Source organism: Gopherus flavomarginatus, chromosome 3 (assembly GCF_025201925.1).
Source record: "Gopherus flavomarginatus isolate rGopFla2 chromosome 3, rGopFla2.mat.asm, whole genome shotgun sequence".
NCBI lineage: Eukaryota > Metazoa > Chordata > Testudines > Testudinidae > Gopherus > Gopherus flavomarginatus.
The window spans coordinates 141,940,273-142,516,988 of NC_066619.1; the positions used below are offsets into that span (position 1 = coordinate 141,940,273).

At 46.1% G+C, this 576,716-nt stretch overlaps 2 protein-coding genes across 2 annotated transcripts; one reads left to right on the plus strand and one right to left on the minus strand.

The window, feature by feature from the left end:
* The first annotated feature begins 85,587 nt into the window (after nt 1–85,587).
* DUSP4 (dual specificity phosphatase 4) lies at nt 85,588–96,111 on the plus strand. The gene is made up of 4 exons (XM_050948307.1): nt 85,588–85,999; nt 93,892–94,028; nt 94,740–94,959; nt 95,517–96,111. The coding sequence occupies exons 1-4, from the start codon at nt 85,588–85,590 to the stop codon at nt 95,900–95,902; spliced, it is 1,155 nt and encodes a 384-aa protein (XP_050804264.1). The 3' UTR covers nt 95,903–96,111.
* A 35,738-nt stretch (nt 96,112–131,849) lies between these two features.
* TNKS (tankyrase) lies at nt 131,850–434,628 on the minus strand. The gene is made up of 27 exons (XM_050948206.1): nt 434,148–434,628; nt 418,657–418,881; nt 371,492–371,587; nt 327,592–327,628; nt 326,655–326,730; nt 275,201–275,295; nt 266,714–266,780; nt 266,066–266,252; nt 254,040–254,161; nt 248,941–249,032; nt 248,764–248,842; nt 224,212–224,383; nt 218,809–218,888; nt 202,178–202,323; nt 200,903–201,068; nt 195,256–195,475; nt 194,875–194,984; nt 182,894–183,082; nt 178,355–178,592; nt 177,623–177,705; nt 166,368–166,488; nt 164,479–164,576; nt 153,274–153,348; nt 152,001–152,106; nt 138,405–138,591; nt 137,364–137,520; nt 131,850–134,350 (listed from the first exon to the last, which is right to left on the minus strand). The coding sequence occupies exons 1-27, from the start codon at nt 434,626–434,628 to the stop codon at nt 134,264–134,266; spliced, it is 3,792 nt and encodes a 1,263-aa protein (XP_050804163.1). The 3' UTR covers nt 131,850–134,263.
* Between the last annotated feature and the right edge of the window lie 142,088 nt (nt 434,629–576,716).

Sequence of the window (576,716 nt, forward strand, 5' to 3'; positions counted from 1 at the left end):
ACATCATGTGCACACCCAACATCCCATTCGTGCATAGAGAAAACAGCCTTCCTCTTGACTAACTTCCACTCAGCAGGAATGGAAGAATCCCCAAACTGGAAACCATCCCTCTCAAAAGGGGTTGTAGCTAGTTAAGTGGGAAGGTGGTTGCTCTGCAGGGCTTTGCAGAGAGCAGCAGAAGAGGCCACCAGAGGGGTTTGCTGGGGAGAGTTTACTGGTGCCAAAGATGACCAGGAGCACCCAAGAGTCACCACTGGCCTGTCCTTCTCAGGCCTCAAGCAGGTTCTCCCTGCTTCACTTTTCCAGGGCCTGCCAGCTGCCTCTCTCTCTCCCTGGAGCTCCAGCGCTGCCCCCGGGAGTTTCCCTCCTTTTTCTTACTCTCTCCCTCCCCCCTGGGAAAAAGATTTAAAGGGGCCATGCTCTCTAAACCCCAAAGGGGTTACCCTATAAGAACAGTTACGTTCTGGAAGAGGCTTCCAAGGGATTTTGTGAAATTCTTGTCCCTGGAGATTTTTAAGAACTGGCTGAACAAACCCTTGTCAGGGATGGTCTATATTTTTCTCAGCGCAGGGGGCTGGACTAGATGGCTGCTCGAGGTCTCTTCCAGCCTGACATGTGTATGATTTATTGTTTGCATCCTCCATTTCCACAAGGCACAGCCACATGTTAAAATACACTTTCACGCTGCTGCTAGGTTTGACCAAGGAGTGGCCTGTGGGGAGCATGACCAGAAAATGTTGCAGGTTGTAATGAGCAGGGGCAGCCTGAACCTCACTGAAAGTCCTTTTCATTGTTTTCTAGGCTGGTGGAGCTGGAGAAAAGACCAGTTATTATTTTGTAACACATTTCTGAAGAACTTATGAGCCATGTTTTTTATCGATTGTTTTCTGTGTAAAATGGAAACTAAATCCTCAAGAAACTGGCATGTCAGAAAAAAGATTAGCCACTTAATCCCCTTAGATTGTAAACTCATTGGGCAAGGACCCCTTTTTATTCTCTGTATGTATGGCTAATCGCATAGTGAGGGTCCTGGTCAGCTACAGAAATACTCCAAAATAACAACAGTCCACTTAAACAAGACACTCTTGGGGCTCATGGGCTCTGGCCTGCCCTAATTATGAGCTCTGATATCTGGTTTCTCTCTCCAATGCACTATAAATTCCTCATCAGCTTGGAATCTAGGCAGAAGTGATACTTGGCGCTTACTGCACGTTCTATCTGAGAATCTGACAGTGCTCTACAAATGGTAGAGCCCACTCCAAGTCCCATGAACATCAATGGGAAGGCTCCTTCTATCAGCTTCGTTGGGAATTCGATCAGTGAATTAGAGGCTGTTCCTTCTCCTCGTGAAGCCAATGGGAGGGTTCACGCTAACGTCAATAGGGGCTGATGAGCATATCAAGCTCAATTCTTCTCCTCTCATCAATGGTGAAACGGACAGTGAGGGGCTCTGTGATGTTCCAGTCGCACCAGAAGGCTGTGATAATGCAGGGAATGGTGTCTAGAGGCCCATTTTGATTCTGCATTACACTAGTGTTGTTATAAACAGATAGTAGAAGTTAATAGAACAGAAGTACTTTATATCTCTTTTGCCTCTAAAGGGTTAACAAAATCAGTGAGCCTGGCTGTCACCTGACCAGAGGACCAATCAGGGGACAGGATATTTTCAATCTTGAGAGAGGGAAGTTTTTGTGTGTGCTGTTAGTTTTTGGTGTTTGTTCACTCTGGGGGCTCAGAGGGACCAGACGTGCAACCAGGTTTCTCTCCAATCTCTTTGATACAGTCTCTTATAAGTTCAGAATAGTGAGTACTAGGTAGATAAAGCGAGTTAGGCTTATGTTTGTTTTCTTTATTTGCAAATGTGTATTTGGCTGGGAGGATTTCAAATGTGTATTTGGCTGAAAGGAGTTCAAATTGGTATTTTGCTGAAAAGATTTTAATTTGTACTTGTATACTTAGGCTGGGAGGGTATTCCCAGTGTCTATAGCTGAAAGACCCTGTACCTATTCCATTTTAAATTTACAAGATAATTTTTACTGTTTTTCTTTCTTTAATTAAAAGCTTTTCTTGTTTAAGAACCTGATTGTTTTTTTATTCTGGTGAGACCCCAGGGGACTGGGTCTGGATCCACCAGGGAATTGGTGGGGAGAAAGGAGGGAAGGGGGAGAGAGAGGTTAATTTCTCTCTGTGTTAGGATTACTGTCTCTCTCAGGGTGAGTCTGGGAGGGGGAGAGAGAAGGAGTGGGGAAGGTGCATTTTCCTCTCTGTTTAGGATTCAAGGAGTTTAAATCACAGTGATCTTCCAGGGTAACCCAGGAAGGGGAAGCCTGGGAGAGGTAACGGTGGGGGAAAGGGTTTACTTTCCTTGTGTTAAGATCCAGAGGGTCTGGGTCTTGGGGGTCTCCGGCCAAGGTTTTGTGGGGACCAGAGTGTACCAGGCACTGGAATTCCTGGTTGGTGGCAGCGCTACAGGTTCTAAGCTGATAATTGAGCTTAGAGGAATTCATGCTGGTACCCCATCTTTTGGACGCTAAGATTCAGAGTGGGGAATTACACCATGACAAGTGTAAATCCAGAGGAATTCCACTGAGGCAGTTATTCCAAATTTACACTAATGTATCAGAGCAGAATTTGGCCCTGAATCTCCTGCCTCCCACTCGTAAACTTTTAGCTGCGATACTATCCATCCCCTCCCACGTCCCCCTTTACCAGCTGTTGCTGGGGAACCATGCTGGCCCTGACTGTGTCTTATTTAGATTGGCCACTGATGTCGCTAACTCTTCTCTAAAGCTGCTGGCTCCATGCACTGCAGGAATGGACTATTGCTAACATGGATTGTTTTCCCATGTGAAGTGTTTTGCACCTGATTTTTTGCTGTGGTTGCAGCTGTTAAGAATTAATGATGGCATAGGTGGGAGGTTGACACTAATAACAGTTCAGCAATGCTATAGCCCCACTCTCAGATAAGACAGGTGCTTGATTATCTTCTGGGCAACACAGTCATGGATTAACATCAGTAAGGATTCAAAGCTGCTGAATGAATCTGAGGGAGAGGCCCCTGCTATAGGCCCCTAAAAAGGGGATGTGATCCAAAGCCCATTGAAGCCAGGGGAAAGGATTCTATGGGCTTCACTGGGGTTTGAATCAGGCCTTAGGAGAGAGATTCATCTGGCAAACCACAGCCCAAGGAAAATACTAATTACAAGCAATCCAACACCAGGGCTGAGTTCAAATGAAGTCTCTGCCTACATCGCAGCCAGATCTACATGCACACAACAGCTCTGGCAAACCAGGCAGCATTTGCTGGCTTTGGCATCTGGCCCCTTCTGCCAAAGGAAAATGGAGGGGGGAAATGGAGAAGAGCCAGCAGAACAAAACTTTCCGAGCTCTGTGTTTTCATAATTAGGGCAGCTATTGACACGATATGAGGGGAACATGATACTAGAATGATTAGTTTTTTACAGCAATAAATCGTTAGGGTGGATTCCCTTAAAGTTTGGTCCTGCCTGTGCTACAGAGATCATAATAACCCTCTTTGGCCCACCTGGCTCAGTTCTCTCTGTTGCTTCCCTCTGGCCTCAGGACAGCTCCAGTGCTATAGGCCCCAATTTAACTAGGTACTTGAGTACATGTCTACGTTTTAGCACTGAAGCCTTTGAGCTTACTCCCCTGCTCAAAATTAGGCACATGCTTTAAGTACCTTGCTGAAACAGGGTCTAAATTTACAGCCAGGACTGAATACAAAAAAGTTTCTCCTGGTCTGAATCTCTGCATCAGACCCATGTCTGGATGGAAGAAGAGTGGAGATCGAAGACCACTAATGGCAATGATGTTGCTTGTCTGGCTGAGCATACAGGGGAAGGAGGCATGTGACTGGTTTTAGCTACTTCGCACTTCTATACGGAATTAGACTGCGAGCACTCAGGCCAGGGACCGTGTCTGCCAGTGTGTGTTGTACAACACCACGCACAATGGGGCTTCAATCACTGTTTAGACCTTATGGGTGCAATAATAATAAATAGTACAGAGCTGGTACCCAATAAATAAACATCTTTGATTAGCTGAAGGGGGTGCTTTTGTGTCAAGAGAATGTGAAGAATAAGATGATTGTGTCTGAAATGAATTAGCTGGCCTGGCTTGGACTACCAACACTGCTTAGAATGGCAGGGAAGCGGGTGGCTTAGACCATTCTGTATTAATGAATGAATGTGTAGTTTGAATGTGAGGTTTGTGTTGTAAAATCAACAGTGAAAAATGGAGTTTAAAAAGACTCCCTGGCAAATTTCAGTAGATGGAGAATAGCTATTGCATTAGAAATAGATCAGACACCAAACAAATGGACTGATAGTCCTGTCTAACATCAAGCATAAAAATGTGTGAATCATTTCCCCTTCATGAAAGTCAGAATTTCTGCTCCCATCACAAAGGAAAAGAGGCTGAATTATTTCCTATAGGGTAGTGGTCCCCAATGCGGTGCCCGTGGGTGCCATGGCACCCACTGGGGCATTTATGTGCTCCTGCCTAGTGCCCAGCAGGGGAGAGAATCCACGTCCCCATGCCTAATGGGGACAGAGAACTCTGGGGCTGCAGGCTGCAGGCTGCGAGTGCCGGTGTTTTCTGTCCCCGGCAGGTGTGGGACCCACTTAATGCCCAGCAGGAGAGAGAAGCCACGTCTCCATGCCTGACGGGGACAGAGAACTCAGGCTGCGGGCCCGCCTAGTGCCCAGCAGGGGAAAGAAGCTGTTCCCCATGCCTGCTGGGGACAGAGAACTCCAGGGCTGCAGGTACTGGTGTTCTCTGTTCTTGCACCTTCTCTCTAGCTTCTCTCCGCGCTGCCCAGAACTGCCGCCAAAAAAAAAAAAAAAAAGTTCGGACTCTGCCATCCCAAGAATGTCCGGAATGCCACCCCGTAGCATGTGCAATCCCAGGCACATGCTTGCTCCACTGGTGCCTGGAGCTGGCCCTGTATGTGAGTATTCCTCTGCTGCACTGATACTGCTGTTTTCTTCTGCTTTGCAATTTATTATTTTTTTAACATTTTGCCCCAAAATGAGTGGTTCAAATAAAAGACAACGTACGTATTATTTCAATGCAGAGTGGGAAGAATCCTATTGTTTTATTGAAAATTAAAGGAAATGTGTTTGCTTATTGTGCAGGTGTGCTGTTGCAGTGCCAAAAAACCATAATGTCGAATGCCATTTCCAAGTTCTTTTGACATTAGCCATCCACTTAAATCTGAGCTGAGAAAGAAGAAAATTAATCAACTCAAATCAAGCCTATCTGCCCAGCAATCTGTTTTCACTAGACAAATGGTAAAGTCTAAAGGTGCTACTACTGCTTCCTTTAAAATTGCTTATCTGCTCACAAAGAAGAAAAAACCCTTTCAAGATGGTGAATTGTTGAAGGAAGCATTTCTGACTGGTGCTGATTGCCTGTTTCAAGGATTTCCTAACAAGGGTGAGATTTTGTTGGCAATGCAAGATTTGCAGTTATCAGACAACGCAGTTACGAGGAGGATACATGCAATTTCAAGCGACAAGCAAACTCAGCTAAAGGATGACTTGGAAATACGTGACTGGTTTTCACTGCAATTCGACGAGTTAACAGATATATTGGATACAGCGCAGTTGGCAGTTATGGTGAGGATGGTATTTAGTGACTTCACCGTAAAAGAAGAGTTACTAAAAGTATGGCCTATGAAAGGGTGAACAAAGGGTGAGGACATCTATAATTTATTCAAATCATACGCAACCTCAGCTAGTATGCCACTACACAAGCTGTCTGCGGTCACCACTGATGGGGCACCAGCAATGATGGGCAGCACCAATGGATTCATTGCACTCTGTAAGAAGAATGAATCCTTTCCAAACTTTATGTCTTATCATTGCATTATCCACCAAGAAGCTTTGTGCCTCAAAGCTCTCTTTTCAACACATCATGAATGTTGTTATTAAAATAATTAACACTATTCAAGCAAAATCTTTGCAACACCAACTTTTTAAGGCCTTGTTGGAAGATGTTGGTGATAAACAATCTGATCTTATCTTGCATACAGAAGTACGATGGCTGAGCAAAGGTAAAGTTCTTGCAAATTTTTTAAGACTAATTGAAGAGATCAAAGAATTTCTGAAATCCACAAATCCGAACTTCAAGCAACTAGAAGATTCCAGCTGGTTAATGGACTTGCCGACATCACTGACAAATTGAACATTTTAAATCTTGAGCTCCAGGGAAAAGACAAACATATGGCTCAAATGATAGGTTCTGTAAAATCATTCCAAGCAAAACCAATTTTGTGGATGTCACATATGGCTTGAGCATTGGCCTGCTAAACCCAGGGTTGTGAGTTCAATCCTTGAGGGGGCCATTTAGGGATCTGGGGCAAAAATTGGTGCTGCTAGTGAAGGCAGGGGGCTGGATTCACGGTCCCTTCCAGTTCTAGGAGATTGGTATATCTCCAATTATTTATTTATATGAAGACGAACTCTCTCGAACATTTCCCAAGTATGAAGAAAATCGTATGTGACAGTGATTTTAACCCATCATCATTTATTATCCACAGTCAAACACTTTTGGAACAATTTGAAAAGAGATTTCAACAGTTCACCATCATTGAGCCTGTAGTTGCCTTTCTTGCGAATCCTTTTACTTGCCAAATAGAGGTAACAGAAATGGCTACATCAATTGCAAGTCTTATTCAAGTAAGAACAGAAGACGTGGAACTGGAGATTTTGGACCTTCAAAATGATATTGTTCTAAAATCCTGTGCAACAGATGAAAACTTTTGGAAACTGGTTGACCAAAAAAAGTTTCCTGCCTTAAAAAACATAGCATACAAAATAAAATCTTATTTCCGTTCCACTTATCTATGCAAAGTTCTGTTTTCAACAATGAACATCATAAAATCAAAATACAGATCTCGGCTTACAGATGCTCATCTTGACAATTGCTTACGAACGGGAATATCATCCTACTCTCCCAACTATGAAAAATTGGCTGAAGAAATGCAGTGCCAAAAATCACATTGACTGTATTAGAAAAACCACGTGAATTAATGATACCTATTTTCCATTAAGTGCTGATGAGCGCGTATGATTAACTAGAGTTTAACTTGTGTTTAACTTTGTTTCATATTTGTTTGGTTTTTTATTGAAATCCAGATACAAGTAACAATACAAAGAATAGTTTTAAATTAACCATAACTGGCTATCTATGTTAAACTAAGAATAATAAATATATTTGGACCAGCAGTTCAACAATGTTTTACTTTTTTAAAATAAATAAGATGAAAACTGTTCATATTTATTTTGTAAAAACTCCTTAATTTTTCTTACAGGTAGACAAAAAAGAGCAAATTTACATGGTAAAGTGAAAAAGTAATTGCCAAATAATTTAATTAATACCTTTTACATGTAAAATTACCTTTTCTATCTTATGGATTCATATATTATGTAATATCAAATTATTTTTTGTATTATTTAATGTAATAATACAAAAGAAGCCTTGAAAAATTGTTGGTGCCAGCCACATTCTTCTGAAAACATGAATGTGCTATTGGTCACAAAAAGGTTGGAGACCACTGCTATAGGGTCTGCTGCTGCTCCTCTTGAAATCAGACCCACAGGCTCTACATGCAGCCAGGAGTTATTGCTGCATTATAGATGCAAGAGCTGATTTGAGAAGCTGTTCTACAGGTATAATAACTCTTTGCTCCAGGGGCATGGAATTGTGACAATCATCCATATGCTACTGCTATGGAGGGTGTAGCGGGGTGGTTACCTGCTCTGGCCCTGTGGGGCTTGAAACAGCCCAGGAGCCGGCTTGGGAAGGGAGCAAAGCCCCAACTGATTGGGGGAAGTGGCTGCAGCTGGAGCCACGCCCCAAACAGACTAACCAGGCCTTATAAGGCGGCCAGGACAGGCAGAAGTTCAGGAGTCTCTCTCTGCTTCTAGAGAGAAAAGGGCCTAGCTGCTAGGGAGCTAAGCAGGGCTGGGGGAAGGCCAGAGGAGCTGGGGAGCTCCAGCCTGGAAAGCCCCAAGGCTGTGGGCCTAGCTGAAGGCCTAAGACCAATACCAGGGCTGCAGAGGGGCAGCCCAGGTATTGAGAGAGGCAGCAGGTCCAATCCACCCTTGCTTGTGATGAGTGGCATATACTGCAGTCTGCACCAGGGAGTGGGGCTAGATGGGGACTGGCAGTAGCCTTACACTGAGGCGAGGTGGGGTTAGTGGGTGGGGGTTCCCCAGGGTGGGGAGACCCAGAGTGTGAGGGTACTGCCAGGGGGCCTGCAACCTAGAGAAAGGGGCACCTGCAGAAAGAGACAGTGCAAACAACCAGAGCTAGCCCTTGGAGGGTGCAATACGAATTTCAGTATCACGATGGGAGCTCGGTGAATATTGCAAAGATACTTCAGTGAGTATTGCATTGCTAAGACTGTGTCCTTGACCTTTTGTGTGACTTTCCACTGAGGAAGTGACTAAGCAGAGCCAACATGACATACACCAAAGGAACAATTTCAAGAGCCAGGTGTTTTTCATCTTACAATCTCTCTGTTCCCTGTTCCTTGTCTTTATATGCTCTTGCAGATACATTGCAGAGAGAACATGCAGCAACCATCCACTTTGCTTTCAGGTCAACCAAATGTGATAGGAAATACTGCTAATGCAATATGATTTTCTACATGTTGGTGAAAATGGAGGAAGCGACGAATACAAAACGCATTAATGCAGTATTTGACGTCTCTACATGCCACTCAATAGTCTTCGGCATTACTAACTCAATGTATACCCCAGAAGAGATCTTTATTTTTGATGAGTGATACTGAGGCAAAAATCAATCTTGAAAAACCACCACTGGTTCATCTGAGTCCACTTAATCATGCCTGCCTGACCACCATGGATATAGGCAGCATGTGGCACAAACACCAGTGTGTAATACTTTTAATATCCCAGGGGCCATATTTCCCATGGTGACAACATGAAGTTTTCTTCATCAGTCCTTTCAATAGCACATTGCTAGGGACTGATCTCTGTGGTACACACAAAAATCTTTGTTAAAAGAACATTAACTTTGCAAATAAAAGTTAGGGCATGCCAGAATTAAGGTAGAAGTGTGCACAAGCATTAGGATACAGTCTGTCATTACATGAACACACACTATTTTCCCCACGAGACCCTGCCTCATTCGTGACAATAGAGGAAAGTTGAGATCCAGGGCAGATTCTGGAGGGGAGTGTGCCCCAGTGGTTCCAAATCATGCTGCCCTTGTTCTCTCTGAACTGGAGCACTTCCGCTTCTCCCCAGTCTGTTCCTGTGCCAGTCCAGTTTCTTTCCTTCCCCACAGCTTCTCATCCCCGTTTCTCCCTGCTGGGCTGCATGCACAGTTCCAGTCTCTTCACCTACCCAGTCCTGCTGTCCACCTCACCCAGGCTCCTTATGCCAGTTCTGGTTTCCTTGCCCAGACAGTTGCAGTCTTCCCCTCCCAGCTCCTTGTTCCAGTCTCCTCCCCACTCTGACTCCCAGTCTCAGTCTCCCACCCTGGGTTCATCCCAGTCCCCACCTCCTCCAGGCTCCTTCTCCCAGGCTTCTTGCCCACCCAGTCCCACTCTTCCCTCCCCTGCCACATGCTTCTTGTCCTAATCTACTCCCTCCACCCGCCTTCCCACCCAACATCTGCTCTCCGTATTAGTCAGCCTGTTCCTTCTCCTTGCTGCCTGGTTCCTGTGCCAAGAGCCACAGGATGCCCTGGCATACAGGAGGGGCAATTGCAGAAAAAGTCCTGTTCAGCCCTTGCAGCCCTGGGCTGGTGCATGCCCAGTGCAGACAGAATCTTCAGGCAGGTTAGCTGCCAAAATCTGACAAACCTCCAGGATCATGTGTGAACTGAGATATTTCAGAAGCTGATAACTTGGCCAAATTGATCTGTTTTTTTAAAAATGAGAATAGCAAAAGGCAACAAGATTATTGGCTCCCTGCCAAATGTCTCTGCTCCAAAGAACAGGTGTGCTATAGTTATTCAATGAAATGGTTGTTATAAGAACATAAGAACAGCAGTACCAGGTCAGACCAAAGGTCCATCTAGCCCAGTATTTTTTTCCCGACAGTGGCCAGTGCCAGATGCCCCAGAGGGAATGAACCTAACAGGCAATGATCAAGTGATCTCTCTCCTGCCATCCATCTCCATCCTCTGACGAACAGAGGCTAGGAACACCATTCCTTACCCATCCTGGCTAATAGCCATTTATGGACTTAACCACCATGAATTTATCCACCATGAATTTTAAACGCTGTTATAGTCTTAGCCTTCACAACCTCCTCAGGCAAGGAGTTCCACAGGTTGACTGTGTGCTGTGTGAAGAAGAGCTTCCTTTTATTTGTTTTAAACCTTCTGCCTATTCATTTCTTTTGGTGACCCCTAGTTCTTGTATTATAGGAATAAGTAAATAACTTTTCCTTATCCACTTTCTGCACATCACTCATGATTTTATATACCTCTATCATATCCCCCCTTTGTCTCCTCTTTTCCAAGCTGAAAAGTCCTAGCCTCTTTAATCTTTCCTCACATGGGACCCTCTCCAAAACCCTAATCATTTTAGTTGCCCTTTTCTGAACCTTTTCTAGTGCCAGAATTTTTTTTTTGAGGTGAGGAGACCACATCTGTACACAGTATTCGAGATGTGGGCGTACCATGGATTTATAAAAGGGCAATAATATATTCTCAGTCTTATTCTCTATCCTCTTTTTAATGACTCCTAACATCCTGTTTGCTTTTTTGACCGCCTCTGCACACTGCGTGGACATCTTCAGAGAACTATCCATGATGACTCCAAGATCTTTTTCCTGACTCATTGTAGCTAAATTAGCCCCCATCATATTGTATGTATAGTTGGGGTTATTTTTTCCAATGTGCATTACTTTACATTTATCCACATTAAATTTCATTTGCCATTTTGTTGCCCAAACACTTAGTTTTGTGAGTTCTATTTGAAGTTCTTCACAATCTGCTTTGGTCTTAACTATCTTGAGCAGTTTAGTATCATCTGCGAACTTTTCCACCTCACTGTTTACTCCTTTCTCCAGATCATTTATGAATAAATTGAATAGGATTGGTCAGAGGACTGACCCTTGGGGAACACCACTAGTTACCCCTCTCCATTCTGAAAATTTACCATTAATTCCTACCCTTTGTTCTCTGTCTTTTAACCAGTTCTCAATCCATGACCTTCCCTTTTATCCCATGACAGCTTAATTTAGGTAAGAGCCTTTGATGAGGGACCTTATTAAAGGCTTTCTGGAAATCTAAGTACACTATGTCCACTGGATCCCCCTTGTCCACATGTTTGCTGACCCCTTCAAAGAACTCTAATAGATTAGTAAGACATGATTTCCCTTTACAGAAATCCTGTTGACTATTGCTCAACAGTTTATGTTTTTCTATGTGTCTGACAATTCTTAACTATTATTTCAAATAATTTTCCCGGTATTGACGTTAGACTTACCGGTCTGTAATTGCCGGGATCACCTCTAAAGCCCTTTTTAAATACTGGCGTTACATTAGCTAATTTCCAGTCATTGGGTACTGAAGCCGATTTAAAGGACACGTTACAAACCTTAGTTAATAGTTCCGCAACTTCATATTTGAGTTCTTTCAGAACTCTTGGGTGAATGCCATCTGGTCCCGGTGACTTGTTAATGTTGAGTTTATCAATTAATTCCCAAACCTCCTCTAGTGACACTTCAATTTGTGACAGTTCCTCAGATTTGTCACCTACAAAAGCCGGCTCAGGTTTGGGAATCTCCCTAACATCCTCAGCCGTGAAGACTGAAGCAAAGAATCCATTTAGTTTCTCCGCAATGACTTTATCATCTTTAAGCGCTTCTTTTGTATTTTGATCGTCAAGGGGCCCCACTGGTTGTTTAGCAGGCTTCCTGCTTCTGATGTACTTAAAAAACGTTTTATTACCACCTTTGGAGTTTTTGGCTAGCCGTTCTTCAAACTCCTTTTTGGCTTTTCTTATTACACTCTTACACTTAAGCTGGCAGTGTTTGTGCTCCTTTCTATTTACCTCACTAGGATTTGACTTCCACTTTTTCAAGGAAGTCTTTTTATCTCTCACTGCTTCTTTTACGTGGTTGTTAAGCCATGGTGGCTCTTTTTTAGTTCTTTTACTGTGTTTCTTCATTTGGGGTATACATTGAAGTTGGGCCGCTATTATGGTGTCTTTAAAAAGTGCCCATGCAACTTGCAGGGATTTCACTTTAGTTACTGTACCTTTTAATTTCTGTTTAACTAATCCCCTCATTTTTGTATAGTTCCCCCTTTTGAAATTAAATGCCACAGTGTTGGGCTGTTGAGGTGTTGTTCCCACCACAGAGATGTTGAATGCTATTGTATTATGGTCACTATTTCCAAGCGGTCCTGCTATAGTTACCTCTTGGACCAGCTCCTGCGCTCCACTCAGGATTAAATCTAGAGTTGCCTCTCCCCTTGGAGGTTCCCATACCAGCTGCTCCATGAAGCAGTCATTTAAAGTATTGAGAAATTTTATCTCTGCATTTCATCCTGAAGTGAAATGTTCCCAGTCAATATGGGGATAATTGAAATCCCCTACTAATATTGGGTTCTTAATTTTGATAGCCTCTCTAATTTCCCTTAGCATTTCATCATCACCATTACTGTTCTGGTCAGGTGGTCGATAATAGATCCATAACGTTATATTTTTATTAGAGCATGAAATTTCTATCCATAGAGATTCTATGGAACATGTGGATTTTCTTAAGATTTTTACTTCATTTGAATCTACATTTTCTTTCACATATCGTGCCACTCCCACCCCTGCACGACCTGTTCTATCCTTCTGATATATTTTGTACCCCGGAATGATCGTGTCCCATTGATTGTCCTCGGTCCACCAGGTTTCTGTGATGCCTTTTATATCAATATCCTCCTTTATCACAAGGCACTCTAGTTCACCCAGCTTATTATTTAGACTTCTAGCATTTGTGTACAAGCACTTTAAAAAATTGTCCCTGTTTATTTGTCTGCCCTTTTCTGATGTGTCATATTCTTTTTTATGTGACTGTTTATCACCTGATCTGGCCCTTACATTATCCTCTTCCATCCTCTGCTCCTGAGTATAACTTAGAGATTCTCTATCACCAGACTCTCCCCTAAGAGAAGTCTGTGTCTGATCCACATGCTCCTCTGCAGCAGTCGGCTTTCCCCCATCTCCTAGTTTAAAAAACTGCTCTACAACCTTTTTAATGTCTAGTGCCAGCAGTCTGGTTCCACTTTGGTTTAGGTGGAGCTCATTTCTCCTGTATAGGCTCCCCCCATCCCAAAAGTTTCCCCAGTTCCTGATGAATGTAAACCTCTCCTCTCTACACCATCATCTCATCCACGCATTGAGACTCTGAAGCTCTACCTGCCTACCTGGCCCCATGCGTGGAACTGGGAGCATTTCTGAGAATGCCACCATAGAGGTCCTGGATTTCAGTCTCTTCTCTAGCAGCCTAAATTTGGCTTCCAGGAGATCTCTCCTACCCTTCCCTATGTCATTGGTACCTACATGTACCACGACCACCGGCTCCTCCCCAGCACTACACATAAGTCTGTCCAGATGCCTCGAGAGATCCGCAACCTTCGCAGCAGGCAGGCAAGTCACCATACGGTTCTCCCAGTCATCACAAACCCAGATATCTACTTTTCTAATGATCGAATCTCCCGTTACTAAAGCCCGCCTTTTCCTAGAAACTGAAGTTCCCTCCCTAGGAGAGGTAACCTCAGTGCGAGAGCACCATCTGGAAGGAGGGTCCCAACTATGGGAAGGTTTCCCTCTGCTCTCGTTGACTGCTCTGCTTCCCTAGGCCTTTCATCGTCCTCAACAGCACAGGGGTGGGACAATTCTACAGTGACCAGAGGTGGGACAATTCTACAGTGTCCCGGAAAGCCTCATCGACATACCTGTCTGCCTCTCTTAGCTCCTTCAGTTCCGCCACCCTGGCCTCCAAAGTCCATACGTGGTCTCTGAGGGCCAGGAGCTCCTTGCACTGACTGCACACATACGCCACCCGCCCACAGGGCAGGTAATCATACATGCTGCACTCAGTGCAATAAACTGGATAGCCCCCACTCTGCTGCTGGGCTTCTGCCTGCATTGTCTCCTAGTTAATGAAAGGGTTGTTTAAAGCAAGAAGTTTTGAATGTAGTTTGGTTTATAGGTTTTATGGGGAATAAAGGGGCACAGATAGAACCTTCAAGGGACCCCCGCTCCCTTCCTACTCCCTTTCCAAACTCCCTTGCGAAACTCCCTGTTAGCAGCCCGTATTCGCAAAGCCATAATTTTTAATGTGGGCAAAACAATGTATTTTCCCTTCATCTCAATCTCTGAAATGCTGAACCATCTCAGCTGAAACTTTAAAAACAAAATTCATCCTGAGCCAGACACTTGGCATGAAAAGTTTCATCCTAAATGTTTAAAGTCAGTTTATTCAGGTCAAATCTAGACATGGAGGAACTGGATAAAAACCACTTTTCTGTTATTTCACACTCAGGATATTTTGCACAAATGTTTCTGTTTGCCAGTCACTCTTCCACATTCCCTTCAACCTTTAGTGCAATCTCATATTTTTTTTAATAAGGTTGACTCAGGGAGTTACTCAAATTCATATAGATATAGTATAGCGTGAAGGTAATGAAAATGTGAGTCATGTTGAGCTTCTGTTGGTGGTTAAGGCACAAGAATAGGACTTAGAAGGTGGGTGTTCAGTCCCTAGCTCTGTCACAAACTTCTTATGTGACCTTGGACAAGTCACTTAAGCTTCAATTTTCCATCTGCAAAATGGAGCTCATAGTATTTCCGCTGTCTATTACTAAAAACCCCTTGTTCATTTAGTTCTCCCAATGAAAACATTTCTTAAAAACAGGTTTGATACTGAAAATAAAATGTCAATTCTGGTGTGACGCACACTCAAGCACACTTTTGCTCATCTGTCACGCCTTTCAATGTTGTGTGTAGCACACCCAAAGATTTGAAAGCTCAGGTGTGTGCACCTTATCCCTTAAATGATCTCTGGTGAGGTGGTGCTACTCTTCGTGCCCAAAGTGCCCTGTAAACATCCTTTTAAAAATATAGTTCATGAAAATTTCATCAGAGTGACCTATAAAAATCAAATGCTTTTGAACCAAATGCCATGAAAAAATTCAATGCATATATTTGTTTAAATATCGCCAAAAGCATAACTTCATAAAAAGAAATGGTCTTGTAAACCATGCAATCCTAACAAATCCGTCTTGAGGGTGGGATGCAACGTCATTAGCTAGATGTGCTTCTGTGGCGCATCTGCTATTGACCATAAAACATTCCCAGTCTGATGCATAACTGTTGGGGGGGGGGGTGCACAATTTAAAGGTTCTGGTGGTATGCAGTGGGGTTCAGGGCAGGGCATATAAACTCTGGCAGAAATCTGGGGGAGCACATGACCCTGTGTGATACTCCCCCTCTCCCATGCATCACCTCTGGGTTTTCTGATCCTTCTTTCCTCCCCATTTATGATGGTGGTTCATTAAAAAGGGATGTGGATTTTGGAGGAATATAAGATACTTTTTTGTTGTGTCTTTGGTTGTCACGGTTTTTGTTCCTATGGCAACTGAGTTAGATTATTAGGGGATAGCCCAGCCAGCTTCGGCTGGTTAGGCGAGCTCTGTGTCTATAAATAAATGGTAGTTTTGTTAGCTGTCTGCTCTCAAGTGATTTCTTCCTAAACCGGCTGCCCACAAGGATATAACAAGTGGTGACGATGGATGGGATTCCGGTGCTGCTTCAGTAACAGAAGGAAGTAGAAGTCAAGGTAGAGAACAAACAAACAAAAAAACTGCTTGTTTGCACTTGCTGTGAAAGTGAAACTAAAAATCATGGCTACTCTGACTGGGCCACTGGAACCTTTTGATGAGAATATAGTGCAATGGCCTGTGTATACTGAGCATTTTGAGCTTTTTGTTATTGCAAATGACATTACAGAAGAGAAGAAGGTGCCAATATTCTTAAGTGTTGTAGGGGCTAAAAGCTACTCCCTGCTACGCAGCTTACTACACCCTGTTAAGCCTGAGACTAAATCCTACAGTGACATTGTGGAAATCCTGGGATCCCATTTTTCCCCAAAACCACTGGTAATTGCTGAAAGATACAGGTTCCACAAAAGAGACCAAAAAGAAGATGAAACAGTTGTACAATTTGTAGCAATTTTTAAAAAGCTAGCAGAACACTTTGAATTTAAGGAGATGTTAAATGATGCCCTGCGTGACAGGTTAGTGTGTGGCCTCTACAGTGAAGCTATACAGAAGCGCCTACTGACAGAGGCTCAGCTTACATTACAGAAGGCTGTTGATATTGCTTTCTCCATGGAACTGGCTACAAGGGAGGCGCAATACATCGGTGCATCCCCTAGGGTGCAAAAAGTGTCACAAGAACCAACCCACAAAACTGTGCAGAGTCAGGAATGTTACCTCTGTGGTAAGCCAGGTCACCAGGCATCAGAATGCTGGTGTGAGGACCTGGTGTGTCGACACTGTGGCAAAAAGGGACACATTGAGTGTGCCTGTAAACAAAAGAAAAAGAGGCCTGTGGTCTGGCCGATAAAAAGAGGAACCCTGCATACCGTAGAGCAGACCCAGGATGATCAAGGTGACACCTCATCAGAAGAGGAAGTGCCACTACATGTTTTGTCTTTGGCAGTGGGCTCACATGAATACTGGGTAACCCCGTTGTTGGATGGCAAACCTATACACATGGAACTGGACACCGGTGCAGCCGTCTCGCTGGTCTCCAAGACTGTGTATAAAGAAAAGCTACAGCATCTTCCGCTTAAGGCAACAAAAACTGTTCTGAAGACGTATACGGGAGAAGCTGTGCCCATGTTGGGCACTATTGATGTTAAGGTGAAGCTCAATGGACAGGCTGCTAAATTGCCGCTGTTTGTGGTGAGAGGTAATTACCCAGCCTTAATGGGTAGGTCTTGGCTTGGGAAGATTCAGCTGAACTTGGCAGAAGTGCACCAAGTGACTAAAGAAGAAACCAGTCTAACCCCTATACTAAGGAAACATGCTGCTATTTTTGGAAAGGATTTGGGAAGTATGAAGGGAATCACTGTGACATTGAACATTAAACCTGACAGTCCACCAAAATATCTGAAAGCCAGAACTGTGCCATATGCCATCAGGCCAAAAGTTGAAGCAGACCTGGAGCGCCTGGTAACCAATGGAGTCCTAATACCAGTTACCCATAGCCCATGGGCCACTCCTATCGTTCCAATAGTGAAGAAAAAGGGCTCTCTCCAGATTTGCGGTGATTTTAAAGTCACTGTCAACCCAGTGTTATGTGCAGAGCAATACCTGCTTCCCCACATCGATGACCTCTTCACGGGCCTGGCTGGGGGACAAAAGTTCAGTAAGATTGATCTGAGTCAAGCATATTTACAGATGCACGTCGATGAAAAGTCCCAAGAGCTGTTGACTATTGTGACTCATAAGAGGTTTTATCAATACTGTTGCCTACCCTTCGGAATAACGTCTGCTCCCGCCCTGTTCCAGAGGGCTATGGACCAGATCTTGTGTGGCTTGTCAGGAGTTCAGTGCTATCTGGATGATATCCTGGTCACTGGAAGGAATGAAGAGGATCACTTAAAGAATTTAGGGACTACCCTACAAAGACTGGAAGATTATGGCCTACGAGTTCGCAAAGACAAGTGTGAATTCTTCCAGCCCTCTGTTGAATATTTGGGACACATAATTGATTCGGCGGGTCTTCATAAGGCCCCTGCAAAAGTTAAAGCTATTGTGGAGGCTCCCCCACCTCGAAATGTAAGCCAGCTGCGCTCATTTCTAGGACTACTGAATTATTATGGAAAGTTCATCTCACAGTTAGCCACACTGCTAAAACCACTGCATGAGCTCCTGGGGCAGAACAACGCCTGGAAGTGGACTGAAGCCTGTGATGTTGCATTTAACAAAGCTAAGGATGCATTGCTAAATTCTGACGTTCTAACACACTTTGATCCATCCTTACCCCTACAATTGGCCTGCGATGCCTCCCCTTATGGAGTGGGAGCAGTCATGTCACACATTATGCCTTCGGGACAAGAGAGACCTATTGCTTTTGCTTCACGCACTCTAAGCAAAGCAGAAACTAACTACGCCCAAATCGAACGTGAGGCATTAGGAATTGTTTTTGGAATTCAGAAGTTTCATCAGTACCTGTTTGGGCGGAAGTTTACTCTTCTCACAGACCATTGACCTCTGACATCAATTTTTGGACCCTACACAGGCATTCCCCCATTAGCTGCTAGTCGTATGCAACGTTGGGCATTGTTACTTTCAGCACACACATAAGAAATCAAATATCAGAAATCCACTCTGCACGGCAATGTAGATGGCCTCTCAAGGTTGCCTTTGCAGGTCAAACATCAAGATAGTGCCCAAAAGGAAATCTTCTACTTTGAACAGGTAGAGAATACACCCATCACTGCTACTCAGATAAAGAAGGCAACTCACGTTGACCCAGTATTGTCCCAAGTTATGGATCTGGTGATGCATGGAAAATCTCGACAAACCTCTCCGGTCTCATCAGACCTTGTTACCTACATGTCCAAGAGGACAGAGTTATCGGTCCAATCTGGTTGTTTGTTGTGGGGGAGACGTGTCATTATTCCACCATCACTGAGATCACAGATGTTAGAACAGCTACATTCCGGTCACAGTGGAATAGTGTGCCAGAAGGAAATTGCACAAAGCTATTTTTGGTGGCCTGGGTTGGACAGTGCTATTGAAGAGAATGCAAAAGCTTGTATGTCATGTCAGAGTGTGAGGAATGCACCCCAGTGGGCACCCCTACACCCATGGGACAGGCCTGAAAACCCGTGGCGACATATTCACATTGACTTCGCTGGCCCCCTTGACGGAAGCATGTTCTTGGTGGCAGTAGATGCCCATTCTAAATGGCCAGAAGTCTCTATAATGCAGTCCACTACTGCAGAGAGTACTATCCAAAAACTACAGGGACTCTTTAGTCATTTCGGTCTGCCAGAACAGCTTGTGAGCGACAACGGACCGCAGTTTGTCTCTCAGGAGTTTCAAAATTTTATGAAGGCAAATGGGATACACCACATCACTTCAGCACCATATCATCCATCCACCAATGGATTATCTGAAAGATTTCTGCAGATAATGAAACACGCTTTGAAATCAGCAAGGGGACAACACTCCATTCAAAAGCGTCAGGATACCTTCTTACTTTCCTACAGAAACACACCTCATGCTATAACCCAGGCATCCCCAGCCTTTCTAATGATGAGATGACAGGTGCGCACTTGCTTTGATCTGCTGAAACCTTCTGAACCCTGACAAATTGTGCAACATCAGCAGCAATATCAAGTCATCAGACGGGCACCTGGAGCAAAAGACCAAACCTTTAGCCCAGGACAGCCAGTTTTGGCTCAGAATTATACTTCCGGAGCTAAATGGGTCCCTGCCACGATCATCACTCAAACAGGACCTGTTTCCTACACAGTCCAGACTGCAGAGAATCTTACCTGGCGGCGACATGTAGATCAGCTGTTGCCAGGTCATGCCAGTCCTCAGGACACATCCGCAGTTGAGTGGTCTGACTTCATCTCTTCTGGTGAGACACCGAATCACGAATCACCTGTTCCTGATTGTTCTCCTCCATTACTGCTGGCGGCTGAGATACCCCTTTGCCCAACACGAGCTGATAACACCTCCTCACCTGTTCATGCTGCAGACCCTGAGCCCATGGTACTTTCGGGTGCAACAACACCAGAAGTTCATCGTAATCCACCTAGAGACAGAAGGCCTCCTCATCGGCTGGATCTTTAGCTAGGGCGAACCCATGGTTATGGGGCAAAATAATCCCCAGGGTTAGCTGGGAATGGAGGCAGTCTACCCCCCTTCTCCAGTCTAGTGTGTGTTTTATTTAGGGGAGGTGTTCTTATTGGGGAGGAGGAATATGTTGTGTCTTTGGTTGTCACGGTTTTTGTTCCTATGGCAACTGAATTAGATTATTAGGGGATAGCCCAGCCAGCTTCGGCTGGTTAGGCTAGCTTTGTGTCTGTAAATAAATGGTAGTTTTGTTAGCTGTCTGCTGTCCGGCCTCAAGTGATTTCTTCCTAAACCGGCTGCCCCCAAGGATATAACAGTTTTTATCAAAGTAAACATTGTGTTTGCAAGGAAGGTCTGGAGGCAAATTTAGTGAGCAGAGGTTACAATCAACTTGAGTTGGAAGTGGAGCCAATAGGAACATGTCTGGCTACATCGTTCTGCCACAACAGAGGTGCAAATACATAATGCAGCACGTGGATTTGTGACATTCTCCAGAGGACTTTGGGTCCAGAAATCAATAGATGGCTGTCACGTGGCAGCTAGAATATGGATAACATTCCTCCTTTTTTTAGCTGTTTCAGAACACTGGCTGTGAGAGAACACAACACATTGGAAATTGCTTCAAAATGTATTGAAAATGTGAAGGAGAGAGCTGCAGGACTAAGGCGGAGAAATGCTTCTTGACTGCAGCATTCACCTTCCATTTCCTCTTACACCCAAGTAAGTGAAGAGCAAGAAATTCACTCTTTTCATGGCAAGGCCGTGAAAACACAGCACTACTGTAATGTCATGGTTGCAAGATCTCTCAATTACAGCTGTGTGGAGCACCGATAATGAAACCTGGCAGTGTGCAAAACTTACCTGCTTCTGGGAGTGACTGTCAATCCCCAGTCTGGCCAGGTTTCCTGGGCAGTTTTCTGAGGCTTGCACAGCTTTTAGTGAGCCAGAGCTGGGTTAGACTGCGGGCCGAGTTTCAGGCAAACCTGGATCCAAGTCTGAAACCAGGCAAAGCTCAGCAGCTTTGGATGAGCTTTCCTTTGAACATTTGGGTTCCCAAAAACCTGAAGCTTCTTGGGATGCAACCTCGCACCAGTGGAACCCTGGAAGTAGCTTTGTGTGGAAGCCTGCGGACTGAAACCAGCGTAGACTGTAAGATCTTCGGGGCAGAGAGTGTCTCTTAGTGCGTGTCAGTGCAGTGGAGCTGGTGGAGCTGAGCTGACATTAGCAGCTATGGAAAATGTCTGCAAACCTTCCCTACTGCAGCCAAGGCCTTAGGGAAGTGCCGCTGACCCATGCAGATCTGTCCTTAGCTTATGCCTGGGCTATAGTCAAATTTATTTGCATATTTGTTCTTGCCTACACTAAAATTAGCAGCCTTTCCCTCCTCATTGGGCTCCTCTGTCTTTCCTTTGGGATGCTAATTAGGCTTCTGTTAATTTGGCTGGGGGTGTCACCTGACGAAATTTCTCTCCATCTGCAAAGGGATCTGGAATCTTTGTATCTTGTCTCTAATTTCTCATCTATCGATAGTTTCAAGATCTGTAGAATATGGTTCCAGGATAGATCTAAGAATATCTAGCTCATCACACCTGACAGCACTGACACCAGCATTTATAGAGGCCTGTATAGAGAAAACTGTCATTAAAAACCATACCAGGAGAGAGAATATTACTGGCTAGGATCAAGTTGTTTCTAGAAGCAATGTCTGAACATGTGGGTTTCCAACCAGGCCACAGCTGCACCAAGCATTTGCCTTAACAACACACACTGAGGCAGAATTCCAGCAAACACTCAGACTGGGCTGCATTCTGAGACTTATCTGCCACCTACAACCCTGTATGGAGGAACAGCCTCCTCCTGAAAGCCAGCACAATTATCCCATGCAATGCAACAATAAAAGTCTGCCAAGAAATTCTGACTAACCATAGGTTCCATGTTATGTTTGGTGAGCAAGTGAGCAGGCCATACACTCTCAATGACAGCCTAGCACTGGAATCAGAGCTAACACTTCCACAAACATCATCACAGAAATTTGTCTATGTTGATGACATTGCACTGATGACACAGGCACGAGATTTGCCTATCATAGAACAAACCGTAGCAAAGGACCTCAAAACCATGAAAGAATATTTTGTATATGAGTAGTTAAAACCAACCCCCACCAAGACTGTCATGTCAGCATTTCCTCTAAACAATCACAAGGCTAGGATTGAACTGTGTGTAGATTTCTGGGGCTAGCAGATAAGACACAATCCCACCCTGAATTATCTCGATGTGACATTAGACCACAGCCTCACACACCACCCACCACCTCCATGAGGAGCTGAAAAGTATCATGACAAAAACAGAGATGCATGTAAACCTTATTCAGAAACTGGCAGCCAATCCAAAAATGTGACCCCTTCCTGGCCCTTGCCTACTGTACCACAGCCTGCTGCTCACCCATCTGGGGATGCAGCTCCCATATATCACTTGCTAATCCGCAGCTTAATACTGTGGTGCAGATTATTACAGTTACAGTAAAATCAACACTACAAACGTGGCTTCCGAAACTGGCACATCTCCACATACCCTAAATTCATTGCAACATGAGACGTCGTGGGGAGTTCCATTGTATCTGATGGGAAAAGGATCTTCCAATATATGAACACCAAGTAATATGGTGAGATTCCAACTCAAATTCAGAAAACCTTTTTGGCTTACAGCACAAGAGCTCGAAGACTCAGGGATTCCTCTGAAGATCAATGGTGAGCAAAGTGGAAGGGTGCCACCATTCTGAACAAACATGTCACCAAACACCCAGCTGAAGAACCTAGTGGCTTTTCACCCCCACAGAAAATATAGACCACTTTGAACCACATTCACACATCACGTGGCAGATACACCTACCTTCTTCATAAATGAAGACTGAGACACAATCCTATTGCAGCTACAGACTTCAAAGTATGAAACACCTCATCAGCGAGCATCCCAAGTGATCATATGCTGGAAGTAGATCCCCACCCCCTCCACTCCTGAAGCAATCAGTTGGCTGACCAACCTAGACTTGGACATCTGTGTGCATCTAACATAGCTGTTTTTAAGCCATACAAAAGAAGAAGATAAAAAACACATTAACAAAAATCATGTTAACACAGTTCATACGCGGGTCCTGGCCAGCACAAACCAGCCATAACCATTTTAAAAACAGTGTCAAATATATTTTATGCCCTGTCTACTCTGCAGGTGCAAACATGAGGGATTCAGGAACAACACAATTCTCCCCCTCACCCAATGAAAGTATGATCTTTTCAGCACAATTCTTAAAACATGTTGATGTCCCATCCACACTGCAAAATCAAGCTATGCCTTACTCATATCAGGGAATGAATGTAGCTTGATTCCCTAACACAACTGCATCAGTAATGTAGATGAGATCCTAGATTAGGCTAACATTGTTTTAAAACTGTATAAACTGGTTATACCTGGCCTGCACAAGCCAGGCAGAGTGTGTTTCCATTGTGTTAGCGTAAATGATTATGATGGTTTATTATTTTTTAGCAATAATAATGTGCTCTGAAATTCACTCCTGCACAGAGGATACACTATTAAAAACTTGTCTACATGGGGAAGTTATTCTAGAATAAGGTAGGGTGTGCATTTAAAGAGCAATAACTATTCTGAAGTAATTCCCTGTATTTTAGGCCTGGTCTACACTAGTCTGTTATTTCGGAATTAGCCAAGTTAATTCGAAAAAAAATGATTCCGTCCACATGACCAAACCATTTTTTTTTTCAATTTAAAGGGCTCTTTAATCCAATTTCTGTACTCCACCTCGGCAAATGGAGTAGCGCTTAAATCAAGATCACAATCCTGGGTTAAAGGTATTGTGGACACAATTTGACATTATTGGCCTCCGGGAGCTATCCCAGAATGCTCCCATGTGACAGTTCTGGACAACACTCTCAACTCTGATGCACTAGCCAGGTGGGCAGGAAAAGCCCTGGGAACTTTTGAATTTCATTTCCTGTTTGGTCACCAGCAGCACAGGTGACCATCAGCAGAGTCCACCATGCAGAGTCCACCATCACAGGAGTTCATATAGTCCCAGATTTGCAGATGAGCTCCAGCATGGTCCGAACGGGAGGTACTGGATCTCATTGCATGCTGGGGAAATGTGTCTGTTATGGGAGAACTACGTTCCAAAACAGGGAACGGAAATACATATGCTAAAGTCTCCAGGGCCATGACGGAAAGAGGCTACTCCAGGAACACATAGCAGTGTCGTACAAAAATCAAGGACTCAGGGAAGCATATCAAAAAGCCAGGGAGGCGAACGGGTGCTCTGGGTCACAGCCCCATACATTCCGCTTCTACCATGAGCTCCATGCAATTATGGGGGGTGATGCCACCACTACCCCACCACTGTCCCTGGACACCTGCAAGGGGGGAGTGCCACAGAGCGAGGGGGAAGAGTCATTGGAGAACGAAGAGGAGGAGGAGGAGGAGCAGGACAGTGCACAGGCAGCAAGTGGGGAATCCGTTTTCCCCCCTAGCCAGGAACTGTTCTTAATGCTGGAGCCAATAGCCTCCGCCCGTTCCCAGGGCAGACTGGCTCCCGGACCATAACGCTGGAGAAGGTACGTCTGGTGAGTGAGAGCCTGATCCGAGCCATGCGGTGGGGGGCACGGGGGAACCCAGCCACACTGGATTGTTCGCGTTTACAGTAAATGGCCCATCCCTGCTCTGAGCCTGATTGGAGCCATGCAGTGGGGGGGCAGGGGTGGTGGCTGTTGTGTGCAGTGATCATCCCAGAGAGCCCGCAGGCCCTTCTTTTATATGGCAAACCTACCAGGCACTGCTTGCTGTGGGAAAGGGGGCCCAGCAGTTTGAAAGCATCGAAATGAATGTAGAAGAAGCAGAACCCCGTGTGCCCTTAGGCTGCCTGCAAGCTGAATTCTGTTGCCCAGCTGTGTGTGATGGCTTACTCTCACCAAGTGTCCCCTTTGTTCTCTGAAATGTATCTTTTAAAATACCGACCTCCCTTTTTCTCCTGCTGCAGGTGCAAATGTTTCAACGCGGCCCCTATCTACTCTGACCCAGAGGCTGGTCCAGATTAGAAGGCAGAAAAAATGAACTCGGGGCAACATGTTTCCCGAGCTCATGCAAGTCCTACTACGCTGACAGGCAGCAGCAGCTCCAGGCACCAGCACTCCAAGTGCATGCCTGGGGCGGCAGGCCGCGGGAGGTGGGCCTGCCAGTCACTGTGAAGCCAGCAGGCAGGCTGCCTTCGGCAGCTTGCCTGCATGAGGTCCACCAGTCCCGCGGATTCCCGGCGGACCTCCCGCAGGCATGCCGCTGAATCTGCGGAACCGGGGACCTCCCGCAGGCATGCCGCTGAATCCGTGGGGCCAGGGACCTCCCGCAGGCATGCCGCTGAAGGCAGCCTGCCTGCCGTGCCCAGGGTGGCAAAAAAGCTAGAGCCGCCCCTGACGATAGGGCCTAACTGAATGCGTGGAGGCAAACAATTGCGGAGTCTCCTAAAGCATTACAGGAACACGAAGAGAGGAGGGAGGCGTGCGATGAGAGCAGGCAGGACGCTATGGTCAAGCTCATGGGGGAGCAAACTGACATGCTCCGCTGTATGGTGGATCTAATGCGGGAAAAGCAGCAAGATCACAGACTTCCTCTGCAGCCCCTGTATAATCAAACTCTCTCCTCCCCAAGTTCCACAGCCTTCTCACCCAGATGCCCAAGAACACAAGGGAGCCCACACACTCAATCCCAGAGGATTGCCCAAGCACCTGAAAGCTGGGATATGCGAACTTTTGATTTGGTTTCTGGACTTGTCCTTCCCTCCTCCTCCCCCCCGCAACACAATACCCTCCCCTCCCCCAGTCTACCTTTGGATTTCTCTCAATGTGTTGTGCATCAAATAATAAATAACAGTTTTTAAACAAATATGACTTTATTTCCTTTCATATATATAGGATGCGGGTAACTTCAAGAGAAACAAACACAGCTGTCACACTGTACCCTGGCCAGTCATGACACTGGCTTTCAAAGCTTCTCTGATGTGCACCGCGCCCTGCTGAGCTCTTCTAATCGCCCTGTTGTCTGGCTGTGTGAAATTGGCAGCCAGGTGAGTTGTCTTAACCTTCCACCCCACCATAAACGTCTCTCCCTTACTCTCACAGATATTGTGGAGCACGCAACAAGCAGCAATTACAATTGGAATATTGGTTGTGCTGAGATCTAACCGAGTCAGTAAACTGCACCAGCAAGCTTTCAAACATCCAAAAGCACATTCTACCACCATTCTGCACTGGCTCAGCCTGTAGTTGAACTGCTCCTCACTACTGTCCAGGGTGCTTGTGTACAGCTTCATGAGCCATGGCATCAAGGGGTAGGCTGGGTCCCCCAGGATAACTATAGGCATTTCAACATCCCCAACAGTAATTTTCTGGTCTGGGAAGTAAGTCCCTTCCTGCATCTGTTCAAACAGACCAGAGTTCCTGAAGATGCAAGTGTCATGCACCTTTTCTGGCCATCCCATGCTGATGTCACCAACGTCCCTTGTGATCCACCAATGCTTGCAGCACCATGGAAAAGTACCCCTTGCAGTTTATGTACTGGCCACCATGGTGTGCCAGGGACAAGATAGGGATATGCCCCATCACAGTTAGGGAACCCCAGCACATTAAAGCCATCCACAGTGGTCTGCACATTTCCCAAAGTCGCTACCCTTGTTAGCAGCTGGTCAATGATTGCATTGGCTACTTGCAGCACAGCAGCCCCTCCAGTAGATTTTCCCACTCCAAACTGCTTCCCGACTGACCAGTAGCTGTCGGGCATTGCAAGCTTCCACAGGGCTATGGCCACTTGCTTCTCAGCTGTGAGGGCTGCTCTCATTTTGGTGTCTTTGCACTTCAGGGCAGGGGACAGCAAGTCACAAAGTTCCATGAAAGTGGCCCTATGCATACGAAAGTTTCACTGTCACTGGGAATCATCCCAGACCTGCAACGATATGTGATCCCACCAGTCTGTGCTTGTTTCCTGGGCCCAGAATCGGCATTTCATGGCAAGAACCTGGCCCAATGCCACCATGATCTTCCAATCGCCATATGCTGTGCTTCTAGGAACGTCTGTGTTCATGTCCTCATCAGTATAGTAATCGCACTGTCATTGCTTCCTCACCTAGTTTTGCAGGTACTGCACATACTTCTGGATAATGCGTGAAGTATTTACAATGGACAAAACTGCAGCAGAGATCTGAGTGGGTGCCATGCTTGCCGCAGTATGGCACCTGCACGGGTAATCCTGGAAAAAGGGCACGAAACGTAGGAGAGCTGTTCAGTTCAAGATGGCCGATAAAAGGCTGTAAATGGTTGTCTTCTGTAGCTTTCACTGAGTCAGGAAGCTCGCTAGAGCTGCAAGAGCAGGAGAACAGAGTTTGCGGCGGAAGTGTGAGCAGCATTTGTGGCGGAAGCTGTGCGGTTCAGTTCGCAATGGTCGAAAAACGGCAGGGAATTGTTGCCTTCTGTAGCTTTCATATGAGCCCATGACAGAGAACATGGAAAAATTAGCTAGCAATGCAAGAGCGGGAGAGCAGAGTTTGCAGCGGAAGCTGTGCTGCTCGGTTCACGGTAGCCGAAAAAAGGCGGGAAATGGTTAGATTAGATAAAAGAGTAGATAGAAAGACGAGAGGACATGCGAGGTGGATTCTTAGTACCAGGAGACAGGCGGTGCACCATGCAGCACCGTCTGCTGGCAGTATGGCGTCTGCCGTAGCTTTCACGGAGGGAGGAATGAGTGACAGCACACACCCAGAAACACCCATGAGAATGTTTTTGCCCCATCATGGACTGGAAGCTTAACCCACAATTCCAATGGGCGTCGGGGACTGCAGGAACTGTGAAATAGCTTCCCACAGTGCACTGCTCTGACATTCAATGCTAGCCTCGGTACTGTGGACGCACTCCGCCGAATTCACACGCTTTAGTGGGGACACACAATGTATAAAATCGCGTCCGAAAATTTGAATAGAAAAAGTTCAAATTAATTTCGCACTGTAGTTGTACCATTAGACCTGGTCTACAGTTACAACTTAAGTTGATACAGGTAAAGAACTCAGGGGTGTGAAAACTCCACACCCCAGAGCACCACAAGTAATGCTGACCTAACCCCCAGTGTAGACACAGTAGGGCTGCTGGAAGAATGCTTCTGTCAATCTCACTACTGTCCTTCACCCTTGGAAAATCCCTTCAGTTGGTGTAGGCTGTGCCCACACTAAGGGGTTATGCCAGCATGGCTATGGCACCCTGGCTATGTTATCATAGCCCGCATAGTGTAGACATGGCCCTACTCCACTTTCAAAGTGGATTAAGCTGACTAAGGAGAAAGCACTCCTCTTCCTGAATGAGAGTGTCCACCCATGGAACTATTCTGGAATAGCTATTCCTGTCCATTTCCCTTTGTAAACAAGTCCCACTTAAATATTCAGACTCTGTCCACAGGTGAATTTCATCCTTGTATCACACATATGCTAAAACAAGTAAGCCTAGGGCTTAAAGTGAGATTTAAATGGACTTGAGTAGGCACCTCTGAATTTCACCTTAGGTGAATTCTGTTCAAACATCATTTAAAACCAGTTCAGCTAACTTGGTCTATTGCCATTGTGGGCACTGCCTTGGGAGATTGCACTTACCTCACCTTTCTCCTTTGACCCCATCATCTGGGCTCCTCAGCTAAGGATTTCTCTGTGCATCAGTCATTCAGCACCGTTATCTGTCTCTCACTCGCTGTTCCAGCATTGCCTTGTCCCATGGCATGATTCATCTGGAAGTGAACGCAGCAGTAAATCTATTTATTTCCTCTCTAGCCTGGGGCCAGAGCAGGAAGGGGAGAGAACTGAGAGGAAAAGAGGTTACAACATAAGAAAGGCACTTGTCTTTTGAACCAAATAACAATCTTTTAGTTCCTGGTTCCTGATCTGTTTGTCTGTTCGTGGCACCGCATCTGCCCAGGGGTTAGTATGTTTGGAAATAGCACCTCAAGAGTCCAGTCTGTAAATTCATCATGGCCCATAAGGCAAAGTGTTGCACACTCTTTTCAGCCTGGGCTTTCCCCAGTCAGAGGCACCGATCTGATGCTGTTTGCGATCCCTGGGCAGCTTAGCGCCAGGAGTGCCTCTGGGAGTGTCATACCTCCTGCTGCCCAAAAGCTGGCAGGACAGGATAATTTTAGGGGGATTCAAGAGTATGCCCAGCCATTCCCCAGCACTGTTCCTCAGCTGCTCCTGCCCTGCTCACGTACGGCCACCTCCAGGGCAGGCACACACCTCCATCTTCTTACTCTCACCACTGCTGTGTTCTGCCCACTACAGGGCCAGGGTCATCTGCCCCCCTCACACATTTCTGGGGAACCAAGCAGGTGGCGGAGGGCAGAGCTACCTGGGAGAGATGGGGAGAGAAGCAGATAGATTGTGGGGAACGGCAGTGACTGGGTGAGAGGGAGGTTCAGGACATGACCCAATGACAGTGCCACCTGTGAGAATGGAGGGACGTACTAGGGTGAATGTTGTCCCTCATGGGAAGTGGAAAGGGTCAGCCCTGGGAGGTTGAGTGATACTGTGAGGTATCCCAAGGGAATGGTGCTCTCTGAACTAGCCCTTCTCCCAGCTGCTCTCTGGTAATTGGTACCCACCCCAGTTTGCAGAGAGCTGTGGGCACAGACCTGACCACAAGAACAAGGTGGAGACAAGCAAATGGATGCTTGTACAATGAAGACTCCTCTCTAGAGTAAGAGCTTGTCTGTCACTCAGCTCAGGCCCTGTCCCTCCAGGGAAACACAGAGCCAAGTCTTCTGAAGGACTGGGTAAATCTCAGATCAGGGCTATCCCGGGAGGACACTTGGCTAAGCTGAGTCTCCCTGGGTTTTCAAACATGTCCCTTAATGTCGGGGATGCCAGTGTGAAGCCCTCTGAGCCTGGGTGGCCTGCTTCAGCTCGGGGAAAGGGGGAGACTGCATTCGGATGAGATGATCACAGTGGTCCCTTCTGGCCTCGGAATCTGTGAATCGCCACAGAACCCACATACACTGAACTCTAGGTGAGACCACAGGCCAAATGTGCAACAATGCCTAGGTGACTTAGGAACACGTCCCATTTTCCAAAGGGACTTAGGCATGTAGGAGCCTAGCTCTCATTGCCAGTCAATGGGACTTAGCAGCCTAAGTCACTTACGTGCCTGTGAAATGGTTATCCCACATCCCCCTAAGGTGAGCTGGAGCCCAGCCACACAGGTTGGCTCTGGATTTCCAGAACTAGGATGTTCAGGCCCCTCTTTTTTGGCTTGGGGCCATCTCTCCTCCTGACCTGAAGCCTGAACTAGTTAATCCTCCCCTCTGAGGGAGGTCACAGCCAGAGCAGAGTGCTCATCCTGTTCTGTCAGCCAGCCTCCCCCCTCCCTGACCACAGGAGTCGAGGCAACCATGCCAATCTGTCCAGCTGGCTGGGGAACCTGCTGAGCGAGCATGCACCATGCCTTTGCCAGCGTGCAGTCCCTCCATTGCTGCACTGACAGGGTGTGCAGAGCACTTTGGGACATTTGATTGAGGCAGGGCAATAGCCAGTCAACTTGTTCCTGGGGTGGTGTGCACCCCTGCAGGGAGGCCCAGGTGTGACCAGCACGCAGGCCGGGAATAGACACTCCCTCTCCTAAGCCTCTTCTACTCCTGGCCTTTCCAGACTCATAATTCCCACCAGCCACAGCTCTGCCAGCTGCATTTTACAGGGTGCCTAGATCCTGACCCTATTGTGGGTGAAGGGAAGAGGCAATGAAACTGGCCTTTTTCCTATTCAGTTCACCTGTGATTTATTACCTAACACCTAGGAGCCCAGTAGTGAACTGGGCGCTGCACAAACAGAGAACAAAAAGCCCCAAGGAGCTGACAGTCTAGGACTCTGGCCCTCAGCTTCCCATAAGAGAAGCACCCCCAAAGCACCTGGCTTCTCCCAGGCTAGCCCTGGTCCTGCTGTCTCCCACACATGGCTCCAGCACTACCGTGGGCAGAGCATTGAGCCCACTTGTTATGACACCTCCTCCTCTTGGCAGGCTCCACTCTACGCATAGATACTGTTCAGTGCTGCTTTCTTCTCCCAGCCCCCTCCTCACTGCAGTGATTAGCCGAATGAAGAGTGAAATTTGGGGGCAGGGGTAGCAAGAGGGTCCAAGTGTGGAGGGCTAGTTGGAGGAGTTGCCCTCTTCCATTTGCTTTTGGGTTCTGTATATCACCCCCTGCCCTTGCTATACAGCTGTTGAGTATGTGATTCATTACCATGATTTTAACTCAGAGGGCCTTGAGTGCAGCGCAACGGGATGCACCAGGGGCCATCATGACCCCCTGCTGGCAGCCCCATGGTCCCACTACACCCCACCCCAGGAAAGAAGCAGCAGAGGTAGGTCCTCCAGGCCTGCCTAGAGTGGCCTCATGGAAGCAGCCAATCAGAGACCAGCAGGCTCAGATAAAAAGATCTGCAGGAGTTGAGTGGGTCAGTTCCCGGCTGGGGCTGGACCCTGTCCAGCATCCAGAGGCACTCCAGAGGCGAGCCGTGCACATACCCCCGTTACAGGCAATAAAATCAGAGAGCCATCCCTGTCACTGGGGAAAAGATGTCGTGGGACATCTAAGGAGGCGGTGGAATCTCCTTCCTTAGAGGTTTTTAAGGTCAGGCTTGACAAAGCCCTGGCTGGGGTGATTTAGTTGGTGTTGGCCCTGCTTTGAGCAGGGGGTTGGACCTCCTCAGGTCTCTTCCAGCCCTAATCTTCTGTGATTCTATGAAACCAACCAGGTGTCTGCCATCGCACACTCAGGGCTTGTCTATACTTACAGCAGTAGCTGTGTCAGTGGGAGAAGCCCTCCTGTCACCATAGCTCTGTCTACACCGGGGCTTGGGTTGATATAAGTACTTCTCTCTGCCAAACCCCTGAGCAATAGCCATGGGTGGCGGGCAGGGCCGGCTTTAGGAACTGCAGGGCCCGATTCGAATACCTGATAGCAGTCCGGGTGAGGGGTTCTTCACTTGCTCCAGACCCTCCGCCGCCGAAATGCCACTGAAGATCCAGAGCAAGTGAAGGACCCCCAGCTGCCTAAGTGCTGCCGAAGACCTGGACCGCTGCTAGGTATGTAAAACATTTTTTTAAAGTGCCTAAGGCACGGCGCCTTCTTAGGTCCGGGCACGGGGCCCGATTCTGTGGAATCAGCCTAAAGCTGACCCTGGTGGTGGGTTGCACAGGTTGAGGAACGTTCTGCCTCCCCAAACAGCCAGGTGTGAGCCTGGTCCCTCTGTGTGGCTCCAGTCCTCCGGCTCCAGCACCCCGGTGCTCTGCTGGGGCCATGTGCTGCCCACTTTCCCTGCCCTCCTGGTATGGGGCCGCGTGCTGCCCGGCCTCCCAGCACTCTTTTGGGGCTAGGGGGCTAGCGTGGGACTGGGCCAGTGGCCATGGTGGGGGGTGAAAGGGGTGGGGCCTCAGGCATAAGGAGTGGGCAATATAGTTAGACTAACACAAGTTCCTAGTATAGACTGAGCTAGGAGAGAAATGGCTTCACTAACGCCCCAGTTCTACAACCTGGAGCCCGGAAAGTGGCCTTTACTCACTCCAGCTGAGACTACTGGCATGACTAAGGATTGCTGCCCTGACTTAAGGGCTGCAGGATCGGGACCTCAGTCTTGCTACTTGCCAAGATCTCTAGCAAGCATTCTGACAACTACAATACCCATCTACTGAAGTGAAGAAACAGATTGACAGAGCCAGAAGAGCACCCAGAAGTCACCTACTACAGAACAGACCCAACAAAGAAATTAACAGAATGCCATTAGCCATCACCTTCAGCCCCCAACTAAAACCTCTCCAGCACATCATCAGGGATCTACAACCTACTCTGAAGGACGACCCATCACTCTCACAGATATTGGGAGACAGGCCAGTCCTCGCTTACAGACAGCCCCCAAACCTGAAGCAAACACTCACCAGCAACCACACACCACACAACAAAAACACTAACCCAGGAACTTATCCTTGCAAGAAAGCCCATAGCCAACTCTGTCCACATATCTATTCAGGGGATACCATCGTAGGACCTAATCACATCAGCCACGCCATCAGGGGCTTGTTTACCTGCACATCTACCAATGTGATATATGCCATCATGTGCCAGCAATGCCCCTCTGCCATGTACATTGGCCAAACCGGACAGTCTCTACATAAAATAAATGGACACAAATCAGACATCAAGAATTATAACATTCAAAAACCCGTTGGAGAACACTTCAATCTCCCTGGCCACTCGATTACAGACCTCAAAGTCTCAATATTACAACAAAAACACCTCAAAAACAGACTCCAACAAGAGACTGCTGAATTGGAATTAATTTGCAAATTGGACACCATCAAACTAGGCTTGAATAAAGACTGGGAGTGGATGGGCCATTACACAAAGTAAAACTATTTCCCCATGTTCCCCCCCCCCCCCGGTTCCTTACATCTCCTTGTCAATTGCTGGAAATGGGCCATTTTCATTACCACGACAAAGAGTTCTTTTTCTCTCCTGCTGATAATAGCTCACCTTGACTGATCACTCTCTTTATAGTGCGTATGGTAACACCCATTGTTTCATGTTCTCTGTGTATATATCTATCTTCCTACTGTATTTTCCACTACATGCATCTGATGAAGTGGGCTGTAACCCACGAAAGCTTATGCTCAAATAAATTTGTTGGTCTCTAAGGTGCCACAAGTACTCCTAGTCTTGCTGCTGCTAATCACTTTATTGGTAATGGAACAGGAGTGAGCAGTCATGCCATTTTTACTGCTCTTTCACCAACTTTCCTTTTACACAGGAGACTCCCCATTTGAGAATTTGGGGTGTTTTATATTTTCTCCTCCTCCCCCCCTTAACTGACTCATTCATTTTCCATATTTAATTTTATGACCCCTCTCTTCCCCTGCCCCCCTTCTCCGTCCACCCCCAGAACCTTTGCCTACGTTTTCTCTTGCTGTTTCTCACCTCCTGAAGCACTCACACTAACAATACCAAAAAAAGGTGAGGAGAAACGTTCCAAAGGAAAAGTCTATCTGACAAAATGGTGACCAGTGGGAAGGTGAATAGCTGTCATTTGAGTATTTCTTTGACATCTTCTCTCACCACTGAAAGGCCCAGGGGAAAGTGATCTAGTTTGGCTCTCCTCTAGCCCCCATTACCGTAGTATCTGAGCACGTCACAGTGTTAAGTGTCTTTCTCCTCACACACTGCTGGGAAGCAGGCCAGGGCTGCGATCCCCATTGTACCGATGGGGAGCTGCGGCACAGAGGGACAGTGATTTGCCCACAGGGAGTCTGTGGCAGAGCAGGGAATTAAATCCAAGGCTCCTAAATCCTAATCACAGGACCATCGCTCCTCTCACTCAAGTTTGTCTTACATTGGCCCACAGTAGGTGAACATGAGGACACATGATGGAATTACTGGTGGGCTAAATTAGACTAAATCAGAACCTGCTACGTGGTCTGGTGTACGGTCAGTCTCTGCAAATTAGAGACCTGCCCTGTGGTGTTTGCTCCTAATTATCCTCACTGGATGGAGAGAGAGCCCTGGGGTAGGGGCATTAGCCAGCCAACCCGAGACTCTTGGAGATCCTAGTGGAAAGGATCATGTGATGTGCCTGCCTGTCTGGCATGCTACCCAGCCATCCTGCCTTCTCTGGTGGTAGAGCTGCCCCGTAGCTGTGCAAGCATAGCCCCCCATCCCAAGGGGATGCAGATGCAGAGAGGATGTTGATTCATCCCAGAGCAGCACTAACTTCCTCAAAGGACAGCATGGCACACAGTGCATCTGCTCCTTCGCTCTGTCCCTTTCCTCCACCACCCAGGCACCCAGAGAGCTCCATCCATGGAGCTCATACAGGCTCATGGGGAAGAGAGGACCTACTGTGGTAGTGCCATTCCCCTACCCCTTTCTATAGGTGCAGGGACCTTTCTGCTGCAGCACTCCTGGCTCTCCTGCCAGGGGCACAGGACCCTGCCACTTCAGGGCAATGGGAGCTGGTGCCAGCTGACTGCAAGCCATCCCCGGACGAGGCCTAAGAATAGTGGCTGTTTTCGACATGTAGCTTAGATAAGGTTTGGGTTTGGCACCTGGATTTCATGCCCACTCTCCTTACACACCCACTCTAACAGCACAGCCCTTCATTCCTACACATGTTGAATTGCCAGGGTGTGCACTGGGATCTTGCATTACTTCTTTCCCCTAGCCAGCGTCCTGCCAATGAGGCATTGTAGGTACCACAGCAGCACTCAGGCGCCATTCCACGTTACACAGCAGGCAGGTCAGGGACTACTTCGTGTGCATGGCGAGACTATCCATGAACATGCTCACAGGACAGTTACCTCCCCATGCCACTCCCCTCATCCAGTTGTTGGTTCCATCCACGTGTTGTATCTGGCTGTGAATGCAGTTTGTAAGATTTCTGGCACAGGGGCAGTCTTTTCACTGCAGGTTTGTACAGCACCTGGCACAATGGGATCCCAAGCCCTGATTTGGGTCCCTAGGCGCTACTGTGTGTGTGGCGGGTATGGTTGAACATGGAGAGTAATGCAATGGGCAGTGACTTTGCCCTGAATGGTGGTGATTATTCAGCCTGATCTGAGCTGTCTGACCATTGTCATCAGAAAACAGGTGGCCTTGTCAGGATTATTAGAAGAAATATCAGACAGATGCTGAAAATCTTTAAAGAAAAATCTAAGCTCTCCGTTTAGTGTGTGAGTGACCTAGACAGATATATCGTGTATCTATTTCACATGCAGCCTGAGACCTGTCTGAGCAAGGCGGGCCCAGATCCTCCAAAGTATTTAGGCATCTAACTCCCCATTGATGTCAATGAGAGTTAGGCACCTAAACATTAAGGATCTGGGTCTAGGCTTATATTTGTGACATTCCCCAGAGTATAACATGGACTGTTAAATATCTGTGTCCCCTCAATTCTCCAACTTGGGGTGCCTTTTGCGCTGCTTTGCTGTGAGAACAACACTCCTGGTCATCTCTCACACAGCCTATGGTACGCAAACTCACTCCCAGCTGAGTCACATATATACTCTGTCTAGTCACTCATGAATTACATACAAGGCAAATTCCCAGTCCCAGACCTTCCCCAGAAATGTACATCTTATACTGCTCAAATCTCTCCTTCTGGACAATACAAGCTCACAGAAAGTCTGTCATTTCATTAATGGAAAATGATATGCACAAACCCTGTTATCTCAAATGAGGGGTTTGTTATAGAAGCGGACGGGTAGGGTTCTGTGGCCTGCTTTGTGCAGGGGGTCGGACTAGATGATCACATTGGTCCCTTCTGACCCTAGAATCTATGAATCTATCTATGAATCTATGAAGATTCCCAACACTTCAATCCAAACACACTGGTTTAGATAAAACAATAAAACAAGTTTATTATTCACAGAAAGATAGATTTTAAGTGATTACAAATAATGAGGCATAAAAGTCAGAACTGGTTACAAAGAAAATAAAAGATAATACAAAAACTAATACCTAACTAAACAAACTAAGTGAACTTAAAAGCAAAAAGGGTTTTCCTCACCATAAGCTTACAGTAGTCTGGCTGGATGGCTTCAGCCAGGACCTCCCTCCAGTTTGATGATACTGCCTTTGTCTTTCAAACATTGTTGATGTCTTGAATAGAGATGAGGGGGTAGAGAGATGATTTGGAGGCCTCTGTTTCTTATTCTCATTTCCTTCTCATCTCTTTGAGGAGTATCTCCTGCTGGGTTTCAGATGACAGCCAGTCTGTTTGCATAGAAACCAACAGCTGTGTCTTTGCCCAGGTGTAAAGTTCTCATCCACACCCTTCTTCCTGCTAAAGAATGGCTGCTTAGCCATTGATAGTCCATTATAGACCATTTGATTATGCTGATACCTGTCTGGGGCATCAGTGTGTCTTTTGACTCTGAAGAACTGGTTTGGGCCTGCCTTTTTAACTCTGGAGCACATTACAGCAATGTTATACAGCAGAAACGTATAACTTTACATATGTTCTTGCCACATATTTTACAAAGAGAATAATGTTTTTCAAATGATACCTCATAAGACACACCTTGTACAAAATTTATCATAATCTTTTAAAAATGGTGGCAATGGAGTACAGTCTGTCACAACATCTACCTTAACTTGGGAGCAAAAGCACTTTGTAAAATACATCATTAACAAAGGCTGCAAGTTCCAGACCTAGCTGCCTGGAGCTCAGTCCTCAATCCATAGTCAGGCCCTCAGTGAAAGGTGCTCAGGGTTGGAAGACTTGGCCATCAAGAAGCAGCACTTGTACAGCATTCTTCACCTAGAGCCGTCAAAGTGCTCTCCAAAGTAGAGAAAGTGAAGGCTCAGAGTTGCACAAGACATTAATGCAGAACTGGAAATGTAACCTGGGCTTCCTATCGCTCAGGCTTGCGCAGGCTGCCTTCTTAAAGAGAGAGGAATTAATGAGACCACCACTGATATCTGGCTATTTTCGGAGAGAGAACACAGCAGCTTTTAACAACTCCTAGCAGAGCTGCACAACACGACATTGTAGCCCACATCAGAAGCATGTCAGGAGTGGGACCAGAAGCAATCACCAACTTTGAAGCTAATACGAATACTGCTTTTGTTCCAAGGATTCTCCTGGCTCCGCACTGGCCCTAGGCCAACCCTGCAAACATGGCTAAGAACTCACATTGTAGGCATAGCCCAAGAGTTATTGCCTGGACAGGGCATCCAGTACAAATTCTCTACTTTGGATCTACTTTTACAGTTTCTTTGGCCTTCTCTGGGCCAGCTCATCTATCAGTCACTCTTCTCATTAGAGTTTTGGTTTTGCAAAATCTCATCACTCAGCGATGTTTCCTTTGTACTGGAACAACTGAACTCTGGGAGTGGGAGCTAGGAGATCAGATAAATGATTTGGGTTTTTTTATAGGAACTAAAATGTCCTTTTTAAAATTGTTTTGTTTCCTTTTTAATGAATTCGTGCCACAAAACAAAATTAAAAAAATTATAGGATCAGATTTTCAAGTGCTCAGCATTCACAATTTGGACACAGACAAGTCCAGCAAATATAATCCAAAGAGCTGCTTTCATCATACTAAAAAGATACACACCGAGGTTCAAATGCATGCACTGAGAGTACTTTTATTGCCTTCAGTGGAACTCTTTGTGCATAAAGTCAAGTTCATGGGTCAGTGTTTGCAAGATCAGGGCCTGAGTTACCCAACAGCGCTTCAGAGAACATGAGAGCAGGGGAGGTGTGCGTATGTGTGCACAAGAGAAAGAGAACTCTGGGAGAAAATAAAGAAATGTGAGGAACAACTGCACGTTCCTAGTTGTAAAGCCTGCCATGGTTGTGGGTATTTGATGTTCTGTAATTTCATTAATTTTGGCCATTTTTGCCATGCCCATAAGTACAAAGATATTGAAAACTGGAGTAAGAAATAGTAAAAGAGACAGATAGGCAATGGTACTGATCCCAGAATGGAGATGCTCACTGAGTCATTCTGGCATTCCCATGCTCACGGCCATAAGGCGGCTGGGACAGCTACAACAAAGATCAGCTTGGGTAGTGGACCATGTCCACCACCAGAGAGAGGAGCTTATTATGCAGAAAAGGCCTGTGTAATCTCTGTGTTACAGAGAATGGAGAGACATGGTGGGGGAAATATCTTTTAATGAACCAACTTCTGCTGCTGGGAGAGACAAGCTTTTGAGCCATACAGAGCTCGTCTTCAGCTTGTCTCTCTCTCTCCAACAGAAGTTGGTGCAATAAAAGGTATTACCTCACCCACCTTGTCTCTCTAGTGTCCTGGGACTGACATCGCTACAATTACAGTGATAGAGAAAATCCCAGACTAGAAGAGGCCAAAGAAGTCAGAGGTCCCTAGGTGACACTGGGTCTATTGTTTGACACCATGGATACTACTGAACAGAGAGATTTGTTGATCCAGCTGCAAACCTTGGCAGATGTGGGAAGAGCTGGACTTGAGTGGCTGCATTCAGGGGTACTGGAACTAGGGGTGCTGGGGATGCAGCCGCACCCCCTGGCTTGAAGTGGTTTCCATCACATACAGGGTTTGCAGTCTTGTTCAATGGGTCTCAGCATCCCCACTATACAAATTGTTTCAACGCCCCTGGCTCCATCCCTCCCTCACAGAGGTTGGTATTGGAAACTCTTTTCTGCTCCCTGATCTCTCCCTTAAAGGGTGTGGTAAAGTTAAATTCTGTCACTTTCCTTGCTCAAGCTGCATGCGTGGCTGCTAAGGAAGCTAGCTTGGGCTGCAAGTGATCCCAAGCTCCACGCCTGAATGGTTCAAGGAAAGCCAGAGGTAAAAGTAAGCCAGTACAGTATAGTACGGCATACCAGCAAGAGCCAGTATGCTGTGCCGGACCGCACTGGCTTCCATGGCCGGGATTAAAAGAGTTCTGGCCTCCTCGCAATGGCAGGGAGCTCCAAACCCTTTAAATCCCACATGCAGCTCCGGCGGCTGGGCTGGGCTGAGATTTAAAGGGCTTGGAGCTCCCCGCCACTGCGGAGAGCCCAGAGCCCTTAAAATCCCGGCCCCAGCCCAGCAAGGCACAGGGCTCCCCGCAGCTGCGAGATCCCTGAGCCCTTTAAATCCCAGCTGGAGCTGTGGTGGGGATTTAAAGGGCCCGGAGCCCCGGGCCGTTTAATTTGCCAATGAGCTCCGGAGGCTCCCAGCCACCTCTGCAGCTGGGAGCCCTGGGGTGATTTAAAGGCCCTGGGTCTCCCAGCCACAGCCGGCGCCACAGGGCCTTTAAATCTTGAGAGGCCTCGCCTCTTCCTGTTGAGGCCGTGCCCCCCTCAGGACTCTGGCAGTACCGGTAAGTCCTGTAAAGTACTTTCACCCCTGAGGAAAGCTATGCAAATTCAACCCTGACGGGTAGGCCATTAAACCATCTGCCTAAAGCACCTCAAGTCTTCACGTGACCCATGGCATTGCTTCCATCTATTAAACCAGAACTCTTCAAATATCCATCTTACCCTATAACTTTACCACTTACTGCTCTCATTTCTTTTCTCTCCAGCCCTGTAAGAGGGGTGTGGGGGCAGGAGTTAGAGATGGGAGCTTTTTCCCTCCACCCTGCCTGCACCGTCGGAAACAAGGGGAGTTTTGACACTGAGGTTGCACCCACACTTGGAGCTAGGGGAGTGAGTCCCAGCTCACATAGACATATGCCCACTAGCTCTCATTGAGCTAGCATGCAAAGTCGCCAGGCCACAGGACCTGGGCTAGCCACCTTGAGGATGCACCCAGCGGGCACTAGCCTCTGCTCCTGCTCATTGCTGCCCATGCTGCTGCATGTCATACCCCAGCTCCCAGTGCTGCCATAGCCTGAGCTGAAGAGGAGCAGGCACATGTCCCACTTAACCATGGGCGAAACTGGCTTTGCCGTACAACCCAGGGAGAGCAGGGGACTCTCCTGGCTGCTGTGGAAATGCAGTTTAAGTCTAGCTTTTCTTGTAAGATGTACTAAAAGCACTGCCAATGGCAGTGGAGAGCAGCTTAGAACTGGATCCACCAGGACTGTGAAACAACCTGTAACAAGGCCAGACCGTACCTTGGAGCCCTGGTGCTTTTTTTATAAGCAGCTGAGTGTGTGAAAGAGTGAATTGCAGTGGGCCAGCATGGCGAGGGGAGGGGGGGTAGCGAGAGGTGATGAGTAGCATTCTTTTGACAGGTTGAGATGGTGTTGAGACACTTTGTCACACACGTCTGGTGCTCAGTGTTTAACATCTCCCCCAGTGTGTGTCTTAATGGGTGTGTAAGAGCAGGTGCCCTATGCTAGGCTGACAGCAAGCAGTGAACCCACTAAAACAAATGGATTTCCCACTCCAGCGCTTAGCTGAGGAAGTTCACAGAGGGCAGGGGCTGGCTCCCAGATGTGTTCCCTGAACTCCTCCTGCTGGATGTTAAGTGCCCTCCTCATCCGTGTGTGTGTACTGGACAGTGCTCTGCTGTGGCTAGGGACCTTTTCACTAGATCAGCCAACGTGCTTTGCAGAACAGGAAGGTGGCAGGAAAGGAAGCGGCGAAATACAAGACACTGTCTACCTTTTTTAAAGCCCCGTCTATGTATTTCATTAACTTGCGTCTTAAAAAGGCAACCAATGGCCGCATGCAAGGTGCTTCTTCAGTGCAGTGAGGATAGTCCCTTTGTCTGGACACTAGGCTGGGACTTGGGAGACCTGGGATCAATTCACTGCTCCGCCACACACTCTATGTGACCTTGGTCAACTCACTTAGTCTCTCTACCACAGATCTGCCCTGTGGGGATAAATGCACTGCCCTGCCTGCTGGGGGTGTGAGGAGAAAGACACTAAGGCTTGCCAGGGGATCTCAGATACTACACTGATGGGGTTCAGATCAGTATGCCAGAGAGAAAATGCTGGATTGTTTCTCGCCCTCTTTCAGTAGGATTCACACACTATTGAGGGGAAGCCTGGAGCCTGTTCCAATGCAATGGCGGTTGCTGTGACTACCGGCCCTTATGGAGCCATTCTTACTTTGGTACCTGGGCATCCCAAAGATGATTTTGATTGGGTACAGCTAATGTAATCCCACATAGGAAGCCAATGACTGATGAGCCCCACCACAGCATGGCTGTTGTCACGGTCAGAGGCAGACCTGAACTAGCCAGGTGAAATTTCTCAGCTTACAGGAACATGGACAGAGCAATGTATCTCTAGGCTTGTCCTGGGAAATCTTCCGCTGGTGCAGCTGCCAGGGTGCTAGCAATTCTTCCAACAGCCTGGCTCCCACCTCCCAGAGACATGGACTAAGTAAATCAATGGAAAAATCCCTTCAATCCCTGTAGGGAGCTGCACTATGGCTCCACAGCAGCACAGCTGCCTGGCTATCGTTGTGTTGCAGTAGCAGCTGCAGTGTGGACATGGCCAGAGCCTGGCTTCTGGGCATTGTGTCTGAGAGGTGAGGCTCTGCCACGGGAATGTTGGGCCCAATGCTTCACCTCTGGCCATGCAGAGGAGCTGGGAGGATCCTTCTCCAAACCTGCACCTCCCAAGTTTAGGATGTGTGCTGTCAGTCCTGTGAGAATGGTGTCTGGCGCATGTCCCTCTTCCCACGGGGGCCCAGCCTTCCCTTCCTCACGGCTCTTTCCCACTGGCCATCTGGGAGGAAGCACAGAGGGTTCAGCCCAGGTTGTGGGGGAAGCTGCACGTGGGGGTGGGAGGGGCTGTCACCTTATATGACCTGTTCGCGCATCCCTCTGTGGCACTGGATAGCCTCCAACAGTGCCTGTACGGCACCTTCCTGAGCGTAACAGCCAGGTAGGAAACATGCAGCAACCACTGCTCTGTGGTGGAACCAGCGAGACCCCACCAATAAGGCAGAAACAAGCTCTCCTGAACTAAAGAAGAAAGTAGCAAGTGACAACATGCATCTCCTATTCTTGATCAAACCTGCTCTTTCACTCCTTCTATGTAGGCCCAATCCTGTCCCACTGAAGTGCATAGCAAACATCCCAGTGAGTCAAGAATTGGGCTCTGTGATGGAAAAGGTACCTTTGAAGTTTCCCAAGGCACCCCATCCAAACCCTCTCCACTGAACAGTGACTCCATCAACATGACCTCTGGGGCATGCATGCTGCTCGGGCTGATCCCTTTGTTAAAGTGAGGAAGGGATGCAACTAACTTTGTTTCCTTTGACAGCACAGAAGGTTTGTTTGCATTTATCTCAGGGTTGGGTGAACTTTTTGGCCTGAGGGCCACATCTGGGTATGGAAATTGTATGGCAGGCCATGAATGCTCACAAAATTGGGGGTTGGGGAGCAGGAGGGGGTGAGAGCTCCAGCTGGGAGTGTGGGCTCTGGGGTGGGACTGAGGATGAGAGATTGGGGGTGAAGGAGGGTGCTCTGGGCTGGGATCAAGGGGTTCAGAGGGTGAGAGGGCGATCAGGAACAGTCAGCATGGATTCACCAAAGGCAAGTCATGCCTGACTAACCTAATTGCCTTCTATGAGGAGATGACTGGGTCTGTGGATGAGGGGAAAGCAGTGGATTTGTTATTCCTTGACTTTAGCAAAGCTTTTGATACGGTCTCCCACAGTATTCTTGCCAGCAAGTTAAAGTAGTAAGGACTGGATGATTGGACTATAAGGTGGATAAAAAGCTGGCTAGATCGTCAGGCTCAACGGGTAGAGATAAATGGCTCCATGTCTAGTTGGCAGCCGGTATCAAGTGGAGTGCCCCAAGGGTTGGTCCTGAGGCCGGTTTTCTTCAATATCTTCGTTAATGAGCTGGAGGATGGCATGGACTTCACTCTCAGCAAATTTGTAGATGACACTAAACTGGGAGGAGTGGTAGATATGCTGGAGGGTAGGGATAGGATACAAAGGGACCTAGACAAATTAGAGGATTGGGCCAAAAGAAACCTGATGAAGTTCAACAAGGACAAGTGCTGAGTCCTGCACTTAGGAAGGAAGAATCCCATGCAATGCTACAGGCTAGGGACCGAATGGCTAGGAAGCAGTTCTGCAGAAAAGGACCTAGGGGTTTCAGTGGACGAGAAGCTGGATATGAGTTGATAGTGTGCCCTTGTTGCCAAGAAGGCTAACAGCATTCTGGGCTGTATAAGTAGGGGCATTGTCAGCAGATCGAGGGATGTGATCATTCCCCTCTGTTCAGCATTGGTGAGGCCTCGTCTGGAGTACTGTGTCCAGTTTTGGGCCCCACACTACAAGAAGGATGTGGAAAAATTGGAAAGAGTCCAGTGGAGGGCAACAAAAATGATTAGGGGGCTGGAGCACATGACTTATGAGGAGAGGCTGAGGGAACTGGGATTGTGTAGTCTGCAGAAGAGAAGAATGAGGGGGGATTTGATAGCTGCTTTCAACTACCTGAAAGGGGGTTCCAAAGAGAATGGATCTAGACTGTTCTCAGTGGTACCCAATGACAGAACAAGTTACAGTGGGGTAGGTTTAGGTTGGATATTAGGAAAAAAAAAATTCACTAAGAGGGTGATGAAGCACTGGAATGGGTTACCTAGGGAGGTGGTGGAATCTCCTTCCTTCGAGGTTTTTAAGGTCAGGCTTGACAAAGCCCTGGCTGGGATGATTTAGTTGGTGTTGGTCCTGCTTTGAGCAGGGGGTTGGACTAGATGACCTCCTGAGGTCCCTTTCAACTCAGATATTCTATGATTCTATGGCTGACAAAGCACCGGCCTGAAGAGTGAGGGCCTGTATTGTTGCTCAGAACACATACCACCTTGGCAGCCGCAGGTTGAAAGCCCCACACATTGTCCTAGCAGTCTGACTTCTCCTTCAGCTAGACAGCCCACCTGGAGAGCAAAAGGAACATTCGCTCTCAGTGCCAGGCAGTGTCTGGCCTGTTTGCCCAGGCTGCCAGCAGGGCTCAGAGCTTGGTTTTGGCAATGTTCACACATGCTCGTTGGAAGCTGATTGATGCCACAATTTCATTTCCCATGGCCACTAAACAGCTTATCCTGGGTAGGGATTGCCAGCCCTTCCCAACTCGAGCTGGAGTGCAGTTAACAAGCTGGTGGTGAAACTCGCTCTGTAGCCCTTTGCCTACTTTACCTGAGTCTCTGTGCATTATGTGTCCTGCTTTTGTTCAGGTGGATGTATCATACACTTGTATCAGTTCACATGCTTCCCAGCATATGACATGACTTATGATATGTTTGTTTGTTTAATAAAAAGGGTTTTTTTAAAAAAAAGCCTTAGGATAGATAGAACTTCCTAGGGTAGAGGCTGCTTCTGGGTTGTGTAATATAATTTTTTTTTCAGTTTATGAAGATATCCTATCTCCTAGAGCTGGAAGGGACCTTGAAAGGTCATTCAGTGTAGCCCCCTGCCTTCACTAGCAGGACCAAGTACTAATTTTTTGCCCTAGATCCCAAAATGGCCCCTTCAAGGATTGAACTCATAACCCTGGAGTTAGTAGGCTAATGCACAAACCACTGAGCTATCCCTCCCTGCTCAGAACCAGAGAGCTCATTTCATTAAACATAAACTGCTAGTAAGACGGGTGTAGCTGCACATAAGAGCTGCTTGAAACTTCATCCATGGCAGCTGATTTACACAGGTTTGAGGTTTTATGCCTTTTCTTGCACCTCAGGGAAATGAGAACCATAGAAGAGCAGGAAGCTCCACCAGCATGGAGCTGCTAAGAGAAAACACCCAGTGACTTTCCTTCCTCTCACCCCTGAGGGTCACCTTCTGGCTGCTTCCCCACAGCCACCGAGCCAGAAGCGGAGCAGAGATTCCTGACACGATATCACCCTGGCATTCCTGTACAACGGCGTGTGCTGCTGGGCCAGCAAAACCATGGCAAAAGCCGCCATACAAGGAGGAGGAGGGAATTGCACACCAATTGATTACCACCCTTCCTCCCCTCTAATAATGAGCCCAGAGTTTGAATATCCCCACATGGGTCCATCCTGTTGTGGCAAAGAAGGGGGAAAACCAGAGAAAGTGAAAGGGTAAGTGCTGTTAAAGAGCTGGCTTAGGCTGGTGAGGGGCTGCTAATATGGCATATTTATCATCCAGGCTCTGGAGGAAAATCACTAATTATTTCATGCCTGCCTGCCAGCGGGTATATTTGCTTTGGTTATAGACTTTTCTCAACGTCAAAAAATGACCACCCCGCCCCCGCAATCAATATAGAGACAGACTAGCCCCTGCTGTCAAGTCGGTCACTGCCAGCTGGGTTTGCACCCTGTTACTGGCTTCTTCCACTCCCTGGGGTCCTGCTGATGCTCCTCTGCAAACAAGCTGAGTGCTGGGGCTTCACGCCACTGGGGCACTAGCAGTCTGAAGGCAACCACAGCCCATGGCATGTTCTCTCCGGGCCTGGGCAGAAGCATAACTCAGAAACAGAGCATGGGTCAGAGCTGCTCTGAGCAGTTATGTCCCACACCCAGCACCTGCACCCCTGCATGGAGGGGAGTGAAGGCACAGGCATGAGGGGCACCCCATGGAAGCAGTCATAATGCTCCAGAAGTGAAGGGAACTGGTTAGTTATGATCTCACTCGCTGCCTGTGTTCTGTAAAGGGAATTGCTAAACCACTCGCTGGGAAGGCAATGATGTTCACTCTAAACAGGTCAGTTTACCAAAATCAGAGCTCACAGAAAGGTGGGAAATGTTACCCAAAATTGGGCCAGCTAGTAAGCTTAGGGAGGACTAATGACCCACCAGAGTTTGGCAGAAAGCAGCACATTTATTATACTGATAGCTAAGCTCAAAAGAAGTGTGTGGTGGGGGGGTCGTCACACTCACACTCACAGGACTGGCACAGCACTGGAGATGTCCGGATCCTTCAAGGTAAGTGTCCCACAGTGCAGTGATGGACGGTGCGATGAAGGTAAGTCTTCCTGAGGCACGATGAAATGCAACGTGGCAAACCACTGGCCAGGCGGTCTGGACGAAGGCTCTTCACAGGAGGTACAGTCTTGTGAGTGCACAGCTGAGCACATGGCTCCTTCCCCTTTTAAGGACCTGCTCCTCATGGCCTGCAACTAGGGATGACTTGGCCACGTCTGGTTGGTCACACTCCACCTTGGGCAGTGTCAATGCAGTGTCCATGCATTGGGTGGGTGAGTGCTGCCTAATTAGAGTTCCAGACACCTTGTCTATCTAGGAGCTCTTCTGATCTTCCAGCTGTTCAAGCAACCCATTCTTTCCACAAGCCTTCCAGGAGGCAAGGGGAAGGGGAAAGCCACTTCACAGGTATTCAGAAAGGGAGAGGAGGGGAGGTGTAACAGACCTTTTGAACATACAGGTTATGCTGCTCCTACCACAGGAAATACAAGTTCTGCATTATCTCTTTCAGAAGGTTCATTGGTTTCTTTGTTAACTCCATGGGTGGGCCATGATTCACCATTAACAGGACAGCCAGGCAGCTTTCAAGCTCTCAGACATAATTGTACGACTTCCTTAAGGCCCAGGGCAGCTAGGCCTGTCAAGAGGATGACCTGATGGTCTTTTTCAGTACCAAGGCTTGGTAAAGAGCAAAACCAGGACAGCAGGTTGAAGAGGGCTCTCTCTCAGCTTTCCATTTGCACAGACATGTTCATGTATGTATATAGGCTGTCAAGTGATTAAAAAATATAATTGTGATTAATCATGCGATTACTTGTGCTGTTAATAGAATACCATTTAGTTAAATATTTTTGGGTGTGTAGATGAGCGGACTCACCCCTGCAGTGCCTCCTGCTGGTGACTTCTGGGAATTAGCTCAATTTCCAGCCTGGAGCACCCTCTGCAGGCCAGTGATCCGCCTTCCAGCTACTGGCCCCTGTGTCCTTCCCAGGACTCCGGTTCCTCTTTCAACTGGGTCTCTTCCTCCCAGGGGACCCCCCACCCCACTATCCCCACTTTGCCTCAGTACTGGCTACTGCCCAGTCTCCATCTAGCCCCCATACCCTGGGGCAGACTGCAGTATCAGCCGCTCATCACAGGCAAAGGGGTTTGGACCTGCTGCCTTTCCCTACCCCTGGGCTGCCCCCTGCAACCCCCAGTACCTCTTGGTCTAATGCTAGGCAGCAGCCTGGGGCTTTCCAGGCAGGAACTCCCCAGCTCCTCAGCCTTTCCCCAGCCCTGCTCCACTCTAGGTACCTTGTCTAGCTCCCTGCAGCCAGGCCCTTCTCCCTCTACAGGCAGAGGGAGAGTGTCTGCACCTGTCTTCCTTGGCCTTTTTATTCAGGCCTCCTGTGAAGGCCCTTCGCCCAGACCGCCTGGCCAGTGCTTCGCCACGTTGCATTCCATCCTGCCTCAGGAAGACTTACCTTCATCACACTGTCCATGGCTGCACTGTGGGCCAGCTAGTCTCAGGGATAGTCCCCGGGCCCTGGCGGATGTGCCTGGACCCATTCGGAGCCCCTGCACCCGGCTCCTGGCCTGCAGGACAGCCCCTAGTTCCCCCCCCCCCCGAGGCACTGATCCCAGCCTCTAGGCCACAGCAGAGCAGGAAGGGAACTGGAAGCAAGCAGGAGGGGGTCTGGGGGCGGAGCGTGGGCAGGGCCACACCAGGGTGTTTCGGAAGGCACAGCCTTCCCCTGCCTATGCTACCCGCTGCCCATGGTCAGGAGACAGACTGCAATCACAGCTAGGGACACATTCGCCCTGGTATAATCAGGGATGAATGAGGGCTTTGCCTTTTAATCCAACCTACCAACAAGCCAAGAGGTTTAGAAGCAGGTAACACTCAAGCAACAGTGCGTTTCATAGGCTGTGCCATCCCACACTAACCCATGCGCTGCTGCAATGGTGTAAATCTGGAGTAACTCCACTGACTTCAGTGCAGTTGTTCTGGATCTGCAGTGGTGTAAATGAGCACAGCATCTGAGCCCAAAGGCTCATCACGCTTCGGATCTGTTGTAATAATTGGGCCTGTGCATTTACTCAATTGTTAGATCACCTGTAAAATGTATATGAAAGTTCATAAGATGTTAAAATAACCCAGAATAACAAATGTTAATGACAGTCGGTCATGTGGTTTTCACTGATGAATGTTACAAACAGGTGCAAGAGAACCAGACAGAGACACTAGATTAGTCCAAACAAAAAGCCACGTTGATATAATTCAAGGACTATTTTGGAACCATGCTTGGTAGAAACAGAAGATGGGGAACTGGAAATTAGTGAACCAAAATTGGTGTGTCCGATATTAGGCCTAACTGGCGGACAATATAATGAGAGGATGGGCTGTTCCACCCCTCACTTTCCTTTTAAGCCCTTAAAGAAAGAGACTTTGGGGGCAAGAACAAAAAAACAGATGGAGGCTACTGGAGAGAGCTTCTGCCATCCCCTCCATTGCCTGGGACCATGGACCTTCTTCGTCCTGATCCTGGGGGGTGTCCTGACCAGCCTGGGCCAGAGAGAGAGGCCCAGCTGACATTGCCATCCTACTGGCTCCAGCTGAATCCAAACACCATTTGGGATGAAACAGGATCAGACTGTACCAACAGCAGCTCCAGCCCCTCTCAACTGACTTCTCTTTCCCCCCAAAGGACAGTCATTACCACCTCTGATACCACCCAAGAGCCTGTCAGACAAGCGGGGGTTCTGTCTAAAACTCTCCCCAGCTAAAGGGGAAGGAACGAGGACATTGTTAAAATGACAGCCTTATTTAGTACTCCACATTCCAAAGGCTATAACTTTTTCCTTCTTTTCTGTATCTTTAGTAAAAGGTTAACAGGATGGGCAGGTCTACACTACAGCCGGGATCGAGGCTCTGAGATTGATCCAGCTATGTTATTCACGTAGCTGGAGTTGCGTAGCGTAGGTCGACTTATTGTGGTAGTGTAGACCTAGCCGATGGTTACTGGTGTGTTTGCATGGAGCTAAGCAGGCTGAGGTCTCTGTACACCAAACGCTGAGCCTTGTTTGACACTGTTTGATGGTGGACAGTGACTTGGTTACGTTAACACCTTTGGCCTACTTATTCCAACTGAAATAATACAACAGATCCTGCCTCCGCTGGTGTTCTACAGCAGGCTGGCTGGCCGAGGACTGGCCGAATGGGAGTATTTCTGTGGGTGGCATGGCTGAAAACGGGAACGGTTGGGGTGAAGAGAGATGGTGGTAAGACCTTATCGGTCTAGCAATCAGACCTGCAGAGCTACCAGACAGCTGGCCACTCCAGGCTGACACCAAGCAGCAGCTGTAACCCTCTTGCTCTCCACCTCTCATGACCTCCTGTGGACACAGACCACAGGAAGTTCCAACTCAAGGATTTGACAGACAGCAGTCTCATGGCTCCTGATTGGCTCCCTAGCCTATATAAACTCAAGGGGCATGGCAGGAAACATCCAGGCAACAGTGTGGCTCTCTTCTAGCTGCCATCACCATTCCTGCTCCTGAATCCCTGGCTTGATTTGGACTTTGCCTCCTGACTTGGACTCTGACTCTTGGTGTCAAGCCTGGCCTGGAACCTGACTGCGGACTCCCCTGCCACTCTCAGTCTCAGGTATGACCCTGCCCTGACCCTTGGCCCTGACTGTCCTTGGTAGGATCCTGAGAATGGCTCTCTCAGCTGGACAAATGAGGAGTGGTGCCAGCTGAGGGAGCTTTCATCTTTGTGGTCAAAGATCTCAGCCCCCCACCTGGACTGGTGTAGGGCAGCTGTAGTGTGGACTCAAGGAAAAGCCGTCATCCACCGCAGACTGGCTGCTATGATGCATGTGACCAGTGCAGAACAGCCAGGGTAGAACAATTGCTTGTTGTGGTACTTGCTGGTCTTGGTCTCTCAGGGTAGGGGAAGCCTTTGTGAAGAGCCACGAAGTCAGATTGTCCCTGGCACTGAGTGGGGCACAAGAAGCTCCCCCCCCTTTCCATACTCCACACGAAGGGCAGCAGTGATCACAGGAGCTGAGGCACTGCCTCCAGGGGTGCATATTGGCCCAGAGAGGGGTATGCAGGGCTCTGCTCCTCTTGCAGCCAGCCAGGGGCAGGAAGGAGGGCATGTTGCACAACCTACTCTGCAGTAGTCCCAAAGCAGGGCAAAGACTAACTGCCTAACTGCCAGAGTCATCCTGTTCTCAGCACTAGGGCTTTGCATTCTCCCTGCAGGTGTCCTGACCCACTCAGATGAACATTGTGATGACACGGAAAGGCTGAGGCTCCCAAGGACCTGCTAACATCTGAGCAGATGCCGCCTGAGCATGGGTAGCCATGATTTTTCATGGCGGCAGCAAGTTATACCAGTGCAGTGTGTGCACATTGGCGTAACGACATTGTCCTGTCTATGCTGGGAAACGTGCACAATAGCATCTTCCCTCTCCTTTAGGCCCGAAAGGAGAATTTTTCAGAACGTTCTGGACAAACCAAAAGAAGGGTGACAAGTCTCACCTAGTTGTAACTGTAGCTTTCACCACTAATACTAATTAATAACCTCAGCAAATAATAAAGTATAAATTATACAATCTTTAAATCATGGGCCCCAGAGTGATCTTCCACGATCATGCCTGTCATCCATCAGATATAGACAGACTCATTGACCTTTATGGGTGACAAGAGAATGTATGAGATCTGTGACAGGAAAGGAAACTGAATGTGAGCAGAAATTGCTCTGAGCACATTGCTAACATCTAATTTGAGTGCATCCTGTCATGCTCAAACTCATACCATCACAAACACACACTAACCTGCTAGAGCTATTCCAGTGTAGCCCCCTCCCTCCCCCTTCCATGTATGGTGTTCAGTAACCTGACTGGGCCCAAGGTCTTCAAACTAAATCCTTGTTGTTCAGTGATGCAGCTCCCAGGAGTCTCTGCAGAATAGAACACGGGCTGCTGCAGCCCATCCCTGAGACCGGGAGCTGGAATAAAGTCTCTGTTACTCCGGAATAGAGTGTCCACATGGGGGAGATATACTAGAAAAGCTGGAGCATACCATTTTTCCAATAAAGCTATGCCAATTTCCTAGTCTAGATAACCTCTTATAGAGCACTAGCTAACACAATCCCCGGTACTAGGGCGATTCATGTCAGCAAGGGTCACAAGATGAGGCCTAGACAAAGGGGAAAGCAGGTCTGTTAAACTTCCTAGGAGAATTCTCTTTCTCTCCCTAATTAAAGAGCTGACCTGGCTCTACATAGGGCAATACAAAAATCCATAAAAAGGTGTGATTCTGAGCACTCTGTCCCCAACCCAGCATGTGACTAGTCCGCTTGGCAGGTAGAATTATTGAGGCTCAGAATACCTATGCTCTCTTGATGTCTCTGCCACTGGCCTGCTGGGTTACCTTGGGCTAGTTACTTCCCCTCTCTGGGCCTCCATTTCCCCAGCTGTAAAATGGGGCTAAAGATACTGGCCTCCTTTGTAAAGCTTGTTGAAATCACCTGAGGCAAAGCTTTAGGTGAGAATTAATGTTGTTACTTGTGTATTGAGAGCCGCACCTTGGGCCAGAGGTGCTGGAACGATGTGTGTAGTGGGGGTGCTGAAAGCCATTGAACCAAACTATAAACCCTGTCTATGATGGAAACCCACTTCAAACCAGGGGGTGTGGCAGAACCCCTTGCACCCGTAGTTCCAGTACCTATGCCTTAGGCTGGTGGATTCAATGGGCAGGGCTTCCTTGCATGGAGCTTGGCAAAGACCACTAGTCCCCCACTCCTTTCCCAAATCTGATCTCTGCTTGAAGCTCTAGCTTTGACTCTGGGTTTAAAAACAAACAAAGTCTGTGGCAATTCAACATGTAAAATCTTGGGCTGAACCAAACCTTCCTGGCCCACTAGGAGAGCTAACTGCTTTTGCCTTCTGGCTTTTCAGCCTGTCTACACCACAGACCCAATTTTCAAATGAGCTCAGGGCCAGGTTTTCAAGTGCTGCCCCATTTTGCTCTGATAATCCAGTTATTGCTTCAGCTGGTTTCTCTAGCCATGTCCACATCAAACACAGGCTGCTGTTCTCATGCAGATGGCTTCCTGCACCCATTTAATTAGCTGGCTCCCCTCGCTGGTTCCTCTCTCAGGTAATTTCCATGTCTGTGATTACTTCCCTCTCACACTTCTGAAACTGACACTGACAAAATTATGAAAACACACAGGGGTGACTGCATTGTCCTGCCTCCCACTCTTCAGTTAGATCCTTGCATAATTTTCTTTTACTCTCCTCAGACTAAGTTCATTAGCATTCCCTGTTCTTAACATGCAAACATGCCCTGAAGAGAGTCTCTTAACTTTTTGCTTTCTTTGGGACTAGGCTTTATAACATTAGTTGAATGAACTATTCTCTCTTCACGTAAATTACAAGAGAAACTGATTTCTGAGACTGCATGAACATCAGCCATCAAGCTCACAAGTGCAGAACTAAGTGCTGAATGATGCACAGAGCTGCAGAGCTGTGATATCTGCTGAGGTCAAGAAGGATGGGCTTGTGGTTAAGGCACTGGCTGGAGAGTGACGCAATTCAGAGTCTAGTGGTAACTCTGCCACAGACTTCCTGTGTGACTTTGGGCAAGTCACTTAAACCTTCTCAATGGTTAACATCCTCTACCCAACACCCCTGATTAACCAGGCCTAGAACTGGGCAAATACACAGAGACAAGGGGAAAATAAATCTTTACAAGGTGTGGGGTGGCTGCAGAGCCTACAGCATTGTAATGGCTGGGGAGAGGGCCATGGCCCCTGCCTTGTGTGCAGATAAAGGGATGGTCCAGGCAGTAATGGATTCTCCAAACCAGTCCCCTGTGGGCTGCCATGCATGGAGTGTGCATCCAGCCCCTCCCTCTACCCATAGAGTGGGGCTATCCCATTATCTGGGGACTGGATTTCAGGCTTAGAGGGAGAAAAAAAAATCAAGGCAACTTCCACTGAAAGGAAAACTTACCCTTTGGGTTTGTATGGTGGAAGTGCAGGAGCAGTTCTCAATGCTTTGCTGAAGCAGTTAGTCTTAGGTGAAGTCTGTATTCTCTTCTGTATAGGTTCTTAATAATTAAATTGAGGGTTTTAAAAGAGATAAAGGGATGCTGACAGCGCCTGCTTGTTTGCAATTGACTAGCTTTTTTTTTCAAAATTCCAATTTCTGACAGCACCTCCTTTACTTCACATGCATCAGGGCCTAAGTCCAAGATTTTCAAAAATAAGTCTGTATTTATACATCTAAATCAGTGGCCTGACTATTCAAAAGTGCTGAGCACCCAACAACTACCTTCAACAGGTGTTGGATCAGGCCTTATCAATCGTCCAGTAGAGTTTATCCCCTGTGTGGATATTACGTTCCCAACCATGGGATGAATATTCCAGGGGCAGAATACAAATCAACAACTACTGTGAGCAGTACCGAATGGAGAACGATTGAGACTGACAGCTAATGGAGCTTGGAGTGACCAAGAAGTAGCTGCCTCCTGTATAACAGTAGAAAAATCTCAAGAAGAACTAGCCTAGAAGCTAGGGTTTGCCATGAGAAAGCCAAAGAAATGCCAAAACCAAATGAAACACAAGGCATAGAATCATAGAAGATTACGGTTGGAAGAGACCTCAGGAGGTTCTAGTCCAATCCCCTGCTCATGGCAGGACCAACACCAACTAAATCATCCCAACCAGGGCTATGTCGAGCCAAACTTTACATAAGAATGGTGAGACCAAAGGTCCATCCAGCCCAATATCCTATCTGCTGACAGTGGTCAATGTCAGACGCCCCAGAGGGAATGAACCTAACAAATAGTGATCAAAATTTCCTGGACAAACGTCAGGATATGCTTCTATGGGCACAACATTTTGAAGAATCAGAGCAGGCTGCGCAGTGGGGACAGAAGGACGGCGAAGAAAATTGGCAGCATTTGACCTCTAGAAGAAGAAATAGGAGCATCCATGTACCATCAATGCAGACACAGGTGAGCAACCGTTTTCATGTTATCTCCACAGGTACTAATGTGGAGAGTGAACAAGATGATACATCTGAGGGAAGGGAGCAGAAGGAGACTCCACTGATTGGAAGGCATGAGATGCCCTGTCCTAGGGATGGGGGTTCCATGACCACCGCTCCCAAGAGAAGGAGGCGAGTGGTGGTGGTCAGGGACTCCCTCCTCAGGGGGACTGAGTCATCTATCTGCCGCCCCGACTGGGAAAACTGAGTGGTCTGCTGCTTGCCAGGAGCCAGGATTCATGAAGTGACGGAGAGACTGCTGACTCTTATCAAGCCCTCAGATCGCTACCCCTTCCTGCTTCTCCACGTGGGCACCAACGATACTGCCAAGAATGACTTTGAGCGGATCACTGAAGACTACATGGCTCTGGGAAGAAGAATAAAGGAGTTTGAGGTGCAAGTGGTGTTCTTGTCCATCCTCCCTATGGAAGGAAAAGGCCTGGGTAGAGACCGATGAATCATGGAAGTTAATGAATGGCTATGCAGGTGGTGTCGGAGAGAAGGCTTTGGATTCTTCGACCATAGGATGGTGTTCCAAGAAGGAGGAGTGCTAGGCAGAGACGGGCTCCACCTAACGAAGAGAGGGAAGAGCATCTTCGCAAGCAGGCTGGTTAACCTAATGAGGAGAGCTTTAAACTAGGTTCACCAGGGGAAGGAGACCAAAGCCCTGAGGTAAGTGGGGAAATGGGATACCGGGAGGAAGCACGAGCAGAAGAGTGCAAGAGGGGAGGACTCCTGTCTCACACTGAGAAAGCAGGACAGGGGGAGGGATGGCTCAGTGGTTTGAGCATTGGCCTGCTAAACCCAGAGTTGTGAGTTCAATCCTTGAGGGGGCCATTTGGGGATTGGTCCTGCTAGGAGCAGGGGACTGGACTAGATGATCTCCTGAGGTCCCTTCCAACCCTATGAATCTATGATAATCGGTGAGTTATCTTAAGTGCCTATACACAAATGCAAGAAGCCTAGAAAACAAGCAGGGAGAACTGGAAGTCCTGGCACAGTCAAGGCAGCAAGATGTGCTTGGAATAACAGAGACTTGGTGGGGTAACTCATGTGACTGGAGTACTGCCATGGATGGATATAAACTGTTCAGGCAGGGCAGAAAAGGTGGGGGAGTTGCATTGTATGTAAGAGAGCAGTGTGACTGCTCAGAGCTCTAGTATGAAACTGCAGAAAAACCTGAGAGTCTCTGGATTAAATTTAGAAGTGTGAGCAACAAGGGTGATGCTGTGGTGGGAGTCTGCTATAGACCACCAGACCAGGGGGATGAGGCTTTCTTCAGGCAGCTAACAGAAGTTACTAGATTACAGGCCCTGGTTCTCATGGGAGACTTCAATTACCCTGGTATTTGCTGGGAGAGCAATACAGCAGTGTACAGACAATCCAGAAAGTTTTTGGAAAGCATAGGGGACAATTTCCTGGTGCAAGTACTGGAGGAACCAACTAGGGGCAGAGCTCTTCTAGACCTGCTGCTCACAGAGAAGAGTTAGCAGGGGAAGCAAAAGTGGATGGGAACCTGGGAGGCAGTGACTGTGAGATGGTCGAGTTCAGGATCCTGACACAAAGAAGAAAGGAAAGCATCAGAATACAGACCCTGGACTTCAGAAAAGCAAATTTTGACTCCCTCAAGGAACTGATGGGCAGGATCCCCTGGGAGAATAAACTGAGGGGGAAAGGAGTGCAGGAGAGCGGGCTATATTTAAAGAATCCTTATTGAGGTTGCTGGAAAAAAACATCCCGACATGAAGAAAGAATAGTAAATATGGCAGGTGACCAGCTTGGCTTAATGGTGAAATCCTTGCTGATCTTAAACACAAAAAAGAAGCTTACAAGAAGTGGAAGATTGGACAAATGACCAGGGAGGAGTATCAAAATATTGCTCAGGCATGCAGGAGTGAAATCAGGAAGGCCAAATCCTACTTGAAGTTGCAGCTAGCAAGAGATGTTAAGAGTAACAAGAAGGGTTTCTTCAGGTATGTTAGCAACAAGAAGAAAGTCAAGGAAAGTGTGGGCCCCTTACTGAATGAGGGAGGCAACCTAGTGACAGAGGATGTGGAAAAAGCTAATGGACTCAATGCTTTCTTTGCCTCTGTCTTCACGAACAAGGTCAGCTCCCAGACTGCTGCACTGGGCAGCACAGCATGGGGAGGAGGTGACCAGCCCTCTGTGGAGAAAGAAGTGGTTTGGGACTATTTAGAAAAGCTGGACGAGCACAAGTCCATGGGGCCGGATGTGCTGCATCCGAGGGTGCTAAAGGAGTTGGTGGATGTGATTGCAGAGCCATTGGCTATTATCTTTGAAAACTCATGGTGATCGGGGGAGGTCCCGGATGACTGGAAAAAAGCTAATGTAGTGCCTATCTTTAAAAAAGGGAAGAAGGAGGATCCGGGGAGCTACAGGCCAGTCAGTCTCACCTCAGTCCGTGGAAAAATCATGGAGCAGGTCCTCAAGGAATCAATTCTGAAGCACTTGGAGGAGAGGAAAGTGATCAGGAACAGTCAGCATGGATTCACCAAGGGCAAGTCATGCCTGACTAACCCAATTGCCTTCCATGAGGAGATAACTGGCTCTGTGGATGAGGGGAAAGCAGTGGACGTGTTATTCCTGACTTTAGCAAAGTTTTTGATAGGGTCTCCCACAGTATTCTTGCCAGCAAGTTAAAGAAGTATGGACTGGATGAATGGACAGTAAGGTGGATAGAAAGCTGGCTCAACTGGTAGTGATCAATGGCTCCATGTCTTGCTGGCAGCCAGTATCAAGCAGAGTGCCCCAAGGGTCGGTCCTGGGGCCAGTTTTGTTCAATATCTTCATTAATGATCTGGAAGATGGCGTGGACTGCACCCTCAGCAAGTGATCTCTCTCTCTCCTGTCATCCATCTCCATCCTCTGACAAACAGAGGCTACGGACACCATTCCTTACCCATCCTGGCTAATAGCCATGAATGAACTTAACCTCCATGAATTTATCTAGTCAGGGCCGGCTTTAGGAGGTGTGGGGACCAATTCAAACATTTTCGGCGGGGCCCTGGCAGGGATGACTAAAAAAAAAAAAAAAGTCTTTTGTTTCTTCCATGTATTATTTACTTTCCATAACTATATAAATAATACAATTGTATATTATGTACATTGCATCATATATGCTGTTGATTGCTTATTAATGACCGCAATTTCACATGTGTGGGTCCCTGCCACTTCCTGCAGGTGTGCACATATGTGGGTCCCAGCTGCTCCCTGCCCCCCTCATTGAAGCAGGTGTGCAGGGTTACTGCCCTGGGAACTGCAGGGCAGCAGTGGACATGAGGCTGGTTGGAGGCAGGGCAGGGGGTGACTGGAGGTAGGGTCTAGCTGCAGGCAGGGCAAGGGGTGCAGGTCTGGCTGGAGACAGGGGGTGTGGGGTGGGCTGGCTTCAGGCAGGGCCGCAGGGGGATGCAGCAGGGATTGAGAGGGCTGGAGACAGAGGAGTGTGGTACTGGCTAGCTTCAGGCAGAGGGGTGCAGCATGGATTGGCTGGAGACAAGGCAGGGGGTGCGGAGCTGGGTGTGGGCAGGGCAGGCAGGATGTGCAGGGCTGGTGCGGGCAGGGCTGTGTGTGGGGCTGGCTGGCTTTGGGCAGGACCACAGAGGTGTGTGGCAGGGGTTGGCTGGAGACAGGGCAGGGGGTTTGGCAGGGGCTGCCTGTGGGCATGGGGTGCAGAACTGGCTGAAGGCAAGGGGGGCAGGGCTGGTGTGAGCAGGGCAGGGGGTGCAGCAGAGGCAACTGGAGCCCTCGCCCTTTAAATAGCCCCCAAGGCTCCCGCTATCCCAGGGCTCTGGGGGTTATTTAAAGGGCCTGGGGCTCCCCTGCTTCTACCCCCCCGGACCTTCTAAATAGCCGTGGGAGCCCTGGAGAATACATGGGGGCGAGGGGGCTCTGGTGGCTATTTAAAGGACGGGGTGGCAGAGGCAGCTGGAGCCCCGGCCCTTTAAATAGCCCCCGGAGCTGCCTGCTATCCCAGGGCTTTGGGGGCTATTGAAAGGGCCCAGAGCTCCAACCGGGAGAGCAGGGCTGCAGGGTAGGGCTTGCGCTCCGGCTGGGGCTCCGGCCGGGAGAGCGGGGTTGCAGGGCGTCTTGCCCCGCTCTGGCCGGGAGAGCGGGGTTGCAGGGCGTCTCGCCCCGCTCCGGCCGGGAGAGCGGAATTGCAGGGTGGCTCGCCCCACTCCGGCCGGGAGAGCGGGGCTGAGGGGCTTGCCACACTCTGGCCAGGGCTCTGGCTGGGAGAGCCGGGCTGTGGGGCAGCCGCACTCCCACTGGCGCTTTGATCAGGGGAGCGGGGCCCTGGAAGACCCCGGAGCAGACCGCAGCAGGGGTAAGCAAAAAAAATTTAAAAGGCGCTTAACGCGCGGGGCCCTCTTAGGCGCGGGGCCCGGTTCCGGGGAATCGGCTGAATCGGCCTAAAGCCGGCCCTGTATCTAGTTCTCTTTTAAACCCTGTTATAGCCCTAGCCTTCACAACCTCCTCAGGCACGGAGTTCCACAGGTGAACACTGCGCTGTGTGAAGAAGAAAAGACAATTACCTTTTCCATAACTGGTGTTCTTCAAAATGTGTTGCTCATGTCTATTCCACAGTAGGTGTGTGTGCTCGCCAAGTGCATCAGTGCTGGAAGTTTTTCCCCTTGCAGTACCTGTAGGGGGAGCCCCCCGCGCAACCCCCGGAGTGGCACCTGCCTGGCGCGGTATAAGGGAAGCTGTGCGCTCCCCCCACCCTCAGTTCCTTCCTCCCAGACAACTCTGACAGCAGGGAAGGAGGGTGGGATGTGGAATAGACATGAGCAACACATCTCGAAAACACCAGTTATGAAAAAGGTAACTGTCTTTTCTTCTTCGAGTGATTGCTCATGTGTATTTCACAGTAGGTGATTCCAAGCTGTATCTGCTGGAGATAGGTAGGAGTTCACGGGATGGAGTACCACCCTGCTGAACCCGGTGTCATCCCAGTGCAAGGTGAACGTGTGAACCGAAGCCCATGTGGCAGTCCTACAAATGTCCTGAATAGTGATGTGGGCCACAAAGGCAACAAATGAGGCCTGCGCCCACAACGTCTGTGCCCTAACAATAGACAGTGGGGGAACACCTGTCAGCTTATAACAGGAGCGGATGCACGAAGTGATTCAGTTGGACAGTCACTGAGTGGAAATCGGTTGGCCTCTCGCACACTCAGCTGAGGTGACAAACAGCTGCGAGACCTTTCTGAATGGCTTGGTTTGCTCGAGGTAGAAAGCCAGAGCCCGCCTCACATCGAGCAGTGTTCCTCATTAGTTGTGTGAGGTTTGGGGCAAAGGACTGGTAGAAAAATGTCCTGACCCATGTGGTAGGTGGAGACCACCTTCAGGAGGAACGTGGGGTCTGGCTGGAGCTGGACCTTGTCCTTATGAAACACAGTATACTGCGGCTAAGAGGTGAGGACCCTGATCTCCAAGACCCATCTGGCTGATGTAATAGCAACTAGGAAAGCCACCTTGCATGAGAGGTGAGACCAGGAGCACATGGCCGGTGGCTCAAATGGAGGTCCCATAAGTCGAGCCAGCACCAGACTGAGGTCCCACTGTGGGACCAGGGGCTTAGAATACTGGTAAAGCCGGTCCAAACCTTTAAGGAACTGGCTTGTCATAGATGGGAGAACACCATGTGTCCTTGCACCGGGGGATGGAAAGTCGATATGGCTGCCAGATGCACCCTGACTGACAAGGTCACCAGGCCCTGGGCCCTCAGGCAGAGGAGGTAATCGAGAGTAAGCTGGATCTGGAAGGCCATTGGGTATACACCTTGGTCCGTTGCCCACCTAGCAAAATGAAACCACTTTGCCATGTAGGAGCTGAGAGTGGAGGGCTGTCTATTCTCAAGGAGGACGTGCTGAACCGGAGCTGAGCATGTTCTCTCCTCACCACCTAGCCACTGAGCAGCCACGCTGTGAGGTGAAAAGCTGCCAGGCTAGGGTGGAGGATACGGCTCCGGTCCTGCGAGAGCAGGTCCAGGTAGAGCAGCAACGGCCACAGCAGAGCCACCTCCAGGCCCAAGAGGGTCCCGTACCAGTGCTGCCTGGGCCACGCCAGGGTAATGAGGAGGACCCTGCCCTTGTCCTTCTTTATTTTCTCTAGGACCCGGCTGATCAGCGAGAATGGGGGGAAGGCGTATAGGAGGTGGCCTGGTCAGGCAGGATAAAGGCATTGGAGACCTAGAAGCTGTACGCAGGACCTGGCTATCGTCACCGGGAATCTTACGATCAAGTTGATGAGCACTTTCAGGGTCTCAGACCTGTCTGAGGGAAGAGAGGCCCTGGCCGACCTTGCATCCAGGAGCATTGGACCAGGACTAGCGTGGACTTGGTGTTGTTTGCCAACAGGCTCAGGGCAGTGCATGTGGACAGGAGGAGTGCCACATAATCCCTCACCTGCGACTGGGAGGTGCTCTTGACCAGCCAGTCGTCCAGATAGGGGAATATCTGGACCCCCCGGCACCTGAGGTAGGCACCTACTACCAACATGCACTTTGTAAAGACCCTGGGGGCAGTGGACAGACCAAATGGGAGGACTGTGAATTGGTAGGGATCATGTCCCACCACAAAATGGAGGAAGCGCCTGTGCCCCTCGAATATGTGAATGTGGAAGTACATGTCCTGCAGACTGAGGGCAGCATACCAGTCCCCGGGATCCAGGGAGGAGATGATGGAGGCCAGGGAAACCATGCCAAACCTGAGTTTTACCAAGTACTGGTTCAGACCTCAGAGGTCCGGTATGGGTCTGAGCCCTGCTTTGGCCTTCGGGATAAGGACATACCAGGAGTAATACCCCTGGCCCGGGAACTCTTTGGGCACCGCCTTTATTGCTCCTAGTTCCAGAAGCCTCCCGACCTCCTACTCGAACAGAGCCTCGTGCGATGGGTCCCCCAAGAGGGACGAGGATGCGGGGTGGTTGGGTGGGTAGGAGGTAAACTGGAGGGTATAACCTTGGGAGATGGTGTTGAGGACCCAGCAGTTTGAGGTCAGCTGTGACCATTCCAGGACGAATGCCCACAACCGATTGGAAACAGGGAGCTTTACTGGAGGTGGATCCCTGCTGAGAACTGGCGGGGTACCCCCCGAGCATCCCATCAAAACCGCCTTTTACCCACCTGCTTGCCCTTAGAGGACCCAGGCTGGGGGGCAGGCCGGTATTGTCTTTGTAGGCGTTTCTTATAGTCTCTTTGCTTCTTATGGGTGGCCTCGTATTTTGGGAGGGCAGCCTGGGCGGGGGCCTGCTGTGGCTTAAACTTGGGTTTTGCCGGAGCAGGGACATAAAGGCCCAGGGTCTGGAGGGTCGCGTGGGAGTCTTCCATGCCGTGAAGCCTTGTGTCCATTTCTTCCGCAAACAGCGCCTTCCCATCAAAAGGGAGATCCTGCATCGACGACTGCACTTCACTGGATAGCCCAGAGAGCAGAAGCCAGGATGCCCATCTCATGGACACCGCTGAGGCCATGGACCGTGAGGCCGTGTCCGCTGCATCTGAAGCAGCCTGCAGACACGCCCTCATGGCCACTGCCCCTTTCTTCACTAGTGCCTTAAATTCCTTTCTCTCATGGTCCCAAAGGGAGTCCTCGAACCTGGGGAGGGATTCCCGGAGATTAAACTCATAGTGACCCAGGAGAGCCTGATGGTTTGCTACTCTCAGCTGGAAGCTTAACGACAAATAAATTTTTCTCTCGAAAGCATCCAGCCTCTGAGAGTCTTTGTTCTTTGGGGTCGGAGCTGGCTGCCCCTGTCGCTCCCTGGGTTGATCAACTCAACTACCAAGGAGTTGGGTGCTGGGTGGGTATACAGATACTCGTGCTCCTTAATGGGTGCAAAGTACTTGCACTTTACCTTCTTAGAGATGGGAGCCAACGAGGCTGGTGTTTGCCACAGAGCCTTTGAAGTTTTCGCCACCCCTTCATGGAGTGGTAAGGCCACCCTGCCCAGTGCCGAGGGGGACAGCACATCCAACAGGGAATCTGAGGGCTCTTTCATTTCCTCAGCCTGGAGATGGAGGCTCGCTGCCACCCTTTTTAATAAGTCTTGATGGGCTTGGTAGTCCTCCTGCGGGACGGAGGAGGGCGGGGCTGCAATCAGCTCCTCAGGACTGGGCAAGGAGGCCGGAGTGGTGCTTTGTGTGTCAGCCGGCACCGGAGGATCCACCATCTGGTTGGACTCCAGGCATGGCACCAAGGAAGTGGGGCCCGTCGACCCTTTTCTTGGCGGCCTAGGGATGGAGGCTGATGGTGCTTCTGATGCCCCGGCCACTGAGTGCCGACAGTGCCCACTGTTACCACTGGGCTCGCCACAACGCACGGTGCCATTGCACTTGCTCAGGCACCAGTGGGACTGGCCGATCAGGCTGGCTAGCCTGGCCTGTAGACGGGCGACTGTGAGTGGAGGTCGGGGCGGCATATGACATGCCAGAGTGGTGGCGGTGCAGGGATCTATGTCGACCATGGGACTGCAAACTTGAGGCAGGAGAATGGCACTGACAGTAGTGGTTGCTCCATGAACAATCTCGATGGGCAGACCCTCAACGGCGAGGAGACGGTGATCGCCGCCTGAGGCTACGGTGCCTTGGCGGAGACTTTGAGCAGGATTCCGAGCGGGAACAGCCTCTATGGTCATCCCATGACCAACAGCCTTTGAGACGAGGCCCTTTGGTGACGTCTGCCATGGTCCTGTCTGTGCTCACTCCATGAAGATGAGTGGTACCAGGAGTCCCAATCGGATGGCACCCATCCAGACAGTCTGGCCGGCATCAAGGGCGATCCACATGGACTGAGCCCTGAACGGTCACTGGGTGGTGAGTGGTGTCAGAAACATTCCCTTGACCGAGACAGGTACCGGGCCAATGGTGACTGTGGCGATCCGAGCAGCAGCTTGCCTCTGGAGCGTGGGGCCGACATCGGTGGCGCTCCCAGCACAGGCATGGATATGACGTCCTTAGCTGCCTGGAGGGCTTCGGGCATAGGTGGCAACTGGACATCCGGAGAGGCCTGCTCTGAAGAGGCCAGGCTTCTCCACTCCATGTGAGTCAAAGGCCTAGGGCCTGATGGGGACCAAGGACTAATCAACATGGGTCTAGTCTCTGTCCCAGACTTCCCTCGGTGCCGTTGCGAAGAGGGAGTCTTTCCGGTCCTCTTGGTGTGCCCCATAGAAGGGGAGCAGTGCTGACTAGTCGAGGGTACCAGAGGGTCTCTGCGCACTGACTCCGCGGTGCCGGGTACCGGATCAAAGTGGTGTGTTGGGGCCAGCGCTGACTCCATCAGGATGGCCCGGAATCTAATGTCCCTTTCTTTTTTAGTCCGAGGCTTGAACGACTTGCAGATTTTACATCTGTCGCTGATATGGGTTTCTCCCAAGCAGCACAGACAGTCTGCGTGCGGGTCACTTTTTGGCACAGAACGCCTACAGGAGCCACATGACTTAAATCCCAGGGCACGGGGCATGCCCCGGCCCGGGCTCACTGACTAACTAAACTTCCCTGAAAACTAACTGATCACAGGTACTGCTGAACAAACAGTTCTGGGGACAAGCTGCAGCAAAAGCTGGAGCAGGGCAGTTCCGAAGCACCTTCACTGGCAGCAAGAAGGAACTGAGAGTGGGGGGAGCGCGCAGCACCCCTTATACCATGCCAGGCAGGCGCCACTCCAGGGGTCAAGGGGGGCACTCCCCCACCATGGGTACTGCTAGGGGAAAAACTTCCAGCACTGGTGCATGTGGCAAGCACACGCACCAACTGTGGAATACACATGAGCAATCACTCGACGAAGAACTTCTTTTTATGTGTTTTAAATCTGCTGCCCATTAATTTCATTTGGTGACCCCTAGTTCTTATATTAGGGGAATAAGTACATAATTTTTCCTTATTCACTTTCTCCACATCACTCATGATTTTACAGACCTCTATCATATCCCCCCTTAGTCTCCTCTTTTCCAAGCTGAAATATCCTAGCCTCTTTAATCTCTCCTCATATGGGACCCTTTCCAACCCCCTCATCATTTTAGTTGCCCTTCTCTGAACAGTTTCTAGTGCCAGTATATCTTTTTGGAGATGAGGAGACCACATCTGTACGCAATATTCAAGATGTGTGTGTACCGTGGATTTATATAAGTGAAATAAGATATTCTCCATCTTATTCTCTATCCCTTTTTTAATGATTAAAAGCCTCTAAGGAAGGAGATTCCACCACCTCTCTAGGTAACCCATTCCAGTGCTTCATCACCCTCCTAGTGAAAAAGTTTTTCCTAATATCCAACCTAAACCTCCCCCATTGCAACTTGAGACCATTACTCCTTGTTCTGTCATGTGCTGTCACTGAGAACAGCCGAGCTCCATCCTCTTTGGAAAGCTAGTTATCTAGGCTGCTGTATAGGCAGTTCCTCCCACCTCCCCGCTTTCTCTCTCATGTTATCCTAATAGTGTTATGTGGGCCCCACCAATATTCTGGAAATGGCCCCCACCCCACCAATATTTGAGCCAGGGGTGCAACCAGAATTTTGCTAAGAGGGGGCCCAGGCTACCTGCAAGCCATCCCAAATTTGAGTGGCATTGGGACCTGGTGCATGGATTCACAATGCCACTTAAATTTGACCCAGCTGCCCCCATCCAAAGTGGCCCTTTGACTCCCACTGAAGCTGGTGCCCTCCATTGAAATCTGAAAGGTGCCCCTGCAGTTACCCCATCTGTTACAGATAAATATTCATGCTCACTCAGACTTTAGAAATGCATTATTTAAACTTCAGTGACTAGCCACCTCGCCAAGTTCCTGAGGCTCTTTCTCCTCCCTGCTGAAATGGCTAATTAATTACAGTCAGATAGTTACCATTTGGGAACCTTTTGTTCAAAGGTAACTTTTTTCTTCAAACAAACTGGTCGTTTATTAGCCACACAGATACCCGTGTCAGCTGTCACATCACTATGAAGGTTTCAGAGGAGTAGCTGTGTTAGTCTGTATCAGCAAAATGAACAGGAGTACGTGTGGCACCTTAGAGACTGACAAATTTATTTGAGCATAAGCTTTCATGGGCTACAGCCCACTTCATCGGATGCATAGAATGGAACAAATAGTAAGAAGATATATATATATACAGAGAGCATGAAAAGGTGGAAGTTGCCATACCAAAACTAAGAGGCTAATTAATTAAGATAGCTATTGTCAGAAGGAGAACAAAACTTTTGCAGTGATAATCAAGATGGCCCATTCCAGACAATTGACAAGAAGGTGTGAGGATATTAAACATGGGGAAATTAATTCAATGAATGAATAATCTTCTGTTGTATCAGGGAATTAAAGCTTTCAGTCGGGACCTATCTATGCTAGTGATGGGACCAGCTGAGCATGACTATGCCCGGACCTGGTGACAAAACAGTTCTACTTAGTTGTGTAGCCAAGATTGCAATTGTGTTCAAGGCTTTAGTCTGGTTACAGCCCATGGTAAAGTCTCAGCTATGCTGATAAGTGGAAGCATGCAGTACCTGTCCCAGGGATAAATGCAGCAACACTGGATCTCCTGACAGACTTGTATCTGTAGTGTAAATGGGCCACAAATCTCTGTCTACACTACAGACACTCCCCGACTTATGCAAGCGTTATGTTCCGGAATGCCTTGCGTAACTCAAATTTTGTGTAAGTCGGAAACGTATCTCTGACCATTACCCAAAAAAACAAAAACAAAAAAACCCACTCCTATTTCTAGCTTACTGAACTTTTCCGTAAGCTTGGATTTGCGTACATCAGGTTTACATAACTCGGGGAGCATCTGTACACACTTATCCATGCTTCAGAATTAGGCCAGGATCCCACAATGTTTTACATACAAATGGATTGCTGTGCCCACAAAGAGCACTGTGACAGCCCAAAACGTAGGCCTGGGCGCCTTGTTGTGTAACATGATTATGGCCAAATCATGCTAGACTGTCTTATCTTGTCATTGTGGATGGAGACCCCAATGTGGAGCCATCTTGTAACTCTGTCATTATGTGTGCAGTGTAGAACAGACCTGTGTTCGCTAGGAGGGGGTTGATGGCTGAGCTGCACTCTCCTACAGGGGTATGGATTTAGAAATGGTCCTGGAGCTCTCATTCATTCTAGCAGTTTGGGTTCAAAGGACTGCAGCTTCCAGTGCCCCCTAGACAGGCCCAGCCCTGAAACCCATGCTCACAGCCACCCCCACCCATAGCCACTGGGGCATGTACTGATCTTGACTCTGGACAGTGGTGAGGGCTGGAGGGAAATGGAATGGTGGGAAAAGTAAAAACCTCCCACTTCACTTTTTTCTCTCTCTCTGCTGCCGTTTGGCTTCATAACAGCAGGAGAAGCAGGTAAGATGGAAGGAGAAACCACACTCATGACTGGAAGGAGAATCTATGATCACGTCTGGGTCTTTCCCCTGCAAAACATGAGAGAGAGAATATGCAAAGGAAAGAAACAAGACCGAGGAGCTGTAAAATAGGGGGAAACCCAAATCTCCTCCTGCCATGGTTAGGACATGACGGTATTGTCACCTGCTCCCTTGGCGTGGTATGTTTTGCTGTTACACTACACACATAATCAATGTAAAACACAGCTGTGGTCAAACAATTTCATAATGACTGTTTGTGTGAACAGAAGAAACACATTTTCTACTCCTCTTAGACACACAGGCTTCTGAAAGTTGATCATACTGAATGTTTTCTCTGGCCACGTAGGCAAGGGAAAGAAAGTATTTCAATATGGGTGGGTTTGTTGTGGACAGGAGATTGTCCCTTTAGGTCTGGATAGAGTCATCTCTGCTCAGCCCTCTCCTCTCTTCTCCCACCACCATGGTATGTGTTCTTCGGGGAACATACCTTGCATTGGTGTGCCTCTTGAATGTATAGCCCCTCCTCACTGGATTTTAGCTGGTCCAATGACAAGAGGTGCACAGTCTTTATCCTTAATTCAAAGTACATATTGACATTTCATCATACAAATATGCATTTTCTTTGACAATTCATTTCCCCCAAACTCCTTTCTTGATTGCTTTCCTGGCCGTGACTCTTTGAGTCTGTTGTGAAGGAAATGAATCACTTGTCAGGATACAGTTCATTAAGCACCATCTGGTCACCCTTTGCAGTGAATATTATCTTTCACACTTTCCGAGTTTTAAAAGTCAGGAAATTAGGTGACACACTCACTGGTAATTAAATCACTTCTCTTGCTCTGCAACACATAGGACCTTTGCATAATTTCCAATTGACTTGCTTTTGTTGTATCTTAACTCCTTCTCAGACAAAGTTAAACAGAATTCCCTTCGAGTTAATTACTATATAGATACTCCCTAGAAGGAGACAATTAACCCTTTACTTTCTTTAGGATTTTATAGCAACACAAGCAGAGGATGACCTTTTAACCTCTCAGCTAGAGTGCAAGGCTGGATGTACGCAAGGGAATCTTACTGAAAATCCCTACGGTGCAGGTCAGCCTGTCATCGATCTTGAGCAAGATAATGGAATGATTGATACAGGACTCAATTAATATTGATATGGGACTTGATTAAGAATTAAAGGGGGGTAATATAATTCATGCAAATCAACATGGGCTTATGGAAAAGAGATCCTGTCAAACTAACTTGACTTCTTTTTCTGATAAGATTACAAGTTTGGTTGATAAAGGTAATAGTATTGATGTGATGGACTTAGACTTCTATAAGGCATTCGACTTGGTACCACATGACATTTTGATTAAAAAGCTAGAATGATATAAAATTAACATGGCACACATTAAATGGATTAAAAATTGGCAATAGATAGGTCTCAAAATGTAATTGTAAATGGGAAATCATCACTGAGTGGTTGTGTTTCTACTGGGTCCTGCAAAGATCGATTCTTGGTTTTACACTGTTCAACACTTTTACCAATGATTTGGAAGAAAACATAAAATCATCACTGATAACATCTGCAGATAACACAAATTGGGAGAGTGGTAAATAATGAAGAGGACAGGTCACCGATTCAGAGTAATCTGGCTAATTTAGTAAACTTGATGCAAGCAAAGAATATGCTTTTTAATATAGCTAAATGTAAATGTATATATCTAGGAGCAAAGAACATAGGCCATACTTACCCCAGGAGGGACTCTGTCCTGGGAAGCACGGACTCTGATTTGGAGGTTGTGCTGGATAATCAGCTGAACATGAGCTGTCAGTGCAATGCTGTGACCGAAAGAGCTAAATGTGATCCTGGGATCAGGGCTGAATTAACTTTTTGTGGGCCCAGCACCAAACATATTTGTGGGCCCCCTGGGACAAGGTGCAGGGGGCGGGGTGGTCAGTCTCCAGAGTGAAGGGTGGGCTGGGAGCAATGAGGCACAGCGTTACAGGAGCAGCCCCATCCCACGCAGCCCAGCAGGAGAGCACTGTTTACAAACCTGCAGCTGCCAGACACACACTGGCCTGCCCAGCCCAGTGCTGCAGCCTGCCCCTTCCCCTCAGGGGCGGGCCTATGCCACACCGCCCCCCTGCCCAATGCCCCACCCTTATGCCCAGCACCCCCTTGCCCAGAGACCTCCACCATAGATCTCTATGCCCAGCCCCCACCCCTCCCAGAGACCTCTCTCACTTCCCCCATCCCTTCTCTTCCCCATCCCATGCCCCTTCTCCACTGCTCCATCTTCTCCCCAGGCTTGGGGGGCAGGGGGAAACCATCCCCTAGCATGAGCCAGTGGAGTGGGTTGGGGCCGGGTCACTCCACTTCCTGCCACCCAGTGAGTGCAGGGCAGGCTTGGCCCCTGCTGTGGTCCCCCAGGACGCATAGTTCAGGGGAAGGGGCTTCAGGGGGGAAGGAGAGGAGCAGGGGTGGGAAGAGGCGAGACGGAGCAGAGCAGGGACGGGTGCAGCTTTCCTGGCCGGCTCAGATGGCAGGGGAATCGGGCTGACCGGAGCCCCTTCTGACTCTGGGCCTGGTACCATTGCGCCACTGGCGCCATGGTAAACCCAGTACTGTCTGGGATGCACAAACAGGGGAATCTGGAGTGGGAGCAGAGAAGTTATTTTACCTCTGTATTTGGCACTGGTGCAACATTGCTGGAATACTCTATTCAGTTCTGGTGCCCACTATCCAAAAAGGATGTTAATAAATTGGAGAGTGGTCAGAGAAGAGTCACAAGACTGATTAAAGGATTAGAAAACCTGCCTTCTAGTGAGAGACAGAAGGAGCTCAGTCTATTTAGCTCAGCAAAAGAAGGGAAAAGGGTGGCTCAGTTACAGCGTATAAGGACTTGTCTACACTTAAAACTCTACAGCAGCACAATTGCAGCACTGTAGCTGCGACGCTGTAGTTCTTTGGTGTAGACACTACCTATGCCTACCGGAGGGGTTCTCCACTTGGTGTAGGTAGTCCTCCTCCCCGGGAGATGGTAGCTAGGTCAACAGAAGAATTCTTCATCAATCTAGTGCCGTCTACATAGGGACTTAGGTCTGCTTAACTATTCTGCTCTGGGGTGTGAATTTTTCACACCCCCGACTGACATAGCTGGTCAACTTACTGTTCTAGTGTAGACCAGCTGTTCGTATCTACATAGGGAACAAATATTTGATAATGGGCTCGTCAGTCTAGCAGATAAAAGTATAATATAATCATAAGAACATAAAAATGGCCATACTGGATCAGACCAATGGTCCAGCTAGTCCAGTATCCTGCCTTCTGACAGTGGCCAATGCCAAGTGCCCCAGTGCGCATTCCTAGCTTCTGGCAAACAGAGGCTCGGGACACCGTTCCTGCCCATCCTGGCTAATAGCCATTGATGAACCTATCATCTATGAATTTATCTAGTTCTTTTTTTAACCCTGTTATGGGCTTGGCCTTCACGCTATCTCCTGGGGAAGAGTTCCACAAGTTGACTGTGCATTGTATGAAGAAATACTTCCTTTTATTTGTTTTAAACCTGCTGCCTATTAATTTTATTTGGTGACTCCTAGTTCTTGTGTTAAGAGAAGTAGTAAACAACACATCCTTATCTACTTTATCTACACCAATCATGATTTTATAGACCTCAATCATATCTCCCCTTAGCTGTCTCTTTTCCAAGCTGAAAAGTCCCAGTTTTATTAATCTCTCCTCATAGGAAGCCATTCTATACCCCTAATCATTTTTGTTGCCCTTTTCTGAACCTTTTCCAATTCCACTATATCTTTTATGAGATGGGGTGACCACCTCTGCATGTAGTATTCAAGATGTGGGCCTACCATGGATTTATATAGAGGCAACATGATATTTTCTGTTTTATAATCTATCCCTTTCTTAATGATTCCCAACATTCCATTTTCTTTTTTGACTGCCGTTGTACATTGAGTGGATGTTTTCAGGGAACTATCCACAATGACTCCAAGATCGTTCTTGAGTGGTAACAGCTAATTTAGACCCCATCATTTTATATGTATAGTTGGGATTATGTTTTCCAATGTGCATTGCCATTTTGTTGCCCAGTCACTCAGTTTTTTGAGATCTCTTTGTAACTCTTCGCAGTCTGCTTTGGATTTAACTATCTTGAGTAGTTTTTTATCATCAGCAAATTTTGCCACCTCACTGTTTACTCCTTTTTCCAGATCATTCATGAATATGTTGAATAGGGCTGGTCCCAGTGCAGACCCCTGGGGGTCACCACTATTTACCTCTTTCCAGTCTGAAAACTGACCATTTATTCCTACCCTTTGTTTCCTATTTTTTATCCTGTTACCAGTCCATGAGAGAACCTTCCCGCTTATCCCATGACAGCTTACTTTGCTTAAGAGCTTTTGGTGAGGGATCTTGTCAAAGGCTTTCTGAAAATCTAAGTACACTATGTCCACTGGATTCCCCTTGTCCACCTTCTTGTTGACCCCCTCAAAGAATTCCATTAGATTGGTGAGTTGTGATTTCCCTGGTAAAAATCATGTTGACTCTTCCCCAATAAATCATGTTCATCTGTGTGCCTGACAATTCTGTTCTTTACTATCGTTTCAACCAGTTTGCCCAGTACTGAAGTCAGGCTTACCGGCCTGTTATTGCCAGGATCACCTCTGGAGCCCTTTTTTAAAATGGGCATCACATTAGCTATCTTCCAGTCATCTGGTACAGAAGCTAATTTAAATTATAGGTTACAGACAACACTTAGTAGTTCTGCAATTTCACATTTGAGTTTCTTCAGAACTCTTGGGTGAATACCATCTGGTCCTGGTAATTTATTACTGTTTAGTTTATCAGTTTGTTCCAAAACCTCCTCTGGGACAGTTCCTCAGATTTGTCACCTAAAAAGAATGGCTCAGGTTTGGGAATCTCCCTCACATCCTCAACTATGAAGATCAATGCAAAGAATTCATTTAGTTTCTCTGCAATGGCCTTATCATCCTTGAGTGCTCCTTTAGCACCTCAATCGTCCAGTGGCCCCACTGGTTGTTTAGGAGGCTTCTTGATGTATTTTAAAAAATGCTATTACTTTTGCTGTTCTTCAAATTCTTTTTTTGGCATTCCTAATCATATTTTTACTCTTTATTTGCCGGAGTGTATGCTCCTTTTAGTTTTCCTCACTAGGATTTAACTTCCACTTTTTCAAAGATGCCTTTTTGCCTCTCGCTGCTTCTTTTACTTTGTTGTTTAACCACGGTGGTTCTTTTTTGGTTCTTTTACTATGTTTTTTAATTTGGGGGATACATTGAAGTTCGGTTTCTGTTATGATGTCTTTAAAAAGTTTCCATGCAGCTTGTAATCACTGGAAGTTGAAGCTAGTCAAATTCAGACTGGAAATAAGGTGTAAATTTGTAACTGTGAGAGCAATTAACCATTGGAACAACTTCCCAAGGGTCGTGGTGGATTCTTCACCAATGACAATTTTTCAGTCAAGACTGGATGTTTTTTCTAAAAGCTCTGCTCTAGGAATGATTGTGAGGCAGGTCTCTGGCCTGTGTTGTTCAGGTCAGACTAGATGATCACAGTGGTCCCTTCTGGCCTTGGAATCTATGAAACTTGTAATATTGCTGACGAGAGGCTTGAGTCACAAAACTAAGATCAAGCCTTTCCCCAAAGGTGCTGGAGAGCATTTGCAGCCAGAGGCTTGGGTCTGGCCCATTAGAGCCAGACATGAAGTTCTAATCTGTATCTAAACCAGCTCTGTTTTGGCAAGTGTTCAGATGTGGGGATTTGGATTAGGCCCATCTCTAAATGTTACAGACAAACTTAAAGCATCTATAAAGATTTTAAATGATGATGCACTTGTATGAGCAGGGGCATTTCAGCACAGTGGCAGCTCCCCTAATTCACTGCTCCTGAAAGGGCCATATTCTTCATGATGTTCTCTTGTGATTTCATGGGAACAGCCAAGCTCCAGAATCATAGAAGTGTAGGACTGGAAAGGACCTCAGTAGGTCATCTAGTCCAGTCCCCTGCACTCAAGGCAGGATTATGTAATAACTAGGCCATCCCTGACAGGTGTTTGTCTAACCCGCTCTTAAAAACCTCTAGTGAAGGAGATTTCACAACCTCCCTAAGCAATTTATTCCACTGCTTAACCACCCTGACAGGAAGTTTTTCCTAATGTCCAACCTAAACCACCCTTGCTGCAATTTAAGCCCATTGCTTCTTGTCCTATCCTCAGAGGCTAAGGAGAATAAATTTTCACCCTCCTCCTTTTATGTACTTGAAAACTGTTATCCCGGCCCTCTCAGTCTTCTCTTCTCCAGACTAAACAAACCCATTTTTTTTTCAATCTTCCCTCATAGGTCATGTTTTCTAGACCTTTAATCAATTTTGTTGCTCTTCTCTGGACTTTTTCCAATTTGTCCGCATCTTTCCTGTAAAGTGGCGCACAGAACTGGACACAATACTCTAGCTGAGGCCTAATCAGCATAGAATAAAGCGGAAGAATTACTTCTCGTGCCTTGCTTACAACATTCCTGTTAATAAATCCCAGAATGATGTTCGCTTTTTTAGCAACAGTGTTACATTGTTGACTCTTATTTAGCTTGTGATCCACGATGACCTCCAGATCTGTTTCCACAGTACTCCTTCCTAGCCAGTCTTTTCCCATTTTGTATGTGTATAGCTGATTGTTCCTTTCTAAGTGGAGTACTTTGCATTTGTCCTTATTGAATTTCATCCTATTTACTTCAGTTTGTCCAGCTTGGTATTGTCCACAAACTTTGTAAGTGTTCTCTCTATGCCATTATCTAAATCATTGATGAAGATATTGAACAGAACCAGACCCAGAACTGATCTCTCCTTGATATGCTCTTCCAGCTTGACTGTGAACCACTGATAACTATTTTCTGGGAACAGTTTTCCAACCAGTTATGCACCCACCTTATAGTAGCTCCATCTAGGTTGTATTCCCCTAGTTTGTTTTGAGAAGGTCATGCAAGACTATATCAAAAGCTTTACTAAAGTCAAGATATACCATGTCTACCACTTCCCCACATCCACAAGGCTTGTTACCCTGTCAAAGAAAGTTATTAGGTTGTTTTGACACAATTTGTTCTTGACAAATCCATGCTGAGTGTTACGTATCATTTTATTATCTTTTAGATGTTTGCAAACTTATTGTTTAATTATTTGCTACATTATCTTTCTGGGTACAGAAGTTAAGATCACTGGTCTGTAATTCCCCAGGTTGTCCTTATTCCCCTTTTCCATAGACTGGCGCTGTATTTGCCCTTTTCCAATCCTCTGGAATCTCTCCTATCTTCCATGAGTTTGCAAAGATAATTGCTAATGGCTTAGATGCCTCCATGAATTTCCCTATACCCCCCCTGGATTTCCCCATCACCGCCCCAGAGGTCAACTGGTTACATGCAGTGTTGCCAATTTAGTCATTGGTTGAACATTTGAATTGAAATTGAACCATTAATACACCCTTTAAAAGCATATACAGTATATGACAAAATACTTGTACCTGAAAAAGTATAATGGGTTTGAAAAGTATCATAGAATCATAGAATATCAGGGTTGGAAGGGTCCTCCAGAGGTCATCTAGTCCAACGAAGTATGAACAAAGACTAGCTTCCTCAAACAGCTGTTGTATATGATTATGTTGGAGCATTTGTTTTGGCGATATTGGCCAAACATATAATTTCAAATTATTATTTGTAAGCAAGGTCTGAATGCGCTGACATCTAATGATGAACAGTGGGGGGAAAGGGGAAGCTTCAGGACCAGACTGTATTTACATGAACACACCTACTCTACCTAGGTATCCAGCAGACAAAGCTGTGCTGCCCAAGTGGTCAATTTTGGCTGGTGTTGGATTACAAATCACTGAAGTATTGATTGTGGGGGTTATTATCCTTGTTGTCTGAGTAAAGGGCAGCAGAACAGTGCTTAGCCTGCCTGAATGAGTGGGTCACCCCAGTGTTTAATTTGATCCAGGGTTTTCCAGGGCTGAACCCTGGCACCTCTAGGCTTGCCAAGTAATAGCTCCGGGACCTCTAGGCTGATGCATCAGTGATGAATGTAAAAAATGTGCCTGAGCCTCGGCACCAAATTGCTGGAACCCTGGCACCTCCTTCATTACAAATTAAGCACTGGCCATCATCACCTGGACTGCCCTCGCTAAGCCAGGGGTTGGCATGCCAGAGCCCAGTGGAGGGGGGGAGGGCAGGGGTTTTGCTTGGTAGTGTGGGTGCCGCCTAAGAGTTACAGGCACTATTTGACCTGTCCCTCTCCCCATTGGGTCAACTGGGTCAAGAGCTCTGGCCTGGTGGTCGGGGACAGGTGGCAGGCGAGCTCCCTCCCACCCGTGCTTCAGGCCATCCGATGGAGCACGGGTCCGCTGCTCTGCCTCAGCGTTTACCTTTCTGCCACGCATCCGTATCTGCCGGAGAACTGGCACAGCTTAGACGGCAGGGTGTCAGAGCGGCTGTGGAGGTGGATGGGACTACTCTGGTGACTCTCCCTCCGAGGGAGGACACTGGTGCTCAATCAGTTAGTCCTGTCCCTGCTCAACACCCTGGTCCCAGCCCCGAGTTCCCTGGCCAACCTCCGGAAGTCAGTTCTGGTGTTCTTTTGGCCAGGAGTGCACTGGGTCTCTGCAGGGGTCCTCCACCTGCCCCTGGAGGAGGGAGGGCTGGGCCTGAAGTGCCTATTCACTCAGGTCCATGTCTTCCACCTCCAGGCCCTGCAGAGGCTCCTGTATGGTGCAGGTAGTCCGGCATGGAGAGTACTGGCACATGCCTTTCTGCACTGCTTCCGAGGGCTCCGATACGACCGGCAGCTCCTTTATCTCCATCCGAGAGGTCTTCCATGAGACCTCTCTGGGCTGCCGGTCTTCTAACATGACCTCCTCTGGACCTGGAAACCGGCTTCAGTGACCAGATCTATGGCAGTCACTGAGGGGGCGGATCTCCTCCCAGAACCCCTGTTACACAACCCCCAGTTCCATGTGCAGGTGGCAGAGTCCCCCTGAGTGCGCTAGAGGTTGGTCCTGGCAGAAGTTACCAGACTCAAAGACCTCCTGGTCTATGACTGGGGAGACTGGCTGGATCCCCTGACACTCACTCAAGCGCATGGAGCTCGCCAGACCTCGTACTCCCCAGCGCGTACTTCAGGAAGTGAGGGCCGCTTTGCCGCCCACTGCTCAGGCCTACCCACCCACCTCCACCCTAGGCCCTCTGTAGCTTCTTATCAGGCCCCTGCCCCATGGCCCCACCCGGCCATCCCATCCTTTCACCGTGAGCCGGCCACATGAATTGCAGCAGGCTCATTTCCAGACCGTGACAAGGAAACATCTGTACATGCTCGTGCTCCACTCCCTTCATGCCCTCACCCTCGTATCCCACCCCAACACAAAGTGGTGGGACCTCCTACCACCTCCGAAGGGTGAGGAACCCCGGTGGGCCAGCCCATTTTCCACCCTCATCCCAAAGCCTGCTGGGGATGTCAGTTGGTGGATCTTTCACAGAGCCGTGAGCACGGGCATGTTCTTGGCACAGTTCACCCCCATCCTGGACAACTGCCTCTTATGCAGTGTGAGGGAAACCCTGGTGCATGCATATCTGGAGTGCACCAGGTTGCAGCCCCTATTCCAGCTCCTCTGTGGAGAAAGAAGTGGTTCAGGACTATTTAGAAAAGCTGGATGAGCACAAATCCATGGGGCCGGACGCGCTGCATCCGAGGGTGCTAAAGGAGTTGGCGGATGTGATTGCAGAGCCATTGGCCATTATCTTCGAAAACTCATGGCGATCGGGGGAGGTGTCCCAGATGACTGGAAAAAGGCTAATGTAGTGTCCATCTTTAAAAAAGTGAAGGAGGATCAGGCCAGTCAGCCTCACCTCAGTCCCTGGAAAATTCATGGAGCAGGTTGTCAAGGAATCAATTCTGAAGCACTTAGAGGAGAGGAAAGTGATCAGGAACAGTCCACATGGATTCACCAAGGGAAGTCATGCCTGACTAACCTAATTGCCTTCTATTATGAGACAACTGGCTCTGTGGATGAGGGGAAAGCAGTAGATGTGTTATTCCTTGACTTTAGCAAAGTTTTTGATACAGTCTCCCACGGTATTCTTGCCAGCAAGTTAAAGAAGTATAGGCTGGATGAATGGACTATAAGGTGGATAGAAATCTGGCTAGATCATCAGGCTCAATGGGTAGTGATCAATGGCTCCATGTCTAGTTGGCAGCTGGTTTCAAGTGGAGTGCCCCAAGGATCGGTCCTTGGGCCGGTTTTGTTCAATATCTTCATTAATGATCTGAAGGATGGCGTGGACTGCACTCTCAGCAAGTCTGCAGATGATACTAAACTGGGAGGAGTGGCAGATACACTGGAGGATAGGAATTGCATACAGAGGGACCTAGACAAATTAGAGGATTGGGCCAAAAGAAACCTGATGAGTTTCAACAGGGACAAGTGCAGAGTCCTGCACTTAGGATGGAAGAATCCCATGCACTGCTGCAGACTAGGGACCGAATGGCTAGGAAGCAGTTCTGCAGAAAAGGACCTAGGGGTTACAGTGAATGAGAAGCTGGATATGAGTCGACAGTGTGCCTTTGTTGCCAAGAAGGCTAACAGCATTTTGGGCTGTATAAGTAGGAGCATTGCCAGCAGATGGAGGGACGTGAACATTCCCCTCTATTCGGCATTGGTGAGGCATCCTCTGGAGTACTGTGTCCAGTTTTGGGCCCCACACTACAAGAAGGATGTGGAAAAATTGGAAAGAGTCCAGTGGAGGGCAACAAAAATGATTAGGGGGCTGGAACACATGACTTATGAGGAGAGGCTGATGGAACTGGGATTGTTTAGTCTGCAGAAGAGAAGAATGAGGTGGGATTTGATAGGGTATTTCTAGCAGGTATTTCAGACAAGGTGCTGGATAGCTGCTGGCATTATGAACAGGAGTACTTGTGGCACTGTAGAGACTAACAAATTTATTTCAGCATGAGCTTTCGTGAGCTACAGCTCACTTCTTCGGATGCATAGAATGGAACACACAGACAGGAGATATTTATACATACAGAGAACATGGAAAGGTGGAAGTATGCATACCAACAGGAAGAGTCTAATCAATTGAGATGAGCTATCAGCAGCAGGAGAAAAAAAACTTTTGAAGTGATAATTAAGATGACCCATAGAATGTGTGAGGAGAACTTAACATAGGGAAATAGATTAAATTAGTGTAATGACCCAACCATTCCCAGTCTCTGTTTAGGCCTGAGTTAATTGTTTCTAATTTGCATATTAATTTGAGTTCAGCAGTCTCTCTTTGGAGTCTGTTTTTGAAGTTTTTTTGTTGCAAAACTGCCACCTTCAAGTCTGTCACTGAGTGGTTAGAGAGGCTGAAGTGTTCTCCCACTGGTTTTTGAATGTTATGATTCCTGATGTCAGATTTGTGTCCATTTATTCTTTTGAGTAGAGACTGTCCGGTTTGGCCAATGTACATGGCAGAGGGGCATTGCTGGCACATGATGGCATATATCACATTGGTAGATGTGCAGGTGAATGAGCCCCTGATGGCGTGGCTGATGTGATTAGGTCCTATGATGGTGTCACTTGAATCGATATGTGGACAGAGCTGGCCTCGGGCTTTGTTGCACGGAGAGGTTCCTAGGTTAGTGTTTATGTTGTATAGTGTGGGGTTGCTGGTGAGTATTTGCTTCAGATTGCGAGGCTGTCTATAAGCGAGAACTGGCCTGTCTCCCAAGATCTATGAGAGTGAGGGATCATCTTTAAGGATATGTTGTAGATCTTTGATGATGTGCTGGAGAGGTTTTAGTTTGGGGCTGAAGGTGATGGCTAGTGGCGTTCTGTTATTTTCTATGTTGGGCCTGTCCTGTAGTAGGTGACTTCTGGGTACTCTTCTGGCTCTGTCAGTCTGTTTTTTCACTTCAGCAGGTGGGTATTGTAGTTTTAAGAATGTTTGATAGAGATCTTGTAGGTGTTTATCTCTGTCTGAGGGATTGGAGCAAATACAGTTGTATCTTAGAGCTTGGCTGTAGACAATGGATTGTGTGGTGTGTCCTGGCATTATAGTACCTATGTCCTCTAATCATGCTCAGATGAGGTCCAGGGCAACTTGAGGCGGAAAGCAGGAGGCACCAGGGCCTTGTCAACACCCATGCTCTCCACTGTTGCTAGCATTGCCAGGGTGAGCCACTGAGTAGCAGTGGGAAACTGTTGGAAATAAAGCCCAGGGTAGAGCAGGCTGGAGGAGCTAGCCCGTCTAAGGCCAGGATAACCCAAGGAACGTTTCACAGAGGTGCTAGTTCCAAATGACCCTGTTTTGGTTAATGATCTTGGGTCAGACTGTGCCCTTATCTGCCCTGGCTCAGCAGAGGAGGGAAGTCCTACAGCCCTTTGGATGCAGGTCTGGTGAGGAGCACAGCTCCTATCTCTGCGCACTTCCCCCACTCCACTTCAGCTAGTGCCACCGTCTGCTGCCCAGTGCAGCTGTCGAGGCATGAGGTGGCAGTGAGCTGCACCCTTAAAAGGGCTCCTCCCATCTCTGGCATCCACAAGGACTCTGAGTGGCTGTTCCATCCCCTGCTGCTCCTCGGGCAGAGCAGTGACGCGCTGCCCCTTAGGCAAGGATAAAAAAAATCAACTTTTTGTACATCTTACGAAGTGAGGCTTATCCAGCAGGTTAAATCATTTCTCCCTTCTCTGCAAATAAGCCACCCTCTGCCTAGCTTGCTGGTGGGCGTCGCTGTGCCTTCCCGGTGCAGGTAACTGTATTCCAGTAGCGTCAGCAGAGAAGACGTGACTTTAGTGATCAGCCAAGACTGCTAGAGCACCTTTGAGGCAGAGTGGGGCGTTTAATGCTCATCTCTTTGAAGGAAGATGATAAATGGGAGCTGCCTGAGGCGAAAGAAACTTGTTCATTGTCTCAAGTCTATAAAGAAAGAGAATAATGACTGTCTCCAGGGCTGACTGATCTCTGAACTGAGTCACAAGCTGTGCAGGACTGGAGAGCACTGCCCATCTCTTCTGGGGGCCAGCTTCTCATTTGCAGCTGAGCAGGGAGCACGGTGCATCTCTGGCTCCACACACCTCATGGGGCCTGCCAAGGCAGTGCTAGTGGGGATGGGGTTTTTTGTCCCAGTGATAGAGCTGAGCTGCCACACATCTCCCTAATGTGGCTCTGTAACCTGTTATCCCATCTACACGATTAAACTAAACTCATGTCAGGACATGGCCACAACCTTCCAAGCACATGCTGGCAAGACGAGACTCAAGGCCTTCTTAAAATCACCCACTGTCACTGTGCAGCACCACAGGTGGGAGTATCAGTATGGACAGGGCAAAAGTATCTATCAGTGTTGTTACCTCCATGCCAAGTGTCAGCAGGACTTGCTCGGAGAAAGGTCTCTGGACACTTCTGTAGGAACTCCAGCACCCTGTTCACCTGAGCGGTTGCCTTATATGTTTCTGAGACTTGAAGACAAGTTCTGGGTAAGCTCCAAAACGTGTCTCTCTCCCCACAGAAGTTGGTCTGATACAAGATATTGCCTCCCCCATCTAGTCTCTCGACAATGCCATAGTGTAGATGGTCTCTACCTTCTTGATCTCAGTGTCAGGCTCGTAGGTTTTCTTGACTCACCCAAGCCTGGGGATGGGCACCCAGGTCACCTGCTTTTCATGGAAGATGTGGACGTTTCTAAAAACTTTTCCCTTCTAGCAAGCCCTGGTGAAGATGGGCCTCTGTCTGCCACCATTCATTGCAGCACCTCTCCTGTGCTCAGAGCAGGACTGCTCGAGGGGGTGCTTCTGCAGGAGTCCTGTCTACAGCCAGCGTCCCAAGGCTGTCACCATTGGCGGAGTTGAACCAGGTTAGTGTGGAGTTGGGGGAAATTTTTGAAAAATGCCCTATTGTAATCAAGGCTAGATCTGGAAGTCACGTTACTAACCAGTTCTGATTTTGGCAGTATCCACTCGTATGCTCCAATGCAACAAGTGTCTGTGGTGCTGGCATGGCCCTCAGCTGGCTGATTCCAGGCATGTGGGAGCAGAGAAAGAGATGTCCTGCTCCCCTCTCCCACTCCAGAAGCAGAAGGGTTATGAGGTGCTACTGACCCCCTACTCCCTTCATGTGATCCATCTTTCCCTCCTCTCCCCTCAGGAGTTTGGACCCTCGGTCTTCCAAACCACACAGGGATGAGATATAGCAACACGTTCAAGTTAAACACTCCCGTCAGAGGCAGGCTGAGCAGGCTGGGGGTCAGGCTCTGCCCCCACAGCAAGGATGGTTTGGCCGGAGGACAGAGGAGATCCGAGGCTCGGGGTCAGATCAACACACCAGCTTGGGATCATACAAACACAAGAAGTCTTTCAAACAAATTGTTCCTTTTCCCTCTGGCCGCAGAGCTGCAGTCCACGTGGAGCAGGAGTGGACACTCCTGTGTTCTCCTAATGCTCAGCGCTGGGACAGATTTCCTCCCCTGACTCCTGGCACAGCAGCCAGGGCCCCGCAGCAGCAGTGACACCCAACCTCTGGTGCAGATAAGCCGCTCCATTCCCCACTGGGCAGGCAACTCCTGCTCATTAACCCGGTCACCTTTGAGGAATCCATTGAGCTTGTCAGCTGCACCCAAGCGACCAGCTGTGGCTAGCGCAGGTTCTTCAAACCTGGTTAGAACACTTTTGGACACAGCATAGCAGCCCCTCCTTTCCATTGCCCACCCGCTGCCAAACACACTGGTGGCTTTGCTTTGTAACGTAGTTACTGAGAAAGCCCAGCTCAGATGGACAGCAGGAGCTGGAGGCTCAAAACTAGATTAGAAAATCCATGACTCACTCACCTCTATCTCTAGCTCTCGGCTCTAAGACCTAGACCTCACCACTTCCTAAATGGAAACTAAGTGCCGTGCCAGTGTCACATGAGAGCCCGACAGTGACTAATAATTGGGGTAACAGAAATGTCTGTTGAGATCGGCATGATTTACCAGAGTGAGTAGAATCATGGTAACTTGAATTCATAGACTGTTCTTTACACTGGAATTTACCACTGACCATATTTGACTCACTCAAACCTCCCCAGTAGCTACTGTGTTATTCTTCACATTCTGTCCTGAACTGCTGTGTACTGTTACTGTCTGCTGTTAAAGAGCTGCTGCATTTCACCCCAGAAATGGCTGCATTCCAAAACCTGCATTGCCCCCATTTTCTTCTGTTTAATCCATTCTGTGTGTGAGCTGTTTTGGCCAAAAGTGTGGGTTTGGAAGTATTTAAGCTGGGGCTAGTCAACTCCAGTAAACCTGCCCAACTGGAGTCAAGTTTTATCTCTTCCTCTATTACTAGTATAGGAAAATTGAAATTCTTGTATGAATTTGAGCAATATTGATCAAGTCAGCCACCAAAGAACATAACAGACAGTTTATACTAACTATATAGACAAATGAAATATATTGATCTATTTTGCTGATATTTATACTGCTGAATATCATTTTCTGTACTAATTTTGGCACAACACAATACCTTTCACTTTCTAGAGTGTGTATTTTAAAACAGGAACTGACACTTGAAACAGACTCATCCTACCTGTAAATTTGGGAGGTGAGCATGCACGTACACACACCCACACACCTTTCTGTGAATTGCTCTGAGGCAATTATGGGAGGCAGTCATACACAACAATTGCCAGGTACAGAGCGAGAACTCCTTGTATCATGAAATGTTAATATAAAACCAGATGTAATTAGTATTTAAGGTGTCTAAGAGAGTAACATGCCCCTGGATGTGCTCCACATGATGCCACAGTATGCACTTCCTACAAAAAGAAGCAGGTTTCCTTATTGTAGGCAAGTGTCAAACATTTCCCTGCACAAAGGCCTGCATCTGAGCATCAGTTCTTTAAATGAACCTTCCATTTCTTTCAGTGAGAGTTTCCTGAGCAGAAAGGTGCAGTTTATGGTCCAAACTAAGATTTCAGTTCTGCTCCTATTTGAATATAATTTTTAAATTATGTTGAAATCTGACACAAAATTTTACTTTTTTTTCTTTTCAAAGCTCAAGATTTAAGGATGGGCTTTATGTTGGACATCAAGGGAAATGTGACGACCCTCTGTCACTTCTCTCTGTAGGACAGGGCCTCATGGTATCTTGTATGTCAGTACCTGTAGTCATAGGCTTACCCTTTCCTGGCTGCCTCTCACAAAGTTGCACTTTGTGTATGTGACAAAATAACTTTCTCTTACAATGAAATATTTCTATGTGGAATGGAACACATTCTTTGGGGGTCTTAAACACAGTGCACCCAAGGCATGTAAATAAATGACTATATTTTATCAACGGAATCACTATTATGGCAGCAAATGGTAACTTACTGAAGGGTAGGACAAACTCACCTGGCTAGCACAGAAGTCAATAGTGTAGCAGGCAGGAGCTGTCAAAGAGGGGAGTGGGGAGTGGGCAGCAGCAGGGAAATGGGGGAAGGGAGCCTATCCACACCACATGTCTGGGACTTGGGAACCATCTGTATCCACTATGGGCCTGACTCCTCACTGCCGCTTGCGCCATGTGCTGCTATTGACTCGAGTGTAAATGCTACCAAAGTAGAATTCTCCATTCACAGACCTCAATGATAGCGCTTTACAGCCACTTTTCACAGATAATCACTGCAGTGCACGTAGAGAATCAAATCCCCTGTTAGTCTGTCCTCAGCGGGAAGGAATGTCTTTATAGCAGCCTGCACACACCACTTTGTTGCCTTCCGGTTGCAGCCTACAGATGATATAAGGAGCAATAGCCAGATAATTTGGCTAGAGAACTGAACTCTATTCTGAATTCGCCAGCACTGTTTACCCAAGAACAATCAGCCCAGGTATGTGAATGCTTACGAAACTGCTCTGCATTCGGTGTGCCTTCTTCTACCATTTCCCTCAGTCCCTAGGACATGCCCCAACTTAAATCTTACTTGTAGGGTGGCCTTTTCCCAGGCCATCAGAGGTTGGCAGTTTGGTCTTGTTTAGAACCTGGACTTCCAAGCAAACTAACGATTTATCATGCCCTGCCGTAGAGCTGTGTGGGAACCAGAATTTCCATTTCACAGGAAATTCAGCATTTTTGACATTTGTTTTCATTCCTCATAGGCGCAAAAATTTACCACGAAATGAAATTTTTTTGGAGGGGGAGGGAATAATTTTGTTTCTATCACTGACATTGACATTGACATGTTCCCCAGGAAAGTTTCAATTTCAATGAAATGGCAATTTTCTAACAAAAAACTGCCCCTGAGGAAAATTTTCAAGCAGATCCACCCTGCTGGGTTCTGTTCAGGAGCCCCTTGTAAATTGAGCCCTTCCAATGTTTGTCCAGCCCTAGATAAAACCCTGTGGGAGGCAGGTGAAAGGAAGAGACAGAATGATGAAAAGGAGGGAAGAGGCACTATAGGGGAGCAGTGCCTTAATCTTAGTGGTAAGAAAACAGGAGGCATTTGAACTATGGTGCCATAATTCCATCCAGTGATTCTAATGAATTGAGCTTTTCTCCAGCCTCAACCCCATAATTCATGTATCCATTTGTTAGTCTATAACATGATTTCTCATGTTGTGATTAAGTGGTTTTCTAATATTCCAGTGTATCATATCATCACCATTCCAAATGGGTTCAGGAAATCTCTCAAAATATACAGAAGGAATGTGGCTAGCCAGGGAAGATCGGTTACAATAACTTGTTAGCTCTGCATGTACATTGTAAGAGGTTTTGTTTCATTCTCAAACAAAAGCTTAAGTGTTTCTCTTTTTTCTCCTGAAAAGCTATTCAACTCCTAAGAACATATTGGCAGTCACTGATATTTTATTGATCTGATTTTATTAATAGCAAGAAAAAATGCAGACCTGCCAGATGCATTTCAGTACCTATTGGGTTCTGGGAAGTGGGCGTGCATTTCAGTATGTGTGTGAAATGCTCACAGAATCAGGTGCACTGGTTTGTTTGTTTGAAATAATCATTTCTCCACAGAAGGAACATGGAAATGGAAGCCTAGTGGTTGCCAGGAACCTAATCACATGGGTATGAAGGGGGATGTCAGCTTCAGCTTTTTTCCTTAAAAAAAAAAATCACTAAATCCCACAGTTTAGGCTTCCTTCTACGTTAAGCTGACATCACTCATCCATGGCATTACAAGCATGTCAGTGGGAGAGGTCCTATGACAGTCTTGTTCCAAATGAAATCCCCTATCTACTCACATTAAAAATAAAAGCCCAGCCATGCAAAGGATCTCTTAGCATCCACTGCTTTTCAAATATGATACCCAAATCACTCCCGCCAGGGTCACTATGGTGCAATTCATGCCATCTCCTGGGGCAATGTGGGGGCTGAATGACCAGGGAAGAAAACATTTCCCCCAACATCAGAAAGCTATAAATAGGGCCCTCTGTGGCAAAAGACAAGGACGATGCTGGCCAACCCAGCTGCAAAGTATTCATAGACTCATCAAAAATGAGGGTTAGAAGGGACCTCAGGAGGTCATCTAGTCCAACCCCCTGCTCAAAGCAAGACCATCAAAGGGCCCCCTCAAGGATTGAACCCTCTACCCCTGGGTTTAGCAGGCCAATACTCAAACCACTGAGCTATCTCCCCTTTCCCACCCTGCAGGTCTCTCTGCGGCCCCTCAGGACAGACCTCAGTGGAGCAAATGCCCCGAGCAGCAGAACCCCGCCTGGCGCCCTCATTCAGCAGCCGGAGCAGCGCTCCCCCCCGCTTTTGTGAATGGAGGCGGGCGGTGACGTGGCGCGGGCGGGGCCGGACGCTGTAAAGGGCCGGGCCCGGCCGAGCGCTCGGGGTGGGTTGCGCGCTGCCCTCCCGCCCGCCATGGGGGAGCTGCGCGAGGTGGAGGGCAGCGCGCTGCGGCGGCTGCTGCGCCGCGAGCCGGAGGGGCCGGGGCCGGGGCCGGGGCCGGGCTCGAACCCCAAGCCCGGGCGCTGCCTGCTGCTGGACTGCCGGCCCTTCCTGGCCCACAGCGCCGGCCACATCCGCGGCGCGCTCAGCGTGCGCTGCAACAGCATCGTGCGGCGCCGCGCCAAGGGCGCAGTGAGCCTGGAGCAGATCCTGCCGGCCGAGGCCGAGGTGCGCGCCCGCCTGCGCGCCGGCCTCTACTCCGCCGTGGTGCTGTACGACGAGCGCAGCGCCCGCGCCGAGAGCCTGCGGGAGGACAGCACCGTCTGGCTGGTGGTCCGGGCGCTGCGCCGCGACACGGCGCGCCCCGACATCCGCCTGCTCAAAGGTGCGCGCGGGCTGGGGGGGCCGTACCGCGGGAGGGGGCATGGGGGGCGTGCCGCGGGAGGGGAAGGGAGGGGGGCTCTCTGCGTGCGGGGGGCGTGCCGCGGGAGAGGGGGCTCTGCATGCTGGGGCGTGCCGGGGGAGCTCTGTGCATGGGGGGGCGGGGAGGGGGAGCGTGCGTGCCGGGGGAGCTCTGTGCATGGGGGGGGCGGGGAGGGGGAGCGTGCGTGCCGGGGGAGCTCTGTGCATGGGGGGGGGCGGGGAGGGTGCGTGCCGGGGGAGCTCTGTGCATGGGGGGGCGGGGAGGGTGCGTGCCGGGGGAGCTCTGTGCATATGGGGGGGAGGGTGCGTGCCGGGGGAGCTCTGTGCATGCATGGGGGGGGAGCTCTGTGCATAAATCCCGAGGCTACAAGAGGGTTAAGTGTGACCCATGGATATTGCAGGTGGCAGGCGGGTAGGCGGGGTCCCCTGTGGTCCCTGGCTCTCTGCGCAGTGTTATGGGGCAGACTAGCCGCCGTTGCTCTGTGACTTTATGTGCGGGGGTCTGACCTGCCTTGCAGTGGGGCGGCCTGTGCGGCTGGACTCGCCCTGTGCCCGGGCCCGCCCGTGCAGAGCGCCCTGCCGCATTTCTTAGCGCAGCGGGCAGTGGCGTGTGCGGGTCGCTCTGCCCCCCCGCCAGAGCAGGTGTTGCCGGGTGGCAGCGGGGCTGCTCCGGGTGTAGCGCGGGGCGGGGCGCGGCTCCTGCGTTTCCTTCCATTCAGTGGCACATTCCATTCATGCTCTCACACTCCCAGCCAGCCTCGGACTCGGGGGCACTCCCACCCCCTCGCCTGCTTCCTTCCCCTTTGTTAGCTGGAGGCTGCCTAGGCAGCACGCCTGTGGCTGGTGGGTCCCCCAGAACAGGGGGGTTTATTGTGTGCTGCAGTTTCCTGCCCATTTGGCTGGTCAGCTGCTGGGAAATACTACTGGTGACCTTTGGCTGAACCGCGAAGGCGAGTTGCAGGATTTTTTTTCGGTTTAGTTTGTCCGGTTTTCTCTTCCTTTCCCACCCCCACCCCCCATTAACACTTTACCTGGGGAGGCGGAACCACCTGACCTGGGTGTTTGTTACAAAAATGAAATCCAGAAGGGTGCCAGCCAGATTGGCTTCTGTTTACAATCCTGTCTCATTCTCAATCCCCTTTTTCATTATTCCTAACATCCTGTTTGCTTTTTTCACTGCCGCTGCACAGTGCATGGACGACTTCAGAGAACTATTCACGATAACACCAAGATCTCTTTCCTGATTTGTTGTAGCTAAATTAGCCCCCATCATATTGTATGTATAGTTGGGGTTTTTTTCCAGTGTGCATTACTTTACACTTATCCACTTTAAATTTCATTTGCCATTTTGTTGCCCAAGCACTTAGTTTTGTGAGATCTTTTTGAAGTTTTTCACAGTCTGCTTTGGTCTTAACTATATTGAGCAGTTTAGTATCATCAGCAAACTTTGCCACCCTACTTTTTACCCCTTTCTCCAGATCATTTATGAATAAGTTGAATAGAACTGATTCTAGGACTAACCCTTGGAAAACCACTAGTTACCCCTGTCCATTCTGAGAATTTAGCATTTCTTCCTACCCTTTGTTAACTGTGTTTTAACCAGTGCTCAGTCCACAAAAGGATCTTCCCTCTTCTCCCATGACAACTTAATTTACGGAAGAGCCTTTGGTGAGGGACCTTGTCAAAGGCTTTCTGGAAATCCAAGTACACTATGTCCACTGGATCCCCTTGTCCACATGTTTGTTGATCCCTTGAAAGATCTCTAACAGATTAATAAGACATGATTTCCATTTACAGAAACTTGTTGACTTTTGCCCAACAATTTGTGGTGTTCTCTGTGTCTGACAATTTTGTTTACTTGTTTCAACTAATTTGCCTGGCACTGACATTAGACTTACTGGTATGTAATTGCTGGGATCACCTCTGGAGCCCTTTTTTTTAAGTATTGGTGTTACGTTGGCTATCTTCCAGTCATTGGGTACAGAAGCTGATTTTAAGGACAGGTTACAAACCAGAGTTAATAGTGGTGCAATTTCACATTTGAGTTCTTTCAGAACTCTTGGGTGAATGCCATCTGGTCCTGGTGACTTGTTACTGTTAAGTTTATCAATTAATTCCAAAACCACCTCTGACACTTCAGTCTATGACAGTTTCTCAGATTTGTCACCTACAAAGGACAGCGTAGGTCTGGGAATCCCCCTAACATCCTCAGCCATGAGAAGAAAAAAAAATAAAGTCCTCAGCCATGAAGACTGAAGCAAAGAATCCATTTAGTTTCTCCGCAATGACTTTATCGTCTTTAAGCGCTCCTTTTGTATTTCGATCATCCAGGGGCCCCACAAGTTGTTTAGCAGGCTTCCTGCTTCTGATGTTCTCTTGAGTTTTTGGCTAGCTGTTCTTAAGACTCCTTTTTGGCTTTTCTTATTATATTTTTACACTTAATTTGGCAGTATTTATGCTCCTTTCTCAACCTTTCCCAAGAAAGACCTATTACACTCAAGGGTGTTTGTATAGCATTTAAGATACGGGAGTGGGGGTAAACCTGCTTCTAATGGGAGCAATATCAGACCTCAATTCTGTTGTTAAGTTCACTTTAATCTGTCGTTTTAAAAATTGTGTGTGGATTACTGTTATATAATTGGAGTCATTTGAGTTGACATGTAATACCTGCTTTATAATAAAACCATTCTTTAAAGCAGTTGTACTCCAGTTAACCCAGCTGCACAAGGAGATCAAATGTCTTTCCAAACACCTAGTGAAGCAGTGGCTAAATCCCAGTTAAGAACCAAGAACCTGCAGCTCCACAGACCTTTCTTCTATAGACCATCCTGCCTGCTCACATCCTGCAGCTGCTGTAATCACAGCTATGACATTCTGGTAGAACAATCTGACTCTGTATTACTTGTAATCCCCACCTTGGGCTTCTGGCTGTCACAGAGTGCAGTGTCTAATATAGAGGCTGCCTATCAAGGAAAAGGGTTAGGGAAACAACATTCAATAATGCAAGCAGCAGAGCCTCAGGATGGAGTGAAATGTTAGCATCAGATTTTTAAATCGGGCAGCAAATTGTGAAGGTGTATCCCTTCTTTGGCCTTGATCCTGCAAAACAGTCCCATTGGCTTCAATAGGAGGTGAACAGGGATGAATACAGTAGAACCTGTGTGAGTGCTTTGCTGAAACTGAGCCTGTTCCCCACTAGTTGCACAGTCAATGCAAATTTCCAGTTCAGTTTTTTTTACCAGTGCAGTCAAACTAGATCTAAATCCCAGCCTTTATTCAGGATTGAATCCATGAAGAATTGCACACCCAAGAAGCATTGCTCACCACTAACCTGTCCTTAGGGCCAGATTGTGAGTACTTCATTGCTGTTAGTCACTCCAGCCTAGATGAAGCTTGAATCTGAGACTAAATCCTGGCCCCATTGCAGTCAATGGCAAAACACCCTTTGATTTCAGTGGGGCCAGGATTTCACCCCTCGCCATCAGTTCCTATGTATGGAAGACAGAGGTGCCATCTGGAAGCTGACTGTGGAGGACAACCTGTGGCCTGATGCTGCAGTTCAGTTCTGTCCTCTGAGACACACACTGCACCAGTGTCTGGTGGAGTTTCCCCTGAGTGTGATGTGGAGATCCAAGCCCTAAAGACTTAAAACGTGAAAACTGTTTATAGGTATCAAACAAGAGAAACCAGAATTCTGTCAAAATGGTAATCTCATGTGGGAGTCTAGCAGTTGTAAAGAGAAGGTGTCATGTAACACCCCCACCAGCTCAGTGAATTGTCCTACTACCCATTTCTATTCTTCCTTCCAAAGCGTGAGTGTTTCTATGAATGCAGAGGCTGTCAGCTCACCTGTTTGTGTGGTGAGTGTTGGACTGTGGGTACTCTTCCATCTGACTGCAATTCTTTTTTGCTGCTGATTATGCTACAGAGTCACACCTCAAAGGCAGGGAGGAAAAATGCAGAGCCTGAGATCTACAAAATAAGGGTGCATGAGAATTTGATGTGCTCTCTTTACAGGCCTAAAAGAGCTGATAACTAAGCATACCTGAAATCTACCTTTTGCTGTATTTCAGTGAATGTGCTTCCAACATACTGCCCCATATTAGGAGAAATGTAGCCCAGTAATCAGTCTGCTGGGTTTTATAGAAGTTGCCACCAAGGAACAGTAATTGAAGACCTGCAAACCCAGAACTGCAGTAGTCTGGCTGGGATGAAACACATCTGTAGATTAAGATTTCAGCAACTAGCCTAGAAAGCATAGGCCTTGGGCTTTGTCTACACTGGACTCTTGTTGTGCAGGGATGTGAGAGGGGGGGGAAAAAAACACACCCTAAGCGACACAACTTTTACCAATGAAAAATGCTGGTGTGAACAGTGCTTTGTGGGCAGGAGATGGCTCCTAATGCCACTCATTAGGGGAGGAGGGAGAGCTCTCCTGCCGACAGAGGAGCTACACAGCACACCTTTTAGTGGCACCGCTATGTCGCTAGAAGGTGCGTAGTGTAGACCTAGCCCTAGTATGGCTAGATTCCTGCACTGATGATAAAACAGCTTAATTACATGCACAATATGGATTTTTAAACAGAGGTCAACGTTTACCAGGACTCAAAGATCACTAGTGTTTAAAAGAGAAATATCCCTGGAAGTAAACAGATGACCTTTGAGATTCTGGGCACTAGAACCAATCAATAACAGCTCTGTTTTGTCTGTTGGTAGGAAAATATGAAGCCATCTGTGATTGAATATCACATGAACAATTGTGAAAACCAACAAGCTGTTTCTACAGCATCATCAGATGTGTTTGTGTGGGTTTTTTTAATGTGTGATACAGCAAACCCTTACTCACAGGGATAAGCATTGTCTGATTCCATAAACTGCAAAGCATGGGGGAACTGGGCCAAGAATTAACTTAAAAAAGCTCTTTTGAGCAGAGAGGACTGTAGTGTGGGGAAAGAATAAGAACAAGACTTGGGCTGAGGTAGAGCAGCATAGATCCGGAGCTTATTGACAATAAGCATCTGATTCCCCACCCCATGTAAAACCATCCTGATCTGGTAACAAACCTAACCTGCATAGGTGTAAGTGACTACACCAGGGGCATTTCACAGCTGCTTCACACAAGTGTAAATTATTGCATGAGATGCAAAGTAAACAGTCTGATTTGTCCCCAGCCCTCCCCTGAGTCATTCATATAACTCTGTTAGAGCTGGTGCTAAGCACAGGCTTGTGAGTTCATTTGGTTTTGTACTTTCCACCTCAAGTCCAGGATAAAAACCTTAACTCCAATGTGGTCCCATTTCCAAGAGGATGGAACTAGAGTGAAAAGTGTAAATGGGAGGATAGAGCCGCAGGCCAATGTAGCTTGAAAGAGAAGTCTCCGACACTGCAAATGTCACCTCCTTTAGACAGTGACACAGAAGCGACCCAGCCATGGCCCCACCAGTTTAATTTTGAAAGTTGGTACTAACCTGTTTTCTGCTCTCCATTATCACTTGAGCTAGCACTCAACTGTTTACTCCAGCACTGTGTCCAGGTGGCTTTCAGTCTCTGGAGTATGGTGCCTTTGAAGATGTTTTTTGCCCTTCAAAATTGTCATTTTTTTTTTCCCCTTGGTATAAACAGCTCAGAACAGTTGCCTTTACAAGGTCATTCTTTCTTTTGGGAGCTCGAGCAGATAAAGATGGCAGGACATTCTCCTATTATCTACTCTGGCAAAACCTTGCTTCCTCGTCCCCTTCCAAGCTAAAAGATACTTAGCTGATCAACAGGATTTTTCAGCCTGAAGACACAGCAACCTGGGGAAAGATTGTAGCAGCCCTGAGAGTGAAGGTGCTAGTTTGCTCCTAACCACTTCCAGAGCTATATGTGCATTTGGGCAAATTTCTTTAAGCAAAATGAAACTGTAAATGAGATGTGAAATCTGTATTTGTCAGCTTGATGGGGCAGGGGCTGGATTTATGTGTATGTACAGTACCTAGCACTACTGGCGTCTCTGGGCACTGCACCAGTATGAGTAATTAAGAGACAACTGATAAATGAGCACTGAGTCTGCCAACTGGTGGGAAGGGTTAGACAGGCTACTGCCGTGGCCACAGTCAGCTACTAATGCCCTATACCAGAGATTCTCAGCCCCACACAGACCTCACAGCCCCCACGTTGTGACTCTCTTCCAAACGCAGTTAGTCTGCTGGTGATACACCTTGGAAGGGTAGGGGTCATGCTCCACTGGTGCAGAACTTCTGCAGTGTAAATTGCAGTCCCACAGAAACCATCTCTTCAGAACAGAGGTGATGACACAAGGTTGGTTGACATCTGGTTCTGGTCCCTCCCTGGTGTCATGCTGCTGTAACCATGTGGAGTGCAGTGGAGCCATGGGGATCAGATTAGAATTGTGCCCTGTGCGGGATTTTTGTGTTGGGCAGGAGGCAGATACTGGAGGCCAGGCTTGTGCAGGGGAGGGTGAATGATGGCTTTGGCAGGGTCTGCAAATCCGACCCTGGACTAAGGCTGGATCATAAATGAGTTTGTGCCCAGCTTTGCCTTGGACACAGCTCAGCTGCAGGGAACGCTCTGGTGTGTAAGAGCAGACTGGGGCCCTTCCTGCAGCATGGCTACTGGACATGCCATGCATGCAGCATGAGAAGAAAAGGGCAGTCTGGTGAGTCCCTGGAAAGGTTGCCCTTTGAGTCCATGTACCCACACTCGGAGCCTCAGCCTATGCCACTGACTTCAATGGAAGCTACCCCCAGTGAGGTCAGTGAGAGCAGGTAAGCGTTGGCTTGCTGTGGTGCTACCACCCACAAAATGGAATAATCCAAGACTGATTCTGTACTGGGGATTGCCCTGATCACCACCTGGTGCAAGGAGACCAAGAGAGGACCAAGGATCTCTGCAGGGCAGGGATGGGACAGCGCTCAACCAGTGTAAATGGCAACTTCCCTCTGTGCACTGGTGGCTTGCAATGGTGGCGGAAAGGGGGCTTATTCCCCCCTGCTCCCATGAGACATGGTCTGAGCCCAGTGTGGGTACAGGATGGTGCTTCTGTTATTTACTTGAGTTACAGAAATGCTGACTGGAGGGGGTTTGCCAGCCTGGTGGTTATTTTGTAGCTTCAGTGTGGGGAGGAGGTATGTTGTGTGACAGACAGGAAGGAACTAGAGGGCCTCTCCTCGCTGGGATGAGGGACTCCTGGGTGATGGGAACACACATGCACGTCACTGAGAAGAGAAGTATTGATGACAGTGCTCACCTCCCCACCCCCGGTTGCAGGATTTCAAGTGAGATGCTGTGTCTGCTGGTCAGAAGGGCCACCCAGGGGCTGGGGAAAAGCTAGCCCTGGGCAGAGACTTTGGGAGCCCAGGGCCCAATCCTGGGAAGTGCTGAGCTGCCTCAATGCTCTTGTCTGTCACTGGTTTTCCTGGAGCTGCTGATGCCTCCTTGGGAGCCCAGAGGAGGGGCAGAGCATAGCCCCTTGTGGGGTCAAGTAGCTCAGAATGGCTCCTTAAGATGACATGCCATGTGCTCCAGAAGGCACTGTTCCTCAGGTAGTCTAGCAGTCCTAGGTGACCCCTCCCCTTCCCTGTGCACTGGTAGCATTGCCCCGGTACTATGAGATGGAGACTAGAAATGACTGATGTCATCTCCTGCAGCAGTTTCCTTGCAGTAGTGACACCTAGTGGCAAATGTAGCACTGCTGTGCAGCTTTGCAGTGGCTCTGCCAGGCCTCTGCATTCTGTCCGCCCTTAGGATCTGTAGGTTGGTAGGGAATGCAGGCTGCCTCCTGCAGACAGATTTGTTTAATGAAATCACTTTTTTGCAGGGTGACCCTTCATGCCTGTCTCTCTCTCATTGCAGGAGGCTACGAGAGGTTTTATTCAGAGTACCCAGAATTCTGTGCAAAAACAAAATCCCTGAGCAGCATTTCTCCACCAACCAGCATGGAGCCAATCGAACTGGGGTGCAGCTCCTGTGGAACCCCCCTGCATGATCAGGTAGCTTCCCTGTCCTTCAGCCCTGCTTTGAGCACCATGCACACTGACCTTGATACAGTGTTTTACAGGGTTTTCCCACATGCCATGAAACTTATACCACCCTGAGCATCAGGGGCGGGAGTCTCTACAAAAGAGCCCAAACCACCATCTCCTGGCTCTGCACTTGTGAGCCCATGGCATGACCTGACCTGTACAGTGCATGTGAGGTCATGCTGTGTGCAGGACACAATTTTGCTCTTCCAGAGGGTGTCCCCGTGGTGTCTGGGCTCCTGGGAGGAAATAATCCATTCCAGCAGGGTTGAGCAGGTAACCCATTTGACAAGGTGCTGCTCTGGAGACTAGTCTGTCATGGCTGTGTGCAGTCTGCTCTGTTACATGGGCCTGAACCAAGAGTGACTCTCTGGCTTCAGTGGAGCTGCTTGGGATTCACACCAGAGCTGGAGGGTTTTATTTGCCCACTGGGTGCCAGAGCCTACATTTCCAGAAGCAGAGTGATTTTGCATGTCTCTGTTCTTAGTGGCCTGGCATGAGACCCTGGGAATCAGACCCCTTCAAAGGGCCCCAAGTAGGCCGCTCAGACAGATGATCCCCGAATCCTGCGTCACTCTTGAAGATGCAGGTTTTGCTGGTAGCTGCTCCCACCCTCCTTCCCCTTCTGCCCACGATGTTCCCCTCTGACAGTGATCTCTGTGTTGCTCTCTCCGGAAACAGGGAGGCCCAGTCGAAATCCTTCCCTTCCTCTACCTTGGCAGCGCGTATCATGCGGCCCGGAGGGACATGCTGGACACACTGGGCATCACAGCCCTCTTGAACGTCTCGTCGGACTGTCCCAATCACTTTGAAGGACACTTTCAGTACAAGTGCATCCCAGTGGAGGATAACCACAAGGCTGACATCAGCTCCTGGTTCATGGAAGCGATAGAGTATATCGGTATGTGTGCTCTGCTGGCTAAGCCTGGGAGCTGTGTGGTGGCTGTGGAGGAGGACAGATACTGGGGTTGGGGGAGGGCTGACTTACTCTTGCCCCAGGGGCTTCCCCTCTGGGCCAGGAGAAGTATACACTTGCCCAGGGCCCCATGCCCTATGCAAACCTTCCTGTGGCCCAACAGTGGGGCAGGCCCCACTGTTAGTGAAACATTGTTTGGAAAGGTTCTCTAAAGCATTCACTCACTTTGGGTGCCTGCTGTGGGCCAGCTCTGGGGCCTGCTTTCCAGAGGGGCAAGTGCCCGCTGCCCCAGTGGAAGGCAGGGGTGCTGTGGGTGCTCAGACCTCTGACAGCAGTGCCTACTGGCAAGCTGTTGTCTGGAGCTTATCACCCAGACTTCAGGGCTGTGGCTGCTGTTCCCTGCAGATGTCAACACAACAGGCCACAGGAAGTGGGGCAACTCCTGTCTATGGTGCCAGTGGCCCCTTGTCAGCAGGGGGTGCTCTCGAGCTGTCCGTGTGAGCGGGATGAGCTATTCACACCCCCTCCCTTCTGCCCCCCAGAGTTGGTGAAGGACTGCCATGGCCGGGTGCTGGTGCACTGCCAGGCTGGCATCTCCCGCTCTGCCACCATCTGCTTGGCCTACCTGATGATGAAGAAGCGCGTGAAGCTCGAGGAGGCCTTTGAGTTTGTCAAACAGCGCAGGAGCATCATCTCCCCCAACTTCAGTTTCATGGGTCAGCTGCTGCAGTTTGAGTCCCAAGTACTGGCGACCTCCTGTGCTGCCGAGGCTGCCAGCCCCTCAGGGACGCTGAGAGAGCGGGGCAAGGCCTCCTCCACACCGACCTCCCAGTTTGTGTTCAGCTTCCCGGTCTCCGTGGGCATGCACGCAACCCCCAGCAGCCTGCCCTATCTGCACAGCCCCATCACCACCTCACCCAGCTGTTAGCGCCTGGCACTAGCTAAGGCACTAGGCAGCGCCTCCAGCAGGAGGGATGCTGCCCTCCCAGCTGCCGCCAGCCATGAGACTGCAAGAACTGACTGGCATCACTGGCCAGCCTTGACACTGAGCAATAAGGGCTGGTCTGTCGCTGGCTTCAAACTGACCATAGGGGCCTTTGTTTTCAGAAAGAAACTTCTTACCTCATAGATAACTTTTTTTTTAAAGCAGTAAGGCTTGAAGTTGTGAATTCCCCAAACCTGACAACATGTCTGACCAGTTTTGTTCTGGGGAAGAAAATTTATAATTTCCTAAAATGCCTGGTTTTTATTTTTTTTTCCCCCTAATTCTTTAATTCCACCCCCAAAAACACCCAGCAGAAATATTTTTAACCTGGGCAGGAGACTTCTGGTTTTAAAACATGGACTTGCTAAACTCAAAGTTTGAGACCATGAGATTGATTGCAGTGCTTTCCTCTGAGTATTGAAATGCAACATTTGTGCTGTCAGTGATTGCATAATCTTTGTTTTAACTACGAGCACAACAGCATGCAGGTCTCAAAGCAGCTAGAGAACAAATGATCTTATCACACACCTGCAAGGACAAACATGGGGATACTGTACCATTCTCCTCTCAGGGGACAGGGATTAACATGTGTTCAGCCTGAAAATGCACAAGTGAGTTCAGATCACTCAGTCACTGCGCCATGGACTCTTCCATCCAAGGAACACTCTGTGCAGCGTGGGTAGCTCATAGGGGTATTATCCTGTCCCCTTCCTAGCCCAGCTTGTATCTTGCATCAGGAAAGGGGTAGTACCTTTACTTGGGTATGGCCAATGCTTGTACATATGCATTGCACTCATCACACTCACCTGGAACACTTTGTGCATCTTGGCCTGAGCTCATGTTGACTCTGTGCCAAGGCTTCTGGATGCTTTCTTGGGCTCCATCCTCTGAGGATATAAGGTAACAGTGCCATGCTGGGAAGCTTGTGACCATGGCATGCAATGATCAGTAATTCATAAGCATCAGTGACAGTAGGGTGCTGCTCTGGCTGCTTCAGAAATGTTATTCCCCAACTCAGCATAGCCTTTTTATCCACTTGAGCAGCGTTCTTTCTCCAAGAGGGAAGAATCTTGACACCTGCGGCAGGACAGTGTCACTGTCCTATCTGTAGAGTCAGGAGGCCTTTCCCCCTCTGAATGTACAGTGCAGTTGGGTGTGGATGGTGTCCGTCAGTGGGCACCCATCCTTTAAAGCCATGAGTCTGCAAGGCCCTGCTCCAGCCAGTAATGAATCCAGCTCTACTAAGACTCTATCCTGCCTGAGCCTGCATTTGCTGGTTAGGTGGTGACTAGCTTTTTGTCCCCTTGTCAGGGTCCCTAGTGTCACTCTAGCTGCATGCAGATCCTGGTCCCCTTGGCCCAACTCTCATTTACTTCACTGAGATCTGGGGCTAACAAGGTACGTCTGCACTGCTCAAAAAAAATCCAGGAACCCTGCAGCACTGAATCTCAGAACTCGGGTCAGCTGAGTTGGGCTTGGGCTGGGGGGTATGAACAGCTGTGTAGACATTCTGGCTTGGGCTGGAGCCTGGGCTCTGAACCCTGGGAGCTCTAAACCTCCCTGCCACAAGTCTGGGTTTTAGTTGTGTTGGGTGATGTAGAGACAACTCTGGGATCCAGGGCAGCAAGCCCAATTTTCCAGCCCAGCAGATTGAAATAGCTCCATTAGCTGCTGCTTTGTTTATTTCAATCTGCTGTGACTGGGATGCTGGACAATTCTGGCCACTTGGGCACAGACCTTCCCTTACCTTGCTGGCAGTGTTTATTTCTCCATGGGAGTTGTGCCTTAGTTCTGTTTGAAACTGTCTTCCCTAGAACAGTTGCACAGCTGAGAACCATCAGTTCCCCAGACCTAAATACTGCTGGACAAGCTGACCGTTCTGCCGTGTGGGGGGCTGTTTGTGGCAGAAGGAAGCATTAGTGTTTGCCAAAATGATATCTCAGTCATGACCCACCAACCCTTTCTGAGCAGGGGTTTCTCTTCTCATTCAGCGCCCCTTAAACACCATCTTGGCCCCTGACAGCCGGGGTTGGAATGTGCTAAAATTACCCATTAAAGGAACAAACTCAGTACCTACCAGGGGAAGGAGAACATTCATCCTTGCATTACAAACCAGTCTGTTAAATGAAGATAGTGTGGCTCAAATGTTCAACGTAGGCAGCTAAGCTGTACCTCTGAGCTCCAGTCAACATTGGGAACTTGCACAGGCCAGCTGCTTTCACTTTTGCATGTGCCAGTGTCTTGCCGTCATGGTTTGGGGTTTTGGAAAATGTGTCCCGTTGTATGTGCCACAGTAAATTGGTAACTCCTCATCAAGCCAAGGCCTCAGGGATCTGATCAAGTAAAAGATGGAGCACTCACCAGCCTGCAGTTAGCACTGAGCAAAATTGCATTTTGTATAATTCTGCTGTTAATGCAAATGCACCATGTAGTCTGTGACCTCTTCCCTGGGAGCAGGGTTCAAAACTGCTATCACCTGCCCTTTTTTACTACTGTATTAACTGGTCAAAGAAGTTCAGTGTTTGTGGTGGGGAATCACTGTTTACCAAGAGCAAGAAACCATTCAAACCTAGCTGAACGTGTTGGGTCACTGGGTCTCTGTTGTCATTGCAGTTTCTTCCATGTCGAGTGGGGTGGAGGTGAGCACCTTGCCCTCAGCACCTGTGGGGTAGCCAGCTAAGGCTGGAGCTCGGGTGAGTGGCTGACTGGGCAGTGAGCACTTCATGCTGATTCCCTAGTCCTGGCCACTGTAGCAGGGTGGGGAGTGTAGAAAGAAGTGGAGCTTGGTGCCAGTGCCAGTGCCATTGGGGGGGGGGGGGGACAGGTGTTAATCCCCTGGCATCACAGCAGGTATTGTGATTTTCAGGGACAGTTCCACCTGGCAGGGGAGGCACCAGCACCAGGCCCTTCCTGCTCCCTGAGTGTGGGCCCAAAGCAAGCAGGACCTCAGGTTAACACTTTATCCACAAGATGACAGCTCCAGCTGGCAATGCTGGATAGTGCCCTACCCTCTGCCCATTTGGGTAGGGTTGGCCTGGCCTCCCCTGGTCGCACAGTCTCACTGCTGTCTAGGCACACACGGGCATGCGTTATTTGCTTTAGTGCTGGCTCCTTAAATGGCCACTGATCTCTTGTCCTGCACTTTAAGTAACAAAATATCATGGCCCACTAGAGGAGAGCATCCTTGCTTTTGATGTTTGCCCACTATCTGTCCACCAGGCTGCCCTCTGACCAAGGTGCCACAGATGCTTCTCCCAGGGTACAGCAAGGAGGCAGCTTTGGATAAAATCCAGAGAGCAATGCAATAATTTCTGGGCCCAGCCCCATCATTCACAGTGGTCCTGTTGCTGCAGATGTCTGTAGGTGTGTCAGCTGTACATATGTGTGTGTTTTTTTTTTTTTTTTTAGAAAGTTGACATGTTTGTTTTTATTTATTGCCTGAGATCACTTGGAGAAAAAATAAATACATTTTCAACAGCACTGTCTGTTTCCTACTCCTCTTACACAGTGCTTTCCAGCAGCAGATTTCAAAGCACTTTGCAACAGATGTCATATCGTCCCTGTTTTACAGGGGAAACTGAGGCAGAACCAGGGCTCCTGAATCCAGTGCTCTATCCACGAGGAGCAGGATTCCCCTGCAGCAGGGGTAGGCAAATGTTTTGGCCTGAGAGCCACACCTAGGGACGGAAATTGTATGGCAGGCCATGAATGCTCACAAAATTGACGGTTGGAGTATGGGACTGAGGGGTTTGAAGGGCAGGAGGGGGATCAGGGCTGGGTCGGGGCCCTGGAGGGGGTTAGGAGTGCATGATCAGGGGTGCAGGTGGTGGTTACTCCAAGCAGCTCGTGGCAGCAGTGATGTCCTCTCTCTGGCTCCTATACAGAGGTGTGGCCAGGTGCCTCTGCATGCTGCCCTGTCCACAGGTGTCATCCCAGCAGCTCCCATTGGCTGCAATTGCCAGCAAGTGGGCGCTGTGGGGGTGGCACTTGGGGCAGGGGCAGTGTGCAGAGCCCCCTGGCTGACCCTACACCTAGGAGATGGAGGGGGGACATACTGCTGCTTCCGGGAGCCACGGCATACCTGGAGTGGGACAAGCCCTGGCCGCCACTTCCCGGCAGGAGCTCAAGGGCTGGATTAAAACATCTGAAGGGCCAGATACGGCCCCCGGGCTGTAGTTTCCCTACCCTTGATCTACAGGACTTAGTGGCTTTCTTACTACAAGCTAGTGAACAGGAGCAGCAAACAGATGTTTTGCAAGTAAAAGTAACACGGGCAGAAGTCCAGCAGCAGAGAGCAGGCTGTCCAGGTAATCTTACTGAATGCAGCAGTTACAATTACCTGCCTTGTGGGCAGCTGGCAGGTGTGCATGATGCAAACAGCCCCTGGCCCTCACAGTGCTGGCTCTTGTCTGAGGCCCCCGGGGATGAACTGTAGAAGCTAAGGCAGCCCAAAGTACATAGTAGAGCAGGTCCCACCCCCAGTCTGGCCGCCCCTGTGCTGTTGAGGGTGAAAGTCTCAGGGAAGGAGAGCATCAAGTTGGAGTGGAGGAATGAGCCCAGAGCTGGGCCCATTCTAGGAACCCATGATGTCAGTGAGGACACTCCCCCTGGGGAAGGGGACCCCAATTAGTAAGAAGACAGGTAATAGTAATGGGGGATTTAATTATTAGAAATGTAGAGTTGGGTTTGCGATGACCAGAACCACAGGGTGAATTGCCTGCTGGTTGCAGATCTCTTTGACATCTAGACAGATGTGCAGTGCTGGGTGTAGCTACTGGTTGTAGTACATGCAGGTACCAGTGATGTATGAGAGAGGTCCCAGAGGCTAAATTCAGGCTTCCACATAAGAGTAAAGTCCATAACCTCTATGGTAGCATTTTCTAAAATGCTTCCAGTTCCACATGCAAAGCCAGTTAGGCAAAACTACAGTCTCAGTACATGGATGAGCCAATGGTGTACAAAAGAGGGGTGTTGTCATGTACAATTACGAAGGTCATAGAGGAGTTTTTAAAGAAAGGGCTAAGGGAAAGCCGACAGGTGCAGAGGAGTGCATGGTTTAGGGGAGGATTTATTATTAGGGAACGCTACCAACTTCTTCCTCTCCTCTTTAAAGACCGGTACATGCTAGTGAGGGACAGTTAGCCATTGAAATATAACGTGAAGATAAGCAATTCACTACTGACATGCTGCACAAATGCTAGCAGGCTAGATATTAGGCTATAGCTTGGCATTAAACGAGGCTATTGATATAATAGGGATTGCTGAAACCTGGTGCAATGAGGGAAATCCATGAGACACGGTAATAGCAGTACAAAATATATCGGACTGAAAGTAGGTAGTGCTGCTGGAGGAGTGCTGCTGTATGGGAAAGACAGCCTACAGTCACATAGAGTTAAATGACAAACAAATGTCTGTGGATAGACAGTCCATGCTTGAACAATAAGAGCAGAGCAGAGCAATAGGAATATACTGCCAACCACCTGCCCTGACTGGTGAGTGTGAAATACTCAAAAAAATTAGAGCGGTTACAAAAACAGAAAAACAATAATACTTGGGGATTTCCCTATTGAGGGGGAACATGTCACCTCAAGACTGATACAGAGAAAACAGGTCTAGACCCCATTAATGACTGCTTCTTGGAGCAGCTTTTCCTGGAACCCACAGTGGGAGAGGCAATTCTTGATTTAGTCCTAAGTGGAGCACAGGATCTGGTCTGAGAGATGAATATAGCTGGACTGCTTGGTAATAGTGACCATAATGTACTTAAATGTGACATCATTGTATAGGGTAACATATAAAACAACCCTACTGCAGGAGCATTTAACTTCAAAAAGAGGAACTGCACAAGTCAGTAAAATGCAAATTAAAAGGAATAGGTACAAGGGTGAAATGCCGGCAAACTGAATGGAGCCTATTTTAAAACACCACACTAGAAGCTCAAACTAAATGTATACCACAAATAAGAGAACTGAAAAAAATGCCGCACTGGCTAAACAGCACAACAGGCAGTTTGGGGCAAAAAGACTCATTTAAAAAACTGGAAGACAAATCCCACTGAGGAAAATAGAAAGGAGCATAAACTCTGGCAAGTCAAGTTTTAAAGTATAATTAGGCAGGTCAGGAAAGAATGTGAACAGCAGTTTGCTAAGGACAACAAATACTTATTAGCAGCAGGTTTCCCTGTAGAAGCTATGGGGCAGGGAGAGGGAATCACTATCTGACTCATTGTTTTTAGTACCAGTTCTGAGGAACTCGCTCAACTAGAGGTGCCAGCAGAAGTAGTTTTGGAACAAATGGCCAAACTAACCAGTAGTATATCACTAGGCACAGAGGAGAGTCACTCAAGAGTTTTGAAGGAACTCATCTATGAAATTGCAGAATTACTAACTGTGGCATGTAACCTATCACTTAACCCACAGGTACCAGACGACTGGCAGCTAGCTAATCAAATGCTGTGCTTTAAAATAAGGCTCCAGAGGCAATCCTAGCAGTTAGAAACTGGTAAGTCTAACTTTAGTATCACGCGAATTGGGAGACAGTATATTAAAGAACAAAACCATTACCTATATACATGAACACACTATGTTGAAGCAGCATCAACAGTGTTTTTGTAAAGGGAAAAATCATACCTCACCAACCTACTAGAATTCTTTGAGGGAGTCAATAAGCATGTGGGCAAAGATGAGCTGGGTGATCTAGTGTACTTGGATGGTCGGAAAGCCTTTGACGAGGTCTCTCACCAAAAGCACTTAAGCTGTCATGGGACAAAAGGGAAGGTCTATCATGGATCAGTAACTTGTTAGATGCTAGGAAACAACGGGTATAAACAGATGGGCAGTGTTCACAGTGGAGAGAGATAAATAGTGGTGTTACCCCCGCCCCCCACGGAGCTGTACTGGGACCTATGCTGTTCAACATATTTGTAAATCGACTGGGAAAAGGTGTAAAGTGGAAAAATTTATAGCCAAAAGATAATTACTCAAGATAGTTAAGTCCAAAACTGAGCTCTCACGCAAATGGGTGACTGGGCAACAAAAAAAATGGCAGCTGAACTTCAGCATTGCTAAATGCAAAATAATGCATGCTGGACAAACTAATCCCAACTACCCAGCGTGCTTGGAGTCAGCAGGGAGCATTTCCTGAAAACATCCACTGGTGAGCAGCAGGCAAACCTGCTAACAGAAAGTTAGGCCCCATTAGGAAAGAGCGAGTGAATAAAACCAGACATGAGTTTGCTACCCTGATTTAAAACCATGGTATGCCCACACCTTGACTACTACCTGCCAGCCTGCTCACCACAACACTGTGTTAGATCTGGAAAAGGCACAAAGCTATGTGTTACCAGTGCTTAGGGCATGGCACAGCTGCCGTAGACAGCGCAATAAAAAGACTGGGAGTAGTCAGCTTAGCAAAGTGATGACAAATTTCTGTGGTAAGTGACGAGGTAACTAACCCCTCCCTAGTCACTTTTGCCACACCAGCTACAGAGCTCAGTTATACCCACCCCGTCCCTCTCGGTGCTAGATGCGTGCTGTAAGCACATTACCAGACTGCGCTGCTCCCCCTCCCCAAGCCTGGCCCTGACGCTCTTAGCAGCATGTTTGCATTGCCGCTCTCGTTCAGGCAGGCTGGCTGGGCCTGAGGCACCGTTCTCATGGGTTTTACACCAGGCTAACACATGGCTGGTGCTGGAGCTACTCCAGAGCCAGTGCAATCCAGGGTCAGCTCTGCAGAGGCCTCTTGGTCCAGTGTGGGCACTGAGGAGAACAGTGCAGAAGGAGGAACATGCAAAAATCACAAGTCCAAATGAGACTGGGAGAAGTAAGAAACCCTATTGCAAGGCCTCCAAATTAACCTCTTTCGTGCAGGGAGCCTGGGCCATTGCTGGGGGGAAGGGGGCGCTGGCTGCGGGGAGCTGGCAGGAGCCGTAATGCTGGGAGCAGGAGGGGCGAGCTGGAGAAGCCTCCAGTTCTGCCTGAGGCCAAAGCGGTTTGCTTGCCTTCAGGGGCCTGGGATCTCGCTCCCTTCATATCAGGAGGGACAGGCCTGGCCTCTGATACAGGTTTGCCGCACAGACACCCAGTGCTTTAAGCCAGTCCTAGACATCTCAGCTCTCCCGGGAACAGCCCCGGTCTGCGAGAGGCCAGGACTGGCTGGGGCGGGGTGCCCGCAGGTGGAGGAGCCCTGGGGCAGCACTGTGCAGCAAGGGACTGTTTCTAATGGGGGCGCCAGCAACCTGGGAAATGCTGCAGTGCATTTCCAGCACACTGCAGCCTCTGATCAGTACAGCCTGCCACGCCGGGAAGGTGGGCATTAGCCCTTGGACATGGGTGGGGAAGCTGAGGCATAAAGCAGCTGTCCAAGCCCCCCGGGATGGGGGCGCACTCCCCAATGCCACCTCACAGACACTGAAGTGTAATGCGGCAGAGGGGTGGTGGCACAGAGCCTGTGTCCCTGCCGGGAGAAGGCCACAGCCCTGGCAGCACGTGCTCAGGTTCCAAAGGGCAGGTGGGGAGGCAGGGAGCCGGGTGATGTGTTTGCTGGGCCATGAAGGGGGAGCTGGTTAATGGGCAGAACAAACAGGTCCGTGTCGTTTGCCCCTCCCAAGAAGCAGCTCTGGGCCTGGCAGGAGCAGTGGAAGGCCCCTGCCTGCCCTGTGTGCCTAGGCCTGACCAGCCCCGAGCAGTTCAGGGCCACACATCAGGCCACAAAAAATCATGAGATTGGACTAAAACTCGTGAGTTAAACGCCAATAAGCAATGCTGGGCTGGTTCATTTGCCTCCTGGTTTCTAAGGCCAGGGTCAATCCTCACTCTGCACTCACGCAGCACAGCTGCTGTTTCAAACTGCGAGCAGCGAGATTCCCAGAATCACCTGGTCCTGGAGCTGGCACTTGGAGAAAAATACCAGCTCTGCTACCCACTTCCATGTAGCTCTTCTCCTATCCCCACCACCGTCACACGGCCCCCTGTGTCCCAATCAACTCCATGCGCCTGCTGCCAGCCCTGACCCCCCCCCCAGTTGCTAGGCAGCCCCCTCCAATCCAGCCCAGTCCTTAGCTGCTGTGATAAATAAAGAGAGGGGAGGGGTAGTTCCCTTTGATGGACACCTAGACAGCCAGTTAGCTATAAAGTCCCTCTTGGTGGCTGTTCTCTGCTTGCTTTACCTGTTAAGCGTTAACAAAGTTCCCCAGGTAAAGGAAAAGGAGTGGGCATCTGACCAAGAAAGCCAATGGGCGGGGGGGGGCTAGAACTTTTTAAAATGGAGGGGGGGAACTTCCCTTTGTCTGTGTGTTGTGGTTCTCTGGGAACGAGCAGAGACCCAGAGCAGTAATGCTGTCAGCAGCTTTAAAACCAGGTATGAGAAAACATCAAATCATACCTCAGCGCAACCCTACTTATCTGAAACGCCAAAGGTGTAAGTAGATCAGAATGTTTAGAAAGCTGCGATTGGGTTTATTTCTCTTTATTTCTTGTGGCTAATGGAACTTCTCTGGGCTAAACCCAGATGCTTTTGTTTTGCTTGTAACCGTTAAGCTAAACCTCAAGAGAGCTATCTTGATGCTTAATTTTTATAATTGTTTCTTTTAAGATCTAGCAAAAAGCCTAACGGTATGTCTACACTACGGGATTATTCCGATTTTACAGAAATCGATTTTGGGCAACTGATTGTATAAAGTCGATGCACGCAGCCACACTAAGCACATTAATTCTGCGGTGTGCATCGACTTCCGGAGCGTTGCACTGTGGGTAACTATCCCATAGCTATCCCATAGTTCCCGCAGTCTTCCCCGCCCATTGGAATTCTGGGTTGAGATCCCAATGCCTGATGGGGCAAAAACATTGTTGCTGGTGGTTCTGGGTACAGCCTAACCCTCCCTCCGTGAAAGCAACAGCAGACAACCGTTTCGCGCCTTTTTTCCTGGGTGAACTGTGCAGACACCATACCACGGCAAACATGGAGCCTGCTCAGCTCAAGACAGCAGTCAGGAACCTTGTAAACACCTCGCGCATTCTCATGCAGTCTATGCTGAACCAGGACCTGAAAAACCAGGCGAAGAGGAGGCGGCTACGGCAGCGCGGCGACAAGAGTGATGAGGACATGGACACAGAATTCTCTCTAACCGTGGGCCCCGGCGCTTTGGAGATCATGATATTAATGGGGCAGGTTCTAGCCATGGAATGCTGATTCTGGGCCTGGGAAACAAACACAGACTGGTGGGACCGCATAGTGTTGCAGGTGAGGGACGATTCCCAGTGGCTGCGAAACTTTCACATGTGTAAGGGCACTTTCATGGAACTTTGTGACTTGCTTTCTCCTGCACTGAAGCGCCAGAATACCAAGATGAGAGCAGCCCTCACAGTTGAGAAGCGAGTGGCAATAGCCTTCTGGAAGCTTGCAATGCCACATAGCTACCAGTCAGTCAGGAATCAGTTTGGAGTGGACAAATCTAGTGTGGGGGCTGCTGTGATGCAAGTAGCCAAAGCAATCACTGAGCTGCTGTTACCAAAGGTAGTGACTCTGGGACATGTGCAGGTCATAGTGGATGACTTTGCTGCAATGCAATTCCCAACTGTGGTGGGGCGACAGATGGAACCCATATCCGTATCTTGGCACCGGAGCACCAGGGCACCCAGTACGTAAACCGCAAGGGGTACTTTTCCATGGTGCTGCAAGCACTGGTGCATCACAAGGGACATTTCACCAACATCAATGTGGGATGGCCAGGAAGGATTCATGACACTTGCATCTTCAGGAACACTACTCTGTTCAAACGGCTGCAGCAAGGGATTTACTTCCCAGATCAGAAAATAACAGTTGGGGATGTTGAAATGCCTATAGTTATCCTTGGGGACCCAACCTACCCCTTGATGCCATGGCTCATGAAGCCATACACAGGCATCCTGGACAGTAGTCAGGAGCTGTTCAACTACAGGCTGAGCAAGTGCAGAATAATGGTAGAATGTGCATTTGGACGTTTAAAGGGACGCTGGGGCACGTTACTGACTCGCTCAGACCTCAGCCAAACCAATATACCCATTGTTATTGCTGCTTGCTGTGTGCTCCACAATCACTGTGAGAGTAAGGGGGAGATGTTTATGGTGGGGAGGGAGGCTGGGGCAATTCACTTGGCCACTTATTACGGGCAGCCAGACACCAGGGCGATTAGAAAAGCACACCAGGAAGCGCTGCGCATCAGAGAAGCTTTGGAAACCAGTTTCATGACTGGCCAGGCTAAGGTGTGAAAGTTCTCATAGACTTTAGGGTCAGAAGGGACCAATATGATCATCTAGTCTGACCTCCTGCACAAAGCAGGCCACAAAACTCTACCCATCCACTTCTATAACAAACTCCTAACCTATGTCTGAGTTATTGAAGTCTTCAAATTGTGGTTTGAAGACCTCAAGCTGCAGAGAATCCACCAGCAATGACCCATGCCCCACGCTCCAGAGGAAGGCGAAAAACCTCCAGGGCCTCTGCTAATCTGCCCTGGAGGAAAATTCCTTCCCGACCCCAAATATGGCGATCAGCTAAACCCTGAGCATGTGGGCAAGACTCACCAGCCAGCACCCAGGAAAGAATTCTCTGCAGTAACTCAGATCCCATCCCATCCAACATCCCATCACCGACCACTGGGCATACTTATCTGCTGATAATCAAAGATCAATTGCCAAAATTAAGCTATCCCATCGTACCATCCCTTCCATAAACTTATCAAGCTTAGTCTTAAAGCCAGATATGTCTTTTGCCCCCACTACTCCCCTTGGAAGGCTGTTCCAGAACTTCACTCCTCTAATGGTTAGAAACCTTCATCTAATTTCAAGTCTAAACTTCCTAGTGTCCAGTTTATACCCATTTGTTCTTGTGTCTACGTTGGTACTAAGCTTAAATAATTCCTTTCCCTTCCTAATATTAATCCCTCTGATAGATTTATAAAGAGCAAGCATATCCCCCCTCAGCCTTCTTCTGGCTAGACTAAACAAGCCAAGCTCTTTGAGTCTCCTTTCATAAGACAGGTTTTCCATTCCTCGGATCATCCTAGTAGCCCGTCTCTGAACCTGTTCCAGTTTGAATTCATCCTTCTTAAACATGGGAGACCAGAACTGCACGGGTGAGGTCTCACCAGCGCCTTATATAACGGTACTAACACCTCCTTATCTTTGCTGGAAATACCTCGCCTGGTGCATTCTAAAACCGCATTAGGTTTTTTAACGGCCATATCACATTGGCGGCTCATAGTCATCCTGTGATCAATGAATACTCCAAGGTCCTTCTCCTCCTCTGTTGCTTCCAACTGATGTGTCCCCAATTTATAACTAAAATTCTTATTATTAATCCCTAAATGCATGACCTTGCACTTTTCACTAATAAATTTCATCCTATTACTATTACTCCAGTTTACAAGGTCATCCAGATCTTCCTGTATGATATTCCGGTCCTTCTATGCGTTAGCAATACCTCCCAGCTTTGTGTCATCCACAAACTTTATTAGCACATTCCCGCTTTTTGTGCCAAGGTCAGTAATAAAAAGGTTAAATAAGATTGGTCCCAAAACTGATCCTTGAGGAACTCCACTAGTAACCTCCTTCCAGCCTGACAGTTCACCCTTCAGTATGACCCGTTGTACCCCTTTAACCAGTTCCTTATCCACCTTTCAATTTTCATATATTCATCCCCATCTTTTCCAATTTAACTAATAATTCCCCATGTAGAACTGTATCAAATGCCTTACTGAAATCGAGGTAAATTAGATCTACTGCATTTCCTTTGTCTAAATAATCTGTCACCTTCTCAAAGAAGGAGATCAGGTTGGTTTGCCACGATATACCTTTTGTAAAACTATGTTGTAATTTGTCCCAATTACCATTAACCTCAATGTCCTTAACTACTTTCTCCTTCAAAATTTTTTCCAAGACCTTACATACTACAGATGTCAAACTAACAGGCCTATAGTTACTCAGATCACTTTTTTTCGCTTTCTTAAAAATAGGAACTATGTTAGCAATTCTCCAGTCGTACGGTACAACCCCTGAGTTTACCGATTCATTAAAAATTCTTGCTAATGGACTTGCAATTTCATGTGCCAGTTCCTTTAATATTCTTGGATGAAGATTGTCTGGGCCCTCCGATTTTGTCCCATTAAGCTGTTCAAGTTTGGCTTCTACCTCAGATGTGGTAATAACCACCTCCATATCCTCATTCCCATTAGTCATCCTTCCATTATCCCTAAGCTCCTCATTAGCCTTATTAAAAACTGAGGCAAAATATTTATTTAGATATTGGGCCATGCCTAGGTTATCCTTAACCTCCACTCCATCCTCAGTGTTTAGCGGTCCCACTTCTTCTTTCTTTGTTTTCTTCTTATTTATATGGCTATAGAACCTTTTACTATTGGTTTTAATTCCTTTTGCAAGGTCCAACTCTACATGGTTTTTAGCCTCTCTCAGTTTATCCCTACATGTTCTGACCTCACCAAGGTAGCTTTCCTTGCTAATCCCACCCATCTTCTACTCCTTGTATGCTTTCTGCTTTTTCTTAATCACCTCTTTGAGATGCTTGCTCATCCAGCTTGGTCTACAACTCCTGCCTATGGTTTTTTTCCCTTTTCTTGGGATGCAGGCTTCTGATAGTTTCTGCAGCTTCGACTTAAAGTAATTCCAGGCCTCCTCTGCATTTAGATCCACAAGTTCTTCAGTCCAATCCACTTCCCTAACTAATTTCCTTAATTCTTTAAAGTTAGCCATCGAGACATCAAAAACCCTAGTCCCAGATCTATTTTTGTTTATCCATCCATCTAGTTTGAACTCAATTAGCTCATGATCACTCGAACCAAGGTTGTCCCCTACAACCGTTTCTTCTATGAGGCCCTCACTACTCACCAAAACCAAATCTAAAATGGCATCCCCTCTTGTTGGTTCTTCAACTACTTGGTGAAGGAATCCATCAGCTATCACATCCAGAAAATCTGAGCCCTATTATTCTTACTAGCACTTGTCCTCCAGTCTATCTCTGGGAAGTTAAAGTCTCCCATGATCACACAATTCCCATTAGTGTTTACTTCATTAAAAACATGAAAGAGGTCTCTATCCACATCCAAATCAGATCCCAGCGGTCCCCAAGGACTATCTCAGTGGAGGCTCTAGTAGCTTTCTTTCCCAGTGTGATTTTTGCCCAGAGAGACTCTGTCTTATCCATTCCATCACTTCTTATTTCTTTACAGTTAACCTCATCATTGATATATAATGCTACTCCACCACCTTTGCCTTTATTTCTGTCTTTCCTAAACAGCACATAGCCTTCAATACCTGTACTCCAGTCATGACTACTATTCCACCATGTTTCTGTTATCCCTATAATATCCAGATTCACTTCCTGCACCAGTAGCTCTAGTTTCTCCATTTTGTTCCCTAGGCTCCTCACATTAGTGTACAGACATCTTAATTTTTGCCGTTTGGCTTCACTGACATTCTTTACCCGGTTAGGCACAGACATTCTACCACCAGTATCACCTATTAGACTGGTATCTACACTACCTGCCTCTTTATGTCCATTCTCCTGCCCACGGCTGTATCTTCTATTACTTTGTTTTCTTCCCTCTCAATCTTAAATTTTGGCGTAGAGATTACCTGGACATCTCCCAACCATCTCCCCCAAATTCCTAGTTTAAAGCTCTCTTAATCAGTTGTGCCAGCCTCCATCCTAGAAGTCTATTTCCCTCCTTACTCAGGTGAAGTCCATCCCGAGAGAACAGTCTTCTGTCCATAAATGCTTCCCAGTGGCCGTACATCCCAAAGCCCTCCTTATAGCACCACCATCTGAGCCATCTGTTGATTGCCATAATCTTGTCACACCTTTGTCGCCCTTCTCTAGGAACCGGCAGAATCCCACTGCAGATCACCTGAGCCTCGATTTCCTTAAGCGTCTTCCCCAGTCTGGCATAGTCTCCCTTGATACGTTCCAGTGAGAATCTAGCTGTATCATTCGTTCCCACATGAAGGACAATCAGCAGATTCTTTCCCGCTCCCGTTAGGATCCTTTTCAGCCTCAGGTCCACATCCCATATCTTAGCACCCGGCAGACAGCGCACCCTTCTGTTCTCCGGATCAGCTCTAGGTACAGGCCTATCTATTCTTCTCAGTAAGGAGTCTCCAATCATGTACATCTGCCTTTTCCTGGTGACAGTGTGATTCTCCGGTCTCTCCCCTGCACCCACTGGCTGCAAGTCGTCTCGATTCCTATTCACCCTTGCAATCCTCCTGGGGCTCATATTTGGTGTTGCCTCCATTGACTCCTCCCCTCTTCCTGTAGGACTAGCAACTCTTCTCTTTTTCCTTGCCCTCTCTCCTTCAGCGACCACCGGCTGTGCCCCTTCTTCATTTTCCAACTCTGCAAACTTGTTCCTGAGTTCTATTTCTCCTTCACTGGCCCGTCTTTTCCTCTGCCTGGTTCTCTTAGTCACATGCTTCCACCGTCCACTTTTCTCTCCCAGCAGTCTCTCCTCTGAATTCTTTGGTCCTGCTTCCATCTGCACATCTGAGCTTATCCCTTCAGCCCCCTCGTGTCTGTGCTCCATCGTCTGCTCAAACCCCCTTCTAAACTCGACCAGACTTTCTACCTGCATCTCCAGTCCTCGGATCTTTTCTTCCATCAGCTCTATCAGGCGGCACTTCATGCAGACAAAACTCTTTTCAGGTGCCCCCTCCAGGATCATGTACATGCCGCAGCTTCCACATCCAGTCATCCTCATTGTGTCTTTCACTGCTGCCTCTGTATCAGTCATAGCCTTCCCACCTACAGCCTGGTAGTGCAGGAAACACAAACCAAAACAAACCCCCAACAGGCACCAGACCACTGGCAGAACACCACCCACTCCCTTCACTAGCCTGTCAGTTCCTCTGCCTAGGTCTCTAAGTCTCCCCCACAAACTCCCCCTGAAACTCCCGTTTACAGCTCTGTTTGCTGGCTCCTGTGCCTCTGCAGCCGTCTGTGCCGCTGCCTGACTGGTTGGCTCCCTTTATAGGACCCCTAAGCAGAGAAGCCCCGTCCCCTAAGCAGGGCTCAGCTTCTTTCCCAGCACACTGCCCCTCCAGCCTCCACACATGCAAACTACAAAATACAATACACACAATACAGAACTCCAACAGAACTCCCACAGAAACTCCCCTGTTTACAGCTCTGTTTGCTGGCTGCTGTTTGTTTCTCCTTGATGAAAACCTGCCCCCTTTATTGACTCATTCCCTGTAAGCAACCCACCCTCCCCTTCAATTACAGCTTGCTTTCTAAGGAAATAAAGTCACTATCTTTTAAAAATCATGTTTTCTTTATTAACTGATTATAAAAAGAGGGAGGGAACTGAAAGGTAGCCAGGGTGGGGTTTGGGAGGAGGATAGGAGGGAAGGAAAAGGCCACTTCAAAAGTTCAAAATAATGACAGCCTTTTGCTTGGGCTGTGAACTGGGGTGGAGTGGGCGGGTGCATGGATCCTCTCCTCCACCCCCGTGTTCTTACACATCTGGGTGAGGAGGCTATGGAACATGGTGAGGGGGGAGGGTGGTTATACAGGGGCTGCAGTGGCACTCTGTGATCCTGCTGCCATTCCTGAAGCTCCACCAGACACCGGAGCACGTCAGTTTGATCATGCAGCAGCCCCAGCGTTGCATCCCCCCACCACTGATCTTCCTGCCACCTCCTCTGATCTTCCTGACGCCACCTCTCATCTCGAGCATCCCTCCTGTCCTCACGTTGGTCCCTCCTGTCCTCACGTGGGTCCTTCCTGTCCTCACATTCACTGGTATCTTTCCTGTACTTTGATACCGCATCCTTCCACTCATTCAGATGAGCTCTTTCATTGCAGGTCGATTCCATGATCTCAGAGAACATTTCAGCTCGCATCCTTTTTTCACCGCCTTATCTGAGTTAGCTTTCAGGACGGAGGAGGGAGGCTTGAAAAATTTGCAGCTGCAGGAGGGAGGGAGGGAAAAAAAAAGGAGAGAAGTATTTAAAAAAGTTACATTTCACAGAACAATGCTTATACTCTTTCACGGTGAACAACACTATTCACCTTACATAGCACATGTGATTTCAGTACAAAGTCGCATTTTGCATCTTAATATTGAGCGCCTGCGGCTTTAGTGTTAGAGATCACAGATGCAGGGCTGGGCAACAGAATTCGGCTTGCATGCGTCCATGGTAAGCCATTGTCTTTCGGCTTCTGCAGCCTTCATAAAAGCAGTGCCCTCCTTTCCCATACCAAGCAAAGCCCGTAGAGTGCTGCAGTTTTCCTGTTAACATGCAGCAGCAGAAACCAAACTAACTCCCTGCCCCCATCCAATTCTCTGAGATGCTCGCTTTAACCCTTTCCCCACTGTGTGGCTGGTATCAGGGAAGATCCCTGCTAGCCAAATGCGAAAAGCTCAGCTCCAATCACCCACCCCTCCTCTTGCTTGGCTAAGTGCAGGGAAGGATTTCTTTTCAGCCACAGGCAAACAGCCCAGTAGGAATGGCCATCTCTGTCCCCTTAATGAAATTCACGTATTTCAACCAGGTTACCGTGAACGATATCACTCTCCTGAGGATAACACAGCGAGATAAAGAACGGATGTTGCTTGAATGCCAGCAAACACCAGGACCATATGCTGCCAGGCTTTGTCATGCAATGATACCAGATTACTTGCTACTAGCATAGCGTGGTCAAGTGTCCTACCATGGAGGACGGAACAAGGCTGGCCTGCCCAGAAAACTTCTGCTAAGGCTTTTGGAGTACCTCCAGGAGAGCTTCATGGAGATGTCCCTGGAGGATTTCCGCTCCATCCCCAGTCCTGTTAACAGACTTCTCCAATAACTGTACTGGCCGCGAATGCATCCCAAGTCCTCAGGGCAAATTAATCATTAAAAAAAGCTTGCTTTTAAACCATGTTTTATATTTACAAAGGTACACTCACCTGAGGTTCCTTCCATGGCTTCATGGTCTGGGATACTGCCTTGGGAGGGTTGGGAGGGTGCTTCAGGTCAGGCTGAGAAAAAGATTCTGGCTGTTGGGGAGAACGGAGTGCTGTGTGCTCTCTGCAAGCTCATTGTCCTCCTCCTCATCATCATCTTCCCCATCCACAGAATCCTCAGCAATGGTTGAGATTACCCCCTCCTTGGAATCCACGGCCAGGAGTGGGGTAGTGGTGGCAGACTCCCCTAGAATTGCCTGCAGCTCAGCGTAGAAGCAGCATGTCGGCGGCTCTGCCCCAGACCTTCCGTTTGCTTCTTTGGTTTTCTAGTAGGCTTGTCTGAGCTCCTTAACTTTCATGCCGCACTGCAGTGTGTCCCTATTGTGGCCTCTCTCCATCATGCCCTTGGAGATTTATTCAAATGTTTTGGCATTTCATCTTTTGGAACGTAGTTCTGCTAGCACGGAATCCTCTCCCCATTTAGTGATCAGATCCAGTACCTCCCATACGGTCCATGCTAGAGCTCTTTTTCGATTCTCAGACTGCATGGTAACCTGTGCTGATGAGCTCTGCATGGTCACCTTTGCTCTCCACGCTGGGCAAACAAGAAATGAAATTGAAAAGTTCGAGGGGCTTTTCCTGTCTACCTGGCCAGTGCATCTGAGTTCAGATTGCTGTCCAGAGTGGTCACAATGGTGCACTGTGGGATAGCTCCCAGAGGACAATACCATCGAATTGTGGCCACACTAACCCTAATTCGAAATGGCAATGTTTAGTTCGGCGCTACTCCCCTTGTCGGAGAGGTGTACAGAAATAGATTTTAAGAGCCCTTTACATCAAAGTAAATGGCTTTGTTGTGTGGACGGGTGCAGGGTTAATTTAATTTAACGCTGCTAAATTCGAACTAAACTCATAGTGTAGACCAGGCCTAAGTTCCAAAAGTATTTCCTTTCTTTTTGTTTTTAATACATTTTACCTTTTTAAAGAACAGAATTGGATCTGTGTGTCCTAAGAGGTTTGTGCATGTTGTTTAATTAGCTGGTGGCAACAGCTAATTTCCTTTGTTTTCTTTCTCAGTTTTTTCCGGGGGAGAGATGGGGGTGGTGAAAGGGCTTGAGGGAACCCCACAGGGAAGAATTCCCAAATGCGCCTTTCCTGGGCTCAAGGGGGTTTTTGTATTTGGCTGGTGGCAGCGTTTACCAAGCCAAGGTCAGAGAAAAGTTTTAACTATGGGAATTTAATACAAGTCTGGAGTGTCCAGTATTAATTTTTAAAATCCTTGTGGGCCCCCACTTCCTGCACTGGGAGTGACAGAGTGGGGATTCAGCCTTGACAGCTGCACCAAGACCATGCCTCCTGGCTAACCTCAGAACAGCTCAGAGCTACCCCACAAGTGGAGCACACTTCCCCCACCCCAACTCAGGAAGGAAGCTGGGTGTAGAATTGCAGGAGCATGAGCAGATGGGCACATGTGCAGGCAGATCAGTGCTCAGGGCTGGTTTTAAGAACTCCGAGGCCCGATTCGAAAGCCCAGCAGTGGTCTGGGTCTTCGGTGGCATTTGGCAGCGGGGGGTCCTTCACTTCCTCCGGATCTTCTGCGGCACTGAAGGACCTCATGCCGCCGAAGACCCGGGCCGCTGCCAGGTGAGTAAAATAAATTAAAAAGGCGCCTAAGGTGCAGGGCCCTCTTAGGAATGGGGCCTGATTCCGGGGAATCGGCCTAAAGCCAGCCCTGTCTGTGCTCTGCCTCTGGCGCTGAACCCAAAGCCACAGTCTATGGCACTGCTCGGTGCCCCCCCCCCCACTGCCTGCAGTCCATGTGCAGCAGGTGGTAGTGCACCCCCCTGCAGTGCACCAGCCACACTGAGGTGGGATCACCATTGACCAGTCCCTTCTGGTCGAGAGCTACTGTGTTGTGTCTGAATTAACATTGTTGCTGCTCGCACTCCTAGGCCTTCTCTCTGAGTGTGTTACAGCCACATGCAGCTTAAAGGAGTGTGCCGAGGGGAGATGGGCATCCTGGGGCAGATGTACCCAGCAGCAACTCTGAACCCTAATGCTTAGAGCGCTAGCTCTTGCAAACCAGCCAACTCCTGCAGGAAGCGCAGGACTAGCTGCCCTCTGCACAAGAACATGGTGCTGGCACCCAGCTAACGGTGCAGCTCAAAGCCGCAGTCTAGAGAAAGCCCTAAAATCTCTGTACCCAGTGCAGGGCTTTGAGCCTGCCTTTGCTTGCTAGCCATGGGCTTTGCAAGGCGTGGTAGTTCAGGTCTGGTAACACACCCCTGACTTTCCCCCCTCCCCCACCCCAAATCATTCCGGAATTGCAGCTAATGGCCCCATTTTTCCAGCTGGATAAGGCGAGAGCTTGTCTGAGAAGCACCACGGCCACAATATTTCATTTCCTCTCTTCCACTTCCGGGGTTCAAGTGTGATTTACTAGCCCCACCCGCACTCCAGCCAGATTTGAAGAGTAATATGAAGGCTGGCATGACAGCACTCGTTTCTTTCAGGGCATTTCTTTGAGACAGTGGTCCCCAACCTTTTTCATCTGGCTGGCACCAGACGACAAGCCACAGAGGACTGTGGCGGCGAAAGAGCATCCACCAAAATGCCGCCAACAAGCAGCAATGTCAATAGGCGTCACCGCCGAAATACTGCTGACAAGCAGCATCATCCAGATGCGTCACTGCTGAAATGCCGCCAATTTTCGAAGGTGAAGCCTCTGGATGACGCTGCTTGTCAGCAGCATTTCGGCGGCTGCTCGTCCGCCGGCCAGTACACGGAGGCACTTAGACACCCCGGCGGGCACCATGGCACCTGTGGGCACCATGTTGGGAACTCCTGCTTCGAGAGATTCATTTTAACAGGAGTCTGTGGCAGTCAACAACTGGCTGAACAGCCTGGATAACCCTGTCTCTTTGAACAGTGGCAGAGGGTCAGGCTGTAACTAGAACTCTGGCCCACAAGTCAGACGTCCAGTCTGACAATCCAGAAACAGCTGCTGACGCTGAGCAAGAGTCCCGCCCTTCACAATCAGAAGAGGCGGGTCTGGCCTTCCCCCAGAGCAGGGGGTGGGAGAGTCTATTTCCCTGCTAGTGACCCAGGCAAGCAGCACAGGTGATGAGCAAACAGCTATGCTTTCCCCTCCTGCTCCTTGCACCAGGGGAGTAAGAACTGGCCCTACTGGTGGCAGAGGAAACCAGGGACAACTTGCCCAAGGGCTACGGCTGCCTAGGGCTGGGGATTGGCCTGCTTCCCTCCCTAGGAAGGAACGGAAACCGCTCATGGAGCTTTAGTCCCCTGGAGGCTGCTGCAGGACCTGTCCTCCAGCTAGGGCTGTCAAAGTGTAACCAGTTAACTCAGGGGTCAGCAACCTTGCAGCAGTGCTGTGCCTAGTCTTCAGTTAGTCACTCTCATTTAAGGCTTCGTGTGCCAGTAATACATGTTAAAGTTCTTAGAAGGTCTCTTTCTATCAGGCTATAAACTATTGTTGTATATAAAGTAAACACATTTTTTGAAATGTTTAAGAGGCTTCATTTAAAATTAAATGATAATGCAGATCTTATCAGTTTAGTGCAGTGGTTCTTAACCTGCGGTGCACGCACTCACTGGGGCAGGGCCGGTGCAAGGATATTTTGTGCCCTAGGCGAAACTTCCACATTGCACCACCGCACACACATATCAGTTCATTGAGGGGCAAATCCCAACAAGCCTTTATAGACCCCAGGGGCCAGCCTGCCCAATGGAAATTTGGGCAGATGACTAGGGAGGAGTATAAAAATATTGCTAGAGCATGCAGGGGTGTAATCAGGAAGGCCAAGGCTTGATTGGAGTTGCAGCTAGCAAGGGATGTGAAGAGTAAGAAGAAGGGTTTCTACGGGTATGTTAGCAACAAGAAGGTGGTCAGGGAAAGTGTGGGACCCTTAATGAATGGGGGAGGCAACCTAGTGACACGATGTGGAAAAAAACTGAAGTATTTAATGCTTTACTTGCCTCGGTCTTCACAGACACTGGGCAACACAGTCTGGGGAGGAGGTGAGCAGCCTCAGTGGTGAAAGAACAGGTTAAGGACTATTTAGAAAAGCTGGACATGCACAAGTCCGTGGGTCCAGATCGAATGCATCCAAGGGTGCTGAGGGAGTTGGCTGATGTGACTGCAGAGCCATTGGCCATTATCTTGGAAAATTTGTGGCGATCAGGGGAGGTCCCTGACTACTGGAAAAAGGCAACTATAGTGCCCATCTTTTAAAAAGGGAAGAAAGAGAACCCTGGGAACTACAGACTGGTCAGCCTCACTTCAGTCCCAGGCAAAACAGTCAACATGGATTCACCAAGGGCAAGTCATGCCTGACCAACCGAATTGCCTTCTGTGATGAGACAACTGGCTCTGTGGATATGGAGAAAGCAGCAGATGTGATATATCTTGACTTTAGCAAAGCTTTTGATATGGACTCCCACAGTATTCTTGCTAGCAAGTTAAAAGTAGTATGGGCTGGATGAATGGACTATAAGGTGGATAGAAAGCTGGCTAGATTGTCGGGTTCAAAGGGTAGTGATCAACGGCTCCATGTCTAGTTGGCTGCTGGTATCAAGTGGAGTGCCCCAAGGGTCGGTCCTGGGGTCAGTTTTGTTCAATATCTTCTTTAATGATCTGGAGGATGGCATGGACTGCACCCTCAGCAAGTTTGCAGATGACACTAAACTGGGAAGAGTGGTAGGTACACTGGAGGGTAGGGATAGGATAGAGAGGGACCTAGACAAATTAGAGGATTGTGCCAAAAGAAACCTGATGAGTTTCAACAAGGACAAGTGCAGAGTACTGCACTTAGAAAGAATCCCATGCACTGCTACAAGCTGGGGACCAACTGGTTAAGCGGCAGTTCTGCAGAAAAGGACCTGGGGATTACAGTGGACGAGAAGCTGGGTATGAGTCAACAGTGTGCCCTTGTTGCCAAGGCCAATGGCATATTGGGCTGTATTAGTAGGAGCATTGCCAGCAGATCAAGGGAAGTGATTATTCCCCTCTATTCGACACTGGTGAGGCCACATCCGGAGTACTGCATCCAGTTTTGGGCCCCCCACTACAGTAGGGATGTGGACAAATTGGAAAGAGAGTCCAGTGGAGGGCAACAAAAATGATTAGGCTGAGGCACATGACTTTAGCACTGGAATGGGTTACCTAGGGAGGTGGTGGAATCTTCAGCCTTAGAGGTTTTTAAGGTCAAGCTTGACAAAGCCCTGGCTGGGATGATTTAGTTGGGGATTGGTCCTGCTTTGAGCAGGGGGTTGGACTAGATGACCTCCTGAGGTCCCATCCGACCCTGATAGTCTATGACTTACGAGGAGAGGCTGAGGGAACTGGGATTATTTAATCTGCAGAAGAGAAGAGGGAGGGGGGATTTGACAGCAGTCTTCAACTACCTGAAAGGGGGTTCCAAAGAAGATGGAAATTGGCTGTCCTCAGTGGTGGCAGATGACAGAACAAGGAGCAATGGTCTCAAGTTGCAGTGGGGGAGGTCTAGGTTGGATATTAGGAAAAACTTTTTCACTAGGAGAGTGGTGAAGCACTGGAATAGGTTACATAGGAAGGTGGTGGAATCTCCATCCTTAGAGGTTTTTAAGGTCAGGCTTGACAAAGCCCTGGCTGGGATGATTTAGTTGGGGATTGGTCCTGCTTTGAGCAGGGGGTTGGACTAGATACCTCCTGAGGTCCCTTCCAACCCTGATATTCTAGGATTCTATGAATGAGTGCAGCTGGGCCAGAGCAGACAAGGGCAGCACTGTCACAGAAGCCGGCCCTGAGTTGTTGGGATGGCCCACAGAAAGCTGCTTACAACACAGCTGTGATCAGTTCTGCCACTCCCCTCATGGTCCTTTGGCTGTGGGAAGTACACCACAGCCTCCAAGCCGCTTGACGTACACCATAGCTCATTAACTGCACCCTGTCCTTGGTTTATACTAGTGGTAGAGGAGAAGTGAAATTGATTGCGGTAATGCAGTGCAAAAGGCTACACTGATGCTCATTTCAGTTTACACCAGGCTTACTTTGGTTTATCTTAAGTGGACTATGAGTTGGTTTGCACTAAACTAAAATCACCCATTTGAAACAAACTACACAGTTTGTATCAGTTTAACTAAACCAGGGCACGGGTGTGTAGACAGCCCTATAGGCACCGAAGTGGAGTAGCCAGCTTAGTCACTAGCTCAGCATTGCAAGCGATGGCATGAGGGAGAGGAAACGAGGGTCGGCAGCCTGGAGGTGTGCTGAGACCAGTCCTCTGCCTTGTTCACAGGCTACTTTAGAAGCATTTGGGAGAAAAGAGGTGTTAATGGCACATGGAAAACAGCAACATGCTAAGCAGTGGGAAAAGCAGGGTGTGTGGTGTCACCTTTACTAAGGCTCCTACACTGAGCAGCGGGGCCAGAATGGCACTGCTACTGAAACAGCATGGAACTTAGAGCCTGTCCGACGGGCTGGTCACCGCACGCTGCCTTTCCACGAGCAGCCTGGGTTGTGTTCCTGAGGTTTATTCCCCAGGGATGGTTGTAGGTGTGCTCCCCCCAGCTGCATGGTGCATGGGCAGACCTGCGGTATTTATGTGCTAGGACCAGTAGCATCCCTGGTTTGGCCCTGCTGTGGTGGATCGGCATTTGCCCCATTACCATCTGCTAATTCCTGTGCATGTGCCTGAAATTCACTTTCCACAAAGCTGCGAGGGGAACTGGTGACTGTGTGAACCTGGGGCTCTTTCGCAGCCAGAACCAGCTAGCTCTGAAGAGGAAAGGCACAGACACCACTGTCAACATGGCCACGTTCTGCTCCAGGAGCGACACTGGCCCCTGGCCATCTGCTCCGAGCAAGGGGCACTGCTGCCCCAACACAGCAGGGCCTGACTGTGACTGGGTGCCTTGCTGGCCCCTTGTTCCATGGGGGCAGCAATGTGTGCCAACTCTTTTCCTGGGGCACCTAACAGGCTTCCAGGAGGGTGGGGAGAAGAGCCTGGGCCCACTCCACCCCTCAGCAGATGAGGGGAAGGAATAGAGCTGCTCTCCCACCGTGTAGTGGCACCTTCCCCGCCTCCTCCATGGCCAGCTTAGGCCCACCTGTAAGCAACCACAACATCCTTGTCCCCATTCACCCTCCCTGCCCCATCGGCTTCCCACGTGTCCATTTGCAAGTCACAACCCCACTTGAGCGTCTTCTCCATATGCTGCACTGTGCTTGCTGGGGGCATCAGCAGGTGTCAGCTGGCAGCCAGAAGACAGAAGACTGTAGGGCTGGATGCAGAGAGGGGCAATAACCTTCCTGGCCTTGCCCCAATCCCAGACATCAGTCGCTCCACCTTGGCTCCTCCCCAAAATCACTTTCACGCTCTCGCACTCCCATTCAGTGTGGCCAGCTGGGCCTGCCAAGCACTAGCAGTGCTGCCGGCGTGGCACTTGTGGGTACTTGTCAGAGATCGCTACCAACCTCCCGGGGGCTGGGTTCATCTCCTTTGTCACTGGTGCCCATTTCCGAGCAGTGTCAGCAGGAAGCACAGCACCCGTTATCCAACCCAGAGTAATGCAGCTCAAAAAGTGAGGCGGGGCCTTGTCAGAGCCAGGCACATATGGTTGCATTTCCCCTTGCTGACCAGTTTCTTACAGTTCCTTGGTATCACTTATAAACACACCATAGTCCCTTTCTTTTTCACCCAATAATCGGATGGTTTTGATAGTTTTTCCGTGGTACAATTTTTCCAGATAGCATTCTACAGAATGATCCTTTATTAATGCTTCAACCCGTCCTACTATTCTTCACACCAGTCTTCACAGCATCTCCTTAGTCAACACTTTAGCTGTGCACAACCAACAGCCACCTTCCACTCTTCTAATCATTGAAAGAGGCTTCAGTGGAACACCAGCCTCTGCAGAGCAATCCTGAAACTCATCTGCCACTAGACTGAGATGGGGCAGCCTAAAACCTCAGCTTCTTGCCACTCACTCCTAGCTCTTCACTGTTCCAGATGGTGACTGAGCTGTGCTGCCAGGGTTTGTCTCAGTGCATACGATGATTGTAACAATCTCAGCCAACAAGAGTAGAACATGCACAGGGCAAGTAAGAACAGAGAACAAAACCCAGCTGGAAGGGTAGGTGAACACAACCATGAGTTTACATCTGGAGTAGCAAGAGGTTTCTTATCCGCAGCCAAAAAATCCACCCACTCCTCCCAAAACAGCCGTTCTTCATTTAAAAATGTCCAGTGATGGGGAATCCACCAAAACCTTTAATAAGTTATTCTAATCGTTAATTACATTTAAAATTTGTGTCTTCTTCTGAGTCTGAACTTGTCTAGCTTCAACTTCCAGTCACCGGATTGTGTTAGACTTTTCTCTGCTAGACTGAGGAGCCCAGTATTGAATATTTGTTCCCCATGTAGGTACTTATACCCTGGAATTAGGTCACCCCCTTAACCTTCTCCTTGCTAAATTAACAAAAGTGAGCTCCTGGAGTCTCTCACTAGGAGGCAGGTTTTCTAACCCTTTAAACCTTCCTGTGGCTCTTCTGTGACCCCTCTCCAATTTATCAACATCCTTCTTGAATTGTGGACACCAGAACTGGACACAAAATTCCAGCAATGGCTGCATCAGGGCCTTTGGAGCCAAAATAACCTCTCTTCTCCTATTTGAGATTTCCCTGTGGATCACATGAGCTTCCAGAGTGTGCTGTGGCCAAATGAGCTGATTATCCACCATGACCCCCTCATCTTTTTTTAGGGTCATTGCTTCCCAGGATAGAATCCCTCTGCCTTCCAAGTATGGCCGACATTCGTTATCCCTAGATGTACAAGCTAATAAATAAATAAAAAACAACCCCTCCCCCCAAAACCACCACCACCCATAATGGGCTCTTCAGTCTAGCAGAGAAAGGTCTATCACACTCCAATGGCTGAAGCAAGACAAATTTAGACTAGAAATAAGGCATAATTTTAAGATGAAGGTAATCAACCACTGGAATAATTTACCAAGGGTCATAGTGGATTGTCCATCACTAGCCATTTTTAAATCAAGACTGGATGTTTTTCTCAAGGATCTGCTCTAGTTCAAACAGGAATTAATCCAGGGCAGGTGTCTGGCCTGTATTATACAGGAGATCAGACTAGCTGATCACAGTAGTCCCTTCTGGCCTTGGACTCCATGAACCCAAATGGTCTCTTCACGTGGCTTCCACTAGGCCAGCAGGTTGGCCATGGCTTATCCCCACTCTCACAGTGTTTGTGCTCAATTAGGTGGTGACCTGATCGTGGTGAGCATAAACTGAGACTAGAATAACACCAAACTCCTGTTCACACGTGAATGGAGCTGGGTGAATGCATGAAGGCAACTAGCCTTCAACTGGAGTTCTTCAAGATGAGACTCTGCATAGTCACACTTGAGGGATCCAGGCACCTGCACCATGAGTTTTCAGAACCTTCTGGAAACCTGCATCCATTGGGGCCACTTGCCCCTCCCTCTCCCTGCTCTCCTGGAGGGTATACAAGGGGGAGCGATGCCAACCACCACTCAGTTCCTTCCACTAATTCAGGAATTCCTAACCTGAGACTCTGAAACAGGGGAAGTGGGCATAATCTCAAAGAACTCTAGTTACAGAGAAGTAACCTTCATTTCTTCTCTCAGTGGTCTCTGTATAGTCCTGCTGGGGGGAGTTTAGCAAGCAGTATAGCCCCCAAGTTAGGGGGGCTCAAGAGTGCTGGTAATCAAGGACAGAACTGCCCAACAAGTATCAGCACTGGAGGCCAGGTTAAATGTGGATATAAGCAATTGAACTTGCCCTCCCAAAACAAGTCAACGAAGGAACATTTTTGCTAAAAACACATTGCGACACTCTGTATCTCGGGGGAACACCCAGCACCCCCATGTTCATCCTTGTAAAATGACTATGAGGTATCCAGTGCAAAGTTTGTCATGTTGGGTGTCTTCGGAAGGCTCACGATGCACTGAGCATTGTTGTTACAGTAACGTTATAATTTCATGTGTATAGTGATGAGTCTGAAAATGTATCCTCATGGCTTAAAGCAAGCCCATTCAAAAACTCTCCAAGAACAGAGAGGCAGTTCACACCTCATCATCTAGGACCGGTTCTCTTCAACATATTCATAAATGACCTGGAAAAAGGAGTAAGCTGAGGTGGCAAAATTGTATAGGACAAACCCAGCCCAGCCTCACAGGAACAAAGGACACTGGCCTAGGCAACAACAAAAGGATCTGTTAGACTCTTGAAGGAGTCACCCCCCTTCCTTTGGTCAGTTTGGAACTGTGATGGGGTAATGCTCATCTGACTCTGAAGCGGGGCGGGGCAAAGCCAAGAGGAAAGAAAGAACATGATAAAAGGGAGAGACGTTTGCCATGCTCTTCCTCTCTCTTCCACCCACATCTACAGACACCACACTAAGTGACAGAAGCGCTGAGCAAAGGGGAGAGCCTGGCTGAAGAGCAATCAGCCAGCCAGCATCTAAATTTGTAAGGGCACTGAAAGTGTTAAGATCAGCTTAGAATGTATTTTCCTTTTATTTCAATGAGTAAATCTGATTTATGCTTTGACTTATAATCACTTAAAATCTATCTTTATAGTTAATAAGTCTGTTTATTCTACCTGAAGCAGTATGTTTGGTTTGAAGCGTGTTACAGACTTAGGCATAAGTGGCACTGCAAGACAGAGGTTCCTAGGGTTGTGTCTGGGACCAGAGATATTGGCTAGTATCGTTCAGTTGCAAGTAGCTGGGAGCAGCTTACATGCCAGAGGCTGTGCGTGAACAGCCCAGGAGTGGGGGTTCTCACAGCAGAGCAGAGCAAGGCTGGCTTCCAGAGTCAAGGACTGGAGTGACCTAGGAGATCACCGGTCCAAATAACAAAAGAGGGGAACATCACACACAAATTGCTGCAGTATGAGTCATGCAACATGATGCAATGACGAGAGTGTGAGTCCAAGCCACGGATGCTGCCTTTCTGCTTGATGAGGACTGACAATTCCAGGAAGCAGAAGCCCTGCCAGGTAATAATTGTGAAACATAGTGCAATAGACAGCCAGCCTCTGGACCATGATGGACTGGCTCCTCATGTCTGCTCCACCTCTCCAAGGAATAGGGGAAATCCATAGATAAGCTTTGGCCTGATACAAATAATGACAAAGTTCTCTGAATAATCAAAAATAAGATACCTGCCCTCTCTGAATGTAAAGGAGATCCAGGGACATACAGACATTCTAGTGGTCTGCAAGAGACGGAAATCTCAGACATCTTAGATGGAGATGTGGGATGGACTACCTGTTCTCTAAAGATACAAATTAATGGAGATTGTTACTGAGATACAAGCCGAACAACTATCTGGGCGATCAATAATGGCATCTTAATTTAAATATTCTAAAATAATAGTGAAGGAGGACACTATCAGGTCTATTCACTGAGGAGCTGCTCAGATGGGAGATCTATTTCAAGCCATAGAGTAGGTCTTGATTGAGCAAAAACACTCATGCTTTTCATTAGGGCCTTTTAGACCTCAGCATAACACTTATAATCAAGAGGCCAAGCAATGTGGAGTCAAGATGCTGACCAGAGAAATTCTCAAATCTGAGTGGAGACTCCCCCCTCATCTCACAAGCAGGAGACCCAATAGTTTGGAAAGGAGGACTTTATGGATATTAATATCATACCCATCTCTAACCTTGTCTGACCCAACATTTATGTTTCTGAATTAAACAAAATCAGGGGCAACATACAGAGAAGTTCCTGGTGGTGCAGGAAAGAAATGCAATATTAATGTTAGGACCTGCTCATGTATAGTTCTGATTCCTGTTGGGAAATGAGTTAACTGATACTTTACTCCACCTGTAGAACAAGATATGATAAGGTGGCCTCCCTTGCAAAAGCACTTTTACTGATGAGTCAACATTATTCTCAAAGACTCTATCAATACTTCTTCTTTCCCTGGTAATGAGATATTGGATCCATCCAGTGAGGATACAGAACTCTTTGAATAGGAAATTTCCCTAACAAAACTGACGAGAGCAAAGTATTCTTGAGTGGTCTGCATAATGCGCTTGTATTAAGAACATAAGAATGGCCCTACTGGGTCAGACCAAAGTTCCATCTAGCCCAGTATCCTGTCTTCCAACAGCAGCCAGTGACAGGTGCCCCAGAGGGAATGAACAGAACAGGTGATCAAGTGATCTATCCCCTGTCACTCATTCCCAGCTTCTGGCAAACAGTGGCTAGGGACACCATCCTTACCCATCCTGGCTAATAGCCATTGATGGACCTATCCTCCATGAAATTATCTAGTTCTTTTTTGAACCCTGTTATGTTCTTGGCCTTCACACTATCTTCTGGGGAAGTGTTCCACAAGTTGACTGTGCATTGTGTGAAGAAATACTTCCCTTTGTTATAAAACTGCTGCCTATTAATTTCATTTGGTGACCCCTACTTCTTGTGTTATGAGAAGTAGTAAACAACACTTATCTACTTTTTCTACACCAGTCATGATTTTATAGACCTCAATCATATTTGCCCTTAGCTATCTCTTTTCCAAGATGAAAAGTCCCAGTCTTATTAATCTCTCCTCCTATGGAAGCCATTCCATACCCTTAATCATTTTTGTTGCCCTTTTCTGAACCTTTTCCAATTCCATTCTATCTTTTTTGAGATGGGGCGACCACATCTGCATACAGTATTCAAGATGTGGACATACTATGGATTTATATATAGGCAACATGATATTTTCTGTCCTATTATCGATCCCTTTCTTAATTATTCTCATCATTGTTAGCCTGACTGCCGCTGCACATTGAGCGGACGTTTTCAGAGAACTATCCACAATGACTCAAAGATCTCTTTCTTGAGTGGTAACAGCTAATTTAGACCCCATCATTTTATATGTATAGTTGGGATTATGTTTTCCAATGTGCATTACTTTACATTTATCAACACTGAATTTTAATCTGCCATTTTGTTGCCCAGTCACCCAGTTTAGAGATCCTTTTGTGCTCTTTGCAGTCTGCCTGGGTTTTACCTACCGTTAGTAATTTTGTATCATCTGCAAATTTTGCCACCTCAGTTTACTCCTTTTTCCGATCATTAATGAATATGTTGAATAGGACTGGTCTCAGAACAGACCCCTGGGGGACACCACTATTTCTCTCTCTCCATTCTGAAAACTGGCCATCTATTCCTACCCTTTGTTTCCGGTCTTTTAGCCAGTTGCCAATCCATGAGAGCACCTTCCCTCTTATCCCGTGGCAGCTTACTTTGTGTAAGAGACTTTGGTGAGAGACCTTGTCAAAGGCCTTCTGAAAATCTAAGTACACTACATCCACTGGTTCCCCTTGGTCCATATGCTTGTTGACCCCCTCAAAGAATTCTAGTAGATTGGTGAAGCATGATTTCCCTTTACTAAAACCACATTGACTCTTCCTCAACAAATTATGTTCATCTATATGTCTGACAATATTGCTCTTTATTATAGTTTCAACCAGTTTGCCTGGTACGAAAGTCAGGCTTACAGGCCCGTAATTGCTGGGATCACCTCTGGAGCCCTTTTTAGAAACTGGCGTCACATTAGCTATCCTCCAGTCATCTGGTACAGAAGTTGATTTAAATGATACATCATTATGCTGTTCATCAGAAGTTAGACAGATCAGATTCTAGGAAGGTGAGAATAATCTTGCAAGTCAGAGAAATGCTCTTAGTTCCAGTACCTTTGTGTGGAACCACATCTCCCAGTGAGATCACAAACCAGGGCATGGCTGGAAATCAAGATGAAGAATCCCTTATACACTTTAAGACGATTACTGTAGATGCAGGAAGGTGATAAGGGAACTCCGTAAAGGCATGGTCCTCCTGTTTTACAAAATAAGGCACTTGGAAAGTACGGAGACATTGTGGCTCAGGTGTTCCTAGTGTCAAGAAACCGTGCTAGACCCACGAGGAGCCCTGCTGAGGCTCAGATATAGCATGGTATTAAAGCTATCATGTAACTGCCTGAGTAAGAAACCTATTCACTGCAAGGAAGTTTGCAGGTCTGGATACATCAAGGCTTTAGTAACCACACAATCTACACGGGCATGAAAATAAATAAATAAATAATTGGAGATATCTCAATCTCCTAGAACTGGAAGGGACCTTGAAAGGTCATCGAGTCCAGCCCCTTGCCGTCACTAGCAGGACCACCCTTGTCAGCGCATACTATTAGGGAAGAACCATCTACCGAGGGTCCAGTCTATACACAGACACTGAACCGTTCAGGAAGAATAGTCATGGCGGCCAGACATGGAACGGAACACTTGCTGCTTAGCAGTAAGGTTGAGTTTTACTGCGTATGTGACCATGACACAGAAAGGGGCTCACCCATGGAATACTTCTGGAAATTGGGAAGAGTTCTGGACCCCAGAGGCGAATACGATGAATTCCAGGGAGCTAGTACAGCCAGAGCATTTCAGCCAATCCCACACAATCCTACTGTCTACAGAGTCTAATAGGTGACAAATCGCAGTCACAGTGTGGCCAGAAAACAAACCTCTCACACCACTAAGCGTAGGTGATGGATGGCTTAACCTTTAGTTGAAGCTGTTCCTTCCAAGATGGGAGGAATCAAAGCTGTATTTACTGAGACCTTGTGAAATGCTGGGCCAAGTGCTCCACTGGCTCCAAGTGCTCTACTGGTTCCAAGGAAGGCTTGGTAAAGCTAACGATGGGTGCCCCAATGTACTTTTAGTCCCCATACAGGGGTCTACCAAAGACACTGCCCAGTCTTAGATGCTGTGGTACATGGTGGAGCCAGAAGCAGACCTGAACAATCTCCTTCCTGGCTTAGAACCAGGAACTGGTTATAACCAAAGCACAATAATGTTGTAATATTTCCTTCTATGAGAGATCAGAGATCAATACACAAAGCCCAATGACCTGCTGCAAAACAGTGTCACCTTTATTAGGTCCCAAAGCTGAAGATAGTTCTGCACGTGTAAAAAACTGAAATTACCATATCACATACTCTAATCACATGACATCAGTAATTAATGGAACCAACACTAAAAATTGCCATCAAAAGATTCAGCGAGACAGATAGATGTATCAAAACAATCAGATAATAAGCACTCTCAGATATACTTGTTCATGTCATGTAAAATGCATCATTTGCCTCCTCTCATCACCTGTTGAGTCATGAGGCTCATTCATCTTTCTCCAGAAGTTTTTCAGATATGTTGTCCCAGAGCTGGTAAGTTTTACTTATATGCCATATGTTCAGATTTGTAGGGAAAAGTATCTCTCCCTCACTGTTCTGTAGCCTTTCAATTTTAAAATATCATCAGAGTGCCTTCTGCTGACCTCCTTAAACATCCGTAGATCTAGGTTAGCAGACTCGAGTCCAGAAACAAAGAATAGCAGAATTCTTGAATTTTAAGTCTGTTTAGATGTTGACAGATGGAGGGGAAGAAAGGAGATGGGAAGGAGCCATACTCAAGAGCAACAAGAACACTGGTCACATCTGTTCTTATGTCACTGCAAAAGTCACTTGCTCTACAAGCCATGGTTAGGATATGGTGTATGAATCTCTATTAACCAACTTCTTACCCAGTAAAATTGAAGCGTTGTTTTAAAAATGGCTTGAGACATTGGTCAGATACTTTATGTGCTGGATTTTTGAGCTGTGGGCGCACTTGTACGTGGGTACACTGATGCTCAACAGCAAGGAAGCAGACAAATCTCCTGCAAAAAGTGATCAGATCCCAATAACCGCTCTCGCCTAAACTCCAATTGCAGGTAATTCTCATTGAGCATACAAATAATTGGACTGTCTTGTTCAGTGCCCTTTATTTTTTCCATAATGTGTACAAATTTGGTTACAGGCAAACTTGGGTGACATTTTGTTAGCAATCGTACGTGAATTCTAGATTAAAATAAGGAATTATGTACACACTGCTCTCCATGATTTTTATAGCAAGCTACAATGGCCTGCAGTTGGCACAACTGGAATTACAGCATCAGGAACAATGCCCTATATGGGCAGCTTCCTTGCAGCATCTGTCAGATCACATGGTTGTATGAAGCTTTGGCATCCAGCAAGGCATCACACTCCCATTGGAAGCAGACACTCTCCCTGCCTGCGATCTCCAGCGGAGAGACTCTTAGGATCCTTGCACTGGGAGTGGGAATTCTTTTCTCCAACAGCAGTTCATCTTCAGACATCAAGTGCTTCTTCTGCATTTGCTTCCATTCTCACCAGTGTTGACAGAAAAGAGTTTCACGATTCTTTTTAAACACAGAATTTTAATTTTAGGATTATCCCAACTAGTACTGAACAACAAAAGTACAAGTCCGTAAGTAAAACAATGAATGAGCTTCTGCCACATACAGTGATGGAGTTGCTCTGTAGGAAGGGGATTTGATCCCAGGAGGGTGACCAGTCCGGAGGAGTTTAGAAAGACACCATTCTTGTTTCAGGGATTCAAAAACAATGGTGTTCCAAAATGGAGAAAATTATATGCAGAGTTTGTAATAGTTTTCAATAGAGCTGGGATGTAGAGATAAGCAGACACAAAAAATCAAAATGAAAGATACCTTATTAAGGGATTGTACTCTTATTATGTTTTATCCTAATAGAATTTTTGTTTACAGCACTCAAGACAGCAGTATTATATTGTAGTATTGTACATTAGTTACCTAATTTATCTGTCTCATTGAAACAAACACAGTAATGGAGAGTAAAATCGGCACTTTCATCGTAAGTGGTTGTTTTATTTTTGAGGGTCATGTCACAAAGGATCCAGAAGTTTCACAATGCATTGCCTCAAAAGGGTTAATGCTAAAGGTTGACAGCCCTGAAGTCTGACCTCTTCCATTTTCCCCACGCAGTGGGAGTACAGGCTCTGTAAGTGTTGAGCGCATTCCAGAAAGAGGTCTGCTAGTCTGAACATCTTGGGCCAGGTTGTTCTGCCAGCTGAGCATGCACAATTCCCACTATCACCAATGGAAGCTGCACATGCACAGCTGATGGGGTGGCCAGGCTCAGGCTGTTCTTCATCTGGGTAACCCAGTTACATGCCCTGAACTCTGAATTTCTAACATGCCTCCGCTGGGTGTCAGAAGTTCAGACACGCAGTGTTCTGGCTGAGCTGAGAATGGGTTTGCTCAGTGACAAACACACTGACATTGAGACATTTGCAGCCCTCTTTTTGGAGCAACGAGGCTTCTCGTTAGGGCCATGTGAGTAGGTAAATGGGTCACATTTGAGGCTCAAGCATCTGGGTGCTATTTTAAAGAATTAAGAGACATGAAATTAAGTTGCTTGGCTAATGCCTTTTGTAAAGGGCTTTCCTTCCAATCACAGTGTGTGGCTCCTCCACCAGAAACATGGCAAGCTGTTTTAGTGCTTACTCTCAGGAAAGCAACTCTGAGGGCTGGTCTTCACTATGGGGAGATCAACGTTGCTGCAACTGATCAGCAAGGGTCAATTTAGGGGGTCTAGTGAAGACCTGCTAAATCAATGGCAGAGCACTCTCTGGTCAACCCTGGTACTCCAGCTCCCCGAGAAGAGTAAGGGAAGTCAACCGGAGAGCGTCTCCCGTTGACACAACATAGTGAAGACACTGGGGTAAGTTGACCGGAGCTACGTTGACTCCAGCTATGTTCACGTAGTTGGAGTAACGTAACTTAGCTTGACTTACCCTAGTAGCGAAGAAAAGCCCAGAGGGTTAGACATTTGGGGATGGATCCTCAGCTGGTGTCAAGTGCTGTCAGTGGAGCTCTGACAATGTACAACAGCTGAGGATCTACTTATTCTTTTGGCGAGAACCATATTAGGCTTCTGTGATATGTGAATGACTTTTAGCAGGTGCACTAGGCACACGCATTCTTCAACTTTTGGCCATGAAGAGTTACGAAATCAAGTGATTTACAAGACAAAAACCACTGCAAATGATTTCCTCACACAGCACCTTTACTCTGCACAGAACATCAGATACATAACACTGGCAGTTAAAAGATATTGGACCACATTTTTGTCTTCTATAAGTTTAGAGCTCCAGATGAATCCTAGAGCAGCCATTAGTTCAATTAGTACATTGGAAACAACAAACAACAACAGAATCAGGCATAGGGTTGTTTTTAAAGCTGTAAAGCTTTGAACTTCTACACCCATGTTAACTGTTTTGCTTAACTAAGATGCACAACTGTGTTACCATTTAAAACTATGTCTAATGGGAGATGGCAGGTAATATGCATTTTAACAGCTGCAGATGGCACATCCCCAACCCGATTAACTAAATAACATAAAAATAAAAAGCCCTCTAAATGAATACAAAACTTCAAAGCCTAGTTGTTATCATTTGAATTCTAACACTATTAAACAAGTAGCCAAAACACAAACACCCAACTTGAGTCAATGAAATTTAATTAAAAGGGACAGCTGGATCTTACTTCTGGTTTGGACTGAGGAAGCATATTAGAGTCACAAAACCAAACTCAGAACTGTATGTCCAGTGCTGGCACAGGAGACTTAAGCAAAACAAAGAGAAGTTTGATGTTTATTGGAACTGCTGCTTCTAACCTTTTCTCTAGGTATACTGCAAAAGATGGTGTGCAGTTCAGCAAGTCTGCCTCAAATTACCAATTTTACAAGTGGTAACATTTGTTCTCCACAAGAATCTCTCTGCAGAATTTCTTCTGTTTTTATACTGAAAATCTCTGTTTGGATTTTTTTTTTATTGTTTTATTCGCAGATTTCTGCAAGTAGATAAATTCTTTTATTTTGTAAACTAAAGGCAATACACTAACCTGTCATTTCAATACTTTCTGGAGGTAAAAGGCATCAATGCAAGAATTGTAACATGAACAATTTAACATCGCTGGCTTTTATGCACTTGTAAAAAGCGTAGCTCTCTCAGACATATATTTTCCAAAGTCATTGCACAATAAATGCTGCTGTGCCTCTTGCTAATACAGCCTATTCAAAAAGAATCTTAAAATGGTTTTATTTTCAACTTCCTCTGTCTTTCTAAAATTAAAGTTGCAATAGGAAGTCAAGATTTTTTTTTGGTTAAATTTACACCGTTGGTATTGGACATTTGAAACCATTTTATATTATGCTGAGCAGTGTTTGAAAGTAACCTTCCTCTACCCAGACAAAATAAAAATAAAACATTGTAGGAGGATGATTAGAAAGGACAAAGCCTGGCTTTGTTCCCATATAAACCCAGTCCCCACTTGTTTAAAACAATTATACACCAGTGGAAATAAATGTTTGTATCTTTTTTGTACATCACGCATGCACTTCAATTGTGATGTTGGGCATGAAGATATGACACGAACTCAACATAATATAATCCATTTTTGTTGCTTTAAATTAGCCAGTTGTTGGGTGTGTCTTTAAGGAACTGCACTTTATACTGCTGCACACAATATTCTGGCTTTTTACCCACTAATTTTCATCCCCTTGCAGAGTTGCTTCTTTTGAATTATATGCCACTGTCACTTGAGAACGTTTCACAGTCTGCATTGTACTTTAGCAGCCTTTTAAACCTTCCATTCATAAAGTGATATTTATATTTTAGTCAGCACAGGGCACTGACCTGCTTCATGAAGTTTTACCAAGGACAAGAGGCAGCTTTCTGAAGTTCACGAAGCTCACTAATACTTCCCCCAGAAAACTGACAGAGTAAGCAGCAAATTGAAACTTGATTTGTCTCCACCCTAAAGTTATGCCTGTAGCAATGTTTGCTCATAAAAGTGCAAAACCCCCCCTAAGCTGAAGAACTGGACTTAGCTCCTTCTTGGATAGGAAACTCATATTGCATTGTTAATGATTTTAGCCAACTTGACTTTGTGCAAAATATCTTTAAGAAGGTTCCGGCTCAATTTCAGAATACAAAAGAAGTAAAATAAATAGTTGACTAAGATCTCTCTAAACAATAAGTTGAATTTTGTGTGCTGAAAAGAAATTATGGGTTTAATGCAATTTACCTGTAAATAGAGAACAGCAGTCTGTGAAATTTTAACATACGGAGTTGTACTGGTAATGTTTTCTGCTTGTAGCATAATGTTCCCAAAGTCTAGATCAATGTAATGTTGTTTAACACGTGGTAACTGCGGTGAGAATGAGCCTGAGATATGTTGTAAAAAGGCAGCAGTCCCTTGTAAACATTTCCTCCAAAGGAACAGTAGCAGTTGAGTATGTAGCAGTTACTCGTACGATGCTTGTCAATATAGTAATGCTTTATAAAAGACATACAGCTTATTTCCAGGGTGTCAAGAATTTTATATGATATTGATTTTCTGAAACAAAATGTCATCCAGTCCAAGATTTAAATCATATTTTGCGTCACCACTCTACATTTACTAGGTCTTCTGCTCTGCTGCTGTTGCAGTTTGTGAGGGAGCTTCTGGTTTCATGATCTGGTATGTGATGAGATATTCTGGGTAAGCCTGAAAATAAGCAGAGAAACAAACCAATGCTTTTCTGAAGGATATGGACAGTACATTACAATTTCACCCTTCATTTATTTTGCATTGCTGAAGTACTACAAAGGTGTAAGGGTCCATGGAGTAGAACTTGGGTCTGCAGAGCCTGGGATGGCTGACGTTCCCCACAGAGCCACCAGGAGGCTAGGGAGAGCTATGGCCAGGAAACTCTGTGGAGGGTAGCTGCAGCAGGAAGCACCACCCAAGGCAGCCAGAGTGATAGTACCCTGTGGCCCTCTGATTGGCCAAGTCCCCTATTAAACCCCAGGCTTGTTACAGGAAGTTGTCTGGGCAACCACACAGACTTTGGCCTGCTGCAACTCCAGACTTTGCCTTTTCACCAGACCTCCGGTCTCCAATCACAGCCTGAATCTGCTCCTGACTCTTGCCCCCTGACTCCAGCCTGGTACTACCTCTGACCTCTGGTCTCCAACTCCAACTCTTATCCTGACTCTAGGTTACTGAATCTGGCTCTTGTGATTCCTTCGACTCCTGCTCAGCAACCATCATTTCTGGTGTACAGACCCCAGTGCAGCTGTGACCTCCTGTGCCCCAGTCCCTTACAAAAGGATGTCAGACCATGGAGGCTATTACATGTCTATCACTGTAACACTAATGTTTCAATATAAACATCTTCCTCCTCCCATCGGCTCTCCCTCTATGCTTTTTAGCTTTCCCTTGATATCTGTAGAGATCAATGAGATTTCTCAGTAGGGAGGACTATATAAGTGCTCTCCTTACCTCCCTCGTTATTCACAGCAGCAGAACTCTTGAGCATAGCTACCAGAGAAGGAGAGCAGAGAGGAAAGCAGTAGGAGAACTAGATGTTTATGCCAGTGGGGGCACAGCAGAAAGAGCTCGTAAGAGCCAGATTTTCCAGCGTTTAGCACTGAGAACAATGGGAGCTGCTGGGTGCAGAGCACTAATACACATATGGTTCCAAACTTTCAAACATCCATGGCCCTCCTGAAATGAGGCAACAAGTCTTAATAAAAAGGAGTTTGCTCCATGTGGGCATTACCACTGCATGCCGAACAGCCAAACTTCCCTTGTTAATACCATGGGTAAGTTCCCGTCTGCACCTCGCCCAAGAGCGTAACAGAATACAGATTGTAATGCTGGCCAGGTCAGCAGCCCTCACTAAGTGCTGGCTGGTGATCTGTTTTGTGACCTGCAAACATTTTAAGAGGAAAGGAACTACTGAATGGGCACTGAGCACATAATATAACTGCCCTGCCAGTCCCTCATTGCAGGTCCTTGTGGCACAGCACTGCACTGGCTGTGTTGCTCCAGGATACAGCATTCTGGAACTTCACGGCTTCCTCTGAGCCGTGGACTTGGGGGACAACCTTCCTGCAGGTGCTCACAGTAAATGGAAAGTTTTATTCCCAGGGCACATGTCTTATCTGAACTGTTTTTATTCAGAACAAGTCTTGAACACTACTTATGCTGGCACAAAGGTCAGACTAAGTTTAGCCACATGAGGAATCTCCTCTACTCCCTTTTTGGATGGCAACTGTATACTTTGCAGCAACAGTCAATGGAACTACTAACTACAACCTATGGAATAAGACACAGCTGTCCCCACTAACGACCAGAAAAAGTTTTGAAATTAGTCTGCCTTCCCTGCAACAGAGCCAAGGCCATGGAGAATCAGTGCCCCCGGCTGTGGCTACCAAGGCCAATCACATATTTTAAGAGGCTCTTGTTTAGTAGCACCAGACAGAAGGTGATTATACACAAAGGCCAGATCCTCATCTGTGTAGAACTGTGTAGCACCACTGAAGTCAATGGGGGCTATGCTGATTTATACCAGCTGGGGCCTGGCCACCACTATGTATTCAAATAACTTGTAGTGCCCTGACTGGTACATAATTTGAGAACTGTATCTGGATTATCATCAGACAAGCACACAGTACCTGTTGGGGGGAGGGATAGCTCAGTGGTTTGAGCATGGGCCTACTAAACCCAGGGTTGTGAGTTCAGCCCTTAAGGGGGCCATTTGGGGATTGGTCCTGCTTTGAGCAGGGGGTTGGACTAGATGATCTCAAGATCCCTTCCAACCCTAATAATCTATGATATGACATGGCCATACTGACTACAAATTTTGCACATCCCATTATTCTGATGCTTTATAATTAGGCCCCTTTGTTTTCAGTTTAAACTGATTTTTACCAAAAAATTCCTGGGTTTCACAAAAAGAATTATTCCGCTTTTTTCCAATTTTCACCGTACTTTTGTATCATTCAAATATATAAACAATAACTTGTTTTATTAGGATGATAATACATTAGTCTGGGTGTATATGCAAAGCTGCCTGTTGACGGATGGCTATGTATTACACACAACAAATAAACAGGCACGCACGCAAGCTCTGAAGTGCGTGCGCGTCTGAACGTACTATGAATCTCATGCCCACCACGTACACATTTCAAGCTACTAGCAGATAACAGTTTTAAGATTTAACACACTAAAATGGGATGAAAACAAAAATCTGTCTCAGAACACGTTTCAGAACATGAGTAGAAGAAAATTAAAAAAAAAACAAAAACAGGAGAAAAGGATGAAGTTGACTGTATGTGCTGCAAGTGGTGGGGCTCAATTATTAAATGTAAATATTTATAGGCTAGTAGTTCTAAGTCTACAACAGTAAAATGTTTACTCAAATGAAAAGTTTTATGTGGAGATTAGAAAGATATTGTTTTCTTAAACTCAGAGGTGGCCCTGTGTTCTGAGTTCTGTTTTAGTTCTGCAGCAAACCACACTGATGAGCGGAATTCAAAGCATTAATCTACTGAATACTTTTTCCCCGTCTTTCTGTTCACCAAAATAAACACTGATATCTGCCCAGAAAAATTAATAGTTTTTTGCATTGATTTTCACATGTTTTTGTGGCAGTAATAAACACTGAAATTTCTGGGCAAAATTAAATAAAATAAAAACTGAAAATGAAAGGCCCTATTTATAATCGACATACTTGCTCTCCTCTGTAGATAACATATTCAGCATATGCAAGTCCATTCACGCTTGGCCTGCCAATTACAGAATGATGTCCAGGAGGGGCATGAGCCATTTTCATTGTACTGAACTGCAGAAAGGATTTTCCAAGAGTGACTCTGCAGAAAAGCATTTGTCTAAGAGAAAAACAAACAACACACAAATCAGATCTTACTGGGAGCAGGAGGTCAGACTAGAAGATCATAATGGTCCCTTCTGACCTTAAAGTCTATGAGTCTACTGTAAACCTTAAGAATGACTTTAAAATTTAGGAACTTGTTTAAGTTATCAAAATCCATTTCCCTGAGCCTTCAAATAAGGAAATTAAGAATACAATTTTAAAAATGGAAAACACAAATGAAAGGAAAACCTTCATAAAAATGGTGCATGTGGACATACAGTACAGCTAGTAAAATGCAGGCTGTGATGATTTATGTTATAATTTATTTTAAACTGTATTGTCGTCACCCAATGACTGGTTCAGAGAGAGAGAAAGGCTAAGCCACTAGCCTATGAACTGCTGCAGAGCTTTTTGATGTACTTCATTGACAAGCAAGGCCTTGACATCCACAAAATCTATGAATATTTGCTCTCTACAAAAACTCTGCTCTTAGGTCAAGCTGCAATAAATCCAGTTCTTGGCATCCCAGTTTTGTTCTGCCAGCAGAAGTCACTATAGGGAGGCATAAGCAACTTTAAAGATTGCTTGGAATCCAATCACTATTATTTGCTATAATCTACTCAGTTTCAATCCTGATATTTCAACCCTTATTCATAAGCCATCATTCTGTTTTATTTATACTCCCTGTAAACTCAATGTCTAGATGTAATGTTCAAATCCTTTCTAGGGCTTGCTGGGACCCTTTCTGTTCAGCCTTGATAAAATGTATAAACTGATTTTTCAGGCTATGTCCAAGCCCAAGTGGCTAGTCTTTGAAGCATATCCTGTGCCAGAGCTATAAAGTATAAAGGAGAGTGAAGTGGTGTGTTTTCCCTGTGGGCAAATCCATTGGAAACTTACCTGTGACAAATGTAACAGGACCTGTCTTTGTGCGTTGGGCAGCCGGTCCCTCCCCCAATTCCATACACATACTGGTTACTTTTTGAGGAGTTCTCTGCAAAGTAAATTCCAGCTCCAAACATCCCTCCAATGTATGCATGTCTTTCATCAAATCCTTTGTGAATAATTGCATTAATAAAAGGAGACCCTAGAACAGAAAGACATATGGGGGTTGGGGGAAGCGTGGTTAGCTTTTGTGCAGGTTAGAGCTCAGACTTACTGTAGACTTTTACTGATAAGAGGTACTTGTGTAATATGTAAATTAAATGTTTGAGAATGAATTCAGCAGGTAATTCTGCCTAAGACAGGAAGCTTTTGTCTGATTATCCTGACAACATGTTTTGCTAAATTAAACCGACTTTTACTGGGGCTTGAGCAATTTGCTTAAGCTGTTCAGGAGGACGTAATTTGCAAGCATTTCTGAGCAGTTCTCCAGAGTCTTTTAAGGTCCTCCTTGTTCCTTCCGTCCTCTCTGGCCCACTGCCCTACCCTGCAATGGTACAGCTCCCCTCCTTTCTCTGACATCCTGCATCTCTCATGGCAATGCAATGTCATAGAATATCAGGGTTGGAAGGGACCTCAGGAGGCATCTGGTCCCATCCCTGCTCAAAGCAGGGCCAACACCAACTAAATGTCCTCCCCTAAGGGCTGCCAATAGGTCCAGCAAAGTGGCTTGCACTGAATATGGTTTAACAAAGAAATAGCAAGTCTGAAATATAAAGACGAGGTTACTCACCTTGTGCAACAACTGGAGTTCTTCAAGATGTGTGTCCCTATCGGGACTTCGCTTCAGGTGTGCCTTGATTGGAGATTTCTGATAGCAGTGCCTGTTCGACCTATACATGCACCTACCCATTCTTGCGCCCTCAGTTCCTTCTCTACCACAAAGTCCCACAAGAGAACATAAGAATGGCCATACTGGGTCAGACCAAAGGTCCATCTAGCCCAGTATCCTGTCTTCCAACAGTGGCCAATGCCAGTGCCCCAGAGGGAATGAACAGAACTGGTAATCATCAAGTGATCCATCCCCTGTTGCTCATTCCCAGCATCTGGCAAACAGAGGCTAGGGACACCATCCCTGGCCAAAACTCCAAAGCAGAGAGGAAGGAGGATGGGTAGGAGAGCACATCTCAATGAGCTCCAGTTACTGCACAAGATGAGTAACTGCTCCTTCTTCAAGTAATGTCCATATGGCTGCTCCACTTCAGATGACTGCCAAGCACTAATCCCACAGAGAGGAGGGAGTTCTGAACAGAATCTAGTACTCAAGACAGAAATGCATTGCCAACCGCAGCATCCGATCTAGTGGCATGAACCACAGCATAATTGTTGGAGAAAGTATGTACTGAAGTCCAGGTTGTAGGTCTGCGAATCTCAACAACTGGAACATTCTTAAATAATGCCATAGAAGTAGTTTGTGATCTTGTAGAGTGGGCTAACCCTCTCAAACGGGGCTGAACAGAGTCGTAACAAGAAATAACACACCCAAAGATCCATCTTGAGAGCCTCTGGTTGGAAATTATGGGTCCCTTGGAGCTGTCTGTAACTGAAACAAACAGTCTAGGGGTATTCTGGAAAGGTTTGGTTCTATTCAGATGAAAGGCTGATGTCCTTAGGCTTCTGACATCTAATATATGGAAGGCAGATTCCTATCGAGTCTGATGTGATTTTGGGGGAAAAAATGGGGATGAATGGTCTGGTTTATATGAAATTAGGAAGACACCAGAGGCATCATCTTTGTTTGGATGTGGCTATAATGATTCTTTGAAAAACACTATAAAGGGGGATCTGCCATTAAAGTCCTGAGCTCTTGGACTGTGCGGATGGAAGTGATGGCCACCAAGAAGACTGTCTTTGTGGAAAGGCGAAGAAGTGAACATGTAGCTAACGGTTTGAAGGGGTGTTCAGGAGTCCTGTTTGTTCAAGATCCTCCCACTATCAGTGTTACATCAGACACACCACTCTTGAGATGGGGGGCATATTTGGGGGGTCACACAATCCAGGGCAAGTAGTCATCCTGAGAGCAGTTTTTTCACATTAGTTTTCTAGAGCTGAGAGCTGTGAGTGTCCTTTTACCAGCTGAATGACTGCAGAACCTATTGGGGAACAGGGGCTTGTCCAGGCTCTGCTTGTATGGCATACAAACTGTCCTGACCCATTCCTGGATGCACTGAAGATATAATTTGGCATGTTGGTATACAAAGATGCAAACTGCCATGTGCCCTAACAGTTGAAGACAATTTTTTACTGAGATTTGAAGGCTAAAATGAGATGAGATTCTGCAGGGTGAAAAACCTGTCCATAGAGAGGTAAGCCGTGGCTGTTAACACATCTAGAGAAGCTCCTCTGACATCTATCTGCTGTACTGGTGTCAAAATTGACTTCTTGAGAATGAGTCGAGGGCCTAAAGTGTGGAATAGTGTCCTCACGGCTTATACTGCTGATAATACCCCTTGATATTATCAGCCCCGATCAACAAATTGTCAAGATAAGAGAAGACCATTATCGCCAGGCGATGAAGGTGGGGATCTATGACTGCGAGGATCTATGAGAATACCCTTGGGGCAGAGGAAAAGCTGAAGGGGAGCACGTGGTGCCAATAGTGGTCGCATTTGATTATGACGTGAAGAAATATCTTGTAAGAGGGATGAAATGCCACATGAAAATACATGTCTTGAAAGTTGAGAGTCACAAACCAATTCCTAGAATTGAGGGAGGGAACTACAGTTGCAAGGGTTACCATCCTGAATTTCTGCTGTTTCACACAGTTGTTCATGCATCTGAGATGTAATACTGACTTCCATCCCCACTCTTTCTGGGGACCAGAAAGTACTTGAAGTAGCATCTCTTTCCCTTGAGCTGAACTGGAACTGGTTCCATGGCCCCTAAACATAGCAGCGAGGCAACTTCCTGTCTCAACAATTGACCATGAGATGGGTTTTGAAGATGGACAGGGGATGGAGGTGGGACAGATAGTATAACCAGATGTAATGGCCTCCAACACCCATCTGTTGGATGTTATGGTCTCCCACGCAGGCTGAAAAGGGGAGGAGGAGGATAGGATAGTGCAACAGTGAGTCCTTTTCAAGTGGGTGAGAGTTAGACTTTTGACAAAGCCATCAAAACTGGTGCTTGGACTACATGGAAGGTTGGGATGAAGAAGCTGTGGCAGCCGCTGGCTTCCTTTCTGAATAGTTAGGCCTCCTGGCCCCTGGCTTGGGTGGCCTACGGAAGGTGGAAAAATGGGCTGAGCAAGATCTCTGTGCTGACTGTGACTTGCTAAATTTTATTTTATATGTTAGTGTATAGACCCGAAAGGATCTGTGTTTGGTCTTCGGTCATTCAAGGTGTGAAGGGAGTCATGTGTAGACTTGGAAAACAATTAATGGCTCTCACAATGGAGATCTTCAACAGTATTCTGCATTTCCCTAGGAAAGCCAAGATGCTCATTGCATTACGATCGCAGTGGAGATGGACCTGGCTGCAGCACCAGCCGCATCCAAGGAGCGCTGCATCAAAGGAGCCCTGTTACGAAAGAACTGGACTTAACATAACCTGCACTTGCCATAACCCGCAGCCTTCTTGTAAAGTTAACCACCATAAACTGGAAGCGAGGACAACACGTAGAGAGGAAGAATTTGGTCTTGCTTAAGCAAACAAAAATAGCTGCACAAGCTGCAGTGTTACTAACAAGGACAGATAAAGTAAAATGGCATGCATGAGAATGGAAGGGAGCTGACCTTGGTCCAGGAGCCTGTGTCTGTAAAATTTCTTGCTGAAGTTGCTTTGCTGATAAGTAGAGTAATGAACTATTATTTGCTGTTCCTAGCAAAATAGCTAGCATATTAGGGGCCATTATAAGTTATGTGCTTTGTTTGAAAAAACCTATAAAAAGTTTAGTTAGAGAGAATACTCTGGAGAAGTTTGGATTTTCTGAGCAAGGAGACATTGAAATGAATCTCCGCAGTGCCTAGAAGGAAAGCCAGCCACTGGAACCCTGCTGTTGCCACTCGATACCATCTCAGACTTTGTGTAACTATATCTATCTGGGGTGCTCTAGACTATTGCTATTTTTGATAGGTGCTTTGTACTCAATAAAAAAAAGACGGTTACTCACCTTTGTAACTGTTGCTCTTTGAGATGTGTTGTGGAAGATTTTTACCCTAGCAACACTCGGTGGGTTGGCTGAGGCACCCCTGTAGCGTCGAATATATATCCCTGCCAACCCATCGCCCCCTCAGTTCCTTCTTGCCAGAGGGGAAGGAGGGTGGGTTTGGAATGGATATGAGCAACACATCTCGAAGAACAACAGTTACAAAGCTGAGTAACCGTCTTTTATTCTTCCAGTGCTTGCTCATATCGATTCCAATTAGGTGACTCCCAAGTCTTATCTAGGCGGTGGGGTCGGAGTGAGATGTCACGGAATGAAGTACCGCTGAACCAAATGCTGCATCATCTCTGGACTGCTGCACTAATGCATAGTGGGAATCAAAGGTGTGCACGGACGACCAAGTCGCTGCCTTGCAGATCTCCTGGATGGGTATATGGGCCAGAAAGGTGGTAGATGAAGCTTGAGCCCGGGTGGAATGGGCGGTGAGGTGGCTAGTCGAAACATGAGCCCAAGTCATAGCACGCACGGATGCATGACGTCACCCAAGATGAAATTCGCTGCAAGGAGACCGGTAGGCCCTTCATCCGGTCAGCAACCACTACGAACAGCTGAGGTGTCTTTCTAAAAGGCTTTGTTCACTCGATGTAAAAAGCAAGAGCCCTACGAACATCCAGAGAATGCAGCTGTTGCTGTCGACGTGATGCGTGCAGTTTCGGAAAGAAGACCAGGAGGAAAATGTCTTGGTTAATGTGGAAGGCAGACACCACCTTAGGGAGGAACATTGTATACAGGGGATCCGCCGTGAGGGCCCGAAGTTCCGACACACGCCTCACCGATGTGATAGCGATGAGGAACGCTGTCTTCCAGGAAAGGTACAGCAGCGAGCAGGTGGCCATTGGCTCAAAGGGAGCACCCAAGAGCCTGGATAGAACTAGGCTGAGGTCCCATGTAGGGGCTGGATGACAGACCTGATGGTACAAACATTCCAAGCCCTTGAGGAACCTGGTGACCATCGGATTAGAAAAGACTGAGCATCTGCTCTTGCCTGGATGGAAGGCTGAAACAGCTGCCAGGTGTACCTTGATGGATGAGACTGCTAGGCCGTGCTGCTTCAGGGACCAGAGATACTCCAGGATGGTAGGAACTGGTGCCTGCAGGGGGACAGCATCATTCTGGGCACACCAGCAGGAAAAGCGCTTCCACCTGGCCAGGTATGTGGATCTAGTGGAGGGCTTCCTGCTACCCAAGAGCACTTGTTGCACTGAGCTGGAGCAACACAGCTCGACTGAGTTAACCATGCAGCATCCATGCCATGAGATGGAGGGACTGCAGGTCTGGATGGCGTAGCCTGCTGTGCTCCTGAGTTATCTGGTCTGGCCATAGCGGTAGGGGAATTGGTTTGGTCACCGACAGGTCGAGGCACGGGGTGTACCAATGCTGTCTCGGCCACGCTGGAGCGATCAGGATTAAGCGGGCCTTGTCTCTGTGTAGCTTGAGAAGGACCTTGTGGACCAGTGGGAACAGAGGAAAGGCATAGAGCAGATGGTCCTTCCAAGTTATCAGGAATGCGTCCGACAGGGAGCCCAGGCAGCGTCCCTGAAGAGAGCAGAATACATGGCACTTCTGATTCTCGCGAGAGGCGAAGAGGTCTATGTGGGGAAACCCCCACTTCCTGAAAAGAGAATGGATAACGTCCGGGCGAATCGACCACTTGTGAGCCAGGAAGGATCTGCTGAGGTTATCTGCCAAGGTGTTCTGGGCTCCTGGGAGAAAGGACGCCATCAGATCGATAGAGTGGGCTATACGAAACTCCCAGAGGCGTATGGCTTCCTGACAAAGGAGGGAGGACCACGCTCCACCTTGCTTGTTGATGTAAGACATGGCTGTTGTGTTGTCTGTGAAGCCTGTAACAAAATGGCCTTGGAGATGTTCGCAGAATATTTGACATGCGAAGCGTACTGCTCTCAATTCCCTCACGTTTATGTGCAGGGTTACTTCCTGCGCGCAGAGTCCCGCGAGGTGGGCACCCCAGCCAAGAGATGACACGTCCGTGGTCAGGGCTAGTGAAGGCTGTGGGGCATGGAATGGCATCCCCTTGCAGACAAGGCTGGGGTTCAGCCACCAACTCAGTGAGGCTAAGATGTCCTTCGGCACAGTGAGAATTGTGTCCAAGCTGTCTCGGCCAGGCCGGTACACTGAGGAGAGCCAGGTCTGAAGTGGACAGAGGCGTAGTCTGGCATGTCTGGTCACGAAAGTGCACGAGGCCATATGGCCTAGGAGAGCGAGGCACGTGCAAACTGTCGAGGTCGGGAAGCTGTGGAGGCCTTGAATTATGGCCATCATTGCCTGAAAGCAGGGCTGTGGTAATCACACCCTGGTGAGATTTGAGTCTAGGATCACCCCAATGAAGTCTATTCTCTGTGTGGGCTCCAGAGTGGACTTATCGGTGTTGAGCAGAAGGCCGAGTTGCTCGAACAGTCCCCTGATGAGACGCACATGATGTCGCACTTGCGTCTCGAAGGGACCTCGAATGAGCCAATTGTCGAGGTATGAGAAGATTTATACACAATGTTGGCGGACTGAGGCCACTATGACAGACATTCATTTTGTGAAGACTCTTGGCACAGTGGAGAGGCCAAAGGGAAGGGCAGCAAATTGGAAATGCTGCTGGTTGACCACAAAGCGAAGGTATTGCCTGTGTGGCGGGTAAACTGCTATGTGGAAGTATGCGCCCTTCATATCGAGGGCGACGTACCAGTCTCCAGGATCCAGGGAAGGGATAATGGTTCCCAGGGATACCATGCGGAACTTCAACTTTACCATGAATTTGTTGAGTCTGTGCAGGTCCAGGATGGGCCATAGACCCCCCTTTGCCTTGGGTATTAGGAAGTAGCAGGAGTAAAATCCCTTGCCCCTCAAGTCCTTTGGGACCTCTTCTACTGCTCTGATGGTCAGGAGAGCCTGTACCTCCCGTAAGAGGATTTGCTCGTGAGAGGGGTTCCTGAAGATGGACGGGGTGGGGGGGGGGAGGAGAAGCGAAACAAACTGAAGATGATATCCAAATTCCACCGTGCGTAGGACCCAACAATCTGAGGTCATGTGGGACCACGCAGGGAGGAAACAGGAGAGATGGTTGCGGAAGGGTGGGAAAGGCTCTGGGAAGGAGACTGGTGTTCCGTCCTCAAGCACACCTTCAAAAATTTTATTTGGGCCCCGACGGTGGCTTTGAGGGGCCCTGATTCTGGCCTCTTTGGGGACCAGATTGTCTCCTGATGCTGCCCTGGACATGCCTTCTAATGAAGTCTTGCCATGGCTGAGGGTTAGGGTAGGTGCGTTGAGGCTGAGGGCAGAAAGGTCTGCGCTGAGTCACTGGGGTATGCAACCCCAGTACGTGCATTATGGCTCGGTTGTCCTTGAGGCTCTGAAGCCTGGGATCTGTTTTGTCCGAAAACAACCCTTGGCCCTCGAAGGGTAAGTCCTGAATGGTTTGTTGTAGTTCTGGTGGAAAGCCGGACACCTGTAGCCAGGAGATGCGTCGCATGGCCACTCCTAAGGCTAGAGTTCTGGCTGCCGAGTCCGCTGCATCTAAGGATGCCTGTAAGGATGTCCTTGCCACTTTCTTGCCTTCTTCAAGTAAGGCCGCAAACTCTTGCCTGGACTCCTGAGGGATCAACTCTTTACATTTCCCCATGGAGGTCCAGGTGTTATAGTTATAATGGCTCAGGAGAGCTTGCTGATTAGCGACCCTAAGCTGTAGGCCCCCAGCTGAGTAGATCTTGCACTCAAATAAGTGGAGGTGCCTGGCCTCCTTGAACTTAGGAGCGGGCGCTTGCTGACCATGCCGCTCCCTCTCGTTCACTGACTGTACCACCAGAGAACAAGGGTGAGGGTGAACATAGAGATACTCGTATCCCTTGGATGGTGCCATACATTTCCTCTCCACCCCTCTGGCAGTGGGAGGAATAGATGCTAGGTACTCCAAGATCGTATCGACATTGGACTGGATGGTCCTAATGAAAGGCAGGGCGACGTGTGGGTGCATCTGCTGATAAAATGTCAACCATAGGATCCTCTACTTCCACCATCTCCTCCACCCGCAGGTTCATATTCTGTGCCACCCTGCGCAGGAGATCTTGGTGAGCCCGAAGATCTATCGGCAGGGATTCAGAAGAGGATGTGCCTGCTACTGCTTCGTCAGGTGAGGAGGAGGAAAGCCCAGGTACCAGTGGATCCTGGAGAAGTTCTGGTTGTGGAGGATCCTGGTGATCGAGGTCCGCTACAGCAGGGGCCTGGGTCTGGACTGGCGAAATAGAAGCCGCATCTGAGTCCAGCGGGGGAGGGCAGCTCACAGTGGCCTCAGGCATCCGATGGTCGGAATGGGCTGACTGAGAGAGGCACCCTGGGCTTGATGGTATGTCCAAGATGTCCAGAAGGACCATTGTGGTGGTCCCTGATCAGGGATTTGACTCTCATTTTGGCCTTGACTAGCGCCCTCTACGTCATGGCCCTGCGTGTGGTAGCCACTCCCTGCCTCAGACGACAATGAATTGTGTCTCGAAGGCCAAGGAGGGGCCAAACGCCCACGAGACTCTGCGTCTTCCCGTGCTGTCAGGTCACGGGTTGGGGCTGGAGACCAGTGCCAGGATCTTTGGCCGTACAGCGATCGAGATCGGGACCAATGGTCATAACAGTACTGGGAGGCCGACCTAGATCTCGATGAGGATCTGCGGTGTCAGGATCGGTTGTGAGGCAACCAGTGCCGGGATCGGTGCTGGGACCTGGATTGGAACTGACTCTACCGGGAGGGCGTGCATGAAGTGGAATGGCGCCGCAACTACGACCGGCGCCGCGATGGAGAGCGGTGCCAGGACTGCGAGCAGTGCCGGGACCGGGACTGTCGGCGGGATCGGGACCGCAACCTGGAGCAGGACCGAGGTCGGTGCCTAGCTGTCACGCTCAGCGAGGGAGGCCTCGTAAAGGCAGGCTTGCCTATTGATTGAACAGCCTGCACTGGCGGTGCCGGGGGCTGAGGTGGCCCAGGTTCTGTCAGTGCAATCAGGTAGCTGGCAGTAGAGAAGGTATCCGGAGTGGACGGGAGGCCGAGCTCAACCACAGTGCGCACGGGGGAGCTTGTGAGCACCGGACTCAACAGCCCTTGTGGAGCTGGAATCGATGGTGCTGAAGTCTGCGGCACCGGAGCTGACGTCCTAGCAGGACGGTCCGATCTGGGCTGTTGCTCCAAAGGCGGAAGGGGAGGTACCAAAGCAGCAGGTAGTTTATGCTGCTTCTTAGGTCGCAGAGACAGCGAATGATGCTGTGACTATACCGGTGCCGGCGTTCTTTGCTGCTGCAGGATCACTCTGGTGCCAGAGGGGTGCTTTGGACCGAAGGCGTCTGTTCTGTGCGTGGTACCGAAGGCGCCAGGCTAAGTGCCACTTCCATTAGGAGCTGTTTTAAATGAAAGTCCCGCTCCTTTTTTGTTGTAGGCTTAAAAGCCTTGCAAATGTGGCACTTATCAGGCTGATGGGATTCGCCCAGGCCCAGGTACCAGTGGATCCTGGAGAAGTTCTGGTTGTGGAGGATCCTGGTGATCGAGGTCCGCTTCAGATAGAAGTTGTGAGGATCTCCCATTGGCATTGGCTTGAGACACGCCGAGCAAGGTTTGAAGCCCAATGACCTGGGCATGGGCCTGGTGCCGGGATGGAGGGAAGGGGATGAACCCTGATCCCTTCAAGTACTATCTACACTATATATACACAATTCACTACTAAGTATAACTACAAAACTACTGAACTAGTCATAAGAACATAAGAACGGCCATACCAGGTCAGACCAAAGGTCCATCTAGCCCAGTATCTGTCTACCGACAGCGGCCAATGCCAGGTGCCCCCAGAGGGAGTGAAGCTAACAGGCAATGATCAAGTGATCTCTCTCCTGCCATCCATCTCCATCCTCTGACAAACAGAGGCTAGGGACACCATTCCTTACCCATCCTGGCTAATAGCCATTTATGGACTTAACCACCATGAATTTATCCAGTTCTTTTTTAAACACTGTTATAGTCCTAGCCTTCACAACCTCCTCAGGTAAGGAGTTCCACAAGTTGACTGTGCGCTGTGTGAAGAAGAACTTCCTTTTATTTGTTTTAAACCTGCTGCCTATTAATTTCTTTTGGTGACCCCTAGTTCTTGTATTATGGGAATAAGTAAATAACTTTTCCTTATCCACTTTCTCCACATCACTCATGATTTTATATACTTCTATCATATCCCCCCTTAGTCTCCTCTTTTCCAAGCTGAAGAAGCCTAGCCTCCTTAATCTTTCCTCATATGGGACCCTCTCCAAACCCCTAATCATTTTAGTTGCCTTTTTCTGAACCTTTTCTAGTGCCAGAATATCTTTTTGGAAGTGAGGAGACCACATCTGTACATAGTATTTGAGATGTGGGTGTACCATGGATTTATATAAGGGCAATAATATAATCTCAGTCATATTCTCTATCTCCTTTTTAATGATTCCTAACATCCTGTTTGCTTTTTTGATGGCCTCTGCACACTGCGTGGACATCTTCAGAGAACTATCCACGATGACTCCAAGATCTTTTTCCTGACTCATTGTAGCTAAATTAGCCACCATCATATTGTATGTATAGTTGGGGTTATTTTTTCCAATGTGCATTACTTTACATTTATCCACGTTACATTTCATTTGCCATTTAGTTGCTCAATCACTTAGTTTTGTGAGATCTTTTCGAAGTTCTTCACAGTCTGCTTTGGTCTTAACTACCTTGAGCAGTTTAGTATCAATTATCTACAGAAGAACAAGGAAAGCTAGGGAGGTGGAGATCAGCTATGCGGGGCTGTCATAAACAGATAGCTAAGGGTTAATGTCTCTTTCACCTATAAAGGGTTAACAAACAGTGACCTGCAACACCTGACCAGAGGACCAATCAGGAGACAAGATACTTTCAAACCTCGGTGGAGGGAAACCTTTGTTTGTGTTTTTGGGTTTGTGTGTTGTTCTCTCTGGGTCCTGGACGGGACTAGAGGTGCAACCAGGTTTCTGCCAATCTCCCTGCTACAGTCTCTTATCTATTCAGAATAGTGAGTAAGTAAAGGCGGTTATAGTATTTTAACTTGTTTTTTCTTTATTTGCAGAGATGTACTTGCTGGAAGTAGCTTAAATTGTGTTTCTGCTGGAGAAAGCTTCTTTCTACTGTCTAATAGCTAGAAAGACCCTGTAATATTTCATCTTGATTACAGAGACAATTTTTATGTTTTCCTTCTTTATTAAAGTTTTCCTCTTTTTTAGAATCTAATTGATTTTTTGATTATCTTTTGTAAGACTCCAGGGAAGGGAGTCTGCACTCACCAGGGAATTGGTGGGAGAAAGGAAAGGGAGGAGGGAAGAAAAACCTGCTCTCTGCGTTTATCTCTGTATCTCTCTCCGGGGAAGAAGGTAGGGGGAAGGTAACATTCCTCTCGGTGTGGTGATTCAAAGAATTGAATCACGGTGGTCTCCTAGTGTACCCAGGGCTGGAAAGAGCTGGGAGGAAGAAAGGAGTGGGAAGGGAAATGGTTCATTCCCCTTTGTTGTGAGACTCAAGGAATCTGAGTCTTGGGGGACCCCAGGGAAGGTTTTGGGGGGACCAGAGGGTATCACGCCCTGGAATTTCTGATTGGTGGCAGCGCTACAGAATCTAAGCTGGTAATTAAGCTTAGAGGACTTAGGCTAGTACCCATATCCTGGACGCTAAGGTCCAGATTTGGGAATTATACTATGACAGGGGCTTCACAGTTCCAATGACTGTCACGAGCGGTAAGAAGGAACTGAGGGGGCGATGGGTCGGCAGGGGTATATATTCGGCACCAGAGTGGCGCCATTCCAGGGGGCGCCTCAACTGACCCACTGAGTGTTGCTAGGGTAAAAATCTTCTGACGAACATGCACGAGGCGCGCACACACCATACGAGCAAGCACTCAAAGAACAAGAAGGATTTTTGTGTGAAAGCACTTTTGTGTGAACTAATCGTTTATCGGACAGAAGTGCTGTGTCCGCCACTGATTTATTTCCTGAGACTGCCTGGAAAACAGAGACTAGTTACCATAGTTCTGGGTTCAGATAAATCCAGTGCCACCTCTGACTTGTATTCCCTAGGCAGAGATGCCACCCCTGAACTGCACTCATTAGGTAGAGCTGCTGACTCTAACTGCACCCATTGGGAGTGACTGCCATCTTGGGTGCTAACCATTAGGCAGGGGATCCTTCCTCCCAGTGCCATGTTGGTACTGGAAATTCAATTTCAGTGTCTGGTGGTGTAGTCCTCTTTGAGATTTCTACCAGTCTGGGTACGAAGTAGATGACCTCAGTACCCAGTCTCTCTTTGTAGTCTGGTTCTTAGAGGAAACTTTAGAGGCCTTCCTGGTACCTGAACCACATGGAGCATCTAAAGAACTCCCCTTGGGACCTGAGATCTGCAGAGTCTTCTTGTGATTTGGTGGCCAAGATTTTCTAGGAGACTCAGTACTCCTATCTTTCTTATCAGTAACCAGAAGCTTAGGTAACACAGCTCTCTGTACTGTGGACTTCTGACACAGAAGCTGTCTCTGCTGAGAGTTTTGGTGACTGATGCCCACAGGTAAGCAGCGCAGATCAGCCTGTATATGTTGAGGCATTCAGTGACAAGGATCTCAAAATAGATGGGGCACTTGAAGCCCTGTGTACATGGAGGTTTTCGGTACCCAGGTCAGAAGTCAGTCTTAGGGATTGTTCCATCATCATTAATCTAAACTTTGTTTCCCTGTGGTTTTGAGATCTGCTCTTGAATGAGGTGCAGAACTTGCACTTGCTGGGCATATGAGTGTCTCCCAAACTGACAGACACACTGAGGATGCTTGTCACTAATAAGGGTAGCTTCCTGATAGGAAAGACACCTCTGAAAACTACGAGATCCAGTCAGACCCCAGAGCAAAGTCCAAAAAATCCCCCTTAACAGGGAGAACAAAGAAAAAAGAGGGAACCATGATTCCAACAACTAACAACAGAAACATTAAACACTAACTATATCCGAGAACTAGGCTGGCAAGGACAGGCACACTCTACACTCCATCTCAGGCTGAAAAAGAACGGAGGGTAGTTCCCACATGCAGTTCTATATATCCTCGGAACAGGGCACGAGAATGTGCAGGGCACATGGAAGGGCCAAACGGGCCCTGCTTCCAAAAACCTTTGCTCAAAGGTGCAAGGGCGCATAAACACCTGAAGCGAAGCACCCACAGGGACACTTCTGAAGAAGTGTAGCCTCTCTCACATTCATTCTGATGGTGGAGAGGAAAGTGAGCAGAAATATAAAAACAATGCACAATGATTAAAACTAACATTTACTCCCCTCCACTTTTTTTTTTAAAAGTAGTAGTGAAGCCTAGAAACAGAGATCAGTTCCTCACCATGAAACAACATACGCTCATTGTGATGGTTGTGATTTTCCTCTGAGACCTCCTTCTGTCTGTGACAGAATCTTTCCCTCAACTTCTTGTTCACAACCTTCTGAATCTACAGTGTAAACAAAAAAACATAATTCACTTCTAATGAAATGTAATTCTATACAGTATAGAACTGTACAGTGGTATGAACTATATAACAAATATCTGGGGTGATTCAGTATCTAAGCTTTTGCTTTTAAAATAAAATTGGTAAAAAATATTACAGACAGAGCAGGGAGCACCACCTTTAGTCAAAGTAGCCCATCACTTCCCATCATAAGATCCTGTTTTCAGTTGCTAATAACTGCCAAACTTTTACCACTTGGGCTGAAATTTAAGGTTTTTGCCTTGGGCAGAGTTTTGTCAGAAAATTTAGGCAAAAACTGTTCAGCCATTCTGAGAAAAAGTTAGTGAAAAATGTGTTGTTTTGTGCATATGAAAACATTAATACTATTTCTCTGTGAAGCTCTAGTCTAGTGCTTTCAAGCTTTGAAGCAGGGACTTGAAATTTGGTGGCGGTGATGCAGCTTGGCCTGGTGTCAGAGATGTGCCTTTTGCCATTTCTGGGAATATCCACCCCAATTGGCACATGCTCAGTAGAGACTTGTTAGAGTCTGGCAGCTAAATACTCTGAAGGTTCTATCCATATTGAGCGTGCTCCATCCTTCACAGCTCCTAATGGTGATAGGACCATGCTTGGCCATCACCATAGTGCGACTGAACATGTTCCATCCCAGGAGCTGTAGGAGGCCCCTGTGGCACTGGGTACAGGAACTGAAAGCAGGGAAGCTGTCTCATCTGTGCTCCGAATACTATCCCTGTTGACACCAAGGCAGTATGAAGCAGGTCGAAGTTTGTTTTGTAAAAAAAAATTGGGAACATTATATTAAAGTCCCCCATATTAACAGAACGCTACGGCTGTAAAGTCAAGCAATCAAAAGCCAGAATTAAGATTGCCTGTTCTACTTTAATTTGTCCCCTTTGTGTGTATGCATTCTGGTAGAGTCTGTAATTACATGGTCATCTCCTGCCTCCTTCGCTGCACAGCATGGATGTACAGTCTTCATTTTGGTATTTCTGACCTTCTGAGTGCTTGACTGTGCAACTTTAACGTCCTTGTGATGTGGATTTTTGTATGCAATTATATAATGACAGGGCAGCATATCAAAATGATTCCACCTGTTAGCATAATTACCACTTATTTTACTTCTGATTTTCTGAAGTCTTTGAGACCTACCCTGATGACATTATATCTGTTGAAGATCCCTCCAGCATTGCCACCATCTCTGTGCTCCCGGATTGTACTTTGCATCTGCATAAAAATATCAAACGGAATTCTCAAACATAAAACTTGACACCTACTAATAATATTAATGAGCTGGAAAGGGAGTTAATTTAAGCAAGGCCAAAACATGAGGAATGGTGAATATACTTAAAATAAATAGATTATATTCGTTAAGATGAGCGAAGAAATCCAAAAGTTAAGAGACCTCAAATTCAAATACCGCTATGTTCTTTTATTTGTTAGAGTGCAGAAAGTCCTAGTGGAGCATATTGCTCCAGGATATTGGCTGAGAACAAATCCAATGACCCAACTTCTCAATAAAACTCCAGGTAAGAAAATAAACACATTGGAATTTACTATCAAAAGTAGACATGGAATTGAATTGCAAAAATTCCAATTATGTTACAAACAGCAAGAAAGATTTTATGGAAAGACTATGCTGACATAATAAAGAATGTATAACTAAGGTATATAATCTTTCATTTCTTGGTTTCTGGGGGGATCAATATATTGTGATGTTTGTATATTACTATTACCTGTTATCAAGAACTATAATTTCATCTGCAGGTAAGTGACTTTTGGTAGACAATTACACTTTAAGTAACAGAATTTAATAACAGACCTAATAAATATTGTATTTAACTCTGTTGGTAATTGACCCTGTCTGTTAGGCAAGCTATATGAATCTGTATGAACTCTGGATTTCCAAACTTTTGTCTGTCTAAGCAAGAAGTAGCTTAAACATTTTCCACTTACTTTAAAAACAAAACAAAACAAAAAAACACTAGCACAGCAGAGAAACAGTTACAATCTAGGCAATGTTAAGTCAGAAAATCAACACCAACTACACAAATTGAGAGGCAAGGAAGTCCAATACATGTGCACTTTGCAGTCAATATTCTGACTCTTTTGCTAGGGCAGCAAGCTATTAAGGTGGCTAAGCAGACTCTTGGCATCAGTATTTCACTGGTGACAAGGTGATAGGACACGATGAGGTTGTCATACCATGCCTCCTTATTACACTAAGCAACCAATTTGTTAAAATAGCACCCTAAGTCACTGATCCTTCATGTCCTAATGTGATTTCCTACTAACAGAAATGGACAGCACACAAAGGTCTAGGGCTCAAGGTCAAAGGTTTTACAATGTAATCTGTTTATTTTTCCATTTAAACAGCTACTACCATAAAGTAGTACACGCAAAACCTCCCTCCTCATTTTGATCTGTCATACGAGCCTCTGGAACACTTCTCCAAGAAAATACATTTTGTAAGAGGAATTAATGACCCAGACCCAACAGCGTGTTCAGTCGGTGTTTCCAAAAGGCTTCAAGATGCATAAGGAGCTGCCTCCTGAAGCAGTGGATACAAGCCACAGGGAAAGAGATGAAGGAGAGCACAAGTCCTTTAGTTCTATTTTAACCTATGTTCCCAAACACAGTAGCTAAAAAATGGGAAAACTGACAACTTTCATGAAGGTAGGTGCAAGCACGTGGCCCTGTGGAGCATACACATTTGGATACCACCTACAGGTAAGTGTAAAGGGTCACAGCATACAGCAGCCATCCTACCCTATCTAAATTCTTATCCTGGCACTCAACGCCTTAGTATCCGAGTGTCTCTGTGTACTAGAAAAAAACAATGAGGAGTCCTTGTGGCACCTTAGAAATTAACACATTAATTTGGGGATAAGCTTTCATGGGCTAGAACCCACTTCATCAGATGTATGGCATGGAAAATACAGGAGCACATATAAATACATGAAAAAATGGGAGTTATCTTATCAAGTGTGAGGTCAGTCTAATGAGACAATTCAATTAACATTTGGATGCCAAGGGAGGAAAAATAACTTTTATAGTTGTAATGAGAGTGGCCCATTTCAAACAGTTGACAAGAAGGTGTGAGTGACCGTACGAGGAAATTAGTATGGGGGAAATCAGGTTTAGGTTTTGTAATGTCCCAACCGCTCCTAGTTTTTATTCAGGCCTAATTTGATGGTGTCCAGGTTACAAATTAATTCCAGTTCTGCAGTTTCACACTGGAGTCTGTTTTTGAAGTTTTTTTGTTGAAGAATTGCCACTTTTAGGTCTGTTATTGAGTGACCAGGGAGCTAGGACAGTTACCTGTTCCGTAATTGGCATTCTTCAAGATATGTTGCTCCTGTCTATTCCACAGTAGGTGTGTGCGCTAGCCACGTGCACCGGTGCTGGAAGTTTTTCCCTTAGCAGTACCCGTACTGGGGGAGCACCGTGGTGACCCCTGGAGTAGCGCCTGAATATCGTGCTATAAGGGGAAGCACAGGCTCCTCCACCCTCGGTTCTTTCTTGCTGGACAACTCTGACAGAGGGGAAGGAGGGTGGGATGTGGAATAGACAGGAGCAACACATCTCGAAGAACGCCAGTTACGGAACAGGTAACTGTCCTTTCTTCTTCGAGTGATTGCTCCTGTGTATTGCACAGTAGGTGATTCCAAGCTGTATCTGTTGGAGGTGGGTAGGAGTTCACGATGGTTTGGGAGGGAGTACTGCCCTGCCAAACCCGGCATCATCCCTAGACTGGGAGACGATCACGTAATGCGAAATAAATGTGTAAACTGATGCCCAGGTGGCCGCCCTACAAATGTCCTGGATAGGGACATGGGAAACGTAGGCAGCTGAGGAGGCCTGAGCCCTCGTAGAGTGTGCCCTGATGATCGGTGGCGGGGGAATCCCTGCCAAATCATAGCACGTGCATATGCACGAGGTGATCCAGCGGGAAAGCCGCTGGGTGACGATGGGCTGCCCCTTCGCCTGCTTGGCCCAGGCAATAAAGAGTTGAGAGGATTTCCGGAACGGCTTAGTCCGATCCAGATAAAAAGCCAATGCCCTATGCACATCGAGTGCGTGGAGACAACATTCCTTGTTGAAGGAATGGGGCTTAGGACAGAGCACGGGGAAGAAAGATGTGTTGCTCCATATGGAAGGTGGAGACCACTTTCGGGAGGAACATCGGGTGTGGGCGAAGCTGGACTTTATCCCTGTGGAAGACCATATAGGGGGGTTCTGATGTCAAGGCCCTAAGTTCCGAGGTCCACTGGGCCGACGTGATCGCTACAAGGAAGGCCACTTTCCACAAGAGGCGAGACCAGAAACACATGGCTAGGGGCTCAAAGGGGGTCCCGTGAGTTGGGCCAAACCAGGTTTAGGTCCCATTGCAGCATGGGAGGGCTAGTGTATGGAAATGAACGGTCAAGGCCCTTCAGGAAGCAGGAGGTCATCGAGTGGGAGAAGACCGAGTGGCTGTGCACCAGCGGGTGAAAGGCCGATATGGCTGCCAGGTGCACCCTGACTGAGGCAGGTGCTAGTCCCTGGGACCTAAGGGATAAGAGGTAGTCCAGGATAACCGGGAGAGGTGCGGTGGAGGGGGAGACTCCCTGCTCACTCGCCCACTTGGCGAACCTGGACCCCTTCGCCATGTACATCCGATGTGTGGACAGCTTCCTGCTTTCCAGGAGGACTCGCCTTATCTGCTCTGAACATTTATTCTCATTCACCCACGGAGCAGCCATGACTGAGACGGAGAAGACGCCCCCCCCCTCCTGGGAAAGGAGGTCCGGGCAGAGCAGTAGCGCCCTCGGGGGGGCCGCTACAAGGTGTGGGAGGGGCCCGTACCAGTGCTGGTGGGCCCACGCCGGGGCTATGAGAATGACTTCCGCCTTGTCCGCCTTTACCTTCTAAAGGACCTTGGCGATGAGGGGGAATGGGGGAAAGGCATAGAAGAGCTGGCTCGACCAGCTCAGGAGGAACGTATATTGGATTGCACCTTCCCCCACCCTTTCCCTGGAGCAGAACCGGGGGCAATGCCGGTTCTGACAGGTTTGAAAGAGGTCGATCTGGGGTGCTCCCCACTCTTGGAAGAGCCTGTGAGCGACCTCTGAGTGGAGCGACCACTCATACTTGGGGGAGAAGACCCTGCTGAGGCGATCCGCTTGTGTATTGTGGATGCCTGGGAGGTGAGCCACCCTCAGGGAGATATCGTGGGATATACAGAGCTCCCATAGGTTCAGGGCTTCCCAGCAGAGGGCTAGGGAGTGAGTCCTGCCTTGCTTGTTAATATAGTACATGGTGGCGGTGTTGTCCGTGAGGACTCTGACCACCTTGCTGCAAAGGTGCATGAGGAAAGCCACACACGCCAACCGTACCTCCCTGAGCTCCTTGACATTTATGTGAAAGGGCAAGTCCGGGGCCGACCATGTTCCCTGGGTTTGTGCGTCCCCCGTGTGGGCTCTCCAGCCGAGGTCCGAGGCATCGGACATCAGGTCTATTGACGGGTTGTCCTCCCTTATGGGAACCCCTTGCAGTATATTGTTCAGACAGGCCCCTCATAGTAGGGAACCCAGTATTGGGGGTGGAACCATGAGAACCTTGTCCAGACCATCCCGAGCTTGGGAGAACTGGGAGGCCAGCCATATCTGGAGGGGTCTCATACGGAATCTGGCATGGCGAACCACATAAGTGCACGCCGCCATGTGTCCCAGGATCCGAAGACATGCCCTTACTGTGGTCACCAGGAAGGCCGTGACCGAGGCTATGTCATCCCTTACAGTCTCGAACCTATCCAGGGGAAGAGAGGCTGTGGCCCTCGAGGAGTTCAGCAGGGCCCCAATGAACTCTATGCGCTGAACTGGCATTAATGTTGACTTGGTCTCATTCATGACCAGGCCTAGATCAGTAATTGTCGAGAGGAGCAGCTCTACGTGGGACTTCACTTCGAAACGAGACTCCCCCTTGAGGAGTCAGTTGTCCAGGTAAGTGAAGATTTGTACCCCCTCCTGCCTGAGGTAGGCCGCCACCACGGACATACATTTCGTGAAGACTCTGGGAGTTGTGGACAGGCTAAAGGAGAGGATCGCAAATTGGTAATTGTCCATTCCTACCATGAATCGGAGGAAGCATCTGTGCCCCTCGAAAATATGGACATGAAAATATGCATCCTGAAGATCCAGGACCGCGTACCAGCCCCCCGGGTCCAGGGAGGGGATAATGGAGGCCAGGAACACCATGCGGAACTTGGAACGGATTAGGAACCTGTTCAGGTGGCGCAGGTCCAGAATGGGCCTGAGACTCCCCTTCGCTTTCGGATCAGGAAGTATTGGGAGTAGAACACTTTGCCCTGTAACTAGACCAGTACCCTTTCCACCGCCCCCAGGTGAAGCAGCTGATCCACCTCCTGACTCATGAGGAGGGCCTGTTCAGAGTCCCCTGGGGCCATCCTGGAGGGCGGGTGATTTGGCGGGGGTGAGGTGAACTGCAACACGTAGCTCTTGGAAACGGTAATGAGTACCCACTGGTCCAAAGTTATATGGGACCATGCCTTGAGGAAGACAGACAACTGGTTGCAGAACACAAACTTTATTAATTGAGGGGTCTCCCTGGCAACAGATCCGGTGACCCCCTGCAAATAGTCAAAACCGCCTCTTTCCCTGCTTCTTGTCCTTAGAGGGTCCAGGCTGTGGGGCAGAGCGGGACTGCCGCTGAGACCGATGCTTCTGGTCTCTGGTTTTTTTGTACGGGGGCTCATATCTGCTCCTCGCTGGCTGAGCCGCCAGAAGCGGTTTGGCCTTGTCCTTAGCTGGAGAGACGTAGAGGCCCCAGGTCTGCAAGCTGGTGTGGGAATCTTTCATCCCATGCAGCCTGGCATCCGTTTGGTCTGCAAAGAGTGCCTTGCCATCGAACGGGAGGTCCTGCACTAGAGATTGGGCCTCCGTCAACACCCCGGACAACAGAAGCCATGAAGCCCTGCGCATGGCGATCGCGGAAGCCACTGAGTGGGCCGCTGTGTCAGCAGCATCCAATGCCGCTTGCAGGGCCACTTTAGCCATCGCCAAACCCTCTTCCACTAGAGCCATGAAGTCCTTTCTGTACTGGTCTGGGAGGAGGGACTCAAATTTAGGCAGGGACTCCCACAGGTTGAAGTCATACCTGCTCAGTAAGGTCTGGTGGTTGGCTACCCGAAGCGGAAACTAGCTGACGAATAAAAATTTTTGCCAGAGGAGTCCAGTCTCCTGGCATCTTTGTTTCTGGGGGTGGGCGCGGGCTGGCTCTGGAGCTCTCTGTGGTTTACTGATTCCACTACGAATGAGTTGGGTGCCGGGTGGGAATAAAGGTATTCATGGTCTTTTGCCGGCACAAAGTATTTCCTCTCGGCCTTTTTCAAGATTGGGGCCAAGGAGGAGGGATTCTGCCACAGAGAGATCGAGATGTTGGCAATACCTTGGTGCAGAGGCAGGGCCACACGGCCCAGTGCCAAGAGCAACATGATGTTAAAGAAGGAATGTGTGTCCTGGCGGAATGGCGTGTACCAAGGATGAGTGGATGGGTGCCAAGGCCGAGGTCGCCAATGAACACTCGGTACTGCGGGAGCAGTAGGAGCGGTGTCTGTGACGACGTCTTCCTTGGGACCGAGATCTTCATTTCGATGAACGGTACTCACGAGACAAACTGCTTCGGTACACGTGACGCTGATGCAAAGCCCGGTGCCTTGACGCCGAGGTACCCTGAGGGAAGCCTCTGGTGTGATGTCCAGACGAGCGGGAGCTGGAATGGGAATGCCGACGTCTGTCTCGTCAAGAGCCGCTCCTGTACCCACGCCTAGTAGGTGACTGTTCCCGTGCCTCACTTGGTGCCTATGCTCGCTGGCAGGAGGAGTAGAAGATCCACGCGACTCCCGTCCTGACGGTGGCCCAGATGGTCTGACTGGCACCTAGTGTGGCAGGGAGCTGACAGAAGAGTGGCTGCTGCGCGCCAAACAGTGCGGGGAGCGATCCTCGAAGCAGGAACTATGGTTGCTCAGAGAGGTCAAACTCAAAGGGGGTTTGCCTCATGACCTAGGGCCCGTGCCCGTTATGTCTCTGCCTGTCCCAAGCTCGCAAACGTCCTTCACAGCATGCATCGCCTCCAGCGTCGACGGCATCCGTTCTGGTGGGGATACGTGGCCGATGATAAGGGGCTGCTCCGCTCCATGTGCTGATCTTAAACGCAAAAAAGAAGCTTACAAGAAGTGGAAGATTGGACAAATGACCAGGGAGCAGTATAAAAATATTGCTCAGGTATGCAGGAGTGAAATCAGGAAGGCCAAATCACACTTGGAGTTGCAGCTAGCAAGAGATGTTAAGAGTAATAAGATGGGTTTCTTCAGGTATGTTAGCAACAAGAAGAAAGTCAAGGAAAGCGTGGGCCCCTTACTGAATGAGGGAGGCAACCTAGTGACAGAGGATGAGGAAAAAGCTAATGTACTCAATGCTTTTTTTGCCTCTGTCTTCACAAACAAGGTCAGCTCCCAGACTGCTGCACCGGGCAGCACAGTAGGGGGAGAAGGTGACCAGCTCTCTGCGGAGAAATAAGTCATTCGGGACTATTTAGGAAAACTGGATAAGCACAAGTCCATGGGGCCGGATGCGCTGCATCCGAGGCTGCTAAAGGAGTTGGCGGATGTGATTGCAGAGCCATTGGCCATTATCTTTGAAAACTCATGGCGAATGGGGGAGGTCCTGGATGACTGGAAAAAGGCTACTGCAGTGACCATCTTTAAGAAAGGGAAGAAGGAGGATCCGGGGAACTACAGGCCAGACAGCCTCACCTCAGTCCCTGGAAAAATCACGGAGCAGGTCCTCAAGGAATCAATTCTGAAGCACCTAGAGGAGAGGAAAGTGATCAGGAACAGTCAGCATGGATTCACCAAGGGCAAGTCATGCCTGGACTATCCTAATTGCCTTCTATGAGGAGATAACTGGGTCTGTGGATGAGAGGAAAGCAGTGGATGTGTTATTCCTTGACTTTAGCAAAGATTTTGGTACGGTCTCCCACAGTAGTCTTGCTGGCAAGTTAAAGAAGTATGGGCTGGATGAATGGACTATAAGGTAGATAGAAAGCTGGCTAGATTGTCGGGCTCAATGGGTAGTGATCAACGGCTCCATGTCTAGTTGGCAGCTGGTTTCAAGCGAAGTGCCCCTGGGGTAGGTCCTGGGGCCAGTTTTGTTGAATATCTTCATTAATGAGCTGGAGGATGGCATGGACTGCACCCTCAGCAAGTTTGCAAATGACACTAAACTGGGAGGAGTGGTAGATACGCTGGAGGGTAGGGATAGGATACAGAGGGACCTAGACAAATTAGAGGACTGGGCCAAAAGAAACCTGATGAGGTTCAACAAGGACAAGTGCAGAGTCCTGCACTTAGGACAGAAGAATCCCATGCACTGCTACAGACTAGTGACCGAATGGCTAGGAAGCAGTTCTGCAGAAAAGGACCTAGGGGTTACCGTGGAAGACAAGCTGGATATGAGTCAACAGTGTACCCTTGTTGCAAAGAAGGCTAACGGCATTTTGGGCTGTATAAGTAGGGGCCTTGCCAGCAGATTGAGGGATGTGATCATTGCCCTCTATTCGACATTGGTGAGGCCCATCTGGAGTACTGTGTCCAGTTTTGGGCCCCACACTACAAGAAGGATGTGGAAAAACTGGAAAGAGTCCAGCGGAGGGCAAAAAAAATGATTAGGGGGCTGGAGCACATGACTTATGAGGGGAGGCTGAAGGAACTGGGATTGTTTAGTCTGCAGAAGAAAAGAATGAGGGGGGATTTGATAGCTGCTTTCAACTACCTGAAAGGGGGTTCCAAAGAGGATGGCTCTAGACCAGGGGTTGGCAACCTTTCAGAAGTGATGTGCCAAGTCTTCATTTATTCACTCCGAATTAAGGTTTTGTGTGCCAGTAATACATTTTAATGTTTTTAGAAGGTCTCTTTCTATAAGTCTGTAACATATAACCAAACTATTGTTGTATGTCAAGTAAATAAGGTTTTTAAAATGTTTAAGCTTCATTTAAAATTAAATTAAAATGCACAGCCCCCCAGACTGGTGGCCAGGACCCAGGCAGTGTGAGTGCCACTGACAATCAGCTCACGTGCCGCCTTTGGCATGCATGCCATAGGTTGCCTACTCCAGCTTTAGACTGTTCTCAGTGGTACCTGATGACAGAACAAGGAGTAATGGTCTCAAGTTGCAGTGGGGGAGGTTTAAGTTGGATATTAGGAAAAACTTTTTCACTCAGACAGTGATGAAGCACTGAAATGAGTTACCTAGGGAGGTGGTGGAATCTCCTTCCTTAGAGGTTTTTAAGGTCAGGTTTGACAAAGCGCGGACTGGGATGATTTAGTTGGGAATTGGTCCTGCTTTGAGCAGGGGGTTGGACTAGATGACCTCCTGAAGTCCCTTCCAACCCTGATATCCTATGATTCTATGATCGTTGCGAGGCAGGGCCCTTCCCTTGCTTTCTGGGGGGAGAGCTTGCCAACTGGTCGAAGGGGCCTTGCTACATACCAACGACGCGGTGGCTGGCGCTGAGTCCGATCTGCGTACCGGCGTTGAGGTCAGTGCCGGCTCCATCAGGAGGGCTCAAAGTCTAAAGTGTCTCTCCTCTTTTGGTCCTTGGCTTGAGCGACCTGCAGATCTTGCAATGGTTGCTGACATGAGTCTCACCCAGACAGTGAAGACACTCAGCATGAGGGTCGCTTCTGGGCATGGAACGGTGACAGGAGTTGCATGACTTGAAGCCTGGGGCATGGAGCATGACCCGAGCCCACTCTTACAACTGGAGACTGATCCACAAATGGTACCACTAAGGTGGAGAAGAAAGGCTGCAGCAGACCTGGAGCACTAAAGTTTCAACTACCTTCACTGGCGGCAAGAAGGAACTGAGGGTGGGGGGAACCCGTGGCTCCCCTTATAGCACGATATTAAGGCGCTACTCCAGCGGTTGCCGTGGTGCTCCCCCAGGACGGGTACTGCTAAGGGAAAAAGTTCTGGCATCGGTGCACATGGCGAGCACGCACACCTACTGTGGAATACACAGGAGCAATCACTCGACAAAGAATGAAGTGTTCTCCTACTGGTTTTTGAATGTTATAATTCCTGATGTCAGATTTGTGTCCATTTATTCTTTTGCATGGAGACTGTCCGGTTTTGGCCAATGTACATGGCAGAGGGGCATTGCTGGCACATGATATATGCCATCATATGGCTGGGTCATTACAAAACCTAATCCTAATTTCCCCCATACTAAATTTCCCCCTACGATCAGTCACACATTCCAGTAAACTGTTTGAAATGGGCCACTTTCATTACAACTACAGAAGTTATTTTTTCTGCCCTGGTATCCTACTGTTAATTGAATTGTCTCGATAGACTGATCTCACACTTGACAAGGTAACTCCCATCTTTTCATGTATTTATACCTGCTCCTGTATTTTCCACTCCATGCATCTGATGAAGTGGGTTCTAGCCCATGAAAGCTTATCCCCAAATAAATTCGTTAGTCTCTAAGGTGCCACAAGGACTGTAACAACGAAAGCAGCTGCAGCTCTCTGTGCACCACCGTCCCCATCAGCAAAAGAGTGTGTGTGTGGCCCCACCCAGCATCTCTCTCTCGGGGCAAGAGGCAATGCCATGTTAAGGGGACCATGGGGCTGCTGTGTGACCTGTCCTACTCCCAACGATGACCCAGGACGCTGGGGAGACACGGTTGTTCCAGCCTCCATCCACAGTTACTCTCCGCTCATTTTTTAGGAGCTGCAGGATTGACTGATGTCTTTGGGGGTGAGGTGATGCTGACGCCTGGTCTGTCCCCATGGAGCTGTGGGGGCTTGGTTCTTTCCCTCCACACTACAGAGGACCTTGATGTTGCTCCGCTTGCCAAAAGAGATTGCATAAAATGGCCCTTTCCTACTTCTCCCTGAGTGCCCTGGGGTCAGATCTTTTTCATTCCCGTTAACTGCTTTGGTGCTGCAGCTGCTCACTAAAGGCAGTGAGGGTTATAGAAGTATCACCGAGGCCATAATCTGGAAAAATGTGATTAGCCCAGGTGTATCTGGGTGCTGAACTGGGCCCGCAGAGGATGTGTAAGAGGAAAAGAATCTAGTCTGACCTTCAGTTCCTAGGCTGAGTTTGAAGACCTGGCAATCAGGGATCACACCTGATCTGTAATCACTGAGTGGTAGTAATGTGGAACCCACCAATGCTATTTTGAGAGGATCACTTTGCAGTGTAGAACCATACTGACATCCAAGACAGACATTAAGCAGCAAACACAAGCCAATTTTTAAAACAAAAATATTTGTATTTATAATACCTCCTCTTCTACGGATTGATATTCCTTATCATCGGGAGCAAGATCTAGGAGGATAGTCCCTTGGCTCACACAGTGAAAAGTCAAATAAGGACTGGTGCCTGCAAAAGGGAAGAATTTAAGAAGTAAAACTCAATGGTAAGGAACAATACCAGCTGCATTTTTACCCAGTCTTACTATTATTACTTGTTAAACAACCCCAGAGCAGGAGCAAATGCAATACAGGAAGCAAACAAAGGAAATACAGCCTAAATTAGATGAAATGTTTGAAAAGCAGCAGGCATTAAAAGAGAGTATTAAAATAGAATAAAATAATAAAAGAATAAAATTTAGGTGGGAGACGAACTAGAAATTTCTGCTTTCAAGTGAAGCAGCTGGAGCCTGTGTGATAGAGACAATTCCAACTGTTTGCAATTACAATATGATCCATTCAAGAATTAGTTAGTAGCAACTAACAGTTGTGTGTGCTAATCTTGGAACAAACCACTGCACCAGCCTGCCTGTGACTGGCCCTTACGTAGATACACAAAGAGCTGCTCCTGCTTTATGCACTTCATGCTGGAGCCTGCCAGAATGATGGCGTTGTGCTAAGAGCAGCCTAGGGGTGCCTCCCCTCCATGTACCTCTTGGGGTGTGCATCAGTGATGAGCTGCCAAAATATTAACAACCGGTTCCCTCCTCCTCACCCCACAAGGGGGTCGTGCCCACCCTCCCCTCCCACCCCCGTACTCCTGTCCCATCCAACTCCCCACATTCCTTGACAGCCCCCTCCTCCCCGGGACCCCTGCCCCATCCACCCTCCCTTCCCTGTTCCCTGACTGCCCCCTGCCATCTCATCCAACCCCTCCTCTCATTCCTGATGGCACCCCGGGACCCCTACCCCATCCAACCACCCCGTCTCTCTGTTCCCTGACAGCCCCTGGAATCCAACCCCTACGCCTTCCTGACTGTCCCCCCGGGACCCCTGCACCCCTTCAATCCCCGTTTCCTGCCCTCTGACCACTCTGACACTAATCCACCCCCCCAACTCCCCTGCCCTCTATACAACACCCTCTCCCTGCCCCCTTACCGTGCTGTCTGGAGGTGGGGCCCAGGCCCAGGAGCCGAGCCGCCCGGCTGGAGCTGCGCCACCAGGCCTGGGCCCGGGAGCCGCGCTGCCCGGCTGGAGCCGCCTGGCTGGGCCAGGGCGCCGGGCCAGAGCTGCGCCATCTGACCGGGCTGGGGCCAGACCGGGGTCTGGGCCGGAGCTGCGTCGCCCAGCGGGCAGCAGTTGGAGCCGGGGCTGGGCCGGACACACGCTGGCCAGGGTCAGTGGCCAGGCCGGAGCCGTGCAGCGCCTGGAGCCCTCCTCGCGCCTCTGACTCCCTGCCCCAGCTCACCTGCGGAAAGCCGCTGCTTCCTTCTCAGCCCTCCCAGGCTTCCTGCGCGAGAAGCCGAGGGAGTGTTCAGGGGAGGAGGCAGAGGCCGAGTGAGGTGAGTTGGGGCAGGGGGAAGGGCGGGGAGCTGCTGGAGCTTTTGTTAAATTTTAAAGCCCTTTTCGAAACAGTTGTCCCTAGTGGCTCCAGCTCACCACTGGAGTGCATTCCCCAGCTGGGGTGGAGAGGAGACAAGACAATGGCTCCACCCCATCTTTGCACCACTGCACTGAAAGATTCTTTCATCTCCAGCAATTTTATTTCTGCTGCCTAGCCGGAATTTGGTTCAATGCTGCAAGCAGGAACGCATCTAATCACACCTAGACTCTTTAAAGTCATGGTCTAAGACGGGGGATGGTCTAAGAGCATTGCTTTTACAAGGCAGTTGCTAAAAGCCTGCTGAAAATTATTTCAGACAGATCCAGGTGTACATAACTCAAAGATAACAGGTATGGCTGGCTGTTTTGATATATTTACCTTGCTGACCTCCAAGAAGTCTCTCTACACCTTTTATTAGTTTGTGACGATGTCCATATGCATTAATGCCAATTTCTTTTAACTCTTCATGCCCCATGTCTGCCAATACATCAAGAGTTATCTGAAAAGTGAAACGATGACAAAAATTAGTAGCCAAGTCTTCATTACCTCCTAAGGAAAAAATGAAAGTCCTATTGTTACAGAAATTATACTGTGCTTACATGGCATTCATGCTAGGAGTAGAATCACTCAGTTTATGTATTTTAATTTTATGACGACAGTCCTACAATCTAATAGACTGCCACCTTCCTGTCTGAGGCTGGACCAGGTAAATATCACAGGCTCTCTCCCCATCATGAGACAGCAGAAAACTGCTCTATGCTGGCTGCTGCAGAATGTACCTCTCGCTTCCAAAAACTAACAGGGAGAGCTAAGTTAGCATAACAGTTCAAAAGTATGCTATTTAATTTCTCATCCATCTGCCTTCATGGTAAGACTCTACACCAAACTGGGAATAATTTCTAACCATTTAATGAATGCACTGAAACAACAGTCAAATATTACTAGGAAAATAATTTAGTCTGGATCTGGTATTGCTAAAGGAATAATAAAAGGCTTAATTTAAAACTGATAGGAGATTTCAAGTGTGCCTACGGGATTTAGGTGCATATGCCCCACTGAAAATCAGTGGGACTTGTGTTCCTCTGTCCTTTAGGTGCATTGTAACTCTTCCCCTTTAGTGACAGGCCTGACTGATATTGGATTTTTTATAATTTCCTGTACTGAAGTATCATTGATGGAGCGCCACTGGTGGTAACACATCGAGAATGACTGTACACAGGTGGCTAGTCATTGTATTATCTAGAACTGCTCTGAGGAGGGTGACATGGCACTCTGGCTAACACACCAGTATATTATTTACACTAACACATCCACCATTGCTAGCACTGGGGGAGCTTCACAAGTGATAGCAGAAATAGTAAGAAAAAAATCCCAGACAACAGCTTTCCTGTCAAGATTATCAAGGGGTCAGGATTACTAACGTGATGCTGTACATCAGCACTATAAATATAGCAACAGTTTAAAGCACACTGTAGCAAGATTTTACATTTTTGCACAAATACCTATAAATGTATTTCCACCACCTACAACATGGAAATAAAAGGTCTCTATCACTTTAGCCTGATAATTTCCCATTGTTTTGCTGTTACGTCCTTATTAAAATGTGTAACACATCCTACACTGATGCCATTACAGATTTTCTAAAACATTCACTTTGTGTTTATGTGGTGCGTGTCTGTCTCCAAAAATGATTTGGCTATGTTAAATCATGCTTAAGTAACCTAAGGTTCTTAGAAATAATGACTGTCATGATGACAGATCAGGACTATTCACTGGCTGTAATATATTAAGACTCCTCAAAGCATTTGACAAGGCTGCATTTCAAGGTCATACAGATTACGGGCTAAAGCAGGAAGTAATAAAATAGGATGTCAAATAAGATGTGAAACAGAAAATTCATTTAAGAGCAGGATATAAAGGGCGGTCGAGATACAAACTTTTCATATTGTATAGAAATTCTATGCACAGGTTATCTTTTGGACCTCAGAGATACAGAAAGATTTCATTTAGGAGAGGCATTCAAATATATCTGCTCCCAAATGTATACATTACAGTAGAACTGGAGGCTTAGTAATCAGTGGGAAACCATGCAACTAGATTCAAAAGGAGCTGGAGAGTTAGGATGACTAGCTTTGTAAGTAGCAAACAAAGTCCACTGTAAACAAAGATAATATGCTTAATCCAGGAGAGAGTGACTCAACCAAGGGATATGTGATAAACAGGACATCCAACATATTGATCAGGCAAAAGATATGAAGGTTACTATGAAAGAATCATTGAAAAAATTCATCAAGTACAGAGCAGCACTACAAAAGACTGCAAAAGATACTACTTTACTGCTAGAAGACTAGGATTAATGTCAGGAGAAATCCAAAATGAAAAACTGTCCCTCCCTGGTACCTGTATCACAGGAGGGCTGTTTCCTTGCAGAGATTGTAGTGTATGGGAAACAGACTGTTCCAGACATCAAGCATCAAAATAATATGGAATGAAGATGAAGATGTACTCATTGTCTTTGGAAGGACAACAGCATGAGATGAATTAACAAGTTTGCAAACTGATGAAAGAGACAAGTAAAGCTGATTTGCATTTTTCAAACCCTCACTAGTGGAGGAAAATTGTAGAGATAACCTATAAGCAGGAATGTCAAACAGTTAAAAAAATTAACTGCGATTAATTGTGCTGCTAAACAATAATAGATTACCATTTATTTCAATATTTTGGATGTTTTCTATGTTTTCAAATATATTGATCTCAATTACAACACAGAATACAAAAGTGCACAGTGCTCACCTTGTATTTATTTTTTTATTACAAATATTTGCACTGTAAAAAAAGAAATAGTATTTTTTAATTCCCCAATTACAATTACAGTAGTGCAATCTCTTATCATGAAAGCTGAACTTAAAAATGTACAACTATGTACAAAAAAAACTGCATTCAAAAATAAAACAATGTAAAACTTTAGAGCCTACAAGTCCACTCAGTCCTAAACATTCGTGCTTCAACCTCCATTCCAGAGGACATGATGATGATGGGTTCTGCTTGATAACGATCAAAAGCAGTGCAGACTGATGTACATTCATTTCCATCATTTGAGTTGATGCCACCAAAAGAAGGTTGATTTTCTTTATAGGTGGTTCGAGTTCTGTAGTTGCTCTTCTAAGACTTCCGAAAGCATGCTCCACAACCTTGTCCCCTCTCAGATTTTGGAAGGCACTTCAGATTCTTAAATCTTAGACTGAGTGCTGTAGCTATCTTTAGAAATCTCATATTAATTCCTTCTTTGCATTTTGTCAAATCTGCAGTGAAAGTGTTCTTAAAACGAGTAACATATGCTGGGTTGGTATCCGAGACTGCTATAACATGAACTATGAATGCAGGTAAAAGAGAGCAGGAGACATACATTTCTCCCATGAGGAGTTCAGTCAAAAAATTTAATTAACCTTTTTTTTTTTTGGCCCTTTATAAAGACACCATAATAGAGGCTCAATTTCAATGTATACCCCAAATTAAGAAACACAGTAAAAGAACTAAAAAAGAGCCACGGTGGCTTAACAACCATGTAAAAGAAGCAGTGAGAGATAAAAAGACTTCCTTGAAAAAGCGGAAGTCAAATCCTAGTGAGGCAAATCGAAAGGAGCACAAACACTGCCAGCTTAAGTGCAAGAGTGTAATAAGAAAAGCCAAAGAGGAGTTTGAAGAACGGCTAGCCAAAAACTCCAAAGGTAATAACAAAATGTTTTTTAAGTACATCAGAAGCAGAAAGCCTGCTAAACAACCAGTGGGCCTCTTGATGATCGAAATACAAAAGGAGTGCTAAAAGACGATAAAGTCATTGCGGAGAAAACTAAATGGATTCTTTGTTTCAGTCTTCATGGCTGAGGATGTTAGGGAGATTCCCAAACCTGAGCCGGCTTTTGAAGGTGACAAATCTGAGCAACTGTCACAGATTGAAGTGTCAGTAGAGGAGGTTTTGGAATTAATTGATAAACTCAACATTAACAAGTCACCGGGACCAGATGGCATTCACCCAAGAGTTCTCAAAGAACTCAAATGTGAAGTTGTGGAACTTTTAACTAAGGTTTGTAACCTGTTCTTTAAATCGGCTTCGGTACCCAATGACTGGAAGTTAGCTAATGTAACGCCAGTATTTAAAAAGGGCTCTAGAGGTGATCCTGGCAATTACAGACCGGTAAGTCTAACGTCAGTACTGGGCGAATTAGTCGAAACAATAGTTAAGAATAAAAAATTGTCAGACACATAGAAAAACAAACTGTTGAGCAATAGTCAACATGGTTTCTGTAAAGGGAAATCATGTCTTACTAATCTATTAGAGTTCTTTGAAGGGTCAAACAACATGTGGACAAGGGGGATCCAGTGGACATAGTGTACTTAGATTTCCAGAAAGCCTTTGACAAGGCCCCTCACCAAAGGCTCTTACGTAAGTTAAATTGTCATGAGATAAAAGGGAAAGTCCTTTCATGGATTGAGAACTGGTTAAAAGACTGGGAACAAAGGAGAGGAACTAATGGTAAATTCTCAGAATGGAGAGGGGTAACTTGTGTTGTTCTCCAAGGGTCAGTCCTAGGACCAATCCTATTCAATTTATTCATAAATGATCTGGAGAAAGGGGTAAACAGTGAGGTGGGAAAGTTTGCAGATGATACTAAACTGCTCAAGATAGTTAAGACCAATGCAGATTGTGAAGAACTTAAAAAAGATCTCACAAAACTAAGTGATTGGGCAACAAAATGGCAAATGAAATTTAATGTGGATAAATGTAAAGTAATGCACATTGAAAAAAATAACTCCAACTATACATACAATATGATGGGGGCTAATTTAGCTACAATGAGTCAGGAAAAAGATCTTGGAGTCATCGTGGATAGTTCTCTGAAGATGTCCAGGCAGTGCGCAGAAGCGGTCAAAAAAGCAAACAGGATGTTAGGAATCATTAAAAAGGGGATAGAGAATAAGACTGAGAATATCTTATTGCCCTTATATAAATCCATGGTATGCCCGCATCTTGAATACTCTGTACAGATGTGATCTCCTCACCTCAAAAAAATATTCTAGCACTAGAAAAGGTTCAGAAAAGGGCAACTAAAATGATTAGGGGTTTGGAGAGGGTCCCATATGAGGAAAGATTAAAGAGGCTAGGCCTTTTCAGCTTGGAAAATAGGTGACTAAGGGGGGATATGATAGAGGTATATAAAATGAGTGATGTTGAGAAAGTGGATAAGGAAAAGTTATTTACTTATTCCCATAATACAAGAACTAGGGGTCACCAAATGAAATTAACAGGTAGCAGGTTTAAAACAAATAAAAGGAAGTTCTTCACGCAGAGCACAGTCAACTTGTGGAACTCCTTACCTGAGGAGGTTGTGAAGGCTGGGACTATAACAATGTTTAATAGGGAACTGGATAAATTCATTGTGGCTCAGTCCATAAATGGCTATTAGCCAGGATGGGTAAGGAATGGTGTCCCTAGCCTCTGTTTGTCAGAGGATGGAGATGGATGGCAGGAGAGAGATCACTTGATCATTGCCTGTTAGGTTCACTCCCTCTGGGGTACCTGGCATTGGACACTGTCGGTAGGCAGATACTAGGCTAGATGGACCTTTGGTCTGACCCTGTACGGCCATTCTTATGTTCTTAATGAGCAGCATCAGCATGGAAACATGTTCTCTGGAATAGTGGCCACAGCATGAAGGGACAAACGAATGTTTAGCATATCTGACACATAAATATCTTGCAATGTCGGCTACTAAAGTGCCATGTGAACGTTTGTTCTCACTTTCAGGAGACATTGTAAGCAAGAAGCAGGCAGCATTATCTCCCGTAAATGTAAACAAACTTGTTTTCTTAGCGATTGGCTGAACAAGAAGTAGGACTAAATGCACTTGTAGGCTCTAAAGCAGGCCTGCATACCATACGGCCCGCGGAGCCTCACTGTGCGGCCCGCGGGGGATTCTAAATCCCCCGCACACGGCGCTCTGCGTGCAGCCCAACGCCCTTTAAATCCTGGCCGTGGCTGAGATTTAAAGGGCTCTCGGCTCCCCACAGCTGCAGGGAGCCCAGAGCCCTTTAAATCCCAGCCACAGCCACTGCTTAGTTTTAAAGGGTTCAGAGCTCCCTGCCGCTGCGGGCAGCCCAGAGCCCTTTGAATACTGGCTGTGGCTCCAGCGGATGGGCTGGGACTGGGATTTAAAGGGCTTGGGCTCCCATCAGCAGCTGGAGCTCTGGGCCCTTTAAATCCCTGCCCCAGCCCCGGAAAGCTCTGGGTTCCCCCAGCCACCGGAGCCCCGGGGCCTTTAATTTGCCCCTGAGAGCTCCCAGCCACCTCTTCAGCTGGGAGCCCCTGGTTGATTTAAAATCAAGTATCACCTCCCCACCCCCAACCTTCCTTTTTGGCCCCCAGCTGTTTTGGTGGGGCAGCGCTGGGAAGGAGGGTTTGTTGCTGCAGGGCTGCACCGTGCTGGGGCGGGGTGTTTTCGCGGGCCGGGAGGTGCTTGTGGGGGGTTTCCGCAGGGCCAGGGGGTTTCAGCCCCCAGCTGTTTTCTTTGGAGTAATGTGGCCCTTGCCGCTTTACGAGTTGTGCAGGCCTGCTCTAAAGTTTCAATTTTTTTATTTTTGAGTGCAGTTATGTAACAAAAAAAAACCCTCTACATTTGTAAGTTGCACTTTCAGGACAGAAATTGCACTCCAGTACTTGAATGAAGTAAACTGAAAAATACTATTTTATTTATCTTTTTTACAGTGAAAATATTTGAAACAAAAACAATATCAAGTGAGCACTGTACATTTCGCATTATGTGTTGTAATCAAAATCAACATATTTGAAAATGTAGAAAAATATCCAAAAATATTGAATACATTTCAATTGGTATTCTGTTGTTTAACAGTGTGATTAAAACTGCAATTAATCGCGATTCATTTTTTAAATTGGGATTATTTTTTTGAGTTAATCAAGTGAGTTAACTGCAATTAATCGACAGCCTTACCCAGAAGACAAGGCTCTAAAGTAGAAATCTTCAGTGCAAGAGGAAGGTTTTTTAAACAGGAAAAATGAGTTCAAGCAGCACTTAGAGATTTGTTTCTAGAGGGACATGACTAAAAGAAACAATCCAAAACCAAGGAGAGCAGAAATATTTGGATAGAAAGGTTTTTCCTGGTTCTAAAGAGCCAATATTTCAATTCTCTGATGAACACAAACTTCTATTAAATATAGGGAAAGCACACTTCTCCTAGGTAAGAAGAAAACGGTAGCCAAGAAATATTACAATTCATGCTGAAAGGGAGAAGAGGTCTACATAATGTAAATGAAGATTAAAGAAAAATTGTCATATCTACAGGAACTGGGAAGCAAAGGACAACTCTTAACACTTCATACAATACTCTGGAGATTTTTCATAACCAACACATTATGTTTAAAGTGTTTATTCCCTGATTTACTGCTACAGCTTAATATGTCTTATTCCCCTTGCCTCACATTATATGTTTGTCCAAGAAGCTGTTCAGAAAAAGAATGAACGAGTACACTCAAATGCTATTCTCTTCCAAAAACTGACCATAAACACGGTAACTTCTTACAATACATTTTGCACACCCAGTGCTACTGCTGAGTTTAGTAACACACTTTTTTCCTACTATTTACTCTTTAGCCCTAGACACCCAACACAGCTAAGATTATAGTCTTGTTTGCAGTAGGAAACTATTTTCTGAAATTCTCTAGTGTAGACAAGGCCTGGGTAAAAGTAGTTTCTCTTCCGCCTAGTCCATCAACAGCATTGTTTACTAAGTTGTAATCACTTTCACTTTAATAACTCTGTTCAATTCAACAGGCTTCCACAGGCATCACAGAATTGTAGGACTGGAAGGCACCTTGAGAGGTCATAGTCCTGTCCCCTGCACTAATGCCAAGAGTGAATATTATCTAGACCAGTGGTTCTCCACCAGGGATATGGGTAGCCCTGGGGGTACACAGATCTTCCATGGGGTCCATCAACTCATCAATATATTTGTCTAGTTTTCCAACAGGCTACATAAAAGTACTAGCCAAGTCAGTACAAACTAGGATTTCAAACAGACAATGACTTATTTATACTGCTCTATACACTATATCAGTGTTTCTCAACCTGCGGGTGGCGATTCATTTTATAATTATATGGTAACAATGAGAAAGTAAGCAATTTCCCAGTAACAGTAGCTGTGATACTTTTGTATTTTTATGTCTGATTTTGTAAGCAAGTAGTTTTTAAGTGAGGTGAAACTTGAGGTAGGCAAGACAAATCTGCCTCCTGAAAGGGGTACAGTAGTCTGGGAAGGTTGAGAACCACTGATCCATATCATCCCTGACAAGTCTAACCTGATTTTAAAAATCTCCAATGATGGACATTCCACAACATCTTTAGGTAATTTATTCCACTGCTTAACCACCCTGACAGGAAGTTTTTCTTAATGTTCAACCTAAACATTAGGTTGCTGCAATTTAAGCCCATTGCTTCTTGTCCTATCCTCAGAGGTTAAAGAGAACAATTTTTCTTCCTCTTCCTTGTATAAAACCCTTTAATGGGTTTATGAATGGGAAAGGACATGTGTAGCTCAAGGTCTAAAGGCGGAGGAGGCCTGGAATTACCTCAAGTCAAAGTTGCAGAAACAATCAGAAGCCTGCATCCCAAGAAAGGGGAAAAAATTCATAGGCAGGAGTTGCAGACCAAGCTGGATGAGCAAGCATCACAGAGAGGTGATTAAGAAAAAGCAGAAAGCCTACAAGGATTGGAAGATGGGCGGGATTAGCAAGGAAAGCTACCTTATTGAGGTCAGAACATGTAGGGATAAAGTGAGAAAGGCCAAAAGCCATGTAGAGTTGGACCTTGCAAAGGGAATTAAAACCAACAGTAAAAGGTTCTATAGCCATATAAATAGGAAGAAAACAAAGAAAGAAGAAGTGGGACCACTAAACACTGAGGATGGAGTGGAGGTTAAGCGTAATCTAGGCATGGCCCAATATCTAAACAAATACTTTGCCTCAGCCTTTAATGAGGCTAATGAGGAGCTTAGAGATAACGGAAGGATGACAAATGGGAATCAGGAAATGGAGGTAGATATTACCACATTCGAGGTAGAAGCCAAACTTGAACAGCTTAATGGGACTAAATCAGGGGGCCCAGATGATCTTCATCCAAGAATATTAAAGGAACTGGCACATGAAATTGCAAGCCCATTAGAAAGAATTTTTAATGAATCAGTAAACTCAGGGGTTGTACCATATGACTGGAGAATTGCTAACATAGTTCCTATTTTTAAGAAAGGAAAACAAAAGTGATCCGAGTAACTATAGGCCTGTTAGTTTGACATCTGTAGTATGCAAGGTCTTGGAAAAATTTTTGAAGGAGAAAGTAGTTAAGGACAAAGAGGTCAATGGTAATTGGGACAAAATACAACATGGTTTTACTAAAGATAGATCGTCCCAAAACAGCCTGAACTCCTTCTTTGAGAAGGTAACAGACTTTTTAGAAAAAGGAAATGCAGTGGATCTAATTTACCTTGATTTCAGTAAGGCATTTGATACGGTTCCACGCTGGGAATTACTAGTTAAATTGGAAAAGACGGGGATCAATATGAAAATTGAAAGGTGGATAAGGAACTGGTTAAAGGGGAGACTACAGTGGGTCGTACTGAAAGGTGAACTGTCAGGTTGGAAGGAGGTTACTAGTGGAGTTCCTCAGGGATCGGTTTTGGGACCAATGTTATTTAATATTTTTATTACTGACCTTGGCACAAAAAGTTGGAATGCGCTAATAAAGTCTGCAGATGACACGAAGTTGGGAGGTATTGCTTAACACAGAGAAGGACTGGGATATCATACAGGAAGATCTGGATGACCTTGTAAACTGGAGTAATAGTAACAGGATGAAATTTAATAGTGAAAAGTGCAAGCTCATGCATTTAGGGATTAACAAGAATTTTGGTTATAAATTGGGGATACATCAGTTGGAAGTAACACAGGAGGAGAAGGACGTTGGAGTATTGGTTGATCACTATGAGCCACCAATGTGATATAGCCCTTAAAAAAGCTAATGCGGTCTTGGGATGCATCAGGTGAGGTATTTCCACTAAAGATAAGCAGGTGTTAGTACCGTTATACAAGGCACTGGTGAGACCTCATCTGGAATACTGTGTGCAGTTCTGGTCTCCCATGTTTAAGAAGGATGAATTCAAACTGGAACAGGTACAGAGAAGGGCTACTAGGATGATCCAAGGAATGGAAAACCTGTCTTATGAAAGGTGATTCAAAGAGCTTGGTTTGTTTAGCCTAAACAAAAGAAGGCTGAAAGCAGACATGATTGCTCTTTATAAATATATCAGAGGGATAAATATTAGGGAGGGAGAGGAATTATTTAAGCTTAGTACCAATGTGGACACAAGAACAAATGGATATAAACTGGACACTAAGAAGTTTAGACTTGAAATTAGACGAAGGTTTCTAACCATTAGAGGAGTGAAGTTCTGGAACAGCCTTCCAAGGGGAGAAGTGGGGGCAAGAGATATATCTGGCTTCAAGACTAAGCTTGATAAGTTTATAGAGGGGATGGAATGATGGGATAGCCTAATTTTGGCAATTAATTGATCTTTGATTATTAGCAGGTAAATATGCCCAATGGCCTGTGATGGGATGTTAGATGGGGTGGGATCTGAGTTACTACAGAGAATTCTTTCCTGGGTGCTGGTTGGTGGGTCTTGCCCACATGCTTGGGGTTTAACTGATCGCCATATTTGGGGTTGGGTAGGAATTTTCTTCCAGGAAAGACTGGAAGAGGCCCTGGAGGTTTTTCACCTTCCTCTGCAGCGTGGGGCATGGGTCACTTGCTGGAGGATTCTCTGCACCTTGAGGTCTTTAAACCACGATTTGAGGACTTCAGTAGCTCAGACATAGGTTAGAGGGTTGTTAGAGGAGTGGGTGAGTGAGATTCTGTGGCTTGCACTGTGCAGGAGGTCAGACTAGATGATCATAATGGTCCCTTCTGACCTTAAAGTCTATGAGTCTAATTTGTCCTGCAAAACCTTTATTGGTAATGATGCTCAAGATTAAAGGAGCAATCGTGACTCAGATCCCAGGATGAATTTGCAGAGCTGGCACTTCGGAAAAAAAAATTATTTTACTGGTAAACTGAGCAAACTTGATACCAGACTCAAATAACTATGATGCCATTTATTCCAACCCTGGCATTCTATGATTCAATCTTTTACTGAGTAGAACCTCACTTTAAGGTACTAGAGCAGTGGTCTCCAACTTTTTTGATTGCACACCTCTATCAGTAAAGAAATTTTGAGCGTGCCTCCCCTGCCGCTCGGACTCCGGCTCGAACTGAAGATGAAGTGAAACAAAAAAAAGGGCTTCTCCTGCCGCGCACTCCCAAGGATCCTCCTGCGCACCCCACTTTGGAGACCACTGTCCTAGAGGACTCATTTGTAGTTTCCTTTGTTATTTCTGTTTTTCACAGATGTTAAACAGTCATTTTTAAAAAGTTAGGAAACAACAGATGCAATCAAAATTTGCTTGAGTATTTACTGCATTCATTATAAATGAACATACAAGTGCACCATACATGAGGCTCACTCATTACCTGTTCTGTTTCAAAGATATCCCGCAGGTGTTCAAGCCCAAGACTTTTCAGGAACTGGCTGATATTCATGTCAAGACCAGCGACTATAACAAAAGAAACAGATCAATGTAGAAGATATCCAACATCCAGCATAATGTCGGCTTGTCCTCAGTTTCAAAACACAGCTCTCTATAGTCCTCAGCCAATAACTGACCTCAGATCATATAAAAGCTCAGTAAAAACTGAATGTTAAACACACATGAAAAACCACCACTTAAAACAGAAAAATCTGATTTCAGTAAAACTGGACGGCAAGTTACACAGGAATACAGATGAAGATGGGTGCATTTTTGCTATACAATCTTTCAGATGCTGATGGACAGCATGTATTTCAAATATTAATCAAAGGATTAAAAAACTTTAACAACCCCCTCATCTCAGCCATCATGTTTCCCCAAATCAAAATTATACCCATTAGAATTTTTGTACAGAAGCAACAGCGGAAATCCGTGCATTTAGTCAGTGACCCTCGCCTTTGGATTCTGAGCTAATCACGAATGAAAAGATAACGAAGAGGAACAGTCACCCAAAGAGCAGAGGCAGAAAATAGGAGAAATAGAGCAATTCACATTTCCTCTGAGATGAGAGCATTTTTATATTCAACCTCTTCAGAATTAAGTAAGGCAGAATGCAATGCTAAGCACCTTCTTATTGCATAGAAAGCAAAGGAGCCTTACCCAGTGGAAAAATTACCTTCTCCTTCTTTCCTTTCTGTTCCTGCTGCTCCATCCCCAGCATTTGATGCTCCTCCCACTGCTAGTTCTGCCAGAGGCCCTGTAAGGTTATCTATGCTGCTGGCAGCAGAGAGACAGGAGGGAGTAGATGCTGGTGAGATTAGAGAGGCACTAACTACAGTTGCCTGAGGTTTAAAACAGGTAGGCAAGGCTTCTGGAGGCATTGCATCTATCAGCAAAGCTCTGATATCATCAGCCTGAAAGACAGAAAGCACATTCACATAGGGCCTTGTTGTCATTAAAACCACCATCTATTCATTTACGAAGGAAGGAAAAAAATACATTCAGTGGATAACCTTATCCCCTGCCCCCATCTAAATAAAACTCCCAACAATCTCATAACATTGATTTAATCCTGTAATAGGTAATTCATTCTGAAGAAAAACTAAGAAAAATGTAAAAATTGCACGCACTTAAAAGAACTTTTTAGGACCAGGTCTATTTTCTATTAGAGAGTTAGTTAATTTTTTCCTCATGGCAGGGTGATTTTATAGATTTTAAGGCTGGAAAAGACCATTATTAATAATTTCATCAGACCTGCACAGCAGATCAGACAATTCCACCATGTAATTCCTTCTTCAATCCTGTAACTGCTGGTTGAGCTACAGCACCTATTTTAGGGCTTGTCTAAACATTAGAGAGCTTGCAGTGGTGCTGCTGCAGGCTCTCTAATGCAGCCGCTCTAACCAACAAGAGAGAGCTCACCAGACAGCATAACTACGCCAGCCCCCGAGAGCAGCGGTAGCTGTCGGCTGCAGAGTGCATCATGTCACCACAGTGCTACCCACACTGGCAGTTGTTGGTGTAACTTATGTCGCTCGGCAGGGTGGTTTATTCATATCCCTGAGCACCATAAGTTATGCAAACACAGGCTGCAGTGTAGATATAGCCTTAGTTTGCAGCAATTGTCCACATGGAGCCTGTGGCTGCGCACTAAAAGTTCACTAGTGTGCTGTAATATACTCCCATTTCAAAGCAGCATAAATCAAAGTGCCCTACAAAATGTTTAGTACACAGCAACGGGGTCCACACGGACACGCACTGCACAGCAGGCTAGCACACACTAGCAGTCTCAAGTACAACCCTCCTGAGACCCCACAGGTACAAACTGGGGATGGCTAGCCCTTGTCACTGCTCTCCACTGCTGCACAACTGTGGCTACACTACTATTTTTTGAGCGTTAGCTGGATACGAGTTAGTGTGAGTGTGTCTGCTCGAGCTGGGAATCACACCAGTAGCTCCAAGTGTAGACATAGCCACAGTTTGCAGCAAGCTGGGGTGTAAGTCTATTCTGCACTAACTTGCTGTCCATTAAGTGTGTGTGGACCCTGCTGCTGTACACTAAAAGTTCCTGGTTTGAAATAGGAAGAGATTAGAGCACGATGGGGAATTTTTAGCTTGCTGCAAACTAAATGTTCCTTTAGATGAACCCATAGGAAGATGTCCAATCTTGATCGTAAAGACTTTGAAAGACAAGGAAACTGCTGTTTCCTTTGGTAAGCTGTTCCAAAGGTTAATTTACATCACTTTTACAAAAAGCGTGCACCTTTATTGTCTGAATTTGTCTAGTTTCAACTTGCAGCCATTAGATGTCATTATGTCCTTGTCTGCTAAACTGGGGAGACCTCTACTATCAGAAATCGCTTCCCCATGTGGATACGTGTAGAGCATGATCCAGCCACCTCTTGACCTTCTCTTGGAGAAACTTAATTGAACTTCTTAGATCTCTCACTGTAAGTCAGGCTGTCCAGACCTCAAATACTTCTGTAGCTCTTTTCTGAACCCTCTCCAATTTTGCAACATTTTTTAAAAAATGTGGATAGTAACACTGGACACAATATCCGTAACGGTCTCACTAATGCTGTGTACAAAGGTAAGAGCACCTCCTTCCCCTGATTTGATGCTCTCCTGTTTATAAATCCAAGAACTGCATTAGCCCTCTTAGCCATAAAACTGCAATGCGAACTGATGGTCTGCTGGCTTCCACAATGATCCCTGAAGTCCTTTTCAGAGTCACTGTTCATAGAATCATAGAATATCAGGGCTGGAAGGGACCTCAGGAGGTCATCTAGTCCAACTCCCTGCTCAAAGCAGGACCAATTCCCACCTAAATTGTCCCAGCCAGGGCTTTGTCAAGTCTGACCTTAAAAACCTCTAAGGAAGGAGATGCTATCATCTCTCTAGGTAACAAATTCCAGTGCTTCACCACCCTCCTAAGTGAAAGAGTTTTTCCTACTATCCAACCTAAACCTTCCCCACTGTAACTTGAGACCATTACTCCTTGTTCTGTCACCTGCTACCACTGAGAACAGTCTAGATCCATCTTCTTTGGAACCCCCTTTCAGGTAGTTGAAAACAGCTATCAAATCTCCCCTCATTCTTCTCTTCTGCAGACTAAACAAACCCAGTTCCCTCAGCCTCTCCTCATAAGTCATGGCTCCAGCCCCCTAATCATTTTTGTTGCCCTCCGCTGGACTCTTTCCAATTTTTCCACATCCTTCTTGTAGTGTGGGGCCCAAAACTGGATACAGTACTCCAGATGAGGCCTCACCAATGTTGAATAGAGGGGAATGATCACGTCCCTCGATCTGCTGGTAATGCCCCTACTTACACAGCCCAAAATGTCGTTAGCTTTCATGGCAACAAGGGCACACCGTTGATGCATATCCAGCTTCTTGGCCACTGTAACCCCTAGGTCCTTTTCTGCAGAACTGCTGTCTAGCCATTCGGTCCCTAGTCTGTAACAGTGCATGGGATTCTTCCATTATAAGTGCAGGACTCTGCACTTGTCCTTATTGAACCTCATCAGGTTTCTTTTGGCACAATCCTCTAATTTGTCTAGGTCCCTCTGTATCCTATCCCTACCCTCCTCCAAGTTTAGTGTTATCTGCAAACTTGCTGAGGGTGCAGTTCACGCCATCCTCCAGATCATTAATGAAGATATTCAACAAAACCAGCCCCAGGACTAACCTCTGGGGACAGGGCCGGCTCCAGGCCCCAGCGCGCCAAGCGCGTGCTTGGGGCGGCATGCCGCAGGGGGCGCTTTGCCGGTTGCCGGGAGGGTGGTAGGTGGCTCCAGTGGACCTCCTGCAGGCGTGCCTGTGGAGAGTCCGCTGGTCCGGCGGCTCCGGTGGAGCATTCGCAGGCACGCCTGCAGGAGGTCCACCGGAGCCGCGGGACCAGCAGACCCTCCACAGGTACGCCTGCGGGAGGTCCACTGGAGCCACGGGACCAGCGAGTGGCAGAGTGCCCCCCGCGGTGTGCCGCTGTGCTTGGGGCGGCGAAATGGCTAGAGCCAGCCCTGTCTGGGGCACTCTGCTTGAAACTGGCTGCCAACTAGACATGGAGCTGTTGATCACTACCCACTGAGCCCGACCTTCTAGCCAGCTTTCTATCCACCTTATAGTCCATTCATCCAGCCCATACTTCTTTAACTTGCTGGCAAGAATATTGTGGGAGATCGTATCAAAAGCTTTGCTAAAGTCAAGGAATAACACATCCACTGCTTTCCCCTCATCCACAGACCCAGTTATCTCACCGTAGAAGGCAATTAGGTTAGTCAGGCATGACTTGCTCTTGGTGAATCCATGCTGACTGTTCCTGATCACTTTCCTCTCCTCTAAGTGCTTCAGAATTGATTCTTTGAGGACCTGCTTCATGATTTTTTCTAGGATTACTGGACAGCAACATGTGTGGAGGTGCAGGGGGATCATGTAAAGTGGATTTATTTGGGAAATGGTGTCTAGACCACTCCATGAGTCTGTTTTCTTCCCCAGACTAGCCTCCTCACCCCCGACTGTGGCTCAAACTCTCCTACTCCCTCCCCCATCTATTCCAAACTACTCTATTATACAGCTCTCTGTGTGCCACTCCCCACATAGCAACCATGAGTAATGGGGTCACCTGGAATTTATAAACTCTGTGTGCCCTGTAAGATATGTGGAAACTATTTAACTAATCCTGCCACTAACAAAACCCAACTAGTTAAAGACACGTATTCAAGAAGATCTACAGCTAACAAGTTTGGAGGTTTTGGGTCATTCTAGCCACATTGTTTTGGAGTTATGTTGTGCCATAAAAAAGGTTGAGTAATTATTTAAGAACTGAGAATACTTTTTTTGGAACACTCATACTTCTTCAAAGTCTCATCTATTTCCCTGAAAGGATTCAAGTAAATAAAGTGCGTGCTGAGTAAAGCTCACATCTGTAACATTTCAGGATAGGTTCAGTTAGGGTAAAATTAAAGTGCTGGGAATGAAACTGGTACTTTAAACCTTAACTAAGAGATACTAGAATCTCATCCTACGTGTTGTGCATGGGCTTGCCACCAACAAAGGTGTTGTGCATGGACGTCAAGAAGTCCTGACCACCCTACTCTTCCCAAATCCCAGGCTGGAGATGGCTGAGGACCACTGGCACAGTGGAAGCACGGAGTGTCATTTAACACATAAAGGCAATTCTTTATAACAGTTTCCGATGCCGTGCAATATGAACTTACCGTTGCCAGGTCTAAAGGTGTTTGACCCTCTTGGTTCTTCATGGTTGGATCTGCTCCATGAGCTAGTAGCAGAGCACATAGCTGTGTTCTTCCTTTTTGTGCTGCTTCATGCAACGGTGTGAATGCCCATTTATCCGTTGCATTTACACATGTGCTGTATTTAATCAAGAGTGCTGCTATATCCACATGCTGAAAAAAAACCCAATACTTTTACAATTAAAATATAGAGTAGCTGCTACAGGGTACAGTAATGTAGAAGCCATACAATGCAATATTGTTAAGCCACATCTTCATTTCCTTTATGTAGAGATAATATGGATATTCAGAGATCCTCTATATATCCCCCCCTTTATTTACACCTACTTCCATCACTCACCTGCCTATGTCACAACAACTTTCCCTCCAGTAAGACTGAAAATTGTTCCCATCAGCTATGGGCATATGAACAATGATGGACACATTCTTTCCTCTTCCTGAGCTCAGCTTTGCAATTTCAAAGCTGCGTAAGGCAGCACAAGGCCATATTTTGTTAGCTGAATAAATGACAATTCTCTAAATATGAAAGTGCTAAGGAAACCCTGACTTCCCAATTCACTCAAGGGAATCAGATGTGCAAGTTGTTTTGGGCTGCATTTAACCATGTGGTTTAGCTATACTGTATATAAGCTATTAAGCAGTTCAGCTCCAGAATAATGAGATTAGGTGATTTTCTTTGGTTGATGTTACAGAGAAGAGATAGTTATGTGGAGTTTTGGATTTGCATTATCTTATTCTAAGAAGAATTCTTTATACTTTCAGACCCTGATCCTGCACATACTTACAAATGTGTTGTACTGTGTGTGACATCCAGTGTGTGTGTGTTTATAGGACTGGAACTTTGCTGAGGAAAGGAAGTGTGTTTACTCCTGAACTGTTCTTTTTATTTCTGGAGCTCAGATACCACTATGAAGTCCCTGGGAGCAGGAAGAACATTCCAGATGCTGACAAGCAGAACAAGTACCATGTTTCCTCAGATTGCTGTAGCTAATATGGCCTGACGTAGATTTTAAATATGTATAAACAGGGATAAAGGAACATGTTTCATACGCTGTTTTTGTTTTGCTTAGCAGTTCACTGACTTACACCCAATGTTAGAAAGCAAAAGGTTAAAGATCTACAGAATACCAATATTATTTTCTGTGTTCAAACTATTGTCGTATATATAATGTCAGTTATTGCACCTTAGTTACCTTGGGCCACATTCTAAGAACTGCTCCAATTTGGGCATCTAAATAAGTGGTCGGATTCAGTTGCAGCTGCTGGGTGATGAACCCTTTTGAAAACCTGGCCCTTGGGCATTTCATTATTTGGTACAATGAGCTACAAAACATACTTTAAACCAAAATTATGCTAGTACAGCTTCCCTCCGCTGCATTTATTCCCATAGGCTGTGGATGTGGCACTTTAACAGATACGTAATTTGCTTTTGTACCCCACCTTTGCAACTATAAATCATTTAAAATCATCATCCAAATTAAAAAGGAAGAAAAGGAAACAAAATTGTAAGGAAAAATGACTCCCTGTATCACCTTCCTATGAGTGTTGTTACTAACTGGTCTATCATTGCATAAAGGCCACAGTAGGACACTCAGCTAGAGAAATAGCAGATTGAAGTATGAAAACTTGTTTGAAATAGTCAGCACAGACCTAGACCCAAAGATTCAGACACTGACAGATTTCACCTTTCCCTATTGTTTTTTTAAAAGTAGCTACCAACCTCTCGCAAAAAGGCTTGACTTTATCGCTAAAGAAATATTGTTTTAAAAGATTGCTAATCTCACTTCTCCCCTTCTGAACTTTCAGAGCAATTGATATTTCCCATACTCTTCTGCCACATGGTATAAAAGACACTATCTAATTATACGGTAAATAAGCAGCATATATCCAACATTAAGATGGGGGAACTAAAGGAAAACCAATTTTTAACGAAGGAATTACAAAATGTTGAATATGTTAGATAAAAATTCAGGAGCAACAACAAAAGTATTCCTCCCTTCACAGCTAATCTACGCCATATCACTGAGATTAAGAGGTGCTGATGGGTAATATACAATAAGGAGAACATATAATTTTTTTTAGAAGATGATGAAAGAACATTGAACACAACTCTCATTAACCTCACAGAAAAGGTGACACGGAATTAGATTGGAATTATGATTTCTTAAAGTGATTAGTAGTGTGAAATAATTATTGGCAATTTTCTATTCCAAATGCCCTCCAATTTCTCTTTCAGCAGATTAAAGCATTTGATGCTGAAATTATGGGTTTTAGCTAAGGGGTAAATGTATAGCCCTCTGCATTAAGAATAAGACAGAAATCAAAATATTTCATTTGGAATCCATGGTCAGTTCAATGCACTCTAAGACCCTCTCTCCCAATTTTTGTTCATTTTACTTCAAGGTCATTAGACTTTTGACAAAGCATACTGCCACTCTCTTCCACGCCCTGAAAAACATGGAGATAGTGGTTCCCAGTTCTCCTTCCATGATTATCAGACCTTTTTGGCTAGATAAATATTTTATACTGACTGAAAATGAAACATCTTTGTGTAACTGTGGGAAGCTGGCACTTTTCTCCCTTGTATCTCACCTCTAAAACCAAGTTTTCTAATACAACACTAAATCAGAGACTGTGGACATCTGTAAATGGCAGAAGCAAGAGATGCCACAGGCATATAAAAAACCAGGTCTGTCTCTGGTATCCTTTTTTCCTTTTGCCTTCTTTATGTAAGATTTACTGTTTAGTAATTAGGGAAACCAAACTTGTTAAATTTGCTGACAAAATGTCTGAGGGAGCAATGAACAGCAGGGATTACGTACTGCTCAGTTGTTAAAAATTTAAAAGAACTATCCTATACAGCTGTGACAAAACACAGTAAATGAAACGCAAGGCTAACGAATGTGATAAATAATCTGTAGTTTAACTATATAAAATGTATATATTAAAAGCAAAGGATTGACCTTGAAGACAAAGAAAATGTACTGAGCTGTGATGGATTGTTCTGCAAAAATGGAAAGAGTAGAGCTAGTTTACTAAAGTTTGAAAATACACCTGAATCATAGAATCATAGAATATCAGGGTTAGAAGGGACCTCAGAATGTCATCTAGTCCAACCCCCTGCTCAAAGCAGGACCAATCCCCAACTAAATCATCCCAACCAGGGCTTTGTCAAGCCTCACCTTAAAAATCTCTAAGGAAGGAGATTCCACCATCGCCCTAGGTAACACATTGCTTCACCACCCTCTTAGTGAAAAAGTTTTTCCTACTATCCAACCTAAACCTCTCCCACTGCAACTTGAGACCATTACTCCTTGTTCTGTCATCTGCTACCACTGAGAACAGTCTAGATCCATCCTCTTTGGAACTCCCTTTCAGGTAGTTGAAAGCAGCTATCAAACTCCCCCTCATTCTTTTCTTCTGTAAACTAAACAATCCCAGTTCCCTTAGCCTCTCCTCATAAGTCATGTGCTCCAGCTCCACAATCATTTTTGTTGCCCTCCGCTGGACTCTTTCCAGTTTTTCCACATCCTTCTTGTAGTGTGGGACCCAAAACTGGACACAGTACTCCAGAGGAGGCCTCACCAATGTCGAATAGAGGGGAATGATCACGTCCCTTGACCTGCTGGCAATACCCCTACTTATACAGCCTAAAATGCAGTTAGCCTTCTTGGCAACAAGGGCACACTGTTGACTCATATCCAACTTCTTGTCCACTGTAACCCCTAGGTCCTTTTCTGCAGAACTGCTTCCTAGCCATTCGGTCCCTAGTCTGTAACAGTGAATGGGATTCTTCTGTCCTAAGTGCAGGACTCTGCACTTGTCCTTATTGAATCTCATCAGGTTTCTTTTGGCCCTTAAAAAATATTCAAATGATGTTAATAACATCAAATGATCCGTAACAAAAGGAAGAATTCAGATTAGAGGCTTGCATTCCATTGTTAATCCTTCTCATCATACTCATATATTGCAACATATCTGGTACAGTATCTGAAACAACCACTGACAAACAGCATCACAACAGCACAATTAAATATATGCAATTTGTTAACTTGCATTTTGATATAAATGTCAAAACAATTTTGGACTCAATTACCGCATTCACCCATTTCCCCTCTAATCTCCAGTACAGTTATTTTTGTCAGTGTTCTAGCTGCTGAAATTGCATTTATAGTAATGGGAGGAGGTAGAGGAAAACACAACTGGAAGAGGCAAACAAATCTGGCATTAACTGAGTTTCGTGTATGTAGTCTTTCATCTACCAGGGATTCTGTCAAGAACAGACTTCCCGTAATTGTTTGTATTAGATTTCCCTCTGAACTCACCCGCAAGGTGAAGTGGCTTGCAGTGTTTTAGGAAAAGGTCCATCTTACATCTGTGCAGATATTACACATAAAGATGCTTGAGTCTCTATATGTTAATGCTGCTTTGTGAGGGTGGGAAGGAAGGGAGATCACTAACAGACTACACATCCTAATAATGCTGCTCGACAATGAACTTGGGCTTGATCCACAGACACTGCTCTCTCTTCCTTCCCACTCAAACTCAATTACCATCTGAATCTTTGCCTATTTCTACAACTGCTGAAGAGATTTCTTTGGTTAAAAACAAGAGGTGCCAAACATTATGTCAACTTGCTATAAATGTTTTGGTTGTCATAATAAAAGACGGTTACTCACCTTTGTAATTGTTGTTCTTTGAGATGTGTTGCTCATATCCATTCCAATTAGGTGTGCACCATCAGAGAATTTTTACCCTAGCAACAGCCGGTGGGTCAGCTGTGGAACTCCCTGGAGTGGTGCCTTAATGGCTCTGGATATATACCCCAACTGACTCAGCGCCCCCTCACTTCCTTCTTGCTGGCTACTCCAACAGTGGGCAAGGAGGGGGGGTTTGGAATGGACATGAGCAACATATCTCGAAGAACAACAGCTACAAAGGTGAGTAACCGTCTTTTCTTCTTCGAGTACTTGCTCATATTGATTCCAATTAGGTGACTCCCAAGACTGACCTAGGCGGTGGGGTTCGAGTGAGACATTGCTGAGTGCAGAACCGCTGAACCAAATGCAGCATCGTCTCTAGACTGCTGAACTAACGTGTAGTGAGCAGCAAAGGTATGTACTGATGACCAAGTGGCAGCCCTACAGAACTCTTGTATTGAAACCTGGGCCAGGAAAATGGCTGATGAGGCTTGAGCCCTCATGGAGTGGGCGGTGAGGTGCGGGGTTGGGACACCGGCCGAGTCGTGGCAAGCACGGATACAGGCTGTGATCCGTGAGGAGATGCATTTCATCCGGTCGGCCACTGCAACGAAAAGTTGGGTCATTTTCCTGAATGGCTTCATACACTCGATATAGAAGGCGAGAACCCCACGAATGTCAAGGGAATATATACGCAGCGTGCGGCTTCGGATAAAAGACCGGGAGGAAAATGTCCTGGTTCACATGAAAAGCTGATACCACCTTGGGGAGAAAGGCAGGGTGGGGGCAAAGCTGCACCTTGTCTTTGTGCAAAACTGTATATGGCGGCTCCGACATGAGGGCTCTGATCTCAGATACACATCTCGCTGAAGTGACGGCTACAAGGAAGGCTATCTTCCAAGACAGGTAGAAAAGTGAGCTATTGGCTCGAACGGGGGCCTCGTGAGTCTGAAAAAGAACAGGTTAAGGTCCCATGCTGGAACCGGTTGTCGCACTTGTGGGTAGAGGCAATCTAAACCCTTCAGAAATCTAATAACCATTGGGTTGGAGAAGACAGAGGAAGCATGCTCCCCTGGATGGAAAGCTGAGATGGCTGCCAGGTGCACCTTGACAGATGATATCGCCAGACCTTGCTGCTTAAGGGATAGGAGATAGTCTAGGATGAGAGGTATTGACACCTGCAAAGGGGGCGTGGCGCGCTGCTTGCACCAACAGGAGAATCGCTTCCATTTAGCTAGGTACATGGCCCGAGTGGAGGGTTTCCTGCTGCCTAACAGAACCTACTGTGAGCAGAGTAACTCTGACCAAGTTAGCCATGCAGCATCCATGCTGTAAGGTGGAGCAATTGCAGGTCGGGATGACAGAGGCGCCTGTGGTCTTGCGAGATCAGGTTCAGCCACAGCAGGAGTGTGATCGGAGGCTCTACCGATAACTCCAGGAGCGCGGTGTACCAGTGCTGCCTGGGCCGAACAGAATCATACGTGTCCTGTCCCTGCGTAACTTGAGCAGGACCGTGTGGACTAGCGGGAGAGGATGGAAGGTGTAGAACAGCTGTCTTTCCATGGAAGTAGGAAAGTGTCTGGTAGGGAACCCGGAAAACATCCCTGGAGAGAACAGAACACTTGGCACTTCCGATTGTTATGCGAGGCAAATAAGTCGACCTGGAGAAACTCCCATCTCAGGAAGATGGAGTGAATGACATCTGGGCGAATCAACCACTCATGAGGCTGGAAGGACCTGTTGAGGTGGTCTGCCAGCATGTTCTGGAACCCTAGGAGAAACTATGCCACAAGATGTATCGAGTGGACTATGCTGAACTCCCACAGGCGAATAGCCTCGTGGCACAGGGGGGACGACTGGGCTCCCCCTTGCTTGTTGATGTAGAACATGGCAGTGGTGTTGTCTGTGAGGATTGCCACACAATGGCCATGTAGGTGCCTGCGAAATGTCTGACACACTAGGTGTACTGCCATCAGTTCTTGTACATTGACGTGCAGAGTTAGTTTGGATGTGGTCCAAAGGCCCTGCGTTTGGAGTTTCCTGAGGTGGGCACCCCATCCCAGAGATGATGCATCTGTGACTAGGTACAAGGAGGGTTGCGGGGTGTGAAATGGTACCCCTTCGCACACCAACGTGGAGTCCAACCATCAACGAAGGGAGGTCAAAACCGATTCTGGGACAGTGACCACCATGCTCAGGCTCTCTCGACCTGGTCAATATACTGTTGATAACCAGGCCTGAAGCAGGCAAAGCCAAAGCCTGGCATGCCTGGTTACATAAGTGCACGAAGCCATGTGCCCCAGAAGGCTGAGACACATCTTTATCGTGGAAGTTGGGAAGTTCTGAAGGCTGCGGATGATGTTCGCCATTGACTTGAAAGCATGTGCCCAGTAGGAAGGCTTGGGCGAGTCTGGAATCTAAGACTGCCCCGATAAACTCTATTCTCTGGGTTGGTTCCAGAGTTGACTTTTCGTTGAGCAGGAGACCCAGCTGGTGGAACGTGCTTAGGGTGAGTTGAACGTGGGTCTCATAAACAGATAAGTAAGAGTTAATAGAACAAAAGTGCTTCATATCTCTTTTGCCTGGAAAGGGTTAACAAGAACAGCGAGCCTGGCTGTCACCTGACCAGAGGACCAATCAATCAAAGGACAGGATACTTTCAAATCTTGAGGAGGGAAGTTTGTGTGTGTGCTGTTAGTTTTCGGTTGTTGCTCACTCTGGGGGCTCAGAGGGATCAGACGTGCAACAAGGTTTCTCTCCAATCTCTCCGATACAGGCTCTTATAAGTTCAGAATAGTGAGTACTAGGTAGATAAAGCAAGTTAGGCTTATGGTTGTTTTCTTTATTTGAAAATGTGTATTTGGCTGGAAGGAGTCAAATGTGTATTTGGCTGAAAGGAGTTCAAATTGGTATTTTGCTGAAAAGATTTTAATTTGTACTTGTATATTTAGGCTGGGAGCGTGTTCCCAGTGTCTACAGCTGAAAGACTCTGTACCTATTCCATTTTTTTAAAATTACAAAGATAATTTTTACTGTTTTTCTCTCTCTAATTAAAAGTTTCTTGTTTAAGAACCTGACGGGTTTTTTTTTATTCTAGTGTGAAACCCCAGGGGACTGGGTCTGGATTCACCAGGGAATTGGTGGGGAGAAAGGAGGGAAGGGGGAGAGAGAGGCTAATTTATCTCTATGTTAGGATTACTGTCTCTCTCAGGGAGAATCTGGGAGGGGAAGAGAGAAGGAGGGGGGAAGGTGCATTTTCCTCTCTGTTTTAAGATTCAAGGAGTTTGAATCACAGTGATCTTCCAGGGTAACCCAGGGAGGGGAAGCCTGGGAGAGGCAACGGTAAGGGAAAGGGTTTACTTTCCTTGTGTTAAGATCCAGAGGGTCTGGGTCTTGGGGATCCCTGGGCAAATTTTGGGGGGACCAGAGTGTACCAGGCACTGGAATTCCTGGTTGGTGGCAGCGCTACAGGTTCTAAGCTGGTAATTGAACTTAGAGGAATTCATGCTGGTACCTCATCTTTTGGACGCTAAGGTTCAGAGTGGGGAATTACACTATGACAGTGGGATTGTACTTGGTCCCTGGTGTGGCCCCGAATGAGCCAGTCATTGAGATAGGGAAACCCTTGGAACCATTGTCGACGAAGGTAGACTGCCACGATGGCCATACACTTGGTGAACACCTTGGGAGCCATGGATAGGCCGAAGGGAAGGAGAGCAGATTGATAGTGTTCGTGATTGACCACAAAGCGAAGGAAGCGTCTGTGTGCTAGGTAAATCGCTATGTGGAAGTATGCGTCCTTCATGTTGAGGGTGGCGTACCAGTCTCCAGGGAAGGAATAATGGTCCCCAGTGAAACCATGCAGAACTTCAACTTTACCATGAGTTTGTTGAGTCTGTGCAGATCTAGGATGGGTCGAAGCCCACCCTTGGCCTTGGGAATTAGGAAGTAGCGGGAATGAAAACCCCTGCCCCTTGGCTTCCTTGGAATCTCCTCAATCGCTCCCATGGACAGGACCATTTGTACCTCCTGTACAAGGAGTTGCTCGTGAGAGGGGTCCCTGAAGAGGGACGGGGAGGGAGGATTGGAGAGAGGGGAAAAGAAAACTGGACAGAATATCCCTTTTCCATTGTGAGAAGAACCCATAGGTCTGAAGTTATATGGGACCACGCATGGTGGAAATGGGAGAGACGATCTTGAAATGGAGGGGAAGGATCCCGGGTGGTGACTGGTACGCCTTCCTTGGGCACACCTTCAAAAGTTTTGCCTGGGCCCTGTCAATGCTTTGGGAGGGCTTTGGTTCTGACTGGGTTGGTGGCCGGTGGATTTCCCTCTACCACCTTGTCAGCGTCTTCTATAAAAGTCCTGCCTTGGTTGGGGGCATGTGGGAGTAGAACCGTTGAGGGTGCGGCTTAAAGGGCTTGCATGAGGTAACCAGAGTGTGCATTCCCAGAGAGCGCATGATAGCCCTGGAATCTTTCAGGCTCTGTAGTCTAGAATCTGTTTTGTCTGAAAACAGGCCCTGCCCCTCAAATGGCAGGTCCTGCAGGGTCTGTTGTAGCTCTGGCGATAGGCCAGATACCTGCAGCCAGGAGATGCGTCGCATGGCTATGCCCGATGCCAGAGTCTGCCACATCTAAGGAGGCCCGTAAGAAGATCCTAGCCACCTTTTTGTCCTCTTCCACTAAGGCCCCAAACTCACCCCTGGACTCCCACAGAATCAAGTCCTTAAATTTCACCATGGAGCTCCATGAGTTATAGTCATAATGGCTCAGGAGTGCTTGTTGGTTTGCGACCCTGAGCTGAAGATCCCCTGCTTACTAAATCTTGCGCTCGAACAAATCGAGATGCCTGGTGTCTTTTGATTTCGGCGCTGGGGCTTGTTGACCATGCCGTTCTCTTTCGTTCACTGAGGACACCACTAGTGAACATGGCTGAGGGTGAGTAAGTATAAAAGGTACTCGTACTCCTTGGAGGAGACAAAGTATTTCCTCTCCACTCCTCTGGCCATCAGTGGGATACAGGCAGGGGTCTGCCAGATTGTCTTGACGTTGGTCTGGATGGTGTGGATGATGGGCAATGCTTCTCGGCACGGGGCCTCCGCTGAAAAGATGACCACCACTGGGTCCTCCAACTCCACTACCTCCTCCACTTGGAGGTCCATATTACGTGCCACCCTATGTAAAAGGTCTTGGTGGGCATGAAGGTCTATCGGGGGAGGATCTGAGGTTGTTGTCCCCACCACTGCCTCGTTTGGAAAGAATGAAGATGCCGCCACGGGATCCTGTGGCAGATTGTGTTGCGAAGGGTCCTGTTGCCCAGGATCCACTACACTGGGGTGTGGGGCCTGAGCTGGGGTGGGTGCAGATGCTTCCATACCCCCCGGAGAAGGATGCCTATGGGCTTCTGGTACCCAGGGTTCAGAATGTGCTGAGTGGGAGGCTGCAGATGGAACCCCTTGGGCTTGGTGGTACGCCCACGGGGTCCAGAAGGACCACGGTGCAGGCTCCTGGTTAGGGTCTTGGCCTTTGTCTTGCTATTGACCCACATTACCCTCGCCCTGGCTTGGAGTGGGGTCAGCTGAGAGCGAGGCACCTTTGGACTGTGATGACCATGAGGAGGAGCACGAGGGCCAAGGTGGTGTGTAGTGTGTCTGTGTCGACTCTCTGGGGTGCAGTGCAGACCAGTACTGGGTTGCTGGAGAGTGGTGCCAGTGAGGCGCTGGGGAGCGGTACCGGGATCGAGATCGGGTTTGATGACCAAGCCGGTACCGGGATCCAGATCTGGATCGCGACGACGACCGCCTGCGGGAGCGGTGCCAGGATCAGTTCTAGGAAGAAGATCGTTGCCCTGATCGGTGCTGGGAGCGATGTCGGGAGTCCGAAGGGTACCGTGGCCTGGAGTCATGCTGTGAGGTGGATCGGTGCCGCGAGTACGACCAGCGCCATGAGAGGGAATGGTGCTGGGAACGTGAGCGGTGTCGGGATCGGTGACGTGTTTTCACGCGAGGAGACGGAGGATGTATTAGAGTTGGCTTGCCCCTAGACTGTACCGCATGAGTTGGAGGCGGTGTTGTGGTCTGCACTGGGGTCGGCTCTGTGAGGGCAATGAGGTTTCTCGCTGTTGCAAATGCCTCCAGCGTTGACGGAACCCAGGGCTCAACCACGGTCCGGGTTGGGAAACCAGTGTGTGCCGGACGCAAAGGCTCTTCCCTCGGCGATGGAGTCAACGGTGCTGATATCGGCGCTTGTACTCTCGGTTGCTCCGGTGCCAGATGCGACTCCGAGGTTAGCAAAGAAGGTGCCGGCGCCTGCTGCTGAGAGACAGTCACCTCCGGTTTGCGCAGTCTCTTCTGGCCTGGAGACAGGGAAAGGCGCTGAGTCACTTGCACTGGACGTGCTACTGGAGAGGTCTGATGCCGCAGGACTCTATCCGCCGATGGGGGATCCGGGCTAAGGGCTGCCTCCATAAGGAGCTGCTTGAGCCTGAAGTCCTGCTCCCGTTGGCATAGGCTTTGAGCAAGTTGAACACGGTTTAAAAACCGTGGCATGAGCCTGGGTGGCAGGCAGGGAGTAAGGGGGAGGACCTCTTCCAACCCGCTAAATCTAATTATAAATGTAACCCTATAACTATAACAACTATTGCACTATACTAACTATCTATCTAAAACCAGGGAGCAAAAGCTAGGGAGAGCGGAGGACAGCTATGCCGCGCTCCACAGTTCCAGCGACCGTCACAGGCTGTAAGCAGGAACTGAGGGGGGCTGGTTCGGCTGGGGCATACATCCAGCACCATTAAGGTTCCACTCCAGGGGGATCCACAGCCGACCTACTGGGTGTTGCTAGGGTAAAAATTCTCCAACGATCGTGCACACAGCGCACGCACACCTAATTGGAATCAATATGAGCAAGCACTCGAAGAAGAACTACTGTTTCAATGGTATTCCAAAATTTCTGTAAGTAACCCTGTATACAGTAGTACCAATTGCACCCCCCTCCTAGTCAGATTTTGGGCTTTTGTATGAAAGCCACCGAGACATGGGAGTATGATATAATAGTGACGTGGACCAATAATTCTCTCACAGCTACGGAGACCAAACTTGGTTCCAGATAAGACAGTCTGTCGCAATAATTTGCTTTAGATGCAGCCACTTGAAAGACTTCCCCCTAATTTGTGTACTACAAATATTACAAAATTACTAGAAGTGTAGTCCTGTAAATCACAAGTATAAATGCTTCTACTTACTCCATAGGATGCCGCATTATGTAAGGGGATTAGTCCTCCTTTGTCTTGAGCATTAACATCAGCACCATGCTCTAGAAGGTATTCAGCTACTTCCAGGTTATTATAGCCGGCTACAAAAAGAGAAAAAAAAACCAGCATCAGTAGAACTAACAGAAAAACTGGGAAGGTGGGAAAGCTAAAGCTATTTGATTTTTAGAGTTCAAAAGCATCTCTTTTGCAAGCTACTTTCTTCCTGTAATATGTTTAGACAGCTGGCATAGTAACCAAGGCAATCCGCTGCGGAACTACTACTATGTCAGTTCCTTATAACATACTGTTTTTTGTTGATTACGTTGCATAACTGTGATAGGAGAGTCTAGAAGCTCTGGTAAAATTGCTTACCTGCAAGATGTAATGGTGTTGAATTTCTTCCTTGGGTGTCTCTGCAATTGATATTGTCTGGTGAACACAGCTTCTGCACTCTTGCCAGACAACCTTTTTTGGCCGCATCTAGCAAGGCAGCATCTCCCCGCAGCAAATCCTGTATATCTGTGTCTCCTTCTTTCACCAGATCTAGAGGAGTATTACCATCTCTGTTCTTTTTTGTTGGATCTGCTCCATGCTACAAATAAGAACTCTACATATTATTGCCACAAATACATGAGGGCAATACTTAAGTATGTCAGTTCATGGACTGTATTCTGCAGTGTAGCACTGGGAATGCTCTCAAAGCTAGTGAGATTTTGGCAACCCATTTTCATGAATTAACAGCCATGTACTTTAGTGGATACCCACTGAACAGAATATACATTATGAAAGCTAAACCCAAACCTTACAGGTCTGAAGAGCCTTGTCTATACTAGAGGACTGTGGTGCTTTAAATGTACACTGCACTTGTAACCTCTTGCATCCATACACTACACAGCTTGCTATGGTTCACAAGTTTTGCAACTGCATCATTGTAAAGGAAATTGCTTGGAGCAAGGCTCATCCCAGCTATATTCTGCATGTGGTCATTCTTCACAGTCGCAGTGCGAGCACAATCTAAAAGCAATGGTGTTGTAAAGGCGCTTCTGTACAATCTGACAATACTCCTGTAACTCCTTTCGCAATCCACTCTGTAGGTTGTGCAAGTTTCCTCCTATACCCTGATAATTCTGTTCTGAGCTATTGCAGCTTCTGAGTTTTGTGCTTTATAAGCTGCTGCACTGCCACATAAAGACTTCCTTTGTTCCCAAACTTAAACATATATTTGTATACAATACAAAACACTGATTTCTACAATCCACATTTAAAAGTTTTTAGTACAGTCTCTCTAACACACAAACCTCTGCCACTGGGCCCTGTGGAATGGGTACCCAGTGTGCTGGTCCTGGAAGGGATGGAGGAGTGCTGAATGTTGATGCAGTGCAATGGAGCACTCAGAACAGGATGGCCCATAGGAATGTATTGCATCACTACAGCTTAGTGAGTTGCACCATTGTTAATGGCAACAATGTAGCAAAGCTGAGATTCAGGAAAAGAATGCAAATCTATATTAGGGAACATTGTTACCAAAGGTTAGCTCCCCATATTACTGTCTCCCCTTAACTTTCCCACCATTGCTAACAATGGTGCAGTTCCTGAGGTGTCCTAACAGTGGGAGAGCTGCAATACACAAGGTGCTGGCAACTGCCAACATATTACCCACTGTGTTGTATAGGAATGTTCAGAGCAGTCTAACAGTTGTTAGCACCAGCGAAGCAGCCCTGCTATTAGCTAAGGTGGGCAATTTGGGGGGGGAAGTTTACCACTGTGCTGCTTCCAAGGCTGTGTCTATATTAGATAGGAGTACAGAGTAAGGATGTGAATGGAATAAGTGGGCAGAGATTGGCTCTAATGCATCCAGGCAGCTTTTGGAGAGCATGTTCTCTGTGGCACATTGTTTAAAATGTCTATTGCAGTCTTCTGAAAATTACAGCTCTATATCCCTAATGTGAAAGGTTTCAAAGTGGAACTTTTCTCCTTCTGGAGGACAACAATACACACATCCATGGGCTCAGATATATGCTGACAGGGCCATATATAACACACAGGGAGAATGCTACTGGCATGGCTACTGAGAAACAGACAAAAATTCAGGAACACAAAGACAGCCCTCTTCACCTACAAGCACAGAGAAGCAAAAGAGAGGATGCAGTTCAAAGCAAGGTAAAAGCAACAAAGAATCCTGTGGCACCTTATAGACTATAGCTACTAGGGGGGAAGCTGTTCTAGACTTGATTTTAACAAACAGGGAGGAACTCGTTGAGAATTTGAAAGTAGAAGGAAGCTTGGGTGAAAGTGATCATGAAATCACAGAGTTTGCAATTCTAAGGAAGGGTAGAAGGGAGTACAGCAAAATAGAGACAATGGATTTCAGGAAGGCGGATTTTGGTAAGCTCAGAGAGCTGATGGGTAAGGTCCCATGGGAATCAAGACTGAGGGGAAAAACAACTGAGGAGAGTTGGCAGTTTTTCAAAGGGACCCTATTAAGGGCCCAAAAGCAAGCTATTCCGATAGGCAGGAAAGATAGAAAATATGGCAAAAGACCACCTTGGCTTAACCACGAGATCTTGCGTGACCTACAAAATAAAAAGGTGTCATATAAAAAATGGAAACTAGGTCAGATTACAAAGGACGAATATAGGCAAATAACACAGGAATGCAGAGGCAAGATTAGAAAGGCAAAGGCACAAAATGAGCTCAAACTAGCTATGGGAATAAAGGGAAACAAGAAGACTTTTTATCAATACATTAGAAGCAAGAGGAAGACCAAGGACAGGGTAGGCCCACTGCTCAGTGAGGAGGGGGAAACCGTAACGGGAGACTTGGAAATGGCAGAGATGCTTAATGACTTCTTTGTTTCGGTCTTCACTGAGAAGTCTGAAGGAATGTCTAGTATAGTGAATGCTTACGGGAAGAGGGTAGGTTTAGAAGATAAAATAAAAAAAGAGCAAGTGAAAAATCACTTAGAAAAGTTAGATGCCTGCAAGTCACCAGGGCCTGATGAAATGCATCCTAGAATACTCAAAGAGTTAACAGAGGAGGTATCTGAGCCTCTAGCTATTATCTTTGGGAAATCATGGGAGACGGGGGAGATTCCAGAAGACTGGAAGGGGGCAAATATAGTGCCCATCTATAAAAAGGGAAATAAAAACAACCCAGGAAACTACAGACCAGTTAGTTTAACTTCTGTGCCAGGGAAGATAATGGAGCAGGTAATTAAAGAAATCATCTGCAAACACTTGGAAGGTGGTAAGGTGATAGGGAATAGCCAGCATCGATTTGTAAAGAACAAATAGTGTCAAACTAATCTGATAACATTCTTTGATAGGATAACGAGCCTTGTGGATAAGGGAGAAGCGGTGGATGTGATATACCTAGACTTTTAGTAAGGCATTTGATACGGTCTCGCATGATATTCTTATAGATAAACTAGGAAAGTACAATTTAGATGGGGCTACTATAAGGTGGGTGCATAACTGGCTGGATAACCGTACTCAGAGAGTAGTTGTTAATGGCTCCCAATCCTGCTGGAAAGGTATAACAAGTGGGGTTCCGCAGGGGTCTGTTTTGGGACCGGTTCTGTTCAATATCTTCATCAACGATTTAGATGTTGGCATAGAAAGTACACTTATTAAGTTTGCAGACGATACCAAACTTGGAGGGATTGCAACTGCTTTGGAGGACAGAGTCAAAATTCAAAATGATCTGGACAAATTGGAGAAATGGTCTGAGGTAAACAGGATGAAGTTCAATAAAGATAAATGCAAAGTGCTTCGCTTAGGAAGGAACAATCAGTTTCACACATACAGAATGGGAAGAGACTGTCTAGGAAGGAGTATGGCAGAAAGAGATCTAGGGGTCATAGTAGACCACAAGCTTAATATGAGTCAACAGTGTGATACTGTTGCAAAAAAAGCAAATGTGATTCTGGGATGCATTAACAGGTGTGTTGTAAACAAGACACGAGAAGTCATTCTTCCGCTTTACTCTGCACTGGTTAGGCCTCAGCTGGAGTATTGTGTCCAGTTCTGGGCACCGCATTTCAAGAAAGATGTGGAAAAATTGGAGAGGGTCCAGAGAAGAGCAACAAGAATGATTAAAGGTCTTGAGAACATGACCTATGAAGGAAGGCTGAAGGAATTGGGTTTGTTTAGTTTGGAAAAGAGAAGACTGAGAGGGGACAAGATAGCAGTTTTCAGGTATCTAAAAGGGTGTCATCAGGAGGAGGGAGAAAACTTGTACACCTTAGCCTCCAATGATAGAACAAGAAGCAATGGGCTTAAACTGCAGCAAGGGAGATTTAGGTTGGACATTAGGAAAAAGTTCCTAACTGTCAGGGTAGTTAAACACTGGAATAGATTGCCTAGAGAAGTTGTGAAATCTCCATCTCTGGAGATATTTAAGAGTAGGTTAGATAAATGTCTATTAGGGATGGTCTAGACAGTATTTGGTCCTGCCATGAGGGCAGGGGACTGGACTCGATGACCTCTCGAGGTCCCTTCCAGTCCTAGCGTCTATGAGAGTCTATAACAGACGTTTTGGAGCATGAGCTTTCGTGTTGGATGCATGGCAATGCAAGGTAGTGGAAGAGAAGGTCAAACAAGAGAAGGCCAACAGCACGCATCCTAAAAATCGATTTGAAAAAACAGCTTTATTTTTATTTTTTTTAAATTCAAGTGTAGTGGAACAAAGCAAGGCAGTTTTCAGGAGGGTGCAAATTCCACAGCACAGTGCACACCAAAACAAAGGCATTATTGCCAGTCAGAGCAGCAGAAACCCTTCAGAGCAAGTGGGATATGAGCACAAATACCAACCAGTACATGGTTCAAGGAACTTGTCTCAAATGTACCCAGGGCCAACAGTTTTAAAAACCAACAGTGCAAATTTTAAGGGTGTATCAGTGGAGCACGTTTAGCTCTTGGATGCAGAAGTCTAATTTATAACAGGTATTATAATCTCAACCTCAGAAGCACTCCCTAAAGTCCCTAGAAGTCTCCTGTGATGTGTCTATTAAGGAACTGACTTTTGTTGAGGATCCTTTGAGGTTGAGTGCAAGAACGGCTAACCCCCCACTGGAACGATCACTGGGCTGCAGAGCACTCCGGTGCTGATAAAAGAAAACTGATTTTGAGAGTTTGAGGTAACTTCTGTAATCAGACGTAACTTTAGGGGCCCTTATCAAGCACAGCCCGGGGACCTCTGTGAGGGACAGCTTGTGGTTTCTACTGAAGCAGGATTTTAAATTGCTGTGGCGGTCCTCCATCAAAGTGTAAAAGTCCTCAGAAAAATTAACAAGGTCGAGTCTGAATAGCTTGGCTAAGCAGCAACCATGAAAAAAGCAGTGAAGAGAGCCTGACAACTGCCTATCCTTTAAAAAAATATATAAAACGCCTATGATGAAAACAATGTGTGGGGTTAATTTCCCTATTAATTTCTTGCAATTTTGTCAAGCTTATTTTAAACACTCTCATTAAGGGTTTTTGTTTAAAGCAAGGGCTGCTAGCTTGAGCACGCCTGCTGATTATCGTGCTTCTTCCAAACTGTCTTAATTTATATTTCCTCTGGGGCTTTTCTCATATATAAGAGATTTTCTAAAGACATTTGATTATTGCTGTATTCTGTACACTTGCACAAATACCAATGCAAGTTTATTCAATTGTAGCAACTAACAAGTAAAAGTTCATTTTCTGTATCCTTAAAACTAATTCCATTTGTTTCAGTTTGTATGAAGCAAATGTTATTTAGATGACATTACTGAATTAAGAGGAATATTTCAGAATAAATTAAAACATTGTCTTGAAAAATCATCTATACTGATGAATTTTAATAAAGTGAACATGTTCTGAAAGGCACTTCAAACGTCTTTACATTTATTATAGAAACCGCTAGATATCACAGTAAAATTTAAGATGAAAATGGATTCAAATTAACTCTCTGAAAAATAATAAAATGATCTTTTTTTCAGATCTTAAATGTAACAACACACATTTAGAAATACATTTGGTAATTGTGAATGACTTACTTTTAAAAGCAGCTTGCAGATTTCATATTTTCCTTTTGCTGCTGCTTCATGCAGTGGGGTAAATTTCCACAGGTCTGCCACATTGACAGACGCCCCATGCCTCACCAGCAGCTCGGCCACCTCATAGTGTCCATATGAACAGGCATTATGCAAGGGTACTAAGCCACTAATTAAAGAGAAAGAAAGTTTTAAGTCACAGAAAGTCAAATTCAAATACAAGTTTACAAAGCTCCAGTGGATAAAACAGTCTTTTCCCCCCTCTGAGGCTATCAGCATCTTTTAGTATCCCCAATTTCACAGCTTTACATGCCCTGCTATTCAGGTACCTATGAGATGAACATCGCTTTTCCAGGCAACGAATGAAAACAGCTTTTCTTCAGCTCCTGTCAATGATGTTCCTAACTGATGATGTTCGACTAACTGGTGTTATCAATTTCTATGAACAGGCCATATCAATACTGCTAACAATACTCACATGTTGCAAGAATCACTGCTGTAATGTTGACTTTGGACACTTGAGTGTAAATTTCAAAAAAGGGGTTTTGGTGGGTGGCTAAAATCCCATCTGACACGTGACATTTGGGAATTAGTAAGCCCTGTACATGTAATATTGTGGGGAAAAGTACTCAATTCCATCTGGAAAGAGCTTAAAACTTCAGGACATTTAGGACCTGAACCTAACCTTGAAATTCTGTTCATTTTTCTTTCTTCATAGATGGTTTATATTAATACAGAAAACTAACCTTTAAAAAGTTGACTATTGGTTTCTCTAACTATTGTGACATGTTTTCCTCCTTTTAAATCAAACTATCCGGAAAGAGTAGAAATAATAAACAGGTTGTGTAGTATTTCAAGCCTTTCCAGATACTTTGATTTAAAAGGAGGAAAACATGCTGTAATAGTGATAGAGACCAATGGTTAACTTTTTTAAAAAGTTAGCTTTCTGTATTAATATAAACCATCTATGAAGAAGAGAAAAATGTACAGAGTCCATCCTGGCTATTTCACATGATATAACTAAAAAGCTAATTTTAGACCTTCCAAAATATTTGATAAACTGCTATTAAGCAGAAAGAACAATCAAATAAAAAGAGAACAGAGGAGGAAAAAGCTGCAGAGACTAAAGTAGCAAAGTTATCCCAACTAGAATACTATCATCTAATATTTTGATACCAGAACTCCCAGAAAGCTAAACATTCCTGAGAAGACTATTAACTCTCTCCCATAATGAATGTGAAGAACAGTGGTTAATAAGAAACAATACAGAAAAGTTACCCTTTGTCTTTGGCATGCACATCTGCCCCATGGTGCAGCAGATATTCTACTACAGATACACGGTTATAACCTGCAGCAAAGTGCAGCGGGGTTGAATGACGTCCCTCCAAATCTCTGCAATTCACATTCTGAGGACTGCAAAGCTGCTGTTAAGATCAAAGAGGAAACAAAAAGTTTACTGCAGAACTTGATCACAGTTCAAAACTTGTTTATGTTTTCAACTCATTTCTTCTCCCTTAATTAAGTTTGAAAAACAACTAAAATATTCTTTTCTGATAGTGGGCCATTTCATAAACTCGAACATGGACACTTCCTAACTCTTCTTGGCTTCAATTGGACGACTTTCCCCCCTATTTTAAGGTAGTATATTTTGAGTTCCCCTCTCCAAATCCGTAAGTAGAATCCTGGTAAACAGAATCCCAGTCTAGTGGGGTCACTAGATGGGGCAGGCAGGTATTATCCCCATTTTGCAGATGGGGAATCAGAAAGACATGTTAGTGGCTTGTTTAGGAAGCTCTGTGGTCTAGTGAATTAAACACTGGCATCTAGTGGAATGGGGAGTCAGGAGAGCTATGCTCTAATCCTGGCTCTTATACCAGTTTGCTGTATGATCTTGAAGAAATCACAGCCTCTCTACTTTAGTTAACTCATCTATCACCCCATCTGATAAGATGCTATTTTCTTACTGAATGTTGCGAGATCTAGCTAAACAATACTTGTAAAGTGCTGTGTAAAAATGAAAAGTTAAAGCCACTAAGTGGCAGAGGTAAGAACTCTTGAATACTTGTCTCAGCTACGTACTCCTTTGTCTAGACCAGTAGGAGGCACTAGCGTGGTGAGTCCCCCCCCCATCACAGCGTCTGAAAAAACAGATGATACCATGCACAGGTCATTGGTAACAGCTGACACATCTGTCTCCCTCCTCACACACAAGATAGTCTGGGAAATGGTGAAGTCTTTGTAAGGTCTGGTAGGCTTTACAAACTCCTGCAAGTTTAGATCAAGCTAAAAATATTCACAGTGGCCCTAATATCCAAACCTGCCTTAGATCTACAATAGTCACCATTAAAGAGTAAACATTTACCAACTATAACCATACAATGTTCTAGACTATTCTAACAGATAGAGAAATCCCCATGGTACTGTAGCTGTTTGGTAATCTCTGCAGTACAAATTCTATTGGCAAAGTCTGTTGTGCATATTCAACCCCAAAACTGTAAGCCTTCAGCTAAACTGACTCTTCCCCTGCCACAAATTCTACACATGTATGAAAAGCCTTTCAATTTTTACCTTAAGAACCAATGAACCCTCTTTTTTCAGACTTGGTTTGTTCTATAGATCTCAGAGCAAGTCACGCTTGAACAAAGTCAGTTCAGCGGTTGAGTTAGTGCACGCACAACAGTTTTTATTGGAAAAAACATACAAGGCCAAACCAATTTTGCTCAATTTTTCTACAATACCTTGTGTCAATTTTTCTACAATACCTATAGCCAACAGTGCAATATTTCAGCTACACTTACGTTTGCCAAAGCTACGATAAGCTGGGGGTGGGTGGAGAAGATGAGATAGAGGGGCAGCTGTAACGCAAGGGGGATTTTTATTTACCTGTTAAAGTTCTTTTTTTGAGATCTTCTGTACCAGTCCAGACACTTGGGGGTTATAGTTTTTCCAATCAACAGAAAAAATGGTTACTTACCTTACAGAAACTGTTCTTAGAGACGTGTTGGGTACCTAAACGTCCACTGTAGGAGTATGTGCACCCAGCGCACTTAAGTCGGAGACTTTTGCCAGCAATATGGGTGTTCTCCTCTTGTTCTCAGGTGAAGACATACAAGAGGCATGTCCACCACCTCCCTCTCCACTCCTTAACACCACTGTAAGCAATGACCAAAGTAGCAGGAAAGGTTGTGGAATGTATATGTGCACAACACGTCTTGAAGAACAGTTATTATAAGGTAAGTAACTGTTTCTTTTTCCTTTGATTGACATTGTAGGCGGAGGAAGTTTGGATCACCAAAACAGAGACTGTAGCACTGACTTGCCAAAGCATCACTGAGAGAGCTTATGCAATGGCATAATCTGTAGAAGAGGTACAGAAAACCATGCTGCTGCCTTGCATATATTATCTGCTGGAACATTGCCCAGGAAAGCTGATCTCTGGTAGAGTGAGCTGTCATTCTTGATGGAGGAGAGATTTTAGTAAGCTGGTAGCAGTCTGATACAATCAAGTATCAAGACATGCATCTGACGAAGTGGGTATTCACCCACGAAAGCTCATGCTCCAAAACGTCTCTTAGTGTATAACGTGCCACAGGACTCTTTGCTGCTGATACAGTCAGAAATCCAGTGAAAGATTCTCTGGGACAAGCCTAGATAAGCGATGGTGATGATAACACTCATTTGATGCTACTGCCTGCATTGGCCAATTGTCCAGGAAAGGGAAAATTTGAATGTCCAAACAACAGATGTGTCAGCTGTTACCAATGAACCATGTGCATGGTATCATCTGTTTTTTCAGATGCTGTGATGGAGTGGGACTCACCATGCTAGTGCCTCCTGCTGGTTGTCTTGCGGATCAGCTCCACAGGTTAGTATGCTGACTGTAGGTGATATCACTTCTGCTTCTCGATTTGTGTCACTCCAAGGACCGTGGCGTCCTCTTCAGAACACAGCCCTCTGACTGTGCCACAGTCTGTGCTCCCCATTTCCAGGGGTGCTGGAGGACTTACTAGATGCATTTCTGGGAGAAGACCTAGATTTAGAGGTCTTGTGAGATACTGAACATTTAGAACTCTTCGGCCCAGACAGAAATGGAGAAGCATGATGTTTGCTCCCACACTTATCTTTGGACTCAGAAGAAGCTCGAGGAGCACTCTGAGTCAATCCAGAGGCCCCAGGATCACAATTGGGAGACGGTTCAGAGGCAGGTCACGTCCTCCTTCCTGAGGAGAACCTGCAAGCAACAGTCTCTCTCTGCTTCTTAGTCCGGGTGGGAAAGGAAGTACAAATAAGGCATTTGACTCTCACATGCCCCTCATTCAAACAAATCAGACAACTCTTGCGCCCATCTGTGAAAGGGATAAGGGCCCTGCAAGTGGCACACTGCCTAAAACCTGGGGACTTCTTCATAGTAAATCCTCCAGGTACTAACAGAACTATATATACACATAACTATACTACACTATTCTGTACTTTAATATATATTACACACTAAACCACACTTAGAGTATAACGATAACAACTATGGACAAAGTTTTCTGAAGCTGGCTGACCAAAGCTAAGGCTTTAGGGAGCTCCAACCCTTGCCACAGGCAGCAAGAAGGACCTGACAGGAGGCGTCAAACAGATAGTTAAGGGTTAATGCCTCTTTTACCTGTAAAAGGTAAAGAAGTTCACCTAGCCTAGCTGACACCTGACCAGAGGAACCAATGGGGGAACAAGATGTTTCAAAAGGAAGGAGGGAAGTTTCCTTTGTTTAGTCAGTTTCAGCTGGAGTGAAAAAGATCAAGGAACCAGCCTCTTATCAGAGTAGTAAGTTTTAGAAAGGGATAAATAGGTTTATGTTTATTTTCTTTTGTAACTTGTCTTGGTGCCATTAAAGGAATTATCAAATTGGATATTCTTGCGTGTATTAAGATTTTTGCCCAGGGGAACATCCTGTGTTTTCAATCTATTCTGAGAGATTAGCTGATATGCTGTCCCCCAGAGGTTTTTTTTCTTTCTTTCTTTTACCTTTCTTTTCTTTAATTAAAAGCCTTCTTTTTAAGAACCTGATTGATTTTTTCCCTGTTTTTTTTTTTATTTTTTTTAGATCCAAGGGAATTGGATCTGGACTCACCAGGGATTGGTGGGCGGAAAAAGGGAGGGGGAAGGATTAATTCTTCCTTGTTTCTGAGATCCAAGGGAATTGGATCTGGACTCACCAGAAAATTGGTGGAGGAATCTCTCAAGGCTACCCAAGGAGGAGAAGGTTTTTGGGGGAAAGGGAGTGATCCAGATACTCAGAAATTCTGGATAGTGGCAGCGAGACAGATCTAAGCTGGTAATTAAGCTTAGAAGTGTCCATGCAGGTGCCCACATCCGTACCCTGAAGTTCAGAGTGGGGATGAGACCTATGACAGGAGGGCAGCAGGATGCCCCTTTTATGTCCTTGCCTGAGAGCAGGGGCATGTGTCGTGTAGTGATACTGCTGGCAAAAATCTCCAATTTGAGTGCATTGGGAGCACATACATGCATAATGCAATGTATATGTGCACAGTCATTCAGAGGATAACACTGAGACTTTTGAGGATGCCATACACTCAGCTATCAAGGTCTATCATCATTCAGCCTTCAGCTGAATACTTCGAAAGCAGTATTAAAGAAAAATGTAGACTGATGCTATTTAAAAACCATGAAATAACTGTAGTAACAGTAGCAATTGGACCATATCAGGGACTCTGCATTGACATTCTCAGGAATGAGACAGGCATCAGCATTTTATAGGAACTGGTACAGAAGAGCTCAAAAAAGAAAAAACAGGTAAGGAAACTTTTCCCCTTCTTTCTTCTACAGTAGTGAAGATGCTTCAGACCTCCTCAAAGAAGTTAATAATTTTATTATAGGTGCGATCATCATTAGACCACTGCCTGCAACACCTTTTGACAAAGGGCACATCTGCAAGCTTATTCCATGAAGTTTGACAAAGATGTGGGAAGTAACCTTGAAAATCCTTCTTATCAGACAGGATGAACTTTACAGGTGTACTCTCCTTCCTGCCATATAGCCTCTCTCATGCTTCCAGAGATAGCAAATCTGAACAGCAATTGACTTTTAAACCCTGGTTCATGATGAAAAGGCTCTGAGTCTGCCTGAACTCTGTTGTCCCATCCACATAAATCTGCAGGGCTTGAGCAGTGTATCCATCTCAGGGTTGGGACTAAATATAGGTAGGGCAAATTATCTGTTCAGGTGAAAGACAGACAATGTTTTGGGCCTGAGTTCTGGCCAAATCTTGAGCATGACTTTGTCCTAGAAAAATTATATACAGCTGTTTGCAGGAAAGGGATTGTGCTCCCCTATCTTTCTGCTGAACGTAACGCTATTACAAACAGGATTTAAGGATAGTCATCGCAGAGAAATACTTCTCAGATGTTCCAAAGGGAGAACCATGGAAACGCACAACACCAGATTCAAGCCCCATGTAGGCTTTGGACAATGAACTATAACCCTTAGTTTACCCGCTGCCCTCAGGAACCTGGAAACTTTGGGGTGATAACCAACAGAGACTACTCTCTGAGCCTCTGAACACTGACTGTCAGTGCCTGAACTCTAATGTATCTGACGCTCAGGCTCAAAGCTACATAAGCTTGCAAGATATACAGGATGACTGGCAGTGTGGCCTCAACTGAGATCACAAACCATGCTGGGCCTTCATGAAGTACTGGACACTATCCTTGGGTACAGAATTAACAAGAGCTGAAGGAGTGGGGGACACAGACATCTTCACCAGTTCCAGGTACCACTGCCTTCTTGGCCACCCTGGAGCTACAAAAGGCTCCTCTAGAGCTGGCAAACATAACGGTTACTTATCTTTCGTAACTGTTCTTCGAGATGTGTTGTTCACGTTCATTCCACATTAGATGTGTGCGCATCGTGTGCATGAGTGTTGGAAACTTTTTCCCTTAGCGGCTCCCGTCAGGCTGGCAGGGCCCCCGCCAGAGTGGCACCACAGTTCCATGCATACATACCCCCACTGGCCTGACCCTCTCCAGTTCCTTCTTGTCGGCGACTCTGACAGAGGGGTAGGAGGGTGGGTGGTGGAATGAACGTGAACAATGCATCTCGAAGAACAAGTTGCTAAAGCTAAGTAACCATTCTTTCTTCTTCGAGTGCTTGTTCATATCCATTCCACATTAGGTGAATCACAAGCTTACCTTTGGAGGAGGGTAGGAGTCACGAAACAATCAATCGAAGGACTGCCCCGCCAACTGCCGCATCCTCCCATGCCTGCTGGTTGACCGCGTACTGGGTCATAAAGGTGTGCACCAATGACCAGGTGGCCGCACTTCAGATCTCCTGGACAGGGACCTGTGCCAGGAAGGCCGTGGACACTGCCTGTGCTCTGGTCGAGTGAGCTGTGACTGCTGGAGCTGGGACACCAGCGAGGTCATAACAGGCCCGAATGCAGTCCATAATCCACGACGAGATTCGCTGTGTCGACACCGGACTGCCCCTCATCCTCTCAGCCACGGCCATGAATAGCTGCGTGGACTTATGAAAGGGTTTGGTGCACTCCAAGTAGAATGCCAACGCTCGGCGGATATCTAGAGTATGCAGGCTGAGGTGACTCGGGTCCGTATGGGGTTTGGGAAAAAAACACCGGCAGGCAAATGTCCTGGCCCAGATGGAATTGTGAGAGCACCTTTGGAAGGAACTTAGGGTGCGGGCGGAACTGCATCTTGTCTTTGTGAAACACAGTATATGGTGGCTCCGAGGTGAGTGCCCTCAGCTCCGATACCCTTCTGGCTGAGGTGACTGCCAACAGGAATGCCATCTTCCAGGAAAGGTGGAGAAGGGAGCAGATAGCCATGGGCTCAAATGAGGGCTCTATGAGCTTAAAAAGGACTAAGTTGAGATTCCATGGGGGAACAGGGGGATGAGAATAAGGGAATACCCTTTCCAGACCTTTGAGGAATTGTCCCACCATTGAGTGGGAGAAAACCGAGCTACCTAAAAACCCTGGGTAAAAGGTGGAAATAGCCACCAGGTGCACCTTAATCGGTGACGGGTCCAGCCCTTGTTGCTTAAGGTGCAGAAGGTTTTCCAGAATGATCGGCACCGCGGCCTGGAGCGGTTGCACCTGTTGTGACCCATACCAGCACGAGAACCTCTTCCACTTGGCCAAGTAAGTCGCCCTGGTAGAGAGACTCCTACTACCAAGTAGAACCCGCTGCACAGGAAGGGAGTACTGGCTCTTGAAAGCATTTAACCATGTAGCTTCCGTGCGGTCAGATGCAGCGATTGCAGGTCGAGGTGAGAAGCCACTCTCCATCCTGCTTAATGAGGTCCCGGTGAAGGGGCAGGGTTATCGGGGCCTCCACCGACAGCTCCAGAAGCATGGTGAACCAGTGCTGATGGGCCCAGGTCAGGGCGATGAGAATGATCAACACCCTGTCCCTGTGTACCTTGAGTAGTAACCTGTGTACTACGGTGATGGGAGAAAAAGAGTATCGCAGATGTGTCAGCTATAGAGCCCAGGATGCGACCCTGGAACAAGCAGAAATATGGGCACTGGGTGTTGTCCTTGGTCGCAAACAGGTCCACCAGGGGAAACCCCCACCTCCGGGGGACCGAAAGCACGACGTCTGTTCTGTGCGTCCACTCGTGCATGCAGTACGACCTGCTGAGGTGGTCCGCCGGCTCGTTTTGCTCCCCTGGGAGATACACTGCCTCGAAGTGAATGGCATGGGCTATGCAGAAGTTCCAGAGAAGGAGAGCTTTGAGGCAAAGTGGGGAGGAACGGGCTCCGCCCTGCTTGTTTATATGAAACATGGTGGTCATGTTGTCTGCCAGAACTGTCACGCTGTGACCATTCAGAGTGACGTGAAAGGTCTGGCAAGCTAAACGAACTGCTCTGAGCTACTTCACGTTGATATGGAGCCATTGCTCCATCCCCAACCACAAGCCCTGAGTTCTGAGGTTCTCCAGGTGAGCTCCCCATCCAAGGTCTGACGCGTCTGTTACCAGCGTCAAGTCCAGCTGTTGTAAGGCAAAGGGGATGTCCTCACAAACTATGGTTTGGGACTGCCACCACCTCTATGAGTCCAGTACTTCCCTCAGGGCTGTCACTATCAAGTCTAGGGGGTCTCTGCCAGGGCGGTCTACATGAGTGAGCCAAGCCTGCAGAGTCTCAGTTTGGCATGCCTGATCACATGCGTGCAAGCTGCCATGTGGCCTAGCAGTCGCAGGCAACATCTGACCGTCGTAGTGGGGAACTGGCACAGGTAGCTCACCACCTGCTGGATGGCCAGGAATTGAGATTCTGGGAGGCTCGCCCTCGTCTGTACTGCATCTAGGACCACCCCTATGAACTCCACTCTCTGCGTTGGAACGAGAGTGGACTTGGGAACATTGACCAGGAGCCCCAGTTTGCAGAATAGACTAAATGCCATCTTTACATGAGTCCGAACCTCTTCTTCGGACTGCCCCGCCAGGAGCCAGTCGTTGAGGTACGGGTACACTCGAATCCTCTGTCTCCGCAAGCATGCTGCCACCACCGCCATGCATTTTGTGAATACTCACGGGGCTGCAGCTAGACCAAATGGTAAAACGGCAAACTGATAATGTTCCTGGTTCACAGTGAAGGGCAGAAATCGGCGATGAGCCAGGTGGATGGTGATATGGAAGTACGCGTCCTTCAGGTGAAGGGCAGCGAACCAGTCTCCTGGACCCAGAGAAGGGATAATGGTGCCCAGAGAGACCATGTGGAACCGAGCCGTGATCAGGAACTTGTTGAGCCTGCGCAGGTCTAGGATGGGACGAAGGCCCCCCTTGGCCTTGGGGATGAGGAAGTAGCGGGAGTAGAACCCTTTCCCCGTTAAGTCTAAGGGCACTGTCTGAACAGCCCCCGCCTCTAGGAGGGAGCGAACCTCCCTTTCTAGGAGATGCTTGTGAGAAGGGTCCCTGAAGAGGGACAGGGAAGGGAGGTGTGGGGTAGGCCGGGAGGAAAACGGTAGCATGTACCCAATTTGTACCGTTGGTAACACCCAACAGTCCGATGTAATACTGGACCATATACGGGAGAAGTGGGACAGGTGGTTGGGGAAACACGGGGATGGATCCGGTATGCTGTCCTTCAGCGTACCTTCAAAAGCCTGGCTTAGAGCCCAACTGAGGCTTATGTTGGCCTTAGTTCTGGCTTTGCCTATTGGAATTGTTGTTATTATTGCGTTACCTCCTATTGTCTCCGCCTCGGCTGCAGTAAGGCTCCTGCTGAGGACAAGGCTCTTACTGGTACTGGGAAGGAGGTTGCAGCTTAAAGGGCTTCCTCTGAGTCATAGAATATCAGGGTTGGAATGGACCTCAGAACGTCATCTAGTCCAACCCCCTGCTTAAAGCAGGACTAATCTCCAGACAGTTTTTTATCCCAGATCCCTAAATGACTCCCTAAAGGACTGAACTCGCAACCCTGGGTTTAGCAAGCCAATGCTCAAACCACTGAGCTATCCCTCCTCCCCTGCATATCCAGTGACCTGAGTGTGGCCCTTGAGTCCTTAAAGCTATGTAGCTTCGAATCAGTTTGGTCCGAGAACAGTCCGGACCCTTCGAATGGTAGGTCCTGGATCGAATTCTGGACCTCAGGCAGCAAACCTGACTCCTGAAGCCACACTGAGTGCCACATGACACGCCTGATGCTATTGTCCTGGCCGCTGCATCCGCCAAGTCCAGGGACGCTTGGAGGGAGGTTTTTGCTACGGCCTTGCCGTCCTCCACCAGGGCCACGAACTCCTGTTGGGAGCCCTGTGGGAAGTTGTCCTTAAACTTCCCCACTGATGCCCAGGAGTTGAAGTTATGCCTGCTGAGGATGGCCTCTTGGTTAGCAATCCTCAACTGTAGGTCCCCTGATGAGTACACATTCCTGCCGAACAGGTCTAGGCGTTTTGCTTCCATGGCCTTGGGGGCTGGGGCTTGTTGCCCATGGCGCTCTCTCTTGTTCACCGCCGACATTATCAGTGAATATGGGCTTGAGTGGCAAGACAAGAAGTCATAACCATTTGACGGGCAAAGTACCTGTGCTCCACACCTTTGGCCATTGGTGCACTGGATGCCAGGGTCTGCCATATAGTCGTGTATTTAGACTGAATGGTCTTAATGAATGGAAGCGCTATTCTGGAAGGACCTTCTGGGCTCAGAATGTCCACCATGGGGTCTTCCTGCTCAACCGACTCTCGGCTTGCAACCCCAAGTTATGGGCCACCTTACAAAGCTGTTCTTGGTGGACCTTGTGGTCTAAAGCTGGAGGTCCTGACCGTGCTGTGCCTGCTACTACTTCATTCGGGGATAATGAGAAAGTTAGCTTCTCAGCTTCCTCCTGCTGGTCTTCCTGGTCCCCCTCCCCCAGAGGAGGGGCTTCCGGCTCGAGCTGAGGCTGATGGTCCTGAGACGGCACCGGGTACGGTGCCGGCCTCTCCGGTCTCTCGCTTGGCGAGGCATCAGGCGGCTTGGACACAATAGCTTCCCTTACAGGAGAGCATCGATGCGGGGACCGGGACTGCTGCACCGAACAGCTGGCCCTGGAGGGAGCACCTTGACACTGGTTGTAGGCCCACAGGGTCCAGAAGGGCCAGTGCCCTGGCGGTCCCCATTGTGGTAGCCAGCCAGCTTGTTGTTACCTGTTGTCTGGGGCCTGTTGCGGGTAGCTGTATTGACCCGAGTCAGCGCTAGACTCGGGTGATACCGAGCACGAGGTCCACAGCGGTGCCATCGATCAGTGCCAGCGGGAGGCTGATGACTGGCTTCTGGTTGATCAAGGCCGGGACCGGTATCGATACCACTGCTCTCTTGACCGGGACCGGTGTCTTCTGGACATCTTTGGTGACTACGGGCTTGATTCCTGCTGGCGCTGGTCTTGGGGGAGCACCAGGGAGCGCCATGTGTCCTGCACCGACACTGTGCATTGACTCGTCTCCGGTATTGATACTTCCATATGAGTCAAGGGTAGCTGGGAGACCATGGATTCAGAGCTCGACCGGGACCAACGCTGGAAGCAGTGCCGGGGCGGTGACCTCGAACAGTGCACCATCGCCAGCTTTCCCCTCGACAGGACTCTAGGTCTGGGTGTCAGACGCTTCTCCCTGGCCGGGAGGGAGCTCACCACCGACAACCCGATGAGGACTTTTGCAGCCTCGAAGGTGTCAGGCATAGAGGGCTGGTCCGTCACGCCCTCAAGCCCTGCGTCCACACTAAGCTCACTTAAAGCTGGACTCGGTGGGACTTGTGGAGCTGGTGCCACTGGTGCCGGAGTGGGTGCAGCACACATCCTGCTCTGCCCGGGGCCTGAGATAGTGCCTGTCTCCCTTGCGGGGAGTGTCCACGCCCCTTCTTTGGTTTTAACTTGGGCCGCACTGGGGAGGATGAGCGGTGCCGGGGCCTATTTTGGCGTTCTGAGGCCAACGGCTTATGAAGCTGGGCTGGTACTGGATGTCTTGACGAATCCATGGTGCTCTGCACCAAGGAGGCTGGGGCTGGCATTGGGCCGTCTGGGACCGGTAGCTGCAGTGCGGCCTCCATCAACAGCTGCCTTAAACGAAAATCTCTCTCTTTCTTTGTTCTCGGCTTAAAGGCCTTACAAATCTTGCACCTCTCTGTTTGGTGAGCTTCCCCCAGACAATGTAGACAGCAGTCGTGGGGGTCACTAATGGGCATAGGCTTGTGGCACATGGCAAAGGCCTTAAATCTGTGGGCCTGCAGCATGCCCCGGAGCCTAGGGCGGGTACTGGAGTCCTCCAAGCACCTAATCTATTAAGTATTCAACAACAATGAAACGCTAACTGATAACTAACTGATAACTGCTATCTAGCACTAAGGCTAAGGGAATTGCTTCTCTTACGACAGCAAGAGGTTGTTCCAACGCCATCATGGACGGTACGAAGGAACTGGACGGGGGAGGGCCAGCCAGGGTATATATATGCATGGTGCAGTGTTGCCACTCTGGCAGGGGCCCTGCTGGGAGCCGCTAAAGGAAAAAGTTTCCGACGCTCATGCACACGACGCGCGCGCACCTAATGTGGAATGGACGTGAACAAGCACTCGAAGAAGAATTCTGTAATACTCTATCATGGGTGGGAGAAGGGGTTAAATGTACAATAAATCCAAAGTCCAGAGTATTTCCAGGATATCTGATCCATTTGCTCCTATTTCCATGCATTTCAGACACTTCTGGTGAGACTCAAGGCTTGGCATATCCTGGAGACAGTTCAGACTGAACAACAGGCATTAGTGGCTCCATCCGGAATCCCGAGGAAAGAGGTGACTCTTTTCAAGTCCAAAACTGGACACAGATTCCCCCACTGTTTTGGAGACAATTAAGTAGATCCTTGTGTCCCTCTTCTCCCCAGCTCAGCAGATTGGCTTGTATCTGTAACTGACATGGAACTAGGGCAACAACACGACAAAAGTCCCTGGATCTTCTCACAGTGCTCTTAACTAGGCATACTGGTCTATTATCATGTTCATGAACCCATGGTGGGACCCATATGTGGAAGAAATCCCTCAGCCTTCCTGTGATGTTAGGCCCTTGTACCGTCAGACAAATTATCTGAAGCCTGAAGGGGTTTCCTGCAGTCTGTTACCTCTTCTTTGGTAACATAAAAAGCGAATCCTTTTGTTAGTCTGCCTTTTTTATTGGACTGGATAGTAGGTCCTCGTATCCCTGGATCTGCACCTATTGATCTGAAATTCTGAGGACCTTCTGGGAATCTATTGGACCTCGATTCTCTGAAGACGCTAAGAGTTAGTGGATCTTCTACAACTTCTTCCTGAAAAAAAGTCTGCCGTGAAAAAGGGTATGGCTTCTAACCTGGTGCTGGAGGTCGAATACAATACTCACTGTTTTAGCTGCAGGGGTCTCCGGCCCTCTGCTAAGGCTTCCATTGATAGAATTATATCCTGTATGGTGTCATATATGGACAACATATTCGAGCGCATAACCAGGAGAGAATTGGCCTGCTCAGAGAATTCTCATTTTTGGCCTCTGAAAACCTTCCAAGCTTCAGGAGCCACCTCACTGCCCCAAGGGAGGTGCATGTCACATGTACTTAAGTTATAGTAACCATGAAGGACCTTGTCAGGCATAACTCATTTGTCAAGAAGATCTTTGAGAGCTAGTTCTCCTTCCCCAGGGATTGCTGTTCTCCTTGCCACCTCTGACATGGCAGCATCCACTCCTCAGGCTCTAAAGGAGCACCTCTATGTCTGACCCAACAGCGTGTCAGCCTGCAACATGGGGGTAGAGCCCTGTAAGAGGAGGATAAGAGTCCCCTGGCCCCAGCCAATGCCTCCCAAGTATATGCCAACCTCTAATAATGTTGGCTGGTCCCCTCTGTAAGGGGTTCAGCCTTCTCTTAAGATTGGGGAAGCCTATTTCTCACTGCTCAACCTTCTCCTCAGCCAGGCCTTGCAGACTGAGTGGTGTCTGACTGGACTGACATCTTGAGTGGTATTCTGTGACCAGGACTCAGCTATTTCTTCTCTGCAATGGAGTGGATGGGGGCTGCACTCCTCCTGTTGTCTCTGTCCTGGCTTGCTCTTTAAAAACCAGAAGGCAAAGCCCCAAATCTCTGAAGTCTGGACTGAATGGCAGGAGAGCCCTACCAGGAGGAATAGGAGGAGGTAGCTTGAGGTGTGGTCCTGCTCCAAGTGACAGCTGTAGAGGTTTCTCTTCTTCAGTGTCTCCGCCCATGTGGAACCAAGCTGGGCATAGTCAGTTGAGGGCATGGAGAGGGAAGAGCCCACTGCTTCCTTTCCTTAGCTCATCTTTTTCCCCTCTCAGTGGTAATCCACAATGATGGTTGCTCTTTGTCCTTAATCTCCTACCTGCCCGTGGGAGCTGGAATTCTGATCTGATGGGGTTTGATGAGCATCTGCAGGCAGAGCTACACTCCAGCAAGATGCTCCCAACCCTGCATTTTCTATGAGGACAAAAGTGCTGTTAAGAAGAGCTGGAGCAGCTTCTCCTCTCTGCCCCCAGTCTGCCTGGCAACGGTGTGTGTGTGGGAAGTTGATTCCTGAGGCTGCGGCTGCTGGTACACTCCCTGCTACATGGTGTAGAGAAAATCTTCTGCAGGAAGAAGATTACTACTAGACTTGCTCATCAGCTGGCATGGGTGTGGGTGGAAGGCACTCAGGATCCAAAACAGTTCAATTTGTGGCTGAAACCAAGACATGATTATGAAAGCTACAGAGGGCTTTCCTAGGACCAGTGTCCCTCCTCAAGGCAAGTGCTGTGCATGCCCAAGGAAGGGGCAGAGTTGGATATGTCCTTGTTTTCTACCCCTTTTCTTTATCCTGCGGGCTGGAGATGCTGGGGTCCAAGGAGCAGTATAATTGTTCCCTCTTCTCATCAGCCCTGCACATGGGGCTAAGGCTCATTGGCTTTCAATGCCTCATATGTGCTGTTATGGCAGTCACACATGAAGTGTGCCATGCAGCTTCCTTTAGGTCTCAAGGACCTACTTCTTTCTTCTCTCCTCTGGCAGCCTGCTGAGGGACACCATGTGCTCCACCTACTAATGACTAAGGGATATCAGGACCCTTACATGTGACATTCTCAAAAGCATGTGAGCTTTGTCTCCATCAGATGGCTGGGAGGAACTATAATCCCAAATGTTTGGACTGGTGGAGAACACTGAAAAGAGAAATTCTATTTAAACCATAATTATGGTACATGCCATGTGCCAGATCTGACTTTTGTGGGTGTTCTTTTAGATAAAACAAATTATGTACGGTCACCACATTTACAGGCACTGGCATTAATGAATACTTGCTCACGGATGCTTTGCATTTCACAGTTAATGGAAGAAACAGTGGTTAGATAGGGAAAACACCGTATTATGATCACATTATGGTGCGTATGCCTGAACTCCTATGCGCCCAAGCATGAGAGGGCGAGGCCATTCTACAGGAACATGGAAAAACAACATTTCTGAACATTTAAAAGAAAGCAGTGACAGAACCATGACCACAGAATCATTGAAATGCAGTGCTGGAAGGGACCTTGAGAAGTCATCCAGTCCAGCCCCCTGAGCTGAGGCAGAACCCAGTATTCCTACACTATCCCTGACAGGTATTTGTCCAACTTGTTCTTAAAAATTTCTAATGATGGGGATTCTACAACCTCTTGTAGGAACCTATTCCAGAGCTTCACTATCCTTATAGTTAGAAAATTCTCCTAATATCTAACCTAAATCTCCTATGCTGCAGATTAAGCCCATTACTTCTTCTTCTACCTTCATTGGACATAGAGAACTATTGATAACACATTTAAAGATTCTTTTCTCAACCCATGCCCCCCCCTTTAAAAAAAAACCAAAAAACAACTTTTCCTGCTCAGTCAGGTTTTCTAAACCGTTGATCACTGTTGTTGCTCTCCCCTGGATTCTTTCCAATTGGTCCACATCTTTCCTGAAGTGTGGTGCCCAGAATAGGACACAGTACTCCAGCTGAGACTTCAATAGTGCTGAGCAGAGTGGGACAATTACTTCCTGTGCACCAGACTGTTGACGCGTATTCAGTTTGTGATCTACTATAACCCTCAGATCCTTTTCAGAAATACTACCACCTAGCCAGTTATTCTCCATTTTCTAGTTGTGCACTTCATTTTTTCTTCCTAAGTGAAGTACTACAAAGTACTTATCTTTATTGAATTTCGTCTTATTGAATTCAGACCAGTTAGCCAATTGTTAAAGTCATTTTGAATTTTAATCCTATTCTCCAGAATGCTCACAACCCAGCTTCATGTCTGCAGATTTTATAAGCATACTCTCCACTCCACTATCGAAGTCATTAATGAAAATACTGAATAATACCAGACTCAGGATTGATCTCTGCAGGACCCCGCTATAAACATCCTCTCAGTTGGAAAGCAAACCATTGATAAACCACTCTTTGAATATGGTCTTTCAACCAGTTTTGCACCCACTTTATAGTAATTTCATGTAGACCGCATTTCCCTAATTTTCTTATAATAATGTCAAATGGACTGAGACAAAAGCCTTACTAAAATCAAGATATATATCCCATCTATTGCTTCCCCCCCCATAGTAGGCCTGTTACCCCATCAAAGAAGGAAATTAAGTTGTTTTGGCATGATTTATTCTTGACAAATCCATGCTGGCTATTTCTTATAATCCTATCATCCTTCTAGGTGTTCACAAATGTTCCAGTATTTTTCCAGGTATCAAAGTAAGACTGACTGATCTATAATTCCCCAGTTCCTCTTTGTTCCCCTTTTTGAAGTTAGGTTCTATTGTTTACCCTTCTCCAGGCCTCTGGGACTTCTTTCATCCTTCAAGAGCTCTCACAGATAATTGCTAGTGGTTCCAAGGCTGCTTCAGCTAGTGGCTTATGTACCCTAGAATGAATTTCATCAGGCCTTGTAGACTTGAATATTTTTAACCTATCTAAATTTTCTTTAACCTTTTCTTTCCCCATTTTTGGCTAGCATTTCTTCCCCCATGTTGGTAATTTTAATTGTGTTGACTATCTGGTCACCATTAACTTTTTAAGTGAACCCTGAGGCAAAACAGGCATTAAACACCTCGGCCTTCTTGATGTCACCAATTATTAGTTCTCCTTCTCCACTAAGTAGAGGACCTACACTTTCCTTTATCTTTCTCTTGCTCTTAATGTATTTAACAAACCTCTTATTGCCTTTTATGTCCCTTGCCAGGTGCAACTCATTTTGTGCCTTAGCTTTTCTGATTTTGTCCTACGTACTTATGCTATTCTTTTGTATTCCTCCTTAGCAATCTGTCCATTTTTCCACTTTTTGTAGGATTCCCTTTTGATTTTTAGGTCATTCCACCTTCTCCTAGCAGAGGTCTTGCTTAGTAATACTTTCCATCCTGTAAGTATCACCTAGACAAACCTACCTTCACAGTTTCCAAATCTCCTGCTTTGGATGCTTCTAACAGTCGATAATCCACATCAGATGTGCGTACAGGTGTATTTTCTACAGAAAAGAAAACAAACTCTGATAGGTATTTTGGTGTAGGGCTATATAATTAAGATGCCATTATACTGATAAACTCAGCCTCACACACTTTCTAAATTGACCAAAGAGACTACAGGCACAATTTTTTTTTTAAAGTGCTTAAATAATTTAGCACAGCTTAAGCCCCAATTTCAAAAATCACTTAGGCACTCATGCAGAGCTGCCGACTTTAGAGATTGGAATAAGATTGTACAGTTTTTTACTCCTGGAAGCACTGGAGAGCCAACATAGCAAAAGAGAACTGGACTCTAGAATATGTTTTGGGTAATGATTGTCCAGGGTGCACTCTGATTGGCTAGGTGGGATTTCTTGATGATGTAACAATTGTACACAGTTGTATTAATTTAGAAGGAATAAATGGGCCAGAGGTGTTAACATAACTAAGTTACTGCCTAATATTAAACGGTTTTAAACAAGGTCTGGGGTTTGGTGTACAGAGACCTCAGCCTGCTTAGCACTAAGGCAAATATACTATTAAAAATCTTTTAGAACCTTTTATTAAAGATGTAGAAAAAGAAGAAGAAACAGTTAAAACCTTTGAAACGTAAAGTATTAAATAAAGCTCTCATTTTAACATTTTTTGTTTCTTTATCTTTACTTGGAGAGAGTTTTAAAAAGAAAAACTCCTTGTTTGACAGTCTCTTAGATGGTATCAGAGATGCTAATAACTGTTCCTTTTTTAGAAAAAGAGAAGATGTTAGCTGACATGGGCTCGAGCTGCTTTTATTGCTGCTGCTGTTAAAGTTCTCTCATCCCAGGTGGTATTTGGGTTATAATCTGGCTCCCTCTCTCTCTCTCCGTGGCTTGGTCTGGTCAGAACATTTCTGAAGATCAGGATAAGGAAGGACCATAGTCCCAAGAAATAGAGGAAGTGGCAGCCATGATGGTGACGCTTGCTTCAGTAGCCTCCATCTGTTCTTTCAAGTGTGCTTTTTAAGAATTCTTTTGTACTTTCCCCACAAAATTTCATTCTTTTAAGAACCCAAAAAGTGAGGGATAGCAAAATACATTTTTTGAATGATATTGACTTGAGATATTTTGTTTAGATTAACCAAGTTATTTTGCATTCCTTTCATACTGTGCCCTTCAACATTTGCTATTATAGGTTATTGTAACATTTTATGAATTGTTACATACTTTTTACAGTTAAACTAACAATGTGGGTAAATTTGTAGGCCCAAGTGTCACAACAGCACCAACTGCCAAATTGAAAAACAAAATCTCTCTGCCTCTATTTCCTGGGTCAGTTAAAAAAAAAGTGAATGGGAATGGGGAGGTAATAAAAAAGATGCATTTTAAATATACCTTTCCTTATTTTTAATTGATAGTTAAAAATTACAGGCAGTAGCTCCAAACTCAGCCATAAACTGTACCTCTTCCTTCCTCATCTTGACCAGATGTTGCTTCCTCTTCTCCCAACTGAGAGCTGTGCGGATCTGAGGCGCCTGAGTGAGAAAGAGTCAGTTGGGAAGAGAGGAAGAGGCTAGATGGAAAGGAGTGGGATCTTAGCTGACCCTGGAAAGTTTATTGTCCTCTGGCCACTTCTGCCTGCTGAACTGGAAACGCTAATATTTCAAACTTTACAACAAAATATGAGTTGAAAGTGGCATCTGTGCCACAAACATTTCTGGCAACTGTACTCTTTTCTCCTATCATTTTATCAGAGACTATTTTTCAGAGTGAGAGGACACACTGCTTAACCCCCCATTCAGTTTAAGGAGCTGAGGAATAATTATTTCTGTAATGTAGCCTAATTGGTGATTCTGAGACTATTTCCTACTTCAGGCCAAAAGGGACAGAGCACTTGGGGATGGGGTCTTTTATATGCCCTCAAATTGCAGGCACACTGCCCCAGGGGCCAGTATTCCTAGACGGTTCAGAGGTTGCAGTGCCAAGGAGTATGCTCACAAGAAAGTGGGTCTGCAGCGGTAATTCTTGAAGGACAAAAAGTAAGCTTTAAAAAAGTGTATAAAAAACTTTCATTAAGAAATTTACCCAACAGACCATACAAGCACCTTCTGCAAGTACACAACGAGAGTGATCTGGTGTCATCAAAACCTACACAATTCTCACTTATTTGTGATTTCTAACCAGTTAGTGAAATCCGTTGTTTGCAGGAGAGCACAACTAGTACAAATGGACATCTGAGTTCCCAGCTAGCTGTGAAATTGTGTTGTGTATGTATATTGATTTCCCAGTTCAATCTGAGGTTGTATTTCTCATCTGTATATACCCTGTTTTCTCTTTCTGACACATTCTGTGATGATATAGCAGGCAGTAGGTTGCAAAGCACACAGGCAGAAGATATCCCAGCTGCTGTTCCTGGACCTTGCCACAAAGGTAAATTAATCTGCCTCCCCTTTGTCTCTATGCTGAGGGGAAGGCAGGGGAGAGATGGACAGTGCTAGCTAGGGAGGAAGGTGAAAGGCAGAACCTAGGAACCCACTTGCAAAGGTGGGGAAATGCTCACTAAGAGCAAGGACAGAGGAAACTCATGAAATCCTAACTATCTAGGAATGGGATCAGCACCTCTGCTATGTCCAGAAATGCTAAGTGTGTCTCTTGAGCCTACCCAGGAAGCTAGCAGCACTGGCATATGCCAGCACGGACATTAGTAAGCGATGTGCCAAAAGCTGCTGGAAGGGGATGCAGTAGGCCCACTGCTAGTATCAGCAGGCCTGGGCAGATCATGGCATGAACTAAATTCATTTTTAGAAGGTTCAGATTTTAGCCCTCTCCCTCCAGTAATGATCTGAGTGTGAGTCTATTACCCCATTTCCCTTCCTCCCACCAACAGCGGCTGGAGTTCACCTGATCACAGCCTCCTTAAAGCTTTGAAGTAGGGAGGCTGCAGTGGAGGGTATCTTACTGCTTTGATAGGGTCACAGAACACCACCTGGGATTTGGCTCTTCAGCTGTTGTTCCCTTATCTGCTCTCTGGCCTTCTGCCCTCTAACACCACAATATGGTCCAGGAACGGACTTCAACTGGGAAATGAAGGTAGGATCACAAAAATCAGAAATACCATCTAATTAAATTTGGAAATGGAAATTAAAAACTCCACCAGATTGAGATTTGGTTAAGGAAAGGCTCTGAATATTTAAGACGCTGAACTGAGCAAAGAAACAAAAAGGTACTTACGTTTTAAGAGAAGATAAACAAACAGCATTTTTCTAACAGGAGTTTAGAAAACTTTCTAATTAGCCCATTTTATGAACTTTCATACATTAGAAATTTGTATTTCATGGTCATAATCAAAATCTCAATACCACTTTGAGTAAAGACAGACCTGCCCATGAGGTCATCAAAAAGCTGTTTGAACGGTTGTGATCTCATAGCTGTGAAATATCCCTGCTTGCAAATGGGGGTGGGGGGGGGGAGGAGGAGGAGAAATCAAGAATACTCCAACATAATTTTAACCAATAAATCTCAGTAATGCATTAATGGAGCTAAATAAGAGTCTTTACATCAAACTAAATTGAATATTTAAAAATATTTCTTCAATCCAACATAACAAAAATATGCAGAGATATTTATATGATTTTAATATAAAAACAAGATTAAGACATCTGATTGCCTGGAACACAGAACAAAACAACGCTCAACAACCCTTTGTTGTTCTGAGGACAACACAAAGCACTAGCATGCATCATGTCAGCGTCAATCTTGCAGGGGTTGTGTGTGTGTGTATTTGGAGGAGGGAGATAGGTGCAAAGACACTGCCTTCTGTGTTGAAAAATGGTGTTGCATGATGTCCAAAATTAAAGTTTCCATAGAAGACAAGTAAGTGCTTACTTTTCAAAATGCTTAATTTTAAAGCTTTGCCTTACCTCTTCCTGAAATTAAATTCCTATAATCTCTTTAACAGTATGGGAAACATGATTAATTACTATCTCCACATTTACTCCCTAAATTTTTATTTCTCTTTCTGATTCTCTCTCTAATATACATATATAAAATCACACACACACAGAGATCATATACGTATCTAATGTATACATAGGTACTTATATCCTTTACATACACGCACTTCACAAGCTTTGGTTTTTAAAATGGCACCCCCTTCATATTGAAGTTTTTATTTTTTATTTTTTTTTTTGCTAGAAAACATCCCGCCCATGGTATCATTTAAGTTTGCAATTTTCAAAGGAGGGTAAGGGAAATAGGTGCCCAATTCCAACTGGCTTTCACTGGCTCCTTGCAAATCCCAACATAAAAAAATCACTACCCAATGTTGTTTAATTTGTACAAATAAAAATAATAATAGTGTAATATATATAGGCATGCAAAAAGGCACATACATAAAACGATGGAAGTGCTTAATGAACTACTTGAAAAACAGCGATACTCTTCACTGTTCTATATTTGATATAAACTTTGATTTTATAAATCACATCCAGTGAGTTGTTCTGAACAGAGAATGCGTATTGTTACTGAACAGTCAAAGCATCTGACGTGGGAGTTCAACTGCTTTTACAACAATTGATATATTTTTCTACTCATGCCTTATACCTCAAGACAGCAATAAGAAGAAATATTTAGTGTTTCTAAAGACATTAGGAGTTTAAGCACCATTTAAATAACTCCGCTCAATATATTTAAACAAGTTTTTTCCTGTTGGATAATTTTGTATCATAAAAATTGTCTGTTTACAACTTTGAAAAAACAATCTAACCTTTGTGCCATTTCAGGAATTCCTCTGAATGGTAATTTTAATATTTTGATCTGTGCTTTTTTAACACTTCTTTAAAAGTAACTTCCAAATATAAGAAAACACAACCTTTAGAATTATATGCCAAATACTCCAAATGACTATAGCTAAGATAAGCAGGGAGCATATTTATACATTTAATGGGAACCGCACTTTCGTATCTGTAGACGTGCTCTCTTGAGTGATAGTTCATACTAGGTACGATGCAGCAGCATGTACTCTGGTGACAGACACTGCTAATGTCTGGAGAGATCAACTGTAGGATAGTTAATGGGGGTGGAGTTGGAGAGGGTATGACTCTCACATGCAAAATATACCTGCCTATATTTACTAAAGTATTCTTATTTTGAGTCTTCCCACCACCAATATTAAAAGCTTTAGAAAAATCCAAAATGTTAGAAATGGGACTCAAATATCTTTATAGGCAGGGTCCAGTTATTACATCCTGAGCAGAGGGAAGACAAAATTGCATATAAACACCAAAAGAACCAGTTTCAGAGAAATCACGTTTAAGTCATTACAACTGGGGGGAGAAGATAATGTTAAAATATGAAGTCTATTTCTACCCACCACTTAGAATTTGCTGCACTGCTTCATTTCCCATCTGTGCTGCTGTGAAACCTTGTAAGGAGATGATGGAGGGATCAGAGCCGTAATTCAGTAGGAGGCGACAGGTTTGCAAGTGACCTGCCAAAGCAGCCCTATGTAAAGCTGTTTGACCAAGTGCATCCAGTGCATTCATCTGAAAAATCATTCAGCAATATAAAAATAAGTATCTTTATAATTTCAAGTCTCCACCCGGTCCCACAACCTTAATATGAAAGAAGAGTAACAAGTAAAATTTCAACACATGCTAATTTACTTATAAACCCCACTGCCTTGCCACATTATTAAGACAGAATAATGGCGGATCAATTAAAATATTCCTAATGAAAAGTAATTAATTATTTCAGACTAGATTTCTTAACTTCTTATATAATGCAGTTATTAATTTATGTTGCTCATAAAATGAAACAGGATTACCAGAAAAACCTGTACTTTAAAACTTTATTAAATATTTTGACAAAGTTCACTTGGCAGAATTAATCTTTTTGAAAAAAGTCACCCTTTAACAAAAGTAACTGTATGAGCAAAAATCTAATACATGGTGGATGATTGGTTAATATATTTATCTAACATAAGAATTTCATGCCAGGCCAAGCTGCAAGAAAATTACCATCTGCCATCCTCAGAGGAGAAATAACTCAACATTATCTAATAACAATAATTCAGAAACCCATCTAAAGAGGTCAGATGGAGGAGAATTCTTCAGGGAGAAAAATTAAAGCCTGAAACCCAAGTTCAGTTATCACAAATTCAGTCCATCATCTTGTTACTTGTTAATTCTTTTAACGAAACAGAAATCTAAAACTAACAAAGAGTTTATAAGCAGGCAACAAGGAATTAAGTAATGCAGGAGCTCAGCATAAAGCAATGAATACACATCTCCAAGGTGACCTAATAAAAAGTCTCATCTAATAGAAACCTACCTGTCTGACAAGATCTAATATAATAAGCGAATCTAAACATCTGGAGTTTATGCAGCACATTAACAGAGAAAGTAAGATAATAATAGTCAAGACGCACTTCATGAAAATTTTCAGTAGAACCTTTGTAGCTAATGGCTGTTCATGGCAAATGTAAATGCAGATGTCCAACAGCTTTGTTTTTTTTGGCCAATGTAGGAAACACAAACTGCTTTATATTCTTTGGACACTGTCACAAATAACTTGCCATCACCTTCCAACTGTAAGGATTCCAGGCTTTCAGTTGCATGCATCACAGATGTAATTACTGTACAGAACTCCCATCTGACTTTCCCAAATTTTTACCATGGTAGAACAGAACAAAGTTTTTGCCTTAATTCCTGACTAAAAGTCCTGCTGCACTTCCACAGCAGGTATGTAAAAACAGGAATTCACACCTTAATTTAAACAGTGACTAAACAACAATAATTAGGAGCATAACTAATACAGAGAATATTTGCTATTGGGCAGGATAAATGAAGCCTTATTCACAATAATATGTTTTAAAGTCTATTGGCTCTCTCCATAGGAAGAACAAATGACTACTGCGCGATCTGATACTGCATGAATTTCTTCTTCTAAAACTGAAAGTAGTGCTCATGAAACATTCATGACTGGTAAACCAGAGATTTTTCAGTTCAAACATATATTGGTAGATTGGAAAGTGGTGGACGTGATATACCTTGACTTTAGCAAAGTTTTTGATATGGCCTCCCACAATATTCTTGTCAGCAAGTTAAAAAAATATCGATTGGATGAATGGACTATAAAGGTAGACAGAAATCTGGCTAGATTGTTGGGCTCAACAGGTAGTGATCAACGGTTCGATGTCTAGGTGGCAGCCGGTATCGTCGGTTTTGTTAAGTATTTTCATTAATGATCTGGATGATAGGATGGACTGTACTCTCAGCAAGTTCGAAGATGACACTAAGCTGGGGGGAGAGGTAGATATGCTGGAAGGTAGGGATAGGGTCCAGAGTGACCTAGACAAATTGGAGGACTGGGCTAAAAAAAAAAAAAAAATCTGATGAGGTTCAATAAGGACAAGTGCAGAGTCCTGCACTTAGGAAGGAAGAATCCCATGCACTGCTACAGGCTGGGGACTGACTGGCTAAGCGGCAGTTCTGCAGAAAAGGACCTGGGGATTACAGTGGATGAGAGTCAACAGTGTGCCCTTGTTGCCAAGAAGGGTAACAGCATATTGGGCTGCATTAGTAGGAGCACTGCTAGCAGATTGAGGGAAGTGATTATTCCCCTCTGGTCAGCACTGGTGAGGCCACACCTGGAGTATTGCGTCCAGGTTTAGGCCCCCCACCACAAAAAGGATGTGGACAAATTGGAAAGAGTCCAGCGGAGGGCAACAAAAATGATTAGGGGACTGGGGCACGACTTATGAGGAGAGGCTGAGAGAAAGAGGCTTATTTAGTCTGCAGAAAAGAAGAATGAGGGGGGATTTGATAGCAGCCTTCAACTACCTGAAAGGGGTTTAAAAGAGGATGGATCTAGACTGTTCTCAGTGGTACCTGATGACAGAACAAGGAGTAACAGTCTCAAGTTGCAGTGGGGGAGGTTTAGGTTGGATATTAGGAAACATTATTTCACTAGGAGGGTGTTGAAGCACTGGAATGGGTTCCCTAGGGAGGTGGTGGAATCTCCTTCCTTAGAGGTTTTTAAGGTCAGGCTTGACAAAGCCCTGGCTGGGATGATTTAGTTGGGAATTGGTCCAGCTTTGAGCAGGGGGCTAGACTAGATGACTTCCTGAGGTCTCTTCCAACCGTAATATTCTATGATTCAATGATCAACAGAAAGCGAACAGGGAGTTTGTGCAACATCCACCTGCAAACAGGTTTGACTCACACCAGTGCTATTAAGTCCCTCCCCCTTTCATGCTCACTTACCAAAACGACTTTTATAAAAGATTAGACAAACCATAAACACAAACAAGGAACTGAAGAATTAAAATAGACAGTTTCATTCAACAGAATATTTATTTCTGACTTGGAACCCAAGATTACTATAACCATCAGCAAGGGGTACAACAAGGAATTTATGGTCACCCAGGGATATAGATGGCAAGGTTAGGACAAAATTAAACTAAAGTAAACTGATTGTAGGCAATAATGCTGCACTTTGGCCAAGGGGGTGACCTAGAGCAGAGGCCTTCCCTTTCTCTAATTTCTATAGTTTGTAACTGAAAGCACAGAATCATAGCAGCTATATTGTATCCCTCAGCCTCAACACTGCACATGAAAATGCACACATGAAAGGGACAATGGCAAAGTCATCAGATCTACTACTGGAGTAACAGAAATGGAATGAAATTCAACAGTACAAAGTGTAAGGTTAAGGACTAGTAAGAATTTCTGCTATAAGCTAATGGCTCATCAGTTGGAAGTGACAGAAGAGGAGAAAGACCTGGTTATATTAGGTGATCACAGGAAAACTATGAGTCACCAATGGGATGCAGCTGCAAAAAAGGCAAATGCAATAAAAGGATGTACCAGGTGAGGTTTTTCCAGTAGAAACAGGCAAGTATTAGTGCCATTGTACAAAACACTGGTGAAGACCTCAAACGGAATGCAGTGTATGGTGTTGGTCACCCATGTTCAAGAAAGATTAATTCTAACGGGAACAAGAGCAGACAAAGGTTACTAGGATATAGAAATGGAAAGCTTATCTTACAAGAAGCGATATGGTGACTTGTGTGTCTTGGGATTGGATAAGACCTTGACTTGTTCAGCCTAGCAAGACAAAAGCTGAGAGAGAGTATGATTGCTCTCAGTACATACATCAGTGGGGTAAGTGATGTTTCTGCAAAAGGACAATGTTGGTATAAGAACAAATTGGTATAAACTGACCATTAATGAATTTAGACTGAAAATTACAGCAGATTTCTAACTATCAGATGCATGAGTTCCTGGAATAGCCTTCCAATACGAGTAGTGGGGGCAAGAAATCTAGCTGGTTTTAGGATGGAGACTGATAAGTTTATGATGAAATTATGCAACCAGGTTTACTGTCACAGAAGTTCTATTAACAGAATCATAGATTCCAAGGCAGAAGAAACCACTGTGATCATCCAGTCTGATCTCCTGTATAAAGCAGGCCAGAGAACTTCCCCCAAATAATTCCTAGACCATATCTTTTAGAAAATCATAGAATATTAGGGTTGGAAGAGACCTCAGGAGGTCATCTAGGCCAATCCCCTGCTCAAAGCAGGATCAGCACCAACTAAATCACCCAGTCTTGACTTAAAAATTGCCACTGGTGGAGAATCCACCAAATCCTTTGTAAATTGTTCCAATGGTTAATTACTCTTAAAAAAATTATGCTTTATTTCCAGTTTGAATTTACCTAGCTTCAGCTTCCAGCCACTGGATTTTATGTTCATCCTTTCTGTGCTAGACCGAAGAGCCCATGATTAAGTATTTGTTCCCGATGTAGGTACTTATAGTCTGTAATCAAGACACCTCTTAACCTTTGTTACGCTAAACTGATTGAGCTCCTTGAGTCTAACACTGCCAGTTATGTTGTCTAATCCTTTAACCGTTCTTGTGGCTCTTCTCTGAACATTCTCCAATTTATCAACATCCTTCTTGAATTGAGGACACCAGAACTGGACATAGGATTCCAGCAGTGGCTGCACCAGTGTGAAATACATGGGTAAAATAGCCTCTCTACTTTAACTCAAGCTTCCCATTTATGCATCCTAAAATCACATTAGCCCTTTTGTTATATGGCATGCAGATCTTTCCATAGTTCTCTAAGAACCAATCTTTGCAGCAGACAAACACAAGCAATCTGAACAAGTAAATGCTCGCTTCCTGGACAGAATGGGTCTGGGGAGGTAAGCAGGATGTGAATTAGCTGTTATTCTGGGTCCCTAGAGCACTATTAACAGAATGCACACATGCTTTCCATCTTTAAAGTTGGGATTGTGGTCTCCTTAAAGCCAATCTGCCTTCAAAGCTATACAACATTCTCATCCCTAACAATCCCAGGGACAGCACTTTACTTCGGAAACCATTCTGTACTGTAAAACAGCGCACAAGCTTTAAGGCTGGAGACTGTGTATTTACTCGTTTGTTCACAACTGAAAGCTCATTATTTCAAGGAAAGATTCTACAAGTATCAGATACAAAATACAAGTCTTTAATTCCAGAAAAATATATTAAGTCCAACCTGACAAGGTAACTCTTTGGGTTACTTGTCAATTTCAGATCTAAAAAAGTGTCCTTTCAAATTCCAATTCTCAGTGAGAAAATAAGTAGTATCCAAACTATCATTATATATGTTCTAATGGGCCTGCACGATTGTTCAAGCTGCACTAGTCATATAAATGAGATTGTCATCCATTTGGATTTTCCTCCTGAGCACTTTCAAATCAGACAGCCACAGCTCTGAACTGCTTTCCAGACAGTTATAGACTCATAGATTATCAGGGTTGGAAGAGACCTCAGGAGGTCATCTAGTCCAACCACCTGCTTAAAGCAGGACCAATCCCCAGACAGATTTTTGCCCCAGATCCCTAAATGACCCCCTCAAGGATGGAACTCACAACCCTGGGTTTAGAAGGCAAATGCTCAAACCACTGAGTTATTCCTCCCCCACCCAAGTCCTTGTGAACGACTCTCTCAACTGACAACACAACAGATTTGACAGCTTTTGTTCTATAGAAATCATCCTGCATCCAAATGTCTCAATTTAGCATGTAAACAGTCACACCTCTGTTCTAACCACCACATTTTAAAACCGTATTTACCTGCCAAAGAAAAGTGGTTTGAGTAAGCATTAAAAACCTATGTTCCTATCAATCGTTTTCCACTGCAGGAAACTCTCTTGCTCTCTCTATTTCCCTTTGTTCTTTTCATTCCAGTGCTTCCATCATGAGACCATCTGGTAGAGAAAATCAAAAGGGATGTGTCCTAGCCAGCACTGAAGACATTATTTTCATCACTGCGCTGCTGCTGTCTCACACAGAGTAGAATCCAGAGCTACAGCAATATTTCTACATACTGCCAGTCAGCTGTGGCAGCTCAACAGTTGGGATCTGCTCAGGGAACATTTTGACAGTGTATCATCAGAACATCAACTTTCTGTCAGTGTCAAATGCTGAAAGTTTGCAAAATCCTCCTAACTCCTCGGGAGAACAGCACAAAGACCCACAAACTTTTTACTGACCCAGTTGTATCTTAGTAGAAATATCCTCTTATTCTAAGCATCTCTTGACACGATCTCTAAAATATTTAGCCATCTCAGTTTTTCTCCTACAATTCCAATGTGATGTTTTACACTCAGGCATGGTATCCGAGTATCAGCACTGTCCCACTGACTCCTTAGAAGTGTGTGTCTCAATAAGTTGCACTGACAATGAGAAATGGGGTAGTCTACGGTGCAGGAGGAAACTTCAACATTGGTTGTGCTATGATCAAAATAAAGCAGGCATCACACTGCCTGTGCTAATATGGATGTTGGTGCAGGCTACACTGACAGAACAGGGATGCAGGAAATGGATTCCCGTGTCAGCTCTAACAATGCTGTCATGGTGCTAAGAACTCAATGCTCCTAACTGTCAATGGCGCTGTTTACAGCAAGCCACTATCATAAAGACAATAGAATGAAAGAAGCTAATGGATCATTGAGTAAGCATTGCTGCTGCTGCAGCCTGGAATCCTCTGATTTGAAAACTGACCATGTGTCTGTCAAGAGTGGAGTACCCAGAGACCTCAGCAGGAAGCTGTCTGTGGCTGAGGGCTTATAGCAGTTGCAGGGCTGGGTCCAGGCACATGCTAAGGGGTGGCATTCCGTCCATTCTTGGGGTGGCACAGACTGAGCGGCCTTTTTTCTATTTTTTTTTTTTTTTTTTGCTTGGGGTGGCAGAAATGGTAGAGCCGACCCTGAGCAGTTGTGTATTTAAGAACTGGTGGATCTGTCGGAACCTCTTGCATGCATTGCTTGCAGAGAGGCAATGCTTCACCCAAGAATATGGGAGTCCACTACCACTGCTTTGGTGCTTTAGCAGAACAAGAGCACTGACGGCTTCACTCACTCCAGGCACAAGGCGCCGCCGGCTTCCTCTTTGTTCCTCTTTGCCCCAGGGGTGCTCCACCTCTGCTCCGCCCCAGGCCTCGCCCCCAATCCACACGGTCCCTCAAGTCTCCACCCTGCCTCTTCCTGCCCAGTTCCACCCCCTCCCATGAGCATGATCTCAGTGCCTCCTGCATGCCGCAAAATAGCCGATCCACAGAGGGCAGGAGGTGCTAGGAGGGAGGGGGAGCAGCCCTGGAGCACCCTCAGAGTTGGAGCCTCTGGCTCCAGGGATTTTGAGCTGTCAGATAACAGACTGCTTTCAGAAAGGGCAGCAGTGGTACTGCCTACTGAGTTGCTCAGTCTGTCCTGGCACATGTGGCACTAATCCAGAGCCCTGATTTTCATCAGGGTATAAGATCTAAAAAGGAATTTCAGGTGCTTCCATTTCAATCTCATGACCCTGGCTGACAATATTTGCAGCTCTGACAGTCTTGTGTTCTATTTGGTTCGATTCCCAGACACCAAATACAGCACTCATCCCTAGTGAAGCAGGACACCATGTGGCCTCTTCGGTACAATGTTTAAAGCTGTTGATTTTCCCTTTCTCCTAGAGATAGGTAAGAGTAAGAATGCCACACTGGGTCAGACCAATGGTCCACCTAGCCCAGTGTCAGACACTTCAGATGGAATGAACAGAACAGGGCAATTATCGAGTTATTCATCCTGTCGTCCAGTCCCAGCTTCTAGCAATCAGAGGTTTAGGGACACCCAAAGCATGGACCAGATCCTGTGCACCACTTAGGACTAAATCAAGAATTGCCTCTCCCTTTGTGTGCTCTAAGAAGCAGTCGTTAATGATGTCTAGAAATTTTATCTCTGCATCTCATCCTGAGGAGACATGTTTCTAGTCCAGGGGTCGGCAATCTACGGTACGTGTGCCAAAGCCGATTTTGCCTGGCACGCGGCTGCCAGCGTGGCGAGGAGGGAACCCAAGGGCGCACAGGGACAGCCGTCTGCATCCGCTGCAGGAGCCCCCCCTCGGGGGGGGCCCCACCGGGCCAAAGCCCAGGCAGGTGCGTCCCCCAGCTCCCTCCTCATCGCGCTCGGGTTCTGCAGCTCCCGGAAGTGTGAGCGGCCGCTGCCCCTCCTGCAGCTCCCCTACTCCTGCTGCCTCAGCATTCCACATGGAGCCTGCGTCTGACCAGCATGGGCATGGTAAGGGGAGTCCTGGGGGGCAGTCAGGGAGAGGGGGAGGGTTGGATGGGTCAGGAGTTCTGGGGGTCCTGTCAGGGCGCGGGGAGTGGTTGGATGGGGCACGGGAGTCCCGGGGGTCTGTCTGGGGGGGGCTGTGGATAAGGGTTGGGGCAGTCAGGGGACAGGTAGGGGGTAGGGTCCTAGGGAGGCAATTGGGGGGGGGCTTCAGGAGGGGGCAGTCAGGGGACAAGGAACAGCGGGGGTTGGGGGTTCTGAGTGGGGCAATCAGGGTGGGAAGTGGGAGGGAATGGACAGGGGCGGGGCTAGGGCAGGGATCTCCCCTCTTTTATGATTGTTGATATATGGTAACACTAGGTGAGGGCGGAACCAGGGGGCACATGGGGGCTTGCGCCCACATACATCACCTGCAGGAGCCCCCGGGGGGCCGCCGGGCCACAGCCTGGGCAGGAGGGGTGGGGGGGCATGGCTGCTCCCCACTAGTGGTGCCACTGCCTTTGCAGGGCTGCTGCCCCCCTGCGCCGCGCTGGCTCCTCCATGGCTGGGGCTCGCTGCTGCCACAAGCAGGACACTCTGGCTCTCCGGTGTCTCCAGAAGGCAGCTCCTCCCTGCCGAGCTGCTGCAGCAGCCCAAGCCTGGCAAAGCCAGTCAGTGGACTCAGGGTGGGGGCCACCGGGGTGGGGAGGGCTTGCAGGGAGGTGGGGAAGGGGGAACTTGGTCTGGGGAGCTGCACCTGGGCACGGCTGGCCTCTGGGGTCTATAAAGGATCGTTGAGATTTGCCCCTCAATGAACCGATGTGCAGGGATGAGGTGCAATGTGGAAGTTTCGCCTAGAGTGCAAAATATCCTTGCACCGGCCCTGCCCCAGTGAGTGTGTGCACAGCAGGTTAAGAACCACTGCACTAAACTGACAAGATCTGCATTTTCATTTAATTTTAAATGAAGCCTCTTAAACATTTCAAAAAACTTGTTTACTTCACATACAACAATAGTTTATAGACTTATAGAGACAGACCTTCTAAAAACATTAAAATGTATTATTGGCACGTGAAACAAATTAGAGTGAATAAATGAAGACTCGGCACACCACTTCTGAAAGGTTGCCAACCCCTGTTCTAGTCAGTATGGGTATAAACCAGAATCTCCCATTCTTATAGCATTTTCTGTTTTTATAGCGGCTCTATAGCATTTCACAATCACTGTCACCATCCTGGTGAGGTAAGGTGGTTGGTAGTATATACCTATTGTTATACTCTTATTATTCAAGCCTGGAACTCCTGTCCATAAAGATTCTGTGGAACAGTTTGATTCATTTACGATTTTTATTGTTATTCCTGGGGGAATTCTGTGCCACTGCACACACGCACAATTCATGTCCCCTAACAGATTTTTTTTCCCCCTGGAAGAAAAGAGATTCTGCCAGGGAGGTGCTGCAATTATACCTTTGTCCACCAGGGGTTGCTGTGATGCCAGAAGATAGGGCATCTGGCTCAGGGGCTGGAGAAACCAGGCACAGAGAGGGAGGGAACAGTGACTACATTCCTCACAGTGCCCAGCTCATCAGACCAGGTTAGGAGGCATGGGATATGGGGAGATGGACAGACTGGGGCACACAGGACTGCTGGGGGGGGGTCACAGACTGGGGTTCAGAAGGGCTAGTGTGGGGACAGATTGAGATGGGTGCACAGGAGCTCATGGGGAAGGGGAAGGTGGCTCTAAACAACCTTTATATTCTGTTCCTCACATTACCTATAGCAGCTTAGGATCTGTTCCTCTAAACTGTCACAGCTTGAGCAGTCCCCTGGGGGGGGACCACTCCCTCTGGCCCCTGACACGCAAGGTGGGTGCAAATAGCTACACTGACTTTATGCTACACAAAGACTTCCCCTACTTTAGGGGAATCCACAGCTTCCATCCTGGGGCAGCTCTTATTCCCCACTGAGCTGCTAGAGTGGCTAAAGGAAGATGGTGCTAGGATGCAGCTCACTATCTTTAGAAAGAATTTATTTCTGCTAGGATAGTTCAGCTTACAGGCATATCACTGCAGAAACATTTTCATTTAAATGAAGCTGCTGTAATATCAGCCAGTGGGCAATCATGTAAAAATATACCACTCTCTCTGTTAAAAGTGCTTGTTACAGGGCAGTTACACCTGTATTCCCCTTATGTGGCCTACGGAGGGGACCCATTCTAGGCTCCTGCCCCCTCAGCCATCACCTCTCTAGGGTGGAGACCTGTGCCTCTCTCTCTCTCTCGATCAAGGTTCTTCCAGGCTGCATGATTTCCTACTCACAGTGTTATGCCCAGCATGCCAAACCATCTAAAAGCCAGCATCTGCACTTTGCTTTCTCTCCACAGGCTATGTATGCCCAGTGCATTGCCTGCAATTACAAGTTACCACATAGCACTTTCTAAGCAAGCACATTTACTCTTTGAGGTGTGAGTCATTCAAAACCCATAAATGGGTTTTCCCTGTGATTAACTGCTCATAAATCTAAGATTCATAACCAGAGTAAACATGAATAGCTCAATCTTTCCTTTATACAGCTTGGGCCTTTAAGCCCGGCCTCATGTAACTCATTATCAGCAGATAATGGCCCAAACCTCAGGACATGGCTTCAAAAAGCCTGGCTTTTGCATAACCAAAGGTGGGGAATTTGCATTTACCTCCCCCTAGAGATTCCCCAGGAACACACCTTTTGTTCCCAAAGTCTACCCTTATTTGGCACATTGTTTAACATAGTCCTTTGAACCCCCAGGTCTCATGTGTCACATCTTTCCCCTTAAGAAGTTGTATACAACCCTGGCCCATAAGACATAAACCATTCAATTAATACAATGACTCCAAAGACACTTTTATTTAATTCAATAATGTCTCCCAAAATATTGTAGGAAATTGCCATAGCCATAGCAGTGCTCATTTGAACTTCCTGGCAGAGCAGTCTATGTGACTGAACAGTGTCCACCTACATGCCACCAAGCATGAATGAAGTCTGGCCTTGGGGCATTTATCCAAATGTTGACTTGCACACTTTGTGCTTGAAGGGGAAGTAGACAGTTTGGACTGCTGCTCCATAGAATTACAGACTATCAGGGTTGGAAGGGACCTCAGGAAGTATCTAGTCCAACACCCTGCTCAAAGCAGGACCAATTTCCACTAAATGACACCTTTGGGCACAAAGCAGTTCCAACAAACTGCGGATGTGCATGGTATGACTAATCATATCTGGCATACTTAGCAGCTTATTGTAATAATGTTATAGAAGGAGTGTTTGACTTTTTCCTGCTCTCAGTTTAGATCTGTTGTGTTTCTGAATCCGACAGGGAATGAAGTAGACAAAGATCAGCTGGTTATGTAATTCTTGCAAAATATTTATGGCAACTCTTCAACTATCTTAGCTGATGCTGGACATTACTAGTGGTTTTGAGGCTTTTACAACTATTCTTTGAAATTAAATAAAGGGTACCTGCATAGATCACCCAGACAAGAGAGATTACTATAAACCCAGCCTTCACCTCGCCATTTGATCTTGAGCAGTCAATAACATCAACAATTCTGTAGTTCACCTTGAGTTAAGAATAAAGATAATTAAATCCCTGTCACCAAAAAGGGAATGCAAATGCTAAGGTGTCTGTTGGAATCTCATCTCCAGCCAAGCTGTTTTTAGATCTTGCCCCACACACACGAAACAAAAATCACATTCCTGCACTTTAAAAACGTTGTGTTTAATCTACAAAATACATACAGTGAGGGCTCAATCTAGCAAGGTGCTGACCAGTCTTACTCTGATCTGGTCCCACTGAACTGCTCACATGCTTAAAATTAAACACCCGCGTAAGTGTTTTCCTGGATTAGGGCTAGAGTGCCTAGCAACTTGCAGGACTGAGTCCTAAATCTGCAATACAATCAGTTTATCTTCCTCACCCCCACACAAGAAAAAGAACCGTCCCCTGCCCACCCAAATAGCTGCCCAAGTACATCATACTTATGTCCGGTATGTTTTTTAATGAAACACACAATTTTACACACACTGCAGCTACTCCCCACGGAGCAGAAGAGCTTTCACTTACTTAATGTATAAAATAGTGCCAAATCATCTCAAATGAAGACCCTGACCCAAGGAAAAGACGGTTACTCACCTTTGTAACTGTTGTTCTTCGAGATGTGTTGCTCACATCCATTCCAGTTAGGTGTGCGCGCCGCGCGTGCACGCTCGTCGGAAACTTTTTACCCTAGCAACTCCAGTGGGCCAGCAGGTCGCCCCCTGGAGTGGCGCCGCCATGGCGCTCGATATATACCCTTGCCGGCCCACCCGCTCCTCAGTTCCTTCTTGCCGGCTACTCCGACAGTGGGGAAGGAGGGCGGGTGTGGAATGGATGTGAGCAACACATCTCGAAGAACAACAGTTACAAAGGTGAGTAACCGTCTTTTCTTCTTCGAGTGATTGCTCACATCCATTCCAGTTAGGTGAATCCCAAGCCATACCTAGGCGGTAGGGTCGGAATGAGAAGTCGCGGCATGGAGCACTGCAGATCCGAAGGCTGCGTCCTCTCTTGACTGCTGGACCAGGGCGTAGTGGGAAGCAAAGGTGTGGACCGATGACCAGGTCGCTGCCCGACAGATTTCATGGATGGGAACACGGGCGAGGAAAGCCAGCGACGACGCCTGCGCTCTGGTAGAATGCGCAGTCACCCGGCCCGTAGGAACGTGGGCCAGCTCATAGCAGGTCCTGATACAGGACGTTACCCATGAGGATAACCTCTGCGAGGAGATGGGAAGCCCCTTCATGCGGTCCGCTACTGCCACGAAAAGCTGGGGGGATTTGCGGAACGGTTTGGTGCTCTCCACATAGAACGCGAGAGCCCTACGGACATCAAGCGAGTGGAGCTGTTGCTCCCTGCCTGAAGAGTGAGGTTTCGGGAAAAAAACCGGGAGGAATATCTCTTGGTTGATGTGGAAGGCTGAGACCACCTTGGGGAGAAAGGCAGGGTGTGGCCTCAGCTGCACCTTATCTTTATGGAAGACTGTATACGGGGGGTCTACCACGAGAGCCCGGAGGTCCGACACCCGTCTAGCTGAGGTGATAGCTACTAGAAAGGCAGTCTTCCAAGAGAGATAGAGTAGGGAGCAAGTAGCTAACGGCTCAAAGAGGGGCCCCATGAGCCGAGACAACACCAGGTTAAGATCCCAGGTTGGAGCAGGGAGTCGGACGTTAGGGTACAAACGTTCCAGCCCCTTCAGGAATCTAGTCACCGTCGGGAGAGAAAAAACGGAGCGGCCATCCCCACCCGGGTGAAAGGTGGAGATAGCTGCCAGGTGGACCCGCAAAGATGATATCGCCAGGCCCTGTTGTTTGAGGGACCAAATATAGTCTAAAATATTGGCCACCGAAACTTCCATCGGGCGGAGACCTTTCTCCACGCACCAACAGGAGAAACGCTTCCACTTGGCCGAGTATGTCGCTCTAGTGGAAGGCTTCCTGCTGCCCAAGAGTACCTCCCGTACCGGGGTGGAGCAGCGCAGTTCAGAACTGGTCAGCCACGCAGGAACCACGGCGCTAGGTGCAGCGACTGCAGGTCCGGGTGACAGAGAGTCCCGTGTTCCTGTGTGATCAGGTCCGGGTGAAGGGGCAGGGGAACTGGGTCGGCTATGGTCAGGTCCAGCAACATGGGGTACCAATGTTGCCTGGGCCACGCCGGGGCTACCATGATCACGTGAGCCCTGTCCCTGCGCAACTTCAGAAGGACCCTGTGGACCAGTGGGAACGGGGGAAACGCGTAGTACAAGTGGGTCGTCCACGGAATAAGGAAGGCATCCGCTATAGACCCGGGCTCCCTGCCCTGAAAGGAGCAGAACGCCTGGCATTTCCTGTTCCCCCCGGACGCGAAGAGGTCCACACGGGGATAACCCCACCTCTGGAAGATTAAGAGGGCGACGTCCGGGCGAAGGGACCACTCGTGTGAGAGGAAGGATCTGCTCAGGCGGTCCGCCAGCGTGTTCCGTACTCCGGGGAGGAAGGAAGCCGTGAGGTGAATGGAGTGGGCTACACAAAAGTCCCAGAGTCGCATCGCCTCGTGACATAGGGGAGAGGATCTGGTGCCGCCCTGCTTGTTGATATAGTACATGGTCGTCGTGTTGTCGGTAAACACCGCGACACAACGACCCCGAAGCTGGTGACAGAACGTTTGACAAGCAAGGCGGACCGCTCTCAACTCCCGCATGTTGATGTGTAGCTTCACTTCCTGCGGGGACCACAGGCCCTGTGTTCACAGGGATCCCAGGTGGGCCCCCCAGCCGAGATCTGAGGCATCCGTCGTTAGGGACACCGAAGGCTGGGGTGGGTGGAAGGGGAGCCCCGCACACACTACGGACTGGTCTAGCCACCAGGTGAGAGAATCTAACACCCCCTGGGGGATTGTGATCAGCATGTCTACTGGTTGCCTTGCCGGCCGGTAATGTGCGATGAGCCACAACTGGAGGGGCCTCATGCGGAGCCGAGCGTAACCGGTCACAAATGTGCATGCTGCCATGTGGCCTAACAGGGTTAGACATGTCCATATTGATGTTAAGGGGGCTGCCCGCAATCGCTGAACGATCGCCGACAATGCCTGGAACCTCGGTAACGGCAGAAGAGCCCTGGCCACAGTGGAGTCCAGGACGGCCCCGATGAACTCCACCCTCTGCGTGGGGAGCAGGGTGGACTTGTCTATGTTGATCATGAGGCCCAAGGTAGCAAACAGGCCGGTGATCCTGCAGACGTGGCTGCAAACCTGTAGTTCCGACGTGCCCCGAATTAACCAATCGTCTAGGTAAGGGAACACGTGGATACCACTGCGCCGAAGATGTGCCACAACGACGGCCATGCACTTTGTGAATACCCTCGGGGCCGTAGAAAGGCCAAATGGGAGGACTGCAAATTGGTAGTGAAGGCGGCCCACCACGAATCGAAGGAAACGTCTGTGGTGTGGTCAAATGGCAATGTGAAAATAAGCGTCCTGCATGTCGAGGGCGGCGTACCAGTCTCCCGGATCCAGGGATGGGATAATGGTCCCCAGGGATACCATGCGGAACTTCAACTTCACTAGGTATTTGTTGAGCTCTCGCAGGTCGAGGATAGGCCTGAGGCCTCCCTTGGCCTTGGGGATCAGAAAGTAGCGGGAATAAAACCCCTTGCCTTTCTCGTTTTCCGGAACCGCCTCTATAGCTCCTTTGTTGAGGAGCGCCTGTACCTCCTGTCGAAGGAATTGCTCGTGAGAGGGGTCCCTGAAGAGGGACGAGGAAGGGGGGCGGGAAGGAGGAAATGATATAAACTGCAGGCGGTATCCCGTCTGCACCGTGCGTAAGACCCAGCGGTCCGATGTTATTTGGGTCCACGCCGGGAGGAAAAACGAAAGGCGGTTGGAAAAACGGGGGGGAAGGATCCGTGGGGAAAACTGTTACTGCGCCCTCGGGCGCACCTTCAAAACGAAGGCTTGGGCCCAGGCGGGGGCTTAGAGGAGCTTTGATTCTGCCCCCCCTGGTTCCCCGAATGTCTACGCCTTCCATTCCTGCCACGGTGCCTATTGAGGTCCTGCCGTTGGCGGAACTGGGGGTATGGCCTGCGCTGCTGTGGCCGGAAGGGTCTGCGCTACGTTCCCGGCGTGTGCATCCCGAGGGAGCGCATAATGACCCAATTGTCTTTGAGACTTTTAAGTCTGGGGTCTGTCTTTTCTGAAAACAGGCCCTGGCCTTCGAACGGGAGGCCCTGGATGGTGTATTGGAGCTCCGGTGGAAGGCCAGAGACCTGAAGCCAGGAGATACGGCGCATCGTTACCCCCGAGGCGAGGGTATGGGCAGCCGAGTCCGCAGCGTCCAAAGAAGCCTGCAACGAGGTTCGTGCAACCTTCTTGCCCTCGTCCAGAATGGCCGCAAATTCTTGGCGGGCCTCCTGTGGCAGCAGCTCTTTGAATTTGTCCGCTGCCACCCAAGAGTTAAAAGCATATCTGCTGAGCAGGGCTTGCTGATTTGAAACCCTGAGCTGAAGGGCCCCAGCCGAATAGACCTTGCGGCCGAGGAGGTCCATATGCCTGGCCTCCTTGGATTTGGGGGCTGGAGCTTCCTGTCCGTGGCGCTCCCTCTCGTTCACCGACTGCACCACCAGGGAACACGGTGTCGGGTGGACGTGGAGGTACTCGTAGCCCTTGGAGGGGGCCATGTACTTCCTCTCGACACCCCTCGCCGTAGGGGGGATGGAGGCCGGTGACTGCCAGATTGTATTGGCGTTGGCCTGGATAGTCCTAATGAAGGGTAGGGCGACCCTGGTGGGAGCATCAGATGAGAGGATGGTGACAATGGGGTCCTCGATCTCAGAGACCTCCTCGGCTTGCAAGCTCAGATTCTGTGCTACTCGCCTAAGGAGGTCTTGGTGAGCCCTGAGATCCAGCGGAGGAGGGCTACTGGAGGAAGTGCCAGCCACCGCTTCGTCGGGGGAGGAGGATGAGGATACCCCTGGCAAGAAAGTGTCCAGTGGGGGGTCCCCCTCAGCCCTCGCCTCTGTCTCAGGAGCAAGACCAGGGTCTTGCTGCTTCGATCCTTCCTCTCCATCAGGGGAGGGAGGGGGGCGAGACAACGAAGCCTCTGGCACCCTGTGCTCCGCCGTTGCAGGCCTAGCAGGACGCTGTTGGGGGCCCTGGGCTTGATGGTATGCCCAGGGTGTCCAAAACCCCCACTGCTGCGGACCCTGGTCCTGTTGCGGAGGGTCCTGAAATAATGCCGCCTGCCTGTCGGTGCCCAGCGCATACACGCTGTCCGCTTGAGACGACACCGACGGCTGTCTAGAAGGCCATGGCGGGGCTGACCGCGGCTGATAAGGGTCTGCGCGGTTCGGCACCGAAGATCTTCTCGGTGCCGGGGATCGGTACCGGGAGTCATAGCGGCGCCGGGATCGGGACCGGGTTCTCTCTCGGTGCCGGGATCTGGATCGGTACCGGCCGCTGCTTTGGTGCCGGGATCGGAACCGGGACCTGCCACCGACGTGGTGCCGGGAGGTCGACCGGGACCGGGACCTGCCACCAGCTCGGTGCCGGGACCTGCCACCAGCTCGGCGCGGTGAGTGACGGCGAGACTGGCTCCTAGAGTCACGGTGCCGGTATCGACGGCTGGAGTCAGACCGCGACCGTCTGGAGATCGATCGGTGCCGCGAGTGCGACCGGTACCGCCGAGGGGAGCGGTGCCGGGACTGTGAGCGGCGGCGGGATCTCGAGCGACCGTGGCGTCGGGACCTTGATCGCGAGCGCGAGTCCCGAGACGGTGCCATCATCATTGGCTTGCCCCTAGATGCTACCCGCACCGGAGGTACCGGGGGTGGCGGCTGAGTAGACTCAGTCAGGGCGATAAGGTCTCGTGCCGAGGCGACGGTCTCCGGAGTGGATGGGACCAATAGCTCAACCCCAGATCTTAAGGGGGAGCTTGGCGGTACCGGACTCGACGGACCCACCGGGCCCGGAGTCGACGGTGCCGGTAGCGCCGCGGCCGATGTCGATGCCGGGCGCTCCATTCGGGTCTGCCTGGCTGGAGTAGCAGACGTAGACGGTCTCGCTTCTGCACCCGGTGCCGGGGAAGGTCGGTGCCGGGGAGTCTTTCCGGTGCCGGTGCGATCCGGTGCCGGCGTCGAGATCACGGCCTGTGAAGCTGCTGGGTCAAGTGCCGCCTCCATTAGGAGAGTCCTGAGTCTCTGGTCTCTCTCCTTCTTTGTCCTGGGCTTAAAAGCCTTGCAAATGCGGCACTTGTCCGACCTGTGCGATTCCCCCAGGCACTTCAGACACGCGTCGTGGGGGTCGCTGGTTGGCATAGGCTTTTTACAGGCCGCACACTGCTTAAAGCCCGGCGAACCAGGCATGAGCCCGGTGCCGGGTGCCGGGAAGGGCTACAGCCCAGACCGGCGAACAACTATATACAATACTATTTACACTACAACTAATTAACTAACTATACTTAACGACCTAACTAACAACTGTAATAATAACGGTAGTTAACAAGGAGAGCTAGGGACGTGGAGGACAGCTATGCCGTGCTCCACAGTTCCAACGACCGACACGGCGGTAAGAAGGAACTGAGGAGCGGGTGGGCCGGCAAGGGTATATATCGAGCGCCATGGCGGCGCCACTCCAGGGGGCGACCTGCCGGCCCACTGGAGTTGCTAGGGTAAAAAGTTTCCGACGAACGTGCACGCATGGCGCGCACACCTAACTGGAATGGATGTGAGCAATCACTCGAAGAAGAACTCTAGTGCTTCCTACACATTTGTCTCCTACCTCCAGATGTGTATAATTTCAGCGTTTATTTTTGAGCATTTAAAAAGAAAACAATTTTTGATTTGTCACAGCTGTGAAAAATTATGGGGGCGGAGAGACAGACAACTATGTAATAGACATGGAGATTAAAAAAAAAAAAAAGCTTTATAACCATTAAAATACAAATTGCCCACTTCATGTCAAAACATGCAAAGTAAATATCCTTACATTAAACTCTAATAAGTTCTCCAGCAGCATTTTTCATACTTTGCCTGTCTGAAAATTCTTGATTACTACTGATGAAAATATTTTTGTTGGTGTGTGTGTAAGGTGAAATCAATATTTACTGATAGAGATCTAATCCTTCCAAGCCTAACCATGAGTTATCAAAACTATTGTTCTTAGGCCTGGTCTACACTATGCGTTTAAACTGAATTTAGCAGCGTTAAACTGATTTAACCCTGCACCCGTCCACACAATGAGGCTCATTATATCGATATAAAGGGCTCTTTAAACCGGTTTCTGTACTCCTCCCCGATGAGAGAAGTAGCGCTGAAATCAGTATTGCCATGTCAGATTAGGGTTAGTGTGGCCGCAAATCGACGGTATTGGCCTCTGGGGGGTATCCCACAGTGCACCATTGTGACCGCTCTGGAAAGCCATCTGAACTCAGATGCACTGGCCAGGTAGACAGGAAAAACACCGCAAACTTTTGAATTTCATTTCTTGTTTGGCCAGCATGGAGAGCTCACCAGCACAGGTGACCACGCAGAGCTCATCAGCACAGGTAACAATGCAGTCTACTCAGAATCGAAAAAGGGCTCCAGCATGGACCGCATGGGAGATACCGGATCTTATCGCTATATGGGGAGAGGATTCCGTGCTAACAGAACTCCGTTCCAAAAGATGAAATGAAAAAATATTTGAAAAAATTTCCAAGGCCATGATGGAGAGAGGCCACACCAGGAACTCAGTACAGTGCTGTGTGAAAGTTAAGGAGCTCAGACAAGCCTACCAGAAAACCAAAGAAGCAAATGGAAGGTCCGGGGCAGGGCTGAAAACATGCCACTTCTACGCTGAGCTGCATGCAATTCTAGAGGGGTCCGCCACCAGTACCCCACCCCTGTCCGTGGATTCCGAGGTGGGAGTGGTAATCTCAGCCATGGCTGAGGATTCTGCAGACGGGGAAGATGAGGAGGCGGAAGAGGAGGATGAGCTTGCAGAGAGCACACAGCACACCGTTCTCCCCAACAGCCAGGAGCTTTTTCTCACCGATGGAATTACCCTCCCAGCACTCCCAAGCCACTGTCCCACACAATGAAGCCATGGAAGGGACCTCTGGTGAATGCACCTTTGTAAATATAAAACATGGTTTAAAAGCGTTTAATGATTAATTTGCCCTGAGGACTTGAGATGCATTCGCGGCCAGTACAGTTATTGGAGAAGTCTGTTAACATGTCTGGGGAAGGAGCGGAAATCCTCCAGGGACATCTCCATGAAGCTCTCCTGGAGGTACTCAAAAAGCTTTAGCAGAAGGTTTCTGGGCAGGGAAGCCTTATTCCGTCCTCCATGGTAGGACACTTGACCATGCCATGCATGTAGCAAGTAATTTGGTATCATTGAATGACAAAGCCTAGCTGCGTATGGTCCCGGTGTTTGCTGGCATTCAAGCAACATCCGTTCTTTATCTCGCTGTGTTATCCTCAGGAGAGTGATATCATTCATGGTAACCTAGTTGAAATTCAGGAATTTAATTAAGGGGACAGAGATGGCCATTCCTACTGGGCTGTTTGCCTGTTGCTTAAAATAAATCCTTCCCTGCAGGTAGCCAAGTGGGGGTGGGGGGGGGTGTGATTGGCGCTGAGCTTTTTTGCGTTTGGCTAGCAGTGATCTTCCATGATACCAGCCACGTGGTGGGAGTGGGGAGTGGAGTGTTAAGCAGTGATATTCCATGATACCAGCCACGTGGTGGGGGGAGGGGTAAAGCGATCATTCCAGAGAATTGGCTGGGGGGTGGTTTCTGCCGCTGCATGTTAACAGGAAAGAAGCAGCACCGAACGGGCTTTGCTTGGTATTTAGGAAAGGAGGGCACTGTGTATATGAAGGCTGCAGAAGCCGAAAGATAATGGCTTACCATGGACGCATGCAAGCTGAATTCTGCTGCCTGGACCTGCGTCTGTGATCTCTAACACCAGAGCCGCAGGAGCTCAATATTAAGATGCAAAATGTGACCTTGTACTGAAATCACATGTGCTATGTAAGGTGAATAGTGTTGTTCCCTGTGAAAGAGTATAAGCATTGTTCTGTAAAATGTATCTTTTTAAATACTTCTCTCCCTTTTTCCCTCCCTCATGCAGCTGCAAATTTTTCAAGTCTCCCTACTCCATCCCGAAGGCTATCTCAGATAAAGCAGTCGAAAAAAAAGACGCGAGACGAAATGTTCTCGGAAATCATGGAGGTGACCCGCAAATGAAAGAGCGCATTTGAATGAGTGGAAGGACGTGGTATCAAATTACGGGAAAGATGCCAGTGAACGTGAGGACAGGAGGGATGCCTGAGATAAGAGGTGGCGGCAGGAAGATCAGAGGTGTAGGCAGGAAGATCAGCGGCGACGAGATGCAACTATGGGGCTGCTGCGTGATCAAACTGACATGCTCCGGTATCTGGTGGAGCTTCAGAAACAGCGGCAGGATCACAGAGTGACACTGCAGCCCCTGTATAACCACCTTCACCCCTCGCCATGTTCCACATCCTCTTCACCCAGACATATAAGAACACAGGGGTGGGGGGGAGGCTTCGTGCACTCGCCCATTCCACCCTCGTGGACAGCCCAACCAAAGGGCTGTCATTACTTTGAAATTTTTTTAGTGGCCTTTTCTTTCCCTCCTATCCTCCTTCCAAACCACACCTAGGCTACATTGTCAGTTCTCTCCCTCTTTTTATAATGAATTAAAAAAGAATACATGCTTTTTAAATGATAGTGACTTTATTTCCTTAAGCAAGCTGTAATCGAAGCGGGAGGGTGGGTTGCTTACAGGGAATGAGTCAATCAAGGGGGGGGGGGGGTCATCAAGGGTAAACAAAAACAAACACAGCAGTCACACCGTACCCTGGCCTGTGATGAAACTCGTTTTCAAAGCTTCTCTGATGCGCACCGCTTCCTGGTGTGCTCTTCTAATCGCCCTGGTGTCTGGCTGCGCGTAAACAGCGGCCAGGTGATTTGCCTCAGCCTCCCACCCTGCCATAAAGGTCTCCCCCTTACTCTCACAGAGATTGTGGATCACACAGCAAGCAGCAATAACCAAGAGGAAAGTGGTTTGGCTGAGGTCTGAGAGAGTCAGTAATGTGCGCCAGCGCACCTTTAAATGACCAAATGCACATTCTACCACCATTCTGCACTGGCTCAGCCTGTAGTTGAACAGCTCCTGACAACTGTCCAGGTTGCCTGTGTACGGCTTCATGAGCCATGGCATCAAGGGGTAGGCTAGGTCACCCAGGATAACTACAGGTATTTCAACATCCCCAATTGTTATTTTCTGGGCTGGGAAGTAATTCCCTTGCTGGAGCCGTTTGAACAGAGTAGTGTTCCTGAAGACGCGAGCGTCATGAACCTTTCCCGACCATCCCACGTGGATGTTGGTGAAATGTCCCTTGTGATCCACCAGGGCTTGCAGCACCACGGAAAAGTACCCCTTGCAGTTTATGTACTGGCTGCCAAGGTGCCAAGATAGGGATATGTGTTCCATCTATTGCCCCACCACAGTTAGGGAATCCCATTGCAGCAAAGCCATCCACTATGACCTGCACATGTCCCAGAGTCACAACCTTTCGTAGCAGCAGCTCAGTGGTTGCTTTGGCTATTTGCATCACAGCAGCCCCCACAGTAGATTTGCCCACTCCAAACTGATTCCCGACTGACTGGTAGCTGTTTGGCGTTGCAAACTTCCAGAGAGCTATTGCCACTTGCTTCTCAACTGTGAGGGCTGCTCTTATCTTGGTATTCTGGCATTTCAGGGCAGGGGAAAGCAAGTCACAAAGTTCCATGAAAGTGCCCTTACGCACGCGAAAGTTTCGCAGCCACTGGGAATTGTCCCAAACCTGCAAAACTATGCGGTCCCACCAGTCTGTGCTTGTTTCCCAGGCCCAAAATCGGCATTCAATGGCTAGAACCTGCCCCATTACCAGCATGATCTCCAAAGCGCAGGGGCACGCGGTTTGAGAGAATTCTGTGCCCATGTCCTCATCACTCTCGTTGCCGTGCTGCCGTAGCCGCCTCCTCCTAGCCTGGTTTTGCAGGTCCTGGTTCGGCACAGACTGCATGATAATGCGCGAGGTGTTTACAACGTCCATGATTGCTGTCTTGAGCTGAGCGGGCTCCATGTTTGCCGTGGTATGGTGTCTGCACAGTACACCCAGGAAAAAAGGCACAAAACGGTTGTCTGCCGTTGCTTTCATGGAGGGAGTGGGAGGATGTACCCAGAACCACCAGCGACAATGTTTTTTGCCCCATCAGGCACTGGGATCTCAACCCAGAATTCCAAGGGGCGGGGGAGACTGCGGGAACTATGGGATAGCTATGGGATAGCTACCCACAGTGCAACGCTCCGGAAATTGACACTAATTCGACGGTGGGCCTCCATGTACCGAGGCTAATGTGCTTAGTGTGGCTGCGTGCACTCGACTTTATACAATCTGTTTTAAAAAAAATGGTTTCTGTAAAATTGGAATAATTCCGTAGTGTAGACATACCCTTAGACGATACCGGAGATCTGTTCTAGGATAGCTATTCTTTTAATCTTCCCAGTGCTGTTATTCCCTCCCCGCTCCTCAATATCTGCTGATACTGAACTCTTCAAAAATCTGGCCCATAATTCTATGAAATCTCAATCTGCTGCTGTAAGCAACAGATGAGATTACTGTTTCTAGTATTATACCTATATTATCAGGAGATAACGCGGGAAAATGATTACAATTAACAGCTTGAATGAGTGCAAATGCTTTTCTCTTAAAAAAAATCTCCTTGGAAAAGTCTTAGGCGAGCTACAGCTGTATCAGAATTCTAGAACGTGACACATCGTGCCATGGTACAGTCATTAAAATATTTTATGATTCTATTAAACCTCTTTGGAAGTGAGTCAGATACTGAGATCTGCAAATTAGCTCTAAAATGGGCACCTAAATTGTAATTCAGTTGTCTTAAAATATAAAAAGATTTGTATTAAATATATGTTCAATTACATTGCTCTCACCTCCTAGTACTTCAGAAGTGACATTATAGATTGTTATTACAGGTATACTTCTTCATTTTTAGCTACCTGGATGCAGACTCAGCTATAGCAAACTGAACTACCCTAAAAGCAAAAACAAGATTGTTCAAATTTTAACTGATTCATAAAAAATGCCTTTCATTCAGAAAATGTCTTCGAGAGAAGGTAAGTGGCAAAACGATAATGATCACAATAACAATTTTCTAATTAGTTGCTACAGTCATCCAAAAGGGTCACTTCTGAAGGGACAAAGAGACACATCTGAACGTACTAATTGTGGGGCTACACTTTCATCTTTTCCTGTAATCTTACGACTTCCAAGACATGACCTTTAAAACCACAACTCACAGTGAATTTACGAATGACTCGTGTGGGTAGTGGTCATTATTTACAGCAAAAGGGTGAATTAATAAAAGGGGTTTTTGGATGGGAAAACAAGAACAGAGTTAATTACTGAAGGCTGAGAACAAACTTTTCAAAAATCTATAGCTAGACAGCTAATTAAAATTGGTATGATTTGCACAAGTACTGAGAACTCAACAGCCCCCACCAACTGTTTGGCATTTTTGAAAATCCAGGGCAAGACTTTTAAAGAAATGGGTGACTTCTTAATGGGTGAATTTCAAGTGCCGAGAACTCAGCATTTCCCACTGATTCAACAGAAGCACACTTCTGGGGTCACACAGGAAGTGCAAGGCACAGTAAGGAAAAAGCTAGGCATGTGCTTTAACGCCAAGACCATCTACCTCCTACTACTTTATTCAGAATATATTTACCTTTGCGCCATGTTTATGCAGAACTTCCATGACATCATTATGAGCTCTTTCAGCTGCAACATGCAAAGGCGTCATGAAGCTAGGTGAAAAATGGCAGACGTTAGTTTTATCATCCAAATACTGTAATACCTAGTCCTTTGGAAATGTAAAATTTGGCTTAAATTTTTAGACACCTACTCTTTGTTTTTCTCATTAACATTAGCTCCTTTCCTGAGCAACAGTTCTGTAACTTGTTTCCGTTTAGGATGCAGGGAAGCGACAGCACAGTGCTGCAAAACAAAGCAAAAAAATTATCTACTACTTAGACTATGCAATATTTCATGATGCGTGCTACATCATTTTTACATATCCCACTGAACATTAGACTGAGGCTTACAAATAGAATCCTACCGAAACGTATCAGGTTTCTGCCTCAATATAAAATACACCAAGCAAAATGCAAGCTAGTTATTAAAGCTAAATCATGCTGCATTTAAAACAGTTTTGATTTTATAACTATTAGTCACACATGAGAAATGGTTAAGTCACCATCCGTAAAAGCATTCTGCATGGAATAGTTTTATTAAATGTTCCAAGTGAGAGGTATCTTTAGTGGAGTGTCTTGGAAGCAAGGGCCTCCATAACCTCCCTTGCCCAGGGGAAGACAGGAACAATTTGCTACAGTCCTTTACTACGCATGATATACTCTCTCTCTCTCCTCCTAGTGTGCGTCAACTCTGCTGGCTGGTTTGTGGGGAGGGTTGCAGAGTACTGGGCAGGCAGCCTTTGTTTTGCACATGAAGCCATATGTTCAGGTAGGGTGGGGTGATGGGCCATGCTCCCTCTTACTCCTTTGTACCACTACACAGGGCCACCCAGAGGATTCAGGGGGCCTGGAGCAAAGCAATTTCGGGGGCCCCTTCCATAAAAAAATTGCAATACTATACAATACTATATTCTCATGGGGACCCCTACGGGGCCTGGCGCAAATTGCCCTACTTGCTCCCCCCTCACGGGCTCCCCTGGGAAAAATAAACCTTCTTCATTTCGGCACAAACCCAGTTTTGAGAAAACTTCTTTACAAGGTATCACTGGTTCTCAGCATCAGCTAGTGATAAAAGGCACTAAAGCTAATTAAAAAGATTGGACAAATATTTTCTGTCAAAACATTTTCTGGATCAAAAACTAGGGGTTTTTAAAGAGCAGAAAAAATCACGGACAATGTCTGCTTTCCTTCAAAATTTGTTGTGGTTTTTTAATAGAAAAGCTGAAATTAGTCTGCCAAAACCTGAATATGGTTTGGGGTTTCAGAAGTGTGTGGTGAAATATTGCTGCTTGCTGTGTTTGATTGTTTAAAGAAACAATAAAAAAATTCTGCTTAAAAAAAATCCAAAACTTTTGAACCACCTCAGCTTGTGACCAAACGCTCGAGCCCATCCAGTCAGAGATTTTTGTGGGTTTCTGATACTCTGCTGGCTTCCTTGACTCATATCTGTCTCCATAACTTTGGGTTCATTTAGCTTAGAACATAAGAACAGCCATACTGGGTCAGACCAAAGGTCCATCCAGCCCAATATCCTGTCTACCGACAATGGCCAATGCCAAGTGCCCCAGAGGGAGTAAACCTAACAGGTAAGTGATCTCTCTCCTGCCATTCATCTCCACCCTCTGACAAACAGAGGCTAGGGACACCATTCCTTACCCATCCTGGCTAACAGCCATTAATGGACTTAACCTCCATGAATTTATCTGTTTCCTGGAGACTGACTCCATGGGGTCCCTCACACACTGGAGACAGTTACTGTGGGTTTGTCTTTAGTATAGATTATGTACATACTCCACGAACTGAGCATTTGAGCTTGTTCCAGAATCTGGGATGAGCCTATGTTGTGAAAACTGATATGTTCAAAATAGCACATGCATGTGACTGGACACAGGGGTCTAAAATTCAATTAACCCAGGGGGTCTCAAACTGGGAGTCGGGACCCCTCAGGGGGTCACAAGGTTATTACTGGGGGTCGCGAGCTGTCAGCCTCCACCTCAAACCCCACTTTGTTTCCAGCATTTATAATAGTGTTAAATATATAAAAAAGTGTTTTTAATTTATGGGGAGGGGGTTACAGCAAACCTCTGAGTGTGTGAAAGGGGTCACCAGTATAAAAGTTTGAGAACCACTGAATTAACCCCTCTGGAGCCTCAGGGAATGCGGGGGCGGGGGGGGGAGGGTCTCCCTTGGTAGGGATGGGAAGGATATTGCTCTTCTCATGTGATCCCTCCCCCAGTGGCTAATTTTAAATGAAGCTGCCCTCCCCTGACATGAATCTCCCTATGGCACTGAAATTAAATACAGACTATAATTTGGCGTTTGAGAAGTGAAAGGGGTGGTAGCCCTAATGGAAAAGCTAACAGCTTGGCTTTTCTGCAAGCCTCAAACTGCTGAATGAGCTTTAGGGTAGGGAAGGTTGTGGCTCCCAAACAGCCTGCCCCCCAACTGCCCACCCCCCTCAGAATCCCCGACCCATCCTGCTCCTTGTCCCCTCACCATCCCCCAGAGACACCCCCACCACCACCCCAGGACCCCACCCCTGCTCCCTGTCCCCTATCTACTCCCCACTTAGTCCTGACAGACCCCCCAGAATGCCCACGATCCAACCTCCCAATTCCCTGACCTCCCCTGCAACCTCTGCCCCCTCCCTGGGCCCTGACTCTCCCTGGGACTTCCTGCCCCTTGGTCAACCCCCCCCGGCTCCCCCTTCACTCACAGCCTGGGCTCAGCTCTAGCCGCTCCGTGTGGAGCTTGCAGCCCCACCCCCTTACCACATGGCTCTGAGTGGGGAGGGGCTCAGGCCCTGCCAGAGGCACACTGCAGTTGTCGAGGGATGCTCCTGGATATGCTGAGGCTCTGGGTGAGGGGCGGAGACGGGGTCAGGCCGGGGAGGGAGCCTCAGCCACTCTCATGGGGGCCCCTGCGGAGCCTGGAGCAAAGCCATGCTCTGCCCTCTGGGCAGCCGTGCCACTGCATTAGGGCCAGTCACCCCTTGGACTGAAATTTTCAAACATATCCACTAATTTTGGGCCCCAAATTGAGATGCCAAAGGATTGATTTTCAGAGAAACTGAGCACCCACAATTCCAAGTGACTGAAAATCAGGCCCTAAATTCCAGAGTGATGGTTGGAAAAGACCACCACTAGGATGAGAGATCATCTTGGACAAATGCTAGTTATTGGTCCCTGTAAGACAGGGCCTATTGATCTTCTGATGTTTCTGAGCCCAGCCACAGGGTTTTTAAACCGCAAGCACAAAAGTCATACATAATAGTTATAACTTATTGCTGTGAAGAATCCTTCTTCTAACACTCAGAGTAAAACAACATAGTCACACCGATTTGAACAGGATCATCAGTTCCATCCCACTTCACTTTCTATGTGTCTGTCAAAGACTGTTGGGACATTGGCTCTATGGTCTTTGATTTCACTGCTAGCTCAAATGATGAACTGAGAGCAGAGGCTAGTTCCAGCGAAGTCACTCACACACAAAAATACACACAACTGACACTGTACCTTCATATGGAAGGCCATGACCACAGCGAGCACAAAGTTCAGCATACTGCTGGGGTACTTTGCGTCTTGTGATATTTAACAGTGTTAAATGTCAAAGACCTCAACAAGAATTGAGAACTCATAGGTGGGCCAACTACCACAGGCAAATCTAGTAACAACTGTCAATGCTGATAAATGCAAAGTAATACACATTGGAAAACATAATCCCAACTATACATATAAAATGATGGGATCTAAATTAGCTGTTATCATTGAAGAAAGAGATCTTGGAGTCATTGTGGATAGTTCTCTGAAAACATCCACTCAATGTGTAGCGGCAGCAAAAAAGGTAACAGAACGCTGGGAATCATTAAGAAAGGGCTAGATAAGAAGACAGAAAATATCATATTGCCTCTATATAAATCCATGGTACATCTACATCTTGAATACTGCATGCAGATGTGGTCGCCCCACTTTGGAAAAGGTTCAGAAAAGGACCAAAAATGATTAGGAGTATAGAACGGCTGCCATATGAGGAGAGTACAAGACTGGGACTTCTCAACATGGAAAAGAGATGACTAATTGGGGAAATGATAGAGGTCTATAAAATCATGCCTAGTGTGGAGAAAGTTTATAAGGAAGTGTTATTTACTCCTTCTCATAACACACGAACTAGGGGACACCAAATTAAATTAATAAGCAGCAGATTTAAAACAAACAACAGGAAGTATTTTTTCACACAACATACAGTCAACCTGTGGTATTCCTTGCCAGAAGATGGTCAAAAAATAACTAGATAAGTTCATGGTGGATAGGTTCATCAATGGCTATTAGCCAGCGTGGGCAGGGATGGTGTCCCTAGCCTCTGCTTGCCAGAAGCTAGGAATGGGCGATGGGATGGATCACTTGATTATCTATACTGTTCATTCCCTCTGGGGCACCTGGCATTGGCCACTGTTGGAAGACAGGATACCGAGCTAATCGCACCTTTGGCTGACCCAGTATGGCACTCTTATGTAATGCTAGACAAGTCTGAATGCTATCACAACAAATATACTTCACCAGCAGAGACTTATACTGATCAGCTGGATAAGGGAAACAACTGGTCGGTCAGTGAGAGCCAGAAAGCCTTTATATACCAGGAATGGCATCCAACATTTCACTGCTAACCTCTATCAGATGTTGAAAGAATTAAGTATTATTAATAATCTCATCTGTGTGGGAATGCTGCAGAATGATTTTCATCAAGATTTAACAAATAAAAGATGAAAGATAGAGAGAGGGAAGCCTGCTAATTTATTCCAATCCCCCATAAACCAGCACAATATGTTTCTGTTGCCTGCCTCATCTCAACCCTCTGCCATCCCAAAACATTTTTTGCAACAAGTGTCCATAAAACATAAGATAGAGAGAAAAAACAGACAACTACAGTGACAGCAGAACACAGAGAAACCCTCTAGCAGCTGTCACTACAGGGAAGGCAATCAGGTGGGGAGAACACACAGGTTAAACATGAAGAAGTGAGCAGTAGCTTACTTGCAGGATTCTGGAGAAATCCTGCATAAAACCTGAATTCCATGGTGAAAAAAAATGTACGTTTCTTCTATAGCAGTGATTTACTTTTAACACATAAGATGCCTGGTGGCACATCCTCAATTTTAGATGAATAAATTTTCATAGTCTAGCAATAAAAAACTCTTCAACTAGCACTACTTCCACATATATCATAAAAAAATGAATTGATTATACAATCTCACCAGAGCTGTCTCATGTGACTGTGGCTGTTTGAAATTAATGATCTCCAGAGCAAGTGTCTTTTTCACTTTGGCTAGGTCTGCCTCTCTGGCTGCTTGCAATAAAGAATGTCCTTTGAATTCATCTGTTGGAGAAATAAAACATACTTAATATTCAGCAACACATCAGATTTATAAATCTTATTTCAGAAACCTAACTACAATTAACCAAAGGGGAAAGAATTTTTTTCTGTACTGCCCTAAATAGTAACATCAGCTATGATGAAAGAATCCTAAACTCTGTCCTAGTGAAGGCAAAAATATATTCTTAGGGTGAGATGAGAAGGAAAGTTCCAGTTTCCAGGGCAAAACCCCCATCCCCCCTCTCCAGCCCCAAGATAAAGAGTGTTATACGGATCCCTAAAAACTCTGTATCCAGCCAGAGGAGGAGACTTCTAGGACCAGCACTACAGAAGACAGCTGCCAGGCCACCTTCCGAGAGCCCTACCGCAAGCTCCAGCATAGGGGGCATGCCAGGGTGGGGTTGCATCACACAGCAGTAGAGAGATTTCAGGCCCAAATTACACCAGAGGACCCTCCAGCCTCCAGATCAATCCAGGACCAAGAAGGCAAAAAGGTGGCTTAAAGCCACCTTACTTAACCCTCTCCCCTCCAGTCTGAGAGTTCAGTATTGCACCTGTAGGAGGTGCAGCATAGAATCTCACCATTATATTGCTCCTTTAACATAAAAATGGCCAAGCACCAAATCCTGCTCACTTTGTTACTGCAAGTAAGCCCACTGATGACACTGGGGTCACTGGTGAGAGCAAGGAGAGCAGGATAGATTCATATCCAAATATGTAAAAGCAGCCTTTAATAAATGATGAACAAAACCAAAAGTCAGCAGGTACAAAATTTCTAACATTTAAGAAGTTATTTCTTGTGGAATTAGCAGTTTTCTGTAACTTTATAACTTGTGTTAATTGTCTTTCTCTGTTATAAGAATGAGACAAAAACAGATAAGTGAGAGAAATTTAGACTCAAGGTTAGGACTTAACTTTCCCACCACTGGGTTAGGAGGAATCCTTCTTGTTTGGTTTTCTGACCAGATAGCAGAAAAAATAATTTAGAAAAACAATGAGTAATGAAGGCTCTTGTGGAAAGCAGCTCTTTATTGAAGTTAGAAATGATGAATCAGCAGTTTGGTAACATAATTACAACCAAACTGAATTCTAGAATAGTTATATATTATAGTGACTGTCATGAAGTAATCAAGAGCGTTTGAGAATGAATTCCAAATAATTAATACCTTTGCGGGAACTAGCTATAGTATCAGTGGCAACTTCACCCTGAAAGGCCACATGCCAGCACTTTCTACATCAAACTGATGACATGCTTCAACAGATTAGTCTAACTTGCCAGCCCAGGAAAAATACATATGAAACTGGATGACAAAATAAATCAAAAGCCATTTTACTGCTTCACAGCCATCTGTGCCAAAAAGTACCTAACTGGTTCTGTCAAAACCATCTTCTCCTGTCTGAGAATAAGCCTGGCATAGTGCAGGGAGATTCAGATAGCCCAGCAATGCTACCAGGCCTTACAGAATACTGGGGAAAAAAGCATCATTGATGCTTCTCTCCTCTTTCCTTGTCATTAGTTTGCAAAAGCAAAAAATCAAACACGTTCGTTGATTAGCACAGGTTAATTTGCAAGACCAGATAAATCTCTGAATGAAGTCTGAAAGTCATGCTTTTGCTTTACAAAGTTAATTAAAATCATTTTTCCTGAACTCCGTTCTGCTCTTAATTATTATTATTATTTAATAATGAAACAATCAGTGTTGAGTTTGATTCAAGTGGAGAGGGAGGGTTCCCAGATTAGAACATATGAGTTTACGAAAGGGAAAGAAGGAGGGGAGGTTGCCTGCCTGTACCTGGAGGTTTTTCGAGATGGATGGTCTCTATCTGTATTCACGGAGGGTCATATGCATGCACCATATGCCTGGAGCCAGAACCTTTGAAAGTCGTATCATTTGGTGGTCTGCACGTGAGCCCATGTATTGCCTCATGGTTTCGCCTGAGGTGATAAAGGGCAGGGTGGACTGCCAGCATCTCCAGTTCCTTCTCTACCACAGACCTATCAGGTACGCAGCAGCAGGGAAGGAGGTCGGGATTGGAATAAAGATAGGGACCACGTATCTTGAAGAACTCCCCGTTACCAGAACCCCTTGTTTCTTCTTTGAGTGATGGTCCCTATTGTACTCCACGGAGGTGTCTGACAAGTAGTTCGTAGTTAGGAGGAAAATGCGATGAAGATGATGGAATCACAGAATGGAGGACCACTGCGCTGAATGAGGCATCTGTTGTGGAATCACACACTAGAGTGTAGTGGGAGGAAAAAGTGTGTACCAACTCCTCGCAGCAGTCTTACATATATCTGCAAGGGACACATCATGATGCACGCTGTGGTTGATGCTTGCACTCTCATTGAGTGAGCCTATCCCATCTGATGGGGATTGTCTCGACAACTGATAGCAATGTGTAATGCATCTGGAAACCCATTTAAAGATTCACTGGATGGAAATATGAAATTAATAGGCAGCAGATTTAAAACAAACAAAAAGAAGTAGATAGCCTGGGAGACTTCTGGAATGGCTCTGTCCTTTGTAGGGAAAAGGCCAGGGCCCTAAGCACATCAAGAGAATGAAGTTGCCATTCCCCATGAAAGACGTGTGGTTTGGGGAAGAAGGCAGGTAGATGTATAGGCTGATTGAGATTGAATGAGAAATGCTACCTTTGGTAGCAACTTGGATGCAATCAGAGTCAGACATTGTCTTTATGGAATGCAGTGAACGGGGGAGGGGTCTGCCACCCTGGCTCCCAGTTCACCAACGCACCTCGCTGAAGTAATGGCAACAAGGAAAGTGACCTTCATGAAGAGGGGAGAAAGAGGAGGAGGCCAGGGGTTCATTAATGAGGAAGACTAGGTTGAGGTCCCATTGGGTATCAACAGGTTGAATGGGCGGGCATTTACATAAAAGGCCCTTCCAGAATCAGGCAGTCAAGAGGTGCATAAAAATTGAATGTCCATCCACAAGAGGGTGGAAAGCACTAATGGCATCTGCATGAACTCTGATGGAGCTGAGAGCAAGACCCACGATTTTCAGTTAGAGAAAATAGTCTAAGAGTATCTGCATGCCCACAGCCGTGGGGACAAGGCCTTGCCGTTCAGCCCAGGAAGTGAAACGTTTCCATTTGGCCTTAGAGGGGCATCTCACGGACTCCTTTTGGCTACTGGAGAGGACGTCTTGCACGGCTAATGGGCATTCTCATGCTAATGGAGGCGTTCAGCCAAAAACCTAGCTTTCAGTGTTGCGTCTGTAGATCTGAGTGCCTGAGGCCTTGGCTACACTGGCGCTTTACAGCGCTGCAACTTTCGCGCTCTGGGGTGTGAAAAAAACACCCCCCTGAGCGCTGCAAGATACAGCGCTGTAAAGCGCCAGTGTAAACAGTGCCGCAGCACTGGGAGCACAGCTCCCAGCATTGCAAGCTACACCCCATGAGGACGTGGAGTACATGCAGGGCTGGCAGAGCTCTCTCCCAGCACTGGCGCCGCGACCTCACTCGCACTTCAAAGCACTGCCGCGGCAGCGCTTTGAAGTTTCAAGTGTAGCCATACCCTGAGTCTGCAGTTGTGTTGCATAAGCAGTTCTGGGAATGTCTGGAGCGGGAGTGCAGAATGCTTTGATATGTGGAGAAGACGACGGAACCAGAATTGGTAAGGCAAGAACAAGGTCATCAAAATGGCCATTGCTCTCTCCTGACAGAGTTTGTGGAGGGAACACGATAGGAGTGGTATGGAGGAGAATGCACAGTTCTTTCAATCCAACTAATTGACGACCAGAGTGTCACCCTGTGAGTGGGGACCATGTCCCCGCTTCAGCAATACTGGGTGCACTTGATATTCTGTGATGCAAAAAGGTCTCTGGCAGGCATCCCAGAGCAGCCAAAGATGTCCACGATTACTGTGTCAAGCAACTCCTATATATGATGGTAGCAAAATTCCTGCTGAAGGCATCTGCAATCACGTTCTCAGTGCCAGGCAGGGAGGATGCCGATAAAAGGATATGATATGATATGCACCATTTCCACAGCCCTCCATGCATCTTATGCCTCCATGTTTATGTAGTATACTGTGGTGGTGGTGGTCTGACGTGACGAGGATGTGGTGATAATGGATAGCTGGTAAGAACATGTGACATGCTTCGTGCACTGCCCAAAGTCCCAGTATGTTTATGTGCATCCTGACCTCTTGCATGATCCAGATGCCTTGTGCCATGTGATCTCTCATGTGAGCAGGGACCTGCGAGTGACATGTCCATTATGAGTGTCACACTCAGCAAAGATGGGAGGAAGGGCATCTGGAGCAGACTTGTAGCAGGTCTCTCCATCACCAAAGTGAGAAGATGTCTTCCAGCAGGACAATGAGTACAGTGCCATGGATTGGTGTATGAGAGAGTAAATCCTTTGCAGTCATAGCTGTAGACAGCAAAGATATGTGTACACTGCCATGTGCCCTAGGAGAGAAAGGCAGGTCCTGGCTGAAATCAAAGGGTCAGAGATTACTATTTGGTCCAGTAGGCTCTGGAATCTGTCCCGTGGCAGATAACTCGTGAAGAAACCACATCAATGTGAGCTTCTATGAATTCCAGGGACTGAATAAGGTGCAAAGTCGATTTTTTGACATTAATGGGAGGAGTCGAAGAAGTTGAGATGCTGATGCTCAAGCTTCCTCTCTGGACTGCGCTGCTAGCAGCCAGTCATCCAGATAGAGAAAGACGAGGACTGAATGGGAGAACCCTGTGTTCGAAGTGTTGAGGTCCTACCTTGAACCTCAGGAATCTCCTGTGGGTCAGGTGTACATCAATATGGAAGCAGGCGTCTTGCATATCAAGAGCCATAGACCACATACCTTTTTCTAGCAAAGGAATGATGGCTTGTGAATTCAGCAGTTGAGGAGTTGGAGATCCAAAATGGGTCTCCATCCTCCTTCTTCTTGGGGACCAGGAAGTAGTTGGGATAGAACCCTGTGTCCTGAAAGAGTGAAGGGACTGGTTCCACTGCTCGTTTCTGCAAGACGGAGTCCAACTCAAGGGTAAGATTTAGGGCTGTCAAGCGATTAAAAAAATTAATCCCACAATTAATTGCACTGTTAAACTATAATCGAATACCATTTATTTAAATATTTTGGGATGTTTTCTACATTTTCAAATATAAATTTCAATTACAATGCAGAATACAAAGTGTACCATGCTCATTTTATATTTATTTTTTATTACAAGTATTTGCACTGTAAAAAACAAAAGAATTAGTATTTTTAAATTCACCTAATACAAGTACTTTAGTGTAATCTCTTTATCATGAAAGTTGAACTTACAAATGCAGAATTATGTACAAAAAAACTAATCTCCCCCAAGGAGTTCAGTCACAAATGTAACTGATGCAATATTTTTTTAACGAGCGTCATCAGCATAGAAGCATTTCCTCTGGAATGGTGACCAAAGCATGAAGGGGTATACAAATGTTTAGCATATCTGGCACGTGAATACCTTGCAATGCCAGTTACAAAAGTGCCTTGCAAATGCCTAATCTCACTTTCTGGTGACTTAAATAAGAAGAGGGAAGCATTATCTCCTGTAAATGTAAACAAACTTGTTTGCCTTAGTGATTGGCTAAACAAGAAGTAGGACTGAGTGGACTTTTAGGCTCTGAAGGTTTACATTGTTCTGTTTTTAAGTGCAGTTATGAAATAAAAAAAATTGCAAGTTGTACTTTCACAATTAAAGAGATTGCAGTACAGTATTGTATGAGTAAAACATTATTTCTTTTGTTTATCATTTTTACAGTGCACATTTTAGAAATCAAAGTGTATATTATTTTTATTACTATTACAACACAGAATACTATATATGAAAATGTAGAAAAATATCCAAAGTATTTAATAAATTTCAATTGGTATTCTATTAACAGTGTGATTAATCACAATTTTTTTTAATTGTGATTAATTTTTTTGAGTTAATTGCGTGAGTTAACTGCGATAGTCGACAGCCCTAGTCAGAATACTATCTTGTAGAGTGATCTCAGCAGGGAGGTCAGGGAGGGATGTGGAGGAGATTTCATCATAACCTCAAGGGTGTAGCTGCGTTGAATGATGTCCAGGACCCGCCTGTCTGTTGCTATAGCTCTCCATGCTGGTAGAAAAGAGTTTGAGATGACCCCCTAAAAGAGGTTGATGGTAGGAACATTGGAATATGGAGTGGCTGACAGCTCTTTAGCCACACCCAGAAATACCATTTTCATGACAATTGACTGTGTTGTGCAGGGGTCTGCGTTGCCCGAACAGGTGGATGGGTTCTGTGCACCTTGTGGTGCTTCTGAGGAGGCTTGTAGGCTCATTGGTGATAGAAATGTGGTGTTCTACAGCACTGGCTTGGCGGTAGGCAATAAAATTTTCTTTTTGGTGCCAGTGTATAAAATGCCCACGGATTGTAAGTGGCTCTAGAGTCTTTTAGTGAGTGTAAGTAATCATCAGTTTTCTGGTTCAAGAGGTCTGACTCGTCAAAAGGAAGGTACTTGGATTGTGTTTTGTACCTCTCTAGGGAACGGTGAGGATTGTAACCAGGATTCTTTCTTCATGATAATTCCCATTGCCAATACACGTGAGGATGTGTTCACTGAATCAGCTGCAGTCTGAAGTATGGATATGGTGACCAACTTGCTTTCCTGTAAAACTGCCTGGAAGCGATCACGATCCTGCTGGGATAACATCTATAAATTCCTTCACAGAATATCAGGGTTGGAAGGGACCTCAGGAGGTCATCTAGTCCAACCTCCTGCTCAAAGCAGGACCAATCCCCAATTAAATCATCCCAGCCAGGGCTTTGTCAAATCTGACCTTAAGCCTTTCATCCAGCCATAGTTTATAAAGTCATAATTGGCCATCCATGCCAAGTAGTTAGAGGTCCAGAACTGCAGTCCAACCGAGAAGACCTTTGACCCATAAGTTCCAATGTCTTACCCTCTCTGTCTGCCAAGGTTGAGCACTGGTGTTATTTCCTCTACTCTGACTCAGCCTGTATCACCAAGGAGTTAGGTGGAGGGTGTGAAAATCGAAATTCTGCCTCCTTGGGGTGGGAAGTAGTATCTTCTCTCAGCCCATCTTTTCTCAGCCCCCTTCAGGGTTGATGTGCATATGGCCAAGGTATGCCACATGGTGCGTGTCAGTTAAAGAATGGCCTCATTGACTAGTAGAGCCACCCTTGCCAGTACTGATGTGCGCAGAATGTCTAGTAGCTGATGCTGACGGTCCTGCACTTCTTCTAGTAGGATCAAGAGCACTGGCTATCCTCTGTAGCAGCTCTTGAAACCGTCGGCCGTCTCGTGGAGAGGAAGGTGTTGATGACGTGGCAACATTTGGAGACGACCAAGGGAATCTCTCCAGATCTGCCGGTACCATAAGAATCGGGCTAATCAGTGCATCCTCTAATCCCATGTCCGAAAGTCTAACTGGACGAAGGTTATAGGAGTGAGATGGAGAATCCTCCCAAGTTGAACGGGACAGCTCTCAAGGTGAATACTGAGGCCATGAGCTCCAATATGACCAACCCGGTGAATCCTGCTGCTGTTGAACCTGTGCTCAAAGAGCTGGGTACTACCTCTGTGGGTAAGGCAAACTGGGGAACTGTCATGGTGCCATCCGAACCCTTCAGTAGTCATGCTTCTGGAACAGAAGTGGTGGGCCACCCCAAACATCTGTATCCTCAGAACTGGAGACTTCCACAAATGGTGGTGTCGATGGAGCTGTCAGAATGGGGGGTGTCAGAGCGGTATGAGTAGCAGGTGGCAGAAGTTTCATGCTTCGACCACCATTCCAGAGGACATGCTTCCATGTCGATGACACTCGTTAAACAAATGTGTTAATTGAATTTGTGACTGAACTCCTTGGGGGACAATTATATGTCTCCTGCTTTTACCTACATTCTGACATAGATTTTGTGTTATGGAAGTCTCGGATATGTTGTTCGGTTTAAGAATGCTTTAATTGAATATCTGACCAAACGCAAAGAAGGTACCAGTATGAGATTTGTAAAGATAGCTACAGCACTGGACCCAAGGTTTAAGAATCTGAAGTGCCTTCCAAAAGGGATGAAGTGTGGAGCATGTTGTCAAAAGTCTTACAAGAGCAATACTCCGATTTGGAAACTACAGAATCCAAACCACCCAAAAAGAAAATCAACCTTCTATTGGTGGCATCTGAGTCAGATGATGGAAATGAACATGCATCAGTCTGCACTGCTTTGGATCATTATTGAACAGAACCCATCAGCATAGAAGCACGTCCTCTAGAATGGTGGTCGAAGCATGAAGGGTCATACAAACATTTAGCATATCTGGCACATAAATACCTTGCAATGCCAGCTACAACAGTGCCATGTGAACACCTCTTCTCCTTTTCAAGTGACCTTCTAAATAAGAAGCAGGCAGTATTATCTCTTGTAAATGTAAACGAATGTATTTGTCTTGGCAATTGGTTGAACAAGAAGTAGGACTGAGTGAATCTGTAGGCTGTAAAGTTTTACCCTGTTTTATTTTTGAGTATAGCTATGTTAAAAAAGAAAATCTACATTTGTAAGTCGCACTTTCATGGTAAAGAGTACTACAGTACTTGTTTGAGGTGAATAGAAAAATACTACTTCTTTTGTTTATCTTTTTACAGTGTAAATATTTGTAATGAAAAATAATACAACATGAGCACTGTACACTTTGTATTCTGTGTTGTAACTGAAATCAATATATTTGAAAATGTAGAAAACACTAAAAAATATTTAAAACAAACAATATTCTATTATTAACAGTGAGATTAAAACTGCAATTGACTGCAATTATTTTTTAATCTCATGATTAATCACAATTAATCTTGTTAATCATTTGACAGCCCTAATAAAAAGCATTTTGGTGTCATAGTGAGCAACATGAGCTTCCAGTGCAATACTCTGGCAAAGAGGACCAAAGTGATTCTTGGATGTATAAACAGTGAGTAGGAGCAAGGAGGCGATTTTACCTGTGTAGACGGCACTGGTGAGACAGATACTCGAAAACTGTGTTTAGTGCTGGAATCCATATTTTTAAAAGGATGCTAAAAATCTGAAGAGGGCGCAGAGATGAATCACAAATGATTCAAGGGCTGGAAAAAATGCCTCAGTGTGAGAGACTAACAGAGCTCAGTTGCTTAGCTTGTCAAAGAGAAGATCCAGAGGTGACTTAACTACAGTGTATAAGTATCTTCATGGGAAGAAAATACTGGGTACCAAAGGATCTTTTAATCTACCAGGGACAGGCATAACAAGAACCAATGGCTATAAGTTAATGCCATCCAAATTCAAATTAGAATTAAAGCACACATTTTTAACAGAGAGGGTGATTGAAAGAGACTACCACGGAAAGTGGTGGATTCTCTATCTCTTGAAGTCTTTAGCTCAAGACTGAATGGCCTTCTGAAAGATATGCTTTAGTTAAACCCAAATTATAGGCAGTGGTGGATTAGGCCCCAAGGGGCCTGGCCAACTGTGGGGCAGGGTCCGGCAACAATTCCCCACAGGGCAGCAGAAACCTGGAGCTCCGACTGCCAGGCTGGCAGGGTGGGAAAAGCTGCACGTCTCAACTTCATACCATGGCAGCAGTGCTGGGCAGGCGGGGGAATCCCCCCCAACATCTGCAGCCTTGGCAGAAGCCATGGGACAGGGAAAGTTCCCCCTTCCTTCCTGTGGCCTTGTCCCGAACCCATTCTCATCAGAAGCTGTGGGACAGGGAAAACACCACCCAGCGGCAACCTTGTCTCCAGCAGAAGCCATGGGAAGCCTTCCCACCCCAAGCAGAAGCCACGACACAGAGGAGGCCTTCCTCCTCCTCCTCCCCTTCCCCACAACCCGCTCCCAAGTCAAACGTGGCAAAAGTCAACATGGTTTCTGTAAAGGGAAATCATGTCTTACTAATCTGTTAGAGTTCTTTGAAGGGGTCAACAAGCATGTGGACAAGGGGGATCCAGCGGATATAGTACACTCAGATTTCCAGAAAGCCTTTGACAAGGTCCCTCACCAAAGGCTCTTACGTAAATTAAATTGTCATGAGATAAAAGGGAAGGTCTTTTCATGGATTGACGATTGGTTAAAACACAGGGAACAAAGCGTAGGAAGAAATGGTAAATTCTCAGAATGGAAGGGGTAACTAGTGGTGTTCTCCAAGTGTCAGTCCTAGGACCAATCCTATTCAACTTATTCATAAATGACCTGGAGAAAGGGGTAAAGAGTGAGGTGACAAAGTTTGCAGATGATACTAAACTGCTTAAGATAGTTAAGACCAAAGCAGACTGTAAAGAACTGCAAAAAGATCTCAAAAACTAAGTCACCGGGCAACAAAATGGCAAATGAAAAGTAACGTGGATAAATGTAAAGTAATGCACACTGGAAAAAATAACCCCAACTATACAATATACAATATGACGGGGGCTAATTTAGCTACAACTAATCAGGAAAGAGATCTTGGAGTCATCGTGGATAGTTCTCTGAAGATGTCCACGCAGTGTGCAGTGGTGGTCACAAAAGCAAACAGGATGTTAGGAATCATTAAAACGGTGATAGAAAATAAGACGGAGAATATCTTATTGCCCTTATATAAATCCATGGTACACCCGCATCTCGAATACTGCGTTAAGATGCAGTCTCCTCATTTCAAAAAAGATATACTGGCATTAGTAAAAAGTTCAAAGAAGAGCAACTAAAATGATTAGGGGTTTGGAATGGGTCCCATATGAGGAGGGATTAAAGAGGCTAGGACTTTTCAGCCTGGAAAAGAAGAGGCTAAGGGTGGATATGATAGAGGTATATAAAATCATGAGTGGTGTGGAGAAAGTGAGTAGGGAAAAGTTATTTACTTATTCCCATAATACAAGAACTAGGGGTCACCAAATGAAATTAATGGGCAGCAGGTTTAAAACAAATAAAAGGAAGTTCTTCTTCACAAAGCGCACAGTCAACTTGTGGAACTCCTTGCCTGAGGAGATTGTGAAGGCTGGACTATAACAGGGTTTAAAAGAGAACTGGATAAATTCATGGAGGTTAAGTCCATTAATGGCTATTAGCCAGGCTGGGTGAGGAATGGTGTCCCTAGCCTCTGTTTGTCAAAGGGTGGTGATGGATGGCAGGAGAGAGATCACTTGATCATTACCTGTTAGGTTCACTCCCTCTGGGGCACCTGGCATTGGCCACTGTCAGTAGACAGAACACTGGGCTGGATGGACCTGTGGTCTGATCCAGTACAGCCATTCTTATGTTCACAGCAGAACCTTGCTCTCTGGCAGTAGCACTGGGGAGAGGGTGAGCGGGGAGAAACCTTGTGCCCTGACCCCTGTCACCCAGACCCCCGCTGCAGCCCTGAGACTGGAGGAGCTCTCACTCCCTGCTGCACCCCAGGGCCACGGTGCGGGGACAGAGCTTCTCTGGTCTTGGGGCTGCAGGGGGGCAGGTGGAGAAAGGAGGGAAAGGGGTTGCAGGGCTGCAGTGGTGGATAAGAATGGGGGGACCCTTGGGTGGAACACGGGGAGGGGACCCAGGGAGGGGGAAGAAAGAGGTGAGGTGGGGCCACAGGCAGAAGGGGTGGGGAGGCCCCCCCCTTCCACTTGCTCTGGCCCAAGGAAACCTTAATCCGCCTCTGGTTATAGGGATTACTACAGGGGTAACTAAATGAAATTCCTGGGCTGTGTTGTGCAGGAGGTCAGAGAAGATCTAACAGTCCCTTCTGGCCTTAAATGCTATGAATAAAGGCAGTTTCATGAAGGAGAACATGTATAGATCTCTACAAGTTTAGAAGTGAGAAACGGAGACCTCTATATCCTGTTGTTTTGCATTTTCCCATTACTAACAAGGAACTGGGCTGAAAGGTGAGTCAGTTTATATCAATAAATATTTCACAGTTGATAATTGTTTCACATACAAGTCAGTCTCTCTCTTAGCTCAGGTGTTGGAGCCATATCGACAGCACTCTTGCCATGGCAGTTGACCAGTGTTGGATCTGCACCATGACTAAGCAATAAAGAGCAGACTTCTACACGATTCTTGGAAGCAGCTTCATGTAAGGGGGTAAACTGCCAGAGATCCATAGCATTAACACAGGCTCCATGCTAGGAGTGGGAAAGAAATGTTTATGTTAGTAAAAAAAAAAAAAAATAACCATGACAAAGATCACAAAATTTTCATTTTAATAACTTTAAACACTCATTAAGTTATTTTCAAATGAAATGAAAAATTATTGATTTATCTTCATCTACCAAAATCTGAAATTTGTAATGAACTTAATTTTTAATAAGACATCTTTGTTTCAAAAAAATTCTAGTTAATTAAATTCTAAAGCTTGGCCACAGAGATTATGAGGAACAACACATACTTAATTCAGTGGTACAGGTGTATGTCTAATGCCCCAAAGCCCCACACCATTGAAATAATTTATTACTGGTTTGAAAATCAGGATTTTTTTTTTAAACAGAAATAAGGCTACAGCCTTAACTACTGTATAAAGTAACCATCTCTCTCCATAATTTTGCAATATTGCAATGCTTACGTATTCTTCCATTTCTCCACCTACCTTAAGTAACAATTCTGTGACTTCAAAATGTCCATATGAACATGCATTATGAAGAGGTACAAGTCCACTAGATTAAATAAAACAAAATAAAATTACATCTCTAGGAAGCATTTTCAAAGATTTTTGAACTATTTTTATGCTGTAAAATTAACAGATTTCAAAATCAAATGGAATCTTAACCAAATATATTTACATGTATTTCCAAAATAATGCATTGGTTAAGAATAGCATTAAAAACATTTTTGAGCAATGTAACATAGGTGTTTAATCTACCATACATTATTGTTAAGAAATAGCACTCATTGCATTCAGAATTATCTTTCTTGCAGCCAGAAAGGGGAAAAAAGCTACATTACATTTTAATCTTGGTGAAGGCAAGTACTCTGGTCTACGTACAATCACAGTTATTTTAAATGGTATGATAAGGGAGAAGTCCCCACATAAGGTTAACTGGCTGCTAGGTGTATCATGAAAATGTACAATTATTATAGGCAGCGGACTGATCTAGCTACTCCAGACTATGGGATAAGCTGACTGCTGCATTTTTCTGAAGTAAGTTAAACACTTAAACATATATACTTGTAGAAATTTCACACCTATTTGAGGGCTATTGAATTTCTGTACAGTAATGTCATAAATCTGCACTTTGAAAAGGAAGTGGTAAAGCAAATGACATGGGTCTAATCCAGGGGTAGGCAATCTATGGCACACGTGCCAAAGGCGACATACGAGCTGATTTTCAGTGGCACTCATACTGCCCGGTCCTGGCCACCGGTCTGGGGGACTCTGCATTTTAATTTAATTTTAAATGAAGCTTCTTAAACATTTTGAAAACCTTATTTACTTTACATACAACAGTAGTTTAGTTATATATTATAGACATATACAAAGAGACCTTCTAAAAAGGTTAAAATGTATTACTGGCACATGCAACCTTAAATTAGAGTGAATAAATGAAGACTGGGCACACTACTTCTGAAAGGTTGCTGCCTCCCGGTCTAATCATAAGCAAAGGTCATATATAATGAGAAATCCATACATTTGAAAATCAGGGCAAAAGTGACAAGCAATAAAACAAACTGAATTGTTTGTGCAGGTAAATCAAAACGGGAAACTTTCTCATAACACAAGAACTAGGGGTCACCAAATGAAATGAATAGGCAGTAGGTTTAAAACAAATAAAAGGAAGTATTTCTTCACACAACACACAGTCAACCTGTGAAACTCTTTGCCAGAAGATGTTGTGAAGCCAAGACTATAACAGGGTTCAAAAAAGAACTAGATAAATTGATGGAGGATAGGTCCATCAACGACTATTAACCAGGATGAGCAGGGATGGTGTCCCTAACCTTTGTTTGCCAGAAGCTGGGAATGGGAGACAGGGGATGGAACACTTGAGGATCACCTGTTCGGTTCATTCGCGCTGGGGCACCTGGCATAGGCCACTGTCAGAAGACAGGATACTGGGTTAGATGGACCAAACATTTGTATGGCATTTGTGGCTCCACAGATATGGTTGAGTATTGTACTTAAAGCAGAAGATCAACCTGTTTGTTATGTATGAAATAAACCCTCTCCAAAATTACAGCACTTATTCTGAATGTCAAATAAATATTCTGAAAATGTACAAGTAAAATCATTAATTTAGGGATTTAAATTAATTTGAATTAGGTTATTTAATAAATATAGCATTCACTATCCCTACTTATCTTAACAGAGGAACAATGCATACCCTTCAAACTTCCCAGGTAGTTAAAGATCAATGAACTCTTGAACATAAGCTACTTTTGAAGAAATGTTTTTAGAATTCAGTTATTTTCCATTGCTATTTTTTTTATAATTGAAAGTTGAGAAATAGAGGCTGAAGAATATAAGTTTCCACATCAGAGAATTCCACAAAAAATTGCAATCTTTCAAAATAGCTGCCATCTTCTAGTGTTCTCAGTAGGACTGAGACCACCAGGTGCCCTTAGTAAAGAGGGCTCCTGTCTCCATTCACCTGCTCTTCTTCAGTGTCCCTATTAGCCCCTTCTGACTGCATATTTTCTCTCTTATCTTCCCTAGGGCCAGCTTGACTTAATTCTAATTGGGACACAATGAGCATTTTGAAAATGGGCATCTTAACTAGGAGAACCCTTGGCCTGAGTCCTCGTTGAGAACTATCGGAGACAGCATCCATTTAGAAAAGTGTCCATAAAAATCAGTTCAATCTAATCTAGGTGCACAAACACTAAAATATGTCAATCATAATCACATGGTGTCACTAAAGGGCAAAGTTATCATTGTTTGGGTGCCCTGCCATATCTTAACGTGTTTAGATTACTTTAAACTCAAACTTGACTCTGAATTTCCTATGTTTATAATAGTAGTTTTGGGAATAAATGCAACATATACCTGTAATGTATACAACCCTAAGTTACTGATACCAACTCTCAAGCCACCTAGCTTGCACCTAGAATACGTTTTTCAAATAGATAATTCTAATCTCAGACTATTGTTCATAAGTCTGTTTATCCTGAAATTCTCTCTCAGTTGATTAGTGTTTAGAATGGTGTAATACTATTTAAAAAAAAAGTATAGAGAATATTCACCATAAACATTATTCATTTTGAAACTTTACACCACTGGTTCTCAAACTTTTGTACTGGTGACCTCTTTCACATAGCAAGCCTCTGAGTGAGGGCCCCCTTATAAAACACTTTTTTAATATATTTAATACCATTACAAATGCTGGAGGCAAAGCGGAGTTTGGGGTGGAGGCTGACAGCTCGCGACCCCACATGTAATAACCTCGTGACCCACTGAGGTGTCCTGACCCCCATCTTGAGAACTCCTGCTTTATAAAATGCTCTATAGTTAGTTTCATAACTTCTCTGACAGAAAATAGAAGCAAATATACAGATGAAAGTGCTACAAATCAATCTCCAAATGTTCCAATAAACTAGTAGAGACACTTTGCATATGTCTACACTGAGTTTTAAAACACATGGCAGCAAGTTTCAGAGACAAGGTCTATGGGCTTGCACTAGGGTGCTAAAAGAAGCAGCACAGAAGTTGAGGCTTGGGCTCCTGAAGCCCAGGATGGAATACAGAGCCCAAGATCCAGCCCGTGCTGCAATGTCTACTCTAAAAGCAGCAAGGGATCCTGTGGCACCTTATAGATTAACAGACGTTTTGGAGCATGAGCTTTCGTGGGTGAATACCCACTTCGTCAGATGCATGGAGTGGAAATTTCCAGGGGCAGGTATATATATGCAGGCAAGCTAGAGATAACGAGGTCAGTTCAATCAGGGAGGATGAGGCCCTGTTCTAGCAGTTGAGGTGTGAAAACCAAGGGAGGAGAAACTGGTTCTGTAGTTGGCAAGCCATTCACAGTCTTTGTTTAATCCTGAGCTGATGGTGTCAAATTTGCAGATGAACTGAAGCTCAGCAGTTTCTCTTTGAAGTCTGGTCCTGAAGTTTTTTTGCTGCAGGATGGCCACCTTAAGGTCTGCTATAGTGTGGCCAGGGAGGTTGAAGTGTTCTCCTACAGGTTTTTGTATATTGCCATTCCTAATGTCTGATTTGTGTCCGTTTATCCATCAACCTCATGAAGAAACTTGCACAAATACAGATAGATATCATCTTCCTTTCCAAAAGCAAACGGATGGACATCATACCAAATGGACTAAAGGTAAAAAATCAGCTATCTACATACTACACAGACCACAGTGAGAGATTATGCCATACTCTATCAAAGAAACTGAGGAACCACCTGATCAGCATCCTATACAGCAAACAGGAAAACATCAAAAAAGAGCTCTCCAACCTGGAGACTCTCATTAATAATCAAACTTCCATACAAACGAACTTCACTAGAATAAGACAGGAGATCTACATTACTCACTTCACCTCTCTACAAAGGAAAAAGGACTGTAAGCTATCTAAACTCCTACCTGCCTCATGGGGCCACAACCGTGGTACCCTCAACCCACCCAGCAATATCGTCAATCTATCCAACTACACGCTCAGCCCAGAAGAAAAGTCTGTCCTATCTCGGGGACTCTTTCTGCCCTGCCACCCCCACCAACATGATACAGTTCTGCGGCGATCTGGAAGCCTACTTTCGCCGTCTCCGACTCAAAGAATACTTTCAGGACAACACTGAACAGCGCACTGATACACAGGTACCCTCTCACCAACAGCACAAGAAGAAGAACTCCACATGCACTCCTCCTGAGGTTCGAAATGACAGTCTGGACCTCTACATAGAATGCTTCCACCGACGTGCACAGGCAGAAATTGTGGAAAAACAACATCGCTTGCCTCATAACCTAAGTCGTGCAGAACGCAATGCCATCCACAGCCTCAGAAACCACCCTGACATTATCATCAAAGAGGCTGATAAAGGAGGTGTTGTTCTCATCATGAACAGGTCTGACTACCAAAAGGAGGCCGCCAGACAACTCTCCAACACCAAATTCTACAGGCCACTTCCCTCAAATCCCACTGAGGAATACACTAAGAAACTGCAACATCTACTCAGGACACTCCCTACACTAACACCAGAACAAATCAACATACCCTTAGAGCCCTGACCAGGGTTATTCTATCTACTACCCAAGATCCACAAACCTGGAAATCCTGGACACCCCATCATCTTGGGCATTGGCACTCTCACTGAAGGACTGTCTGGATATGTGGACTCTCTACTCAGACTCTATGCCATCAGCACTCCCAGATATCTCTGTGACACCACTGATTTCCTGAGGAAAGTATAGTGCATTGGTGACCTTCCAGAAAACACTATCCTAGCCACCATGGATGTAGAGGCTCTCTACACAGACATCCCACACATAGATGGAATACAAGCTGTCAGGAACAGTATCCCTGATGATGCCACAGCACAACTGGCTGCTGAGCTCTGTGCCTTTATCCTCACGCACAACTATTTCAAATTTGATGACAATATATATCTCCAGATCAGTGGCACCGCTATGGGCACCCGCGTGGCCCCACAATATGCCAATATTTTTATGGCCGACCTCAAACAACGCTTCCTCAGTTCTTGTCCACTCACGCCCCTTCTCTACCTAAGCTACATTGATGAAATCTTCATCATCTGGACCCATGGGAAGGAGACTCTGGAAAAATTCCACCACGATTTCAACAGCTTCCACCCCACCATCAACCTCAGCCTGGACCAATCTACATGGGAGGTCCACTTCCTGGACACCACGGTGCAAATAAGTGATGGTCACATCAACACCATCCTATACCGAAAACCTACCGACCGCTATGCCTACCTTCATGCCTCCAGCTTCCATCCCGGGCACATCACACGATCCATTGTCTACAGCCAAGCACTGAGGTACAATCGCATCTGCTCTAACCCCTCAGACAGAGACCAACACCTACAAAATCTCCACCAAGCATTCTCAAAACTACAATACATGCACGAGGAAATAAGGAAACAGATCAACAGAGCCAGATGCGTACCCAGAAGCCTCCTACTGCAAGACAAACCCAAGAAAGAAACCAACAGGACTCCACTGGCCATCACATACAGTCCCCAGCTAAGACCCCTCCAACGCATCATCAGGGATCTACAACCCATCCTGGACAATGATCCCACACTTTCACAGGCCTTAGGTGGCAGGCCAGTCCTCGCCCACAGGCAACCTGCCAACCCAAAACACATTCTCACCAGTAACTGCACACCACACCATAGTAACTCTACCTCAGGAACCAATCCATGCAACAAACCTCGATGCCAACTCTGCCCACATATCTACACCAGCGACACCATCACAGGACCTAACCAGATCAGCCATACCATCACCGGTTCATTCACCTGCACGTCCACCAATGTAATATATGCCATCATATGCCAGCAATGCCCTCTGCTATGTACATCGGCCAAAATGGACAATCGCTACGGAAGAGGATAAACGGACACAAATCAGGTATTAGGAATGACAATATACAAAAACCTGGCCACACTATAGCAGACCTTAAGGTGGCCATCCTGCAGCAAAAAAAACTTCAGGACCAGACTTCTAAGAGAAACTGCTGAGCTTCAGTTCATCTGCAAATTTGACACCATCAGCTCAGGATTAAACAAAGACTGTGAATGGCTTGCCAACTACAAAACTAGTTTCTCCTCCCTTGGTTTTCACACCTCAACTGCTAGAACAAGGCCTCATCCTCCCTGACTGAACTAACCTCATTATCTCCAGCTTGCCTGCATATATATACCTGCCCCTGGAAATTTCCACTACATGCATCTGACGAAGTGGGTATTCACCCACGAAAGCTCATGCTCCAAAACGTCTGTTAGTCTATAAGGTGCCACAGGACTCTTTGCTGCTTTTACAGATCCAGACTAACACGGCTACCCCTCTGACACGTCTACTCTGCTGTTCTTAGCACTGTAGTGTCAGCCTGAGTCTGTAGACCCAAAGTTTGAGACTTGCTGCCATAGGTTTTAAATGTAGTATAGACATACCCAAAATAAACTGAGCTTTTCATTTAAGAGACCTGGGAGCTCAAGTTCTCATTTCACACTGCAGATAACATTAGATAATTAACAAAGAACTTCCCATGTTGGCAGACAGACGGACAAGATGGCCTGACAGCTCCTTTTGTTTTCTAAAGTCTATAAATATAAAAGTAAGCTTTTTGGGATCAGGAGTGACTATTACTAAGTATATATACAGCATCTACAACAATAAGGTGCTGATCTGGACTACAAATAAAAAAAATCCCATCAGATCATCATTTAGAACCACTCTGGAAATAAATCTACAGATTCAACATACCAAGAGAACAAAAATCATGTGCCACCTCCACTTCCCCTTCACCACAGAATTTTATATAACTACCACACTTACCATATAAAAACATAAGAATGGCCATACTGGATCAAAACAATGGCCCATCTAGCCCAATATCCTGTCTCCTGACAGTGGCCAGTGTCAGATGGAATGAACAGACCAGGGTAATGATCAAGTGATACATCCCCGTCGTCCAGTTCTAGCTTCTAGCAGGCAGAGGTTTAGGGACACCTAAAGCATAGGATTGCACCCGATCATCTTGGCTAATAGACATTGATGGACCTACCTGTCACGAATTTTTATAATTTTTTTTTGAACTTTTTATATCATTGGCCTTTACAACACCCCTGGCAACAAGTTCCAAAGATTGACTGTGTGTTGTATGAAGCAGTACTTCCATTTGTTTGTTTTAAATCTGTTGCCTATTAATTTCATTAGGTGACTGCTAGTTCTTGTGCTGCATGAAGGTGTAAGTTAACACTTCCCTATTCATTTTCTCCACACCATTAGTGATATTACAGACCTCTATCATAGGACTCAGTCATCTTTTCTAAGCTGAAGAGGGCACAGGTTTCTTAATCTCCCCTTATACAGAAGCTTTTCCATACCCTCAGTCATTTTTGTTGCCCTTCTCAGTACTTTTTCCAACTCTCTTTTTCCAAATCTCATTTGACAAGGAGTAATGAAAACTGCACGCAATATTCAAGGTGTGGGTGAACCATGGATTTAAAGAAAGACAATATGATGTTTTCTTTTCTTATTTTCTATCCCTTTCCCAATTGTTCCTAACATTTTGTTAGCTTTTTTGACGGATGCTGCACATTGTACAGATGTTTTAAGAGAACTATCCAGACTGACTCCAAGATTTCTTTCTTCAGTGGTAACAGCTAATTTAGATCCCATCATATTGTATATATAGAGAGAGAGTTGGGATTTTGTTTTCTACTGTGCATTACTTTGCACTTATCAACATGAATTTCATCTGCTATTCTTCTTGCCCACTCACCCAGTTTTTTGAGATCCCTTTGTTACTCTTTGCAGTCAGCTTTGGACTTAACTAGTTTGAGTAATCTATGAAATATGTTAATTCACTTTAGAAAAAACAGCTCTGCTCTCTTCTCTTCATATGCTGATAACAGCTGTGAAACTAAGTGCTTGTTTATCTCATCAGCTGTGCACGTGCAAATCTCATGGAGCTGCCATATATACACCTGACAAGATAATCAGGTCGCAGAAAAGTGTAACTGAATATGACTTGTCTGTAATACCTTGCATTAATTTTTTTATTCCCAAAATAATACCAGAAGTCCATGAACACTGAAAACTGTGCACAGAATTTCCAATAACACAGCAGACCCATAATGAACCAAACAATATAGATTTTAATATGCACTTATTTAATGAAGGAAGAATCCACAAAATAAAAGATCCACATAACTAAGGAGTAGATCATCCCACTTCAAACCTCACCTTTTACAAAAGATTATTTACCACAAAAACAAATTTTGATTCTGGAAACAACTGTGATCCGATTCTCATCTCCAATTTTAGATGAACTCATTTTCAGATACAGACAGAATTACAACATACAACAGAACAATGATAAAAATAATTCTTAAAACCATAACTAACTAGTGAAACCAGAGAATGAATTAAAAATTGATATACATACCCCTTGTCCTTTGCATGAACATCAGCACCATGCTGAAGCAAAAGCTGGACTATTCGAACTCTGTTGTAGCCTGCTGCTAGATGCAAAGGAGTCGACTGTAAACAAAAACAATGAAAAATAAGACAGGGAGATAGAATTCATATATGTTTTGTAATTTATACAGCCCACAAAAGGAGAGAAGCAGCCAAAGTTAATTAATGCAGAACCAATGCTTAAAAAAAGGTTGAGAGTAATTTACTAAAAGGCAGTTTTTGAAATAAAGGAGCCAAGTCATCAATCTTATTTTCAAAATGCTGAACAGCCTGCAGCTTAGGGTTGCCAACTGTCTAATCACACAAACTCAAACACCCTTGTCCTGCCCCCTGCCCTGCCCCCATCTTTGAGGCCCCGCCCCACTGACTTCATCACCCCTCCCTCTGTCGCTCACTCTCCTCCACCCTCATTTGCTTTCACCAGGCTGGGGCAAGGGGTTGGGGTGTGGGCTGGGCCGAGGGGTTCGGAGGGTGGTAGAGGGCTCCAGGCTGAGCCGAGGGCAGGGGGTTGGGGTGCAAGAGGGGGTGAGGGTTGTGGGTTCTGTCTGGGTGGTGCTTACCTCGGGCAGCTCCCAGTTGTTGGCACAGTGGGACTAAGGCAGACTTTCTGCCTGCCCTGGCCCTGGGCTGCCCCTGGAAGTGGCCTGCATGTCCCTGCGTCCCCAGAGGGGAGGGAGGGGGAGGGGCGGTGGTCTCTGCACAGTGGCCCTGTCCCCACGCCGCAGCTCCCATTGGCCACAGTTCCCAGCCAGTGGGAGCTGCGGAGTCCTCCTGCCCCCACACCCTCGGGCCGCAAAGGAGCAGGAACATGCTGGCTGCTTCCGGAAGCAGCGTGGGGCCAGGGCAGGCAAGGAGCCTGCCTTAGCCTCTCTGTGCAGTCGAACTTTTAGCAGCCTAAAATCTCCAAGATTGGCTTCAACAGCCTCTGGGAGATGGAGACTCCTGGAGAAACTGGGAGGACTGGCAACCCTGACTTCAGTGGGAGCTGCTTGGTGCTCAGCACATTTGAACATTTTATTGAGGAAGTTTCATATAAACTCAAAGCCTAACTTTAATATCCTATTTTTGGACATTTTGGCTATAGTTCTGAAATTTAAGAAATAAAGCTACAGAGAATCAAATTACTGCCACCAGGTCTGCATGTGTGACTCTGGGAATCCACGAGAAAAGATTTTGGGAGACTACAACTTCTCCCTTATTTTTAAAAGATAGATAGCAGTCAACTTTATGGCAACCAAAGGGAAATTAAACCCTCTACTTCCCTCTTCAAGTAGCTACTCCTGTACATTGCTAAAAAGAGGAACTGGTGTCTTTTATGCACCTATGAATCATAGAAATGTAGGACTGGAAGGGACCTCAATAGGTCATCTAGTCCAGTCCCTTGCACTGAGACAAGATGAATTTGGCAGCATGTGACCTCCAGAAGAAGAAAGAGGAGCGCCCATATACCAGCAATGGAGACAGAGATGAGAAACAGTTTTCATGTTATCTCCACAGGTACTAATGCGGAGAGTGGACTAGATGATACATCTGAGGGAAGGGAGCAGAAGGAGACTCCACCGACTGGAAGGCACAAGATGCACTGTCCTAGGGATGGGAGTTCCACGACCACTGCTCCCAAGAGAAGGAGGCGGGCGGTGGTGGTCGGGGACTCCCTCCTCAGGGAGACTGAGTCCTCTACCTGCCGCCCCAACTCAGAAAACCGAGAGGTCTGCTGCTAGCCAGGAGCTAGGATTCATGACGTGACGGAGAGACTGCCGAGACTCATCAAGCCCTCGAATCGCTACCCCTTCCTGCTTCTCCACGTGGGCACCAATGATACTGCCAAGAATGACCTTGAGCAGATCACTGCAGACTACATGGCTCTGGGGAGAAGGATAAAGGAATTTGAGGTGCAAGTGGTGGTTCTTGTCCATCCTCCCTGTGAAGAGAAAAGGCCTGGGTAGACACCGTTGAATTGTGGAAGTCAACTAAATAGCTATGCAGGTGGTGTCAGAGAGAAGGCTTTGGATTCTTCAACCATGGGATGGTGTTCCAAGAAAGAGGAGTGCTAGGCAGAGACGGGCTCCACCTAACGAAGAGAGGGAAGAGCATCTTAGCAAGCAGGCTGGCTAACCTAGTGAGGAGGGCTTTAAACTAGGTTCACAGGGGGAAGGAGACCAAAGCCCTGAGGTAAGTGGGGAAATGGGATACCGGGAGCAAGCACGAGCAGGGGAGTGCAAGAAGGGAGGACTTCTGTCTCGGACCGAAAAAGCGGGACAATCATCGAGTTATCTTAAGTGCCTATACACAAATGCAAGAAGCACGGGAAACAAGCAGGGAGAACTGGAAGTCCTGGCACAGTCAAGGAACTATGATGTGACTGGAATAACAGAGACTTGGTGGGATAACTCACATGACTGGAACACTGTCATGGATGGATACAAACTGTTCAGGAAGGACAGGCAGGGCAGAAAAGGTGGGGGAGCTGCACTGTATGTAAGAGAGCAGTATGACTGCTCAGAGCTCTGGTATGAAACTGCAGAAAAACCTGAGAGTCTCTGCATTAAGTTTAGAAGTGTGAGCAACAAGGGTGATGTCGTGGTGGGAGTCTGCTATAGACCACTAGAACAGGGGGATGAGGTGGACAAGGCTTTCTTCCAGCAACTAGCAGAAGTTACTAGATTGCAGGCCCTTGGTCTCATGGGAGATTTCAGTCACCCTGGTATCTGCTGGGAGAGCAATACAGCAGTGCACAGACAATCCAGGGAGTTTTTGGAAAGTGTAGGGGACAATTTCCTTGTGCAGGTGCTGGAGGAAGCAACTGGGGCAGAGCTCTTCTTGACCTGCTGCTCACAAACAGGGAAGAATTAGTAGGGGAAGCAAAAGTGGATGGGAACCTGGGCAGCAGTGATCATGAGATGGTCGGGTTCAGGATCCTGACACAAGGAAGAAAGGAGAGCAGCAGAATACGGACCCTGCGCTTCAGAAAAGCAGACTGACTCCCTCAGGGAACTGATGGGCAGGATCCCCTGGGAGACTAAAATAAGGGGGAAAGGAGACCAGGACAGCTGGCTGTATTTTAAAGAATCCTTATTGAGGTGCTCCTGGCACTGAGGCTCCTGCTGCAGTAGGGTAGCCAACCCCCTGCCTCCATTCAAAGCTTACTCCGTTCGGCCCTCCCTCTCCCTGCCACCGATCAGCAGTTTCAATCAGCTGTTTGCCAGCAGGAGAGCAGCCCCAGCATGCTCACCTTGGGAGAGGAGGCAGAAAAGAGGTGTAGTGGGGCCTTGGGGGGTGGGGGTGGGGGTGGGGGAGGTGGAACAAGCAGACCTACTCTGACTGCAGAGCTGCACAGCCAGGCTGAAAAAAGAAGGTGCTGCTCAGTTCCTGGGACTTTGCAGTTGGACACCACTTTCTGGGTCCTATTGCTGGTTGAGCTCCCTTCCATGAGCTGGGAGCCATCCTTAATCTTGTACAACAGCGAGTGCCCGTGGTGGGGCAGGCAGGGCAGAGGCACAGAGGCAGTGGGGAACGAAGGGGGTGGGATGAGGAGGAGATGGAGTGGTGGGGAAGGGGGATGGGATGGGAAAGAGAAGGGGATAGGGCAGGGATCTGCAACGTTTGGCACATGGCCCACCAGGGTAAGCCCCCTGGAGGGCCGGGCCGGTTTGTTTACCTGCCACGTCCGCAGGTTCGGCCTATCGCAGCTCCCACTGGCTGCAGTTCATTGCTCCGGGCCAATGGAGGGGCTGAAGGATGAGGGATGTGCTGACTGCAGTTTCTCATAGCCCCCATTGGCCTGGAGCAGCAAACCACGGATATAGATATAGATATAGATAGATATAGATTCTAGGGTCAGAAGGGACCAATGTGATCATCTAGTCCGACCCACTTCACAAAGCAGGCCACAGAGCCCTACCCATCCACTTCTATAACAAACCCCTAACCTATGCCTGAGTTATTGAAGTCTTCAAATTGTGGTTTGAAGAGACCTCAAGCTGCAGAGAATCCACCAGCAAGTGACCCATGCCCCACGCTGCAGGGGAAGGCGAAAAACCTCCAGGGCCTCTGCCAATCTGCCCTGGAGGAAAATTCCTTCCCGACCCCAAATATGGCTATCAGCTAAACCCTGAGCATGTGGGCAAGACTCACTAGCCAGCACCCAGGAAAGAATTCTCTGCAGTAACTCAGATCCTATCCCATCAACATCCCATCACCAACCACTGGGCATACTTACCTGCTGGCAATCAAAGATCAATTGCCAAAATTAGGCTCTCCTGTCATACCATCCCTTCCATAAACTTATCAAGCTTAATCTTAAAGCCAGATATGTCTTTTGCCCCCACTACTCCCCTTGGAAGGCTGTTCCAGAACTTCACTCTTCTAAACGCCCAGCAGGGAAGCTGCTATAAATGTGAGGCGTCTTGCAGAGGACCCTGGATCTCGTCTTATCAATATCGGCGCATCAATCCGGATCGGCAGAAACCCAGCTCCACCCCTCCCCTATCTAACTCACCTGGCCAGTGAAGTTAAGGGGAGCAACTAGTTGGTAACAACAACAGGACAGTGTGTTTGTGTGTGTGTGTGTATGTGAGTGCATGAGTGTAATATAGATCATATGCATATGAAACAGTGTTGATTGATGCCACATTCATTGGTAATACGTGCATTTGCCTTATTCCCCCTGAAAAGATCCTGTGCAGCACTTTAAGTACAACAACCCCACCTCCCCTGCACTCAGACTCCCCCCCTGCTGCTGAGCTCCAACCACTTGGTCCACCCTGCAGACTCCCATTGCCCCTGCACCTGGCACCTCCCTGTGCATCCAGATCCCCCACTGAGCTGCCTGCACCCAGACTGCCCCCGCAGAACCCTCTTACCCCCATCTGGATACCCCCACACTAAGTCCCTCTGCACTTGCATCCTGCTGTCGGGCTGAGCCTCCTTGTCCACATGCAGGACAGTATTTGGTCCTGCCATGAGGGCAGGGGACTGGACTCGATGACCTTTCAAGGTCCCTTCCAGTCCTAGAGTCTATGAGTCTATGCCTGGAGCAAAAGGGGCAGGGTCCCAGGGTGTTTCTGTAGCAGGGTCAGGTTCAGTCTCACTGCCAAGTCCCTGATCCAGCGAGGCAGGGGAGGCTGCAGGGTATTCTCCCACCTCCGTGCAGCCAGTGGCCTGTGCTCCTCACTGCCGTGGTGGAACTTCCACATTTATTTATTATAAAAAAAATTCAGAATTTTAAAATATTATGCACAGAATTTGATGCAGAATTCCCTCAGGAATATGATACACTGTACAGCTGTGATGGTGGGATTGTGAAGGGGGTGCTGGACAGAAGGAGATCTGTGGATGGGGGAGCTGGGCAGGGTGCTGTGCAATTGTGGTGCGAGGTCAGCGGGAGGGCTCTCTAGGCAGGGGGTGCTGGGCATAGGGATCTGTGGGGGAAGTCTCTGGGTGAGGAGGTGCTGGCATAAGGGCAGGGCACTGGGGAGGGGGACAGTGTGGAAAGGGCACGCTGGTAGCAGAGGGCTGTGGGGGCAGTGTGCATATAGCAGTTTTGGGTTTGTAAACTGTGCCTTTGTGCTGGGCTGAGTGGGACCACTCCCACTGTGCCTCATTGCCCCCAACTGGCCCCTCACTCTGTGAACCGCCCACCATCCCATGCCTTATTTCCCCAATGGGGGCCCACAAATGTGTTTAGTGCCAGGCCTACAAAAAGTTAATCCAACCCTGCCTCAGACCCTGGAAAAATCATGGAGTAGGTCCTCAAGGAATCAATTCTGAAGCACTTAGAGGAGAGGAAAGTGATCAGGAACAGTCCACATGGATTCACCAAGGGCAAGTCACGCCTGACTAACCTAATTGCCTTCTATGAGGAGATAACTGGCTCTGTGGATGAGGGGAAAGCAGTGGATGTGTTATTCCTTGACTTCAGCAAAGCATTTGATATGGTCTCCCACAGTATTCTTGCCAGCAAGTTAAAGTAGTATGGGCTGGATGAATGGACTATAAGGTGGATAGAAAGCTGGCTAGATCGTCAAGGTCAACGGGTAGCGATCAATGGCTCATTGTCTAGTTGGCAGCTGGTTTCAAGTGGAGTACCCCAAGGGTTGGTTCTGCAGCCAGTTTTATTCAATATCTTCATTAATGATCTGTAGGATAGCGTGGACTGCACCCTCAGCAAGTTTGCAGATGACTCTAAACCGGAAGGAGTGGTAGATACGCTGGAGGGTAGGGATAGGATACAGAGGGACCTAGACAAATTAAGAGGACTGGGCCAAATGAAACCTGTTGAGATTCAATAAGGACAAGTGCAGAGTCCTGCACTTAGGACGGAAGAATTCCATTCACTGCTACACACTAGGGACCGAATGGCTAGGAAGCAGTTCTGCAGAAATGGACCTAGGGGTTACAGTGGATGAGAAGCTGGATATGAGTCAACAGTGTGCCCTTGTTGCCATGAAGGCTAACAGCATTTTGGGCTGTATAAGAAGGGGCATTGCCAGCAAACAGAGGGACGTGATCATTCCTCTCTATTCAACATTGGTGAGGCCTCATCTGGAGTACTGTGTCCAGTTTTGGGCCACACACTACAAGAAGGATGTGGAAAAATTGGAAAGAGTTCAGCGGAGGGCAAAAAAAAAAAAAATGATTAGGGGGCTGGAGCACATTACTTATGAGGAGAGGCTGAGGGAACTGGGATTGTTTAGTCTACAGAAGAGAAGAATGAGGGGGGATTTGATAGCTGCTTTCAACTACCTGAAAAGGGGTTCCAAAGAGGATGGATCTAGACTGTTCTCAGTGACAGCACATGACAGAACAAGGAGTATTGGTCTCAAGTTGCAATGGGGGAGGTTTAGGTTGGATATTAGGAAAAACTTTTTCACTAGGAGGGCGGTGAAGCACTGGAATGGGTTAAATAGGGAGGTGGTGGAAACTCCATCCTTAGAGGTTTTTAAGGTCAGGCTTGACAAAGCCCTGGCTGGGATGATTTAGTTGGGAATTGGTCCTGCTTTGAGCAGGGGGTTGGACTAGATACCTCCTGCGGTCCCTTCCAACCCTGATATTCTATGATTATCTTCTATACCATCCCTGAAAAATGTTTGTTCTAAATCAGGGGTACACAAACTTTTTGGCCTGAGGGCCACATCTGGGTGGGGAAATTACATGCAGGGCCTTGAATGTAGGGCTGGGGAAGGGTTTGCAGGGCAGTAGGGAGTGTGGGGTGTGGGAAGGGGTGTGGTGTGCAGGAAGGGGCTCAGAGCCAGGGGTTGGGGTACAGGAGGGGTGTGGGTTGTACAAGGGAGCTCAGGGCAGGGGGTTGGGGTGCAGGAGGGTATAGGGTGTGGGCTCCGGCCCAGCGTCGCTTAGCTTGAGCGGCATCAGGGTGACAAGGGCATGCAGTGGGACTCAAGCAGGTTCCCTGCCTGCTCTGGCCCTGCACCACTCCTTGAAGCAGCCAGCACCATGTCCCTGGGGCCTCTGGGAGGGGAGGGGGCATGCAGGGCTCCATGCACTTCCCTCGCCTGTGGGTACCTCTCCCGAAGCTCCCATTGGCCATGGTTCCCCGTTGTTCTAAAGATAGTTTAATTAAGATACATTATAGCTCAAAAATATCTCACCATGGAATAGGAATTATAATTCTAATTCTATGTATGAGACAATATATTCAGTTTAGAGTTTAAGAAAAGTTTTGTAAATAGTTCATGGATTAGGGACCCAGTCTTATGGGGTTCCAGGGGCTTCTTTACAGATTATTTAGGTTAATCTTTCTGTCTACGCAATGGGACTCAGTGCTCAGTCTAGAAGGTACCAACAGAGATGCTTAGTTTTGCAGTTCTCACTGTGGAGTTGTGGCTCTGGAGACAACATGCTTGTTCAGAGCAAAAATGTTTTAAAATAAACAAATAAGTAAATAAATAATATATAGAGGTGAGAAACAACAGACCTCAACCCTACTGTCCCGCTGCAAATTTGTGTACATAGAGTCAATCCCTTACCTCTCTGTAAAAGTGCTAAGTTTCAAAAAGTTTAATGAATAGAAGATTGTTGAGGGCAGAATAGATCTGGACAAGGAGAAGAAGTCTGGAGATAAATGTGAGAAGGGAGGGACAGGCAGGAGAAGCAAAAATGAAAGTGTTTGGCCCAGGATAGAGGACTCTGGAGATGTGGTTGGCGGCCCATACCCCGACTGGGGTGACGGGCATGAGTGAGTGAGTTGACCAGCATATTCCAGAAGCCTTCAGATCTTTCTGAGTATAACCTTCGTTGATTTGAAATCCACCATATCATTCTCTCACTACAAGGGAAAACCTATAATGGCAGCAGGCTGTAAAAGAGACCCAGTTTGGGAATATTTTAATGAAGTTCCTCTATGTGTAGGCAAGACAGGCATGAGTGCAAAACGCAAACAGTGAAACAAAGAAGTGTGAGGCCTGGTTGCCCAAATGAAACAACATCATGAGACGTGTGCTTCTCAGCAGGAAGCTGCGTTGAAGATTATGAAAGGAACATGTCTGACCATGCAGGATCTTTAGGTTAGTAACAACCAACAAGAATGCACTTTTATGTAGAAATCTATGATTAAATCGAGTCTTCCTGACTAGTAATTTAAATCAAATCCACATCGTAGCAAACTGTGTATAGTTTGTATAGTTTCCTCCCACTAAGTCCAATTCTTTTGCAAACTCTACATTTTAAATGGCAAAATATTTTGCTACTTAAACACTGCCCAATAATTAAAATCATACCTTTTACCTCACCTAATTAATAAGAATGCCATTTTAACTGAGTGCAATTGTCCTACTTTTATTCATTGATAAGAAGTTTAACTACCTTAAAAGCTTTGAATTGAGCAGCAAATTTTGTGTACTTTTCTTCATTTGAAGGAGCAAGTACACCTACAGAAAAGGGTGATGTTATTCCCGTCTTCCCTCTGAGTTAGAGCTAGAAGTATGAGAGAGGGTTTAATTTCAGGAGTTTTTGTTTTGTTTTTATTTTTTCCCCACACAATTCAAAAGATAATTCAAAGACAGTAACATCCTACATAGAAACAGGTATTCACCAGCATCTAATGAGAGTTGCAAGTCACATAATATTCTTTGTTTGGCCATAAGACCTATAATTTAATGTTAACATTTAAAATATACAGTATTAGAGGTGCTATTTAAGATACTTCCTCTATCATCCAGCCAAACTGCACTCTATTAGTACTGCTTTCTGTGATAAAATTTCAGAAAATACTGTACATGCACATACAGTACGTATTTTCAGAAATTATTTCAGATTTAGGACTATTACATTACTTTGAGTAGTCTGGAGTAGGTTTTTAACACAGTTCCAATATTTCATTTCAGAAAGAATAGTTGCTCCGGACTACTTAGCTGTAAATCTGTATATCTCCTTGAGGACATAGCTAGCATTTGTACTGTTTGAAGTAATAACACTCACATGTTGTAGGAAAAACATCTGCACTTACCGCTTGCTAGATTTTAATTTTTGGATTTTAAACTAGTTATGTAGTTTTGTATGAGGCATGTACCTGCAGAATTATCTAGTTTGTTTTCACAGTTCTTTACACTGTAAACACTAAACAACAAATGTCAAGCTCTTAATTTTGAAGCAATAACCTGAACCATCCATCTTCTTACAAACTTCACAAAGACATGGGAGAGTAATCTATAGTACTTTCTCTTCTTTAGTCCCTTATAAGTACAAAACAATTCTTCAAATTTTATGTCCTTCAAATTGTTGGGACGTTATTCTGCTTTTCTGTCATTGAGTTCACAGTTTGGACAAAAGTAAGATATATTAACTTCATGGGGGTCTGCCCCAGAACAGACTACTGTAAAATGATGGGTGTTTTGTGTACTAAAAACATTAATAGCATGGATATAAACTACATCACAGATGCTATGTCATCATGGTTGATGTTTCAGAGCGTACTTCAAGAATGCATATATTGTGCTAACTGTCTCAATTGGTATAGTATAAATACCACTGGAAGGCATCGGATGGAAACTGTTGAACAGTCCTAATATACCAAATGGTCTGAACTACCTGGGCTACCTGGAGCCGACATTAGATCTTGGACTGAGAGATGTGGACCACAGCAGGATCTGTCAGCCTAGTTTTGATGGAAGTAATTACCTCAATTTTCATCTGCATACTATAATGATGGCAAGACTGCAAAATTCCTTTTCACTCATATTAAGTGGGATTAATAGGATGTTCTCAACAAAGAATAACTAACTGACCAAGCCTCTTGTCAAGATTCCTTCATTGCTTGAAGGCTTTTTTTTTTTAAGTTATGACTCAAGCAGAGGCCATGTAATCTGCAGCTCTGTGGCTGTGGTATCTGCCACTTAATTTATCTCTTTGCCACAGAAGTGTGCTCCAGTTTTCATGGAAACAAAGTTTCCAGCTTTCATTGTTGTTGAAAACATGAACAAAATGAATGCAGTGTTGCCTGCCTGTGGGCTTGTCTAGATGTCTATCTAGACAAACCCTGAATCTGTAGACAACTTACAACAATGGCTTTCAAAAATGTGAACTGCCTCCAACTTCTTAATCAAAGCCCTGTGGACTCCACCATTCCATGACCACAGAATACCTAATTGTTCCCCCAAGGTACCATAGAATTTGCCATTTTGCTGCAGGCATTTGGTTTTCTGGCTCTGCCCTGCTGGGACATTTCCTGTAGCTGCCTCTTGCTCTCTGGCTTTCCCTACATAGAATTGCTAATTGATGCTCTACACTGTTTGATAGAGCCACAACCATAGGCTGATGAGACTAAAGAATAGCACAACAGCGGAGCCAGGAAGATGAGCCACTGAAACATACCAGAAGTGTTTCCCTTCCCTGAGATACCTGGGAGGGAGGCGATTCTGCATGAGATTGCCTAGAGAACATCTTAGAACATAACATAAGAATGGCCATACTGGGTCAGACCAAAGGTTCATCTAGCCCAGTATCCTGTCTACCGACAGAGGCCAATGCCAAGTGCCCCAGAGGGAGTGAACCTAACAGGCAATGATCAAGCGATCTCTCTCCTCCCATCCATCTCCACCTTCTGACAAACAGAGGCTAGGAAGACCATTCCTTACCCATCCTGGCTAATAGCCATTAATGGACTTAACCTCCATGAATTTATCCAGTTCTCTTTTAAACCCTGTTATAGTTCTAACCTTCACAACCTCCTCATGCAAGGAGTTCCACAAGTTGACTGTGTGCTGTGTGTAGAACTTCCTTTTATTTGTTTTAAACCTGCTGCCCATTAATTTCATTTGGTGGCCCCTCGTTCTTGTATTATGGGAATAAGTAAATAACTTTTCCCACATCACTCATGATTTTATATACCTCTATCATATCCACCCTTAGCATCCTTTTTTCCAAGCTGAAAAGTCCTAGCCTCTTAATCTGTCCTCACATGGGATCCATTCCAAAACCCTATTCATTTTATTTGCCAGTATATCTTTTTTGGGATGAGGAGACCACATCTGTACGCAGTATTCAAGATGTGGGTATACCGTGGATTTATAGAAGAGCAATAAGATACTCTCCGTCTTATTCTCTATCCCCTTTTTAATGATTCCTAACATCCTGTTTGCTTTTTTGACCGCCGCTGCACACTGCGTGGATGTCTTCAGAGAACTATCCACAATGACTCCAAGATCTTTTTCCTGATTCACTGTAGTTAAATTACCCTCCATCACATTGTATTGTAACAAGGTCAGGCCAGATGGCTACAAGAGAGTGGTCAAAGATAGATACATTAGCTTCAGATTAAGCAGGTCCCCTTTCCCTGGGTAAGATAACAGGGACTATTCCAGAACACTCAGGAACTTTCTAGAACTAATTAAGGCAGGCAGGCTAATTAGGACATCTGTAGCCAATTGGGAAGTTACTAGAATTAAGACTAATCAGGACACCTGGTATAAACAGGCTCTCACTCCAGTTAGTGGTATGTGTGTAAGGAGCTGGGAGTGAGAGGACGTGCTGCTGGAGGACTGAGGAGTACAAGCGTTAACAGACATCAGGAGGAAGGTTCTGTGGTGAGGACAAAGAAGGTTTTGGGAGGAGGCCATAAGGAAGTAGCCCAGGGCATTGTAGCTGTCGTGTAGCTGTTTCAGAAGGCACTCTAGACAGCTGCAGTCCACAGGACCCTGGGCTGGAACCCAGGGTAGAAAGCGGGCCTGGGATCTCCCCAAAACCTCCCAACTCCTGATCCAACAGAGGAAGATCTCTGAGGTTAGCAAAATCTGCCAATAAGCGCAGGACCCACCAAGGTAGAGGAGGAACTTTATCACAGTATGTATAGTTGGGGTTATATTTTTCCTGTATGCATTACTTTGCATTTAGCCACATTAAATTTCATTTGCCATTTTGTTGCCCAAGCACTTAGTTTTGTGAGATCTTTTTGAAGTTCTTCGCAGTCTGCTTTGGTCTTAACTATCTTAAGTAGTTTAGTATCATCTGCAAACTTTGTCACCTCACTGTTTACCCCTTTCTCCAAATCATTTATGAATAAGTTGAATAAGATTGGTCCTAGGACTGACCCTTGGGGAACACCATTAGTTACCCCTCTCCATTCTGAGAATTTACCATTTATTCCTACCTTTTGTTCCCCGTCTTTAAACCAGTTCTCAATCCATGAAAGGACCTTCCCTTTTATTTACATAAGAGCCTTTGGTGAGGGACCTTGTTAAAGGCTTTCTGGAAATCTAAGTACACTATGTCCACTGGATCCCCTTTGTACATGTTTGCTGACCCCTCCAAAGAACTCTAAGAGATTAGTAAGACACGATTTCCCTTTACAGAAACCATGCTGACTTTTGCCCAACACTTTATGTTCTTCTGTGTGTCTGACAATTTTATTCTTTACTATTGTTTCGACTAATTTGCCCGATATAGACGTTAGATTTATCGGTCTTTAATTGCCAGGATCACCTCTAGAGCCCTTTTTAAATACTGGCATTACACTAGCTATCTTCCAGTCATTGGGTACCAAGCTGATTTAAAGGATAGATTACAAACCATAGTTAATAGTTCCGCAACTTCACATTTGAGTTCTTTCAGAACTCTTGGGTGAACGCCATCCGGTCCCGATGACTTGTTAATGTTGAGTTTATCAATTAATTCCAAAACCTCCTCTAGTGACACAGCACCTCCATCTGTGACAGTTCCTCAGATTTGTCACCTACAAAAGCTGGCTCAGGTTTGGGAATCTCCCTAACAGCCTCAGCCGTGAAGACTGAAGCAAAGAATCCATTTAGTTTCTCCACAATGACTTTATCGTCTTTAAGAGCTCCTTTTGTATTTTGATCATCCAGGGGCCCCACTGGTTGTTTAGCAGGCTTCGTGCTTCTGATGTACTTAAACATTTTGCTATTACCTTTGGAGTTTTTGGCTACCCGTTCTTCAAACACCTCTTTGGCTTTTCTTACTACATTTTTACACTTAATTTGGCAGTGTTTATGCTCCTTTCTATTTACCTCACTAGGACTGACTTCCACTTTTTAAAAGATGCCTTATCATCTCTCACTGCTTCTTTTACATGGTTGTTAAGCCACGGTGGCTCTTTAGTTCTTTTACTGTGTTTTTTTTAATTTGGGGTATACACTTAAGTTGGGCCTCTATTATGGTGTCTTTGAAAAACATTCATGTAGCTTTCAGGGATTTCACTTTAGTCACTGTACTTTTTAATTTCTGTTTAACTAACCTCCTCACATTTGCATAGTTCCCCTTTTTGAAATTGCCACAGTGTTGGGCCGTGGAGATGTTCTTCTCACCACAGGGATGTTAAATGTTATTATATTATGGTCACTATTTCCAAGCAGTCCTGTTATAGTTACCTCTTGGACCAGCTCCTGCACTCCGCTCAGGACTAAATCGAGAGTTACCTCTCCCCTTGTGGATTCCTGTACCACCTGCTCCAAGCAGCAGTCATTTGAAGTATCGAGAAATTTTGTCTCTGCATTTCATCCTGAGGTGACATGTTCCCAGTCAGTATGGAGATAACTGAAATCCCTCACTATTATTGAGTTCTTAATTTTGATAGCCTCTCTAATTTCCCTTAGCATTTCATTGTCACTATCACTGTCCTGGTCAGGTGATCGATAATAGATCCCTAATGTTATGTTCTTATTAGAGCATGAAATTACTATCCACAGAGATTCTATGGAACATGTAGATTCACTCAAGATTTTTACTTCATTTGATTCTACATTTTCTTTCATATATAGTGCCACTCTCCCCCTGCATGATCTGTTCTGTCCTTCCGATATACGTTGTACCCCGGAATGATTGTGCCCATTGATTGTCCTCAGTCCACCAGGTTTCTGTGAAGCCTATTATATCAATATCCTCCTTTATCATGAGGCACTCTAGTTCACCCATCTTATTATTTAGACTTCTAACATTTATGTACAAGCACTTAAGAAATCGGTTACCTACTTTTTCATAACTGTTGTTCTTCAAGATGTGTTGTTAATGTCCATTACACATTAGGTGTGTGTGCACTGACATCAGAAACTTTTCCCCTTAGCGGCTCCCATCGGGGCAGCAGGGATGCCCTGCCAGAGTGGAGCCTCATGCTGGTGCATATATACCGCTCCCTACCTGACCCCCCTTTGGTTCCTTCTTGCCGGAGACTCCAACAGAGGGGAAGCAGGGTGGAAAGTGTAATGGACATGAACACCACATCTCTAAGAACAACAGTCACAAAAAGGGGTAACTGTTTTTTTTCTTCGAGTGATTGTTCACATCCATTACACATTAGGTGACTCACAAGCTTACCACAGGAGGAGGGTGGGAGTCATGGAACAATTGATTGAAGCACAGCCCTGCCGACCGCTGTGTCCTCTCTGGCCTGTTGATGGACTGTAGTGGGCTGTCAATATGTGCACCAACGACCAGGTGGCTGCTTTACGAATCTCCTGGAGTAGAACCTGAGCCAGGAAAGCTGCTGAGGATGCTTGAGCCCTAGTCCAGTGAGCCATAATCGCCGGGGACGACACCTTGGCGAGCTCATAACATGTGCAGATACAATCTATGACAATATCCACTGTGCCAAGACAGGGAGTCCTTTCATTCTCTCCGCAATGACGATGAACAGCTGTGTTGACTTGCGGAAAGGTCTAGTTTGCTCCAGATAGAACGCCAGGGCCCTACGGACATTCAGAGTATACACACTACGGTGACTCAGGTCCGTGTGTGGTCTGGGAAAGAACACTGGCAAACAAATGTCCTGTCCCATATGAAATTGTGAGACTACTTTAGGGAGGAATTTAAGGTGTGCACTTTGTCCTTATAAAAAAACATATAAAGGAGCTCCGAGGTGAGAACCCTCAACTCGGACACCCTCTTTGCGGACATAATGGCCACCAAAAACGCCATCTTCCAGGAGAGGTGAGTGAAAGAGTAAGAGGCTAGGGGCTTGAAAGGGGGGTCACATGAGCTTGGTTAGGACCAGGTTAAGGTTCCAGGGAGAGACTGGAGGGTGAGTAGGGAAACACCCTCTCCAACCCCTTGAGAAACTAGGCTACCATGGGGTTGGAAAACACAGAATGTCCCAACTCCCCCGACTGGAATGCCAAAATGGCAGCCAGATGGACTCTAATTGAGGTTTAAGGTGCAGCAAGTGTTCCAGGATAACTGGAACGGAGGCCTGAAGTGGCTGTATATGCTTTGGTTCACACCAGCAGGAGAACCTCTTCAACTTAGCGAGGTATGCCACCCTAGTTGAAGGTTTCCTACTGCTGAGGAGAATTTGTCGCACCTGAAGAGAGCACTGGCTCTCCATCGCACTCAACCACAGAGTTTCCCATCATGAGATGCAGAGACTGCAGGTTCGGGTGGAGCAGGCGCCCTCAGTCCTGCGTGATGAGTTCCTGGTGCAGGTGCAGGGCAATCGAGTCAGCTACTGACAGCTCCAGCAAAGTCGTAAACTAATGTTGGCAGGGCCAAGCTGGTGCGATGAGAATCATCACCACCTTGTCTCTGCAAACTTTGAGGAGAACTCTGTGGATGAACGGGAGCAGTGGAAAGGTATACTTAGGGATCGCGAAGGCATCTGCGACTGAGTCCGGACTGTGGTTCTGGAAAGAGCAAAACTGTGGACACTGACTGTTGTCCCTGGTGGCAAAGAGGTCCGTTTGGGAAATCCCCACTTCTGAAAGATTGAGACCGGATGTCTTGCAATCATCAACCATTCATGCATGTGGTACGACCTGCTGAGGCGGTCCGCCAGCTCCTTCCGCTCCCCCAGGAGGTATGACGCTACGAGGTGTACTGAGTGGGCTATACAAAAGTCCCACAGGAAAAGGGCATCTCGGCAGAGGGGAGAGGATCAGGCTCCGCCCTGCTTGTTTATGTAGAACATGGCAGTAGTTTTGTCTGTCAGAACTGTCACACTGTGATCTTCTAAAGCAGCGTGAAAGGTTTGGCAGGCTAGGCGAACCGCCCTGAGCTCCTTTACATTGATGTGGAGCAACATTTCGTCCTTGGACCACAATCCTTGCGTCCGAAGGTCCCCCAAGTGCGCTCCCCAGCGGAGGTCTGACGCGTCTGTTACCAGCGACAGCATGAGTTGCGGTGCGGCAAAGGGGATCCCTTCGCAGACTACATGCTGGTTGAGCCACCAGCGCAGGGAATCCAACACCTGGGCAGAGATTGTCACTACAAGGTCTAAGGGGTCTCTACCCAGGTGATAAGACTGGGCTAGCCACAATTGCAAAGTCCTGAGCCATAGTCGAGCATGTGGGTGCACGCTGCCACGTGTTCTAGGAGCTGCAGGCAGTATCGGGCCGTGGTTCTGGGGAACCTCGGCACTGAGTCTATGGCACGCTGGATGGCCAGAAATCTGGATTCTGGGAGGCTCGCTTGTGCCTGTACCAAATCCAGGACTGCCCCAATGAACTTCAGCCTTTGTGTAGATATCAAGGACGACTCGGGCACGTTGACTAGAAGGCCTAGCCTGAGGAATACATCCAGTGCCACCGCCACATGGGAATGGACTTCCTCCTTGGACCAACCTGCGAGAATCCAGTCGTCTAGGTATGGGTATACTTGAATTCTCCTTTTTCATAGAAAGGCTGCCAATACCAACATGCATTTTGTGAACATGTTGGGGACTGCTGCCAGGTCAAAGGGTAGGACTGTAAACTGGTAATGGTGCTGGTTTATGGTAAACTGCAGGAACCGTTGGTGAGCGGGATGAATAGCGACGTGATAGTACACATCTTTCATGTCTAGGGCAGCATACCAATCCCCCGGATCCAGGGAGGGAATAACAGTGCCTAGGGAGACCATGCAGAAGCCAACCTTGACTAAGAATTTGTTGAGTCCGCGCAGGTCTAAAATGGGTCTAAGACCCTCTTTTTTGCTTTGGGAATAAGAAAACAGCAGGAGTAAAACCCTTTCCCCCTTAGATCCCAAAGGACCTCTTCCACTGCCCCCACCTCGAGGAGCATCTGTACCTCCTGCATAAGGAGTTGCTTGTGAGAGGGGTCCCTGAAGAGGGACGAGGAAGGGGGGTGGGAGGGAGAGAAGGAGGAGAACTGAAGCATGTATCTCACTTGTACCATGCATAAGACCCAACGGTCCGATGTTATACGGGATAATGCACGGTAGAAGTGGGACAAGTGGTTCAGGAAACATAGGGAAAGATCCAGCAACTGGCTTGGTACGCTCCTTGAGCACAACTTCAAAACCCTTGCTTGTTGCCGGGTTGCGGCTTGCTCTGGCTAGGCATGTTGCTCTGCCTCCGCCTGTTGTCTCTGCCTCTCCTACTTAGGGCGGGGCTAGTATTGTCTTTGATGAGGTGGCTGGAGCTTGAAAGGTTTCCTCTGTGTCACTGGGGTGTGCATCCCCAATGACTTGAGGGTTGTCCGGGAGTCTTTGAGGCTATGCAACCTGGCATCTGTTTGGTCCGAAAAGAGACTAGACATTCGAAGGGGAGGTCCTGAATGGTAGTCTGGACCTCTGGCGGAAGGCCTGAAGCCTGCAGCCATGCTGAGCTCCTCATCACCACTCCTGTGGCGATTGTTCTGGCTGCTGCATCCGCTGAGTCAAGAGAGGCCTTGGCTACTGCCATTCCTTCATCCATGAGGGCCGCAAACTGAGGCTGAGAGCCCTGGGGCAAGGAGTCTTTACATTTGGAAACTGCCGTCCAGGAATTAAAATTGTGTCTGTTTAGGATCGCCTGCTGGTTCATGATCCTCAACTGGAGGCCCCCAGAAGAACAGACCTTCCTGCCGAACAGGTCTAGACGTTTAGCCTCCTTGGCCTTAGGAGCCAGGGCTTGCTGACCATGTCGTTCCTGTTCATTGACTGCTGAGACAACCAGCGAACAAGACCAGGTGACAAAAGACGAAGTCGTATCCGCTGAAAGGGGCAAAGTACTTCCACTCTATGCCTTTTGCTGTTGGCACGCTGGAGGCTGGGGTTTGCCAGTTAGACTGGATTGTCTTTATGAGTGGGCAGCGCAATTCTGGAGGGGCCCTTGGGGCTTAAGATATCCACCATAGGATCCTCCTGCTCTATTGCTTCCTCTGCCTGTAGGCCCAAGTTCTGGGCTACCCTGCGGAGCAGGTCCTGGTGCATATCATCTTCCAGCCCTACTTGTCCTTCCTCGCATGCTGGGGGCTCATACGGGGTTGACTGACTAACTGACTGTCTGCCTAGCTCCGGGACGGCACTGGGCTCGGTGTCACTTCCGCTCTCCTGTGTTCTGGAGAAGCGCCTGGTGGCCTGAATACTGGGTCTCCTTGGGTGGAGAGGGGTGCCTGTGCGGGGACCAGGACCGATGCACTGAATAGCCAGATCGCGAGGCTCAGGAGGAGGGCCCCTGCTGTTCGTGATAGGCCCAAGATGTCCAAAAGGGCCACTGCCCTGGCAGGCCCCATTGGGGATACCACGGGGCTTGGGGCTCCCTGCTCGCCGGTGCCCTGTGGGCATAGCAGAAACGGCCTGAATCCATCTCAGATTCCAAGGACACCGACCTGAAAGGCCAAGGCAGTGCCGTAGAACGGAGCCACCGGGGGGGACTGGAGAATGGCTCCTTGCTGACCAGGACTGGTACCAATACTCTCAGGACCGGGATTAGTTGACTTCTGCTCGGGCCCAGGGACTTTGATCTTGTGTCGCCTCAGAGACATCCTGGCGATCGAGCCAGGGAGCAGTGCACTGGCAAGGCTGGTGCCGTATGCTGGCTGGGATCCAGTGCCTTCGAGTCCCCCTGGGTCAGGGACAAACTGGGAATCAGCACAGGCTAAGCTCGACCGAGACTGATGCCAGGAGCAATGCCAGGATTGTGACCTCGATCAGCACACCATTGCCAGCTTGCCTCTTGACGGCACTCTAGGAGACGGTGTCAGAGGCTTCTCTTTGGCAGGGAGGGGGCTTACCGCCAACACCTGGATGAGGTCCTTTGCCGCCTCAAACATGTCTGGTGCGGAGGGCTGTTCTAGGAGCAAATCCAGCCCTTCCTCTGCACTCAAGGCGCTTAGCGTGGGGCTCAATGGGCTCTTCAGTGCCGGAGCCACCGGGGCCGCAGCATGTCCTGGGGCAGCACTTCCCTTCTGAGCACTTGTTTCTTGGGGGGTGTTGGCTTCTAATGTAGGGAGCGCCCTCGGCTTGTAGGCTGGCCCTTTGACTGTGCCGGTGAGGACGAATGGTGCCAGGGTTTTTCTTGTTGCCACAGTCCGGCATGCTTGTGGTGTCCCACCAATGTTGGATCACAAACTGATGCCGGGGCACTCTGCACCAAGGAAACCAGATGGCCCAAGGCCAAAGGTTGCAGTGTGGCCTCCATGAGTAGCTGCTTGAGTGGGAAGTCCCTTTCCTTCCTAGTCCTTGGCTTAAAAGCCTTACAGATCTTGCAGCGTTCTGTCTGATGCAATTCCTCCAGGCAACGGAGGCACGAGTCGTGGGAGTCACTAATCGGCACACCTTAAAGCCTTGGGTCTGCGGCATGTCCCGCAGCCCAGGGCTGGTGCTGGAGACAACTTCCAACACCTAGTTAAGCTTTCTTTGTTTATCTGTTAAGAAGTGCTAACTACTTATAATTGTTTACTGTTGATAACTATGCTAAGGGACACTAGCAAACAAGAGATAGAGAGCTGTTCCAATGGGGTAAGAAGGAACTGAAGGGTGGGTCAGGTCAGCAGGGGTATATATGCACCACCATGAGGTGCCACTCTGGCGGGGCTCCCCTGCTGCCTCGAGGGAAGCCGCTAAGGGAAAAAGTTTCCGACATCTATGAACGCAGCACACGCACACCTAATGTGTAATGGACGTGAACAATCACTCGAAGAACTAGTCACTGTTTATTTGTCTGCCCTTTTCTGACGTGTCCGACTCTTATGTGAATCTTTCTCGTCTGATCTGGCCCTTACATTATCCTCTTCCCTCCTCTCCTGCAGACTAAAACCTAGAAAATCTCTATCAATAGACTCTCCTCTAAGAGAAGTCCCTGTCCAATCCACATGCTCCTCTGCAGCAGTCAGCTTTCCCCCATCACCTAGTTTAAAAACTGCTTTGCAATCATGTCTAGTGCCAGCAGTCTGGTTCCACTTTGGTTTAGGTGGAGCGTCTCTCTCCTGTATAGCCTCCCCCATCCCTAAAGTTTCCCCAGTTTCTAATGAATCTAAATCCCTCCTTTCTACACCATCATCTCATCCACACATTGAGACTCCAAAGCTCTGCCTGCCTACCTGGCCCTGTGCGTGGAACTGGAAGCATTTCTGAGAATGCCACCATAGAGGTCCTGGATTTCAGTCTCTTCCCTAGTAGCCTAAATTTGGCCTCCAGAACATCTCTCCTACCCTTCCCTATGTCACTGGTACCTACATGTACCACGGCCACCGGCTCCTCCCCAGCACTACACATAAGTCTGTCTAGATGCCTCGAGAGATCCACAACCTTCTTACCAGGCAGGCAAGTCACCATACAGTTCTCCCGGTCATCACAAACCCAGCTATCTATGTTTCTAAGGATCTAAGGATTCCCAGGGCCTTTCATCCTCCTCAACAGCACAAGGGCTGTCTGACCGGAGGTGGGACAATTCTACAGTGTCTCGGAAAGCCTCATCAACATACTTCTCTGCCTCTCTTAGCTCCACCAGTTCCGCCACCCTGGCCTCCAAAGCCCGTACACAGTCTCCGAGGGCCAGGAGCTCCTTGCACCAAATGCACACATATGCCACCCACCCACAGGGCAGCTAATCATACACGCTGCATTCAGTGCAATAAACTGGATAGCCCTCACTCTGCTGCTGGGCTACTGCCTGCATTGTCTCCTGCAGCTACCTAGTTAATGAAAGGGTTTTGTTTAAATCAAGAAGTTTTGAATGTAGTTTAGTTTACAGGTTTTAAAGAACAGCAAGTGAACCTTGCCCCCTTCCAAACTCCCTTGCAAAACTCACTGTTAGCAGCCCTGGTTGCAAAGCTCCGTGGTCACTTGCTCACTACTTTATAAAGCCCTGGCCTTCTTGATGGCCCCATTCATAAGGCTCAGCCAATTAACAGAGGCTTCCAGCTTTCAAACCTTACTTGGAAGCTCACAGCTTCTAAATGCCAGCCACAGCACATGGTCTTTCAAACAATCAACCAAACAGACAGTCAAGGCATGGAGAGTGGTGCTAGGATGCCTGGAGAACACATTGAAAATAATCACTATAAAAATAATCAGTGGAGTTTATGCTGATGGGTTCTGAACTATGAGCCATAGCTGCGTGTACTTGTGTGGAAATAGAGGAACAGCAACAAAGGAAACATCATGACAACTGAATACATTAATATTGCCATATAATCTAAAGTATTTTCCTGCAGAATTTAGTAGTTATTGCCATGGAATTTTGGGATTGTTGCCTCAAAATTTAGTACCACTATATCATGCTGTACACAGGGCACTACTCATAGGACCTCTCAAAGCAGACATCAGAGAACTTCCAAAGGCCTTCCATGCCAGTATGTTGCACTTTGGCAGGTGGCAGTGGTGGAGGTGGGTTAAATAGCATATTTATGCATCATGCAAAGCATGTCTTTTTCATAGATTACATAGATTCCAAGGCCTGAAGGGACCATTGTGATCCTGTATAACACAGGCCAGAGAACTTAGCCAAAATAATTTCTAGAGCAAATCTTTTAGACCAAAACATCTAATCTTGATTTTAAAATGGTCAGTGATGGAGATTCTACCACAACCCTTGGTAAATTTACATCTTATTTCCAGTGTGAATTTGTCTCACTTCATCTTCCACCCATTGGATCATGTTATAACTTTCTCTGCTAGCCCATTAGTAAATATTTGTTTTCCACGTAGATACTTAACAGGAGGGCTAGCCTTAGGGCTAGGTGATCCAGGCACCTCCCGAGGGTGCCGCAGTCGGGGGGGCACTATGGTGCAGAGGCAAGGGGCTCGGGCTTCCCCTCACTGCCTGCGGGATGCAGCCCAATGCAGCAGGAGTGCCCGCCTCCCTGCTTCAGAGTGGAGATCCCCTGCTCGCAGCCCCACATGGTTTCCCAGACTGGCTCCTAGTCCCGCCTCTGCATTCTGTAAGCCAGTATGCTCTTACTCTCCTCCTCCCCCCACACCCTCTGGGACTGTCCCAACCTGGCCATTCCTCTTTCCATGGGTGACTTGAATGAAAGCAATGCCATTCAACGGAAGGTGAGCATGGCATCTCAGCTGGCCAATGGGAGCTGGAAATTGCCAGCCTCTTCTGGGGTGGGAGAGGAAGGCAAGGGAGCTAAAACTGCAGGGCAAAGACACCAGTCAGTCTTAGAATTATAGAATATCAGGATTGGAAGGGACCTCAGGAGGTCATCTAGTCCAACCCCCTGCTCAAAGCAGGACCAATTCCCAACTAAATCATCCCAGCCAGGGCTTTGTCAAACCTGACCTTAAAAACCTCTAAGGAAGGAGATTCCACCACCTCCCTAGGGAACCCATTCCAGTGCTTCACCACCCTCCTAGTGAAAAAGTTTTTCCTAATATCCAATCTAAACCGCCCCCACTGCAACTTGAGACCATTATTCTTTGTTCTGTTATCTAGTACCACTGAGAACAGCCAAGCTCCATCCTCTTTGGAACCCCCTTTCAGGTAGTTGAAAGCAGCTATCAAATCCCCCCCTCATTCTTTTCTTCTGCAGACTAAACAATCCCAGTTCCCTCAGCGTCTCCTCATAAGTCATGTGCTCCACCTGCTAATCATTTCTGTTGCCCTCTGCTAGACTCTTTCCGATTTTTCCACATCAATCTTGTAGTGTGGGGCCCAAAACTGGACACAGTACTCAAGATGAGGCCTCACCAATGTTGAATAGAGGGGAATGATCACGTCCCTCGATCTGCTGGAAATGCCCCTACTTACACAGCCCAAAATGCCATCAGCCTTCTTGGCAACAAGAGCACACTGTTGATTCATATCCAGCTTCTTGTCCACTATAACCCCTAGGTCCATTTCTGCAGAACTGCTTCCTAGCCATTCGGTCCCTAGTCTGTAGTGAATGGGATTCTTCCATCCTAAGTGCAGGACTCTGCACTTGTCCTTGTTGAACCTCATCAAGTTTCTTTTGGCCCAGTCCTCTAATTTGTCTAGGTCCCTCTGTATCCTATCCCTATCCTCCAGCATATCTACCACTCCTCCCAGTTTAGTGTCGTCTGCAAACTTGCTGAGAGTGCAGTTCACGCCATGCTCCAGATGTTAGGGGGTCCCAGATGTGTCCCAGCTCCCGGGGGCCCCTCCCTGTGCCCCCAGGTCAGAGGCCCCTCCCTCTGCCTCTCAGGTCCCAGACTCCCAGTTCTCAGCTCCCATCTCCACCAGTTCTCAGCTCCTACCTCCACCAGTTCTCAGGGTGTCCCTCACATCTTCAAGACCCCCCCTCCTGAATGCCACACTGACCCTCTCAGTTCTCCATGCTCCCCAGCTCTCAGGGGCTCCCCTCTCTCTTGCTCATTCGAAAGGGAGGTGTAAGTGCTGGGGCGTGGGGATATTTTGGGAGTGAAACTTCCACCATCGCTCACCCGAGCTTCCACCACTGCACTGGAGCATTTGCATTTTAACCCCCCTCCCCTGCCACCTAATATCCCACCTTTCCTGGGACTGGAGAGGGGCACTTGAATACTGGGAATAATCAGGATTGGGGTGTGGGGAGATATCTGCCCTTCTGAAGCCCCCACGTCACTGCCCCCTCTCCACATCCCCACACCAGTGTGAGTCTATCTAGACACCTCTGGTTCCCTCCCCCCTTTCTGGGTCTCTCAGGTCACCATACGCCCCTGTCACCACAGCCCTCTGGTGCCCTCCTGTCACTGCGCTTCCCCTTGGGCTGCCGACCCTCTGGGGCTCTGGCAGAGGAGCTGGATGCCGTGCTGAGTGGGAGAGGTACGACTCTGCCCCAGAGCCCGGTGGAGTAGAGTGGACCCGGACCCCACCTGCCACCCCACCCATGGGTGGCAGCCTCCCCTCGCCAGGTCCAGTAGCCTGCACTCATAAGGTGTCCCCCAAAGCTAGGCCATCTGACCTCTGGGGTTTGCTCTGTTTCTGCAGCTAGAGACCGGAACTCATTAACTGCTGGAGTTTGCTCTCTCTCTGTCTTAAGAGATCAGGGCTAACTACCTACTGGCTTTGCCTTGTCTCTGTCACAAGAGACAAGGACTAATTGACTGTTGGGTGTGCTCTGGCTCTGCACCCAGAGACTAGAGCCAATTGACTACTGGTTTGCTCTGGCTCTGAAACCCGAACTCAGAGCTAATTGCCTACTGGTGTTGCCCTCTTTCTGCTTTAAGAGATCTGGGCTAATTGACTGCTGGCTTGCCCTGTCTCTGCACCAAGGGATCAGGGCTGATGGACTCCTGGCTGATGGTTGCTCTGGCCCTGCAACTAGAGCCCAGAGCTAACTGACTGCAGGGTTTCCTCTGTCTCTGTCTCCAGAGGCCAGAGCTAATCGACTACTGTGTTTGCTCCACCTCTGGCTGAAGGGCCTGGAGGTGCTTGTTTCCTGTGTGGCCTCTGAGCCCTGCTACAGTAAGCTGTGCGCAGCCTCGGCATCAAGGGCCTGAGGGCTATAAACGGTTGGCTGCTTAGCCTGTTAGACCGGTCGGGATGTTAACACCTAACGCTAATTCCCCTGATAGTAGGTGGAGGCCCTGACGATGTAGTGAGGTGGTGTAGTCTCTCTCCAACCTAAAGGAGGAGGGACAACCACCACACCACTACAATTGAACTGTGGAAGTGGGAACACTGGAGCATATTTAGCTGGACAGACAAACTGTTAACACTACATATCCCAGTGTATTAGGAGAATAATGCAAATTTTTAGACCCACATAAAAAAGCCATGGCAAATTAAACTAGTTGTCTGGCAAATCTATAAAAAAAAACTGGCCAGGCAGGTGAAATATCAACTAGGTGGTAACTCTATGTGCTCCCTACAGAGGCGCACACCAATGCCATATACCAAGACATACAAGTGATTTTCTAATGGTTAGGGTAATTAAAAGGGGTGTAACTCCACTTTATAAAACTAAAGTAAATGCTTATGTAAGATGCTCGTATTATTTTAAAGTTTTATGGTCTCTGTAAGCAGGTAGCACGCATTTAGCATTGGCCTGCTAAACCCAGGGTTGTGACTTCAATCCCTGAGAGGGCCATTTAGGGATGGGGGGAGGGGAGTTGGATTGGTCCTGCTTTGTGCAGGGGGTGGACAACCTGAGGTCCCTTCCAAAACTGATATTCTGTGATCTAAGCAGAGGTCATTGTACACAGGATGGCAATCACTGCCAGCTTTTATACACCAGATTTGTACTAAAACAGATGTATTTTCCTTTAACATTTCTGAAAATGAGGTGCTTGGGAGTTTGAGAAGTAGGGCAATGTTTTAAGTAAAGAAATGTAGCAGGGATTGATGTTATTTTCACTTAACCTTCTTATTATCATGTTCATACGTCTTACAAAACTCATTTGCAGTAAATTAAGGTAAATCAATTTGTAAGAAATGCAATAAAAATATAAAGATATAGACCCCCAAATACTGCTGATAGTGAGATGAAATACTGAGAGCCCAATATGTACAAAGTCATATCGCATTAATCCATTAGAACACAGTCCAACCACTTCCTGACTATTTTGCATTACGGCCACCAGAGATGCCCTATCCTCCTGTCAGTCCAAACCAAGTCACCAGCCACTCGCTTGAGGTTGCAAAAGTTCTCCTGAATAAGCTTGTAAAATGGCAGATTCACGATGAATAGCGGCAATTCAGATGACACTTTCTCAGTGCATACCCCTATTCACAAGTCCTCAATTAGACACTGTACTAAACAACATCAACCCCGGAACAACGTCGGGATATGACACTATTTCGCCAGAGTTGGAATCAACGCCTGTTAATGGCTATCCAAAATCCTGACACAGCTTGTTAAGGAGAGTAACTTGCCAAGGATCTAGAGGATGTGAAAAGTGATCACCCTTCAAAAATCTGGAGAGGACCCACACAATGCAGCAAGCTACCAACCGAACTCTCTGCTATCTGTCATCTTAGAAGTCCTGGAGTGGCTTATCCTCCAGTGAATATCTCCAGAGGTAGACGCAACTCTCAGCATCAACCAAGCTGGCTTCTGGAAGGGTTGAACCACATGTGACCAAGTCCTAGCCCTTGCTACATATATAGGAAATGGGTTTCAACAGAGCTTGAAGACAGGAGCTGTTTTCTTGGACCTGACAGTCCTTTGATACAATATGGCACACTGATCTTCTGGTAAAACTGTCAAAAGCTCTCCCAGTATGGGTGGTGGACACAGTTGAACTACTTTGTAACAGGAATTTTGGGGTACTGTGATAGGGTGCACTGTCACAAACTTTATGTCCCAGAAAATATAAGTTTTCCACAAGAAAATTTTCAATTTGCTGGAAAATTTATTTTCTTTAGAAAATCATTTCCAGCCTTGTGGCACTCCCATTTCCCTGCAGCCCACCTGGTAGGCTGCAAAGAAGCCTGGGCTACAAGACACCTGACTACCAGGCTCATCAGTAGCCCAGAAATCTCAGCTTCCAGGCTCCCAGAGAGGCCCGGCTTCCAGGTTCGCAGATCTCTTTACATGGTGGGGTGACGGGGGATTCCAGGCAGCTAGGGGAGCCTTAGAAATGTGTCAGAAAGGTCAAAACAAAATGTCATTTTGAATTTTTCAAAACAAATTTTGGAATTCTTCTATCACTGGAAATGTTCATGTTCTGTTCCATTCCAGAGTGATTTGTTTAATTTTCAATTTCCCCCTGAACAGGAATTCCATTTTCTAGCCTGCTCTAGTCAGAATACCAACACAAGTTCCAAAGTCTTAGAAACACAGGCACTGGAAACAGTTATCAGCATGGCAACATACATTCTGAAATACAAGAAACACTGGGACTAGTGCATAGAGTATCAGGGTTGGAAGGGACCTCAGGAAGTCATCTAGTCCAACCCCCTGCTCAAAGCAGGGCCAATCCCTAACTAAACCCTCAAATCCTTAAGTGGCTCCCTCAAGGATTGAACTCACAACCTTGGTTTAGCAGGCCAGTGCTCAAACCACTGGCTATCCCTCCCACACTGTAGTGCTGGGGGAAAGAAGTACTCAAGCACCTGAGCAAGGCACCAAAAGACACAGCAAAGCAAAAGCATCAAAGTGCTAAAAATACATAGAATTTAAAATGGAACTCAGTCCCCACTGAAAGGCAGAACTCAGAAAAAAGATGCATACCGCCTTCAAATCTGGCCAGCAAGAAAAGGAACTGGAGGATCATCAGAGAGATTCAGCTCTTGTGAGGAGAATCTTTGCTTCACATGGTCAAGAAGGAACTTACTGGAAGGTTCTAAGAGCCGCAGGTAAACTCAATATGGTACACGACATCCAACAGGGGCTAGCTCACACTCTATCCTTGGGGACCAATATATTTCTCAAGAGCTCAAGGATTTCTGCCCATCTCACATTGGGGAACTGAGAACATATGTGAGAATCCTAGAAGATAGCATATTTAGAGAGCAAGTATTTTAAACCTGAGGTTCTTAAACAATTATCAATATGTCCCAGATTATTAATGCCGGTGAACCAATGACTATTTGAAATAACACCGTGTTACAACACTAATTCTTCTAAAGCAAACAACTGGAGTTAAAACTCTAACTCTATGGATTTACTGTATTTAACAGTTAAGGGAGAGGATTACTCATTACTGTACAGGGCCTGATCCTGCAATCATTTACATGTGGAAGAAATTTTGAGCAGTCTCATTAAAGCCACTTGGATAAATGATATGTGTGTGCCAGAGTGTCTGAAGATCCCTATGTTTTATCATTGGGAAGTACAGACATGGGGGAAAAAAAAGCATTATGAGTATGATTCAGCAGTTTTTCTTGCCTTCCCCCCTTGCCCACCACCCTCAACCTAAACATTAAATTGATATACTCTTACTATTCTAGTCAGTATTGGCAGGAACAAATCTGGAAAGACGTTCCCATCATGCAGTGATAATGTACAGATTACTGAAAGCAGAACTACCTTGAACAGAAGTAATTTTCTATCTATATGCATTTTAACTTTGGTTTAGTTGGTTAAAATGCTGGCAACATAGGGAAAATGACAGCTTCACAGTTCCACGCTATCCTAAAATGAACATTATCTTCAATATCAGCAACTGAATTGCTGTAGCAATTTTTTTAATCATAACTGAAATTGTCTTCTTTTTTGCTTTCTGCAACAGAAGTCTCAGTATTGCTCTGTTCTACAGTAATTGTAATGAATACTTTTTTCTAGTTCACAACCTGTTGGCCTTTAGTCTACTGTTTGAAAATCTCTCTAATTTTAGACACAGAGTGAGCCAGCAGAATTCCATGCTGATGTGGTCTCTCTTTGTAACTTAGATTTTACTGAAGAGAAAATAATTGCTTTAAACGTTAAATATGTTGTTGCACAGTTAAGGCATTCTCCCTCCCAGAGCCTTGGGCAGGTGAGGGGCAGAGCTTGGGCGGGGGCGGGTTCTAGGCACCACTAAAGTTTCTACAAACCTGCCATCCCTGAGAGGGGTGTCTCTGGAGAGAGCAGTCAGGGAGCGGGGGGGGGGGTTGGATGGGGCATGGGAGTCCTGGGGTCTGTCAGGGGGCGGGGGGTGGATAGGGGTCAGGGCAATCAGAGGACAGAGAGCAAGAAGGGTCCTGAGGGGGGCAGTTAGGGTAGGGGGTCTCTGGAGGGGTGGTCAGAGGACAAGGAGCTGGGGGGGGTTGGATGAGTCAGGAGTTGGGGGGGCTGTCAGGAGGCAGGGGTGTGGAGAGGGGTTGGGGCAGGCAGTGAGCAGGGGGGTTGTATGGGTCGAGAGTTTGGGGGGGGGTGTCCTGTCAGGGGGCAGGGAGTGGTTGGATGGGGCGTGGGATTCCTGGAAGTCTGTCTGGAGGTGGGGGTGATAAGGGTCAGGGTAGTCAGGGGGACAGGTAGGGGGTAGGGTCCTAGGTAGGCAGTCAGGGGACAAGGAGCAGGGAGGCTTAGATAGGGTGTCTGAGGGGCAGGGGTCCCAGGAGGTGGTAGTCAGGGAACAAGGAGCGGGGGGTTGAGGGTTCTGAGCGGGGCAGTCAGAGGGCGGTAAGTAGGGGGGAGTGGATGGGGGCAGGGCAGGGATGGGGCTAGGGCAGGGCTTCCTGGGTGTACACCCTAATGAAATGTGCTGCGCACACCTATGACCACTTTGCTCCTTGTTTTTCAGACATTTATATTCAGTAGTAAACAAACAAGGAGTTTTGAATAGCAAATAAAAATCACATTTTTCTGTTATTCTGGTTCACGTACATCATGTCTTGGATGTTATAATCTTACTGGTTCTACAGTTATCCATACAGTCCTTCAGGAAAAACAGGGCAGACAAGATTTGAATTTCCTATGTAGAAACTAAGCAGAAAATTTCAGAGATCCCACACTTTTCAGAACTTCTGTATAAATCATAAAGAAAAGGGACTATGACCAATTTTCTTCTTTGCTGGTTATTTTTAGCTCTGTTATACTGCAATCCTGTGAATTTTATTGTGTACTTTAAAAACAAAAAAATACATTTAAGTTTTTGTTTTCTGAGGAAGGGAGAAGAGGAAATACTACATTTTATACGTGCAGCTCTCTCACAGTCAGCGAGTCTGAACAGATTTAGAAAATGCAAGCAGTAGTGCAAAATTCGTACTCACTTTTCATCATATGTTACAAGTTACCTTTATTCAAATCAGAATGTACTGCCTGCAGAGAACAGCAGTAATGATGATAATACTTTGCACTTGTAATGTGTGTCTTAGAAGCTATCTCAAAGCACTGTATATGTTTCAGCTTCTTTGAATTATAGGATGCACAGTGGGGTTTTTAATCGGAGAAAAGGTCTCAGTTTCCTAGTTTACATACAGCTGACTACTTTGAAAGATGTCCTGAGTCCTGACAAGAGGATTATTTGAATTTGGTATACTAAGCAAAGCTTCTGAGCAGGCAACAAACCTCCTCCTCTGGGAGTTAGAATTTATGCTGCAGAGCCTCTTTCCAATCCCAATAGCCTGGGTCTATTTGATGCTGTTCTCTTACAGCCTTCTCTAAAACCAACTGCATCACTCATGAACGTATATCAGGAACACGTTCCAAATGCAGGCAAAGCACCTCTTGCTGCCACTTTATCATACTGATTCACAAGATCGAGAGAACAAGTTGGAACCACGCTAAAATCTATAGCAGACATTCCTGAACTTTTACACTATACGTATTTGTTTGTTTTTAACTAGCAGCTTGAAAACTGAGGCTATAGGAAATACTTTGCAATAGTGTATCCAGCGGTTGTCCCTTGTCCTATACTTTGCAATAGTGTATCCAGCGGTTATCCCTTGTCCTATACTTAGGCCTGGTCTACACTAGCCTGTTATTTTGGAATTAGCCAAGTTATTTAGGGGGAAAAAAATGACCAAATGGGTTTCTTTGATTTAAAGGGCTCTTTACTCTGATTTCTGTACTCTACCTCGGCAAGTGGAGTTGCGCTTAAATCAAGATCGCAATCCCAGGTTAAAGGTATTGTGGACGCAAATCGATGTTATTGGCCTCCGGGAGATATCCCTGGATGCTCTGGTCAACACTCTCAACTCCAATGAACTAGCTAGGTGGACAGGAAAAGCCCCGGGAACTTCTGAATTTCATTTCCTGTTTGATCACCATCAGCACAGGTGACCATCAGCACAGTCCACCATCACAGGAGATCATGCAGTCTCGGATTCGCCGACAAGCCCCAGCATGGTCCGAACGGGAGGTACTGGATCTCATCGCATGCTGGGGAGATGAGTCTGTTATGGCAGAACTACATTCCAAAAAAAAGGAACGCAAATACCTACACTAAGAAGTCTCCAGGGCCATGACGGAAAGAGGCTACTCCAGGGACACAGAGCAGTGTTGTACAAAAAAATCAAGGAGCTCAGGCAAGCATATCAAAAATCCAGAGAGGCAAACAGGCACTCTGGGTCACAGCCCCATACATTCCGCTTCTACCGTGAGCTCCATGCAATTATGGGGGGTGATGCTCCCTGCATTCCCCAACCCCTCTCCACTACCCCACCACTGTTGGTGGACACCTGCAAGGGGGGAGTTGCATGGAGTGAGGAGGAAGACACATTGGAGGATGAGGAGGAGGACGACAGTGCACAGGCGGCAAGTGGGGAATAAATGCATCTGAAGAAGTGGGTATTCACCCACGAAAGCTCATGCTCCATAACGTCTGTTAGTCTATAAGGTGCCACAGGATTCTTTGCTGCTTTTACAGATCCAGACTAACACGGCTACCCCTCTGATAAGTGGGGAATAAGTTTTCCCCTCTAGCTGGGAACTAATCTTAACGCTGGAGCCAATAGCCTCCCCTCACTCCCAAGGCAGGCTCCTGTTCCATGACGCTGGAGAAGGTACGTCTGGTGAGTGAGAGCCTGATCGGAGCCATGCGGTGGGGGGCACAGGGGAACCCAGCCGCACTGGGTTGTTCACGTTTACAGTAAATGGCCCATCCCTGCTCTGAGCCTGATTGGAGCCATGCAGTGGGGGGGGCAGGGGGTGGTGGCTGTTGTGTGCAGTGACCATCCCAGAGAGCCCGCAGGCCCTTCTTTTATATGGCAAACCTACCAGGCACTGCTTGCTGTGGGAAAGGGGCCCCAGCAGTTTGAAAGCATTGAAATGAATGTAGAAGAAGCAGAACCCCGCAATATATTTTTTAAAATACTACTCTACCTTTTTCTCCCCCTGCAGGTGCAAATGTTTCAATGCAACCCCTATCTACTCCATCCCAAAGGCTGATCCAGATTAGAAAGCGGAAAAAACGAACTCGGGATGACATGTTGGCCGAGCTCATGCAGCCCTCCCGCACTGATAGGGCCCAGCTGAATGCGTGGAGGCAAACAATTGCGGAGTCTCTTAAAGCATTACAGGAACACGAAGAGAGGAGGGAGGCGTGCGATGAGAGCAGGCAGGACGCTATGGTCAAGCTCATGGGGGAGCAAACTGACATGCTCCGCTGTATGGTGGATCTGATGCGGGAAAGGCAGCAAGATCACAGACTTCCTCCTTTCGCAGCCCCTGTATAATCAAACTCCCTCCTCCCCAAGTTCCACAGCCTTCTCACCCAGATGCCCAAGAACATGAGGGGGCCCACACACTCAACTCCAGAGGATTGCCCAAGCACCTGAAAGCTGGGATACGCGAACTTTTGATTTGGTTTCTGGATTTCTTCTCTCCTCCTCCACCCCCCTAACACAATACCCTCCCCTCCCCTGGTCTACCTTCGGATTTCTCTCAATGTGTTGTGCATCAAATAATAAAGAACAGTTTTTAAATAATTTTGACTTTATTTCCTTTCATATATATAGGAGGCGGGTAACTTCAAGAGAAACAAACAACTGTCACACTGTACCCTGGCCAGTCATGAAACTGGCTTTCAAAGCTTCTCTGATGCGCACCGCACCCTGTTGCGCTCTTCTAATTGCCCTGCTGTCTGCTGTCTGGCTGTGTGAAATTGGCAGCCAGGCGAGTTCCCTCAACCTCCCACCCAGCAATAAACGTATCCCCCTTACTCTCACAGATATTGTGGAGCATGCAACAAGCAGCAATTACAATTGGAATATTGGTTGTGCTGAGATCTAACCGAGTCAGTAAACTGCACCAGCGAGCTTTCAAACATCCAAAAGCACATTCTACCACCATTCTGCACTGGCTCAGCCTATAGCTGAACTGCTCCTGACTACTGTCCAGGGTGCTTGTGTACAGCTTCATGAGCCATGGCATTAAGGGGTAGGCTGGGTCTCCAAGGATAACTATAACCATTTCAACATCCCCAACAGTAATTTTCTGGTCTGGGAAATAAGTCTCCTCCTGCAGCTGTTCAAACAGACCAGAGTTCCTGAAGATGACAGCATCATGCACCTTTCCTGGCCATCCCACGTTGATGTTGGTGAAACGTCCCTTGTGATCCACCTGTGCTTGAAGCACCATGGAAAAGTACCCTTTGTGGTTTACGTACCGGCCACCACAGTGTGCCAGGGACAAGATAGGGATATGTGTTCCGTCTATCGTCCCACTGCAGTTTGGGAAAATGTGCAGACCACTGTGGATGGCTTTAATGTGCTGGGGTTCCCTAAGTTACTACCCTTCTTAGCAGCTGCTCAATGACTGTGTTGGCTACTTGCAGCACAGCAGCCCCTACAGTAGATTTGCCCACTTCAAACTGATTCCTGACTGACCAGTAGCTGTCGGGCATTGCAAGCTTCCACAGTGCTATGGACACACTCTTCTCAACAGTCAGGGCTGCTCTCATTTTGGTGTCTTTGTGCTTCAGGGCAGGGGACAGCAAGTCACAAAGTTCCATGAAGGTGGCCCTATGCGTACAAAAGTTCTGCAGCCACTGGGAATCATCCCAGACCTGCAACACTATGAGATCCCACCAGTCTGTGCTTGTTTCCCGGGCCCAGAATCGGCGTTCCACGGCATGAACCTGGCCCAATGCCACCATGATCTCCCAATTGCCACATGATGTACATCTAGGAACGTCTGTGTCCATGTCCTCATCAGTATAGTAATCGCACTGTCGTCGCTTCCTCGCCCGGTTTTGCAGGTACTGCACATACTGCTGGATAATGCACGAGGTATTTACAATGGTCAAAACTGCAGCAGAGATCTGAGTGGGCCCTATGTTTGCTGCACAATGGTGCCTGCACAGGTAATCCTTGAAAAAGGGTGCGAAATGAGCTGTTCAGTTCAAGATGGCCAATAAAAGGCAGTAAATGGTTGCCTTCTGCAGCTTCCACGGGAGCCCAGGGCAGCTTCCACTGCTTTCTTCAGATTGTCTATGCGGCTCTGTTCACAATGGCTGAGAAACAGCGGGGAATTGTTGCCTTCTGTAGCTTCAATGGGAGCCCAGGACCGACAACGTGGAAAAAACAGCGAGAGCAGAGTTTGCGGCGGAAGCTGTGCGGCTCTGTTCACGATGACCGAGAAACAGCGGGAAATGGTTAAATGAAAGAGTAGATAGAAAGAGGACAGAGTATTTAAAGTGGATTCAGTGCACCAGGAGACAGGTGGTGGCGGTGTACCATGCTACACCGTCTGTTGGCAGTACGGCGTCTGCCGTAGCTTTCACGGAGGGAGGAGCGAGTGACGGCACACACCCAGAAAAACCTGCGAGAATGTTATTGCTCCATCATGCACTGGGAGCTTAACCCACAATTCCAATGGGCGGCAGAAACTGCGGGAACTTTGGGATAGCTACCACAGTGCAACGCTCCGCCATTCGATGCTAGCCTTGGTACTGTGGATGCACTCCGTCGAATTCACGCGCTTTAGTGGGGACAACATCGAATGTATGAACTTGATTCAGGAAATCTGAATAAAATAACTTCAAATTAATTTCGTACTGTAGACGTACCCTTAGATTGTAAGCTCTCCAGGGCAGAGAGCACCTTATTGTAATGTGTTTGTATCTGCCTAGCACAATGGGGCTGGGAACTCTAGATACTATCACAATAAAAATAATAATGAAATGAGTATTACTTTGAAAAATTTAAACTCCTGATATCAAATAGAGTATAATTACTTAATATTTATACTGTGGTGCCCAGAGGCTCCAATCAGGATCAGGGCTCCACTGTGCTGTATAAAGACACAAAGACCTAATCACATCAGCCACACTATCAGAGGCTCGTTCACCTGCACATCTACCAATGTGATATATGCCATCATGTGCCAGCAGTGCCCCTCTGCCATGTACATTGGCCAAACCGGACAGTCTCTATTCAAAAGAATAAATGGACACAAATCAGACGTCAAGAATTATAACATTCAAAAACCAGTCGGAGAACACTTCAACCTCCCTAGTCACTCAATTACAGACCTCAAAGTTGCAATACTCCAACGAGAAACTTCAGAATTAGAATTAATTTGCGAACTGGACACCATTAAATTAGGCTTGAATAAAGACTGGGAGTGGATGGGTCATTACACAAAGTAAAAACTATTTCCCCATGCTAATTTTTAACCCTCCTGTTACTCACAACTTCCTGTCAACTGTTGTAAATGGGCCATCCTGATTATCACTACAAACATTTTTTTCCTCCTGCTGATAATAGCCCACTTTAATTGATTACTCTCGTTATAGTTAGTATAGCAACACCTATTTTTTCATGTTCTCTTTGTGTGTGTGTGTGTGTGTGTGTGTGTGTGTGTGTGTGTATGTATGTATATACATACATATACATACATATACATATACATACATATACATATACATACATATACATATACATACATATACATATACATACATATACATATACATCTTCCTAATTTATTTTCCACTGCGTGCATCTGATGAAGTGGGTTTTAGCCCATGAAAGCTTATGTTCAAATAAATTTGTTAGTCTCTAAGGTGCCACAACTACTCCTGTTCTTTTTAAAGAAATCTAAGTAATGGAACTAGAGTCTCTGTGACTAGACAAGACTTCATGACTTCATGTTAGTCAGCCACGTGGCTTGGAATCCGCAACTATTCAAACCGCACCATTTCACCCCAGTCATGTGCTTTCTAACTGCACAGTTGACCATTATCCCTTAAGGACAAATTTCTAAATGTTGCTCCATGAAAGCAAGTTAAGTCTTGCCGCTGAATGTAAATGGACTAACAGTAGTAAGTGTAAACTCTGAAATCACACAACCACACCAGCAGATTTCTATAAATTAATTTCTATAAATTGTGTGAATAATAAAAAAGGCAACTTTTAATGACTACAAGATTTTAAAACTAAGCAAAGAACACATTTCTCACTCAACTGTGAATGTTTAATCTTAATATTGAGATTAGAACTACAAATTAACATTTGGTCATTGAGCCAGAAAGCACAATATAGGACTAAAACAATCCCTATTATACTGTTTTCTGAAGGGTAAATCTCTTTTCAAGTTTACCACATAGATTGCATTTACCAGTGGTAGTTTAAATTTAGTTAAATTTAATTTAATTGAAATCACATTATCTTCAGAACACAGCTAGCAATACTTAATTATGCTGTTGAACGGAATAATTTTAGTCTGGTACTAAAAGAACCTCCCATGTTGCTTTGCAACCAGTAATACATACTCCCCAAAACATCCAGATCTTAAAAACATACTGATTTAATTTTAAAATTGAGATCTCTTGTGGGGAGCAGAAAGACTGGGGTCAGATGGAAATTGACTTGGCAAAGAAAGAATACTTTTCATCATTCTTTTATTTGCTGTACGAAGAACAAAGTGAAAAGTTTACATATAAAAGATACCCCAAAACAAAAAAAACCTTCTCTGCCACTGAATAATTTCAGGAGAAAGTACAGCCAGGGTTGCGATACATAGCACAGAAAATCCCCATCTTAACCAAGGGCTTATCTCCTACTAGTGTATGACAGTGTTCCCCAATGTCAGTAAGTAATTGTGATTCTGAAGCATCACACCATGGAACACAGAAGTAAAAATCCCTGTGTACAGAACTCTGATGACAGCATGCCTGGAACACTGCCTTCATATTAGAGTTAGATGCCTCAATACTAGACAGATGCTGAAGATCTAGAAGAGGAGCTGGGAATTTTAAAACCTTACTAGCTTAGCTATGTGAAGAGTACATGATAGGTTATAGTCTACACACCTTTCTGGTGTAAATACCAAGGAGGCAGAGGAAGCACTGCAGTGCCTCTAGAGTTTAGGGAAGTAAAACTAGGACTAATGGGATAGAATTAAGAAAAGGAAAAATTTATCTGAGTTTTAGTCAATTCTTCCTGACAGAGAGAGCTATGAGCCGATGGAAATAGCTTCCCCAAGGAAAGAGATGGAGGGTAGCCCCATCTCTTTTGATGTTTAAAATTAGACTGCACAAAATACTCACTGTGTGGAATAATCCCACAATTGCAGAGTGACAGCCTATTTGACAGCTGGATTTTTCCACCTCTAATATCCATGAAAGTATTCACTGTTCAATACCAGAGCAGTGTTCATAAGCAACAGAGTTTATTCTAGTTCGTCTGACCTTTGCACAACAATGGAACTGGTTTCTGAACTTATCAATAACTATTCAATGCAATACAGTAAGCCTATATTATACAGTTCAGGGTTGGGGACTCACTATATGTCACGCTGGACAAACAGAAATAATAATAATATTGCCTAAGGACCTTATCACGAAGCAGGAGCTCCACACAAAAACAGCCATATGAACTATGTGGCCAACTGTGCGGGAGAAGGGAACAAAGAGGGCTAAAACACTGTCTTACATAATGTTGGTGTCACTGGCGGAGATTCTCAGGAAACGTTACAGTATCTATGCCTATCAGAGGTGGAGAAAAAAGGGACGAAGCACTGTCCAAGGAGAGCAAGGGAAGGCCTGGGGTTAGAGATGGACAAAGCTTTCCATTATGGTATGCCTTCTAAGCTGGGCAAGACTCCTGTGAAATTCAGGAACTGTGCAACAAGGCCATGTGGTCACTATCTAGGAGTCTTATGACCATCAGAAACAGAGAACGTTTTCTACATGGGTATCCTGAATGCCAACCATCTTCTGCTGAAACCCTATCCTCTTTCCCCAACTGACCTTTTACTGCAACTCCCTTTGAGAAGTTCATTCTCACCTCTTTCTGTTCTCAGACCCATTAAACAACAGAGCAGTAGGCTAACAGAGCAGAAGCAGGCCACAGAAAAACCACTAAACTCCTCCTTGGGAGCAAAACACAGAAAAACCCATGGAGAAAGAGGGCAAGGTGGTGGGCAGAAAAGACCAGGACCCAGAAAATAGAAGGAATTCACTCATTTTTGTGAATGTGTGTGGCACAAAGAAACATTACTTACTGATATTACTCTATTGTAGCCCTCTTGTCTGCTCTCATATAGAAAGTCATTAGGGATAACCGATTTTCCCTACATGAAAGCAAGAGGGTTCATATATATATGTAGCTTCCTACAGAAGACCAAGTCAGCGACCCCCTCTCCCCACTTCAGTTAAATACTTCCAAAGCAAAGCAAGAAACAAGTACAGAAAGCAGGGAGGGGCCAAGACAGCAGCACCTTTCCTCAAAGGGGAGAAGGATAAGGAGTAGGCTGGGAGACGAGAAGAGTAAGACAATAAGAATTACTGGTAAGTAATGCTACTTGGAGTTTCATTCAGTCAAAGGACCCATCCAGTGCAGACAGAAGAAGGGTGCCATGGGGAAGACCATGTGGAAGCCTTACTAAACGCTGTAACAGACCCCAGCAGTCATTGCCCAGAAGTGGCGATTTCTCTTGAGACTGACTCCTGACATTAAGAAGAAGAGGGTGATAATCCTGAACACCAGAAAGACAAATATAACCTTTTATCCAGCAACAACAAACTTAGAAGCTGTTTTTGCCTGTTGGGACCATCAAAAGAGAAATAACTCACTTTTCTCAGCATCTCAATGAGATGAATCAACCTTCAAAACTCCTACCAAAGGGGTGACTGAGATAGGATAGAAGACAGAACAACAACAGACTAGTCGAGGTGAAACTCTGTGTTCGCTTTAGGAATAAACTCCATAGAAAAGCGTAGTTCAACCTGATCCAGAAAAACAGCCGATACAGCAGAGGGATAACAGTTCCGGAACCTTCCAAGGTTATGATGCTTCCAGCTGCAGTGTCACTTTCAGAGGAAGCAGATTCAGAGACCAGGGCTACTGGCTCAAAGGGTGGTCCCATAAATATCGGAAGAACATGGGACACGGCCTATTGAGTAACCATTTGCTTAAAGGGTCTCTGTAATGACTAGGAAAAAAAAAATACATTTACTAGCTGGATGGAAACCAATGTCCCAGCCTCCAAAGGGTCCAAGGATTTCAGAAACAGCAGATGCCTATGATTGGAAAATGGTGTTGACCTTTAGTCTTTTCTTAAAACAGGCCAACAAAAAATGCAAAGAGTTTTGGGTTCTTCTTGGCACATGTGTAGGAAAGATAGCATGTCAAGGAAGTGGAATATTTCCTAACCCTTCAATCTAAAACTTCCTCTGAGACCTTTTGTGCAAGTGTAATGCCGACAGACCCCGTTTTATCAGCGGGCAGGATTGAACCAGGGACCTCTGGAGCTTAGTGTATGAGCCTCTACTGTATGAGCCAAAAGCCAACTGGCTGGTAGCCAAGGCTGTAAAGCAGACTCATTTCAAAAATATCTCTCTCTCGCTTTTCCCTTCTCCTCCCAGATGAGACAGAACACCACACCCAGGAGGTGTGTGGGTTACAAAAGGAAGTGGCTCTATGCAGTTTCCATGCTGTTCGCTTGAAAGGGTTGGGGTAGGAGTGGAACATCAGCCTCTGAGAAAGAAATTCAGAAATCTCAGGGAAACACCATGCTTGTGTCACTGCCAGGTTCTGGAGGTCTGAGAGCCAAAAAGGATGAGGTCCCCAAGAGCCAGCGAACTGGCAAAAACCTTATTCTGCCCAATAGTTAGGAAGCATAGAATATCAGGGTTGGAAGGGACCTCAGGAGATCATCTAGTCCAACCCCCTGATCAAAGCAGGTCCAATCCCCAACTGGCCCCCCTCAACAATTGAACTCACAACCTGGGATTTAGGAGGCCAATGCTCAAACCACTGAGCTATCCATCTTTGGGGAAGAATAGGAGAGAAACAGTATACCAGTTTCCTGCTCTAGTTCCAGCCAAAGATATCTGAGTGCAGGGTCCTGACCCTGTCATTCTAGAAGAAGAATCTGAAACTGGTAGAACTGGTCATGAGAAGCCAGTATATCACAGTGGTGCAGAATTTGAGACAGATTAACAGATAAAGATGTTTAGATTCCACTACTCTGGGATGAGATTCTGGCAGCTGAGCTACTCTACTACTGACTTGCTGGGCTGAAAAAAATACATACATACATATACACACATAAATAATTAAATAAATAAATAAAAATCAAAGTAGAGCTCATGCCAAATTCTCCCTTTCCTAACAGAATCTTGGCATGGCATTGCCTTCAATACAGAATGGAGATTTATATTGTCTGGAAACTATGGCAGAGTCCTATCAGGAACAGCTTAGAGTACTATTTCCCACAAGGGAAGAAACCATTATATTTAGTTTGTTTATTTCTGGCTGTCTAGAAGAGCCATCAAAAACATTTAAAAACTGAAGCATAATCTCCTCTTGCTGAGGTGGAAGTAAGACAGGGAAGAAATGTTACTGTTATTAACAGGAGTCACTAGAGGATATCCAAACATCTAGCATTCTTACAGTGGTTGTTGATGCCTTCTGGCCACTATAGGTATGTCCACACTGCAGCTGGGAGTGAGCCTCTCAGTCCAGATAGACAAACTCAGACTCAGCTCGAGCTAGCATACTAAAAATAAAGTGTGGCTCTTGTGGCTCCAGTGGAGACGTGGGCATGAGAGTCCCAGCTGCAGTCTCCACAGGGCTATATTTAGTGCGCTAACTTGAGCTGAGCTACAGAGTGTGTCTATCCCGAGCTGGAAGGCTGACTCCCAGCTGCAGCGCACCCTCTGACCAAAGACAGCAAGCTGGTCTAAGTTGGTAGACTGAAGACGTAGATATTAAGGATTTTTATTTCAACAGTCTGATGCTTTATTTGTCCAATCAGATCTGTATTTAAATTTATGAATTAATTTGGTTTGAGGTAGCAAGCTTCTCCACAGTTTTCCAGTACATCTCAGTTCTAACCAACCGGGTCTGTAAGCTTCTAAATCATCCTCCTGTAAATATTCTTGAACAGTGTGGAGTAGTGGTTCTTAGTCCCTATAAAGAGATTAGGATGAAATCACCTTGGCCAAGAGAAGGACACTACTCTAGAGAAGTAGGGCCAATGTTTTACTGTGTGAGGGCAATCACCATGAGGAAGCAAACCAGCTAAAGAAACATGTCCTTGACATATCTGTTGCCCTTTTCAGGGACTCTCAAATGAGACAAAGGTGGAGGAATCGTGTATAAACACCTCAAAATCAGATGAGGTGTTCTCATGTGCCTACTGGAGGCAGAAATGGCTTTGGGTGCCAGTGGTCGAGTTAGTCTTAGGACCCAAAGAGAACCCTGTAATTGCATGGGTACCAGAAGTCAATATTGTTCGCATGATGGCACTGGAGCATGTTGTGTCAGTACAGGCTAGAAAGGACTCTCTGTACCCACAAAGACTTTTTGAGGTGTTTGTGACAGTGTCAGTAAGTTGGCTCTGGGAGGTGACATGGTAGGAGTGGGGAATGTCTCTTGGTATCTCTCAGTAATGGTGATTCAGGTTCTTCTGGGATTCCAGGTCCTCACAGGATAGGAGACTCAATGGTACCAAGGCGCCAGACAGGGAACCTCAGGAGACAGTATGTCAGGTGGTACAGGAGATAGTACCCAAGTGTGTGATTGGTGCATCCTTCATGTCTGGTTATTGAAGGTGGTATATCAATGAGGATTTTGACTTGGCCTGGAGTCCCTGAGTTTTGGAGGCACAAAATCTGGTGCTCATGTAAGTGCCGCTCTAGGTGGTTTATCTGATGGCTTCTCAGCATACAGCATGGTCTTAAACAGTGCTTTGATCTCAATACCGGAAGATATAGGAGCTTCAGTAATACCTGTAACAGATGCAAGAGTCTCCTGAGAGCCAGACTGGGGGTGGAGGGGAAGGAGTCTTCCCTTTTCTTTCTTCTTTGAGGGTCAGTGGTTCTCAACCTATTTACCATTGTGGCCACATATGCAGATCTTTGTGTGTTACATGGGCTGCATCCACACAATATGTATTATCTGTACAGCCCTGAGGATGTCACATGGGCCGCAAGTTTGTGATGACTGGGCTGCAAGTGGCCTGCGAGTCACAGGTTGAGAACCACTGGTCTAGATGGTTTTGAAGGGCACCCAGGGTCTTTGCTCACCATCTCAGTAGAGATGGTCACCAGGACTCTCTGGAAGGCCAGTGTACGAGGGTGTATACGTGCGGACTCACCCCTGCGGCGCCTTCTGCTGGTGACTTCTGGGAATTAGCTTGTTCCAGCTCCGGAGCGCTCTGCAGGCCGGTGATCCACCTGTCCTCTTGGCCCCTGTGTGCCTCTCAGGACCCCAGCGCCCCTTTAACTGGGTGCTGCCCCCAGGCAGTACTCCCACAGTCAGGGTTCTCAGGGGAACCCCCACCCACTATCCCCACTTTGCCTCAGTCTTGGCTACTGCACAGTCTCCATCTAGCCCCTGTTCACTATGGCAGACTGCAGTATAAGCCACTCATCACAGGCAAAGGGGTTTGAACCTGCTGCCTCTGGCTACCCATGGGCTGCCCCTGCAACCCAGTACCTAAAATAGGCCTTACAAGGTCTGCAGACTGGGGGTTTCCTAGGCCAGAGCTCCCTGGCTCCCTTGGCCTTTCCCCAGCCCTGCTCCACTCCAGATACCTAGTTAACCTCTCTGCAGCCAGGCCTTCCTCTCTCTGCAGGGAGGGATAGCTCAGTGGTTTGAGCATTGACCTACTAAACCCAGGGTTGTGAGTTCAATCCTTGAGGGGGCCATTTAGGGAACTGGAATAAAAACCTGTCTGGGGATTGGTCCTGCTTTGAGCAGGGCAGGGGGGAACTAGATGACCTCCTGAGGTCCCTTCCAACTCTGATATTCTATGAATGCAGAGAGAGACTGTTTGCTCCTGGCCTTCTTATAAGGCCCTGTTGCTCAGTTTGGGGCATGGCTCCAGCTGCAGCCACTTCCCCCAATCAGCTAGGATTTTACAATGCCCTCTGCAGGGCTTTTCCAACCCCTTCCAGGCTGGAGCAGGTGGTCACCCCACTACAGGGGGGGATGAGGGGGTGTCACCACTCAGATCCCATCAGTCTCAGCGAGTGCTCCACTAACAAGAGTTTTAGTCTGTCCTCCCTAAAATCCTTAGATCTGCTTTTGAAACATGAGGAGAGCTTACATATGGAGAAGATGTGAGACTCTGCCAGGCAGCAGAGGCAGTCTGAAAGTCTGCTACTGTGAAGGAAAGACCTGTGGCAGGTCTGGCAGGATTTGAAGTGTGTGGTCTTGGGCATAACCCTTACTCGAGGCCGCAGGTCAAGGTCCAAGGAAAAGCAAAGGCCCAAATTGTGCAAAAGGAGGGAAGGGGAAACCTCCGCCTAAAAAAGCACAATCTGTGCTAACAAAATAAAAAAAAACAATATTGAGAAAAAAAAAATTAAGCAAGAGGGGTAGCATAGCTATCTAACAGGCAACTGAGAAGCAACTGGTCCACTTCCTCCCTCTATACCCTTGTACCAGATCACAGGGTGTCTTGGATACAGGTGCAGACACTGCTGACAAATCTTCAATCAAATACACAGATGAATGCTCATCTTGATGTGGAGCACCCACTGGGACACTATTTGAAGAAAAACCCAACATTTTTTTACATTTCCTAAATTTTAAGTCAATCTCATGATTGCGGAATGCATAGGGTTGACAACCTTGAGTATTCTAAGTTATGAGTTGGCAAATCAACTTACCAACAGCAACTAGGAAGCTTTCCCTGGGGAGCTAGGGAATAACTCATCTGTTTTTTATACAGTACACTTCCTGCTTACCTGACCTCTGCAGTCAGGCAGTGAAAGGTGGGAGGAGTGAAAGGGAAGCAGAGAGAGATGCAATCTCCCACCATCTCTCACAAGGTCACTCCACAGCATCGCAGCTGCTCTGTGGATGTTGCGAGAGCTTCAGAACTGGAGCAGGTTCCATACCATTGCCCCCCAGTACAAGCACACACTATACTGGGTGGGTTGTTCTCATACGCAGATTGGTGCTACACAGCAGTATACATGGGACCCTCCCGAGAGCTGGACTTCTTACTGTGCATTTACTATATAGAATCCATAAATCCTGTTCCACCTCATGTGGTAAAGCATTCCTGTGCCACGATGACAGGGGAGTATGGGTCAGGAAGAAGCAGCCTGACTCAAATACAGAGAGGACAAGTGCTGGATTTGAGAAGATGGGGGCACTGCAGCAGAGGGAATAGATTAGGACAAGGAGCCTGGTGGAGGAAGACTGGGAGCTGGCAGACATATGGGGGGGCAAACACTAGGGTTGGCAGTAAAGGAGTGGGTTAGACTGAAATTGGATGAGGAGGGCCCTTGTGTGTGCGCACTATACACACTAATTCTTCTAGATGGTAGGCGTGCTCCGAGAATAATCAAAGCTGTGTAGTGAAGGGGACTGGTCTCATTTGTTGTAGAGGCTTGAAGGTATGTAGTGAATGAGGAAGGGGGTTGCAGGAAGAAGAAAGGATGGCCTCGTGGTTAAAACTATTGAATGCTGCCCTAGGGAACTGGGTTACATGCCTGCTCTGCCACATAGTTCTTGTGTGTGATGCTGGGCAAATACATGAAACCAAGCTTTTCACAGGGCCCCTGATTGTGTTCCCCATTTTCTGGGTGCCTGACTTGAGAGCCAGGGGGTCTGATCTGCAGAAATGCTGAGCATGCACAGCTGCAACTGAAGTCAGTAGGAGCTGTGCTTGGCATATATAAAGTGCGCATGGCATTTTACAGACCAGATGATTTTCCTGCTCCAGAGGGCACAACAGCTATATTAGATGCATAGCATTATAACATTATAATGCTAAGTACTCTGAAGAGAGAGATCCAAAAAGTCTCTCAAATTGGACACCCAAAATTAGTGGATACTTTTCACCTTAATGTGTTTGTGCTTAAATTTCCCTCTGTAAAATGGGTATGACGACACCCCTCATCTCAGAGGGAGTTGATAAAATTAATGAATGTTTGTGATGGGCACTCAGGTACTACCATGATGAACACCATGGAAAAGCACCTGAGAAAATTAATAATACTGTCTTCAGAGCAAGGTTTGAATAGTGCGCAGTAAATAAGGCATGGGGCCACACACTGACCTAAATGGATGAAAAAAAATACAGAGTGGCTACTCATTACGTGTGCACTAAGGCAAGGGTCCTATGGAAAAAAAGCATGTGGTCAGAATCTTAACTCGAGCATTTCCTAATTTTGGAGTGCTTGGATTTGCAACCTTAACAGTGTTCTTTTAATGTAACATTTTTTGTAATTTATGTATAGAATCCAGGTGTACAGGACATTTTACAGACTAGACAACTACTTCCCTGCTCCAAAAAAAAAGTAAGTTAGACAGATATCATCGTAAGAAAAGATAACGAGCCATGGGGAAAAGGAGGAGCAAGAACGAGAAGACAAGAAGAAAGGGAAACTGCTTGTGCGTGTACGCACTATCCCCCCGTAAGCAGGGTACTCAGCTTCTCTTTCACAAAGAGTGCTTCAGGTGGAGTACATTTTAAAGGTTATATGGCCACCTCTGGGACCATGAGTGGACACTGTTTCTTAAGCAGATCTTGAAGTGAGGGTAGGCCAAAAGCACTGCTTTCATAGCATCATTTCTCCTCTTTGCTTGCCCTGTGGAAACCTCTCTGTATGCAATCTGTGGGAACTAGCTCCTTGAGTCCGTGGTGGGTAAAAGGTAAAGCTCCTATTTGGGGTAGTCCCCCTCCAAAGGTAGCAAATATCCAGGCTGAAGTTGATGCTGCTTCAAGTAGAGCTATCTGTAGATGAATACTTGCATCCATTTCAAGAAGAGGGGTTACAGAGATATGAGGTATCCAGCCATCTGGAAGGCACAGATGTGGAAGAACAGATCCTATTTGACTTTTGACTCTAACCAACAGAATTTTTGAAAAGCATGCATACCATTGTCATAAACAGATAAGTAAGAGTTAATAGAAGAGACGTACTTCATATCTCTTTTCCCTGTAAAGGGTTAACAAGATCAGTGAGCCTGGCTGTCACCTGACCAGAGGACTCATCAGGGGACAGGATACTTTCAAAGCTTGAGGGAGGGAAGTTTTTGTGTGTGCTGTTAGTGTTTGGTTGTTGTTCTCTCTGGGTTCTGACAGTGATCAGACGTGCAACCAGGTTTCTCTCCAATCTCCCTGATACAGGTTCTTATAGATTCAAAATAGTAAGTACTAGGTGATAAGGCGAGTTAGGCTTATGTTTGTTTTCTTTATTTGCAAATGTGTATTTGGCTGGAAGGAGTTCAAATTGGTATTTTGCTGAAATGATTTTAATGTATACTTGTATACTTAGGCTGGGAGGGTATTCCCAGTACCTATAGCTAAAAGACCCTGTAACATATTCCATCTTAAATTTACAAAGATAATTTTTTACTGTTTTTTCTTTCTTTAATTAAAAGCTTTTCTTGTTTAAGGACCTGATTGTTTTTTTATTCTGGTGAGACCCCAGGGACTGGGTCTGGATTCACCAGGGAATTGGTGGGGAGAAAGGAGGGAAGAGGGAGAGAGGTTAATTTCTCCCTGTGTTAGGATTACTTTCTCTCTCAGGGAGAGTCTGGGAGGGGGAGAGAAAAGGAGGGGGGAAGGTTAATTTTCCTCTCTGTTTTAAGATTCAAGGAGTTTGAATCACAGTGATCTTCCAGGGTAACCCAGGGAGGGGAAGCCTGAGAGAGGCAACGGTGAGGGAAAGGGTTTACTTTCCTTGTATTAAGATCCAGAGGGACTGAGTCTTGGGGGTCCCCGGGCAAGGTTTTGGGGGGACCAGAGTGTACCAGGCACTGGAATTCCTGGTTGGTGGCAGCGCTACAAGTACTAAGCTGGTAATTGAGCTTAGAGGAATTCATGCTGGTACCCCATCTTTTGGATGCTAAGGTTCAGAGTGGGGAATTATACCACAACCACCATTATTTGTTTTCTTATGAAATCTTGCTACTATATAATGCTTTCAGTTGTTTTGTCAAGAAACTGACTATGTGCACTGCACAGCTTAGTTACTTGTGTAGTATCCTACGCATGTGCGCGCGCGCACACACACACAGTGGATCTTGACTATGGTGCGTAAAAAATTATCCACACAAAAAATGGGTAAACTATAAAATTATAGCAAGAATTAATATAAATTCTGACAATAATGGCTAGAGGAAAAATGTTTGGGAAAACGTAAGTAGTAGTTCTAACGCAACAACTCTTAGTATGCAGATTCTAAAATGTAAAGAACACAGTGTATGGAACCTACTGATTTGTAACAAACAAAAATACAGAGGTTAGCATAAGTTTGCTCACCTACAATTAAATCTGTGCCTAGCTAATACAGAGATGGGGCATTAAAAATGTTAAAACAGAAGAAATACACAAGAGTTTTTTCTGAAACTAAACCTTAAGGAATGAAAAAACAGTCTATACAGTAAAACATTGAAAAAGCCAATGTGCTAGAATCTCAGTTGGTGTAAATCGGTGCAGGTCAATTGGAGTCAACGTAGTTACTCCAACTTACACCAAGTGAGGTGCTAGCTCACAACAGTCGATGTGCTAAGAGTTGTAATTATTTGCACCACTAGCTCATCTAAACTACTTCAGAAGTCCAACAAAATAGTCTTGCATTGTTAGAGGGTCCAAAACCCACATCCCACAAATACAATACTTTCAGCTGAACAACACTGTACTTCTAAAAATGTCTTCTACTTGAATTTCCATTCTGCACACTAATATTGAAAAAAAGAAATATAAGTCTCAAAATAGCCTTGTCTGTGGGTAACTGGATTCAATTTATTCAGCAAACCGACTTGATGGTACATATTTTTATGATACTGACTATTATTACAAAAAGGACATAGTCCTAACGATTAACAGAACTGTCTTATCTTTACCTGGATATAAACCACCTGACTTCTTAGAATGCTTTTAGCAACTAGTTCTTTTACTGACAAGAATTGGACAAACACACAAACCAATGTATTCTCTAAATGTCAGCACTGTTTATTTCTAACTGATGTGCTTTCTGAATCTTGGACTTAAATTAAGCTTTTGTGTTAACTCAAGTGCTGTCATACCATTCAATGATGCCTACTAACCAAATGCCTACTAACTAATTTTTTTTCCTTATATCTAATTTGTATTTCATGGTAGCACAAATTCTAGAGAGTATATTTCTGAGGGATCATTGGTCTTGTTGACAGAAGTAGCAATCTTACCTTTAGCCTCATATCAATAGTGATGGGGCTCAAATGCTCAACCAGAAATGTGTTGCTGATTTGTCTGTCTTAGTACTTAACTATGTCAAAACAGTATTTTATAAATATTTAAATAGTACTTCATCTGAACAGGTCTGTCTTATCTTTCTAAAAACACTAACCGAGTTATATCTTTATTGTAACACAGAGTACATCATAGATCCCCATGTATCAGGACAAAATACTGCATTACTGGAGAGAAGTAAACAGTGGTATCCCCCAGGGTTCTATACTGGGATCAGTCCTAATCAACATATTTGTAAATGATCTGAAAAAAGGGGTAAACAGTGAGGTGGCAAAATTTGGAGATGATACAAAATTAATCAAGATAGCTAAGTTCCAGGGAGACTGCAAAAAGCTACAAAGGAATATCACAAAACTGGGTAACTGGGCAACAAAATGGCTGATGACATTTAATGTTGACACATGCAAAGTGATGCACATTGGAAAGCATAATCCCAACTATACATATAAAATGATGGGGTCTAAATTAGCTGTTACCACTCGAGAAAGATCTTGGAGTCATTCTGGATAGTTCTCTGAAAACATCCATTCAATGTGCAGCGGGAGTTAAAAAAAGCGAACAGCATGTTGGGCATCATTAAGACAGAAAATATCATATTGTCGCTATATAAATCCATCGCACGCCAATATCTTGAATACTGTGTGCAGATGTGGTCACCTCATCTCAAAAAAGATAGAATGGAATTGGAAAAGGTTCAGAAAAGGACAACAAAAATGATTAGGGATATGGAATGACTTCTGTATGAGGAGAGATTAATAAGACTAGGTCTTTTCAGCTTGGAAAAGGAGATGACTTGGGGGGGGATATGATTGAGGTCTATAAAATCATGATTGGTGTGGAGAAAATAAATAAGGAAGTATTTACTCATTCTCATAACACAAGAACTAGGGATCACCAAATGAAATTAATATGCAGCAGGTTTAAAACAAACAAAAGGAAGCATTTTTCCACACAACGCACAGTTAACCTGTGGAACTCCTTGCCAGTGGATGTTGTGAAGGCCAAGACTATAACAGAGTTCAAAAAAGAACTATTTAAGTTCATGGAGAATAGGTCCATCAATGGCTATTAGCCAGGATGGGCAGAGATGGTGTCCCTAGCCTCTGTTTGCCAGAAGCTGGGAATGGGCAACAGAGGGTGGATCACTTGATGATTACCTGTTCTATTCATTACCTCTGGGACACCTGGCATTGGCCACTGTTGGAGGACGGGACACTGGGCTAGATGGACCCTTGGTCTGACCCAGTATGGCCATTCTTATATGCTTATACTCTTTTTTTAATGGGTCTTCAATTTAATTGCTTAAATAGCTTTTTCTACCAAGATTCAGAAGGGTTCAATTATTGACAACAACCCTTAACATTTAAAATATGGATTGTGGAAGTAACACACTAGATTTTTTAACATTTCTAGATATTGCAATTCAAAGATTTAAAATTTTTCTATTAAAAAGTTACTTGCTTCATTTAAGCAAACATTAATCACACTGATGCCTGTAAAGGTCTGTCAGCATATTTTAACAAACGAAGCAACATTCTAGTAGCAAACACCAGGCACTCTGCAATGGTAAGGCAAGGGATATTTTCCCCATGAATAAAGTGGACCAGATTCTTGGCTAGCGGAAATCAGCATAACTCCATTGGCTTCAATGGAGCTGTGCCTATTTACCCCAGCTGCAGATCTAGGTCAGCAGTTGTGGTTTTTTTTTTGTTTGTTTTTAAGTGTAATAAAAGACATTGCATTGAAAATACTTTTAAGAACAGTAAGAATTTAAAACACATGCTTTTCAGTCTGAAATATCTATTTACTGGATTAACTCAAACTCTTCAGAGTGTGATGTACAATCGCATGTGACGGATTTTCTAATCTACATATATTGAGAAAATTCCAACAAATACTTAAAGTAGCCACCAAAGTCTGTAAGCCTAGAAAGCTAGACAAATCTGTCTGTTAATGTGAACGCCTAACATCACAAATCATGAAACCCTAAGGACATTAAGCACAGAAATTAAGTAGCCAGATGCACATTCTGTAATTTACATTAACGTATCCTAAAAGTCTTGCCAGCATTCTGCCTATGTTGTACATGCTCTTCCCTTCCCCTAATTCCAAATAATCCTTATTTTTTTCCTTCAGCATCCCTAATAAAACGACAGCCAAGCCAAACAATGCAATGTTTACGCTCAGCACTAACTGAATTTTCTTATCTCATTAATACACTGTCAGCTTTAACTGGCAAGGTATTAGGGCCTATGAGAGCTAACTTCCTCTACTGAAGAATCCCTCCTCTCCCCCAAATGGGACAGCCACACCATGTAATGCAGTGGCTCTCGAAGTTTTGTACTGATGACCCCTTTCACACAGCAAGCCTCTGAGTGCAACCCCTCCCTTATACATTAAACACACTTTTAAAAAATATTTAACACTATTATAAAAGCTGGAAGCGAAGAGGGGTTTAAGGGTAGAGGCTGACAGCTCGTGACCCCCACGTAATAACCCCCAGTTCAAGAACCTCTGGTATAGTGTAGAGATAGTAAACGATCCTCTATTTCTTTAGCTACTTTATTAACAGTCTAAAATGGTACATTTTGTTATTATTGAAGATTTTACCATCTCATTTTCCATACAATAGAGTATCTCATATTTAAAAGAAAAGGCAAGCTCGAAATCCATGGGCCATTGGCTCTGTCCATCTGTCACAACTGGCAGTATCAAGTATGGCAGCATTTAATTTCATGGTGAAAACACATCATTTAGAATTCAGCTATATACTCTGTCCTGGTTTATATATCTACATTTCGGTGTTCACATTTACCTCTCTAAAACTGTAGAAATATTATATAGATATTAACTTACTTTCCGCCCATCACTTGCATGGCAGTTCACATTTAAAGGAGTCAATAAAGCCATTAGTTTTTCTTCATTACCGCTCCTGTAAGGGCGGGGGGAGGGGAGGGAAGACATGTCCCTTTGTAAAAGATGTAATAAGAAGTTTCATATTAATGTAGTGTATATTGCTATTCTTCAAAGCAGAGTGAAAAATATGTCAATTTGCAAAATATCTCACAAGTGTTTTAGAACTGCTGATAAAATACAGAATATTCTTCTTTTTGTTATTAAATCCACAGTAGTTCATGCAAAAAAATGTCTTAACATCTCTTTCTTCAGCCTTATAATAGGATCTTTCCTTTAGCCCGTTTTACTGATCTGCTGAAAGCCATTTTCTGAATTAGTAGTTAACTTATTCTTCAGATCACATGTCAAATACCAGTATATATTGCTAAAAATAACATTTTAAAATGTTACTGAAAGGGAAAATACAGTGTAAAATAACTGTTTTACAAGCTGTCAGAAAGGCAACAAGGGATAAAATAATTTCTAGAATATTAGACTGAACTTTACACCTTTCGCTCTTGCTTCTCTAGGCTGCGTTTTGGTAGGAAACATTTCGAAAATAAAGCTTTCAGGTGGTGAAACAAAAAGGGAAATACTCCAACAATATGTAATTTGCACCTAAAAAGGACAATCACTAAATGGTAAATAGGATTTCTAGCAGCTTAAGGTAAGAACACAATTAATATTAACCTTATAAGCATCATGTTGGGGGATTTCAATTAAACAAATAGACTTTTCTATTTATAACAGACTGTAAAGTCCAAAGAGACTTACTCTAATAAGCTGGTTTACCTGCATCATTTCATAGAAGGCAATGCAAAACATTACAGTTTACAGAAGCCCCTTTTCCTCATCTCTTCCCATCTCCAACATGCTTTGTATTCTAACCAGCACTCACCTAGCAGCTTCCAGGAGTTCGTCCTTCTTGTATTCACCTAAATGATTGCAAAATATCATGCTGTTAGCATCTGGCAGAAGACAGATTAAGAACTACAATAGGAAGCAAATACAGAATTAAAACAGAGAAGACGAGAGAAAAAAAAAGAGCCCACACCCCGCTGGGTGATGGAGCTGTGACGTTAACCAGCTTGTGAAGGCAGCATCACCAGTGCCTTGGAGACGGGCAGCAAATTGACATAGCTTCTTATCCAATCCTCAGATGAAATAGCTTTCTTCAGACAACCAATGAATGCTAAATCTTGTGTCCAGAAACACATTCCCTCTGATAACAGTATGCTAGCTGAAGACAATGTCCCCTCCCCCACTTTCCCATTCAGAATGGCACAGTATACTTCTGAAGCATTAATAAATTCTGAGACAAAAGCAAGGCATTATGGCTCTTAGAAACTGGTAATTTGTACCTGTTAAAGGCAGTTTATTTTTGAAGTTCAGTATTATTATTCAATGTCCTTACAAACAGCAATGGCTCATAATAGCTTATGAAATTCCAAAAATCAACTTCTGAAACCTTTTCTAGACTTCAGGAAAACCATATACTTTTAAATTATAAAATATACCCAAAAGGGCACAAGACCTCTGAAAGTTGCAGTCTCCTGAATATTTTAAGTGAAAAAAGAGCACACAGTGAAGATGAGCTGTTCTGGCACCTAACTGCAAATGAGATGACATTCAGTGAAGCTGAATCACAACTATACATGTTAAAGGCTGTTAAATCTAAGTGAAGTTATATTCAGAATTAGGAAATTCACTTTTTAACATCCTCAGCAAACCCTCTGAAAGTAGGACATTCCAGCAATGCTTAATGCAGGGTTTAAAACTCCTAGTAGCCAGAAGATTAAAGCAACCACCCAAAGGCAGATACGAAAAAATGGGATATAGCATTCTCCTGCATGAGTGAGGTATGAAGGCAAGGCCCCGCTGAAAAGCTTACTACCACCTACATTTCTTTATATCAGCCTCTGGTGAAACTCGTGTTAACTTAAATGCGAGCAGTCAGATCCACAGTGAGCATCTGCGAAAATCCCACCCTAAGCAGCTGATAAGTAGGAAGATGCCAATCAACGTCCCCTAGAAGAGTTGAGTTCTTTTTCTCCCTCCCCAGCCCAGACCCTAACTGTTGGGAGAAGTGCTTGGGTCATCTTTCCTTGTGAAAGGCTTAGTGTCTACTGCTGCCACCACTTTTAGCTTTTCCAACCAGCACCAGAGAAACTGACACAGTTCTTTACAGTTTCATGGCTGCCTATAGGATTCTGAATAGCAGCAGTGTAATTGACCAGGTCTAGTTAATTACAAAATTAAAATCACCAGCAGAGGCACTAGAGCTGGCTGCCAGACTTAGAAACACAAGATTCGATTCATTTTTGGAACATTCACAGAAACATGTTTGTAATGAAGATGTGAATGCTGCAAAAAACAATGGCTGTCTCCTTGCTGCTCTCCAAATTCACCTAGAGAAGCTTCCTAGTTCCCACTGGTGATGTGATTTTTTCAAGCCAGGACACAACACATGCCTCATTCTTAGCACAGTGTAAACAAAACACTGGGCATAATTACAGTACTTCTAATCAATGAAGAATCAAAAGCGACAATTGACTTCTGAATCAAATAGTTTACATTTTGTTACACAAATAAAGCAACAATGACAAAAAATTCTGTCCACTAGAAAAATGTCTTGATGTTGTTTATTATTATACATCATTTACATCAGAGATACTTTCCAGCCCTAATCACACTGAGGGCCCACCTTGTAGACTGTGTGCTCTTTATTAGTTTTGATACAGTGCCTACCACAATGGAGCTCCAGTTTTGATTGGATTTATAGTAGTATCCAAAGGCCCCAAAGTTAAATAATATTTTGCTAGATGCTCTTCAAACATGAGCTCTAGCTCTATCCTAAAGAGCTTGAATACCAAGGAATAGTTTTAACAGGGAGAAACCACGGATTAGATTGCTTGGTTTAAAAACAAAAGGCGTTTTAACCTTAACTAAGTACATGAATTATTTTTAATAAAATCAGAGATATTTACAGGTAACAGGTCTTGATATCAAAACCAAGACAAGAGATTCTTAAAATTTGTCAGTTTTTCTGCAATAGGATATGCATTAGGGGAAAAAATCCTCTGTAAATGAGTGCAACTTCATTGTTCTAAGAAACTTATCTACTATGAATGGTATGCTTTGCAATGAACTATGATCCAAAAAAGGTATAAGCACTTGCTACATCAATTTATAATAGAAAACCTGGACATAGACTGCACGATTTGGTCACATGTATATAATGATAAATGTGTTTGCAAAGTATTTTTTTAAGACTATACATACTCATGAAATTAAACATTAAGGTTTGGAATTAAAATACAAAAATTCAGACCATCCACCTTGCATGATTTTTAAAAATTGTAAGAAACTATTTTAAACTTTTGAGCCAAACAATTAAAATTGCAGCTGCTAGCTGCAGAACTGCCTGTATGTACAGAATAAGACTGTAGTGCTCCCTGGTGCCTTTTAAGGTGTGTCCACACTAAGGGGAAAAATGTTCTGTTTTATATTTTACTGCTGCTAACAGACTGTAAACATCTTAGTGTGGACAAGGCAGTTGCAGTTTTAACATGTTAACACTAGTGTTTACCTTTCCTTGCTAACATAGCTAAAAACTACAAATGCCTTGACAACACTAGCATTATACCATGAGTTAGTTACCACGTTTTCCTCCTGAAGAAAACCTTAGATTTTGTAAAAACATCCAGATAAAGACTAGCAACAGATCAGTTATGGATGAAACCAGGCAGTTACAGGCAGTCAAAAAAACCAGCAATGAATGATGGAGAAAATACATGGATTAAAATGTTTTTCTAGGAACTGAAAAATTAAGTGGGATAAAAAAACATTAAATATGTATAATATGTTATTGCAACTATATACCACAACCATGCCATACATATTACTGAAAGCTTAGGCCATTTTTTCTGGTCAGATCTAGCCCCATGTATAAATCCCTACTTTAATTTTATACATATAAAGATGAATACACTGTAAGACGCCAGCTCACTAATATCTGAGAACAAGGATGAAAAAAAAAATCCTGTCAAATATTCAAAATAAAAATAAAGGAAAAAATATTTTGGATTTTATGTTGCTTTTAAATTTGAGTAGTTTTCTTTAAACTAAATCAAAGACAGAAATTCCAAATAACTGAAATTTCTGTATTATTGTACATATTTTAAGGAGAGTGTAATTTTGAGACAGTCAAATAAAGATTCAGAGTTAAGCATACAGACATAGGCCCCAATCCTGGAATGAGATCGATGCACATATAGCCCCAGGGAAATCAATTGCTCTTGTAGATTCAGGACCTTCCTTATTTCCCAAATCTGAGTTCTTGATTTTGTAATGTTGCAAGAAAAATGATTTTGTTTTGTCTTTTAGCAGCATGGATTTGATCACTTCTGTGTGGTTTGTTATAGACATGCATATTATCTAATAGAGAATACAGAAGTGTTGGTGATATAAAAGGATAAGATTTTTCAAACTTAGATGCCTAACGCTGGACTCCTCATTCCACACTTAAGTGCTTTCCTGAATTAAGGGCTTTATTTACAAGCTTAAGTGCACACACAAATTAAATGAGTGCATAAAGTCCCAGTGACTGCCCCAAACAGGAATAATTTCCTGACCCTGATTTAAAGAGCGGCTGAGCACCCAAGAGTGTTTACGTGTATCAATGGGAGCTACTGCATGATAAGCCACTTTTGAAAATCAGGGGGTGAAAATCATGGCCACACTGAAATCAAAAGTTTTACTGTTGACTTCAAGAGGCCAGGATTTCACCCCAGGTCATTTATTTAGGAGTCTAAACATTGAGTAAGTAGTCTCACTTTAGGCTCCTATTTTGGAAAATCTTGGTCTACGATATTTATCAGTCAGAGTTTGGAATGGACACCATTCAAGAGAGCTGAAGCCACAAAGGAGTTATGCAAATCATTCCTAAATAAGTAAAGATAAAACTTTTACACAACTCGTGTATTCAGTATATATCATATGTGACAAAGTATTATAGGAATTTTTCACAAAGTTTTAAAAAGATTTATTGGGACTATTATTTTTGTCTCTCTACCCGTAAATCAGTTTTCATTACCATGAGTCCAAGAGCACAGAGCTTAGAGATGACAGAATACGCACCCAAAGACAGAAAAGGCAGTAAACTTTAGAGTCTGATCTCTCAAGATCTTGCAGAACTAGATGCAAGTAATGGGCAAATATACATGCAATATTCTTTTAATGAATGTTAGTTTCTTAAAACCTAATTAAAAATGGGAGCTGTCATAAACAGATAAGTAAGAGTTAATAGAACAGAAGTGCTTCATATCTCTTTGCCTGGAAAGGGTTAACAAGAACAGTGAGCCTGGCAGTCACCTGACCAGAGGACCAATCAGAGGACAGGATACTTTCAAATCTTGAGGGAGGGAAGTTTTTGTGTGTGCTGTTTGTCATAACATTTTTTCCCAGATCTGGATCTTAGCGTCCAAAATATGGGTGTTAGCATGAAAACCTCCAAGCTTAGTTACCAGCTTGGACCTGGTAATTGCTGCCACCAGCCAGGAGTTATACAGTGCCTAGCTCACTGTGGTCTCCCCAAAACCTTCCCTGGGGGACCCCAAGACTCAGATTCCTTGAGTCTTACAACAAAGGGAAATAACCCCCTCCCCTTGTTACTTCCTCCCAGGCTCCCCTCCCTGGATGACCCTAGGAGATTCCCTGCTTCCAGTCCTGGAAACACAAGTACCGAGTGAGCTAATCTCTCTCCCCCCCTCACCCAGAGGGTATGCAAAGTCAGGCTTAGTGAATCTAACACAAAGATTTTCCCCTTGACTTCTTCCTCCCACCAATTCCCTGGTGAGCTGCAGACTCAATTCCCTGGAGTCCCCACTAAAGAAAAACTCTAACAGGTCTTAAAAAGAAAGCTTTATATAAAAAGAAAGGAAAAAGGACATTAAAAATAGGCTCTATATCAAGTTGACAATATACAGGGTCAATTGCTTAAAAGAAAAATGAATAAACAGCCTTATCCAAAAAGAATACAATTTAAAACATTCCAGCAACTATACACATGTAAATACAAAAGAAAACAATATAAACCTATGGTCTTACTATCCTTGTACTTACAACTTGGAAACAGAAGATTAGAAAGCCAGGAGATAGAAAAATCACTCTCAGAGCCGAGAGGGCACAGACACAAGACAAAGAACAAAGAACTCACACCCAAAACTTCCCTCCACCCAGATTTGAAAAAGTCTTGTTTCCTGATTGGTCCTCTGGTCAGGTGTTTCAGGTTACTGGTGTTACCCCTTTACAGGTAAAAGAACATTAACTCTTAGCTATCTGTTTATGACACTGTTAGATTTTGGTTGTTGTTCACTCTGGGGGCTCAGAGGGACCAGACGTGCAACCAGGTTTCTCTCCAATCTCCCTGATACAGGTTCTTATAGATCCAGAATAGTGAGTACGAGGTAGATAAAGCGAGTTAGGCTTATGGTTGTTTTCTTTATTTGCAAATGTGTATTTGGTTGGAAGAAGTTCAAATGTGTATTTGGCTGAAAGGAGTTCAAATTGGTATTTTGCTGAAAAGATTTTAATTTATACTTGTATACTTAGGCTGGGAGGGTGTTCCCAGTGTCTATAGCTAAAAAGCCCTGTACCTATTCCATTTTTTTAAAATTTACAAAGATAATTTTTACTGTTTTTTCTTTCTTTAATTAAAAGCTTTTCTTGTTTAAGAATCTAATTGTTTTTTTATTCTGGTGAGACCCCAGGGGACTGGGTCTGGATTCACCAGGGAATTGGTGGGGGGGAAGGGGGAGAGAGAGGCTGATTTCTCTCTGTGCTAGGATTACTTTCTCTCAGGAAGAGTCTGGGAGGGGGAAAGAGAAGGAGGGAGGAAGGTGAATTGTCCTCTCTGTTTAAAGATTCAAGGAGTTTGAATCACAGTGATCTTCCAGGGTAACCCAGGGAGGGGAAGCCTGGGAGAGGCAATGGTGAGGGAAAGGGTTTACTTTCCTTGTGTTAAGATCCAGAGGGACTGGGTCTTGGGGGGTCCCCGGGCAAAGTTTTGGGGGGACTAGAGTGTACCAGGCACTGGAATTCCTGGTTGGTGGCAGCGCTACAGGTCCTAAGCTGGTAATCAAGCTTAGAGGAATTCATGCTGGTACCCCATCTTGTGGACGCTAAGGTTCAGAGTGGGGAATTGTACCATGAAAGGAGCCATTACTGCCCTGACACAGACTACATGAGCAGGCTTTTAAAAAAAATAAAAATCTATTTTTTCCCCACAAAACCTCAAAGTTTATTCTCTCTGTAACCTCTTTCAGGGAGAGATGGAAAAGAGTCCACTAAAATATTTCCATTTCCCCATATGATTATCCCTGCTCTAAAGCAAGCAAAGAGAGAGTAAAATATAGCATTAAATCATGACAAGGAGTTTTAATAGTCCAGGAAGCATGAGGCTGTGGTAGTGTTCTAATACTACATGGCTGAAAACTAGGGCTGTCGATTAATCGCAGTTCACTCACACAATTAACTTAAAGAAATTAATCACAATTTAATCACTGTTAAATAACTGAACAACAAATGAAATTTATTAAATATATTTGTGGATGTTTTTCTACATTTTCAAATATATTGATTTCAATTACAACAAAGTAGACAGTGCTCACTTTATTTTTTTTTATTACACATTTTTAGTATCTCTCATACAAGTACTGTACTGCAATTTCTTTATGGGGAAGCGCAACTTACGAATGTTGACTTTTTTGTTACATAACTGCACTCAAAAACAAAATACTGTAAAAATTTACAGCCTACAATTCCACTCAGTCCTACTTCTTGTTCAGCCAATCCCCAAGACAAACAAGTTTGTTTACATTTACGGCAGATAAAGCTGTCCGCTTCTTATTTACAATGTCACCTGAAAGTGAGAACAGGTGTTCGCATGACACTTTTGTAGTTGGCATTGCAAGGTATTAACCTGCCAGATATGCTAAACAGTCATATGCCTCTACATGCTTCGAACACCATTCCAGAGAACGTGCTACCATGCTGATGATGCTCATTAAAAAAAATGCATTAATTAATTTGTGGCTGAACTCCTTGGCGGAGAATTGTATGTTTCCTACTCTGTTTTACCCACATTCTGCCATATAATTCATGTTATAGCAGCCTCGGATGATGACCCAGCACATGTGCTTTTTGAGAACATTTTCACTGCAGATTTGACAAAACACAAAGAAGGTACCAATGTGAGATTTCTAAAGATAACTAGATCAGTCGACCCAAGCTTTAAGAATCTGAAGTGCCTTCCAAAATCTGAGAGGGATGAGATGTGGAGCATGCATTCAGAAGTTTTAAAAGAGCAACACTCCGATGCGGAAACTACAAAACTCAAACCACCAAAAAAGAAATCCAACTTTCTGCTGGTGGCATCTGACTCAGATGATAAAAATGAACATGCATAGGTTCGCACTGCTTTGGATGGTTATTATTATCAGCATGGGTGCATGGCCCTTGGAATGCTGGGTAATGCATGAAGGGACATATGAGTCTTTAATGCATCTAGCACATAAATATTTTGTGATGCTACAAAAATGCCATGCAAACACTTGTTCTCCCTTTCAGGTGATATTGTAAAGAAGTGGGCTTCATTATCTCTTGCAAATGTAAACAAACTTGTCTGTCTGAGCTGAACAAGAAGTAGGACTGAGTGGACTTGTAGGCTCTAAAGTTTTACATTGTTTCATTTTTGAATGCAGTCTTTTTTTGTACATAATTCTCCATTTGTAAGTTCAACTTTCATGATAAAGAGATTACACTACAGTACATGTATGAGGTGAACTGAAAAATACTATTTCTTTTATCATTTTTACAGTGCAAGTATTTGTAATAAAAAATATAAAGCAATGTATTACTTTGTATTCTCTGTTGTAATTGAAATCAATATATTTGAAAAAGTAGAAAATATTCAAAACTATCTAAATAAATGTTATTCTATTATTGTTTAACAGTGTGATTAATAGTGATTAATTTTTTAAATCGCCTTAGAGCCCTACTGAAAACTTTAAAAATGTAACAGCTTGTAAAAAGTGTGTTATGGCAATATCTTTTCTCTGTGTGAAAGAGAGTTCTCAGTGAAAGAATGCAAGAAACAAGTGAGGGGAAGGAAGCAGTAGAGGAAGACACATAGTATAGGAATTACCTCAATTCTTCCTCCTTTTGTAGATTTGCGTTCCTAGATTCCATCATATCTCTTGCCCCATCTGCTTCTCACAGGCAATTGGGCTGCTACTATAAATTTTATTTAATAGGTTAGATCAGGAGTACAGTAGGCACCCCATGTTAAGCTTTTGTAACCAAAAATTGGCCAAGACTAATCTTAAGAATTGCAGAAGAATGGCAGACAGCATTTGGAAGAGCAAGTTCAAAACGTTTCCCCTGCCTGCAACGACACTTGCATAGTATCTTAACTTTTAGTCTCTTCTGACAAAGTTGACTAGGGAGTAATTTTAAAAGGCTTCTTAATTAAGCATTTTGAAACTTGATATAAAATATGGTTCAATTAACAGTGAAGCCCTGCTGAGAACAGACTTCAAAAGGAAAAATCATGGCTTGGTTTTACTCCACAGCTCTGCCAAGCCACTTTGCTGGTAGCACAGGTACTTTTAATAACCTTTAGTTTCTTATACAAAGCCTGAATTCAAGTGCAGTTCGATGCTCCGGATTTTGCTTTAAAGAAATTGAAAGTTAGAAGTCACCTAAGGCCTGACAGGAAGCAATGCTAGGGAAATCTAGAGGCCTCTTCTGCACACACTGCCAAGAAGAGATTTCTGTAATAGTGTTCTACCAATCTGTTACATAATGCATATATGTCCCATCTACTATGTATAAGAGATGTGGCAATATCATTACTATTAATACTCAGATGCAGTTTAAGTCCTCCATTTAACATGGATCTGGGAATCACCAAGAGGCCCAACCTGCAGATCAGAACAGGTCTTTGGACAGTTTGTGTCTAAAGGTATAGTGTAGCACAGGGGTCAGCAACCTTTCAGCAGTGCTGTGCCGAGTCTTCATTTATTCACTCTAATTTAAGGTTTCGCATGCCGGTAATACATGTTAACGTGTTTTAGAAGGTCTCTATCTGTAAGTCTACATTATATAACTAAACTATTGCATGTAAAGTAAACAAGGTTTTCAAAATGTTTAAGAAGCATCATTTAAAATTAAATTAAAATGCTGAACTTACGCCTCGAGCCTGCTCAGCTCGCTGCCAGCCTGGGGTTCTGTTCACCTAGGCTGCCAGCGGGCTGAGCAGGACCTGCAGCCGGGACGCCAGACGGGGTGGGGGTTTCAAGGGTCAGAGCAGTGGGCTGGGGTGTGGGAGGTGTAAGGCAGAGGGCTGGATGTGTCAGGGGGTTCAGGGCAGAGGGCCTAGGGGTGTAGGGCGTGCAGGTCAGAAGGCTGCGTGTGTGTTGGGGTGGGGGGGGTTCAGGGCAGAGGGCCTAGGGGTGTAGGGGGTGCAGGTCAGAAGGCTGAGTGTGTGGGGGGGTCAGGGCAGAGGGATGGGGCTGTGGGGCAGAAGGCTGGGTGTGTTGGGGTGGAGGGGGGTCAAGGCAAAGGGCTGGTGTACACGGATGCAGAGCAGAAGGCTGGGTGTGTGGAGGGGTTCAAGGGTCAGGGCAGAGGGCTGGGGGGTGTGCAGGGCAGAATGCTGAATGTGGGGGGGTCAGGGCAGAGAGATGGGGGCATGCGGGTGCAGGGCAGAAGGCTGGATGTGTAGGGGCGTCAGGGCTGAGGGATCGGGCTGTGGGGGTGCAGGGCAGAGGGCTGGGTGTGTTGGGGTGGGGGGTTCAGGGCAGAGGGCTGGCGGTATGGGGGGTGCAGGGCAGAAGGCTGGGTGTGGGGGGGGGTCAGGGCAGAGGGCTGGAGTGCTCAGCCCATAGGGGTGCTTCCTGGCCCCTGCCCTGAGCGGCTCACAGCAGGGGGCTGGAAGGGATATGCCCTGTTCCACCCCCTTCCCCAAGGCTCCGTCCCTACCTCTCTGTCTCCTCTACGGAGCTGTGTGCACGCTGCCTGCTTCCCCTGCCCCCTGGCTAGAGCCATCAGCTGATTGGCGCAGGGATGGAGAGGGGCAGGGCAGGAAAGCACCACGCTGGGGGAAGAAGTGGGGGAGGGAGAAGCTTGGCTGCCGCAGAACCAAGCTTCTGCCTCCTGCCTCCATAGGGGAGAGCGGTGGGCAGGGGGGCTGAGTGGGGCTGGGACCGCGGTAGGCAGCCCGGTGTAGCATATTTAATTATATTTTCAATGTATAGCAGATTTCCATTTCTGATGGATGATTTTCAGAAGCAATTTATTATTTCTTTGTAAATTTCTAATAACGCTATTCAGAGAGGAAAGGAGAGAGACTTTGTCTTCAAGGGTTTACAAACTAAAAATCAGCAAAGGGGAATCTGTGAGGCAAAGGGAAGCCCATGAACAGACTGTTAGGGCTCGTCTACATTACCTGCAGTATTGACAGGCAGCAACTGATCCAGTGGGGGTCGATCTATCACGTCTAAATTGACTACCGAGTGCTCTCCCATTGACTCTGGTACTCCACCAGGGCGAGAGGCGCAGACAGAGTTGACGGGAGAGCAGTGAAGACACCGCAGTAAGGAGATCTAAGTATGTCGACTTCAGCTATGTTATTCACATAGCTGAAGCTGCATAACTTAGATTGACCCCCACTCCTCTCCCCACAGTGTAGATCAGACCTTAGCCAGGGAATCTTCCTGCACACCACAGGGAAATAACAGAATCAAATCAAACTACAGAATCATAACAACTGATAACAGGTTGGGTAACCTATTTAATCTTTACTGCCTTCAACTATGTTACCCTGCCCCAAAATATTGTTTCCCCTAAGATTTTTCAATTTTTTTTTTTGCCTCTTTACTAGTAGTTTCTATTTCTTCTCCGAGTAGTTTATGCTACTCGCAGTAACACTGTGCTGCAACAGATAAAGCATATATCCCACTCCACTTTTTTTTTTTTTTTTTTTTTAATACTTTGAATGGGAGAAATAAGTACATTTTCCAATCTATCGTACCCTACTCTACACATCAGGCTTTTGCTAAAGACGTATTTTCATTTTATTCAGTCACTCATTCAAACTGAGATTGGAGGACAAGACAGACAGATGGAATGCCAAGAGAATGAGAACACATTGATATATGTTTGCAACTCAAAATTTACAGTAGGTAGGAGATGGAGACGTGTAGAATCTTTTTGAAAAGTATCTGCAACCTGAAGAGTTTTGGGGCCAAATCTGAGAGCTCAGCAGCTAGCTGTCAAAGAGGTGTGTGTTTCTTGCGGGCAGGGAGTAGATCTCCATTGTTCTCAATAGAAGCTGTTGGATGCTCAACATTTTTCAAAGTCTGGCCATTGATTACTCTTGAGGGAATTCTGCACCAAAAAACTGTTTGTTACTGACCTTTCTGGAGATGATCAGTAGCCAGTATAAAATTGTGAGTTTGAGTCCCCAGCCCTTGCTTGTTCTTCAGTTGTCTATGATGTAACACAGCATATGGCTGCATATATTTGTTCACTAATAACTAGAAGTAAAAGGTCAATACTAGCTACATTACTATTAGACAGAGGGGGTTTGGAGATTTCCTCCAAATGCTCCTCCCTCCCATTCTCCGTCCATTGTATTGTAGTTTAAATAAATTACCAAAATAATTGAAACCAGCATAGACTCAGACTCTAGGACTGGAAGGGACCTCGAGAGGTCATCGAGTCCAGTCCCCTGCCCTCATGGCAGGACCAAATACTGTCTAGACCATCCCTGATAGACATTTATCTAACCTACTCTTAAATATCTCCAGAGATGGAGATTCCACAACTTCCCTAGGCAATCTATTCCAGTGTTTAACTACCCTGACAGTTAGAAACTTTTTCCTAATGTCCAACCTAAATCTCCCTTGCTGCAGTTTAAGCCCATTGCTTCTTGTTCTATCATTGGAGGCTAAGGTGAACAAGTTTTCTCCCTCCTCCTGATGACACCCTTTTAGATACCTGAAAACTGCTATCATGTCCCCTCTCAGTCTTCTCTTTTCCAAACTAAACAAACCCAATTCCTTCAGCCTTCCTTCGTAGGTCATGTTCTCAAGACCTTTAATCATTCTTGTTCCTCTTCTCTGGACCCTCTCCAATTTCTCCACATCTTTCTTGAAATGCGGTGCCCAGAACTGGACACAATACTCCAGCTGAGGCCTGACCAGCGCAGAGTAAAGCGGAAGAATGACTTCTCGTGTCTTGTTTACAACACACCTGTTAATGCATCCCAGAATCACGTTTGCTTTTTTTGCAACAGTATCACACTGTTGACTCATATTAAGCTTGTGGTCTACTATGACCCCTAGATCTCTTTCTGCCATACTCCTTCCTAGACAGTCTCTTCCCATTCTGTATGTGTGAAACTGATTGTTCCTTCCTAAGTGGAGCACTTTGCATTTATCTTTATTGAACTTTATCCTGTTTACCTCAGACCATTTCTCCAATTTGTCAGATCATTTTGAATTTTGACCCTGTTCTCCAAAGCAGTTGCAATCCCTCCCAGTTTGGTATCGTCCGCAAACTTAATAAGCGTATTTTCTATGCCAACATCTAAATCGTTGATGAAGATATTGAACAGAACCGGTCCCAAAACAGACCCCTGCGGAACCCCACTTGTTATACCTTTCCAGCAGGATTGGGAGCCATTAACAACTACTCTCTGAGTACGGTTATCCAGCCAGTTATGCACCCACCTTATAGTAGCCCCATCTAAATTGTACTTTCCTAGTTTATCTATAAGAATATCATGCAAGACTGTATCAAATGCCTTACTAAAGTCTAGGTATATCACATCCACCGCTTCTCCCTTATCCACAAGGCTCGTTATCCTATCAAAGAATGTTATCAGATTAGTTTGACACGATTTGTTCTTTACAAATCCATGCTGGCTATTCCCTATCACCTTACCACCTTCCAAGTGTTTGCAGATGATTTCTTTAATTACCTGCTCCATTATCTTCCCTGGCACAGAAGTTAAACTAACTGGTCTGTAGTTTCCTGGGTTGTTTTTATTTCCCTTTTTATAGATGGGCACTATATTTGACCCCTTCCAGTCTTCTGGAATCTCCTCCGTCTTCAATGGTTTCCCAAAGATAATAGCTAGAGACTCAGATACCTCTTCTATTAACTCCTTGAGTATTCTAGGATGCATTTCATCAGGCCCTGGTGACTTGCAGGCATCTAACTTTTCTAAGTGATTTTTTACTTGCTCTTTTTTTATTTTATCTTCTAAACCTACCCTCTTCCCATTAGCATTCACTATATTAGACATTCCTTCAGACTTCTCAGTGAAGACCGAAACAAAGAAGTCATTAAGCATGATTATATTGCATCATTTTAACAAATAATGTATGTAGAATTTTGCAGAATTTTAAAAGTGTGCAGAATTTTTAATTTTTTGGTGCTGAATTTTTAATTCATGGAGCACATTTTGATAGGACATTTTTAGTCCAAAAATGTAGACCAGTTCTAATTACTAAAGCATCATAAGCATTTATAAGGCCACACTGTTCTTTACAGTAAGGTTCCTTTACATCACTTTGGCAATGTAAAGGAGCCTTCAAAATTTTACACCTGTTTTACACTCCTGGGGGAATTCACTAAGAACAATGGGAACAATTCACTAAGCAGGCAGGCTGCTACATTCTGCTCTGCCTGAGGGGACAAAGCCTGCCTCACGCCTACCTCTTCAAACATCCCAAAGCCCTTACCCTTACCCTTCACGCTGAGCATGCCGCAATAGTGAGCAAGAGGGACAGAGTGTCTGTCTCTCTCACATGCACGACTGCCCAGCGCCGCCCCCTCCTCCCCGCCAGTGATTTATGTCTCTACTGGCTGCTCCAGGCGCCCAAACAGACGTGCCTGCATTGCCGGGGAAGGATGTGTGACCACTCTTGCAGCTGCCCTTTGCTTCCCTGTCAGAAGTCATTTTTCTTCAGGGAAGCAAAGAAATCTGCACAGCCATGAATTCTGTGCACATGCAGTGATGCAAAATTTCCCCCGGAGTAATTAATGCCTAATGCAATGACTGCTTTCACTCACTTCCCCTTTTTTCCCATTTCAATTCCCAGTTTTAATACTGGTAGCCAGGTAACGAGCCTTCACTATGGCTCCTGCCACTACTTCACTGTTGCATATTGTTGACTAACAATGTATCTAATTTCTAGATTTTTCTTTCTCCATTCCTTCGCTCATTCCCATTTTCTTCCTGTTTATCTTTCTCCACCCTCCCATCCCACCATGAACACACAAATGTTCTTTCCACGCATCTTTTAAAGTAGCCCATCTGGAATGTCCCTCTATGAGGACACACAGGACTAAGCAAACAAATATTCTTATTTAGTTTTTCTGCAGCCTCTGTGCTGACTGATGGCTGATATCCCCCACCTCACATACGAAGCAAGACACTCACATTGTACTGCTCTAAACTGAGTCAGAATTCCTCCTGAGAAGATATCAAGAGGTGCAATTGCAGCATCTGTAGGCAATCCTGAGCTAGCGTTGATCTAGCTAGCCTGAGTAACAATAGCAATGATGTCCTGAAAGCACAGATTTCAACATGAGCTAAAAAACAAGCCCATCCAAGACCCTGGCTACATTCTTAAGCAGTTCACCTCTACTTAAGTCTGTACTACTGCAGCTTCACTGCTACTATTAACTTGAGCTGGCTAGATCAAAGGTAGCTCAGGTATGCCTACACGTTCTTCAATCACACCTGTTTGCAGCGTAGACATACCCTGACTTGCGTAAGTAAGTATTTCTCCTGATACACGTCCATCAGTGCATCAGCTTGCAAGCACTTGATTCTCAACCTCAGCTGGCTGGAATAGCTCCTGAAGAACTGACCAGCTGTGTACAAGCAATAAACAGTTCTCATGTTAGCATGTCCTCTTGAACAGCCTCTCAAGAAGCAGGCCTCTCAAGTGGCACAATCAGCTGCTCTCACACAGTGCTTCAGGACTTATTCCATCTATGAGAGATCAGGATTTGATTTGAGACCTAAACTGGGGGAGAGGGAAAGAAATTGGGGTTGGCTGTTATTAACCCACACCTGCCTACTGCATGGTTCTTGCACCTGACTCTAAAGCATCTGGTGCTAGCCCTGTCAGAAGCTAGATACTGGTCTTCACGGACCTTGGGTCTCATCCAGTCTGGCAATTCTTATGCGCCCCAATCATGTTATTTTGGTTAAACAAGAACACACTGTGTAGATAACCAGAAACATCATCATCGTTCCTCCCCCAACCCCCACACTTAGTGAGAGTTCACAAAAGACCTCAGTTAACTACTCAGACCTTGGCATCTCCCTGGGAAAATCTACTTGATAATGGCAGCTATATGACCACATGCATATTCTGGATCAATACCCAAATAACCCTGGTGAATCAGACAGGTAGTGAAGTAACCTCAAGGTAAGCTTCTCATTCATGGCTTTTCACTTTGGAGTGCAATTTTGGGAGCATAGGGATGGACAAGTTTAGCCATGAGAAAGTTTGCAAGTTTTGGAGAGACCTGGATCAATTTAATTGATGAATGCGCTTTTCTGCTCAAAGGTGTACTATCAAACAGGAGTTACTAGCATTTGATAAACACACATATATAATGTCCTGGAATTATTATGAAACCATGCTACAGTAGTGACAGTCAGTTGACAGCAATGTGAGTGCACCAACATGTAGGGCTGCCACTAAGTAGAATGCATGGAGGATCTGCACTTCTCCTTAGAGTGAGAACTGACCTTTGAAATTAGGAATTGAAATTCCTTCTCTGTGTTATTCCATCTGCTCCAGGATACTCACTGTGAACTTGCTTACCTTACTCTGTTCCACTCGGCTGTTCAAAAGTGGAGGAATAAGTGGATGAAGACGACATTAAAAAACTCAAAAAGGACCAACAAAAACAAGCTTCTGGCCACGTTCAGTAATATGCACCCAAGACTGTGAAAGTGACAAGATGTTCCTCACTGGCAGGTGGAACAGAAAAAACTATATGAAGGCTGACCATACAAAGGTCAGTCAGTAGGCAGAGAAATTGTGACCACTGCCCAGCTGAAAACCAGAAAGGCTGATGAGAGCTATTTTGCCAATTTGTTCCAGTATTTCCACCAGATTTTAAGGAGAGAGTGGAGGAGAGAAATAACTCTCCCCCCTCCTGAAAACACTAATCACAGTCATTCAAACAGGGGCTGTGAACTTTCAGCACAAACAATCAAGTGTATAGCATGTCAGTGACATAACACTCCCAACTGACACCTGCAGCAAGCACTGGGAAGACAGGGGTGGGTGAATAAGCAGATCTCTTATTCCCTACTCTGCCCCTCACTCTTCCTTGCTCCAAACGCATATCTGGCATTCTCGTGTTACAGACTTTTAGGGAGAGAAAAGACTATTTCAATGGATTGTACACTGTTCGGAGGGCTGTCACATACAAAAAGGGGAGTTTCTACTTATTGTATGAGGAATTTTTAATACCGACATTAAAATATATTTTATGACTTTAAACCAGGACTCCTGATTACTCTGATTATGTGACCACAGAATTTGCAGAAGAACCCATCCCTTGCCAAGGAATTGTGCTCCAGCATCTAATCTTTCATTTAAAAACCTATGGCTCTACTTTTGGTTACAAAAATATTCTTCTAAGTAGGAACAGATTGGACACTGATGAAATAGGCTTTATCTACCCTGGAAAAATGAGTCGTGTTAGAAAATGTGTTAGCTATCTGGTTACAAGGTCCATGCTTTAAGCATGCAGCTTGCTTCAAAATTGCTGGTTTTTACATAAAAAGCTACATATAGCTGTATGTGGTGAATTTGGGGGATCTGGAACTAGTAATTTATACAAATTGAAGGGCTGGATTTTTATCTTTACTGGGGAATATATAGAACTGGGACAAGTACTGTACATGCTTGCCTTTTTCTAATCTTAAAAGTCTATTACTGAAGCATATTTTTTTTCCTGTGTATCTGGAGATATCTCTAGTATTTGAACACATACTTATAGCTTGGGAGAACTAAGTGGCCTCCGCAGAACTGCACCTGTGTGGCCACAGCCGCCCTTAACACATAACCCAGCGATAACAGTAAGAAGCCAATAAGAATGTAGTTAATTCTCTGGTGTGGCTCAGCAGGAGAAGCACCTGAAAAATCTACAGGTCTGTCGCATCTGAGGAGTGATTTCAGCTTTACGCGGTCGGCAAAAACAAGAGAAAAATAACAATTTAAATACTGTTTCTGTAGTGCGGGTGATTCCGCCCACCATTACACTCAACATAATTTTGACTATACATGATTCTCGCTTTACGTGCTGACTGCAGAACGTAACCCCAGCGTAAGATGAGACAGACCTGTGCTTCTATTAAAAGTGAGAGGGAAGACAAATGTTAGTCCCTACTTCCACTTCTGCCAAGAATGTCATCCAAACATCAGCAGCACACTGATTCACCAAAATCTACATCGTAAAATTGGCCAGAATTAAATCAGTTCCACTTTGCTGTTGCCATAAGTTCAAGAACATTCTTATCAGAGTGTCTTCCAGATACTTCCAATTATCAGTGAAATACAGTTGTGTCTCTTTCTTTAATACAGTCACAGAAAAGGTTAAGAAATACCTTGTTCAAAAACTGAAAAGATTTTCCTCTGTATTGCCAGAGGATAAATATATAAGGGAGATCTCTCTAACTTAGGATGCACATCATAATGAAAACTTCTTAACAGGGTATTTTGGAAGCTGAAGAAAATCAGAAACAAAATAGACTGCATCATGTCCTCATTACCAAGTTGCTGGAATTGTTAAGAAAAAAAGGAACTTCGTATTTTTATGTAACATTTACAGCAAGCTACGGCAAGCAATTTATCATGAAAAGAATGTCAGAACAAAGGTAGTTTTTGCTATAACGAATAACTGACTATCCTGTGTAAAAAAACTGAACTGTTGATAAATCAGTTTTCTAAAGTATTTAGAAAAATACTATGTTTCCCACGGTAAAAAAAGAAAAAAAACAAAACAGCTTTTCCGCATTTATTTTAAAAGCCACAAAACTCAAAAGTAATTTTGCCTCCCAGCTGCAGCTATGATTCATTAAACCTTTCTTCCCTCTGGCTAACTAGATATTTGTCAGTTTCAAGCCAAAAAGCATGCAATTAACAAATAGGAAAAGAATTGAGAACAAAATACTTTTTGAAAACAGGCAATAGATCAGGTGGCATAACACGGAGTGACTATTTCCTACAGTATCTAATATTCAATTACCACTGCATATTACCTGGACCCAATATCTCTCTTCATATCTCAAATAAGTTACATCATAGTTAAAAAAAGAACAAAGTAATATGTACTAGATATGCTTGTGTGAGCGCTGCAGGGAAGATCGAGAATTTTGTTCACAAGTAATGTTTAGATTCTTTACAACCTATAGAGTGGCACTTTAAAAAAAAAAAGTATTCTATTCAAGTTGCAGCTCAGAAAAATGATAAAATTTGCCTGATATTTAAATACTGGTATCATTTGATAATGATGCAGAAATACAGCAAATGGTGGCTAATATTACATGGGGTAAATATGGGATAAAAGTGTGCTTAAGATCTAGCTGTAAAGGATTATGTTATTCATCCTTCACTGGAGACACAATGAAGGACTTTTCTCGTGTCTACAACTGAGCTTGCCTAAACATCTTCAGGCCCGCGTGCCAGTACGTACCACAGTTACTTATTAATACAAATGTTGTTTTGTGTTTGTTAAATGCACAATGGTTTACAGGCTAGATATATATTAGGATAAGGCAACCAATGATTTAAAAAAAAAAAAACTTTATCCTGTATGACAATATACTTCGCTGAAAATATTAGTATAAATAAAAGCTTAGCTCCTCAGAAAACAGACTGGCAGGAGGAAAGAAAAACAAGCTAATGAATTAAAGACAAAATCCTTTCACTTCCTAAGCTGCTGTGATTTAGTTTTGATTCCAAAGAACTGCATTATTAAACACTCCGTTTATGCATGAAAAGATTTCTCTGACATGTTACAGCTGCCCATTCCCAGCATATGTTACATGCAGATCAATCCATTAGAATCAGTCTCAGATTATTTCTACCGTGCTGCCACTGTCTATATACAAAACATATATTATTTATGGTAGCCTTTTTATCATTAAAGCAATCCCTCAATCTAACAATGTACATGATTCACTATTCTTGAAAGGTGTCTAAATTTGGCAGAGGGAAACAATATGCCAAAGTACAAAACAGAAGATGCTTGAAGGAGGAAAAGTGAGATGAGAAATCCCAAAAGAAATATTCCCTCCCTCCCCACTTCAAAACGGAAGGAAGGGGTCTCAAAGAAAATCAACAAAAAGTCTGAAGGAAGATAAGCCAGGGAGAGGGAGAAAATAAAATCTTATTTTTCATTATACTTTCTTCAAGAGGCTCATCAAGCAATCTTCATCCTTGATTGTGTTCAGCTCGAGTTCTCAAGCAGGGATAGGACCTCTGCTCTCTTCTATTTCCTCCTCAGAAGAACTCATCTCAAGCTGTAAAATGCAGAAGAACGACAGCAACCAGGCAAACCTTGTATGAGAAAACGGTTCCAGCTGAAGTGCTAGCTTGAAGACTAAAAAGGGATGGGCTGTCAGGCATGAATTCTTGAGCAAAGGAAGTTACTTGTTTAACTTAATGTCTTCTTTCTTTATAAAGCATCTCTGGCAAGCCTTCCCATTGAGAAGTGAGCAGTAGTGATGTCCCAGGAAGAGGAGTAACTTAGGGTATGTCTACCCGCTGGATCGGTGGGTAGCGGTTTGTCAGGGAATCGATATATCGCATCTCATCTAGACGCGATATATCGATCCTTGAACACACTCCCGTCAACTCCGGAACTCCACCAGAGCGAGTGGCGGCAGTGGAGTCGACAGGGGGAGCCGTGGACGTCGATCCCGCGCCGTGAGGACGGGAGTTAAGTCGAAATAAGATACTTCAATTTCAGCTACACTACTCACGTAGCTGAAGTTGCGTACCTTACATCGACCCCCACCCCCACCCCCAGTGTAGACCAGGCCTTAGAGGAAATATAGAATAGAAGAACCCCTACTCTTTCAAAAACATTTCTAGCACAGTGGGACCACTCTGCCATTCTCCGCATCAGAGGACGCGTTGGTATTGTGTCTGGTAAAAGTATGTCTTAAGCTCAAGTGGCCACCTTGATATTTAATCAGCTGACATCTGGGTTGTAAGCCAAAGCAGCAGCAGCAATCCTGAAAGAACAAGTTGGGGTAGCGGAAGGGCCACACAATTTTGAGACATTTTGGTTATAAGAACATAGGGATTTTTTTTTCCTGGTGAAAGTTCTACTCTCCTTCCACTATGTGCTATTCCACTTGTAGGAGACAAGATGTGCTTATGCTTACAGACAAATTCAGCCATCTTTTTTCTAAAGGCCTATTCTCTATTACAGAAATTTGAAGCTGCTAAGTTGTTCACTTCCAAGTTATATCCTGGAAACCACTTGGCAGGAAAACTCCAATATCCACGGAAGCATATGGGACAAAGCAACAGCTAGGGAAGTCTTGCAGTTCTTGGATTTTAATTCATCTTCTGTGGTTGACATCTCATTACACCATCCAACCCCAGTTTGTTTGTATGGTAGCTGCTGCAGAGTGCCTTCTCAAAGATGCTTCTATTTTTCTATCCATGAAGGGGGTTTTTTTAAGAAAGAAGTCACCCTTAGAGAGCTGCATGGCTCCTTTACCTGCAAGCACACAATTTAATCTAGTGTACATGCTTAGAGCACGCGCATGCGCACATGTGCAAGTGAGAGAACTCACAGAATGTTTGCATAACTTAGGATAGGACAATTCACATATCCTAAAAAGAGCCTTGCACACTTGCACAGTATATAATAAATAATCTACCCACAAGAGCTGCTAATATTTATTCCGTGTATTTTGTAATACATTGCCCATTTAAATAGTGCCCCTCATTTGGGTTGTCTGACTTATCTATGCTGATAACTTGTAACTCCTCCGCTACAGGGGGAACTGTTTCCTTGGAAAACATGGGGAAAAAATACCCTCTTGCATTTGAACTTCCTCTTCTGTTGAAATCGTCTTTGATAGTCTCTGCTCCCAAATACTTGAGTCAGGCATTCTAGTTCAGTGAACCCTAGTGGCAAGCCAAGCCCTGAGGGGAGAAGCGAAAGGAGATTTCCTTTCTGAAGATCAGACATGCTATAGGCTGGAAGGCTCTGGAGACCAAAGCCACTGAACAAAGGATTGTGTTGAAGTTCTGAATGACTAATAGCAACAGCTAATGAGGTTTTTAATTTGCTCCTAAACCCATTAGGAAAAATCCCATCCTTAGATTGTGAACTCTTCAGTGTAGGGACTCAAGGGAAGCACTATGTGCTTGTACTGTGCCTGAACAATGGACCTTGATTTGGACCCCTAGGCACAACTGCAATACAAACCAACAGCTGCCACTGAGGAGGAATGCAGAGGGATGGGGTTATGGGGGCCCACTTGCAAGTAACAGCTTTCAATTATAGCCTCTGTGATTACTGGCCTGGCAGAATACAAGCCAATAGTAAGGACAGACAGATGTGCCTTCAAAGGACAAAAAGCCCCTGAAACACACAAGAGGGACAGTGGGATGAGAAGTGCCAGTAAAATCCGGAGGAGAGAGTAAAGAAAATTGTTTGATTTTAGAAAGTAGGTTTTTCTGAGTTATTTCTGGGTATCACTCTAATGAATAGTGATGGTGAACTGAATTTATAGCCCAGAGCAATCATATAAAACCTACCCTTAAAATGTTGTAATACCCCAATTTTAAAGAGCTTTAGAGTGAAGGCAATGGCAAATCTGAATTACCTGAAAGACTAATGAAATTAAACTACTGTTCACATGCCAACTCTCATTAACTCCTGGGAGATCACATGGTGAATGAGAGACAGAGACTTCCAGACTTTCCCTCCTAGTCCTCCTTGATGCACCATGGCTTTCACACTTCCAAGTATGTGGATCTGACATTTTTATTATATTATCTATAATACTCATATTAAAAGCTCAAGAGTTATAGTATTTCCCCATCTCAAAACAATGAAAACCATTGCCAGCTACCATTTCAACTTCCTTTGTCTTTTAGGTATTTCTATAGTGATAATATCATATTATATATGCATTAATTGATTAATCATCTTTTCAAATGTTCAAACTTGGACTAGAAGGTTCTTCCAGTCCATAAATGGGTTATTTTGAAGGTGTCCAAATAGCAGCAATTGTGGGCCCTGAAATATGTCCAGGAAGGCAACTATGTAGTTCTACAGGAACTCTGCACATTCAGACATCACCACAGAACCATATGAAGTCCCTGAAGTGAACTGCAGAGATCAAGCAATTTCAGAGGATAACTTTTGCAACAAATGTGGAGTTAACTTGTAATAATGTATGAATATTGTAGACCTGGTTACTGGGATGTTTACTGTATGAATATATTGGGTTAGTTTAATACAGGCTGCAAAAGACAAACAAGCACAAAGGAAAAAGAATGACAAGATAAAAAATTCTCTGCAACCACTTGAGGATTAAAAGACAATTCCAAGACAGGAAAAGAACAGGAAATAAAAGATCAAGAAGACTATAGCAGTTTTAAAAGGAACTCTCCTTCTCTCTCAAGAGAGAGGAGAGTTGTTGCAGGGAACCAGATTAAGACACAGGCACTCACTGAGCTGTCTGAAGAAGGTAGGCCTGCCTACATAAGCATCAGGCGATGGAAAACATTTAGACAAGATGAGCATACATGTAGACTGTTTTAAAATCCTCTCTCTACATATTATTTCTACAGTTAAAATAAACAATATTTTCATTTTGAAAAGACTGTTTCGTCACTGGGTAACACTGGTCAGACTCCTGAAAGAACGAATCACAGGTGTTGAATCCAGCTGGACCTGCTGGTTAAGGACAGGGAACTGTAGCCGAGGGCTCAGTCTACCAATGGGTGAATTGCTGAGTCCCACCACAGGAGAGGCAAAGGCATGAGGCCTGATAGCAGAGGGTGTGCACTCAGAGACCAGAAACAGGACAGGGTTGCAGCCAGCCCTGTAACTATGAAAACTTTAAACTCAAAAAGCAAACAAAACAATAAGGCGCTTTCATGTGGGGCTCCAAAAGTCACACAGTTTCAGCCTTTGTGCCAACTAAAAATAGGTCAGCACTAATCCATAATTTGACTTTAGTGTAAATGTATAAAAATGAACGTGAAGTCTCTCCTTTGTAAAGAATAAAGATGCAGAAATAGCCACTTGTTCTAGCAGTAACATTCCAAGTTTCAGAACAAAATAAGGTTTCAATTAATGTCACTTAATATCTGAGTTTATAAAACATATTTAATCCCTCCAAATATGATTCCATCATACTACTGTAAAAAATAAATTTTGAAGTCACATTCGTGTTGTTCTCCAAGTAAATGAACTTCCTTCTGCTTAGCTGAGCATATGCCTATAATGTAAGTCGTATCGCAATCTTTTTATTATGCTGACATAACCCTGTTAAAAAAAGACTAACCTTAATTATTTCTACATGGCCACTCACCCAAAACTGCTTTCCGTTTATAATATGCAAAAGGAAGATTAATGCTGGAAAAGGACTTAGATCTTTGCAAACTCCAGGTTCAAACTGACTCCAGACAATGACTTGAAAAAGCCATTCACATTATTGAGTAGGAAGCTTTCCCAAGAGAGTGCCATCAGCGTCTGCAGATTTATTTCTATCCCTTATGGTTGTGAAGATAAATTTCCAAATATGAACCAAGTGTAGTGATGCAGTACAATGTGCAGTCAGCTCCCTTGCTTCTTACGCAGCCCAGAGCTTCTCCAACAGCTGCAGAGTAAAAACTTATAAGAAGTCTCATTAGATTTCCCTCCTGCTCTTCTGATCAATTTTACTCTTCTGCTGCTTGGGAAAGTCGTGACTAGCACTGAAGCTGTTCGCTAGAAAGGACTCAAAGATGGGGGAGGGCTGAAGTAGTGAAAGCTCACTACCCTTACTGAAAACAAGAGGCTCCGAGATGGGAGGAATAGCAAGAAAGGATTCTTCATGCAGCTAACTTCGGTTGGGGTGATAAGCTCCAGATTCATCAGTCACCTACAAGCCAGAAAGCAGACACGAAAGACTGAGTCCCTCAAGCAAGATCCTCCCTTTTCCCAGCAGCTGGAGTGGGGAGGTTAGCAGGACGTACATGCACTGGGTATGTACTTAGCACAGCTAAACCATGCTGCCACAACTGCTACCCTTTCTACCATGGCAACACTGCAATACTGGTGCTAGCTCAGTGACAGCTAGCCTGAGCATATGTAACTACCAGAGGAATAAGACTAGGAGTACTTGTGGCACCTTAGAGACTTATATTTACTTGAGCATAAGCTTTCATGGGCTACAGCTCACTTCATCAGATGCATGTAGTGGAAAATACAGTAGGAAGATAGATATATACACAGAGAACATGTAATAATGGGTGTTACCATACACACTATAAGGAGAGTGATCAGTCTATGAGACCAACACAGCTGCTACTCTGAAACCTGTCATTATTCAAGGCACTGAATTTAGCCGTATGGAGTGGAAATCCATCAACTTCATGAAAAAACTCAGGCAGATGCAGACAGACATTTTCCTTTCCAAATGCAAACAGATGGACATCATACCAAAAGGACTGAAAGTAAAAAATCCATTACAATCTACATACTACACAGACTATGCTGAAAGATTGTGCCACACACACAAAGAAACCTGATCAACATCCTATACAGCAAACAGGGAAAGATTAGAAATGAACTCTCAAAACGGGATACTCTCATAAAAAAAACCAACCTTCCACACAAACTTCCTTGTGGCTGGACTTTACAAAAACTAGACACACTCTTTGCTTCTTTACAAAAGAAAAAGGACACTAAGGGTTTGGCTACACTGGAGAGTTGCAGCGCTGGTGGTGGCTTTACAGCGCTGCAACCCACACACTGTCCACACTTGCAAGGCACATCCAGTGCTGTATCTCCCTGGATAGAGCGCTGGTTGTACTCTACCTCTGCCTGGGAATGATGACTGCAGCGCTGGTGATACAGCGCTGCTCCACCAGTGTCGCCACCAAAAGCGCTGTTATTGGCCTGCAGAGTATTCGGAAGTATCCCAGAATGCCTGTTCAGCCACTCTGCTCATCAGTTCGAACTCTACTGCCCTGGCCTCAGGTGACCCACCCTTTAAATTTTAAAAATTCTCTTCCTGTTTGCTCAGCCAGGTGTGGAGTGCAATCAGTGAATCTTTCCAGGTGACCATGGCTCCACGCGCCAAATGAGCCCCAGCATGGAGCAATGGCGAGTTGCTAGACTTCAGTGTCTGGAGGGAGGAAGCTGTGCAGTCCCAGCTGCGCACCAGCCGTAGGAATTACGATACCTATGGACAGATCTCAAGGGCCATGCTGGAAAGGGGCCATGGCCAGGACGCAGTGCAGTGCAGGGTTAAAGTGAAGGAGCTGCAGAGTGCCTATTTCAAAGCCTGTGAGGGAAACCGCCGCTCTGGTGCTGCCCCCACGACCTGCTGTTTTTACAAAGAGCTGAATGCGATACTTGGGGTGACCCCACCACCAATCCGAGGACCACGATGGACACTTCACAGCGGGGGAGGAAACCGAGAGTGAGGGTACTGGGGTGAGGGGAGACATCCCGGAGTCCCAGGAAGCATGCAGCCAGGAGGAAGGCAGCCAGTCGCAGCAGCCGGTAGTTGGTGAAGGACAAACAGAGGAGCGGGTTCCCAGTAAGCAGCTTGTGTTTTCAGGATGGAATGTTTTGGGAGAGGAGGGAGGGTTAGGGCTTCATGCATACATGCCTAGATGTGGAATAGTCCATTGATGTGGTCTATCACGTCACGGTAATCGGCCCCAGTAATCTCTTCAAAAGTTTCAGCCAGACCGTGGGCAATGCGCTTGCGCAAGTTTATTGGGAGGGCCACTGTGATCCTTGTCCCAGTCAGGCTAATGCATCCACGCCACTGTGCAGCGAGGGGTGGGGGGACCATTGCTGCACACAGGCAAGCTGCATAGGGGCCAGGGCGGAATCCGCAATGCTGTAGAAGACCCTCCCGCTCTTCCCAGGTGACCCACCGCAGCGAGATATCTTGCAGGATCAACTCCTGTGGAAAATGTTGGGAGACTGTTCAGTATAGGTGCCCCCTGCAGCTGTTTGCTCTCCCCAACGCACAGAAACCCCAGTACAGCCCAGAAGCAATCAGTCCCCCTTACTCAGCATTTTGGGGCTCCTGTGGGTTGTGTGCGCTCTCTTTGGCATGGGAAAACTATGCTATTGTGAAGACTGTAAACTCCTTCACTGTGTGGGAATAACTGACTGAGATATAAACAAATGCTGCCTCTGTTAACTGTTGCCTTTTTTGCCTTTCTACAAGCAACCTTGACTTCTCGGATGCCCGTGTTATCAACAGCTGAAAGACTCCAAAACCTCCGGAAGAAGCCGCGAAAAAGCGAAAACGACCTGCTGAAAGCAGTTATGGATCACTCTGACAGAGAGAATCAAAAACTGCACGACTGAAGGGAAAGGGAAAGCACGATCCGCCAGAGAAATGCAGTGGCCAGGAAGAAAAGCACAAAGCAGCTGACAAGCATCCTGGCGCGCCAAGTGGACTCTATCCAGGTGATCGTAGACATGCAGGCAGAGCACTACCGTGCCGGCCCCCCCACTGTCCCAAAGCTCTTTCGCTTGTGCCCCAATGTCAGCTCCAAACCCCCTTCCCCAGCATCCAGGTTCTTACCACCAGCTGCCTCCAACACCTGTACGTTCACCAACCAGCCCAGAGAACTATGACCCTTACCTTCTGCACTCAACCCCCATCACCATGCAGTATAGGCATCCTGAAGTGCAGCAGTCATTGCACGGCACTCCAGACAGGACATATTCAAACCTGTGACTGTACAGTTCCCCACTGCACCCCCCTGACCTTTTAGGTTCCCAAAATGTTGTGTGTTTGTCAATAAAGTTATTTTCTTTTCAATAAATGAATTCTTGGCTTTGAAAACAGTCTATTATTGCAGAAAGTAAAAAGATACCTTATTCCAGGAAAGAAACAGGCACTGCAAATCAACTTAGGAAAAACAGATTCCTACTAACATTGTAACCACTGCACTTCACTCCCGTGCAAGGCACCAAACATTACTGTTGGTTTTCAGCCTCAAACTCCTCCCTCAAGGCATCCCTAATCCTTGTAGCCCTGTGCTGGGCCTCTCTAGTAGCCCTGCTCTCTGGCTGTGCAAATTCAGCCTCCAGGCATTGAAACTCAGAGGTCCATGCTTGACTGACTGACTTTCACCCTTCCCTTCACAAATATTATGGAGGGTACAGCACACGGCTATAACCGCGGGGATGCTGCTGTTCCCTAAGTCTATCTTCCCATACAGAAATCGCCAGCACCCCTGTAAATGGCCAAAAGCACACTCCACAGCCATTCGGCACCGGCTCAGCTTGTAGTTGAACCAGTCCTTGCTCCTGTCAAGCTTCCCTGTATACGGCTTCATGAGCCAAGGCATTAACGGGTAAGCAGGATCTCCAAGGATCACAATGGGCATTTCAACATCCCCTACTGTGATCTTCTGGTCTGGGAAAAAAGTCCCTGCCTGCAGCTTTCTGAACAGGCCAGTGTTCCGAAAGATGTGTGCATCATACACCTTTCAAGGCCAGCCTGTGTTAATGTCAATGAAACGCCTACGGTGATTCACAAACACCTGGAGAACCATAGAGAAATACCCTTTCCAATTAACGTGCTCAGATGCTAGGTGGGGTGGTGCCAGAATAGGAATATGCATCCCATCTATCGCCCCTCCACAGTTAGAGAAACCCATTTGTGCAAAGCCATCCACAATGTCCTGCATGTTTGTCTTAAACAGATAGCTAAGGGTTAATGTTCTTTTACCTGTAAAGGGTTAACAAAAAGTGACCTGAAACACCTGACCAGAGGACCAATCAGGAAATAAGACTTTTTCAAATCTGGGTGGAGGGAAGTTTTGGGTGTAAGTTCTTTGTTCTTGGTCTTGGTTCGGTGACCCTCTCGGCTCAGAGAGTGATCTTTCTATCTCCAGGCTTTCTAATCTTCTGTTTCCAAGTTGTAAGTACAAGGATAGTAAGACAATAGGTTTATATTGTTTTTTTGTATTTACATGTGTGTAGTTGCTGAAATGTGTTAAATTGTATTCTTTTTGGATAAGGCTGTTTATTCATTTTTTCCTCTAAGCAATTGACCCTGTATATTGTCACCTTAATACACAGACCATTTTATGTCCTTTTTCTTTCTTTTTATGTAAAGCTTTCTTTTCAAGACCTGTTGGAGTGTTTTTCACTGGTTAAGGCTAAGAAACGAAGGGAGGAGGAAAATCTTTTTGTGTTAGATTTACTAAGCCTGACTTTGCATACCCTCTGGGTGAGGGGGGAGAGAGAGATTAGATCTCGGTACTTGTGTTTCAAGGACTTGAAGCAGGGAGTATCCTAGGGTCCCCAGGGCGGGGAAATCTGGGAGGAGGTAAAGAGGGGGAAGGGAAATGGTTTATTCCCCTTTGTTGTGAGACTCAAGGAATCTGGGTCTTGGGCTCCCCTGGGAAGGTCTGGGGGGACCAGAGGGTATCAGGCCCTAAAATTCCTGATTGGTGGCAGCCCTATCAGATCTAAGCTGGTAATTAAGCTTTGGAGGTTTCATGCTAGCTTCTCATGTTCTGAACTCTAAGGGTCAGATCTGAGTAGGACAGTTATGACATGAGTGGCAGTGGTGGGAAAGATAAGATCCAGAAGCCAGTAGGAATATTATTTTCTTTTTCTCTGATAGGGCTTTTATGCAGAGAGAAAGGGTGGTTTTAAACAGAGCAAGAGAGAATTTTTTTTTCTGTTCTCTGGTTGCAGTTTGGCTTCCATATTAAGCAAGGAACTATTAAGAGTCTTTTGTTATACTATAGCACTCCGATTGAGAGTTAAGTACCCAGCACAACACACATGCAAAAAAAGTGGTTTTTCTGGTTTACTTTACATTTAAAAGATTAGCTAGAAAAAAAAAAGGCTCTGTTGCTAGGCAAACCCCAGGAGACAACAGAGCCAGCAGTTCAGACAATAAACACCGGAGGGCACCCCAACACAAAAAAACAGGAACCATGACTTCCAAGGCAAAACTGGGTGCAGAGAAACAAAATCAAAGAGGCAAACCACAGGTGAGATATGCAAAAAAAACTACAAGAGATGGAGCTGAGAGAAAGAGAAAGAGAGGCAGCCTACAAAAGAGAGCAAGCAGCCAAAGATGCAGACCACCAAAGACAATTGGAACTCCAGAGGGACACCTACCGGCAGGCCTGGAATTAGAAAAGGCTAAGCAACAGAACACAGCCAATCCTAACAACCCTACGCCAATGATTGTTCCAAATCACAGGAAATTTCCCACCTACAAGGCAGGTGATGACACTGAGGCCTTCTTAGAAAATTTTGAAATAGCCTGTCTTGGGTACAGCATCCCTGAAGACCAGTACATGGTAGAGCTGAGGTCACAGCTCAGTGGACCCTTAGCAGAGGTGGCGGCTGAAATGACAAAGGACAAAATGAACGATTATAAACTGTTTCAAACCAAGGCCAGATTCAGAATGGGGATAACCCCGGATCATGCCCATCGGAGTTTCAGAACCCAAAAGTGGAAACCAGATGTGTCATTTCCCAAACACGCCTACTACGTTAGGGAAAATTATGAGGCCTGGATATCAGGAAACAATGTTAAATCCTTGGACGAACTGCACCTCCTCATACAAAGGGAGCAGTTTTTGCATGGTGTTCCTGAGGACATAACACAGTACATACAAGATGGAAAACCCAAAAATCTCACTGAGGTGGGGGAGATTGGAGCCAAATGAATGGAAGAGGCAGAAAGCAAGAAAGCTACTGTCAAAGGGAATGAATACCCCAGGGGGCACACTGACAATAAACCCTAAAACCGAGGGCAACCCAAGACCCCACCTACAACCCAAGGAAAGCCACAGACACCCTATTCTTCCACCTCACCGGTCTCCAGTAACTCACCTTGACCCAGTGACCAGTCAGCTGGAAGATGCTTTAAGAGTAATGAACTGGGACATATCAAGGCCAACTGCCCAAAGAACCCCAACCGAGTGCAGTTCCTTACACCACCCTCACAACAAAGATCCCCAGGCTCAGATGACTCTCAAATACCCTTGGAGCGAAGGGAAATTTTGAGAGTGGGCAGAAAGAAGGTTACTGCGTGGAGAGACACGGCGGCACAAGTGTCAGCTATCCACCAATCCTTTGTCGACACCAAATTCATCAGCCCAAAGGCCAAAGTGACAATTTACCCCTTCATGTCACAAGCTGTTGACTTGCCTGCAGCTGAACTGCCTGTCCAGTATAAAGGCTGGTCAGGAAGGTGGACTTTTGCAGTCTATGACAATTATTCCATCCCCATGCTACTGGGGGAAGACTTGGCCAACCAGGTGAAGCGGGCCAAGAGAGTGGGAATGGTTACATGTAGCCAAACCAGGCAAGCTTCCAGACCCATTCCTGTTCCTGAGACATCCACAGAGGCCTCGTCTGTGTGACAAGAGACCCAGACAGAGGTAGTGGACCCGGATCCCATGCCAACAACGGAAACAGCCACAGTGCTTCCAGTCCCAGACCAGGAACTGGAAATGCAGCCAGCACCAGAACCGGTGCCAGCACTGACGACAGTGCTTGCAAATCCATCTTCAACCCCAACACCAGAGGGCGCCAGTGAGCCTGAACTGGCAGAAGCAGCAGACAACCACACCCAAGAGGCTCAGCCAGAGCCTGAAATAACCCCTGGTGCACCAGCGGAAAGCGGCTCACCAGCAACGGAAACAACCCCATCACCGCTTCTGGAGGGACCAAGCCCAAGTCCCCAGTCTAAGGAAGAACTGGTGTCTCCAGCTTCAAGGGAACAGTTCCAGACTGAGCAGGAAGCAGATGACAGCCTTCAGAAAGCTTGGGCAGCGGCACGGAGCACCCCACCGCCTCTCAGCTCTTCTAATCGATCCTGGTTTGTTGTAGAAAAACGACTTTTATACAAGGAGGCTCTTTCTGGGGGACACCAGGAAGACTGGCACCCGCAAACACAGACGGTGGTTCCAGCTAAGTACCGGGAAAAGCTCTTAAGCTTAGGCCATGATCATCCCAGTGGCCATGCTGGGGTGAACAGAACCAAGGACCGGTTGAGGAAGTCCTTCCACTGAGAGGGGATGGGCAAGGACGTTGCCAAGTATGTCCAGTCTTGTGAGGTATGCCAAAGGGTGGGAAAGCCCCAAGACCAGGTCAAGGCCCCTCTCCAGCCACTCCCCATCATTACGGTCCCATTTCAGCGAGTAGCTGTGGATATTCTGGGTCCTTTCCCAAAAAAGACACCCAGAGGAAAGCAGTACGTACTGACTTTCGTGGACTTTGCTACCCGATGGCCGGAAGCAGTAGCTCTAGGCAACACCAGGGCTAAAGCTGTGTACCAGGCACTAACAGACATTTTTGCCAGGGTAGGATGGCCCTCCGACATCCTTACAGATTCAGGATCTAATTTCCTGGCAGGGACCATGAAAGAACTATAGGAAACTCATGGGGTGAACCACTTGGTTGCCACCCCGTACAACCATCAAACCAATGGCCTGGTCGAAAGGTTTAATGGAACTTTGGGGGCCATGATACGTAAATTCATCAACACTCCAATGACTGGGACCTAGTCTTGCAGCAGTTGATTTTTGCCTACAGGGCTGTACCACATTCCAGTTTAGGGTTTTCACCGTTTGAACTTGTGTATGGTCACGAGGTTAAGGGACCATTACAGCTGGTAAAGCAGCAATGGGAGGGGTTTACACCTTCTCCAGGGACTAATATTCTGGACTTTGTAAGCAACCTACAAAACACCCTCTGACACTCTTTAGCCCTGGCTAAAGAGAACCTAAAGGATGCTCAGGAAGAGCAAAAGGCCTGGTATGACAAACATATAAGAGAACGTTCCTTCAAGGTAGGAGACCAGGTTATGGTCTTGAAGGCGCAACAGGCCCATAAGATGGAAGCATCATGGGAAGGGCCATTCACGGTCCAAGAGCGCCTGGGAGCTGTTAACTACCTCATAGCATTTCCCAATTCCTCTCTAAAACCCAGAGTGTACCATGTTAATTCTCTCAAGCCTTTCTATTCCAGAGACTTACAGGTTTGCCAGTTTACAGTCCAGGGAGATGATGCTGAGTGGCCTGAAGGTATCTACTACGAAGGGAAAAAAGACGGTGGAGTGGAAGAGGTGAACCTCTCCACAACCCTGGAACGTCTGCAGAGGCAACAAATCAAGGAGCTGTGCACGAGCTTCGCCCCATTGTTCTCAGCCACCCCAGGACGGACTGAAAGGGCATACCACTCCATTGACACAGGTAATGCTCACCCAATTAGAACCCCACCCTACCGGGTGTCTCCTCATGCCCAAGCTGCTATAGAACGAGAGATCCAGAACATGCTACAGATGGGTATAATCCGCTCATCTACCAGTGCATGGGCATCTCCAGTGGTTCTGGTACCCAAACCAGATGGGGAAATACGCTTTTGCGTGGACTACTGTAAGCTAAATGCGGTAATTCGTCCGGACAACTATCCAATGCCACGCACCGATGAGCTATTGGAAAAGTTGGGACGTGCCCAGTTCATCTCTACAATAGACTTAATTAACCAAGGGATACTGGCAACTACCGCTAGATGAACCTGCCAAGGAGAGGTCAGCATTCATCACTCATGCAGGGGTGTATGAATTTAATGTGCTTCCTTTCGGGCTGCGAAATGCACCCGCCACCTTCCAGAGGCTGGTAGATGGTCTACTAGCAGGACTGGGCAAATATGCAGTTGCCTACCTCGATGATGTGGCCATTTTTTCTGACTCTTGGCCCGAACACCTAGAACACCTGGAAAAGGTCTTTGAGCGCATCAGGCAGGCCGGACTAACTGTTAAGGCCAAAAAGTGTCAAATAGGCCAAAACAGAGTGACTTGCCTGGGGCACCAGGTGGGTCGAGGAACCATAAACCCCCTACAGGCCAAGGTAAATGCTATCCAAAAGTGGCCTGTCCCAAAGTCAAAGAAACAGGTTCAATCCTTCTTAGGCTTGGCCGGGTACTATAGGCGATTTGTACCACACTACAGCCAAATCGCTGCCCCACTGACCAACCTGACCAAAAAGGCCCAGCCAAATGCGGTTAAGTGGACTGATGAGTGTCAAAAGGCCTTTACCCAACTTAAGGCAACGCTCATGTCTGACCCTGTGCTAATGGCCCCGGACTTTGACAAGCCATTCCTAGTCACCATAGATGCATCAGAGCGTGGTATAGGAGCAGTTCTCATGCAGGAAGCAATGAATCACAACTTCCATCCTGTCGTGTTTCTCAGAAACTGTCTGAGAGGGAAAGTCACTGGTCAGTCAGTGAAAAGGAATGCTATGCCATTGTGTACGCCCTGGAAAAGCTACGCCCATATGTTTGGGGAAGGCGGTTCCAGCTACAAACTGACCATGCTGCGCTAAAGTGGCTTCATACTGCCAAGGGGAACAACAAGAAACTTCTTCGTTGGAGTTTAGCTCTCCAAGATTTTGATTTTAAAATTAAGCACATTTCAGAAGCTTCTAACAAAGTAGCTGATGCACTATCTCGTAAAAGTTTCCCAAAATCCAGTAGTTAAAAACTGTTCTTAAAATGTAAAAGTCTGTTAGTTATATACTTAGTGGTATACGTAAAGGTGCATGTGTTGTATTAATCTGTTTATTTTAAAGTTCTAGGAAAAAATCGCCGCCAGTGAGGTTCCCAACTGTCTGCAATTTGGGGGGCATGTCATAAAGAGATAGCTAAGGGTTAATGTTCTTTTACCTGTAAAAGGTTAACAAAAAGTGACCTGAAACACCTGACCAGAGGACCAATCAGGAAATAAGACTTTTTCAAATCTGGGTGGAGGGAAGTTTTGGGTGTAAGTTCTTTGTTCTTGGTCTTGGTTCGGTGACCCTCTCGGCTCTGAGAGTGATCTTTCTATCTCCAGGCTTTCTAATCTTCTGTTTCCAAGTTGTAAGTACAAGGATAGTAAGACAATAGGTTTATATTGTTTTTTTGTATTTACATGTGTGTAGTTGCTGAAATGTGTTAAATGTATTCTTTTTGGATAAGGCTGTTTATTCATTTTTTCCTCTAAGCAACTGACCTTGTATATTGTCACCTTAATACACAGACCATTTTATGTCCTTTTTCTTTCTTTTTATGTAAAGCTTTCTTTTCAAGACCTGTTGGAGTGTTTTTCACTGGTTAAGGCTAAGAAACGAAGGGAGGGGGAACATCTCTTTGTGTTAGGTTTACAAAGCCTGACTTTGCATACCCTCTGGGTGAGGAGAGAGAGAGATTAGATCTCTCGGTACTTGTGTTTCAAGAACTTGAAGCAGGGAGTATCCTAGGGTCCCCAGGGCGGGGAAATCTGGGAGGAGGTAAAGAGGGGGAAGGGAAATGGTTTATTCCCCTTTGTTGTGAGACTCAAGGAATCTGGGTCTTGGGGTCCCCTGGAAAGGTTTGGGGGGACCAGAGGATATCAGGCCCTAAAATTCCTGATTGGTGGCAGCGCTATCAAATCTAAGCTGGTAATTAAGCTTTGGAGGTTTCATGCTAGCTTCTCATGTTCTGAACTCTAAGGTTCAGATCTGAGTAGGACAGTTATAACAACGTTCCCCAGAGTCACAATTCTTCTTAGCAGGATGCGATTAATGGCCCTGCAAACTTGCATCAAAACGATTCCAACAGTCGACTTCCCCATTCCAACTGGTTCCTGACCGATCGGTAGCTGTCTGGAGTTGCCAGCTTCCAGATTGCAATAGCCACCAGCTTCTCCACTGGCAGGGCAGCTCTCAATCTCGTGTCCTTGCGCCGCAGGGTGGGGGCGAGCTCAGCACACAGTCCCATGAAAGTGGCTTTTCTCATCCGAAAGTTCTGCAGCCACTGCTCGTCATCCCAGACTTCCATGATGATGTGATCCCACCACTCAGTGCTTGTTTCCCGAGCCCAAAAGCGGTGTTCCATGGTGCTGAGCATTTCCGTGAATGCCACAAGCAATTTTGTGTCGCATGCGTCAGACAACTCGCAATCATCGTCGGACTCCTCATCACTTTGGATCTTAAGGAATAGCTCAACTGCCAAATGTTATGTGCTGGTGAGACTCATCAGCATATTCCTCAGCAGTTCGGGCTCCATTTCCCACAGAAATCGCGCTGCACAGAAACGGTTGAGAGAGTCAAAATGGCGCCAAACGTGGACAGAAAAACAGGGATTGCTGGGATGTGAAGAGATGCATCACGAGGCATTGGGACAGGAAGCAGAATGACCCGCCCCCTCCGCCCCCTTCCCATGGCGCCAAAATGGGACGAGGTGCTCTGTGGGATAGCTGCCCATAATGCACCACTCCCAACAGCGCTGCAAATGTAGCCACACTGCAGCGCTTTCCCTGCACAGCTGCACAAAGACAGCTCTAACTCCCAGCGCTGCACACCTGCAAGTGTAGCCAAGGCCTAAACTATCTAAACTACTACATGCCACAAGGGGCTACAGTGGTTCCTTAAACCCACCCAGCAATAGTTAATTTACCCAGATACACTCTTAGCCGAGCAGAAGAATCTGTCCTATCTCAGGGCCTCTCCTGCCCCTCCACCCCCACGAACAAGAAACTATTCTGTGGTGACCTAGAATCCTATTTTCGACGTCTCTGACTCAAGGAGTATTTCCAAAACACCTCTGAACAACATACTAACCCACAGAAACCTTCCTACCAACACTACAAAAAGAAGGATTCTGAGTGGACTCCCCCTGAAGGTCGAAACAAACTGGACTTCTACATAGATTGCTTCTGCCGATGTGCACGGGCTGAAATTGTGGAAAAAAACAGTATCACCTGCCCCATAACCTCAGCTGTGCAGAACACAGCGCCATCCATAGCCTCAGAAACAACTCTGACATCACTAAAAAAGGCTGACAAAGGAGGTGCTGTCGTCATCATGAATAGGCCGGAATATGAACAAGAGGCTGCTAGGCAGCTCTCCAACACCACATTCTACAAGCCATTACCCTCTGATCCCATTGAGGGTTACCAAAAGAAACTACACCATCTAATCAAGAAACTCCCTGAAAAAGCACAACAGCAAATCCGCACAGACACATTCCTAGAACTCCAAGCAGGGGTATTCTATCTGCTCCCCAAGATCCATAAACCTGGAAATCCTGTACACCTCATCATCTCAGGCATTGGCCATTTTCATTACCACGACAAACAGTTCTTTTTCTCTCCTGCTGGTAATAGCTCACCTTGACTGATCACTCTTTATAGTGTGTATGGTAACACCCATTGTTTCATTTTCTCTGTGTGTATATATCTATCTTCCTACTGTATTTTCCACTACATGCATTCAATGAAGTGGGCTGTGGCCCACGAAAGCTTATGCTCAAATAAAATTGTTAGTCTCTAAGGTGTCACAAGTACTCCTGTTCTTTTTGCAGATACAGACTAACATGGCTGCTACTCTGAAACCTACCAGAGGAATTACACCCCTAGCCCTGAGCGTAGCCATAGCCTGAGGTCGCAGGTAGAGAAATCTTCTTTAACAATGCACCCAGACACAGAAAGGATGCCTTTCCAGACGTCAGGAACACTGAGTCAGACATACTGGCAGCCCAGGCTGATGCTGCCTTGGAAAGTACATAGACACGGCCAAAGCCTTAAGTAGACCTGATGGAAACAACATTTTTCAGGGCTGTCTCACGCCTAACAGTGGAGTTTTAAGTGATAAGACTCCATCTGTGTGAATGGCAGTGTCCTTTATGAGAGATGACAGGGCTGCAACAACCTTAAGAAGGGAGACAAGACTTGATTTATATTAGTACACACTAACACTGCTTGGGTACTTTATTTAGCCTTTTTGATGTGTCAGGAAATCCCAGTCCTCTGTGATAATTGTCTTTAAAAGGTACATGACACATAGTTCAAGTTTGGAACCAAATGGATAGTACTTCTTTGTGGTGGTGGTTTCTTTACTAGCTTGTTTTAACTCCTTGTGACCCGGGGGATCATCCTGCAGAGCCTAGTCAAGTACTGAGGCTGTATTTTTTGAGTATGGCCTTCAGTATTCAATTTGAAAAGGCCTGTCTTGAGCCTTCTCCTTGGGCACTGCAACAGTCTTGACAGCTGGCCATCTTCCTAACAAGTGGAGTGAGACTCATCTGTCCTACTTTTTTGTAGTGTTAGCCCAGCTTCACCACTACCAATCTACTCGTTCCTAACATAACATCTTTTTTAAAAATAGTTGAGGGTGAGAAAAGCTGAATATATGATGATTATGATTATAATGGAGATATCCTATCTCCTAGAACTGGAAGGGACCTTGAAAGGTCATCGAGTTCAGCCCCCTGCCTTCACTAGCAGGACCAGGTACTGATTTTTGCCCCAGATCCCTAAGAGGCCCCCTCAAGGACTGAAATCACAACCCTGGGTTTAGCAGGCCAATGCTCAAAACACTGAGCTATCCCTCCCCTCTGAGCAATTTTTTTTTTATATATAAAAAAAAGTGGGGTATTTTTATTTCCATAATAAGTAGGAAGATCACTGTCTGTCTTTCTTCTAACTTGGAAAGTTGATGCAGTTCATGAACAAGAAATCAGTTTTTCCCTAATATTATTCCTTTTTTCTGGGGAAAGGTTCTAAGGCATTCAGGTTTGGGCTTTTCATTTCTAGGGGAACCCTCACCTATCAAAGCATATACTTTCCACTCATTGTGTATTTAACGCCCATTAATAGCTTTAGAAGTTGCACAAATGTACTGATGGGAAGCAACTCAGAATAACAAGCAGAAGGAGTAGGAGTAGTGACGCTCATAACACCAGCAACTTTAACTGAGAAAATTCACTATTCATTTTAATTATATGACAGCATATAAGAAAAATAAAAACATTAACATTTAAAATGGAAATAGTAGAACAATGCAATAATTAGAGGCTGTTACTTATGGGGCTTGTACTGTAATACATCTCCCAGAAGTCCCATTCATTATTAGGGCCCATTGTGCTAGGAACTGTACAAACACTGATTAAGACTCAGTCCCTGTCCCAAAGAGTTAATAATCTAAAAACTGTTTAGCAATTTAAGGAAGAGGTAACTAGAAAGCTTCTTTAAAAGGCTGCAGGATGTGTATAACCTTGCATCCAACAAAGTGGGTATTCACCCACGAAAGCTCATGCTCCTATACATTTGTTAGTCTATAAGGTGCCACAGGACTCTTTTCTGCTTTTACAAATCCAGACTAACACGGCTACCCCTCTGATACTTAATCAGGGCCTGTAGCAGCTCCCTGGAGAGAGCCTGCAGTCTGCATCCTACCCCTTCAGCAGCCTGCCCAGACTGAGCTGGACTGTTTCCTTCTATACTTTGCCTCCAGGCTGAGCATGCTCAGCAGAGTCGGAGGGGTGGGGCTTCCTCAGCCTGCAAAGCCAAGTTAACCTTTTTGGGACTGGTGCAAGGTACACCCCGTCACAGTGGTAAAAACCCTTCTTCAGTCAATCTAGTGGAACAGATAGAGATGGCTGTACTTTGCTAAGAAACACATAAGAATTTTAAAAAATTGAGATAACTAACCACTGGCATGAAATGTTTGTGTAACTGCAGGGATGACTTGGTTACTTGCAGAAGGAAGGGAAGCTTGATTCTGAATGTAGGTATCAGAACACAATCTCCCCCCTCTGGATGAATATACAACTATTTTCAGGAGCCGAAACTGGGTGTTTACTTAACTGATGTTAGAGAAATTAAACAGTTTCAGACTCAGTTTCAATTTTAGAGCAAACTTTAGAATGCCATTTCCATCATAAAGTTGGTCCCTCACTTGCATTGTGTCTTCTTTGTACAAAAACAATTTTAAGAAAATGTATTAGAAGAGAAGCTGGAAGTCTTCCCTGAAGGCCTTGCATTACATACTCTTCCCCCAGTCTGAGAGACGGGGTGGTAAATACATTTTCCTAGTCTGGAAAAAGAAGAAAATGGAATCACTGTGGATGTGACACCCGCTGCCACTGTGCTTAATATTGCTGGGAATGCAATCTACATGGGAAGAAAGTACTAAACTACCATGATTGAGCAAATGTAGGGCTTTTCTTCTTTCATAAATCTGGCTGATGTATTTCCTTTATGACTTAGCCAGTGTATTAATGACTTCTCTATTCACTTTTTCTCTTTAATTTGTAGTTCACAAAAGGTTCACCACTGAAGTTTATTCCCAAGGCATGTATCAATGCATAAAACTCATTGAGTAAATAAATGAGCTTGTAAGAGGAATCTCAGTTTCTCAAACTATGCAGCAGTGACCATATCACACACATGGACACTTAAACCCTACATGAACAGCAGCAGTAAATCAACATTGCTTTAATAAGTAAGTTCTCTAAAGGTACAAGCATAATGAAGGCTTGGTTGAGTTTTCAAATACACTTAGACTAATGCCAACTCTGCTCCCATTAAAGTCAGGAGGAGTTTTACCATTGTCTTTAAGAGAAGCAATGTTAGTCAAACATTGAGCACCTCCAAAAATATCACCATGCAACATAAATATTGTAAATGCAGTATAATCTAGTACTCATCTCTCTAAAGAATACCTTCTAAAACACTGTTATATCTGATCTCTGAGAGGATGCCACTGCCAAAGGCTATTGTGAAGCCTGAGCCATCAAAATTTTCTGTCAAATCCCTTTAAGTCAGAGGAGAGCCCCTAAAGGTGTAGCACACTGGAAACACATGGGAAAGCAGATGCTTAACAGAGAAGATATGCAGATGAATAACACAAAACAAAGTCACTAACAAAAAGTTCTGATTTAGGTGGATTCCAGCTACAACATTTTAAAACCTATTAAGTCTGTTGTATGCCAGCTGAAGGGGTGATGCATTACCAGTGCACACAGCTAGGGCACAGATACACAATGTATAATCTAAGGGCCAAAATGTAGCCAAGAGCCACCTTCAGGACAAAACTGAGGAAATGCAAGCTCTCATTGCTAGTGAGAGTAAACAAAACACTCATTTTATTCATCTAAAAAGGAAGAGTACACGCAAATTTGGCTATATTTATAGTTGAAGTTTATGCAGCTTCGGTGCTGACCTTTAGCTTCCATCAATTTGTCAAGGTATCCCTCAATACTGCAACAGTTGGGCTCTCCTGTGCTAGGAGATAAAGAAGAACTGAAAACTCCATACTTCAAACTATGCTTATCGCAGGGAGAGTCTACAGCCTTCCAGGCGGCCACTTCCAGCCCATACACACTTTCTACAACAGACTGTTCTCTTTTTCCAAAGGCACATACGCCTGATCCAATGCCCCCTGAAATCTGTGAAAAGATCCCCATGTACTTAAAATGGATAATGGGGGCATGTCATAGTTAGGTCACCTTGCAAAAGCTCTTCCTAAATTTACTGCTGACACCTGAGGCTGGCCTTAGGGAGAGCCTGAAAAGCTGTCATTAGTCTCAGGGCTTGGCTACACTGGAGAGTTGCAGCGCTGGTGGTGGGTTTACAGCGCTGCAACTTAGTAACTGTCCACACCTGCAAGGAGCATCCAGCACTAACTGCCTGGCTGCAGCGCTGGCTGTACACCTGGTCTGCTTGGGGTGTTAACGATTGCAGCGCTGGTGATGCAGTGCTGCTCATCAAGTGTGGCCACCAAAAGCGCTGTTATTGGCCTCCAGGGTATTAGGAGGTATCCCAGAATGCCTGCTCACAACAAACCAGAAGAATGGCTGAACTCCGAGCTCCCCCAAGCTGCCTATCTAAAAAACAAACACAGCTCCTGTTTGCTGGAGCAAGGGGAGGCAGGCAGGGCAATTGCTTTGGAAGGTTCACAGCTGTTTGCTTGAAGAAAGAAGTCACAGAGCAGAGGGGGAGGGGAGAGTCCGTGTTGGGCAGCTGCTTATGTGGTCTGAAGGCTATTTAGGAGTGCATAATTTGCATTTAGTGAATAAGAGAGGGGTGGGGGAAGGGCTCGAAACTTTTAAATTGATTACAGGTTGGTGATGTGTATGTTCCAGTCCTTAGAACTTGCAAGGCAGGGAGCTGACAGATCCAAAAATCCACTCTCTCTCTCCCCCACGTTCCCCCTCACCCCCCTCTTTTGAAAAGCACATTGCAGTCACTTGAACGCTGGGATAGCTGCCCACAATGCACCACTCCCAACAGTGCTGCAAATGTGGCCACACTGCAGCGCTGGAAGCTGTCAGTGTGGCCACACTGCAGCGCTGGAAGCTGTCAGTGTGGCCACACTGCAGCGCTGGAAGCTGTCAGTGTGGCCACACTGCAGCGCTGGAAGCTGTCAGTGTGGCCACACTGCAGCGCTGGAAGCTGTCAGTGTGGCCACACTGCAGCGCTTTCCCTACAGCTGTACGAAGACAGCTGTAATTCCCAGCGCTGTACAACTGTAAGTGTAGCCATACCCTCAGTGGCCTCAAAGCAGAAAATTTTCAGTGTTGCTTGTAATTAAATTTTCCATTCACATTAATCCCTTCCTAGGTTGTTTATTTTAAAGATGACTGGATTCCCACATATATCCTACCCACGTACAGTGTCTGTACTACCTTATTTTTTATCAATTGACAAAAATCAGATTAACCTGATTGGCACAATTGACATTAATGTTAACACTACAAGAGTTTCTTTGAACACATGACTTAGGGTATGGCTATACTTGCAGCTGCACAGGGCTGGGAGTTACAGCTGTCTTCATACAGCTGCGTAGGGAAAGCGCTGCAGTGTGGCCACACTGACAGCAACCAACGCACTGTTGTGGCCACATTTGCAGCGGTGTTGGGAGTGGTGCATTATGGGCAGCTATCCCAGCGTTCAAGTGGCTGCAACATGCTTTTCAAAAGAGGGGGTGGGGTGGAGTGTGACAGGGAGCGTGGGAGAGAGAGAGAGCACGAGAGTGGATTTTTGGAGCTGACACTGTGTCAGCTCCCTGCCTTGCAAGTTCCGACCCCTTTCTCCACTCCTCTCTCATTCACTAAATTCGAATAGCCCTCTGTTTTTTTCCTCACAGACCAGATAAGCAGCTGCTCCGAAACAGACCCCCCGCCCGCCCTGTTGCTTCTCTCCTCAAGCAAACACTAGCTGTTGACATTCCAAAGGGATCCCCCTGCCTGCCTCATTCACAGCAAACAGTAACTGTGTTTGTTTCTTAGATAAGCAGCTCCAGGAGCCCCGAGTTCACAACAAAACATACAGAGGCATCACAACAAAACAAAGAGTGTAATCTTTACTTAAAAGCATTATGGGAAGGTTCCGGAGGTCAGTGACAGTGTAGTAAGATTAATCACTGTTTACACTGGCACCTCAGCGCTGCAGCACCAGCGCTGTTCTCATTATTCCTCTCGTCAAGGTGGAGTACGTGCAGTGCTGTAGCCAGGGAGATACAGCGCTGTATGTGCCTTGCCAGTGTGGACGGGGAGTGAGTTACAGCACTGTAAAGCCACTAACAGCGCTGTAACTCTCAAGTGTAGCCAAGGCCTTAGTTTAAATTACTCTGCCTCAAATTTAAAGAGCCTTTGTTCCACAAACACACTTGGTTCACTTCAGAGCCTCAGATAGTAATGCATAACAGTGTATTTGGGAAAAAAATGAAAGGGAGGAAATGTTTTCTGACCAAATGTGACGGGAGCTGTATTCTCCCTTTCTAAACATAAGCATGCAGGTTTTGCATTAGCATATCAACTACAAATTAACTGGTCAATACAGAAGAGGAGGGAAGAGGGAAAGACAAATAAAACACTAGGAAAAAAAAAATTGCTAGTCGTTGACAGAGGGTCAACTGCTGAATCTCATCCCCAGTCTAATTATGCTTTTGTAGCCACATTTATCTCCTTCTAACCTCTATTTCCTAAAACTCACTTAAAACAAAACCAGCACAAAATGCATATGAACTTTGGACATACAACTCTTCCACAGGATACTAATTTTTAATGTTCATTGATATTTTAAAGTAATTAATAAGTATTATATATAAAAATACAGGTATATAAAAACAACATTACATTGGTAAAAATTATGTGCAAATTATTCTTTAATGGTTAGGTTAATAGCCCACAGAGTTGTGTTACACACCACTTATATCTAAATGGCTAACGATGAGGAGGAAGAGCAGCATACAAATCCATAGCAAATACTGAGTTAAGCTATAAGGTAGCAGGTTACCTTTCTGATCACAGCAACTAGTACAGTAAGACAAATGTCCTTGATTGTTTTAAGACCTTCACTGCTGAGTAACTGACCTTTTTTTTTTTTTTTTTTGCAGGGGATGGAGGCTGCAGTTCAACCCATATGCAGGCTAGTGATAAAAATGCAGTGAATAATGAATGATGTTTTCTAATTACAAAATTCTCTCAAATAAGTGGAATAAGCTATTCAAACCTCTGGGAGCATGGCAATTAATGGCAGTTATAGCAATTCAATATGGACCCTGATAAGGACACACATTTTTGCTGTTTTTATGCTAAAGAAAAATGAAAGGCAGTCAGAGTTTAAGAGGCTGAAGTGTTTATATACCCAATGAACTACAGAAGACAATTCAATAGAAACTTATATCTCTTACCTGTAAGTACAGCTTTGGCTGAAGGATCTGCCAGGTCCAGCGCTGACTTCCCATCAGTGTTTCGAATGTTTGGATCAGCTCCGTGCTGCAGCAGCACTGTGCAGGGAAAGCAGAAACAACCTCTTACCTCAGGGATACACAGATTATTTACTAGCAAGGGTCTCCTCGGCATGGTGTAGGCATAAACACACATTGCACAATTTCCCCTTTTTTTTTTTTTTAAATACACTGCAGCAAAGGATCCTATCTTGAGTAAAGCTAAGTTGGCAACTTAAGGTATAGTAAAAATCACATGATTTAGCATCATAATCATGAAACCTGAATATTTTTCATTCTACATTTTTGGTTCCCTCCTGCAGGCAGCTATCTGGGAAGCTGTGTACACACTGACTCATACTGTAAAATATGCTAACTGTGGAACCTGCTCTGCCTTTACTACCGCTGTTGCTGCTGCTGCTTTTACTGCTGAATATCCAGATCCTTCTATCTCAGAACAGTAGTAATGCTCAAGACTTTTAGTGGATCACCATTTACAGATAAACCTTACCGCAACATACACTCTGTGTCCAAAAAATGTAATAAGTAGGATAATATGTGCAACTCTGGTACCCTGCAGTCTGGATGCTCAGAAGTTACTGCCCTCCACAATATTTTTTTCTACTGAAACTGAGACAAAAATTCAATTACATAAAAATATCTGAAGCAGAAAGCAGTATACAATCATTTGGCATGTAGGATATTGCAACAGTGAATTACCACATAAGAGCATTTGCAAGAAACTGGAAATGGATATTCCACACTTAAGCGAACTTAAACAGAAATAACTCTACAATAATATAGTTCAGACCATTTACTTTCAAGACCAAAACATTTCCTAAAGAATGGGATGTCAAATAGTGAAGTCCACACACCAACATCAGATATTAAATACTAGGAGCCCAATTGTCCACTGCCCTGCATACTGCACAAAGCAAGAAAAATGCTACCAATTTTGAATGACCATTTTATACCCACTTTACACAGGTGTGAATGATAGTAGAGTGTCCAAGACAGTGCAGAATCAGTCTCAAGGATACTAAAGGTAAGAAGAAAAGCAGGTATTTGGGGCAGCTCAAGCAACAATGCTTGTCATGAAGTTGCAAGACTACAATGGATTTATGATGAAAAATTACTGGGAGGCATCTCATCTTGCAACTGAAAACACCAAGCATTAAATTGACAGGATTCCAGAAAGAGAAAATTAACTGATTCAACACAAAACCAACTAGTCAGTAACAATAATATCTAACCAGTGAGAGATTCTTCAAAAGAAAACACCTGCTTTATTACAAACTGATCTAGGAGCACCACCTACATTGAAGTTTGTCAGACATGTCCCCATAAGACAACCCTGGTTTTAGTTGTTTATAACTTTGCTAAACGTTAATTATTTAAACTGATATTTCCTATGTCAGGCTTCTGCCTCAGTTTTAATTTTTGGGTGAAAGTTTCAACAAAAGTAGTTTGTCTGTATCAAAAGAATGAGATTGAAAAAAGATGTTGTTTTGCACACGTTAAAGCCGTATACCTATTCTGTTGAAAAGCTCTAGTACTTTCACACTTTAGAACAGGGACCTGAAATGTGGCAGGGGGCGTGGGTCCTGGTGTCAGAGATGTGCCTTTTGCTGTTCTGGGCAGGAAACTCAAAATTTGGCCATATTATGAGTTCTTGAATCATCTTAGCACATGCTCAGAAGAAACTTGTTAGCGTTTCTCTGCAACTGCTGATCCTGGTGGCACCAGGCAGAAAAAATAAGGAAAGGGAGACAGTCTGCACTGTCAATATTCCCCCAACTAGGCCCAGGTATCATGGAGGAAAAAGCAATCTGTCTCAGATGCACAAGAGACAAGACCTGGACTTAGGGAATGGAGTAGATTGGTACAAGCCGCCAGGGAAAGGGTACTGAAACTGGGAGCTGGAGGGGAGAAGCAGAGGGTAGAATACTAAGAAATGGGGGAGAGAGAGAGAGAGAGAGAGAGAGAGAGAGAGATCAGAGGAGGCGGTTGGGGGCACGGGACTAGAACTCACTAGGCAGGAAGACAGACAAGGGAGCTGGGGGTGGGGGGAGAGAGAGATTGGAAAGGGGCTAGAGGGGACACACAACCAAGACCCCAAAGAGGGAGACTGGTAGTCAGGGTTTGGGAATGGGAGGCGTGGGGAAGCAAGTAAATCTAATAGGGAGTCGCTGTGGGAGAAAAGGGCTAGCTGCGAAAAGAGACTGGGGCTATGTCTACACTGTCACCTTCAGTGAAAAAACACCCCCTTGAGCAACAAAAAAGTTTAAGCGCTGAAAAGCGCCAGTATAGACAGCTGCACTCCCAGCGATAAAGCTACCACTGCTAGTTCAGAGTGCTTTTTTTTTTTTTTTTTAATCACTGGGAGAGCTCTCCCCTGGCGATAAAGCGTGTCTACATTGCCCACATCCCCACGCTGCCACAGCCGTGCTGTAACGCGGACAGTTACAAAAGTGTGATGAGAGGAGCCGTCAGGGGTAGGGTGGGGTGGGTGTATGGAGATTAGGCCTGACTAGATTGAGAGACTGGAACAGAGACAGGCTGGAGGTGACAAATGCAGAAGGGTCTCCCTATTCTCGCCTCTAGAACCTGAAATGGAATGCAAAGTTTCTGAGTCTGCTCTGTTGCCAGCAGACATCTGTGAAACCCACTGGCAAAACGCTTCTCATTGTCCTCTGGTGCCTTAATCATGAGACCATCCTCCTGTAGTCTTCTACTTCATTCACCATAGACCTTCCATTTCAGCAACACAAAGTACGGTCCTACAGACAATTGCCTCTTTTACTACACAACCCTGATCCATTCCCAGAGCAGGTCCCATCCTGTGCACTGTATGAGGCAGGGGCCCTGTGGGGAAAAAAATAGCATGCAATGACATAATTAAAGACTGCTTCATAATGCAGAATCACTGCTGAGTGAAAATCCCATTTTGTAGCTCCACAATACAGAAATATCACTAGACAGTATCCCCTTCCAAATTTATATTTAATTCAAACATTTTTTAAAGTCTGGCAGTCAAAATACAACAGGTATAAACAATACCATTACCAAGCCATTAGACCTTTTCCACAAACTTTTGTAAAACCAGTACAGAACAGTTTTCTTTTAATTGATCCTTGATATAAAATATGAGGAAATCAAAATCCTCTAAAATTAACTATCCAAAAGCTTAACACGGAATACAACTGCATTCACGACCATTATGATCCTTAACCTATACAGATTCCTGGTCTTCACTGATGCCTCACATTTCTTCACGTGACACATAAGAAGTTTGTTTTAATTATATTTGTTATTACAGCAATCAGTACAACAGACAGTTAACAAAAAGGTCAGATTCCTTTCTCCCCCTCAACAAATGAGTTACAAGATTACACAGTGCATGAATTACAACTGCTGTAAATGCTTCAGGTTACTTCCAACTTGATATAGCAGGATGAACAATGACAGTAAGGTCACATCTACACTAGCACTTATGTCAGCAAAACTTGTCACTCAGGGGTGAGAACACACACTCCTAAGCAACGTAACTTCTGTCAGTATAAGCGCTCGTGTGCACAATGCTAAGTCAGCGGGAGATGCTCTCTCAGGCCACGTCCAGACTAGGGTATTAAAATCGATTTTAGATACGCAACTTCAGCTACGTGAATAACGTAGCTGAAGTCGAATTTCTAAAAATCGAGGTACTCACCCGTCTAGACGGCGCGGCATCGATGTCCGCGGCTCTCCGTGTCGATTCTGGAACTCCGTTCGGGTTGATGGAGTTCCGGAATCGATGTAAGCACGCTCGGGGATCGATACATCGCGTCCAGACTAGACGCGATATATCGATCCCTGAGTAATCGATTTTAACCCGCCGATGCCGCGGGTTAGTCTGGACGTGGGCTATGTTACATAGCTACCGCCGCTTAGTATGCCAACAGGAGAACTTTCCCATCAGCATAACATGGCTATAAGAGCACTCCTACAGTGGTACAGCTGTGCTCCTATAAGCCTGTAAGTGTAGACATGGCCTAACCACTTGGCCTAATACCGCTTGGCATGGTTATTTTCAAAACTACTGAACTTGATCATTTTGGTGTCAAAAATGTCTTTCCTTTAACAAATAATGAGTCAATAGTTTCACATTTAAATATAAAGCATTCTTACCTTTCCAAATCTTCCCTGACAAGATACAATGAAAGCCTTCCTCCAAGGGCAGGGATTCTGCAACCTCCCCAGGTAGCCTGTTTGAGTGCTTAACTATCCTTATAGTTAAAAAGTTTTTCCTTATATCTAACCTAAATCTCCCATACTGCAAATTAAGCTGATTTCTTCTTGTCCTATACTTGGTGGACCTACAACCGATCACATCCCTCTTTGTTAACAGCCTTTTCCATATTTGAAAACTGTTACCATGCCACTTGACCCCAAAAGTCTTCTCTTATCCAGGCTAAGCATGCCCAATTCTTTCAGCCTTTCCCCATAGGTCATGTGTTCAAAGCCTTTCTTCATAGGCACTCTGCTGGACTCTCTCCAATTTGTTCACATCTTAGAGAGTGGTGCCCAAAACTGGGACACCATATTCCAGCTGAGACCTCACCAGTACTAAGTACAGCAGAACAATTACCTTCCATGTCTTACATATGACACGTCCATTAATAAATCCCAAAATATTTGCCTTTTTCACCACAACATCACTCTGTTAACTACAGGAGCTCAATCTATTCAGTTTAGTAGAGAGAAATTTTAAGAGTGACTTGTCACATTTTGTAAGTCTGTACATGGGGAACATAAATTTGATAATGGGCTCTTCAGTTTAGCAGACAAAGATATAACAAGCTCCAATGGCTGGAAATTGAAGGTAGGCAAATTCAGACTGAAAGCAAGATATACATTTTTAACAGTGAGAGTAATTAACCATTAGAACTTACCAGAAGTTGTGGTGAATTCACCATCACTGGGAATTTTTAAATTAAGATAGGATTTTTCTTCTAAAATATATGCTCTAGTTCAAATAGGAATTAATTGAGGGAAGTTCTATCGCCTGTGTTACACAGGAGATCAAACTAGATGTTCACAGTGGTCCCCTCCGGCTTTATAATCTATTAATCACATTTACAGATAACAGGTTGAGATTTTACAAGAAACTAAAATCACTTTACAGCCTAGTGACTATTTCAGCTCTCTCACGCAGACTAGAACTGGTGTCTTCTCCCTACCCACCAATGCAATATGGTGACTCAGGGAAACAGCATTGTCAAAAGGCAATCTAGCCTACTCCCTGTAGATCTAGCTGTGAAGGTGACATTTTTGCCAAATGCATTTTGAATCACAGTATAAAATTACTCTCTACTACTTTTCTCTAGAAAATTATACCTACAAGGTATGCTGTACTTTGTTAACCCAGGACCTGGTAGCACATAAATCTAGGTACTAGCTCTGAGCATCACATATTCCCAAACTATATGTAACTGAAGATTTAAAGGTTCAATTCTCTCAGCATTTTGAAAGCATTCAAATAATACACAGCAGTTCAAATGGAATTCACTTTTATGATGTAGACTAAACGTATTTTACCTCAACTATTCGTATACTAAAACTATTGAAATTTTGATACTTTTCTGTTCCAAGTAGGACAATTCCTTGCCTGAAATTCACTGTTTTGTGTCTCAGCTACACTAATCCCGATTTGACAGGTTACCAAGCCTGAAAGTAAAACTGGCCTGTGGAGAGCAAAGCGAGAATTTAGCCCAATAAGATTGGGGTGGGGAAACAGCTCTCACTGCACAGCACCTGCCTTATCAGTTTACAGAAAAAAAGATTAATCTGAACTGGTAGTAACTTTTACATCAAATACTGCTTAGGAGAAAGCATGAACTGATGTCAAATAGCAGGTCTACCAAGAAAGTTGGAATCCTAGGGAAGAGAACTCCAACCCATCAGTCCCTGTTACAGAAGACAGGAAAAGTTAACTAAAAAGATCTTTGGTTTTGGTTTTTGCATAAGACTCAGATTTTATCTCTATATCATTTTCTTTAACTTTGTTCCATCTCAGGACCACAGGTTGTCTACAGATAAGTACTCAGCCTATTCTCCACTATGTGATGATGAATGCAAGAGCTAGAGCTAGTCAGGTTATCATGCATGACTTGTTCACAGGTGAGCTCCTACCTCTGCAAGTACAACTGAGTCTTGGCTGGATGACCTAACGGGAGCGGGAAAGAATCCGCTTATTGTCCTTCACGTGGGAACAAATTATACGGCTAGATTCTCGCTGGAACATATCAAGGGAGACTATGCCAGACTGGGGAAGATGCTTAAGGAAACCAAGGCTCAGGTGATTTTCAGTGTGATTCTGCCTGTTCATAGAGAAGGGTAAAAAAGGTGTGACAAGATTATGGCAATCAACAGATGGCTCAGATGGTGGTGCTATAAGGAGGGCTTTGGGATGTACGGCCACTGGGAAGCATTCATGGACAGAGGGCTGTTCTCTCGGGATGGACTTCACCTGAGTAAGGAGGGAAACAGACTTCTAGGATGGAGGCTGGCACAACTGATTAAGAGAGCTTTAAACTAGGAATTTGGGGGAGATGGTTGAGAGATGTCCAGGTAATCTCCATGCCGGAATTCAACATTGAGAGGGAAGAAAACAAAGTAAGAAAGGATACAGCCGTGGGCAGGAGAATGGACATAAGGAGGAAGGGTAGTGCAGATACCAGTCTAATAGGTGATACTGGTGGTAGAATGTCTGTAAAGCCAAAAATTAAGATGTTTGTACACTAATGCGAGGAGCCTAGGGAACAAAATGGAGGAACTAGAGCTACTGGTGCAGGAAGTGAAACTGGATATTATTGGGATAACAGAAACATGGTGGAATAGTAGTCATGACTGGAGTACAGGTATTGAAGGCTGTGCGCTGTTTAGGAAAGACAGAAATAAAGGCAAAAGGTGGTAGAGTAGCATTGTATATCGATGAGGTGAACTGTAAAGAAATAAGAAGTGATGGAATGGATAAGATGCAGTCTATCTGGGCAAAAATCACACTGGGAAAGAAAGCTACTAGAGCTTCCACTGAGATAGTGCTTGGGGTATGCTACAGATCACCAGGATCTGATTTGGATATAGATGGAGACTCTTTAAATGTTTTTAATGAAGTAAACACTAATGGGAATTGTATGATCATGGCAGACTAACTTCCCAGATACAGACTGGAGGACAAGTGCTAGTAACAATAATAGAGGTCAGATTTTCCTGGATGCGATAGCTGATGGATTCCTTCTCACCAGGTAGTTCAAGACCAACAAGAGGGGATGCCATTTTAGATTTGGTTTTGGGGAGTAGTGAGGACCTCATAGAAGAAATGATTGTAGGGGACAACCTTGGCTGAAGTGATCTAGATGGAAGGATAAACAAAAATAGACCTGGGACTAGGGCTTTTTATTTCAAAAGGGCTAACTTTAAAGAATTAAGGAAATTAGTTAGGGAAGTGGATTGACTGAAGAACCTGTGGCTCTCAAGGCCGGGAATTACTTCAAGTCAAAGCTGCAGAAACTATCAGAAGCCTGCATCCCAAGAAAGGGGAAAAAAATTCATAGGCAGGAATTGTAGACCAAGCTGGATGAGCAAGCATCTCAGAGAAGTGATTAAGAAAAAGCAGAAAGTCTACAAGGAGAGGAAAATGGAAGAGATTAGCAAGGAAAGCTACCTTATTGAGGTCGGAACATGTAGGGATAAAGCGAGAAAGGTCCAACTCTACATGGCTTTTGGCCTTGCAAAGGGAATTAAAACCAATAGTAAAAGGTTCTATAGCCATAAAAATAAGAAAAACAAACAAGAAGTGGGACCGCTAAACACTGAGGATGGAGTAGAGGTTAAGGATAACCTAGGCATGGCCCAATATCTAAACAAATACTTTGCCTCAGTCTTTAATGAGGCTAATCAGGAGGTTAGGGATAATGATAGGATGACAAATAGGAATGAGGATATGGAGGTAGATATTACCACATCCGAGGTAGAAGCCAAACTCGAACAGCTTAATGGGACGAAATCAGAGGGCCCAGATAATCTTTATCCAAGAATATTAAAGGAACTGACACATGAAATTGCAAGCCCATTAGCAAGAATTTTTAATGAATCAGTAAAATCAGGGGTTGTACCATACGACTGGAGAACTGCTAACAGTTTTTATTTTTAAGAAAGGGGAAAAAAGTGATCCGAGTAACTATAGGCCTGTTTGTTTGACATCCGTAGTATGCAAAGCCTTGGAAAAAAGTTTGAAGGAGAAAGTAGTTAAAGACATTGAGGTCAATGGTAATTGGGACAAAATACAACATGGTTTTACAAAAGGTATATTGTGGCAAACCAACCTGATCTCCTTCTTTGAGAAGGTAACAGATTTTTTTAGACAAAGGAAACGCAGTGGATCTAATTTACCTTGATTTCAGTAAGGCATTTGATATGGCTCCACATGGGGAGTTCTCAGTCAAATTGGAAAAGATAGGGATCAATATGAAAATTGAAAGGTGGATAAGGAACTGGTTAAAGGGGAGACTACAACGGCTGGAAGGAGGTTACTAGTGGAGTTCCTCAGGGATCGGTTTCGGGACCAATGTTTTTTAATATTTTTATTACTGACCTTGGCACAAAAAGTGGGAATGTGCTAATAAAGTTTGCAGATGACACAAAGCTGGGAGGTATGCTAAAACAGAGAAGGACCAGGATATCATACAGGAAGATCTGGATGACCTTGTAAACTGGAGTAACAGTAATAGGATGAAATTTAATAGTGAAAAGTGCAAGGTTATGCATTTAGCGATTAATAACAAGAATTTTGGTTATAAATTGGGGACATATCAGTTGGAAGTAACACAGGAGGAGAAGGACCTCGGAGTATTGGTTGATCACAGGATGACTATGAGCCGCCAATGTGATATGGCCCTTAAAAAAAGCTAATGCGGGTTTAGGATGCATCAGGCGAGGTATTTCCAGTAAAGATAAGGAGGTGTTAGTACCGTTATACAAGGCACTGGTGAGACCTCATCTGGAATACTGTGTGCAGTTCTGGTCTCCCATGTTTAAGGAGGATGAATTCAAACTGGAACAGGTACAGAGAAGGGCTACTAGGATGATCCGAGGAATGGAAAATGTGTCTTGTGAAAGGAGACTCAAAGAGCTCGGTTTGTTTAGCCTAACCAAAAGAAGGCTGAGGGGAGATATGATTGTTCCTCATAAATATATCAGAGGGATAAACATCAGGGAGGGAGAGGAACTATTTAAGCTTAGTACCAATGTGGACACAAGAACAAAATGGATATAAACTGGATACTAGGAAGTTTAGACTTAAAATTAGACGAAGGTTTCTAACCATTAGAGGAGTGAAGTTCTGGAATAGCCTTCCAAGAGGAGCAATGGAGGCAAAAGACATATCTGGATTCAAGACTAAGCTTGATAAGTTTATGGAGGGGATGGTATGATGAGATAGCCTAATTTTGGCAATTAATTGATCTTTGCTTATTAGCAGGTAAATATGCCCAATGGTCTGTGATAGGATGTTAGATGGGGTCAGATCTGAGTTACTACAGAGAATTCTCTGCACCTTGAAGTCTTTAAATCACGATTTGAGGACTTCAAGAACTCAGACATAGGGTTAGGGGTTTGTTACAGGAGTGGGTGGGTGAGATTCTGTGGTCTGCATTGTGCAGGAGGTCAGACTAGATCATAATGGTCCCTTCTGACCTTAAGTCTATGAATCTATGACACTATATGTCTGATGTTTGAGTAGGGCCACAGTTTAGTATGAGTTAAATTTGAGAGGCAATGATCATGGCATTTGTACATAGCCTTAAGGATCAGTGTCATTCAAAAACTGCCATAACTCAGCAGAGTTCTTATTCATAAATTATATGACCAGAAGGGATCATTGTGATCATCTAGTCTGATCTCGTGCAGTAATCAACCACTGGAACAATTTAGCTGGTAGATTTTTCATCCCTGACAATTTTTAAATCAAGACTAGATGTTCTAAAAGATATGCTCAACAAATTATTATGGTGATGTTCTCTGGCTTGTGTTACACAGGAAGTCAAACGTGATGATCACCAAGGTCTCTCCTGGCCCTAGACTCTGTAAATAATGCAGAACAGAGAATTTCACCTAGTAATTCCTGCATCTAGCCCATAGAGCAGTTGTGATCAGGAGAGGCACTCAACCTGAGTCCTAGTGTGAAGGGATGGGACTGTTCTTCAGGAATTTTCTGAGTGGCTCTCTCCTCTGGAATGCCTGTTCATCGTTGGTGCAGGATAGGCTGCAAGATTCATCATTCTCACCACTTTCCTGGAGGGATGAAGGTAGAATTGAGGGTGGTGGTTGTGGGGTGCTATGTGAACTATTGTGCTTTTAAAATAAATGTTGGCTAGGCTATGCTCTGAAGTAACCAGTCAAAGGCTTTGAACAACACCCATAGAATCATAGAAGACTAGGATTGGAAGAGACCTCAGGAGGTCATCTAGTTCAATCCCCTGCTCAAAGCAGGACCAACACCAACTAAATCATCCCAGTTAGGGCTTTGTCAAGCCTGACCTTAAAAACTCCTAAGGATGGACAGTCCAACACCTCTCCAGGTAACCCATTCCAGTGCTTCACCACCTTCCTAGTGAAATAGTTTTTCCTAATATCCACCCAGATCTCCCCCATTGCAACTTGAGACCATTGCACCTTGTTCAGTCATCTGCCACCACTGAGAACAGCCTTGCTCCATCCTCTTTGGAACCCTGCTTCAGGTAGTTGAAGGTTGCTATCAAATCCCCCCTCACTCTTCTTCTCTGCAGACTAAATAAGCCCAGATCCTTCAGCCTCTCCTCATAAGTCATGTGCCCCAGCCCCCTAATCATTTTTGTCACCTCCGCTGGACTCTCTCCAATTTGTCCACATCCTTTCTGTAGTGGGGGGCCCAAAACTGGATGCAGTATTACAGATGCGGCCTCATCAGTGCCGAAGAGAGGGGAATAATCACTTCCCTCAATCTGCTGGCAATGCTCCTACTAATACAGCCCAATATGCCGTTAGCCTTCTTGGAAACAAGGGCACATTGTTGACTCATATCCAGCTTCTCATCCACTGTAACCCCTAGGTCCATTTCTGCAGAACTGCTTCCTAGCCATTCGGTCCCTAGTCTGTAGTGAATGGGATTCTTCCGTCCTAAGTGCAGGACTCTGCACTTGTCCTTGTTGAACCTCATCAGATTTCTTTTGGCCCAATCCTCTAATTTGTCTAGGTCACTCTGGACCCAATCCCTACCGTCCAGTGTACCTACTTCTTCCCTCAGCTTAGTGTCATCTGTGAACTTGGTGAGGGTGCAGTTCATCCCATCATCCACATCATTAATGAAGATGTTGAACAAAACCAGCACCAAGGGCACTCCATTTGATACCGGCTGCCAACTACACAGAGCTGTTGAGCCCAACAATCTAGCCTGCTTTCTATCCACCTTTTAGTCCATTCGTCCAGCCTATACATCTTTAACTTGCTGGCAAGAATACTGTGAGAGACTGTATCAAAAGCTTTGCTGAAGTCAAGGTCCACCACTTTCCCCATATCCACAGAGCCAGTTATCTCAACATAGAAGGCAATCAGGTTGGTCAGGCATGACATGTCGTTGGTGAATCCTTGTTGACTGTTCCTGATCACCTTCCTTTCCTTCAAGTGCTTCAAAATGGATTCCTTGAGGACCTGCTCCATGATTTTTCCAGGGACTGAGGTGAAGCTGACCTGCCTGTAGTTCCCCAAATTCTCCCTTTTAAAAATATAAAATTAAAAATATGGGCACTATATTTGCCTTTTTCCAATCATCCGGGAGCTCCCCTGATCACCACGAATTTTCAAAGGTAATGGCCAATGGTTCTGCAATCACATCAGCCAACTCTCTCAGTATCCTCAGATGCACTGCATCCAGCCCCATGGACTTCTGCATGTCTAGCTTTTCTAAATAGTCCTTAGCCTGTTCTTTCACTACTGAGGGCTGCTCACCCCCTCCCCATGCTCTGATGCCCAATGCAGCAGTCTGGAAGCTGACCTCGTCTATGAAGACCAAGGCAAAAAAAGCATTGAGTATGTCAGCTTTTTTCAGATCTGTCACTAGGTTCCCTCCCCCATTCAGTAAGGGTCTCAAACTTTCCTTGACCTTCTTCTTGTTACCCTTCACATCCCTTGCTAGCTGCAACTCCAATTGTGGTTTGGCCTTCCTGAATATACCTCTGCATGCTCGAGCAATATTTTTATACTCCTTCTTGTAAACTTCATTTTTGTGTTTAAGCTCAGAGATTTCTCTGTTAAGCCAAGCTGGTAGCCTGCCATATTTGCTATGCTTTCCTCACATTAGGATGTTCTGTTCCTGGGGCCTCAAAAAGGCTTCTTTAAAATACAGCCAGCTCTCCTGGACTCCTTTCCCCCTCATATTAGCCTCCCAGGGATCCTGCACACCAGTTCCCTGAGGGAGTGTTTTATTACATTAAAACAAAATTACAAAAGGAGCTTGGATTGGAGAGCTATTTCTGTTCTATATGCTTCTCTAACACCGGGAGTGGGGAGGTGGAATGGGGGCTGTGAATTTTGAAGGTATGAGTGGCCGCCATTTTACCCCTCCCAGAAGACAGCTAGAAATTCTGATTTACAGCATTATCTAGACAGAAATTTACAGCTCAAGAGTAAAGAGAAATACTATACACACCCCTGATGTTAAATTATATTGAGGACATCTGCCCCATAGCCCGTAGAGCTAGCTTAGCGTATATTTTACTCCGCAGTAATGCAAGGAACCTATAGGTCTGTATTCTGTAAGACACTGGCTTAAGCAAGTTAGCATAAGTAAAAGTTCATAAGTCGAATATTTTTGGCAAAAAGGTGACACATCAAAGAGTGGGGTCAGCTTATAATTTGATGATTTTAAACTCTATGGAAGCACCCTGGCAGGCCAGGCCAGTTTGTTTACTTGCCGCGTCTGCAGGTTCAGCCGATCACAGCTCGCACTGACTGCGGTTTGCCGCTCCAGGCCAGTGGGGGCGGCGGGAAGCGGTGGCCAGCACATCCCTCAGCCCACGCCACTTCCCGCCGCCCTCATTGGCCTGGAGCGGCAAATCGCGGCCAGTGGAACTGCAATCGGCTGAACCTGTGGACACAGCAGCTAAACAAACCCGTCCGGGCCCTGCCCACCAGAGTACTTACCCTGGCGGACAGCGTGCCAAAGGTTGCCGATCCCTGACCGAATACATTGTCGTTTTGTTCACCTGGAGCGTCTGCAGGCATGGAGCCCCTCAGCTCCCTGCGCACCACTGCCCGCAGCTCCCATTGGCCGGGAACCAAAGTTTTCCAACCCCTGAAATACAAGGTCAGTTTATGAAAGGGTCATACAGTTTTTCCTGTTTTTACCTATCCATTTTGGGGGGTCGGCTTATAAACGAACGGGCTAATGAATGAGTATATACGGTAGATCAAATGGCCCAACAGTTACCCTAGATTTTGGGGAACTGGGAATAGCTTGCTCAATACAGGGAGCTGCAACATCATGATACCAGACAATCACAAGAACACTGAACTGATACTGGACTTAGATATTTTAGGATAGAATTGCTGGTAGATTTAATAATAGGTGAGGTATATAATAATGGGCTAAAAGGCATTAAATATGTTATTCTATAGGTTAAGTGTACCCGGTTATTAAGAAGGTGAGGAAATTAGATTTGGACATAGAAGACTGGGCATCAGAATGAACATTCATGATAGTGGCCAGGCCCTATAACAGACCAATCTACCATGTGCACTGGCGAGGGTGAGGGGGGCAATGCTACCTTTTCATCCTTCAACTCTGTATTGTTATCTACCACCAGCCTTCGGGGTTATGGACCACCAGACTCTTTTGGCATGCCTGGGACAGGGCTTGTGTCTCACCACCAGATTCCCACGGAAGGATGTGATTATGAAGTATATGAGCAGATATAGGGAATGACATCCAAGAAATACCTAATACAGTATTTCTGCTTCTTATTTATGTGGTCTGGAGCTTTCCTGTCTTTACTGATTGTTTTAATAAAAATAGCCACGGCTTGGCTTTGCCCTCAGTGAGGGTGTCTTTGCCACACATCTCAAGGTTCCCTACAAGATACTGAAGTTGTCAGTTTTAATTCTGCGGAGCCTGATTCTGGGACAAGAACTGTATTACCCCAACTCATTAAATTAGTACCAACTGGGAACTGTAACAGGGTTGAGACTCACTGGTGTGATATGCTGCTGATCGTCCTGGGAATCAGCTCGTCCAGCACTCAGAGCGCCTCCTGGTAGCCAGTGTCTCACCTGCCCTAGCCCTCCATGCACCTCCCGGATCCTGGTGCCCCTTACCCTGGGGCTCTGCCCAACACAATACCCCACATATGGGTCTCCCCTCCCAGGGAAACCTCAAACCCTCTACACCCACTTTACCTCAGAGGCTACTACCAGTCGTCATCTAGCCCCCAATCACTGCGGCAAACTGCAGTCTGTCATGGCCACTCTCACTGGCACGGACGTTGGACCAGCTGCCTCTGCCTAACCCTCCTGCACCTCCCAGCCCCAGTACCCGCACAGGCCTTTATCAAGGCCTCAGCGTGTGGAGTTGCCTGACCCAGTCCTTCCTGGGCCTTTATAACAGGGCCAGTTGTGGCCTGCTTGGGAAAGCAGCCCCATCTAGGGCCACATTCTAATCAGCCCAGCCTTCCTCCATCAGAGCAGGGGTAACTACCCCGCTACAGGAATCAATACAATTATTAACCATTAAAAAGGATCAGGTTACAGCTCCCTTGAAAAAAAATAATTCCTTTCCTCTTCTGGTAAAGAGAATGAGCACAGATCCTTTCAGGAACTGAAGCATCTATCCTTCCTAGAAAACGAGAGCCTGAGGCAGATACACAATTAGCTTACAATCACCTCACAACAAAGCATTGCCTTATTTGCTGCAAATAATACAGTGATAAGTTAGAAATGTTTAAAGAGTTTCTGCAGGGATGTCCGAGACTAGTTTAAAAGAGGATTTTTGCATTATCCCCACACCATCTTTTCAGTTTTCTATATGCTGCAGATTTTTTACACTGAAAGCATATAACATCACTATCAAAATAGGATGGTGTGGGGGAGAAGTCACAGTCTTAGAGCATAAAATACATTTCAGCAGTTAGTGCTTTTTCCTATGGCCAAAGGGAGTAATTTAAAAAGGTTCAGAAGGCTTCTCCAAATGAATATATTTTAGACTATAAAATACATTAATACACTATACATAGGAATATACAATGTTTTTTGAAGCTTGTCTTAAAATAGATAGGTAGTCTAAGTGTGTAAGTCAAGTTATTTGTGCCTCAGTTATTGCACAGGTTATCCAAGACAAAGTTTCATCTAAAAAAGCTGTAACTGAAGCCAAAGCTTGTATTTCACAAGGGCTTCAAGTCTGTTCTCTGTTGGATAGGGAAACCACAGACGAACGGTGGTCAAGCACATCCTTCCACCCAAACCCTCAGAATTCACTTTGGCTACCACTCCCATTAAACAGCAATTGTATCTGTTTTATCTACCGATCCAATTGACTGTAACCATACTTTCATGTTAAGCACTTTGCATTCTTTATATTGCTCCATTTCTATTCCATCTTCAATGCAGGACTAGAGATTATAAGATCACCACTTTCTCTTTTTAGTTACCTCTCCCTGCAGTGGTTCTCAATCTTTCCAGACTACCGTACCCCTTTCAGGAGTCTGATTTGTCTTGTGTATCCCAAGTTACACCTCATTTAAAAAACTACTAGCTTACAAAATCAAATATAAAAATACAAAAGAGCCATGGCACGCTGTTACTGACAAATTGTTTACTTTCTCATCTTTACCATATAATTATAAAATAAATTGTAGCTCTCAGGTTGAGAAACACTGATACAGTATATAGAGCAGTATAAACAAGTCATTTATGAACTTTCAGTTTGTACTGATTTCTCTAGTGGTTTTCATGTAGCCTGCTGTAAAACTAGGCAAATATCTAGATGAGTTGATGTACCCTCTGGAAGACCTCTGCATATTCCTAGGGGTCTACGTATCCCTGGTTGAGAACCACTGCCTTACAGTATGTCCAGACTAGAGTTTTTGTTCTTAGGAGTTAAGCTGAGTTAGCTAAAACAATTATGAATGTTAGTCTGAACACTACATAAATATCTTTGTCCCAGGACATAACTGTTTCCATAGGCTGTGTCCTAGGGTAAGCTACAGGCACTTGTAGTCTGAACAAATGTCTGTAAATGCTAGACTAGACACTGTACCATTTATCAACAGAGTCCTGTGGCACCTTATAGACTAACAGAAGTAAGGAAGTATGAGCTTTCGTGGGTGAATACCCACTTCTTCAGACATTTACCCACAAAAGCTTATGCTCCAATACTTCTGTTAGTCTATAAGGTGCCACAGGGCTCTGTCGCTTTTTACAGATCCAAACTAACACGGCTACCCCTCTGATACTTGTACCATTTATGTTAGGCAACTCAGGCTAAAAAGGGCAAAAAACTCCAAACTAGACATAGTACCTCAAACAGAGGGCCACAAGACCTCCAGATACTCACCATGTTGGCAAAACGACTTTGCTTTGAAAATACTAGAACACAGAAGCGGTCAGTCAGTTACAATGCAAGGCATCTGATCTCTTACTGAAGAGCAGAGAGGGACAGACTATCAGTCTCTGATACTTCCTTTATTAAATGAAAACATTACCTTCTGTACAAATTGCCTCCAGTTCCGCTCTTGCATAGAGAAATAGTGAAAATAAAACAGGACAAGGTGAAGGTCATCTTTAACTCCCTGCTTGGCCCAGGCAGCAGTGGCACACAGATCTTACCCACCTTTCCAAGGAACAGCCTTTCCAAGGTTATCAGTGGTTCCAGAATGGGAAAATTTTTCACTCAGACTTGAACTCTCTTCACATTACAGCATGGGAAATAGGTTTCTGACAGATTTTGAACAGTCATGTTCAGTTGCAGTTCAGACCATTTTAGAGAAATCAAGAAAAGAATCTACTAAATCTGTCATAGCCTAAAATGGAAAAGGCTTTTGTGGGCAAAGGATAAGCCGATATAACCTGCCTCTGCTCCATTTCAGGCTTTGTTGAAATATTTGTATCTTTAAAGAGTCTCATCTATTCCTTTGATTTAGAGTATATGTATCAGTATTCCATCTGGTTTTGAGAAGTCTGTTTAGTCATGAAACAAGTATTTAACAGGCCTCAATTTATTTCCCGCAGTAAAACACTAATCCCTAATTTGGACCTGGATTTAGTACTTCCAAAATTAACGTTCAAATTTTTTGTTTTAATTGATAAATAAAATAGCCTTCCTTATCACAATCACATCAGCATGGAGGATAAATGAATGCAGGCTCTAATGGTTGATCTTCCTGTGATGCTGGCAGATGAAGTGCCAGCTCATGCAAAGATCTCAGGTCTCACTGACCACTGACAAATGGATAGCTGGAAACCAGTTTGGCTCACCTGTGTTAGTATAACTAAAATAGGTATTTGAGTTTAAGAATATGTTTAGACTTCATGGAATGTTTGTAGGCTGCTGCATGTATTAACCCTACTTAAAATATCTGTATCCCGTTGTCACAATGCCTGGTATGGGACACAGCTAAGAGCACCACTCTCGGGTCAAACTGCCAGAATACAGGGCGTATATCCCAAACTGGTGGTATATTCTATCATAAGAATTCACTAAGCTGGTAACAAATGCGTGCTTCCAAAATACTATACTAGTTATTATGAAGCCGCAGACAGTCCCTTTCAGACCCTGTAGCCTCTCATGCACCACTGAGACAAACCTGAATTCTGTGATAAATTATTAAAACCAAAAATCACATGGATTAGGTTCTTCCAGTTCCAAAGAACCAGTCACACATCCCAGGTCAAAATGTACTTCAGATCTTACCCAAAAAACTATCCACAAACTATGCTGAAAGCCAATCCTTAGTAAACTAAAAGGTATATTAATATAAAAAAGAGCTATTAAAAGCTTAAAATGAATTGTATACATTACAGTTGATTTCAGAGTTTGTAGATCAGGATAATAGCAGTGATGTTAATCTGCTAGCTTGTAGTAAGTCTCTCTGGATCACCCAAAAGATTGGGGCTCCTCAGTCCATTGTTCAGAGCTTCCCTTTGTTAGAAATCATAGTCCAGAGATGCGGATCAGGAAAGAAGCAAAGGAATGATGTCAGTCTCCAATTTATATACCCCCTTTCCGCCCAGTCCATGTTTCTGGAAAGTTACTGTCTCAAACATGGAGTCAGGGATCACGTGTTCTACATGCCCTGCTGAGTCACTGGACCTCCATTGTACATATGCTCGCAAGGGAGTCCTCGGGATGGGCCATTAAGGAGAATCAACTCTTCCAATGGGCCTACGAGTCATGGCTGGCTGGTCTTGATGTAAATCTGTCTTGTGGGTATTACCCCAGAACACAACATGTTTGAGAATCAAATGCATAGCAAAGATTCATTACTTCATATATAATGATAATACACACATATAAACAGGATAACATTGTGCAACAGATCATAACTTTTTCAATGATATCTTACAAGGCATACTTTGTATAAGATTTATTGCAATTGTGCTCAGTGTCGATACATCAGTGGAGATACCTTAGTGTAAGCATGGTAATCTCTTTCTACAGTGTCACACCCATGTTATAAGGTAATGTTTAAATAGTTGTTCTGTAACTATAAAAATGTTTGTAAATTCCTCACAGGCCAGGGACAAGCATTACCAAATGTGAAATGCTAGTTCACCACAATAGGTGTTGTCTGTAATCCTTTTTGTTGGGGAGAAGATATCAGCCAAGCCATTGTAGACAAAATACTTTGTTTGCATCCCCCACAGCCCTGAAGAGGGTATGCACCCAAACCCTTGTCCCATCACAACTTGAATGCTGTTGAAAGAGAATAAAAATGTCTGTTAAAGAGAAATTATTCCTACGCTGCTTGAACTCTGAGGGATGAGGATTTCTAAGCATAAGCAAGGAGGCCTCAGCTATTTTGCTTGGGTTAGCCCTAAAGGATGTACAGTCTGCTTACTATAGAAGTTTCTATTACCTTTTGAAACCTGACTAACTCATTTGTGTTTTAATCTTGTAAAAAAAAAAAAAAAAAAAAAAAAAAAAAACACACCTCTCATTTCCTAGTTAATAAACCTGTAGTTAGTTTGTTACCAGATTGGCTACAAGCATAGTCTTAGGTTTGAGATATGAGTATAATCAACCTGTGGTAAATGACAAGTCCTTTGGGATTGGGAGGAATCTGATTATAGTGTGTTTTTGTTTTTTGTTTTTTTTGGGGGGTGGGGGGGGAGTGATCATCTGTCAATTGTGTCTGACCCTATGGTAATACTGTTACAGTGCTTTAGGAGTTCACACTTGTTACTGGGATGGTGAAATCTAATTATAGAACATACAACCAGTTTGGGGTTTTTGCTGTGCTTCTTGACAGTCTGCCCTGAGGTTGGCACTCTCAACTGAGAGCCATGCCAGACAGCGTGACACCTCCTTTCAGTTTTTCATAAGGATAAAATGGTCCTCACCCTAGGCTTCTTCCCAGGATGGTTTCAGACTTCCCCATTAGTCAATTCATAAACTCACTTTTTTCCCCTTAAACCACATACGACCAAAAAGGGAAGCAAGTTTGCATTTATTAGATGTCAAAAGGGTTGTAACATTATCTCAATAGAATCAGAGACCTTATGTTTCCCCAAGAGTTTGCATCTTACTATTATCTAGATAGGTTAGATCTTGTATTTTAGAAGTGTGCACATTTAGCTAATATTTCCCTTTCTGTTGGCTTAAGATCCCATTCTATGAGAGCTAAGGCTAATTCAATTTCTTGTCTTAGACATATTTTAATAATCGAGATCGGTAGAACACAGAGTTCTGTTCATGAAGCAGCCAGTGTTACAGTCTGAAATCTGTCAAGGTAGGAATGCTTTGTTTTCTTGGGCGTCCAATACCACACCTATTAACAGGATTCTCTGCAGTAACTGAAATGATTAATTTTGATTTATTGTAAATCCCCAAGTCTGGAAGAGGCTGCATGTATCAAGAATACTTTTGGCAAGCAGAGGTTGACACTGACTTTCCTATCTGACAACTGATTAATAAAAACACAAATGCCTTGTCTCCTGAGATATACAAACATTTAGTGATCACCTAGGGGAGAAAACAAGTAATCCAATGGGAAGGAACCTGTATTGAAAATGGTTATTGTCCCTGCCAGCAGGTATATGGGATCTTGGGGAGCAATTACCACACAGGTGGTGTGCCAATTAATTTCTTTATTAAAGGAAAAAACGAAGTGGTGGGAATTTAACAATGAAATACGATGGGATGGGGTGTATAGGGTGTTTACAATAGACAATGATGGGGGGTTCTTATTGAACAGTGTAGGGAGTTCTAACAGTGGGGCACAGTAAGTGGAGTTCAGCACAATGGGATACAGTGCAGTCAATAAGCGTATCAAAAGAAATGTAAAATAAAATGGTAGCTTCTATATAAAATGGTCAACAATCTCCGGCCATGTCTACATCTAAAATTTTGCAGCGCTGGTTGTTACAGCTGTATTAGTACAGCTGTATAGGGCCAGCGCTGCAGAGTGACCACACTTACAGCAACCAGCGCTGCAAGTGGTGTTAGATGTGGCCACACTGCAGCGCTGTTGGGCGGCTTCAAGGGAGGTTCGGGGAACGCGAGAGCAAACCGCGGCGAAGCTGGTCTCCTTTCCCGGTTTGCTCTCTCGTTCCCCGAACCCCCGAACAAGCAGGTCTCCTTCCCTGCGGTTTGCAGGGTGGTTCGGGGAACGCGAAAGCAAACCCGGGAAAGGAGACCAGCTTCGCCGCGGTTTGCTCTCGCGCTCCCCGAACAAGCAGGTCTCCTTCCCTGCGGTTTGCAGGGTGGTTCGCGGAACGCGAGAGCAAACCGCGGCGAAGCTGGTCTCCTTCCCCGGTTTGCTCTCTCGTTCCCCGAACCCCCGAACAAGCAGGTCTCCTTCCCTGCGGTTTGCAGGGTGGTTCGGGGAACGCGAAAGCAAACCCGGGAAAGGAGACCAGCTTCGCCGCGGTTTGCTCTCGCGCTCCCCGAACAAGCAGGTCTCCTTCCCTGCGGTTTGCAGGGTGGTTCGCGGAACGCGAGAGCAAACCGCGGCGAAGCTGGTCTCCTTCCCCGGTTTGCTCTCTCGTTCCCCGAACCCCCGAACAAGCAGGTCTCCTTCCCTGCGGTTTGCAGGGTGGTTCGGGGAACGCGAAAGCAAACCCGGGAAAGGAGACCAGCTTCGCCGCGGTTTGCTCTCGCGCTCCCCGAACAAGCAGGTCTCCTTCCCTGCGGTTTGCAGGGTGGTTCGCGGAACGCGAGAGCAAACCGCGGCGAAGCTGGTCTCCTTCCCCGGTTTGCTCTCGCGTTCCCGGAGCCACCCAGCAAACCGCAGGGAAGGAGACCTGCTTGCTCGGGGTTCGGGGAACGCGAGAGCAAACCGGGAAAGGAGACCAGCTTCGCCGCGGTTTGCTCTCGCGTTCCCCGAACAAGCAGGTCTCCTTCCCTGCGGTTTGCAGGGTGGTTCGCGGAACGCGAGAGCAAACCGCGGGGAAGCTGGTCTCCTTTCCCGGTTTGCTCTCGCGTTCCCCGAACCCCGAGCAAGCAGGTCTCCTTCCCTGCGGTTTGCAGGGGGGTTCGGGGAACGCGAGAGCAAACCGCGGCGAAGCTGGTCTCCTTCCCCGGTTTGCTCTCGCGTTCCCCGAACCCCGAGCAAGCAGGTCTCCTTCCCTGCGGTTTGCTGGGTGGTTCGCGGAACGCGAGAGCAAACCGCGGCGAAGCTGGTCTCCTTCCCCGGTTTGCTCTCGCGTTCCCGGAGCCACCCAGCAAACCGCAGGGAAGGAGACCTGCTTGCTCGGGGTTCCGGGAACGAGAGAGCAAACCGGGAAAGGAGACCAGCTTGATTACCAGAGGCTTCCTCCTTCCACGGAGGTCAAGAAAAGCGCTGGTAGGTGTCTACATTGGATTACCAGCGCTGGATCACCAGCGCTGGATCCTCTACACCCGAGACAAAACGGGAGTACGGCCAGCGCTGCAAACAGGGAGTTGCAGCGCTGGTGATGCCCTGCAGATGTGTACACCTTCAAAGTTGCAGCGCTGTAACTCCCTCACCAGCGCTGCAACTTTCTGATGTAGACAAGCCCTCCGATAGAATGTATTAAGTGGTTAGTGGCCTTATACACAATGTAACACAATGGTAGCAATGCAACTACAATGTATATCAGAAAAGTGGAAGCAACCAATGGGGTGTTATAATTACAAGTAAAATGTGAATATAAGTGAACTTATGCAATGTAACGGTATAAAAGAAAGTTAATGACTTAATTAGTGAGGCTAGGATAGCAGATAATCTGTCAAGGAACAGGAGGGGGGAGGGGAGTGAATGATTAGTGGCAACTGACGAGAGGAGAGTGCGGCTGGAAGCAGCGAGAGACTCTGAAGCCCTGCAGGGTAAGGACAATGGAGCGGTGTGATGGTGATCTTCGGTAGGGGAGGGGCAGCGGAGAAGTGTAAAGAAGGGCTAGAGAGAGGTTTAAGCAACAAGCGGACACCAAAAACAAAGGAAAAAAGCGGCAAAGGGTTTGGGAAGTTTCACAGGGGGAGAAGCAGCAAGGGGTCGGGAATTTCGGAGAGAGTGCAGATGCGGGGAAAAAAAAGCAGCAAAGGGTTATAACAGGGAGACACGGAGAAGTACACAGAGGGGGAGATTGGAGCGGGGGAAAAACAGACACGGGAAAGTTCAGGGAGAGATCGGGACAGCGGGGAGACGAATTCAAGCAGCAAAAACCTTATCTATCTTAACCAACGACTAGGCAAAACAACAAATATCACAATTCTAAGCAAAACGATAACAAGCAACTATACGGAGCAACAAAACAGTAAACTATAACAAGGCAGGTGAATTTACAAGCTCTACAATCTTAACAAACTATGACTTATTAAACTAAAAATAATAAAACCTATGGTGCACCTTATGCTATGGGGAAGTCACAGAGGGCAGAGTGGTATGTGCCCAGGATACAGCTCCCAAGGAAGCCAAGGGATGGTGGTTGAAGCCAATGGATATAGCTGAAAGCAGGGAGCCCAGAGGCAAAGCCCACAGGAGCAGAGCTTAGCAGTGGCACAAACTTATTTTTAGCAGCAAAGGACAGCGGAGTTTGAGAGGTTTTAAGACACAGACCAAGGTTTAGCTTGAGTCTGTGTGCTAGGGAAACAGAGCCAGCAGCTAAAGCAATAAAATAAAAGTACAGAAAGTTTCACAGAGGGATTCTTACCAGTCCCCAAGGCAGCAGCAAAGGCAGAAGCAACATCAGCAGAAGCAAGGAGGGCTCAGTACAGTCTCAATAATCAGGAGATCTCTCAGGTAGCAATTCGTTCTTCGTGGGGGGGCGGGTTTCAAAAAATGGGGGTACGCTCAAAAAATAAAATGAGAGCGGAGAAAGGACCCCCCAGAACCCCTGGCTGATCAGACCAGGCAGCAATGCAGGAACCTTTCTGATGTTTGTTTCAAAATGTCTGTTTTTAAAGGCAAACTCATGCAGTTTCCCGCCAGTAATCCTGATAGGCTCCCTCTGTCACAGGGGAGGAGGCACAGGGAAAAACTGCAGGTTAAGCACAGAAACATGTCTGGGCAGAGTCCTGTGCAATAGGTGACTCAAATGCACATGAGGCCTATGACTCATGCCCAGGATCTTAAAAACACAATAGGTCTTGCAGCTCTGGACATTGCCTGCCCTACACTGAGCCCAGGTTCAACGAGGTGATAACAGGACTAACCCTTTGAACAGGGCAGTGGTCCCATTTAGCACGCAGCACAAGTGGCCATCCCTTTGAGAAGGGCAATGGCTCTTGTTAAACAACTCAAGGGGCCCTCCCTTTGAGAAGGGCAGTGGCCTTGGTAAACGACTTAACAGCCAGGGAAGGGCGGCCACAGGAGGAGAACAAAAACAAAATGGAGTATGGGGACAGCTGTAAGAAACAAAATGGAATAGGGGGATAGCTGTAAAAGACAGTTATTTCCCAAGGTGAGCCAGAAGGGTGTGCAAACAGCTTACAGCAATGTGAAAACACTTCTTTCATGTTGAGGGCTGCAAACCAGACTTTTTGGGAAAGCTTGGGAATTAGAGAAGTATGACAAAGTTCCTCCTCTACCTTGGTGGGTCCTGCGCTTATTGGCAGATTTGCTCACCTCAGTGATCTTCCCCACAGTCTGGGTCAACTCCTCCTGTGTCTGATGAGCAGTTGGGAGGTTTGGGGGCAACCTGGGCCCGCGCTCTACTCCAGGTTCCAGCCCAGGGCCCTGTGATTACAGCTGTCTGTAGTACCTCCTGTAACAGCTGCATGACAGCTACACCTTCCTGGGCTACTTCCCCATGGCCTCCTCCAAACACCTTCTTTATCCTCACCACAGGATCTTCCTCCTCGTGTCTGATAATGCTTGTACTCCTTAGTCCTCCAGCAGCACATCCTCTCACACTCAGCTCCTTGTGCCTCTTGCTCCCAGCTCCTCACACGCACTTCCTCTCCTCTGGCTCCCCACTCTCTGACTGGAGTGAGCTCTTTTTTAAACCCAGATGCCCTGATTAGCCTGCCTCGATTGGCTGCAGGTGTTCTAATCAGCTTGTCTGCCTGAATTGGTTCTAGCAGGTTCCTGATTACTCTAGTGCAGCCCCTGCTCTGGTCACTCAGGAACAGAAAACTACTCAGCCAGTGACGAGTATATTTGCCCTCTACCAGACTCCTGTACCCCACTGGCCTGGGTCTGTCACAGAAAGCAGAGTCAACATTCAAAAGCAGAACTTGTGAATTTGTTGAGCTTTCTTACATCTGGAACTGGACAAAGACTCCATTCTTCTGGGGCATCAGGAAATAACTGGAATAAAATCCTCTGCCCTTGAACTTTTCTGTGACCTCCTCCATAGATCCCAATTCCTGAAAGCCTGAAACACTCTGATCTTGGTAGACTAACGAGGAGATCTCTGAAGAGGGAGTGAAGGATTGGAAGGAGGAATATTTAACTGAATTGAGTATCCAGTGTGGACAATTTTTAATGTTCATTTGTCCGATGTCACGGACGACAATTGGTGGAAATACTGACTCAGTCTGTCTCCAGAAGAAAGGAAGTGAATGAAAATCTGGGAGGAATGGTTTGCAGTCCTTGCGATGCATGTCAAATCTGAAACTCCACGTTCAAAAATATTGCTGTTGAAGACATCTCCTTGCCTGCAACTCTTGGCTTACTATTCTCTCTCTCATACTGATATGGAAGAGGAGATTACTGATGTTGGCGATAAGACTTGTTCTCCCCTCTCCTTCTACATTTAATGTACAAAGGCAGCAAATTTCTAATACCTAAACAATCTTCTGGGTGCTTTGTAGAAACCCAATCATCTAGCCATATACCTTGTTTCCTTTATTCTCTAAAACCTCATCTGTCCTGGTGCTGAATAATCCCTCTCCCTCAAAAAGCATGTCTTCCACCTTAGTTCCAGGGGCAACCTCAAAGATATGAACCTAGCATATCTACACAAACAGCAGATACAAGAGTTCTGGGAGCTGTAACTGAAGAGTCAAATACTGTATGCAAAGGCAGCTTTGCTAGCTGCTGTTCCTCAAAGACTATGGCATTAGCCAATTTTTTCTGTTCATCTGGACACATTTTAGTAAAATTTAGACATTTTGTCCCGAAGAGAGAACTGATGGAGAATGGCCCACTCAGTAATAGTAACTCAAGCTCAGGGCAGAGAAGGAAGAGACCTTTCCTCTTAAAGCATTAGTTATCATCATCATCCTGGTCCTACTGTGTGGAATACAAACACCCATCTCTGGCTCTCTGAATAGCAGCTTCTACCACTAGAAAAGCCATCCTGAGATAAAGGATCTTTATTCACTTTTTACACATAGGCTGCAGAAAAGAATTTATCCAAATTAATTTTGCAAGCTGCAACAGACTGTCTGAAAGTGGTAGTGATACTTCTCAAAGACTGAGCACATAATCAAAAATTGGATGTATTTCTTTCAGAGAGCAAGGAGGTAGTTTCAATGTAGAGGCCATCTTCTGTATTAGTTCTTGGAATTCTACTGTATCTTTATTAGGAAGTTTAGACTTGAAATTAGACGAAGGTTTCTAACCATTAGGGGAGTGAAGTTTTGGAACAGCCTTCCGAGGGAAGTAGTGGGGGCAAAAGACTTATCTGGCTTCAAGACTAAGCTTGATAAATATATGGAGGGGATGTTATGATAGGATAGTTTAATTTGGGCAATTGATCTTGGATTATCACCAGATAAGTCGGCTCAATGGTCTGCGGGGAGATGTTGGATGGGATGAGAACTGAGTTACTGCAGAGAATTCCTTCTTGGGTGCTGGCTGGTGAGTCTTGCCCACATGCTCAGGGTTTAGCTGATTGCCATATTTGAGGTCGGGAAGGAATTTTCCTCCAGGGCGGACTGGCAGGGGCCCTGGAGGTTTTTCGCCTTCCTCTGCAGCGTGGGGCATGGGTCGCTTGCTGGTGGATTCTCTGCAGTTTGAGGTCTTCAAACCAGTTTTGAGGATTTCAATAACTCAGTCCTGGATTAGGGGTTGTATAAAAGTGGATGGGTAGGGTTCTGTGGCCTGCCTTCTGCAGGAGGTCAGACTAGATGATCATATTGGTCCCTTCTGACCTATGAGTCTATGAGTTTATATAGATAAGTGGCTGATGAAATGCTCCTGTTTTTAACAGGCAACTGTTAAAACTGTTCAGGGTCCAAATCAGTAAACTCCTGAAAAGGTCATTTGCTCTTCATCCCCTGAAAAACTTCTTGTAGACGCAAAGGAGATTGTACCCCTTCACCAGATATCTGTCAAGCTACATTACATGTGGATGTAAGAGAGAGAGTTCCAACAGTGCTGTAGCTATCGCATTCTGTATCTTCCATCTGTTGTGGATTCATAATGAAAGGTTGGGGTTGCCAGTAAGGCAGTCTTTACCACAGTGGGCTTCTCCATTCCAACTGATAATCCATGTGCAGATCCAGTTCATAATAAGAGTTCTTCGGGGATTAGTTAAGATCCCAAGGACTTCACCATGGATGAAGACAAGAACCAAGGTTGTCCTTGATCTGATTCTCCTTTGGCTTGTTATTCTAATCTAGGATTCAAATAAAAAGCTGTAGATACTAAAGGTCCCCGACCCAGAGAAAAATATTTAGCTGGGGAAGTTTTAAAAAGAGAGGCGACCATCCTTCTGAGGTGAAGAGGGAACACAGACACATGCCAGACAATTAAGAGCAGGTTTAAAAAGAGTAGAGGTCTGCTCCCCCAAACTAACTGCTTGTGGAGGAGTTATTTTTTTTGAAGTTTTAGACAGAGGCTGAAGTTAACTCACCTTGCTAACTGTGGGTGAAGGGCAAAAAGCCTTAAAGTGTAAGAGTGTAGCCTTGTTCAGACTCCTATCTTTGAGAAAGTTGCTAATTAAAGAGTTTCAAAGCCCATGAGGAAGGAGAGGAAACAAAAATATTAGAAATTAAAAGTAGGGTGTTGAACACTGAACACTAGTTTAGAGGACTTTTCACCGAACCAGAACTGAATCCAAACTGAAAACCTCTGAGTTGCATTGAACCCAAATGGAAACAGAACCCAGAAAAAACAGAAACTGGTTCAAACAATAAGATTCAGATTCAATAATTAGGTGCTGAGGAATGCTCTCTCCCTGGTTCAACCCTCAAGAGAGGATAGATGGTACACTTCCCAGTAAGCCACTGGAGGAGATAAGACAGGTCAGAGGCAGAGAGAGGGGTTCTAGGCTTGGTAGTTCTCCTGCTATGCCCAGGTAAGGACTGCCCATAGAAAGGGACACCTCCCTCCCCTTCCATTTCCTGCTGATTGTTAGCAGCCAATAACTCAGGCCTCAGACCTGGGGGTGCGGCAGGAGGAGTGAGAGAAACAGGACCTTTGTTTTGACTTGAGGCTGCAAAGCTCCCCTGCTCTTCCACTCTCTTTCTGGCTTTGTTTCCCTGGTGCTGAAGTTCCTTCCTGCTGCCACTCTGTTATGCTGGGGGCAGGGTGGGAGGGAGAGGGACAGAAAACGAAGGAAGGAAGGAATGTCTCTGGGGGACCTGAAAAAAGGAGGAATGAAGGGAGGGGACTGAGGAGGGAAAGGTTCTGTAGCAGTCCTTCTAATTACCCCACTGTCACCTCGCCTCAATGGCTGGTTGGGCCCAGAACTTTTCCTCTCTGTCCACTAGGACAGAGGAGTCTTTTTCCACAATAGACATTGCATATTGCTTGACTATTTATTTTTAAGGTTTGCAGTTCCATGGTGTAGAATCTTTTATTGTTTAATACAGGCAAAGAAATATTAGTAAAAAAAATTAAGACCTGTTGCTTTCCTTTGCTAATTTTGAAATAAAGAAACCCAAAAAAGTAACTACTTAATCTCTCTTTCATTCTTAATCTTAAAAAAATGTTGAAATGTTTAAGTTGCATTAAACCTTTGAATTGATTAGCTTAAACAAGTAGAACCAATTAAACACAGCACATTGCTCAGGCCAGTAGCGTAGCCAGAACCAACAGCTAACTCACCCCCTGCCCAACCTGAGGCTGTGCCTAGTCTTTCACATGTGTCCTCAAGGACAAACAGCAGAATCAACTAGTGACAGATGAAAAATGGGTATCATGTGACCTGGAACGTATCCTAACCCACCAACCCAGCTCATAATTTGGAAATGTGATACATTTTTGTAGACAACAAATTTTTGAATGAAATTCTGTTGAGAAAGTTCCTAAAGAATACAGATGATAAATATTCTTTTGTTAGGAGTTACAAAGCAAGCATAAGAGCATATAGAGCTTAGCCAGTGATTGCAACTAGTTTAGGGGCGTTAAAACTCTGGCAGCCCATGTTGTGTTTACATTAAACAAATTAGATTGAAGTTTAGGCCTTAATAAAAGGTCATTTAAAAATACTCTTATCAATAAGGAGGTCTCTACTAGGAATCTAAGGTATCAGCTGTGGGCCACATGGATAGAGAGGAGAAAATATGCATCCAGAAGATAGAGAGCCACAAACCAGTCTAAAAGATCTAGGGAAGGGACTGTGGAAGCTAGGATGACCTTTTGGAATCTTTAAAAAAAACAAAAAATAAAAAAATAAAAAAGATAAACACACTGAGATGTTGAAAATTAAGGAAGGGTCTCCAACTCCCTTTCTTTGGGACTGAAAAGTAAATGACAATAGAAGTCACTCCCTCAGAATACTAAGGGTACTTATTCCAAGATCTCTCTTTTGTATTAGGGAGCTCACCGCCTGTTCCTGAAGAGGCTCATGAGACTGGTGCCTGAAGAGGGATGGAAAAGGAGGCAAGAGGGTGGTTATTAAATCATAGAATATCAGGGTTGGAAGGGACCTCAGGAGGTCATCTAGTCGAACCCCCTGCTCAAAGCAGGACCAATCCCTAATTAAATCATCCCAACCAGGATGTGGAGCCTGTCCTTAAAAACCTCTAAATGAATGGGATACCCCTTTATCTCGAGGACCCACCAGTTATAAAACTTTTCCTCATCCAACTGTCTTGGAAGCAGGAAATACAGTTCCGATGGAGACGGAGGAGATCCAAAGAGAGTTCTGTCGGACTCAACTCGCATGAAAACTAGTTTTTGGAGAAAGGTTCCTTCTGAAAGGCAGAGTTGGGATTCTTTTCAGGAGGAGTGCTTTAGAAAGCCTGTTACCTGGAGTTCTCCTGAGTTGCTTAAACCACTAAGGAACCAGGATCAGCTGATGGAAAAAAGATATTCAAATAGTTTTGTGGGGACGTGATACTTTGTCCACCCTCTTCAAGCTGGATAAGATGGAGGCAGGAGTATGCCAGATAACAATGATCTCTTTGAGCTGACCAGGGCATTGGTCTACCTAGTGTTGCCATGTGCAGAATGTCTAATAGTCTGTTTCTCCTGTATCATCTCAGATGGAATGTGGAGGGTCCCTGCAATCCTCTTCAAGAGATCCTAAAGGGTTTTAAATTCATTTTGAGACCTGAAAGAGGGTGGTTCGACAACCTCACCAAGGAATGAAGATAAGGAGGACGTTCTATGTACTCGTCGTTTTCTAGGAATGGTTGGGGTTTGCCCCATGAGTAAAGGAGATCCTAGCTCACATACCAGGGAAATGAGTCTTCTGAAGTGGGGATTCACGTCCCAGGGGCTGGTAAGAAAAATGGGGTGACAGACTCAGGGGAGAATATCACGAAAGGTTCTCCTTGAAGTCCACTTGTCTCATGTTCCCCAGTATACTCTTCTCTAGGTTCCACACCAGATGCCCCCAATATTCATCTTGCATGGCCCAATGGGTAAGAGAGAGGACAGCCTTTGGAGCATGTTGATGAAAAACAGGAAGGAATAGGTCTCCTCTAGAGGGGGCACTCCTGTCCAAAGTACTGCATCCACATGGTCCAAACGAGGTATGATTGTAGCAGATAGTTGCTTGAAGACAACATCTCAAACAATCCAGTATCGGAGACTCAGGCAACAGACAACAGGTCAGCCAGTAGCAAGAAGGGTCTCAGTGCTGGGATCTTCAGTGCCAGGGAAGGGTCAGTGCTGAGATGGTGCTCTGTGATGGGGTGAAGTGGTCACTACCAAATATGTCTGTGTCAATGCCAGAGCCGGAGCGCACCATGCAGGTATGGTACTGAAGCAGCACAGTCCTTGTGAGTGAAAGAACCATCAGTGCCACGGCACTGGGAAGGGACTCCAGGTCATGGATCTTGATGGAGGCAGAGGAGAAGTTTTAAGCCTCTTACTTGGGGTCAAGGGTGGCGATCTGCACTAGAAGCCTGACTGGCATGGTACTCAGTCCTCCCTCTTTAAAAAACACAAACAGATGCAGTGTGCTCTAAGAGAAGAAGCAGTTTTCAAAGTAGAGGCTGAGGCACAACTTGCTAGCACTGAGATAGGGTGCAGTGGATCTTTCCCAGGCTTCTCAGGGACAGAGATGGATGTTGCATTAATCTTTGCAGCAGCAAGAAATTCAGCCTCATTTCTCTATTCTTGAGAGTCCATCTTAGAAAAAGAGCTGCAATCTGGCACAGGCCTGTCTCCCAGGCAGGCAGATGAGGCATCTGAAGCACCTATCATTAACAGGCATGGTGGAGTCACACAACTGGCAGGTCTTGAAGCCAGGAGATTTAGGAACTCCCATAATGAAGGAATAACCACCTCTACTGGGGGTGTGGTATATTTACCCACTCAAATCCTATGTCTACACTACCAGTTAAATCAGCCCCACTGCGATCAATGTGGTGGTATCAATTTAGCGGGGCTGTTGAGCGCTCTCCCATCAACATCTGTACTCCACCTCCCCGAGAGGCAGAAGCTATGTCAACAGGAGAGCAACTCCCATCGACGTAGTGCAGTACTGACACTGCCATAAGCCAACCTAAATTACATCAACTTCAAGTTACGTAAATTACATAACAGTGTAATTTAGATTGATTTAGAGTGATAGTGTAGACCAGCCCAAAGACAGCTACTAAAAAAAGCAGCCGACAGGTAAAAAGAACTAATAACCAAACCAATATTAATCTAAGAATAACTCTGAAAAAGTCCATGTAGTGGAAGGATTTAGGGAATCTGCATAATTTCTGAACTCTGTGTGAGATTATGGACTCTGTATGTATCTTTACCAAGCTGCAAACTAAATTTTGAAGGTGCAGCACATTGCCTTCTGTTGTACGTTCACCATCATGTTGGACCTAAATTCCAAAGGGCTGTGATACAAGACTGACAAAAGACCATCTTAATTTAATTATTCTATTCTAACACAAACATCCTAAACAATAGACTGGCTCCAACCCATGAGAAGTGGTTTGTCAGGGAGAGGTTGCTAGGCAGCAAAATCAGCTCGTAAGAGTCTGGGATCACCTGAGGAGGCTGATCTGGAATCCACCTCACACAGAGACAAGGTGGTTATATACAGGGAGGAACTGATCTATTCTTCATCTTCAGCCATTTCATCACCTCGAGCAAAGGAAAGGTAGTGCAGGAATATGAGACAGGGGAACCTTGCCTACCTCAGTTCAGGCAGTTGTCCTCTGCCCTACAAATGAAGGGTGAGCAAGACTGAACAGCATTACATTACATACACTACACTCAGGCTTACATTCTATATGATCTGAACTTTATTTCTGGTGTTTAAGGAAAGAGTAGTGATGTTTCAGAATCCTGACCAAAGTACGTGAGGTATGTGCTACACAACCACGTTTTCCTTGATGAGGGAAACTGTAAGCCCAGAATACCCACGTGGCTTGAGTTCTATGAGACAGTGCATTTAAACTATGATGAAGTCTGAAGTTGTCAGCACTGCTAACAGGCTAGGCAGCTTAACCATGATGTCTCAGCTCTCAGAAGTGGGCACTTGACAGAGGATCTTCACCCTAAGAGTGCATATAGAGACCCCAAGCTAGGGGCAATGCTTGAACTTGATTCAGACTCCAGAGGCTTAATGTACATGCGATCCAGCAATTGGATCCCCTCAGCAATCTGATGAGACCCCAAAAAGGTGTGCTTGTCTGAATCTTCTGACAACAGTGACCTAGGAAATGGCTATGTTGGATAAGGAACACGGGCACTGCTAGTACTCTGTCTTGCATCAGAGCTTAGAGGAACTGAGCAATGGGTGCCCCGCCCCTGCCCTGCCCCTTACACTTTGAGCTATGATATTCTGAAGGGAGGGATGGGCATTGGCGCAGCCACAACTGGTACTGCTATTCAAAAAACAATCTGATTTCATACACATGGGGCACATATTCACCAAGAGTGGAATCAGTGTAGACAATCACCCAAGAATCATAGCTTGTAAAAACACTACTCTCCTGTCGCAGTTATCAGATAGTATTTCAGTATCACTTTCCTTCAAGGAACGTGAATATTTGTAAAAGCGTGAATGATTTTGCTGTTTTGCTTGTTTCCCCACAACTATAGCGTTACATTTGAAATCAGTCTTGCTCTGTGCATAGACCCATTTTCATTCTGAGTGCTTGATCTGTAGTGTTTGCTCATATGTAGTTAGCCACCCATGCTCCACAAAGTTCTACTTGACAGGCGTCAAATACGCTCTTCGGATGGCATCTGGGTCTGACTTGACATTTCTCTCAAAGAAAGATCAAAACAAAATTAGAAGTCTACAAAGCCCACAAGGTAGGTGGTAGAAAATGTTTTTTGAAAGCCAATGATGAAATTTTAGAATTAAACCCACTTTAAGAGTGCTCAGAACAGTTTAAAACTCATGAACAGTGTCACCAAATTTCAGATATCTCCTCTCCAAGTAAAGTGGTTTCTTATACAATGACAATCAGTTCTGCCATCTTTGATCTACTTGAAATTTACCTTGTGGTCATCTGACGCTTCCATTCCAGTACATGCCTATTTTTCAACAGTTTGTCAGTGAGAGATATAATTCAATTATCTGGCATATTAACATTTCTATATTTGCTCTTAGTGCATATTTTGTACTATTTCAGTGGGGGTTTGCGAAATGTTACAGAGGGCTACCTAATGGCAGACAGAGCTGTCCCTAGGGCATGGGGCCAGCAGCCCGGGGCCCCTGGACTTCCAAGAGCTAAGCAGATCAAAGAAAGCATATCTATTACACTGAGAAGATTTAAACTTCAAGACTCCTCATAAGAAATGGAAAAGGAGGTGGATAATTATAGCTGTTTTTAAATTAAATAGGCAGCTAGGATTGTTTTTAAATTATGAACAAGTTTAAGCTTTACTATAACGTGCGTTGTTTGCCTGGACTGCTCAAGACCTGAATGTTTGTGTAGGAGGAGCTCTTTGAGTTGGCTTCTTAAATACCTCCATGATGAAACATAGGAGCCTTGTCTTATAACAGGCTTACTCAAAGTGATACAAGCTACGAAAATGAGATCTTGGAAGAGTGCTGCCATTTTCATAGTGTAATAAAAATACTGTAATGATAAATAAGAACATACAACCAGCCATACTGGATCAGACCAAAGGTCCATCTAGCTCAGTATCCTGTCTGCTGACAGTGGCCAATGCCAAGTGCCCCAGAGGCAATGAACAGAACAGGGAATCGTCAAGTGATCCATCCCCTGATGCCCATTTCCAGCTTCTGGCAAACAGAGACCAGGGATACTCAATAGTGTGTAATAAGCATGTCATAAAAACAAAATTTATATTTCCAAGATCGCTGCTTTTATAATTTATCCTAAGGTAAAGGAGAAAATCTCTGGAAAAATTCATTTTTAGGAGGGGGTTCGCGAATAACAGACTTGGTGGGATAACTCACATGACTGAAGTACTGTCATGGATGGATATAAACTTTTCAGGAAGAACAGGTAGGGCAGAAAAGGTGGGGGAGTTGCATTGTATGTAAGAGAGCAGTATGACTCCTCAGAGCTCTGGTATTAAACTGCAGAAAAACCTGAGAGTCTCTGGATTAAGTTTAGAAGTGTGAGCAACAAGGGAGATGTCGTGGTGGGAGTCTGCTATAGACCACCAGACTAGGGGGTGAGGTGGAAGAGGTTTTCTTCCAGCAACTAGCAGAAGTTACTAGATCACAGGCCCTGGTTCTCATGGGAGACTTTAATCACCCTGATATCTGCTGGGAGACCAATACAGTGGTACATAGACAATCCAGGAAGTACAGGGGACAATTTCCTGGTGCAAGTACTGGAGGAACCAACTAGGGGCAGAGCTTTTCTTGACATGCTGCTCACAAACAGAGGAGTGTTAGTAGGGGAAGCAAAAGTAAATGGGAACCTGACAGGCAGTGGCCATGAGATGGTCAAGTTCAGGATCCTGACACAAGGAAGAAAGGAGAGAAGCAGAATACGGACCCTGGACTTCAGAAAAGCAGACTGACTCTCTCAGGGAACTGACAGGCAGGATCCCCTGGGAGAATAACATGAGGGGGAAAGGAGTCCACGAGAGCTGGCTGTATTTTAAAGAATCATTATTGCAGTTGCAGGAAAAAAAACATACCAATGTGTAGACAGAATAGTAAATATGGCAGGTGACCAGCTTGGCTTAACAGTGAAATCCTTGCTGATCTTAAACATAAAAAAGAAGCTTACAAGAAGTGGAAGATTGGACAAATGACAAGGGAAGTTTATCAAAAAATTGCTCAGGCATATAGGAGTGAAATCAGGAAGGCCAGATCCCACTTGGAGTTACAGCTAGCAAGAGATGTTAAGAGTAACAAGATGGGTTTCTTCAGGTATGTTAGCAACAAGAAGAAAGTCAAGGAAAGTGTGGGCCCCTTACTGAATGAAGGAGGCAGCCTAGTGATGGAGGATGTGGAAAAAGTTAATGTACTCAATGCTTTTTTTGCCTCCGTCTTCACAGACAAGGTCAGCTCCCAGACTGCTGCACTGGGCAGCACAGTAGGGGGAGAAGGTGACCAGCCCTCTGTGGAGAAAGAAGTCGTTCAGGACTATTTAGAAAACCTGGATGAGCACAAGTCCATGGGTTCAGAACCATGCGCTGCATCTGAGGGTGCTAAAGGAGTTGGTGGATGTGATTGCAGAGCCATTGGCCATTATCTTTGAAAACTCATGGCAATCGGGGGAGGTTCCAGATGACTGGAAAAAGGCTATTGTAGTGACCATCTTTAAAAAAGGAAAGAAAGAGGATCCAGTGAACTACAGGCCAGTCAGCCTCACCTCAGTCCCTGGAAAAATCAAGGAATCAACTCTGAAGCACTTAGAGGAGAGGAAAGTGATCAGGAACAGTCAGCATGCATTCACCAAGGGCAAGTCATGCCTGACTAACCTAATTTCCTTCTATGAGGAGATAACTGGGTCGGTGGATGAGGGGAAAGCAGTGGATGTGTTATTCCTTGACTTTAGCAAAGATTTTGATACAGTCTCCCACTGTATTCTTGCCAGCAAGTTAAAGTAGTATGGGCTGGATGATTGGACAATAAGGTGGATAGAAAGCTGGCTACATCGTTGGTTTCAACAGGTAGTGATCGAGAGCTCCATGACTAGATGGCAGCCGGTTTCAAGTGGAGTTCCCCAAGGGTCGATCCTGGTGCAGGTTTTGTTCAACATCTTCATTAATGATCTGGAGGATGGCGTGGACTGCACCCTCAGCAAGTTTGCAGATGACACTAAACTGGAAGGAGTGGTAGATACGCTGGAGGGTAGGGACAGGATACAGAGGGACATAGACAAATTAGAGGACTGGGCCAAAAGAAATTAGATGAAGTTCAGCAAGCACAAGTGCAGAGTCCTGCACTTAGGACGGAAGAATCCCATCCACTGTTACAGATTAGGGACCGAATGGTTAAGAAGCAGGTTTGCAGGAAAGGACCTAGGGGTTACAGTGGACGAGAAGCTGGATATGAGTCAACAGTGTGCCTTTGTTGCCAAGAGGGCTAACAGCATTTTGGGCTGTATAAGTAGGGGCATTGCCAGCAGATTGAGGGATGTGATCGTTCCCCTCTATTCGACATTGGTGAGGCCTCATCTGGAGTACTGTGTCCAGTTTTGGGCCCCACACTACAAGAAGGATGTGGAAAAATTGGAAAGAGTCCAGCGGAGGGCAACAAAAATGATTAGGGGTCTAGAGCACATGACTCATGAGGAGAGGCTGAGGGAACTGGGATTGTTTAGTCTACAGAAGAGAAGAATGAGGGGAGATTTGATAGCAGCTTTCAACTACCTGAAAGGGGGTTCCAAAGAGGATGGATATAGACTGTTCTCAGTGGTCCCTGATGACAGAACAAGGAGTAATGGTCTCAAGTTGCAGTGGGGGAGGTTTTGATTGGATATTAGAAAAAACTTTTTCACTCAGAGAGAGTGGTGAAGCACTGGAATGGGTTACCTAGAGAGCTGGTGGAATCTCCTTCCTTAGAGGTTTTTAAGGTCAGGCTTGACAAATCCCTGGCTGGGATGATTTAGTTGGGAATTGGTCCTGCTTTGAGCAGGCGGTTGGACTAGATGACCTCTTGAGGTCCCTTCCAACCCTGATATTCTATGAGACTTGACAGTTTAGTGAAAGGGGTTCACAGGTTGTTGAAGTTTGGGAACCACTGCACTATTTCCATGTTTAGTCAACTTTTAGATTTTAAAGTTAGCTTTTAAGCTTAGATTTTAGTTAGATTTTAAAGCCAGAAAGAACCATGCTGTTTTAGTCATGTCTACTCTATTAGTCAGATCATGGAATTTCCTCCTCTTCCATTCCCCAATTTCTATAAATAAGTGGGGATGTTATTTTTATGGTGACACCTTCCCGCTATCCCTGAATACACAGATACAACTTTCTAACAAGTAGCATTAAAGTTCATGCACCTTTCCTGGTCATCCCACATTGATGTTGGTGAAATGTCCCTTGTGATCCACCAGTGCTTGCAGCACAATTGAGAAGTACCCCTTGCGGATTATGCACTGGTTGGCAATGTGGTCCGGAGCCAAGATAGGGATATGCATTCTGTCTGTCGCCCAACTATAGTTAGGAAAACCCTTTGTAGCAAAGCCATCCACTAAGATCTGCACATTTCCCAGAGAGTCACTACCCTTGACAGCAGAACATAAGTGATTGCATTGGCTAATTGAATCACAGCAGTCCCCACAGCAGATTTGCCCACTCCAAATTGATTCCCGACTGACTGGTAGCAATCAGACATTGCAAGCTTCTGCATGGTTATCGCCACTTGCTTCTCAACTGTCAAGGTAGCTCTCATATTGGTATCCCTGCAATTCAGGGTGGGGGAAAGAAACTCACAGAGTTCCAGGAAAGAGGCCTTACGCATGCAAAAGTTTCACAGCCATTGGGAATCATTCCATACCTGCAATACTATAAGAACATAAGAATGGCCTTACCGGCTCAGACCAAAGGTCCATCTAGCCCAGTATATATCTACCGACAGTGGCCAATGCCAGGTGTCCCGGAGGGAGTGAAGCTAACAGGCAATGATCAAGTGATCTCTCTCCTGCCATCCATCTCTGTCCTCTGATGAAAAGAGGCTAGGAACACCATTCCTTACCCATCCTGGCTAATAGCCATTTATGGACTTAGCCACCATGAATTTATCCAGTTCCCTTTTAAACATTGCAATAATTCTAGCCTTCATAACCTCCTCAGGTAAGGAGTTCCACAAGTTGACTGTGCGCTGCCTGAAGAAGAACTTCCTTTTATTTGTTTTAAACCTGCTGCCCATTAATTTCATTTGGTGACCCCTAGTTCTTGTATTATGGGAATAAGTAAATAACTTTTCCTTATTCACTTTCTCCACATCACTCATGATTTTACATATCTCTATCATATCCCCCCTTAATCTTCTCTTTTCCAAGCTGAAGAGTCCTAGCCTCCTTAATCTTTCCTCGTATGGGACCCTCTCCAAACCCCTAATCATTTTAGTTGCCCTTTTCTGAACCTTTTCTTGTGCTAGAATATCTTTTTTGAGGTGAGGAGACCACATCTGTACACAGTATTCGAGATGTGGGAGTATCATGGATTTATATAAAGGCAATAATATATTCTCAGTATTATTTTCTATCCCTTTTTGATGATGACTCCTAACATCCTGTTTGCTTTTTTGACCTCCTCTGCACACTGCATGGACATCTTCAGAGAACTGTCCACGATGACGCCAAGATTTTTCCTGACTCATTGCAGCTAAATTAGCCCCCATCATATTGTATCTATAGTTGGGGTTATTTTTTCCAACGTGCATTACTTTACATTTATCCACATTAAAATTTCATTTGCCATTTTGTTGCTCAATCATTTAGTTTTGTGAGATTTTTTTGAATTTCTTCACAATCTGCTTTGGTTTTCACTATCCTGAGTAGTTTAGTATCATCTGCAAACTTTGCCACCTCACTGTTTACCCCTTTCTCCAGATTATTTATGAATAAATTGAATAGGATTGGTCCTAGGACTGATCCTTGGGGAACACCACTAGTTACCCCTCTCCATTCTGAGAATTTACCATTAATTCCTACCCTTTGTTCCCTGTCTATTAACCAGTTCTCAGTCCATGAAAGGACCTTCCCTTTTATCCCGTGACAGCTTAATTTACGTAAGAGCCTTTGGTGAGGGACATTATCAAAGGCTTTCTGGAAATCTAAGTACACTATGTCCACTGGATCCCCCCTGTACACATGTTTGCTGACCCCTTCAAAGAACTCTAATAGATTAGTAAGACACAATTTCCCTTTACAGAAACCATGTTGACTATTGCTCAACAGTTTATGTTTTTCTATGTGTCTGACTATTTTATTTTTACCTATTGTTTCGACTAATTTGCCCAGTACCAACGTTAGACTTACCGGTCTGTAACTGCCGGGATCACCTCTAGAGCCCTTTTTAAATACTGGCATTACATTAGCTAACTTCCAGTCATTGGGTACCGAAACCGATTTAAAGGATAGGTTACAAACCTTAGTTAATAGTTCTGCAACTTCACATTAGAGTTCTTTCAGAACTCTTGGGTGAATAAGAAGTCACCGGGACCAGATGGCAATCTTGAGTTCATCAATTAATTCCAAAACCTCCTCTAGTGACATTTCATTCTGTGACAGTTCCTCAGATTTGTCACCTTCAAAAGCCGGCTCAGGTTTGGGTATCTCCCTAACACCCTCAACCGTGAAGACTGAAGCAAAGAATCCATTTACTTTCTCCGCAATGACTTTATCGTCTTTAAGCGCTCCTTTTGTATTTCGATCATCAAGAGGCCCACTGGTTGTTTAGCAGGCTTCCTGCTTTTGAGGTACTTAAAAAACATTTTGTTATTACCTTTGGAGTTTTTGGCTAGCCGTTCTTCAAACTCCTCTTTGGCTTTTCTTATTACACTCTTGCACTTAAGTTGGCAGTCTTTGTGCTCCTTTCTATTTTCCTCACTAGGATTTGACTTCCACTTTTTAAAGGAAGTTTTTATCTCTCACTGCTTCTTTTACATGGTTGTTAAACCACGGTGGCTATTTTTTTAATTCTATTTTACTGTGTTTCTTCATTTGGGGTATACATTGAAGTTGGGCCGCTATTATGGTGTCTTTAAAAAGGGCCCATGCAATTTGCAGGGATTTCACTTTAGTCATTGTACTTTTTAACTTTTGTTTAACTAACCCCCTCATTTTTGTATATAGTTCCCCCTTTTGAAATTAAATGCCAGTGTTGGGCTGTTGATGTGTTCTTCCCACCACAGGGATGTTGAATGCTATTGTATTATGGTCATTATTTCCAAGCAGTCCTGCTACAGTTACCTCTTGGACCAGCTCCTGTGCTCCACTCAGGATTAAATCTAGAGTTGCCTCTCCCCTTGGGGGTTCCCGTACCAGCTGCTCCATGAAGCAGTCATTTAAAAATTTCTCGATACTTATCTCTGCATTTTGTCCTGAAGTGAAATGTTCCCAGTCAATATGGGGATAATTGAAATCCCCTACTATTATTGGGTTCTTAATTTTGATAGCCTCTCTAATTTCCCTTAGCATTTCATCATCACTATTACTGTCCTGGTCAGATGGTCGATAATAGATCCATGTTATATTTTTCTTAGAGCATGAAATTTCTATCCATAGAGATTCTATGGAACATGTGGATTTGCTTAAGATTTTTACTTCATTTGAATCTACATTTTCTTTCACATATAGTACCACTCCTCCCCCTGCACGACCTGTTCCGTCCTTCCGGTATATTTTGTACCCCAGTATTATTGTATCACATTGATTGCTCTCAGTCCACCAGGTTTCTGTGATGCCTATTATTTCAATATCCTCCTTTATCACAAGGTACTCTAATTCACCCGTCTTATTATTTAGACCTCTAGCATTTGTGTACAAGCACTTTAAAAACTTGTCCCTGTTTGTCTGCCCTTTTCTGATGTGCCAGATTCTTTTTTATGTGACTGTTCATCATCTGATCCGGCCCTTACATTATCTTCTTCCGTCCTCTGCTCCTGAGTATAACCTAGAGATTCTCTATCACCAGACTCTCCCCTAAGAGAAGTCTGTGTCTGATCCACATGCTTCTCTGCAGCAGTTGGCTTTCCCCCCATCTCCAAGTTTTAAAACTGCTCTACAACCTTTTTAATGTTTAGTGCCAGCAGTCTGGTTCCACTTTGGTTAAGGTGGAGCCCATCTCTCCTGTATAGGCTCCCCCGATCACAGAAGTTTCCCCAGTTCCTAATGAACATAAACCCCTCCTCTCTACACCATCGTCTCATCCACGCATTGAGACTCTGAAGCTCTGCCTGCCTACCTGGCCCTGTGCGTGGAACTGGAATCATTTCTGAGAATGCCACCATAGAGGTCCTGGATTTCAGTCTCTTCCCTAGCAGCCTAAATTTGGCTTCCAGGACATCTCTCCTACCCTTCCCTATGTCATTGGTACCTACATGTACCACGACCACCGGCTCCTCCCCAGCACTATACATAAGTCTGTCTAGATGCCTCGAGAGATCCACAACCTTCGCACCAGGCAGGCAAGTCACCATACGGTTCTCCCGGTCATCACAAACCCAGCTATCTACGTTTCTAATGATCGAATCTTCCATTACTAACACCTGCCTTTTCCTGGAAACTGGAGTTCCCTCCCCCGGAGAGGTAACCTCAGTGCAAGAGGTAACCTCAGCACCATCTGGAAGGAGGGCCCCAACTATGGGAAGGTTTCCCTCTGCTCCCATTGACTGCTCTGCTTCTCTGTGCCTTTGTTCCTCCTCAACAGTGCAGGGGATCTCAGATCGGAAGTGGGACAATTCTACAGTGTCCCGGAAAGCCTCATCAACATACCTCTCTGCCTCTCTTAGCTCCTCCAGTTCTGCCACCCTGGCCTCCAAAGTCCGTACGTAGTCTCTGAGGGCCAGGAACTCCTTGCACCGACTGCACACATACGCCACCCGCCCACAGGGCAGGTAATCATACATGCTACACTCAGTGCAATAAACTGGATAGCCCCCACTCTGCTGCTGGGCTTCTGCCTGCACTGTCTCCTAGTTAAAAAAAGGGTGGTTTAAAGAAAGAGGTTTTGAAATGTGGTTTGGATTATAGGTTTTAAGGGGACTACAGGGGAACAGATAGGACCAACAAGGGACCCCCGCTCCCTTCCCGCTCCCCCTCCAAACTCCCCTGCGAAACTCCGTTAGCAGCCCCTGTTCACAAAGCAAACACTATGCCATCCCACCAGTCTGTGCTTGTTGCCGCACCCAGAATCAGCGTTCCACTATATCAACCAGCACCATGCCACCATGATATCCCAATGGCCACATCCCATGCTTTCAGGAACATCTATGTTCAAGCCCTCCTCACAATTGTTCTTGTGCTGCCGTCTCTTAGCCAGGTTCTGCACATACTGCAGTATAATGCGCAAGGTGTTTACAATGCTCGCAACAGCAGTGGTGAGCTGAGTGGGCTCCATGGTTGCCGCGCTATGGCGTCTGCATGGGTAACCCAGGAAAAAAGGCACAGAACGAGTGTCTGCAGTTGCTTTCACGGAGGGAGGGGAGACTAACGACACGTACCCAAAACCACCCGCGACAATGTTTTTGCCCCACCAGCCATTGGGAGCTTAACCCAGAATTCCAATGGGCAGCGGAGACTGCAGGAACTGTGGGACAGCTTCCCACAGTGCACCGCTCCTTGAGTCGATGCTAACCACAGTAGTGAGGACGCACTCCGCCGACTTAATGTGCTTAGTGGGGACATATACAATCGACTGTATAATATCAATTTCTAAAAGTTGACTTCTATAAAATCGACCTAATTTCATAGTGTAGACATACCCTAGGAGAGCCACTTGGTGCAAGAACTCTTGGATTACTGAAGCCTCATACATAAAGTCCCACTATAACCATGAATCAAGGAGTACTTCAATAGCAGAAAACTAGCTTCTTCCTTTTCATTACTTTGATTGCTTCCAGCACACAGAAAGGTTCTAGAAGAATCCAAAGATTTCTCAAGCATTCCTATTGAGACTAATAACAGAGTTCTCTTTACAATAGTTGGCAGCAGTGGTGCAAAGCTTTTGGAAAATATGCCTGGTGTAGACAAAGGCAAAGATATCAAAGGATGTTGTAACAAGTTACGATGCTCCGTCACCATCCATTGTGTCTGGAGTATTATAGAAAAAAAAGCTGCATACAGAAGTGATAAATTCATACAATTTCAGTTGCCTAATCTATTTCAAGATTTACATGTGAAGACGATTAATCAAGGTTAGTTTTCAGTGTTTTGCTTCAGAAAAAAAAAAGGGGGGGGGGAGCTTTTCCTACATTTTGGCCATAAGTATGTCTGCTCTACACCTACACCCAGCACCACAGTTAATATTAAGCTAGATGCAATGTTTTATTGGGATTGGACAGAAACAAAAAGGTTGAATTCTTAGTATGCTCATGTTCCCTCATATTTCGTCTTGCATAGCAAACTAGAAACCTTGGTTCTCCCTATCTTAGCTTTGACAATCACTTCTATGACTTTACAGTGCTCTTTCATGAATATTTAGTGTTCATCCTTGAATTATAGTAAAATGCTTCTTGCTTGGCTCTTCCTTAAGCAAATGAAACAGTGTTCAATCTTGAATAGCAATACTTAAAAGCAAAACACTTCTCATTAGCTCTGGGAGCAGAACTCAGACACTAAACATGCATTTTTCTGACAGATGAGCCAACACAGATCTATAAATATCACCAACTTGCTGTCTAACAATTTTCTTGTTTCTAATGCTTGAGTCAATTTGAAAAAACACAATCATTAAATGGAGTAAACAGACAAAACTTAATATGCATTTGATTACTAAGTAATGAAAACAAGTTTTCAATGCCGAGTCATCCCGTAAGAAATGGCTAGCACACGTTCACTTTTGCTAAGTGTTTGCCATCCTCAGGGATCCTTTGTCATCTTTGTGCTCTCTATCTTAGAGCACCAAGATGACAAAGGGACAGACCAGGTCAGACTACAAGTCATGCGCCACTTTCTCTGAGCTAAACAGGTGCACCGTTCCATTCTGTTCTATACAGCTTCTTATACCATCTTATCACCATGGTAAACAAGCACCTTCCCGTACCACATTAAGCAATATGACCTACACTTGCCACACATGGTTTGTTCTCTCTCATCCCCTACCTAGGGGGAAAGAAATGTGTGAGGTGTGTGCGCACTTCTCATGTGTACACACACTTTTCCATTTAGATGCAAATAATGTTGATGACAATTAAGCAATATAAAAACTATGCAGTAGAAGTGTGCATTTACCATTAAAACTATACAACAACTGAAACCCAGAAACCATTAGCAATCTTCAGATCTATTGTAATCACTATCTAGTTTTTGCTACTTTGCCAGCTTTCCTATCTTGTTGCTTTTATTGTGGCTCTGAAAGACCACAGTTAATAAATTTTCCATGTTTCCTGGCTCATTACGCTGTTCAATTACCAGTTTACTCTCCTGCCATATTACAGAAGCAGCATTCTCATGGTAAGGAGGATATGGACAAAGATATGCAGATGGGAGGAAAAAGAACAAATACGGCAAGTATCTCCCATTTTAGCATTTGGACGATGTTCAAAACAAACAAGAGCCAAAATGAAGCATGTGGGGGAAAAAGTCAGTAGACAGTTTCTAAAAAGTTAAGTTGCTGGTTTTCAGTAGATATTGTAGAGTTCAACAATAAATCCTCATATGCTGTGCCAGTGTTTGAGACACTGTCAAATTCATGCTTTATAATAAAACATACCTGACTGTTTAAGTCTAGTACCGGACACTGATTTGCACAAGTCCACTTCTTATATAAACAATTATATTAATCTACACTTTGGGTAAAAATAGTTACTGTACACTATACTTAGGCTTGGAAAAATCCATTTTTATGCATGTCAGCATTTTTTGTATAATGCCAGTTGAAGTTTATTTGTAAGCATTTTTTTCTGTTTAAATTTTCACAGTTGTGGGACATTATGGGGGAGGGTGTCAGAATAATTTAATGATAGCATAAGTAAGTTAAATCTTTATAAAACATTAAAAACAAACTGTCAATATCACATCAAAACAATACAAAGGAAATATCCTTAAATCAACAAGTCATACCTGTTGTTACTATTCATTCATGAATCCATTCATAACAAGCCTAATTCAAAAGTCTAAAAAAAAAAAATCACTGAATTTTAACTAAGATTCTCAAGCAGCATTTTTATTACCTTTCCTATCTTCAAATTTTGATCTAAACATTTGTTGTTGTGTTTATAGTTAAATCAACATTTATCACTAAAATTAATCCTTCCAAGCCTAAAAATATTACAGAAATATATTTTCAAGTGGTCTGAATCCTTGCTGTGTCATCAAATATTGCTTAAGGCATGAACAAGTCTCCACCAACCTGTCTATCACAGACTGATATTTGCATGTCCTCTTAACACTCAAGCGTTCTGCCATATGTAGAAAATTAAATTATAAATAAATGTATACAAGTCTGCTCTACAGAGTTATTTACTTACAGGACTTGAAGAGATAGGCCCCATATGAAAATAGGAATGGACTTATTAAAATGGGAAAAACAGACAGGCCAGACACTAAGTTGTCTACATTTTGATCGAACTACATCAGAATCATTTCACATACATGTAGAAAAAAGTGTACACTGCAGGTTTCTATGGAATCAGTTAAGCCCTTAATATGGTATAAACTGGAGTATAGCTTTTGAGAAAGAATGATTCTTGATGTGAAGATTTCAAGTGATGGAAAATCTACCCCATCCCTTGGCAAGATATTCCCCCAATTAATTACCATCACTTAAATTTGTTATGCATTCCTGTGCACATCTAGACTCATCTTCCAGCTACTGGATCTTGTCATGCCATTGTCAGCTAAATGAGCTCTCTAGCATCAGATCTCTTCTTCCTGTGTAGCTATTTTTGGACCACAATTAAGTCACCTCTTAACCTTCTTTTTACGGTCTCGTTACAAGGCAAGTTTTCCAGCTCTCAAATCATTCTTGTATCTCTTCTCTGAACCCTCTCCAGTTTTTCCACCACCCTTTTTGGAATGTTGACTGAGAACTGGACACAGGATTTCCATCAGTGGTCTCATTAGGGCTCTATCCACTGGTAATATAACCTCCCTACTAAAAATTTTTATGTTGACTGTCTTTAAGCAAACACTGGAGGTTTTTCAAAATTGGTCCATATAATAAAATGAAGTGCTCTCAGATTACAACTAAGATCTCAAATTTGTGACCATGATCACTAACACGATGTGGCTATATAATCAAGGTTTTTTTTTCCCTCCAGATGTGAAATACTGACCAGACAATTTCACATGTCTGACTTCAGAAGGAACTTTCAAGCCAGTTTGCACATTTAAAAATTAAAAATAAAGAACTCTGCTTGAAGAAATTACTACTAAGCAGGCTGAAAATATATAAAAATGAAAGATATTACTGAAGAGTATTTACTATGATCTACATACATTTAAAATGATTGAAATGCTCTATTTTATTTTAAATTACTTTGGCTCTAAGCTACAGCACATGCTGAAAATATGTAACTGTGTTGAACAACTTTCTCTCGTAACTAGTCCCTCAAAGCTTTCAAATAGTAGTAAACTGGTTAGCCTTTCATTTCTTAACACAGGAAATACCTGTTTTCACAGTTTGAAAAATACTTCAATGCCAGGGTCAGCCTCAAAAAGCCATGATGTTATCTGAAGTCAAATCTTCCATTTTATTGGCAGAGTTCTCATGTTATGTTTCTGCCAAAATGGTAAATTAACTGCATTAGACTACTCCTCCATCAAAATTTAGCTCCTGTCACAGTTTAGCTTTCCAGACCGCAAGCTCAGAAAACACCATGTTATGAATCCTGCACGTCACTAAATTTTAGGATACCATCTCTTTACTTGTTTATGGGGGGAAGGGGAGAGACCCTTCTTAACAAGGAAGAGAAAAGCAACTGGCCCCTTGTCTATCAAGTGGAATGGAAACAGTCACTACAATTGCAAGCAATACAAGTTCACTGCAATATTAATGTGTTTGCATTTAAGTAAATTGATGCAATTAATGACAAATACTTACCAATACACACATCTATCTTCCCTTTGATAGCAGCTTCATGCAGAGGAGTGTAGTTCCAATTGTCTCTGGCATTTGGATCTGCACCTTGACATAGTAACAGACTAACCACCTCAGCATGACCAAAGGAACAAGCATTATGAAGGGGTATTAGCCCTCCATCATCACGAGCGTGAACATTGGCTCCTGTTTGCAGCAAGTGTTCTACTACATCCTTCCTTCCAAAACCTATGAGAAGAAAGAAACCTTTGTTAAATGTCTGTCAACAGAGTCTAATTAAATATCTATGTGGGCTAAGAAGTATGTTTTAGAGATAGGAACAACCACATGAGAATTAAATCCATTTTTAAAAGCATTTCAATCATTTGGTCATAAACACAGAATGTTCAGTACAGGCCAAATATATTTCCCACTTGCAAGATGCACTTAGACTGACTATGGACATATTTAAAATAAATTTAGGTAATCAGAGGAATGTCCGCTAAACTCATGTGCTTCCAGAGCCTCTTGCAGAAACACGTTCTGGAGCACAGAGTCTTACTGCCCTTTGGGGCCCTTTCTGAGAAGACCTTGTAGATATCACAGCCTTTTGCACCAGCTTCAGATGAAGAGTGCTATAATCCCATTCTTTAAGAAGGGTCCCCTATCTTGGGCAAGGCCTAAATTAAAGATTCAATGAAATGATCAGAGTGAAATAGTAAAAACAAACACTTTTCCACCTAACCCTATCATCAAAATAAAAAACTATTTATAGTTAAGTTTGTTTCTTTAATAGTGGATGAAGGGAGAGAAACTGAAGAACCATTAAAAGGTGGCAGTCTAGGCAATGGAGGACCTGAGGGAACTGCAATCATAACTGCCAACTTATGGCTCAGAAGCACTCTGAGGTTGGGCTCTGTGAAAACAGCATCAAAGGGAAAATAGAGTGCCTTAATATTGAATGCTAATTGGGGATTTTAACACGTCTTTCTAGAGCTCATCATTACATCACACATCCCAAACTCATGGTCATGGGGAATCAGAGAGTTTGTTCTCTAGAATCCAAGGCACCAATCCAAGTGCACGTACACAGGCAGTATGTCCCAGCAAGAAGATAGCAGTTAATATTAGGACTCTCCCAAAGACATCTTAAGAAGGTAAAAGTCAAAATCCTAACTTTTTTCTTTATTTCTCATTGGGGGGGGCAACAGGTTTGGAAACCTCTCTTCTGGGTCACATCCTACTCTTTTTCAAATATTGTGTATTCTGGGATGCCTTTTCAAAGAGCACAACCGACTAAATTTTAATGTGGCTAACATCAACACTGATTAAACTAGTTACCGCTGTTAGACAAAAAGGAAAGAAAGTGTTGCTGGAGCCTCCTTTGCATATGCAAATTATGACAAGCAGCTGGACAAAGCAAAGTTTCTTCCAAAACCCACTCAATCTGTAAAATGGAGATCCCACCATGTCCCTCACTCAGTTTTGCCACGAATTAATGAGTTGCATGAAACAATGAAGATTAAAAACAAGAGTCTAATTAGCACTTTTTTGAAGTCTTGTTTCCAGTTCTATCAATGAAGCTTTTTAATTCAGGAAACACGTGAGTCAGAGTTGGAATCGTTAAAGAGATTGTTTATTGGTCTCTACAGAACTAAGAAAAGTCTTTGTCAAGTTTAAATTGACTTCAGGGCCTTCTTTCTGATCCAGCAAATGAACAGAAGATTCTGTCCAAGGGAGAACCCTAAGCCTCAGGGAAAGGTTAGAAAGAGACTCTTGCTGGAGTTGGAGGGGGGAAGGGCGATCTTTGGTAAGTTTATTAGCATGTGGTATAGGTTCCTTCATTGTTTTTAATGTTTTCTTTGTAATGCTTTCACCTTAAGAATAAATGTGCTTGCATAAAAATGGTCATGTTAACGTGTAACTGCTGGCAATTACTTTGTTCATAGTCTTTCAAGAGTAAGCAAACACTGACACCATTCTCATTAAGCAATCTGGCTAGCTAGCAATAATACTGTACACAGCGAACTGTGCAGCCTGAAGTACTCCCAGAGGTGATGGTGGGGAGAAGAGGGAGACAGACATGTACACACACACACACGCAGGTCTCCACCCAAGACAGGTGAAAGCTAAGCAGCTGGGAGCCTAGAGTGGGTGCTATTGCTGCATCACAGAGAGGAACACAGAATCAGTTGCCCTGAATTGAGAGTTTTGTTTAAACCTTAAAAAACTTTTTGCATCTCCAGATAGAAAGTTGATCCATCTAGCAATTTACTAAACTTGAGGCTTTAATTCAAAATCTTCCACTTAAAGACCTTGCACAGATGATCAAGCAAAACATTAAGAAAACAACCTTCAACAAGACTTGAAACCAGTGGTTCTCAACCTGTGGCCCTTTACGACCCAATCAGCACATAGCTACGGCCCACGTGACATCCTCAGGGCCATACAGGTAGCATACAGGTATAGTGTGTGGATGCGACCCACATAACACAGAAAGCTGCATACGCAGCCCACAACGGTAAACAGGTTGCTAACCACTGCTTTAAACCAAGTTCACCTAGGCACTGAAGTCAGTGGCAGTTGGTAGGTGCTTAGCACTTCCGAAAGTCTAGTTACCTATTTAGGTGACTAACTAGTCTTTATCATTAAGTCTTGGCCCACATGCTTTCTGCAGGTAAGAAACGAAAATTATAAAATACTACAGTATATCCATACCCTTGCATGAAGTAAGAAGAATATGTCTTCCCCAATTAGAGTATTACACTTGATCTGAGCTCATAGAGCCGAGAAGCTACATAACAAGTTTAGTTATATCACACAGTCAGATAATGCAGTTGTATAATTTCACTTGTCTTACTAAAAAGCAGAAATTTCCATCCGGTGTTGACAGGTACCCCAGGTAATGTGGGAGCGTCAGCTTGTTTGGCTGAGCCAATGGCACAACTCATGGAATGTGCGAGCCAAACTAGCTAGTTCTATTTTCTTTTAAATTAACTATAATCTCAGTTTTACTCTGATCACAATTTGCTGTAAAACTTTGGTTTTCAGTTTTCTAGGAAAGATTTTTATTTCAATTATTTTCACTGTATCTTTTACCCTCTCTTCCACATTACAGATTACTTGCTCTTAGATTTGTATTAGTCTGTGGTGGGGCGGTGCCCCACTCCCTGAGAAAAAGGCTGGAACAGGCCTTTGAGGCTGTGCAAGCTGGCAGCCAATCAACAGAGGCCTGTTAGGAGCTAAACAGGGCTGGGATAGTCCCTATAGAAAAGCTGCCTTTCCCTCTGCTAGGCAGTCTCTTCCTGACTGCCAAGGGAGGAGGACTGGCTCCTGGACTGAAAGATAGCACCTTGGACAGAGCAGTCAGAGAATCATAGAATATCAGGGTTGGAAGGGACCTCAGAAGGTCATCTAGTCTAACCCCCTGCTCAAAGCAGGACCAATCCGCTAACAGATTTTTGCCCTAGATCCTAAATGGCCCCCTGAAGGATTGAACTCACAACCCTGGGTTTAGCAGGCCAATGCTCAAACCACCAAGCTATCCCTTCCCCCAAAGTGCTGGGGAAGGGCAAAAGGAGCTGAGGAGCTCCAGCCAAGGAAAACCCCAGGCTGCCAGCCTTGCTACAAAGGGCCAAGCGAGAGCACAGGGCCGAAGGGGAAGCAGCCCAGGGACGAAGTCTGACAAGGGGAGAGAAGGAGAGCAGGGAGGCTGCCACTAAAGGGTCCCAGAGTCAGGACCCAGAGTAGCAAGTGGGCCTGGGTCCCCCACTTCTCCCTTGTACTACGCATGGCTGACGAGGAGTGTGGCCTGATACAGGCTGTGCCTGTGACAAAGGGGCTAGACTGTGAGGCTGCAGCCGACCACTAGAACAGTTGCAGAAGGAGGACTGCTGATAAACACCAGACCTCCAGAAGGGGGTGAAACCAGAGCAGTGAGCACTGACGAAGGGCAGTGTCCTAAAGAGGATACCGCTGAGTGAGGAGCAACACAGGTCCGGACACTAACAGGGGAGCAGATCACGGATAGGATACCACCGGCAGAGGGCACCCTGCAGAGGACAGAGCTAATTCCCAGACGTGCCAGCAGGAGGTGCTGCAGGGGGGAGTCCCAACCCCATCACATAGTCCCAAAACTTCTTTTTAAAAGTCTAATAAGAATATGTTCTCAAGAAAATGGAAAAGCACAGCTGATCTGTACCTGAGCACTGTCATTATGTCAGATAAAATAGTGAAAATGCACTGAATAAATGTAATCCCATTTCATTACTTTTTAGAGGACCAAATGTAGTTCACATCAGAGCATGTGAACGTCTCCATTTCCAAGCACTCATCTTATTAATAAAATGGATGTTAGTGTCAGAATGGTTTCCGTGGTATGCAGGTACTTCAAGCTAGTTTAATTTGTCTTTCCAGTTAAGCATACTGAGCCAGATTTTCCCCTCACATAACATCATTCACGTCAGTGGAGTTGTGTTGAAGCTAGTCCCAGTTCACAACAGTATTAATAAAAAAAGAGAGAGAGAGAATTAAGCCCACTGGCTGAAAATAAGTGCATTAACTTAACTGTGTCTAGAAACTGAATCAGACATTTTCAGTGCAGTGTACAAGCTTTCCAATAAAATCGCAGGTTTCACAGGGGGGAGGAGGGATAGCTCAGTGGTTTGAGCATTGGCATGTTAAATCCAGGGTTGTGAGTTTAATCCTTGAGGGGGCAATTTGGGGATTGAGTTGGGAATTGGTCCTGCTTTGAGCAGGGGATTGGACTAGATGACCTCCTGAGGTCCCTTCCAACCCTGATATTGTATGATTAAATAATCTAAGTTCTATGTTCTTGTATTTTCTCATTCTCCTCCTCCACACATTTTAAACATGATTTTGTTGTACAAGACCACACTATTCAGAAAAATTAAAAAATAGGCTATAGCTGAAGCACAGAAAGCTTCATGTCATTAAAAGTTAATACAATTCATATAACTTAAATATTGAGAATGATCAGAGATGTTTAAAATGGAAGTCTGTCAGATCTATTAAATTTGTCCTTGGGATTTTGCCATCTCACAGCCCCTAATCATGCAAAGGGATCCAGTCCATATGGGCATGAGTCTGGTGACGTGGATCCCTTTGCAGAATTAGGGCCTTGGCTTCTAGAAGTGTTTTAGCCTCCGCAAAAAGGCATACTTCAAACATTCTTCTTTATCCTCCCACACCATCAGGTGCATAGGGCATCCAGATTCCACCCTTGATTTCAGTTTGTTGCTGGTCTGTTCTGAGTGTCATACTGATGATGCGGCTTCTTTCTCCCTTGTTCTGCACAATTCTTCTCTAGGTTACCCACTTCTCTTTCCAGGTGGTGTCCACATTATTACTTGATGTGGAAGTCAGGCTGGTGGCATCTTTAAAGCAGGTCTCAAATATGTCCATCATTGTCTGACCATATTTGATGCTTTTGGTTAGTTTGCTCTCTTTAGAATTTCTGATGTTGCCAGACACTTCCCAGTGAACTCTGAAGACCTTTTCTAGGCTTTACTTCAGAATGAGTTGATCTTATCCATTTCTGTTGTAGATTCTCATGACTCTGCTCCACAAAGGTGGACAGACAAATTAAAAATTCATACTTATATCACTGTCAGTCATACTACTTTTCCAAATCTTTTCAAGTTTCTGAAAGTTGTTTGCTGCTTTCAATATACACGGCTTGACATACAGCATGGTGACACCATCTTTACACATCTCACTCCCTACACTGGTAAAGTGACTTGCTACTTCTAGTGTCTCTCCATCTACTCTGTTGCTTTGGGGACACTGATAGCCATATATTTTGTCTTCCCTTTGTTGAACTAATAATTTATCTGCCAAAAGCTGGGTCTTTTTGTCCCTTAAGTGATGTGTCGGGAGTAAGAAGCGAGCACCTTCTTTTGAAAAAACTCTCTTTGAAAATAAATGTGGCAGCATTAAGACAACACCCAGAAGAAAGTGCCACAGATGACCAACTGACACAGATTTTGCATCTGGTATAGATTTGCATGAGAAGGAAGCTGCTATAAACGTGAGGTGTCTTGCAGAGGACCCCGGGTCTCATCTTGTCAACATCAGAGTATTGATCTGGATCAACAGAAGCCCAGCTCCACCCCTCCCCCATCTAACTCACCTGGCCAGTGAAGTTAACAGGAGCAACTAGTTGGTAACAACAAGACAAAGTATGCATGTGAGTGCATGAGTGTAATCATCATATGCATATGATACAGTGTTCACTGATACATGTATTACCAATAAATGTGGCGCTATGCCTTATCCCCTGCCTTCCCCACCCCCCACAAAAAAAAGATCCTGTGCAGTACTTTAAATACAATAAGATGTCTGCTGGAACTAACAAGGACTGTACCAGGGGAAAGGATTGGGGCTAGACTCCTGTCTGTGAAAGAAACTTATTGAAACATCTGAGGGTAATCAGTTTCTTAATGTATTAGGCTTAGATCTGCATGTTTTTGCTCAACGACTTACTTTGTTCTGACTATTATTACTTGAAATCATTTAAATCCTACTTTTTATACTTAGTACAATCACTTTTGTTTATTAATTAACCCAGAGTAAGTGATTAATACCTGGGGGAGCAAACAGCTGTGCATACCTCTCTATCAGTGTTATAGAATCAAAGCTATCAGATTTGGAAGGGACCTCAGGAGGTCATCTAGTCCAACCCCTGCTCAAAGCAGGGCCAATCCACAGACAGATTTTTGCCCCAGATCCCTAAATGGCCCCATTAAGGATTGAACTCACAACCATGGGCTTAGCAGGCCAATGCTCAAACCACTGAGCTATCCCTCACAGTCTTAATTCCCAGGCAGACTGTGACGAGCTACAAAGAGACCTTATAGTAGAATTTCCAAAGAAAGGTGTCCTTACTAAATGCAATAATGAGCGAGGAATCATTACTCTCAGTGCTTGGAAAAAACATGTGCAACATCATCCTGGAACATATTAAGAATCAGATCTCCAGCTTAGAGAAGGAAGCAGGTTTTAGACCTCTGAACCATATCTCAGACATATTTTAGAATAAATTCTGGAGTGGCAAGTGTGATGGGTTCGGTTACAGGGACCCCCTTGGGACTGTCACCAGATGTGCTGAATTTACCTCTGAGCCTATTTTCCTTGCCAGCCTGGGATTCCCGAACCCCTTCTTGTTGAGCCAGACATGCTAGCCTGCTGCAACACAGACCCAGGTCTGGTCCACGCCCTCAAAGCTGCAGACTTTAACCAAAAACTGCTGAGTAGGTCACCTATCTCCAGCATCCAAACACCCAGTTCCCAATGGGATCCAAACCACAAATAAATCCATTTTACTCTGTATAAAGCTTATACAGGGTAAACGCATAAATTTTCCGCCCTCTATAACACTGATAGAGCGATATGCACAGCTGTTTGCTCCCCCAGATCCATTTCATATCTTAAGAAAGTTATCATGAAAATTAACCTGCCCACACAGAGTCTACTCACCCATCCTTACCACAATAGTGGTATCCTATCACCTATTCCATAAAAACAAGTCACTCAGCCCAAATACAGTGTTGCAATACTGATCTAATAAGTTTCTACTGTTTGGCCTTCTTTGGCATAAAGAGGCAGCCTTAAAAAGTAAGTTAACACTGCTAGAAGTAAACCATCTAATAAGAACAGAATCACTATAGCGTCTTCATTCTTTTGAGATAGCTGTCTTACAAAAGGCGGGGGGGGAGGCGAAGAGTAAGTCTCATCTTCAAGCTATTTCAATTTTAGAAGAGAAACTTCTTTTCCTTGATCTTCAGATAAACAAAATTACAAAGTATCTTCTGGCAACATTCTTCACTACTGCTTGTCATGCACTAGGGAGCCCAAATCCAGCACTCCAAGTTCTTCAGGCTTTTAGATACAAGCGCAGCGACAGCAGGTAAGAACATGTGATACTCCCTATAGGTAGGGATGCAATACCCTTGAATCCTTACAGTCATAAGAACAGCCATACTGCATCAGACCAAGGGTCCATCTACCCCAGTATCCTGTCTTCCAACAGTGACCAAAGCCAGGTGCTTCAGAGGGAATGAAGAGAACAGTTAATCATCAAGTGATCCATCCTGTCGCCCATTCCCAGCTTCTGGCATACAGAGGCTAGGGAAACCATCCCTCCCCATCCTGGCTAATAGTCATTGATGGACCTATCCTCCATGAATTTATCTAATTCTTTTTTTAACCCTGTTGCTGGCCTTCATAACATCCTCTGGCAAATGGGGGAGGGATAGCTCAGTGGTTTGAATGTTGACCTGCTAAACCTAGCGTTGTGAGTTCAATGCTTGAGAAGGCAATTGAGAGACCTGGGCAAAAATCTGCCAGGGACAGTACTTGATCCTGCTAGTGAAGGCAGGGGACTGGACTCAATGACTTTTCATCCCTTCCAGCTCTATGAGATAAAATAAATATGGAAATATACCTGTTTTTTATATTTATATTTAAAGAGTTCCACAGGTTGACTGTGTGCTGCGTCACTTCATGACGGAGCAGAAAATAAAGACTTCCCATAAAAACACTCAATGCCTCAAGGAGACACTGCAGTAGAAGTGTAAAATTAACGAGATTCTCTCAACATTGTTTACTACCAAACTCCAAGGAAATTCCCAAAGAAGCCACCTCCAGAGAAGCAGAGTATCAAGGTATTTTTCCCTTCTCTGAAGACACCATTTCTGCTGGATTTCTACTCTTCGATGGGAATTGACTTGGTGAATGTTTAAGAAAGCAAACTTTACAACTCTGACAAACAGCAAGAACAGGGCCAATGGCAACAAAGTAAATGCTAAATATAGAAGAAGGGTAAGAAGGCACCTCCATAAATGATACTGTTATAGCCTGTAAGTTGCATCCAAAAGCGAAATACTGCAGTGTGGCCAACTCAAAAATACTGATCACCAAAAAGATATTCTAGAGGGCAGGAGTGTTTGAGCATCACTGCTTCAGAAACAGACCAAACCCAAGCCAAGCAATCATGCTTTGTAGAGTATACAGAGTGAAGACTACAAGGTTATTTTTCCTACGTCTGAAATGAAAACCCCCATTAGCGAATGAATTGAATGAGCCTGGTCATGGCCAGCCATTTGACATGATCTTTTAGTGACAGCACTGCCAAAAAAAAGATGTTGACTAGAAATAAAGTTGGGTGGACTTTAAGCACTTTAATCCACTTAAAACACAGCCCCAGTCACTGATTATGTGGGGTAAGTCCCCATCAGAATGGGTACATGGATGTGGTAAGAAGGCTGGCAGAACAACACTCACTGGGATGAAACCACCACCACTTTAGAGAGGAATCTCACACGAGTCTGTAGCACCACCTTACCCTTGTAAATATTCAGTACCAGATGGATCGCTGCAGCCTGTAATTCATTCATATTACATGCTGAAGACATGGCCTCTACAAAAATGGCTTCCCCCAGCTAAGAAGTTTGGGCGCCCAGTTAAAGTGGCCCAAAAAGTAGCTTTCAGCTTCACATTAATATCCCATCACACAAATAATAGAGGCTTTCAAATGAACCATGTCCTTAGAATGTCTGTTTCCATTAATGTTTTGAAAACCCAATTGTGAAAAGATTCAAATACCTTAACTCTGCTCTACTATTACTGTGTACCATCCAGGCAAGTGAAAGCCCTCACCAGTTACCATGCAGAACTTTGCTTTAATTCCTATAGTTAACAGAGCAAAGTTCTCTGCGCGTTATAAAAAAAGATTTCAACAAGTTCCTGTGTTCTGGGAAACAGATACGTTGAAAAAAAACACTCCAAAATTGATAGACAGTGAAGTTCTGTAGAGTGACCAAACCAGCAAAATGAGCGGGTACAGCAGTATCTCCTATGATTGTCTACTGATTTGGTTGATTTTAGGTTGATGAGCAGACAAACTGGCAGCTCTGTGCTGAGAGAGAGGAAAGGAGGCTGCCACAAAAGAGTCACACAATACATTTCCTTTATGAAAGTTGGAGCAAAATAAAAGCCCCTCCTGCTCAGATGTATGTGATACTTTGACAGTCTCTAGATCATTCATTCTATCCACAACGGCTAAAAGGGAATTCTTTGGGCTGTAAACAAAGAACAGGATTTCCAGCTCAATTACAAGAGTGAATAGTACAGGTACAGTGGGGTTTTCAGTTGATGAGTAGCTAATTGTATTAGATTCATAGATAAGGCCAGAAGGGACCACTGTGATCATCTAATCTGACCATCTGTGTAATAAAGGACAGAGCACTTCCCTGAATTAGTTTTGACTTTTAGGAATATCTTTTAGGAAAACATCCAATCTCAAAAAGCAGCCGTACGTGGCCCATACTAGGAGGGAACAAACCACATGTAAAAATTTCAAGCCTGTTTTTACATATTGTATCTCACTGAGAACCAGCACACTATTTACCGCCAAAACACAGTGTAAGTGCTCCCAAACAAAAGGGATACACAATTTCACAATCTCCCCTACACCTACTCCAAAGCTTTCATTTAACAAAAATGAAGTCTCTAGACCAGAGGTGGAAAAACGTTTTGGCCTGAGGGTATGGAAATTGTAGTGGGCCAGGAATGCTCACGAAATTGGGGGTTGGGGTGCAAGAGGGCATGAGGGCTCCGGCTGGGGGTGGGACTGAGGAGTTGGGGTGCAGGAGGGTGTTCCAGGGTAGAACCAAGGAGTTCAGAGGGCGGGTGGGGGATCACAGCTGGAGCAGGGGGTTGGGGCATGGAAGGGGCTCGGGGGGGGCAGGCTCTGGGCAGCGCTTACCTCAAGCAGCTCCCAGAAAGAGCAGCATGTCCCCCCTCTGTAGCTCCTATGTGGAAGCATGGCCAGGCAGCTCTGCGCACTGCCCTGAGCAGAGCACTGCCCATGAAGCTCCCATTGGCTGTGGGGCAGCGCTTGGGGTGGGAGCAGCATGCAGAGCCCCTTGGCTCCCGCTAGATGTAGGAGCTGGAGTGGGGACATGCCGCTGCTTCTGGGAGCTGTGTGGAGTAGGGCAAGACCCCAACCCTGCTCGCTGGCCAGAGCAGGCCAAGCCCCAGACCCTACTTCCCGGCGTGAGCTCGAGGACCGGACTAAAACATCTGAAGTGCCAGATGTGGCCCCTGGGCCACTGTTTGCCCACCTCTGCTCTAGACCATCTTACTGCAAAAAATATATATAACTTTCAAAACATAAGTCTGTCACTAGGCTTACAAACTTGGCATCTGATTTTAGAAGTTAAACAAAAGCCAGAAGGAATAATCTAAGAAACATCCAGTCTTTGCCAGCTATTCTTTCTCCACCTTCTGGCAGCCAGAATCTTCACCCTCTCCACTAATGGAGGCAGAGAACACAGGCAAATAAAATTCACCCTCACTCCCACACGCACTCCTCTTGAATATCTGCTTGTGAAATTCAGCAGCTCACTTAATAGCACCAGGGGAGGAAAATAAATATGGCCCCCAGCCAGCCCTTTAGCCACCACTGCTGCTCCCCCCTACAAATGCATACTCCCCTTTCAGGGAGATGAAGTTCCTCAGTGAGTGGGAAGAAGAGCATCTCCTGTCCATGAAGAGATCCATAGTCCCAAAAGAGGGAGCTCCAGAAAGATATGCTCCCTGTGCTACCTGAATAAGGAAATAAATGTGACTCACTCACCATCCATCCTCCTGATGTGGTGGAAAGACTCCACCATCCAGATACTGCCTAAAAAGTCACTTTTACCCTATTGATTGCTGATGAATGGAGCTATGCTAAACTCATCTCAAGCCTCTAAAGATGTTTCATCAGCAAAACTAAGCTGATATATTAAACTTAATTGTCTCAACAGTGTATCTTGAGTTTTGCGAATAATTGCTCCAGAGTATTTTGCACTAGAGAGAGAGAAAAAAAAAGCATTGATTCCTAATGTCCTTTTCTCAAGGGCTATTTTTCTTCTCTTTCCCTTATGATAGAGAAAGATTTGTGAGCCTAAAAACTTCATAAAGTTAAAAAATACTGATCTCAATGCTTTTTACTAAAAAACCTGAAGCCAAAAGACAACTATTGTAATAAATTAATTCTTCTAATTTGTCACTGTTGCTAAAGAAGCAATGTCTGAACATGAATAGTCAACAGGACTGTGAATTGGTGAAAGGGGGTGGGGGGAAAGAGACCAAGGCCCAGGAAAAAGAGTGACTGGAGAATGGAGCTTATCAACAGCCAGAGGCAAAATCCATATACAAGTGACCGCTGGCTGGGTTTGGGGGTTTGTTGGGTTGGGTGTTTTTTTTTTTTTTTTTTTGGGCGGGGGGGAAGAGTTCCTTCTCTTTTATGTTAGTCAACAGTGCCACTGGTGTTTTTCTCATCTATCATTTTCCTGTTTGAGTTCATTCAAGAGTATAGTGACTGTCTGGTTTCACCCACATAGTTGGTACTTGGGCATTTAGTGCACAATCACCATTAGAAATCAGATGTCCATGGTTGACATTTGCAGACACTTTCAAAGGCAGGACTCCCAATACAGAAGTTTATTCTAACACCTTCCCAACATATAAACGAGATCCACTAGTACCTAATGTGATTCTTATCAAACTACGATAACTTACATGGCACCTAAAAAGTGTCTAATCCAGGGGTTCTCAAACGTCATTGCACTGCAACCCCTTCTGACAACACAAATTACTACATGACCCCAGGATTTGAAGGCTGAGCCCATCTGAGTCCTGCTGCTCTGGGCAAAGGGGTCAAAGCCCGAGCCCCACCACCCTGGGCAGAGGGGCCCAAAGCACTTCACCCCCAGGCAGGGGGCCTGTAACCTGAGCCCCACAGCTCAGGGCTGATGCCAAAGCCTGAGTCCCAGGGTGGTGGGACACAGGCTTTGACCCTGGGCCCCAGAAAGTCTAACGCCAGCCCTGATGACTCCATTAAAATGAGATCGTGACCCACAGTTTGAGAACTGCTGGTCTAGTCTACAGATACAGGCACAGACAGAGTTAAGTTTGATGTTGAATCTTCCAACAGTAAGTTTCCTGCACTTTAAACAAGTTTTTGTTCTTCTGTTAGAATGTAATATTGTTAAAACTGTTTTAAAGCGCAACATTCTCTCACATAAGTTTTGTTCATTTTCCCCTCAGTTCAAGCAGAAAAGTGTTTTTCATGTTGACAATCCAAGTGGATGATTAAGTTTTGCTTGTAACTTCAGTGACACCTGTGTTTCACTAGTGATGCTCAAGAGTTTAGGTATGTATGAATTATGCTGGTGAAGCTTTTGTAAGCTTGAATTCAGGATAAGCAGGACACAGCTGAGGCCAGGTGCTGGCACCATCATGTCACACAACGGACGCTTGACAAAATTACCACACTTAGTGATTGACATGGGGGGGGGGGGTTATGTCATTCAGTCATTCAATTTTTTGAAAAATTACCACAGACCTCAAAAATTTTTACAATGGACACTTGCGTCCGTGTACGGACATGCTGCTGACCCTTGGGGCATGTCTATACTGGAAACTTCAAAGCGCTGCTGCAGGAACGAGTGCGGTCACGAGCACTTCTGGTAATCCACATCCACAAGGGGATTAGCTCCCCTCACTTGAAGCCTGTCTACACTAGTGCTTTAAAGTGCTCAGACTTGCTGCACTCAGGGGGGTGATTTTTCATCCCCTGAGTCAGCAAGTTAGAGCACTATAAAATTTAAATGTAGACAAGCCCTTGGTTGAGGTCTCATGAAATTTATCACTTGATCTATAGAACATAAAGAGTTTACAAACAATAAGCCCCATATTTCAGGGCTCTTTAGAATTAAGCTCCATCTTCATACCCTTTGAGGATAAACTACTTTTACAAACTCAGCTAATATGAAGCTCAGGAGCTATAGTAGCAGCACTCGGGGACTCACAAGACTCAGGATGTGGGCTCCCCAGAGCACCACTTTTTGACTCTTTACATTGACATATTCAGAATAAGCAAAGCAATGTTAGCGCATTCCTTAAAAGTGCTGATTTTTTAAGCAAATCATTTTAGTGTGGTTAGTCCAAATGACATTTTAAAATGTAAATACTGATCACTGTGTACACATTCAAATATATTTTGTATTATTAAATATTTTAATAGTAATGCCTAGAGGCTGCAAGGTATAGAGCTTAGCACAAAAAAAAAATACAGGATGTGCCAGAGAATTCACGATCTGCACAAGAGCCAAGTCCAGAAATCATGTTAGTGGGCTGGGGCTATGGCTTATTTTGAATATCTTGCACATTTTATTGTTATCCCCCCTTCCCTATTTGTGTGTTTTTACACAAGTGTGTCATTTTCAATAGCCAGGACTATGTTCTTTGGAGCAGAATCTCGCTTTTTACTACATGCCCACACAGACACAGCTGAATGGGGCCTAGGCTGATGCCCTAGGAACTACTGTACTACAAAGATCATCATCCCCCAAAGGAAGCTGGAGACCAACTGTGTTCTGACAGTGCCCCAATATTACTTTCTCCCCTAATTATATGCACACTAGTCGATTAACTTCTTGTACAACTAGTAAGGAAGAACAGTTTCATGGGCTATCATTATTTTCTCCATGATCCTTTGCCCCCTCCCTTTTTTTCCCCTTACCCAGTGAATTCAAAGTATTATTTTTTGCCCTTGTTTGGGGGCATATATCGGAAGAGCCTGTTCTCACTTGCCTCCCCACCTGCAGGTGCTATGAAGATTCCACCACTAAAGCAACTCTTGCGCTCTAGAGACCCTTGTTAACACAAAGATGGAAGTTGATGTCTTGGACCTCGTGGTGTGGAAACACTGGAGAGCTATTTTTACACAAGTCCTCTTCAAACAGTGTGGAGATAGTATCTGTCCCTTCTCAACAACCAGGAATGATTACAGGACACAGACACAACATCTCTCCAAGCAAGCATAATCAGAAGACAGTGGCTCACACTGACACCAGGAATATGAGTTTGAAGTAAGAGCTTAGGCAGAGAGCAGTTACTAACATCACTGAGGGCTTACCTTAAGAATGTAGTAGTGCTTACTGTCACTAAACTGCTTTTCTTTAAGAAAAGGCCATTGACCTACACCTACTCAGCAGTTTGTACTGAAGGGCTACAAACTTTGTTTTTAATTAATGTCTAAGTTACAAAGAAAAGGGCCTGTAACCTTCACCAGGAAGATAAGGAAAGCACAGAGTCATCCACAGATACCAAAAGCTTGTTCTCCAATCTGTAACACTGCTGACCTGCATTAACACTTCCCTGTCAAGTCACGAGCAGACCAAAACTCATGAAGGTTTTTTTTTAAATGGGGGCGGGTGGGTCGCAGGTGGTTTCAGAGACTCCAAGGCAGCAGTCGGAAGTGTTCTCCCCAAGCTCACCAGCCAGTTTTACCTTAGAGTCTGTTCTAGCCCAGCCCATGGGGGATCTCAACTCCATACTCATCCTGGGACCTAGCCACCTCCGCAACCCCACTGGGGCAGGTCCCCCGGGCCGGGCCGCCCACCACCAGGGAGAGCGCCGCCCGCGCTCAGTGCCCCGCTCACCCGCGGCGAAGTGCAGGGGGGTGGATTTCCTTCCCGCCATGTCCTTGGCGTTCACGTTGCCCGTGTCCACCAGGCGCTTGACCCGGGTCACGTCTCCATTGCGGCAGGCTTCCAGCAGCTCCCGGAAGGCGCCGCTCCCCGCGCCCGGCCCGGGCGGCTCCGGGCTCTCGGCCGCCGGGCTGGAGGCCGCCGAGGACGAGGACGAAGCGCTGCCGCTGCTGGTGGCCACGCTGCTGCTGCTGCTGGAGCCCGAGGCCGGCGGGGGGGCGGCCCCGGCCGCGCTCTCCGGCGGCTCCGGCGACAGAGCGCGCTCCGCCTCGCGCCCGCCGCCCGAAGCGGGGGCCTCGCCCTCCGGCCCGGCCAGGCTGTGCCGCTGCGGGCAGGGCGCGGCGCCCGCAGGGGAGAGGCCTGGGCTGCGCGGCGGGGAGGCCGGCGGTGGGTGATGGTGGTGGTGGTGCTGGGACCGACGCGGCGCCGCCATCTTCCACTCCGGCCCTGTCACTGCGGCAACGGAGCGGTGCCCGCCCTCGCTTCCGGCGGGCGCAGCCAATCGCAGCTCAGGGCGCCCGGAAGTGACGCGTGTTGTTGTGGTGGGGCAGAGGAGAACAAGCTGGGGCGGGGTTTGCCCGCAGCTTTTGGGGCCCGGCGGCGGCCTGGCCCCGCCTCTCCTTCCGCCAGCGGCGATGGGAGGAGGTCGCGTGAGGAGAGCGGGGTCCGCGCGCCACGCCCTGGCTGCCCCTTGCGCACGTGGCCCTGCTCCTGCTCCTGTCACCCCCTTGCACTCACGCCCCACGTATTTCCTACAAATACATTAGAAGCGAGTGGGAGACCAAGCACAGGGTAGGGCTGTTACTCAATGGGGGGGGTCTCAGAAATGATAGCGGGAGATGTGGAAATGGCAGAAGTGCTTAGTGACTCATTTGTTTCGGTTTTCACCAAGAAGTTGGGTGATGTTTAGACACCAGTGAAAATGAGGTAGGCTCAGAAGAGGCTAAAATAGGGAAAGAAGAAGTTAAAAATTATTGGGACAAAGTAGATTCTTCAAGTCCCCAGGGCCTGATGAAATGCATCCTGGAATCCTCAAGGAGCTGACTCAGGCGATAGCTGAGCCATTAGCGATTATCTTTGAAAAGTCATGGAAGATGGGAGGCATTCCAGAAGACTTGAAAAGAACAAATCATAGAATCATAGAATATCAGGGTTGGAAGGGACTTCAGAAGGTCATCTAGTCCAACCCCCTGCTCAAAGCAGGACCAATCCCCAACTAAATCATCCCAGCCAGGGCTTTGTTAAGCCTGACCTTAAAAACCTCTAAGGAAGGAGAGTCCACCACCTCCCTAGGTAACCCATTTCAGTGCTTCACCACCCTCCTAGTGAAATAGTGTTTCCTAATATCCAACCTAGACCTCCCCCACTGCAATTTGAGACCATTGCTTCTTGTTCTGTCATCTATCACCACTGAGAACAGTCTAGATCCATCCTCTTTGGAACTCCATTTCTGGTAGTTGGAGGGTGCTATCAAATGCCCCCTCACTCTTCTCTTCTGCAGACTAAATAATCCCAATTCCCTCAACCTCTCCTCATAGTCATGTGCTCCAGCTCCCTAATCATTTTCATCGCCTTCTGCTGGACTGTCTCCAATTTGTCCACATCCCTTCTGTAACAGAGGGACCAAAACTGGACTCAACACTCCAGGAGGGGCCTCACCAGTGCCGAATAGAGGGGAATAATCACTTCCTGTGATCTGCTGGCAATGCTCCTACTAAAACAGCCCAATATGCCGTTGCCCTTCTTGGCAACAAGGGCACACTCTTGACTCTCATCCAGCTTCTCATCCACTATAATCCCCAGGTCCTTTTCTACAGAACTTCTGCTTAGCCAGTTGATCCCCGGCCTGTGGCAGTGCATGGGAGTCTTCCTTCCTTAAGTGCAGGACTCTGCACTTGTCCTTGTTGAACCTCATCAGATTTCTTTTGGTCCAATCCTCCAATTTGTCTAGGTCACTCTGGCCCCTATCCCTACCCTCCAGCGTATCTACCTCTTCCCCCAGCTTAGTGTCATCTGCGAATTTACTGAGATCATTAATAAAGATATTGAACAAAACTGGCCCTAGGACTGGCCCCTCGCTGACTCCTGAAATGCTTCAGACCCTCTCCTAACAGACACTGCTTGTCCAGGATAGAACACAGGCAGTCTTGTATGGATACACTTGTTGAAACTCGCACATTTCCTAGTCACATCAGTCAGTTTTGAGGATGGCAAAGGCACCCCTTTTTCATCAGCATAAACTACTTGGTCCTCATAGGCAAGGCCGGCTTTAGGCCAGTTCCACCAATTCCCTTGAATCGGGCCCTGCGCCTAAGAGGGCCCCACGCCCAGTGAGAATCTCTTCCCTGGCTAGAGGCGCCTTTTTAATTTTTACTCACCTGGCGGCACTCCGGATCTTCGGCGGCACTTCAGCGGCAAGTCCTTCAGTGCCGCTGAAGACCTGGAGCGAGTGAAGGACCCACTGCCAAAGTGCCGTCGAAGACTCGGAGCACCTCCCGGTGAGTACAAGCCTCACGTGTTGGTTGGTTGTTTTTTTTTTTTGTTGTCCCTGCCGGGGCCCCATCAAAACTGTTCAAGTTGGGCCCCGCATTTCCTAAAGCCAGCCCTGCTCGTAGGTCGACTAAAGAGCCAGCAGAATAGGGTTTATCCAGGACTTTTTATGAGGTCTGCTCCAAATATCTTTTAACATACAACTCAATGCAATAGGGAAGAGTGCATCTCAATTGTCCTCCAGTATGTGAGCTACATGCTTCTTCAGAATCCCATGCAGTCTCTCCACTATGCCTCTTTCCTGGGGATGGTCACAGCAGATTTACGATGTACTATGCTAATATCCGCCAGAAAGCCTTCAAACTTCCATTATCTGAAACAAGGATCTCTGGGAGGCTAAACATCACAATTGAAGTGGCTAGGAAAGGCATGAACTCCTTTGAGGTGCTTTATGAACTTATAAATGCAGAGGAGTAACGTGAATAACAATAACAGTCTGCAGTGTGTAGCCATGCAATGCCATCGAGGGGCCGGTAATATCCACTGCAATTCTCTGCCAATATCTGTCTACGACTACCAGTTTCCAAGGAGCCAGAAGAGTAGTAGTTCTATGCACTGTTTGGGCTGAGCGTGCCTTCACATAATGCTGGATGTCTAAGTGCAGCCCTGGCCAGGACCAGGTGTCGCTACACTGCTGGAACGATCACCCAGGCTCGTCTGCATAAGACATATCAAATAGCACATTTTCACCTTGAGTTCAGAATGAATTTTGTAGAATGTAGACAGAGTTCTCATATGGAGTGCGTCTGTCCAGCCCCCTTATAAAGCACCTGTCACCTTGCACAATTCAGCATCTATGGTGTCAGCAGTCCACCCTAAGGCAGCTGGCATATCTGTTAGTAAAAAGCACACAATGTCTCAGACTCAGCAGCTCAATGGCCTTATGACAAATGCTCAGAAAAGGCAAATGATCCACTTGGAAGATAAAATGGCTTCTCACTAAGTAGACTTTGAAACATACAATAGCAAAAACCATCACGAAGAAGCCTCCTCAATTTGGGAATACTTTGCTTGCATCAAGGTGAGAGTATGGGATACAAATATAACCAGCGATCCCTCCTGGGGCAGAACTGTGCACAGACCCCAATTGCATGCACTAGTTTGAAACACTATAGGCTTCCTTGGATCAAAATATGCATCGGATTGGATCAGACAGAAGGCTTGATGCTGCTGGCCTTGGAACATTTTTGGTAGTGGAGGTGCTGAAAGCCAGCCCCCTTACCCCTGTCTGCCCCCTCCCCCCCGAGCTGAGGTTAGGAGCAGGGTTGTATCTATGGGCAGGGGTGCCCAGACAGGGGTAAGGGGGGGCAAGGCTGTGGCCAGAACGGGGTGGGCGTGGGCCCAGGAGTGGAGCCCTGGGTAGGGGCTAGTGGCTGGGACCCCATGTTCGGGGCCCAGAGCAGAGCCCTTTCAGGAGTCTGATTTGTCTTGCGTTCCCCAAAGTTTCACCTCACTAAAAAAAGATTTGCTTACAAAATCAAACATAAAAATACACAAGTGTCACAGCACACTGTTACTGAAAAATGGCTGATTTTCTCATTTTTACCATACAATTCTAAAATAAATCAATTGGAAAATAAATATTGTACTTACCATTCTGTGTATGGTATATAGAGCAGTATAAACAACTCACTGTCTGTATGAAATTTCATTTTGCACTGACTTTGCTAGTGCTTTTATGTAGCCTGTTGTAAAACTAGGCAAATATCTAAATGAGTGGATGTACCCCCTGGAAGACCTGTGTGTACCCCCAGTGGTCTGCATACCCCTGGTTGAGAACCACTGCTCTATACTGTAGAGTATACAGCACCTTTTCCAAAACTGCACTTGACTACATTCAACTTTATGCCAGCTTGTTGAAGTCAGGCTAGCATCTGGACCAGAATAGCATTATGCTCATGCTAGCGACTGTGACCCAAGCAGACATGAGGATGACAACAATGCCACCTTTGTCTGCACAGCACACAGCAAAAGAGAAAAAAAATAGCTGCCAAACTCTTGCAAGGCCAGTTCCTCTCTGCTAACAGATTGCAGCTGAATGTTTCTAAGGACAGAACCTGGTTACAGTGATTTTTGTTAACCATCTAAATATTTTTGTGTGGAAAGTGTTGAAAAGAAACAATCCATCTGACACCTCAAGATAAAAAGTTATGAGGAATAGAAAGTAAAATTGCAGCCCCCATAGGAGTTGAACTTGCTGCTTTTGAAGGGGGGCAGGAGGATGGTGGACAGAGCAGCAGACTGGACTGTGGAGATCAGCTCTTGGCTCTACCACAAACTTCCTGTGTGACCATGGGCAAATTGCTGTACCTACCCTGTGTCTCAGTTCCCCCTCTGCCCAATGGGAACGATGCTTCCCTCCCTTCCAGTGTGCTGGAGGATACACCCTGTTCTTTGTGAGGTGCTCAGATATCTCAGGGATGAGGGCCACACAGGGGCAACTCTACGTTTTTTGCCGCCCCAAGCACGGCAGGCAGGAGGCTTTCAGCGGCATGCCTGCGGGCGGTTCGTTGGTCACGCAGATTTGGTGTCATGCCTGCGGGAGGTCCACTGGTGCCGCACCATCAGCGTCCCCGCCACTGAATTGCCACCGAAGCCGCCTGCCTGCCGCCCTCACAGCCACCAGCAGGCCACCCCCCATGGCTTGCTGCCCCAGGCACGTGCTTGGTGTTCTGGTGCCTGAAGCCGCCCCTGGGGCCACAAAGCATCTAGACAAATAGATCAAATAATAAGGCATCTACCTCTTTGACTAGATAGCACATTTGATCCCCCATCCTGCAACTTGCTGCACACGGACGGACTGCTTTGCCTGTGTAGAGCCCCACTGACTTCAGCAATCTGCCTGGGTAAATAAGTGGTTGGGCTGGTATTACCATGGGGTTATCTTAACCCAAAGGAAGGGACCTTGGTTCGCAACCAGTGATGTGCTTGGTATTAGCAGAGCTCCAACAGAAATGTATGGAGAATTTAACAGAAAAATTATCTTCATGCTCAGGAAATAAGCCACTTAGGTGTGGTGGATCCTCGGCTGCTTGGAGCCTTTGATACAAGAGTGGTCTATCTAAAAGATATGCTCTAGCTCCAACAGCAGTTATGGGCTTCGTGCAGGAATCGGTGAGTAAGGGCCCCTGGTATGTGCTAGAGTGTAGGGCAGATGGCATGAGCAAACCCAAAACTGTTCCCAGGAAAATGCCATTTTCAATTAAAGGTTTTAGCCCTTCAACAGGAAATTTCACAATGAAATCAACACTGCTTTTCAATGGAAATTTGTTTCATTTTGGTTTTTGAAAACCTGAAACATTTTCAAAATGGTGACATTTTGTTTTTTGTATCTTTCCCTTTCACTCTCCTTTTCTCCACTCAGCACAATGGAATGAATGACACCTAGGCTGTTTTCTTTTTTTCTTTTTTCATTTTTCCCGTTGTCCGTTTCATGAACTTTTCAAACATTCTTCAAATTTGGAAAAGTTAGTGTGGTAACTTGGCCACTTTGTAACTTTTCAAGAGATGAGGAATTTTGAGAAGGTGCGGAATGGAAAAAGAAAACCAAGAAAAAGGAAAAAAGTGATGGGAAAATTGACATTGTTTTATTACATTTAGTGGCAGAAGAAAAATGTACTATGAACCTTTGAAATGCTGAAAGTTTTCAAAAGATATGAACATGGCTATTTTGTTCACATGGAAATTTCCACACAGCATGCCTGCCTTTGATGAACTTTTTTAAGTTTTAACTAAAATAATTGAAAATCTCACTTTTGCGGGTGTGGCAACTGAAAGTTTTCAGAAACATTTTGTTTTTCAGCAACTGAAAAGGAAACATTTTGGCCAGTTGGGAAACATTTGTGTTATTTTTCAGTTGCCAAACACCAAACATTTGCAGTTTTTCAGTGAAAACTTGAAAGAAACCATTGGCCCAACCAGTTTTAGAAGTCAGTCTAATGCTGCAGCTTCGCTAACAGCATTAAACCTGTCCCACTACATGCTATGATTGGACTTACTGCCACAAACGTTTACCTCTTAGAGAATTTACCCCTACATTTATTAGATGGAATTTTCTTTCTTCAAACCAATGTTTTGCTCCTAATCGATTCTGAACTGAGGTCGTGATGCTGAATTTAGAATGTCTTGACTGTGGCAACAAAAACAAGCTGTAGTTTCTTCAATAGATCATGTTGAAAGTCTCAGTCCAGATACTAATGGACAGATTTTCCACCTCATAGCAATGCTGCTGCCTGGGAGCTTCCTGTTCTCTGGGGAAGTAGAGGGCTTTAGTTTCAAGACTATTCCAGGACCTGTAATGAGCACTAAAAGTAAAATGTAAACAGGCACAATATTTTGACTTCACTGCAGAATCCAGGAGAAAGCAGAGGTAGGGTGTACAGAAAACACATCTACAGACAGCAAAGGCACAGCAGTGCAGATCACCAACAGAGCACATTGGTTTGCATACAAATGGTGTCACTTGTCATCTCAGCTGGAGTGCCAAAGTTGCTCTTTGAAGGGAGTTTGAGAGGAGAAACCGCGACTGCTTTTATGGGCTTCCCTTCGGGGAAACAACTGTCTTGCTCACTTTGCAGCTAGGAGAATAGTCTAGAATTGTCTCATTGTGGAACATTAAAGAAGAGAAATCAAGAAACAGACAATTCTCCACCTATGTAAAGAAACATATTTCCTCTCACCTTGTCTGCTGGCTTTCCCCCCGCCCCCCATTTACTGGGCCAGACTCATCCCTGCTTCCACTCTCTTAATGGAGTTACATCAGGGATGAATCTGGCTCAGTGTCTATTGCATAAAGTACGCTGTGACGTGGAGGCTGTGTTTGCCTCGCTGTCTGTTATATGTGCCAAGTCTTAGCTGGGATGGCCACACGGGAATCAAATTAAAATTTTTCATTTGTGGAGCAGAACATTTATCTTTTTGACAGCCAGTGTCTGACTCCTCTTGCTCTCTCTTCCCTTCCATTATTTAAACATTTGTTTAGTATGAGGCATTTATGAAATCCAGTAGACTTTGTGGGTTTTGGAGATTACTGTAAAGGAACTGCTGTCTCCACCAAGCTTCTGTTCACATGGAATACACTGTGTACTGAATCTGCGATGCGTAACTGAAATGTCAATACCAATTGGGTGTAGGGCTCATAACATGAGAGCTAAGGTGACACCAATGGCATGTCTGTCCCATTTTCATTCCAGAATTCCACCTGGCGCTCTCCTCAAACACAGCACTAGGCTCTTGATTTGGTGTCTAGCTCTGATGCTAGCCTGGGGAGGGAAGTCCCTGGCTGCAAGTTGTTATAATTAGAAGTCATCGGGTTGCCTCCTGGGAGGCTGTGGCCACTGCAGTTGTTGAAGTGGGAGTGTCACAAAGAAGAAGGTGGCTACTCCACAGTCACTGCAGTTTTTTCTGCTCACTGCCGTTATATATTGCCTCTCCCTGCTGAGCGCACCCTCTTCTGTGAAGGCTGGCTGGCAAGAACTGACACTTCATGAGAGCCAGGCAGCTGGAGCCCAACAGCCCTGTTCTAGGCATTGGGCCCCAGGTGGGGCTGCTCAAAGGCACTGCTTTCTAGGAGCAGTCCGCAGCTCAGCAATGGCAGGAGCGTACAGCCCAATCGAGTGACTCTGCAAAGGCTACATAGTCCAGGAATTGTGGTTACTGCAGAATAATCTCTCTCTATAGATTCATCAGCATCTGTGGCTCCAAGATCCCTGGTCGTGGAGCTTAGTTTGTGTTCAGGCACATACATCCCACTTCCAAGGGATGTGTGCACCTCAATACTTTAGGGGTCTTGAAAATCTCTCCCCTAAGTCTTCAACTATTAAGAGCAATTTACTAAAGAATAAAATGATCAGGTGAGATTTTTGTGAAAACTGGGTCATTAAGCACACAGAGTCAAATCCTGAAGGCTTTACTCAGATTCCCAATGATTTGGATTTGTCCCCTGTTGTTGTCAAAGGGAGTTTTGGCTGAGTAGAAGCTTCAGGATTTTCCCACTTTTAAAAAGTTCACTTCTCTCTGCTGGCCTGAAAGCTTGTGTAACAGAAGAGACAAGCACTACTTGCACTTACCTTTTAGGTCCATGTAGCTGGACAGTGCTTGCATTTGCAGAGCTGAAGAGAGATTTTTACATTAAATGGAGTCAGAGTGGACTGTAAAATGTTGTTCACCTGCACATTGCTAGCCATGCTGTCGGAGTTCTTGGTGTGACATTGCTTTCTGATGCTAGTGCTGCAGTGTGTCAGGAAACGATGCTTCATCATGTCATGATGCTACGATACAAAGATCACTACACAGCCGTAGGAAATAACACCATGGTCACTCTGTATTTTGCCCTCTTGCCAAAAAGGTCTGTAGAGTTAAAATAGGGAAGGGATTAAACCAATAATGATCTATGGACATTTCATATAATTCTACAGAAATTGAATTAAATAGAGATGCCCTTCCTATGTGTATTTATTCTATCCTATAGAATTCTATAACAGATACCATTCCCTAGAATAGTACACCTGGCTGATATCAGTCAGTAGTTCATATTTAATATAGTGCAGGAAAAAGGGGAGGATTAAGAAAATAGAAGCCCTGTCTCTTTGAAAGCCAGCAGAGCTGGATTCAGGGTTTCAAGTTAAATCCCTGAGCCAGGGACAATTGACAGGCAAACCAGGATCCTATCTCCTTGACATTTCAGACTGGGTATGGGGAAGGCAAGATCACAAGGACATTTCTGACAGTTGGCTTTGAAAGATGAAATTGGGAAATAACTCTAGAGCTGAGGAGCAATGCCAGCCCTGTGCCAGGGGGGAAGCAGAGCTCGGGTGGGGGGACAGGCAGGGGTCGCAAGAGCAGCCACGCCAGCCCCAGCCTCACGCAAGGGGTAGGCAGAGCTTGGGCAAGCAGCGACGCATGTGGGAGCAGGCAGGTCTCGGGTGAGGAAGGAAGGGTAAGGGGCAGAGCACAGGCGAGTGACTTAGGCTAGCCCCTCATGGTGTCCTGTTTTCCCTTTGGGGAAATATGGTCACCCTAGCTATAGGGGACAATAGGAGAGACTATTACATTTTCTCCCCAGCGAGTACACCTGGTCAAATATAACGCTGCTGGCACGCTGATGTAACCTCGACCTGCATTCTCATATGATAAAGGCTTCCATTACATCTCTATCATTCAAAACTGACCATAGAGTGTAAAGAAAAGGGACTGCAGGGAGCATGTCCCGAGGCATCAGAGATGAGAGCCATGCAGCTCTCAGGGAAAAAGGAAAAAAAACAGGAAAGCTGGTTAAGGACACTTTCAGGAAATGTGTGGATTCTTTTCTCTCCCAGTGGGCGGCACTCAGCCCTGCACAGGAGCAGGGCTTGAGTCTCCACTGAGAGAACTCAGGCCCCGATGTAGCACGGTGCTTAAACTTGAGCATGTGAGTAGTCCTATGAAGTGCTCAGCGCTGGAAAAATCAGCTTCTTATTTATGCACCTAAATATGGAATCACAAGTTTTAGGCTCCTGGTTTTATCCATATGGTACCACAAATACTGTGACATATTACTGCAATCTCAATGCCTCTATGGTATTGTATGTACTGTAACATATTACTGCAGTCTAATCATTCTATCAAAGTAGAAATGGGTGGCTCTAATCCTGTAGAGTTACATTTCTTCATATAATTAAATATTCAAGTTATGACCAAATTGGTGGTAATCTTATTTAAAGGTGGTTTTAACAACCTTTGTATGCACTTCTATTCTAAAACTAAAATATTATTTTCCATGTAGGTAGTTTGGAGTGATACAAATGTGACCAGCTGAACTGAAAGGAGGTCCTGGTAAATGCATAAAACAAAACAGAGCAAGATGAAAAAAATTAAAAGGGAGGGAGGGAGATAATAGAAAGTAGAAGATGCATTGTCATACTGTATACAGTACATTCATGGCACAATGGTCTTTCTTCCCAATTTAGTTTTAACAAAAAAAGCTGCAACATTAGTAGCTATGGGAGATAACAGTGCAACTACTAGGTATCGGTGGGGGAAGTGTGCTAGCAATGTCCTGGATATACTGGTCTGTTAAGTGTTATTGCTTTTAATATGCTAATGCAAACACTGTAACAGAGTATTAATGTCCCAATGCACTGTAGCTTGTTTTAACTTACCATAATACTAGAAGTGGTGCATGTGAAGCTCTCTTAAAAGCTGATGCTACAGCAGTGATATTCGCAAGTCAGCATGCGTAGAGCTGGGGGTGGGGAAGGGGAGCGCATCTAGGTATAAATAACTTCTCTCACACCAGACAGGAACTTTTCCACAGTTCATTGCAATTTGGAAGTGTGATTATTATACCTTGTCTTACAAACACCATTGCATATGCACAAGGTCAATACTTCTCCCCTCTCCCTCCCATATACAGAGTTGTGCTTCTGCGTATAGTATCTATCTGAGATGAATATTGAGCTCCTAGCTCTTCAGGAAGCAGCAAAGAGCAGCCAAGCCACAGGTTGAATCCTATTGCAAACAGTATGGGTGACGCATGAGGCATTCTGAAGCAAAAGAAGATTGCTGGAAAACTTTAAATAAGACACAGAAAGAATAAAGTTTTCCTAGGCTTTGTTTCTGTCGGATTTATTGTATTATGTATAGTAAGTGTTTAATATAAAAATCAGGTAGTAGGGTTTACAATGTTATAACAAGAGATTATGCTATTACCATTATCCAGTCAACTTGCACACTACTATTTTGAATTAGGGATAATTCACAGAGAGAAAGAAGAAAGCTAAATTTAGAGAACAACTGCTAACCAGATTCCTGGTTATTCACCAGCCACTTTGCTCAGGGCTGGCACTTCCATTAGGCGATCCTAGGCGGTCGCCTAGGGCGCCAGGATTCGGGGGGCGGCATTTTGTGCACTCCCTACGGGGCGCACGGAAGCTTCCGGTTCCGTTCCTGTCGCGCCACAGAAGAAGGACCTTCTGCCAACGTGCAGCGGAAAACAGTGGCAGGCAATTGAGCAGTTCAATGACTGCCGCTGTCACCTGCGGCATTTCAGCGGAGGGTCCTTCTTCGGCGGCGCAATGGGAGTGGAACCAGAAGCTCCCGTGCGCCCCCTGGGGAGCGCACAAAATGCCGCCCCCTGAATTCTGCCTAGGGCACCAGAAACACTGGCGCCGCTCCTGACTTTGCTCCAGTCTATAACACAAAGTACCATAAACCCAGTGAAATCTGGCCAAGAGAATATTCACCTCAAATTGGCATCTGCTGCACACACACACGCACCCCCTCCCCAGTCACCACTATTCAGGATATAGCTGAGTGAAAAGATGGCATGGCTGAAGCATTTAACAGGCAATTGAAAACTAGTATAGAGTCCAGTAGCCCTGAGGACACTGCTTAATTCTGAGCACTGGGTCTGCCGCTAGTCAGCAGTGAGACTGAGGAGGCATAACTGGCACCTTAAAGCACATTTACCCTTCCTTCCTTCACAAGCTGCACTAAGCACAGTTTCACAGCGCAGCACTGGGGGGTAAGTGTGGGAGGGGGGGCAATAACCCAAAGTCGCTCCTTTGCCTCCTGGTTCTGCTGCTCCCTCAGCCCCCTCCACTGAAGAGAGACCATGAGAAAAAAACATCCCTCCTCCTCCTTCCTTCCTTCTCCACGTCCTCTGCCGGCACCAGCTGGGCTTCAGAGCCACCTTCACTGCTGTGTGGCCGCCTTGTTCTGCATGGGGCTGCCAGGGGCCAATGGGGCTGCTGCTCCTCAGCCCCTCCCCTGCCGCGCTGGCAGGGGGCTGCACTGCCACCCCTTCCCTTCCCGGCAGAGCCCACCCTGGCTTAGGAAGCCTCCTCATCACTGGGGAGCCCGGCAACCAGCCAATGCTGCCTGCAGCCCCAGAGCAAGCGAGCAGGGCTAGGGATGCGGGATGGTGGTGCAGAGCCCAGAGCCAGCCTGCGGCCGCACGCAAAAACTGCCTGTGTGAAAAGGCGCTGCTTTGGGAAAATGTGCTCAGAGGGGAGCGGCCGCTACCTCTGCTCCCCCACCCCTAGCTTCACTACTGCGTGACCTGCCTCCTGGCAGACGAAGGCACCTCCCCCGCCCGGATCCAGAGGAGATGCATGGAAGGGCCAGGGCCTTCTACGCCAGCCTTTTCTTCCCAGATCCGACCGACGTCGAAGCCTGTAGGGTGCTCTGGACTGACCTCCCAATGGTCAGTGTGAGTGACCAAGACCGGTTGGAGCTACCTCTCTCTCTGGCCGAGTTCTCGGAAGCCCTCCATCTCATGCCGACCAACAAATCTCCAGGCATGGATGGGCTCACGGTGGAGTTCTACCACATATTCTGGGATGTCCTTGGCCCAGACCTCATCACCGTCTGGGCCGAGTCCTTGGAAAGCAGAGTCCTCCCTCTCTTGTGCAGGTGAGCTGTGCTCACCTTATTGCTGAAGAAAGGGGGACCTGCGCAACTTATGGAACTGGCATCCCATCTCACTCCTCAGCATGGACTACAAGGTCGTAGTGAAGGCCATTTCGCTGTGGCTGGGGTCCGTGCCAGCAGACGTGGTCCATCCCAACCAGACCTACACTGTCCCGGTCCGGACCATATTCGATAACTTGTACTTGGTCTGGAACCTCTTGGAGCTTGGGTGCAGGGATATTCTGTCATTCACCCTCCTGTCCCTGGATCAGGAGAAGGCGTTCGACAGGATGGACCACGGGTATCTCTTGGGCACTCTGCAGGCATTTGGCTTAAGGGCCCAGTTTGTGGGCTTTCTCCAGGTGCTGTACACTGAGGCGGAGTGTCTGGTCAGGCTCAACTGGACCCTGACTGAGCCGGTCAGCTTTGGGTGGAGAGTATGGCAGGGGTGCCCCCTCTCGGGCCAGCTGTACGCTCTGGCAATAGAGCCCTTCCTCTGTCTCCTCCACTGGCAGTTGACAGGGTTGGTGCTTAGGGAGCTAGAGCTGCAGCTGATTGTGTTGGCCGACGACATGCTTCTCATGGTCCAGGACCCAGGTGACCTGGCTTGGGTGGAGGCTTACCAGGCCGTTTACTCAACGGCCTCCTCAGCCTGCGTCAACTTGGTCAAGAGCTCTGGCCTGGTGGTCGGGGACAGGTGGCAGGCGAGCTTCTTCCCACTCATGCTTCAAGCCATCCGGTGGAGCGCAGGTCCACTGCTCTATCTTGGTGTTCACCTCTCCGCCATGCATCCTTCACCGCCAGAGAACTGGCAGGATTTGGAGGCCAGGGTGGGCAAGTGGCTGCGGAGATGGAGAGGACTGCACTGTGTCTGTCCCTGCAAGGGAGAGCACTGGTGCTGAATCAGCTAGTCCTGTCCATGCTCTGGCACTGGTTCAACACCCTGAGCCTGGCCCCGGAGATCCTGGCCAGGTTCCAGAGGACAGCCCTGGAGTTTTTCTGGCTGGGGCTGCACTGTGTCTCTGCAGAAGTCCTGAGTCTTCCCCTGGAGGAGGGAGGACAGGGCCTGGTCTGCCTTTGTAGCCAGGTCCATGTCTTCATCTCCAGGCCCTGCAGAGACTCCTTTATGGTGCAGGCAGTGTGGCATGGAGCATGCTGGTGCACGTCTTCCTCCACCTCCTCTGAGGGCTCCGATACAACCGGCAGCTCTTTTTTCTTCACCCAAGGGGTCTTCCGCGAGACTTCTTGGAGCTGCCGGTCTTCTACCTGGACCTCCTCCAGACCTGGAAGCTCTTTTTGGTGACCAGGTCTGTTGTGGCCACTGAGGTGGTGGACCTTTGCTTGGAGCCCCTGCTACACAACCCCAATCTATGTGTTCAGGTGGTGGAGTCTCCCTCCATGTGCTGGAGGTTGGTCCTGGCAGAAATCACCAGGGTTGGAGACCTCCTGGACTATGATGGGGGGGACTGGGTGGATCCCCGTGCACTCGGTCAGTGCATGGGGCTCTCCACCCTTCCAACCCCCCTGTGCATACTCTAGGACGTGGGCACTGCCTTGTCGCCCCCTTCTCTCGCCTTCCTACGGCGGGCCCTGTGAGAGGGCGCTCCCTGCCCCCCTTACCCTGGGCCCTCCGGACCTTTTTATCAGGCCCCTGTCCGCGAGGCTCCCCCCCATCTTCCCCACTTCCAAACTCCAAGCTGGCTGCGCACCCTGCAGCGGGCTCGCTTCCGGACCGCGCCCAGGGACCAACTGTACATGCTCGTGCTCCACATGTTGCATTTCCTCACCCTCTTGTCCCACCCCGACACCAAGTGGCAGGACTATTTACCACCTGTGGAGGGTGAGGAGGTAAATAGCTTCTATTCCACCTTGGTCCCATGGCCTACCAGGGACATTGGTTGGTGGCTCCTTCATGGCACCACAAGCACAGGCATGTATCTGGTGTGGTTCACTCCCACACTCGAGGCCTGTCCCTTCTGCGGTGTGAGGGAGAACCTGGCGCACGCTTACCTCGAATGCGCCAGGTTGCAGCCCCTATACCAGCTCCTCCAGAACCTCTTGTTGAGCTTCTGGCTGCACTTTTCCCTGCACCTGTTCATTTTCACACACCCTATCTGAGGCTTCACAAAGTCATGAGACCTCCTCATCAAGGTCCTCCTGGCTCTAGCTAAAGTCACAACCTATAACACCAGGAGGAAGCTGTTGGACGAGGGGATGCTTTGCAACTGTGGGGCCTATTTCCGTTCCCTGGTCTCACGTCTCCAGGCAGAGTTCCACTGGGCAGCATCCGCTAGCTCCCTAGACACCTTTGAGGAGCAGTGGGTGCTGTCCGGGGTCCTCTGCTCGGCATCCCCATCTGGCACCCTTGATTTGAACCTGTAACCATCACTCGGTCCCTGTTTTTCATTAGGTGTCCCCCATTTGGGAGAAAAATGAGTCCTCACCCTGAGGTTGGTTGCAACATGTCAGAGGCAGTTTATTCTCAAGCAATATTGCAAGGGAGAGAGTGCACAATGGCAGGTCTCCCGAAAGATAAACAATTAGGGCAAGCACTTATACCTTTTGTTACATACAGTAATGAGCAACAACGGCATTTTGTTTATACATATTCCTTCCCGAGATCTTACTTTCCTCAGCAATTTCTGCTGCAGTCTGTGTTCCATTCTTATCTAACACAAGGTCGAAAAACAGCATCTCTTACAGTTCTTTTCACCCAGGACCTGCTTGGAAGTCTCACGTTATTAGCTCTTAGAGTTAGCCTGACTCTCGCTCTTCATGGAAGACTAAGATGTCTGCTCTTTTTCCAACTTCCACACCTGTATTCATTTGGTTCCTGGATCCAGTGGGCACTCGCTAGGCTGGGGGAGGAGCCTTTAGAAGTGGGCGGGCTTGCGCCCTCCCACCTCCCGGACTTTCCAATAGGTGCTGCTGCTGGACTCTCTGGTGGGAATGCTGTTGTTGCTGGACTGAGTAATTTTGTCATCTCTGCTTGATGGAAGCTGTGGTCTCCATGAGCAACCATAATCTGCCTCATTGTGGCAATGATCAGCCATGTCCTGGCACTGGCACCTCATCTGGGCACAAGCTGCTTGTGCAAGGGATGAGGATGAGCAGTATTGAGGCTGGGAGGAGCCTTTGCAAGGGCTTTCCTAGCCCCTTACGTGCTCGGGATGCTCTATCAGGGGCTGAAGCTCCCTCCCTGTGCCCCAGCTGAGCAGGACCTTGCAGCCTCCCCATCACAGCACAGGCAAAGGGTGACTCACGGCGCAGCTCTGCACTAGTGAGTGAGTGTCAAACCCACCTCGCGGGGCCCTGTACTCGTTGCCTCAGTGGCATGAATGCCTCAAACTCCCCAGGAAGTGGGGATCATGCTAAGCTCTTCCCAGCCTTGTAGCATCACCAGCAGCAATGATTTGACAGGCCATATCCTGACCTCTGTGCGGTCTCCACCGCAACTGGTCTGTCACCTTTAGGTCGCACGCTCAGGTGACCCCTATGTGTAGCCACATCCCCGTCCCCCCCGTCACCTTTGGATCCTGCCCGCAGGTGAGCCCCACAGAGCCCTAACCCCATTGCCTTCATTAGATTGACCAGCTAGCCATCCCGTTGGTGATGTGTGAGCCAGACTAGGCTCTGGTTCCCTTTTCCACCACTGGGCTGAGTCTTTGGTGCTGACAGGAGGTTTTGTTTCCCTGTGAGCCAGCAGCTCTGACTTATCTCCGAGAGGCATTCTGTGCAGCGCAAAGGGGCTGTTCTTTCAGAGATACTTCTTGCTGCTCCCTGCAATTGGTAACAGAGCTGACCTCTGTCCCCTCCTTACTGTGATGCCAGGCTTTTGGGAGCACGTGGCCCTGGTAGCTCCATCTCCCCTCTCAGCAGCTCTACATGGAGGTTCTTTTTAGTGGGAGGAGCCCTTTGGCTTTCAGCATTTCCAGACTCTGGGAGTGCTTTTATGGGGCTGGCAGATTGACTCCTGGGTGGGGGAGATGTCTAGTTTGCTATCTTAGGGTTTTGTCCTGCTGTCCATCACTGCAGTATCTTAGCTCCTTCCCCATAAGGTCAATAACAATAAGGAAGTCCCTAGTGATGGGACGCCTAAGAAGGGAGTTAGGTAATGGCAGGCCCCATTGGTACCCTCACAGGTGGGGCCAGCAAAGCAGACGTTCCATAACTGATCAGTGGACCCCCTATGCTTCATGAACCCATCCTGGCACCGTGCCTAGCAGCGAGGAGACGGGAAGTACGCACCCTGAGGGACTGGCCCACAGTTTGAAGGGGCTGAAGAAATGGGAACTAATAATGTTGGGGAAAGGGCCCTGGTGAGGAGAGTCCGTACAGAAGGGGAAAATATATAAAATGCTCTAAAAATAATGGGCACCAAGCCCAGGTCACTTGTTCCTGGGGTGGGGATCTGATTTAATAGGGAATTCTAACAAAGATATTTGGAAAAAAAATATCTGATTTGGGACCTGCCTGTTGACAGGCTCACTAACTGCAAGAGTCCCTCATCACCCCCCTCCTATCATCCATCACATTCACTTGTGTTGGCTTTTAAGAACGATTGGAGCTCTTTGGAGTAGGGACTATCCTTTGGTCTGTGTTCGGGAGGTCCATGTAGTCTCATGAAATGGAGCCCTGATCCTGATTTAAGCAAGGGAACCACAGGGTTAACCCCCTCCAGAGCCAGAAAGGAGAGATGCTGAGATTGTAGATCACTTAAGAGCTGCCCAGGGAGCCTGGACCACTGTGGGGAGACCCAGACCTTCCACCTGCCCTGGGAGGGAAGGCCAAGGAGCCTGAGATCAGCCCTTGGCCCATGTCTCTGCCCCCCAGGGAACGTCACCCAGGGCATATGGAGGGTCCAGGGCTCCCCACAGTGGCCTGGGCTCCCTGGGTAGCTCTGACCATGACGCCCAGCTCCAGCTTCCAGCCAGACCAGGGAGTGGGGCCGAGGGGGTGGGGAAGCAGAGGTCCTTTCAGGGGGCCCAGTACTGGGTGCATTATTCCTTGAGGGAGGCCCGGTGCTTCCTTTGCTGGGCAATGGGGCATGTCCAGGGCATGTGCTGGCCCTGTTACTGCCGGTGACCCTGGCCACCCAGTTCCGGGTGCTGCCCCTCCTCCTCTTTCCCCTGCCATTACCTCTGCTTGGGCCTCAGGGATAGCCCTGCTGTAGTGTCCAGATGAGCGTGTGGGCCCCACCACCACTGTGTATAGTCAGGTGGGGCCTGCAGAGGAGAGGGCAGCAGACCCATCACTGGCCTCAGGAGAGGCCCTGCCCCAGGGGGAGAGTCCACTTCCCCCTGTTGTCCCGCCCTGACCTCCCCAACACCTGAAACCATCACCCTTGCCCCCCTAGACCTGCCCCCACTGGCTAGCCCTCCACTACCACTTTGGAGGGCTGGGTGCTTACTCAGGGTAAGCAAAGAAAGTGGAAGGTGTGGGCCCAGCACCTCGTACTCGGTATGGAGGGGGAGGAGGCCCCCCCGTAAGACCATGAGGGGAGGCTGCTGCTGCTGAGCCTTGCGCTGCACCCCATGACAAGGTCCAGTGCGTGGAGCTGGCCTTGGATACCATGGCAGCAGAGGCAGCAGTAAAGCCCCGCTCCTGGATACCCTCCCCAAGGAGACCTTGGAGGGAGACCCCGTCCCCTTTGTCATTCATGCTCCCCATTGACGCCAAGGTAGACATCTCAGTTGCTGATGGGAAGGGCTCCTTGATGACAAATGGAGACTTTAGCTCCCTCTTTGAGGAGATCTAAGTCTTGGGTCTGACCTCAGTTACCTAGGAGGAGGATGACCCTCTGCCAGCACGCCTTGCTCTGGGTGCTGATTTCATTGCACCATCCCCTCCCCTTCCCTAGGCTGCTGTCCCCACTCGTGCCTCTAGGCTCGTCCACCTGCCCGGCCACAGATGTCACCCTGCTCCAGGCCACTGAGCCCACTGTGGCGATGGCTGGTGCCAAGAGGCCGGGCCCTGTGTCTTTGGGTGCCCCCACGCCAAGGTGGGGCAGCTGTTTCCTTTCACATCTGGGGGCCTAGATTCAGGCAATCCCTCGCCTGTTGCCATGGCAACAGGTGCCAAGTCCATCATGGTGCCCAGGTCCGTCATCATAGCAGGCACCTTTCCCACGCCTGTCCCCTTGACCCACATGCCTGGTTGAGTGCTGCCAGAGCCCTTGATAACAGTCCTATTCCCACCTCGCTCCCATTTCCACCCCTGGACCTGTTCCCACTCCTGCCCCTGTTTGCCATTCCCACTCCTTTCCCCTCTACTTCCTATATTGCTGCCAGCCCCGGGGTTGTCTCATTCCCCTTCTCTATTGACAGTTCCTGGGAGGCAGTTTTCATGTTTCCCTCTCCCAGGCTACCTGGGGCTACTGTTCTCCCTCAGCTGCCGCTCCTTGCATCAGGGATTGAGATGGGCTGCGCAGTGCGAGCAGCATGGGCACTGCACTGGGGTCTGCACCCTGTTTTCCCGTCTCCCTGGGCTGTGGGGCCATTTTGGAGTCCGAGCTGGAGAATGCCTGGGAGTCTGCGACCCTGACACGCTGTGGGATGAGATGCACTGATTCTGGTGGACACTCGTGGTTCTAAGGGTAAGGTGCCATGCGCTCTCCAGAACTTGGGGGACTTCCATCTCGTATTCTGGGCCACAAGGGCCATTTTGAGGATGGAAGGGGGAGTGTGAGGAAGGATGCCGTGGCCTACAAATGGGCCTGCAGCTTCTGTGACTCTCTGATGGCTTTCGGGGTAGGTCACAGATTGCTGCAGGGCCCAATGAGGACTAGTGGCATTCCTGCTCACAAGAATCCTCCCTCACCTTCAGGATGAAGACAACAGTCTTTGCCACCTTAAACACCAGGAGCTGTAGGGTGGGCCTCCGCAGGTGCCAGGTGCTCTGTGATCTTCCTGCAGGTGATCCACAAAGATCCAACCGCCGCAGCCAGCTAGCAGCTAGAGTGGGGGGACAGGGTGTACTTTAGCCACCTCACCATTCACTGAGCTGGGATGCCCACCCTGATCTTCCCTAGAGTGGATGTGTTTCTTTCTGCAGGTGTCTGCTTGGATCCTTGCAATTGCCTGGTCCTGGCCAGGGACTTCAATACCACCCTTGAGAGGAGGGACTTCTCAGGGACATGCTCAGCCACCATGGACACCTCAGGGAGACTGTGGACCATCACTCCCTGGTGGATGTCTGGCGCGACCACCACCAGGAATCCACCTTCACTTAGGTCTCGGTGGAGGTCATTCAAGCACATCACTTCTGGTTGGACTGAAGTTTTTTAATCTTGCTTTCATCTATCATGGACCCACTCCTCAAACATCTGACCAGCCCCTTCTTGGACCATCATTTGGTGGCTGTAACAGCCTCTCTTACTGTGGAGAGGCCAGAGCAAGTCTATTGGCATTTCAACAATAGTCTGCTGGAGGACATGGGCTTCATGGCATCCTTCCAGGACTTCTGGCTGGCCTGGTGCTGAGAAGAGGCAAGCCTTTCCCTCAGTGCATTAGTGGTGGGATGTGAGGAAGATGCATGCCCAGCTCTTCTGCTGTGGCTATACCTGGGGGACCAGCCGGTGGAGGAATGTTGTGATAGAGCCGCTGGATCAGGAGGTCTTGGAGCTAGAGAGGTATCTGGCTGCCAGCCCTGGGGATCCATCCCTCTGTGGAGCATACAGGGAGCTCTGGGTCCTTGATGACCATAGGACTCAGGGTGCCTTTGTCTGATCTCTCATCCTTCTCCTTTCATAGAATCATAGAATATCAGGGTTGGAAGGGACCTCAGGAGGTCATCTAGTTCAACCCCCGGCTCAAAGCAGGACCAGTTCCCAACTAAATCATACAAGCCAGGGCTTTGTCAAGACTGACCTTAAAAACCTTTAAGGAAGGAGAGTCCACCACCTCCCTAGAGAACCCATTCCAGTGCTTCACCACCCTCCTAGTGAAAAAGTTTTTCCTAATATTCAACCTAAACCTCCCCCACTGCAACTTGAGACCATTACTCCTTGTTCTGTCAACAAGTACCACTGAGAATAGTCTAGATCCATCCTCTTTGGAACTCCCTTTTAGGTAGTTGAAAGCAGCTATCAAATCCCCCCTCAGTCTTCTCTTCTGCAGACTGAACAATTCCAGTTCCCTCAGCCTCTCCTCATAAGTCATGTGCTCCAGCCCCCTAATCATTTTTGTTGCCCTCCGCTGGACTCTTTCCAATTTTTCCACATCCTTCTTGTAGTGTGGGGCCCAAAACTGGACGCAGTACTCCAGATGAGACCTCACCAATGTCGAATAGAGGGGAATGATCACGTCCCTCCATCTGCTGGAAATGCCCCTACTTATATAGCCCAAAATGCGTTAGCCTTCTTGGCAGCAAGGGCACACTGTTGACTCATATCCAGCTTCTCGTCCACTGTAACCCCTAGGTCCTTTTCTGCAGAACTGCTTCCTAGCCATTCGGTCCCTAGTCTGTAAGAGTGAATGGAATTCTTCTGTCCTAAGTGCAGGACTCTGCACTTGTCCTTGTTGAACCTCATCAGGTTTCTTTTGGCCCGATCCTCTAATTTGTCTAGGTCCCTCTGTATCCTATCCCTACCCTCCAGCATATCTACCACTCCTCTCAGTTTAGTGGCATCTGCAAACTTGCTGAGAGTGCAGTCCACTAGACATGGAGCCTTTGATCACTACCCGTTGAGCCTGACAATCTAGCCAGCTTTCTATCCACCTTATAGTCCATTCATTCAGCCCATACTTCTTTAACTTGCCAGCAAGAATATTGTGGGAGATCATATCAAAAGCTTTGCTAAAATCAAGGAATAACACTACCACTGCTTTCCTCTCATCCACAGACCCAGTTATCTCCTCATTGAAGGCAATTAGGTTAGTCAGGCATGACTTGCCCTTGGTGAATCCATGTTGACTGTTCCTGATCACTTTCCTCTCCTACAAGTGCTTCAGAATTGATTCCTTGAGGACCTTCTCCATGATTTCTCCAGGGACTGAGGTGAGGCTGACTGGCCTGTAGTTCCCCAGATCCTCCTCCTTCCCTTTTTAAAATATGGGCACTACAATAGCCTTTTTCTAGTCACCTGGGACCTCCCCTGATCGCCATGAGCTTTCAAAGATAATGGCCAATGGCTCTGCAATCACATCCACCAACTCCTTTAGCAGCCTCGGATGCAGCACATCTGGCCCTATGGACTTGTGTTCACCAGTTTTTCTAAATAGTCCTGAACCACTTCTTTCTCCACAGAGGGCTGGTCACCTCCTCCCCATACTGGGCTGCCCAGTGTAGCAGTCTGGGAGCTGACCTTGTCTGTGAAGACAGAGGCAAAAAAAGCATTGAGTACTTTAGGTTTTTCCACATACTCTGTCACTAGGTTGCCTCCCTCATTCAGTAAGGGGCCCAAACTTTCCCTGACTTGCTTCTTGTTGCTGACATACCTGTAGAAACCCTTCTTGTTACTCTTAACATCTCTTGCTAGCTGCAACTCCAAGTGTGATTTGGCCTTCCTGATTTCACTTCTGCATGCCTGAGCAATATTTTGATACTCCTCCCTGGTCATTGGTGCAATCTTCCACTTCTTGTAAGCTTCTTTTTTGCGTTTAAGATCAGCAAGGATTTCACTGTTAAGCCAAGCTGGTCGCCTGCCATATTTACTATTCTTATTCTTACTACACATCGGGATGGTTTGTTCCTGCAACCTCAATAAGGATTCTTTAAAATACAGCCAGCTCCCCTGCACTCCTTTCCCCCTCAGTTTCTTCTCCCAGGGGATCCTGCCCATCAGTTCCCTGAGGGAGTCAAAGTTTGCTTTTCTGAAGTCCAGGGTCTGTATTCTGCTGCTCTCCTTTCTTCCTTGTGTCAGGATCCTGAACTCGACCATCTCATGGTCACTGCCTCCCAGGTTCCCATCCACTTTTGCTTCCCCTACTAATTCTTCCCTGTTTGTGAGCAGCAGGTCAAGAAGAGCTTTGCCCCTAGTTTGTTCCTCCAGCACTTGCACCAGGAAATTGTCCCCTAAACTTTCCAAAAACTTCCTGGATTGTCTGTGCACTGCTGTATTGCTCTCCCACAGCAGATATCGAGGTGATTAAAGTCTCCCATGAGAACCAGAGCCTGTGATCTAGTATCTTCTGCTAGTTGCTGGAAGAAAGCCTCGTCTACCTCATCCCCCTGGTCTGGTGGTCCATAGCAGACTCCCCCTACGACATCACCCTTGTTGCTCACACTTCTAAACTTAATCTCAGGTTTTTCTGTAGTTTCATACCGGAGCTCTGAACAGTCATACTGCTCTCTTACATAGAATGCAACTCCCGCACCTTTTCTGCCCTGCCTGTCCTTCCTGAACAGTTTATATCCATCCATGACAGTACTCCATTCATGTGAGTTATCCCACCAAGTCTCTGTTATTCCAGTCACATCATAGTTCCTTGACTGTGCCAGGATTTCCAGTTCTCCCTGCTTGTTTCCCAGGCTTCTTGCATTTGTGTATAGGCACTTAAGATAACTCGATGATTGTCCCGCTTTCGCAGTCTGAGTCCTCTCTTGCACTCTCCTTCTCATGCTTCCTCCCGGTATCCCATTTCCCCAGTTACCTCAGGGCTTTGGTCTCCTTCCCCCTGTGAACCTAGTTTAAAGCCCTCCTCACTAGGTTAGCCAGCCTGCTTGCAAAGATGCTCTTCCCTCTCTTCGTTAGGTGGAGCCCGTCTCTGCCTAGCACTCCTCCTTCTTGGAACACCATCCCATGGTCGAAGAATCCAAAGCCTTCTCTCCAACACCACCTGCATAGCCATTCATTGACTTCCATGATTTGATGGTGTCTACCCAGGCCTTTTCCCTGCACAGGAAGGATGGATGAGAACATCACTTGTGCCTCAAAGTCCTTTATCCTTTGTCACAGAGCCATGTAGTCTGCAGTGACCCGCTCAAAGTCATTCTTGGCAGTATCATTGGTGCCCACGTGGAGAAGCAGGAAGGGGTAGCGATCCGAGGGCTTGATGAGTCTCGGCAGTCTCTCCGTCACATTGTGAATCCTAGCTCCTGGCAAGCAGCAGACCTCTCAGTTTTCCCAGTTGGGACGGTAGATAGATGACTCAGTCCCCCTGAGGAGGGAGTCCCTGACCACCACCACCCGTCTCCTTCTCTTAAGAGCGGTGGTTGTGGAACTCCCATCCCTAGGACAGTGCATCTCACGCCTTCCAATCGGTGGAGTCTCCTTCTACTCCCTTCCCTCAGATGTATCATCTAGTCCACTCTCCGCATTAGTACCTGTGGAGAGAACATGAAAATGGTTGCTCACCTATGTCTCCATTGCTGGTACATGGACTCTCCTCTTTCTTCTTCTGGAGGTCACATGCTCCCAAATTTCTTCACAGTTCCTCTCTCCCCTCTGCACAGCCTGCTCTGATTCTTCAGAATGTTGTGCCTGGAGAAGCATATCCTGACGTCTGTCCAGGAAATCTTCATTTTCTCTTACGCAATGCAGGGTTGATACTTGTTTCTCCAGACCTCGAATCTTCTCTTCCAATATGGAGACCAGCTGGCACTTTGTACAGACAAAGTCGCTTCTGTCCTGTGGAAGAAAGACAAACATGGCACAACCTGTGCAGGTTACAACAGCTGAATGCTTACCTTCCATAATTTCTTCCTTCTAAGAGCTTCCTCAGCTGTTGCAGCAACTCACAGAAGCCTGCGAGATGAAAGCCTCAGTGGGCTATCCCCAGGTGAACTCCCAGGCAAACTCCCTCTGTTAGCCTCTCCGCTGTTTGCCGCTCAACTGTTCGCCACTCCACTGTTTGCTGCTGACTGCCTTTTTATAACAGTCAGGCCCACTCAAGGCCCACCTGGAACAAAGCACTCCCAATTCACCCTTTTCAAACAAACAATCAAACAATCAAGCACACGGTCAAACTGACAAACTGTCCTCTGCAACAGACACTCAGATACTCACCAACACAGCCCCCCTAATGCAGCACTTAGCGTACCTCCTCTCGGACAGATCCCAGGCAAACTCCCTCTGTTAGCTCCCACTTCTTCTAGCCCTGGAGAAAAAAGAAGGGGACCAAGAAACATGTGACCTACCTTTTGTCAGGGGATGGCATCCCCATCATAAGTCCAGTGATGATGATGGGGGAGGGACAGGGTCTTCTGGGACAGCCTTTTCTCCCTGGATCCGACAGATGCAGATGCCTGCGGGGTGCTCTAGGACGCACTCCTGATGGTCAGCACAGGTGACTGGGACCAGTTAGAGCTGCCCCTCGCTCTGGCCATGTTCTCAGAACCTCTCCATCTGATGCCCACTAATAAATCTCTGGGCATGGACTGGCTGACCATGTTGTTCTACTGCATGTTCTGGGATGTCCTTGGCCCAGACCTTGTTTTCATCTGCGTCAAGTCCTTAGGGAGCAGGTGCTCCCCCTGTCATGCAGGTGAGCCATGCTCACCTTGCTGCCTAAGATGCTGTGATCTTCAGAATTGGCATCCCATCTTACTCCTCAGTATGGACTACAAAGTCATAGTGAAGGCCATCTTGTTGTGGCTGGGATCCGTGGTGGTGGATGTGGTCCACCCTGACCAGACCTGCACTGTGCCAGGACATACCATCTTTTATAATCTGTATTTGGTCCATGAGATCCTCAAGCTTGGATGTAGGGATGATCTATTGTTTGCTCTCCTGTTCCTGGACCAAGAGAAGGCATTTGACAGGGTGGACCATGGAAATCTCCTGAGCACTCTGTAGGCATTCTACTTCAGGCCCCGGTGTGTGGGCTTTCTCCAGGTGCTGTACGCTTCCACGGAGTGTTTGGTCAGAGTCAGCTTCTTGTGAGGGACGTATCAAGGCTGTTTGCTGTCAGACCAACTGTACACGGTGACCATTGAGCCCTTTCTCTATCTCCTCTTCAGGAGGTTGATGGGGCTAGTGCTCCATGAGCCAGAGTTGCGATTAGTCCTGTCAGTGTATGCCAATGACATGCTCCTAGTGGTCTAGAACCCGGACCTGGTGCAAGTGGAGGCCTGCTATCTACTTAGCAGCCTCGTCTGCCTAGGTCAATTGGGTCAAGAGCTCTAGCCTGATGGTCAGGGATGCTCCCTTCCACCTGCGCTCCAAACCATCTGGTGAAGCACAGGCCTGCTGCTCTATCTGGATGTTTACTTCTCTGCCACTCATCCCTCCCCACCAGAGAACTGGCAAGATTTGGAGGGCAGTGTGGCTGAGTGGCTTCCAGGGCCGGCTTTAGGAAGTGCGGGGCCCAATTTGAACAGTTTCAATGGGGCCCCGGCAGGGATGACTAAAAAAAAAAAAAACACTTAAAAAAACACCTTTCATTTCTTCCGTGTATTATTTACTTTCCATGACTATATAAATAATAATAAAATTATATCTTACATACATTACATCATATATTATAAATATCAAGTTCATTAAGAGGAACTTTATTGTACACCTCACCTATATGTTTTTAAAACTTTATCTTCCTCGCTTTTCGTTTGACAAAATCTTTCAGTATATTGCCTAACTCTAAGCTCTTCATTACTTCGCATTCAATTGACATTCAATTGATTGCCAAATTGTTTAATCGGTCTTCCTGCATTGTTGATTGCAGATCTGTTTTAATTAGATTTAGCTTCTAGAAACTCCTCTCTCCTGAGGCTACAGTTACCAGAATAGTCAGGAAGATTCGAATTGCTATAAATAAATTTGGGAATGCTGTTGATCGGTTTTTATATGCAAGAAATTGAAGGATTTTTAGGGGGTTTCTACAATCAGATGAAATAATTGGCTTTAATGCTTCCAGTCCTTCACAAAGCATGTAACCATTTATGTCAACTGATTTTACAGTTGAAACTTGTTCGTTTTCCTGCACTAGTTTCACATCTGTCAATGCAAGTTCCTGATCTGCATTAGATTTTCGTATGGTGTCCTTGGGAAGATTTTTGAATTTGCATAAAAATCCAAATAAACTCTCATGCTTTTGTAACTGTTCAAACCTTGGTTCAAGTGACTGTAAAGCTTTGTCTAACACTTGATTGAAGCATTGCACTCTGTAAGCTTCTTTTGGATCAGAAAAAGGCTCATCTGCAGACTCATACTCAAACTGTTTTTTTCGTTTGCGCAAACATTTAGTCTGGAATACTGGAGTCACATCTAGATCTTTGGCAAGTTTATTGGCACCAGTTAACACTTCTTGAAAACTCTTCTCTCTGTACGTTTTTAACCAGTTACAAAGCTTTTCAAATGAAGAAATTCCTGCAGAAATATCCATTGTATCACTCTGCAGTTCTTTGCTCACAAAATTCAGTTGAAAAAGTAAATCATGCCAGAAAACTAGCAAAACCAAAAATTTATAATCCTTTATTTGAATAGCCAGCGATTCAGCTTCATTTTTTGCTTGAGCATCATCCATTGTTTCTGCTACCTCTACGAGTGCATCATAAAACTCCCCTGCTTGGTACCGCAGAGCTTTGACGCTTTGCATTCTACATTCCCATAGTGTTTCGCAAAGAGACTTTACTGAAAGGCCTGTAACATGTTTTCTAAAAATAGTCCATATTTTAATAGATGCAGGAAAAAGGACGTAAATATGCTGCAAGGCTCCAAAGAAACTCATCGCATCTGGACATGTTTTGGCCATGTCTCCCAAAATGAGATTATAGTTGTGACATGCACACGGTATAAAAAAAGCTCTTGGGTTTTTTTTCAAAAGTTGTGCTTGTACACCTGATATGTTTCCCTTCATATCTGCACCATTGTCATAGCCCTGTCCATGGATATTTGCAACATCCAAACCCAGGTCTTTGAGTTTACTTAAAAGGATATTGTACAAATATTCACCTGTGCTGCTTTTTACTACTATGAATTTAATAAAATGTTCATATACTCCTGCTGGAATATTTGATGATGCACCATCAGCCACATATCTAATTGTCAATTATGTTTGTTCTTGGTGACTAATGTCAGAAGTGCAGTTGAGTATAATAGTGAAATACTTAGCGGCCTTAATTCGAGCTATTATTTCATGTTTAACAGCATTCCCTACAATACTAATAAGTTCATTTTGAATGTTTTTTCCTAAATAATGGTCATGTATTTCTTTGTTCTTGATTCTTCGTAAATGTTCCTGCATCACTGGGTCAAACTTTCCCAGAAATTCAATAACTCCAAGAAAATTTCCATTGTTTGATGTTCCCAGCCATTCATCAGACCCACGAAATGATAAGTTTCGTTCTGCTAGCAACTGAACGACAGCAACTAGTCTCTCAAAAACTTGATACCAGCATTTTACTTCTTGGTCAATAAGTTTTTGTTGTATTGAGTCAACGTTTTTTTCAGCAGATAACCTTTGCTGAAGATCGCAGCAAGTAAGCATAGCTTGTAAATGTCCTTTTGAGTTTTCGTGCTCGGTCAATCTTGTATGAATATTAGACCAATCATTAAAACCATTAGATGCTAATGAACTTGTCACATTTTTGCACAAAATCTTACAGTAATAACAAAAGATCTTGTCAGCTGACACTGAGTATATCACCCATGTGCAAGGTACAATTTCACCATTTGAAAGTTTCCTTTTGCAGTGAAACTTTGAAAAGTGTTTCCCAATCTTATTTTTAGGGAAATCTTCAATAATTTTAGGCGGCCCTTGTTTTACTAAATACTCCCTGATATGCTGGCTAATGTATTCTGGCCAAGTTGCAGGATCATCAGATATTTCTACCTGGTCAGCAGAGTGGAAGTTGCCTTTCTGCTCTGGATCTAAACCACTCACATCTTTATTATCAGAAAAGCATTCTTGACCCTCAGTGCCTTCAGCATCAGTTATAACCCTTTTTGGAGTCTTCTCTTCACCATGGCTGTCTTGAGTTTATTCTTCAGACTGACTTGGCTCTTCAAATTCTTCATCACTGCTGTCGTTCTCTGTCTGTGTCGTATGTTCTACTGGAGAATTTTCAACTGTATCGGCATCTTCACTGAGCTCTTCTGGCTCAACAGTAGAATCAGGTCTGCTAAAATACTGGCTTAAAGCAGCCTTTTGCTTCTGTCTTTCAGCTGCCTTTGCCTTGTATATGGCTCTTTTCTTACTCCCACTTCGGTACTTTCTACCAATGTCTCTTGATCTCTTGCCCATATTGATAGAAGTCACCACATTCTAAAAGAATATTAATTATAGATTTTCACTTTCATATTAGGAAAATAATTTATGTTTTGATAGTTGTACAACTGATTTTCTTCAATAATGTTTATTTTATTAGAATTTATAAAATATTTCCTTATTAATATAAAATTGCCCCTTCCTCCCCCCTAGTACCACCCGACCCCATGGAAACACCTCGCCACCCCAGCGCCGTGTGCCCCACAGAAACAAACTCTTCTTCCTCAGCGCCGCCCCATCGAAACAGCTGTGGGCCGAAGAGGAAGGTTTGGGGGTAGGGGGGGAGAAATGGCACACATAGGCAAAAAGTACAGGAGTAATTGTGGCACCTTAGAGACTAACAAATTTATTTCAGCATAAGCTTTCGTGGGCTACAGCGAAACATGTGTGTTCTATTTTATGCAGCCAAGGAAGTGAGCTATAGCCCACACAAGCTTATGCTGAAATAAATTTGTTAGTCTCTAAGGTGCCACAATTACTCCTGTTCTTTTTGCGGATACAGACTAACATGGCTGCTCCTCTGAAACCTGGCACAGATAGGGTGACCAGATCACAGCAGTAAAATAGGACCCGCTCCCTCCCCACTCGGCCCCACCATCACACCCCTCTTCATCCCTTAGCCCCCCGCTGACTTGCTGCATCCCTCTCAGTCAGTCTCCACCCACCACTCGCCTCCTTTCACCTTCTCCCTCCCCTGCCAGAAACCCCCATGCCTGCCCCTAGAACCCCTGCTGGCTCACTGCTTGCCTCTTTGCCCACTCGCCACTTGCACACCCGCTCGCCCCTGACTTGCCGCTGCACCCGCCACCCAGTATAAAGCCTCATTCAAAGACCCAGGGGTCACTATATTACTGCACACAGCAGTCAATGCAGTTGTAGATAAATCTCTGCATTATGCATTTTTGTATAACTTTTACATGACTTTGTATTGAATCTTGGTAATATGTTATAGCGGGCCCCTAAGGTAGTGTAATTAAGGTAAACGAAAAATGTCTTTTTGCTAGAAGTAGAATAAGATCTTCCCCCCACTTTGTAATCAATTGCCCTATTGAATGAATGAGGTGTGAATGAGGAGGGTGTGGAAGGCAGGCACCTCCAAAAGCTGCAACCCTTGGAGAGGGGCTGGGAGCCAGACCAAGGAGAGCTTTGCCCAGGGCTGAGTAGGATGGAATTTGGGTGCTGGGTGCAGGCTCCGGGCTGGGGCCCGGGGTGGGGTGCAGGCAGGGTGGAGGGGTGCAGGCTCTGGGAGGGAGTGCGGAGGGGTGGGTGCAGGTTTTGGGACAGAGTTTGGGGGCTGGAAGGGGGTGCTGTGGGGAAGGGTCTGCCAGGTGGCTTCCTTCCTCCCCTGCTGCCCCTCACCATAGCTTCAGTGGGGGATGGAGCTGCCCCTTGCCCAGTGTTTGCAGGAGTGGTGGCTGGGGGGAAACCCAGTCAAACTCTGGTTTTACTCTTTTGTTGATGGGTCACTTTAACCCCTTAAAAGCAGCAAAGAATCCTGTGGCACGTTATAGACTAACAGACGTTTTGGAGCATGAGCTTTCGTGGGTGAATACCCACTTCGTCAGATGCATGTCTTGATACTTGACTGTATCAGACTCTGCTACCAGCTTACTAAAGTCTCTCCTCCATCAAGAATGACAGCTCACTCTACCAGAGATCAGCTTTCCTGGGCAATGTTCAGCAGATAATATATGCAAGGCAGCAGCATGGTTTTCTGTACCTCTTCTACAGATTATGCCATTGCATAAGCTCTCTCAATGATGCTTTGGCAAGTCAGTGCTACAGTCTCTGTTTTGGTGATCCAAACTTCCTCCGCCTACAATGTCAATCAAAGGAAAAAGAAACAGTTACTTACCTTATAATAACTGTTCTTCAAGACGTGTTGTGCACATATACATTCCACAACCTTTCCTGCTACTTTGGTCATTGCTTACAGTGGTGTTAAGGAGTGGAGAGGGAGGTGGTGGACTTGCCTCTTGTATGTCTTCACCTGAGAACAAGAGGAGAACACCCATATTGCTGGCAAAAGTCTCCGACTTAAGTGCGCTGGGTGCACATACTCCTACAGTGGATGTTTAGGTACCCAGCACGTCTCTAAGAACAGTTACTGTAAGGTAAGTAACCATTTTTTCAGTTGATTGGTGAAACTATAACCCCCAAGTGTCTGACTGGTACAGAAGATCTCAAAAAAAGAACATTAACAGGTAAATAAAAATTCCCCTTGCGTTACAGCTGCCCCTCTATCTCACCTTCTCCACCCACCCCCAGCTTATCGTAGCTTTGGCAAATGTAAGTGTAGCTGAAATATTGCACTGTTGGCTTTAGAAACAAGGTATTGTAGAAAAATTGAGCAAAATTGGTTCGGCCTTGTATGTTTTTTCCAATAAAAACTGTTGTGCGTGCACTAACTCAACTGCTGAACTGACCTAGTTCAAGGGTGACTTGCTCTGAGATCTATAGAACAAACCAAGTCTGAAAAAAGAGGGTTCACTGGTTCTTAAGGTAAAAATTGAAAGGCTTTTCATACATGTGTAGAATTTGTGGCAGGGGAAGAGTCAGTTTAGCTGAAGGCTTACAGTTTTGGGGTTGAATATGCACAATAGACTTTACCAATAGAATTTGTACTGCAGAGATTACCAAACAGCTACGGTACCGTGGGGATTTCCCTATGTGTTAGAATAGTCTAGAACATTGTATGGTTATAGTTGGTAAATGTTTGCTCTTTAATGGTGACTATTGTAGATCTAAGGCAGGTTTGGATATTAGGGCCACTGTGAATATTTTTAGCTTGATCTAAACTTGCAGGAGTTTTTAAAGCCTACCAGATCTTACAAAGACTTCACCATTTCCCAGACTATCTTGTGTGTGAGGAGGGAGACAGATGTGTCAGCTGTTACCAGTGAACCTGTGCATGGTATCATCTGTTTTTTCAGACGCTGTGATGGGGTGGGACTCACCATGCTAGTGCTTCCTGCTGGTCTAGACAAAGGAGTACATAGCTGAGACAAGTATTCAAGAGTTCTTACCTCTGCCACTTAGTGGCTTTAACTTTTCATTTTTACACAGCACTTTACAAGTATTGTTTAGCTAGATCTCACAACATTCAGTAAGAAAATAGCATCTTATTAGATGGGGTGATAGATGAGTTAACTAAAGTAGAGAGGTTGTGATTTCTTCAAGATCATACAGCAAACTGGTATAAGAGCCAGGATTAGAACGTAGTTCTCCTGACTCCCCATTCCACTAGATGCCAGTGTTTAATTCACTAGATCACAGAGCTTCCTAAACAAGCCACTAACATGTCTTTCTGATTCCCCATCTGCAAAATGGGGATAATACCTGCCTGCCCCATCTAGTGACCCAGCTAGACTGGGATTCTGTTTACCAGGATTCTACTTACGGATTTGGAGAGGGGAACTCAAAATATACTGCCTTAAAATAGGGGGAAAGTCGTCCAATTGAAGCCAAGAAGAGTTAGGAAGTGTCCATGTTCGAGTTTATGAAATAGCCCACTATCAGAAAAGAATATTTTAGTTGTTTTTCAAACTTAATTAAGGGACAAGAAATGAGTTGAAAACATAAACAAGTTTGGAACTGTGATCAAGTTCTGTAGTGAACTTTTTGTTTCCTCTTTGATCTTAACAGCAGCTTTGCAGTCCTCAGAATGTGAATTGCAGAGATTTGGAGGGATGTCATTCAACCCCGCTGCACTTTGCTGCAGGTTATAATCGTGTATCTGTAGTAGAGTATCTGCTGCACCATGGGGCAGATGTGCATGCCAAAGACAAAGGATAACTTTTCCGTATTGTTTCTTATTAACCACTGTTCTTCACATTCATTGTGGGAGAGAGTTAATAGTCTTCTCAGGAATGTTTAGCTTTCTGGGAGTTCTGGTATCAAAATATTAGATGATAGTATTCTAGTTGGGAAAACTTTGCTACTTTAGTCTCTGCAGCTTTTTCCTCCTCTGTTCTCTTTTTATTTGATTGTTCTTTCTGCTTAATAGCAGTTTATCAAATATTTTGGAAGGTCTAAAATTAGCTTTTTAGTTATATCATGTGAAATAGCCAGGATGGACTCTGTACATTTTTCTCTTCTTCATAGATGGTTTATATTAATACAGAAAGCTAACTTTTAAAAAGTTAACCATTGGTCTCTATAACTATTACAGCATGTTTTCCTCCTTTTAAATCAAAGTATCTGGAAAGGCTTGAAATACTACACAACCTCTTTATTATTTCTACTCTTTCTGGATAGTTTGATTTAAAAGGAGGAAAACATGTCACAATAGTCAGAGAAACCAATAGTCAACTTTTTAAAAGTTAGCTTTCTGTATTAATATAAACCATCTATGAAGAAAGAAAAATGAACAGAGTTTCAAGGTTAGGTTCAGGTCCTAAATGTCCTGAAGTTTTAAGCTCTTTCCAAATGGAATTGAGTACTTTTCCCCACAATATTACATGTACAGGGCTTACTAATTCCCAAACGTCACATGTCAGATGGGATTTTAGCCAACCACCAAAACCACTTTTTGGAAATTTACACTTAAGTGTCCAAAGTCAACATTACAGCAGTGATTCTTGCAACATATGAGTATTGTTAGCAATATTGATATGGCCTGTTTATAGAAATTAATAACACCAATTAGTCAAACATCATCAGTTAGGAACATCATTGACAGGAGCTGAAGAAAAGCTGTTTTCATTCGTTGCCTGGAAAAGCGATGTTCATCTCATAGGTACCTCAATAGCAGGGCATGTAGAGCTGTGAAACTGGGGATACGAAAAGATGCTGATAGCCTCAGAGGTGGGAAGAGACTGTTTTATCCACTGGAGCTTTGTAAACTTGTATTTGAATTTGACTTTCTGTGACTTAAAACTTTCTTTCTCTTTAATTAATGGCTTAGTACCCTTGCATAATGTCTGTTCATATGGACACTGTGAGGTGGCCGAGCTGGGACAGACACATGGGGCGTCTGTCAATGTGGCAGACCTGTGGAAATTTACCCCACTGCATGAAGCAGCAGCAAAAGGAAAATATGAAATCTGCAAGCTGCTTTTAAAAGTAAGTCATTCACAATTACCAAATGTATTTCTAAATGTGTGTTGTTACATTTAAGATCTGAAAAAAAGATCATTTTATTATTTTTCAGAGAGTTAATTTGAATCCATTTTCATCTTAAATTTTACTGTGATATCTAGCGGTTTCTATAATAAATGTAAAGACGTTTGAAGTGCCTTTCAGAACATGTTCACTTTATTAAAATTCATCAGTATAGGTGATTTTTCAAGACAATGTTTTAATTTATTCTGAAATATTCCTCTTAATTCAGTAATGTCATCTAAATAACATTTGCTTCATACAAACTGAAACAAATGGAATTAGTTTTAAGGATACAGAAAATGAACTTTTACTTGTTAGTTGCTACAATTGAATAAACTTGCATTGGTATTTGTGCAAGTGTACAGAATACAGCAATAATCAAATGTCTTTAGAAAATCTCTTATATATGAGAAAAGCCCCAGAGGAAATATAAATTAAGACAGTTTGGAAGAAGCACGATAATCAGCAGGCGTGCTCAAGCTAGCAGCCCTTGCTTTAAACAAAAACCCTTATTGAGAGTGTTTAAAATAAGCTTGACAAAATTGCAAGAAATTAATAGGGAAATTAACCCCACACATTGTTTTCATCATAGGCGTTTTATATATTTTTTTAAAGGATAGGCAGTTGTCAGGCTCTCTTCACTGCTTTTTTCATGGTTGCTGCTTAGCCAAGCTATTCAGACTCGACCTTGTTAATTTTTCTGAGGACTTTTGCACTTTGATGGAGGACCACCACAGCAATTTAAAATCCTGCTTCAGTAGAAACCACAAGCTGTCCCTCACAGAGGTCCCCGGGCTGTGCTTGATAAGGGCCCCTAAAGTTATGTCTGATTACAGAAGTTACCTCAAACTCTCAAATTCAGTTTTCTTTTATCAGCACAGGAGTGCTCTGCAGCCTAGTGATCGTTCCAGTGGGGGGTTAGCCGTTCTTGCACTCAACCTCAAAGGATCCTCAACAAAAATCAGTTCCTTAATAGACACATCACAGGAGACTTCTAGGGACTTTAGGGAGTGCTTCTGAGGTTGAGATTATAATACCTGTTATAAATTAGACTTTTGCATCCAAGAGCTAAACGTGCTCCACTGATACACCCTTAAAATTTGCATTGTTGGTTTTTAAAACTGTTGGCCCTGGGTACATTTGAGACGATTTCCTTGAACCATGTACTGGTTGGTATTTGTGCTCACACCCCACTTGCTCTGAAGGGTTTCTGCTGCTCTGACTGGCAATAATGCCTTTGTTTTGGTGTGCACTGTGCTGTGGAATTTGCACCCTCCTGAAAACTGCCTTGCTTTGTTCCACTACACTTAAATTAAAAAAAAATAAAAATAAAGCTGTTTTTTCAAATCGATTTTTGGGATGCGTGCTGTTGGCCTTCTCTTGTTTGACCTTCTCTTCCACTACCTTGCTTTGCCATGCATCCGACAAAGTGGGTATTCACCCACGAAAGCTCATGCTCCAAAACATCTGTTAGTCTATAAGGTGCCACAGGATTCTTTGCTGCTTTTACAGATCCAGACTAACACGACTACCTCTCTGATATTTAACCCCTTAGAAACCTCTTCCCGCCTCTCTCACCCCCCTTTTCTACTGGGCTTGTTTGATCTTTTCGGTGGAGCCAGATGAAAACCACAAACCCCAGCGAGAGCAACAGGCTGGAAGACTAGACTGAACCCACCACCCAGCCTAGTACATCCCAGAGCCCAGGACTGAGGGCAAATGTCCCCTCACCCCCAGGCCACCTGCTTCCACTCCTGGCCTCTCCCAGCGCCACCAGTGATTCTGTGTGGCTGCATCGGGTGGCATTTCAACTGGACCCCCCACTCCCCACTAAATTCACCCCTGTTTTGCGACCACTCTGCACCAAGAGCACCTTCCTTCCCTGCCCTAGAGCTGCTGGATGGCTAGAAAGCTGAGCTGGGCTTTTGATTGATCTGGAATATTATCATGCCCCCCCAAAAACCCTTAATATCCACACAGCTTTGGAGGGGGCTATTCTGCCCCAAAGCTGGTCTATTTTATTGTTGCAGGGCAAACGAATGAACCAGAGTTTAATGGAAATATTCAGCCCCTACAGCAGTCTTGCAGCAGGGAAAGCAGAGTTGATGGGAAGGGAACTGGTTTGGATAGGAGCCCCCATCCTCTTCCTTTGCAAAATAATTTGGGGAGGGGAATCAGATCATGCTGTGCTCAGTTTCCCCTCTTGCGGGGGGTGGAGGAGATAAAAGTCTCAGCCTGCCGTGTTGCAGACCTTTCACATTCTCCCCTCTTGATGTATTTGATTCCCTCCTCCAACCCTCCCTCTCCCTCTCACCTGGAGTTCACAGCACTAAGTACCAGCTTTGGGCTCTTTTCCTGGGTTACATAATCCCAACTTTAGTTCTGAAACAGACACAGGCAGGCACAAACTCACCCTCAAACAGCAACACCCCGAAAACCACAACACCAACCCAATGTTACAAACCTGTGGGGAATGAGAGGGTCAGACACTCACCGCTGGGAGCCCCAGCAGCTGCTCAGCTGAGTGAAGTCCACTGCAGAGATTCCTGCCCCCCTCGGGGTCTCTCCAGGTGAGTGCTGGGGGGAGGGGAGGGGAAGGAAGCCTGCAAAGCACATGTGCCTTCTGCCCCCTCCCCCCTCCTGACCTGCAACACGCACGCGGCTGCCTCTGCCTCAGCCCTCTGCCACTGAGCGTCTCTCGTTGCCTAGTAGCAACAGCCGCTGCTTCCGGGAGATGCAGAGCTTTGCTTCCGGGAGAGACGCTGCCGGTGCAGCAGGGCCCAATTCGGGGGAATCGGGCAAATCGGCCTAAAGCCGGCCCTGGTGGCTGCAGAGGTGGACAGGATTGCTTTGTGCCTTTCCCTGGTCCTGTACATGCTCTGGCACTGGCTCAACACCCTGAGCCTGGGCCTGGGTATCCTGGCTTGGCTCCAGAGGCTATTCTGGAGTTTTTCTGACCAGAGCTGCACTGTGTCTCTGCAGGGGTTCTGAGTCTTCCCCTGGAGGAGGGAGGACAAGGCCTGGTCTGCCTCTACAGTTAGGTCCATGTCTCCTGCCTCCAGACCCCGAAGAGACTCCCTTATGGTGCAGGCAGTCTGGAGTGGAGCATGTTGGCATACGCCTTCCTCCACCACCTCTGAGGGCTCCGATACAACCAGCAGTTCTTTTATCTCCATCCAAGGGGTCTTCTGTGAGACCTGTCTGAGCTGCCAGTCTTCTACCAGGACCTCCTCCAGACCTGGAAGCTGGTATCACTGACCAGGTCTGTGGCAGCCACTGAGGCAGCAGATGTCCTCATGGAGCCCCTGCTACACAACCTCCAACTTGGTATGCAGGTGGTGGAATCCCCCTCGCTGCACCAGAGGCTAATCCTGGCAGGAACCACCAGAATTGGAGACCTTCTGGACTATGACTGGGGAGATTGGGGTGGATCCTCTGGCACTCAGTCAGTGTCTGGGGTTCTCCACCCTTCATGTCCCCCAGTGCATACTCCAGAAGGTGAGGGTAGCCTTATTGCACACCTCTCAGGTTTTCCTTGAGTGGGTCCTGCAGGAGGGTACTCCCCGCCCACCTCTAATCCTTGTCATCAGGTCCCTGCCCTGCAAGTTTCCCCTGCCCCCCGCCCCATATCCTGAACCAGCTGTGTGACTTGCTGCTGGTTCATTTTCGAACTGCAGCTTGGAAACAGCTGTACACGCTCATGCTCCACACCTTTCATTTCCTTACCCTCGTGTGGTGGGATCTCTTACCATCTATGGAGAGTGAGGCACCCTGGTGGTCCAACTTGTATTCCACTCTGGTCCCATGGCCCACTGGGGATGTCCGCTGGCGGCTCCTTCATGGTGCCGTGAGCACAGGCATGTACTTTGCGCGGTTCACCCTCCCTTTCCCTGACACCTGCCCCTTCTGCAGTGTGAGGTAGACCCTGGCACACATCTACATGGAATGCACCAGATTATTGCCCATTTTCCGGCTCCTCCAGGACTTTCTCCTCAAGTTCTGGCTGCACTTTTCCCTGCACCTCCTGATTTTATGCACACCTATCTGTGGCCCCACGAAGTCACAAGACCTCCTCACCAACCACCTCCTGGTCATCTATAACATCGGGAGGAGGGTGCTGGGTGGGGAGGTGCTCTGCTACTGTGGGGCCTATTTCTTTTCCTCCCTTCGAGTTCCTCTGGGCTATATACACTGGCTCTCTGGATGCCTGCAAGGAGCAGTGGGCGCTGTCTGGGGTTCTCTGCTTGCTGTCCCCTTCATGCTCCAGCACCCTGTAACCCTCACTTCTGTCCCTGTTTCTCATCAGTTGTCCCCCAAACTCACTGGAGCCCCAGGTTCAATGAGGGAGGGGCCTTCAGCTATGGAGGGGCTTGCGCCCACTCACTCCGAGAACTCAGTAGGGTCCAGCACTCAGTCACAAATGTATTACCAGGAGTATTCTAAGTAATACAGGCGGTGATTGTCCTGCTCTGTTTGACACTGGTGAGGTCTCGGCTGGAGTACTGTGTCCTATTCTGGGCACCTCACTTTGGGAAAGATGTGGACCATTTGGAGAGAATCCAGAGGAGAGCAACAACAATGATCAAAGATTTAGAAAACCTGACCTAGGAGGAAAGGTTTAAAAAACTGGCCAGGGTTACTCTTGAGAAAAGAAGACTGAGAGATTAACTGTCTTCAGATCTGTTAAGGGCTGTTATAATTTTCAGCAAGGTGATTTAGGTTAGATATTAGGGAAAAACTTTTTAACTACAAGGGTAGATAATCTCTGGAATAGGTTTCTGTGACGATACATGCCCTCAGTCTGGCCCAGAGGAGACTAACAAGCTCTTCTGGGCCTGTTTGGCACTAACAAGGTGCACTTCCAGGGCTTGTTATGCCTGGATTGGGGGAAACCTGGCCCAGGAAAGGGTGGTAAAAAGGAGAAGGGCTGCTCCAATCCCAGAGACAGGGTAGGTGAGAGGAGAGACAGTTGCAGGCCTCACCACTGACAGACAACCTGCAGGGTAGGACAGCCCAGAGGAGAGAGCAGAGGTAGGCTCCACTAAGGGACAATAGACCTGCTGATAGACCCAGCCCAAAAGACTGCCTGAGAGCCAGGCCACCTTTGCCCTTCTTGGCTTTTGCTTGCAGCCCTGGAGAGAGAGGAAAGAGACCTGTTCTTTTGTTTGTTTTACTCTGAGAGCTCCTGGTGTGCTATGAACTATAGGGTGGGCAGACATTGTACATGACTGGCAGTGGGGCCTGGAGGGAACTTGAGGGAGCCCCTGCCACCCACAGCTTTCAAGGGAGACTGTGGAATCCCCTTCATTGGGGGGTTTTAAGACCAGGTTGGACAAACACCTGTCAGGGCTGGACTAGTAAACTCAGTCCTGCCTCAGCCTGGGGGATGGATTAGCTGACCTCTTGAGGTCCTGTGCAGCCTGACATCTCTATGATTCTGTGACCCCCATGGGCTGCTGAGGAGTGGGGTAAGTGAGTGACCAGGAACCAGGCAAGCTACAAAACCCTTTCTGCATTCTGTTAAGACTCTTCTCTTTTCCAGTGCAGTCTAAGCCATGTTGGTTCCAGGATATTAGACAGATAAGGTGAGGGAGGCAATATCTTCTACTGGAACAACTTCTGTTGGTGAGAGAGACAAAGCTTTCGAACCACCCAGAGCTCCTCCTAAGGTCATGGGAAGTGATGTGTTTCCAGGGAATATTTCACTTTTGATGAATTAGCATTTCTGTCTGAAAAATGTTTGGCTGGAAAGTTTCTAACTGGCTCTAGCTGCAGGACCGCCCAGAGGATTCAGGAGGCCTGGGGCAGGGCCAGGTCTTCAGCAGCGGGTCCCTCTCGAAGGGAAGGACCCACTGCCGAACTGCGGCCAAAGAATGAAGTGGTGACGGTAGAGCTGCTGCCCATCGTGGCTTTTTTTTTTTTTTTTTTTTTTTCTGCCGCTTGCGGCAGTGCTTGTACTCACCGGGTGGTGCTCCGAGGCTTCAGCAGCAGTTCAGCGGCGGGTCCTTTGCTCGCTCCGAGTCTTCCACTGCACTGAAGGACCCTCTGCCAAAGACCCAGAGCGAATGACAGGCCCACCACTGAAGTGCTGCCGAAAATCCGGAGCGGCTTGCGGGGCCCAGGGCAAATTGCCCCACTTGCCCCTCTCCCCCCCAGGTGGCCCTGTCTAGCTGCAAAGCCAACCAGTCAAAAGTCAGGCAATGCCAGCTTCACAACTGCCCATCTAAGACAGGGTGCTGGGCAACAGCAGGTGTAACAACACTCTGATTGCTGGCTCACCAACAAAATCATCTCTGGCTGGAGTAAAACTGAGGGGCAAAGTTGCGCCTAATTGATAGCCTGGGCTGGACAGGAGAGCACTACAAGGTTAGGTAACCCATGAGGCACAGGCAGGACCGGCGCTAGGGTTTTGAGCGCCCTAGGCAGACGGCAATTTCGCCACCCCACGCGCTGGTCCCGCGGCTCCAGTGGAGCTGCCACAGTGGTGTCTGCGGGAGGTCCACGGAGCCGCGCGAGCAGTCAACCATCCGCAGGCATGACTGCAGCAGCTCCACGGGAGCTGCCTGCCACCCCCTCTGGACACCCTGGGCTGTCGGCTGCCGCGGAGGTGCCCTGACTCAGGGGACCCCCTGGGCTGCGGGCTGCCGCTGGCAGCTCAGACTCCCTCTCTGTCCCAGCAGCGGCGGCTGCTCAACCATTTAAAAAAAAATTGGGGGGCGCTTTTTGGTGCCCTCAAATCTCGGCGCCCTAGGCAACCGCCTAGTCTGCCTAAATGGTTGCACCGGCCCTGGGCACAGGAAGGAAGAGAGAGAATCTCAGACTTCTGAGAGCAAGAGCTAGGGCTGGATTAACTCTCCTGTGGGCCCAGGGCTATTGGATTTTGTGGGGCCCTGCTATACAAGTCTTTTTCCTAATATAAAACAAAATTATCACAATTATGGCATCAAGGCTATTAATGCTGTGCTAAACTTGCCTTTTAATTAACATAAAGCTGTTCTGTAGTTACATTTCAGTCTTAAAACATGTAGAATATAGTTAAGTTAATTCAAAATAGCCTACTTCTTATCTTGGAACAGCTGTTATATTAGTTTCTTTCTGGGAGGGAGTCTCGGTTCAGGAGGGGGCTCCAGGCTGAGGCGGAGTGTCGGGTGCCAGAGAGGGTGTGGGGTGCAGGCTCTAGGAGGGAGTTTGGTGCAGGAGGGGATTCTGACCTGGGGTGGGGGTGTGAAGTGCAGGAGGCACTTGCCACAGGTGGCTCCCAGCTGGTGGTGCAACAGGGCTCAGGCAGGCTGCCTGCCATAGCCTCATGCTGCTACTGGGAGCAGCTGGCTGCTGGTACATCTCTGCACAACCATTGGGGGGAGGGGGACAACATGTCTCTGTACACTACCCGTGCTCACAAGCAATGTCCCCACAGATCCCATTGGGTGGGTCCTGGGGGGATGGTGCTGGGGGTGGGTGCAATGCATGGAACCTCCTCCCCACCCCCATCAGGGGCCGCAGAAACATACCAGCAGCTGGCTGCTTTCGGGAGCAGCATGGGGCCAGGGCATACAGGCAGCCTGTCAAAGCCCTGCTGCATCCCTGGATTTTAGCAGCCTGGAAGTCGCAATTGACTGGCAGAGGCTCCAAGATCAAACAGTCAATCACAATTGATGGGTTTCTGACCACCAAATTGTATATAATTAAGGATTTATTTTTGTGGGGGGGCCCTTAGCCCAAGGCCCTGGGCTGCAGCCCCCAAAGCCTCTGCATTAATCTGGCCCTGGTCAGAGCCAATAGAGATCTTTCTGGAGGCGATACCTTCTGCTCCTCCCTCCCTCCTCCGCTGAGCGAGCTAGGGATGTATACTGTTGTATACAAAGATGTGCAAGTTTGTAATGGTGGTGGTGGGGGAAAACATGGTAAATAAATTGCACAAGGTGTTTGACCATAAGAAGTTCTGAGTGGTTTGTGGCTAGAAAAGAGACAGGGGCAGGATGATGCCCTGTCTCACCACGCAGTCTTAATAAACCCCCTTTTGTGTGCATCCAATGCACTGAATAAGGCAGGGGTCCTGTGGGGAAAAGTATGTGATCGTGTAATTACAGACAGTGTCATAACACTATGCTTGTAACCCTGTACCTGAACTCCAGAGCATGGGGAGCTCACTGCCACCATCTACTGGTCAAGCCAAGGGGCTGCTTCCTAAACTACACAAAAGCTCCACAGAAAGGAGCTCTCTGCCCCATCTATTGGTGAACAGGGGGAAGTATAGCTGTGGAGACAGTTTATTTGCATATGTTTGCTACCCAGAAATCCTCCACGTGGCACTTTTGGGAGTCACCAGAAATGCACATGAATTCCAGACTGGTGGAGTAGTAGGACTGACCTGCAAGCAGATGAGGAGAAAGACATTCCTACTTTGTGTCAAGCAGTATGTCCCTAATAGTGAAGACTGCTCAAGGGCTGATGTGCCATTGAATACTCTCCAGTGAAGACTTGTCAAAGAGATAATGCTGAGGCAATTCTGCGATGAAAGATGGAACAGGGCAGAGGTGGCTCTGCAACAAGAGAAGGCTTTTTGCAGAAGCCTCAGAGATCAGCAGCAGCAGCAGAGCTGAGGGCACTCTAGTGAGGGCATCTCTACCCAGAACCAGCAAAGCTGAGACCACTCTAGCTGTGCTGAGTGTGGCACCTGAGCACCAAACCAGATAGCACTTCCCAAGGGACTTGAGACAGGTCTACATGAGTGCACTCCCAGACTCTTGGACCACGCTACCCATTGACATCAAACCGTGAATGGGGTGCAGTGGATGGAAGGGAGCGGGAAGTGATTTGTTGAAGGATATATGCTTGTTAGATGTTCACACAGGTGAGGGGGGGGGGGACTGAGTTACAGCATTCCTGCCAAAGACACCAGAAGAGTGGGGCCCAGGGGAGGAATCTGAGTTTTCATTCACTTATCTCTGCTGTTGCTGTGTTTCCCCAGATTGATGGCTTTCTCTAGTTTTGTGCCCAGACTCAGTGCTGAGTGGGGAAGTTGCCTGTCGAGGGTGCCCAGGGGAGGTGTTTAGCTTTTCACAGGTTTCCATGTGGGGCCTTGAGCTCGTGGATTTCTTAATTTAAAGAAGAACCCCTAGAGATTTGTTTCTTCTGATGGCCCCAGGCAGAAGGGTTATACACACACAAGGGGCAGAATTAAGGTGTGATAAATAGGGGGAGGAGGGTAGCTCCCTCTTAAGGACACTCAGCCAGTCAGTAGTTATAGAATCCTCCTTAGCAGCTGTATCCTAATTGCCTTACCTGTAAAAGGTTAAGAGAAGCTTAATCTGAGTTGACACCTGACCAGGGGAATTGATAAGGAGGCTGCACCCTTTCAAACTGGGAAAAACTGCTGGGGGTGGGGGGGAAGTTTTTTGTCTCTTGGGCTGGAGAGAGGGGAAGGCAGCAACAAGTCAGGTATGGGAACTCATTTGCATCATACCTAGAAGCTCCTCATTTGGAACCCCAGATATATAAGTAGCACAGGAAAAGTTAAGACAGATGCGATTAGGAACTGTTTTGGTTTGTGGATTCCTCTATGCTAACCCCAGGTGCTTTTGTTTTGCTTGTAACCTTTAAGCCGTACACCAAGAAAGTTATTTTTGGTATTTAATCCCTAAAGCCTGAGTTTTCAGATGTTTCTTTCTTTAATAAAATGTACCTTTTTTAAAAAAAAAAAAAAAAGGAATCCTTTGACTCCAAAGTCCTTAGACAAAGGGTTTGTCTGGGCTCGCATTGCTAAGGCAACTGGTTGGTATTTTATTCTCAAGCCTCCCCAGGAAAGCGGATGAAGGGGCTTGGGGGGATATTTTGAAGGGATAGGGATTCCAAGTGACTCTTCCCTGAATATTTGTGAATCACTTGGTGGTGGCAGCAATATCTGTCCAAGGCAGAAGAGTGTGCCTTGGAAGAGTTTTAACCTAAGCTGGTAGAAGATAAACTTAGGGAGTCTTTCTTTCATGCAGGTCCCCATGTCTGTACCCTAGAGTTCAGATTTGGGGGGTATACCCTGACATAAGGTCACATGAGCAACTGTAACTCTGGCATTTCCTACCTTTCGAGTGTTTGGTGTTGCAACACAAATAACATTTTTAAAGTAAGTTTTAAAAATATATTTTCCTATTTTCAAAGAACAAAGTGGAAACCTTCTATTAAGTGTAGCTGTCGGTCTAACAGGAACTGAGCTGCTCAATGCAAAGAGCTGTAAAGTGGATTGCTGTCTGCATCCTGCTGACCCCTCAGCTTGTGCTGTTTTGCCAGCTCCCCAATGGCCTCGTAGATATGGTGACTAGTTTGGGAGGATGGGTCTAGGGGTGCTCCATAGTTTGGGAACTGTCCATTAGTAACTTTTTATATTTGGCCTGAGGGGGAGGGCCTGACCCATTTCAGCTGGACCCTTCCACCTGAGGTCTCTGTATACATCTGGGAACAAGAAATGTAGGCTGCCCTTAAGAGATGGGGGAGCCTCTCTCCTGGGAAGCAGGGACTGAAAGATTTGGAGGTCATGGTGGATAATCAGCTGTACATGAGCTCCCAAAGCAATCGTGTGGCCAAACAGTCTAACACAATCCTGGGATGTATAAACAGAAGACTCTTGCGTAGGAGCAGAGAGGTTATTTTACCTCTTTATTTGGCACTGGTGTGGCCACTGTTGGAATCCTTTGTCCATTTCTAGAGCCCACACATCAAGAAAGATGTTGAAAAATTGGAGAGGGTTCAGAGAAGAGCCACAAGAATAATTAAAGAATTAGAAAACCTGCCTTTGTAGTGATAGCTTGAGGTCCTGGAGTCTAACATAGTTTAACAAAGAGAAGATTAAGGAGTGACTTGATCAGTCTCTAAATACCTACACGGGAAACAAATATTTAATAATGGGCTCTTTGATTTTGCAGCAGAAGGTCTAGCACGATCCAAGGGCTGGAAGTTGAAACTAGAGAAGTTCAGACTGGAAATAAAGTGTAAATTTTTAACAGTAATTAATCACTGAAACAATTTACCATGGGTTGTGGTGGATTCTCCATCACTAACAACTTGTAAATCCAGATTGGATGCTGTCACGGACTCACGCTCTCTCTTGGCTCTATATGGTCCCTGAGAGGAACCCCCTCAGTGTGACAGCCTTTCTCAGGGGTCTACTCTCTCTCAGGGGTTAAGCCCCTCCACTTCCTGGAACCTCACCTCTCTGAGCCTCCAGCATGCCTGTCTCTCGCCATGGGCCCCCTCAGGGAGTCCACTAGCCCCGCACCCCGAGGGCCTCCACTCCCAGAGGGATTAGAGACACCCTGTTCTCTAGACCGTAGCAACTCTCAGCCAGCATAAAACAGGAGGGTTTATTGAACATCTGGACCCAGCACAGGAAACTCTGGGCCTCAGGCCTAGCCTCCCATAGCACAGTACCTGTAGGTCTCTCCTGTATCCAGGTGGGCTCGCTGCTCTCTCAAACCAGTCTAGAAGCCCCATCCTTCCAGCCAAGCATCCTATATCACCTCCCCCAACAGCTCCTCCACTGTCCTTTGTCTTCAATCCCAAGTAAACAGGTCGCCTGGGCCCTCTCTCTTCTGTCTTTTGTTCCCCACTGGCTGGAACTGGTTGATCAGGTCACCATGGTCCTCTCTCCTCAGCCCTTTGTCCTTCCACTGGCCAGAACAGGCTGACTGCCAAGCTCAGTTTGGGACTCCAGGTCACCGGTCACTGGGGTCCCCATCTCCAGGCAGTTGTCTGTGCTCTTGTCTGGTAGACAAGGTCATACCTGGTAATCTGTAAGAACAAACCCCCTCTCTCACCACCTTGTTACACATGCAGCACACAGGGAAAATGGAGACCCACACAGTATTCATGCAAAACACTAAGAAAATCCCCCACTTCGTCACAGATGCTTTTCTAAAATATCTGCTCTAGGAATTATTTTGGGGACTCTCTGTGGCCTGTGTTATACAGGGGGTTAGACTAGATGATCACAATGATCCCTTCTGGCCTTTAATCTGTGAAAAAGAGCTTTTCCTTCTCCTAGGCCTTATGGCTACTGAATGGTTTGTGTTTCAGCCCCAGCCCAAAACATGGTTGGGGGAGGTGAGGAGTGCCTGCACAATGCAGCTAATGCAATGGGGAGCTGCCCAGTTTGCCCTAACTCTCCTATAAACTTGTAGCATGAAGTGTCTGGGCACCACTGCTGAGCATGACCACATATTCCAGAACTTTGCTTTACATCCCCTTCTCCCTGCCCTCAGTTCTGGGACCAGCTGGATGCTAGTTAAGCCCCCTGCACTTGAGTGCCGTCTGGGATACTCTAAGCTAAGTTGTGCTGGCTCATCATAACCCCTTACAAGAATCCCCAGTTGCTTTCTAGTACTCTTGTGCCACCAGAGTGGTGCACAGGGACTGCTTTGGGGGCTGGGGCTGACCCACAGTCTCCAGAACAGACCTGGATATGGCTGCCAGCAGACAGGTCATGAAGAGAGAGAATACACAATTCATACTTGCCACATTTTCATCCTTATCCTCTCTTTAGCCATTGGATTCAGGGAAAGTTGCAAGCATCTGTTTTACATTGTCATTCAGAGTCTAGCAGCTCTTTGCAACATACCCCTGCCTACCCAGACTATGGCCTGGTCTACACTATGCATTTAAACCGAATTTAGCAGCTTTTAACTGATTTAACCCTGCATCCGTCCACACAATGAGGCGCTTTATATCGATATAAAGGGTTCTTTAAACCAGTTTCTGTACTCCTCCCCGACGAGAGGAGTAGCGCTGAAATCGGTTCTTTCCATGTTGGATTAGGGTTAGTGTGGCCGCAAATCGACGGTATTGGCCTCTGGGTGGTATCTCTCAGTGCACCACTGTGACCGCTCTGGAAAGCAATCTGAACTCGGATGCACTGGCCAGGTAGACAGGAAAAGCATTGCGAACTTTTGAATTTCATTTCCTGTTTGCCCAGTGTGGAGCTCCGATCAGCACGGGTGGCGATGCAGTCCCAAATCCAAAAAGAGCTCCAGCATGGACCGTACAGGAGATACTGGATCTGATTGCTGTATGGGGAGACAAATCTGTTCTATCACAGCTCCGTTACAGAAGACAAAATGACAAAGCATTTGAAAAAATCTCCAGGCTATGCTACACAGAGTCCACAGCACAGTGCTGTGTGACAAGCGTAACGGAAAGCCAAAGAATCAAATGGATGCTCATGGAGGGAGGGAGGGGGTACTGAGGACTCCAGGTATCCCGCAGTCTCCGAAAAGCATTGGCATTCTTGGCTGAGCTCCCAATGCCTGTAGGGTCAAATACATTGTCCGGGGTGGTTCAGGGTATATCTTGTCAATTTACACCCCCTCCCATGAAAGAAAAGGGAAAAAAATCGTTTCTTGACTTTTTTTCAATGTCACCGTATGTCTACTGCGTGCTGCTGGTAGACGGGGTGCTGCGGCACTGAATAGCAGCATCCTCTTCCCTCCTGTCCCCTCCCTGGTGGCAGACAATACAGTACAAAATGAGCAATAGCCGTCCTCATCATCCTGTGAGTGCTCCTGGTTGGCCTCGGTGAGGTTGGCCAGGGACGCCTGGGTAAAAATAGGAATAACTTCTGGTCATTCCCAGCAGACGGTACAAAATGGCTGGTAACTGTCTTCATCACAGCAACTGGGGGCTGAGCTCTGTCAGCCCCCCCCCCTTTCCTGTGTAAAGAAAAGATTCTGTACTGCCTGGACTATCATAGCAGCGGGAGGCTGGGCTCCTCTCCCCTGCCACTGTTTAATGTCCTGCCTGGACTATCATAGAAGCTGGAGGCTGCCTCCCCCTCATTTTATTTCACTAAAAAGTCAGTGTTTCTTATTCCTGCATTCTTTGTTACTTCATCACACAAATGGGGGGACACTGCAATGGTAGCCCAGGAAGGTTGGGGGCATGCAGCTCATCATTTCTGTGGAATCTGACACAGAGCGGCTGTGCTCTCTGGTTCTCTAGTACACTTGCCCCATATTCTAGATAGAACTGACTCTATTTTTAGATATAACATAAAGGAGGGAATGATCCTGGGAGTCATTCCCATTTTGGTCTTTGCGCCCCGGCCGACCTCAGCAAAGGCTAACCAGGAGCATCCATGACAGTAGCAGATGGTACAGAACAACTGATAACTGTCATCTCATTGCCAATTTACAATGGCATGGCAGATGGTACAATAGAGATGGTAACTGTCTCTGCTACCTTGCAAAGGCAAATGAATGCTGCTGTGTCACACTGTGGTACCGCCTCTGTCAGCATCATCCAGTACACATACGGTGACAGTGACAAAAGGCAAAAGGGGCTCCATGGCTGCCATGATATGGCGTCTGCCAGGGCAATCCAGGGAAAAAGGGCGCGAAATGCTTGTCTGCCGTTGCTTTCACAGAGGAAGGAATGAGTGACGATATTTACCCAGAATCACCCGCGACACTGTTTTTGTATCATCATGAATTGGGATTTCAACCCAGAATTCCAATGGGCGGGGGAAACTGAGGGAACTATGGGATAGCTACCCGCAGTGCAATGCTCCAAAAATCGACGCTAGCCTCGGTACATGGACACACACCGCCAAATTATTGTGCTTAGTGTGACCGCGTGCACTCGACTTTATACAATCTGTTTTACAAAACCGATTTATGTAAAATCAGAATAATCCTGTTGTGTAGATGTACTCTGAGAAATAGATGAGCCTTCAATCTTTGTAGAAAGTGCTCTGAATCATTCTTCCAGGACCATGCCTTGGCACTGATTACTGGGTATACTAAAAATTACATCCCAAATGCAGTCTTGAATGCGTTGCAAAAAGGCTTGCTATCACTGTTTCATTTAAATGTACTGCTTCATTCCCTTCAATACTTGGCTATTTAGCAAGTGAGATACACATGAACTTCCTCCCTCAACTGTACTGAAATATTCATAGCAGGAGCTCCACTGTGCAGCACTCAGCTAATTGCACAATGATGGATGTAAATGGCACGGTTGGTAGTAAATGCTTAGATGTTCACTATTCATTTTTCTATTACTTTAAAATACAGAGACAAAACCACTCCAAGTGACTGCAAAATACCTCAATCCATTTAAAATTATGTCTCAAAAGTCCCTTTGTTTCCTGGGTACACAAAATATACAGAATGAAAGAATGAGAGTGTGATATGACATAAAGGTTTAATGGCATGAGTTTGGGATGGGACATTATGCACAAGCAGGAGTCATGAGCTAGAGCTCATCAAAATGTGTGACAATGAAATCAATGTGCCACAACAAACACCTGTACTATACACACAATCAGAGTGATTTTGCTCCACATACGTTACAAGAAAAATAAACTTGTTAAAATGCTTCAGTGAGTCTGAAACCATTTATTTGGGTTGTTTTTCATATCCCTCTACCTGCAAAGCTGAGCTCCTCTGGCACCATGGGTCCTAGGGCATAGAACTCTGAAGGAGACAAAACTATGGTGGACACATTTTTAGACCCTTCAAATTATTTGTGCACAAAGTGTTCCATTTTCAAGCTATGATCGCTTATGCTCTCGCAAGACTAACAAGTGCTGTTTCCCACTGGAAAAGAGGGGTCCTAATTCTCCAGTGGGATAAAGCATCCTCTGCTCGAATCCCCATGGTTTATAAGATCATCATTTATCATCAAGGTGAGTCCCTGTAGTGGGGTGGACCCCTGCTCCTGCCCTGAAGGGGTAAAAACAGCCCTGAGAGGGGGCTGTGGCTGGAGAAAGCAGCTTTGAGGCTGGGCTGATTGGGAGAAGTGGCTGCAGCTGGGGCGATGCCCCAAACAGACTCAGCTGGCCCTATAAAGGCAGAGAAGCCATGCGCAAACAGTTTCTCTCTAGCTGTAGAGTGAGATGGGTCTGGCTGCAAGGAGTGAAGCAGGGCTGGGGAAAAATGGAGGAGCTGGGGAGCTCTGGCCTGGAAAGCCCCAGGCCGTAGCCTAGCATTGGACCAACAGGTACTGGGGGTTGCAGAGGGCAGCCCAGGGGTAGGCCAAGGCAGCAGGTCCAAACCCAACCTTGCCAGTGATGAGAAGGCTGATACTGCAGTCTGCCCCAGAGCGCAGGGGCTAGACAATGACTGGAAGTAGCCATATACTGAGGCAAGGTAGGGATAGTGGGTGGGGGCTCCCTGGGGAGGGGGAGACCCTAAACTGAGGGGTTACTGCCAGGGGGCAGCACCCCAAGTAAAAGGACACAGGGGCCAGAGGACAGGCAGATCACCAGCCTGCAGAGGGTGCTCCAGAGCTGAATTGAGTTAATTCCCAGAAGTCATCAGCAGGAGGCACCACAGGGGTAAGTCCACACCTCTACAGTCCTCCAGAGGTGTAGCCTCTTTGCAAGCTGGTTCTTGCCCAGATTGCTGTGGCTCACAGGTGGACTGTCAATCAGGAACTTGTTTAGGGCTCTCTTGCCCAGCTTGCATCTCAGCCAATGTTTGCCCAAGGCATCTTGCTCTTCCCACACATGCCTTGTCTCAAGAGCTGGCTTGCTTTCAAACCTCACTTGGTTCCTTTGTAGCTGATGCATTTAGTTGTATTATTCTATAGTCACATAGTGCCACAAGTGTGCAGAGCATGTTAGAAACTGGGATTTCTTTGTAGTCATCAGAGAGATCCTTGAACTTTCTGGGGAAATGATGAGGATTGCCAGGGCATATACAACCAGTGCCAAGAGGGGAGGTTCGCTCCCTGAATAGCCAGTGTTCACTGCTGTTTCTCTAAATTCAGTACAGCTGCTGGTTGCTTTATTAGCACATGGGGTGAGGCCCACCTGCCACACAATAACAAATAGCATGTCAGTCACAATGTTTTGTAACCACTCAAGCAGTGGCTCCCTACAGACCAGATCCTGAAGGGCTCTGAGCTCCTCCAGGGTGAAGCTGAGTGCACTCAGTTCCCTATAATGTGATTGCTGGGGGGAAAGGGGGGCTGAGCACCATCAAGCCATATGTGTGCATGTCAGTGATGGTGAAACAAGGGTGTATCTCTTCTATTAAATGACACAGGAAAGATGTCAGCCAATCACAGACCAGAAAACTATGTGGAACCCCACAAACAATACTGAAATGGACACATCCCTATTGGCTAATAAACCCCAAATTCTGGCTTCCACTTTGATTCCTCATTGTTCAATACAATTCCTAGATGTTTTATTTATAGGCCACTGTTGGATCCTTTGGTACATCTCAATATCTTCCCCTACCCGCCATTTATTCTTTGCTCTCAGCTTTTGAGCCTCTCGCTTTCTTGCTGCCGTCCCATCACTACTTGAGCCTGCTTGTTAGACGTTCTTCCTTCTTGCTGTCTTGAGTCTCTGTTTTCCAGCTCACGTGTTCCATTGCAGAGCATGGCAATGGGTCAATTTCAGTTTGTGAAGCATGGTTCAGTGAGCATGGCCCAGAATCAGCATTAGTTCAGAGGATGCAGACTGCAGCCTCACTTGAGGTCATTTTAGCCATAAAAAAAACTTAATTAGCTTTTTTGGTATTGATTAAAGCATGACTACTACATTTTTTTTTTTGCAGGACAAAATTCCCAAGTTATATCATCCCAACATCCTTGGATAATAATGAAGCTGGTTCTAATAATTTACCCTGAAGTACTCAAGTTAATTGTAAGCAAATCTATCAGATTACCCTTCTTCTCCCTAGAATGCTGGGTCTGCAAAGTCGTCCCTCCATATTGGAGCCAACCTGCCTAGCTCATGGCAGTGGTGTCACTTACAGCAGCACGTATGCCTGGCGTTTGACTGTCCTACAAAGAGACTGGCGCTTAGCGAGACATTGAGAACCAGTTGCCACATGTATGTGTATACCAAAGCTTTCCTCAGACTGCCTCTTCAGTCAATTCTCTAAAACTGACCCAAGATGGTGCTTACAGGCTGAATGTTGTGCTTGCCATACAGGTGTCATTGAGGGCCTGATGCTACCCCTAGTGCTGCAGGACCAGGTTTTGAAGTGCTCCACTCCCATTTAAGCACTTAAATGAAGTGGCCAGGTTTTCAAAAGCACTGAGTCAGAACTCAGCAGCTCCCATTGGGCTGGACAACCTCCCCTTCCCCATTATATACATTGAGTGCTACTGGATGCTGAACTTTTGAAAACTTGGTCCATAAATAACAGTCCTGTGCCTGGGCTGGATTCCATTGGCCTTGTCTGGCTACAATGCCTATCCGATGTATCTTGGGCCATGTCTACTTTACAGCCTGTGTTGGCACCCCACAAGCGATGCAAGTTACACTGACACCAGTGTTTGTGTGCACAGTGCTACGCTAGCAGGAGAGCTTCTCCTGCTGACATAGTTTATGCTGCTCGCAAAGGTGGGATTTTTATGCTGATGGGAGAGCTCTCTTCTGTCTGCATAGAGCATCTTCACCACACGCATTGCAGTGGTTCAGCTGTATTGCTACAGCTACATGTAGACATATCGTTAGCCATTCCCATTACAGCAACCAACTCCCTTAGTTTTTCTTTCAGAGCTGCAAGACAGCATCTCTTTTTGTTACAAGAGCATTACTGCCACCGTACTATCGCTACTTGGCCTCACTTCTTATTTATTCTGTAGTCTAAAACCCCTTGAAGCAGGAGTGTAGTCTTTTGATGCCTGCTAAGAAGCAGCAATGGTTAGTAATAGCACTTGTATGTCTGTGGGCAATTGTGCATACACCATCTCTTGTGGAGTTTTGCTTTTTGTATTTTTTCATAGTTCCTGCTATTTGCAATCCCTCGCCCACAAGTACACTGAAAACAATATTTCTTCAGTTACATAGGGCTTGCTGTATGTTTAGCACAGAGCCCATGGTGAGGAGCATTGCAGGCCATTACCCCAGAGGGAGATCTGAGAGGCATCATGCCTCCGAGGTCCCCTGCTGCACTGGTGGCTTGGTGGCAGACCCTATCACACCCCTTTAAAGGTTGCAGCATACTCCCCACCATGCAGCTTTGCCTTCTCCCTGCCCCCTTTCCACCCACATGCATCCAGAGGTGGGGAACAGCTCCCAATTGTTCCCTGCCCCCCTTTCTCTTTCCTACACATCCCCCAGGCCATGGTAGGGCAGACCCCAAAGCATCCCTTTGGCTACAAACTATGCAAATAGAGTTACTAAATATTAGTCCGCATTTGCATGCATACTGGCAAGAGTTCATAAAACTCTGTCCTTTACTGTAACAACTTTCTATTAATTATCATTTTAATTTGGAAAAGCAAAAGCAGAAATGCCATATGGAAGATTAATTCTACTAATGCTCTCATCTAATAATTAGTTTTACAACCCTCTGCCTGCCTTATTTAGGCCGTCCAAGACTTGATATATTTGTCTTCATGTCATAACTTCTGGATTCTCTTTTTTTAAACTGATATTAATTTTACTATATTATCTTGATAACAAGCAAACTGTCAGTGAAGAGAATTAGCCATTTCTGACATTTTCATAGTGTCAAATAATTGTGCTAGTTTTAGGAAGGGGATGTTAACAGATTGGGAAAACTTGGGGTGTGATTTTTTTGCCCACAAACTAGGTGACAGTCACATGATCTCAGAAGCTTTTGCAAATACAGGCCCCAGTTCAGGAAAATCACTGAATTCCTAACTTTAAGCATTTGTTTGTGCCCCAATGGGACTTGGGCACATGCTTAAACTTAAGCTGCTAAATAGTAATACTTTCTTGACTGGAGTATGAGGAACATTTGCTTGGAAAATGTTTGCCTCTCCTTTTCTCTTCTTCTGTTTTAAGCAGTAATGTGTGTTCAGGTTTCAGAGTAGCAGCTGTGTTAGTCTGTATCTGCAAAAGAACAGGAGTACTTGTGGCACCTTAGAGACTAACAAATTTATTTCAGCATGAGCTTTTGTGAGCTACAGCTCACTTCTTCGCATGCATCCGAAGAAGTGAGCTGTAGCTCACGAAAGCTCATGCTGAAATAAATGTGTGTTCAGTACAACATGGCCAAAGTTTTTAAGCCTGAGAGCATAAAGCTAAGCTCTTAAATCCATATTTAGGCTCCTAAATAGGCAGGGGTGGCTCTAGACATTTCGCCAACCCAAGCATGGCGTCATGCTGCGGGGGGAGCTCTGCCGCTTACCGGTCCCGTGGCTCCGGTGGACCTCCCGCAGGCGTGCCTGCGGAGGGTCTACCGGAGCTGTGGGACCAGAGAACCCTCCGCAGGCACGCCTGCGGGAGGTCCACCGAAGCCATGGGACCAGCGGACCCTCCACAAGCATGCCGCCGCAGGCACCCTGCCTGCCGCCCTACCAGCGACCGGCAGAGGGCCCCCCGCGGCATGCCGCCCCAAGCATGCGCTTGGCATGCTGGGGCCTGGAGCTGCCCCTGTAAATAGACTCCCTTCAAAGTCAATGGGAGCTGCAGATGCTCAGTGCCTCTGGAGAATAATCAGGTCATCTTTATTTTGGTGCCTAAATATGTGTAACAATGTGCTGGCTTAAGAGGCACTGAACCAGTCCCTGTTAGCTCAGAACCTGCTAGCATAGCTCTCATCCAGGGGAACTGGCTGGAGCTGCAGGGTGTGGCTCATTAAAGGGCCTGAGAGCAATCATCTGTGAGTATGTCTACACTACGAGATTATTCCGATTTTACATAAACCAGTTTGTAAAACAGATTGTATAAAGTCGAGTGCATGTGGCCACACTAAGCACATTAATTCGGCAGTGTGCATCCATGGTCCGAGGCTAGCATCGATTTCCGGAGCATTGCACTGTGGGTAGCTATTCTGTAGCTATCCCATAGTTCTGGCAGTCTCCCCCACCCCTTGGAATTCTGGGTTGAGAGCCCAGTGCCTGATGGGGCAAAAATCATTGTCGCGGGTGGTTCTGGGTAAATGTCATCAGTCATTCCTTCCTCCGGGAAAACAACGGCAGACAATCATTTCGCACCCTTTTTCCCTGGATTGCCTTGGCAGACACCGTAGCACGGCAACCATGGAGCCCGTTCAGCTTTTTTTTTACTGTCACCGTATGTGTACTGGATGCCGCTAACAGAGGCATTACTGCAGCGCTACACAGTAGCATTCATATGTTTTTGCATGATAGCAGAGATGGTTATCAGTCATTCTGTACTGTCTGCTGCTATCATGGGTGCCCTTGGCTGAGGTCAGCTGGGGGCACAAAGGCAAAACTGGGAATGGTTCCCTGAGTCAATCCCTCCTTTATGGTTTTTAAAAATAGTCAGTCCTGCCTAGAATATGGGGCAAGTGTACTAGAGAACCAGTGTATCAGAGAGCACAGCTGCTCCATGTCAGATCCTGCAGAAATGGTGAGCTGCATGCCATTCACGGGGGGGGGGGGGTGAAGCAACGACCCCACCCATTGCTTCCCTCCTCCCCCAACCTTCCTGGGCTACTGTGGCAGTGTCCTCCCCCATTTGTGTCATGAAGTTATAAAGAATGCAGGAATAAGAAACAGTGACTTGTTAGTGAGATAAAATGAGGGGGAGGCAACCTCCGGCTGCTATGATAGTCCAGGCAGTACAGAATCTTTTCTTTACACAGAAAAGGGAGGGGGCTGATGGAGCTCAGCCCCGCAGTTGCTATGATGAGGACAGTTACCAGCTGTTCTGTACCATCTACCGGGAATGACCAGGAATCATTCCTATTTTTACCCAGGCAGCCCCAGTCAGCCTCGCCTGAGGCCAGCCAGGAGCACTCACAGGCTGATGACAAAGACAGCTAGCAGTCCTACTGCACCATCTGCCACCAGGGAGGGGAGAGGAGCAGATACTGCTCGTCACTGCTGCAGCATCGCGTCTACCAGCAGCATTCAGTAGACATAGGGTGACATTGAAAGAAGTCAAGAAACGTTTTCTTTCCCTTTTCTTTCACGTGGTGAGGAGGAGGGAGTAAACTGTCGAGCTATACCCTGAACCACGCCGGACAATGTGTTTGAACCTACAGGCATTGGGAGCTCAGCCAAGAATGTAAATATTTTTCAGAGACTGCTGTGGACTGTGGGATAGCTGGAGTCCTCAGTACCCCCTCCCTCCCTCCATGAGCGTCCATTTGATTCTTTGGCTTTCCATTACGCTTGTCACACAGCACTGTGTAGCCTGGAGATTTTTTTTCAAACGCTTTGGCATTTCGTCTTCTGTAACGGAGCTCTGATAGAACAGATTTGTCTCCCCATACAGCGATCAGATCCAGTACCTCCCGTATGATCCATGCTGGAGCTCTTTTTGGATTTGGGACTGCATCGCCACCTGTGCTGATCAGAGCTCCACACTGGGCAAACAGGAAATGCAATTCAAAAGTTCGCGGGGCTTTTCCTATTTTCCTGGCCACTGCATCCGAGTTCAGATTGCTGTCCAGAGTGGTCACAGTGGTGCACTGTGGGATACTGCCCGGAGGCCAATACCGTCGATTTGCCGCCACGCTAACCCTAATCCGATATGGTAATACCGATTTTAGCGCTACTCCTCTCCTCGGGGAGGAGTACAGAAACTGATTTAAAGAGCCCTTTATATTGATATAAAGGGCCTCGTAGTGTGGATGGGTACAGCGTTAAATCGGTTTAACGCTGCTAAAATTGGTTTAAACGGGTAGTGTAGACCAGGTCTGTGAGCCTGGTGAGAGGGAAGCCTATAAAGTTAGCAGGAAGGAAGTTGGCGGGGGAGGGGGTAAACAGGAAAGTGAGGAATGAGGGCCTGTTGCTCCAGCTGCTGGAAGAGCAAGCTGTTCCCTAAGGGGCTACCTGGCTGGTAGTGAACTGTATATATTCTATATATGTGGTGGTGGGAAAATACTGGGAAATAAAAGGGCATGATGTGTGAAAGATTGGTCTCCAGTGAGTTTGTACCGTGAGCAACGAAGTCCTCGTCTACACATGGGGGCCTGTCCAGGATTCCACTGAAGCCAACGAGCATGGTTGGTGACCCGCAATGGAGGAGACCCTGAAATGGCTCATAAAGCAACAGAAACAGACCCAGCAAGCCTGGCAGACTTTCCAGCAGGCACACCAAGCTGAAAGACAAGCTGCTTCGGCCTGGCAGGCCGAGCAACAGAAAAGCCTGCAGGACTTCATCGGGGAGCAAAGCAATGTCCACGGGCAGCTCCTGCAATGGCTGGTGAGTCCTGGGGCAGGGGAGGACACCCGGCTGCCGGGCTGGGGACTCTGTAAAATGAGCCCTTTGGATGACCTGAACACCTTCCTGGGAACTTTCAAGAGGGTAGCTGCAGGGGCCAGATGGGACAGGACAACCTGGGCCCTCCGACTAGCCCCTTATTTGACTGGCGAGGTGCAAGCGCCCCTTATGGCTTTGGAGGAAGAGGCTGCCCAGAATTATGAGGCCGTGAAAGCAGCCATTTTGGACCAAGTAGGCTTATCAGTGGAAAGGTACAGGCAGAAGCTCCAGTCGGCCCTGTAGACGTCTGCTGTGTGACCATGGACATTCACTCAGAGGTTAAGAGACTGGGCCACACGCTGGTTGAGGCCGGACATGCGTACAGTGGAGGAGATAATGGACTCCCTGATATTGGAGCAGTTCTTGCAAAGCCTCCTGGAGATGGTGCGCACCTGGGTGAGTAGACACCAGCCAGGCACAGTTGAAGAGGCAGTTCGGGTAACTGAAGAGTATATAGAGGCTGAGGGACCCTGGGGGGAGGACCAGCAATGGAAAGACAAGGAACCGGGGCAGAAGCCCTTGGACTCCTTTCCCGGGAAAGGCAAGGAGAAAAAGGGGGAGCCCCGAGGAGCACCCAAGAGGCCCGCCCGCCTAACGTGTTGGCAGTGTGGGAAGCGGGACACCTTAAACAAGACTGCCTGGACATGGAATGTGGCTGGGCAGAGTTTTGTGCTTGGACTGAATGGGCAGGACGGAAGTGGGGTTTGGGGTTGTCCACGATGCCTGTGAAAGTGGGGCGGAGACCCCGAACGGCTGTGGTCAACACCGCCTCAAGTTGCAAGCTGGTGCGAAAGGCACTGGTTAAGCCACATTCGCTCATTCTGGGGGAAAGGATGGCCCTTGGGTGTGTACATGGGGACAGGAAGTCCTGCCCAGTAGCCCAGGTACCCCTGGAAGCAAAGGGTTGCTTCTGATGGAAGTGGGTAGGGGTGCTGGAGAAACTACTGTGTCCAGTACTGCTAGGCCAGGAATGGGCCTCACTACTGGGTGTGAAACAACGGAGTACCCCGAGAGGGGGCGTGGATCTCCAGAGAATGAGGACCCCAAGGAGGGAGGATGGGGCCCCATCCTGGGAACCAAGACAAAGCTCCTAGACAGCAAAGCCCAGAGCAGGGAGACACACGAGAAGCATATATGGGGGAGCTGGTCAGTCTGGACTCCCTCAGAGAAGGAAGGGGCATGGGGGAGCACCCCCTGATCCCGCTTGCTGTGGAAGAAGCCCCAGAGGTACTGGGATGAACGGGGGAAACTGAGGTGTGGAAAGTCCTGCCCAGGGGTGGGATGAAGGCTGCCCCCTTGTTCCCCTTAGAGGGGCAGGAGAGCCCCGAGCCGCAAGGAGAGCCAGGGGAAACTGAGGCATGGGAGATCCCACTAGAAGTGAAAACCACCCTCGAACCCTGGCCAAACACACAGGGAGAGCTGCGGATAGGGGGCCTGCCCCACTGCGATTGGTGTGACAATCTGTGAGCGGAAGCAGAGATGAGGTGCAGGGGGAGAGCACCACTCCTGGAGAAATGCTGCTTCTGTGGGAGAGGTATAGAGAAACCATGCGGGGTGCTGTTTGGGCAGGGCCCAGCTGGGAGCGGGGAAGGCTCTCCAAAAGAGCCTCCTTTGGGGGAAGCCGAGGGGCCAAAGGGGGTCTGGGGGCACCATTCTTAAGGGGGAGGGTGTGTAACAGTGTGCTGGCTTAAGAGGCTCTGAACCAGCCCCTGTTAGCTCAGAACCTGCTAGCATAGCTCCCATCAAGGGGAAATGGCTGGAGCTGCAGGGTGTGGCTCATTAAACGGCCTGAGAGAAATCACCTGTGAGCCTGGTGAGAGGAAGGCCTATAAAGCTAGCAGGAAGGAAGTGTGGGGTGGAGAACAGGAAAGTGAGGACTGAGAGCCTGTTGCTCCAGCTGCTGGAAGAGCCAGCTGTTCCCTAACTGGTAGTGAACTGTATATACGTAGTGGTGGGAAAATACTGGGAAATAAAAGGGCACTGGTATGTGAAAGAGTGGTCTCCAGCGAGCTTGTACCGTGAGCAATAAAGTGCTCATCTACATATGGCTCTAGGGGCCTAACTTTGAGCTCCCAGGCTTGTATCAAATAAAGTTTCTGAAAATGCAAGATTTCTAGTAATGTGTCTCTCCCCTGCAAATCACATCCAAAGGAGAAGTAAGAACTTGGGTGAATGGAGATAAATAGGCTGCCCACCATCCCACGCCTGCAAATGTTATTTCCTGTTTGATTTATGAAGTATGTAGTGATGAAATGTTGGAGTGTGAGAGGGTGTTGTATGATATGTGAATCCAGGCCATGATTTATAGAATCCTAGATACGTAGGGCTGAAATGGACTTTGAGAGGTCATCTAGTCCATGTCCCTGTGTGGAGGCAGGACCGAGTAAACCTAAACCATCCCTGACAGGCGTTTGTCCAATCTGTTCTTAAAAAATGTCAATGGTGGGGATTCTACAACCTCCTCAGTTAGCCTGTTCCAGTGCGTAACTATCCTTCTCCCATGTTAAGCCTCTTCAGGCTGAAGCCCAAGGGAAGGGAAGAGATTTGTACCACACTGTGGAGGTCAACAGGCTGAGCACTACAGACAGATGCAGACAGCAAATCCCCAAATTCAGGGAGCTGTGCTGAAAATGCTCGGCTTCCAGCTGAGAGTCATAGGAACGTAGGACTGGAAGGAACCTTAATAGCTCGTCTAGTTCAGTCCCCTTCACTCAAGGCAGGACTATGGAATAACTAGACTATTGCGAACAGGGGTTTGTCCAACCTGTTCTTAAAAACCTCCAGTGATGGAGAGTCTACAACCTCCTGGGGCAACTTGTTCCAATGCTTAACTAGCCTGACAGTTTAGACTGGACATTAGGAAAAGCTTCTGAACTTTCCTTGCTACAATCTAAGCCCATTGCTTCTTGTGCTGTCCTCAGAGGTTAATGAGAACAATTTTTCTCCCTCCTCCTTGTAACAACTATGTGCTTGAAAACTGTTATCATGTTCCCCCTCTTAAATGAACCAAACTGTAGCATAGAATCTGTATGGATAGCTAGTCCATGCTCTAATGAGAAGAATGTAGCAGTAGGGATATATTACCAACCACCTGACCAGAATGGTGATATTGACTGTGAAATGCTCAGGGAGATTAGAGAGGCTCTTAAAATTAAACTCAATAGTAATGGGGGACTCTACTATCACCTCAGGGGAGGATGCAGAGATAAAGTTTCTTGACACTTTAAATGATTGCTTCGTGGAGCAGCTAGTCCTAGAACCCACAAGGAGAGAGGCAATTCTTGATTTAGTCCTAAGTGAAGCACAGGATCAGGTCCAAGAGGTGAATATAACTGGACTGCTTGGTAATAGTGACCATAATATAATTAAATTTAACATCCCTGTGGCAGGAAAAACACAACAGCAGCCCAGCACGGTAGCACTTAATTTCAGAAAGGGGAACTACACAAAAATGAGGAAGTTAAACAGAAATTAAAAGGTACAGCACCAAAAGTGAAATCCCTGCAAGCTGCATGGAAAATTTTTAAAGACATCATAATCGAGGTTCAACTTAAAATGTATACCCCAAATTAAACATAGTGACAACCAAAAAAGAGCTGCAGTGGCTAAACAGCAAAGTAAGAGAAGCAGTGAGAAGCAAAAAGACATCCTTTAAAAAGTGGAAGTTAAAACCATAGTGAGGAAAAAAGAAAGGAGCATGAACTCTGGCAAATGAAGTGTAAAAATATGATTAGGAAGGCCAAAAAAGAATTTGAAGAATAGCTAGCCAAAGACTCAAAGTAATAGCAAACAAAATATTAAGTATGTCAGAAGCAGGAAGCCTGCTGAACAACCAGTGGAGCTACTGGATGATCAAGATGCTAAAGGAGCACTCAAAGACAATAAGGCCATTGCGGAGAAACTAAATGAATTCTTTGTGTCGGTTTTCATGGCTGAGGATGTGAAGGAGATTCCCAAACCTGAGTCATTCTTTCTGGTGACAAATCTGAGGAACTGTCCCAGATTGAGGTATCATTAGAGGAGGTTTTGGAACAAATTGATAAATTAAGCAGTAGTAAGTCACCAGGACTAGATGATATTTACCCAAGAGTTCTGAAAGAACTCAAATGTTAAATTGAAGAACTGCTAACTGTAGTGTGTAAGCTATCATTTAAATCAGCTTCTGTACCAAGTGACTGGAGGACAGCTAATGTGATGCCAATTTTTAAAAAGGGCTCCAGAGCTGATTCCGGCAATTAGAGGCCAGTAAGCCTGACTTTAGTACCAGGCAAACAGGTTGAAACTATAATAAAGAACAAAATTGTCAGACACACAGATGAACATCATTTGATGGGGAAGAGTCATAGTTTTTGTAAAGGGAAATCATGCCTCATCAATCTACTAGAATTCTTTGAGGGGGTCAACAACCATATGGAAAAGGGAGATCCAGTGGATATAGTTGTAACGATGCTGCCTTTGGTTGAACACTTCTGAGAGTGTCAATTCAGGACAAGTTGCTCAGAGCAGGGGAGTTACAGCTCAAGACTGGGGTTCCTTTGCACACCAAGGCAAACCCGAAGTCTTTTGTGTTGGGCTGGTTGTTTTACCCCACTGGCTATCCAAAAGTCATACAAGCAATTCCCTTAGATGCTCCCGTTTCCCAGGATCACCACCAGTGCCACTCGTTATGAGGACAAATGGTTATGGAAACCAATACCCCAGTAAAAGAAAAAAAGGCTCTCCTGATCCCAAAGGACCCAGCCCCAGGTCAATATACACATCAGATCTTACTGACAAAATCACACTATTGTCAGTCCTTTAGAATCTGTAGGTTTATTCATAAAAGGAAAAAGATATAGATGAGAGCTAGAATTGGTTAAATGGAACCAACTACATACAACAATGACAAAGTTCTTGGTTCAGGCTTTAGCAGTGATGGAATAAACTGCAGGTTCAAATCAAGTCTCCTGAGTACGTCCCCTGCTGGGATGAGTCATTCAGCCTGTTGTTCAGAGCTTCAGTCTGTAGCATAGATTCATAGACTTAAGGTCAGAAGGAACCATTATGGTCATCTAGTCTGACCTCTTGCACAATGCAGGCCACAGAATCTCACCCACCCACTCCTGTAACAAACCCCTAACCTATGTCTGAGTTCTTGAAGTCCTCAAATCGTGGTTTAAAGAACTAGAGTTCACCAAATGAAAATAGGCAACATATTTAAAACAAACAAAAGGAAGTATTTTTTCCCCCCAATATAAAGCACAGGCAAGCTGTGGAACTCCTTGCTCGAGGATGTTGTGAAGGCCAAGACTAACATGGTTCAAAAAAGAACTAGACAAGTTCATGGAGGATAGGTCCATCAATGGCTATTAGCCAGGATGGACAGGGATGGTGTCCCTAGCCCCTGTTTGCCAGAAGCTTGGAATGGGTGACAGGGGATGGGTCACTTGATGATAACATGTTCTTTCATTCCCTCTGGGGCACCAAGCATTGGCATTCAATCTTTCCTCGAAAGTCATGTTTTCTAGACCTTTAATTCTTTTTGTTGCTCTCCTCTGTACTGTCTCCAATTTGTCCACATTTCCTAAAGTGGGATGCCCAGAACTGGACACAATACTCCAGCTGAGGCCTTGTCAGGGCAGAGTGGAGTGAAAGAATTACTTCTCGTGTCTTGCTTACAACATTCCTGCTAATACATCACATGCTTCTTGCAGCTAAGGCAAGGAGAAGCATTGTGTGCTGCTATTGTTTTGGAGCAGTCTATCACAAAGCAGAATGCATTGCAGTCATGTAGTCTAGAACAGGGATTCTCAACGTTTTTCCTTCCTCCTTCCCCCATGCTATAAAAACTCCACAGCCCACCTGTGCCACAATAACTGATTTTCTGCATATAAAAGCCAGGGCCGGCATTAGGGGGTAGCAAGTAGGGTAGTTGCCTGGGGCCCCATGCCACAGGGGCCTCCACAAAGCTACATTGCTAAGGCTTCAGCCCCGGGCAGCAGGGATCTGGGCTTCAGCCCCATGCAATGGGGCTTCAGCTTTCTGCCTTGGGTCCCAGTGAATCTAATACTGGTCCTGCTTGGAGGCCTCCCTGAGAACGGCTTGAGGACCCCTAGGGGGCTCCGGACCAGTCATTGATAGCCACTGTTTTAGAAGTTAAAGTCATGGATTACTGGGGAGGTTGGAGCGGAGAGCAATGGGCACAAATGCTTCCTCGGGTAGTTATGGAAAAACTTTTCTGGCCACTGCCACCAGCTGGAAACCCAGGAGCAGCTCACCCTCAAATTGCAAAACCTGGTTACAAAGTGTGCAAACACATCCAACAGTAGGCTCATGTCTCACCCCACCATGCCCTCAAGACACTTCACTCCTTAAGCATCACTGGGTGGCGTGGCATACAGATGGTACAGCAGCCCAGAGCACCTCAGTACCTGGCTGGGGTTCTAGACACCCATTGCCAAGTGCTAAGGATAAAAAGTTATCATGTAAAGCACCAGCGCAGGACCTCTGTGTTACTATAGTCCCATTAAAGTCCTCAGATCAGGAAGACTGAAATGGGTCTTCAAGGGTGCATATTTCACCCGCTGCCTGCACAACTCTGCATGTGTGTTAAATAGTATGGATGTCAGCATCACAACCTGCAGAACTGAGAGCTGATGGAGCTCTGAAAAACCATGGCTAGATGAGAAACAGGCCCAAACTATATAGCAAGGCAGTGGTATTAGCAAGGAATCTTTCCAAGCAAGTTTGAAAGCTACGAGTAGCCAGGTTCTTCCAAGGTGAACTCAATATCGTTGCAAAGACCTTGGCTGATCATTTGGCATAATAATTACAGCTGGAATTAAAACTAATTCCATGCATAACTTCATGTAATTTGCAAAGTGCAAGAATGGCAAAGCATTTAATTTCATTGGGTACAGCTGATAACCCTGTATTTCTTCTTTAAATATGGAAGAAGTGCTGTGTTAAACAAATGTGATCATCCATTTATTTATGTATAGGCCTTTCTAATGAGGTCACCAAAATAGCTGGCATGCCTGTATGTAAACATTTTTAGTAATCAAACAAAGAATGTCATATTTGATTCTCATTTGTGGCAAACCTTTCAAATTAAAAATGTTTGCCTATGACAGATATTGACTTAAATTCTCTGCCTGTGACTTTTACATTCACTGAATATGTCTGTTTTCTGATGAAAATGGACAGGCTAGTTAGCTGGTTGCATACACAAAGGTGAGCAGAACCCATTGACCAGCATTTTCAGAGGGGCCTCATTTAGCTTTCCATTTTGCAGTCCTAAGTACTTCCAGGCACAGCAGTTTGCAGGTGCGTGCAATCAGACAGAAATGCAATTGACATCCTTTGTGCTAGCAAAACAATGGATTAGTGGGATCAGGCCTGGGAACAAACTCCAGGAGATAATTTTTAAAACATTTTTAACTGATTCTTAACGTGCATGGACAAAAGAAATGTAGTCACTTAGATCATATGGATGTTTATCTATTTGAACATTAACCTAATACATTCACATTTCCTACACAAATGTAATCAATCTTACCCAGGTGAATCCAGAGTCTGATTGATTTTAGAAAATTCTGAGAACTCTTCCTCTTCAGAAAGGCCTTTCCACCAGACACATGGCATTCACACAGCAAGGGGTGTGATTTGAGAGAGTGGGGGAGACTCTTGCCCCCCTGAGTTTTGTAGCGGATGTGTGCACACAGCCCACTCCCTATCCCCAGATGAAGCTCTTAACTGCAACACAGCTTCAGTGTGATGTGAGGAGTTCTGTACTGCTCCCAGCTTCTGCACTTGGGGCAGAGAGTTTGTTTATAACAGAGGCAGGGTGATTAAGATAACAAAAGGCTTGCCATGAAATGAAAGTAAGGGTCATTAGATGATCCTGGAAGCAAGGCTAGGCACTCCAGTTAAGAGAGAGGAAACAAAGGATAGAAATAAATGGTCCATTTTCAGAACGGAGAGAGCTAAATAGTGGTGTTGCCAGGGGCCTGTACTGGGCCCAGTGCTGTTCAACACAGTCATAAATGATTTGGAAAAAAGAGTAAACAGTGAGGTAGCAAAATTTACAGATGATAAACTATCTTGAGTAATTTTGTGAGACCAAAGCTGACTGCAAAATGTTACAAAGGAGTCTCACCAGACTGGTTGACTTGGCAACAAAATGGCAGATGAAATTGAATGTTAAATGCAAAGTGTAAATGCACATGGCAAAATATAATCCCAACTATACATATCAAATGATGGCGTCTAAATTAGCTGTTACCACTCGAGAAAGATCTTGGAGTCATTGTGGATAGTTCTCTGAAAATATCCACTCAATGTGCAGTGGCAGTCAAAAAAGCAATGTACACATCATCTCTCACCCTTCTCTGTGGTTAATGGTTGTAACAAAAAATGTTCAGGTATCTTTTTAAACCATGCAAGTGTAAGCAGGGTCTGAATGAATGCTTCTCTGACAGCTACCTGGGAGGGAAAGAGACTTTGGCTTTGTTTATGTAACTACAGTTTGCTCCTGCTCTGCTTACATATTCATCAGTGTCAAAGTGACCAACTTTGGCTCATGTTGGGTACAAATCACCTTAGTACGGAATGCAGGGGTAGTGAAATATGGTTCCCAATGTTGTAATTATTGTAGAAATACAGGAAAGCAGGACTGTGCTTAACCTGTCCCAAATGAGGGGGCCACCCTCAGTTGAAAGAACCTTTTTAAGCCATGGGCTCGAATGTCAGAGCCCTGTGAAAGTAAGAGGGGTGGGGACAGGTGTCCCAGCCAGGAGGCTGCACACCCTTAAGGGTCTGCCCTAGACTCCTTTAACCTGTTCCTCCCCATTGTTCAAAGAATAGAGCTAAATAGGCTTCATTAGGAACCTCTTTATGTTAAATGCCCAATCAGAGCTGAGATCACTTGCAATAGAGTAATGTTTCTGCCCAGCTTACAACGAGATGAAAATCACTAAGAGACTGATGTGCAGAAGTCACAGCAGAGAGGCAGGTGGCCCCAGAAGGCAACTGATAGTCAGACGGTGAACAAGTGGCTGGCGCAGTGGAGAGGTGCGGTGAGCAGGTGGCTGGAGGAAGCAGTGAGCTGGTGAGTGGGCAGCAGGTTGGCTGGCAGAGGGTAGTGAGCGAGCACCTGAGTAGCAGAGTGAGTAAGGTATATCTTTACCCCACGTGGAGGGGAGGTGAACTCTGCAGATGCACCTCTGAACACTGGGTCTGCACTGACCAAGAACAACAATTGTGAGTGGAGTGCAGAGAAGGGTCAGGCATGTGAAAGGCACTTTTGGGTTGCTGGACTTGAGCACTTGAGAAGAAAATACGCTGCCCAACCTACTTGGGGTGGGTCTTTTACTCATGGTTTATGTTTATGAACCTGTTTGTGGGGTGTTTCTCAATTAACTCCGAGTTACTTCCCTCCTTTTATTAAAAGTTTCTTTTCTACACTCAGACTCTGTGCTTGTTAGTGGGGAACTACCGCATTTCAGAGGTGCCCAGGGGTGGGGTGTAAATTTCCCAGATTACTAGGTGGGGGCTTGAGCTAGTTCTGTGTTGCATCAATGGAAAGGAACCCCGAGATATCGAACCCAGCCCTGGTGGCTGCTGGCTTCACCTGGCAGAGGGGTTACACTGGGAATCATTAGGAAAGGGATAGGTAATAAGACAGAAAATATCAATTGCCTCTATGTAAATCCATCCTATGCCCACATCTTGACTACTCTGTGCAGATGTTGTTGCCTCATCTCAAAAAAGATATTTTTGATTTGAAAAAGGTACAGAGAAGGGCAACAGAAATGATTAGGAGTATGGAACAGCTTCAATATGAGGAGAGGTTTAAATGACCGGGACTTTTCAGCTTGGAAAAGAGATAACTAAGGAGGGGATATGATAGAGGTTGTAAAATCATGAATGGTGTTGAAAAATTGAATAAGGAAGTATTATTTACTTCTTCACATAATGCAAGAACTATGGGTCACCAATGAAATTAGTAGGCAGAAGATTTAAAAACAAACAAAAGAAAATACTTCTTCACAGTCAACCTCTGGAACTCTTTGCCAGGGGATACTGTGAAGGCCAAAACTATAACAGGATTCGAAACAGAATTAGATAAGTTCATGGGGGATAGGTGCATCAATGGCTATTAGTCAGGATGGGCAGGGGTGCAACCCCATGCTCTGAGTATCCCTAGCCTGTGTTTGCCAGAAGCTGGGAGTGGACAACAATGGATAAATCACTCAATGAGTGCCTGTTCTGTTCATTCCCTCTGGGGCACCTGGCATTGGCCACTGTCGGCAGATAGGATACTGGGCTAGATGGACCTTTGGTCTGACCCAGTATGGCCGTTCTGATCTTCTTAGATAGAACTGAGATGTATCTGCATGCCCTCCTCCTCTCCCCCACCCCATCCCGCTGTAACCCAATAGACCCCTCTCCCCTCCCAGAGATGAGATAGAACCCAGGAGTCCTGAGAGGGTCTCTCTCTGCAGAGTTAGTAACAAAGTAAGAATATACATTAAAATTTTAAACCTAACCAGTTTCCCTTAAGTGACTTGCCAAAAGATGTCAGAACATGTTAGTATTAGAGTTGAGTGGGTCTAATATTTGATTTTCTTTCTTATATACAGGAATTAGATACGGTGCTCCTGTCAGCTAATTGTTAAGTTATCTGTCAAAAAAAGTAGAATTTTCAAGTGCCTAGGTAGTCCCTGGAATCACAGTTAAAGTTGCCCCTCCCCACCAAAATCAGAAATGGCTCCCCAGCCTTCTGCCCCAAATACCTCTAAAACAACCCACCCTGAAACAAAGCCAAAGCAAATTTATAAAATTTTCAAAAGCAAAACCTCAACCCACCTCCAAACAGAGTTTTAACCCCAAGAAGGGAACCGTGCCAGTCTCCAGGGAGTCCACTATTGCTGATTTTACATGGAAGTGCCTGGGCACCGTGGGGATGGGCAGGATAAAAGACAATGAGAAGATAAAATTGGAGGGCAGTTCTAATGATCAGGCCCAGAAGCTACAGGATACTTGGATGTTCACAAGTCAAAGGTTTTCAGAACAGAGCTAACTGGACAGTTGCTTTAAGAATAAAACCGATACACCAGAAATACTTATTAGACCCAAATCCTTGCTCCTGGCTGCATCAAGGCATAATAATATTGAGGCAAAGCCCGGACAACCGCAGCTTGGGGGATACTGTGGGGTGGAATTTTTGCTCCCTCCCCTGAATCCACAATCCCTAAACCCGCAGCTAGAGGGCAGCCTGGAGTTAGTGTGCAGAGTTTGCCTTTTTGTACACACTTCTCTTAGCTCCCAGCACCCTCCCTCACTCAGGTTAGTTGTAATCCAGGCACTAGCAGCCTCCAAAGACTTACGATTTCCTTAGCTTTGAGAGGAAAAGTAACCCTGTGATTGAGGCACTAACCTGGGACCTGGCAGGCACAGGTTCAGTTTCCAGTGCTTTCACAAACTGGGTAAGGGTAAGTCTACACTGCAAATAAAAACCCACCCCTGGCCTGCACCAGCTGACTCTGGTTCGCATTACTCTGGCTACAGGGCTGTTTAATTGCAATATAGACTTCCAGGCTCAGACTGTAGCCCAAGCTCTGGGACCTCCCACCCTGAAGGGTCCTGGAGCTCAGGCTCCAGCCCGAGCCCAGAAGTTTACACAGCAATGAAACAGCCCGACAGCCTGAGCCAGCTGGCATGGACCAGCTGCAGGTGTCTAACTGCAATGTAGACATACTCTTAGTCTCTCTGTGCTTCACTCCCCATCTGTGCAATGGGGGTCAGAGCAAGGTCCTGCCTCACAGCGGTGTGAGGATAAGTATGCTAAAGATGAGAGGGGCTCAGACACTATGGTAATGGGTCCAAATGAGTATCTGACAGTTTATTACTTGAGTAATTCTTTGTTTGTAGCTCATTAGCAAGCAGTCTAAACTAGGCTTTGTGGTTTCATTTTGATTGGACATGTAGGTCACCTGTTTTGGTTACTAGAGTAGATAAAAGTAGCCCTTAAAATCAGGTTTCAGGTTCAAACACTAGCACTTAGTAAATAAATCACTCAATAATAGTAAATACTTTGTGCTTACACAGTGTTTTATAGCAACCGATTAACACAAATCACAATATTATTTCCATTTTATAGATGGGGAAACTGATGGGATAGAAGGGTTTAGACCCCAGGTTCCTAACTCATTGTCTAGAGTGAGTGTTCTTTAATATTCACTTAAAAGCCACTGTCTGAGCAAACATTCCTGAAAGAAAAATTCATTGGTGAGAATAGTTGTGGAAAGTGCACGCACACAGTGTGGCCAGAAGGCTGAAGATATGCATAGTTTTTTCAAGTAAATATTTACAGAACAATTTTCACCTGGAAAATAGTTTTTTTGACACATTTATAGTGGCAGTTGCATCAATTTTGGAATGTGTCAGTTCTGTAAGTTTCCATTTAATCCAGTACATTAGCCTGATAGTCTGCATAGGGAGATAGGATATGCCATCCCAGATCATGCAGCACTTGGTCTATGTCATGTCAGATATCCTGCCTCCAGCAGAGAACCAACAGCAGATGCTCCATGGGAAGGCAATTCCTCCTTTACCACTCATGCACTTAGCCAGCTGTGCAATGCTGTGCGTAGAGAGAACTTCTCCTGTAACCTCCACAATCCGCTGACAGCCTGCTGCAGAGGGTTGACTGCAACATAATTATGTGCTATTGGTCATAAAACTACCTGGTTCTTTATAAATACAGCAATAGTATTTGCCTCTAGGACCTCCTGTGCTAATGAATTGCATGGGCTGGCTACACAGTGTGAAGTAATATTTACTTTTATTTGCTTTAAGTTTAGCTGCTGTTAGTTTAATTGAATGATTCCTTCTTCGCATTCTATGGGAAAGTGTTAATGGGAAGAAGGGATCTGGTTTCAGTAAGGGCCAGATCCTGGTGCCTACACCCACCCTGAGCCAATTGGCTTAAGTAGAGGGGTTCCATGATGTTTCTCAGGTGAAGGAGGACTGATTATGTGACCCTGGGGTAAGTTTGTTGTCTGGTGTGTGTGTTGTGGTGTGCTTGCTGCTGGACTGAAATATACAGTGTGGTCTGTTTGTTTGGGTGACCGTGTGCTAAGCCTAGCAGCTGGCAGTGGTGTATTATCGCCTAGGCCTAAGGGTGGCAAATGTGCTCATGCCCCCTCCCCAACTCTGTCCTTTCTCCAAATCCCCTGCCTGCCTCTTCCCCCAGGCGCGCCGTGCTTCCCTCTTTCCACCTTCCTCCCAGGCTTGCTGCACGAAAATGCTGGGAGGGAGGGAGAAGCGAGTAGCAGCACTCGGAGGAGGCGGAGCAGAGGTGAGCTGGGGCCTGTGGGCGCGGGGAGTAACTCTTCGGGGTGGGATGGGAACCGCTCCTTCCTCAGCTCACCATCACTCCACCTCCGCCATCCCCTGAGTGCGCCACAACTCCCCTTCTCCCCCCTCCCTCCCAGGCTTGCTGCGTGAAAGCGCTGGGAAGGAGGGAGGGAGAAGCGAGTAGCAGCACTCGGAGGAGGTGGAGCAGAGGTGAGCTGGGGCCTGCGGGTGCAGGGAGTAACCTGGGTGGGGGGCTGGAACCGCTCCTTCCCTAGCTCACCTCTGCTCCACCTTTGCCATCCCCTGAGTACGCCACAACTCCCCTTCTCCCCGCTCCCTCCCAGGCTTGCTGCAGGTGAGCAGAGGGGAGCTGGTATGTGGGAGGTGAGGGGGTGGCAATTTTTTGAGGGCAGCAAATTTGTTAATCCACCACTGGCAGCTAGCTAGGCAAGGCTGAGAGCTTCATAACAAGGGTTTGATCCCTAAGCCCGTTAGCACCCATCAACCCTTAACCAGGTCATGGGGCTACTCAGGAAGACCAGGGTTTTGGAAAACCAACTCCTAAGTGACCAAAGTAGCTAGTGAACAGGAGCGGCTAGTAGGGGAGTTTTGGGAGGCAGTTGTCCAGGTGATTACATGAGGTACAGTCAGTCTGTGGAACTCCTTGCCAGAGGATGTTGTGAAGGCCAAGATATAACAGGGTTTAAAAAAAACCTAGGTAAGTTCATGGAGGATAGGTCCATCAATGGCTATTAGCCAGTGTGACTATCTATACCTTGGGGGAATGCCCTGTAGCCCTCATATTCCTCATTTATATATAATGGTGATATTGCATATAAAGCAGGCCATGTGAGGTATGAGGGGAAAGGTTATGACCTGCTGAAAGTCATTTTTCTATCTAAATATGTGTATCATCAATGCATATGAAGTTATGAGAATGTGTTGTATGGTTGTCACTAAAATATGCTGGGGGTTTGGGACACACCCAGATACTAGCTCTCCAGAGACAATGACAAGGGAGGTAACCAACACCCAGGTGGGTGCTAAACAGACATAACCAGCCATTGTGTTCTCCAAGCACATGTTAGTGCGGGTAAAAAACAGAAGAGAGTGGCCACATGCTGGGCCTTTCTCCTGCCCCCACCTATGCTGTAAGCAACAAGGACACTCACTGAAGACTCCAGCAGAGGAGACTGGCCCAGGTTTCAAGGGTGAAACTTGTGTACTATGAACTGCAATATCCAGTGGGGTGAGAAAACTGCTTAATATAGATGTTGCCCAGTTTAACAGGGTTGAGAGTTTAGACTGCATGCTTATATTTTATTTTTTCTGGTAACTAACTGACTTTTTGCCCATCACTTATAATTACTTAAAATCTATCTTTTGTAGTCAGTAAACTTCTTGTACTGTTTAGCTTTACCAAACACTTCAGGCAAACTCACTGGTAATCTGCTCGGGTTTGCAAAGGCTTGTGTATATCCACTTTCCATTGATGAAGTTGTGAACCAATTAATAAATTTCCACTGCTCATTTTGAGCAGTGCAAAACAGTATATTCCCAAGGTACAGTGCTGGGAGCTGGGGGGGATTTGGCTGGTGCCTTTCCCTGTGTGATTCATGAGTGGCTGTGGGAGCATTCATGCAATCTAGCCGGTTGTATGGTGCAACACATCCTGTTGTGCTGAGTGATAAAGCAGCAAACCCCTCCAGGTGCTGTTGTCACTAGCAAAGCAATCTGGGAGACAGCACAGGCTGGAGAGTTCAGGGGGCACAGCGGATCCGGGGATCCAGTCACAGCCAGGATGGGCAGGGATGGTGTCCCTAGCTTCTGTTTGCCAAAAGCTGTGAATGGGCGACAAGGGTTGGATCACTTAATGAGTACCTCTTCTTTTCATTCCTCTGGGGCACCTGATAAATTGACTTTTCTGGTCAGGCTGCAGCATTCCTTCTGCTTTTTGTCTGACTTAGCATTCAGCAGCAGCACAGAGGGCTCTGCTCATTACAGAATGAGACACCCCGGTAATAAGCGCCTTGAATAGCTCTCTCCTGTTGCTGCCCAAAAGCATTTATAAAAGGCTCATTTTATGAAACAACCCTCTAATGTGTAGTGTTATGTGTGCAGTGGCAACGTGCAAAGACACAGCTGTGGAATGAAATCTGGGCAGGCTGGTTCATGAGTGGGGGAATAAAATTTGTCTCTGCTCTTCTGAGCAGCACTTGGATATATTTATGTTTGACAGGCTTTCTCCAAGGGGGTTTTCAGTATCCTTTTCAGTGCAGGGACATGAACAAGCCCTCAGCTGAGATCACCTATTGCTCAACTCATTAACAACTTAGAGAAAGCGCAGATCTAGCCTTTTCAGCCACATGTCATTATCTCCCCCTCTCTGAACAAATCCGTAAACGAGGAGCCAGTGCAGAACTGTGTTCTATGACCTCCTGGATCCTGATCAAGAGTGCTGGTTTGTGTGGCACTGCAACATCACCTAGAAATCTCACCGAGGGGCCATGGGCGTTGAAAACACAACAGGCCTCCTATGAAAGACGGGTGTGCCCTAAAGTTCAGGGCAGGATGTGGATTCAGTGCCAATTTCTCCAGTATTTGGGTCTGTTTGGATCCAGGATTGGGGTTCAAGCCAACCCCTGTGCGTTAATTAACTAGGCTGACATCTCAGAACCCAAATAATGCCACTCTGGCAATGGCATCTATCACTCAATCAACCACTGACTGGTGCTTCAAGGGCAGAACTAAGGAGAGGGAAAGCATGAATTACAGAACAGCACTCAGTGTCTGTGATTTTCTGGACAAATTGCTGGAAAAGGGGATTGTGTTCAGGTATTAGAACATACTTGCTATACTTGCCTGCCTAACACTGGGACATGTTCACACATGCACTGCACTGACAGACGCAATAGAAAACCCAAAGAGACACAGATTAGACCATTTTTAAAAGAGGGCATACAAATGGATGTGCATATTCATCTTAGGAAGTTTTACAGAACATATGAAGACTATTATAAAATGCAGCTATATTTCTAGACACAAACACACGTCTAAGCAGTCACTCCATGGAGTGTGGTACGTGACTACCAAGTTTCCTAGTTAATGGCCTCTTGGGAGGAACTATGTAACGTTTCTGAAAGGTTAGTGATTAATGACAGCGTACTGACTGGCTCTCCTTTATTCATTGTTCTGTGAACTTCGTGTAGAGCTGTATTGTTCAGTAATTAAATTCCAAGCCATTAAAAAATATTCTCAATAGTTCCTTGCTTCAAAGCACTGAGTAGGCAAAGATCTGGGAAAGGGCTGGGTCTGACTAAAACTTTGGCATAATATGGGACTGGGGAGATGTGTAAGCAGAGCTAGAGAACATGAACCAGAGGGAGTTATTCCAGTATAGCAGGCTTGATTCACAGTCCGTTGCTGTCAATGGAAGGATTGCAGTTGCTCGGCTTTGAATCAGGACCATCCATAATAGTCTGGTGACAGTCTAGCACTACAGCTCTGGTTACCTTTTTATAAAGTGCTGAGTAGAGGAGGAAGGAAGTCTTAATTATTCAGACCATATTTTTTCCATGTCATTATGGAATCATAAAATATGAAAGGGAAGCCAGGTGATAGACATGATAAGGCTAAAAATAGAGCTGTTCAGATTATTCACTGTGAAGAAATTATCCATGCATTGAGCCACAGAGACTGACTTTAAAGAATTTATTTGCAGTTATGCAAATAAATGTCAGCCATTGGGTTGTTTGCAGACTGTTCACTTTGACTATTTGCTGTTCATGGAATGCGATTGTCCACCTAACTCACATGGTATTGTTTCTGCTGTCTGACTGAAGGACTGAAATGCTGCAAACAGGAGAACATATGATTTGCATATGAACATGGCTCTTCATGTAAAGATCAGCCATTCTACAGATGTTCAGGCAAACAAAAAAACATTGACAGGAATGCTCATAAAAGTAGCATGAGCACAGTAGAACTAAACATCTCCCTCAAGTTCTAATAGGCACTCAACATTGTTTTTGCTGTATTGGATCAACTCTAGCTAATAATACTTGGTAAGATTACAGCACCTTTCCTATTAAGTAATTGTATTACACAAATTATCCTCACAATACCCTGGTGAGGTAGGCAGGTAAGTAAGTATCATTACACCCATGTGAAGATGGCTGAAGTAAGGCAAAGAGGTTATATGACTTACCAAATACTACAGAAGGAGTTGTCATCTGAGCCCAGATTAGAATGCTGAGGCTTCTGCCTCATCTCTATGCCCAACCCACCAGCCCAACCTGTGCCTGCCTACTGCTGCAGCTTGAGTTAATGAAAGAAGGTGCACACACTGGTTGCTTAGACAAACAGGCAGAAGGTAAATTCAAGCAAGCATGTGGACACTCACACAGCCATTATACACAGTCTTGGCAATCGCGCCACTGCAGCAGAGCTCAGAGCCAGAAGGGAGCTTTAACCACCCTGAAGACAGGAGGCCGTCAAGCTATGCACAGAGCTAGCCTAGATGAAAGCATGTTCTTACTCCTACTTCCCTTGTGCTCCCTCCTCACCTTTCCCTGTTACAGTCACTCATTTTAAGTCAGGTAGTAAAATTCGCCCTGGAGGCTTGTTTAGTGTCCAGCACAATGGGACCTTGAGCTGTCCTGGGGTTGGGCACACATTGAATTCAGCAGAGCAGGGACTTGGGTCTCACATCCCAGGTGAGTGACTCTCTAGCCTGATGGTTAGGGCACTGTGACTGACTATTTAACACAAAGTGGAATCACTTCAACAGGAGAGAGTCTCAGTAGCCTGGGGATTCGGGCGCTTCCCTGGAGACGGTATTGTGCCAAATCCAGCAGTGTGGCATTCACAGCTGAGCCTTTCACATCTCAGCTGAGGTCCTGACCACTGGGCTGTTCATGTGCTACGGGATACGTGCAGCCAAATGCTGAAGTGCCTGATCTAGTCACACCGGCTGCCTGTGTGCAAGGCCTGCTCTGGTAGACGTGCTCTGAGCCTGCCTACTGGAGAGAAGATAGGCAAGGGAACGCCTAGTGGGAGAGTCCCGCAGCAGCCCTTGCCAGCAGTGAGGTGCCAAGCAGCATGGCAGCTTCAGGCCTTAGGTGACACAGTGGCAGAGGCGTAGGCAGCTTGGGGACTTTCCCAGCGGAAGTGGAGGTGCTTACAGGGTTAGGTAGCAGCTGAACAGAAGTTCTGAGAATCTCAGTGGTGCCCTAGCACTCCCTAGGTTTCCTTCAGGTGCAGTCCAAGTTTAATTGACCTAATTTACCTCTTCAGGCCTTGTACAGAATGTGCACCCCATCACAGCTCATAATTGTTTTCAGCCTTGTAAAACTGGCCCTATTAAAGCACCACTTATATATATATTACTGGTCTGGACTTTATTCTGTTTGCACATTATACACCTCTACCTCGATATAATGCTGCTCTCGGGAGCCAAAAAATCTTACCGTGTTATAGGTGAAACCGCGTTATATTGAACTTGCTTTGATCCATCAGAGTGCGCAGTCCCGCCTGGAGCGCTGCTTTACCACGTTATATCTGAATTCATGTTGTATTGGGTGGCGTTATATTGAGGTAGATGTGTATGTGTGATAAAGTGATGATCACTTGTACCCAATCTACCATTAACTTTTAGTTCTGTGAGCAGTTCCTCTTTAGCCGTTAGGACAAGGTCCTTCCCAAAAAGGGGATAACCACTGATTTTAACGTTTTAACTATGGGAATCATCCCACCGGGTCTCAGTAATACCAGCTAGACTGAATTTATGCTCATAAACAAGCAATTCCAATTCCTCCCGTTTGTTATCCAGGCTCCCAGCATGGATGTATAGGCAATTAAAGAATTTCTTCTCTTCATGTGCTTCATTAATAAGGTGGCCAACCCTTCAGGATTTCCCTGGAGTCTCAGGAATTAAAGATCAATCTTTAATTAGAGATTGTCATGTAATGAAACCTCCAGGAATATGTCCAACCAAAATTGGCAACCCTCCTCATTAATGTTAAATGTCCCTGTGGACGGCAGCTATCCACAATGTCCCTGTATCAGCTGCATGACAGCTACTTCCCCATGGCCTCTCTCCAGTACCTTCTTTATCCTCACCACAGGACCTTTTGCCTGAAGCCTGATAATGCTTGTACTCCTCAGTCCTCCAGCAGCATGCCTTCTCACTCCTTGTGTGTCCCCCACCAATTGAAGTGAGGTCCTTTTTAAACCAGGTGTCCTGATTAGCCTGCCTGCCATAATTGATTCTAGAAAGTTTTTAATGGGCTCCAGGTGTCTTAATTAGCTTGCCTGGCTTAATTGGTTCTAGCAGTTTCCTGATTGCTCTAGGGCAGCCCCTGCTCTGGTCACTAAAAGAACAGGAAACTGCTGCTTCTCCAGTGGCCAGTAGATCGGCCCTCAATGGCTCTCCTATAGCCCTCTGGTTTGAAGGGAGGTGGGAGGCGACTGTTGCTGGGGCTGCTGCTCCTCCTCCAGCAACTCCCCTTGCTAGCCCAGACAACTCCCCCCACTTCTCTGCTACCTGCTGGCTGGCTGGCTGCAGAAAAGACCTAGGGGTTACAGTGGATGAGAAGCTAGATATGAGTCAACAGTGTGCCCTTGTTGCCAAGAAGGCTAACAGCATTTGGGGCTGTATAAGTAGGGGCATTGCCAGCAGATCGAGGGACGTGATCGTTTCCCTCTGTTCGACATTGGTGAGTCCTCATCTGGAGTACTGTGTCCAGTTTTGGGCCTCACACTACAAGAAGGATGTGGAAAAATTGGAAAGAGTTCAGCGGAGGGCAAAAAAAATGATTAGGGGTCTGGAGCACATGACTTATGAGGAGAGGCTGAGGGAACTGGGATTGTTTAGTCTGCAAAAGAGAAGAATAAGGGGGGATTTGATAGCTGCTTTCAACTACCTGAAAGGAGGTTCCAAAGAGGATGGATCTAGACTGTTCTCAATGGTATCTGATGACAGAACAAGGAGTAATGGTCTCAAGTTGCAGTGGGGGAAGTTTAGGTTGGATATTAGGATAAACTTTTTCACTAGGAGAGTGTTGAAGCACTGGAATGGGTTACCTAGGGAGGTGGTAGACTCTCCTTCCTTAGAGATTTTTGAGGCCTGGCTTGACAAAGCCCTGGCTGGAATGATTTAGTTGGGGATTGGTCCTGCTTTGAGTGGGGGGTTGGACTAGATGACCTCCTGCGGTCCCTTCCAACCCTGATATTCTATGATTCTATGATTAATAAAAGCTTGTTGGAGGATGTGGGCTTCATGGCGTCCTTCTGGGAGTTCTGGCTGGCCAGGCGAGGGCAGCAGCGCCTGGCTCTTCTGCCGTGACTACAACCAGGGTATCAGCTGATGGAGATATGTGATGATAGAGTAGTTGGAATGGGAGATTCTAGAGCTGGAGAGGCGTGTGACTGCCAGCCTTGAGATCCATCAGAACTCACCAGAGACAGAGACCTCCTGGACTACGACTGTGGAGACTGGCTGGATCCCCTGACGCTCGCTCGGTGCATGGGGCTCTCCAGACCTCATACTCCCCGGCGCGTACTTCAGGAGGTGAGGGCCGCTTTACTGCCCATTGCTCGGGCCTACCTCGACTGGATCTTGCAAGAGGGCACACCCCACCCACCCTCCACCTCAGGCCCTCTGGACCTTTTCATCGGGCCCCTCCCTCGGGGACTTGCCAGGCCACCCAACCCCTTTACCATGAGCCAGCTGCACAAGTTGCAGCCAGTTCATTTCCAGACCATACCACGAAAACATTTGTACACACTCGTGCTCCACACCCTTCATGTCCTCACCCTCGCGTCCTGCCCTGACACAAAGTGGTGGGACCTCCTGCCATCTCTGGAGGGTGAGGCGCCCTGGTGGCCCAGCCTACATTCCATCCTGGTCCGAAGGCCCACTGGGGATGTCAGCTGGTGGATCCTTCACGGAGCCATGAGCACGGGTATGTACTTGGCACAGTTCACTCCCCTCCCAGACACCTGCCCCTTTTGTGGCGTGAGGGAGACCCTGGCACATGTATAACTGGAGTGCGCCAGGTTGCAGCCTCTATTCCGGCTCCTCTTGGATATATTGTTTGTTTTTGGTTGCACTTTTCACCTCAACTGTTCATCCATGGACTCCCTATCCATGGCCCCACAAAGTCATGGGACCACCTTGTCAACCTTCTCTTGGCCCTGGCCAAAATGGCCATCTAGAAAACCAGGGAGAGGAGGTTGGCTGACAGAGTTTCTTGTGACTGTGGGGCCTATTTCTGCTCCTCCATCAGTTCATGCATCCAGGCAGAGTTCCTCTTGGCGGCATCCGCTAGCTCCCTTAACACCTTTATGGAGCAGTGGGCGCTGTCTCTTCTAGGTGTCCCTATCCAGTTCTCTTCATTTAGCCCTGTGACCTCACTCCTGTTCCTGTTATCTCATTAGTTGTCCCCAGGAATTATTTGGTATCACAGACCTGTGGATACTCTCCTTAGGCTGAGGGGAGGTCCTTTAGCTTGCCCACTTCCTGGATACCTACAGGACCAGACTCCTGCACCCAACTGGTCTGGGACTGTAACAAGATCTACTAGCAATATATGACCATTCATGTTTCCATACAGCTCTACTTAACCTGAAGTATATTTTACAGGGGGACCCAAGTTTTTCCATGTTACTTAGCTCTATTCAATTTTGCTGTAGCGGTTAGTTCATCTTTTTCAGTTTCAATGTGATGTGAAGGTCTGATTCATCGAGGCACTGTAGAGTATGTGTGTGAGAAGCCTTTGGAATTATAAATACCTGAAATCTGACTCATTCCTATTTTATTGCAAGATACAATTATTTTCTTAAGGAAAATGGAAGATACAATTAAGCCTTTAACTGTGACATCTGACTGCTTGGTCACCCACTAATTCAGGAATAATAATTGCTCATGCAATTTCCCAGCCAGTGACAGAGTGAAAATAAATGACATTTTGTCAGTCATTCATTCTCATGTGCATCCACTTGTCACAGGATGGATAAGGGCAGCATACACAGGGACGAGGAATTTCAGCTGGAACTGTGACCCCTAAGCATGTATGTGGGGGGACAAAAGGGCTTCTGCCACTACTGAAACTGGAAATATGGACTAAAAGGAGGAAGTCTCTCTCTCAAGTTAGGTTCTCTCAGTTATACAGACATACACACAGGAGTTCTCTGGACATACCCAGGTCTGGAGTGTTCTCTACATTCATGAACCCATTCTTCTATAGGTTTGACAAAGAAACAGTATTGAGCATTCAGATTCAAAACTGTTTTTTTGAATCTGTGCAGCAAGTGAAAGACCATTCCCTATAGGCACATATTGCTAGTTGCATTTACAACGGCTTCTCATCTGCAGGCTAATTTCAATGCATGACTTGCATTACTCAATCTGCCATGTTGTATCCATAGTTCAGTTTATCAGATAGAATTAGTCTCTGCATTCATTTCCCATGAAAACATCATATCCGAGAGAAAGTAATGCGTGGGTTTGGTGAGGCTACTAGTTTCCATGTGACCTGTGATTGACAGGCCTATATTTGTGCATATTTATTTCCACTGCATAACAAGGCTGCCCCCCCCATACACACACAAATCTCTCATTCTGTCAAAATGCAACTTGTTTGCAGTGCCAAGTGTGAAATCACTAATAGAATCTGAGTTCCCCTAAAGTTATTGTGTTATGCCTTCTCAGAAATGTGCCCCTCTACTGCTTAGTGAGGCTTGCAGGGACAAAACAGATAGAAGAAAACCCCTCCCCACCCAACCCAAATCTGGAGTTCTAAGTAGTGTATGCAAATCTAACGTTTGCTAGTCTATAAGGTGCCACAGAACTCTTTGCCGCTTTTACAGATCCAGACTAACATGGCTACCCTTCTGATGCGCAAATCTAAACATTCCTGGCTGTGCTGATCTCTTTTCTGCTGCCAGGGAAATGACGTGGTAGGCAGCTGGGCCATTTCTTACCTTATAACACATTTTGCCTTACTAAAAATTCTGACTGTATTAAACCTCAGACATCTGCTGCCAAATTCATTCCTTGTATAACTCCATGGCTGTCAAAGGCATTACACCTGCTTACACCATCTCTGAATCCAACCCGTTAACTATAACTTGCAGCAAAAACCCTGAACTCAATGTGACCTAAATGACTTCAGCACATCTAAGGCAAAATGGGGCTTTGCAGATTCATTTTCAAACTGGGGGTCGGGACCCCTCAGGGGTCACAAGGTTATTACTGGGGCTCACGAGCTGTCAGCCTCCACCTCAAACCCCGCTTTGCCTCAAGCATTTATAATAGTGTTAAATATATAAAAAAGTGTTTTCAATTTATAAGGCGGGGGTCGCACTCAGAGGTTTGCTATGTGAAAGGAGTCACCAGGACAAAAGTTTGAGAACCACTGAATTAACCCCTCTGGAGCCGCAGGGAATGCGGGGGCGGGGGAGGGGTGTCTCCCTTGGTAGGGTTGGGAAGGAGGTAGGATGTTGCTTGTCTCATGTGATCCCTCCCCCAGTGGCTAATTTTAAATGAAGCTGCCCTCCACTGACATGAATCTCCCTATGGCACTGAAATTAAATACAGACTATAATTTGGCGTTTGAGAAGTGAAAGGGATGGTAGCCCTAATGGAAAAGCTAACAGCTTGGCTCTTCTGCAAGCCTCAAACTGCTGAATGAGCTTTAGGGTAGGGAAGGCTGTGCCTCCCAAACAGCCTGGCCCTGCCCCCTATCTGACCCCCACCCACTTCCTGCCCCCCAACTGCCCACCCCCCTCAGAATCCCCGACCCATCCTGCTCCTTGTCCCCTCACCGTCTCCCAGAGACCCACCACCACCACCCTGGAACGCCACCCCTGCTCCCTGTCCCCTGACTGCCCCAATCCCTATCCACCCTCCCGCTGAGTCCTGACAGACCCCCAGAATGCCCACAAATCCAACCCCCCCATTCCCTGTCCGCTGACTGCCTGCCCCCAACCTCTGCCCCTCCCTATCCCCTGTCTATCCCTGGGACACCCTGCCCCTTAGCCAACCCCCCCTGGCCCCTTATCCCCAGCTCCCCCCTCACCCGGAGCCTCAGTGCGTCATATCCAGAAGCGTCCCTGAACAGTGGTGCAGCATGACTCTGGCAGGGCTCCTGAGCTCCTCCTGGCTCAGAGCCACATGGTAGCGGGGCATGGCTGTGAGCTTCAGCGGGGCCTGAGCTCCCAGCCCTGCCCCCTTACCACGCGGCTCTGAGTGGGGCAGAGCTCAGGCCCCGCCGGAGCCACTCTGCAGTGCTGTTCAGGGATGCTCCTGGATACACTGAGGCTCTGGGAAAGGGGCAGAGATGGGGTTGGGTCGGGCCGGCATTCTCTTGGACCCTAGTTGCATATCTATTGTTGTTTATCCGTCTATTTAGTTTAAACTGAATTAGTTCATGATCACTCGATCCAAGGTGACTCTCAGTCAACAGCTCCTCTTCTTGTTATTGACCTTCTGATTCATTAGCTCCTCAGTAACTCTCACCTGCAAATTATTATTTATTATTTGTGTTATCATAGGACCTAAGAGTCATGAACCAAGACCCTGTTGTGCTAGGTGCTGTACAAACACAGAACGTAAAGACAGTTCATGTCCAAAAAGTTTATAATCTGAGGGCTGGTCTACACTGGGAATTCACATCGGAATAGCTGTGTATCTCAGGGAGGGTGAAAAATCCACACCGTTGAGAGATGTAGTTATGCCCACCTAACCCCCCATGTACACTGTGCTAGGTCAATGAAAGAATTCATCCATCAACCTAGCTACCACCTCTTAGGGGTTGGATTTTTAACACTACAGGAGAAGCCTTCCCTTGGCATAGGTGGTGTCTACACTGAAGTTCTGCAGCAGTTTAAGTGTAGACATACCCAGAGATAAGGAACAACAGATGTATACAGACAGATGGGGAAGTACAAGGAAACAATGAGACAATACTGGTCACCATGTTCAGCTGTGGTCTCAACAGCCTAACTGTTAAGTTTTTGTAGGCATTGTGGTGGAGGAGAGTTTTAGACAACGCACAGTCAACCTGTGGAACTGGTTACCAGGGCATGTTGTGAAGGCTAAAAGTATAACAGGGTTCAAAAAAGAGCTAGATAAGTTCATGGAGGGTAGGTTCATCAATGGCTATTGGCCAAGATGGTCAGGGAGGCAACCCCATGCTCTAGGTGTTCCTAAACCTCTGACTGCCAGAAGCTGGGACTGGGTAACAGGGATCACTTGATCATTGCCCTGTTCTGTTCATTTGCTCTGAAGCATCTGGCACTGGCCACTGTTGTAAGACAGGATGCTGGGTTAGATAGACAATTGGTCTGACCCCATACAGCCGTTCTTAGGAAGGTATCTGAAGGAGGATAATGAAATGGCTCCTCTCAAGCATAAGGGGCAGAGTGGGGAAATGCACAAAGGTGCTTGTTTGTGAATTTAACAAGTGAGCAATAAAGGTTGACACCATGGGCTGACTGGAGACAAGAGTTGACGTTTTGATACTGAGTGAGAGATGAGAAGTAGGTGGAGATAGGCTGTGAAGGGCCTTGAAAGTGAAAACAAGTAGCTTATGTTTGATAAGATAGAGAAGAGGAGCCAGTGGGAGGATTCAAAGAGAGGAGTGACATGATCAAAGCACTGAGCTAGGAACACGGTCTGTGCAACTGCATTCTGATTGGTTGTGAGTAGAGCAAGAATGTATTTGTTAAGGCCAGAGAAAAACATGTTGCTGTTATTGAGACTTCTGTCTTTCTTGATTTAATTTCATCCACTCCTAGTTCTATTCCCTTGTGGCACTCAGAACAATTTCTCTCTCTTACTGGAGTTTTACCATTCAGAAGTCTTAAGAAGTAGCCTGAGGAAGGTGACAGAACCAATGGACCATATCCCACCCCCAGCGACACCTGTGCAACCCCACTGTTCTGAAGTTGCAACAGCAAAATATAACCTAATTCAAGTTAATGGAGAGTAGCTGAATTGTAGGTGTAACCAAGGGCAATGACTCTGATAAGCATTGTTCATTATTCATGCAATCTAATTTATTGCTGCAGATGCCAACGCCATGTGTTCTAAGCTTTCGCCTTCGTTTCTGTTCTTTTGTGAACTTAAGTTACTGCTTATGGAAAGCTGGAGATATAATTTATTTATCCCCTCTTGACTCCAACATATTAATTCTATTGAAAAAGATTATGTAAATCATGGTCACAGCATCCAGACTAAAGGGAAACCCTGCTATCATGGAGCAAGATAATTATCCTGAATCATCTCTCCCAAGCACTCATCCTTATGGATGCCAAGGGTGATGATTTGCCAGGTCCCTTAGACATGCTGCAGGGTGACTGCCTCTAATAAAAATGCCTGAGAAACAAGGAAGGAGACTCGGAGACCAAAACTTTTTATGAACTCATAGGTGCTGGTTTCCGTAGAACACAGGACCTGCTCTTCTGCCAGAATTCAACAGAAGAATTCAACAGAGTTATTTGGCAATGTTTCTCCAATGTGAAATCAGATTCAGACTCTTCCTTCATAATGGTGCATCCCACATAGATTCTGTTCTTGGGAATCGAGGGCTCTGGATGGTAGAAGCCAGGATGTCTGCATCAGTTGGGCAGCAGCCACCTGTTCACACAGTGCCTGCATCTGGGCGGAAGGGGCCCAGTGGGACAAGGGGTGGGGAGCAGCTGTCAGGGGCAGGAGGTTTGCTCCTTTTGCTAGACACTTCTGAGCAGAGGATGTTTCTCTGGGAGATAGTTGTGAAAATAAATTTCCAGTTGGAGGCCATGTAAACCATGGGGAGAATGGCAGCTCTGCCGGTGAAAGTGATCCAGGATGCAGATACAAAAGTACTGAGCACCTAAGAGCAACTCTTTCCTCCCTGTATATTTCCTGACTCCCTCCTCCTGCAAATGCCCTTTCCCCCAGTCTTCACTTTTTCTCCCCAAACACCCTTTCCTTCATCCCTCAAGTCTCAAATTCTCTTCTTCTGCCCCCCCAACCCTTCTCTCTCCATTCCATGAGAAGACCTAAAGTCACCTCCTCCCCCTTTCCTCCCTCCCATCTTCATGGTATGACCCTTCTCCTTCCTTATGTGCTGTAATAAGCAGTGCAATAGTTCACAACGTTGACATGTGAGGTATCTTCACTGGCATCTGCCTTAGTCTTCACTGAAATGAATGGAGCAGATCACACCTCAGTCTCTGCAAACTCATGGAGGTGCCTCTGAATCGGTCGCATTTTGCAGAGGTTTTTTTTACCACCATAACAGCTAGAGACTTGCTTTTTTAAATCATAGAAAGCTTACATTCTGGAAACCAACCGAGAGGCCAGGCATCCTTGTAGCTCTTTTCTGAACTCTTTCCAACATTTCAACATCCTTTGAAGTGTGGACAGCAGAACTGGAGACAGAATTTCAGTGATAACTTCACCAGTGCCATATACAGTACAGTACAACCACCTCCCTGCTCCTGTTTGATATTCCCATAGTCATACATCCAAGGATTGCATTAGATCTTTTGGCCACATCTTCATGTTCAGTTTGTTCTTCACCATCAGCTGCACTCGCAGAAGCCCAAGAGAGAAAGAAGGTTCTCTGTCTGCTTTTGGCAGGAGAGGGAAAGCTGCTTTGCCCAGCACTCCCCCTTGACCCTATCCCCCAGCTAGGGTAGTCCACAGTCAGAGATACAGAGACAGAATTCAGGAATGTTTAAACAAGGAGGACATCTTTGCATCCAAAGAACATAGCTGCATTCTAGGTATCAAAAGATACTTGAATCCAGAAAACAAGATGATTCTGGGTTAATCCAGATCAAAACAGCAAGTGTGCAGTACAACTGCACAAAATAAGGGTTCCCTTCCACTTAGAAGATGATACTCTTTTTGAATAGACTACCTTGTAGTGATATCTGTCCTGTCTGGTGACATTGTTAAATGCACTTCTCATTTTAAAGGAAATGGATTCAAATGCAATTAGAAAGGACTCTTGCTCATTTGCCTTAATATGACTCATTGCAAATTATTGAATTTTGTGGATTAGCAAATAGGTTAAACCCAGATTCAAAAGCAAATGTAGGAGAAGCTTTCCGGTTCAGGAAATATGGACTGACTTCAATGGGACTTACGCACATACTTAACTTTCAGCAAATGCTTAAGAGCTTTCCTGAACTGAGACCATAATGCATAAGAATACTTTGCTCATTTATTTGGTAAGTGCAGTTTAATTATTAGCATATACTTACACGGCATCTGTTTTATACACTGCAGTGTACTTTGTAAGAGCAATGAAGTCCTAGTAACAGGAGACATCACTGTAGCTCTTTGTTTGCGGAAAATTCTTATGCGAGGGGATTTAGCAAAGTGCTCAGTTGAAAGGTATTAATTTTCTTTAACTCTCAGTGGGACTGTTCTTGTCTCCTTCAGGCCTACATTAAAAATGTAATGTGCCAGGTCCTCAGCTGGCTGCAATCTGCATAGCTCTGCTTAAGTCAATGGAGCTACACCTATTTACACTGGCTGAAGATTTGGCCCAATATATCGGGAACAATATTTGTATGAAATCATGTGTCATTTCTAAATCTGGGGACTTCTTCACTTCCAGCTGTGCAGCAAATGGCAAGCCCCAGAACGGCTTTATTTCGTTCACGTGGTGATTCAGATTAATAGATTTTAAGGCCAAGAGGTACTGTCTGACTTTCTGCATAGCACAGACCAGAGAACCTCACCCAGTAATATCTTCAGCATGCCCATATGTGATGATCGGGGGAATCTGCCCATATACAGCTTACAATACTGGTTGATCCTGGGGGCTATGTGTATCCATGTCAGACTGCAAGCTCCATTTTGAATGTGGGGATTGGTTCACACTCTCTATTGTCCTACCTCCACATCAGGCTGAAATGCCTAGGGATAGAGGCACAGAGTTAACAATAAAGGGCTGTTAAATCTGGATGGCCCTCTGTTCACATAGACAAAAGGCTGGCTCCTAGCTAGGAGAGCTGGTTTATTGGAAGAAGTTGCCCGGAAACAAGGTCACCTGGTAGGGGACTGTGGTCATCTTTTGCGACTGATCAGGCAGCCACATGACCAAACATACTGGGAGGTTACAAAAAGGTGGGAGCTGTTCTGCTGTGGATCTTTGGCCATTTTCACCAGCTCAAGTGGAGGGGAGCTGCTGCTGGGAACCCTGCCTACCTGAACACAGATGGTCCCCAAGGACTCCCAAAGGAAGGGTGAGCTAGAGAGAGGCATATGCCGCCCAGGAGAGTCTGTTTTCCAAATCATTTGTGCTCTCCTGTGCTTTATCTCTTGAGTACAAAGTAATTGTGTTAGGAACCTTTTGCTAACCCTGTGTCAGTTGGCTTTCAATATTGCATATCCCTGACTCAGCAGCATAGGTGCTGGAACTAGAAATGCTGGAGGTTTATAGTTTGGTTCAATGGCTCTCAGCACCCCTACGATACACATACAGAAATCTGTCCCTAGTAGGTACTTGTGGACCATGATTAAGTCACCACTTGACCTTTCTTTAGGAAAAATAAATAGCTTGAGCTTCTTAAGTCTCTCACTATAAAGCAGAATTTCAAATCTTTTGTTGTGCTTTTCTGCACCCTCTCCAGTCTTTCAACAGCCTTTTTCAAATGTAGACCCCTGAGCTGGACACAGCATGCAGTAATGATCTCTCTTGATTCCCTCTACATCCACAAAGACTTTCATTAGATGCTGTGCTCTGTTTCTAAGAACTGAATCCCCAAACCCCAAACTAACCTGTCTGTGCACCAGTGAGTGTAATTAGCAGATAACCTAGGAACCCTGAATTGTAAATCAGGTTCAGGTATGTATAGAAGATGCTCTGTTAAATCACCATGAAATCTCTGAGCAAAGTTCCTGTTGACAGATATTTGAAGGTTTCCAAGAAGAATGTATCTGAGGATAAAAAAAGAATCCAACCCAAATGAAACCAGTTATCAGTGGCTGGCAAAGAGGCTACTAGAGGACTTGTATCTGTCACTCCTGTCACCTGTAGCTTCAGTGTTTACATTTGACTGAAGCCGAATGAAGGCTACTGCTGATGTTCTGATGGCCAGTTGGGTTCAGCTTGGTGCCTGTTTGCACAGCCCCAGCAGTGCCTTAGGGCTGTCCCCAGCCTCTGCTTGCTTCTCTGACCGCACAGAGACACAAGCTGTAACCACAGAGTCTGCTCGCTGTTCCGGAGAGGGAGCATGCAGTCTGCAGCAGCAACATATAGCCATGTTCAGCCTGACATGACCGCCAGATCCCAGCCTCCCATTCTGGAAAAGCTTGGCCTGACATAATACTCTGATCTGATAAATCACATCTAAGCCACACAGTTTGAATTTCAAATAGTCATGATCCATCTGTAAACTAAAACCTATTATCTAACTGTGACTATATTGGAGGAAAATGATATTCTATAAGCAGCATGAGGCCAAATTTGTCAGATAAATATCTCATTGTGAATCATTCTCTAGGCTTGACCTGTGTCCTTTCCCAGCCATACTGCATTAGCTTACTGGAAATTGCAGACACCCTTACGTCTAGGGTTAGGTGATATTTAAAATCCTGAGGTATTTCTTCCTTCATTTTCGCTACTGCATCTTCCCCTTGTAAGAGAGAGTTATTTAACGCTTTAACCCTGGGGTGCAGATGGGGGTGGAGGTGCATAACCAAAGGGTTGAAAATCTTTTGTAGCGCCGCACGCCTTTGATTCTCTAGACTCTGTTGTACAGGAAGTCAGATTAGAAGATCACGATGGTCCCTTCTGGCCTGAGAAGCTATTAATCTCTCTTCTCCTTCCCTTGCCATCTGAGATCCACCCACTTCTATTCCTTTCCCTTGGCCTTTAAACTCCTGCATTGTTTCACCCTCCAGGTCTTTCCCCTGCATGACCAGCCACACAACTAGACCGGTCGGAAAATGCCAATTTCCTGGACTGAAATGTTTCATCTAATCTACTGCAGACTTGAGAAAATTTTTGCCTAAACACTGGCAGGTTTCCTGCAGGCATTTCAGGGCTCACAGCAATGGGGCAGAGAGCCTGCCAGCCTCAGGGCTTCCCTGCTCTGCAGCTCTGGGACTGACCAATGAGGCAAACTGCCCAAGGGCACGCGATCCCAGCACTTCTAGGGCTTGCAGCTCTAGGGCAGCCTGACATGCCAGAGCTCCAGGGTTTCCAGAATGGAACCTCAGCTGTAACAAAGGTTTGGCAGCTTTGCAGCAGGGACCCTGAGAACCCTGAGAACCCTGAGTGGACTTGAGGCTCTCAGGGCATCCAGGCTCTCTGTCATGAAGCTGGGAACCTGGAGCTCCTGGGATGGGCTCCCAGGGCCTGTGGCTTTCTGCTCTGGGGCTGGAGACACCAGGGTTTCCAGTTAGCCTCTGACACATGGACTTGGGAGCCCTGGGGGCTGGTGAGGGAAATTGACAAAACAGTTAATTTCACTCAGCTGCTGCCAGTTCTAAGGAGCAAATTTTTGGACTTGGAAAACCACATATGGTGGAGTTTCCAAAAAAATAAATAAATTCTGTTTTCTTCTTTCATTGAGAACCCCCAAAATTTCAGGTTTGGTTCAAACTTATGTGATGAAGTGGGAATTTTCTGTAATATTGTAATGATGGTGTTAAAGTGTGCCTCAGTTTCCCTTGGTAGTTTACATTGCTACCCAATGGATGCAAAATATTAAAAAGCTATTCTTGGGGCAAAGCAGGAGACACGATGTGTGTCTGTTACATGACTGTCTGGGATAGAATGAATAGGTTGTTAAAGGCCTGGCTGAAACCCACCCATATCAGTGGAGGAGTCACAAAGCCAGTGGGAGCCCCTGAGGACTGTAGAGTTGATACCTCACCATGGGAAGCTCTGGCAGGTGGACATGTGAACTCAGCATGGGTCTGCAGGAATTGAACAATGGCCTGAGAGGTGTCAGGGGCTAGAATAAGAGTTGACTTTTGGGAGCAACACAGAGCTGTCACCTGAGACTGCCAGAGAGTCGGCGAAGCAGAGCCAGAACGGTTCCATGGCTGGTTGACTGGGTGGAGCACTGGGTTGGCCAGAGCTGACTATGATTTAACCCTTATTTGCCTACACTAACCTAAGGACTTCCTGACACTGCATTCCAATTGGCTAATAAACACTGCTCTGTTTTGAAAAGGTTGCCTGGTGTCACTGCAAATGCTAGCTGAGGTGCACTGGTCCCTGAACAGTGTCAAAGTCTCCGACTCGGAGTCTGTCTCAGCTGGACTCATTGGGCAGAGTTCATGGTGTGATGCAGGGCTGTGAAGCCTGGATGCTCAGTTGTGGAGGTGTTGAGATTGAGATTGCCTGGTTTACCCTTAAGGAAGAGTGAGATCCCTTGGGGGGCTGGCACATTGAAGAGGTTTCTCTAAGGGATTGTTTACAAGCTGGGGTGTAGCACAGATCCTGTGGAGCTGACACACCCACTTGGCTTCACATACTAGTGCCTTCTGTAGCTCTTACGGGTGCTTGCCGCTATCCCACATGGCTCCCAGTCAACTTCCTTCTGCTAGCCAGCCTCCTTCTGCACCTGACCTTCCTGGCTGTGTCCCTGCTCCAGATCCCTTGCCCACCCTCTGCTGCTGTGCAGCTGGCAATGTGCAATCTGAGAGGTTAAGGCGTAGCTTGCATAACTGCACTTCCTCTTGAATGTGCTCAAAATGTCCTCCAGCACCTGCCCTGCTTCTTTTCTCCTGAGCCAAGCACTGAACTTCATATGAAGGATCTCTGATTTCTCCCTAAAATACTCTCAGTGTGATGCCTGAGTGGCAGTAAAGGGCTGGAGGAACAACCCTGTCATGTTTCATTAGAGCCATGCTACAGTGTGACACAGGTGAGATGTGATGTGCAAGGCTCTGCTTAGGGAGCAGTTTCTCTACAAGGATTCCACATTCTCTAACACTGTGCCTAGGTTTGGCAGCTGATTTGGAATCCAAGGTAACCCACTGTGATATCTGCCAGCATAGAATCAGATCTTATTAGGGTTGGAAGGGAGCTCAAGAGATCATTTAGTCTAAGCCCCTGCTCAAAGCAGGACAAATCCCCAAATGGCCCCCTCAAGAATTGACCTCACAACCCTGGGTTTAGCAGGCCAATACTCAAACCACTGAGCTATCTGTTACAGAGGCAGCCTAGAGATTAGCATGCTAAAGGGCGTGCCAGTAGCAAATGACCAGTTTCTGTCAAAGTGAGATTGAGATTGATCCAGAGATAAAATAAGGATGATGACATCACAGGAAATGAGGCTGCCCAAATGCTTTCCCTTTCAGGGCACAATGGTCATAGGAACTTGGGGGAGCTGGGACCTAAAATAGCTCCTGCATCAGTTTTCTAACATCAGACATGTAGTCATACCAGATTTCAAAGCCAAAAAGGTTTGTATTGTCTATATATATAGTTTTGAATATTTATAACAACCTCTAAAATTGGAAATGGAGAAAATTATATATATGTTGTGGCAGAGCTCCAACCTTGCCCCTGTGGGTCCCGTGCTTCTAAGGGGTTTACGCTAGCCTCAGTGGCTCACTGCGACCCTCCACGTAGCCCTTCTCTCTCTAGGGCCAGGGTTACAGTCTACTGAGCCCTTTTCATCATAGGCCAGCTAGGAGGTTGGTGAGAGAACTCCCACAGTCTCTGGTTGTCCCTGGGGGCTTATTTCAGAACAGTTTAGCCTCCTGTCCTGACAGGGGCCTGACTTCCCCTCCCAGGAGAAGTTTCTGTAATGGCAGGTTGAGGGGGAACCCAGGCCCGCCCTCTACTCTGGGTTCCAGCCCAGGGACCCTAATGGCAGCAGGTGTTGGCAGCTGACCTTTCCAGGGCCAGCTCTACAGTTTTCGTGGCCCCAAGCAGCGTGCCAAATTGCTGCTGTGGGCGGGGGGCACTCCCTGTGCTCTTAGGGCGGCAGGCGCGTTTCTGCGGCGGCGGCAATTCAGTGGCAGCTTCTATATTTAGCTGAAGCCTCCCCGGAGAGCTGAACATAGAAGCTGCCGCCGAATTGCCACCGCTGTGGAAACACGCCTGCCGCCCTAAGGGCACACAGACTGCCCCCTCCGCTACCCGTGGCGGCAATTTGGGGGCAAAACAACAGGGACTGCTGTCTCTTGCAGATTGCCGCCCCAAGCACCAGCTTGGAATGCTGGTGCCTGGAGCCAGCCCTGGACCTTTCACTGCCAGAGTTGCTACATTTCCCTGGGCCACTTCCCCTCATCTCTCCTGATTCTCCCTTCTTCACCCTTACCTTAGGGCTCCCTTACCGATGACTTGAGGGTGTCTTCATTAACCAGCCCTTCAGCTGCACTTCCACTCCGTGGCTTTCCCCAGCCTGACTGGAGTGAGCCCTTTTATAGTATCAGCAGGGCCTTAATTAGAGTCAGGTGGGCACATTACCTCAGTGGCCTCACCTGACTCTTTGCAGGTTAATTAGAGTCAGGTGTTCTCATTAGCCTGGAGCAGCCCCTGCTCTGGTCAGTCAGGGAACAGAAAACTGTTAATCCAGTGGCCAGTATATCTGCCTTCAGCTATTCTGCTGTACCCCACTGGCCTGGGTCTATCAGATATCCCTCCCCCGTGCTCAACACCAAGGGGTTGGGCAGCGTGGGACATCAGACAGTGTACGCGTGATAAGCCATCGGCATTGCCATGGCGACTCCCTGCTCTGTGCTCTATGTGGAACTGGAAAGGTTGGAGGGATAAGAACCACCTAGTTACCCTTGTGTTCTTTTCCTTGTTCCGTTCCATCCATTGAAGAGGGGCGTGGTCGGTCACGAGGATAAAGCTGCACCCCAGTAGGAAGTAACGCAACGTTTCCATGGCTCACGTTACGGCGAGGCACTCTCTCTCTACCACTGCATATTTTCATTCCCTCGGAAGGAGTTTCCTACTAAGACAGAGAATTGAGTGTTCCTCTTCCCCAACCATCTGCAACAGGACAGCCCCTAACCTCACCTTGGATGCATCTGTCTGTAGGATGAATTCCTTGGTGAAATCCGGGGCTATCAATGAGGGTTGCTGCAGAGCACAGCACAACACACACAGACAAGGCACTGCAGTTGATTCCACATGGCATAGCCAAATTTGTCATGCAGCCTGCATGCAGCAGTTCTGGACTCAGGGCACAGTTCTGAAGATGAGATGTTACACAGAGTTCACTGGTGCAAAGCAGTCCCGGGGGACGTAGCGCACTCTTGGCACGTGTTTTATCACTTTGGTTTTTGGGACAAACTTTCCCCCTTCTGTGAAGCAGGGTTTAGTGTCTCAGCCGTGGATGGGTACTAAGTAGCCGATGCCCTGAATGATTTTTAAAATAATATACAAAAATGAGGATATGAAAATAAAATAGAATATTTCAACTATGATTTCATAATATGTCATGGAATTATGATGTGTCTAAAGTAGTAGTGCATAATATGATCTGTCATAATGCACCACTACTATTACTTACATGCCATGAAAGAATGTAACAATGACAGAAGTTCAAATACATTTGTAAATGAAAATTTTCCAAAATGAAACTTTCTAATTTACGAGAGGCCAGGGGCAAGGGGGCAAAAGAAGAAAGCAGAGAACGGGTAAACTCAAAGCTGCAGCTAGCAAGCTCAGTGCGAAGATAAGAAGTTGACTCCAGCCCAAAGCCAGCTGCTACCTGCCAAGACAGAAGTGGGGAAGTCCAACCCCCCTGCCCAGCCATGAGAAGAGAAGAACTAAGCCCTTGGCTACACTGGTGCTTTACAGCGCTGCAACTTTCTCACTCAGGGGTGTGAAAAAAACACCCTCCTGAGTGCTGCAAGATACAGCGCTGTAAAGTGCCACTGTAAACAGTGCCGCAGCGCTGGAAGCTAATCCCCATGAGGAGGTGGAGTACGTGCAGCGCTGGGAGAGCTCTCTCCCAGTGCTGGTGCTGCGACCACACTCACACTTCAAAGCGCTGCCGCGGCAGCTCTCCCGCGGCAGTGCTTTGAAGTTTCGAGTGTAGCCAAGCCCTAAGTTGAGCAGAGCTGCAGAGATAACAGCGAGAACAGTGAGAGCAAATGAGACACAGAGCTGCAGAGATAACAAGAGAACAGTGAGAGCGAATGAAATGGCAACAGCAAGGGCAAACAGAAGGGGAAACAGTCTCTGGAGCTGGGATGTTTTGGGAAACCGGGGAGGCCACAGCAAGCCTGTTTAGACTGGTACAAAGAGCACCACGAACAGAGGGCACTGAACGAACCCTCCACCCCTACCTCCACCCAAGGAGCTCAGGACTTAAAAACCCTCCTGAGAGCTGAAGCAACTCAGAGAGTGCAGCAGATTCTTGGATGGCCTGGGCCCAGGACAGCATTCCGGTCCACCTTCCCCCCCACCCTTCTTCTGATGTTACACCCAGACTTGGCCAGTCTGGGTCCTGCATGTGCGAGTATGAAAGTGAGTTAGGGCTTGGGGCATTAGCACTTTCTTTCTTTCCCTGAGTGATGTGGGAGCATTCCCAGCACTCTCTGCCATTATTTTATTAGTATATCAATAAAGCTTTAAAATTTAGACACTTGGTGTGCCTCATTATCTCCTCCCCATAAAAGATACTGTGGCCCAGCCTGATCAACTGTGGCCCAGGCAGATTGGTAATGAAAATCTGTCACAGACCACAATGGGAATGTATGGCACTCCATGCACTATGCACTCCATGCACTACGAGTCAACGGTGTGCCCTTGTTGTGAAGAAGGCTAACAGCATTTTGGGCTGTATAAGTAAGGGCATTGCCAGCAGATCGAGGGACGTGATCATTCTGCTCTATTCAACATTGGTGAGGCCTCATCTGGAGTACTGTGTCCAGTTTTGGGCCTCACACTACAAGAAGGATGTGGAAAAATTGGAAAGAGTCCAACAGAGGGCAACAAAAATGATTAGGGGGCTGGAGTACATGATTTACGAGGAGAGGCTGAGGGAACTGGGATTATTCAGTCTGCAGAAGAGAAGAATGAGGGGGGATTTGATAGCTGCTTTCAACTACCTGAAAGGAGGTTCCAAAGAGGATGGACCTAGACTGTTCTGAGTGGTAGCAGATGACAGAAAAAGGAGTAATGGTCTCAAGTTGCAGTGCGGGAGGTTTAGGTTGGATATTAGGGAAAAAAAATTAACTAGGAAGGTGGTGAAGCACTGGAATGGGTTCCCTAGGGATGTGGTGGAATCTCCTTCCTTAGAGGTTTTTAAGGTCAGGCTTGACAAAGCCCTGGCTGTGATGATTTAGTTGGAGATTGGTCCTGCTTTGAGCAGGGGGTTGGACTAGATACCTGTTGAGGTCCCTTCAAACTCTGATATTCTATGATTCTATGCTGCACCAGTAAAACCGAACATCTGCGGTGCAATATCTAAGGTGTTAGGTATTGGAGGGTTGGGCCCAACATACCATGTTTCTTTGCTTTCTTACCCACCAGGTTCCTTAGCAAAGCCATGCTATTTGTGTAGAAAACTCTTCGCTGTAGTTTAGGGTAATGTCGTTGGGTTGTTTCCCAGGGCAGCAACTGGATGAGAGCACCACAATTTTGAAGTCTCAATTATTTTCTTATCCATCGTGCCAAAATCCAGCTTTAATATACATTCATAATAGAAGTCAAATCACTGCTTGTAACAAACTAGGCTTTTGCTCCTATTTGTTCTAAGTGATGTGCTTTCCTATGAGGGCCTGATGGCTGGCAGGCAGAGAATCTCTTCCAGATATTAGAAGAAGTATTTGAAGCACCACACACTCTGGAATGCATCACTAACAAAATTCCTTCAGTGCATTGATTACAGTACAGACTGCTAATGAGCATTACTTCCTGGGTGGCATCTAGTGTGTCTTCCCTAGGTTTAGAAGGGATTCCTCAGGAAGGAAGATAAAGACAATGCCTTCATTAGCAAAGTATATCTATCTAAAATGACAGCAATTTGGAAAGGTAGGGGAAAACACAATTAATTGTGTATTTGGAATGAAATATTAAAATAGTCCCTTGACATTTTAAACCATTTTTATATCGATTAGTTTAATGAAATTCCACTCCACCACGGGGTACCTCTTCTCAGGGGATGTATATGTTAGCAGTTTAGGACTACACAAGATGTTAAAAAAATTCACATCCCTAAGCAAATTTTTTCAAACCATGTGTCAAACTCTTCACACTCCTTAGCGCTGATTGGTTGGGGTGGTGCTAAGAGGGGTGTGACATAGGTCCTGCCTCTAAGCATGCATTGGGGCAAAGTAAGGACTTCCGATGGTAGCATCTTTCCTCCCCTTGACCAATTAACACTGAGATGGGTCCAGAAATCACAACTCTCTGTCTTCTGAGACCCCCAGTGACCAGGGCAGTTTTACTTCTGGGGGTGAGCCAGCTGCCATGACTCCTCCTGCAGCCTGACTATGCTCCCCTCTGCCAGTTGGTCTCAGTCTAGGCCTCTACACAAACCCAATTAGGAGTGTGAAACAATTGGCGGCGCCTTGTGGGTGGTGGGACCACCAAGCTCCAGGCCAAATGAAGAGGGTCTCTAGGCCAGAAATCTGGCATCTAATGCTAAGCCATTGACTGCTTAGTAGTAGCACCCTGGAAGTCTTCAAGCCTTTTAGGTACGAAAGAGGCCATCTTGTTTAAACAGCATGTTTTGAGAAACAGGGACTCCGTCACCACCTCTGTGAGAATGACAGAATTCATTTTAGCTTTGACAGTTCTTGGGGACTTGCAGGGAAAGTGCTACATCAGGAACATCTCGGAGGAGCAGGAGGGGATCACTTTGGCCCAGCCACTGCTGGAGACTCGGGAATCTGTCCAAGAGACCTTAGGCCATCTGACAAGTGTGATGCCCATCCGCTGTCTGAACCCATAGAAAGGGAGGCCTCATAAGAGACTGGGGAGCCTGTGTCACACTATTTGAACCATGGAGCCGCATATTTAGGTGAATTGGGTATAAAATATTGAGGGGCTGAGGGATATCAGGGTTAGGAACCCTCTGAGGATATATGTCTAAAATGGGTGCTTACCTAAATGGGGACATTGCTTTATATTAAAACTGACTCCATAAACCATTTCCACATCTTCAGATTCTGAGTCGTTAACCTCAACAGGTTTGGCATGATATGGTATGGCTGTAATTTCTTTTAAACTCCAGGAACACATCAAAGTAGCAAAAGGTGTTGCGGATTGTAAAATAGCACCACATTTTAAATTTTACAGTTCTGTTAAACTGCTCCACAATCCCCGCCACAACATCATTAGTAACAAAATGGCCACTCTTATGCCATTTTAATAATTTGCTTAAAGTCATTTAAAAATTCTTTTCCCTGATCAGTCTGTAATCTTAGGGATATATTTGTGTTTCATCAAAATAGTTCTAAAGGCCTCAGATATTGGGCCTTCTGCCTTATCTTTTAGGGCTAAGGCCTAGCCATGCTTCGACAGAATGGTTATCATTATTAAGCTGTATTTAAAACCACCGTTGTGCTTGGAGACCTGTTGCATGTCCATCAAATCTACCTGCCACTGTGCACTCACATCTGATAGTGTAGTCTTATTTCTTATTAAATGGACTCGTGCCAGTTTGTGTAACATGTGAGCAGCCTGGTCTGAAAGCCATGCTGTTACCTGGCTTCTAGTCCAAGCTTTATTATGCTTTTTGGCTGGTTGGAAAAGAGGGTTCACTTGGTTAAACACAACATTTTACAGCTGTCTGTGGAAACTGGACATCATGGTCCACGTTATTATAGATTCAGAGCTGGTACAATCTTCAATTTAGTCTTACTCTTCGTGTCCTCTTGAGCTCCATGTCTCTGGCATGAACAAAAACAACTGATGCAAGATAGATTCTTCTCCACAGGACTACCAAAGTGCAGGTTCTCTAAGGCCTCTAGAAAGACATCTGTTACAGAGTCACAGTCTTGTTCTGGAACCACTCTGAAGGAAATCAGCCAAGACTCTGGTGAAGCATGTCCCCGTCAGGGCACTCTTTCACCAGGGCAAGAAGCCTGCTCAGCTTCAGTGCTTCCTGGGTCTGACCTCAGAGCATTCAGCCCCCTGTTCGACCCATGAGCTCCCTGTACTAAGTCCACCTGGATGGGACCCTAGGGAAGACTTGCATGCCTCCAAAGGGGCCATGCACCCTGTGATGTTGCACCCCATAATGCTTTATAGAAATATGCTTATGAATGTAAATATGACATAACTGGAATATGTTTATTCTACATATGCCATGTAACATATCTTTCAAAGATTATGTTCTACTGAATGTATTCATCCTTGTAACCTGGCGCGACTCACCCCTGCGGCGCCTCCTGCTGGTTGCTTCGGGAATTAGCTCAAATTCCAGCTCAGAGTGCCCTCTGCAGGCCGGTGATCCGCCTTTCGGCTACAGGCCCCGTGTCCCCCCCGGACCCCGGTGCCCCTTTTATGTGGGGTTCTGCCCCCTGGCAGTAACCCCTTCCTCTTTCTTAGGGGTTTCCCCTCCCTGGGAACCCCCCCACCCTCTATCCCCACTTTGCCTCAGTGTCTTGGCAACTACCCAGTCGTTAGCTAGCCCCATGTCCTGGGGCAGACTGCAGTATTAGCCTCTCATCATTGGCAAAGGGGGTTGGACCTGCTGCCTTGGCCTACCCCTGGGTTGCACCCTGCAACACCCAGTACCTCTTAGCCTTCTGCTAGGCTGCAGCCTGGGGCTTTCCAGGCAGGAGTTCCCCAGTTCCTCTGCCTTTCCCCAGCCCTCCTTCACCCTAGTTACCTTATTTGGTTCCCTACAGCCAGGCCTTTCTCTCTCTGAACACAGAGAAAGACTGTCTGGGCTCCTGGCTTCTCTGCCCTTATATAAGGGCCTGTTGCTCAGTTTGGGGCGTGGCCCCAGCTGCTGCCACTTCCCCAGTCAGCCCAGCCTAAAAGGCTGCTTTCTCCAGCCCCAGCCCTTATCCAGGGCTGTTTTAACCCCTTCCGGGCTGGAGCACAGACCCACTCTGCTACAATCCTATTCATATGCATGTATTATTTTTGTATCTGAAGTTATGAGCATTGGCTCTGTGCTTGTATTTAAAGTGTTTGCTGTAGGACGCATATAAGACAGATTTGGTCAACATAATGTGAAGAGGTTGTTCAAGTGATTGGGAGTACTTAGCTGACAAAGGACCTTGATAGATGCCAATCCACATCTGAGCTTTTCTGGGAACTTTCAAACTAGCGTGTGGGCAATGGCATTGGCCTGTAAAGAACTACGGGTATGGCTACACTTACAGTTGTACAGCGCTGGGAGTTACAGCTGTCTTCATACAGCTGTGTAGGGAAAGCACTGCAGTGTGGCCACATTGACAGCTACCAGCGCTGCAGTGTGGCCACATTTGCAGCATTTGCAGCGCTGTTGGGAGTGGTGCATTGTGGGCAGCTATCCCAGCGTTCAAGTGGCTGCAACATGCTTTTCAAAAGAGCGGGGTGGGGTGGAGTGTGACAGGGAGCATGGGGGAGAGAGAGAGAGAGAGAGAGAGTGAGTGGATTTTTGGATCTGTCAGCTCCCTGCCTTGCAAGTTCTAAGGACTGGAACATACACAGCACCAACCTGTAATCAATTTAAAAGTTTCGAGCCCTTCCCCCACCCCTCTCTTATTCACTAAATGCAAATTATGCACTCCTAAATAGCCTTCAGACCACATAAGCAGCTGCCCAACACGGACTCTCCCCTCCCCCTCTGTCGTGTGACTTCTCTCTTCAAGCAAACAGCTGTGAACCTTCTAAAGCAATTCCCCTGCCTGCCTCCGCTCAATCGAGCAAACAGGAGCTGTGTTTGTTTTTTAGATAAGCAGCTCGGGGGAGCTCGGAGTTCAGCCATTCTTCTGGTTTGTTGTGAGCAGGCATTCTGGGATACCTCCTAATACCCTGGAGGCCAATAACAGTGCTTTTGGTGGCCACACTTGATGAGCAGCACTGCATCACCAGCGCTGCAATCGTTAACACCCCAAGCAGACCAGGTGTACAGCCAGTGCTGCAGCCAGGCAGTTGCAGCGCTGGATGTGCCTTGCAGGTGTGGACAGTTACTAAGTTGCAGCGCTGTAAACCCACCACCAGCGCTGCAACTCTCCAGTGTAGCCAAGCCCTGAGTCATGCATGGACATATGACTTGCCCGTGTGACTCCAAAACTCCATCTTGTAGCTGTGATTCTACATAGTGGGAGAGAGGGGTGTCCACCCACAAGAGAGACTATATAAGCCCCTGGAAACCCCTCCATTTTGTCTTCAGCTGGCTCAAGAGAGCCTCTCCACCCCAAAGGATGCCTGAAAGAAACTAGAACAAAGGACAGTATATTAAGATGATGCCCTGAAACATATACGCTTATCAGAGGCCCGGTATGAGGCCTGAGGCCTGAACTATAGTAATGGTCAAGACTTTGCTAACATAAAACAAAGTTAAGCTGTGAGCCAGAGGCAGGCCCTGTTCACAGAAGCTGGCAAGGAAGGGCTGATGCTGCAGAAAGAGACATACCTATAGAGACCATACTGGACTCTAGATATCAGAACATTTGCATACTTGCACATTCCACACAAATAACAAGGAACAGGCTGACCCATCCTAAAGACAGAGTCAAAAGGGTAATATGATGGATAAAGTTGTTTTGTTCAAACCAACATGTACAAGGTGAGAGGCAGCACTTTACTGCTTAGAGGGGGTTGTACTTTGCTATGTAGAGGGGCTACACCTCAACACGTCAGGAGTGATGTGCAACTTGTTTGTACCTGTGTATAAGAATGCACCGGAGTGGATATCTTTGTCTAGCCTAGGAGACAGTGGAGTGTCCTGCCACTGACTGAGCTGTGTCCATTGTCAGGGAGCACATATGTAGCGCCCCTCTCCACCTGATTACCTCCTTGATGGACAGGTCTGGGTTCTTTTGGATCCCACCACTCACTCAGCAGGGTTAATCTTTTTCTTTTTTGCTCTGAAATTATTTGGCGGTGCCTCCACCCCTCTCGCTCCTTCCTGGCAGGGTCACCAGGGCAGCTTGGGCAGAAAATTCTAACTACAGAGTAGTTTACCTGCCAGATAGTTGGAGACTTCCAAGAAATAACTCAACACGTAAAAGTATATTCAACACAATAATTATATTAAACAGGCAACATATACAACATAACAGGGTGAAACACTATTTTTAGGGTCACCAGTGCCCACACTGAAAATACCCATGACTTAATGTAACAAGTGTACAATTAGTGTCCTGTTGATACGCATACTTTGCTGGGGCCCTTGATGACCTATAAAATTCTCTGCAGTGGTTTAGCAGTGTGGCTGACTGGGTTCAGTACAGCCCAAAGGATTGACAAGTGAGAGGAAGTGGTGAATCCCTCCCCAGGTGTAATAAACAGCAGGTGATAAAATCCTCAAACCCTTACTCCCTGGCTTGAGAACACAGTTCAGGGAGTAGGGGGTCCCCAAAACAAATTCCCTGACTAGCTAACTAAAAGCTGGTGCACTCACGAACTCCATGCATGACCTTCAGGTTTGAAGATGATGCTGGACTCCTCAGTCACTGCAGGGGGGCTGCTGTCTGCTGACAGGGATCCTCCTCAAGCAAGAATCAGGCTGCGCTGGTCCCAGGATTTCCCCTCATCACAAAGAGGTGCAGGGCTCAAGGTGCAGGTTATACAACTACCCTAACATCCAAACTGTAGCCTCCTGCCCAGCCTCCAGTCACACACCCAGCAGGCAGCAGCCCTGGACTAGCAGCGCTGACCATGTGGGGACTGGTCTCACCAGGGGAGCTGGAGGTGAACCCAGCCTGGCTGGGGAAATTTCTCAGTAAATGTAACAATTGGGAATCATCCATGGGGAAGGAAAACCCAGCTGGGGGATCTGTGGTCAGATCCCTAGAGGCCAGTTCGCAGGGGGAACCCTGCTTGCAGGCCTGGGACTCCCCAACTCCCCACACAGCCAGTCCGGCCCTTGCCCTGGCTGGCTCCAGCCTCTCCAAAATGGCTTTGTTTCTCTCCTCTCCTCAACTCCCTGGGAGGGGCATCTCCACTCCCTCGTGATTGCTGGGAGGACTCCGAGTTTGCCTTGGCTCCTCCTCCCTGAGCTGAGCACCACACCGGTGGTGTCTGACAACAGACAGTAACTACAGAGGTGTGAGTGATTGCTGGACCCAGACTAGGAGGAAGTCTAGTCTGTAATAGGAGTTTATTGGAACATCTCTGAGGAGTGCAGCGTTATACAGGCTGTGGCTGGCCCCTGCGACAAAGGAGATAGACTGTGAGGCTGCAGCCGACCACTAGAACAGGTGCAGATGAAGGACTGCTGATGACACCAGACCCCCTGGAAGGGGGTGAGACTGGAGCAGTGGGCACTGCTGGAGGGCAGTGTCCTGAAGAGGATGCAGCTGAGCGGGGAGCAAACCAGGTCCAGACACCAACAGGGGAGCAGACAATGGACGGGACACCACCGGCAGAGGGCTCCCCACAAAGGACAGAGCTAATTCTCAGAGCAACCAGCAGGAGGCACTGCAGTGGTGAGTCCTAACCCCATCACAGAGATGTTACAATATCACAGCCAGAACAAAGATTTACTCTTATTGGATAGTGGCTCTAAGTGAGAGAAACCTGCACTTTACATACTCTGCCTATAAGGTCAAAGTTACCCTTCTTTTGTTACCAATCTAAACACATCATAAACACTAACCTATGGCCTTGTTTCTACTGAAAGACTTTTTACTTATGGTGTCATTTAAAAAAAAAACTGATTCAGTTAAAACTGGTTCAAACACAATCTCCCCCAACTCTTAATACAATTTAAATCTGATTTATATAGATTTTTGGTAAGGAATCAACCTCAGGTAAATTGATATAAACCTGGTTTAAATCCAGCCCATAAGAAAATGTGACCTCTGTGGCAAAGCAGCATCCTGGAACCCCCCCTATTCACCATTATCATATAATTATGATATGTTGTGTACAAAGTATGCCTTGTGAGGTATCATTTTAAAAGTATTGATCTGTTAAACATTAATATCCTGTTGGATGGTATGTGCTATCATTGTATGGGACATTATGAAGTTTTGCTATGTGTGTGTTACTGGAATATGTTGTGAGGTTGGGAACATCCATAATCAGCCTTTCATGTAGGGATAAAGTGAGGAAGGCTAAAAGCCGCATTGAACTGGACCTTGCAAAGGGAATCAAAACCAATAGTAAAAGGTTCTACAGCCACATAAATAAGAAGAAAACAAAGAAAGAAGAAGTGGGGCCGCTATACACTGAGGATGGAATGGAGGTTAAGGATAACCTAGGCATGGCCCAACATCTAAACAAGTACTTTGCCTCAGTTTTTAATAAGACTAGTGAGGAATCTAGCGATGATGGAGGGATGATAAACGGGAATGTGGATATGGAAGTGGATATTACCGCAACTGAGGTAGAGGCCGTACTTGAACAGCTCAATGGGACGAAGTCGGAGGGCCCGGACAATCTCCATCCGAGGATATTAAAGGAACTGGTGCGTGAAATTGCGAGCCCGTTAGCAAGAATTTTTAAGCAATCGATAAACTTGGGGGTTGTGCCGTATGACTGGAGGATTGCTAATGTAGTTCCTATTTTTAAGAAAGGGAATAAAAGTGATCCGGGTAATTATAGGCCCGTTAGCTTGACGTCTGTAGTATGTAAGGTCTTGGAAAAAATTTTAAGGGAGAAAGTAGTTAAGGACATAGAGGTCAATGGTAATTGGGACGAATTGCAACACGGATTTACTAAAGGTAGATCGTGTCAAACCAATCTGATCTCCTTCTTTGAGAAGGTGACGGATTACTTAGATAAAGGAAATGTGGTAGATATAATTTACCTAGATTTCAGTAAGGCGTTCGAGACGGTTCCGCGTGGGGAACTGTTAGTTAAATTGGAAAAGATGGGGATGAATATGAAAGTTGTAAGGTGGATAAGGAACTGGTTAAAGGGGAGACTCCAGCGGGTCGTATTGAAAGGTGAACTGTCAGGCTGGAAGGAGGTCACTAGTGGAGTCCCTCAAGGATCGGTTTTGGGACCGATCTTATTTAACCTTTTTATTACTGACCTTGGCACAAAGAGCGGGAATGTGCTAATAAAGTTTGCGGATGACACAAAGCTGGAGGGTATTGCTAACACGGAGAAGGACAGGGATACTATTCAGGAAGATCTGAACCACCTTGTAAACTGGAGTAATAGGAATAGAATGAAATACAATAGTGAAAAGTGCAAGGTCATGCACTTAGGAATTAATAATAAGAATTTTGGATATACGTTGGGGGCGCATCAGTTGGAAGCGACGGAGGAGGAGAAGGACCTTGGGGTACTGGTTGATAGCAGGATGACTATGAGTCGCCAATGTGATACGGCTGTTAAAAAAGCAAATGCGATTTTGGGATGCATCAGGCGGGGTATTTCCTGCAAGGATAAGGAGGTGTTAGTACCGTTATATAAGGCGTTGGAGAGACCCCATCTGGAATACTGTGTGCAGTTCTGGTGTCCCATGTTCAAGAAGGATGAATTCAAACTGGAAGAGGTTCAGAGACGGGCTACAAGGATGATCCGAGGAATGGAAAAACTGCCTTATGAAAGGAGACTCAAAGAGCTTGGCTTGTTTAGCCTGGCCAAAAGAAGGCTGCGGGGGGATATGCTTGCTTTATATAAATATATCAGGGGGGTTAACGTTAGGGAGGGAGAGGAATTATTTAAGTTTAGTACTAATGTAGACACGAGGACGAATGGGTATAAACTGGATATTAGGAAGTTTAGACTTGAAATTAGATGAAGGTTTCTAACCATTAGGGGAGTGAAGTTCTGGAACAGCCTTCCGAGGAAAGTAGTAGGGGCAAAAGACTTTTCTGGCTTTAAGACAAAGCTTGATAAGTATATGGAGGGGATGTTATGATAGGATCGTTAATTTGGGCAATTGATCTTGGATTACCACCAGATAGGTCTGCTCAGTGGTCTGCGGGGAGATGTTGGATGGGATGGGAACTGAGTTACTGCAGAGAATTCCTTCTTGGGTGCTGGCTGGTGAGTCTTGCCCACATGATCAGGGTTTAGCTGATCGCCATATTTGGGGTCGGGAAGGAATTTTCCTCCAGGGCGGATTGGCAGGGTCCCTGGAGGTTTTTCGCCTTCCCCTGCAGCGTGGGGCATGGGTCGCTTGCTGGTGGATTCTCTGCAGCTTGAGGTCTTCAAACCAATTTTGAGGATTTCAATAACTCGGTCCTGGGTTAGGGGTTGTTATAAAATTGTATGGGTGGGGTTCTGTGGCCTGCCTTGTGCAGGAGGTCAGACTAGATGATCATATTGGTCCCTTCTGACCTACGAGTCTATGAGTCTATGAGTCTATGAGTAACAGTGGAGCAGCCAGATGCTGCTGGTGGCTCATTAAAGGGAATCCACACTCACAAGGGCTATCCTAGGAACTTCTCAGACATAGCACATAGACAATGGAGACTGCTTGACCCACCCAAGCAAGCTTAAGAAGCCATAAAACAGAAATTAAAAGGTACAGTGACTAGAGTGAAATGCCTGCAAGCTGCATAGACACTTTTCAAAGACACCAGTATAGAGGCTCAACTTAAATGAATACCCCAAATTAAAAAACACAGTAAAAGAAGTAAAAAAAGAGCCACCGTGGCTTAACAACCATGTAAAAGAAGCAGTGAGAGATAAAAAGGCATCTTTTAAAAAGTGGAAGTCAAATCCTAGTGAGGTAAATAGAAAGGAGCTTAAACACTGCCAAATTAAGTGTAAAAATGTAATAAGAAAAGCCAAAGAGGAGTTTGAAGAACTGCTAGCCAAAACTCAAAAGGTAATAACAAAATGTTTAAGTACATCAGAAGAAGGAAGCCTGCTAAACAACCAGTGGAATCCCTGGACGATCAAGATACAAAAGGAGCACTTAAAGACAATAAAGTCATTGCGGAGAAACTAAATGAATTCTTTGTTTCAGTCTTCATGGCTGAGGATGTTAGGGAGATTCCCTAACCTGACTTGTCCTTTGTAGGTGACAAATCTGAGGAATTATCACAGATTGAAGTGTCATTAGAGGAAGTTTTGGAATTAATTGATCAATTTAACAGTAACAAGTCACCAGGATCAGATGGCATTCACCCAAGAGTTCTGAAAGAATTCAAATGTGAAATCGCGAAACTACTAACTCTGGTTTGTAACCTGTCCTTAAAATCAGCTTCTGTACCCAATGACTGGAAGTTAGCTAATGTAACGCCAGTATTTAAAAAGGGCTCTAGAGGTGATCCTGGCAATTACAGATTGGTAAGTTTAATGTCAGTACAGGGCAAATTAGCTTAAACAATAGTAAAGAATAAAATTGTCAGACACATAGAAGAACATAAATTGTTGGGCAAAAGTCAACATGATTTCTGTAAAGGGAAATCGTGTCTTACTAATCTATTAGAGTTCTTTGAAAGGGTCAACAAACATGTGGACAAGGTGGATCCAGTGGACATAGTGTACTTAAATTTCCAGAAAGCCTTTGACAAGGTCCCTCACCAAAGGCTCTTACGTAAATTAAGTTCTCATGAGATAACAGGGAAGGTCCTTTCATGGACTGAGAACTGGTTAAAAGACACTTAATGAGGAGGACTTTAAACTAGGTTCACCCGGGGAAGGAGATCAAAGCCCTGAGGTAAGTGGGGAAATGGGATACCAGGAGGAAGCACAAGCAGGAGAGTGCAAGAGGGGAGGACTCCTGTCTCAGATGGAGAAAGCAGGACGATCAGCAAGTTATCTTAAGTGCCTATACACAAATGCAAGAAGCCTGGGAAACAAGCAGGGAGAACTGGAAATCCTGGCAAAGTCAAGGAAGTATGATGTGATTGGAAGAACAGACTTGATGGGATAACTCACATGAATGGAGTACTGTCATGGATGGATATAAACTGTTCAGGCAGGGCAGAAAAGGTGGGGGAGTTGCATTGTATGTAAGAGAGCAGTATGACTGCTCAGAGCTCCGGTATGAAACTGCAGAAAAACCTGAGAGTCTCTGGATTAAGTTTAGAAGTGTGAGCAACTAGGGTGATGTCTTGGTGGGCGTCTGTAATAGACCAACAGACCAGGGGGATGAGGTGGATGAGACTTTCTTCCGACAACTAGCAGAAGTTACTAGATCACAGGCCCTGGTTCTCATGGGAGACTTTAATCACCCTAATATCTGCTGTGGGAGAGCAATACAGCAGTGCACAGACAATCCAGGAAGTTTTTGGAAAGTATAGGGGACAATTACCTTGTGCAAGCGCTGGAGAAACCAACTAGGGGCAGAGCTCTTCTTGACTTGCTGCTCACAAACAGAGGAGAGTTAGTAGGGGAAGCAAAAGTGGATGGGAACCTGGGAGGCAGTGACCATGAGATGGTCGAGTTCAGGATCCTGACACAAGGAAGAAAGGAGAGCAGCAGAATATGGACCCTGGACTTCAGAAAAGCAGACTTTGACTCCCTCAGGGAACTGATGGGCAGGATCTCCTGGAAGACTAACCTGAGGGGGAAAGGAGTGCAGGAGAGCTGGCTGTATTTTAAAGAATCCTTATTGAGGTTGCAGGAAAAAACCATCCCGATGTGTAGAAAGAATAGTAAATATGGCAGGCGACCAGCTTGGCGTAACAGTGAAATCCTTGCTGATCTTAAACGCAAAAAAGAAGCTTACAAGAAGTGAAAGATTGGACAAATGACCAGGGAGGAGTATAAAAATATTGCTCAGGCATGCAGGAGTGAAATCAGGAAGGCCAAATCCCACTTGGAGTTGCAGCTAGCAAGAGATGTTAAGAGTAGCAAGAGGGGTTTCTACAGGTATGTTAGTAATAAGAAGAAAGTCAAGGAAAGTGTGGGCCTCTTACTGAATGAGGGAGGCAACCTAGAGGCAGAGGATGTGGAAAAAGCTAATGTACTCAATTGTTTTTTGCCTCTGTCTTCACAGACAAGGTCAGCTCCCAGACTGCTGCACTGGGCAGCACAGTATGGGGAGAAGGTAACCAGCCCTCTGTGGAGAAAGAAGTGATTTGGGACTATTTAGAAAAACTGGACAAGTATAAGTCCTTGGGGCCGGTTGCGCTGCATTCGAGGCTGCTAAAGGAGTTGGCAGATGTGATTACAGAGCTATTGGCCATTATCTTTGAAAACTCCTGGTGATCGGGGGAGGTCCCGGATGACTGGAAGAAGGCTACTGTAGTGCCCATCTTTAGAAAAGGGAAGAAGGAGGATCCCGAGAACTACAGGAATTCCAAAGAGGATGGATCTAGGGAGGGGGTGGACTCTGCTTCCTTGGAGGTTTTTAAGGTTACGCTTGACAAAGCCCTGGCTGGGATGATTTAGTTGGGAATTGGTCCTGCTTTGAGCAGAGGGTAGGACTAGATGACCTCCTGAGGTCCCTTCCAACCCTGATAGTCTATGACACGGAACAAAGGGTAGGAATAAATTGTAAATTTTCAGAATGGAGAGGGATAACTAGTGGTGTTCCCCAAGGGTCAGTCCTAAATAATCTGGAGAAAGGGGTAAAAAGTGAGGTGGCAAAATTTGCAGACGATACTAAACTGCTCAAGATATTTAAGACCAAAGCAGACTGTGAAGAACTTCAAAAAGATCACACAAAACTAAGTGACTGGGCAACAAAATAGCAAATGAAATAACGTGGATAAATGTAAAGTAATGCACACTGGAAAAAATAACCCCAACTATACATACAATATGATGGGGGCTAATTTAGCTACAACTAGTCAGGAAAGAGATCTTGGAGTCATTGTGGATAGTTATCTGAAGATGTCCATGCAGTGTGCAGCTGCAGTCAAAAAAGCAAACAGGATGTTAGGAATCATTAAAAAAAGGGATAGAGAATAAAACCCTTATATAAATCCATGGTATGCCCACATCTTGAATATTGCGTACAGATGTGGTCTCCTCATCTCAAAAAAGATATACTGGCACTAGAAAAGGTTCAGAGAAGGGCAACTAAAATGACTAGGGATTTGGAAAGGGTCTCATATGAGGAGAGATTAAAGAGGCTAGGACTTTTCAGCTTGGAAAAGAGGAGACTAAGGGGGGATATGAGTCAATATGTCATGTGCTCCAGCCCCCTTATCATTTTTGTTGCCCTCTGCTGGACTCTTTCCAATTTTTCCACATCCTCCTTGTAGTGTGGTTCCCAAAACTGGATGCAGTACTCCAGATGAAGCCTCACCAATGTCAAATAGAGGAGAATGCCAGCAGATTGAGGAACATGATCAATGCCCCTACTTACATAGCCCAAAATGCCATTAGCCTTCTTGGCAACAAGGGCACACTGTTGACTCATATCCAGCTTCTCATCCACTGTAACCCCTAGGTCCTTTTCTGCAGAACTGCTTCCTAGCCATTCGGTCGCTAGTCTGTAGCAGTGCATGGGATTCTTCCATCCTAAGTGCAGGACTCTGCACTTGTCCTTGTTGAACCTCATCAGTTTTTTTTGGCCCAATCCTCTAATTTGTCTAGGTCCCTCTGTATCCTATCCCTACCCTCCAGCGTATCTACCACTCCTCCCAGTTTAGTGTCATCTGCAAACTTGCTGAGAGTGCAGTCCATGCCATCCTCCAGATCATTAATGAAGATATTGAACAAAACCAGCCCCAGGACCGACCCTTGGGGCACTCCGCTTGAAACCGTCTGCCAACTAGACATGGAGCCATTGATCACTACCTGTTGAGCCCGACAATCTAGCCAGCTTTCTATCTACCTTTAGTCCATTCATCCAGCTCATACTTCTTTAACTTGCTGGCAAGAATACTGTGGGAGATCGTATCAAAAGCTTTGCTAAAGTCAAGGAATAACACATCCACTGTTTTCCCCTCATCCACAGACCCAGTTATCTCCTCATAGAAGGCAATTAGGTTAGTCAGGCATGACTTGCCCTTGGTAAATCCATGCTAACTGTTCCTAATTACTTTCCTCTCCTCTAAGTGCTTCAGAATTGATTCCTTGAGAAAAGGACCTAGGGGTTACAGTGGACGAGAAGCTGGATATAAGTCAGCAGTCTGCCCTTGTTGCCAAGAAGGCTAATGGCATTTTGGGCTGTATAGGTAGGCACATTGCCAGCAGATCCAGGGATATGATCATTCCCCTGTATTTGACATTGGTGATGCCTCATCTTGAGTATTGAGTCCAGTTTTGGGCCCCCCACTACTGAAAGGATGTGGACAAATTGGAAAGAATCCAGCAGAGGGCAACAAAAATGGTTAGGGGGGCTGGAGCACATGACTTATGAGGAGAGGCTGAGGGAACTGGGATTGTTTAGTCTGCGGAAGAGAAGAATGAGGGGGGATTTGATAGCTGCTTTCAACTACCTGAAAGGGGGTTCCAAAGAGGATGGATCTAGACTGTTCTCAGTGGTACCTGATGACAGAACAAGGAGTAATGGTCTCAAGTTGCTGTGTGGGAGGTTTAGGTTGGATATTAGGAAGGGTGGTGAAGCACTGGAATGGGTTACCTAGGGAGGTGGTGGAATCTCCTTCCTTAGAGGCTTTTAAGGTCAGGCTTGACAAAGCCTTGGCTGGAATGATTTAGTTGGAGACTGGCCCTTCTTTGAGCAGGGGGTTGGACTAGATGACCTCCTGAGGTCCCTTCCAACCCTGATATTCTATGATTTTAACTGTCACTGTGCCTGGTAGGGCTCACAGCTGAGAGGCCCAATCTCATGTCAGACTGTCAAAAAACTGGGCAGACACTCCTACTCTGGTATATTCTATAATTAGACTTAACCAAACCAAGAACAAATGTGTGCTCCTGGATCGCTATACTAGCTTACCAGGAGCCACAGACAGTTCTCTTAAACACTCCAGCCTATATCCCCACCCAGACAAACTAGATTTCTCTGATGAAAGGTTATTAAAACAAAAAATTAGGTTCTTCCAGTCCCAGAGAGCCAGTCACTTACCGCAGGTCTATGAATGCTCAGGAACTTACACCAAAGATAATGCTGACAGCCAATTTCTTTGATAAACTAACTAAAGAATCATTAGCTAAGAAATGAGAGTTAGTCAGAGGTTGAAGCAGGTAAAATATGTTACAGGTGAATGATAGCAGGGATGTTAAATCTGCTAGTTTTCTAGAAGTCTCTCTGGGTTGCCCGAGTAATTTTGGGGACTTCAGTCCTTTTGTTCAAAATTTCCTATCAGAATTCACCAGTCCAGAGTAGGAAAGAGGTGCCCAGGAACCTTTGTTCTCCCTTTTTATCTCTTGAACCTTTTTTCTGGAAAAATCCTTGCTGTGTCATGGGATCAGGCAGTTTCATGGTGTACATCCTTTGCCATCAGTTCTTCATATGAACTGCACATTTTTGGTTGCACCTGCTGCATATGTACTGTCTGGAGTGTCTTTAGACATGACACACAGAGGCTCTTGTTTATAGATCCTGTGTTAGTCCTGAAGAGAGAACCTGTAGGTCTTTCTCAGACTCTCAACAAGGCATTGTTTGTACAATATTTATCACAGTTTAGTAAAAGTGGTGACCATATTAGTGTAGATCAGGCCTGCACAACATGGAGCCCGTGTGGGCTCACTGTGCGGCCCGCGGGGGGTGAGTAGGTGGGCTCACTGTGCAGCCCGCGGGTGGGTGAGTAGGCAAGCGGTGGGTGAGGGAAGGGGTCTGAAGAGGCAGGTAGTGGCGGGGGCTGAGGAGGCGGGCAGGCGGGCAGTGGCGGGGGGTGAGTAGGCGAGCCGTGGGGGGGCTGAGGAGGTGAACGAGGAGTCAGTGGCTGACCTGTTCTACTGATCTGGTCTGGCTCCCAGCCCCTCTCCAAGGGTTGCAGCTGTCTGGAGGTGCCTGCCTTCCACACCTTCCTAATTCACACCTCATTCATGCAACAGGGCAATTGATTACAATGTTGGGGGAAGATCTTATTCTACTTCTACCAAAAAGACATTTTTCTTTTACCTTAATTTTACTACCTTAGGGGCCCGCTATAAGATATTACCAAGGTTCAATACCGCTGTTTCGGTGGGGCAGCTCTGGGGAAGGAGGGTTTGTTTCCGCAGGGTGGGCAGTGCTGGGGGGAGGAGTATTTCAGGGGTTCTGGGCAGCGCTGGGGGGGTGTTGTGTTTTGGGGGGCTTGGCTTCGCTGGGGCGGGGTTTGGCAGGGCCAGGAGAGTTTGGCCCTCAGCTGTTTTCTTTGGAGTAATATTGCCCTCGCCACTTTACAAGTTGTGCAGGCCTGGTGTAGATGGTCACCTTCCTCTTTAGACAACATCACAGTCAACAACAAACAATTATTTTCTTTAGTAGCTGTTCAGGCTAAAAGAGCAAATGTCTATCTTTTCTACCAGTGTCTCCTGTCATCCATAAGGCTGGGCTTATTTATAGCCATCTGGAGATGTCCACAGATCCACAAAAAGTATTGAGGTGTCTAACTCCTATTGATTTTCAGGGGACTTCAATGATTTGGCTTTCAAATCCAGCTGGACCTTTTCTCTCTTAGTACAAGAAAGGATAAAGTTCTAAGTGACAAGACTGGGGTGTGGGCAGTCATGTCTAGTGGTGAGAGCAACTGCATAGGCCAGGAACAGTGCTAAGGGCCAGAGCTAGAACCAGGAGTTGGAGCCAGAGGCAGGGACCAAACAGGGGAGCAGGGCTGGAATAAGGCAGGCACAGCAGCAATCATAGCTGTGGGTGTAAGTGGTAAGCAACTGGCGATGTGCTGGTGATCCTGGGCTTAAGAGCACACCTGCTGGCTCCCTTCAACCAATCAGCTGGGTTGGCCAATCAGGTGGCTCTGCTCTAGCTCATCTGATTGGAAACTGAGCTCCTGTGTCCCAGGCTCAGCTGCAGGCCCTTGTTCTGACCCATATTATAGTGTGGGAAATGCAGGCATTGGTCATGTAACCTCGGAGTTGAGGATACAGGAGTGGGAAAGCAAGGAACCCAAGCTTCCGACGTCACTGGGCGGTCCCCCCTTATCACCAGTGTGGGGCATTCCTCTCTTTCTGTAAAAGCAGCACCATTTTGCCAGCTGAACACATCATAGCTGCACTCACACAGAAGCTGTTTCTGAGCAAATTTAATGCTAATATTTTTATTTATTATGTGCATTACCATAGCACATAGGACTGAGTCCTGCACCAGGACCCCATGGTGCTAGGTACTGTACTAACACGGGACAAAAAGATGGGTTTAGCAACTCATGTCCAGATCATTTAGGTGCCTAACTGCCATTGACTTCAATGGGAGTTAGGCACCTAAATCCTTTGGAGGATATGGGTCTAGTCTCCTAAATCAGTTAGTCATTGAATAGTGAGTGAAGCAACATCTAAATATCTTTTCAAATCTTGCCTAAGGCATCCTCTACATTGGGGTTTTAGCTGTAGTTGCAGCTTCATAAGTGTGGATGCACTGCACAAGAGCAGCTTACCAGGTTTCAAACAGAGTTAATGTACACCAATGCAAATTGTGGTCCACATGTCAGTGCAGTAGGTCTACACTAAAGGCTTCCGCTACATCAGTGCAACCACCAGATCTGTGCTTTAGTAGGCATGGAAACCCCAGACAAGCCTGTCATAAACAGATAGCTAAGGGTTAATGTTCTTTTACCTGTAAAGGGTTAACACAGGGAACCAAACACCTGACTAGAGGACCAATCAGGAAACAAGACTTTTTCAAATCTGGGTGGAGGAAAGTTTTGGGTGTGAGTCCTTTGTCTCTTTCTCGGCTCTAAGAGTGACCACAGGAATCTCCAGGCTTTCTAATCTTCTGTTTCCAAGTTGTAAGTACTGTCATAACCTTAGTCCCAGATTTGGACCTTAGCGTCCAAAATATGGGGGTTAGCATGAAAACCTCCAAGCTTAGTTACCAGCTTGGACCTGGTACCTGCTGCCACCACCCAAAAAATTAGAGTGTTTTGGGGCACTCTGGTCCCCCTGAAAAACCTTCCCTGGGGACCCCAAGACCCAAATCCCTTGAGTCTCACAACCAAGGGAAATAATCCTTTTTCCCTTCCCCCCTCCAGGTGCTCCTGGAGAGATACACAGACACAAGCTCTGTGAATCCAAACAGAGTGACTCCCCCTCTCCGTTCCCAGCCCTGGAAACCAAAAGCACTTTCCTATTCCCCCAGAGGGAATGCAAAATCAGGCTAGCAAATCCAACACACAGATCTCCCCGATTTCTTCCTCCCACCAATTCCCTGGTGAGTACAGACTCAATTTCCCTGAAATTTCCCAGTAAAGAAAACTCCAACAGGTCTTAAAAGAAAGCTTTATATAAAAAAGAAAGGAAAAATACATACAAATGGTCTCTCTGTATTAAGATGACAAAATACAGGGTCAATTGCTTAAAAGAATATTGAATAAACAGCCTTGTTCAAAAAGAATACAAATCAAAGCACTCCAGCACTTATATTCATGCAAATACCAAAGAAAAGAAACCATATAACTTACTATCTGATCTCTTTGTCCTTACACTTAGAAACAGCAGATTAGAAAGTAGAAACTACTTCTCCCAAGCTCAGAGAAAGCAGGCAGACAGAAAAAAAAGACTCAGACACAAACTTCCCTCCACCCAGAGTTGAAAAAATCCGGTTTCCTGATTGGTCCTCTGGTCAGGTGCTTCAGGTGAAAGAGACATTAACCCTTAGTTATCTGTTTATGACAAGTACAAGGATAGTAAGACAATAGGTTTATATTGTTTTTTTGTATTTACATGTGTGTAGTTGCTGGAATGTGTTAAATTGTATTCTTTTTGGATAAGGCTGTTTGTTCATTTTTTTCCTTTAAGCAATTGACCCTGTATATTGTCACCTTAATACAGAGATCCTTTTATGTCCTTTTTTCATTATTTTTATATAAAGCTTTCTTTTTAAGACCTGTTGGAGTTTTTCTTTAGTGGGGACTCCAGGGAATTGAGTCTGCAGCTCACCAGGGAATTGGTGGGAGGAAGAAGTCAGGGGGAAAATCTCTTTGTGTTAGATTTACTAAGCCTGACTTTGCATACCCGCTGGGTGAGGGGGGGAGAGAGATTAGATCTCTCGGTACTTGTGTTTCCAGGACTGGAAGCAGGGAATCTCCTAGGGTCGTCCAGGGAGGGGAGCCTGGGAGGAAGTAACAAGGAAACAAGGGGAGGGGGTTATTTCCCTTTGTTGTAAGACTCAAGTCATCTGAGTCTGAGGGTCCCCCGGGGAAGGTTTTGGGGAGACCACAGTGAGCTAGGCACTGTATAATTCCTAGCTGGTGGCAGCAATTACCAGGTCCAAGCTGGTAACTAAGCTTGGAGGTTTTCATGCTAACACCCATATTTTGGACGCTAAGGTCCAGATCTGGGAAGAAATGTTATGACAAAGCCAAACAGATTTTTCTTATTTTTTGTCTTCAGTTGTCAGAGTTTTGATCATTGGATCACGTTAATCCAAGTACCACCAGTCCCAACACTGGATAGGATTTGATTCCCAAAGGTGATCAGTCCTTGATGCTGGATATAACATTAGGCTGTTCTCAAGACTTCGTGAGAATGGCAAGTTTGTCTAGAAAGATTAAGCAATGCAGTGGCTGATCAGAGACAGTGTCTGAGGTTTATAATGATTGCAAATTTAATTCATCATTATGGATTCCTTGTCAACCTTCATGAGCAGCAACTGGTTCTTTCCTTCAGTATCTGTTCTGGGCCAAAAGAGCAAGTAATAATCTGATTCTCTTCCCTTTCAGACTGGCCTTCTATCCAAAAGGCTGGCCTTGCTATATAGCCACTTGCTAGGGCTGTCTTTTCTGGACAGATTTTCCTTTTTATACCAGCTGGACTTTAGGTCTCTTTGCACAGGCACGCAATATGGTTTGTCACAGTTCAGCACAGCATCTTCTGCATAGAAATCAGACACAGCTTTCTCTTTGCCTGTGGTAAAGATGCTGAGGGTAGGGTATTTCTGGGACACAAACCCAAATCCCTTCCTTTTTGAAAGAAAAAAAAAAGTCTTTAGAAGTTCGTGAGCAAGCCAAGCACTCTTACTGCCCTAGATTCAGCACAGGCCCACCAGCACACTCTTTTCCTACTTAGACTCATGCAGTGAAACAATCTCAAGGGACAAGGCTAACTAGATTCTGCTCCTTAGGTAAAGTGGAAACTCAGAGCTTCCTCTTGATTTTACATTCTTTTACTCAGAAAGTGACACAGAGAAAGACACATCCACTCTGCGCCCACTGGGGGGTGCAGGAAGAATGCTGTGGGCCTGTGCAGAGGAGAGCTGGCATTAGATGACTGTGACGGGTTGAATCACAGAAACTCCCTTGGTAACTGCCAAGTGATGTGCCAAGACTACTTCTGCCCTTGCTTTCCCTGCCAGCTCGGGACTCCAGCACCCTGTCTTGCTGAGCCAGACGCTTTCGTCTGCTCCAACACAGATCCAGGGTCTGAATTACCTGCCCCAAAGCTGCAAACTTAACTGAAAGCAGCTCACAGAAGTGTTCCTTCAATACTCAGATGCCAAACTCCCAAAGGGGTCTAAACCCAAATCAATCCGTTATACCCTGTATAACACTTATACAAGGTCAACTAATAAATTGTTCGCCCTCAATAACACTGGTAGAGAGAGATGCACAGCTGTTTGCCCCCCTAGGTATTAATACATACTCTGGGTTAATTAATAAGTAAAAAGTGATTTTATTAAATACAGAAAGTAGGATTTAAGTGGTTCCAAGTAGTAACAGACAGAACAAAGTGAATTACCAAGTGCAATAAAGTAAAACATGCTAATCTAAGCCTAATACAACTGAATACAGGTAACATCTCACCTTTAGAGATGTTTTATTAAGTTTCTTTCACAGACTGGATGCCTTCCTAGTCTGGGCACAATCCTTTCCCCTGGTACAGCCCTTGTTCCAGCTCAAGTGGTAGCTAGGGGATTCCTTGTGATGGCTACCTTTTTTTTCTGTTCCACTCATTATATATCTTTTGCATAAGGTGGGAATCTTTTCTCTCTTTGGGTTCCCAGCCCCCCTTCTCAATGGAAAAGCACCAGGTTAAAAATGGGTTCCAGTTCAGGTGACATGATCACATGTCACTGTAAGACTACATTGCTCACCTGCCAGCGCACACATATACAGGAAGGCTTACAGGTAAAACAGAGCCATCTGCAGTCAGTTGTCCTGGTTAATGGGAGTCATCCAGATTCCAAACCACCATTAATGGCCCACACTTTGCATAATGACAATAGGCCCTCAGAGTTATATTTCATATTTCTAGGTTCAGATACAACAATGATACATTTATACAAAGAGGATGATCACACTCAGTAGATTATAAGCATTGTAATGATTCCTTACAAGAGACCTTTTGCATGAAGCATATTCCAGTTACATTAGTATCAGTGGCGGATTAACAAATCTGCCGCCCCATGGTCCTCAAAAAATTGCCACCCCTCTCGCGCCAGCTCACCTCCACTCCCCCGCAGCAAGCCTGGGAGGGAGGGGGGAGAAGGGGAGTTGTGGCATGCTCGGGGGATGGCGGAGGTGGAGTGATGGTGAGCTGGGGCAGTGAGTGGTTCTCTTCCCCCCACCATCTCCGAAGAGTTACTTCCTGCTCCCGCTGGCCCCAGCTCACCTCTGCTCCGCCTCCTCCAAGCGCGCTGCTACTCACTTCTCCCTCCCTCCCAGTGCTTTCACACGGCGTGCCTGGAGGAGGAGACGGGCCAGGGTTTTGGGGAAGGGACGGAGTTGGGGAGGGGGCTCCAGCAAATTTGCCGCTCTTGCAAATTTACCATCCTAGGCCTAGGCCTAATTGGTCTAGGAGATAATACACCACTGATTAGTATATTTTCATAAAATTATACAGAGTGCAACATCACAATGATGATAAACCCGTGTCTGCTTCGGTCACTGGCTAGTGAATGGAGTTGGAGGACGTGAGCTTCAAAGGAAGGTTTGAAAGCTCGAAGCCTCTGGTAGTTGGCTGAGCCTTAATCAGTGTGCGGGGCATTCACTCAGGCCAGGGCTTTATAAAGCCGCGCACAAGCGACCAGGGAGCCTTGAGAACAGGGGTTGCTAACCGGGAGTTTCGCAAGGGAGTTTGAAAGTGGAGCGGGAAGGGAGCGGGGATCCCTTGTCGGTCCTATCTGTTCCTCTATAGTCTCCTTTAAACCTATAATCCAAACCACATTTCAAAACCTCTTTCTTTAAACCACCCTTCCATTAACTAGGAGACAATACAGGCAGAAGCCCAGCAGCAGAGTAGGGCTATCCAGTTTATTGCACTGAGTGTAGCATGTATGATTAGCTGCCCTGTGGGCGGATGCGTATGTGTGCAGTCGGTGCAAGGAGCTCCTGGCCTCAGAGACCACATACAGACTTTGGAGGCCAGAGTGGCAGAACTGGAGGAGCTAAGAGAGATAGAGAGGCATTCTGATGAGGCTTTCCGGGACACTGTAGAATTCTCCCACCTCCGCTCAGATAGCCCCTGCACTGTTGAGGGGGAAGAAAGGTCCAGGGAAGCAGAGCAGTCAACGGGAGCAGAGGGAAACCTTCCCGTAGTTCCAGATGGTGCTGGGGTTGCCTCTTGCACTGAGGTTACCTCTCCGGGGGAGGGAACTCCAGTTGCTAGGAAAAGGCAGGTGTTAGTAATGGGAGATTCGATCATTAGAAACGTAGATAGCTGGGTTTGTGATGACCGGGAGAACCGTATGGTGACTTGCCTGCCTGGTGCGAAGGTTGCGGATCTCTCGAGGCATCTGGACAGACTTATGTGTAGTGCTGGGGAGGAGCCAGTGGTTGTGGTACATGTAGATACCAATGACATAGGGACGGGTAGAAGAGATGTCCTGGAAGCCAAATTTAGGCTGCTAGGGAAGAGACTGAAATCCAGGACCTCTATGGTGGCATTCTCAGAAATGCTCCCAGTTCCACGCACAGGGCCAGGTAGGCAGGCAGAGCTTCAGAGTCTCAATGCATGGATGAGACCATGGTGTAGAGAGGAGGGGTTTATGTTCATTAGGAACTGGGGAAACTTCTGGGATAGGGGGAGCCTATACAGGAGAGATGGGCTCCACCTAAACCAAAGTGGAACCAACTGCTGGCAATAAACATTAAAAAGGTTGTAGAGCAGTTTTTAAACTAGGAGATGGGGGAAAGCTGACTGTTGCAGAGGAGCATGTGGATCAGACACAGACTTCTCTTAGGGGAGAGTCTAATGATAGAGAATCTCCAGGTTATAGTCAGGAACAGAGGATGGAAGAGAATAATGTAAGGGCCGGATCAGATGATAAACAGTCACATAAAAAAGAATATGGCACATCAGAAAAGGGCAGACAAATAAACAGGGACAAGTTTTTAAAGTGCTTGTACACAAATGCTAGAAGTCTAAATAATAAGCTGAGTGAACTAGAGTGCCTTGTGATAAAGGAGGATATTGATATAATAGGCATCACAGAAACGTGGTGGACTGAGGACAATCAATGGGACACAATCATACTGGGGTACAAAATATATCAGAAGGACAGAACAGGTCGTGCAAGGGGAGGAGTGGCAAGAAAATGTAGATTCAAATTAAGTAAAAATCTTAAGTGAATCCACAGGTTCCATCGAATCGCTATGGATAGAAATTTCATGCTCTAATAAAAATATAACATTAGGGATCTATTATCGACCACCTGACCAGGACAGTAATAGTGATGATGAAATGCTAAGGGAAATTAGAGAGGCTATCAAAATTAAGAACCCAATAATAGTGGGGGATTTCAATTATCCCCATATTGACTGGGAACATGTCACTTCAGGACGAAATGCAGAGATACAATTTCTCGATACTTTAAATGACTGCTTCATGGAGCAGCTGGTACAGGAACCCCCAAGGGGAGAGGCAACTCTAGATTTAATCCTGAGTGGAGCGCAGGAGCTGGTCCAAGAGGTAACTATAGCAGGACCGCTTGGAAATAGTGACCATAATACAATAGCATTCAACATCCCTGTGGCGGGAAGAACACCTCAACAGCCCAACACTGTGGCATTTAATTTCAAAAGGGGGAACTACACAAAAATGAGGGTGTTAGTTAAACAAAAGTTAAAAGGTACAGTGACTAAAGTGAAATCTCTGCAAGTTGCATGGGCCCTTTCTAAAGACACCATAATAGAGGCCCAACTTCAATGTATACCCCAAATTAAGAAACACAGTAAAAGAAGTAAAAAAGAGCCACTGTGGCTGAACAACCATGTAAAAGAAGCAGTGAGAGATAAAAGGACTTCCTTTAAAAAGTGGAAGTCAAATCCTAGTGAGACAAATAGAAAGAAGCACAAAGACTGCCAATTTAAGGGCAAGAGTGTAATAAGAAAAGCCAAAGAGGAATTTGAAGAACGACTAGCCAAAAACTCCAAAGGTAATAACAAAATGTTTTTTAAGTACATCAAAAGCAGGAAGCCTGCTAAACAATCAGTGGGGCCCCTTGACGATCGAAATACAAAAGGAGCGCTTAAAGACGATTAAGTCGTGGAGAAACTAAATGGATTCTTTGCTTCAGTCTTCATGGCTGAGGATGTTAGGGAGATTCCCAAATCTGAGCCGGCTTTGGTAGGTGACAAATCTGAGGAACTGTCACAGATTGAAGTGTCACTAGAGGAGGTTTTGGAATTAATTGATGAACTCAACATTAACAAGTCACTGGGACCGGATGGCATTCACCCAAGAGTTCTGAAAGAACTCAAATGTGAAGTTGTGGAATTATTAACTAAGGTTTGTAACCTGTCCTTTAAATCAGCTTTGGTACCCAATGACTGGAAGTTAGCTAATGTAACGCCAATATTTAAAAAGGGCTCTAGAGGTGATCCCGGCAGTTACAGACCGGTAAGTCTAATGTCGGTACTGGGCAAATTAGTTGAAACAATAGTTAAAAATAAAATTGTCAGACACACAGAAAAACATAAACTGTTGAGCAATAGTCAACATGGTTTCTGTAAAATCATGAGTGATGTGGAGAAAGTGGATAAGGAAAAGTTATTTACTTATTCTCATAATACAAGAACTAGAGGTCACCAAATGAAATTAACAGGTAGCAGGTTTAAAACAAATAAAAGGAAGTTATTGTTCAGGCAGCGCACAGTCAACTTGTGGAACTACTTACCTGAGGAGGTTGTGAAGACTGGGACTATAACAATGTTTAAAAAGGAACTGGATAAATTCATAGTGGCTAAGTCCATAAATGGCTATTAGCCAGGAAGGGTAAAGAATGGTGTCCCTAGCCACTGTTCACCAGAGGATGGAGATGGATGGCAGGAGAGAGATCACTTGATCATTACCTGTTAGCTTCACTCCCTCTGGGGCACCTGGCATTGGCCACCGTCAGTAGGCAGATATGGGCTAGATGGACCTTTGGTCTGACCCGGTACGGCCGTTCTTATGTTCTTATGTTCTTAAATAAGAGGTAGTATGGGAAGGAAGGGGCTGCGGGTGTGAGCAGGAGGCGAGCACGCAGTCCCATGTGAATACATCCATTGGTCTCATCTGCACAGGCCAGCCTTACCCCTATCCTCCTAGCCCTGTTCCCTGAGGTTTTATTCCAGATTCAGGACCAGATGAACTCCTGAACTTTGTTACCGAAATGTCGGGTCCGCCTAGCTGAGAGCCAATGACAGCCAGACAGGGATAAGGAAAGGTTGCTCTATTCTGCAGAAGAAAGGAGAGTTCTGTACCTTGGTACAAAAAACTCTACTCCATACAAAAACCAAGAATCTTTTATACACACTCACACCCAGACTTCGGTTGTGTTAGTATTTGATTGGTGGTTAGCAAACCCTGCACTTCTGCAATCTGCTCAACAAAAACTGGCTTAGGACCAGCTTCAACTGCCTCAAGACTGATAAGGGAAGACAGTTCAAAAGTTCAGGCTACTGTGTCCGTGAGGTGTCCAATTTCTCCTAATGGTTGCCCGCTATTATAAAGCTACTAGCTGTTACGGGGTCGCTGCTGACTGTCACAGTCCCCCCTTTGGGCCTGATAATCCAAATTGTCAGGCCTGTTACACAATTTGCGATCAAGCTGGAGGAGAGATATTGTGTTCTCCTACGGACAGTAGAGCCCTTAGTAACAGCACTACACAAACATTTTGCACATTGCAACATTACCCAAACAACACATAGAAAAAAAAGAAAGAAAATAATCTATTTGATAATTTTACGGAAAAGGCCAGTAAACCATGACCCAAGATCTGGGAGGAGGTCCTCAAAATTAAGGGTATGATCAAGAGATACAGTGTGGAAAAAAACAGCTGCATCCTTGATGGCCCGCAAATCCTCCTCAATTAAACCAAAGCGATTAATATAAAAACAGCATCTTTCCCCAATGCGAGCACAGGCCCCCCCCTACTTCAGCATTCATGGCATCTAACACACACCTATTTTGCAGTGTTACTTCTGCTATGTCATCTATTTCTTCTTGTAACTTTTGGAAAGCATCCAAGGAGGCATTAGCTGCTTTTTCAAGTTCTGCAGAAATATTTACCACTGCCCTTTTCAGCTCTGCTACCCCCAGTCCAGGAATAAGTCCATGTATAAAGGAATGAAATCCTGTTCACCTGATCACTAGGGGATTGTCGGCACGTTTAACTTGAGCCCCTTTCAAGGGTGTGAGGAGCTTGTGAGAATAAGTCCCCAGGTTGAGGATTTGGCATGAGTCCAGTGTGGTGTTTACTTGAACATCTGGTAATACTCTGGCCACACCACACCGGCCATGCCAACCCGGCGGGAGAGCTTTATAAGCTTTATGGCCACAAATAAAACACAAACCAGGGCTCTGTAAATAAAGGGTGAGGGAGCTTCCTGCTACTCAGTGGCTCAAATCAATCCTAACATCTCGATGTTTGGAGTTGCCAAATGCCCTGCCCCAGCATCGCCAATGTCATGCATTCAGATGTCCCATGGCGTGGGTGTTTAAGATACCCCCACAGTATGTAACAGCAAACAAGTGTGATGTAAAGCTTACTAGTGCCCCCAGGCATTCAGAGATTTTTACAAGGAATGAGTGAGGTGATAAAATGCCAGAGGAGACATCCATATAATATACATGGTCTCATTTATGGGACCCAAGAGAAGAAATGAAGGAAATCACTCCCCTTGATAATGTTTGCCTGTCAATTTCGCAATATAGGCCTTCTGAAACTGGCAGGGAGGTCTCTGGGTGTCTACACCAATTTTTAAGGGGTAAAAGGTTCCATTTCTAACACTAAACCTAAGGGTTTGATTACAGGCTTTTAAGGGGATGTAACCCAGTTCCTTTCTGGTCCCGTCAACAGCCTTAAAACATAGGGCCAACTTATACCCAAACCCAAGGATATCGAAGAGAGGGACCCCTTGGGCCTCTCAACTATGATGCCAAACCTCAGACATTTTCCCATACTTATCAGACTGGTTCTCCTTTCCACCACTACTCAGCTTTCTGCACCACTTGTAGGGAGAGAGTTTCAGAGAGGTTTAAAGGTACAGCCCACAGTGCTATTCCTTCCTCAGAACGAGTTTGGTGGTACAACCAACAGTCAGACAAGTGTCCCAATGTGACCAGTCACTGAAGAAGTTTAGCCGCTGGGTGCAGGTTAGCTTGTACAAGGGGCAGGCTCAGAAATAATTGCCACCACAGCACCATCTGAGAAGCCATAGTCACAAAGTCTCAGGGTTTTGTTCGTTGGAACAAAGGCTTTAGTCTCTCAAGAGTTTCAGTTTTTCAGGCATCATCTGCTTCTGACTTTTCCAGGTCACGGTGAGAAGAGTTGGTGGTGCTCCCTCGAAGTCTGATGTCATCTGCTTCTGGCCCCGGCCTAGGGGCTAGCTTGATTCGGGTGTGGTGGATCCAGGTATCTCATTCCCTTACTCGAATTGCAGTGTGGGAGGTAAGAAGGACTTGAAAAGGGCCAGCCCACCGGGGTTGGAGAGGCTCGATTTTCCATTTTTTTATATAGATCCAATCCCCTGGCTGGATCCGGTGAGCAGGTACATCAGCGGGTAAGGACTGAAATTGGGCTGCATACCTGTGAAGAGGCGTGAGAGTATTTTGGAGAAAAACAACATATCTGGTCAACTCCTCGTCCCCCCAAGTGGCTAAATCAGTCACAGGTCCTGGGTCAGTAAATCTGGTGTATGGCCTGCCAAATAAAAGTTCAAAAGGTGAGAGACCAAGCCAACCCCTAGGGGTAGTTCGAACTGCCAAGAGGGCCAAAGGCAGAGCCTGAAGCCATTTTAACCCAGTCTGTGCACATATTTTGGAGAGCTTAAGCTTTAAAGTTTACTTCATTTTTTCCGCTTGCCCAGAAGATGGTGGTCTCCAAGGAGTATGTAGAAGCCAAGTGATACCTAGGGCCTTTGCAATGTGTTGAATAACCTGGGCAGTGAAATGAATCCCTTGATCAGAGTCAGTAGACCTAGGAGGACCAAACCTAGGAATAACATGGTTCAATAAGGTTTTCCCCACTTTCAAGGCAGTTGCTCGTTTAGTCGGGAATGCTTCGGTCCAGCCAGTCAGTTGGCATACAATTACAAGAAGATACTTGTAGCCTTGGCACTTGGGCATCTCTGAGTAGTCGATTTGGAGCCATTCAAAGGGCGTATATGCCCATAACTTTGCTCCAGGGGGGCCTTTTGGTTCCCCCCTTGGATTGAATTTTGCACAGATGGAAAGGATTCTTTTGGCTTCCTGGAATACCCAGGGGCATACCAAAGTCTGTTCACAATAACTGCCATGGCCTCTGCTCCACTGTGTGTTTCTTGGTGTAGTTTAAATAGGGCAGGCCGCAGAGCAGCCCGGGGCAAGGCTCTTTTCCCATCAGGTAGCTGCCACTCCCCCCTTGGTGTCTTAGTGGCCCCTATGTCCTCCCAGCAACTAACCTCTGATGGTTCAGGGACAAATGGGACCGGTGTTGATGGGGGAGAGGGTGTGAGCACCATTTGATTGGTAATATAAGGTTGTAGGGAGGCCGCTTTTGATGCTGCATCAGCCAATTGGTTCCCACGGATGGTGGGATCATTTCCTTTCTGGTGGGCATGAACATGAATAATGGCAATCTCGGATGGCAGGTGCACGGCCTTTAATAGTTCCAGAATTAAGGGCCCATGTGCTACTTTAGTGCCACCGAAGGTAATAAAACCCCGCTCTGCCCAGAGTTGCCTCGTGGCATGGCAAATGCCAAAAGCATATTTTGAATCAGTATAGATGTTTACAGACTGACCTGCTGCCAGCTCACATGCTCGGGTGAGGGCTACCAATTCTGCCACCTGGGCTGAGATGGAGGGTCCCAGGGGTGCAGACTGTACTGGGTAGATACTGCAAATCCAGATATTCGTTGGCCCTCCACAACCTGTGCCGAGCCATCTGTATACAGTTCCAGGTCAGCATTTGGAATGGGCACATCTGAAAGATCTGGTCGAGGTTTTTCCTGAGAATGTACTGCTTGAAGACAATCATGTGAAGGCTTATGATCATTGTCCGGAAAAGATAAAAGCATCACAGGGTTCAAGGTATGGCATTACTTAATCTTTAAATTGGTTCTGGACAATAAAGAAACTTCCAAATGGGTCAGTCTCTGAGAGGTTAAATGCTGAGTGCCCTTTTGGACTAGCAATAGTTGGACCGCATGTGGGGTCCATAGGACCATCGTATGGCCTAAAGTAACCTTCTCTGCTTGGGGTACCAGAAGGCCAGCAGCAACCACCGCCCGAAGGCAACCAGGAAAGCCTTGTGCCTCCGGATCCAATTTTTGGGAATAGTAGGCCACAGGTTGTTCCTTGGGCCCAAAAGTCTGGGTCAGGACACCCGAGGCCACCCCTAGTGGCTCATGCACATAGAGAACGAAGGGCTTCCGATAATCAGGGAGCCCAAGGGCTGGGGCTGAGGCCAAGGCTGTTTTAACCTCCTGAAAGGCTTTGATAGCCCCAGAATTCCAGTGCAGGGGCTCCTCAGCATCATAGGTTATCTGCTCATAAAGGGGCTTTGCCGTTTCTCCAAAACCTGGAATCCAAGAACAGCAAAATCCTGCAAAGCCTAAAAATCCCCGCATTTCACGTTTAGTCTCTGGCCGTGGAATGTTAAGGATTGACTGGATACGGGCACTAGATAGAGCTCGATGTCCCGGGGTCAGTGCATGACCAAGGTAGGTTACCTAGTCCTTGGCAAACTGAAGCTTAGAAGGGGACACTTTATGTTCCTTATCTGCCAAGCAATTTAGCAAGTAAATAGTGTCTGTTTTGCATGTTACCTGATCAGGAGAACAAACCAGGACGTCATCCACATACAAGAGATAGGTGGACCCACCAGGTAGCTTAATATCAGCTAAATCGCGTGTCAGGATAGAGGAGAAAATGGTCAGTGATTCAACATATCCTTGTGGTTGCTGAGTCCAGGTCAGCTGTTCTGCCCTCCTGGTCTCTGGATCCGTCCATGTAAATGCAAAGATATCCCAGCTGTCTTGATCTAGGGAAATACTGAAAAAGGCATTAGACAAGTCTATTACCGAATAGCAAGAAGTACCTGCTGGAATGGCAGTCAGGATAGTGTGAGGGTTAGGTACCACGTTGTGTCTAGCCTGAACGACTTCAGTCACTGCACGCAAGTCCTGGACAAATCGGTATACTGGTTTTCCCTCTGGATCCATGTCAGGTTTTCTGACTGGTAGAATGGGGGTATTGAAAGGAGACTTGGTGTGAATTAGCACTCCCAACCACAGGAATGTGGTGATAAGGTTCCGGAGGCCTAGCAGAGCTTCTTGCGGGATGGGATACTGACGAATTCGAGGAATTACAATGCCTGGCTTCAAGGTTATATGCACTGGTTCTGTCCGGAGAGTGCCCAAGTCTGTTTTTAAAGTGCCCCATAGAGAGGCTTTTACTTCCTGTCTGAGTCGCTTGGGTAGGATCGGGTCCGCAGGCAGGATTGAGTCCTCTGAAGCCTGGGTCAGAACAGCACATAGCTGGGGAAGTTGGTTTTGAGGTAACCGGAGGACGATCCTATCATTTGAAAAAAAGATCTGAGCATGCAATTTACACAACAGGTCTCTGCTCAAGAGGTTAACTGGGGAATCTGGAGCTAGGAAAAAGACACGGGAGGCAGAGACACCAGAGATTTCCACAGTAGCCTCCTGCAACACAGAACAGTCAAATGGCTTTCCGCCTATACCCATTACTGGAATATTTTTATTCATGAGGCTTCCCTTCTTCGGCTTGACAGTAACAGTGAAGAGGGAAGCCCCAGAGAACAGAAGACAAGAATAGACAGTTCCTTCCAAAGTTAGACGGACCTAGGGGTCATTGGAGGAACAAACATAAGTGGTAAAATCATTTGAATAGGTGACAGAAGAACCCCCTGGTCACCGTCATTCTTCACTGTCGTTAACGTCTGTTCTCCCCACAGACATCTGGTGTTGTGGTGGGTCTGGGTGGCGGGGCTGCTGCCCAGTGGGTCGGTATGGGCACTTCCTCTTCCAATGACCAAGCTGCTTACAATATTCACACATATCTTTGATGTATCCTGGCCCCCCCGTCCGTCTTAGGTTGCTTCTTGGGGGGACTTCTCCACCCTCCTTGTTTTTCATTCCCAGCATTTACAAGAGCCGCCAGCATTCTCACCTGCTTTGTCTCTTGTATCTTGTCTCTTGTGTTATATACATGGGTGGCAATGCTTACCAGTTCCTTCAGTGATTTCCCTTCAGCGCCCTCAAATCGCTGTAACCGCTTTTTGATGTCTGGGGCTGACTAAGAAATAAAGATGAGCCGGACTGTGGACTGTGCGTCCACGGTCTTCGGGTCTAGGTTAGTATAGGTACAAAATGCTTTACAAAATCTCTCATAAAAATCGGAAGGATGCTCCTCTTTCCCTTGCACAGTATTATGAACTTTTGACCAATCCAGAGTTCTCTCGCCTGCCTATTCGATACCTATTAAAATGCAGTCCCGGAATCTCTTTAAATTCGCTTAGTGGGCCGGATCATTCGGGTTCCATTGGGCCGAATTAGCAAGGGTTATAAGGACACGGGAATGGCCGTCGGCTTCTGCGGCAGCCTGGGCACCCCAAAGGACCCGCTCCTTCTCCTCTGTACGTAACAAACAATCCAAAAATTGGTCCACATCTTGCCAATTGGGATTATGAGACTGAAAAATGGTACGGAATCGCCTGTGGATGACATCCGGGTCGTCCCTGAGGCGAGGTGTAGTGGTTTGCCAATTCATAAGGTCCGCTGTGGTAAACGGAACATGAATGTGATGGTCCACGACATTCCCTTCTGTCGTTGGAACTGGGATGACCCGGAGGGGTCCTTGAATTAAATTGCCCATGAGTTTCTTCCCATAAACTGACCTCAATCTAGTGTGAGATGGACAACCCAAGAGGCTAAAAGACTCTGATCCACTACTCGTCATCCCGCCAGCAGCCGGTTGGTCTTCTCGAGCTGTCTTGTTCTCAGTTTTCCCGGGCAGGGGTTTCCGTGGTAGGGCTGCTATCTCTGAACCCACGGCTGCAGAGGAAGGTATCAAGCCCTTCCCACTTGGTAGTGCTGCTGCTACCAGTGGCCGAGGTCGAGGACAGTATGTGCGGGGATTTTCTTCCCAAAAATTGGCCTCTTTAGGGGCAGAAGTTTTCGGGTATAGAGAGGCTTGAATCTGTATTTTCTTTAAGCAATGATGAGCTTCATCGTCCCACAAGAACCAATAATCCATTTGTCCCAGTGCCTGGTTTTCCAGCACCAGGCACAGAGGAGTTAAGTGAGTTGGAATGTCAAAAGACCCGAACTCGGGACAATCGGTACCCAGGGCTGGCCAATCCTGGGTACAGAGCTGCAATAAACGCCTCTTTGACATTCCTTTCTGAACACCAGGTAAAGGCCATTTATTTAACATGTAATCCAAAGGGCTATCCTTAGAGAGTTTCCGCTGAGACCCACCCATCCCCTTTTCTGGCACTCAGAGAATTAAACAGAAAGAAGGAGGGAATAATGGTCTAATCCAAAAAATCCAAGCCAGCAATCTCTGCTTACACTGACTGCTACAGGGGACGGAACAGAAGGATCTTAATATGACCTCAGGGCTTCCTCGCACGCTATGGCTTCCACCCTGAGGAATTATGAACAAGAAGCTTAGTTCCGTCCACACACCTAACACCCAAAGGTATAAGGCAGAAATACAGTAACCAGGTAACCAGAATATAACCAGAACCCTATTATTTTCTTATCCTATTAGGGCTCACCTTATTGGAGCACGAACCCCAGGGGCCGCGGTTAAGTGAGGAAGAGGGCCTAAGCACCCCGGTGGTGCCGCTCCTAGTTCACTGCAGCCATCCGGAGTCCGATGTCTGAGCTAAGAGGGTCCCATCTGGGTTGCCAGAAACTGTTACCGAAATGTCGGGTCCGCCTAGCTGAGAGCCAATGACAGCCAGACAGAGATAAGGAAAGGTTGCTTTATTCTGCAGAAGAAAGGAGAGTTCTGTACCTTGGTACAAAAAACTCTACTCCATACAAAAACCAAGAATCTTTTATACACACTCACACACAGGCTTCGGTCGTGTTAGCATTTGATTGGTGGTTAGCAAACCCTGCACTTCTGCAATCTGCTCAACAAAAACTGGCTTAGGACCAGCTTCAACTGCCTCAAGACTGATAAGGGAAGACAGTTCAAAAGTTCAGGCTACTGTGTCCGTGAGGTGTCCAATTTCTCCTAATGATTGCCAGCTATTATAAAGTTACTAGCTGTTAGGGGGTAGCTGCTGACTGTCACAACTTTAAAGCAAAATTTATGCCAAATTACTGCCAGCTTTGAGCCAAAGCACGTTTGGGAGCCTCCCCAGACAAGCCCCTCTCTCATACCCTTCCCTGTGGATTGTGCTGTGCTCTGGAGGGAGTGAGCACGGCCTGCAATCCCTTCTTCTGACACACTGGACCAGGCCGGTTGGCTTTCCTGGGCCCAGCATTTGTGGTGAAGTGGGGGTTGACAAGGCCAGCCCCCTCGGCCCCTCCCCCATTAAGATGTCCATTGAGCAGCACAGGATCATGGTCCTGCCAGACAGTGATCATCCATGGCCCTGCTCCTCTGCCTGCTCCCCATTGCTCTTCCTCATCGTCCCCCTTCTCCAGGCTGGCCCTCCCATGACCCTCAGGGTGTTTCTTTAGGTGTCAGTGCACTTCTCAGCACCAACCTCTCTGCTAGCCAGCGCTGATCCCTCCTGCCCCTGGTTCCTCTCCACGCTTGGCTTCTGCTGTGGAGTTAGTGCTGATAGGAAGTTGAGGCAGCAGCTCACTGGCGTTCAGAGATTGAGTGCCTGGCAACTGAGGAAACTGTGCTGTCCATACCTCCATCCCCAGCCTATGCCACTTTCTGGGAGTGCATGTGGACAGTTCTCGCTTAGATCAAGGCCCTGTTGGGCTGGGCACTGTCTGAGAGACATCCCCAGCAAGCTCACCGTCTAACTGGACAGGAGGTAAACCCAGGCCCGGAGAGAGGAAGCGACTTGCCATGGATCATACAGCAGATCCTTAGCAAAGCCAGGATTAGAATCCAAGTCTCCTGCTCCCTAGACCAGGGCCATGTCCAGCAACCCTTGCTGTCTCTGTTGCTGCTACTGTTAGTGCTAATCCTCATCTTAATTTCTATTGTTGTTTGTTTGGAGGGTGTTTAGCTTCCATTAACGCATTGGTGCTGTGAGGAGACGAAAGAGTCATAGTAGATTCTCTGAGGTCCTCTGCAGCCACCTTAGGGTCACTGATTCTTTTAGAATGAAGCCAAAGGTATTTATGAGCTACATCTGCCTTTGCTGAGGGTCACTGGGCCTACAAACAATGGAGTTGAACATCTCATGGCAGAAGACCAAGGTCCAGAACCTCCGAGCTGGGCAACCAGAACCCTCAGCACGTGGGGTCAAGCACTATGGACAGCACTGACAACTTCATCACTGCCCCCCTTATTCATCATAGTAATATTATTAGTATATGGTTATGACATAATTATGATGCATTTTGTACAAGATAAGGCATGTGAGGCGTCATTGGAAAAGTTATGATTTGTTGAATTTGATTATGCTATTTGTATGTATGTATCATTTTTGTATCTGAAGTTATGAATATTGACTAGGGATCTGTATTTCAAATGGACTTACTCTGGAAAATACCCACAGCCAGCCTTTCAGGTACAACAATGAAGAAGCCAGACCAGGCTGATGGCCCATCAGCAAAGACAATGGACTATGGAATAGCTTAACCTTCCCGTGGGCATTTTGGCCAGCCAGTAAGCAATGGCTGCTATAACACTGCAAGGTCATGTGACCAGACCACATGTCTCTGGACTCCATCTGGGGATGTTAGTATTTTTCCACAAACTGGTCTGGGAAAAAAGAGTTCCCACCATATGCTAAAGCTATATAAGGTGGGAAGTGACATCATCTGTGGTTCATAGAATATCAGGGTTGGAAGGGACCTCAGCAGGTCATCTAGTCAACCCCCTGCTCAAAGCAGGACCAATCACCAGACCACTCCCTTGTGTGGTTCTTCACTCCCCACACAAGAAAACTCCTGGAAACACCCGAGGAACAAAGACTGGACAAGGGAAAGTGCTGGATGCAGGCTAAAGGGATTTCTAGCCTGTATATGAACACCTGAAAAATCCAAGCTGTAACGCTAATTCGGGTTGTGCCATAAGAATCTACTAGTCTGGTTCCATCAGTTTAGGGTGGGAATCTGCTCATTCATATCCAATCTATCTAGTATATTAAATTTAGGTTGTGTTTTTGTTTATTTGCTAGGTAATCTTCTTTGATCTCTGTGCTATCACTTAAAATCTATCTAAGTAGTTAATAAACTTATTTTTGCTTTATCTGAACCAGTGAGTGGGAGTGAAATGCTTGGGAACCTTAGCTCAGAGAAGCTATTGCATATTCCTCTCCACACTGAGCGGGAGATGAACTGGATAATAAATTCATACTGGTTGGGGTTTGGACTGTACTGCTCTGGGGTCCTAGGCTGGAAAGCTGGGGGTTATTTTGGCTGTAGCTTCTCTATTGTCAGTTCACATGCAGTGGCTGGTCAGAGAGCTTGCATTTAACTGAAGCTAGGTGTGTCCCTATCTGTGTGAAAGCTGATGGAAGTATAAGACTGGGAGCATTCCTGCACCTTGTCACAGCAGCACAGTGTGAGAGGGAGCCCAGGCCGGTGGGTCAGAGGGCTCAGTGGTACCCCAGTTCCAGGTGGCACCCCAGGGGGAAGCCACCATAACTAGATCTCACTGCCTTCTGCATAAAGTCCATGTCTTGCCTATGGATGCAAAAACATCTTTGTGCTGAGACTAAGGCCTGGTCTACACTACGTGTTTAAACCGATTTTAGCAGCGTTAAACCGATTTAATGCTGTACCCATCCACACTACGAGGCCCTTTATATCGATATAAAGGACTCTTTAAATCAGTTTCTGTACTCCTCCCCAACGAGAGGAGTAGCGCTAAAATCAGTATTACCATATTGGATTAAGGTTAGTGTGGCCGCAAATCGACGGTATTGGCCTCCGGGCGGTATCCCACAGTGAACCACTGTGACCGCTCTGGACAGCAATCTGAACTCGGATGCAGTGGCCAGGTAAACAGGAAAAGCTCTACGAAATTTTGATTTTCATTTCCTGTTTGCCCAGCGTGGAGCTCTGATCAGCACGGATGGCAATGCAGTCCCAAATCCAAAAAGAGCTCCAGCATGGACCGTACGGGAGATACTGGATCTGATCGCTGTATGGGGAAACAAAACTGTTCTATCAGAGCTCCGTTACAGAAGACAAAATGCCAAAGCGTTTGAAAAAAAAATCTACAGGCTGCACAGTGCTGCGTGACAAGCATGACAGGAAGCCAGAGACTCAAATGGACGCTCATGGAGGGAGGGAGGGGGTACTGAGAACTCCAGCTATCCCACAGTCCCCAGCAGTCTCCGAAAAGTATTTGCATTCTTGACTGAGCTCCCAATGCCTGTAGGTTCAAACACATTGTCCGGCATGGTTCAGGGAATAGATCGTCAATTTACTCCCCCCCCGCCACGTGAAAGAAAAGGGAAAGAAAACGTTTCTTGACTTCTTTCAATGTCACCCTATGTCTACTGAATGCTGCTGGTAGATGCGATGCTGCAGCAGTGAAGATCAGTATCTGCTCCTCTTCCCTCCCTGGTGGCAGATGGTACAATATGATTGATATCTGTTGTCACTATCAGCCTGTGAGTGCTCCTGGCTTGCCTCAGGTGAGGTCAGCCGGGGGCGCCTGGGTAAAAATAGGAATGATTCCTGGTCATTCCCAATAGATGATACAGAATGGCTGGTAACTGTCCTCATCATAGCAACTGGGGGCAGAGCTCCATCAGCCCCCTCCCTTTCCTGTGTAAAGAAAAGATTCTGTACTGCCTGGATTATCATAGCAGTGGGCTGCTGGGCTCCTCTCCTCCACACCGCTTAATGTCCTGCCTGGACTGTCATAGCACCTGGAGGCTGCCTCCTCCTCATTTTATCTCACTAACACGTCACTGTTTCTTATTCCTGCATTCTTTATAACTTGATAACAGAAATGGGGGGGAGGGGGGACACTGCCACAGTAGCCCAGGAAGGTTGGGGAGAAGGGAAGCAACAGGTGGAGTTGTTGCAGGGGCACCCCCCTGTGAATGGCATGTAGCTCATCATTTCTGTGGGATCTGACACAGAGCAGCTGTGCTCTCTGATACACTGATTCTCTACTACACTTGCCCCATATTCTAGGCAGGACTGACTCTATTTTTAGAAACCATAAAGGAGGAATTGACTCAGGGAGTCATTCTCACTTTTGCTTTTACACCCCTGGCTGATCTCAGCTAGGGGCACCCATGATAGCAACAGACAGTACAGAAAGACAGATAACCATCATCTCATTGCCAATTTACACTGGCAGCAAACAGTACAGAACAACTGGTAACCATCGCTGCTATCATGCAAAAGCAAATTAATGCTGCTGTGTAGCACTGGAGTATCGCCTCTGTCCGCGGCATCCAGTACACATACGGTGACTGTATAAAAAAAAGCTGAATGGGCTCCATGGTTGCCGTGCTATAGCATCTGCCAGGGCAATCCAGAGAAAAAGGGCGCGAAATGATTGTCTGCCGTTGCTTTTCTGGAGGAAGGAATGACTGACGACATTTACCCAGAACCACCCGCGACAATGATTTTTGCCCCATCAGCCACTGGGCTCTCAACCCAGAATTCTAAGGGGTGGGGGAGACTGCGGGAACTATGGGATAGCTATGGAATAGCTACCCACAGTGCAACACTCCGGAAATCGATGCTAGCCTCGGACCATGGATGCACACTGCCGAATTAATGTGCTTAGTGTGGCCACATGCATTCGACTTTATACAATCTGTTTTATAAAACCGGTTTATGTAAAATCGGAATAATCCCATAGTGTAGACGTACCCTAAGGTGAGGATCTATTGAACATGTGTGCTGCCTATATTGCTATACAGGTCAGAAACCTGGATCCTGTTACAGGCAGACTTGGAGTGGCTGGAGGCATTCCATGTACTCTGTCAGCACCAAATCCTGAGCATAAAGTGGTCTGACTTTGTGCACCACGTCACAATCTGGCAGAGGTCTGGTGTTTCTTCATCCACGTTGCCAGGTTGGAAAAACCACCTGCACACTGTGCTCTTAAGTATTCCATCAGCTCATGAAGGAGTGCACACTCTGACTCTACCTAGCACTGCCTATGGGGCCACCCCAGAAATTCATGGATTCACAGGATAAGCCAGATCTGGGAACTTCACTACACAACATGAGGTATGACATTATCAATCATGGCTGCTCTGGCTGTTGCAATGGTTCACAGTGCACACTTGATGATGATGATGACTGGGCCTACGAGTTCTGTCAAATGCCTGAAAGCCCATTGTGATGAAGTGGGAATGTTCTTAATGTTTTCTCTGAATATTGTGTGAGTGACTCAGTTTCCCCTGTGCATTTCTTAAGTATCGAGGTGGTGGGATAAGGATGTGTGATTGTTGCAGAGCCCTAGAGGGCAGGTGTGAGGCCATCTGCACAGAGAGTTGCCATCTCCTGGCAACTGATGTCCTGGACCCCCTCCCTTGCAAGGTGCCAACTGAAGGTGTTGGAGAACAAAGATCAGGTGACCTCCTTGCTTGGGAAAGAGACAAAGGCCAGAGAAGAGGCTAGAGGGTGATTGAGGCTTGGCTGGGGGAAATGAGTCAGTCTCCTGTTGGGGACTCAGGGGCAAAAGGGCTCCTGGCCTCTGGATACCATCCCCCAAGATGGATTTTGCTGAAAGTCTCTGATTTCTGTGCTAACAAAATCTGTTCTACACTGTGCTCCGGTCAACTAATAAACCTTCTATTTTATAATGATGGCTGAGAGTCACTGCTGACTGCGAGTTTGAGGTGCAGGGCCCTTTGGGAGCTCACAGTGAGAACAGGGGTGCTGAACGCCCTGAGGTCAGTCCCAGGAGGCATCAAAGCCAAGGAGGCTTATCCTAGTAGAATGTGCCCTAAGGGGAGTCATGCTAAAGAGGGTCCTGCCTGGGTTTGATTCAGAGCAGTTCCAGAGCATTGAGCCTGTGACCTCTGTGACACCCATTAACATTCACATTAGCCAGACTGCTTGGCATTGTGTAGACTCCCCTTCGGCACTGCTAGGGCCTGTTGGCCGCTGCCCCCGAGCAATAATAATTCTTCTTCGCAAGTTCCCAACTGCGTGTTTTAGCAGCATTCCCAGGAAGATGCACTTCTTGGAGGATTCAGCTTGTAGAGAGACTGTTTCTCTGTACCCATTGTGATGCTGTATGAAATATGGGAGACATTTTATGATATTATTAACACCAATATAAAATTGCAAGGAATCTGAGCAGATATACCATGTGAGGTATCTGCAAAAATGTTATAATTTGCCAAATATGATAATCTTGTTTCTATGTGTGTATCCCCTTTGTATTGTGAGTTATAGATAGATTGAAACACTTGCGCTGTGTTTCTGGATGACAGCTTCAGACAGATTGGCATAAGCACTGTTTAGCCTGTTCAATGGCCCATCAGGGGTCATCAGCTGTACAATGAACCCATTGAAGAGTCAGGGGATACACTTTATGAGTCGGCAAGCCATGTAGGGGCATGCGTATGGGCAGAACTCTAAAACTTTTCTATGCCATGTGGGAGTATCCACTGTCCCTTTTGCAGCCTGCCCTGACCTTGGCATTTTCGGGATGGCTGCCCCAGGCACCCCAGGTCACATCTGTGTCTATACCTATCAACTTGCCCAGACCCAACTATAGGACAGTGTGTGACAGAGCCCTAACACGAGGGACAGGACCCACTATGAGCCCCATAACTAGAAGGCCTACAGAAATGGAGCTCCCTGGAGCCCTCTGGTAGTGAGAAGGGCAAAAGATAGCTCTGTTCGCTTCATTTCCATGATTATCCACAATTCCACCTAACAGGATTCAGGGGCAGCTCCAGCCCCCAGCACGCCAAGTGCGCGCTTGGGGTGTGTCATGGTACAATTCCCCACTCTGAACCTTAGCGTCCAAAAGATGGGGTACCAGCATGAATTCCTCTAAGCTCAATTACCAGCTTAGTACTTGTAGCGCTGCCACCAACCAGGAATTCCAGTGCCTGGTACACTCTGGTCTCCCCAAAACCTTGCCTGGGGACCCCCAAGACCCAGACCCTCTGGATCTCAACACAAGGAAAGTAAACCCTTTCCCCTACTGTTGCCTCTCCCAGGCTTCCCCTCCCTGGGTTACCCTGGAAGATCACTGTGATTCAAAACTCCTTGAATCTTTAAACAGAGAGGACAATTCACCTTCCTCCCTCCTTCTCTTTCCCCCTCCCAGAATCTCCCTGAGAGAGAAAGTAATCCTAACACAGAGAGAAATCAGCCTCTCTCTCCCTCTTCCCTCCTTTCTCTCCACCAATTCCCTGGTGAATCCAGACCCAGTCCCCTGGGGTCTCACCAGAATAAAAAAAAAGCATCAGGTTCTTAAACAAGAAACTTTTAATTAAAGAGAGAAAAACAGTAAAAATTATCTTTGTACATTTAAGATGGAATATGTTACAGGGTCCTTCAGCTATAGACACTGGGAATACCCTCCCAGCCTAAGTATACAAGTACAAATTAAAATCTTTTCAGCAAAATACCAATTTGAACTCCTCCCAGCCAAATACACATTTGCAAATAAAGAAAACAACCATAAGCCCAACTCGCTTTATATACCTCGTACTCACTATTCTGGATCTATAAGAACCTGTATCAGGGAGATTGGAGAGAAACCTGGTTGCACATCTGGTCCCTCTGGGCCCCCAGAGTGAACAACAACCAAACACTATTAGCACACACACAAACTTCCCTCCCTCAAGATTTGAAAGTATCCTGTCCCCTGATTAGTCCTCTGGTCAGGTGACAGCCAGGCTCACTGTTCTTGTTAACCCTTTCCAGGCAAAGAGATATGAAACACTTCTGTTCTATTAACTCTTACTTATTGGTTTATGACAGGGTGGCAAGCCACGGGGGGCGTTCTGCCAGCGCCGCTAGGGCAGCAGGCAGGTTGCCTTCGGCGACTTGCCTGCGGAGGGTCCGCTGGCCCCGCGGCTTTGGCGGGGCTCCCGCTGGTCCCGTGGCTTTGCCGTGCTTGCGGCAGCAAAATGCCTAGAGCCGCCTCTGACAGGATTGGTGGGTTTGGTTAGATTTGGTTTATGTTTTAAGTAGAAGACTAATAAACAGTTATCTTGGCAATAAAAAGGGGCATAAAAATTGTGTTGACCATGCCCTGACTCAGGGGTCACCCGGACTCTACAAGAACTCTATTTTGGAGGGATACTGAAGCTTAGGTCCAGAAAAAGAAGGGTAAAGCTCTGTCTAATGGAGGAGGACTGTAGTATAGGGACTGTGTATGGACTCTAATTAGGGATCTGGTGTTATGGTGTTTCCCCACTGAAGATCTTGCAGCCAGATGGAGGAATGGATGCTCTCTGGAGTGATAGCAGTGGCGCAGAACAGAATCAACTTTGTGACTAGAACAGCATGGGCTCTATCATCAGGCTAGCAGAAGTGAGCTGAGCAGGCTTTGCAAGACCCTGACCCACTTTGCTCTGGGCTATGCTGACTTGCAGAGTTGGACCAGGTGGTTGTGCCAAGCTGAACAGGGCCTCTACCTCATTCAGTGCACAGGATGGATGGTGCTGACTTAATGAACAGCTGTTCAACAATTTGCTTTAGTCTGCTTGTTTGCTGTGTGGCCCCAGGCCATATTTACTGACCACTATTCCAACCCTGTTGATTACAGAATTATTAATTTCCTTGTGGGCTGTATTATGGCACTCATCCCTATCGTACATGAGTGATTCACACTCATTAATGAATGTATTGTCACAATACCCTTTTGAGGTGAGGTGGTGCTATTATCCCCATTTTACAGATGGGAAAATTGAGGCATCAGTTTCCACTGATTTGGGGTACTCAGGCAACAGCAGTGGAGACACTGGAGCACAGGAGAGATAGTCTCCTTGATTTCAGTTCCTGTGCCTGGACCCTCAGAAACCTGGAGCAGCAATTGCAGTGAAAGTCCTGCAGAGCCCCTGCATCCTCAGGCTGCAGCATGCTCAGTACAGGTTGAAGTTTTGGAGAACTTAGCTGCCAAATACTAACAAAGTTTCTACTGAGCATGTGCAATCCCCTGGCTGGGATGATTTAGTTGGGGATTGGTCCTGCTCTGAGCAGGGGGTTGGGCTAGATGACCTCCTGAGGTCCCTTCCAACCCTAATATTCTATGATTTAAGGGCTATGAATTTGCCAGATTTGAATGATTTTTATGGAAACAGCAAAAGGCACATCTCTGGCACAAACATGACTCCTGCCAAGTTTTAAGTCCCTACTCCACAGCATAAGGGTGCTAGAATTCCTGAATAAAAGTTGAAAATTAATTTAACATGGTCAAAATAATGTATTTTCTCTTAACCTTGTTCTCAGAAATGGCTGAAATGAGTTATTAAAGAGTGAGTGTTCATGTCCAACGGGTTGTGAGTGCCTGGGGTAGGCGGGGAAAGTGACTTCACTCTCAGATCTGATTCATAGTGTCCAAGGCCAGAAGGAAGCATTGTGATCATCTAGTCTGACCTTCTGGGTAACACAGGTCAGAGAACTCCCCCAAAATAAGCCTTAGAGCAGATCTTTTAGAAACACATCCAACCTTGATTTACTAATGTTCAGTGGTGGAGAATCCACCACAATCCCTGGTAAATTTTTCCAGAGGTTAATTACTCTCACTGTTAAAAATAACAACGAGTACTTGTGGCACCTTAGAGATTAACATTTATTTGGGCATAAGCTTTCTTGGCTAAAACCCACTTCATCAGATGCATGGTGTGGAAAATACAGTAGGAAGATATATACATAGAGAACATGAAAAGATGGGGGTTGCCTTAGGGTAAATTTGTTACTCTCTAAAGTGCCACAAGGACTCCTCATTCTTTTTGCTGATGCAGACTAATGCGGCTACCACTACGAAAACTGTTAAAAACGTATATACCTTATGTGCTGTCTGAAATTCTCTGGCTTCAACTTCCAGCCACTGGAACATGTTAGATCTTTCTCTACTAGCCTGAAGAGCCCAGTATTAAGTATTTGTTTCCCATTTAGGTACTTATAGACTGTAACCATGTTGCATCTTAACCTTCTTTCTGTTCAGCTAAATACATTGAGCTCCTAGAGTCTATCAGGATAAAGGCAGGTTTTCTGATCCTTTAATGATTGTCATGGCTCTTCTCTGACCTCTCTCCAAATTTATTAAGATCCTTCTTGAATTGTGGGCACCAGAACTGGACACAGCATTCCAGCAGTAGTTGCTTCAATGCCAGTTACAGAGGTAAAATAACCTCGCTGCTGCTGCCTGAGTGGAGATTGCCCTGTTTATACATCCCAGGATCACATTAGCTCTTTTGGCCACAGCATCACACTGGCAGGTCATGTTGAGATGATTATCCACCAGAACCCCCAAATCTTTTTCAGAATCCCTGCTTCCCAGGACAGAGACCCTCCGCCCCCCATCCTAAGAACATAAGAATGGCCGTACTGGGTCAGACCAAAGGTCCATCCAGCTCAGTATCCTATCTACCGACAAGTATCAGAGGGGTAGCCGTGTTAGTCTGGATCTGTAAAAGCAGCAAAGAATCCTGTGGCACCTTATAGACTAACAGGCGTTTTGGAGCATGAGCTTTCATGGGTGAATACCCACTTCTTCAGATGCATGTATCCGACGAAGTGGGTATTTGTTAGGATATAGATATTCAGGCCTGTCTGCAAAGGCTTATACTTTGAGAATTTAGGTGTATTCTTATCACTTAGCTAGTTATAGAGGTATAAAAGAAAGAATCAAAATCACTGTCTGTGTAATGGCCTTCTCTTACTGTGACAGGCTAAGGCCTTCAGCTAAGATGTAGTTAGGCAGCCATAAACTGGGAGGTGTATGGTCACATCCTCACATTCCAAACTAGCCACATTGAAATAAGGTGCTATTGGGTTATTAGGAATACAATCCTGTCCTGATATTCCCATCACCTCCAGAGAAAGGGAAGAGCCTAGAAGATGTAAAAGGAAACTTAGTTTGATCGCATCCTGTCTGGCAAGAACTCACTTATCAATAAACACAGCTGGAGAACCCTTATGTCTGTATAGATGTAGTTGTGAAATCCTCACTTCTGTAGTTTTGTATGTTTATTTGCATGGTCTCTGTCTGGTTCTGTAATTGTTTCTGTCTGCTGTATAATTAATTTTGCTGGGTGTAAACCAATTAAGGTGGTGGGGTATAATTGGTTAAATAACCATGTTACAATATGTTAGGATTGGTTAATTAAATTTCAGTAAAATGATTGGTTAAAAAATAGCTAAGCAAAACTCAGGTTTTACTATATAGTCTGCAGTCAATCAGGAAGCAAAGGGGGGGAATAGGAACAGGGACTGCGGATGGGGGAATTGGGATCATGTTTTGCTAAAGGAGGAATGGGAACAGGAACAGGGACACAGGCAAGGCTCTGTGATGTCAGAGCTGGGAAGGGGAACACTAAGGAAGGAAACTGGAATCGTGCTTGCTGGAAGTTCACCCCAATGAACATCGAATTGTTTGCGCCTTTGGACTTTGGGTATTGTTGCTCTCTGGTCATGTGAGAAGGACCAGGGAAGTGAGAGGGTGAAGGAATAAGCCCCCTAACAGTATTCACCCACGAAAGCTCATGCTCCAATACGTCTGGTAGTCTACAAGATGCCACAGGACTCTTTGCTGTCTACCGACAGTGGCCAACGCCAGGTGTCCCAGAGGGAGTGAACCTAACAGGTAATGATCAAGTGATCTCTCTCCTGCCATCCATCTCCACCCTTTGACAAACAGAGGCTAGGGACACCATTCCTTACCCATCCTGGCTAATTGCCGTTAATGGACTTAACCACCATGAACTTATCCAGTTCTCTTTTAAACCCTGTTATAGTCCCAGCCTTCACAACCTCCTCAGGTAAGGAGTTCCACAAGTTGACTGTGTGCTGTGTGAAGAAGAATGTCCTTTTATTTGTTTTAAACCTGCTGCCAGGGCCGGCTTTAGGCCAATTCAACCAATTCCCCTGAATCAGGGCCCGCCTTTAAGAGGGCCCTGTGCCCAAGCCCCAGTACAGCGTACCAGCAAGAGCCGGTGCGCTGTACCGGGGTGGCCCGGCTTCCCCGGGGGGGCAATTTAAAGGCCCTGGGGCTCCGAGCAGGGGCTGGAGCCCCAGGCCCTTTAAATTGCCACCAGAGCACCACTGCTGGAGCCCTGGGGTAGGGCTGCGGTGCGCTGGGGGCTATTTAAAAAGTCTGGGGCTCCCGTTGCTTCTACCACCTGGCCCTTTAAATAGCCACCGGAGCCCCACTACTTTCCCAGGGCTCCCTCAGCTATTTACAGGGCCAGGGCAGTGGAAGCAGGGGAGCCCCTGGCCTTTTAAATAGCCCCCAAGCCCCAGGCTGCTGCTGCTATCCCAGTGGAGGAGGAAAGAGGAGGAGGCACTCACCGTACATGGTGGGCTGTACCCCCTGAACCCTCACCCCCTGCCCGCAGCCAGCCCCTGCAGCACCCCCTGCCCTGCCTGCACCAGCCCCTGTCTGCAGCCAGCCCTGCACCCCCTGCCCGCAGCCAGCCCATCTCCAGCCAGCCCCTGTCTGCAGCCAGCCCCGCACCCTCTGCCCTGCCTCCAGCCCAGCACCCCATGCCCGGCCTCCAGCCCTGTACCTCCTGCCCTGCCCGCACCAGCCCCTGTCTCCAGCCAGCCCCGCACTCCCTGCCCTGCCGCCAGCCCCCTACCGCCTGCCATGCCTGCACCAGCTCGTCTGCAGCCAGCCCTGCACCCCCTGCCCGCAGCCAGCCCATCTCCAGCCACCCCTGTCTGCAGCCAGCCCGTCTGCAGCCAGCCCCACACCCTCTGCCCTGCCTCCAGCCCCACACCCTCTGCCCTGCCTCCAGCCCAGCACCCCCTGCCCAGCCTCCATCCCCGTACCCTCTGCCCTGCCCGCACCAGCCCCTGTCTCCAGCCAGCCCCACACCCTTGTCCTGCCTCCAGCCCTGTACCTCCTGCCCTGCCTGCACCAGCCCCTGTCTCCAGCCAGCCCTGCACTCCCTGCCCTGCCGCCAGCCCCGTACCGCCTGCCATGCCTGCACCAGCTCGTCTGCAGCCAGCCCTGCACCCCCTGCCCACAGCCAGCCCATTTCCAGCCAGCCCCTGTCTGCAGCCAGCCCGTCTGCAGTCAGCCCCACACTCTCTGCCTTGCCTCCAGCCCCACACCCTCTGCACTGCCTCCAGCCCCGCACCTCCTGCCCTGCCTGCACCAGCCTCTGTCTCCAGCCAGCTCCG

Excerpts from the sequence above, each read along its gene's own strand:
- DUSP4 (XM_050948307.1), top strand. The coding sequence starts at position 85,588 with ATGGGGGAGCTGCGCGAGGTGGAGGGCAGCGCGCTGCGGCGGCTGCTG. Across the intron at positions 86,000-93,891 it reads CGACATCCGCCTGCTCAAAG|GAGGCTACGAGAGGTTTTAT; the intron begins GTGCGCGCGGGC and ends CTCTCATTGCAG. Across the intron at positions 94,960-95,516 it reads GGAAGCGATAGAGTATATCG|AGTTGGTGAAGGACTGCCAT; the intron begins GTATGTGTGCTC and ends TCTGCCCCCCAG.
- TNKS (XM_050948206.1), bottom strand. The coding sequence starts at position 434,628 with ATGGCGGCGCCGCGTCGGTCCCAGCACCACCACCACCATCACCCACCG. Across the intron at positions 327,629-371,491 it reads AGCCAAAGCTGTACTTACAG|GTGAATACAAGAAGGACGAA; the intron begins GTAAGAGATATA and ends GCAATCATTTAG. Across the intron at positions 153,349-164,478 it reads ATCAATCCGTAGAAGAGGAG|ATGCAAAGTACAATCCGGGA; the intron begins GTATTATAAATA and ends ATTTTTATGCAG.